This window comes from Bos indicus x Bos taurus, chromosome 7 (assembly GCF_003369695.1).
Source record: "Bos indicus x Bos taurus breed Angus x Brahman F1 hybrid chromosome 7, Bos_hybrid_MaternalHap_v2.0, whole genome shotgun sequence".
NCBI classification, from domain to species: domain Eukaryota; kingdom Metazoa; phylum Chordata; class Mammalia; order Artiodactyla; family Bovidae; genus Bos; species Bos indicus x Bos taurus.
The window spans coordinates 38,042,552-38,619,267 of record NC_040082.1 but is presented as its reverse complement, the minus strand read 5'-3'; the positions used below and the strand labels follow the sequence as shown (position 1 = coordinate 38,619,267).

The window sequence follows — 576,716 nt, the reverse complement described above, 5'->3', positions numbered from 1 at the left end:
TGCAAAAGCATTTTAATGAGTCCTTTATGTAATTCTCCTTATCTGTAAGATTAGTAAAGACAGTAGAATTGGCACATAGTGGGAGCTTATTAAATATTTGTTGAATGAATGAATTATATCCATTTTTCTCATTGAGACGCAGAGTGCAAACATCCTACCCAGGGCCCCACTGCCCAGGAATGACTCCAACTCAGATCCTCTGATTTTTTTCCAGTCCAGATCGGCTGTGATATAGAGTTTTGCGTGATATTTGTTGTTATTTCTCTTGGAAAATGTCTTTGATTCTTAAAAGATATGGAGAAAATGCAAACGGATGGTTATACTATCAAAGAGTGGCAGAAAGCTTCCCTATCTCTTTATACAGATTTTTCTTAGGTCCTTTACTCTGCCAGAAATTTGTATCTTATAAGATCATGATTATTTGGATATATTTCTTATTGGAGATATAGGTCATGCTGAAAAAATGACCATCTTGGATTTGTAGTATTTCTTGGACCTGTAGGCACAAAACTGCACAGATCGCTGCTGCTGCTAAATCGCTTCAGTCGCATCTAACTCTGTGCGACCCCATAGACGGCAGCCCACCAGGCTCCTCTATCCCTGGGATTCTCCGGGCAAGAACACTGGAGTGGGTTGCTGTTTCCTTCTCCAATTCAGGAAAGTGAAAAGTGAAAGTGAAGGCGCTCAGTCGTGTTAGGTTCTTCACGACCCCATGGACTGCAGCTCACCAGGCTCCTCTGTCGATGGGATTTCCCAGGCAGGAGTACTGGAGTGGGCTGCCATTGCCTTCTCCGCAGGGGAAACGAAAACCAGAGTTTGGGGTGTATAGCTGAAAAGTTATCCCAGCTTTGTCTCCTGAGGCACAGGGAGACGTAGGCAGTGCCACCCTTCTGGCCGGGGCCTCGTGTGCAGGGACCAGAGGTTGCCTGGCCTGTAATGGTTGTGACCACTGCTCGAGGAACTGTCACCCAGATCAACTTGGATATTAAAATAGCAAGGAAAGAGCCCCTTGTTCTCTCAAAGCTGAGACTTAGGCTCTAGCGTTGCACCTATGCTTCACTAACACTCCATCTGCTTGCCAGAGACTTCCTCCAGCCCCAAGACACCAGGAAAGAGAATTTCCCTTCTAAATCTAAAGCTCGTTAGAGAGAAATGCCAGCAGGAGTCCGCCCTGGCCCTTTCGCTTTGACTTCTGTAATCGGAGATTCAGAGCTTTGGCTGTGAAATTTCTCCCAGAGGAAAGCTGTTAAAAGCAATTCTGATTTCCTTCTCTACTGAACTGATACTCCTGTCTTCAGTGTGCAAGTGTTTGGCCACCTAGTGTTTGGCCACCTAGGTGGTCTCAAACCTGCCAGTCTTTCCCTTGCTGGTTTAGTTGCCTTAAAAATTTTTTTATTTATTTATGGCTGTGCTGGCTCTTCACTGCTGTGTGTGGGCTTTCTCTAGTTGGGGCGAGCCAGGGCTACTCTTCATTGCAGCGCGTGGGCTTCTCCTTGAGGTAGCTTCCCTTGAGGAGTGGGGGTTCTAGAGTGTAGGCTCAGTAGTTGTGGTACATGCATGGGTTTACTTGCCCCACAGCATGTAGTATCTTCCTGGACCAGGGATTGAACCCATGTCCCTGCACTGCAAGGTAGATTCTTGACCACTGGACCACCAAGGAAGTCCACGTGCCTTGTTTAGAAAGGCCTTTCTCAAGTGAAGGCTATAAAGATTTATTCTTATATTTACTTATGAAACTTTTATAGTTTAAATTGTTATCACATTGTTTATTTGCAGTTAACTTTTTCATCCAGTTGAAGTGTATTTTCATAAAGTGTTAGGTCTGATGTTAATATTTTCCTCTATAGATAACCAGTTTTCCCCTCTGCTGTTTTTTTTTTTTTTTTTTTCAATAAACTTTTAACTTTAGGGTAGTTTTGGCTGTGTAGACAAGTTGCATAGAGAGTATAGCACATTCTGGTAAACCTCTCTCAGCTGCTTTTTGATTTGAAAGGATATTTTCACGTGGCTCTAAATTCGCACATATACACAGATGTCTTTTTAAAATCTTACTTTCATTCTACTGATGCTTTGGCTATTTCTGCCCCAAACGGCATATGTTTAATTAGTATTATTTCTAGAGAGTTCATAGCTCTTGATAGGGAATCTGAAATCTCATAGGCTTTCAAGAGGTCACATCCAGACCTCAGGCAAGGATGGTAGCATTAGCCTTGTGTATGGGTGTTGCTGCTGCCGAGGTGACTGGCCAGGAAGGAGCACGTGTACCTCTCTAGTACGTAGGGAAGGGGTCACTGCTGGAGACCTGCCTCTTGTATAGGAAGCCCTGTTTCCTGAGCATAGCCCTCAGAGACGTGGATGAGGCTCTGGAGTAGGATTTCTCCTCCCCAGTACCATCGATATTTTGGGACTGATAAAATTCTTTGCTTTGGGGACTGTCCTGTGCATTGTAGGATGCTTAGCAGCATCCCTGGTCTCTGTCTACCAGATGCCTTTAGCAGCCCAGACTACTCATGACAATCAAAATTATGTGCAGACACTGCACGTACTCCTGGAGGCCAACGTCCATGCCCACTGTCATCCCAATTGAGAACCACCAGTCTGGTTCTACCTGCCTGAGTGTTAACCCTGGCTCCACCTTTCAGTAGCCGTGGGCCTCTATTTCATCCTGTGTAAAATGCAAGCAATAATGGTGTTTGTCTCCTAGGATGGTCCTGAGGCCCAATCAGGCAGGTACACATAAGCACTCAATACAGACACGGGTGGGACAGATCCTAGCTCAGTGTTAGCTATTATTGATGCTATTATTAAAAAAACCCTTCATCTTTTCTCACACTTCAAATAAACACACAGACTTCCCATTTTTCTACTACCTCAATAGCTTCCCCACCATGGAACAAATGTGTTTAAATCATAACAATGTTCACTCCAAAGTTACATATCTGTGTTAATGAAATGGAATTCGATTTTCAGGGCTCTGTAACTGCTAATTAATCAGCTCCCATGATAAACTTGTCCCAGCTGCCCGTGGTTTTTATTTGCAGCCACAGAAGAGCAATTCCAGTTAGTAAACAGGCTTTTAAGTGACAGTCTTGCTCTGTAGAGCAGAAGGGCCCAGAATGGATTTTCTAAGTAAGATGATAATGCCACTGGGAAAAGAGAAATCTGGGATGAGGAGAAGACTGAGGATTTGCTTGATTCATTCACTTGGTGTCTTTGGGAACCCTGTGTTATTTACTGTTGAAACACACCAATCGTCTTGCAGTTCAGAGAGGGCTGGATGGAAGACTTGTCGTTCACCCATTCATGTGACTTTGTCACCCAGAGGGCTTTTTTTCCCTTTTGTAAAACCATGTTTGCTATGAAGCTTATCCAAGAACCCCTTTCATGGGGATGATTATTTCTAGTGTCTTAAGAAAATCTGGCTGACGTGGTGGGTGTGAGCTGTTTCTACCCTTGTCTAAAAGGCTCACTTCCTCTAGTGAAACCAGGAATGGTTTGAAGAGGAGAGGACTGCTCTGGCTCGAGCTGGAGTGTGTAGGCCAGGTGGGGCTCTTTAGTTTGCTGGCTTTGGTGAAACTTGGTTAATTCACTTAGCCTGAGCAACTGGGCTGTAGGGGACCTGGGTTCAAGAATCAGAATGATTAGGTTGAAATCCCAATTCCTTAACTTGCTGACTGTGTGGCCTTTGGTAAGTCATTTGAACTTTTTCCCATCTTTAAAATGACATTGATGATAGAACCTACCTCACAGCTTTGCTGTGAATTTTACGTAAAATATTTCATTTAGCCCCGTGGCACATAATAAGCACTTAATATATCTTAGCTGTTATGGTAATTGTTATAGTTATCATTTATTTGAGTATCCTCTGTGAACCAGACATTGTGCCAGGGGCAGGGAGTACCCCTGGCAGGTCAAATTCTACATTTCGTGCATCCACAGAGTTTAATGCCCTGGAAATTTGTGTTTCTGCAGGTGAGCATGCTAGCCTGGGGAAGTGGGAGAGAGTCAGAGAAATCCCCAGAAACTGGAACCTTAGTAACCACAAAGGCATGGACCCTGGATATGGCAGAGGCTATGCACAGAGGGAGAGCCGGTCAAGGCCATTGGAAACAGGACAGGAAACTTGGAACCCCCCTCCCCCATCACCTCCCCCTCCTTAATAGGAAACAATTTCCTTTGAAGTGGATAAGCTGGACTACCAGAGAGAGCGGTATTGCTGGCTTCTGCTGAGTGAATCCAGCCATCAGTTTCTGCAGATTTAGGCCTATTATGCAGTAATCTCTGTCTAATTCCTGGCCCACTGGGCCCCAGAGCCTCGAGGTGCCTCCTTGACCCCCTTCCCATACATTGGCCACAATCAGTTGTTTTGTGAGTTGTGTTTTATTAAGTCTTCCGTTCACAAGAACTTGCCACCTGTTTATAAGAGGATTTTGTTTTATACAAAGGGCTGACGAAGTTTAACCCTGGAGAATAACCCTGCAGTTTCTTCCTGGCAAAGATTTGTTGACCCTATTTCTTTACTATGGCCATGTCTGCTCCAGCTTTCCTTCTAAGGCTGTGTGTGGAGACCTAAACAGGACAATTATGCAGACTGTTTTAAAAAAAATTAAGTGCTATGTAAGGGATATTTTTTTAGTGGAGAACATATAAAGCAATTTGGATGCCTCTCCTTTAAACCTTTTGGAAACGACTGGAAGACCAGGATTCATTTAAATTTGAAAGGATTTTAGGTTTGCAAAGTTATACTAGATTAGTTAGTAGCTCTCCTCAAAGTCTCACATGCTAGACACTCATTCCTATATTCTAACTGTATATAGCCAGAGCAGGGTGCCATGGTGGTAATTTTGGGGGGCAAGATCATATTTATGACAACATTTGGGTTAGTTTTAATTTTTCCCTCAAAGAGTAGGGGAAATGCATGATGGAGAAGGGCATGAATTCTTGGAAACAGAAATGAATAGTTCATCTAGCATAACACATCAAGACCAGGTCAGGTGTGGGTTTCCTTCCACAGGATAAATTGCATACATTTACCCAACAGAGTTATACAACAGAATTCTGTCTTGTGTACCTGGAGAATTCAGGTTTTTATTGATTTCATACAACTTCAGATTTTTCCCCTTGGTTCTGTCCTGGGGAAGTGCTAATAATGGGTAGAACAGGAGTGTTGATAAATGCAGTCAGTGGTTAAAAGGCCTTCATATTTTTCTTTTGTTTCAGTGTGTTCTGACTGCAGATCTCATGAAGTTGATAAACTATCTCACAGCGCAGAGTACGTCCTGGTAAATAGCAGGCAATTACTTTGCTGAGTTGCTCTGTCCTGTTCTCCATTTCGGCTGGGAAATGGTTCTAGCTGTGTAGTTGAAGTTCACTCTGGCCTTCTTCAGCAGCGCAGGTGTGAACTCCTGCCTCACTGGTGATACAGGCTCTGAAGAACCAGAGGTTGAAGGGTCTGGCTGACTCCGATGTCCCCTGTCCGGGCGATGCAGTGTATGTTCAGAGAGCTTGTGAGGAGGTTATCTGAAAGGTGTGGTGGTCTTCAGAACCAGAATGTAACAGTGGCAGAGGGTGCGGGACAGTTGGGGACAGGAGGGAATCTTTCAGAGGGCAGAGGCAAGGAGTTGTTCGTTATAAGAAAGACATAGAGTTTGTTATCACAGAATAATTACCCAAGAAATGTTTTCGAATTGTATATCATGTGCAATAGACACCTATTTTTGAGAATTTCGGTCTCACAAACATGCATTGATGGATACAAGAACCCACAGGATCATTGCATGATCAGATGATGGCTAAACAGGACTATTTCTTGCCCTTCCTCCACTTGTTCATCGCATCTGGCCAGAATGTTTTAAAAAATGCAGTCAGGATCACATCATTTCTATGCTGCTTCTGTTTTTCCCTAATTCCTAAGAAAGGGTGATACAAACTGGATCTTGGCTGCCTGGGCCTCCGTCACCTCTGGGATGACCTTATCATCCCTGGTCTCAGTACCCTCCCCAGGAGAGGGGTCCCTCTCAGTCCCCACTTGTGTGCCTACTCCTGTCCTGTCTTACAGTGTCAGAACATTCTGTTCCCTCTGCCTGGACTCCCGAACACAGCCTATTCATCCTTCAGGATTTCTCCTTAAATGTCACTTTTTCCTAACTACCAGGTACTTGATAGGATCGTCTACTTTTCCACTGATAGTGTTTCTCACACTTGAGCTCACTTGTTTTGTGAGATTATCAGTAAGACCTCAGTCTCTCCTGTTGTTTGGTCATCTCCAGGAAGACCAGAGCAGCAACCATGCTCGTCTTGTTCCCTGCTGAACCCCTAGCATCGTGCTCCAGATCATGACATAGCAGGTGCTCTGTGAATGAGTGATGGACGAATGGATAGCTGGATGTAGATGGAGAGATTCCACTGTCCTTTCAAAGCACTTTGTCCCTCCTCGTCTGGGAGCACTTGGTATGTTGTATTATACTAAACATCTTGCCTACCCTCACACGCATAAAGCTGCCAGAGGGCAGGATTTGGATCATAATTGTCTTTTCATCTCCAGAGTCTGGCTAACATAGAAACCAGTGAAGGTTTATGGATGAAGAATGTATTGTGCATGAATTGGGGGTAGGTGGCGCTTATCTGGGTTTTAAAGCATGCCTGGGGTTGAGGTGAAGGAATAGTGAATTTAAGCATCCAAAATAATGGTAAGAGTTGGGATGCAAAATAAGATTAGGGTTTTTTTTGTGTGTTTTTTTTTTTAAACAGCTGAAAACCTGAATTAGAAAAATACCACATGGTCACCAGACACCACTTGACAGGATGTACTCACTTTGCAGATTGGAGGGTTGGGTGGGGAGGTCGCTGGGAATTTCCTGACCTGAACTTGATACCTTGAATAATGTCTGTCTTTCAGCCTGCTGTCCACCTCAGGCGATTTATCTGTTCTACAAATATTTAGCAAGTACCTGTTCTCTGCATTCCCAACAGGGGAACTATCACCCACCAAAGGCACAAAAATTGGTCTGTGGGAGGTGAACAGCTTCATTCCTTTTGTATATAAAGCACAGATATACGTATAGTACATGAACAGATATATGACTTATCTATGGTATTAAAATTTCATAGTGGAGATGATTAGGAAAAATCTCTAAAAAGGCTCTTTTGAGAGATGATCATGAAAAAAAAGGTAGAGAACTGACCTGCTCCTTGTCAGGCATTATTCTGGTCGAGGTGCCTCTCCTCCTGGAACTTTCATTCTTGTGGGGCAGGCAATAGACAAATAAGTAGCTGTAACTTTCAAATAGTAAGAAATTCTGTAAAGAAAAAAAGAGCAGGCATAGACCTAGAGTCCTTGGGGGGTGAGTGTGGGTGTGTGTATGGTTTTGTTTTTAGGTGAGGGGAGGTGTTCTGGTGACTCAGACAAGGTGACACTTAAGAAGACTCTGGAAGAAGAGGGAAGAACATCCCAGGAAAAGGCAGCAGCATGAAGGAACTGGAAACAGCAAGGAGGCCAGGTGGGGAGGAATGGATGAGTGAGGGAAAGATGGCGGGAGATGAGGCTGGAGATGGGACAGGGACCAGATCACACAGGCCTTATACACTGTGCTAGGGGGACTGGGTGTTGCTTTGAGAGAATTTGGAAGCTTTATGCAGGGCAGTGGCTGAGCTGGTTTGCCTTTGGAGTGGCTCTTCCCAGCCACCGTTTGGAGGATGGGCAGCAGGGGCAGGAGTGGAATCGGGGGCCCAGCGAGGAGGCTGTTGCCAGGTCCTCAGTGGGAGGTGATGGTGTGGGTGAGAGAGAGAGAGGCAAGGCTCCTGTGTGCTCTGAAGGTGGAACTCACAGGTTTTGCAGAAAGTTGGAAGGGAGGGTGAGAAAGAAAGAGGAGGCAGGTAAGCCAAGGTCTAGCCCAGGTACTGGGTTCCATTTATGGACACAAGGTCGATTGTGAGGGGAGCCTTCCTGGGAACCGCTCCTATTGTGAGGGCTTCTTTCTACCAGCTCAAGGTCCTTCTTGTTGGTGCCAGGATTAGCATATACATTTCTTCTTCTTTTTTTTTTTCCTTTTGGCTGCTCCACACAGCATGCAGGATCTTAGTTCCCTGACTAGGAATGAACCTGTGCGCCCTGCAGTGGCCACGTGGAGTGCCAACAACAGAACTGTCAGGGACTTCCTATTTTTTAAAAAATTTTAATTAAAAATTTTTAAATTTTATACATTTTTAAAGACTGCTTTCCATTTACAGTTATTACAAAATATTAGCTGTATTACCCATGTTGTGCAATATATCCATGAGCCTATCTTAGCATATATTACATATTGCCTTCTACAGTTAGGGCTTCCCTGGTGGCTCAGACAGTAAAGCATCTGCCTGCAGTGCAGGAGACCCGGGTTCGATTCCTGGGTCGGGAAGATCCCCTGGAGAAGGAAATGGCAATCCACTCCAGCACTCTTGCCTGGAAAATCCCATGGACGGAGGAGCCTGATAGGCTACAGTCCATGGGGTCGCAACGAGTTGGACACGACTGAGTGACTTCACTTCACTTCTACAGTTACTTATTTTTTATCTATATACATCACCACCTTACCTAATCTTTACGTTGCTTTAGGGAAGGAACCTTTTCCAAGAGGCAGCCAGTGGGGCAGAATGGTTACAATTGTTGTTGTGTGTGTGTGTACTAGGGTGAGGGTTTTAGCAGCTTAGCCTTTATCCTCTTTCCCTTTCTCTTCCTCTCCCTCCTCAAGTTCTTCTTTTTTTTTTTTTTTTGTAAAGTGGAGAAGGCAACAGTATCTGCTTCCTACCCATTTGCATGTGAAGTGCCTTGTGTGGGTCTGGCAAGCAGTTGGTTGGTGCTCGGTGGTTTTCACGTTGTGTGCCTCCGCACCTCCCGTTAGATTCCAGTGTTGCTCTTATATCTCAGAGTCATTTAAGTTGGAGCTTTTTGCAGTAAGGGTATCCCCCTTTCCCCTTCCATGTTCTTGGTTTTCCTTCATAAAAAAGGGAGGAAGTGAGATTTACTGAAGCAGTGAATCAGTGGAGCTTCTCAAATCTGGGTATTTGCATTGTGCATGACATTGAATTTTAAGTGTGACAGGTTGAGTTGAGGATGGTAGAGAAGGCTTTCCACACCCCCCGGGGGAAGTGAGTGCCAAGTGGATTGTTTACAGTAAGCAGAACGGATGCTGCAGTGTGAGCAATGCATGGTGTTTATATAGTAATCACCAAATTGTGTGGATCCAACCAGAATGAAAAATGCCTGGAGCCTTGGCTTAGGGCCATGGATGAGCAGAGCATGAAGCCTGGCATGGAACAGGAGTGGAAGGCATGGGTGATAGATATAAACAGATGTACATTTAAGTAGAGATCAAAATATGTGGCTGCCTCTTTCCCTCTTTGCACTCGTGGCAGACTTGGTTCATCTGTCACATCATTCATTCCTGATTCTGATGGAAAGCTCATATTACTTGAGTATTTACTGCAAGTCAAGCCCTGTGTTCTACATCATGTTGCTTACTCCCACAACAACTCAGTGAGGTGGGTCTATTATCCTCCTAGTCAGATGAGGAAACAGTCCCAGAGTGGTCAGTAATGTGCCCCGGGTCTCCAAGCTGGCCAGTGGCAGAGCTGGGATTAGAACCTGGTCACCAAACACCAGAGCATGCTACCAATTATTGTGCTTTACAGCTCCTAGCTATGCCCAGATACTACCTCAGAATCCTTCTACCCCATAAAAATTCATCCCCATCTGCTTCATTAAGGTTGTGGGACAGAGGTTCATGCTACATGTGCTCATTCGTTCATTCAGCTGCTCATTCACTAAACAGTGCTTCTGTGCATCTGCCATGTGCCTGGCGCAGTATTTGGTACTGAGGATTCCTCAGTGAATGAGACACAATCCTTGCTCAGGGACTATACTTAGTAGAAGCATCACATCTTGTCTGGGACGCTCAGTGAGTAGAAAGACTCAGAATTTGAGTGATTCTGGATAGAGACTTCCCTATGTTGAACCAGAAGATACCCCAGTTAATGACGGGAATCAGCAACAATCTGAAGAATGCATTATAATGCCCCAGCATGCACCCTGGACCAGAAATCGGGCCATCTTCCACCTTTTTCTGACTTGACTGATTTAGCGATTTGATCTTGGGTCTCAAGAGTTATAACTCATGTTCAAGCAGTGCTTTCTTAGGCATTCGTTCACTTTGTTCCTTCCGGTACCTGCTTGGAAGGAGGAGTTCTCTGATGTGCAGAGAGATTATGTGACCTGCTTAGTTCTCACAAGCTGGGAATAGAACCCAGGTCTAACTTCTAGCTCCTTGTTTTTGTTATCTCATTGTGCAGCATCTTAATGTCTCAAGGCTTTCAGTTTCCCCATCTGTAAAACAGGGACATTAAACCACATGGTCTCTAAAAGTTCCTCCCTTCCTCCCTTTCTTTCCTTTCTCCCAAATCACTGCAGTGCGTACATGAACTATACATTATGCTTGAAGCTGGAAATAATGTTATGGAAAACAGACGCACATGCGTCAAAAAAGTTGAAAGAACCCATAGAGTGGAGAAAATATTTACAAATTATATGCATGGGACTTGTATCCAGAACATATAAAGCACTCTTACAACTCAGTAATAAAAAGAAAAACAGCCAAATTAAGAACTTGGTAAAGGATCTGAAAAGACTTTTCTCCAAAGAAGGCATGCAGATGGCCAGTAAACACATGAAAAGAGGCTCCACATCATTAGTCATCAGGCAAATGCAAATCAAAACCACAATGAGATATCACTTCACACCCAGTAGCATGGCTATAATCAAAAGAAAGATAATGACAAGTCTTGGTGGAGGATGTGGAGAAATTTAAGCCCTCACACGCTGTTGGTAGTGTTGTAAAATGGTGCAACGACACTGGAAAACAGTCTGGAATAGAGTTACCGAATGACCCGGCAATTCTATTCCTAGGGGTATACCCAAGAGAAATGGAAATATAGGTCTACACATATGCTTTTACACAGATGTTCACAGAAGTATTATTCATAATAGGTGAAGAGTAGAAACAATCCATTTGGATTGTTTGAAGAGAATATTTTAAAATTGATTATGTTGATAGTTACATAACTCAATATACTAAAAACCAAGTTGTACACTTTAAATAGGAAGATAGTATGATATGTGGATTGTATCTCAATAAAACTATTACATATACTTTAAAAAACCCTAGCATGAGGTCTGCCACTGTGGTGAACATAATCTTGTTGGGGAGATAAATATTGCTTAAATTTTAAATTAAATTGCCATACAAAAAGTTTTGTAGTTAGTCAGTTTTGGTAAATACTATGAAGGGAAAGAGCCAAATCTTACGACAGAGACTAGCAGGAGTTACTAGGGGTTAAGGAAGAGGTATTTGGAAAACTATAACATTCAAGTGTTCCAACAGAGATCCTCAAATAATAGTGGCTTAAGCCAGGTAGAAGGGGCTTCCCAGATGGTGCTAGTGGCAAAGAACTTGCCTGCCAGTGCAGGAATATGGTACATATACACAATGGAGTATTACTCAGCCATTAAAAAGAGTACATTTGAATCAGTTCTAATGAGGTGGATGAAACTGGAACCTATTATACAGAGTGAAGTAAGTCAGAAAGAAAAACACCAATACAGTATACTAACGCATATATATGGAATTTAGAAAGATGGTAACAATAACCCTGTGTACGAGACAGCAAAAGAGACACTGATGTATAGAACAGTCTTATGGACTCTGTTGGAGAGGGAGAGGGTGGGAAGATTTGGGAGAATGGCATTGAAACATGTATAATATCATATATGAAACAAGTTGCCAGTCCAGGTTCGATGCACGATACTGGATGCTTGGGGCTGGTGCACTGGGACGACCCAGAGGGATGGTATGGGGAGGGAGGGGGGAGGAGGGTTCAGGATGGGGAACACATGTATACCTGTGGTGGATTCATTTCGATATTTGGCAAAACTAATACAATATTGTAAAGTTTAAAAATAAAAAAAAAAAGAAAGAGACACAAGTTTGATCCTTGGGTTGGGAAGATCCCATGAGGGAGGAAATGGCAACCCACTCCCGAATTCGTGCCTGGAAAATCCCATGGGCAGAGGGGCCTGGTGGGCTACAGTCCATGTGGTTGCAAAGACTCAGACTCGACTGAAGCGACTTAGCAAGCAAGGTAGATGTTGAATTCTCATTCATACAGTAGCAGAGGTGTAAGCAGTCTGGGCCTTGTACGGAAGCCCACAGTTTCAGGGATCTCCTGGTGTGTTCCCTGCCTTTCCCCAGAGAGGGACGCTGTCCTCATCTGCATGGTCCATGGTGATTCTCCACCCTGTCTATAGTCCAACACTAAGAGACGGAGGGGGCCCTGGAACGCTCTTCATTTCTGCTCTTATCCAAGGCTTAATCACGTGAGGCTGGGAAAGGAAGTCATATGCCAGATGTCATGTGCCCTTAGGGGCTCTGTTATAACCTTGGAGATCCTATTATTCAGAAGGAGGGGAGAAGAGATGTAGGGTAAACAATTAGCAGTTTCTGCCAGAGATGGTCTCTCTGAGGCAGTGACATTGAAGGTGAGAACCTGAGGATGAATTGGTGGAGAAAGGGAAGAGTTTTCCAGGCAGGGGAAGAGCGTGTGGGAGGACCAGAAGGCAGGAAAGCCCAGCTACCATGTTTAATGATATGCATGTCTGAGAAGTGGGCTTCCCTGGTACTCAGATGGTAAAGAATCTGTCTGCAATACAGGAGGCCCGGGTTCAGTCCCTGAGTTGGGAAGATCCCCTGGAGAAGTGAATGGCTACCCACTCCAGTATTCTTGGCTGGAGAATTTCATGGACAGAGGAGCCTGGCAGGCTATAGTCCATGGGGTCACAGAATCAGGCACAACTGAATGACTAATACTGTCTGTGAAGCACATCCCCCAGGTGGTTAGGACTCACAAGTGCCAGAACTAGACGTGGTCTAGGGAAGCGGCAGCTCTGGGTTGACCTGACTTTTCTCTTTTGTGTCTTACAGGGTTGGGATGGACCCGGACCGTGATGAGGGGTCTTTGTGCCAGACTCTGGAAAGCCCATGTGTATCCTCAGCTTTGAGAACTGAATTCCATAGGTTGTGTCAGTGTCAGACCTGTGAAGTTTAGTTCTTTAGCTGGGATATCTCTATCATCCTAGATTCGAGAGATGTTGGAGAGAACAAATCCAAGGTCGGCTGGAGAACTTGGAAGACTGGAGACATAAGGGCCAAGTCTCAGGCTCTGAAGGAATAGTGAGGGAGGGTTCACGGGAGGAGCTCTCATTTAACTGTGAGAAGACTTGGATTCTAGCTGAGCAGTGTTCCAACTAGCTAAGTGGATGCTCTAGGCAAGTCATTCTTGCTGCTGCTGCTTTTACTAGTTTATATTTATTGATTACTTATGACATTCCAGGTACTGTACTAAGTGCTTTCCATGCTGTTATAGGAGACTCCTGGGAAAAATTGCTTTAATGAAGCTTGAGATGCCTGGCACATCCATGCAATGATTTTTTCCCCTCTGCATGGCATCAGATGGAATTAACAGAATGTGACAAGTAGTATTTAGCATGGACTGCTGAGCTAATTGATCCCTTTTTAGAATGAGACACATGGATACATCCCTCTTGTGGTCCCCCTCTCCCTTTATTTGAATCTTTATTTCCTTGCCTTCTATAAATACATTAGGGCTACATTGTGTTTTTGTATTACAAACTAGGAAAAAGGAGGATGTGATTAGACCTTACTATGGTGCCCAGTTTCTTCCGGGGCAAAGGAATATGAGGGTTTTGAAGGCTCCCTCCCTTTGGAAGGAATGATGCTAAAGCTGAAACTCCAGTACTTTGGCCACCTCATGCGAAGAGTTGACTCATTGGAAAAGACTCTGATGCTGGGAGGGATTGGGGGCAGGAGGAGAAGAGGACGACAGAAGATGAGATGGCTGGATGGCATCGCTGACTCAACGGACGTGAGTCTCAGTGAACTCCGGGAGTTGGTGATGGACAGGGAGGCCTGGCGTGCTGCGATTCATGGGGTCGCAAAGAGTTTGACACAACTGAGCGACTGATCTGATCTGATCTGATCCCTTTGCCAGTATGGCCAGCTTTATGCTATGGGTGAAGCTGTGTGTTGTCCTCCTATGTCCTAGGTCAGCTAGGTCTGCTCTGAAGGTCATGTTTGCTGTGATGGTGGTGATTTCGCTCTTTAGGCAGAGAGCCGCATTCTGTGTGAGTAACATCTGGGCTTTGTTAGGCTTTAGATTTGATGGGGAACTGGGCATTCCCATCCTTTGGAAACTCATCTTTAAGGGTCTTGGTGTCCTAAATTGTCCATCCCTTAATGTCTGCAGAATGCAGGTGTGGTCTGGCCCAGTGAGGGAAGGCAGGCCCAAAGTGGGAGACCCTTTTCAGTGACACTGATGCTTACTGAGTGCCTGCTACATGCTGGGCACTGGGCTCAGTGCATTTTGTGCATGATCTCAATGAATCTCACATCAAGGGTTATCTGGAAACTGAGGACAAATTAACCAAAAGATGTCAAATAAAAAAGTGTAGTGATGTTATGTGATGCAAAGGAATGCTTGGTTCTTGTGAAGGCCCCCCTGCATGGGTGTTGGGACATGGGTGTGCTCTCTGAGCTATATCGATGGTATCAAGGCCCCACCCCCAGTCTGCCCACTTCCGCCTTTTGCTTACTAGACCTTTAGCCAGTGACTCATTTTAGAACCAGAACACTGGTGAAACTCAAATGAGATCAGAGATCAGTGTCTTTAGTCCTAGATACTAGAGAAAATCCAGAATTTACTCCAGAAACTTTAGATGCTCAGAGTTTCTGACCATCGTGTTGTGAACAGGGACTTACACTATGGATTCTGACTTACTGCAAAAGGCTAATCCTTAATGCAGGTGAACTCTTCCTAAAGCAGACCTGGTAAATGAAATATGGAATTCACACACACACACACACATACACACTTTAAACAATGATGAAGTAGATTTATGAGGAGTAGGCAAAAATTTACTTTATGAAGAATGTTTCTTTTCATAAGAGGACTTTTTTAAAATTCAGAGGTGATTCCAGTGTGTAATATATTTCCCAAGGATTTTTGAGATTGTATTTGCTGTATCAAAACTTATTTTCTGTAAGTGGAAAAAGCAGGTTACAAAATAGCATGGATTATATGATTCAATTTATATAAAATAAATGCATAAAGGAATATGTGCATTGAAAATATACATCAATTTATCAACAAGGATTATCTCTGGAGTGGTGGGAATTAAGATGGGTTTTCCTTTCTTTGTATTTTCCTCTAGTGTTTGATTCTTACACTGAACATGTTTAATTAAAACAATAAAGTTACTGAAGATGATTTCACACACAATTGTGATCAATCTAGACAAATGCTCGTTCTATGCATTTAGTAGAAGTTATATGGAGGGAGGTTCCTGATGTGTTCAGTGAAGGAGGTGAGTGTAGAAAAATGTATAGTGTGATTTTTTTTTTCAAGAGGGAAGTGTACATGTGTGGGTGTGTGTGTCTCTATGGAATCCAGTGGGTCGTGGCTGGTGAGGTAGCAGGCGATTTTTCTCTCTTTACTTATACCTTCTTGTCCAAATAAGAAGAAAAAGAATTCTCAGTGTATATATGTTACTTTCTAAGAATCCATCCATTGTGTAAACCAGTAGTTTTCAAGTGAGTTTCCTGGACAAGTAACATCAGTATCACCTGAGAACTTGTTCAAAGTGTAAATTCAGGGTCCACCCTTAACACTTTAAGCAGTGTTTTTTGACCTTTTCAGACTCTTTATTTCCCCTGTACCCCTTCCTTGCATTTTTTTCCTCTCCTTCTCATCCTCTCCCTTCCTGCTGTGATCAATGGGATCTCAGAGGCAGATTCATCATCCTTCTGGCTCTGCTTGGGAGAGGACATGTCAGATACTCTTGGAGAGGTGCTTTGGGAGTAATAATACTAATGGAAGTATTGATTTGCCATCCTCAGATAAAAGGGAAAGGCCATGATTTATCAGCTTGCATTGATGGGACACAGTGGGCAGCTGGACACATACTGAGTAGTTGCTATCTATCCATATGACGAGGCTACTGAGACTTGGTGATTTAGGGACACAGTAGTTTCTTGAGTCCTCCAAGCTGTCAAACCTCTGTTAGTTAAGGTGAAGATTCCTATATTAGGGTGCTGCAGAGAAACAAGAACCAATAGGATTATATATACATGGAGATTTATTATAGGGAATTAGCTCACATGATTATGGAGTCCCACTTGGTGGGGTTAGGCAGCAAGCTGGAGACCCAGGAGAGCTAATGGTGAAGTTTCAGTCTGAGTTTCAAGACCTGAGAATCAGAGGGACCAGGTGGTATTCCAGTCTAAAGGCCAACAGGCTTAAGGCTCAGAAAGAACTGATGTTTCAGTTTGAGTTCAAAAGCAGGGGCAAAATAGTCCCAGCTCAGCAATCAGATAGGAGGTATTCCATCTTAATCCCAAGAGTTCAGGTTTTTGTCTATGTAGGCCATCAACTGATTGGATAAGACCCACCCACACCAGGGAAGGCAATCTACTTTACTCAGTCCACCAATTCCATTTTTTTTTTTTTTTATTTTAATGGCAAGCCATTCCAGTATTTTTGCCTGGGAGACCCCATGAACAGAGGAGCCGGGGGGCTAAAGTCCATGGAGTCACAGAGTTGGACATGACTGAGGAACTGAGCACATAGTTACCTTACAGTGTGATGCCAGTTTCTACACAGGTGCATGCTAAGTCGCTTTAGTTGCGTCTGACTCTTGGCAACCCTATGGACTGTAGCGCACCAGGCTCCTCTGTCCAAGGGATTCTCCAGGCAAGAATGCTGGAGTGGGTTGCCATGCTCTCCTCCAAGGGATCTTTCCCACGCAGGGATTGAACCCACATCTCATGTCTCCTGCATTGGCTACCACTAGCACCACCTGGGAAGCCCTGGTGTTAGTTTCTGCCATACAACAAAGTGTATCAGTTATACATATACACATATCTACTCTTCTTATTTCCTTCCCATTTAGGTACAGCAGAGCACTGAGTAGAGTTCCCTGTGCTAATCAGTAGATTCTCATTAGTTGTCTATTTTATACACTGTATCAATAGTGTGGGGCTTCCCCCGTGGCTCAGCAGTGAAGAATCCACCTGCAATGCAGGAGACTCTGGTTCAATCTCTGGTGAGGAAGATCCCTTGGAGGAGGGCATGGCAACACACTCCAGTATTCTTGCCAGGAGAATCACACGGACAGAGGAGTCTGATGGGCTGCAGTCCGTGGAGTCGCAGAGTTGGTCGACAGTTGAAGCAGCTAAGCACCACACTATCAAGTATATATATGTGAATCCCAATCTCCCAATTCATCCCATCACCTCCTTCACCAATTCCAATGTTAATCTCATCTAAAATCACCCTCACAGATACACCCAGAACAATGTTTGACCAAGTATCTGGGCACCTTGTGAGCCAGTCAAATTGACATATAACATTAACCTCCACAGTTCCTTTTTCATATTTCTGCACATCTAGATTATCTTGAACTCTTTCCTAATAATATTTCAGAGCTTGGATGTAAAGTGCTCTGGGGTGTGGGAGGGACCAAACACCTTGCCCTGTTCTTTGTTCTTCTTTGCCGTTAAGGTGCTTTGAGGAACTGTTTTTGAAGGCAGTCCTACTTCTACCTCCTGAGGCAGCCCTTCCAAGTAGAAGAGCTGTTTCAGTTATTCCTAGGAAATGGCTACAGTAAAATTACAACTTTCCTGTATTATGTGTTTGCAATGCTCCAGGTGTCACAGATGAAGAAGTATGTCTAGGTGAGAAAACTGAAGCTCAGGGAGGTTATATACCTTGCTGAAATATCACACACTAGTAAGTGTCCCTTACTGTTAATCAAGGCTGCCTAATCTGAGCCTATGTTCTTTTCACTAAAGTTTGTACTGGGCTTTACAGTTTATAAAGTACTTTAACACACATTATTTTATTTGCTGGCCATAGCTTTCCCCAGTGAAGTAGATATATCCGTAATTTTAGAGATGGGGAATGCAGTTTTCAAAGGCTTCACACCTTGTCTATCTCCTGTGTCATGTAGCTAGTAACTAGTGAAGCTGGGCCACAAATCCAAAATCTCAAATAAAAAGATAACTTTTATTCTAAAAAAATTCATAGGAAACATATAAGCTTCTTGGAAGATAAAGAAAGAGCACCCCTGCCTCAGTTTCTCTAGTGTAACTGAAAACAGACTAGTATACATTGAGGTTCACCCTAATTCACCTGCCTATGTCTTTGGTAAGCAGTAGTGAGCCCTTGTAAATGATTAATTCCACCCTCCACAACACAGTTATACTTTAAAATATATTAAAATTATGTTGTTGGTAGCTTTTAAGAAACCATAATGTATTTTTTGCCTTGGGTCTTGACATACTACAAACAGTAGTCGGATTCCATCTGCCTCTGGGCAACAAGTGTGTTTTCTTGTTTTAAAAAACTAACATATTTTATTGTATAAGTTTACTGCAAAGGAACTCTGCAAATGGAGAAAAGTATGAAAGAGAAAAAATTTAAATTATAAAAAATTTTTACTATGCAACAAAATATTCTTTAAATTGAAAATTTGGGAAATTCAGAAAATCGTAAAGCAGAAAACTATCCATAAGCTTATAGATGTCTATTTTGGGGGCTAACCTGATGGCTTAGCTGATAAAGAATCCACCTGCAATGCAGGAGACACAGGAGATGCTGGTTCAACCCCTGGGTTAGGAAGATCCCCTGGAGGAGGAAATGGCAACCCACTCCATTATTCTTGCCTAGAAAATCCCGTGGACAGAGGAGCCTGGTGGGGAGCCAGAGGAGTCCACGGGGTTGCAAGAGTCGGACATGACTGAGTAAGTGTGTGTCTGTGTCTATTTTGGCTTATGCCTTTTCATTTTCACTTAAAAAAAATACAGTTGGGATTGTTACTTAAATGTAATATGTCTGTGTGTCAGTTCTGTTTTCCTGTTATTTAACATCTTGTCATAAGCATTTCCTCATTTCCTTATAGATCTTTCCCATTCATTTTAAACTGATAAGAACAGATACTACACTTGATCTTAGCCAAAAGGCCAAGAAGCGATTTTCATGCATTTTAAATGGCTGCATATGTAGTTCATAGACTGGCTGTGCCTTTGTTTGTTTATCTTCCCCTCTTATTGGACATTTAGAACCTGGATCTTCTAAATCCAAATCTGTTCTCCCACCCACACATATCTGCTTTATTTCCTTTTAGCCTTTTGCTTACATTGATTCAGGCATTATTTGTGATGACCTTAATATTAAAAAAAAAAAAGCCTAGTCACTTCTTAATCAGTAGTGTGCAAAAATGCTAATGTTAAGGCTTTACTAAGTACTGAGTTCTTTCTTCTTTAAAGTAGTTTTTATTGGAGTATAGTTTCTTTACAATGTTGTGTTAGTTTCTACTGTACAGCAAAATGAGTAAGCCATTCATATGCATATATCCCCTCCCTTTGGGATTTCCTTCCCATTCAGGTCACTGCAGGGCATTAAGGAGTGTGTCCTCATCGCGTGCATGCTAAGTCATTCAGTGTGTCCCACTCTTCATGACCCCATGGATTATAGCCCGTCAGGCTCCTCTCTTCATAGGATTCTCCATGAACAGAATACTGGAATGGGTTACCGTGCTCTCCTTCAGGGGATCTTCGCATCCAGAGATTGAATGCTGTATCTCTTATGTCTCCTGCATTGGCAGGCAGGTTCTTTACCACTAGTGCCACCTGGGAAGCCCATGTTCTTATTAGTTATCTATTTTATACATGGTATCAATAGTGCATATGTGTAAATCCAAGTTCTGTTTTAAGACTTTGAACAGATTTCATTAAAGTTACCATTTCTGTTATTCTCGTCATGCAGATGATACCACAGAGGCACAGAGAGGTTAAGATAAGTATCAGAATGCACTCACTGGTACTGAACAACATAGTCAATTTACAGAACCTTATACAAATAGTTATTTATTCAGTCTGCAATGAATTGACACTTTTGAACTGTGGTGTTGGAGTAGAATCTTGAGAGTCCCTTTGACTGCAAGGAGATCACATCAGTCAGTCCTAAAGGAAATCAGTCCTGAATATTCATTGGAAGGTCTGATGTTGAAGCTGAAACTCCAATACTTTGGCCACTTGATGCAAAGAACTGACTTATTGGAAAAGACCCTGAAGCTGGGAAAGACTGAAGGCAGGAGAAGGGGACGACAGAAGATGAAATGGTTGGATGGCATCACTGACTCAATGGACATGTGTTTGAGTAAACTCCAGGAGTTGGTGATAGACAGGGAAGCCTCACGTGCTGCAGTCCATGAGGTTGCAAAGAGTCGGACACGACTGAGTGACTGAACTGAAAAAGCAGCTATTGGTACTGGTTCGGAAGCTCAGTGACATTGAGACTGCTGTCACTCCAGTCCTCTTTTCCTGTGCCTCTTGGTTTTAACATGGCTGTGTGATTGCTCTAGACATCACATTGCCCTGAATTGGGATGTGATTCAATTCAGGGCAGAAGTTCTGACTTAACAGTTCTGCCCCTTTTGTCAGGAAAGCACATCTTCTTCCCAGAACTCCCTTTTTCACTCAGCAGAGTTCCACTCATGAACTGTGTTTTACATGATCATTGCCAACCAGAGAAGAGTCTGGGGAAAAACTTACTAACCTCTGGAGAGGAAGTTGACCAGATGAGAATGATTGGGTAAGGACTGTTGTGTCAGTTAACCTACAGTGACCACCACAAGATACTTGCCAAGGTCAAGTGTTGGTCTTATGTGATCCAACCAGCCTGTTTCACACAGGGGCTAATGCCTATTAGCTGGGAATGTTTTCTTACACCTTAAAAAGTGGCTGGACTAGAAGTGGCCTGGAGCCTGCAAACCTCCTCTTTCACTGAGCATAACAGTATCTAATACATGCTAACATTTTCATCAATATTAGTGTCACTGCAAAGTGCTGTTAAAATAGAAGTGTTTTTCACACATTATGTGTCTATGGTGTGTCCACCGCATCATTCTTTTGCTGGAGCGCCACTTCCTTGGCATTTATAACTGGGTAACAAATCTGCAGCTCACTGGGTTCATATCCTCAGGCTGCAGCAGAAGGAGAGGAGGATCTGTGAGCTGTTTGGGCTAAAACAAGTTGCTGTATTACTTTTGTCTCAGCCCTGAGCATATTCATCAGGGGCCTGGCTACAGGTGAACTGAGCTAGAGGCTGCATAGTGGCAATGCTGAAAACTATGGCTGGACCCCACTTCTTGAAAATACGGCTTTATCTAATTAGGAGGGGGCTCAAAAAAGATCCATCATTTACTAGAACTATTAAATTGTGGCTATTTCTAGAGCAGAAGTCTAAAGTAGCAATTAACAGGAATGTTTTGTTTAGGGCTGGGATGAGGTGAGTGAGGTGCTTAGAATGTGAAATTTGAGGGGACGTTCACTCTCATGGTCACTTGCATGGCCCTGGTTTTATTATGTCTTTACTAGTTGTAGTTGTTCATTGTTCAGCCACCCAGTCGTGTCCAACTCTTTGCTACTCCATGGACTGTAGCATGCCAGACCTCCCTGTCTCTTACCATCTCCTGTAGTTTGCTCAAGTTCATATCCATTGCATCGGTGATGCCATCCAGCCATCTCATCCTCTGATGCCCTCTTCTCTTTCTGCCCCCAGTCTTTCTCAGCATCAGGGACTTTCCCAATGAGTCAGCTGTTTGTATTAGATGACCAAAATATGGGAGTTTCAGCTTCAACACTAGTCCTGTCCTTCCAATGAGTATTCATGGTTGATTTCCCTAAAGACTGACTGGTTTGATCTCCTTGCTGTCCAAGGGAATCTCAAGAGTCTTCTCCAGCCCCACAGTTCGAAGTAACTCACTAGTTACTAATGTCTAGAAAGTGGGATAATTATTTACCAAATATTTTTTGATCACTTCTGTGTGCCCAGCACTATTCCAGTCACTGGGGATACAGTAATGAATAAAATAGTTGTTATTGTTCCCATGGTATGGATATTCTAGTAAAAGTGAGATTTCATATAGAAATCTGGACTTTTGGCTCAAAGTATCAGAAGAACTGATAACTGTGAGCAGGCTTTCCCATAAGACAACTGTCACTCAGATTTGAGGAGCTGCTATCTCCTTTTAGTTGAGGTGTGGGTTTGTTACACTTTCTATCACTCCCTACTGTGATTTTTGATCCTAACGGGATCTCTATAAGTGGATACCACTATTATTATTATTGCCATTTTGCAGATGAAGAAACTGATGCTCAAAGAGATAAAGTGACTAGCTTGGAGTCTTCTGGCTACAGAAGGTAGAGTGGGTTCTTTGCAACTTTGGAGGCTGAGATTGTTTCCACCGAGCACAGCAGTGATTTGGGAGTCAGGAACACAAGATATATCAGCAAGCAAAAGCATCCAGCCTATACAAGATCAAATTAGAGAGAGGTATCAGCAGGAAACAGGTGGCACCTCGAATTAGGAGAACTCAAGAAGTGTTCATAAAGAAACTATTTACAAAAGTGTGGACAGAGTGTAGGGAAACCACAAGGCACAGTGCAGAACCCCAGATTATTAAGAGTGGGCCTCTATTGCCACTCTGAGACCTCTAAGGGCAGGTGACAGACTGGGTTAATGGAACTGGGGAGACAGGACTGTGGAGAAGGCTGCATAGTTGAGCTGAGACCTTAGAATGCAGCTGGCCCTTGGGGACCCCACTGGGAGGAAACTTGGAGAATAAATCTCCCAAGTTCTCTCTCCTCCTTCCCATTGATCACTTACCAGTGACAGACTCAACTGGAGGTCAGAGGATGAGGAGTCAGTTGATGCATCCTTCCAATCTGGGCGTCCTGGGGGTACAACAGAGCAGGGTGGAGAGCAGCAGGGAGTGGCTCAGGAGGGGCAAGCAGAGGCACCTGGCACAGGGGCTGGTCAAAGCCAAGGGCATTTTAGGGGACAGGGCGATGATGGGTAGGGGAAGAAATGAAGATAATTGTGAATTCAGGGTTCAACTTTGTTTTAGTTTTGCCAATATATTTTTTAATTGAAGTATATCTAGTTTGCAGTGTGTTAATTTCTGTTGTACAGCAAAATGATTCAGTTATATGTAACATATATCTATGTAGGTACACATTATATATATATATATACTGTTAAAAATATTCTTCTCCATTACAGCTTATCACAGGATATTGAATATAGTTCTCTGTGTCATACAGTGAAGCCTTGGTGTTTATCCATTCTATGTATAAAAGCTTCCATCTGCTAAGCCCAACCTCTCGCTTCATCCCTCCCCTAAACCCCTCCCCCTTGGCAACCACCAGTCTGTTCTTGATGTTTGTGATCCTGTTCCTGTTTTGTAGACAGGTTTGTTTGTGTCATATTTTACTTTTTTGTGGGGGGAGGTTGTGCCACGTGACACACAGGATCTTAGTTCCCCAACCAGGGATTGAACCCATGTTCCTATAGTGGAAACATGGACTTTTAACCACTGGACCACCAAGGAAGTCCCCATTTGTGTCATATTTTATATTCCACATATAAGTGATATCATATAGTATTTGTCTTTCTCTTTCTGACTTATTTCACTTAGTATGATAATCTGTTGTTGCATCCATGTTGCTACAAATGGCATTATTTTGTCCTTTTTATGGCTGAATAGTATTCCATTATATATGTACTATCTCTTCTTTATATTTTAAATGATTGTTTTGCATGTTCGTTTATTTATTTATATTTGGCTGTGCCAGGCCTTCATTGTTCGTGTGGGCTTTCTCTAGTTGTGGCAAGCAGGGGCTACTCTTTGTTGCAATGTGCGGGGTTCTCATTGTGGTGGCTTCTCTTGTGGAGCACAGGCTTTAGGCAAGCAGGCTTCCAGCACAAGGGCTTGGTAGCTGCGGCTGTCGGGCTATAGAGCATAGGCTTAGCAATTGTGGTGCATGGGCTTAGTTCCTGAACCAGGGATCAAACCCATGTCCCCTGTGTTGACAGGCAGATTCCTATCCACACCAGCACCAATTCCTATACCATAACTTCTGGTTCTATTCATCTGTCTATAGACATTCCATATCTTGGCTACTGTGAACAGTGCTTCTATGAATATGGGGGTGCATGCATCTTTTTGAATTAAAGTTTTGTCTGGATATATATCTAGGAGTAGGATTGCTGGATCATATGGTAATTCTCTTTTTAGTTTTCTGAGGGATCTCTATACTATTTTCCACAGTGAATGCACCAGCTTACATTCCCACCAACAATACAGGAGGGTTCCCTTTTTCCCATACCCTCTCCAGCATTTGTTATCTGTTGACTTTTTAATGACGGCCATTCTGACTAGTGTGAGGTGGTGTCTCATTGTAGGTTTTAAAAAATTAATTCTTATTGGAATATAGTTTGAATTATAATGTTATGCTAGTTTCCTGCTATTAGTTGAGTTCAGTCACTCAGTCATGTCCGACTCTTTGTGACCCCATGGACTGCAGCAGGCCAGGCCTCCCTGTCCATCGCCAACTCCCGGAGTTTACTCAAACTCATGTCCATTGAGTCAGTGATGCCATCCAATCATCTCATCCTCTGTTGTTCCCTTCTCCTCCTTCCTTCAGTCTTTCCCAGCATCAGGGTCTTTTCAAATGAGTCAGTTCTTAGCATCAGGTGGCCAAAGTATTGGAGTTTCAGCTTCTGCATCAGTCCTTCCAATGAATATTCAGGACTGATTTCCCTTAGGATTGACTGGTTGGATCTTGCAGTTCAAGGGACTCTCAAGAGTCTTCACCAACACCACAGTTCAAAAGCATCAATGCTTCAGTGTTCAGCTTTCTTTATAGTCCAACTCTCACATCCATATATGACTACTGGAAAAACCATAGCTTTGATTAGATGGACCTTAGTTGGCAAAGTAATGTCTCTGCTTTTTAATATGCTGTCTAGGTTGGTCACAACTTTTCTTCCCAGAAGCAAGCATCTTTTAATTTCATGGCTGCAATCACCATCTGCAGTGGTTTTGGAGCCCAAGAAAATAAAGTCTGCCACTGTTTCCACTGTTTCCCCACCTGTTTGCCATGAAGTGATCAGACCAGACGCCATGATCTTAGTTTTCTGAATGTTAAGTTTTAAGCCAACTTTTTCACTCTCCTCTTTTACTTTCATCAAGAGGCTCTTTAGTTCTTCTCGCTTTCTGCCAGAGTGGCGTCATCTGCATATCTGAGGTTATTGATATTTCTCCCAGCAATCTTGATTCTAGTTTGTGCTTCATCAGCCCCAGCATTTCTCATGATGTACTCTGCATATAAGTTAAATAAGCAGGGTGATAATATACAACCTTGACGTACTCCTTTCCCTATTTGGAACCAGTCTGTTGTTCCATGTCCAGTTCTAACTGGTGCTTCCTGACCTGCATACAGGTTTCTCAAGAGGCAGGTCAGGTGGTCTGGTATTCCCATCTCTTTCAGAATTTTCCAGAGTTTGTTGTGGTCCACACAATCAAAGGCTTTGGCATAGTCAATAAAGAAGAAGTAGATTTTTTTTTGGAACTCTCTTGCTTTTTCGATGATCCAGGGGATGTTGGCAATTTGATCTCTGGTTCCTCTGAATTTTCTAAAACCAGCTTGATCATTTGGAAGTTCATGGTTCACATGTTGTTGAAGCCTGGCTTGGAGAATTTTGAGCATTACTTTGCTAGCGTGTGAGATGAGTGCAATTGTGCGGTAGTTTGAGCATTCTTTGGCATTGCCTTTCTTTGGGATTGGAGTAAAAACTGACCTTTTCCAATCCTGTGGCCACTGCTGAATTTTCCAAATTTGCTGGCTTATTGAGTGCAGCACTTTCACAACATCATCTTTCAGGATTTGAAATAGCTTAACTGGAATTCCACCATCTCCACTAGCTTTGTTCGTAGTGATGCTTCCTAAGGCCCACTTGACTTTGCATTCCAGAATGTCTGGCTCTAGGTTGGTGATCACACCATCGTGATTATCTGGGTTGTGAAGATCTTTTTTGTATAGTTCTTCTGTGTATTCTTGCCACCTCTTTTTAATATCTTCTGCTTCTGTTAGGTCCCTATATGTATACATATATCCACTCTTTTTCAGACTCCTTTCCCATTTGGTTACCACAGAGAATTGCCTAGAGTTCCCTGTGCTACACAGTAGGTTCTCATTAGTTACCTATTTATACATAATAGTGTATATATGTCAGTCCCAGTCTCCCAGTTCATTTCACCCTACCTTCCCTCCATGGTAATCATTCATATTATAATTTTGATTTGTGTTTCTCTAATAGTTAGCAATGTTGAACATCTTTTCATGGGGCTATTGGCCATCTGTGGGCTTCCCAGAATCCTCCTGCTGAGCAGGGGATGCAAATTTGAGCGCTGGGTTGGGAAGATCCCCTGGAGGAGGAAATGCAACCCACTCTAGTATTTTTGCCTGGAGAATTCCATGGACAGAGGAGCCTGGCAGGCTACAGTACACGGGGTCACAAAAGAGTTTGACACAACTTAGTGACTAAACCACCACCACCACCATTGGCCAACTATGTTTCTTCTTTGGAGAGATGTTTGTTTAGGTCTTCTCCCATTGTTCAGTTGGCTGTTTATTTTGTTGTTGTTGTTGAGTTACATGAACTGTTTATATAGTTGGGAAATTAAGCCCTTGTTGGTTGGATTGTTGGCAAGGATTTTTTCCTTTTGGTAGGCTGTCTTTTCATTTTGTTTAAGGCTTCCTTTGCTGTGCAAAAGCTTGCAGATTTGATTCAGTTCAGTTCAGTTCAGTCACTCAGTTGTGTCTGACTGTTTGTGACCCCATGAATTGCAGCACACCAGGCCTCCCTGTCCATCACCAACTCCCGGAGTTCACTTAAATTCACGTCCATCGAGTTGGTGATGCCATCCAGCCATCTCATCCTCTGTCATCCCCTTCTTCTCCTGCCCCCAATCTCTCCCAGCATCAGAGTCTTTTCCAATGAGTCAACTCTTCACATGAGGTGGCCAAAGTATTGGAGTCTCAGCTTTAGCATCAGTCCTTCCAAAGAACACCCAGGACTGATCTCCTTTAGAATGGACTGGTTGGACCTCCTTGCAGTCCAAGGGACTCTCAAGAGTCTTCTCCAACACCACAGTTCAAAAGCATCAATTCCTCTGTGCTCAGCTTTCTTCACAGTCCAACTGTCACATCCATACATGACCACTGGAAAAACCATAGCCTTGACTAGATGGACCTTTGTTGGCAAAATAATGTCTCTACTTTTGAATATGATATCTAGGTTGGTCATAACTTTCCTTCCACGGAGTAAGCGTCTTTTAATTTCCTGGATGCAATCACCATCTGCAGTGATTTTGGAGCCCCCAAAAATAAATTCTGACACTGTTTCCACTATTTCCCCATCTATTTCTCATGAAGTGATGGGACCAGATGCCATGATCTTCGTTTTCTGAATGTTGAGCTTTAAGCCAACTTTTTCACTCTCCTCTTTCACTTTCATCAAGAGGCTTTTTAGTTCCTCTTCACTTTCTGCCATAAGGGTGGTGTTAGGTCCCATTTATTTATTTTTGTTTTTAATCTTGTTGTGTCAGGAGATGGAAGGTCCAGCTTTGATGGGGCTGGGATATCTCTTGCTCCTTCTCTCTCCCTGTTGGCCATGCTTAGCTACCTTGCCTTCTAGAAATGTCATTGATTCCATGTCAGAGATTCTGCACGTTTGTAACACAGGGCTTGAGACTTTTGTCTTGGTGACTTTTCCAAATGCACAAAAGGTTGAACAATGCAGGGAGGTACCTTCTTCTAAGTTTTCAGAAGGGTAGAAGAGCTCATTGAACCCTAGGGTTGTAGAAAGCTGTATCTTCAAACATTCAAGACTGATCTGTTTTTAAATTTTTCCTCTAAAAGCTATTCAGTTTAATACTTCTTGTCAAATACTGTATATCCTGCTAAATTGAGCCAGATATTACCACTACTAAAAATCATTTACTTGCTTGCTTTCAGAATTCTGTTTCTGAAATCAACCTAGACCAAGGTTTTGGATCTTCAGTGGATTTTAATCAGTGTGTTTCAACCATCTTTACAGTGACATTTCCCATAGGTTTATGAGTATCCCTCTCAGCATAAGTAACAGTAACAAAATCAGTAGCACTTTAGCTAGTACTATAACAATGCAAATAGTCCTTAAACCTAGTATTTGTGGCTCAGAAACACATGTACTTCTGCAAAGCCATAGCTTCAGGGAGGGACATAGAATGGCTGGGTGAGAATATTCATAAGAGGAGCATGGCATCATAATTAATTTAGGGAACAGCTGTGACACAATTGATTATGTTTTTATGAGCTTTTCTCACTCTTTTTCCTTGTTAATAGAACCCCAGTATTGTTCAGAGACTAGGCAAGTCATGGGCCTCTCCAGTCTTAGGGAAAATTTTTTTGCCCATTCCAGGCTGAATAACTTTGTCCCCTTTACCAGTGATTGGGTTAGCAGGGACATGGAATGCAGGCCTAATAGGATGTGAGAAGTCTGCTGTGGATAGTTCTTGAATAGGTTCTTATTGCTAAAAAAGAGTCACACAGAAAGAAATAGTTGCCTCTTTTTTACCGGATAGTATCACAATGGCAGCTGTGGCACCAGGTGATGTGAAAGGAGCTCATGTAGAGGGTGGAGAGTGCAAAGATGCTCTAGAATGTCATAATTCAGGTAACCACAGGATTCTCTGACCCAAGTCCTAGCCTAACTTAGGTCTTATATGAGACAATGCATTTCTGATGGTTGACATCACAGACACAGGCAGCTCAGATCTGCCTACCCATGAACAAGTTCTGTTCTGAGAACATAAGTCCAATTTGCTCATAAGTCCAACAAAGTTAGTCTAGGCACCCAACTAACATAATTGGCTAAATAGTCCTGTACTGTAATATATTTATAATATTGATGCTTTTCACACAAATAATACATAAAAACAAGCACAAAAAATAAGGAAAGCATTTTAAATCTTACAGTACAGTTGAAAAGTTCAGTAGTACAGTAAAACAGTTGGCATACAGGAGCTGGCCTCAAGTGAACAGGCAAGAAGAGTTACTTGACTGGAGGAGGCAGGGGGGTGGGAGATGGTAGAGCTGAAGCATGGTCAGCAATAGGAGACAGAGGGCAAGCTGCAATGTCACTCATGCCTGACGTTGATGGAACACATGTTCACACCTTTGAAAGTTTGCAACTTGAAGGTTGCAATATGTAGGTTCATATGTAGGGGGTTTACTGTACATAGATGTAAAACTTCAGTCAAAACAGAAATGTTAAAAATAGAAACTGGAGTTAATCCTGAGTTCTCATCACAAGGGAAAAGTATTTTTTGTTTTGTTTCTATATGAGATGGGTATTCACTAAACTCATTGTCATCATTTCATGATGTATGTAAGTTGAATATTTATGCTGTATACCTTAAACTTATATAGTGCTATATGCCAATAAAACTGGAAGGCAAAATTAAAGAAGCTGGAAGCCACCTATAATTCTCTACCTCCTACCTACTATATTAATTGTCATTGTTGTTCAGTTGCTCGGTCGTGTCTGACTCTTTGCAACCCCACGGACTGCAGCATGCCAGGCTTCACTGTCCTTCAGTATCTCCTGGAGTTCGCTCAAACTCATGTCCATTGAGTGATGTCATCCAACCATCTCATCCTCTGTCACCCCCTTTTCCTCCTGCCCTCAGTCTTTCCCAGCATCAGGGTCTTTTCCAATGAGTCAGTTCCTTGAATTAGGTGGCCAAAGTATTGGAGCTTCAGCTTCAGCATCAGTCCTTCCAATGAATATTCAGGGTTGATTTCCTTTAGGATGGACTGGTTTGATCTTTTTGCTGCCCAACAGACTCACGAGTCCATTGGGCAGTCTTCTGAGTCTTTTCCAGAACCACAGTTTGAAAGCATCAGTTCAGTGCTTCAGCACTCAGCCTTCTCTGTGGTCCAACTCTCACATCTGTACATGACTACTGGAAAAACCATAGCTTTGACTCTATGAACCTCTGCGGGCAAGGTGATGTTTCTGCTTGTTAATACTCTTTGTCATAGCTTTTCTTCTAAGGAGCAACCGTCTTTTAATTTCATGACTGTAGTCACCGACCGCAGTGATTTTAAGAGCCCCAAGAAAATAAAGTCTGTATATAAACTATGTTAATATGATGTATAAAAAATAGGATCTTGAATAGACATACTTAACAGGACATCTTAAATTCTTTTATATGAAAAATGTAGATCTACCTCATTCTTTTCAGCAATTGTGTAATATTCTGAAGCATGGCTAGATCATATTTTAAAGACCTGAAAAAGTGGTACTTTAAAAAAATGTGATCCATGGGTAGCTATTTTATGTTCATCTCTGCCTGATCTCTGCCTTCTGTCATTTCCAGCAAAGGTTGCTGTCTTTCAGAAAGGCACGCACAGGGAGAAGGCATGTGGCCCTGTGAAGGGACACAGGATTTGGGGTCAGGCAGATTGGGACTGGGATTCAGCCCTACCATGCCCTAGCTGTGTGATCTTGGAAAATAATTCAGTGCTTTATATCTCCATTGCCTCACCCTCCCACACAGGGATAGTAAAACCTACCTCTTAAAGTTATTGCAAGGGTTAGAAATAATGTATTAGATAACCCATGACCTAGACTGATACTCAGTGAGTAACAGCAATTATTCTATGAAAGAAGCCACTTCCATGAACTAATGTAATTGTCTTTATTTTCACTGAACACACAATGGACAAAGATGCAAAGGATTTGTTAGCCCAAAATAATTTCTTGAAATTATTGAGCAACTGTATCCCAAGTGGCACAAAGTAGGTCCATGAAAACAAATAATCTAAATTCATGTTTGTGTCACTCTTGTTAAAGGAGTTAATGTAAACAATTAACCTTCATTTCATGGACAGAGTCCTGCAGATACATACAATATGAGCGATTTATCAAATAGGCCAAAAAAACAAAAAAACACAGTAAGATGATTTTAGTAGGCTGGAGTGATAGGCTAAATTAAGCAAGATGAACTTTATTAGGGGAATGTGTAAAATTCAACTGTTTGGTTCCTTTTCTTTATTTGCATAATACAGAATGGGAGAAGTGAGATTTAATAGCAGATATGAAAAAGGCTTAGGTTTTATGTGGCTGAAGCTCATTGTGAAGCTGTGACTGAGCAACTTCACTTTCAATTTTCACTTTCATGCATTGGAGAAGGAAATGGCAACCCACTCCAGTGTTCTTGCCTGGAGAATCCCAAGGACCAGGGACCCTGGTGGGCTGCCATCTATGGGGTAGCATAGAGTTGGACACGACTGAAGCGACTTAGCAGCAGCAGCAGCAGCAGCAGCAGCAGCAGTGTGATCCAGCTGTCTAATTAGGTAAATGAAATCTTAGTCCTTCCAAAGTCCTTGTAAACTCAGGATGAGGAAAGTGATGCGTCCACTTAGTTTGCCTTCTCAGATCACATGAGCTTCCCTGGTGGCTCAGCCGGTAAAGAATCTTCCTGCAATGCAGGAAACCTGGGTTCGATTCCTGAGTCGGGAAGATCCTGTGGAAGAGGAAATGGTTACCCAGTCCAGTATTCTTGCCTGAGAAATCCCATGGATAGAGGAGCCTGGCAGGCTACATCCATGGGGTCACAAGGAGTTAGACATGACTGAATGACTAACAGTTTCATTTCTTTCATATCACATGCTATAATATGAGGATGATGAGTAACTGGCATACAGGCTGAGGCTTCGTGTTTGCATGCCTCAGCATATAACTCTAATTCATCATATTCCACTGCATTTAGAGGTAACCTCTGAATCCTTCTCAACAGGTCTTTAAGGTGGTCAATATTTTTATTATTATTATTTTTAATTTTTGGCTGCACCCCATGGCACGCGGGACCCTAGTTCCTGACTAGGGGTATAACCTGCTCCCCCTGCATTGAAAGGCAGAGACTTAACCACTGGACTGCCATCAAAGTCCAGCCAATATATATATGTTTTTAATATTTACTTTTATTTATTTGGCTACACTGGGTTTTAGTTGTAGCATGTAGGATCTAGCTCTTGGACCAGGGACAAAACCCAGGCCCTCAGTGTTGGGAGCATGGAGTCCCAGCCACTGCACCACCAGGGAAGTCCCCAGCCAGTATATTTTGAATGGAGTTGGCATGCAAGAAGAAACCTGTTGGTAGCCAATGGACTGCAGGCTTCCTCCCATTGTCTCCTTCCAAGGACAATCATTATGCTTAAATCATGTAATCCAGCCTTTTACTAGCCACAGTGGATTGGATATAGACTCAAGGTCTGCCAATCCATAGGCTGGTTAAAGAGCTTTATCCAAACCAGAACAAGTTCCCTCACTTTGATTCTTCTGGAAGTCTGAACTGGGGAAAAAAGGATCATGTCAGGAGGTTGGCAGCAGGCCAGGGAGCTATTGCAGAGGCCAAGGCGGGGACATAAGAAACATAAGAAAACAGAAGCAAGAACAAGGAAGCAGAAGCTATGAGGTAGAGAAAATCTACAAGAGGAGGGGGATAAGGAATTGGCTGGTGGCAGCAAAAGTGGTGGAGGCAGAGCTCTGAAGGTAAATGTCACCCTGCTGCTAAGGGATTAACAAGGTCTCCTGTCCCCTGTCTGGAGATCCAGCTGTGTTGCCATTTCTATTTTTCCCAAGAGGCCTCATCAGCCTGGTGTCCAGTCAGGCTGGCCAGAAACTTGAGGTTCTTGTTTTTCTGAAGTCTGCTATAAACACCTCCTCTTGCTTGAGGTGACCTGAGGGAATCTTTGTTCCTTGAAACCCAAAAACATCTACTTAAGATTCTGTGTCTAGCTCTGGGCACCATACTGGCAAACCAGAGCAGGTCCCAAAGAGAGACAGACTAGAATGGTAAAGAAGTCTGGGAATCTCACAGAGAAGGCGCTTTCAAAGGTACAAGGGTGTTCATTCAGAGCAGTGGTTCTTAAAGTGTAATTCCCAAGCAGCAGCAGTGTCAGCAGCATTGGCATCTTAGAGAGGTAGATTTCTCGGCCCACCCCAGACCTACTGAATCAGAAACCCTAAGGGTGGGGCCCAGCACTCTGTGGTTTAGCAAGATCTTTACATCTGATGCATGCTCGAGTTTGAGAACCACTGGCCTAGAGAAGACCACACAGAGTATGAGCACCATCTTTAATTATCTGAAGGACTGTCAGGGGAGGTGTGATATGAGACCCTCAAGGGCAGCGCTAAAGCTAGAGCTTAGACAAAATGTGGAGACAGATTTCAGGGCAATAGAAGGAGGACTTTGCAAGCAGTTAGTGTGGTTTGAGAATGGTTTGTGACTGCTGGGTAGTGAGCTGCTTGTCCCTGGTGGTGTTCAAGGAGGAAGCTACGTGACTATCCAGTTGATAGATATTGAAAAGGGCTGTGAAGTCCACAGGAGGGAGAAGAGGAGACTGAAGGAGGAAGTGTGAATTAGGAAGACTCTGTAAACCAGGAACAGCGATTGAGGACTGGCATCCTGGTGCCTTGTTGCCATGGTGACAGGGGGGCTGGGGCAGTAACAAGACAAGCATGTGTACAGGAGTTACAGGTGGGGCTTCTTGCTGTTAGAGGCAGATCCACAATCCTGGTCTCTGTCACGAAATAAATCCTAACATCTAGGACCAGGAGTCTGCGTTGGAATTTGCCTAATATCCCTATCTGTAAACTCTAGCTCTTCATTAAACAGTCTTAAGCAAAGGCAGAGACTCTGATATTGGGGCAAACATATGGAGGCAACCTAATCACTCACTCACCCAAACCTCTTGCTTGGGACAGGCAGCTGCATCTAGAATAATGAATGCCAATATCAAACTGCCACATTGCACTTAGTGGATGCAAAGGTTGGCTCTGGAATCAGAAGGCTGGACATGTAATTGCATGACTTGAGCAAGGCTACTTCTCTCTGTTTTATTTTTATTGTCTTTTATTTGTTTTAATTTTCTTTCAATATTTATTTATTTATTTGCTGTGCCAGGTTTTAGTTGCTGCACATAGGAACTTTAATTGCGATTTGTGGGATCTTAAGGGTTGGCATGTGGGATCTAGTTCTCTGACCAAGGATCGAACCGAGGCCCCCTGCATTGGGAGTGAGAAGTCTTAGCCACTGGACCACCAAGGAAGTCCCTTTCTTTTCTTTTAAACTGAGGCTTGTCTTAGTTGCCATCTCATAGGATTGTTTCAGGGTTGAGATAATCCATGATGAGCACTCAAGACATTTAATTATTATCACTGCTACTACTGTTGGACCTCATCAAACTCCTAAATTACCCATGAGGAAGGTCGGGTAGGTTTTATCACCCCCATTTTACAGCCCAAGGAACCACAGTGCAGGATGTGTAGGAACAGGCTGACATCACACTGCTTTAGTATTAGTGGCAGATAAGAACTAGAAATTAGTTTTCTGACTTCAGGTGGCCAGGACAAAGAACAGATCCTGTTTGTGTGTTCCAGAAAGGAGAGCAGAATTAGTTTTTTGAAAAGGCAGTATGTGCATGTGAGAAACATTCTACAAAAAGGCATGTAGTGAAAAGTCAGTCTTTCCACGCCACTAACCTCTGGTCTCCTTGTTCCTTTCTGTTGATGGACTCTGGGCGACCTCCAGGACCCGGTTCACAGGTGGACAAACCAGGGTTATATGGGTCCCTGGGCACTATTTCTAAGGCCTGATACTGTTTCTGTCTCCAGTTCCAGGCGTGTGTGTGTGTGTGTGTGTGTGTGTGTGTGTGTGTGTGTGTGTGTGAGGAGGGCTTATGAGGGCATGTAGGGGTTTGGAATCTAACCTTGCCCTTGGAAAGAGAGGCCAGTGGGTTTGTTGCCATTTAGTTGTTAAGTTGTGTTAAACTCTTTTGCAATTCCATGGACTGTAGCCCACCAGGCTCCTCTGTCCATGGGATTTTCCAGGCAAGAAAACTGGAGTGGGAGGCTATGTCCTCCTCCAGGGGATCTTCCCAACCTAGGGATCGAACATGAGTCTCCTCTGTCTCCTGCATTGCAGGTGGATTCTTTACCACTGAGCCACCAGAGAAGCTCTCAGTAGGTCTGGGAAGTGCCAAGGTGACCCAGGGCCAGTGCCGGGTGACCTCCTTTGGCCTCCCTCAGGGTTGGGGACCTGTGAGTTCTTCACCGTGTTCTTGAAGGCACAGGAAGGTGGCCTGGAGGCATAAACCTGAGACCACCTACCCTCGCTCTGAGTCTGGCTTTTATCTCTTTCTTAAGGTGCTCTCATTCCCTCTGCTCCTTCCAGTCTTCTTGGGGAAGAAATCTGAAGGGGACCCCTCGACCCCAAGCTGTTGGATCATCACTCCTGCAGCACAGGACAGGGGTGGGGACTCAGATCATGGATCTACAGGTTGCAGGCCCAGGGGTCCCAACTCCTTGGCTCACTCAGACTCACTCAGTTTTAGTAATCCTGACACTTTCCTAGCTTAGAGGAACAAACTTAGTATTTATTATTACTATTATTATTTAGCTTCTAGAAGCTGCTCTCTGACAAACACCTCATGCTTGGTAGCCTGCCAGTTTGGTCAGGAGACAAGGGATGGGGCCAGCCAAAAATACAGTCCTTTCCAGGGTCAGCTGGGCAGAGAGAAAGGCTCTCTGTGCTGAGACCATCAGAGCAGATTTCTGTGCTTCCTGGTTGCTCTTCCAGGCTTAGTTTCTGGCTTCCCCTTTCCTTGGCCTGGAGTTTAAAAGATTCTGTGAAGGCCTTGCTGTGTTGCTTCACTGAAGCTGTCCTCAGCTGGGTCTTGACTCTCTGATGCCTGGAACTATTTAAAAACATCGCTGTCAGTTAGCTCCTTGCTGGACTATGCAGGCTTGAGTGTGTCCAGGCAAGGGGAACTCACCACTTCTGGAATCTCTCCATCTCATTCTTAGATGGTTCTAGAGAGAGAAGAGCAGAACCAGAATTTGTGGCCATGGCTGTTTTGAATTGGCAGCTACTGGGCTCCTAACCTCAAATTCCTCTTTCACTTAAAAGTCCTATGGGTTCTTGATCCCAGGATGTCTCTGAACATTTTTCTTAGGGTCAGGTTTCCACTGGTCCATCTAAAGCTTGGATGGGCTGGGCTGGGCCTGTTGCTCATGGGAAGGAGTGTAAATGTAGGAGAAATCCCTTTGTCACAAGAGAGAATCAGGGAGGGGATGGACAGAGTGACTTCTGAGGTCCTGTCCTTAGGCATTTGGGCTCTACATTCTCTTATTCTCTGAAGAAGCCAGAGTCTGCCACTTGGGGGCCTTATCCTTAGTGCAAGGAGAACAAGTTGGAGAAGTTACCGTGTCCTGGGATGAGCCCAGGAGCTTTCATCTTTTTCTCACTTTGCTTCTCTTCTTTTCCCCACCGTTTCCTGCCTGGGTTGGGTACAGCCAGCAGCCAGAGCTCCGGAGCCCTGTTATTTAAAAATTCAGCTGTCACCATGGCAACCTGCATCCTGCTCCATTTCAACCAGAGATACAAAGAAGCAGTGAAAGGGAAAGTTTAATAAGATTTTTTTTTAATTTTATGAATCTTACTGACAGTGTCTATCTTTTTGGGAAATAGAAATGTTCCATTTCGTGTTGTTATCAAAATGCCATTCATTTTCTGCCCCTTGGCTTCTGGAGGGTCACTATTACTCCTTGGTTTCTAGGGGTTGCTAACATCACCCCTACTCTCCCTCCAGAATGGGTGAGGGGTCTTACTTGGCATTTCAGCTTTCTGAAAGACTTTGAGGCTGGGTTAACACTAGAGCATGTCCATGGCTTTATTCTTCCTTCCATTTCCCTGTCATCCAATCAGAGTCACATAAGGTTAGTCAAAGCGTTCAAGATCACTTACTCTGCAGTGCCATTTCTGATTTTGCATGTCTAGCGACTATTTGCTCACATTCTGAGAGTACTTCCTTCATCACCCCTGGGGGTGCCTGGTTTCTGGTTTTGTCAATCCACGTGATTCTGGTGGAGCCCAGAACTTCTCCTGACCACAGCAACTGGCTCATGTGTGGGCATGTGGCCCAAGGGCACCCACGAGGCAGTCCAGAGAAAGCCCCTCTGTTTTTCTGCTGTGGGGATGAAAGCCTGGAGCTGCTGGAGATCCCCATATATAAGGAACATTCCAGAAAGGGAACCAACAGGGAACCAACACAGGAGAGAAGCAATGCTGAAGGATGGAGGAGAGAGACCAGGCTGGGAGGAAGTTGCTTGATATCCTGGACTAGTCAATCCTGAATCCATGACTTTTAGATGTCATGAGTAATATGGATCCATCTTTTGCCTCCTTAGGACAGTTTAGGTTGGGTTTTCTGACACCTGAGAACCAGTGGCTTTGATGCTGCACACCCAAAAACTTTGGAACTGGGACAACAGAGAGCCTGTGAAGAAAGGCACCATCCAAGATCACACAGAGAGGCAGCTCTGAAGGTCAGGTCTTCTGATGTCCATGTAGCCACTTAATCTGCTGGTCTTCCGTTCTTGGGCTGGTTTCCCCTCCATGGCAGGATTGAAAGCTGAGCTGGTGGGGGTTGAACGTTAACAAGTGTAATTACGGTAAAGACACCTGCCCAGCTACCTGCCCCAAGGGTGATGGTGACCATTTGGGGTGATAGTCAAGGGTGGTCTCTATTCTCAGAAGATTTTTGTGCCTTTTATAGGTTAGGAGGGATCCCAAGACATGTCAAGAAAAGCACTGATCACATAGCCAGCACTACATAGCCCTGAAAACCCAAGAAGCTCACCTTTCTCCATTGAGGTTTACTTTTTAACTTTGTAAAAGCTATCATTCAGCCATTTAACCAGCACTTGTAATTTCGCTAATTTTGCTGAAAAGCATTAATTGAGGGCCTCCTCTGTGTTACTCACTAGTTTAGGGGCACGGATTCAGACAGATTCAGTAGTCAACAAGATAGCCCCAGTGACTGTCCTCATGGAACTTACGCTTTAGTGTGGGCATGAAAATAATCAGAGAAACACAGACTTAGGGACTGTGAAAGTTCTTATGAAGGATACATACCCAGAGCTATGACAGCATATAAAGAGAACCATGTCATCTGCTGAGGCAAGGGAAGTGCTGAACAGAGATGGGCAGAAGGAGCAGCCATTAACTAAGCAGAATGAGGACCAGTATTTTGAATATTGGACAGAGCTTGGGTAAAGTTAGGGGGCAAGACTTTGAATTCATTCATGCCAGTGTTATTTTGGGGGTACCATGTGCCAATATTCCTCTCTTTTGCTATTTTAGGTCCTTTTATTCCTGCCCCATCAGATGCTCAGAGCTTATGAGTCCTTGAGTTATATAATCTATCTTCAACCTAGGATCCTTGGTGCTCTGGCTTCACGTCTCCGCAGATTCAGATCCGCTGCAGGCTAATGTCTAGTTAGTCACGCTTTTGTGTATGAGGTTAAGAAATCCCACCATCGTAACCAAGCCTTCTCTTCTAGAGAAGGATACGGATTGCCTCTATTCCTCTTCAGAAAAGTCTCAACTCAATTTCCCTTTCGTTTGTCTGAAGAATATGGCTGCGGTGACGTTTGCTGCCACTAGGGGGCAGGAGCGCCAAAGCAAACGACTAAGTTCCGTGAAGAAAACAAACGAAGTCCGCAGGCAACACGCTTAACAGTCGGACAGGGTTTGCGCTGGTGTGGGACCCGTCAAGCTCCCAAGCCCAAGCTCTGCGTGTCTCGATTCGGACACACCGAGTGTGCTTACAGCATGGTGTTGATTGCTTACAGGTGCTAGTGCCATCAAAGAAAATTTAAAAGTGAGCTTCTGGTGGGGATGGTTCGTATTGCCTGTAAAACAAAGGAATGGAGTCTTGGATTAGAATTTAAGCTTTAAGAGTCCTTCAAAATGTGCAGCGGGTCTAGGGGGCCTCAGTCTTGGTTCTCAGTGTGCTGTGTGATCTTGCTTAAGAACATACTCTCTGGGTCTAAACTGCTCTTTTATAAAAGGATGATACAATGTGAAAAGTCGCTTCTGATTTGAAGAATCCAAGTGGTGAAGACAGTTAAGAGTGGAGAACTGCCCCCCTCAGATGCCTCCTGTGTAATTTCTAATTTAGGGGGTTTTCCCCTGAAGGAGTTCTGTTTTCCTGACTCATACCTCCTTTCATTTTACAGAAGAATATACTTTACCACAAAGTAATGAAGAGCTAGGGTGGAGTTGGCAAGTGATGAGCAAGATACTCTTTTCAGATCACACCAAGACAGTCAGAATCCTCTTTGCCTTTTGATAGAGATGAGGCATTTGGCCTGATACGGGAGACCGGGTAAATACATGCGAGAAGCAAGGTTCTCCCTGAAACTCAAACCCTCCATGATCCTGGAATCCAGGGCCTTTCTGAAATAGCTCAGGAGGCTAACAACTTGAAAAGAAAGCTATATTAACTGAGTAAAGCTATCACATCCTGTAGGAATTCAGCGGCCACTCGAGGCAGCCGCTTGCTGTCAATCAGGTAGCGGTGGGAGGAGCGACCATCACCCAAGGAAGAAATGAGACTCCAAGCCAGGCCTCCATGGCTCCAGAGGACCCCTCCCACCCTGTACTGCGAATCCCAGAAACTGGTGCTGCCAGAGAAAGGAGGTTTTTCTATAGGGTTTTTGTTGTTGCTGGTTTTGATTTGTTTGGGTTTTTCGTCTCTGGGATGGTCCACCCCAGCCCGAGGCATCAAGGGGTGAGTAAGGACACCACAGGTCCTCTGGGGCCAGTCCCAGGGGGTCCCCCCTCTTAGAACAAGCCCGCAGCTTTAGGCAGAAGCCCGACTTCTTAGCGGGGCCTCCCAGAGATAGTCTTGTCTGGCCATAAACTTCTAACTCTAGAATGCGGAGGCAGAAACGGGCCTTAAAGCATCCCTCAATCCCAGAGCAGTCCTCCCACTGTTTCAACTGGCAGCTCACCACCCGCCTCGGCACCCATCGCACATCCCCTGTGTTGCCTCTCTTCATCTTGAGGGGTTGGTCATGGCATCCTAGGGCTCATCCTCTCTAGCCCTTCTGCTCTGTAGAGCGGAAACTTGGCTTCCAGCTGATGGCCAACCAGGGCTAGAATTCGGGTTTTCTGAGTTGCTACCCCTGTCAGGCTTATTGAAGGTGGCCAGGAAGGGAAGAAGAGGGGACTTCACACTCCTACGTCTGGCTGTTTACAGATGCTTAAGAAAAATGTCCCTTCTTACACAATTTTACAGTCTATTCCATGTTACTGCAAGTGTCCCAAATCCTGTCCTTGGCTGCTTGCGTTTTGGACAAATTTGGTCTGCTCCTTCTTCCTGCAAGTGGCATTTTAAGCCCTTCCTTCCTCTCTCCCAGATCTGTCCCACCTCCACTCTCTCCAGGATTGAATTTCCCAAGGGCGACTGCCACACAGCGCTAGCAGTCCAGTCACAAGATGGCTAAATATACACCACACAGACTGAAAATAAACCTCCATGATCGTCTGCTCCTTTGTTTAGCTTATTATCCTCCCAAATCAGACTGGTGAGGAGGCATGCGCCTCGAACGTGCTGGGCAGGATCCGGTGGGTATTCATGTCCCCCAGGACCAACCAAACAAACACGACTCTGCTGTGTGAAGAGTTGTTGCCTTCTCTGTGGAGCAGGCCCTGCTCTCAAGATAAAGCTGACAGTCCTTGGGCTTTGACTTCCAAAGCAAATAACTGCAGATCACATCAGTATTGGGAACAGATGCAACAGTCTGGCTGAGGGCTGGGTGCAGTCAGGGACAGAGAGACGTGGCATGGCGTGTCGCATCTCCATCTCCTCAGAAGAGGATGGGGAGTGGGGGACAATGAGGTGGGCAGGGGGTCCAGGGTTCAGAGGTGTGCCTCCATCCTGGAACATGGCATGTAGACATAGTGACCCCCAGAGACACACATTTTTCAGTGGGGACTTCTAGTCAATTAGTAATGTCTGATGCAATGCCAAAGAATGTTCAAACTACCGCACAGTTGCACTCATCTCACATGCTAGCGAAGTAATGCTCAAAATTCTCCAAGCTAGGCTTCAGCGGTACATCAGTCAAGAACTTCCAGATGTTGAAGCTGGATTTAGGACAGCCAGAGGAACCAGAGATCATGTTGTGAACATCCGTTGGATCATCAAAAAAGCAAAAGAGTTACAGAAAAGCATCTACTTCTGCTTTATTGACTACACCAAAGCCTTTGACTGTATGGATCACAACAAACTGGAAAATTCTTAAAGAGATGGGAATACCAGACCATCTGCCCTGCCTCCTGAGAAATCTGTATGCAGGTCAAGAAGCAACAATTACAACTGGACGTGAAACAACAGACTGGTTCCACATTGGGAAAGGAGTGTGTCAAGGCTGTATATTGTCACCCTGCTTATTTAACTTCTATTCAGAGTACATCATATGAAGTGCTGGGCCTGATGAAGCACAAACTGGAATTAAGATTGCTGGGGGAAATATCAATAACTTCAGATATGCAGATGACATTACCCTTATGGCAGAAAGTGAAGAGGAACTAAAGAGCCGCTTGATGAAAGTGAAAGAGGAGAGTGAAAAAGCTGGCTTAAAACTCAACATTCAAAAAACTAAGATCATAGCATCCGGTCCTATCACTTCATGGCAAATAGATGGGGAAACAATGGAAACAGAGAGAGACTTTATTTTTGGGGGCTCCATCACTGCTGATGGTGACTGCAGCCATGCAATTAAAAGACGCTTGCTCCTTGGAAGAAAAGCTATGACCAACCTAGACAGCATAGTAAAAAGCAGAGACATTAACTTTGCTGACAAAAGTCCATCCAGTCAAAGCTATGGTTTTTCCAGTGGTCATGTATGGATGTGAGAGTTGGACATAAAGAAAGCTGAATGCTGAAGAATTGATGCTTTTGAACTGTAGTGCTGGAGAAGACTCTTGAGAGTCCCTTGGACTACAAGGAGATCCAACCAGTCCATTCTAAAGGAAACCAGTCCTGAATATTCATTGGAAGGACAGATTCTGAAGCTGAAGTTCCAATATTTTGGCCACTGGATGTGAAGAACTGACTCACTAGAAAAGACCCTGATGCTGGGAAAGATCAAAGGCAGGAGGAGAAGGGGACAACAGAAGATGAGATGGTTGGATGGTATCACTGATTCAGTGGACATGAGTTTGAGCAAGCTCTGGGTGTTGGTGATATATAGAGAAGCCTGGCATGACCATGGGGTCACAGAAGGTTGGACACGACTGAGTGAACTGAACTGATGTGGACCCAGGTTTGATGGGTGTGCCACATACTTGCCATCTGTGATCTAGAGGAAACCAATCTCAGGAGATAGGATTTCTTGGTATGTAGGGTGTAGTGGTGGCTCCAGAAAGTTACAGCCTTAGCTGAAGCCTCAAACTGTCATGTTGAAAATAGCCCTAGCGTTCAGGATCTCATAAATGGTTGGTTTTTCCCAGAGTTCAGGTCTGTTTTGTACCCTGGATGGTCATGGGGACAAGTCATAGGAAAGAACCTGTGTTTGGAAAGGACCCAAAATGGGATGCTATCATGAAAGGGCACCTCAATTTCTGATGGATATTTCTCCATCTTCATCTTAAATGAATCCTTGTCCGTACTTGATGCCACTGGCTATTTCTTCCTTCCTTCCTTTTTATTTATTTTTATTATTTATTTATTTGGTGTTGGTTGCTCTGGGTCTTTGCTGCTGCGTGCGGGCTTTCCCTAGTTGTGATTGGGGGCTGCTCTTTGCTGTGGTGCCTGGGCTTCTCATGGCGGTGGCGTTCCTTGTGGAGCGCAGGCTCTGGGTGCACGGGCCTCAGTAGTTGCAGCATGAAGGCTCAGTAGTTGTGGCGCATGGGCTTAGTTGCTCTGAATCATGTGGAATCTTCCTGGGCCAGGGACTGAACCTGTGTCCCCTGAGTTGGCAGGCAGATTCTTATCCACTGTTCCACCAGGGGAGTCCCTTTTCTTCCTTCTTAAGTTATGTTCTTTCATTGCTTAAAAACACTGTCCTGCTTTTCCTTCTGTCTCTGGTCTCTCCTTAATTTCTCTTAAGGTGCATCGTCTTCTGCTGTTAAATATTATGGTCCTTGTCCACAGACTTGTCCTAGGCCCCCTTCTTTTCCCACCCTGTGTTCTCTCCCTTGGTATTCTCTCATCCTAGCCAATTACTTCAGTTCCCACCTACATGGATATACTTTACCTTTTATATCTTGAGCTACACAGAGTCTCTCAGCTCCAGTGGCCTATTTAGCATATCTGCTTGGAGATCCCAAAGGTGAGTCAGACTCAACATGTGCAAAAGCAAGTCTGTGATCTCCCTTCTGTACCCAACTGGAACTCTTCTAATCTTTCTTATCTCCAGTTAAATAAGCCCCTCCCTCTCTCTTCCTGTATCCAATCCATCACCTAGCCCTGGTAATTTTTTTTTTTTTTTTTGCCATTTTATTGAGATATTGTGGACATACAAAATAATGACTTGCTGTGTAAGTTTAAAGGATACAGCATAATGACACACATATACTACAAAATGATTAGTTTCGTTAACATCCGTCTCATATAGTTACAAAACCATTTTTTTCCTTGTGATGAGAACTGATAGGATTTCAGCTCAGTAACTTTCATATATATCATATAGCAGTGTTAGCTGTAGTCACCATGTTGTACAGGACATCCCTGGAGTTTATTTACCTTATAATTGGAAGTTTGTGCCTTTTGAACACCTTCATCTATTTCCTCCACACCCCAACTGTGTTTCTAGTAAACACACATCTATTCTCTTTTTTTGAGTTTGGTTTCTTTATTTTTGATTCTACATATGTATATAAGATCTACACACACACACACATAGATATAATTTGTCTTTCTCTGCCTGGCTTATTTCACTTAGCATCATATCTTTAAGGAATACCCATGTTGTCACAAATGGCAGAATTCCTTCTTTTTTTATGGTTAATAACATTCCATGGTGTGTATATCTCTCTCACATTGTCTTTATCCATTCACTTGCTGTTGGGCACTTAGCCTGATAATTTTACATTGTAAATATTTTTGAATTTGTCCACATTTTTCTGTCATGACCACCATCCTAGATCAAATTACAACCAACTTTCCTTTCTTGCTTGGACTAAGATGGTCCAAAACACCCCAGTTCCTTTCCTTAAATTAATTCCAGGTCCCAAGTGGTCAAAAAAGATCTTTGGCAAAAGGCACCTTGGCTCACCCTCTCTTTCTCCTCCCTATGCTTCTACTCTGATGTTGGCCTTTAGTTTACTATAATGCTGAGAAGGACTGGTAAAATCCTAGCATTCATATGGTGCTTTCGTTTTAAGGCAACTTATTTTACATCATCTGATTTTATTCTCAACTAGGCCCATGAGTGGGTCACAATCACCTCATTTTAGGGATCTTATCTGTCTTTCTTGGAAACAGTTTTGGAAACGTGCTGTAACTCTTCTGAGGTCATCAGTGGTTAGCAAGGGGGCCACGTCTGCTGACTGCTCACACTGACCTCACTGTTTTCCCCCACTACTCACAAGAGGACTTTGGATGAACCAGAGGCCCTTTAAGGCGTATCTAGCACCAACAGTCTGTGATTCTGTGGTTTGCAGGGATCAGGAGGAAGTTGCAAAAAATTTTCAAAGAGAACTTTAAAGGCAAGGTTGAGAGAAAAGCTTCAAAGTGAAACTTGCCTTTCTCCAAGAGTGAGTTTCAGATCTAAAGCCGGGAGACAGCAGATCAATTCTCTCCACCTCGTGGCTGTTTTTTCTCTGTCCTCTCAGTGACCATGACTGGAGGTTGACTTACAGCCTTATATTGACCCAAGAAAGGTCCAGGAATTTTAATCTTGCTTGGGGAAAAGAATGAATGTGGGAGGAATGAAAACCTCACTGTTTTGTTAAAAAGTGTGCTGAGAAGTGAAAATAACTCACTGTGAATGAGCCCTTGTGACAGCTTGAAGTAGAAGCAGGTGAGCCATAGGGATGGAGAATTTGAGGGAGAAAAGGGTCAAAGCAGTAAAGGGCTAGTGATTTCAGGTTCCCAAATGCAATCCATATAGTTTACATCTGAGAACATACCAGAAGTTTCTATTCATGGTATCATTGCTATATCTTCTCTTAGTGTGTGTTAATTAAGGGCTTCTCAAGTTGCAAAGAGGTTGTTAATGGACTGAATGATCAGGAAGGACTCCTTTTGATTAGATGGTCATTCTTCATGAACTTTTCATTAAACTGGAAACAAAAATAGAGACATTTCCTTTTCCTGGGTGTGCAATATGACAAATGGCCAAGCCTGTGGATGATGGAGAGTAGGGGTGGTAAATAAATGTAATTTCCCATCGTACCCCAATTGTGTACATGGTTGTGGCTGACTTTGTTCATTTTTCAGACATATAAAATGTCCAGAATAGGAAAGATAGAAAGCAGAAAGTAAATTAGTGATTGCTTAGCCCTGGGATTGTAGAGGAAGGAAGAATAGGAAGATGACAGGTAAAGTTTACAGGGTTTCTTTCTTTTAAAAACTTTTAATTTTTACCTCCCATTTCTCCCCCCAATCCCTCACGTCTGGCAACCACCAATTTTTTTCTCTGTATCTGTAAGTTTTTTCTTTTTTAAAAAAGAGTCTACATATAAGAGATATCATAACTCTAATTTATCTTTCTCAATCTGACTTATTTCATTTAACATCACACCCTTGAGATCTACCTATATTGTTGCAAATGTCAAGGTTTCATTCTATTAATGGCTGAAAAATATTCCATTGTAGTTATATAATCCACAGTTTCATTCATCTGTCGATAGACACTTGGGTAGTTTCCAATATCTTACCTATTGTAAATAATGCTTCATTGAACATGGGGGTGCATGTATTTTTGGAGTTAGTATTTTCATTCTCTTCTGATAAATACCCAGAAGTGGAATTGATGGATCATATGATAGTTGTATTTTGAGTATTTAAGGAACCTCCATACTGTTTTCCATAGTGGCTGCGCCAATTCACATTCTCACAACAGTGCGTGAGGGTTCCCTTTACTTCGCATCCTCACCAACACTTGTTATTTCTTGTCTTTTTGATTATAGCCATTCTAACAGGTGTGAAGGGTAGTGGTTATCTTGAACATTGGGATGAGGAAGATTTTAAAACCAAACACGGGCTACGTGGGGAAATGTGTGATGATTGATTAGCAATGTCTGCTGTGGCTGAGGAATGAGGCGTTGGGAGTGCAAGTACTGACCTGGATCAGTGCTGCTCAAAGAGTGATTTGCAGATGGATGCAGGTCTTCAAATATTTGTAACCCATGAGGAACTGAGTACAGAAATGGTCAGTAATCATATGGAAACTTTTATAGAAATCTGACATTGCAGCCTCCTCTAAGTATTTAATTCCTACTATCTTTGTAAAGTATTGATCTGTGGTGGATTGAAAATGAAATTAAAACTTGGCCCTTTACCAGAGATAGTTTGAGAAGCACTGGCCTGGAGGACCGTATTTGACCCCATTAGTTCCCATAACGGACTTTGAAGTGCTCCGGATTTGGAAAGCTTATGAATACAGCCAAAGTCCTATACACATCAGCATTTACATGGACTTGGTGACTGAGCCTGGGTGTTTGCCAGCTTTCCTCTCTTGCTTGGCAGAAGGATTAAGATAATAGCTACTCAGAGATTGCCAGAAATGCCTTCTTTGCTTTCTCTATACATTTCTACTTTCCATTTATTCCATAAAGCCTTCACTAACATTGGCTTCTTCCAGTGGAGAGTCAGTGAGGCCAGCAAAGAGGTGATGTCATTGAAGGACCTGAATGGTGATCAGAGAGAGGTGTCCAACATCAGCTGTTGTATTGGCCTGGGTGACCACTGGGATCATACATGAAATCATCCATTCATGCATTCCCACTCCTTCATTCTGTCATTCAACATCTCTTTGTGGAATGCCAACTGTAAGTGTCAAAGTGCCAGGTCCTGGAGATATGATAGTGACCAAGGCATATGAGGTCTCTGCTTTCATAAAACTGACAGTTTAGGAGGGGAGACAGATATTAAATTGATAATATGTATGAGTGGTGATATGAATCCGGCTAGAGATTCTGGATAAATGGAATCCCACTAGGTGCTCTGCTGGAGAAGAGTTGGTTGCTCTGAGAGTGTTTAGCAGGGGCTTTATCCTAGCGAGGGCATCTTGGAAGGATGTGACAGGTCTTTCAGAGTGACTGGACCGTGATGAATGACTGAAGTGCAAAGGAAGTGACTCAGGACCATCCTGGGGCCGTGGGCAAAGGACAGATGGTACAAGGCCTTGCAGGCTGCAGAAGGAGTTTACTCTTGATCCCAAGAGCAGTAGGAAGCCTAATGGAATTACAGATATGAATAAGATATGGTAAGAGACCCAGAAGCACTGTGGGAGAGAAAGATACCCAAACAATTAACTAATATAATGTGATCTGGATTGTACAGAGGTGTACACATAGAAGGGAAATGGTGGGGTTAGGGGACTGAGATGCTTTAACAGATGAAGTTTGACCCAGCCACTGTTGTGCTTTAAGCACTTCTGTGGTTGCCTGTTGTTAGAATATAGTTAAGATCTTTCTATACTGCTTCACATGATCTGGTTGTTCCCTCCTTGCCCAGACTTTTCTGGGGGCAGTCACTTGCTTCCTCCAATTCTGACTGGCATCCTGACTGGTCTTTAAGTTCCTAGAAACCACATTCTGTCTCCCTACAGAGCAACATTTTGTTTGGAATGCTTTCCCTACACCCCACCCCCGCTCTGTCTGCCTCACTCATTCTTTAATTTTTTACATCTCAGCTTAAATATCCCTACCTCCCCAGAGGACTTCTCCCTCTAAGTGCTTAGGACAAAAAGAATTCTTCTTTTTTTCTTTTAGTATTTATTTATTTGTCTGCCCTGGATCTTAGTTGCAGCATGTGGAATCTAGTTCCCAGACCAGGCATCAAACCTAGCTCTTCTGTATTGGGAGCGCTGAGTCCTAGCCACTGGACTACTAGGAAAGTCACGAGTGGAATTCTTTGTTTGTGTGATTAGTTGTTTAATGTCTGTCTCCCCTGATGAAGTAGGCACTAGATACATAGTGAATGAATGAATGAATAAGAAGACAGCTGGCCTGGCCTGGGAAGATGGCAGTGCTGGTGTGAGAGAACGACATTGGGCATGGAGTCTGAGTCAAGGGTGGAGGAGTGGGGATGACTGGGCTCAGAGAACAGCCGTTTCTTTGTTGGCTTTTTCTCTGTCTCAGGCAAGTGTAAAATGGGCCACAACATGATGGGATTTTCTGAAAGCAAACTTTCAAGAGATCATCAATGCCAATCCTTAACTCTTCAGGGAAAGCAAACATTCCAGGTGGATAAACAGTACTTAGTCCTATCTCTGTGAATTATAAGTAAACCCTTCAGTCTTTAAGTTGCTCAGAACTACAGAGCTTCTGTTGAGGTGTGTCATTCAGCAGGGGATGAATACGTTGAAAGGCTGGGGGCTGGGGCTGTGGTCTGCAACACTGAGCTCTTCCTCTTCATTCCCCTCTGACCTGTGTGAGTCATGCCTTGCTGGCCTTAAGGTTTTGGTTCCAGAACTAACAGTCCCCGTGTCTATAAAATTTTCTGTATGTGTCATCTATTGCCATATAAGAGCTTAACTCCAAATTTTGTCGCTTAAAATAATGATTATCATTGAATTTCTCACATGGTTTCTGTGAGCTTCCCCGATGGCTCAGCAGTAAAGAATCAACCTGCCCTGCAGGAGGCTCAGGAGATGTGGGTTCTGTCCCTGGGTCAGGAAGATCCCCTGGAAGAGGGCATGGCAACCCACTCCAGTATTCTTGCCTGAGAATCCCATAGACAGAGAAGACTGGCAGGCTGTAGTCTGCAGGGTCGCAAATAGTCAAATACAACTGAAGCAACTGAGCACAGCACAGCTCAGCATGTGGTTTCTGTGGGTCAGGAATTTAAAGTACAAGGGGCATGCTTTGTGTCTGATGCACCAGCTCTGGGCCTCAGCTGTGGGACAAGCAGAAAGGGTCAAAGGCTGAGTGTTGAATCATCTAAGGCAGTGGTCTCTAACCTTTTTGTCACCAGAGACTGGTTTCCAGGAAGATAGGGGTGGGGGTGTGGTGCAAGCAGTTCTGTGAGTGATGGGTAGCGATGGGGAGTGGCAGATGAAGCTTCACTGCCTCAACTTGGTTGCTAGCAGGGCATAGACTGGGTACTGGTCCATGGCTTGGGGCTGGGGACCCCTGATCTAAGGTCTCCTTCAAGTATGAGTCTGGTGGTTGATGCCATTGCAGGCTGGGGGCCTAGCTGGGTCTGTTGGCCGAGACATCCATGTGTGGCTTTTCCTTGTGTTTGGGTTTCCTCACAACGTGGTGGCTGGATTCCAAGGGCAAGCATCTCAGGAGACAGCCAGGTGGAATCTGAATCTGTTTTAGAACCTAGTTTAAAGTCACACAACCTCACTTCTGCTACATTTTGTTAGAAGCACTAAATCCTCCTCATGTTCAAGGGGGAGGAAATTAGACTCCAGTTTTTATGGGCATATTTTAAAACTACCACATTTCCTTAAAAGCCCAGAAAGTATCCTGGAATACACTCAAATGTAAAAGAATAACATCGTAGCAAAAATTTCATTTCTGAGATTTTGTGGGACCCTACTCTAGGCAGTGCTTTAGCAGCTTCTCCCAGCTTCCATCTCCCTTTGGGAAAATGCCCTAGTTTCTGAGAAGCTTCTTTACCCCTGGTTAAATAAACATAGAACAATCTGATTGTACTGTGTGTGTGTGTTTGTGAGCGTGTGTGTCTGTGAGCGTGTGTGTCTGTGAGCGTGTGTGTCTGTGAGTGTGTTGTCTGTGACTGTGTGTGTGAGTGTGTGTGTTTGTGAGTGTGTGTTTGTGAGTGTGTGTGTCTGTGAGTGTGTGTGTGTGTGTGGGTGTGTGGTGGGGACCACCCACAGTTCACCCGAAACTCTGCAGACAGGCTAGTCACTGTCCTGGAACACTGGGCAGATTCTCAATGTTCAGTAGATATTTGTGATATTTTAGAGCTGCCAAAGAGATAATAAAGAAATAAATAAGCCACACTAATAGTGAAGAGTTATATTTAAGGGAAGGTTCTTTGACTGAACTAGTTTAAATGTTAATTTTATTACTCAAGAGAACACTTTGGAACTCCCTGTCATTATCAAACAATTAAACTGTAGTTCCTTATTAATTTTTACTGCTTTCCTAGGGTAATTAGTGGCACATAATGTGAATTACATTCCATCAATGAATAGATTTTTGAATGTGAGTGGGCAGAACCTTTTATTTGGCTATCCAACAAGACAAGGCCCATGAAAGGAAGAAAAGGTGGACCCTTGCCAGAATAGATGGCCTCTGCACACCTCCCTGAGTCTACAGTGAAGCCCAGCATTCCTCTTTATAAAACACATAATTATCCAGGTTTCAGGAAGAATGAAGGTTCCAGCACCTTCCTTGAACTCAAAGTTGGCAGTCAGAAAAAAGGATAGTTCTTTTGGAAGAAAGATTTGGAAACCAAAACCAAGATATGGAGATTCTTGAAGTCTTAAAGGAAGATTATCAATTGAGGATTCTTTGTTTGTTTTTTTTTTTTTTAAGCTTAAAAAAATTATTTTTGGCTATGCTGGGGCTTAGTTGCTGTGCACGAACTTTCTCTAGTTGTGGTGAGTGGGGACTATTCTTCATTGTGGCTTTTGGGCTTCTCATTGTGGTGGCTTCTCTAGGGTGGGCTCTAGGGTGAGTGGGCTTCAGTATCTACAGCTCGTGGGCTCAGTAGTTGTGGCTCATGGGCTTCGTTGCCTCTCGGCATGTGGAATCTTCCAAGACTAGGGATCAAACCTGGGTCTTCTGCATTGGCAGAGTGGATTTTTAACCACTTGACCACCAGGGATGTCTGGGTTTCCCTGGTGGCTCAGATGGTAAAGAATGCGCCTGCAATGCAGAAGACCCAGGTTCGATCCCTGGGTCGAGAAGATGCTTTGGAGCAGGGAATGGCAACCTACTCCAGTATTCTTGCCTTGAGAATCCCCATGGACAGAGGAGTCTGGTGGGCTACAGTCCGTGGGGTTGCAAAGAGTCAGACACCACTCCTAAGGAGTTATCTTTTTCGTTTGTTGAGAATGAAGTTTATGAAGCACCTAGTATGTGCCTGGTCCTTTACCTGACAACGTGAGTATACTATTTAATTCTCAGCGCTCTTTCATGAGATCGCTATTACTGTCTCCATTTTGTAGACAAGGAAAACTCATCTTGGGCTTAAAAACATGAGATCATATAGTAATGACAGGTCTTGGCACTGAGGCCAAGTCTAGCTGAGTCTCAAGCCCAGATTCTCAACTATTGCATCTTACTGTGATATGGTTGGGCCATATCTTTATTCATATCCTCTGTTGCATCACTGATTTAACATTTTTCTTGTTAGTAGATTCTATAACTAACAAAATTGAACACAAAGGTTAAAGGGCCTTAGAGATGCAATGTGATCTCTTCCTCTTTTTTTTTTATCCTTCATCTTATAAATGAGGAAATTGAGGCCCCCAAAAGAGAAGGGACTGTTGACTTAAAACAAATGTACAACATAAAAATTGAGAATTATCTTTTATTTGGCAGACTTTCTGAGGACTTAAGTCTTGGGACACAACCTCTCAGATAGCTCTGAAGGACTACTTGGAGGAGGTAAGGAAGGAGACAGGATATTAGAGGTTTTTGCAACCAAGACCAGCTTGTCAGAACATTAAAAGATTACCATTAATTAAAGACAACCAGACATCTCAAGGTAATGAATTTAGTACTTTTTTATGTATGGGAATATGCAAGAGTTTGGGCTCACTGAAACCATTCCTTTCACTTGCACCTCAGCTGTCTAGAACCAGCTTCCTGTTCTTTCCCATCCTGTGTTGCACAGTTGGAGTGACTCCAGTGGCTGAGGATTTGGCAGCGGGCAGCCCCTCTGTCTCCATCCTGAGTTCCTCAGGGCTCACCATCAGGGGTGGCTGTAGTAGCTTGATGACTGAAACATCCTTTGTTTACTGTTATGGCAGGCAACTTTTTTCATCCGCAGGACCATCTGACCCAGTGAGAGAGCAGTGAATCTGGTTCCATGTACATCCTAGAAGTGGTCCTGGCTGCCAGCATTCCCCTGATTCCTGTTCTGTTTGCAGGATCCTCAGATCCTAACAGAGAGACTGACCTCTGGTTTCCTGGGTGGGCTTTTCACCAGCAGTGTCACCTGCTCTGAGCATCTAGGTAAGCCACATTCCCCATGTGGGAAAACTGTAGCCAACTATGTCTTGCTCACTTGCAAACCAAGTGTCACCAGCCTGGAAATACAAATTGTGTGGGCATAAGTTCGCACTTTCTTGGCTGACACCATTCATCTTCTACCCGCTGCCCCTCAGTTGACCTGGGGGTGGGGGAGTAACTGAGACCACAGGAAGCAAAACTGCGGATAAGGGGGATTACTGCATAGGAGAGTCTGGATCCTAATGGTTTGGTTAAGCTGCCAAACCAACTCTAAGGCTGTCTTCCTCTGGGCTTCTCATTTAAAAACAGTCAGTGCAGAATGGTTCAAGACATTCTCATCCTCTTTATCAGTTATTTCCTGCTGAAGGCTATAGTAACAGATAGCAGTATGTTGAGTGACGGGAACACAGTCCTCGCCCCCAGGGAGCTTACATGCAATCCATAGATGGAGAGATGCTGAGAAGGGAAGAGAGCTGAGCTGTTGGCACAGGCAGTTCCTGGGTGCCAGCTCAGCTGTCTCTTCTGCTTTTCAGAGGAGAAGAACAGCATTCCTTGCACGTTGCAAATCTGCTCAATATAATTAAATTCCATCTCTATTTGCTTTTACTTTTAACTTCAAATTTCTCAGAGTAAATATGAGCCTGGAAGAGCTGACCAAGGAAGCAGCTGCTCCTAGGAACCTGGAGGGCCAGCAGGCAGCTGAGGTAGATTGTGAGCTCATTCAGAGAATACTTTTGGATCAATGATGATTTCAGTTCCACCAGAGGCCGAGGGTTTGGAGCCAGTGTCTCTGGGTGGAGTGATGCATATATTTGGAGTGCTGGGGCTGCGGGTAGGGGCTGTTTCCTTCTCACTTCCTCTGCATGAGGAGATGTAATTTCTTTTTTGACTGAAGGGTTGCTAAGTTAGTCCACCCTGGCAATGGTTGATTCACCGTTCAGATTTTCTCTCCCAGGTGGCAAGTGTTGCCAAGGGAGAGGCAGTGGAGGGTGATGGTGAAGAGTTCCACTCTAAGAATCCTCATTCTACCTTTTTACATGCTGTATGACCTTGGGCAAGTTACTCAGCCTAGCTGACCCTGGATTTCTTTATCTGTGCTCTGTGGACAATGACAGGAGACCAGGTTTCTGCTGGCTCTTGGCAGACCTTACATAGATCTTCTGAAGAGCAGGGTCACCAAGAGCTGGAATGGGACAGAGTGAATTTGTGGAGTGCACAGAAATGAAAACATCCCCAGAAGCTGGGGGTGTAGCATCAGTCAAGGCACAGAGGTCAAACAAAATAAAAACAGAAAACAAACCCCAAAACAGGTGTTACCAGAAGGTTTGGAGATGAACTCTGTCTCCCTGCCTGAATCTGGTACTTCCAAGGTCCTGCCCTGTGAGAAGTGCCCCTTTTTAGAACAAAAAAGAACTAGAACAAGCCCCCAAGCTTGATATCCATAAGCAAATATTTTAAAATGATATACAAAGTTTCTATGTTTTTAATGGAAGAAATAGGCACCTTTATAATGCTGGTAGATCTGTCTTATTATTAAGACATTTTAGTAGGACAATAGTCAGCATGAATCAAGAGTCCTAAAAGTGATCATATCCTTTCACCTGACAATTCCACTTTCAGGAAATGGTTAAAGGAAAAAGTATGATTGTGCAAAAATTTAGTTAACATGCTTCTGGAACAGTGTTGTAAAAATAGAGAGGAACTGTTCTTTAATTTCTTAAATTCTAGTGAATGTGTAAGTGGAATATCACATTACCATTAAAAAATGTAGGATATTGCTTTTTAAAAAATTTTATTGAAATATAGTTGATTTACAATGTTGTGTTAATTTCTGCTTGACAGCAAAGTGATTCGATTAAACACACATACATATATATACTATATTTATTATTTTCCACTTTGCTTTATCACAGGATATTGAATATAATTCCTCGTACTATGCAGTAGGACCTTGTTGTTTAGCCATCCTATATATAATAGTTTGCATCTGCTAATCCAAAACTCCTAATCTTCTCTCCCCTATCTAGCCCTTGGCAACCACAAGTCTGTTTGCTCTATCTGTGAGGCTATTTTTATTTCATAGATATGTTCGTGTTGTATTTTAACTCCATATGAAAGTGATAGCATATGATATTTGTGTTTCTCTTTCTGACTTACTTTGCCTAGTATGATAATCTCTAATTGCATCCATGTCCTGGCAAATGAGGGTATTTCATTCTTTTTAATGGCTGAGTAATAGTCCATTGTGGGCTTCCTGAGTGGTGCTAGTGGTAAAGAACCGCCTGTCAATGGAGGAGACATAAGAGACAAGGGTTCAATTACTAGGTTAGGAAGATCCCTTGGAGGAAGGCATGACAACCCACACCACTGTTCTTGCCTGGAGAGTCCCATGAACAGAGGAGCCTGGTGGGCTATAGTCCATAGGGTTGCAAAGAGCTGGACATGACTGAAGCAACTTGGCTTGCATGCACGCAATGGTCCATTGTATCCATCAGTGGACATTTAGGTTGCTTCCATGTCTTGGCTTTTGTAAATAGGGCTGCTATAAACAAACAGGTGCATGTATCTTTTTGAATTACAGTTTTTTTTTTTTTCTGGGCATATACCTAGGAGTGGGACTGCAGCCTTCCAGGCTCCTCCATCCATGGGATTTTCCAGGCAGGAGTACTGGAGTGGGGTGCCATTGCCTTATCTGTGCTGGATCATATGGCATCTCTAATTTTAGTTTTTTTTTAAGGAAACTCCATACTATTTTCCATAGTGGCTGAACCAGTTTACATTCCCACCAGCAGTGTAAAAGCGTCCCTTTTCCTCCATGCCTTCTCCAGCATGTATTATTTGTAGACTTTTAAATGATGACCTTTCTGACTGGTGTGAGGTGGTAGCTCATTCTTGTTTTGATTTTCATTTCTCTAATTATTAGCAGTGATGAGCATCTTCTCATGTCCCCCTTGGCTGTCTGTATGTCTTCTTTGGAGAAATGTCTCTTTAGGTCTTCTGCCCATTTTTTGATTGGATTGTTTGTTTTTTTGTTACTGAATTATAGTAACTTTTTATATATTTTGGAAATTAAGCTCTTGTCAGTCAGTCACATAAAAATGTAGAAAGCCTGAGAAAAGGCTCAATGGATCCAAATATGAAAGATGAAGGCTCCAGGCTTCTATAGTTCTGAGGTTTAAACCTGCTTCTATCACTTACTAGCTGTGTGGCATTGGACACATTACACAGTTTCTCTGTGTTTAGGATTTTTCATCTGAAATGGGGATTATAAATTATGATTGCTTAATGAGTTTAGTATAAGTGAGATAATGCTTGCAAAACTCAGGACAGTGACAAGTACATGGTAAATCCCTCATCTATCGTTAAGTGAAACTATGAGGACATGTTTCAAAAAAAGAAAGAAAAGCGTATGTGGTTTAAAAAAAAGAATTTATTTTTTATTCAGTGCATGTTTACTGAATACCTCCCATGTGGCAGGCTCAGGAAAAAAATAGTGAACAGAAGAAGCCCAAATGTCTGCACTGGCAGTGCTTACAGTTTCAAAGGAAGTCATCGTAAGAATTGCTGGGGTGCCTTTCAAAACTCAGGTGCTGGGGACTCATCCATGCTCAGAAATCCGGATTCTGCAGATGTGGGGGGCAGGCCTGGGAGTCTGATTTTGTGTGTGCACAGGGAGATTCTGCTGCAGGCTTTGGGAGACTGTGCTGGTTGATGTACTGCCAAGCGATGGTTAGAGAGGGATGTGTGTGCTAAGTTGCTTCAGTCATATCTGACTCTGCCACCCTATAGACTGTAGCCTGGCAGATTCCTCTCTCTGTGGGATTCTCCAGGCAAGTATACTGGAGTGGGTTGCCATGCCCTCCTCTAAGGGATCTTCCCGACCCAGGGATTGAACTCATGTCTCACATCTCTTGCATTGGCAGGTGAGTTCTTTACACTAGCACCACCTGGGAATCCCAGAGAGGGATGAGGAGTGACATTTTTTTCCTTGTATTTTTAAAGTTTCAACAGTAAGCATTAAACAGGAAGTAATGCTTCAACAAGAAGCATTTTTTATCATTATAAAGATAAACATTTTATGTGTTTAAATATTTAGCAGCTCCGCCCCTCCCGGCTGCCTTCCCCCAGGCCCAGCACAATCCTCACCTCTTCTCCAGTAGCAGAAGCACATCACTGAGACTCCAGATTAGGAACACCTCTGGGAATGGATGCTGGGGCTGTGATTCTCAGAGAGTTGCAACATCACAAAGGGAAGGTGGCAAATTTCTTGTTCAAATCATCTACTTGTGCTCAAATCTGCCTCGAAGCAGATGCTTCTATAAGGGACCTCTTTAAAGAGGCATTTAATTTGCTTTCTTTTTCCCTGAAAATTCTCCTGACCTTGAGATTTTTCCCACGGCTCTAGTAATTGGTGCAGAGTCCAGCATTATTTGTATGGACACCGTGTAACGTGGAGGTTGGGGGAAGAAATCGCTGCAGTCATCCTGTGCTTGTAGCAGGTGAATTTATATTTTATGGGTTTTGGTCAGATTGATTTTTGTGAAACACCCTGGGGTATTTGCAAATGTGAAAGCTCTTGTAGTGCTGGTCGCTTGTTTGCATGTACAGGAAGAATTAAAAAAGAAAAAAATTTGCTCTGTCTGTCGACAAACCCCATTGTCCCCAGGAGCGTGGTAGGGAAGCAGATGAAGGGCTTCCAACAGGACAGAAAATTAGAGACAGGGAGATCGGAGATCAGGATGAGAAGCTGCCAGTGAGGACTGATCTGCCCTGGCAGTCACTGGCAGGTGTGGCTGCATGGTTTTAAGTACTGGGTAGATTTCACTAAGGGGCTTCCCTGGTGACTCAGCGGTAAAGAATCCACCTGCCAGTGCAGGAGATGCAGGAGACACAGGTTCCATCCCTGAGTCAGAAAGATCTCTGGAAAAGGAAATGGCAACCCACTCTAGTATCCTTGCCTGGGAAATCCCATGGGCAGAGGGGCCTGGAGGGCTAGAGTCCATGGCATGGCAAAAGAGTCAGATACAATTTAGCCACTAAATAACAACAAGTTCTCACCAAAGAAGTAGGTTAAGATAAACATAGCAGTTAACACAACTGCTATGATTATGGGTTTTAACATCCCTCATCTCTTTTATGAGTGGGCTCTGTGGTCTTACCTCAACTTCATTCTGTACAATTTGGGCTGATCCATTTTGGGTCAGTATCCATTTTGGGCTGATCTTAGTAATTGTGAATACACAAGAATATCCAGAAAAACATCCCGACCTGAAACATCCTCCTTCTTGTCCATTTGATTCTTGTTATTTAAGGCTTAGCTCATGGTCCATATCTTTATGCCAAAGTCTTTTCTAAATACCAGCAATGATTTCTCTGTAAAGTCCCAGACCATTTACAATTTATTCTACTCACTTGGTACCAAACATCTTCTGCTGAAACATTTGTTCCCTTTTAATGTCCACGTACTGTTCATGGGGTTCTCAAGGCAAGAATACTGAAGTGGTTTGCCAAAAAGTAATGCTCAAAATTCCCCAAGCCAGGCTTCAGCAGTATGTGAACCGTGAACTTCCAGATGTTCAAGCTGGTTTTAGAAAAGGCAGAGGAACCAGAGATCAAATTGCCAACATCCCCTGGATCATCAAAAAAGCAAAAGAGTTCCAGAAAAACATCTGTTTCTGCTTTATTGACTGTGCCAAAGCCTTTGGTTGTGTGGATCACAATAAACTGTGGAAAATTCTGAAAGAGATGGGAATATCAGACCACCTGACCTGCCTCTTAAGAAAACTATATGCAGGTCAGGAAGCAACAGTTAGAACTGGACATGGAACACACTGGTTCCAGATAGGACAAGGAGTATGTCAAGGCTGTGTATTGTCACCCTGCTTATTTAACTTATTCTCAGAGTACATCATGAGAAACGCTGGGCTGGAAGAAGCACAAGCTGGAATCAAGATTGCTGGGAGAAATATCAATAACCTCACATATGCAGATGACACCACCCTTATGGCAGAAAGTGAAGAGGAACTCAAAAGCCTCTTGATGAAAGTGAAAGAGGAGAGTGAAAAAGTTGGCTTAAAGCTCAACATTCAGAAAATGAAGATCATGGCATCTGTTTCCATCACTTCATGGCAAATAGATGGGGAAACAGTGGAAACAATGTCAGACTTAATTTTGGGGGGCTCCAAAATCACTGCAAATGGTGATTGCAGCCATGAAATTAAAAGACGCTTACTCCTTGGAAGGAAAGTTATGACCAACCTAGATAGCATATTCAAAAGCAGAGACATTACTTTGCCAACAAAGGTTCATCTAGTCAAGGCTGTGGTTTTTCCAGTGGTCATGTATGGATGTGACAGTTGGACTGTGAAGAAAGCTGAGCACCTTATAATTGATGCTTTTGAACTGTGGTGTTGGAGAAGACTCTTGAGAGTCCCTTGGAATGCAAGGAGATCCAACCAGTCCCTCCTAAAGGAGATCAGTCCAGGGTATTCTTTGGAAGGACTGATGCTAAAGCTGAAACTCCAGTACTTTGGCCACCTCGTGCAAAGAGTTGACTCATTGGAAAAGATTCTGATGCTGGGAGGGATTGAGGGCATGAAGAGAAGGGATGACAGAGGATGAAATGGCTTGATGGCATCACTGACTCAATGGACATGAGTTTGATTGAACTCCGGGAGTTGGTGATGGACAGGGAGGCCTGGTGTGCTGCAGTCCATGGGGTCACAAAGAGTCGGACACGACTTAATGACTGAACTGACTGCCTGAGACAAAAAACCTTGTAGGCAGGGTCTGAGCCCTCATGTTCCTTTGTTTTGAGTGTATGTGTTAGGCAAAAATGACTTGTTGGGAGGGAGGCTCCAGAGGGAGGGGATATATGTATACATATGGCTGATTCACTTTGTAGTAGAACAGAAACTAACACAACATTGTAAAGCAATTATATGCCAATTAAAAAAAAAAGAATTATCTGTCTGTCCAGGGCTGGTGGGAGGAAGGGATGCTGGTGGAGGGTAAATGAACCTCATTTCATCTACTCTGTTCTCTGGTTGAAGCCCGTACCTGTTTCCAATTGAGGCCTTTGCAATAGGATTTAAAACATAGGCTGTCTGTGGGTTTTCACAAGGAAAGCTAATGCGGCAATGAGAGAGATTAAAAGGAGGATCTGGAGGGTGCTGAGCATTTTACCACCAACCCCAGGCAGTGGGACAGAGCACTGAAAGAAGTTTCACTTCCCTTTGGTTGTTCACACCCTAGTAGGAAATGGTACAATATCCAACACCCAAAATCTTTTAATCTTTAGTTTTGCCATTAGGGAGGAATTGCATTTTATCAAAGCATTTCTTTTCACTGTCACTCTGCCTTGCTCAAAATCAGGTGTCAGGGCAAGTAGATCTTATTTTGTATATTGGACATATTTCTTAGTAAGTGTTAAAAAATAAATATTCTCCCTAAAAGTCATATAAATTTCATAGTTTGAAGCACAGAGAAGATAAATAATAGAAATCAGACTTAATGTTCAGTTTCTGTTTTTATTTTGTGTATTTCCAGATTGCATAAGGGTGTTTTATTCAAAATGATTTTCCTTAATTACAACGTCAACATATTTGTATTTTACTTAGAGAATATATTTCTAATAAATCCATAAATTTATAAAAATATATTCAATGAAAAATTGGTACCAGTCACTGAGCATATAAATGACCATTCTTTTCATATTAATTAATACTAAGGTAGAAGTTATTCAGAACCAAAAGTCCAGTGGAGAACCTGAAACCCAAAGGTATGGGATCTGGCTAAGGTCCAGGCTTTGTCAATACAACTTGAAGAAAATGACCCCCAATTTTCTATCACATCCAGACATGCATATATCCAGTTTCCGTAGCTAGTTGGTAAATTCTTTGATATTGGAGATCCAGCTTCTAGCCCAGGCTGTCTGATTATCTGTGTGATCATTGACAAGCAACTAGACCAGTAATCCCCACAGTCCTCATCTGTACGATGAAGAGGTTGGATGAACTGTGATTTGCACACTGTACTCCTCAGTACCTTAGGGTTCCCTGGGGAGGAAAAGGGCAGCTCTCTACCAACTTCTCCCGCTACAGTGGCTCTGTTTTTAATTTTTTTATTTTTAAATGCCAAGAGACATTTAAACTCATGGTAGTCAGTGATTAGGTTACCCACAGTATAAAAACAAAAAATTGAGACTTGAATATGGGTATTTGGTTGAAATGGGGCTTCCCTGGTGGCTCAGTGGTAAAGAATCTGCCTGCCAATGCAGGAGATGCAGGAGACGTGGGTTCCATCCCTGGGTTAGAAAGATTCCCTGGAGAAGAATATGGCAATCCACTCCAGTATTCTTGCCTGAGAAATACCATGGACAGAGAAGTCTGGTCAGCTATTGTCCACGGGGTCACAAAGAATCAGACATGTTTAGTGCCTAAACAACAATAACAATATTTGGTTGAAATAACATAGTCAAGTAAAAAATAAGCAATGTTTTACATTATATCATACATACATCAGAATATTTTAAAGGTGAGCAAATATTGGCAAATCATAGAAACTCTGTTTTTAATTATTATTATTTTTTGGGGGGGTTTTACAATTAAGGTTCGATTTAGGAAAAATGAATGATATCTAATGCATTGTTCAGCTTTCAAAAATCATATGTCCAGTCTCTTCTCCCAAGGTCTAGTTCAGTGAACACAAAAGGGCTTAATACATTTTATTGGCTAAGAAAATAAAAGGAAATAATGAATTTGTGAATAATGGTTGACATTGTTGGGCTATCTAAAATGTGATAAATGCTTCATAATTATTATTTCACTTTTTCCTCACCACAGCCCTGTGAGGTAGTTCTACTCTAATCCTCATAGAGAAACTGAGATTGCTGAGACTGTTAAGCAACTCAGCACATTACTGGTGAGTTTTAACTATGCTGATATTTTAAAAGTATTTATGAAGTACTCATATTTGGGCTCCATTCTCAAACTTTTGTGTACCATTGTAGTTTTTCCTTGAGTTCTCTCATCTCCTCTATTCAAGAGTTCATACCTCTCCTGAATCAAAGTTTTTAAAGAGTATCAGGAAAAAAATCAGAAAATCATTTCTCTAGATCTGTGTTCTTGAGGCTGCTTTAATCATTCAGGGCACGGGAGGCAGAGGACTAGATGAAATGACCTAGTAAGATTAATTTCCAAGTTTCTCATTCTATTTTCTCATACAGTGGTGGCCAAGACACCTATTATATCCAAGACCATGTTTCTGAACAGATTTCTGTCTTCAGCATCCAGGGGACATGTGCCCTCTAATCAGCCCCACCTCAACTTCCTCAAATAGAAATTATATACCTTAAGTGGTTCAAGATGGGAATTTTGCGGGGTAGGTGGTGAGGCTAGGTTGAGGCTTTATGTTTGAATTCTCCTCTTGTGGTACAACTTTAATGAACTAATATTTCCAACATGTCCCCTGTAAGCAAGAGTCAAAAAGGGAGCAGCTGGGGTTTTTAGGAAACTTGGAGAATAACTTTCCCAACTTTGTCTTCTTAGGAATCGATGTGATAGTTTCTTGGTGGCCTATACCTGGGTGTTAGATTGGTGGGTGGTAGTGATACCAGACCACCTGACCTGCCTCCTGAGAAAGCTGTATGCAGGTCAAGAAGCCACAGTCAAAGCTGGCTTTGGAACAGCGGACTGGTTCCAAGTTGGGAAAGGAGTACATCAGGGCTGTATATTGTCATCCTGCTTATTTAACTTATATGCAGAGTACATCATGTGAAATGCCAGGCTGGATAAAGCACAAGCTGGAATCAAGATTGCCAGGAAAAATATCGAAAACCTCAGATATGCAGATGACACCACCCTAATGGCAGAAAGGGGAGAGGAACTAAAGAGCCTCTTGATGAAAGTGAAAGAGGAGAGTGAAAAAGCTGGCTTAAAACTCAACATTCAAAAAATGAAGATCATCTGGTCCCATCACTTCATGGCAAATAGATGGGGAAACAATGGAGACAGTGATAGACTTTATTTTCTTGGGCTCCAAAATCATTACAGATGGTGACTACAGCCATGAAATTAAAAGACACTTGCTTCTTGGAAGAAAAGCTATGACAAACCTAGATAGCATATTAAAAGCAGAGGTGTTGCTTTGCCAACAAAGGTCCATCTAGTCAAAGCTATGGTTTTTCTAGGAGTCATGTATGGATGTGAGAGTTGGGCCATAAAGAAAGTTGAGCACCCTTGAAGAACTGATGCTTTTGAACTGTGGTGCTGGAGAAGACTCTTGAGAGTCCCTTGGACTGCAAGGAGATCAAACCAGGTAATCCTAAAGGAAATCACTCCTGATTATTCATTGGAAGGACTTATTCTGAAGCTGAAGCTCCAATATTTTAACCACTCGATGCTAAGAATTAACTTTTTGAAAAAAAACCCTGATGCTGGGAAAGATTGAAGGCAGGAGGAGAAGGGGACGACAGAGGATGAGATGGTTGGATGGCATCACTGACTCAATGGACATGAGTTTGAGCAAGCTCTGGGAGTTGGTGATGGATAGGGAAGCCTGGCGTGCTGCAGTCCATGGAGTTGCAAAGGATCAGACATGACTGAGTGACTGAACTGAACTGAGCTGAGGGAAGGTGTACTGACCCTGGGGTAAGGTTGGATAGATTACACGGTGAGCTCAGGGCCTTCCAGAATGATCTTAGCTTTTTAGTCCCATGAAGATCCCGTTCTCCTATATCCTCACGGAACATCTGATGAGTCTCCTGAGGTTTCTCACTGTTACTGGAAGTTGAGCAGAAGAGTATCTTTCTCTTCCATGAAACTGTAAGCTCCCCAGAGGTTGAGGAATAATCATGTGTGTGTATTTGACCTCTGTTATCCAGTAGGATCTTCTTCCTTACATCAGCACCTGGCTTTTCTTTCAGCAGAGGCTTGAGGTGTTCCAAATACAAATTTTTCTGGAAATTTCTGTAAGTTGGAAGCATCTGTGTCTAGCTAGTGTTTGCCAGCACTGCAATCAGGATAATGGTAGGTGCATTTTTTTTCTGTGAAATCAGAAAATCGGTGAGCTTCAAGGACGCAAAGAGGAATGTTCATCTAATGACAGGTTCCAGTCAGTAAACTCCAATTTCCACACTCCTGTTTGTCCTCAGTGTGATATGTCATCTTGTTGGCTTGTATGCTGCTCACTTAAAAAAAAAATTATTTGTTTATTTGGCTGCATTGAGTCTTAGTTCAGCACAAGGATCTTCATTGTGGTGTGTGGGGATTTTGTTGCAGCGCATGGGTTTTTCTCCAGTCACTGTGGGCCTCGGGCTCCAGGGCACGTGGGCTTACCCTTTGTGACTCACAGGCTTAGTTGCTCTGTGGCATGTGGTATCTTATTTCCTCAACCAGGAATCGAACCTGTGTCCCTTGCACTGGAATGTAGATTCTTAATCACTGGATCCCCCGGCAAGTCCCTGGCCCACTTTTATTTGATCTGTTTGAAATACTTGCCAGCAGCCATCTGTGAGAAATCTTCTATTCCATCTTCATCCCATCTCTACACCAGTGGTTTTGAGCACATTGGGGTCATGCATTCCACTGATACTATGATAATGGATATAAACCCATTCTCTGGAAAATTCATGTATGCACAGAATTTTGCACATAATCTCAGTGGATGTGATGACCTAATGACTTATGAGGCAATCATTTATTTACACATTTATTCATTTACTTGCTCATCACTTATTCACTTGTTCATTCATTTACTGTTAGCTAATGCTGCAATTTAGGTGCTGTGTTAGGTCTTGGAGACTCAAGAACAATGATCCCTACCCTCAAGGATTTTATAGACCAAGCTTACAGATGGTAAGTAAACCATCTGTGATGATAAATTTTATGTGTCAACTTCATGGGGATAAGGGATGCCTGGACAGCTGGTAAAACATTATTTCTGGGTGTCTGTAGAGGAAATTAGCATTTGGTTTTGTAAACTGAATAAAGATCGCCCCCACACCCCAATACTACTGAGCATTGTCCATCTATTGAGGGCCTATCTAATATAAATAGCAGATGGAAGGGCAAGTTTGTTCTTTTTCCTGGGCTGGGCTATCAGTCTTCTGCCCTTAAACATCGGCATTCCTCGTTCTCAGGCCTTCAGACTAGGACTGCAACTTAATGCTGGGCTCCCCTGGTTCTCAGTCCTTTGGACTAAATTCTGTTACTGGCTTTCCTGGTTTTAGAGCTTGCAGTTTTTATGGTGGTAAAATATATACAACATAAAATTCACCATTTTGACCATTTTAAAGTGCACAATTCAGTGCCATTAAGTACATTTACAATGTTGTATACCCATGTGCTGTGCTCAGATCAGATGCTCAGTCATGTCCTCCTCTTTGCAACCCCATGGACTATTATAGCCCACCAGGCTCCTCTGCTCTCCTAGCAAGAATACTGGTTGGGTTGCCATTTCCTCCTCTGGGGGCTCTTCCTGACCCGGGATCACATCTGTGTCTCTTACATCTCCTGCAGGCAGACTTTCCACCACTGGTGCACCTCCGCCACGTCACTGTCCGTTTCCAGAACTTTTTCATCACCCCAAACAGGAACTCTGTACTCACTAAACAGGAGCTGCCTCTTCCCCACTCCCTTCTCCCCAGCTCCTGGTAATCTTTATTCTTCTTCTTGCCTATAGGAATTTGCCTATTCTAGATACCTTGTATAAGTGGAATCATACAAAATTTTCCTTTTGTTTTTGGCTTACTTCAGTTGGCATAGTGTTTTTGAGGTTCATCCAAGTTCTAGCATGTATCAGAATTCATTCCTTTTTAAGGATGAATAATATTTCATTGTATATGTGTGTGTGTGTATATATATATATATATATATATATATATATGGATAGCAGTTCATCTGTTGACGGACACTTGAGTTTTTTCTACCTTTTGGCTACTGTGCATAATGCTGTTGTGAACACTGTTAAAGAAATATGTGTTTGAGTCCCTGCTTTTGATTCTTTTGGGTGTATATCTAGATGTGGAATTGCTGGATCATGTGGTAATTTTATGTTTAAATTTTTGAGGCTATATATATTTTTCTCAAAAGAAATTTTTAAAATAATTTTCAAATTGTGCTTCGTGAATTGCTTGACTATTATTTATGATTGGTATTTATTATTTATGATTGGTTATTTTAGATTTTATTCTGTAAGATTATTATCCTTTTACTTTGGTAATCACCTAGCACAGTTATTCTCATACTTAAGCTTGTATCAGAGTCACTTGAAGGGCTTGTGCAAACAGAGAATTGGGCTCCATTTCCAGAGTTTCCGATTTGATAGGTTGGAGGTGAGGACTAGAAGTCTGTATTTCTAGCAAGTTTTCAGACAAGGCTGATGTCACTGTCCTGGGAACCACGTTTTGAGAACCATTGACCATGCCTACTTGGGAATTCTTGAGGTAAAATAGAGCTTACCGTCTGTTTTCAAATGTAATAATTTTATGAATACTAAACCTAATAATTGCTGAAGTTGGCATGATATTATAAACATTCATTGTAACATTGTAGTTTTACTTTTGTATTTTGTAATCAACAATCTTTTCAGGTCTCTAACATTTTTATAGCCCCCCCCCCAAACTTATAGGCCTTAATTATTGTGCCCAAATCATTGATGGAGAGAATGGTTTTGCCCAGTGCCTATGTGTGCTCAGTCACTCAAACGTGTCTGACCCTTTCGGACCCTGCCAGGCTCCTCTGTCCATGGGATTTTCCCGGCAAGAATACTGGATCACGTTGCCATTTCCTACTCCAGGGTATTTTCCTGACTCAGGGAACAAGCCCATGCATGTCTCCTGTGTCTCCTGCATTGGCAGGGGAATTCTTTACCACTGAGCCACCTGGGAAGCCCACCCAATGCCTATAGATTTGCCTTATATATATATATTTGAACGACTGGGTTATTAACCCATTGTGTGAATGGGTCATAATTAATCACACCCAATCAGTCAATCAATAAAATCTAGCTTGTTTGTATTGTTTTCCTTCTATAAGCAAAGCTTCAGTGACTACTCCTCTGTCTCAGGTGTTTACACTTCTGACTGCGTGTTAGAATCACCTTTCCTATTTTGTTCTCCCCGAATGTAAAGGGTTTATTCTCTTCTATCATCAGGAGTACGAAACACAAAGTCTCCCCACTCCCCTCCCCACCTTCGCACCCAGTTCCTCAGTGTTAACGGTGATGAGATTGTCCAGGCAGTGCTGCCGTCCACTCCCAGCCTCAGGCCTCGAACGTGGCATAGCTGGCACTCAGCATTTTTCTAATCAGCTCTTCTACTCCTGTGCTTGGATCTCATTACCCGAGGTTTTGATTTTATTGGCCTGAGTGCTGCCCAGGCATGAATATTTTTAAAAAGGTCTTCAGGTGATTTTAATGTGCAGACTGGGGCTAAGAGTCACGGTTGTACATGCATCTTTGACCACGTGTCCTGTGTCTTGTCTGGGCCAGGAGAGTCCCTAGAGATATGATGCTAACCCAGAAGAAGAATCATTATCTTTGTAAAAAATGATGTTGAAATGATTGTCCCACAAGTCAAGACATGCTGTGTTATCACAGCAGCGGCAGCGGCAAAAAGTGTCCTGCTGGTTCTCCTCTGCTCTAAAACATGCGCACCCCCAGCCTTTCCTGGTGTAAATGCTTGTCTTTTAATTACCAGGGAGGAGGGAATGAGCGTTAAAAAGACAAGCTTCATTGCAAGAATCAGGACGGTGGCTTATTCCTTATTCTTAATAGAGTTTCTGAATTCAGTTGTTTTCATAATTTAAATTCTATTATCAAAGAAATCTTCAGTGTAGAAACAGTAGGACAGATTAATAAGTGAACAGAAAAATACACAAGCGTCTATTTTCTATTTAATGAAAAATAATGAGAATCAAGTCTAATCATCTTGACAGCAGTGTTCAAGTGCAAATGTTACATTTTGGGTCAGAGAAGATGAATGACTAGCAGCAGATGCAGAAATTTTTGTCATTGTTGTATGTACTTAAAGACAGATGTGACTTTGCATCAAGCCAAAAAACCGAAGGTGATATTCAAAATGTGCAACAGCTGGTATAGCATGGGGCCCGGGGCTAGCCAGGACATTGTTCTGGTCTGTTTTGACCAAAAACCTGCCCTCCAAATACATTTGATACAGTGGTAGTAAGATTCTCCTGCTTTCACAAGCCTACCCCTCTTGTCTGTCACACTGCCTGAGTGAGATTCCACGCCTCACTTGAGTAAAAATTTTACTTTCTTGAAAGAGAAATACGGATATTTTTTTAAAAAGAGAATATGTGTTTGTATATGAGAACGTCCCCTCTTAATAGCTTTGTGCCTTGGCTACTGATTACTTTATAGTTTATAATATGAGTAGGTTCCCTGCTGGAAAGGTTTCCTGGTGGGCAGGACATAGATTAGTTTAGTGTTGGTGGGGAGAGAGAAAATTCATGACTCTGGGCTTCTGCCTGGGCAGAAAAGACCTCACGTATGAGGTTATGTTATTAGGAATGGGGGCGAAATGGGAAGAGGACTTGAAGATCAATGAGGCCTGTTTTTTTTTTTTTCTGTTTTTTATCATTTTGCCAAGTAATTAACTTTAGCAAAGATGGCTAGATCTAGAAGAAACTAGAGATCATCTCTTCCACATGACCTAATTTATATGTAAGGAAGCTGAGCCCAGAGACAAAAAGTGACTCGTTCAAGGTCACGCAGTTGTTTAGGTTGGCAGTGTGGGAAGAACTGTAGTGTCAGAACCGGCTGTAGGGTCTGGCTCTGATCCCGATGAGGTGTGGCTCTTCTGCTGTCCTACAATATGGGGAATAAATTTCAGAAAATTTAAAACATATGAAGGGATGAAGAAGTCCAGAGTATACCGTTGTTGCATAAAATTTATTTTGCGCTGAAGCATTTGAGATCCTGAAATTGCTTATCTGCCTAAAAGCTCTCAAAAGAACTCAGTTCTCATAAATCCCCTCCTTGGGAACAACTCTCTAATCTTCTTGGAGATGTAAAGCTGGCACCACACCAAAGCAGACATTGCTACAAAACTATTCTATCCCCCATATCTAAGTGTCCTTTCTTCCCTCTCTTTCTAAAAAGTCATTTGTCCCCAGAAGTGCCCTTCTCCTCCTCTTCCCTGATTAAGATGGTATATAAACCCCTTTGAGTTGCATCTTTTTTATGAACGTCCATGATTAAATCTATTTCTTTGCTTACTAATCTGTTCTTTTGAGCTTAATTTGCAGGCCCCCAAGAACTGAATATAAGAGGGTCAAGGAAAAGTTTTTCTCTATGACATGAATTATACAAAAGGCAAAAAACATTTAAAGATTTTATTCAAAGAGGATAAAGTTGATTCCAAAAGAAAATTTAAGAAACATGTATATAGTATGTTAGTCAAACTATATGGATGGATGCGGAAATGAATTTGTTAAAAGATACAAAATTGGTTAATGTTCTACAGGGCAATGAAATTGTAACTTTTGGGATAGAAATTTGCAAGTTGACATTATTTTCACAATGTTTGTTCTCTAAACAAGTAGAATGGCAAAATCAAAGAAAGTCCTAATTAATACTCCTCTGATGATGTTGAAGCTGAAACTCCAATATTTTGGCCACCTGATGCGAAGAGATGACTCATTTGAAAAGATCCTGATGCTGGGAAAGATTGAGAGCAGGAGGAGAAGGGGATGACAGAGGATGAGATGGTTGGATGGTGTAACCGACTCAACGGACATGGGTTTGGGTGGACTCCGGGAGTTGGTGATGGACAGGGAGGCCTGGAGGCTGTGGTTCATGGGGTTGCAAAGAGTCGAACACAACTGAGCGACTGAACTGAACTGAACTGATGAGTTAAAAACAATGATACTGAAAAGACATACCTTTATCATGGTAGTTTATTTCCAAGTTGGATAAATTTGGCTTAGTATGTGAATATGATGGGGAAAAAAAAAAAGTCTGAAGTACTCCTCAATTGTTACTATCTAGAAGGAATATGGGTTTCTGGAGTGTTCTGGGTCCTTGATTCTTTGAGGGTTCATCCATTTGTATATTTCCTATGTATACACTGCAAGAGGAAGTTATCCTAGGAAGGAGAAGTCTTGTTCCATACCATCAAACCTCCCACTATCAACCAGCCAAACTGCTGAGTATTTGAAATCCTGAACCCAGGAGGGACCTACTCTTTGCTAGATGCCAGAGTAAACAGATTTATTTGTCAGTTTAGCCAAGAATGAGTGGAATTAAGTGAAGATTTAAACTTCCTGAAGCAGACCTGTTGAATTGGGAGTGGGCATTGGGCAATGACATTTCTCCCCTTCTGTTTTGGGAGAAGGGAATGGTGCCTGAAATCATTTCACTTCTTCTCACCTTGGTAACAAAATCCAGCCACATATCTTGGTGATTCTCCAAGTCCAGGACTTGTCCATGAGGTCTGGTCAGAGCTGAATCTGCCCTGGTCAGCGTACTTTTGGGTGTCTACTTCTCAATTTGCCTCTGTTTGCATTTCAAACGCTTCAGTTATTTAGTTAAAAACTAGTCTGTTCCTTGTTCTTAGGCGGGCAGTGACCCCACTGAAACAGTTTGGAAATGCTGCATATATTTGTATCTCTCAGCTCCTGTCTCTGGGCTGAATTCTGTGTCCACTGTCTCTCACATACATGCAGAGGCATGGCTGTCTCTGGTCATGTTGTGGAATGTTTGGGGAATACATTTCTCCTTGTGCCTTTGGCCCTATTGAGGCATAAAGGGGGATGCCTTTGACACCTCCCACTCCAGTTCTCATATCTCCTACACACCGCAATAGAATGGTGATAAACACACTATTTATTCATACCAGAAGCACAAGGAATAAATGACTGACAGCTTTTAATTTGTTAACTATCCTTGAGGTCTCATTTTTTCAAAAAATTGAAGCATTCTTGATTTACAGAGATCCCATTTTTAAGACATGTACTTTTTTTTTAATAAGAAAAGTCTTGTTCATTTTGAAAGGCTTAGGAAATTAAAAAATGTATTGAAAAGAAAATTTAAATCACCTAGAATATCACTATCCAGGGATAACAAATGTGGTTAACATTTTGCTATATTTGCTTCCAGATATACACATACTTAAAAAAAAAAAAAACTGAGATTCAACTGTTTTATTAACTTTTTAATTGTGGTTGAAGCCAATTTCAAGGGTGTAATTTCATGAATCAGTTGCTGCTGCTGCTGCTGCTGCTGCTGCTAAGTCACTTCAGTCGTGTCCGACTCTGTGCGACCCCATAGACGGCAGCCCACCAGGCTCCCCCATCCCTGGGATTCTCCAGGCAAGAACACTGGAGTGGGTTGCCATTTCCTTCTCCAATGCATGAAAGTGAAAAGTGAAAGTGAAGTCACTCAGTCGTGTCCAACTCTTAGCGACCCCACGGACTGCAGCCTACCAGGCTCCTCTCTCCATGGGATTTTCCAGGCAAGAGTACTGGAGTGGGGTGCCATTGCCTTCTCCGGAGATAGTAGTCTAGAGTTCTATTTTTACATAGGGTTAGGCTGTTCTATGGGCTTCCCGGGTAGCTCAGCTGGTAAAGAATCCACCTGTAAAGCTGGAGACCCCGGTTTGATTCCTGGGTAGGGAAGATCCCCTGGAGGAGAGCATGGCAAAACACTTCAGTATTCTTGCCTGGAGAATCCCCATGGACAGAGGATCCTGGCAGGCTACAGTTCATGGGATCGCAAAGAGTCGATACAGCTGAGTGACTAAGCACAGCACAGGCTGTTGTATATTCAGTCTCTTATGCTGTATTTGCATTCAAAACTTAATGGTGCTTCTTTGATGAACACTTGGAGACAACTTGATTGGAAAGTAACTACTGTTGTTGTCATCTCCATTTACCTAGAAGAACCTGAGAGTCAGAGAGGTTAAGTAACTTACCCAAGATCACACAGTAAGAAGAGCCTGGCTTTAAACTTCGGCAGCTTTCACTCTAGAAACCACCACCTTAGACTACCTCCCTTAGCCACTTAGAGACTGGAGTCACTCTGTCTTTGCCAGTATGTTAGCCAGTAAGAATTTAAAATGCAACCTCTCCATCAGCAGAATTTACATTTTGACAGCTACTTGTATTCCCGAGTAAGGCAATCCATTCTATATAACCTAACTCAACTTTTATCTTCTCAGTGAAACTTAACTCCATTCATCCCATTAAAAAAAATTAATTTATTAAAAAAAATTTTGGCTGCACTGGGTCTTTGTTGCTGCATGCAGACTTTCTCTAGTTGTGCCTCACAGGCTTCTCATTGCTGTGGCTTCTCTCTGTTGTGGAGAAGCCACCTGTGCACCTGTGGGCTCTAGGTGCACAGGCTTCAGTAACTGCAGTACGTGGGCTCAGTAGTTGTGAATTACTGGCTCTCCAGCCCATGGGCTTCAGTAGTTGTGGTGCATGGGCTTACTTGCCCCAAGGCGTGTGGGATCTTCCTGGACTTCAGAGATCGAGCCCACATCCCCTCCGTTGACAGGCAGATTCTTAACCACCGGACAATCAGGGAAGTCCCCCATTTCCCTTTGAAATATCCAATGTGAAACCATTTGCCTCAGATTGGGACTTGAACCCATGTCCTGGGACTCGAACCCAGCCAAAACCCAGTTCAGGACTCAAACCCATGTGACCAGGACTTGAACCCAGCTAAATCCCATGGTACCTGGTTTCAGGACATGATGAAGTTCAGGTTCTTAATATCTGCTCACAGAAAGAATTCAGTGAGGGACAAAGTGATAGGTAAGAAGTGGATTTATTCAGATTCGGAGAGGAACACACTCCACAGACAGAATTTGGGCCATCGCAGAGGGTGAGTGTGGGGGCCCTGAAATGTGGAATGGTTAGTTTTTATGGGCTGGGTAATTTCATAGACAAATGAGTGGGAGGATTATTCCAACTATTTTGGGGAAGGAGTGGAGATTTTTAGGAGTTGGGTCCCTGCTCACTTTTTGGTCTTTTGATAGTGCCTTGGAACTGTCATGGCCCCTCTGGGTGTGTCATTTAGCTTGCTGACTGAGGATCAAGGTCTAGTCAAAGTGGACTTGTCTGCCATCTTGGATCCACTTGGTTCTAATTGGTTTATGTTGTATCCTTGGGTTAGACTTTCCTGGTGGCTCAGACGGTAAAGCGTCCGCCTACAATGCCGGAGACCCTTGGGTTATGCCATTCTTTTAAAAGTTGTGCCCTGCCCCCTTCCCTCCTGTTTCAAATTGACTGTAGAATATGAAGGATTAAATCTCTGAGAGGAAAATGGAAAGTGTTGTGACACCCACTGTACACACACCCAGAAGTCAGACTGCCTGGGTTTGGTTCTCAGCTCCCTCACTCAGTAGTTACAGACCTTGGGCTGACCTCTGAATTGATCTAAGCCTCCATTTCCAAATCTGTAAATGGGGATGATGGTACAATACTACCTGTCTTATGAAGCTTAAAGATTCAAATATCAGCCATAAAGCACTTGCAAATGCCAAGGCAGATGGTAAGTTCTCAAGGTCAATTAAAACAGAAATACTCTAAGAAGATTCTCTCCTATAGCTTTAACTAACGAACTGTGGAAGTGGGAATTTAATTGTCAATAGTCTGGGCTGGAAAGGGAGGGGAGAACAATCCTACAGAGTACTCTTTTTCAAAAAATTGTCTGGGGCAAGTGAAGACTTCTCAAAGAAGTTGACAGAAAGTGGCATTGCCACCCATCCGGCTCCCTCCCCACACATACTTCCCACTCACTTTTGAGATCCTCCGATGATTACAAGGGAAAAGACTGAATAAGATTTCATTTTTACTGATTGAGTTGAACAATTGGTCTTTGTAAATCCAAGTAAATACACAACACATTAAGGACTTCAAATCTTCAAATCCTATTTTATTTGTCTTCTGTGGGTCACTGTACTTGAAATAAGTAGAAGCCAGATAAATAGGCATCCACTGGAGGAACAATACAGGGATGCCCAGCCTTTTGTTTGCTGAAATAATTGCATATCAAGGGCTTTATCCTCTACTTTGGTACAAAGCACAAAAGAATAATTTAAATTTCCAATTTAACAAAATAAAAGAGATCCGCACCCCCAGCACAGTTTATTCTGTCTTGGTGGCATCTCCCCATCCAGGGAGGATGTGGCACAAGGAGAGAAAGAATTGGCTTGCTCTAGCAGTGCCGCAGCCTCTGGAATCCCTGGGTGGCCAGGGCAAGGTCTCTGGACCCCTGCCTCATGACTTCAGGAGGGTGGTGAGAGCGTGGGTGCAGGTGCACCTGCGTGAATCGGGGTGGAATTTGTGGAAGTTCTTATCTGATTGCCTCTGTTTTCTAATGAATTAGAGAAGCAAAGTCAAGTGCTGAAAAGGGGGATGGGGACTTGTGGTTTGCAGTGAGGGGCAGAAGCATGAAAGAATTCTCAGTGTGGGTGGAAGAGTGAGTGGACTAGCAATGGGAGCCACTGATGTTCACGGTCATGACTTGACAGTGATCAGTCGGTGTGGTTATATTTTTCTCTAGCCCCTTTCAGATCTCAGTGTATAGGGACAGAACAGGCAGAGACCTGATTTTAACTGAGAAATGTATGTTTTAGCCAAGTGAGTCTGACAAAGTGAGAAAAGGCCAGGGGATTGGGCAAGCGGGAGCAAGGATTACAGTGGGCAGGGAACCCAAGCCTCTGTTCACTGTCCCTCCTCCTCCCCCATGCCGCATCCTCACTTGGAGAATGGAATGCTTGAAAGCTGAGATTTTGAGGGGTTTTAGTGATTGGTAATGACAAGGTCTAGGGTCTGGGGTGAGACCATAGGAGAGGCTGGTGGAGTGGCATAGAGACCAAGCTCATCAGAGGCGAGAAAATCAAGGAAATGCATGAACAGGATATTGGAAGGGTCAACAATAGATACCAGAATCACCAGTAATTAGGACTGATCTGGTACTGCAGAGAAGAACAGTAAGCCAGGAACTAAGTATTCAAGGAATAAAAGGGGTGATGCTGGGAAAAGGACTGTGACAACAAAAGGTGGTGGTGGTCTAGTCTGAGAACACAAGATTCAGAGCTGCAGAGGTTTTACAGAGGAAGAGAGGAGAATGGTCTGGAAGAAAGGATAGATACTCCCTCTCCAGAGGATGGAGAGAGTGTAGTTTTTACTGGGGGGAATCTTTAGGACAAGTCTCATTCTCAGGGCAAAGCCAGGATTCTGTTAAAAAGGTCCCTTTAGAAATTCAGCCAACAGAGTAAAGGGGTAGAGAATGATACATAGTAACCCTAGAACAGAGTGGGATAAACATGCTGTTGTAACTACTCAGAGACCAGGCAGGTGGGAGGGTTCTGGGTAGAAGGTGACAGTTGATCTGAGTCTAAGGGATGGGTACGAGTTCTCCAGGCAGATGAGGAGGAAGGAAGGCGAAAAAAAGAGCCCAGACAAAGGCTTGGGGGCACGGTTGGATGTGGGGAACAGAAAATAGGCTGGTGAGAATAGAGGAGGAGGGATGTGGGGCTGGAGAGTCTGAGGCAGGGGTCCCATCATGAAGGGCCCTGAACGCCATATTTGGAGGCTGAACTTTTCTTGAAAGTGGTTATGTGCTGTTGAAGGAGTATAAGCAGGACAGTGGCTGGATTTTTAAATATTAGTAGTATTGAATTCAGTAAAGCAACCATTTGTTTTTTTTTTTAATGTGTGTATCTATGAATACAGATATCTATTTATCTATATAATCCCAGATATGAAGCTGATTCCAAATGTTCCATACCAGATTGTTGGCATCTTGGACTCAACCAAATACTAAAGATTTAAGGCAGAGGCCAGAGCATTAAGTGTCTTGGGGAAGGGCCTAAAGACTCCCAGGGATTAGGAGTCTTTGCACAAACATAGACCTGAATTGGATTCTTAGGTTTTCAATGACTAGTTTATTGCCTAGGACAAAGTACTTAACTTCTCTGACTCTGCTTCTTATCAGTAAAATGGGATTAATAGTCCCTATTTGAAGGTTTGTGTGTGGATTAAATGAAATCATGCAGTAACGTACTCAGCAGACTGACTGTCACATGATAATTGCTCAGTAAATATTAGCTGTTGTTTTAATGATGTGTGAACTTCAAGTCCACACATGTACCTACATTAGTTCGTCTTGGGTTTGACTGCATATTGCAATGGCCTAGTTCTACTTTTAAAAAACAGGCAGGGGCCTCCCTGGTGGTTCAGTGATTGAGAATCTTCCTGCCAGTGTATGGTTTGATCCTTGGTCCAGAAAGATCCCACTTGCCCCAGAGAAGCTAAGCCTGAGCTCCACAACTACAGAAGCTTGCGCACCGAGAGCCGGTGCTCTGTAACAAGAGAAGCCACCACAATGAGAAGCCCGAGCACCACAATGAAAAGTAGCCTCTGCTCGATGCAACTAGAAAACGCTGCAGGCAGCAATGAAGAAAGACTCAGGGCAGCCAAAAATAAGTACCTAATTAAAAAACAAACAACCAGTATAACCTGGTTCCACTCCAGGGATTATGATGAATTTTGTCAAGGGTACAGCCTAGGTATTTTTATAAACTCCCCAAGGTGATTTTAATGTGCAATAAAGTTGAGTGCTGTTGCTTCTCAGGGGCAAGACCTTGTACCAGCATCAGTAGCATCACCTGGGAATTAGTTTGAAAGGCAAAATTTCCCTGATCTGTTGAATCAGAAACTCTGGGGGTGAAACAGCAATCTGTGTTTAAAGAAGCTCCCCAGGTGATTCTCATCACACTCAAGTTCTCATAAGTCCTGATCCAGGGCTAGCGGTTCAGCGTGGTCATTTCAGCTGTTGACCTCACTTACATTGACCCAACAGGTCTTTCCAATTCTCCCCTTCCATTTCCTAGGCATTCCCTCACCTGCCTTCCTTTTTTTCCTTCCCCTCTTAAGAAGAGGTTAGATTTAGGGTTGAGGTTTCTTTTCTTTCGCTTATTTAATTTTATGTATTTTATTTTTATTCTATCAGGTACTCTTGCATTCTCCAAACAAAATGCTGATGTTGGGAAAATGGAGGAAATTTCCCCAACATTTCCTGGAGCTTAATAAGGAAAATACAGTTCCTAAGCCCACGGAATTCCCAGTTGTCATATTGATTTATAATAAATGTATGTTTGGTCTTTGTCCCCACTTCTGGCACAGACCTCCAAAATTGGAATTTCCCTTGGAATTTTCTGTGATGAGAGCATTAAAAGTGTCTTTTGTTGTGTTAATGGTGGCTTCTGGACAACACCTAAGGAAGGAGGCTGGTTGCTAGGAGACCCAACCGTGTGATTACAACTTAGAGTTCCACCCCCTGACCTCAGAGCAGGGCAGAGGGGATGGTCAATGAGTTCGGTCTCCAGTGGCCAATGATGTAGTCAGGTGGACCTACATAATGAAGTGGCCTTAAAAGCCCAGGAGGCCTGGGTTCAGAGAACTTCCCGGGGAAGATGGAGGCCCTGGAAGGGTGTTGAACCTGGAGAGGACATGGATGCTTTCCCCCGCCCACCCTCCACCCGTCTTTTCAGGGAGTCTGGTAAGTAAAATGTTCTTTTGAGTTTTATGAGCCCCTCTAGCGTATTAATTGAAACTAAGCAGGGGGTCTTTGAAACCTCCAATTATTGCTGGTCAGACTTAAACCTGGGCTTTCCATTGGTGTCTGAAGTGGGGAGCAGTCTTGTGGGACTGAGCCCTTAAGTTGTGGGATATGATGCTCTGGGTAAACAGTATCAGATTTGAGTTGAATTGTAGGACATCCAGGTGGTGCTGGAGAATTGCTTGGTGTGGGAAAGGACCCACAACACATTGGAAGTGGAGTCAGAAATTTACCTGCATTAAAAATAAAAGTGGCTACCTGGATGGAAGGGAGGTTTGGGGGAGAATGAATACAGGTACATGAGTTTGAGTAAACTCCGGGAGTTGGTGATGGACAGGGAGGCCTGGTGTGCTGCAGTTCATGGGGTCGCAGAGTCGGACACGACTGAGCGACTGAACTGAATACATGTGTATGTGTGGCTGAATCCCTTCGATGTTCACCTGAAACTATCACAACACTGTTTGTTAATTGGCCATGCAGCTGCTGCTGCTGCTAAGTTGCTTCAGTCGTGTCCGACTCTGTGCGACCCCATAGACATACCCCAATACAAAATAAAAATGTAAACAAAAAAAGTGGCTAAACTGTGCCTGCCTCGGGCAGACTTCTGCAGGGTGATTTAAGTCCTAGGCTTGCCTGTTTTATATCCTCCTCCTTCCTGTAATTTTGTACTCTCTGCTCTGCCCATGTGAAAATCTATTCTTACGTTTGGCCCTACCTCAGCCATCCATAAGTTAGTTTCAGCTACTCTGAGAATAAGCCATGTTTGCTTACCAGACTGCATGCACCCGAGGAAAGGGGCTGTGTCTTTATTTCTTCCCATGCACACACTTCTCCAGTTCAGACTCCTGTAATAACATGCCACTTATATTTTTCAATTGTTTAATTGAAGTATTGTTACTTTACAATGTTTTAGTTTCTGCTGTATAGCAAGGTGAATCAGCTATTGTAGTTGTTCTGTTGCTAAGTTGTGTCCGATTCTTTGAATCCTGTTGGCTATAGTGTGCCAGGCTTCCCTGTCCTTCACTATCTCCTGGAGTTTGCTCAAATTCATGTGCATTGAGTCAGTGATGCTTTCCAACCATCTTGTCCTCTACCATCCTCTCCTCCTTTTGCCTTCAATCTTTCCCAGCAGCAGGGTCTTTTCCAGTGATTCGGCTCTTCACCTCAGGGGCCAAAGTATTGGGGCTTATACATATATCCCCTTCCTCTTGAACCCACCCCCACCCCCATCCCACTCCTCTAGACCATCACAGAGCTCACAGCTGAGCTCCCTGTGCTATGCAGCAGCTTCCTACTAGTTGTCTGTTTTACACATTGTAGTATATATATGTCAGTGCTACTCTCTTATTTGTTTCAGCCACTCCTTCCCCCACTGTGTCTACAAGTCCATGCTCTATGTCTGTTTCTCTATTCCTGCCCTGCAGATAGGTTCATTAATAGCATTTTTCTAGGTTCCCTATATGCATTAATATACAATACTTGCTTTTCTCTTTCTGACTTACTTCAGTCTGTGCGGACAGACTCTAGGTCCATCCACATCACAGCAAATAACCCAATTTTGTTCCTTTTTATAGCTGAGTAATATTGTATTGCTTATATGTATCACTTCTTTATCTATTCCTCTATCAATGGACATTTAGGTTGCTGCCATGTCCTGGCTATTGTAAATAGTGCTACAATAAACACCCCCGGTGGCTCAGTGGTAAATAATCTGCCTACCAAAGCAGGAGATGAGGGTTTGATCCCTGGGTGGGGAAGATCCTCTGGAGAAGGAAATGGCACCAGTATTCTTGCCTGGAAAATTCCATGGACAGTGGAGCCTGGTAGGCTACAGTCCATGGATTGCAAAGAGTCAGACATGACTGAGCAGCTGAGCATGCATGAACATTGGGGTACATGTCTTTTTGAATTATGTTTTTCTCATCCACTTGCATTTTTAAGTGCTGAGCAGCAGTGGCTTTGGCACCACAGAAGAAGGTTTGTCTGCAGCCAGCTAGCCGTGTAACCTTGAACAAAATCATGGAACATTTTGGCACCTCAGTTTTGTCATCTATAAAATGGGCTTGATGATGGTTAACATCATACAGTTATGAAGACTATATAAGATGATGCATGAAAAGTGCATTGGTCAATACTGAGGGTATTCACTGAGAGCACTCAATGAATGGTATGTATTAATCGTTATTTATTAAATTTCACTTCTGCTATGGAAGGATAGGTTTCAGCCAGGGCAATATGATAAAATGAATGTCAGACGCTAGTGAGCTGTTGGGAAGCTTTTGGACAGAGTGTTTTCCCTGAGTTACAATTCCTACTCTGACAACCCCCTTTCTAGGCAGCCCAGAACTCTCCTCCACCAATGTCTCCAGAAACACCCGTTGCTGAGCCCATCTTATGCTTTCCTGTGGGCTCACCAGTGCTGGTGCGAAAACTGCCTGGTGTGTGTGTGCCTATGTGCTAAGTCACTTCAGTCATGTCCAACTCTTTTCGACCTTATGGACTATAGCCCGCCAGGCTCCGAAGCTGCCTGGAGCAAGTCTTAAATCTTTTCAGGGAGTTTAATACCTTGCAAAAGCCTCAAGCCTATTTTAATTGAATTATTTCATTCAATGTCAGGCTTAAAGAGCACCCTACAGAGACTCAACTCTGAATGAATGCATTAAGAAATCAAATAGTATAGATGATGGCATAATCCTCCAGGCAGATATAAATAGAATCTCCTCTGTTGCCCTTTCATTTCCTTGCATTAGTTAATAAACACACTTTTATAGCATCTTTTTTTTTTTTCTCCCCCTAATATTCTTTAGTTGCCTTAGTACAAAAGAGAACAGAATTCATAATAAAAAATATATTGGGGAGAATTTACTATCTGGATTTTCAGGGCTGGAAGGGATTTTCTACATTATATATATATATATGAAACTTATAATTAATACACATAATTTACCTGGTGTGGGGCAGAGATCTAGAGGAGGAGATGACTTGGCCAAGGTCACAGAGCTTCACCTCCAATGAACTCAGCTTGAAAAAGACATAATCTTTGTTCTGGATGAGTATTGGGAGCCATAGAAAAACTTGGTGTGGAAAAATGAGTAGATCAGGGCAGAGGTTAAGCGGGAGGGGTGCACAATCTGGTCTCAGATTACTGGGGGGTTGAATCCTAGTCCATCTCATGATTGGGCAAGTGATTTAAAATCACCATTGCTGAGGTGTAAGTTTCCTTTCCCCCAAGTAGGGGTAATAACACTACCTACCCCAGAGTGCTGCTGAGTCCAGCTACAGTTCACTAAAACAGAATACTGTACCTCAATACATATTAGCTGTTATTGTTGTTAACTTTTTTTTTTTTTAAAGCTCTTATTGGGATGGTAATGGGAAGGTTCTCCATCTTTAGTGCTTTATGGCTCCTTGTAATGAGTCAGTTTCTGGCCCCTAAAAAGAAAGTCCCAGTGGTCCTTAATTTAAGGGCTGATTTCTCTGCTAATGAGAGTAGGTAGAAGAAGGGCAGGTATGAAGGGTCAGCTCCATCAGAGAGGGCTGAAAACAATGCCATTTGATCCTCTGAGACTATCAAAGTGAATTTAAGAGCTTAAGAAACATGGGAGCTCCGTGAAAGGAGGTGTGAGTAACAAAAATAAAATGTTACCAAGTACGTTAACATCCATTGTCTCACTTGATTCTCAATTATATATGATTATATATTCTATAGATTCTATGTAGTAAGCCATTAACTCTCTTGAATAAACAAATGAATAGTTGGATAGGCATTATTGTCCTATTTGAATGAGGAAATGGAAACATACTCTTTGCTAGGTAACAGACTTCCCTGACATTTAGTAGCTGAAAGCAACAATGACTCCTTAAAAAAAATTTTTTTTTATTGATTTACAATGTTGTGTTAATTTCTGGTATGCAGCAAGGTGATTCAGTTATACATATATATATATATGTTTTCCATTACAGTTTATCACAGGATATTGAATATAGTTCCCAGTGCTATACAGTAGGATCTTATTTATCAATCCTGTATACACTAGTTGGCATCTACTAACCTCAAACTCCCATTCCATTCCTCCCTTCCACCCCCGCACTTGGCAACCACAAATCTATTCTCTACAACTGTGAATCTATTTCTATTTCACCAGGAAGTTTATTTGTAACGACTTCTTCATGATTCTGTAGTTTGGCAGGGTGGCTCCTCTGCTGGTTTTGCCCAGGTTCAAGATGCTGGAGGTTCCATTGGATTGGAGGGTCCAAGAGACCTTAGTGGTGTATGTGGCAGTTGGTGTTAGCTATGGGCTATGATGCCTTGCTTCTCCCCCACGTGGCTTCCCCTCCTCCACAGAGTAGATGAGCGTCCTCAATTGGAGGTCTCAGGAAAGGAGTCCAAGATGGTGAAGACAGAAGCTGCAAGGCTGTTGCTTCTACCACATTTTATTTGTCAAAGCAAGTCTCAAGGCCAGCAAAGATCCTAAGGTTGGAGAAACTCCCTCTGTTGATGAGAAAAGCTGTAAAAGCGTAGTTATATTTATTAGGAGATTAGCAAATTTAATCCTTTACTAGCACTTGGTCAAGGTCCCAGAGTTCATACGAGCCAGGGCCATAACTTGAATGAGGCTTCTGTAACTCCAGGGTTTGTGGCCTTTCTCCTGAAGCATGATCACATTTGTGGTATGAGTAAACATAACTCAGGGGTAAGGCAAAGGCTTTTTGCCCTTAGACATCTTAGGACATTGGGGACCTGATGTGTCTGAAAAATGTCATAATCCTGAAACACTGTGGTTTGGACATAACATAATTCTTTATTTGTAAACTGTACAAAAATAAAATATTTTTAGGTAGTATAATTCAGAGTAGGCTCTTTAAAATGAGAACAGAGTGGCTGGCCCTTCCAGGAGAACTAATGTACTTTTATGGCTTAAATTAAGAAACATTCACTCTCTGTTATTCATAGAAATACAGATCTAGGAAAATAAACTCTTTAAAAAATGAAGTATGAGGAAAGGCCATGTGGTTCCTAAGCATTCAGCTGAAGCTTGAGAAGATGAAACAAGGGAGATTGAAGACAAAAAGATCAAATTTCAAGCCAGCAGAGGCTCCTCTAAAACCTTAGAAGAGAGTAGTCTGTTGAATAGAAGCCTTGTAGGAGAATCTGCTTAAACAGAGTCCCAAACCATAGTGATCTGTTATGAGCAGTAGAAGAAAATGATTCACAAAATGATTTGTTATACTTTTTTTTTCCCTCCTGATGCTTGTGATGGTGCAAACTTTAGAACTTTACTGTGATTCCCCAAACATACTTAATGGCACTCAAAATGGTTTCTTGGAGGAGAAAAGAGTAACATATAAATGCCTGGTCTCCCATTCCTGGCTGCTAAGGAGAAGGAGATTGGTGCTCAGCTGCCTGCCTCTGCAGTGCTGACTGAGGCAGCGGACAGAGCCTCGGGACAGAACAAAGTGCCAGGAGGTGTGCCACTCTGCAGGAGAAGGGCCCTAGGCTACCAGCGAGAAAGGACCTGGATGGGACGCACCTGAGAGGCTGTGAGGGAGGAGAGGACACCTTTGGAGAGAAGGAGGTGTGGATCGTCTGGGAAGATTTTTAGGAAGTTCAATGTTGTTCTCTAATGGGGAGTGCAATTTCTCTTTTGTGCTTAAGGACACCTCTAAATTCTTTGATCCTTGAGACTCCTGGGGTGTGTTTATTTTGAACATAACCCCACAGAGAGGAGCAGGAATTGGAAGACCTAGTTCCATTTGGGTTATGCTCCATATGGGTTATGGCCTCCCCACCCCATCCCTCTGGGTTGTCCCAGGGCCCTGACTTTGGGTGCTCTGCTTCATGCATTGAACTGGCACTGGTCCATGCTCGTTTGCTCAGTCATGTCTGACTCTCTGTGACTCCATGGACTGTAGCCCACTGGGCTCCTCTGTCCGTGGGTTTTTCCAGACAAGAATGCTGAAATGGGTTGCCATTTCCTTCTTCGGGGATCTTCCCGACCCAGGGATCTAACCCTTGTCTCTTGTATCTCCTGTGTTGGCAAGTGGATTCTTTACCACTGTGCCACATGGAAAGCGCTTGGGTTACGCTAGCTTTCTTTTAATCACATTTTCCAGGCATTTTCACCTTTATAATCATGATTTTTTTTTCCCCAGATGGTGGGGGTTTACCAATCCTATAGTTTTTTGTTTTTTTTTTTCTTCCCTAATTTTGTTGTTGGGATGTTTTAGTAGTGTTGAGTTCTGGTCTCTGTATACAAGGCTCTTGATGAGAAGTGCTCCCTGGCCAATAGTGAGAGTTCAAGATATTGCTGATCCAGCAGCAGGCTTGTTCAGGGCCCAGCGCAGGCTGCTGTGAACTGCACATCTGAGCATTGGCCTGGTTTCTCTAGCCCAATATTGCAAGTAATCTAGCAACCATGTTACTGCCCCAGAGTCACCCTGGCATTGGAGCCAGCAGGCATTAAAGTCATGGTCATTTGTATTCCTAGGTGTTTCTAGACAAGCTTTGTTACTCATGAGAGTCAATTGTCATCTTGTTTCATTTTCCACTTCCTGCTCTTTCATGTTCTTTTTCTGGCTCTGGAAAGGGCATCTGAGTAGCCGGATATTTGGATTAAGATGAAAAAACAAGAGGCTTCCCTGGAGTGCTGTCAAAGCCATAATGATGATAATGAGAGCACATATATATATAGGTTCATTGACTCTCTTTTTTTTTTCCCCCTTTTAAATTAATTTATTTATTTTGTGTGCTTAGTCACTCAGTCATGTCTGACTCTTTGCGACTGCATGAACTGTAGCCCACCAGGCTCCTCTGTCCATGGGGATTCTCCAGGCAAGAATACTGGAGTGGGTTGCCATGCCCTCCTTCAGAGGATCTTCCTAACCCAGGGATCGAGCCCAGGTCTCCCACATTGTGGGCAGATTCTTTACTGTTTGAGCCACCAGGGAAGCCCCGAAATACAGTCCATGGAATTCTCCAGGCCAGAATACTGGAGTGGGTAGCCTTTCCCTTCTCCAGGAGATCTTCCCAACCCAGGGATCGAACCCAGGTTTCCCGCATTGCAGGCGGATTCTTTACCACCTGAGCTATCAGGGAAGCTCTTATTTATTTTAATTGGAGGCTAATTACTTTACAATATTGTGATGGTTTTTGCCATACATTGACATGAATCAGCCACGGGTGTACATGTGTCCCCCCATTCTGAACCTCCCTCCCAACTCCCTCCCCACCCCATCCCTCTGGGTTGTCCCAGAGCCCTGACTTTGGGTGCTCTGCTTCATGCATTGAACTGGCACTAGTCATCTGTTTTACATATGGTAAATATACATGTTTCAATGCTATTCTCTCAAATCATCCCATCCTTGCCTTCTCCTGCAGAGTCCAAAAGTCTGTTCTTTACATCTGTCTCTTTTGCTGTCTTGCATATAGGGTTGTTGTTACTGTCTTTCTAAAGTCCATCTATATACATAAATATCCTGTATTGGTGTTTCTCTTTCTGACTGACTTCACTCTGTATGACAGGCTCCAGTTTCATCCACCTCATTAGTACTGACTCAAATGCATTCTTTTTTATAGCCGAGTAATATTCCATTGTGTATATGTACCACAACTTCCTTATCCATTTGTCTGACGATGGACATCTAGGTTGCTTCCGTGTCCTAGCTATTGTAAACAGTCCTGCAATGAACATTGGGGTACATGTGTCTCTTTCAATTCTGGTTTCCTCAGTGTGTATGCCCAGCAGTGGGATTGCTGGGTCATATGGCAGTTCTATTTCCAGTTTTTTAAGGAATCTCCACACTGTTCTCCATAGTGGCTGTGCTAGTTTGCATTGCCACCAACAGTGTAAGAGGGTTCCCTTTTCTCCACACCCTCTCCAGCATTTATTGTTTGTAGACTTTTTGATGGCATCCATTCTGATCGGCATGAGATGATACCTCATTGTGGTTTTGATTTGGATTTCTCTAATAATGAGTGATGTTGAGCATCTTTTCATGTGTTTATTAGCCACCTGTATGTCTTCTTTGGAGAAGTGTCTGTTTAGTTCTTTGGCTCACTTTTTGGTTGGGTTGTTCATTTTTCTGGTATTGACCTGCATGAGCTGCTTGTATATTTTGGAGATTAATTCTTATATACTATATATATTTTAAGACCACTTGGCAAATAATATAAGTTTTAGTGCATATTATTGCCAAATCATTCTAATTTTCAAGACTTTTTTTAGATTTTTTCCAGTTTTATGGATATATACTTGACATATAAGTTTAAGATACACAACTGACATATATAACATTATATAAGTTTAAGATATACAATGTGTTGATTTGATACACTTCTAAGTTGTGAAATAACTACCATAGCATTAGTTAATACCTCCATCACATACTTAGTAACTTTTTTTGTGGTAAGAATATTTAAGATCTATTCTTTTAGCAATTTTCAAGTATATCATATAGTAGTGTTAATAATCACCATGGTGTACATTAGATTCCCAGAACCTTTTTATCTTATAAGTAGACATTTGTATCTTTGACCAATATCTCCTTTCCCACAGTTGTTGGTAACCACAGTTCTTATCTGTTTCTATGAATTTAGTTTTTTTGATTCCAAATATAAGTGATATTACAGTATTTGTCTTTCTCTGAATGACTTATTTTACTTAGTGTAATGACTTCAAGGTTCATACATGTTGTCACAATTGGCAGGATGTCCTTTCTCGTGGCTGAACATATCCCATTGTGTGTGTGTGTATATATATTAAATAAAATACATACTACATCTTTATCCATTCATCTGTTGACTACCACTTAGGTTGTTTTGATATTGTGGCTACTATGAATAATCCTGCAATGACTGTGGGAGTGCAGATATCTCTTCCAGATGCTATTTTCATTTTTTCAGATATATACCTAGAAGCAGGATTGCTGGATCATGTGGTCATTCTATTTTTAATTTTTTAAAAATGATTTATGGCTGTGCTGCATCTTTGCTTTCTCTAGTTGCTGCCCATGGGGCTGCTCTTTATCGCTGTGGGCAGGCTTCTCATGGCTGCGGCTTCTCTTGCTGCAGAGCGCAGGCTCTAAGGGTGTGGGCTTCCGTAGTTGTGGCACATGGGCCTAGTTGCCCTGTGGTATGTGGAATCTTCAGTGCCAGGGATTGAACCTGTGTCCCCTGCATTGGGAGGCATATTCTTAACCACCTGGAAAGTCCCAATAATTTTTTTTCCCTTTGAGAATAAAGACCATTTTTCTTTATTCAATCAGTGAAAATTTACTGAGCATGCATTTTAGAGAAGGAGTATATGAAGATGAGTAAGACAATGTCTCTGTTCCCAAGGAACTTACAGTTTATGGGAGGGACAGGGCAATCACAAAATAGGATAACAGAGATGCACCAAAAAAGAGAATAAGGGTATAAAACCCAAACTGGGAGGTAAGGAATCAAGTTGTGTTTGGAGGGAGAGAAAACAATTTATTTTAATTGAATATCATAAAAGAACTTCAGATCCAGAGTTCTCTAGGTACAACTGCTGGTCACAGAGCCATAGTCAGACATCAGAAACTGGAAGGTTCAGGCCAAGTGCATCATTTCTGAGTCTGGATATTTAGTGAAACCAAGACATTCTTTGTTTATTTTTAAAAATTTCTTAACATTTTTTTTTTGAGTATAGTTGATTTACAATGCTGTGTTAGTTTCAGGTGTACAGCCAAGTGAATAAGTTATCTGTATACATGGAGATTCTATTTCCATACAGATCATTACAGAGTACTGAGGAGAGTTCCCTGTGCTATACACTGGGTGCTATTTAGTTATCTACTTTATGTATAGTGGAGTGTATACTCAGTTCCAATCTCCCAATTTCTGCCCCCTTTCCCTTTCCACCTCCATAGCCATAAGTTTGTTTCTATATCTGTGACTCTATTTCTGTTTTATAGTAAGTTCATTTGTAGCATTTTTTTTTTTTTTTTGATTCCACATATAAATGATATTGGGCTTCCCAGGTGGTGCTAGTGGTAAAGAACCTGCCTGCCAATGCAGGAGACATAAGAGATGTGGGTTCGAACCCTCAGTTGGGAAGATCCCCTGAAGGAAGACGTGGCAACCCACTCCAGTATTCTTGCCTGGAGAATCCCTAGGATAGAGGAGCCTGGCAGGCTAGTCCGTAGGTCACAAAAAGTCGGACACGACTGAGTGACTAACACTTTCACTATTATAGGGACAGGTCGGACAGGAGCTGGATACCTGCTGGATTACTTAAGTCCTGTGCCTTTTAGGACTCTAGATACCAAGGCAGAGAGGGCATCCCATCTCAAATGTGTAAATTCATGGAGGTCCTTAATGAGTTTCTATTAGAGGCTACTAGGGTCAAGAAGAGTTTCATCGGAAGTATACCATCTGGATAAGTCTAGATGGAAAAACTTCCAGGCTGCCCATGCCTTTTCTTCCTGTATATAGGTAGGTAGAGGAAGTGACTGGGGCAGGGATGAGAGCTCCCTGTCCTGGGGCTTCTTTAGAGGTAGCCTGCTTAGCAACTTGGTCTGCAAATTGGTTTCCCTTTGTAATGTCAGATGAGCCTCACTGATGGCCTTTGAACTATGGCTACCTCTGGGGGCTTCACAGGTGGCGCTGGTGGTAAAGAACCCACCTGCCAATGCAGGAGACATAAGAGACATGAGTTTGATCTCTGGGTTGGGAAGATCCCCTGGAGAAGGGCAGGCAACCCACTCCAGTATTCCTGCCTGGAGAAGCCCATGGACAGAGGTGCCTGGTGGGCTACAGTTCATAGGGTCGCAAAGAGTCAGATATGACTAAAGTGACTTAGCATGCGCACACACACATGGCTACCTCTGTAGGCAGGTGGACAGCCTGGATTAGCTGATTAATGAGGGCTGTATTTAACAGGGCTGTTTTTGGAGATTAGGAATCCTTTCTTTGCAGATGGCTACACAGGCATGTAGGATCAAGAAAGCATATTTAGAATCAGTGTAAATTGTGACCCTTTTTTATTTGGCCAATTCTAATGCTCAGGTGAGTGCAGTGACTTTGGCAAGTTATGGGGATGAGCACTGAGGCAAGCCCAGGCCTCAGTGACCTCATGGAGGGATATGGTGACATATCCAGCCTTGTGTTTTCCCTCTGCTGTATTACTGTTTCCATCGGTGAACCAAACGTGGTCAGCATCAGCCAAATGTTGATCTGAGAGGTCCAGGTGGGCATTTAAGAAAATTGTCAAGACCTTGGAACAAAAATGGATAGGAGTTTTACCCCCTGGTATGAGCAAGATTGCTAGATTTAGAGTCCAACAAACACCCAAGATATCAGGGTTTTCAAAAAAAAAAAATGGGGAGGGGGGGCGGTGGATTTGATATCTGAGGATCTTATTGTCTGAAAGCCAGGCTGAAGCTGGTTATTAAGTAAATGTGGTACATGCTGGGCAGTGAGAACCCAAATGGGTGCTCCCAGGGTGAATTTAAGGGCCTCCTCTCTTAGGAGGGCCCTTAAGTACCCCCTGTGCCCTAAGACAGGGAGCCAAGCCCTTCACAGTAGGACCCTACTGTTTGGAGAGATAGGCTACTGGCTTTGGAGTTTCTCCTAGTCTTTGGGTGAGGACTTCTAAGGCAACACCCCCTTTTTTGTGGGTGGAAATTTGGAATAGCTTGGAAGGGTTGGGTAATCCTAAAGTTGGAACTCTGGTAGAGAGATTCCCCCCACCCCCCCCCCCCCCAAATCTCTTTTGGCAAAGAGATTTTAAAGCTGGAGCTCTGGCAAAGAGGAGGTTTCTATGGCCTCCTGTTGGGATGGCCTCCATGCAAGGGATATTTAATAATCTTTGCATTTTTGGGGTTAAATAACCTCAGATATGCAGATGACACCACCCTTATGGCAGAAAGTGAAGAGGAACTAAAAAGCCTCTTGATGAAAGTGAAAGAGGAGAGTGGAAAAGTTGGCTTAAAGCTCAACATTCAGAAAATGAAGATCATGGGAAATAGATGGGGAAACAGTGTCAGACTTTATTTTTTTGGGCTACAGAATCACTGCAGATGGTGACTGTAGCCATGAAATTAAAAGATGCTTACTCCTTGAAAGGAAAGTTATGACCAACCTAGATAGCATATTCAAAAGCAGACACATTACTTTGCCAACAAAGGTCCGTCTAGTCAAGGCTATGGTTTTTCCTGTGGTCATGTATGGATGTGAGAGTTGGACTGTGAAGAAGGCTGAGCGCCGAAGAATTGATGCTTTTGAAGTGTGGAGTTGGAGAAGACTCTTGAGAGTCCCTTGGACTGCAAGGAGATCCAACCAGTCCATTCTGAAGGAGATCAGCCCTGGGATTTCTTTGGAGGGAATGATGCTAAAGCTGAAACTCCAGTACTTTGGCCACCTCATGCGAAGAGTTGACTCACTGGAAAAGACTCTGATGCTGGGAGGGATTGGGGGCAGGAGGAGAAGGGGACGACAGAGGATGAGATGGCTGGATGGCATCACTGACTCAATGGACGTGAGTCTGAGTGAACTCTGGGAGTTGGTGATGGACAGGGAGGCCTGGCGTGCTGCTATTCATGGGGTCGCAAACAGTTGGACACGACTGAGCGACTGAACTGAACTGATATGGGCTGTGCAATGAAACTATAGTTGGGTATCTGAATACAATACCTGGTTAGGCCCAGGAATGCTTGCAGCTGCTTACAGGTGGTGGGAGTCTGTAGGTCAGATATAGATAGCTTTTATACAGTCTGCCAAAATGCTGTGCCTGTCAGTATTGTTCTGAGATAGGAAACTTACTGTTGTACTAGCTGAGCCTTAGATTCGGACATCTTATAATCCCACTTGGCCATGAAATTAAGGACCTGATTGGCATGAATGGCCTAGGGTTGAGAGAGGAAACAAATCAAGAGTTCATCTACATACTGTATGAAAGCTCCCCTCTCAAGTGTTAAATCTTGTAAATCTCGGACTTAAAGTCATTCAGTTGTGTCCAATTCTTTGCAACCCCATGAACTGTAGCCTGCCAGGTTCCTCCGTCCATGGAATTTTCCAGGCAAGAATACTGGAGTGGGTTGCCATTTCCTTCTCCAGGGGATCTTCCCAACCTAGGGATCAAACCTAGGTCTCCTTGCAAACTGAAAGAATTGCAAGCAGATTCTTTACCATCTGATCCATCAGGGAAGCCCTGATCTCAGGCTAGCGCCTGTCTAAAGAGGTGGGAGCTATCCCTAAAGCCCTGCAGCAAAACAGTCCAGGTCAGTTGTTGAGGTGCTTGTAATGGAGATTCTCATTTGCATGCAAACAAGTATGGTGATTCTGGGGCCAATAGGATGCAGGAGAAAGCATCTTGCAAATCTAGGGCTGAGAACCAGCTACTATCTGGGGGTAGCTTTCCCAAAAATATGTAAGGTTTGGAGACTGTTGGGTGTAGGGGAATTATTGCCTCGTTAATGATTCACAAATCATTAACGAGGCAATGATGGACCAGGTGGTAAGTGCCATCCTTTGTGTTGACTGCTAGTATTGGGGTACTTCAAAGTGAATTTGTGTAGATAAGGAGTCCATGAGACATCGTGGATTTGGATATGATGGGTTGAAGTTCCATGTGGGCTTTGGACCTAAGGGGATATTATGTCTTTTGGGGAAATGTATGTGGGTCCTTTAGAGCTGTCGTGACCAGTGTTGCATTTTTAGCTTTTCTTTGGACACCTGGATCCCAGGCCAGTGGGTTGACTTGTAGCTGGTCTGGCCCAGAGGAATTTTTGATATCTTCATTAATTAGGAGAGTTCCTAAAGTTTCCCAGAGTTTGCACCCTGGATGGGGTCCATGTGATGCCCCCTAGGAAGAGAGAAAGAATGGCATTCCATTTTGTAGTACATCCCTCCCCAGGAGTCATCTAGGACAGTCAGGCATTTGTAAAAAACTGTGGGAGAATCCAGATCCCTCCCAGACACAGAAGAGGGGTATAGTAGAAGGCCTGTTGAATGGCTTGCCTGTGGCTCCCATGATGGTGCGGGTCTATGAAGAGAAGGGTCCAGAGAAGGAAGTCAAGACAAATAGGTGGCCCCCCAACTGAGTAAGAAAATGATTGACTACCTGCCACATCCATTTGTGCTCTTGACTCCACTCCAGTGATGTGAATCTGTTGTACTGGGGCCAACTGGAGGGGCCCTCCTCAGTCTTGGGCAGTCATCTGGGTAGCAGCCTCTGGTCCTTGGTCTCTTTGGATCAAGGGGCAAAGGGCTGCCCAGTTTCCCAACTGTTGGCATTTATAGCAAGCAGTCTTAGGTTTATCCCAACTGGGGCACTTCTGTGCCCAATGGCCCATCTGGCAACAAATGTGACATTTGTCTTTTTTTGAGCTGTAAATTCAGGGTACTCTTGGGGGCAGCTTGACCCTTTAGGGCAGCCATCATTTGGGCATGTCTTGATTCCTTCCTTCTTTCCTTCTCCCAGGCCTTGGCCTCAGTCTCTTGGTCACGGTTATAGAAGACTGACGTTTTGTTCACTAGTCACTAAGGTGACATTTAGGTCTTCAATTAGTTTTTATAATTTGTCTCTAATATCAGGAGCTGATTTAACTTGTCCCTCATATGAGTCCAGCTCTAGATTGGTATATTTAATAACTGCTTCCCTCAGCCTGTTAAGGAAGGCTGTTGAATTTTCCCTGAGCTCCTAGCTGATTGCTATTACTTGGGAGTAGTTTATGATTAATGTTGGGCTGCCTTAAAGCCTGCTTTTATACAGATGATAAAATTGTTTCTTTCCCATTGATGTTCTTTCTGATTGTAGTTCTGTTCTTGATCAATGCTGGGGCCTGCTGTCTCGTCAATGGGGTATTTAGTATCAGAAAGGTGCAGTCCATCAGCAAAGTTTTCTTGCTTCTCTTTCAACTCATTCTATATCAGTATCAGAGAGGGTCTGGTTTGGACTATGGTGATATCTTTCCAGGTCATTTCATAAGCCATAGTAATATGTTGGAATCCTTGGATATATTTAGTGGGATTGTCTAACAAGCTACCCAATTTTGCCTTGATTTGATTTAGTTCTACCAATGAGAGAGGCTTATGGACTAGTTGTGGGCCAAATTCGCTTCCTGGTGCTTCCACCAAGAGGTAGACTTTAGCTGATGGAGATAACAGAGGTCCCTCGTAAAGTGGTGGGGCAGAACTAGATGTGATGTGGCTGGTAGAACTGAGGGATTTTCCTTAAGTAGCAGGGTTGCAAGGGTGGGAAGTTTACAAATTGTAAGGAAATCCTGGCTATTCCATTGGACAAAGGAAAGTTGTACATATGGGATCTCAGACTATTTGCCCTGCCTTTTGCAAAATAGGTCTAACTGGAGAATAGTGTTATAATTAATGGTTCCATTTAGGGGCCAGGATTCCCAGACCCAAAGGTGATATTGGGTCTAGACCATATTATAAAGAAAATGAGTCTCCTCTTTTGTAGCATGGCAGGGTCATGGATGTTTAGCTGAAGAAGTTGCCTCTTGTTCTCAGCTAACTTCCTGCCTAACAGAGAGATGAGTGAAATATGTTAAGGGGATTTGTTTGTTTGTTCAGTCTCTAACTTGTGTTCAACTCTTTGTGACCCCATGGATTGCAGTATGCCAGGCTTCCCTGTCCTTCACTATTTCCCAGAGTTTGCTCAAACTCATGTCCATTGATTTGGTGATGCTATCTAACCATTCCATCCTCTGTCGTTCCATTCTCCTCTTGCCTTCCATCTTTCCCAGCATCAGGGTCTTTTCTAAGGAGTCAGTTCTTTGCACCAGGTGGCCAAAGTATTGGAGCTTCAGCATCAGTCCTTCAGTGAATATTCAGACTTGATTTCCTTTAGGATTGACTGGTTTTATCTTCTTACAGTCCAAGGGACTCTCAAGAGTCTTCTCCAGCAGAAGTATAAATTTCCATTACAAAATAAATGAGTCACAGGGCTGAAATGTACACCAAGTAGAATATAGTCAATAGTAATGTAATATCTCTGTGTGGTGACAGATGGTAACTAGACTTATTGTGGTAATCGTTTTGTAATATATAGAAATCTCAGATCATTATGCTGTTCATCAGGCACTAATTAAATTTTTCTTTTTTAATTCCAAACAGCCAGAATGAAAACTTAAAGAATTTGACTGCAGCTATTTAACCTAAGGGGTAAAACATGTTTTAGTCGTAGAGAATATCTGCCAGCTGGTATTTTTTTTTCTTCGTCTCAGAAAGAAAGACGAAGAAAAAGACAAAAATTGCAGCTTGAGGGAATGAAGCTAGGAATAAAAAAAAGATCCCTGACAGTATGGTGATGTTCCTTGGACACTGGAATTGATTACCAAGTATTTGATCAGACTGAGGTTTTGCCTAAAGGTGATCTTATCGATAAACCACCTGAGAGCTCAGAGTTTTGACAAGATAATTTCCACAACTCCTTGAAATCTGTGTTTGGCAAAGATCAAAATGACTGGGGTGCTTCAACTGGGGTTTTGCATCTTTAACAAGCTTTCTTTATTAGTCATTATCTAGTCAGAGAAATAGCAATGTCTTCCATTTAATGAAAGGGATCAGTTATTATAAGATTATCTGTTGGGAGGTTACAGAACACCCTAAAACTAGTGGCTTAAAGGAACAACTGTTTGTTACTGCTCCTCAGTCTAGTGGACAGCTGGGCTGCTCATCTGATCCTGGCTGGTCTCGATCGTGTGTCTGTGGCAGATGTCAGGTCAGCGAGGTGCCTCTGGTCCTGACATCTGATGGATGTTGGCTGGGGCACTTTGTTTCTCCTCTGTGAGGTCTCATTCTTCAGCAGACCAGCTCAGGCCCATTCATGCGGAAGCTTAGTGGGATTCTAGAAGAAAGCATGCAAGGTTTTTAGGTCTAAAAGCAGAACTGGCAGTGGGTTTGTGGCATATGGTCTTTATTATGTTGAGATATGTTCCCAGTATGCCCACTTTCCAAAGTGTTTTTATTGTAAACGGGTGTTGGATTTTGTCAAAAGCTTTTTTTGTATCTATTGAGATGATCATATAGTTTTTATTCTTTGGTTTGTTAATGTGGTGTTGGACTTGATTGATGCACATATGTTGAAGAATCCTTTCATCCTTGGGATAAATCCCACTTGATCACAGGTTGTTGGATTGAAATGAATATATGCAATATAAAAAAAATCAGAACTGGAATATTGCTTTTGCTACTATTTATTGGCCAAAGCAAGTCATAGGTCCAACCTAGATCCAAGAGGTGGAGAAAGACATTACTTGTTGATGAGAGGAGCTTTATAGTTGTACTGCAAAGGGGAATAGGCAGTCAGAAGGGATTAATCTGGACCATTTTACATACTGTCTATCATTAAAAAAAAAGGAACTTCCCTGGTGGCTCAGATGATAAAGCGTCTGTCTACAATGAGGGAGACCTGGGTTCGATCCCTGGGGCGGGAAGATCCCCTGGAGAAGGAAATGGCAATCCACTCCAGTACTCTTGCCTGGAAAATCCCATGGACGGAGGAGCCTGGTAGGCTGCAGTCCATGGGGTCACAAAGAGTTGGACATGACTGAGTGACTTCACTTCACTATCATAAAAATAATGGTGTTGGGAGAACCAGAGGAATGAAAGGAACAAGGAATGTGCTAAGGAACAGCACTTCTTAAATATGATTTTAATGGGACTGCTCCTTTGTAGGAGGTGGAGTCTTCTCCATCTCTTGAGTCTGGGTGGGCCTTACAGCTTGCTTGGCTGACAAATGATAGCAAAAGCAACACTGTGTCAACAAGCAGCGCTGGGGTCTTGGAGGGAGGTGTGCCCTGCCGCTGCTTGAATTACTTATGAGATACTGCCTCTGCTAGGACCAGGGTGACTTCTCCTTTCCAGATGCCAATGACTCATATTGAATGAACCTAATCAAAAGCCACTGAAAAGAGAATCTGGAAAACCTAGCATGCTTCCAGGCCTGGCAGTATAGAGTAGGAGATTGAAAGGGGAGTGTGGGGCTGTGAGCAGATTGGAAAACAACCACACAGTTCCACAGTTCCCTTTGGAATTCTCATCGCATTACAGGTATGAGATCTATTGCTCTAGCATGCTATGATTCTAGGGGGGTGGTTTGTCATCCCAAAGACAAACACTGGCTGAGTCAACTGTGTCTTGGTGATCCTGGGAAATTACTCTTGCTGATTTTGACCTGTAACTAGGCTGGAGCTAGGGGTGTTCACAAGATAACTATGGTGAATGGTCAAGAAAGTCAGATTTTGGTCTCATTCATTATTATCTCAAAGGAGGTTATCTGTATGGAGAAGCAATGTGCATGCTCAGTTGCTAAGTCATGTCTGGCTTTCTGTGACTTTATGGACTTTAGCCCATAAAGGAGTATCCCACCATGCTTCTGTCTGCAGGATTCTCCAGGCAAGAATACTGGAGTGGGTTGCCATATCCTTCTCCAGGAGATCTTTCTGGCCCAGGGACTGAACCTGAGTCTCCTGCATCTCCTGTGTTGGCAGGCAGAATCTTTACCACTGAGACACCTGGAAAGCCATATGGAGAAGTAATAGATAACAAAAATTTTGATGTTTGTCTTCTGAGAAGTTGCTTGGCCAGTGGTCTCGGCCATCAGCACAGAGGATTTGCATGATGCTATGAGTGAATGGGGTATGGAGAGGCAGGCAATCAGCATGAAAAAGTACAAGAATAGTAATCTAGTCAGTCTTGTAAGAAGTTACAATTCTGGATTCTCTAATTAGAAAGAATTTACATAATATTGGAGAAATCTGGTAGCTTCCACTTGAGAGTCAGATAATGACTAATTACGGCAGCTGAGGGGACATCTGAAGGGTGGGGCAGGGGTCAGGAAGGCACAGGCAGGGTGACAAATAGTACAAGAATGACACTGTTACTGGGGAGTTTATAAAAATTCCACACTTAACACTGCAGAAGCTTAATTATGGATTCTGAAGATATCTAAATATGTAATGGACTGATCTGGCATGGATGTGTTTTACATATGTATTACTTTCCTGTTAAGAACTATTTAACAGTGATTATTTATACTGAGGCTTAATCAATTAGTGTTTGAAATTGGACTGCAAATGTGAAAAAAAATAACTACTTAACCTTAGCTCTTTAAGACATGTTAGAAATCATCTATTCCTCCTCTCATTGTGTCTGTAATGAAACGGGCCCAGAAAGGTGACAGAGCTGGTCTGAGGTCATGCAGCTGATTAAAGACAGAATCAGGACTAGAACTCAAGCTGGGTGATTCCCAGTCAGATGAGTTTTTATTCCCTTTACCATAATTTCTACCTTGTATTTTGACAGAGGTGAGGCCTGTATCTAAATGAAGCTTGAAGAAAGTGTTTTCTAGATTCATCAGAATCACCCATGGGTGCTTTTATAGATCTGCCTGGAACCTAGCCCAGAACTTCAGAGGCAGAATTCTGTGTATTTTAGCAACCACACCACCTGCTTAGAGGCATTTTTGATGTCCTGTCTCCCTTTTATCTTGCCTAGTTCTGTGTAAGGATATGGTTTTAGGCATTGATTAGCAGGAGAGAACTCTTTCCAGAGGTTTACACGCTTTCAGCTAGGTAAGGCTTTTGCCTAAAGCTCCTCCTCGACACCTTTTATACTTATTTATTGATATTTGGCTGCGCTGGGTCTCAGTTGCAGCACACAGGATCTTCAGTCTTCATTGTAGCACATGGCATCTTTTTAGCTGTGGCATGCGGGATCTAGTTCCCTGACAAGGAATCAAACGTGGGCCCCACTGGACCAACAGGGAAGTCCCTGAAGCCCGCCCCCCCCCACACACCTTTTTTTTTTAATTTGGAGGCTAATTACTTTACAATATTGTGGTGGTTTTTGCCATACATTGACATGAATCAGCCATGGGTGTACAGGTGTTCCCCATCCTGAACCCCCCCTCCCACCTCCCTCCTCATCCCATCCTTCAGGGTCAGCCCAGTGCACCAGCCCTGAGCACCCTGTCTCATGCATCGAACCTGGACTGGCGATCTGTTTCACATATGATAATATACATGTTTCAACGCTATTTTCTCAGATCATCCCATCCTCGCCCTCTCCCACAGAGTCCAAAAGACTGTTCTATACATCTGTGTCTCTTTTGCTGTCTCACATATAGTGTCATCGTTACCATCTTTCTAAATTCCATATATATGCGTTAGTATACTGTACTGGTGTTTTTCTTTCTGATTTACTTCACTCTGTATAATAGTCTCCTGTTTCATCCACCTCACTAGGAGTGATTCAAATGTATTATTTGTAATGGCTGAGTGATATTCCATTGTGTATATGTACCACAGCTTTCTTATCCATTCTTCTGCTGATGGACATCTAGGTTGTGAAGCCCCGTCTTTACTTGAGCAACCTCCTGAGGGGCTCATGAGCTGTGACCCCTCACTCATTAGAGATTTCCATGGGCCCCTCCTGGTACAGAGAGTAGGAACACTGAAGGTGCAGTGCTGGTTATTGGCAAATTGGTTCCTCCAAGTAAAATTGTGGGATGATATTCAGTTCAGGCCACCTCAAGTGTTGATCTCCAGGTGCCAGGTTGTTGGTGTGTTTGGCCAATGGTGAGTGTGAGTTATAAGGGAGAGAAGCCAACTCTAGGATAAGTGAGTCTTTCTTGCCCTTTGTGGTATCTGCAGCTCCTGAAACAGTACCTGACATATATTAGGTGCTCAGTAAATATTTGCTGACTGACTGAATGAAATGAAGCCCCTTATTGGATGCCAGCTGTGAAATAGCTGTACTTAATGTATCACGAGTCAGTAAGTGTCCTCTTTCCAGAAGTGTGGTTGGATTCTGAGTGTAGTTGGGATTCATCCTATAAAGCTCCACAGGGCCTAATGTATAATGATAAATCATAACCCTCCTAGGTGTTCAGAATCAATTTCACACCTCATCTGTTACCACAAGCAGAATATGTGAGAAAGTACCCTCGTCTTTGTAATACATCAGCTCAGAAAAATGAAAAAATGCCTGAAGATCAGAAAAGGGAACACTGTTATAGTGCATGGTGCTTAATCAGCTACCCAGACAGTGATGGATTTCAGGGGATATTTACATTTGAATCATGACATCTAAAATGTCTCAAGTACAACCCATAGTTTATGGGCAGCATGGAAGCAGTTTTAAAAAATCATTTCTCATTACCTGTAGTTAAAAACAAAGTCTCTCTTTGTAGACATATTCTTTCTACAAAAGTAATAATAAAAAACTGAGGATAAAGTCCTGTCTAGATTAATGATCGGCTTGGAGTCCTCACTGTGTCCCTGACAGACATCACTGATGGATCGCAGTAGATTTTCCTGCTTCACCTGGTACAGTCTCATTACTTCTCAATCCAAGGCTCTAAGAAGCCGTTGCTGATTGATCTGAGTTGACTGAAACTCATTGACCATTGCTGATCTAGAGTTTGTCTTTGTTCTCTGAAAAGCTAACAGTAGTAGATAATAAGAGGATGGAGGGAAAAGCAGAGGAAAAGCTATTGGTTTGGAAAGCATCATGGATTAATCAGCTGATCCACTTCCTTGCTTCTGGACAGGATCATATTCAAAGCCATGGACAGAATAATGATTTCCTTGCTGGTGGTGTTTCGCCAGTTGAGATTCTGGGGCCAAGTGCATCATGGGTGATAGATGCTGTAGGAACTTGTGCCTTGCTTAAGACACAATGGATCAGAACCTCTGGGCTTGAAGTCAAGGAGGCTGCATCGGAACTAGTACTCCGGTGCATCTTAGTCACTTAAAGTTGGCGATGATGCCCTGTGGATATCTGGGGGTCTAGTCTCACCTCTGTTGTTTACTCGCCATGAGAACCTGGACTTATCGCTTACCACAGCCTCAATTTTCTTATGGAGAAATAGTAACATTGTGCCATCAACTCCTAGGGCAGTCATGAAACTCACTTGGGACTTCTGAGAATGCTTTCAGGCAAAGTGAGTGCTGTAGACATGGAATATATAGTTGTTTATCTGTTAAACTTTGTGGGGGAATTGGAGTATGCTTTTGAAAGTTTATTTTAACTTTATCAAGAGCTAGTGATCTACTAAAACCAGAATGGCACTGAAAGGTAAAACAACTCTGTTGAAGAGACCAGAGCAGTAGTTCTCAACCATGCTTATAAATTAGAAACATAAGGGAAGTTTTTAAAAAAAATTTATTTTATAATGGAGTATAGCCAACTTAAAATATTGCGATAGTTTCAGGTGGGCAGCAAAGGGACTCAGCCATACGTGTACATGTATCCATTCTTTCCGAAACTGCTGTTTCATATCCAGGCTGCCACATAATATTGAGCAGAGTTCCTTGTGCTATACAGTAGGACCTTGTTGGTTATCCATTTTAAGTATAGCAGTGTGTACATGTCAATCTCCATCTCTAACTATTCCTCCCCCTGCTATCCTCCCCCGCCTGCAGCCATAAGTTCATTCTGTAAGTCTATTTCTGTTTTGTACATAAGTTCAGATGTATCATTTCTTTTTAGATTCCACATATAAGGGATATCATAGGATGCTGCTGCTTCTCTGACTGACTTCATTCAGTATAACAATCTCTAGGTCCATTATGTGGGGAAATTTTAAAAACTGCCTAAGCCAGAGCCCCATCCAGGACAGAGTTACAAGAATTCAGAGAGTGAACTTGAGCTTGGCATCTCTTGTGGTTTGTAGTCTGGCTTCCAGCCTTTCTGAAGAACGGCTGACCTCTTGGTCTTTCAATCCTATCAACATTTCAGTATTTTTCCAATACATTTCATTTTAAATTACTCAGGCTCACATTTGTTGCTTGTGACCAGAAAACCTGAACTGATATCTCATTAGTCAGTTAACCGTCAAAGCTGGGGACTGTGACTGTCTCCTTCACCTCTGGATTTGGAGTGATTCACACCGATCCTGACACACAGTGAGATGAAAAACTGGCTTAACAATTTGAGGTAGAATTTTTTAGATTATTGCAAACCTTATGGAGTATAAGAGTTATAACATTGTAGTACTAATGTCCAGGTGAATTCTTTGGGTAATTTTACTTGGGTAAAATTCACTTGGGTAATTCTATCTATATTTGGACAGAAAAACTTATATTAGAGTAAGCAGTTTTTTTCCTACAAGTCAGTGATAAAGTGGAAAAAAGCACTGATTTTTTTTATTTTTTAACTTTACAATATTGTATTGGTTTTGCCATATATCAAAATGAATCCGCCACAGGTATACATGTGTTCCCCATCCTGAACCCTCCTCCCTCCCCATACCATCCCTTTGGGTCGTCCCAGTGCACCAGCCCCAAGCATCCTGTATCGTGCATTGAACCTAGACTGGCGACTCGTTTCATATATGATATTATACATGTTTCAATGCCATTCTCCCAAATCATCCCACCCTCTCCCTCTCCCACAGAGTCCCAAAGACTGTTCTATACATCAGTGTCTCTTTTGCTGTCTTGTATACAGGGTTATTGTTACCATCTTTCTAAATTCCATATATATGCGTTAGTATACTGTATTGGTGTTTTTCTTTCTGGCTTACTTCACTCTGTATAATCGGCTCCAGTTTCATCCACCTCATTAGAACTGATTCAAATGTATTCTTGAGTAATACTGAGTAATACTCCATTGTGTATATGTACCACAGCCTTCTTATCCATCCATCTGCTGATGGACATCTAGGTTGCTTCCATGTCCTGGCTATTATAAACAGTGCTGCGATGAACATTGGGGTACATGTGTCTCTTTCCCTTCTGGTTTCTTCAGTGTGTATGCCCAACAGTGGGATTGCTGGGTCATAAGGCAGTTCTATTTCCAGTTTTTTAAGGAATCTCCACAGTGTTCTCCATAGTGGCTGTACTAGTTTGCATTCCCACCAACAGTGTAAGAGGGTTCCCTTTTCTCCACACCCTCTCCAGCATTTATTGCTTGTAGACTTTTGGATCGCAGCCATTCTGACTGGCGTGAAATGGTACCTCATAGTGGTTTTGATTTGCATTTCTCTGATAATGAGTGATGTTGAGCATCTTTTCATGCGTTTGTTAGCCATCTGTATGTCTTCTTTGGAGAAATGTCTATTTAGTTCTTTGGCCCATTTTTTGATTGGGTCATTTATTTTTCTGGAATTGAGCTGTAGGAGTTGCTTGTATATTTTTGAGATGAGTTGTTTGTCAGTTGCTTCATTTGCTATTATTTTCTCCCATTCTGAAGGCTGTCTTTTTACCTTGCTTATAATTTCCTTTGTTGAAAAGCACTGATTTTGAAGGAGTCAACTCTCTCTAGTAATATGCCTTAAGGAGAAGCCACAGAAAGTCTCATCTAAGTAGTGAACACATCTGATCCTGTGTGGCTTCTGAGATCAAAAGAGACAAGAAACAGAAATCTTTGGGCTGGTGAGGTTGGGGTAAGAGTACGCAGGGAATCTCTGTACTGTTTTGTAAGTTTTCTGTAAATTAAAATTATTTCAAAATTAAAAAAAAATTGACTTAAATTGAGAGCTACACAAGTGCTGATCCTCACTGTTGTTTAGTAGCTCAGTTATGTCCAACTCTTTGTGACCCCACGGACTACAGCACGCCAAGCTTCCCTGTCCTTCTCCATCTCCTGGAACTTGCTCAGACTCATGTCCACTGAGCTGGTGATGCCACCCAACCATTTCATTCTCTGTTGCCCCCTTCTCCTTCTGTCTTCAATCTTTCCCAGCATCAGGTTTTTTTCCCAATCAGTCAGCTTTTCACATCAGGTGTCCGAAGTATTGGAGCTTGAGCATCAGTTCTTACATAGAATATTCAGGGTTGATTTCCTTTAGGATTGACTGGTTTGATCTCCTTGCAGTCCGAGGGACTCTCAAGTCTTCTCCAACCCCACAGTTTGAAAGCATCATTTAAATCTAGGTTTCCTCAAAGTAAAGAGATAATGCATGTAAGATTCTTGGCATTTATGTGTGCTCTGATGGTAAAGCGTCTGCCTACAATGTGGGAGATGGGGTTCAATCCCTGGGTTGGGAAGATCTCCTGGAGGAGGAAATGGCAGCCCACTCCAGTATTCTTACCTGGAAAATCCCATGGATGGAGGAACCTGGTAGTCCATGGGGTTGCAAAGAGTTGGACACAACTGAGCAATTTCACTTTCTTTCTTTCACTTTCACTCAGTGAGTAATTGTAGTGGTTGTTTTTGAAGACTGTGGGGATATAAGGATGGGGGAGACTTAAATGAGTTTGTGGTAAATAAAGTTTTATACTGATAAAGAATGAAAGTCAAATGTCATTGGAACATGGGCATGCTCATTCATTTGTATTGTCTATGAGAGATTTTGTGCTAAGAATGTAGAGTTAAGTAGTAGCCACACAGACCATATGGCCTGCAAAGGCTATAATATTTATTTTCTGGCTCTTACAGAAAAGATTTGCTTACCTCTGGTCTGACAGTGTAGGTTGGATAAATGGGTGTGTGCTGCATATCCTCCCTTTGCCCCACAGGGTCAACTTTTCACCCTTTCCACCCTGTTCTGTACCCTAGGAGGCTGGGGTCTAGGCTAGGGTCTCTGGCAGTTGGTCTCAGTGTCTAGTCCTGGAATTGGCGTCATGCCAGCATCACTAGTGATCTCGTGGCAGATTCTTGAACCCCACCTATCCTAGACCAGTTGAATCGAGAAATCTGGGGAAGGGGCCCAGGAATCTTCAACAGTCCTTGGGTGAACCTGATGTATGATTTTTTTTTTTTTTGGATTATTGATTTTTTAAATTGGAGGATAATTGCTTTACAATGTTCTTTCTGCTGTACAACAAAGAGATTCAGCCATAATTATAAATATGTATGCTCCCTTCCTCTTGAGCCTCCCTCCCCACTTCCATCCCCCACTTATAGGTCATCATAGAGTGCTGGGTTGAGCTTCCTGTTTTATACAGCAGCTTCTGATGAGTGTTAATGTTGAAGAACCACTGGTCTATGAGTTTCTTTGTCCTTCAGCTTCCTGTCCATTTTGCCAGTGAGGAGCATCAGCAAAAGATGGGTGGAGAGAGAGAGGGAGGGAGGAAAAAGATCAAGGCAAGGGATTTGTTCACTGTCTCTTACCCAGTGGAGTGATTTGTGTGTGTGTTTGTGTATGTATGTACATATGTATATATGTATTTAAGCATATATGCATGTATTTATTTATGTGTTTTCCCATCTGGGATTTTTTTTAAATGAAGTATAGTTAATTTGAAATATTGTGTTAGTGTCAGGTGTACAGCGGAGAAAGCAATGGCACCCCACTCCAGTACTCTTGCCTGGAAAATCCCATGGATGGAAGGCCTGGTGGGCTGTAGTCCATGGGGTCGCTAAGAGTCGGACACGACTGAGCGACTTCACTTTCACTTTTCACTTTCATGCATTGGAGAAGGAAATGGCAACCCACTCCAGTGTTCTTGCCTGGAGAATCCCAGGGACGGGGGAGCCTCGTGGGCTGCCGTCTATGGGGTCGCACAGAGTCAGACACGACTGAAGCGACTTAGCAGCAGCAGCAGGTGTACAGCAAATTGATCAACATATACACACATGTATAAGTATATATATAAATTTTTTGGCCAGATTACTGCCATTATAGGTTATTATAACATATTAAAGTTCTCTGTGGTATACAGTAAGTCCTTGTTGCTTATCTATTTTATGTATAATAGTTTGTATTTGTTAATGCCATACTCCTAATTTATCCCTCTCTGACCTCCCTTTCCCCTTTGGTAACTAAAAGTTTGTTTTCTGTATCTGAGAGTCTTTTTATGTTTTACATGTAGACTCATTTGTAAAATTTTTTGGATTGTACATGTAAGTGACATATATAGTGTTTGTCTTTTTCTGACTGACTTCACTTAGTATGATAATCTCTAGGTCCATCCATGTTGCAGAAAAAGGCATTTTTTGTTCTTCATGGCTGAGTAATATTCATGTGTGTGTGTGTGTGTGTGCATCTCACATCTTCTTAAGCCAATCGCCTGCTGATGGGCATTTGCTTGTTTTCTTGTCTTGACTATTGTGAATAGTATTTCTTTTTGAATTAGAGTTTTCATTTTTTTCTATGGATTTACTTGATTCCTCAGCTGATAGTCACAGTTCCTGTAAGGCACTACTCTCCAGGCAACCTTTTTTGTATTGGGTCCCATTGGCCACAAGTGTTCCCTCTTCTCATCCTTTTTTTTGAACTGGGAGTGGTTATGGGGGCCTCTATTGCCAGACTTGTGGCTCACACTGGCTTCTGTAGTTTCCCTCTAACTTTTCCATACATTTGTAAATAGTCCCTTTATTAAACACTCTTCAAATTATTCTAAAGTGAATACACTTCTTGCTGGAACCATGGCCCATAGAACACATAAGCTGTTTTAAGGTGTTATAAAGATGGAATGAATGGTAGTAACCATTTGGGGAGCCCAGAGGACACAAAGTCTTTCCAGAAAGTTTTAGGGGCTAAAGTGCACAAAGCCTCAGAGAAGGTGTGACTTCTTGGTTGGTCTCTTAAAGATGGGTAATATTCAGCTAAATATAGGAAAATTTCCAAGAGTTGGATAGTATGTATGACTTTTTGGGCAACAGTAAGTTGTTGAGTTTGAACATATATGTTGGGTTGAGAGCCACTGTTGTAGGCAGTAACGTGTCATTGAAACTTTCTAAGCAGGTAAATGATGTGGAGATGGCTTAAGAGTAAACAATTCGGATTTGGTGGTTACGTAAACAGACTATGGGCTTGGAGGGACCAAAGTTAAAATTGAGGCCTGTGTCATACTAGTTGTGTGTCCATCAGTAAGTAATATCTCTGAGCCTTAGTTTCTTCTACAAAACAGAAATGGTGAAAACTTTTACAGATGTCATAAAGATTAAGTGAAGAGGTGTATGTAGAGCATTAGTACCGTGGCTGGAATATTGTAAATGCTCAAGAAAGCCTATCATTATTATGGTTACTCTTATTATCTTTCTCAACCTTAAGAACTTACAACATTCCCAAGAGTTGTGAATATTAGAAAGGAATCTCAGTGGCCTGGGTTCTGATAGCTAAAGTTGGCATCATCATTGTGACTTAGTATCATCCTCCAACACGCTTCTCCTTTCTCTGATGGCTTCTGGAGAAGTTGCTGTGTGTGCTGTAAGCAAGCTACTTTCCCTACAGCTGTCTTTAAGGACACAATGTCAAAAGGGTTCTCATTTAGGATATTGGTACCATGATTCCTGGGTCAGGAAGATCCACTGTAGAAGGGATAGGCGATGAAATTAAAAGACAATTAAAAGACGCTTACTCTTTGGTAGAAAAGTTATGACCAACCTAGATAGCATATTGAAAAGCAGAGACATTACTTTGCTAACAAAGGTCCGTCTAGTCAAGGCTATGGTTTTTCCAGTGGTCATGTATGGATGTGAGAGTTGGACTGTGAAGAAAGCTGAGTGCCGAAGAATTGATCTTTTGAACTGTGGTGTTGGAGAAGACTCTTGAGAGGCCCTTGGACTGCAAGGAGATCCAACCAGTCCATTCTGAAGGAGATCAGCCCTGGGATTTCTTTGGAAGGAATGATGCTAAAGCTGAAACTCCAATACTTTGGCCACTTCATGTGAAGAGTTGACTCACTGGAAAAGACCCTGATGCTGGGAGGGATTGGGGGCAGGAGGAGAAGGGGACGACAGAGGATGAGATGGCTGGATGGCATCACTGACTTGATGGACGTGAGTCTGAGTGAACTCTGGGAGTTGGTGATGGACAGGGAGGCCTGGCGTGCTGTGACTCATGGGGTCACAAAGAGTTGGACACGACTGAGTGACTGAACTGACTGACTGACCCACTCCAGTGTTCTTGGGCTTCCCTTGTGGCTCAGCTGGTAAAGAATCTGCCTGCAATGTGGGAGACCTGGGTTCAATCCCTGAGTTGGAAAGATTCCCCTGAAGAACGGAAAGGCTACCTACTCCAGTATTCTGGCCTGGAGAATATAGGACTATATAGTCCATGGGGGTCACAAAGAGTTGTACATGACTGAGCAACTTTCACAGAAATAACTAGTACATTCTTAAATTTTCAAATTTTATTTTAAGTATAGTTGATGTACAATATATGTTACAGGTGTGGAACACAATGATTCACAATTTTTAAAGATTATATTCCATTTATAGTTATTATGAAACATTGTCTGTATTCCCTATGCTGTACAATATATTCTTGTAGCTTATTTTATATCTAATAGTTTGTATCTCCTACTCTCCTAATCCTATATATTGTCCTACCCTCCTTCCCTCTCCCTACTGATAAACACTAGTTTGCTCCATCTGTGAGTCTGCTTATTTTTTGTTATATTCACTAGTTTATCATGGTGTTTTTTTTATATTCCATATACATGTGATATAAAGTATGTCTTTTTCTGTCAGACTTATTTCACTTCACATAATACCCTCCAAGTCTAGCCATGTTGCTGCAAATGACAAAATTTCATTCTTTTTTTGTGGCTGAGTAGTATTCTATTGTGCATGTATATATCTGCATTTATATCACATTTCTTAATTATTTTGACAAAGTATAGTTGATTTGCAATGTCAATTTCTGCTGTATAACAATGTGATTCAGCTAAACATATATATATATATATTTTAATGTTTTTAAATTATGGTTTAACATAGGATTTTTTTAAAATTAAAAAATGTATTGGAATATAGCTGATTAGCAATATTGTAGTAGTTTTAGGTGAACAGCAAAGGAACACAGCCATATATATACATGTATCCATTCTCCTCTAAACACCCCTCCCTTTCAGGCTGGCACATAACATTAAGCAGAGTTCCATGTGCTATGCAATAAGTCTTTGTTGGTTATACACTTTAAATACAGTTATATATAGGGATAGTTAGGGACTTTGGGAAGGTCATGTACACAATGCTATATTTATCATAGGATATCGGATCATCGAAAAAGCAAGAGAGTTCCAGAAAAACATCTATTTCTGCTTTATTGACTATGCCAAAGCCTTTGACTGTGTGGATCACAATAAACTGTGGAAAATTCTGAAGGAGATGGGAATATCAGACCACCTGACCTGCCTCTTGAGAAACCTATATGCAGGTCAGGAAGCAACAGTTAGAACTGGACATGTAACAACAGACTGGTTCCAAATAGGAAAAGGAGTATGTCAAGGCTGTATATTGTCACCCTGCTTATTTAACTTATATGCAGAGTACATCATGAGAAACACTGGGCTGGAAGAAGCACAAACTGGAATCAAGATTGCCGGGAGAAATATCAATAACCTCAGATATGCAGATGATACCACCCTTATGGCAGAAAGTGAAGAGGAACTAAAGAGCCTCTTGATGAAAGTGAAAGAGGAGAGTGAAAAAGTTGGCTTAAAGCTCAACATTCAGAAAACGAAGATCATGGCATCTGGTCCCATCACTTCATGGCAGATAGGCGGGAAAACAGTGGAAACAGTGTCAGACTTTATTTTTTGGGGCTCCAAAATCACTGCAGATGGTGACTGCAGCCATGAAATTAAAAGACGCTTACTCCTTGGAAGGAAAGGACCAACCTAGATAGCATATTCAAAAGCAGAGACATTACTTTGCCAACAAAGGTTCGTCTAGTCAAGGCTATGGTTTTTCCAGTGGTCATGTATGGATGTGAGAGTTGGACTGTGAAGAAAGCTGAGTGCCGAAGAATTGATCTTTTGAACTGTGGTGTTGGAGAAGACTCTTGAGAGGCCCTTGGACTGCAAGGAGATCCAACCAGTCCATCCTAAAGGAGATCAGTCCTGAGTGTTCATTGGAAGGACTGATGCTAAAGCTGCAACTCCAGTACTTTGGCTACCTCATGCAAAGAGTTGACTCATTGGAAAAGACCCTGATGCTGGGAGGGGTTGGGGGCAGGAGGAGAAGGGGACGACAGAGGATGAGATGGCTGGATGGCATCACTGATTCAATGGACGTGAGTCTGCGTGAACTCCGGGTGTTGGTGATGGACAGGGAGGCCTGGCGTGCTGCGATTCACGGGGTTGCAAAGAGTCGGACACGACTGAGCGACTGAACTGAACTGATTGAATATAGTTCCATGTGTTATACAATAAGATTTTGTTTATCCATCCTATATATAAGCTATTATGCATCCTATATATAAGCTATTATGTATAGATGGAACTATATTCAATATCCTATGATATATATATATAACAGTGTGTACATAATCTTCCCAAAGTCCCTAACTACCCCTATATATAAATATACATATGTTAACCCCAAACTCCCATTCCATCCCTTCCCCTTGGCAATCACAAGTCTAGTCTCTATACCTAGGAGTCTGTTTCATAGACATGTTCATTTGTGTCATGTTTTAGATTCTCTATATAAGTGATGTCATATGGTACTTGTCTTTCTCTTTATCATTTACTTTACTTAGTTGATTATCTCTGGTTTCATCCATGTTGCTGCAAATGGCATTTTTTGTGTGTGTGTTACTTTTGTTTTTTTAATCACTGAGTAGTTTTCTGTTGTGTATATGTACACATTACATCTATGTTCATTCATCTGTCAATGGATATTTAGTTTGCTGCTATGTCTTGCTATTGCGAATAGTGCTGTATGAATATGGGGGTGCATGTGTCTTTTTGAATTAGTTTTGTCTGGATATATGCCCAGGAATAGGATTTCTGGATCATATGGCTACTCCAGTTTAAGTTTTTTGAGGAACCTAACACAATGGCTGAACCAGCTTCCATTCCCACCAGTAGTTAGAAGGGTTCCCTTTATCCACACCCTTTCTAGCGTTTGTTATTTGTAGACTTTTTGACGATGGTCATTCTGACCATATGGCTCAGTGATAAAGAATCAGCCTGCCAATGCAGGAGATGTGGGTTTGACCCCTGGGTTGGGAAGATCCCCTGGAAAAGGGACTGGCAATCCACTCCAGTATTTTTCCCTGGAAAATCCCATTAATAGAGGGGCCTGGCAAGCTACAGTCCATATGGTCCCAAAGAGTTAGACACAACTGAACACAGGACATGTCTTTGGAGAAATATAGATTTAGACCTTCTGTCCTTCTTTTGGATTTTGTTGTTGTTATTATCGAGTTATATAAGTTGTATATTATGGAAATTAAGCCTTTGTTGGTTGTATCATTTGCAGATATTTTCTCCCATTCCATAGGTTGTCTTTTTGCTTTATGGTTTCCTTTGCTGTGCAAAAAAGCCTGTAAATTTGATTAGGTCCCCCCTTTTAAATTTATTTATTTAAAAATAATTTCTATTGGAGTATAATTACTTTACAATGTTGTGTTTCTGCTACACAGCAAAGTGAATCAGCTATGCATATACATATATCCCTTCTTTTTTAGATTTCCTTCCCATTTGAGCTATCATAGAGCACTGAGTAGAATTCCTTGTGCAATACAGTAGGTTCTCATTATTGTTCAGTCACTAAGTCTTGTCTGACTCTTTGTGACCCCATAGACTGCAGCACACCAGGCTTCCCTGTCTTTCACCATCTCCTGGAGTTTGCTCAAACTCATATCCATTGAGTTGGTGATTCCATCCAACCATCTCATCCTCTGTCATTGCCTTCTCCTGCCTTCAATCTCTCCCAGCATCAGGGTCTTTTCCAGTGAGTCAGTTCTTCACATCAGTGGCCAAAGTATTGGAGCTTCAGCTTCATAACCAGTCCTAATGAATCTTCAGGGTTGAGTTCCTTCAGAATTGACTGGTTTGATATTGCTGTCCAAGGAATTCTCAGGCATCCTCTCCAGCACCACAGTTCAAAAGCATAAATTCTTTGGTGCTCAAGCTTCTTTATGGTCCAACTTTCACATCTGTACACGACTATTGGTAACCATGGATAGCTTTGACTAGATGGACCTTTGTGGGCAAAATGATGTCTCTGCTTTTTAATGCTGTCTAGGTTGTCATGGCTTTTCTTCCAAGGAGCAAGCAACTTTTGATTTCATGGCTGCAGTCACTGTCCACAGTGATTTTGGAGCCCAAGAAAATGACTTCTGTCACTATTTCCATTTTCCCCCTCTATTTGCTAGGAAGTGATGGGACTGGATGCCATGATCTTCTGTTTTGAATGTTGAGTTTGAAGTCAGCTTTTTAACTCCTCTTTTACTTTTATCAAGAGGCTCTTTAGTTCTTCACTTTCTGCCATTGGGGTGATAACATCTGCATATCTGAGGTTATTGATATTTCTCCTGGCAATCTTGATTCCAGCTTGTGAGTCATCCAGCCCAGCATTTCACATAATGTACTCTGCATAGAAGTTAAATAGGCAGGGTGACAATATACAGCCTTAACTTGCTCCTTTCCCAATTTTGAACTGGTCTGTTGTTCTGTGTCTGGTTCTAACTGTTGCTTCTTGACATACATACAGATTTCTTGGGAGGTGAGTAAAGTGGTCTGGTATTCCCATCTCTTTCAGAATCTTCCACAGTTTGTTGTGATCCACACAAAGGCTTTAGTGTAGTCAATGAAACAGAAGTAGATGTTTTTTTCTGGAATTCTCTTGCTTTTTCTATGATCCAACGAATGTTGGCAATTAGATCTCTGGTTCCTCTGCCTTTCCTAAATCCAGCTTGTACATCTGGAAATCCTTGGTTCATGCATTGTTGAAGCCTAACTTGAAGGATTTTGACCTCTACCTTGCTAGACTGTGAGATGAGTGCAATTGTGCAGTAGTTTGGACATTCTTTGGCATTGCCCTTCTTTGGGATTGGAATGAAAACTGACCTTTTCCAGTCCTGTGGCCATTGCTAAGTTTTCCAAATTTGTTGGCATATTGAGTACAGTATTTTAACAGCATCATCTTTTAGGATTTGAAATAGCTTTGATGGAATTCCATCACCTCCACTAGCTTTGTTCATAGTAATGCTTCCTAAGGCCCACTTGACTTCACACACTAGGATGTCTGGCTGCAGGTAAGTGACCACACCATTGTGATTATCCAGGTCATTAGATATCCATTTTGTACATAGTAGCACATATATATTTTTGAGGGACCTCCATACTGTTTTCCATAGTGGCTGTACCAATTTACTTTCCCATCAACAGTGTAGGAGGGTTCTCTTCTTCTCCACATCCTCTCCAGAATTTATTATTTGTAAGTTTTTTTTTAACTCATTCTTTTTTTAAAGAATTAATTTATTTTAATTGGAGGATAATTAATTTATAATATTGTGGTGGCTTTTGCCATACATCGACATGAATAAACCATGGGTGCACATGTTTCCCCCCCATGCTAAACCTCCCCCACAACATCCCTTCCCCCCCCAACCCTCTGGGTTGTCCAAGAGCACTGGCTTTGAATGCCCTGCTTCATGCATCGAACTTGCACTGGTCATCTATTTTACATATTGTAATATACATGTTTCAATGCTATTCTCTCAAATCATCCCACCCTCACCTTCTCCTACAGAGTCCAAAATCTGTTCTTTATGTCTGTATCTCTTTTGCTGCCTTACATATAGGATCATTGTTACTGTCTTTCTAAATTCCATATATATGCATAAATAATATACTGTATTGGTGTTTCTCTTTCTGAATTACTTCGCTTTGTATAATAGGTTCCATTCACCTTATTAGAACTGACTCAAATGCATTCTTTTTTTTTAATAGCTGAGTATTCCATTGTGTATATGTACCACAGCTTTCTTATCCATTTGTCTGCCAATGGACATCTAGGTTGCTTCCATGTCCTAGCTAGTGTAAACAATGCTGCAATAAACAGTGGGGTACACGTGTCTCTTTATGTTCTGGTTTCCTCAGTGTGTATGCCCAGCAGTGGGATTGCTAGGTCATATGGCAGTTCTATTTCCAGTTTTTAAGAAATCTCCACACTGTTCTCCATAGTGGTTGTACCAGTTTGCATTCCCACCAACAGTGTAAGATGGTTCCCTTTTCTCCACACCCTCTCCAGCATTTATTGTTTGTAGACTTTTTGGTGGTGGCCATTCTGACTGGTGTGAGATGATACCTCATAGTGGTTTTGATTTGGATTTCTCTAATAATGAGTGATGTTGAGCATCTTTTCATGGGTTTATTAGCCATGTGTATATCTTCTTTGGAGAAATGTCTGTTTAGTTCTTTGGCTCACTTTTTGATTGGGTTGTTTATTTTTCTGGTATTGAGCTGCTTGTATATTTTGGAGATTAATTCTTTGTCAGTCGTTTCATTTGCTATTATTTTCTCCCATTCTGAAGGCTGCCTTTTCACCTTGCTTATAGTTTCCTTCATTGTGCAAAAGCTTTTAAGTTTAATTAGGTTCCATTTGTTTACTTTTTGTTTTTATTTCCATTACTCTGGGAAATGTGTCATAGAGGATCTTGATGTGGTTTATGTCAGAGAGTGTTCTGCCGATGTTTTCCTCTAAGAGTTTTATAGTTTCTGGTCTTACATTTAGATCTTTAACCCATTTTGAGTATATTTTTGTCTATGATGTTAGAAAGTGTTCTAGTTTCATTCTTTTGCAGGTGGCTGACCAGTTTTCCCAGCACCACTTGTTAAAGAGATTGTCTTTAATCCATTGTATTGCCTCCTTTGTCAAAGATAAGGTATCCATAGGTGCTTGGATTTATCTTTGGGCTTTCTATTTTGTTCCATTGATCTATATTTCTGTCTTTGTGCCAGTACCATACTGTCTTGACTGTAGCTTTGTATCAGGGAGGTCGATTCCTCCAGGTCCATTCTTCTTTCTCAAGATTGCTTTGGCTATTTGAGGTGGTTTTTTTTGTTTGTTTGTTTGTTTCCATACAGATTGTGAAATTATTCTAGTTCTGTGAAAAATACCGTTGGTAGCTTGATAGGGATTGCATTGAATCTATAGATTGCTTTGGGTAGTCCAGTCATTTTCACTATATGATTGTGCCAATCCACAAACATGGCGTATTTCTCCACCTATTTGTGTCATCTTTGATTTGTTTCATCAGTGTTTTAAAAATTGTCAACTTGCTTTAAAATTTTTTAAATTTTATTTATTTTTGGTCGCATTGGGTCTTTGTTGCTATGCATGGGCTTTGTCTAGTTGCAGCCAGTAGGGGCTACTTATTAAGGTGTGTGGGCTTCCCATTGGATGGTTTCTCTTGTTGGGGCGTATAGGCTCTAGACATGTAGGCTTTGATCGTTGTGGCACATAGGTTATGTAGTTGTGGCTCATGGGCTCTGAGTGCTGGCTCAGTAGTTGTGATACAAGGGGCTTAGTTGGTCTGTGGCATGTGGAATCTTCCTGGACTAGGGATGAAACTCATATCTTCCACAGTATCATACTGTATTGATGACTATAGCTTTGTAGAATAGTCTGAAGTTGGGGAGCCTGCTTCCTCCAACTCCATGTTTCTTTCTCAAGATTTCTTTGGCTATTCCAGGTCTTTGTTTCCATACAAATTGTAAGTTTTTGTTCTAATTCTGTGAAAAATGCCATTGATAATTTGATAAAGATTGCATTGAATCTGTAGATTGCTTTGGGGAGTATAGTTATTTTCACAATATTGATTCTTCCAGTCCAAGAACATGGTATATCTCTCTCCATCTCTTTGTGTTGTATTTGATTTCTTTCATCAATATCTTATAGTCTTCTGAGTACAGGTTTTTTGTCTAGGTAGGTTTATTCCTTGGTATTTTATTCTTTTTGTTGAGATGGTAAATGAGACTGTTTCCTGAATTTCTGTTTCTGATCTTTTGTTGTTAGTGTATAGGAATGCAAGAGATGTGCATTAATGTGTATTAATTTTGTGTCCTGAAACTTTACCAAATTCATTGATAAGCCTTTTTAGGATTTTCTATGTATAGTATCATGTCATCTGCAAACAGTGACAGGTTTACTACTACTTTTCCAGTTTGGATTCCTTTTATTTATTTTCTTCTCTGATTGCTGTAGCTAGGACTTCAAAAATTATGCTGAATAGTAGTAGTGAGAGTGGACATCCTTGTCTTATTCTTGATCTTAGAGGAAATGCTTTCAGTTTTTCATCATTGAGAAAGATGTTTGCTATTGCTTTGTCATATACTGTCTTTATTATGTGGAGATAGGTTCCCTGTAGACCCACTTTCTAGAGTTTTTTTTTTTTTTTTTTTTAAATCATCAATGGGTATTGAATTTTAGCTAAAGCTTTTTTTTTCATCTATTGAGATGATCATACGAGTTTAGTCTTCAGTGTGTTAATATGGTGTATCCCATTAACTGAATTGTGTATATTGAAGAATCCTTGCATCCCTGGGATAAATTCCACTTGATCATGGTGTATGATCCTTTTAAAGTGTTGCGGTTTGGTTTGCTAATATTTTGTTGAGGACTTTTGGTGTGTGTTCATTTGTGATATTGGCCTGTAATTTTTTTGGTATGATATCTGTGTCTGCTTTTGGTATCAGGGTGATGGTAGGCTCACAGAATGACCTTGGGAGTGTTCCTCCCTCTGCAATATTTTCAAGAGTCTGAGAAGAATAGGTGTTAGCTATTCTCTAAATGCTTGATAGAATTCACTTGTGAAGCCATCTGGTCCTGAACTTCTGTTTGTTGGAAGATTTTTAATCACAGTTTCAATATCAGTGGGAGAAGGACATGGCAACCCACTCCAGTATTCTTGCCTGGAGAGTCCTGTGGACAGAGGAGCCTGGAGGGCTCCTGTCCTTAGGGTCGTACAGAGTAGGACATGACTGAAGTGACTTAGCATGCATGCATGCATTGGAGAAGGAAATGGCAACCCACTCCAGTGTTCTTGCCTGGAGAATCCCAGGGACGGGGGAGCCTCGTGGGCTGCCGTCTATGGGGTCACACAGAGTCGGACATGACTGAAGCGATTTAGCAGCAGCAGCAGCAATATCAGTGCTTATGATCTGTTTTCTGTTTCTTCTTGTTCAGTCTTTGAAAATTGTACCTTTCTAAAAGTTTGTCCATTTCTACCAGGTTGTCCATTTTGTTCGCATATAGTTGCTTGTTTTTTGAGAAGTGAAGTCGCTCAGTGGTATCTGACTCTCTGCTTCCCCATGGACTGTAGCCCACCAGGCTCCTCTGTCCATGGGATTTTCCAGGCAAGAATACTGGAGTGGGTTGCTATTTCCTTCTCCGATAGTTGCTTGTGGTAGTCTCTTATGATCCTTTGTTTTTCTGTGGTGTCTGTTGCAACTTTTCCTTTTTCATTTCTAATTTTACTAGTTTGAGTCTATTTTTTCTTGATAAGTATGTCTAAAGGTTTATCAATTTTATGTTTTCAAAAAACCAGCTTTTAGTTTCATTGATCTTTTCTATTGCTTTCTTCATTCCTATTTCATTTATTTTTGCTTTGATCTTTATGATTTCTTTCCTTATACTCACTTGGGGCTTTGTTTGTTCTTTCTCTCATTGCTTCAGGTATAAGGTAAAACTGTTTATTTGATATTTTTCTTGTTTCTTGAGGTGGGATTGTATTGCTATAAGTGTCCCACTTAGAACTGCTTTTGCTACATTCTCTAGATTTTGAGTCATTGTGTGTTTTTTTTTTTTTTTGCCTGTTTTTTAAAAAATTTTATTATTTTTTAAAATTTTATTTTATTTTTTAACTTTACAATATTGTATTGGTTTTGCCATATATCGAAATGAATCCGCCACAGGTATACATGTGTTCCCCATCCTGAACCCACCTCCCTCTCCCTCCCCATACCATCCCTCTGGGTCGTCCCAGTGCACCAGCCCCAAGCATCCAGTATCGTGCATCGAACCAGGACTGGCAACTCGTTTCATATATGATATTATATATATTTCAATGCCATTTTCCCAAATCATCCCACCCTCTCCCTCTCCCACAGAGTCCAAAAGACTGTTCTATACATCAGTGTCTCTTTTGCTGTCTCGTATACAGGATTATTGTTACCATCTTTCTAAATTCCATATATATGCGTTAGTATACTGTATTGGTGTTTTTCTTTCTGGCTTACTTCACTCTGTATAATCGGCTCCAGTTTCATCCACCTCATTAGAACTGATTCAAATGTATTCTTTTTAATGGCTGAGTAATACTCCATTGTGTATATGTACCACAGCTTTCTTATCCATTCATCTGCTGATGGACATCTAGGTTGTTTCCATGTCCTGGCTATTATAAACAGTGCTGCGATGAACATTGGGGTACATGTGTCTCTTTCAATTCTGGTTTCCTCGGTGTGTATACCCAGCAGTGGGCAGTTCTATACACATAAGGCAGTTCTATTTCCAGTTTTTTAAGGAATCTCCACACTGTTCTCCATAGTGGCTGTACTAGTTTGCATTCCCACCAACAGTGTAAGAGGGTTCCCTTTTCTCCACACCCTCTCCAGCATTTATTGCTTGTAGACTTTTGGATTGCAGCCATTCTGACTGGCGTGAAATGGTACCTCATAGTGTTTTTGATTTGCATTTCTCTGATAATGAGTGATGTTGAGCATCTCTTCATGTGTTTGTTAGCCGTCTGTATGTCTTCTTTGGAGAAATGTCTATTTAGTTCTTTGGCCCATTTTTTGATTGGGTCATTTATTTTTCTGGAATTGAGCTGTAGGAGTTGCTTGTATATTTTTGAGATGAGTTGTTTGTCAGTTGCTTCATTTGCTATTATTTTCTCCCATTCTGAAGGCTGTCTTTTCACCTTGCTTATAGTTTCCTTTGTTGTGCAGAAGCTTTTAAGTTTAATTAGGTCCCATTTGTTTATTTTTGCTTTTATTTCCAATATTCTGGGAGGTGGGTCATAGAGCATCCTGCTGTGATGTATGTCGGAGAGTGTTTTGCCTATGTTCTCCTCTAGGAGTTTTATAGTTTCTGGTCTTACATTTAGATCTTTAATCCATTTTGAGTTTATTTTTGTGTGTGGTGTTAGAAAGTACTCTAGTTTCATTCTTTTACAAGCGGTTGACCAGTTTTCCCAGCACCACTTGTTAAAGAGATTGTCTTTAATCCATTGTATATTCTTGCCTCCTTTGTCAAAGATAAGGTGTCCATATGTGCGTGGATTTATCTCTGGGCTTTCTATTTTGTTCCATTGATCTGTATTTCTGTCTTTGTGCCAGTACCATACTGTCTTGATGACTGTGGCTTTGTAGTAGAGCCTGAAGTCAGGCAGGTTGATTCCTCCAGTTTCATTTTTCTTTCTCAAGATAGCTTTGGCTATTCGAGGTTTTTTGTATTTCCATACAAATTGTGAAATTATTTGTTCTAGCTCTGTGAAGAATACCATTGGTAGCTTGATAGGGATTGCATTGAATCTCTAAATTGCTTTGGGTAGTATACTTATTTTCACTATATTGATTCTTCCAATCCATGAACATGGTATATTTCTCCATCTATTAGTGTCTTCTTTGATTTCTTTCACCAGTGTTTTATAGTTTTCTATATATAGGTCTTTAGTTTCTTTAGGTAGATATATTCCTAAGTATTTTATTCTTTTGTTGTAATGGTAAATGGAATTGTTTCCTTAATTTCTCTTTCTATTTTCTCATTATTAGTGTATAGGAATGCAAGGGGTTTCTGTGTATTGATTTTATATCCTGCAACTTTACTATATTCATTGATTAGTTCTAGTAATTTTCTGGTGGAGTCTTTAGGGTTTTCTATGTAGAGGATCATGTCATCTGCAAACAGTGAGAGTTTTACTTCTTCTTTTCCAGTTTGGATTCCTTTTATTTCTTTTTCTACTATGATTGCTGTGGCCAAAACTTCTAAAACTACGTTGAATAGTAATGGTGAAAGTGGGCACCCTTGTCTTGTTCCTGACTTTAGAGGAAATGCTTTCAATTTTTCACCATTGAGGATAATGTTTGCTGTGGGTTTGTCATATATAGCTTTTATTATGTTGAGGTATGTTCCTTCTATTCCTGCTTTCTGGAGAGTTTTTATCATAAATGGATGTTGAATTTTGTCAAAGGCTTTCTCTGCATCTACTGAGATCATCATATGGCTTTTATTTTTCAATTTGTTAATGTGGTGTATTACATTGATTGATTTGCGGATATTGAAGAATCCTTGCATCCCTGGGATAAAGCCCACTTGGTCATCGTGTATGATCTTTTTAATGTGTTGTTGGATTCTGATTGCTAGAATTTTGTTAAGGATTTTTGCATCTATGTTCATCAGTCATATTGGCCTGTAGTTTTCTTTTTTTGTGGCGTCTTTGTCAGGTTTTGGTATTAGGGTGATGGTGGCCTCATAGAATGAGTTTGGAAGTTTACCTTCCTCTGCAATTTTCTGGAAGAGTTTGAGTAGGATAGGTGTTAGCTCTTCTCTAAATTTTTGGTAGAATTCAGCTGTGAAGCCGTCTGGACCTGGGCTTTTGTTTGCTGGAAGATTTTTGATTACAGTTTGAATTTCCGTGCTTGTGATGGGTCTGTTAAGATTTTCTATTTCTTCCTGGTCCAGTTTTGGAAAGTTGTACTTTTCTAAGAATTTGTCCATTTCTTCCACGTTGTCCATTTTATTGGCATATAATTGCTGATAGTAGTCTCTTATGATCCTTTGTATTTTCTGTGTTGTCTGTTGTGATCTCTCCATTTTCATTTCTAATTTTATTGATTTGATTTTTCTCCCTTTGTTTCTTGATGAGTCTGGCTAATGGTTTGTCAATTTTATTTATCCTTTCAAAGAACCAGCTTTTGGCTTTGCTGATTTCTGCTATGGTCTCTTTTGTTTCTTTTGCATTTATTTCTGCCCTAATTTTTAAGATTTCTTTCCTTCTACCAACCCTGGGGTTCTTCATTTCTTCCTTTTCTAGTTGTTTTAGGTGTAGAGTTAGGTTATTTATTTGACTTTTTTCTTGTTTCTTGAGGTATGCCTGTATTGCTATGAACTTTCCCCTTAGGACTGCTTTTACAGTGTCCCACAGGTTTTGGGTTGTTGTATTTTCATTTTCATTCATTTCTATGCAAATTTTTATTTCTTTTTTGATTTCTTCTGTGATTTGTTGGTTATTCAGCAGCGTGTTGTTCAGCCTCCATATGTTGGAATTTTTAATAGTTTTTCTCCTGTAATTGAGATGTAATCTTACTGCATTGTGGTCAGAAAAGATGCTTGGAATGATTTCAATTTTTTGAATTTACCAAGGCTAGATTTATGGCCCAGGATGTGATCTATCCTGGAGAAGGTTCCATGTGCACTTGAGAAAAAGGTGAAATTCATTGTTTTGGGATGAAATGTCCTATATATATCAATTAGGTCTAACTGGTCTATTGTATCGTTTAAAGTTTGTGTTTCTTTGTTGATTTTCTGTTTAGTTGATCTACCCATAGGTGTGAGTGGGGTATTAAAGTCTCCCACTATTATTGTGTTATTGTTAATTTCTCCTTTCATACTTGTTAGCATTTGTCTTACATATTGCGGTGCTCCCGTGTTGGGTGCACATATATTTATAATTGTTATATCTTCTTCTTGGATTGATCCTTTGATCATTATGTAGTGACCGTCTTTGTCTCTTTTCACAGCCTTTGTTTTAAAGTCTATTTTATCTGATATGAGTATTGCTACTCCTGCTTTCTTTTGGTCCCTATTTGCATGGAAAGTCTTTTTCGTCTTTGTCTTTTGGTTGGGGCATTCAACCCATGTACGTTTAAGGTAATTATTGATAAGTATGATCCCGTTGCCATTTACTTTATTGTTTTGGGTTCGAATTTATACACCCTTTTTGTGTTTCCTGTCTAGAGAATATCCTTTAGTATTTGTTGGAGAGCTGGTTTGGTGGTGCTGAATTCTCTCAGCTTTTGCTTGTCTGTAAAGCTTTTGATTTCTCCTTCGTATTTGGATGAGATCCTTGCTGGGTACAGTAATCTGGGCTGTAGGTTATTTTCTTTCATCACTTTAAGTATGTCTTGCCATTCCCTCCTGGCTTGAAGAGTTTCTATTGAAAGATCAGCTGTTATCCTTATGGGAATTCCCTTGTGTGTTATTTGTTTTTTCCCTTGCTGCTTTTAATATTTGTTCTTTGTGTTTGATCTTTGTTAATTTGATTAATGTGTGTCTTGGGGTGTTTCGCCTTGGGTTTATCCTGTTTGGGACTCTCTGGGTTTCTTGGACTTGGGTGATTATTTCCTCCCCCATTTTAGGGAAGTTTTCAACTATTATCTCCTCAAGTATTTTCTCATGGTCTTTCTTTTTGTCGTCTTCTTCTGGGACCCCTATGATTCGAATGTTGTAGCGTTTAATATTGTCCTGGAGGTCTCTGAGATTGTCCTCATTTCTTTTAATTCGTTTTTCTTTTTTCCTCTCTGATTCATTTATTTCTACCATTCTATCTTCTAATTCACTAATCCTATCTTCTGCCTCTGTTATTCTACTATATGTTGCCTCTATAGTGTTTTTGATCTCATTTATTGCATTATTCATTATATATTGACTCTTTTTTATTTCTTATAGGTCCTTGTTAAACCTTTCCTGCATCTTCTCAATCCTTGTCTCCAGGCTATTTATCTGTGATTCCATTTTGATTTCAAGATTTTGGATCAATTTCACTATCATTATTCGGAATTCTTTATCAGGTAGATTCCCTATCTCGTCCTCTTTTGTTTGGTTTGGTGGGCATTTATCCTGTTCCTTTACCTGCTGGGTATTCCTCTGTCTCTTCATCTTGTTTAAATTGCTGAGTTTGGGGTGTCCTTTCTGTATTCTGGCAGTTTGTGGATTTCTCTTTATTGTGGCGTTTCCTTGCTGTGTGTGGGTTTGTACAGGTGGCTTGTCAAGGTTTCTTGGTTAGGGAAGCTTGTGTCAGTGTTCTGGTGGGTGGAGCTGGATTTCTTCTTTCTTTCAGGAAAACTTTATTGATCCACAAATCTGACACTTGCAAATGCATGCTGCTGTTACGGCCCACAGACAACGGCAGGCTCTGTGCAACAGAATTCTCCAATAAAGTCTTGGTAGGCCAATAGGAAGTAAACAGTCGAGAAACAGAGATCAGCTGAGCTCTGCCTCAGCTGAGCTTCAGGATAAACAGTAAATACCTTCAATGCCACTGTTAGGTTTCATCTGTTTCTGGTCTCCACTAGCCCACTGCAGCAGAGACTGCCAGACAGCTCTACACAATCTGCACAGCTTGCATTATTTCTATAAAGTACAATAGTCCTATGGTCTTTTTGATAGCTTTCCAATCTTCACCAAGTCTCTGGAAATTTTCTGTGGTGCGGGAGGGCTCCCCGGCTCCTACACCCTGAGTCCTCCCCCCCCCCACCCCCCGCCAGCCTCTCATTTGACCACGCCTGACCCGATCAGAGAGGGAACAGGGTGGGGTGGGGGTGGGGTCTAGTCATTGTGTTTTCGCTGTCATTTGTCTCTAGGTATTTTTTTGATTTCTTCAGTGATTCATTGGTTATTTAGTAGCACATTGGTTAGCCTTCATGTGCTTGTGTTTTTTATAGTTCCCCCCTCCCCCCAGTAATTGATTTCTAGTCTTAGTGCTGTAGTCAGCAAACATGTTTGGTATGATTTCAGTTTTCTTAAATTTACTGAGGCTTGATTTATGAGCTTAAATGTGATCTAAATTGGAGAATGCTGTGTGTACACTAGAGAAGAAAGTGTATTTTGCTTCTATTGGATGAAATATCCTATTAAATATCAGTTATTGTGTCTAAGGAGAAGGCGATGGCACCCCACTCCAGTACTCTTGCCCGGAAAATCCCATGGACGGAGGAGCCTGGTGGGCTGCAGTCCATGGGGTCTCGAAGGGTTGGACACGACTGAGCGACTTCCCTTTCACTTTTCACTTTCATGCATTGGAGAAGGAAATGGCAACCCACTCCAGTGTTCTTGCCTGGAGAATCCCAGGGACAGGGGAGCCTGGTGGGCTGCTGTCTATGGGGTCACACAGAGTCGGATGCGACTGAAGTGACTTAGCAGTAGCAGCAGCAATTGTGTCTAATGTGTCATTTAAAGCTTGTGTTTCCTTATTTTCTGTCTGGATGATCTGTCCACTGGTATAATTGGGATGTTAAAGTCCACCCCTATTACTGTGTGACTGTAGATTTCCTCTTTTATGGCTATTAGCATTTGCCTTATGTGTTGAGGTGCTCCTATGTTGGGTATATAAATATTTACAATTGTTATATATTCTTCTTGGATTGATCCCTTGATCATTATGCAGTTTACATCCTTGTCTCTTGTAACAGTCTATTTTAAAGTCTATTTTGTCTGATATAAGTATTGCTACTCCAGCTCTTTTTTGATTTCTATTTGTATGGAATATCTTTTGCCATCCCCTCACTTTTAGTCTGTTTGTATCACTAGGTCTGAAGTGGGTCTCATACACAGCATATATATGAGTCTTATTTTTTATTCATGTAGCCAATCTGATGTCTTTTGGTTCGGGCATTCAGGTTTCCTTGGTGGCTCAGGCAGCAAAGAATCTGCTTCCAATGTGGGAGACCTGGGTTCAATCCCTGCGTTGGGAAGAGCCCCCAGAGGAGGGATGGCAACCCACTCCAGTATTCAAAGTTGGTCTTTTGTAGACAGCATATGAGTCTTGTTTTTATCCATTCAGCCAGTTTGTCTTATTGTTGGGGTATTTATCCCATTTATATTTAAGGTAGTTATTGATATGTACATTCCTATTGTTATTTTTGTGATTATTTTTGGTTTGCTTTTTTAAAAAATATTTTACTTATTTTTGCTGAAGCTGATTAGCTTTTTTTTTTTTAAATATAAATTTATTTATTTTAATTGGAGGCTAATTACTTTACAATATTGTATTGGTTTTGCCATACATTGACATGAATCAGCCATGGGTGTACATGTGTTCCCCATTCTCAATCCCCCTCCCACCTCCCTCCCCATCCCATCCCTCTGAGTCATCCCAGTGCACCAGCCTGGAGCATCCTGTATCATGCATCAAACCTGGACTGGCGATTCATTTCACATATGATAATATACAGGTTTCAATGCCATTCTCCCAAATCATCCCACCCTCTCCCTCTCCCACAGAGTCCCAAAGACTGTTCTATACATCAGTGTCTCTTTTGCTGTCTCGTATACAGGGTTATTGTTACCATCTTTCTAAATTCCATATATATGCGTTAGTATACTGTATTGGTGTTTTTCTTTCTGGCTTACTTCACTCTGTATAATCGGCTCCGGTTTCATCCACCTCATTAGAACTGATTCAAATGTATTCTTTTTAATGGCTGAGTAATACTCCATTGTGTATATGTACCACAGCTTTCTTATCCATCCATCTGCTGATGGACATCTAGGTTGCTTCTATGTCCTGGCTATTATAAACAGTGCCATGATGAAAATTGGGGTACACGTGTTTCTTTCAATTCTGGTTTCCTCAGTGTGTATGCCCAGCAGTGGGATTGCTGGTTCATAAGGCAGTTCTATTTCCAATTTTTTAAGGAATCTCCACACTCTTCTCCATAGTGGCTGCACTAGTTTGCATTCCCACCAACAGTGTAAGAGGGTTCCCTTTTCTCCACACCCTCTCCAGCACTTATTGCTTGTAGACTTTTGGATTGCAGCCATTCTGACTGGCGTGAAATGGTACCTCATTGTGGTTTTGATTTGCATTTCTCTGATAATGAGTGATGTTGAGCATCTTTTCATGTGTGTGTTAGCCATCTGTGTGTCTTCTTTGGAGCAATGTCCGTTTAGTTCTTTGGCCTATTTTTTGATTGGGTCATTTATTTTTCTGGAATTGAGCTGTAGGAGTTGCTTGTATGTTTTTGAGACTAATTCTTTGTCAGTTGCTTCATTTGCTATTTTCTCCCATTCTGAAGGCTTTCTTTTCACCTTGCTTATAGTTTCCTTTGTTGTGCAGAAGCTTTTAATTTTAATTAGGTCCCATTTACTTATTTTTGCTTTTATTTCCAATATTCTAGGAGGTGGGTCATAGAGGATCCTGCTGTGATGTATGTCGGAGAGTGTTTTGCCTATGTTCTCCTCTAGGAGTTTTATAGTTTCTGGTCTTACGTTAGATCTTTAATCCATTTTGAGTTTGTGTATGGTGTTAGAAAGTGTTCTAGTTTCATTCTTTTACAAGCGGTTGACCAGTTTTCCCAGCATCACTTGTTAAAGAGATTGTCTTTTTTCCATTGTATATTCTTGGCTCCTTTGTCAAAGATAAGTTGTCCATATGTGCGTGGATTTATATCTGGGCTTTCTATTTTGTTCCATTGATCTGTATTTCTGTCTTTGTGCCAGTACCATACTGTCTTGATGACTTTGGCTTTGTAGTAAAGCCTGAAGTCAGGCAGGTTGATTCCTCCAGGTCCATTCTTCTTTCTCAAGATAGCTTTGGCTATTCGAGGTTTTTTGTATTTCCATACAAATTGTGAAATTATTTTTCTAGCTCTGTGAAAAATACTGTTGGTAGCTTGATAGAGATTGCATTGAATCTATAGATTGCTTTGGGAAGTATACTCATTTTCACTGTATTGATTCTTCTGATCCATGAACATGGTATATTTCTCCATCTATTAGTGTCTTCTTTGATTTCTTTCACCAGTGTTTTATAGTTTTCTATATATAGGTCTTTAGTTTCTTTAGGTAGATATATTCCTAAGTATTTTATTCTTTTTGTTGCAATGGTGAATGGAATTGTTTCCTTAATTTCTCTTTCTGTTTTCTCATTATTAGTGTATAGGAATGCAAGGGATTTCTCTGTGTTAATTTTATATCCTGCAACTTTACTATATTCATTGATTAGTTCTAGTAATTTTCTGGTGGAGTCTTTAGGGTTTTCTATGTAGAGGATCATGTCATCTGCAAACAGTGAGAGTTTTACTTCTTTTCCAATTTGGATTCCTTTTATTTCTTTTTCTACTATGATTGCTATGGCCAAAACTTCCAAAACTATGTTGAATAGTAGTGGTGAGAGTGGGCACCCTTGTCTTGTTCCTGACTTTAGAGGAAATGCTTTCAATTTTTCACCATTGAGGATATTGTTTGCTGTGGGTTTGTCATATAAAGCTTTTATTATATTGAGGTATGTTCCCTCTACTCCTGCTTTCTGGAGGGTTTTTATCATAAATCAATGCTGAATTTTGTCAAAGGCTTTCTCTGCATCTATTGAGATGATCATATGGCTTTTATTTTTCAATTTGTTAACGTGGTGTATTACATTGATTTTTGTGGAAACTGAACCAGGAAGAAATAGAAAATCTTAACAGACCCATCACAAGCAAGAAAATTGAAACTGTAATTAGAAATCTTCCAGCAAACAAAAGCCCAGGTCCAGATGGCTTCACAGCTGAATTCTACCAAAAATTTAGAGAAGAGCTAACACCTATCCTATTCAAACTTTTCCAGAAAATTGCAGAGGAAGGTAAACTTCCAAACTCATTCTATGAGGCCACCATCACCCTAATACCAAAACCTGACAAAGACGCCACAAAAAAAGAAAACTACAGGCCAATATGACTGATGAACATAGATGCAAAAATCCTTAACAAAATTCTAGCAATCAGAATCCAACAACACATTAAAAAGATCATACACGATGACCAAGTGGGCTTTATCCCAGGGATGCAAGGATTCTTCAATATCTGCAAATCAATCAATGGTTTGCTTTTGTATGTCTTTTTATTTTTCCCCTTCCTCTTCTGTTCTTTTCTCTCATGATTTTTTTTTGCGTATAAGTTCCTTTAGTAGTTACTGTAAAGCTGGTTTGGTGCTGAACTCTCGGAGCTTCTGCTTGTCTGTAAAGTTTTTGATGTTGCCATCAAATCTGAATGAGAGCCTGGATGGGTAGAATATTCTTTGTTATGTTTTTCTGTTTTATCACTTTAAACACATCCTGCCACTTCCTTCTTGCCTACAGAGTTTCTGCTGAGGAGTTAGCTGATAACCTTGTGGGATTTCCCTTGCATGTTATTTGTTGCTTTTTCCTCATTGCTTTTAGTATTTTTCTTTGCATTTAATTTTTTTTAGTGTGATTAATAATTTTCTCAGTGTGTTCCTCCTTTGGTTTATGCTGTACAAAACTCGGTGCTTCCTGGACTTTGACTATTTCCTTTCCCATGTTAGGGAATTTTTTGACTATGATCTCTTCAAGTATTTTCTTAGGCCCTTTCCCCTTTTCTCCTTCTGAGACCCCTATAATTTGAATGTTGGAGCATTTAATGTTGTTTCAGAGGTATCTAAGACTGCTCTCATTTCTTTTCATTCTTTTTTCTTTATTCTGTTCTGCAGCAGAGATTTCCTCCATTGTCTTCCTGGTCACTGATCCATTATTCTGCCTCAGTTATTCTGCTATTGATTCCTTCTAATATGTTTTTCATTTCAGTTATTGTCTTATTCATCTCTGTTTGCTTGTTGTTTAGTTCTTCTAGGTCTTTGCTCAGCTTTTCTTTTATCCTGTGGATCCACGCTGCTTCTGTTTCTGAAATCTTGGATCATCTTTACTATCATGACTTGAATTCTTTTTCAGATATATTGCTTATTTTCTCTTCATTTGGTTGTCTTTATAGGTTATCTTGTGTGTAATTTTTCCTTAATATATGTTACGGAAGTACAGTTGACTTACAATGTTTCAGGTGCACAGCAAGGTGATTCAGTTATACACATACTCATATTATTTTTCAGATTATTTTACATTATAGGTTATTATTAGATACTGACTATAGGTCCCTGTGCTATACAGTAAACCATTGTTGCTTGTTGAATATCTACTTTTTCAAATTAGAAATCTAGTATTCTATTTATGCTAAGCCAAATAAGTGGAATCAAAATGTCATTTTTTTTTTGTTAGGCAAATATTCATCAATTTTATAAAATATTTGTTATACTTACTCTTTATATGTATACAAAAGCTTTTGTATTACACTTGATAAAAGCTTGAGAGAGAACATCAGAAGAAAAAGAAATGGAGAAACTGGAAAACATAAATGAAATGGGAGCACTGAATATGAAACAGATAAAGTGAAACAAACAGATAAAAGTAAAAGATTATCATATAGTCCAGTTGTTTTTAAACATGGCTGCTCATTAGAAGCATATCTGGAGCTTTGGAGAAAAAACAGCAATACCTGGGCATTTGAATTTTTAAAAAAATTCCAAGATAATTCTGATACGCTTCTGGATTTTAAAAAGTGATTACAAGTTTTTCTATAAAATGGTAGTTTTGGTGATATAGAACTCTATAATTTTTATGTTGACCAATCTTGATACAATGGTATTATGTTCAATGGTTACATAATCACGATAGTAAAAGATGTTTATCAGTTTTCACAATCAATAGCCAGACAAAAAATAAAAGATACTTACAATTGCAAGCCATAATAGGAACATGATTAACCTAACAATACAAAATGCATACAATCTAGGGGGTCAAGCAGAGTGATGTGGTAAGTGGACGTGCATACATGCACATGTTTTCATCTACCCAGCTAGTCTTTGTCTTTTGGTTGGAGCATTTAATCCATTTACACTTCAGGTAGTTATTGACATGTATGATCCTACCATACATATCACCATGGCTTCCCTGGTTGCTCAGTGGTAAAGAATCTGCCTGCAATGCAGGAGACCCAGGTTTGGGTGGGGAAGATTCCCCTGGAGAAGGGAATGGCAACCCACTCCAGTATTCTTGCCTGGAGAATCCCATGGACAGAGCAACCTGGTGGGCTACAGTCCATGGGGTCACAAAGAGTCAGACACCACTGAAGCGACTAACACATACACATGATTCTATTACCATTTTCTTAATTGTTTTGGGTTTATTTTCTGTAGGTCTTTTCCTACACTTGAGTTTCCTGCCTAGAGAAATTCCTTTAGCATTTGTTGTAAAGCTGGTTTGGTGGTGCTGAATTCTCTTAACTTTTACCTATCTGGAATGCTTTTGATTTTTTCCATCAAATCTGAATGAGAGTCTTGCTGGGTAGAGTATTCTTGGTAGCAGGTTCTTCCCTTTCACCATTTTAAATATATCATGCCATTCCTTTTTGGCTTGTAGAATTCCTGTTGAAAAATCAGCTGATAGTCTGATGGGAGTTCCCTGGTGTGTTATTTGTCATTTTCCCCTTGTTTTTAATCTTTGTCTTTGATTGTTGTCAGTTTGATTACTATGTGTCTTGGTGTGTTTTTCCTTGAGGTTTATCTTGCCTGCTACTTTCTGTGCTTTCTGGACTTAGTTGACTATTTCCTTTCCCACATTAGGGAAGTTTTCAGCTATTATCTCTTCAAATGTTTTCTTGGTCCTTTCTCTCTCTCTTCTTCTGGGACCCCTATAATGCGAATGTTGGTGCATTTACTCTTGTCCCAGAGGTTCCTTAGGCTGTCTTTTTTTTTTTTTTTCTTTCCATTCTTCTGCCTTAGTTAATTTGCTATTGATTCCTTCTAGTATATCATTCATCTCTACTTGTTTGTTTTTATTCTTCTAGTTCTTTTGTAAAGGTTTCTTGCATCTTCTCCATTGTTTTCCCAAGATCCTGGATCACCTTAAGTTATCATTATTCTGAATTCTTTTTCTGGGAGGTTGCCTATCTCCACTTCATTTAGTTGTTTTCCTGGGTTTTTATCTTGTCCCTTAATCTGGGACATAACTTTCTGCCTTTTCATCCTGATTTACTTTCTGTAATGTGGTTTTTGTTCTAGCCACTGTGGGATTGTGGTTCTTCTTCTTCTGTCTGCCATCTGATGGAGGAGGCTAAGAGGCTTGTGTAAGCTTCCTGATGGGAGGGACTGGTGGTGGGAAAAACTGAGTCTTGGTCTGGTGGTCAGGGCCTTGCTCAGTAAAGCTTTACTCTAATTACCTGCTGATGGGTTGGGATTGTGCTCCCTCCTTGGTAGTTGTTTGGCCTGAGGTGACCCAGATCTGGAGTCTTCAGACTCTGTGGCAGGGTTAATGGAGACTTGAAGAGGGCTTAAACCAAGGGGGACCTTCCAGGACTGCTGTTGCCAGTGTTCTCATCCCTGTGATGAGCCCCTGCTGACCTACATCTCCACAGGAGACCCTCCAACACGAGCAGGTAGTTTTGGTTCAGTCTTCTGTGGGGTCACTGCTCCTTTCCTCTGGGTCTTGGTTTGTGCAAGATTTTGTTTGTGCCCTCCAAGACTGTAGTCTCTGTTTCTCTCAGTCCCGTGGAAGTCCTATAATCAAATTCCACTGGTCTTCAAGGTCAGATTTCCCTGTCCTGTTGTTGGATCTGTGGGCTAGGAAGCCTGACATGGGGTTCAGAACCTTCACAACAGTGGGAGAACTTCTCTGGTATTATTTTTCACCAGTTTGTGGATCACCCACCCAGTGGGTATGGGATTTGACTGTATCATGATTGTGCCCCTCCTACCATCTTGCTGTGGGTTCTTCTTTGCCTCTGGACATGGGGTATCTTTTTTGGATGGGTTCCAACATTCTTCTGTGATGGTTCAATAGCTAGTTGTTGTTTTGGTGCTGTTGCTGGAGGAGATGAGCGTATGTCCTTTTACTCTACCATCTTGAACCAGAAATCCTCTTGTAGCTTTTTATATTGCTCCTTCATTTGCAACATATTTCTTAGTTGTCTAATTTTGTCAGACTTACTGTGTTTGTGGTCTCTTTTCCACATGCTATAGGATCATAGTTCCTCTTGCTTCTGGTGTCTGTCACCTGGTGGGTGAGATTGATTCAGATGCTTGTGCTATTATCCCATTGATAGGGGTTTGGTTGGTGTTACATGGATCAGAACTGCCCTGAATGTTGAGTAGAGACTTGTTTTGCTCTGAGGTTGTAGCTACCTTTTGCGGGGTGGGGTCTGTTCCCCAGTTGTTGGAGTAGAGGCCCCAGGTCTGTTTCTTGGCTGTGATTCTGATCTGTAGTGTGAGGTAGGTGAGATTGGAGCACTCCACTGGGAGGTTAGCCACTGAATTTTCCTCCACTGGAGCTGTTCACCTGTGATTGTGCTCAGTTTTGTCCCGTATCGCCTATTGTAAAAGCTCATAAAGTATACTATTGTTGGAAATGCCCTCGGTCCTGCTTAACTGTGGGTATGCTGGCAATGGGCCCTGGTGACTCTCAGTTGTTATCACCCAGCCACTGACGCAGGTTCACCAAGGTTAGGTCCCAGCAATGCAGTAGTTGTGCATCTGGACCCTCTGAGAGAGACTTGTAGGACTGCTCAAACTCTGGTCAGGCCCTATCCTTATGTTACATGCCAACAGAACCCACCGTTACTAAAGCCAGACTTGTAAAGGGGATTTGAGTGGTATTATGGTGACCAGAGCCTGCTCTGGATATTTAGTGGGACTTCCCCCTTTGCTCTGTAGTTGCCACTGCCCTTCAGGGGCAGAGTCTGCTCCCTAGTTGTTAGAGTAGAGGCCCCAGATCTGCTTCTTAGCTGTGATTCTGACCCACAGTGTGAGGTAGGTGGGATTGGAGCACTCCCACTGGGAGGGAAACTACTGAGTATTCCTCCTCTGGAGCTGTCCATCTGTGGGTGTGCTCTGTTGTGTCACCTTTTATCCAGTGTGAGCTCTCAGATCATGATGATGTTGACACTGCTTTTGGCCACACCTTAATTGTGGGTGTGCCTATAACTAACTTTGATATTGCTTTCACTAGGCCACCAAAGTATCACTGAAGTCAGGTCCCAAGATTGCAGTAACCATGGATATGGACCTGTTGCAGGTGTTATGAAGGCAGATCTGACTTTAGCCTGGCCCAGCCCCCATGTGTATGGGCCCACAAAGACTACAGTTGCTAAAGCTTGGTCCATCTTGGCTACAGGAGTTCATATATTTGATAGGTGCTGAGTTTTTATCAAGTCGGTCATGAAGGTATTAATTCATGGTTGTGCAGCTGCAAGGAGAGATTTCAGTTCTTCTTCCTTAGTTGCATGGCCCCTAGGGCTCAGGTGTGCTTTTACCCCCACCTCTGTGAGGGGCCACCCACTGGGGTCTGCTCTTGAGACTGCCCTGGAGAACTCGGGTCTGCCCCAGTGAGGACAGGTCACAGAGATAGCATGGCTGCTGGAGTCTCAGGTGCCCTAGTGGCCCCAGATGCGTGCAAGGAGTCAGTGTCCGTGAGAGAGCTGCTCCTGTTGGTGGCAAGACATGGGGAAGTGGCCATGGCCATGAGAGATTTGACCCTAGTGGGAGCCTTTCCTACCTCCTAATGACCGGCATGTCAGAGCCAGCCCTGGTGGGGGCCTTTTCTATTCTAGTGCCTGGAAGCAGGCATGTAAGTGTCAGCTCTTTCCTTGTTCCTGGCAGCATGTGTGTGTGGGGCCTTCTTCTAGTGTTTGGTTGCAGGTATGAGAGATCTGGCCCTGGTGGAGACCTTTCCTAGCTCCTGACCACCAGCATGAGATGGCCAGCCCTGGTGGGGGCCTTTTCTAATGCCAGAGAGAAGGTACCAGAGGGTCAGCCCCAGCAGAGACCTTTCCTAGCCCCTGGGTGGAGGGCAGGGGCTGGTGCTTGGGGAGAGAGGTTGCAAAGGCGGGTCCAGTCCCTGCACATCAGTCAGTAATGGTGCCTTTCTTCTACTGAAGTCCAGGTATCCTCCACAAACATTTCTGGTTGTGGATTTCCTCATTCCAGTCCCCTCAGGCTGCTTCCTCACATCCATCAGCGGTCCTCTCCCTGGGTTTGCTCTCCAGTCTCCATGTTCCTGCACCCAGTCCCTCCCAGTCCCTGTGTTTACCTGCAGACACATGTCCTGGGCTAGGGCGTAGAGGGATGTGGTCCCGACCATCTGTTCTGCCTGCCACGGACCAACTATTTCACTCTCCTATAACAGCTCCAGATGTTCTTCTTCTGCTCAACCTATCTCCCTGTTGGTAAGGGGGTTCCTTTGGATGTGGGAACCTCTCTGCTTTTCCAGGTCCCCTCAAACCCCAGGGGCATGGATCCCATCCCATTTCCTCTCTTCTTTTTTCCCCCTTTCTTCTGTCCTACCTGGTCATCAAGGATCTTTTTTGTACTCTCCAGTGTCCAAGGTCTTCGGCTAACATTCAGCTGGTTCTCTGTGAGAACGTTTTCATCTGTAGATGTATTCTTGATGCATTTATGGAGAGATGAAACTCGATGTGCTCCTACTCCTCTGCCATCTTTCCTCCTCCCACCTCCAACTTGTTGTTTTTTATTTTATTTGTATTGCCTTGGGAGGCTGAAAGTGAAAATGAAGTCGCTCAGTAGTGTCTGACTTTTTGTGGCCCCAGGGACTGTAGCCTACGTGGCTCCTCCATCCATGACCTAAGAAAATATTGGTAGGATTTATGTTAGAGAATGTATTGCCTATGATCTCTTTTAGGAAAATTTTTTTAAAAATATTTTTTAGCTGTACTATGCTGCATGTTTCCAGATTAGAAATCCAATCCTTGCCCCCTGCATTGGAAGCATGGAACCTTAACCACTGGGCCACCAGTGAAGTCCCTCTTCTATGGCGTCATATCTTATATTTAATTCTTTAAGCCAGTTTGAGTTTATTTTGGTGTCTGGCGAGAGGGGTGTGTTGTTGTTCTGTCCTGAATTCTTGTCTGGTTCTGCAATCCCATGTAGTATGCCAGGCCTCCCTGTCCTTCATGATTTCCCAGGGCTTGCTCAAATTTATGTCCATTGAGTCAGTGATGTTATCTAATGATCTCATCCTCTGCTGCCCACTTCTTCTGCCTTCAAGCTTTCCCAGCACCAGTTCTTTTCCAATGAGTCAGTTCTTCATGCCAGGTGGTCACAGTATTGGAGCATCAGCATCTTTCCTTCCAGTGAATGTTCAGGGTTGATTTCTTTCAGTATTGACTGGTTTGATCTCCTTGCCAGCCAAGGGACTCTCAAGAGTCTTCTCCAGCCCCACAATTTGAAAGCATCAATTCGTTGGCCTTCAGCCTTCTTTATGGACCACTTTTCACATCTGTATACGTCTACTGGAAAAACTATAGATTTACTATATGGACCTTAGTTGGCAAAGTGAAGTCTCTGCTTTTTAATTCATTGTCTAGGTTTATCATAGCTTTCCTTCAACAAACAAGTGTCTTAATTTCATGGCAGCAGTCACTGTGATTTTGGAACCCAAGAAAATAAAATCTGCCACTGTCTCTGCTTTGCCTCTTCTATTTGACATGAAGTTATGGGGCTGTATACCATGATATTCATTTTTTGAATTTGGAATTTCAAATTAGTTTTTGCACTGTCCTCTTTCACCCTCATCAAGAGCCTCTTTAGTTCCTCTTCACTTTTTGCCAATAGAGTGGTATAATATGCATTTCTGAGGTTGTTGATATTTCTCCCGTCAATCTTGATTCTAGTTAGTGATTCATCCAGCCCGGCATTTAGCATGATGTACTCTACATATAAGTTAAATAAGCAGGGTGACAATATACAGCTTTGATGTATTCCTTTCCCAATTTTGAACCAGTCCATTGTTCCCTGTCCGGTTCTAACTGTTTCTTCTTGACCTGCACATAGGCTTCTCAGGAGACAGGTAACGTGGTCTGGAACTTCCATGTCTTTAAGAACTTTTCACAATTGGTTGTGATCCACACAGTCAAAGGCTTTAGATTGGTTAATGGAGCAGAAGTAGATGTTTTTCTGGAATTCTCTTGCTTTTTCTATGATCCAGCTGATGTTAGCAATTTGATCTCTGGTTCCTCTACCTTTGCTAAATCCAGCTTGTATATCTAGAAGTTCTTGGTTCAAATACTGCTGAAGACTAGCTTGAAAGATTTTGAGCATAATCTTGTTAGCATGTGAAATAAGTGCAATTGTTTGGTAGTTTGAAATTCTTTGGCATTACCTTTCTTTGGGATTAGAATGAAAATTGACATTTTACAGTCCTGTGGCCACTGCTGAGTTTCCCAAATTTGCTGGCATTTTGAGTGCACTTCTTTAACAGAATCATGTTTTAGGATTTGAAATAGCTCAGCTGGAATTCTATCACCTCCACTAGCTAGGTTCGTAGTAATGCTTCCTAAGGCTCTCTTGACTTCTCAGTCCAGGAAGTTTTACTTTAGGAGAGTGAGCACACCATTGTGGTTATCTGAGTCAATAACTTTTTTTTTTTTTTTTTTAAACAGTTGTTCTGTGCATTCTTGCCACCTTTTCTTAATCTCTTCTGCTTCTCTTAGGGCCTTATCATTTCTGTCCTTTATTGTGCCCATTTTTGCAGGAAATGTTTCTTTGGTATCTTGAATTTTCTTAAAGAGAGTTTTATTCTTTCCCATTCTATCATTTTTCTCTTTCTTTGCATCTTCACTAAAGAAGGCTTTGTTATCTCTCCTTGCTATTCTCTGTAACTCTGCATTCAGTTGAGTATATTTTTCACTTTCTCCTTTGCCTTTTGCTTCTCTTCTTTCCTCAGCTATTTTTAAGGCCTTCCCAGACAACTACTTTGTCTTTTAGCTTTTCTTTTTCTTGGGAACGGTTTTGGCCATCACCTCCTGTACAGTGTTATGAACCTCCGGCCCAGTTTCAGGCATTCTGTTTGCCAGATCTAATCACTTGAATCTATTTGTCACTTCCACTGTATAATCATAAGGGTTTTGATTTAGGTCATAACTTAATGGCCAAGTGATTTCCCCTAGTTTCTTCAATTTAAACCCAAATTTTGCAATAAGGAGTTCATGATCTGAGCCACAGTCAGCTCCAGGTCTTATTTTTGCTGACTGTATAGATCTTCTCCATCTTTGACTGCACAGAATACAATCAATCTGATTTCAGTAGGACTTTCTCGTGATGGCCATGTGCAGAGTCATCTCTTGTGTCGTTGGAAGAGGATGTTTGCTATGATGAGTGCATTCTCTTTTGTTCTCTCTCTCTATTCTTTTTTTTTTTGGCCTAGAGAAGTTCCTTTAACAGTTGTTGTAAAGCTGGTTTGGTGGTGCTGAACTCTGCACTTTTTGCTTGTCTGTAAAGTGTTTGATTTTTCCATTGAATATGAATGAGAGCCTTGATGGGTAGAGTACTTTTGCTTTATGTTCTTCCCTTTCATCACTTTAAATATGTCCTGCCACTTCCTTTTTTCTGTAGAGTTTCTGCTGAGAAGCCAGCTGATAATTTCGTAGGGTTTCCCGTGTATGTTATTTGTTGCCCTTTCCTGGTTTCTTTCAATATTTTTTAAATTTAATTTTTGTTAGTGTAATTCATATTTGTCTTGGTATGTTCCTCCTTTGGTTTATCCTGTATGAAAATTTCTATGCTTCCTGGATTTGCTGACTTTTTCCTTTTCCATTTTAGAGATGTTTTTGACTGTGATCTCTTCAAATATATTCTCAGCCTGTTTCTCTTTTTCGTCTTCATCTGGGACCCCTATGATTTGAATGTTGGTGAATTTAATGTTGTCTTAGAGTTCTATGACAGTGCTATCATTTCTTTTTATTCTTTTTTCTTTGTTCGGTTCAGCAGCAGAGATTTCCACCATTCTGTCTTCCCAGTCACTTATCCTTTATTCTGCCTCAGTTATTCTGTTATTGGTTACCTCTAATATATTTTTCATTTCAGTTATTGTCTTGTTCATCTCTGTTTGCTTGTTCTTTAGTTTTTCTAGGTCTTTGCTCAACTTTTCTTATATCTTCTGGATCTGTGACTCTTCTGTTTCCAAGATCTTGAATCATCTCTACTAACGTTACTTGAATTCTTTTTCAGATATATTGCTTATCTCCTCTTCATTTAGTTGTTCTTGCAGGTTTTCTCTTGCTCCATCATTTGCAATGTATTTCTTAGTTTTCTCATTTTGTCAGACTTATTGTGTTGTGGTCTCTTTTCCACATGCTCTATGATCATAGTTTCTGTTGCTTCTGGTGTCTGTCCCCCTGGTGGGTGAGATTTGTCCAGACCCCTGTGGTATTATCCCCTTGAAAGGGGGTTTGATTGGTGTTGTGTTGATCAGAGCTGCCATTGATATTGAGTGGAGCCTTCCCTTTGCTCTGTGGTTGTGTTTGCCTTGTGAGGGGCACAGTCTGCTCCCTGGTTTTTGGAGTAGAGCCCCCCAGATCTGTTTCTTAGCTGTGATTTTGACCTGTAGTGTGATGTAGGGGGGATTGGAGCACTCCCACTGGGAGAGCAACCACTGAGTTTTCCTCCACTGGAGCTGTTCACCTGTGATTGTGCTCAGTAGTGTCCCCTTTCACCTGCTGTGAAGGCTCAAAAACTACACTGTTTTTGGAACTGCTTTTGGTCCTGCATTAACTGTGGGTTCCCAGTGACTCAGTGGTAATGAACCTGTCTGCAATGCAGTAGCCACAGGAGGCATGGATTTGATCCGTGAGTCAGAAAGATCCCCTGGTTAAGAAAATGACAACCCACTCCAGTATTCTTGCCTGGGAAATCCCATGGACAGAGCAGCCTGGTGCACTACATCCATAGGGTCACAAAAGAGTTAGACATGACTGAAGTGACTTAGCAAACACGTACTGGTAATGGGCCCTGGTGACTCTCATTTGTTGTTATTAATCAGCCACTGATGCAAGTCTGTTGCGGTTCAGTTCGGTCACTCAGTCGTGTCTGACTCTTTGTGACCCCATGAATTGCAGCAGGCCAGGCCTCCCTGTCCATCACCAACTCCCAAAGTTCACCCAAACTCATGTCCATTGAGTCGGTGATGCCATCCAGCCATCTCATCCTCTGTTGTCCCCTTCTCCTCCTGCCCCCAATCCCTCCCAGCATCAGAGTCTTTTCCAATGAGTCAACTCTTCACATGAGGTGGCCAAAGTACTGGAGTTTCAGCTTTAGCATCACTCCTTCCAAAGAACACCCAGGACTGATCTCCTTTAGAATGGACTAGTTGAATCTCCTGGCAGTCCAAGGGACTCTCAAGAGTCTTCTCCAACACCACAGTTCAAAAGCATCAATTCTTCGGCACTCAGCCTTCTTCACAGTCCAACTCTCACATCCATACATGACCACAGGAAAAACCATAGCCTTGACTAGATGGACCTTTGTTGGCAAAGTAATGTCTCTGCTTTTGAATATGCTATCTAGGTTGGTCTTAACTTTCCTTCCAAGGAGTAAGCGTCTTTTAATTTCCGGGCTGCAGTCATCATCTGCAGTGATTTTGGAGCTCCCAAAAATAAAGTCTGACACTGTTTCCACTGTTTCCCCATCTATCTGCCATGAAGTGATGGGACCAGATGCCATGATCTTTGTTTTCTGAATGTTGAGCTTTAAGCCAACTTTTTCACTCTCTTCTTTCACTTTGATCAAGAGGCTTTTTAGTTTCTCTTCACGTTCTGCCATAAGGGTGGTGTCATCTGCATATCTGAGGTTATTGATATTTCTCCTGGCAATCTTGATTCCAGCTTGTGCTTCTTCCAGTCCAGCATTTCTCATGATGTACTCTGCATAGAAGTTAAATAAGCAGGGTGACAATATACAGCCTTGACATACTCCTTTTCCTATTTGGAACCAGTCTGTTCCATGTCCAGTTCTAACTGTTGCTTCCTGACCTGCATATAGGTTTCTCAAGGGGCAGGTCAGGTGGTCTGGTGTTCCCATCTCTTTCAGAGTTTTCCACAGTTTATTGTGATCCACACAGTCAAAGGCTTTGGCATAGTCAATAAAGCAGAAATAGATGTTTTTCTGGAACTCTCTTGCTTTTTTCATAATCCAGCAGATGTTGGCAATTTGATCTCTGCTTCCTCTGCCTTTTCTAAAACCAGCTTGAACATCTGGAAGTTCATGGTTCATGTATTGCTGAAGCCTGGCTTGGAGAATTTTGGGCATTACTTTACTAGTGTGTGAGATGAGTAAAATTGTGTGGTAGTTTGAGCATTCTTTGGCATTGTCTTTCTTTGGGATTGGAATGAAAACTGACCTTTTCCTTTCCTCTGTTGAGTTTTCCAAATTTGCTGGCATATTGAGTGCAGCACTTTCACAGCATCATCTTCCAGGATTTGCAATAGCTCAACTGGAATTCCATCACCTCCACTAGCTTTGTTCGTGGTGATGCTTTCTAAGGCCCTCTTGACTTCACATTCCAGGATGTCTGGCTCTAGGTGAGTGATCACACATCATGATTATCTTGGTTATGAAGATCTTTTTTGTACAGTTCTTCTATGTATTCTTGCTACCTCTTCTTAATATCTTCTGCTTCTGTTAGGTCCATACCATTTCTGTCCTTTATCGAGCCCATCTTTGCATGAAATGTTCCCTTGATATCTCTAATTTTCTTGAGGTTAGGTCTCAGTAATGGAGTAATTGTGCATCTGGACCCTCTATGGGAGCTTTATAAGCAGCTCAAACTCTGGTCTGGCCCTACCCCAATGTTTTGTGAAAACATAATCCATAGTTATTAAAGCCAGATCTGTGATGGGGTTTTGAGTGGTATTGTGGTGACCAGAGCCTGCTCTGGATATTGAGCAGGACCTTCCCTTTACTCTGTGGCTTTCACTGCCCTGTTAGGGCAGGGTCTGCTCCCTAGCTGTTGGAGTAGAGACCTGTAGATCTGCTTCTTAGTTGTGGTTCTGACAACAGTGTGAGGTAGGCGGGATTCGAGCACTCCCGCTGGGAGGGAAGCTACTGAGTATTCTTCTGGAGCTGTTCACTTGTGGGAGTGCTCTCTTGTGTCACCTTTCACCCTCTGTGTGAGCTTTCAGATCATGCTGACCTTGGCACTGCTCTTTGCCACACCTTAGCTGTTGGTATGCCTGTTACTTGCCCTGGTATCTGCCAGAGTCTGCTTTCACTAGGCCACCAGAGTAGATCCACTGAAGTGGGTCCCAAGATTGCATTAACCATGGATCTGGACCTGTTGTGGGTCTTATGGAGACAGATGTGACTTTAGCCTGGCCAAACCCTCATGTATATGACCCCACAATGTACACAGTTGCTAAGAGTAGATCCATCTTGATGGCTGGAGTACTCATTCGTTCATATATTTTGTAGGTGCTGAGTTTTTATTAAGTTGATCATGAGGGTATCAATTCATGGTTTTTGAAGCTGCAAGGAGAGATTTCAGCTCTTCCTCCTTAGTTGCATGGCCTCTAGGGCTCAGGGGTACTTGTACCTCCATCTCTGTAGGGGGCCACCCACAGGGGTCTGCTCTTCAGGCTTCCATGGATTACCTGGGCTTGCCTGGTGAGGACAGGGCATAGAGATAGCAAAGCTGCTGGGGTCTTGAGAGCCCTAGTGGCCACTGGTGCATTGGGGAGTCAGCAGCTGCAAGAGAGGTATTCCTGTAGGTGGCAAGACATGTAGGGAAGTGGCTGTGGGTATGAGAGATTTGACCCTTGTGGAAGCCTTTCTTAGCTCCTGGCCACAAGCATTTAGAGACCTAGCCTCAGTAGTGGTCTTTCGTAGTCCCTGGGGAAAGGGCAGGGTTGGTGCTTGGGAGTGAGGTTAAAAGGGTGGCTTGCATATCGATCAATAATGATGCCTTGCTTCTACGGCCAGTCAGGTTTCCTCCACTAGCATTTCTGGTTGTGGATTTCCTCACTCCCATCCCTTCAGGCTGCTTCCTCACATCCAGCAGCAGTCCTTTCCCTGGGTTTGCTCTCTAGTCCTCATGTTCCAGTACCCAGCCCCTATGCATACTGGCAGACACATGTGGGCTGGGGCGCACAGATATTGGCATGGACTGTCTGTCCTGCCTGCCACAGACCAGCTGTTTCACTCTCTTCCAACAGTCCCAGATGTTCTCCTTAGGCCCCAACTGATCTCCCTGTTGGTGAGAGGGTTCATTTGGGTGTGGGAACCCCTCTGCTTCTTCAGGTCCCATCAACCCCCCAGCGGTGTGAGGCCCATCTCATGTCCTCTCTTCTTCTTTTCCCCTTTTTCTTCATTCTGTTCTACCTGGTCACTTGGGGATCTTTTTTGTCCTCTCTATTGTCCAAGGTCTTTGGCTAGTGTTCAGCTGGTTCCCTGTGAGAATTGTTCCATCTGTAGATGTATTCTTGATACATTTATGGAGAGAGATGAACTTGATGTTCTCCTACTCCTCTGCCATCTTGCCTCCTTTCACCCCGAATTTGTTGTTTTTGATTATATTTCCATTGCCTGGGGAGACTGACATAGGAAATATTGGTAGGATTTTTATTAGAGAATGTATTGCCTGTGAGCTCTTCTAGGAGTTTTATGGTGTCATATCTTACGTTTAACATTTAAAGCCATTTTGAGTTTATTTATTGTATGGTGAGTGGAGTGTGTTGTTGCTCTGGTTCACTCACTAAGTTTTGTCTGACTCTGCGATGCCAGGGACTGTAGCACAACATGTTCCCCTGTCCTTCACTATTTCCTGGAGTTTGCTCCATTGAGTCAGTGATGCTGTCTACCTATCTCATCCCCGCTGCCCTCTTCTCCTTTTGCTTTTAGTCCTTCCTACCATTAAGGTTTTTTTTCGAATGAGTCGACCCTTTGCATCAGGTGATCACAGTATTGGAGCTTCACCGTCAGCATCTGTCCTTCCAATGAACGTTCAGAGTTGATTTCCTTTAGGATGACTGGTGTGATGTTGCATCCCAAGGGACTCTCAAGAGTTGTCTCCAGCACCACAGTTTGAAAGCATTAATTCTTTGGCACTCAGCCTTCTTATAATCCAGTCCTTACGTCTGTATATGACTACTGGATAAACCACAGGTTTGGCTATATGGACCCTTGTTGACAAAGTGGTGTCTCTGCTTTTTAATACATTATTTAGGTTTATCATAGCTTTCCTTCAAGAAACAAGTGTCTCTTTAATTTCATGGCTGCAGGTGCTGTAATTTTGAAGCTAAGAAAAAAAATGTCATTTTTTTCACTTTTTTACCTTCCTTTTGCCATGAAGTTATGGTTCTAGATGCCTTGATCTTAGCTTTTTGAATGTAGAGTTTTAAGACAGCTTTTTCACTCTCCTCTTTCACCCTCATCAGGAAGTTCTTTAGTTCTTCTTCACTTTTTGCCATTAGAGTGGTATCATCTGCATTTCTGAGGTTGTTGATATTTCTCTGATCATTCCATGAAATGTTCTGTTGATATCTCCAATTTTCTTGATCTCTAGTCTTTCCCATTCTGTTGTTTTCCTGTATTTCTTTGCATTGTTCACTTAAGTAGGTGGTCTTATCTCTTTACGACTCTCTGGAACTCTGCGTTCAGTTGGGTACATCTTTCCCTTTCTCTCTTGCGTTTTGCTGCTTTTCTTTTGTCAGCTATTTTTTTTGTTTGTTTTATTTTATTTTTTTAACTTTACAATATTGTATTGGTTTTGCCATATATCAACATGAATCCGCCACAGGTATACACGTGTTCCCCATCCTGTCAGCTAATTTTAAATCCTCCTCAGACAACCCCTTTGCCTTCTTGCATTTCTTTTCCTTTGGGATGGTTTTTGTCACCGCATTCTGTACAATGTGATGAACCTCTGTCCATGGTTTTTCAGGGACTCTGTCTGCCAGATCTTGTTGTTGTTCATTCACCCCATCATGTCTGACTCTTTGCAACCCCATGGACTACAGCACATCAGCCTTCTCTTCCTTCTCTATCTCCTGGAGTTTGCTCAAACTCATGTCCATTGAGTCAATGATGCCATTCAACCATCTCCTGTGTTGTCACCTTCTTCACCTTCTGCCACTAAAGTGGTGTCATCTGCATATCTGTGGTTGTTAATGTTTCTCCTAGCATTCTTGATTCCAACTCAGGCTTCATTCAGCCTGTCATTTTGCATGATGCACTCTGCATATAAGTTAACTAAGCAGGGTGACAATATACAGCCTTGACATACTCTTTTCCCAATTTTAAACCAGTCCTTTGTTCCATGTCCAGTTATAACTGTTGCTTCTTGACCTGTATACAGGTTTCTCAGGAGACAGCTTAGGTGGTCTGGTATTCCCATCTCTGTAAGAATTTTCCGCAGTTTGTTGTGATCCACACAGTCAAAGGCTTTAGCATAGTTGATGAAGAAGTAGTAAATGTTTTTCTGGAACTCTCTTGCTTTTTCCATGATCCAAATGATGTTGGCAGTTTGATCTCTATTCCTCTGACTTTTCTAAATGCAGCTTGTACATCTGGAAGTCTTTGGTTCATGTATTGTTGAAGCCTAACTTGAAGGATTTTGACCGTTACCTTGCTGGCATGTGAAATGGGTGCAGTTGTGCAGTAGTTTGAACATTCTTTGGCATTGCTCTTTTGGAATGAAAACTAACCTTTTCCAGTCCTGTGGCCACTGCTGAGTTTCCCAAAGTTGCTGGAATATTGAATGCAGCACTTTAGCAGCTTCATCTTTTAGAATTTGAAATGGCTCAGCTGTAATTCTGTCACCTCCAGTAGCTCTGTTCATAGTAATTCTCCCTAAAGGCCACTTGACTTCACACTCCAGGATGTCTGGCTCTAGGTGAGTGATCATTTCATCATGGTTATCCAGGCCATTATGACCTTTTTTGTACAATTCTTGTGTGTATTCTTGTCACCTCTTCTTAATCTCTTCTGCTTCTGTTAGGTCCTTACTGTTACTTTCCTTTATTGTGCCCATCTTTGCAGGAAATATTCCCTTGGAATCACCAATTTTCTTGAAGATTTATTTAGTCTTTCCCATTTTATTGTTTTCCTCTATTTCTTTGCACTGATCACTGAGGAAGACTTTCTTATCTCTCCTTACTACTCTTTAGAACTCTGCATTGAGATGGGTGTATCTTTCCTTTTCTCTACTCTTCTTTTCTTAGCTCTTTGTAAGGCCTCCTAACACAACCATTTTGCCTTGCTGCTTTTATTTTTCTTGGGGATGGTTTTGGGTTACTGCCTCCTATCAGATCAGATCAGATCAGTCACTCGGTCGTGTCTGACTCTTTGCGACCCCATGAATCGCAGCATGCCAGGCCTCCCTGTCCATCACCAACTCCTAGAGTTCACTGAGACTCACGTCCATCAAGTCAGTGATGCCATCCAGCCATCTCATCCTCTGTCGTCCCCTTCTCCTCCTGCCCCCAATCCCTCCCAGTTGCAGAGACTTTTCCAATGAGTCAACTCTTCGCATGAGGTGGCCAAAGTACTGGAGTTTCAGCTTTAGCATCATTCCTTCCAAAGAAATCCCAGGGCTGATCTCCTTTAGGATGGACTAGTTGGATCTCCTTGCAGTCCAAGGGACTCTCAAGAGTCTTCTCCAACACCACAGTTCAAAGGCATCAATTCTTCAGTGCTCAGCCATCTTCACAGTCCAACTCTCACATCCATACATGACCACTGGAAAAACCATAGCCTTGACTAGACGGACCTTTGTTGGCAAAGTAATGTCTCTGCTTTTGAATATGCTATCTAGGTTGGTCATAACTTTCCTTCCAAGGAGTAAGTGTCTTTTAATTTCATGGCTGCAGTCACCATCTGTAGTGATTTTCGAGCCCAGAAAAATAAAGTCTGACACTGTTTCCACTGTTTCCCCATCTATTTCCCATGAAGTGGTGGGACCAGATGCCATGATCTTCATTTTCTGAATATAGTGTTACAAAGTTCCATCCATAGTTCTTCAGGCAATCTGTCTATGAGATCTATCCCTTGAATCTATTTGTCACTTCCACTGTATAATCATAAGAGATTTGACTTAGGTCATACCTGAATGGCCTAGTGTTTTTCCCTACTTTCTTTAATTTAAGTGTGAATTTGCAGTAAGGAGTTCATGATTTGAACACAGTCAGTCCTGGGTGTTCTTTGGAAGGAATGATGCTAATGCTGAAACTCCAGTACTTTGGCCACCTCATGCGAAGAGTTGACTCATTGGAAAAGACTCTGATGCTGGGAGGGATTGGGGGCAGGAGGAGAAGGGGATGACAGAGGATGAGATGGCTGGATGGCATCACCGACTCGATGGATGTGAGTCTGAGTGAACTCTAGGAGTTGGTGATGGACAGGGAGGCCTGGCATGCTGTGATGCATGGGGTGGCAAAGAGTCGGACATGACTGAGCAACTGAACTGAACTGATTCATTCTTTCTGGAGTTACTAGTAATTGCCCTCTGCTCTTCCCCAGTAGCATATTGGACACCTTTCAACCTGGGGGCTCATAATCTGGTGTTATATCTTTTTGCCTTTTCATACTGTTTATGGGGTTCTTGGATCATGTTTTTCAAAGCCCTTCACTATGACCCATCCATCTTGGGAGGCCCTGCACAGCATGTTTCACAGCTTCATTTAGTTGCCCAAGCCCCTTCACCACGACAAGGCTATCATCTATGAAGAGGTGGGCTCTAACTTCATTAATTTACATGCATCTGCCCAACTTTTCCAACACCACTTACTGAAGCAACTGTCTTAACCCCATTATATATTTTCATCTCCTTTGTTAAAGATTAATTGGCTCCAGGTGTGCAGGTTTATTTTTGCACTCTATATTCTGTTTCATAGATCCACATGTCTGTTTTTGTGGCCATACCACACTGTTTTCATTAGTATAGCTTTGTAGTATTGTGTGAAGTCTGGGAAAGTTATGCCTTCTGCTTTGGTCTTTTTCTTCAGGTTTACTATATCTTCTTTATTCATTCCTCTGTCAGTCGACATTTAGGTTGCTTCCTTATTTTGACTATTGTAAATAGTACTGCTATGAACATTGGAGTGCATATATCTTTTCAAATTAATGTTTATTTTTTTGGATATATATCCTGGAAAGAAATTGCTGTGTCATATGGTAGTGCTGTTCATGGGGATGGTTGGATGGCGTCACTGACTCATGAGTTTGAGCAAGCTTCAGGAGCTGGTGATGGACAGGAAATCCTGGCATGCTGCAGTCCATGGGGTCGCAAAGAGTTGGACATGACTGAATGACTTCACTTTCACTTTTCACTTCCATGCATTGGAGAAGGAAATGGCAACCCACTCCAGTGTTCTTGTCTGGAGAATCCCAGGGATGGTGGAGCCTGGTGGGCTGCCGTCTATGGGGTCGCACAGAGTCGGACACGACTGAAGCGACTTAGCAGCAGCAGCAGCAGCAGAGCGAATGAAATGAACTGATGGTAATGCTATTTTTAGTTTGTTGAGAAATCTCCCTACTGTTTTCCACTGTGGCTGTGCCAATTTCCCCCCCCCCATAATTTTATGTATTTATTTTCAGCTGTGCTGGGTCTTGGTTGCTCCATGGGCTTTCTCTAGTTGCAGAGAGTGGGGGCTACTCTCTAGTTTTGTCGGCTTGTCATTGCAGTGGCTTCTCTTGTTGCAAAGCATGGGCTCTGGGACTCACGGGCTTCCGTAGTTGCACAGGGGGCTCAGTATTTGAGGCTCCTGGGCTCTAGAGCACAGGCTCAGTTGTTGTGGTGCATGAATTTAGTTGCCCCATTGCTGGGAGCAGGAGCTCCGCCTGTGGCAAAAGTCATGAGGAAGGAGGCTCAGCATACATAAAGGCGGGATCGAGCCTCAGGAGTCCCCCTGGAAATTCTCGAGCATCTACCCCCAAAACCAGAGTCTGCCTACTTTCTGCTTTGTGCTCTTCACCTACACCTCTGACTTTACTGGGGGCTGTCCCCTACTACCTCTCTCTGAAAAAAAAAAAGAGTTAACTTACAGCTCCAGTTAATAAAGTTCCTGGGTGTGATAGTGTTTCAACCTACAAACTCCTTTGGAAGTCCTCTAGCCTGCCTGAATAGGTTTTTCCGGCCACATGTGATTGCTCAGAGCCTCCCAACTGTGAGAGGCAGGAGATGTTCTAAACTGTCTAAATACAGATTCCTTTGAGCAGTTAGAAGATTGATTAGAAATTGTATTGGTGAAGGGTTTTTCACTTGTTGGGCCAATGTTTGCTGCTAAGTCTCCATATCCCTTACCTGCTGTGTCCCTGGCAGTGTATTGATTAATATAATTGGTGTAAGTAGTAGCTTTAATGTTTGTAACCTTGGACCCTTGAGTTAATTCTTTTTCTTGTTATAGCCCACCACACCTTTGCTCTGTAGGAAGGCAGCTTTATCTAATGCTTTTGGAGGGTGGCGCCTGACTAATCACCTTTAGAGAAAAATAAGTTTTCTGAAGAAAGGGTCTTAAAATGTTAACAGGCCTCTGGGCCAGAAGATGATGCAAATCACCTAAACTTTTGCATATGATAAGTTTGCAGGAAGAAAGCCTGGCTTACTGCATGACTCTACCCCTTCCCCCATTATCCTTCATGCATAACTTAAGGTATAAAACTACTTTGGAAAATAAAGTTCAGGCCTTGTTCACCGAAACTTGGTCTCCCCTTGTCGTTCTTTCTCTCACCTTCTGGCTGAATTATTCAGCCTCTTTTCTCCACTAAATTTTCTCACTGAGCTATCCTTATTTAACCACTCTTTATGTCTTTAATTAACATTTAAATAAGCTGTTGTTTCCTGATCGCCTATGCCCTCTCCCCTTCGAATTCCCTGGATCCACCAGGGCTGGACCCCGGCACCCCATGGAGTGTGGGATCTTCCTGGACCAGGGATCAAACCCAAGCCTCCTGCATTGGAAAGTGGATTCTTTACCACTAAGCCACCAGGGAATTGCTGGCTCTGCCAATTTACATTTTCACCAGTGAGAGTTCCCTTTTCTCCACATCCTCACAAACATTTGTTGCCTAGTCCTAATTTAAAATGCAAGAAAAGGGGTAAAATTTTCTCCTCATAGAATACCACAAGGAGTTGTTACACTGCATGCAAAGGCACTTGTGTGTCCATGGTGTTTATTGGCAAGTGGTTTCATTTGTGGGAAGGTAGTCATTTTGACCATTTAAATCTATTTGTCTATTTGGCTGTGCCAGGTCTTAATTGTTGCATGCAGGATCTCCAGTCTTTGTTGTGACATGTAAGATTTTTAGTTGTGGCATGCAAACTCTCAGCTGCGGCATGTGAGTTCTAGTTCCCAAATACTGAAAGAGAAACTCCCCAGGTCAGTAGGTGCCCAATATGCTACTGGAGATCAGTGGAGAAATAACTCCAGAATGCTGGGAGGGATTGGGGGCAAGAGGAGAAGGGGACGACAGAGGATGAGATGGCTGGATGGCATCACCAACTCGATGGACGTGAGTCTCAGTGAACTCCGGGAGTTGGTGATGGACAGGGAGGCCTGGCGTGCTGCAATTCATGGGGTCGCAAAGAGTCGGGCACGACTGAATGACTGATCTGATCTGATCTGAAGGATCAAATTCATGTCCCCTGTTTGGAGAGCATGGACTATCAGCCACTGGATGACTGGGGAAGTCCCTGAGCATTTTAAAAATGAGCAATTCTCAACTAAGACATGCTGGTGGGAAACAGACAAATAACTGGGTATTTTGGATATGGCAGCCTCTCTTCTTTCCTGATGCCCCTTTGAGGAAGGACATGGAAGTTTGGTCCATCTCCCAAGTAGATACAGCTCCAGGGAGTGTCCAGGAGAAGTGACATTTAACTGAAGACTCTCCTTGGCAATTAGAAGAGAGACATACCTTTATACATCTTGTTCTTCTCTCTAGAGTAATTCTTCCTTGCAAACTACCTTTTGTACCTTTTTTTAAATCACAAATCTCCAATATTAAAACAAAACAAAACAAAACTCTTACTCTGCCATTTCACCCTCACCCTGTACTTGCACAGCTGCTGCTGCTGCTGCTAAGTCGCTTCAGTCGTGTCTGACTCTGTGCGACCCCATAAATGGCAGCCCACCAGGCTCCCCTGTCTCTTGGATTCTCCAGGCAAGAACACTGGAGTGGGTTGCCATTTCCTTCTCCAAGGCATGAAAGTGAAAAGTGAAAGTGAAGTGTCTCAGTCATGTCCGACTCTTCGAGACCCCATGGACTGCAGCCTACCAGGCCCCTCTGTCCATGGGATTTTCCAGGCAAACTTGTACAGCTACACTCAGCAAAACCTAGCATAATAAGGTGTGTTACTGGTTTCCCTCATCCTCCCCTGTCAATGAAATGGGGGTAGACTCAATTAAGGTCTCCATTTACCATATTCCTGGTGGAATCCAGCTGGTAGTGGTGGTGGAATTCCAAATAGAAAGGGGTTGGGTTATGACTCACTAGGGAAACAGTGGGTCTTAAACACAGTGGGCTTTTAACATTATGACCTGCATGTCTTTTTAAAAAAAATTAAGTTATTTTATAAAATTTTAAAAGTTACTTTCCATTTACAGTTATTATATTCTCTGTGCTGTACCTAGATCCTTGAGCCTGTCTTACACCCAACAGTTGGTACTTTCTAACCCCCTCTGTTCCTCCCCCCACCCCCCTGCCATTTCTCCCCGCTGGTATCCAGTAGTGTGTTCTCTATATCTGTGAGTCTTCTGCTTTTTTTGCTCGATTTACTAGTTTGTTGTGTCTTTTAGATTCCACATAGAAGTGATATCACATAGTGTTTGTCTTCCTCTGACTTACTTCACGTAGCATGCTGTTCAGTCGCTCAGTTGTATCCAGCTCTTTGTGACCCCATGGACTGCAGCATACCAGGTTTCCCTGTTCTTCTCTATTTCCTGGAGTTTTCTCAAACTCATGTCCATTGAGTTGGTGATGCCATACCACAATCTCATCCCTCTCTCAGCCCCTTCTCCTTCTGCCCTCAATCTTTCCCAGCATCATGATCTTTTCCAATGAGTCAACTCTTGGACCTTCAGCATCAGCGTTAGTCCTTCCAATGACAGGGTTGATTTCCTTCAGGATTGACTGGTTTGATCTCCTTGCAGTCCCAGGGACTCTCAAGAGTCTTATCCAGCACCACAGTTTGAAACCATCAATTCTTTGGTGGTCAGCCTTCATTATGGTCCAACTCTCATATCCATACCTGACTACTGGAAAAACCATAGCTTTGACTATACGGACCTTTGTCAGCGTGATGCCCTCCAAATCCATCCACACTGCTGCAAATGACAAATTTTTGTTCTTTTTTTATGGCTGAGTAGCATTACATTGTGGGTGTGTGTATGTGTATGGGGCTTCCCAGGTGGTGGATAAAGCAGATGAAGAATCCGCTTGCCAATGCAATAGACACTAGAGACACAGGTTTGATTCCTGGGTCAGGAAGATCCCTGGAGTAGGAAGTGGCAACCCATTCTAGTATTCTTGCCTGGAAAATTCTATGGACACAGGAACCTGGTAGGCTACAGTCCATGGGGCCACAAAGGATCAGATGTATATATATCCCCCACATCATCTTTACCAAGTCATCTGTTGATTTCTGGTTTCTGTCATCTGCCTGGTTTCTTTTCAGGTAGTAACTGAAGAATCTCTTCTCTTGGACTAATCAGCTTTCCAAAAAAAAAGAGTTCTCTGATCTCGCGCTTGGTTTTGGAGCCCATATTCTAAGAGCTAAGAGCCTTAACTTTTGATCAGGGAGGACTTTGTTCTCAGCCTGTTCTCTGCTCATGTTACCTCTTGCAGAATCTTAATTTCAACTCCTGCCTGGTTTGGGGAATGGAAGTTCCATGTCTGCACTGGTTGGGGGAGGGGACCTGGCTCAGACTTTGCAACACCTTTTTTCCAGCTCTACTCTGTGGACCCCCATTTTCAGAGTTACTTGGTGCTTCTGATTCCCAAGCCTCTGAGAGCTATTGGTAGGTACTGCCTGGATTCATGTTGGTTTCTCACCCTGCAGGTCCTTAGCAGAAAGAAGAAAGTGAAATGTAATCCAGTTACGCTTCCTTTATTTCTTTTCCATTTTCTTAAGTTTTGTTGACTTTTCTTTGGCTTTATTTCTCTCCCTTTTGATTTGTTCTTGAGGATTTATACCTTTCTACTCTCTTAACTCATATTCTAGTGGGAATTGAGGAGAAAGTGGAGATATATATATCAATCCATCTCATTTAATTGGAGGTTGACTTGATTCTCTTTTTATGTTTCAAAAGTTAAACAACTGTCTGTTGTCGTTGGTTATGTGGGTCTTTCAGGCTTTCATTAACCAGAATCATTTGTTTCCATCCTGGAGGACCCATAGAGATTTCTTTTAGGTTTCAGATTTTTGTCTTTAGAAGATTTTCAGTCAAGCAGCTGACACTTTCCCTATTTTCAAAGCTTGCATGTGTGAGCAATGCACCCGTTCAAGAGAGAAGGGGTAGAAAGTCTTATTAGTCTGGACTTGTCAGCCCAGATCAGGGGGCCTTCTATCTGCCCAGGAAATCTGCCATAGAATGATGCTGAGCTATCTTAGTTATTAAAGAACACCTGCACATCTCTCAAATCAGTTCTCAGCTCCCCTGCGCTCTGAGTTTCTGTATCTACAGTCATTAATATCATCTCTGGGTGTTTTCTCTGCTTCTCTGGGGTGCCATGTTGATCCCTTTCCTTGGCCCTCATGGCTCTTTCATCACTCAAAACATACAGCTGCTCTATTCTAGTGTGGCAGTTTCCTTACACCATTTCAGTTCTTCCTACTTCATAGGCTCCACAGCTACGGAGGATTTTAGGTATCACCTAGTAGCTTCAAATTTGTAGTCTACAGATCAAAAAGAAGAATTTTCTTTCAACAGAATCTTGGGGCAGAGCCTGCCACATGAATCAGGTAGAAGGATAGCTGCTGTGGGTAATGCAGGCGAGGGAATCTGCCGTCCCCATCCTGACCACATCTCCCTAGGGAGATGGACTGACCGTGCTTGATCCCATTTAACTCTCCTCTTGAATGTAAGAGGCTGAGTCCCTGAGAGGGGGAATAATTTGCAGAAGGTCGTGTAGAGGATTAGTTCAGGACTCGAATCAAGTCCTCCTTATACTTTACTGCTGCCTTTAGATCCACAAATGATGAAGCCTGGAGGGTGATTGTAGAGACTTTCAAGTGAGTGATCAAACAGTGGCTGCCTTCTATTAGTCTGACTGCCCCTTTTTTCAAAGCCTCAGAAGTCTCCACTGCATCCATAGTTTTGCATGAAAAAATCATAAATAATAATTCTCACAGAAATGGCCTCCTTCCTGCCCCAGAATTGGTGTCCTGCTGGCTTGTTAATTTTAGTTTGGGAGTCAGAGACCTAGTGACAACTGCTCTCATGCAGGGCTCCTTGGCTGTTCAATAAATGCTAATAAACCATAAGCGGGAATCCTATCACTGCCGCCCAAACTGAAATGCAAAAACAAAAATGACTTTGGTCTGAATTGGATTTGAAAAGGCTGAGAGAACAGGCTTTGAGTGTGCCGTGGAAATGCCAGTTGAATATTAATTATAGCAGCAGTGCCGGCCCAAGGAAGGTGCAATGCAGACGAGATGCTTCTGGCTATGGAATCCAAGTGTGGCTTCACACAGAGGCCAGGGAGCCTCTGGTGGTTTTCTGTAGCTCTCCTGGTGTTCAGAAAGGTCTTTCTGGTCTTCTCATTTGCTCATTTTCTTTATTCCTTAGACTCACCAGGATGACTCAGCCAGGAGCTATCTTAGGGGTAGGTTTTAATTAGTGACTTGGGGATTCTGGAAGTGGCAGCAATGTAGGTGGGGGCTCTATAACCTCTTTGCCCCACTGATTATTCCCCACATTCCAGGGATGGGATGTTTGGGTCCAGGATGAACCAGACATGGAATTATTGGGTTAGCCAAAAATTTATTCAAGTTCTTCCATAGGATGTTACAGAAAAACCCAAATGAACTTTTTGGCCAACCCAATATAACAGATCCCTTTAATGCACCAGGTGTCTTAGCCTCCTGTTTGCTTCCACCCCAACACACACAGCATTAATGGCATGGGGGATAGAGGTTTGCTGACTGAGCCATAGGCAATAGATAATGTCCATATATCTCATCCCACCTAGGTAAACTTTTAAATTATGTATCCTGAAGAATTTCCTACAGCTCTAACTGCCCCATAGATTGTGTAGCTAATTGTTTCTTTCCACTTCAATTGGGAGCCTCCTGGTAGGCTGTATGTTTTGGTGCAATTACGTTGCCTGGACCAGGGCTGAGGCTATTTTAGCCACCCAAGGGGTGTGCTAATTGTTCTGAAGTGTGTAGCCTGGGGTGCCCCTCATTGCTGTAGTGGTTTTAATGGAACTTCTAATTAAAAATAAGCAGTGAGACGGGGCTGGGTGCACTCCTCCCACATCAGGGGTTCAGGCAGGCCCCTTTGTGCTCAATAGTGTGAACGCGCCCATGGTGGGAGCCAGCTAGGGCAGAGATTGATGTGCCTCTGGTGCGGTTTGTCTACAGGCTTGGTGCAGGCTGTTTGAGCTATAATTAGAGCGGGGCCAGTGTCAGCGTGGCAGCCAGTTCTTCTCCTATGCTCTGTGTCAGTGTTTGGATGGGGTGCCTGTGGAGGAACTGGAAGGGGAGGAGGCTGGAAAGTTTAAGTAGCTGGAGGTACAACCTGAGACTCCGAGGGAGTTTGTGAGACAGGAGTATTCTGGAAAATCATATGCCTTGCATGTCACATTCCCAGAGACCAGGCTATCTTGGTTATTAATTACAGTGTACTGGGAATCTGATCTGGGTTTGGAATACTTAGTTCTGTCTCTTGTTAACAGTGCATCTTTGGGGAGATGGCTTAACTTTTCTGAGCCTCAGTTTGTTTATCTACAAAATGGGGATAAAAATACAAATTAAGTTGGGTATTTTGGCATAATGGACATAGAAATCAGGAATGCCTGCACCCCACGTGGGCAATCGCTTCTGCTCTTTGTGGGCCTCCACTTCCCAATTCCCTCACTCTCTTGTCCTAGTCTAGTGCCACAAGGAGCATTAGCAGGATGGGAACAAGGATAACTTATTTATAACTGAACCCCATGAGCCAAAGTAGGAGAAAGAAAATGGAACAAATGAGAGGTTGGCTTACTCCATGAGATGAGCCTCAATTTAGTGTGCTGGCTGACCTCATGGAAGGAGGAAATGCAAGAGAGAGACTGTATCTCCTTTAGGACATAGGCCCTCAAGAACCACTGATTTGTCTGGCACTTTGACCTTTGTGTCATCCTCTGGTCTTTGCCTATAGTGGGGGCAAGAGTGGGAAGACAAGACAGAGATGTCATGGCATGGGAGAGGCAGAAGAAATACTCCCTCTCTCTCTGCATCCTAGATTTACAGTCAGGATTAGAAGGTAGAACATTCTTATGAGCTAGTCTGCTACTGTCACTGACCCTAGAATGACCTAAAGTTGAATCCTTCATGACCTGTGATATCAGGCTCGGATAATCTGTCGGGAATGATTAGAAAAAGAAAAAAGAAAACCCATGAGAACCTAGAGGTGAGTCTGTATTGAGTTCTGTAAGTGGTCTGCAAAGAGATTTGAAAGTCCCATGACTAGGGAAATCTTTATGGAAGAAGTGGTTGAGAGATCTGAATTTGAACTATGCGTTTTGAGCAGGTGCTCTAGGTAGAGAATGTGGCCTGATCAAAGGCACAGAGGTTGTTTAGGATGGCAAGAAACCTGTTTGCCTCAGTCACAGGCTCTGAGCTTGGTGAGGAAGGTCATGGGCACGCAATGGAGGCACAGTGAACGCCTGATTCAGGAGTTGGGGCATAAATCGAGCACACGGCTCTTTCTTATCTCCTTTGTTGTTCAGTTGCTCAGTTGTGTCTGACTCTTTGTGACCCCATGGACTGCGGCATGACAGGCTTCCCTGTCCTTCACCATCTCCCAGAGCTTGCTCAAACTCATGTCCATGGAGTTGGTGGTGCCATCCAACCATCTCATCCTCTGTCATCCCCTTCTCTTCCTGCCTTCGATCTTTCCCACCATCAGGGTCTTTTCCAATGAGTCAGCTCTTTGCATCAGGTGGCCAAAGTATTGGAGCTTCAGCTTCAGCATCAGTCCTTCCAATGAATATTCAGGACTGATTTTTCTCAGGATTGACTGGTTTGATCTCCTTACAGTCCAAGGGACTTTCAAGAGCCTTCTTCAACACCACAGTTCAAAAGAATAAATTCTTCAACACTCAGCCTTCTTTATGGTCAAACTCTCACATTTGTACATGACTACTGGAAAAACCATAGCTTTGACTATATGAACCTTTGTTGGCAAAGTAATGCCTCTGTTTTTTAATTTGCTATCTAGATTCGTCATAGCTTTTCTTCCAAGGAGCAAATGTATTTTAATTTCATGGCTGCAGTCACCATCTGCAGTGATTTTGGAGCCCAAGAAAATAAAGTCATTCACTGTTTCCATTGTTTCCCTATCTATTTGCCATGAAATGATGACACTGGATGCCATGATCTTAGTTTTTTGAATGCTGAGTGGTTTTAAGCCAGCTTTTTCACTCTCCTCTTCATCAAGAGCCTTTTTAGTTCTTTCTGCCATAAGGGTGGTATCATCTGTATATCTGATGTTGTTGATATTTCTCCCAGCAATCTTGATTCCAGCTTGTGCTTCATCCAGCCTGGCATTTTGCATGATGTACTCTGCATATAAGTTGAATAAGCAGGGTGACAATATACAGCCTTGATGTACTCCTTTCCCAATTTTGAACCAGTCCATTGTTCCATGTCTGGTTCTAGCTGTTGCTTCTTGATGTGAATACAGGTTTCTCAGGAGGTAGGCCAGATTGTCTGGAATTCCCATCTTTTTCAGAATTTTCCCGTTTGTTGTGATCCACACAGTCAAAGGCTTTAGTATCTTATCCTTTAGATTCCTTCCCTGCCACCTGCTTACTTTCCCTGTCCCTACCTTCCAAATATGTTTGTGGTTTGCTAATACTTAGCTGGGAGAAGGCAATGGCACCCCACTCCAGTACTGTTGCCCGGAAAATCCCATGGATGGAGGAGCCTGGTGGGCTGCAGTCCATGGGGTCGCTAAGAATCAGACACAACTGAGTGACTTCATTTTCACTTTCCACTTTTATGCATTGGAGAAGGAAATGGCAACCCACTCCAGTGTTCTTGCCTAGAGAATCCCATGGATAGAGAAGCCTGGTAGGCTGCAGTCCATGGGGTCGCACAGAGTCAGACACGACTGAAGTGATGTGGCAGCAGCTAGTCAGCAGGTTTTCAATCCATTCTTTAAAAATAAGTTTGTTTATTTATTTAGTTTTGCCTGTGCTGGGTCTTCACTGCTGTGTGGACATTTTCTCTAGTTGAGGTGCTCAGTCTTCTCATTGCCGTGGCTTCTTTTGTTGTGGAACACCGTCTCTAGTCTTGTGGGCTTCAGTCATTACACTCCCAGGTTCCAGAACACAGGCTCAGTAGTTGTGGTGCATGGGCTTAGTTGCTCTGAGGCATGTGGGGTCTTCCTGGACTAGGGATCAAACCCAAGTCCCTACTTTGGCAAGTGGATTCCTTACCACTGAGCTCCAAGGGAAGCCCTTTAATTATCCTTTTGAAGAGCTGATTGGCCTGGTTTCAAACACATCAACTCAAAAAAAGATTTCTTATTGATAGCTTGAGTGAAAGCTTCAAGGGCATTTAGGAGTCAAATGAGTACATGTTCTTCCAGAAGAGAATCACCAATTTGGAAATACGTAAAGACCTGAGAAATCTCCTGGCCAACCTCTTTATTTCATACACAGAGAATAAGAGGGAAAAAAAGTTTCCCAGTAAGAAACTTGTAGTTTTGGGAACCAGATCTCTTGTCTCTAAATTTATTCAGGGCTTTTTCAGTGGGTTGTAGAAGGAATGTAGCCTAGAGGTTAACATTTTGGGCCCTGGAATTGGGCATCTTGGGTTTGAGTCTTGGCTCTTGGCCACATAATTGCCTGTTGACTTTGGGGAGAGCCTCAGTTTATCCATCTTTAAAATGGGACAAGAAAGCCAATTTGTTATCTGCAGAGAACAAAAAAAAGGGTATACATTCCATTTGTCCTATTGTACAAGAGCAGTCTGATGTGTAGGCAAGGGTTGATGTTAAGGGTCTTTTAAAGAAAGAGCCTCTTGGCCAAAGGTATTCATCTCCCCCTGTGCCTTACCACCCTGCATGAAGAACTCCTGTGTCTGTTGCTTCTTCTGTTTTAACCCCAAACTGTTGTTAAAATAGATGAATTAACAAGATGGGATCTCACATTAGGTCATGATGTTCATTAATACTGTGGTCTGAATGACATCCTCCAGTTTATCCTGAGCCAGTTGATGGATGGTGAGGCTAGGAGGGTGACCTGAGGGCCTGCTTGGAAGGGCACCATGGACCCATTTGGTAAATCACCCTTTGAGGGTACACGGGTACCCCAGAGGTTCCATTTTCAACATGGAACAGATCTTCTAATCACTGTCCTCTAGCCACCAGGGCCAATTGAGGGTGGCAGAGGTGACTCTCAACCTCTAGCAAGTTCACGTTTCTTCTTTCGGCCTTGTATCCCTCTCTGGTTCCGTGCTCTTTAAAAAGAGGACAACTTTGCTAGAAACCTAGCAAGCATTAAGTTCCCTGTACTCTCTTCTTGAAAGCTAAGTCTTCCTGATAGTCTTTGTAAATATTTATGTATGTATTTGCTGCATTGGGCCTTAGCTGTGGCGCGTGGGATCCTCATTGCGGCGTGTGGGCTCTTCCGTTGCGGCACATGGCATGCAGGCTCCAGGGCACAGTTGTGGCGTTGCAGGCTTCTCCGTGCAAGCTCAGTAGTTGTGGTATGTAGGCTTAGTTGCCCCGAGGCATGTGGTATCTTAGTTCCCCCAACCAGGGGTTGAACCCTCATCCCCTGCAGTAGAAGGCAGATTCTTAACCACTGGACCACAAGGGAAGTCCTGCTAATCTGTTATAAATGGGGAAAGCAAATGTGCCCTTCTCTTTACATTTTTGTCTTTTGCATCCAGTAAAAGGGACAAATGATGCTTTGTGTGTGTGTAGAGGGGGACGGGGAGGAGAATGTGAGTTCTCTTAAAGGCAAGATTTGAGGCTCAGAAGCTGCAGTTGGTGGGGCTTCAGAATCCTGTTTCTGCTTCTGAGGACCAGAGAACTCAGAGGTGACTTCTCACTGGAAGAGGCCCATCCTTCACCCCCAGGCAGCCCTTTCACAAATGGGGTGATATGAAGAGTTCTGGATTGATTCCATAGTCAGACAGATCTAGGCTGGCTCACCAGCTATATGGTCTGATATTTTTAAATTTTACCCTTTAGGGTTAATCTTCTCTTTTTTAAATGTCCAAGCAGTTCTGGAAAGGACTGCCAGTTAATCTCTTGCTATTGGTTGAAGAGTTCTCCTTGGGGAGTGTCAGGAAACCCCAATTCCAGTCTCTGTTCTAACTCCAGATTATGGGGTGACCCTGGGGAGAGCCACTTATCAATCATCTGAGTTTTGTCATCTGCATCTACAGGAATCTCTCCCACCTCATCGTGTGGGAACATAGGTGAGTTCGGATAGGAAGGGCTCATGACACGGAAGAAAAATCACTTTTCCTCAAAGTTGAGTCAAGTGTCTGTCAGGCAGTCTCCCTTTGTTGCACCGTGATCTGAAGAAGGCTCCGAGGTGCCTCCCTGGTGCCTCCCAGGTCAGCATCCCTCACATGCCTGAGACCACCTTTCCCCAAGCCTGACCTGCGAGGAGCTGGCTCCTCTTGTAGCCTGCGAGTCAGGGGAGAGCTGGGGGCTGTTGAAATGTGGGCAGAGGAGGGGCATAGGGGCAGTGGTGTGCATGGTACTGGAGCTTGTCTGGGTGTTTTATTTATATAGTAAGCAGTTGTGTTTATGGAGAAGCATGGAGGTACTGATGGAGGTTACTGGAGAGTGAAGCTCCTTTTTGTCCATCCGTTAGCACTTGGAGTGAGCTGACAGTGATGAGGAGAGGTGTCCTGCCTCGGGCTCCCTCCTGACAGCTGAAATGGTGGCTGCCCTGCCGCTTCCTTGGGTGTTTGCAATTCTTTAGTACCTACTTATCTGAGAAAGGCAACCTGGGGCCTCAGTGGGGCTTAGGGTGTCCATTATCTTCCCAAATGGTTGCTGCCTTCCTGCCTTCTACACTCACCCCGAGACCAGTCCCCATCTATGATTTTCCTCAACAGCAAGAGTTACCATATTACTGGGCTCTGCCATGTGCCAAGCCCTGGGATTGCATCAGAGAAGATCACAGACTGCCTCCTGGTGGTATCTTCGTGTGTGTGTGTGTGTGTGTGTGTGTGTGTGTGTGTGTGTGTGTGTGTGTGTTGCACATGCACAAGACTCAAACAACTTCACCAGTAGTAAATTGATTTACCAGGGGTCCTTCCCTTACTGTAACCAGCATCCCCCAAATAGTTTTTAGAATCACAGGATGTTGGAACCAGTCCAGTTCCTGTCCTGAGTGTTTGGGGAATCTGAGTGAACCTCACTTTGAGGTTGAAACTTGGGGAAGCTTTGTCCAGAGTCACAGCAGAAACTGTGGGCAGAGCTGGAGTGGTAGGCCTGTCCTCTGACTTCCGGCTTGGCTCCCCCAGGTCCTGTTATCCCTGCTGTGGCTGCAGGAGGAATGCAGCGGTGCCTCTGCCAATGCTAGATGCTAGGTGGCACCAGCACACCTTGGAACAGAAAGGCTCCCATCTAGCTTCTATCTGAAAATGTTTGAATCCTCCAGTGTGGGCAGCCTGGAGTCCTGGCTGAGCGCTCTCCTCTCCTAAGGCCCTCGTGAGGCCTGCCTGCCTGGAGGGCCACCCCAGATCCCAGTCCCGTCTCCTTCATCCAGGGAACCCATCCCAGATGCCTTGGGGATCGGTTTGCTGGCTACCTGGAAGAATTCACTCCTGTGTGACTGGTTTCTTCTGGGGGCTCTCTGTGCAGACTGGAAAGTTCTGCTGGGTGATCTTTCCAACTACTCTGCTGAGTTCTGAGCCAAGTTCTTTGCGGTTTCTGTTCTTTCAGGACATTGTTGCCATGCAACAAGGCTGGCTGATGCCACTGAGGATGAGAGGCAGTGTGGAAGGAGACGCCAGCCACCCAGGCCAAATTGCCCCCTTGCAGCATCGTGAGTATGTGCGTCAGTTTTGGGGTGGTTTGTTATGTTGCAGAAGCTGATTGAAATAGGAGAGAACAGCGCAGTAGTCTCTCCTTATCCATGATTTTCCTGTCCATAGTTTCAGTTACCTGTGGTCAATCTTGGTCCAAAATACTAGAAAATTCTAGAAATAACTTATAAGTTTTAAATTGCATGCTTTTGTGAGTGGTTTGATGAAATCTTATACCTTCCCACTGTGACATGAATCATCTCTTTGTCCAGTGTGCCCACATGGCATATGCAACCCCACTGCTGGTCCCAGTATCACAGTGCTTGTGACCAAAGTCACCCTTACTTTACTTAATAATGGCTCCAGCACACACCAGTAGTGATGCCAGCAATTTGGATATTCTCTTATTGAACCTAATTTATACATTTTATCATAGATAAGTGTGTATAGGTAAAAACATTGTGTATGTGTGTATGTATAAAGTGAAACTGAAAGTCACTCAGCCGTGTCCGACTCTTTGTGACCCCATGGACTATACAGTCCATGGAATTCTCCAGGCCAGAATACTGGAGTGGGTAGCCTTTCCCTTCTCCAGGGGATCTTCCCAACCCAGGATTGAACCCAGGTCTCCCGCATTGCAGGCGGATCCTTTACCAGCTGAGCCACCAGGGAAGTGTGTGTGTGTGTATTTATGTTTTATATATATATATTTTTTATAAATATATATTTATATTTCACTGTTATATGTGGTTTCAGGCATCTACTGCAGGTCTTAGAATATAACCCCCTTGAGTAAGGGGGGACTGCTGTATCTACGTTGAAGGGTTGCAGTGAGGTTTACATGATAATATGAACTTAGATCTGCGCCTAGGACACAATAAGTGAATACAGTTGTTACCATCAACAACATCATGGGGCACTTCCTCTTGCTTTTTGAGTTCTAGTCCCAGTGACCTCCTTTCTTTTCTTTCTCCTCCTCTTCTCCCTCTTCCTTCTTCTCCTTCCTCCTCCTTTATTATATATCAAACTGTGCCTTTTTCAGGGCTTTCATACTTAAGTATCTCCATTTAGAATGGTCCTTCCCTGTACCTTGTTTTCATGGTTAGGGTCTCCTCCTTGAAAAAGCCTTCTCTGGTTACCCCGAGAACCTCCTGCCTCCCATCATTTCCATTCTTGTTTCATTTAATTGTGTGTCATTATCACATTTATTGATTCCTTGAATATTGTCTGGGTCCCCTTCTAGACTAAATCCCTTGAAGGCAGGGGCTGGGCCTGTATGCTTGCTACCCACCACCCTGCTGTGTACAGGGGGAACTCACTTAGTGTTTGTTGAATGAGTGGGTGAAAAGAGGCGCCTAATCAGTATGAGTTTGAGGTTGGTGTCAGGCTTCCAGGAAGAGGAGACTATACAGGTTGGAGATTCAGAGAGAGAGGGGAGAGATTGTGTATGCTGCTTCTAATTCTTACAGCTGTTTAGGTTTGTGTCAGTCTCTGTTGGATCAATTATCTTCCTGATACCCTATGTCCAACAAGGATATGGGCTTCTTTAAGAAAGAGATGGGTTTCTTACAACCCCAAGCGCATTGTCAGGCATCTAGTAGGGGCTTAACAGAAGTTTATTGGATCAATAAATGGATGGATGAATGAGTGGATGTCAAGAAAGATGGAGGGGCAGTAGTACTCAGACTGTAGGCAATGATAAACATGGTTTCCCATTTTTTTTCTTTTAATAAAGCATAATATATTCCCAGTCAATCTGTAAAAGGTCATGAATGTATAAAAATGTATTAATTACAATCATTAGCATTATGTTACAGAGAAAGAGTTGTTATAACCTTTTTCCCTAAGATGGCACTTGGATGGACACAGTTGGTTTGCTTCACAAAAAAGGGTAAGAGTAGGTGACCAGTTGGCCTGGTTGGCCCAGGACTGAGGAATTTCCCAGGCTGTGGGGCTTTCAGTGCTAAAACTGGGAAAAGCCCAGGCAAACTGGGATGCTTGATCACACAGGAAAGAGAGCAGGATGAGAATGCAAGGTGTGCTTTGGCATTTATGTACAGGTGATATTTTCTCAAATTTTCTCCATGATTTTGCTTCCTCTTAGCTCTCAAATAAAAATCCCTGTGTTATTATCAAGGATGTGACAGCTTTCAAAGGGTTTGAACAACCCCATGTAATTTTTGCTTAATCCTTATGCTGAGTCTAGGAGGCAGGGCAGGGGAGGCATGCTAAGGCAATGCTCCTGGCTCCTAGAGAATACGGGCAGAGAAAAGGCTCCCATCTCCATTTCCTGAGGCCAGTGCTCTTCCCACTACTCTGTTCTTTTCTGAAATGTCCCACCTGTCTCATCTGGCTTTCAGGAGTAGACAGGAATCATAAAGGAAAAGGAAGGACCCTGAGATCCAAGCTTTGGCTCAGTCCCCTCATTTGGGACAATTTATATTATTACTGCTTTGCCTGATACATTCACCTGCTCCTCCTCAAGCCGTCTTCATGAAGGATTCCCCTGAAGTCCCACCAGCTGGCCAGTGCTGGCACCATTATGTGGCAAAGTCAGTGAGAGAGATCCGGTATATTGACTCAGGATGATTCCCCAAATGGCCCTTCCAGTTAAGGTTTGCCATCAAGATGGCCAGGAGACCAGCTCACTCTGCCATCTGTTGGCTTGATTGTTGAGCTCTTTTTGGGTGCTTTTCCTAAGAAGTTATTCAAGTGATGTCAATCTGTGGGGTGGCTGTGACTTGCCACAATTGTTTCCACCCTTGTATCAATACTTTTTGCTCAGTATCTACGTACCACCTTAAGGCGGGTATTCACCTTAAAAGGCTGGGCTATGCTTGCCCATTGTAGAGCTCCCTTCTCTTGACAATGCATTAGAATCCTATCATCCATTCTTTTATTCCAACACTGTTTTCCATACAAGTCATCTATGTAATTCTTCTTTTTCCTGTGAAGTGAGACTTCCTCTGGCTCTCCCTTATTCAGCTGAAGCCTGTGATGTTCTGGATGAATGGGGTTTAACATTGGTTCTACTCTTTCAGATGCTGTTGTTTGGGCTCAGAGTTGCTCTGTCATCTGGGTTGTCTATTCTGGGTGCAGCTGTGCAAAAGTTTGATCTTGGAGTTTGCCTTTTCTGAGAGCAGAATGCGGATGGGTACAGTTTTTCCCTGCAGCCTGAAAGCAGAGTGTTTCTATGAAAAATTTCATAAGCTGAAATGGTATAAACAATGAAGCAGTTACCTTAGGACACATCTTGCTAACAGATGTACAAAATACATTGAGATAAGGCACAGATGCTCAGATAGAGTTCAAAGCTATGGCGGTTTGATTCTGAGGTGCTGTGCAGTTCCCAGGGAAGGAGGTTGGCAGCGCCACTGAATGCTTGGGTAGAGGTAGCCTGTACCTCTAACCACTACCTCTAACCAATGGCTGCAAAACGAATGCTGAATGCTCTTTTCACCTTTTGGTAAAAGGAAAATTCTTTTTGGATTTCTTTTGGTTAGCAACAATAGGTACTAACATAGGTTTTTCCTTAAAGGGAAATGGTGTAAGGCAGACTTTGGAGAACTTGGGGATATTTATACTTTTATTTAAAAATAAATAAAATAAATATCTTAAAGAAGAGTGTTGCCTATGTCCTCTTGGTAGATTCCCCAGACTGTGGGACATGTGGCCTATTAGCTGAAGCATGGGGTTACCGGTGTACCTCTTCACTTTCACATGTTGGTTTTCTTTCTGCTCTTACGCTAGCTGTGGCCTTAACACCTTTGGAAGTGTCTGTGGCTCTGAGTTCAAATCTGGTTTTAATCTTCAGATGTCCTTTTCTTTGGCCTAGAGCAGACCCAACTCTGAGAATGGAAGAGGTGTTAACCCTGACATGACCATTCCTGCAATACTCTTGAGATGAGGCTCTTGTGTGTATGAGATTCTTCTGAAACTTGAATTCTTGGCACTAAGGGATGAGGTGATGGTTTGAGAAGGCCAGAAACCTCCAGATCTTGAGAGGTCAGTTAGTCAAGACACTTCTTGGCATCTTGAAATCTGATGCAACCCAGTTGCATTGGGTTGTAGGCTGTCATTATCCAGAGGGTCAGAGAATCTCTCCGGGCTAAAGAATGAAAAAGCTCAATGCAATAGAAATATTACCTCCTTATAAAAAACCATTTACAAGATGTGCTGCCTGGCAGCAGGAGAAAACTAGAGGTTGACTGATTTCCAGTTCTTTTTTGTTAACCCCCTTGGGGCCAGTATGTCCTCTAAGGGTGGGGAGAAGAGAGTAAGACTGGCACATTCTTTCCTCCTTGAGGAGGAAGAGTCACGGTTAATTAAGCCACTGATCAGGTGGCCTCCTCTGAGTGTGTACAGATGTCTGTAGGCCCCTCATATGGTCAGTGAGCTCTGGGATCGGCGGTGGCCACCCCGGCTGAAGGGCCGGTTCGAGTTAGTCTGTCCACTTGAGTAGGCGCCGGATGCCACCATCCTACTAGGCTCCAAGAGCAGGTGCTCCCCAGATGAGAATTTAGCCCAGGAGTCCGCTGAGTATGAGTCATCCCTTGTGTGGTCTCTGCTGCATCTCTCTCCAGGCAGTACCCAGTCCTCCTCATACCTCCGCTTGGCAGGGCTCAAGTTCTTTGGGGTGCTGCTTCTGAAGCTCTGATCTGAGGCAGGTGACCCCAGACGGTTGGTGGGCTGGGCCTCTCCAGGGATGGTGGCAGGCCTCTGGTGGCTTCTCCAGCTCTGGATTTCCAGCTCTCTTTTGTCCACAGGGAGTTTGTCAATTTTCTGAGCTCTTAGGATTGGAGACTTCCCGTATGTCCCTTGTAGAGTCAGGAAAATGTACCTGGTGGGAAATAACAGAATGAAGATATTTTGTGACTTCTGACTTCTCGAATTTCAGCATTGAAAGGACCCTTAGAATCCAAGTCCCCACCCAGTGGAGGATCCCCTTTGCCACTCTGTTAACTGATGGACCAAATCTATGTCCAGGCACTTCTGGTACTGGGGGAGTTCAGCAACAAAATGTAACAGCTAACATTTGTTATGTACTGTACACATAACTCATGTTATTCTCCCCCAAATCCCAAACAGTTGTTACTTTTGTTGCCTACTATGTACAGACATGGAACCTGAGGCACTAAGAGACAATGATTTGTCCAGAGCCATAGAGTGGTTGAGGTGTGGTCAGGACCCAGTGCCCTGGATTCTGATGCTTTCCTCTCACCTACTGTGCATGTGGCCATTCTATTTCTGGGCTGTTCTAATTTAGGCAAATTTACTTGCTTTGGAGTGTCAAATCTTTGTGGAACTTAATAATTTTTAAGTAGTTTCCCAATACATATTCTTTTGTTGAATCCATGGGCTATGCCAACTTCAGAGCATCAGTATATTATCACTATTTGCTAGATGACGATACCATCGAGGCTCCAAATGATGAGCTGGGTTTCCTAAGGTCTCCTGAGAAGTTGACAGATCTCCCTGATGGTTAACTCATGGTTCCTCTCTCCTACCAAGCTGCCTGTAGTGGACTCTGGAATAGAAGTCTCTATATGTGGCTCAGATCATGAACTCCTTACTGCCAAATTCAGACTTAAATTGAAGAAAGTAGGGAAAACCACTAGACCATTCAGGTATGACCTAAATCAAATCCCTATGATTATACAGTAGAAGTGACAAATAGATTCAAGGGATTAGATCTGTTAGGCAGAGTGCCTGATGAACTATGGATGGAGCTTCGTGACATTGTACAGGAGACAGGGATCAAGACCATTCCCAAGAAAAACAAATGCAAAAAAGCAAAATGGCTGTCTGAGGAGGCCTTACAAATAGCTGTGAAAAGAGAAGCAAAAAGCAAAGGAGAAAAGGACAGATATACTCATGTGAATGCAGAGTTGCATAGAATAGCAAGGAGAGATAAGAAAGCCTTCTTCAGTGATCAGTGCAAAGAAATAGAGGAAAACAATATAATGGGAAAACTGGAGATCTCTTCAAGAAAATTAGAGATACCAAGGGAATATTTCATGCAAAAATGATGGGCTCAATAAAGGACAGAAATTGTATGGACCTAACAGAAGCAGAAGATATTAAGAAGAGATGGCAAGAATACACAGAAGAACTGTACAAAAAAGATCTTCATGACCCAGATAATCACGATGGTGTGATCACTCACCTAGAGCCAGACATCCTGGAATGTGAAGTCAAGTGGGCCTTAGAAAGCATCACTACGAACAAAGCTAGTGGAGGTGATGGAATTCCAGTTGAGCTATTTCAAATCATAAAAGATGATGTTGTGAAAGTGCTGCACTCAATATGCCAGCAAATTTGGAAAACTCAGCAGTGGCCACAGGACTGGAAAAGGTCAGTTTTCATTCCAATCCCAAAGAAAGGCAAAGAATGCTCAAACTACCGCACAGTTGCACTCATCTCACATGCTAGTAAAGTAATGCTCAAAATTCTCCAAGTCAGGCTTCAGCAGTATGTGAACCATGAACTTCCAGATGTTCAAGCTAGTTTTAGAAAAGGCAGAGGAAGCAGAGATCAAATTGCCAACATCTGCTGGATTATGAAAAAAGCAAGAGAGTTCCAGAAAAACATCTATTTCTGCTTTATTGACTATGCCAAAGCCTTTGACTGTGCGGATCACAATAAACTGTGGTAAATTCTGAAAGTGATGGGAATACCAGACCACCTGACCTGCCTCTTGAGAAATCTGTATGCAGGTCAGGAAGCAACAGTTAGAACTGGACATGGAACAACAGACTGGTTCCAAATAGGAAAAGGAGTACGTCAAGGCTGTATATTGTTGCCCTGCTTATTAACTTATATGCAGAGTACATCATGAGAAACGCTGGACTGGAAGGAGCACAAACTGGAATCAAGGTTGCTGGGAGAAATATCAATAACCTCAGATATGCAGATGATACCACCCTTATGGCAGAAAGTGAAGAAGAACTACAGAACCTCTTGATGAAAGTGAAAGAGGAGAGTGAAAAAGTTGGCTTAAAGCTCAACATTCAGAAAATGAAGATCATGGCATCTGGTCCCATCACTTCATGGCTGAGAGACTGAACTGAACTGAATGCAATTAAAGTTCAATTAAAAATAAAAAGTACATGATATTTTACATGTTTCAATGCCAGTCTAGGTTCGATGCACGATACTGGATGCTTGGGGCTGGTGCACTGGGACGACCCAGAGGGATGGTATGGGGATGGAGGAGGGAGGAGGGTTCAGGATGGGGAACACATGTATACCTGTGGCAGATTCATTTTGATATTTGGCAAAACTAATACAATTATGTAAAGTTTAAAAATAATATTTAATTAAAAAAAAAAAAAAGTAATCCAACTGGTCCAGAGGATATCTAAGGTCTTTTCCAAAAATAATCCTTAATTTTTTTTAACCTTCTAAGAGCCTTATAAGCAGAGATGCTCTTATCCTTCTGTTATGTCTAAAAGATTCCAGATGACCTCAATGCGAGCAGGGGTTTCTGAAGACCACAGTAGATCCTACGGAATCAGAAACTATCCCCCACTCTTTCTCATCTCACTCAGGGAGGCAGTACAGGTGGCCATGCCTATGTTTTTCAGGAAAGACTCAACTTTTGCCTGGAAACTAGAATTTCCACAGTTTAAACATTTCCCCCAAGCTATGAATTTCCTTCTCTGTGCATTTAGAACAAATAACTGTCAAGTTCCTACAATGGGCCAAGCCCCAAGGGATTAAGCTGTGAACCAGGCTGACAGGATTCTAGCTGTCAGAAAGCACAGGAACCAGAGTTAGAAGCCACGGAAACAGTGAGTGTGTCACACACATGATCTGATGTTAGAGACCTTCCTCGAGGAGGAAACAATAAGGCTGGGGGCTGAGGGATGCACAGGAGGGAGCCAGGCAGAGAAGAGGTGAGAGCCAGATTCTGGGCAGGCTGCCATGTGGAGACTGAGGGCAGGAGTTGGGTAAGAGGTCACAGGTGTCGGTAAGGCCAGAGCAGGCAAGGACCTCGGGGAATGTCTTGGGTTTTGTAATTATTGTAAAGGCCTTGGCAAGCCCTTGGAAAGTTACAAACGTGACATGATCACACTTTGACACAATGATAATGGATTAGAGTAAACCCAATAGGAGACTATTGAAATAATTGGGAATGAAAGAATTATAACCGATCTATGGTGGGGGCTGTAGAAATGGAAATAGCAGATGGATTCTGTTTAACAAGATAAAACTACCAGGTCTTGGCAATGGATAAGAGAGGGCCATGTGGTGGTGGGTGGTGTCTCATGGGCCTGCCTTGATCCTCAGTGGGTAACAGTGGATACAAGGAACTTGGGAAGAGAGCCATGCTTCCGGGAGGGTGGTGGTGATAGAAGGTAGATCATGAGTTAAGTTATAGATGTCTGCCACTTTCCTCAGACGTGCCATGTCCAGTGCTGGTGAGGCTCAGGTAGCTAGAAGGATGTATCTGGGATTCTGGAGAAAGATCTGGGCTGGGAGTTTATATTAGAGATTCATCTGTGAAAAATGACATTTAACTTCACAATAATGGTTGCTATGTTTATGGAAAGGACTAAAGTTAGAAGACAAAAGAACCCAGGACAAAGGCTTGACGTATACCATGTCATCTTTGAACCAGTAGAGGAAACAAGAGGTAGGAGAAAAACCAAGAGTGTTGTGTTACTGAAGCCAAATGAAGTGTACAAGGACTGTTGGGGCCTAGTGTAGCTAATTATGCTGCATTATGTTTTAAAGTTGTGTGTGAGTAATTTTACAGATAAAAGTTTGCTCTCAGTTTAAAAGAATCATACAGTTCCTTTATACTGGTTGAATTAATTAGACTAAGATTAGTGAGGTCATGGTTAGTGGCTAATTATCACAGGCTTTGTGAGTGAAATCAATCATTATAAATACAGCTTACATCTTTAAGTGAACAAATACAGTTTTCTACAGCAAACATTCTGCCATGTAGATTTCTGTAACAGAAATTAATCATTCCAAGGTTATAAGTTAACAGTCCTTGGAGCTATTAAAATAATCCTTTCTCTGTCAAAGGAAATCTCTTTGCCTTTTTTAGTAAACAGAATTAAGTAGGAATTCAAGTTTATGATGATCTTAGAATAAGCAGAGATTTAACTTGCATGCTATGGTAACTGGCAAGAAAATATTTGCTAACTTTCCCTAGCTTGTCCCTCATCTGTTTAACAAGATATAATGGTGAGTATTTGTCTTTTCCAAGAATGTCTGTGCTTTTCAACCACCCTTATCAAGCTGGTAGCCTCTGGCTCCAAGTGTGTCTTCTAACCAAGAATAAGACAAAGAACCAGAACTCTTTGTAGATGATGAACTCTTCCTCTACCCCAATTAAGACACCTCACAGAGGAGGTCAGTCCTTGGTCAGAGGTGATCACAGCCATATTTAACCCCAAAAGTGTGGATGAAAGCATTTAACACAGATACCTGATATCCTTTTCCAATGAGGACAGGACCTTCAAGGTCTTTCCCAGGATCTGTCTCCCAAGCGGGGGTGGGAAATATGTCCCCCGAGGCTTGTGCTTACTTGCCTCCCAGTCTTCAGTCTCAGGGCCCTTGATTAGTGCTAATCACTCTTACCTGTATTATATGTCTGAATTGTCTACTGGATGGTAGACTTCTTGAGAGAAAGAGCCCTATTTTATTCATCTTTCTGTTTCTTTAACATCTTTTTTTCTCATTTATCTCCGAGGGCAGCCTTTGTGATAAGAACTATGCTAAGTGTGGGTTATATAATGATAACAAGCAGGATACTTCTTTCTAGGAGTTCATGACAAACAGATAAAACAGACAGTACGTGGGATAAAGGTAGTGACAGATACAACCAGGTAACGGGAACACATGATCTGTTTCAGCTTGAGGGTGGTAGGTGAAGTCACAAACGGGTTCAGGAATTGGTCACACCTGGAATGATGTCAAAGGATGAGGAGGTCTGGTAACAGGAAGGACATTTTAAGTAGAAGGGTCAGCATGAACACAGGCAGGAAGACAAGAGGGCACGCAGACTTTAGGAAAGGTCCAGGAAGAACGGTGATGTGGAGCCCAAAGTTTGAGGCAGGGACTAGGGAGATAAGGCTGTGGAGACCAGGAAGGGCCAAGCAGGGAGACCATGTATATTTAGAACAAAACCATCTGTTGAGTTTACAGGAGTGTTTGTCATCTTGATATGTTCAGCCTCTAAACCCTGCATCAGATGTCAAGGTTCTGAGGTGTCTTAGGAAGAAGAAAGGGAGCCCAAACTAGGTTAAGCATGTTGCCAAACTCATTAAAGGAACCAAAGTGTGCTAATGACTTTCTGCCTAATTTTGGATTAGAAAAAGTTGTCCACAGTATTGTGATGGCCTCTTGACTATGGCTTATAATGGTAAAGTAGCTGAATTTCAAAGATTCAGAGTGACAAGATCCTGAGGATGGAGAGGGGCTAGGTCTTGCCTTTGAGTACAGCATCATTAAGTTCACCAAATACTCTGACATAGAGTGTGGGCTGGAGAATAGAACACTGGCCTCTGAGTTGGGAGAACAGACTTCCCCTGAGATTGGTGGTGAGCTGGTGGACACATTCTGGTTCCTCTTGGGACCTCAGCTGTCCCATGAGCAAGTGGGACTACAACCACAGCTCTGTCTAATTTCTTAGGTGATTTTGAAAAAGTAAAATAATGAACTAGATAGAAAAGCATCTGTCAAGAGTAAACCCCAAGGACATGTGAGGCATTGTTGTTGCTATTTTGTTTTGAAAAGCTGACTGTAGAGGCTATAGACTGGAAATGTTAGAAATGGTCACTCTGCGGAAGTGATTTATTTGGCTAATATAGGGTGTGTGTATGTGTATGCGTCTGTGTGTGTTCTAACAAATTTGAGTAGTATTTAAAACCTGGATATTGCCTGCAAAATTTGTGGGAAAAATCTAAAGCTCTGAAATGCTCATCTTGGTTTTTCCTTGTGGCAGTGATAGGCTGAAGCTTAGAAGTTCCTTCCCCAATGCCTGTACTCCACCTGGCTTGCTGCCATTGCTTACCTGTCCCTGAAGGCATTTGAAAGTGAGACTCCTGGGCTGATGAATAAAGGACTACAAGAGCTTTTCAAAATGATTCTTTATACACAACAAGATTTGTATGGCAGGAGGGGAGAAATTAGTACTCTCATTCTACAGGTGTCATAACAGAGGCCATGCCAGATTCGGTGACTTTGCCGCTCTGTGGCTGACCTGGGACCAGAGTCCGTGCAGTTTATGGTTCTTTCTGTGCTAGCTCCCTCCCTTTGGAACAAGAGCCTCAAGCATCCCAGCTGGGGTCAAACTCCTGATTCTTAGGCTATGAGAACGGCTGATGGAGGAGAGTGGTAGTTCTAGGAAGGAAACAGCACCCGCTGCTCAAACCTTGGGAGAAGAGCCACGGCCGGTGTGAGGAAGCAGACAAGGTAGAACGTGGGGTCTGAGAGCTGGCCTTCCATCACCCAGTAGGGATTGGTGGGGCTGTTGCAGGTGACGCAGATGGCATTGTACGCAAGGGACACCACAAAGTACATCAGGAAGCTGCCTGCGAGAACAAGCCCGTGGATGGTGGTCTGCAGAAGGAAGGAAGTAAACACTGCTGAGGGGACAGTTTAGATCTGCGGGGAATGCGCTCATGCTACTTTAACTTTGTTTTACACTTTTCTTTTTGGGAAATGCAACATACCGTTTTTAAAAGTGTGCCATTTAATGGCTTATTATAAAGTAAATACCTATGTTGCTACCACCCAGAATTTGAACACAGATACCCCAGACACCCCTAAATCACCTTGACTTTTGTGATAATTTTCATGATATTCTTTAGTCTTAAAAAAGTTATATTTTGTGTGACTTTTGTCTTTTTTCCTTAATGTGATGATGAATCAGTCTCTTCCACATGTGGCTGTCAGGTATTCATTTCTGAAGCAGCGCAGTCTTCTGTAGTCTGATCTCATTTTGTCCTGCCTCTTTTATGCTTCTTCCAATTCCTGTCCTCTTGTAAACTTACTGATGATTTCATATAATTTCATTTCCACCTCTACTAGTTTGAAAGTTATGTATTTCATTTCTATTCTTTCAGTGATTACTCAATAAATGACAGTAAGCAATCTTAACTTACTGTAGTATAAAGTTTATATTTCCCTCCTCCTAAATTATGCAAGGGCTTTAGAATAAATTAACTGTTTACCTTCTTCCTGATTTATGTCTTATTGCTACTGTATATTTAAATTCTATCATCTTTGTAAATCACACAAGTCGTTATTACAGTTTAATATGGTCAATAGTCTTTAAGATTTACTTACATGCTTGACACTTTCTATGCCTTCATTATCTCTTGCATTTTAGGTTTTCCATCTTAACTGTATTTTCTTATACTTTTAAAAAAAGTTTATATTGAAGTGTAATTGATTAACGATGTTGCATTAGTTTTAGGTGTATAGCAGAGTGATTCAGTTATATATATACACAAGTATCTATTCTTTTTCAAATTCTTTTCCCATTTAGGGTACTACAGAATATTGAGCAGAGTTCCCTGTGCTATATAATAGGTCCTTGTTGGTTATCTATTTTAAATATAATTCTGTGTACACATCAATCCAAAACTTCTAGTCTATCACCTACCCTTTTTCCCCCTGGTAACCACAGATTTGTTAAGTCTGTGTTTCTGTTTTGTAAATAAGTTCATTTGTATCATTTTTAAAAGATTCTGCATGTCAGTGATATCACATGATATTTGTCTTTCTCTGCCTGACTTCACTTAGTGTGATAATCTCCAGGTCCATCCATGTTGTTGCAAATGGCATTATTTTACTCTTTTTAATGGCTGAGTAACATTCCATTGTATATATGTACCACATCTTCTTTATCCATTCTTCTATTCAGACATTCATTGGACATGTCTATTCAATTAAGACAATAGCCATGTCTTGGCTATTGTAAAGAGCGCTGCAGTGAACATTGGGGTATCTTTCCTTGTACTTTTCGTTGATCGTTGAACAACAGGGGTTTGAACTATGTGGGTCCACTTACATGTGGATTTTTCTCAATAATACTGCAGTATTGCCTGATCCATCATTGGTTGAATCCACAGATACAGAGGACTGATTATGGGACTTGAGCACCACAGAATCTGGTGTTTGCATTGGGTCCTGGAACCAGTTCCCAGTGGATACTGAGGGTGGCTATACATCCTTTAGAATTTTTCTTTAGTGGAAGTCTGCTGATGATATATTTTCTCATTCATTATTTCATCCTCATTCTTAAAAGATATTTTTGATCTTTTTTGGAAGTTATTTTCTTTTAGTATATTTAATATAGCATTTCACTATTTTCTGGGCTTTCCAGGTGGCTCAGACAGTAAAGAACCTGCCTGCAATGCAAGAGACCTAGGTTCAATCCCTGGGTTGGGAAGATCCCCTGGAGAAGAGAACGGCTCCCACTTCAGTATTCTTGAGGCTTCCCTGGTGGCGTAGATGATAAAGAATATGCCTGCAATGTGAGAGACTTGGGTTTGATCCCTGGATCGGGAAGGTCCCCTAAAGAAGGGAATGGCTACCCACTCCAGTTTTCTTACCTGGAGAATTCCATGGACAGAGGGGCCTGGTGGGCTACAGTCCACGGGGTCACAAAGAGTTGGACATTATTGAGGGACCAACTTTCACTATTTTCTGGCTTCTATTGTTGCTTCTGAGATGTTAGCAAAACTTTTTCTGTTGTTCCTTAGAAGGAAATCTTTACCTCAAAATCTGGCTGCTTTATGATCCTTATTTTTGTCTTTAGTGTTCTATAGTTTTCTTATAAGTGTGGCGTTTTTAAAAAAGATATCTTGCTTGAGTTTTGCTAAACTTCTTGACGTAGCTTGATGTCTTTTGTTACTTTTGCAAAATTCTCAAGTCACTATCTTTTCAAATATTACCTCAGTGTCTTTCTCCTCCAAGACTCTAATCAAATGTATGTTAGATCTTTTAAGATACCCATCTTATCTTTTATATATATCTTCCATAATTTTCAGTATTCTACTTTTGTTTTATATTCTGGATAATTTGACCAATTCACCAATTTTCTCCTCAGCTCTGCCTAATCTGCAGTTAAGCCAGCCATTGAAATTTAAATTAGTTATTGGATATTTTAATTTCCAAAACTTTTACTTGGTCTTTAAAGACAATCTTCTAGGTTTCTTTGTATGGCTTACCATACATTCTTGCAGATATTTTAAAGCTTATTCGTCTTTAAACATAACAAACAAATCTTTTCTATGAGTTATTTCTGATAATTTTAATACCTTAAATATTTGTTACTGATGTTTGTGCTTGTGATCTTTATTGATGAGTCCTTGTTTCATTTGAACTTTATTATTTGTGTGTGTGTGTTTAAAATTTTTTCTTAACTCATTTGAGTTATTTAAATTTCTTAATACAATCAGTTGTTATATAGTACAAATATCTTAATGTCTACTGTTGGTTATTATAATTGAGGTAGAGTTGATTTCCAGTATTGTGTTAGTTTCAGGTGTACAGCACAGTGATTTAGTTACATATATATGGTCCATTTTCCAGGATGAGTCCTTTATATTGACTCTCCCTGATCTGTTCAGCACAGTGGGGACAATCCCTACAGTCTCTGCTGGGGAAAGGAATGCAGGTAAGTGTACCCTTACTCTGAAGGTAGAGCATTTGGGGCCCTAAAGTAATGTGATCTCTTATTAGATTGTCACTACAGGAGCCTGGGTTTTAATTTCTGAATATTATGTTCAATGAAGTCTGCCAAAAAGTTCATTTTAGGCAGGGTTGCAAACACTCTCAAGAAAACATAGACTTTGGCATAGCTTGCTTCACTACAATCCCACTTTTCAGAGGTGTTGGTCTTTAATTATCCTATCAGCCTTTTCATACTTTTAGAGATGTATACATATATATACATACTCTTTGTATATGTTTATATATATATATAATATATTAAAATGTATATACACACAAATTTATTTTTTTTCAGTGGAAGAGATGTTTTGAAATATCCTAGCCCCTGTTCCTAGAGAAGAAAACAGTTAGCTAACATTTTTCAGTCACTTAGGTGAGGACTGTGAAAACTGACACAGCTATTAAAATTCATGTTAGATTTTGAGACTTCCCTAGCTATCCAGTGGTTAAGACTCTCTGCTCCCAATGCAGGGGGCACAGGTTTGTGGAACTATGATCCTGCACGGTACAGCCAAAAAAAACCTCATGTTTGATTTCTACCCAAGGAAGACAGACACTCTCCCTCTGCTTCAAGCACTTGAAAAAGGGAAATACTTTCTTCATAATGATGGTAGTAGCTGACTCCTTTCCCCGGAGCAACAAAAATCACCAGTGACTACCAGGATACCTGGTCTAGAGATGCATTAGGTGGATTAATAGTGCTGAATGGTGAGTGAAAGGAACAAGTTCTCTGTTTTAAAACATGCAGTGCTCTGAGAAAGAAGGCTGAATGACCAATCATTACTCACTTAATATACATTGCGGTCTGATTATTTACAGGGCATTTTTGAAAGGTTAAAAAAATATCTAATGGTTAAGAAGGTCATGGAGAGAAGAGTTCCTCTTGTGAAATATCTTGTGCTACTTTTAAAAAAGAATGTAATTACTGTGAAATATTTCAAGCAGACAAACAAATCTCACGCACGCGATGTCCAGCTTTACCAGTTTTAACCTTATGCCATATATATGGGAGCAGAATCTGTCACTCCAAAATGTGTCTCTGGCATCAGGATTGCCTTGAGCTGATTGTTTTTAAGAAACAGCAGACAGAGGAGAAGCTCTGAAAACTGAATAGATGTTTTCTTTTTGTAAGAGATATTTATACTTATAAGAGAAATCTCCATTTGTAAGGGTGTCTCCCTCTCTGTACCAGGAAAAAGAAACATTCTAAATTTCTAGAAAATCTATCAACTTCCACATCTGGCCTCCCCTAACCCCCAAACTTCTTTTGTCTTTAGTTGTAGTATTTAAGGTGGTGGCTAGGGCCATAGTTTCCTGGTCTTTTCCTGGTCTCTCTCATGTGTATAGGAAATACTGATTAAACTTTTGTTTGTTTTTCTCCCATTAATCTGTCATTTATTACAGGAATGTCTAAGCTGAGACCTAGAAGGGTAGAGAGAAAATTAGTTTTTCTTCCTCTACACACATTTGCCTCAGATTTTATTAAAAGGAGCCTTACAGATACAATTCTACCACCATGTATCCCTTGCAAATGCCTTTTCTTTCATCTTGAAAATAAATTGTGTTCATCATTTTTATGTGTATTTTATATGTACATGTTTATGTATCCGTGTTAATGGATACTTTAAAAATTTTATCATGTAGATATCCTTCTGAATTCTTTTCACTAGCCAGTATGCTGTGGAGGTTTATTTTTGTTGCTAAATGCTGTTCTATTCATTTTAACTGTTCTAGTATATGACTATGCTACTATTTGCTTTCCTGTTGGTGAACATTTAGGCCGTTTCCAGTTTTTAAATTTTGCTTTAAAGAATAATGATGTAATATCTTATATATGTCTATGTATGTCTATGTATATACATGTGTAAAAGGATCGTCCAGGTTGCATATTTAGAAGTGGAATTGTGTCACAGCCTGTGAATACTTCTAGCTAACTCTTCTAACATATTCTTCTAGCTGTTTTCAAATTGCTTCTCCAAAGTGGTGCTATCAGTTTATAGTTTACCAACAGAATATGAAAGTTCCTAGGTTAGGCTTTATTATCTTTAATGAAGTAGTATTAACTCATACTGCTGCTGCTGCTAAGTCGCTTCAGTCGTGTCCGACTCTGTGCGACCCCATAGACAGAAGCCCATCAGGCTCCGCAGTCCCTGGGATTCTCCAGGCAAGAACACTGCAGTGGGTTGCCATTTCCTTCTCCAATTAACTCATATTATACTACATACCATACTATAGCATATATACTATATACTACAGTAGTATTAACCCACACTACTGAGTTAATTTGCCAATATATTATTTAGAATTTTTACATTTATGTTCATTGAGGAAACTGCTTTGTAATTTTGTTTCCTAGGACTGTCCATGCTCATTCTGATATCAGAATTATTCTAGCCATGAAAATTGGATTTGAATCCATGAAAAAGTTGGTATGACATAGGAATTATTTGTCCCTTATAAACTTGGTCAAACTCACCTTTACAATCCTTTGGCTTTGTAACCTTAGGGATAAGATTGCTGATTTGGTTTCTAGAATGGTGATTGGTTTATTCAGCTTTGATGAATGATTTTGCCTATAGCTTGGTAAATTTTATATTTAAAGGATTTAACTTGGCTTAACTTTTCAGAAAAATATTAAAAATATTGATTCCATTGACCATTGTATACATGAGATCTGCATCCATGAAAACAGAGGGCTCAACACCATTTTATATAAAAGACTTGAGGATCTGTGGATTTTGGTATTCACATGAGTCCTAGAACCCGTCCCTGCAGGTACTGAGACACCTGTGTATCCATAATTGCAGTCTTTTTCATTTCTAGTACTGTTTTCGTGGCCTTCTCTTTCTGTCATCTTTTGGATAAGTTTTGTCAGAGGTGAGTTTTTTTCCCATTTTTGGCTACACTGTGCAGCATGTGGGAATCTTAGTTATGTGACCAGGTATTGAACTCATGCCCTTGGCATTCGGAGCATGGAGTCTTGACCACTGGACCCCCAAGGAAGTCCCAAGAGGTGAGTTTTCAGTAGTGTTCGAAGAGCTCAGTTTTGGTCTTATTGACCTTTCTTTGATTTTTCTCTCATCTTTTTTTCTTTTCCATTTTCTTTAGGTTTACATGGTATTTTTTAAAGTTTCTTAAGTTGAAATTTTAGCCTCTTTTTAATCTTTTTGTTTTTAATAGTAAAAGCTTTAGCTGCATCCCACAAGTTTGCATATATATTTTTATAGTCATTCAGCAGCAATAAGTATAATTTCCATCATGATTTACTTTTGACCTCCTAAATGATCTGTTTAGATGTGCATTTTGAAATTTCCACGCATGTTAGGCTGTACTTTCATTGTTTGTATTTATTAATCTAAATGCATTACTATCAGATAATAGGTTCTTTATGATACTGATTCTTTCAAATTCCTTTGTGATTTAGAATTTGGTCTTTAAATTTTTGGTGTATGGTCAGGTGTGTTTGAAAGATGCATATTTAGTATCTGTTTAGAGCAGGATTTTACATATTGGGGCTAACTGCAATAGGTCAAGTGTGGTAATTTATTCAAAGCTTGATCTGTGTCTGTTTTGATAGAGTTCTATAAAAACATCATTCTAGAATTGTAATTTTTTCCATTTCTCTTCATATTCATGGGATGAGAAAGTCCTATCTGATACTTCTGGCCATCATTTTCTTTGTTCTTACCTTTTCCTCTTCCCTACAGCCTGGGGAATTGATAGTTTCCTATATTCCTCTAATTTCTTCCCTCTCCTTTATGTTAATCTTAAGTTTTTAGTAATTGTAAGTATTAAGATACTTTAAGATTTATGAGGTACTAAATAAATTAAGACTTTAAGTTGTGTATTTCTTGTCCTATTCATACAATGAAGACTTCAGCATAAATTACCTACAGAATAGCCTTTCCTTACCATTACGTTTTTTCTTGCAGTTTTAGCTTTTATTTTCTTTCAGGTTCTTGCGTATTTCTCTCTTCCTTTAGTGAGGGTCGGAGAAGGCAATGGCACCCCACTCCAGTACTCTTGCCTGGAAAATCCCATGGACTGAGGAGCCTGGTAGGCTGCAGTCCTTGGGGTCGCTAAGAGTCGGACACGACTGAGCGACTTCTTTCTCTTTTCACTTTCATGCACTGGAGAAGGAAATGGCAACCCACTCCAGTGTTCTTGCCTGGAGAATCCCAGGGACGGGGAAGCCTGGTGGGCTGCTGTCTATGGGGTCACACAGAGTCGGACACGAATGAAGTGACTTAGCATAACATAGCATAGGTGGTAGACCTTATAGAGTTTATCTAAAAATGTCATTTTTTTTTTTTTTTAACCACAGGCTACTAAGAAGGGACAGAAACATGTTATATACAGGTAAGAAGGGGAAAAAAGCAAACATACAGCTGTATTATTTGCCTTTGATTCTGCTGTTTGATAAAAATAAATCATTTTCTCTGACTGAATGAATATAGCAATGACCTAGGAGATTTTTGTGGCCTTCTTAGAGAATTAAAATCAGTGTTTCTCCACTGGTCGGGTGGGTGTACTTCCCTTGGGAATCTTGATTTATCAGTCCTAAGTGAACTAGCACCTAAGTGTAGTGCTTGTGTACAAATAGTGGAACTGTTTGCTATTTGGCCTTAAGTCTTTGAACATAATTGCTCCACTATTTTTTGGTTTCTATTGTTTCATTGCTGTTAATTTTCAGGTAATCTGTCCATAGTCTCTGGCAGACTTTAAGACTGTTTCTTTTATACTGTACAGTTTTACTACCAGGCACTATATCCAGATTTATTTTGATTGTCATTCTCAGTGATGACCTCTTCAGTACTTCTCTAATCATTCTTTCCTTGTTCTTCTATTCTATGAGTTCTATTATGTGGCTGTTAGAGTCACGTATTCCAAATATCATTCCTCTTGATTACATTTTCATATTTCTGTGGCATTCTGCATGAGTACACAATACTTTCCAATTTTGGTAGTTTACTCTTAGCCAGTGTCCAGTCTAGAGTGGATTCCACAAATTGCATTTTTAGTTTCAGTGACAAACTTTTTGCATTTTCAAGAGTTCTAAATATTTCCTTAGCTTGGTTCAGTTCCTAGTATTAAAATTATGACTGCCTTCTTCACAGTTTCTGATAAAATGAAGTGGTTTCTCTGGTGGTTCTGAAAGAGATTTATTTAAGCTTGACTAGGCCTTTTTGTTTTTATCACTTTGTTCTATCTGTCATGGCATGAATTGGAACTACGGGGTTTTCAAGATGGGAACTCTGTGATCTGGAAGCCCCCTTGGGCGGCTGTTATCAGCCACTGCTTGGTCCAGCTTGTGACAGCAGGGGGAGGGAAGAAGTTCCACTGTAGAAGGTTGGGAATACCCTGAGCCTACTTAGGGAAGTTTCTAAACATTTAATACAAATGCTCTCAGGAAGATTTGTTTTTTGCCAAGCTGAAATGGTTCTTTCCATAAAGTGGTCTCCCTGCAGCCATCAATCTTACCTCATCACACTATTGGCACAAAGGTTAAAAGGTCAAGAGTCAGCCAGCTAGGCTTTAGGCTTGCTTCTGTCTTGTACTGCTTGGGGAAAGTTTAACCTCTTTATATTCATTTCTGTATCCGTAAGATGGGAATTAAAAAAAATACCTAACACGTGCATATGTTGCAAAATGATTTCCACAATAAGTTTAGTAAACATCCATCACTTTGCAATACAGTTGACTCTTGAACAACACAGGTTTGAACAGCATAAGTTCACTTATACACAGATTTTTTTTCCCACTAATTACATACTATAGTACTGCATGATATACTGTTGCTTGAATCTGTGGATATGGAACTTCAGATATGGTGGGACAACTGTAAAGTTACATGTGGATTTTCCCCTGTGTGGAGGATTGGTGCTCCTAAACCCTAAATTGTTCAAGGATCAACTGTGTATGTCAAGTCATTATGTTGTACAGCTTAAACTTATCCAGTGCTCTGTGTCAATCATATCTAACTAAAAAAAAATCTTATCTAAAGGGCTTTGGGAAGTTAAGAAAGTACATTAAAATCATACAGGTGTGTACCTGGCATGTAATTTTAAGCTCTATGTTTTTTATAATTATTATTGACTAGTCAAATTTAATAAGAAAGCTAGCATTACCGTTTTGAATTACTAAAAAGTGATATTTGGACATACTCGATATGTTATGTGGAGACAGTCTTCTAATCTTTTACCCCCAATTAAATGGACAGCACAGCTCTGTAACATCGTCTCAAGTATGGTCAGTCAAATGTTTCCCTTGTCTCTCAAACACCCATGACTTTTGAAATCGAAAGTACCTGTTTTGGCAATACACCGCCTCATTGTATTATATGTCTTAGTTATTTCATCCTGACTAGATGGTGAGCAAGTTGAGGCCTGCAATTCTACCTTCTCTACTTCTTTATCCCTGTTGAAGTGGACCACAGGTACGAGCTCAGCATTCGTGTTTCAGTGGATCAATGATACGGAGAAAAGCAGCTCAAATCTGAATGCAGGGGATGGAGAGGAACACAGTTTTTAGGCCCAAAGGGCTTGGGGGCACTTACCCAGGTCTTCATTTCCATTGCCTGGTGCAAGAGGATTGTGGCAAGGGAGATGGTGTTGATGGGTGTTCCAAAGGTAAAAACGTCGATATCAGAGTCCTTGTAGGTCTGCAGAGCAGGAACAAACAGGCACTGTCAGCTGTGCCCAGGGACTGAAGGCCTTAGTTTGGACAAGTAAAGCATCAGTGGAGGCAGGTGTCAAGGGAGGGGAAGGAATGGGGAGAAGCTGTCCAGCTACTGTCGTGTGGAACTGACTGCAGGGACAGACAGGAGGAGGAGTGAGTTGATAGGACTAAACTCTTCAAAATGCATTTGCAAAGGAAGCCATGAAGAGTATCCCAGAGCTTTGCAGAATGAGTAAACAAAAAATTGAGTACCTACCAGGCACAATGCCAACTGCTAAAGATACTCCTGTGTCCACTTTCAAGGAGTTTAGAGTCTACCAGGCAGGGCAAATGTGGTACAGTTTAAGGGTGTAAATGCTAAAATGGAAGCAAGTACAAGGCACTTTGGGAGTACAGATAAGAAGTCAGCTGAGACTGTAGTAAGGGGAATTGTTCTCTTGAAAGGAGAGAGAAAAGGCAGATCAGGCAGAGGCCAGAACTGAGGGTGAAAAGTCCAGATCATCCTAGATGGAATAGTCCTAAGTGGTAAGTCTGTTGGTCACACAGTAAGGGCAAAAGAGGCCTGACTAGGGAGGGTGTTGTAAACCAGGAAATTCTGAGAAAGCACAAAATGCTTGCCTCCTCAACACCCATCATGTTGCTGTTTGCAAAAGAACATGATCCAGAGACTAGGCAGATACCACTGTTTTCCTGGCACAAATTACTCCACATCTGAGCTCCTTGTCTGAGAAGAATACAGCTATCCTATGCTACATACATTCTCACTCTGTAAACTGGGGAACTGAATTGAGATGGGGCTGGTATCCTGTGCTCCCTGTACTCTTATTTTATTTCAGATAAGGTAGTAACTCTTATTATCAGAACTTGGAAGCACAAATGTAAATACAAATCAAGAGGTGTAAACTCAAATACCTTCAATGTTCAAGTAAGAAGCAGTAAATGAGTGAGTGAAGATGGCTAGGCGTGACACAAAAGGGCACGGTGGGGACTATGACAAACTAGAGAACAGGTCCCCTATCTAAGCAGGGTGGTGAGCCAACTCTGGATTTTGCCATGACCCAGTGTAATAACTGCTTTTAATTTTTCCGAAGCTGGCAGAAATTAAGATGTTTTGGTAAAGTATTCTGACTTTCTGAATATGCTGGGTGGAGTCTGCAGGCCTCCTATTTGGAGCCCCTGCTCTGAAGAGTCCAGAAAGATACTATTTGTCTGGGATTTCATATTAACGGGACTAGCTCTACCCTGCTGTTTGTATGGTTAGAAGGGGACCATACACCTTACCAGGTAGGGGATAAAGAAACAGACGAGGCTCTGGTAGAACGCATCCGCCATGGAGATCCAGAAAGTCAGCAGGTTATAGCACTGTCAGGAAAGAACACATCAACAGTTACCACCATCTGAGCAAGCCTCTGTTCCTTGTAAGCAACTTTCTTGTGCGTGGCTGGGCCAGACAACATGGCACTTACAATGTTTCTTACCCTAGAGGCAATACAGTGGAATGATCAAGAGCACAGACCTGGGAGTGACAGGACCTCAAGTCGAGTTCCAGGCCTGTGTGACCTTAGTAAAAGTCACTAGACTGCTTTGGGAATTGTTTCTTCTTCCATAGGAAGTAGATAAAGACGATACCGGCTAGATTTCCTTGAGTTTCAAGAGGTCTAAATACAACTGTGCTTTGGTACCTAGAAAAGGCTCGGCTGTTAATGATCATTAATACTAGTGCTAATACAAACTTGGTAAGTTTAGAGATTCTAAATAGCATCTGAAAAGGAGCTCTCAATCACCGCCCAGGATCACGAGTTCCCAAGAGACAGCTCAGTGGCTTCGGAGATGAGCTTTCTTATTTTGTGCTTCCTTCCTTGGGAACACTGAAACCATTTACAGTGTATGTTTCTGCTACATTAACTTCTTTTGATGTTAGATACTAAAGGGATACATTATGCAGCCAACTCACCTATGGGAAGGGGACAATGAGAAGGGCCCAGGATGTCGTGCGTCATCTCCACATCTCCCTCGCCTGAAGTGCTGGGGTTGCTAAGTTGTTCTCCACCTGTCTTTGGCTGAATATGGGGCTTGGTTCTTCACTGGTCGTCCACAAACTTTCACCAGCTCTCAAGCACCACATCTAGCTTTGCCCTCCTTATCTGAGATGTAGAGCTACCCTAGTGCATAGCAACATCCCTTTTCCCAGAGCTCCTCCTTTGAGGCCATCAGGTTCCCTCTCTGCCTCCAGGTTCCCAGCCTGTCTGTGCTGGTCAGTCTGCCTGCTGTAGGACCTTCCCGAATCTTTAAGGGCATCAGTGTGGCCTCTGTGCCTTCTAAGAAACTATTTTGATGGCTTTTAGCCCCAGGGATTCCCAAACCAAGCCTTGGGGGTTCTGCTGAAGGCCTGCAAAGATCAGAGAAAAGTGATGCAGTCTTTCTGTAAGCCCTCTTCCCCTTTAACTAGCACAGGCCCATATTACTGTGTGATATAATTAAGAAATAACTAAAAAGAAAAATATCCACCTGGTCCATCACCTTCAACAGCAAATGAGAAACAGGCCAGGAACAGGGAGCAGACATCCTGGGTCACATGGGAGGTAAGTGGCAGAGTGGTGACCAGAACACAGGATCTCTGGCCCAGCACTCCTTCTCTGACACCTCTAGGGAGGAGCTGAAGGTCACCTTCCAGTGCCCCTGCCTCTGCCCGGTCCCCTTACCTCGGAGTTCTGGCCGCTCTTGTACAGTTCGGGCAATGCCAAGAGTGTTTCCATAGAGATGTCCTTATCGAGGACTCCGAAGACAAGAGGAGGCAAGGAAGTGAAGAAGAGGTTGAAGAAGATCAGCTGCCAGTAGTCAATCATGGTGGAGCCAGAGAAACCGCAGAAGAACTGGTACCAGAAGAGCAAGTTGACGTAGCACTGTGGGCAGAGAGCATGGCCTTGGAAGTAAGGACCCGAGGGCAGCCATCACCAGACACTGCTTAGGAGCTCTGACAAATAGCTGCTCGGACCTGGAGCTTCAATTCCCTCACTTGTTACATGCAGGGTTGTCTAAAGATTAGAGGTAATTCTCATCCTTAGATTCTGCTCTTACTATTACTACTGCTGCTAAGTCGCTTCAGTCGTGTCTGACTCTGTGCGACCCCATAGACGGCAGCCCACTAGGCTCTCCCGTGCCTGGGATTCTCCAGGCAAGAACACTGGAGTGGGTTGCCATTTCCTTCTTTAGGACCTGAAGAGAATTCTATCAACTTGTAAAGTATACTATGGTGGTTTTTGGAGGCAGGGAGGACTGGCTTTGAATCCTCAGTTCTGTCATGCACTAGCTGTGTGACCTAGGACAAATTCTTTAACCTTTCTGAACATCATCTTGCCACCTTTCATATGGGAATAGTAGTATATAGACCATGGCCCGTGAAACCAAAAGGCAGTAAGTAGTTATGATTAGCAGTGCAGTAAGAGGAAAGACTTGACCGTGGGCAGGATGGCTGGTGGGAGGAGGACTTCATGAGGAGGTTGACTTCAAAACCCTTTCCTAATGGTCACACAACTCAGAGGGTGAAGAATAAAATCTTATACTGAAGTGTTGCTTTATGCTTTCTAAAGATCTTTCCACTAAAGACCTCCTCACTGGAGAAGGGCTGGGTCACAATTATTGTCTAACATATTGTGATGTGGTTTGTTGACTTGACCAAGATCACGATAACAGCTGGTCCTGGTGTTAGAACTAGAACTCAGCTCCATGTGGCTGAGGCACAGAGGGGTAAAGGGTTTTTAATGTAAGGAATCATTCAGCAGGTCTGTGTTCAAGCTAGTATTCTCATCCCCTAACCATTGGGCCAGCATTACTTTTAAGAGGCTCTCTGATTATTATTATTATACTACTAGTAGTAATATTAACATTCATATTATTAATACTACAATTATTATTTGAGCTTCTATTTGTGATGGATGTGTGGTAATAGTATATTAGTATACAGCACATTAGGTGGCACAGTGGTAAAGGATCCACCTGCCAATGCAGGAGACGAAAGAGACAGGAGTTCAATCCCTGGGTTGGGAAGATTCCCTGGAGAAGGAAATGGCAACTCATTCCAGTATTCTTGCCTAGAACATTCGATGGACAGAGGAGCCTGGCAAGGTACTGTCGATGGGGTTGTAAAGAGTTGGATATGACTGAGCACACACACAGCACATTAGTAGATATGCAATATACATAATTTGTCCCAACAACCTAGCAAGATAATGTTATTGCTAATAATATAATAGTACTATATTATGTATTATTAAATAATATTTAACATTACCTATAGACGAGGAATTTGAGGCTCTGAGATACTCACTTGTCCCTTGCCTATGTTTGGAGCTAGGAAGTGGCACAATTAGCCTTCAAGTTTTCAAAGCTTCCTCCTCAACCACTCCAAGCCCTCTTAGTCCCATCTTTGGATAATGCCATAACAATGCTGACCCAGATTCTTCCATCCAAGAAGCTCCATCCTTTGGCTCTCCTGCCCAGATGACTAGTGGGGAGTCTGAAGGAGACCCTGGTGCTCTTAGATACCCTGGGCCTTGCATTTCTCTGAGGGCTGGGGTCCCCTCCGTTTCTGCTCCAGGGCTTCAGGTCACCTCTTCCCACTCTAGTCCCGTGATGCTGAAAGGGCTTTTGTGCTATGAGTTTTTGATGAGGTTATTTCTCAGAGAAGGAAGGAGAGGGCTCAATCTGTTTCCTGGGCAGACTCTGAGTCCCCAAAACAACATCACCAACCATTTATGCCCTTGACAGGGTGGCTTTAAGAAGAACCAAAGTGGTAAAGTCTCCTTGATACTAGTGTTTAGCAATCGTATTAGGCTTTGGTTTTTGTCTTTTGGCCCTTTGAGCACCTTGCCTTGCTTCTCCCTCTCCAGCTGACTGAAAAAGATACTCACTCTTAGTTCCATGTACACACAGGTGGCTTGAACGGCTCAGATGGGGTGACTGACTACACTAAGGCTGGAAGTGACCCATCTACAGACAAGGCCAAGAATAGCAATGGCAGCAGTAATAACAAAGACTCCTAAAGCACTTCCTAGGGGCCAGGCTCTGTACTGACCCATTCAGTCCACTTACAAGCTGGATGAGGCAGTCACTGCTATCCTCATTTTACAATTGAGGAAACTGAGCTTTGGAGAGGTCAAGTCATGGGACTAGGGTTACAGACTAGTAAGTAACAAAGCTGGAGTCCAGACCTAGATGTTCAGGCTAAACAATATGCTGCTAAACAACCAATGGATCACTGAAGAAATCAAAGAGGAAATCAATAGAGACAAATGACAATGAAAACATGATGATGGAGCAAAAGCAGTTCTAAGAGGGAAGTTTATAGCAATACAATCTTATCTTGGGCTTCCAATCTGGTGCAGTGGTAAAGAATCTGCCTACCAATGTAGGAGACATGGGCTCAGTCCCTAGATTGGTAAGATTCCTGGGAGTAGGAAATGTATTCATTTCCACTCTAGTATTCTTGCTTGGGAAATCCCACGGACAGAGGAGCCTGGTGGGCCACAGTCAATGGGGTCCCAAAAAGTTGGACACGACTGAGCACAAACATACACACACAATTTTACCTCAGGAAACAAGAAAAATGAAGAAACAACCTAACTTTATGTCCAAAGCAGGTAGAGAAAGAAGAACAAACAAAACCCAAGGATAGTAGAAGGAAAGAAATCTTAAAGATTAGAGTAGAAATAATGAAACAGATGAAAACAATAAAAAAGATCAATGAAATGAAAAGCTTGTTCTTTGAAAAGATAAAAAAATTGATAAACCTTTAGCCAGACTCTCAAGAAAAAAAGGGAGGGCTCAAATCAATAAAATTAGAAATGAAAAAGGATACATGTTACAACAGACACCACAGAAACACAAAAGATCATGGAAGACTACCACAAGCAACTATGTGCCAATGAAATGGACAGATTCTTAGAAAGGCACAGTCTCCCAAGATGGCTTCACGGGCGAATCCTATCAAACACTTAGAGAAGAGCTAACACCTATCTTTCTGAACCTGTTCCAAACAATTGGAACACTCCCAAACTCATTCTATGAGACTATCATCACTCTGATACCAAAATCAGACAAAGATACCACCCACACAAATTACAGGCCAATATCACTGATGAACATAGATGCAAAAGTTAAGTCGCTCAGTCGTGTCTGACTCTTTGTGACCCCGTGGACTGTAGCCCACCAGGCTCCTCCACCCATGGGATTCTCCAGGCAAGAATACTAGAGTGGGTTGCCATTTCCTTCTCCAGGGGATCTTCCCGACCCAGGGATCAAATCCAGGTCTCCCACATTGCAGGCAGAAGCTTTAACCTCTGAGCCACCAGGGAAGCCTTGCTGCTATTGCTGCGAAGTCACTTCAGTCATGTCTGACTCTGTGCGACCCCATAGACGGCAGCCCACCAGGCTCCCCCGTTCCTGGGATTTTCCAGGCAAGAACACTAAAGACGCAAAAATCCTCAACAAAAGACTAGCAAACCAAATCCAACAACACATTAAAAGGATCATGCACCATGATCAATTGGGATTTATTCCAGGGATGCAAGGATTTTTCAAGATCTGCAAATCAGTGCGTTATAGCACATTAACAAATTGAAGACTAAAACCATATGATCATCTCAATAGATACAGAGCTAGAACAAATAATTTCACAATTTGTATGGAAATACAAAAAACCTCGAATAGCCAAAGCGATCTTGAGAAAGAAAAATGGAACTGGAGGAATCAACCTACCTGACTTCAGGCTCTACTACAAAGCCACAGTTATCAAGACAGTATGGTACTGGCACAAAGACAGAAATAGAGATCAATGGAACAAAATAGAAAGCCCAGAGATAAATCCACGCACATATGGACACCTTATCTTTGACAAAGGAGGCAAGAATATACAATGGATTAAAGACAATCTCTTTAACAAGTGGTGCTGGGAAATCTGGTCAACCACTTGTAAAAGAATGAAACTAGAACACTTTCTAACACCATATACAAAAATAAACTCAAAATGGATTAAAGATCTCAACGTAAGACCAGAAACTATAAAACTCCTAGAGGAGAACATAGGCAAAACACTCTCTGACATACATCACAGCAGGATCCTCTATGATCCACCTCCCAGAATATTGGAAATAAAAGTAAAAATAAACAAATGGGACCTAATTAAACTTAAAAGCTTCTGCACATCAAAGGAAACTATTAGCAAGGTGAAAAGACAGCCTTCAGAATGGGAGAAAATAATAGCAAATGAAGCAACCGATAAACAACTAATCTCAAAAATATACAAGCAACTCCTACAGCTCAACTCCAGAAAAATAAATGACCCAATCAAAAAATGGGCCAAAGAACTAAATAGACATTTCTCCAAAGAAGACATACAGATGGCTAACAAACACATGAAAAGATGCTCAACATCACTCATTATCAGAGAAATGCAAATCAAAACCACTATGAGGTACCATTTCACGCCAGTCAGAATGGCTGCGATCCAAAAGTCTACAAATAATAAATGCTGGAGAGGGTGTGGAGAAAAGGGAACCCTCTTACACTGTTGGTGGGAATGCAAACTAGTACAGCCACTATGGAGAACAGTGTGGAGATTCCTTAAAAAACTGGAAATAGAACTGCCTTATGATCCAGCAATCCCACTGCTGGGCATACACACTGAGGAAACCAGAAGGGAAAAAGACACGTGTACCCCAGTGTTCATCGCAGCACTGTTTATAATAGCCAGGACATGGAAGCAACCTAGATGTCCATCAGCAGATGAATGGATAAGAAAGCTGTGGTACATATACACAATGGAGTATTACTCAGCCATTAAAAAGAATACATTTGAATCAGTTCTAATGAGGTGGATGAAACTGGAGCCTATCATACAGAGTGAAGTAAGCCAGAAGGAAAAACACCAATATAGTATACTAACGCATATATATGGAATTTAGAAAGATGGTAACGATAACCCTGTATACGAGACAGCAAAAGAGACACTGATGTATAGAACAGTCTTATGGACTCTGTGGGAGAGGGAGAGGGTGGGAAGATTTGGAAGAATGGCATTGAAACATGTGAAACGTCATGTATGAAACGAGATGCCAGTCCAGGTTCAATGCACGATGCTGGATGCTTGGGGCTGGTGCACTGGGACGACCCAGAGGGATGGTGTGGGGAGGGAGGAGGTAGGAGGGTTCAGGATGGGGAACACATGTATACTAATTAAATAATTTTCCATTATTAAAAAAAAAAATCATTTGCAGTTATCCAATCAGGATACTCAGATACCACAGAAATACATAGTATTAATATTAGAGACTACTATGAACATTCATATGAGAACAAGTTGAATAAGTTAGAAGATATGGGTAAATTCCTAGAAATACACTCTACCAAGACTGAATCATGAAGAAATAGAAAATCTAAATAGATCTATAACTGGTAAAGAGATTGAATCAGTAACCGAAAACTTCCCAAGAAAGAAAAGCCTAGATGTACACGGTTTGGCTGGTGAATTCTACCAAACATTTAAAAAAGAATAAATAATAATCTTCAAACTATTCCATAAAACTGAAGAGGAGGGAACACTTCCAAATGCATTTTACAGAGCTAGCATTACCCTGAAACCCCCCTCAAAAAAAAAAAAAAAACCAAATTGAAGAATAAAAACCATATGATCATCTCAATAGATACAGAAAAGCTTTTGACAAAATTCAACACCCATTTATGATAAAAATTCTCCAGAAAGTGGGCATAAAAGGAACATACCTCAACATAATCCCACACACCTATGGTCAACCTATGACAAAAAAATGCAAGAGTATACAATGCAGAGAAGACAGTCTCTCTAATAAGTGGTGCTGGGAAAACTGGACAACTACATGTAAAAGGATGAGACTAGAACATTCTTTAATACCATATACAAAAATAAACTCAAAATGGTTTAAAGACTTAAATATAAAACATGACACCATAAAACTCCTAGAACAAAACATAGGAAAAGCATTTTCTGACATAAATCATACCAATGTTTTCTTAGGTCAAGGCACTAGAAATAAAAGGAAAACTAAACACCTGGGACCTAATCAAACTTACAGGCTTTTGCACGGTAAAAGAAGCCATAAAACGAAAAGACAACCTATGAACTGAAAGAAAATATTGCAAATGAAGCAACCAACAGGGGATTAATCTCCAAAATATACAAATACATGAAACTCAATATATATAAAAAAAAACAAACCACCCAGTCAAAAAATTGGCAGATATAGACATTTCTCCAAAGAAGACATACAGATGGTCAAAAAGCACAGGAAAAAATGTTCAACATCACTAGTTAGTAGAGAAATGCAAGTCAAAACTATAATAAGGTTTCACCTTATAACAGTGACTGAGAGACTTCACTTTCACTTTCATAGCAGTCAGAATTGCCATCATCAAAAAGTCTACAAACAATGAACGCTGGAAAGGGTGTGGAGAAAAGGGAACCTCCAATACTGTTGGTGAGAATGTAAATCAGTACAATTGTTATGGGGCAGAGTATGGAGGTTCCTTAAAAAACTAAAAATAGAGCTTACTGTATGATCCAGCAATCCAACTCTTGGGTATACATCCAGAGAAAATAACTTGAAAAGATACATGCATTCAATATTCATTGCAGCACAATTTACAATAGCCAAGACATGGAAGCAGCCTAAATGTCCATCAACAGATGAATGGATATAGAAGATGAGGTATATATATATACACACAATGCAGTGTTTCCTCAGCCATAAAAACAATGATATAATGCCATTTGCAGCAACATGGTACTAGAGATGATCATACTAAGTAAAGTCAGAAAGATAAATATCATATAGTATCACTTATATGTGGAACCTAAAAAAATGATACAAATGAACTTATTTACAAAAGAGAAATAGACCTATGGATTTTGAAAACAAATGAAAGGTTATCAAAGGGGAAAGGTAGGGGGAGTTTGGGATTAACATGTACACTCCATATAAAATCCATAATCAACAAGGACCTGTTGTATAGCACAGGGAACTCTGCTCAATAGTCAGCAATATATATGAGAAAATTTGGGAAGGAGTGCATAGGATATATGTATATGTCTGAATCACTGTGTACAACAGAAACTAATGACACAAATTTACATTTATAAACATAATTTAAAATTATAAACATTATAAAACAACTATACTCTAAAATAAAAATTAAAAAGAAATAATCGACTGTATTATTAGATTATCTCGGTGCAGGAGGGCTGAGAGGAGCTACTCCATGTTCAAGGTCAGGAGGGGTGACCTTGTCCAAGGTAAGGAGCAGCAGCTGTGCTTTGCTGGAGCAGCCCTGAAGAGATAGCCCACGTCCAAGGTAAGAGAAACTCAAGTGAGATGGTAGGTGTTGTAAGAGGGCATCAGAGGGCAGACACACTGAAACCATAATCACAGAAAACTAGCCAATTGGATCACATGAACCACAGCCTTGTCTAACTCAGTTAAACTAAGCCATGCCGTGTGGGGCCACCCAAGACAGGTGAGTCATGGTGGAGAGGTCTTACAGAATGTGGTCCACTGGAGAAGGGAATGGCGAAGCATTCTTGCCTTGAGAACCCCATAAACAGTATGAAAAGGCAAAATGATAGGATACTGAAAGAGGAACTCCCCAGGTCAGTAGGTGCCCAATATGCTACTGGAGATCAGTGGAGAAATAACTTCAGAAAGAATAAAGGGAAGGAGCCAAAGCAAAAACAATAACCAGTTGTGGATGTGACTGGTGATAGAAGCAAGGTCCGATGCTGTAAAGAGCAATATTGCATAGGAACCTGGAATGCTAGGTCCACGAATCAAGGCATATTGGAAGTGGTCAAACAGGAGATTGCAAGAGTGAACGTTGACATTCTAGGAATCAGCAAACTAAAATGGACTGGAATGGGTGAATTTAACTCAGATGACCATTATATCTACTACTGTGGGCAGAAATCCCTCAGAAGAAATGGAGTAGCCATCATGGTCAACAAAAGAGTCCAAAATGCAGTACTTGAATGCAATCTCCAAAATGACAGAATGATCTCTGTTCATTTCCAAGGCAAACCATTCAATATCATGGTAATCCAAGCCTATGCCCCAACCAGTAACGCTGAAGAAGCTGAAGTTGAATGGTTCTATGAAGACCTACAAGACCTTTTAGAACTAACACCCCAAAAAGATGTCCTTTTCATTATAGGGGCCTGGAATGCAAAAGTAGGAAGTCAAGAAACACCTGGAGAAACAGGCAAATTTGGCCTTGGAATATGGAATGAAGCAGGGCAAAGGCTCAGAGTTTTGCCAAGAGAACATACTGGTCATAGCAAACACCCTCTTCCAACAACAAAAGAGAAGACTCTATACATGGACATCACCAGATGGTCAACACCAAAGTCAGATTGATTATATTCTTTGCAGCCAAAAATGGAGAAGCTCTATATAGTCAGCAAAAACAAGACCAGGAGCTGACTGTGGCTCAGACCATGAACTCCTTATTGCCAAATTCAGACTAAATTTGAAGAAAGCAGGGAAAACCACTAGACCATTCAGGTATGACCTAAAGAAAATCCCTTATGATTATACAGTGGAAGTGAGAAATAGATTTAAGGGCCTAGATCTGATAAACAGAGTGCCTGATGAACTATGGAATGAGGTTCATGACATTATACAGGAAACAGGGATCAAGACCATCCCCATGGAAAAGAAATGCAAAAAAGCAAAATGGCTGTCTGAGGAGGCCTTACAAATAGCTGTGAAAAGAAGAGAAGTGAAAAGCAAAGGAGAAAAGGAAAGATATAAACATCTGAATGCAGAGTTCCAAAGAATAGCAAGAAGAGATAAGAAAGCCTTCCTCAGCAATCAATGCAAAGAAATAGAGGAAAACAACAGAATGGGAAAGACTAGAGATCTCTTCAAGAAAATTAGAGATACAAAGGGAACATTTCATGCAAAGATTGGCTTGATAAAGGACAGAAATGGTATGGACCTAACAGAAGCAGAAGATATTAAGAAGAGATGGCAAGAATACACAGAAGAACTGTACAAAAAAGATCTTCACAACCCAGATAATCACGATGGTGTGATCACTCACCTAGAGTCAGACATCCTGGAATGTGAAGTCAAGTGGGCCTTAGAAAGCATCACTACGAACAAAGCTAGTGGAGGTGATGGAATTCCAGTGGAGCTATTTCAAATCCTGAAAGATGATGCTGTGAAAGTGCTGCACTCAATATGCCAGCAAATTTGGGAAGCTCAGCAGTGGCCACGGACTGGAAAAGGTCAGTTTTCATTCCAATCCCAAAGAAAGGCAATGCCAAAGAATGCTCAAACTACCGCACAATTGCACTCATCTCACACGCTAGTAAAGTAATGCTCAAAATTCTCCAAGCCAGGCTTCAGCAATACGTGAACCGTGAACTTCCAGATGTTCAAGCTGGTTTTAGAAAGGCAGAGGAACCAGAGATCAAATTGCCAACATCCGCTGGATCATGGAAAAAGCAAGAGAGTTCCAGAAAAGCATCTATTTCTGCTTTATTGACTATGTCAAAGCCTTTGACTGTGTGGATCACAATAAACTGTGGTAAATTCTGAAAGAGATGGGAAAACCAGACCACCTGATCTGCCTCTTGAGAAATTTGTATGCAGGTCAGGAAGCAACAGTTAGAACTGGACATGGAACAACAGACTGGTTCCAAATAGGAAAAGGAGTATGTCAAGGCTGTATATTGTCACCCTGCTTATTTAAATTATATGCAGAGTACATCATGAGAAACACTGGACTGGAAGAAACACAAGCTGGAATCAAGATTGCTGGGATAAATATCAACAACCTCAGATATGCAGATGACACCACCCTTATGGCAGAAAGTGAAGAGGAACTAAAAAGCCTCTTGATCACAGTGAAAGAGGAGAGTGAAAAAGTTGGCTTAAAACTCAACATTCAGAAAATGAAGATCATGGCATCTGGTCCCATCACTTCATGGGAAATAGATGGGGAAACAGTGGAAACAGTGTCAGACTTTATTTCTTTGGGCTCCAAAATCACCACAGATGGTGATTGCAGCCATGAAATTAAAAGACGCTTACTCCTTGGAAGGAAACCAACCTAGATAGCATATTCAAAAGCAGAGACATTACTTTGCCAACAAAGGTTCGTCTAGTCAAGGCTATGGTTTTTCCAGTGGTCATGTATGGATGTGAGAGTTGGACTGTGAAGAAAGCTGAGCACTGAAGAATTGATGCTTTTGAACTGTGGTGTTGGAGAAGACTCTTGAGAGTCCCTTGGACTGCAAGGAGATCCAACCAGTCCATCCTAAAGGAGATCAGTCCTGTGTGTTCATTGGAAGGAGTGATACTGAAGCTGAAACTCCAATACTTTGGCTACCTCATGCGAAGAGTTGACTCATTGGAAAAGACCCTGATGCTGGGAGGGATTGGGGGCAGGAGGAGAAAGGGACGACAGAGGATGAGATGGCTGGATGGCATCACCGACTGTATGCACATGAGTTTGGGTGAACTCTGGGAGTTGGTGATGGACAGAGAGGCCTGGTGGGCTGCGATTCATGGGGTCACAAAGAGTCAGACATGACTGAGCAACTGAACTGAACTGAATTTAATATAAAAAACTGAAGCTGTATTAAGTCTAAAAATAAAAGAAAAAATACAAGATTTCTGACCTTTTGTCTTGGACTTTTACTACCGTATCATTTTACTTCCCCACCAGGGATTTTCAGTTAGAGACATATGCACAGTACACCCATGGGGCTCAGTGGTAAAGCATCCACTTGCCAATGCAGGAGACATGGGTTTGATCCCTGAGTTGGGAGGACCCCTTGGAGTAGGAAATGCAACCCACTCCAGTATTCTTGCTGGGAAATCCCATGGACAGAGCAGCCTGGCAGGCTACAGTCCATGGGGTCACAGAGAGTCCAACACGACTACGCACACGGGCACATCTGCTCAGTGCAGCAGTGCTACTTCCGTAGTGTTCAGGGACCTGTGTTGACCCAGGAATGTCCGTTCCTGGTCCATGACAAAAAACTGAAAGTCAGCTTTTAGAAACTTATATAAGCCATGTGACCGAGTCATTCATGTCTGTTGAATGTAATAAACAATTTGAACCTGTGTTTAAAAAAATACTCAGCATCTTATTCCAGGTTACAGGTGTGACCAAACTCCTCCCTTTATGTTCCTGATCTACACTCTTATACTTCCTTTATAACTTCCTTACTGCCTTGTGTTTTTTACTGAAAGTCACTTACACTTGGTTTTGGAATTAGATATAACATATGTTATAAAATGATGAGTAAACTTTCTGAAATATTTCCTGTAAGGACTGAGGTTGTCAAATGTCTCCTCCTTGGTTGGGGAATGGAGTAACTCATAGTTGAATCTTGTCTTTCAGGAAATAGCTTAAATGCTATTTTCTTCTGGATTGATTAGGTTAAAGTCTTCTGGCAATATATTCATGGCACCCTGATCTTCCTCTAGGGGAGATACACCAAGAAAATGTTTTAAAAGTTTTCATTTCTTTTCCCCTGTCCCAGTGCTTGTCAAGCTTTAAGGTTCATATGGATCACCCAGGGATCTTTCTGACAATGCAGATTCCAAGGTACGTGGCCTGGAGTCCAGCCCAAGGATCCCATTTCTAACAAGCATCAATATGATATGAATGCTGCTGATCCAAAAACCACATTTTGAGAAGATTTATTGAAACCAGGAGGTGACAAACTACATTCTGCATGTCAAGTCCAGCCATAAATAAAGTTTTACTGGGACACAGTCACAGTGATTCATTTGCATATTGTCTATAGCAGCTAGAGTGGAGCTGAGTTGGTGTAACAGAGTGACAGAGGCTGTACTTCCACAAAGCAGAAAATATTGATGATTAGACCCTTTGTAGAAAAAGTTTGCTAAGCCCTGATTTAGACCATACACCTCATGAGAGCAGGGAACATGTCTGTCTAGATGTCTCCTCCATATCCAATGCCTGATCGTGTTCCGACACAGCAGCTGTTCAATAATTTTCTGAATAAACGAATTACATCTTGGTAGTTCTATGGTCCTAACACCCAACCTGCAGTTTGAACATGAAAGTGTGTTTCCTTCCCCCACAGGTCATGTTAGGACCTTGCTTGATTCTACTTGCTCTGCCTGGCTGAAATCTCTGCACCCCGAGGGGAGAGTGCTGAACTCCGTGATGGCAGATGGCATGGCTGAGATTGGGTGTCTGCTTTTCCTCCCAAGAAGCTACAGTGCATAATTAATTCATTGTTCACATTTCAGAGCAGGCAGGGTTTTAATCCCCTCTGAAATTGGTTTCGGATGTGGAAGTCATAGTTCTCCACCCTCTAATTGCAAAGGGGAGATAATACGGCATCGGTATTGAAATTTTGAGCACGGCATCGGGCTGGAAATAAATATCATTTAAGCTTTGAAAGCATGGCTGGCTGGAAACGTTTCCTTTTCTATTTCACAAATTTAATGCAGAGAAGTTGTGCTTATTCAAAAGAATGATTCTTTTGGAGACAAGGAGAAAAAAACATTAAATGGGGGCATTTTAAATTCTAAATAAGCAGTCTTTCAAGTCAGATAGAGACTTGTTTGCATAGACTTGTTGAAATCATGGTGCCATCCAGTTTCTCCCATTTACATTATTAGTTGTCATGCTGCTTGTTTACATATACATTGAGCTCTGCACAGAAACGCTTGTTCCCGAGTCAGGGTAACTATGACGGTGCCTGAAAGCAGGCCTGGGAGAACAGATATATGCCATTTTGTAATTTCTATTGGCCTGATAAGTTTCCCTTCCATCACTCTGGTCTTAATCCTGCCCTTTTCCTTATGCAAACAGGATTCTATTTGGAGTCTCCTGGGAATTATTTAAAGGTCCCTGAACTGGATAATGGGAAACGCAGGCCCTGTTTCCTCACTTAGTAAGGCAGTGCTCTGGCTTCTTCCTATGCCCATTGTTAATCAAGTGCTTTGCAAACAACAACCTCTGACAGTTTTAATACCTCAGCTGGTGTGTGCCTGCTTTGGGCCCTTATCAACAAGACAGAAATACACATTTTTTTAGAGAAACAATAATAGCCCATAATGACTATATAGTGCTACATGCTACCCAGAGGTCTGATGATAAAGCCTCTCGATAATGGTCTCTGAGGACAGAGAGAGTCCTAGGCTCCCCATGTTATTGATGAGGGAGTCAAGGCTCAGAGAAGTTAATTAACTCTTTCAAGTTCACACAGCATATTAGAGTCTGCTGCTGCTAAGTTGCTTCAGTCGTGTCCGACTCTGTGCGACCCCATAGATGGCAGCCCACCAGGCTCCCCCATCCCTGGGATTCTCCAGGCAAGAATTCTGGAGTGGGGTGTCATTTCCTCCTCCAAGGCATGAAAGTGAAAAGTGAAAGTGAAGTCACTCAGTCGTGTCCGACTTGTAGTGACCCCATGGACTGCAGCCCACCAGGCTCCTCCGTCCATGGGATTTTCTAGGCAACAGTACTAGAGTGGGATGCCATTGCCAGACTAAAACCCAGATGATCACTGTACTCAAGTATTTTTGCAAACAGATACTTAAAAAAAATTATTTTTGGCTGTACCACTCAGCACGTGGGATCTCAGTTCTTTGGTCAGGGATTGAACCCATGGAAGTGCAGAGTTTTAATCACTGGGCCACTAAAGAAATGACAAGTCCTGGCTGGGAAGGCTGGCAATGCTGAAGTGATATGTAGGGTCTTGGGTGGAAGCCCAGGATTCCAGCCCTAAACCTTTCTCTTCACTCTCCCAAGAGGCAGAATGGGGCTCTTGCATTGGTCTGTCTCTATCTGGGGAGGAAACCTAAGCTACAAGACACACTAGCTGATCTTCCAATCCTTCCTCCTTGCAGCCAGAAAACAAAGCTCAATTATGGAGTCCCTCTGAGAGTTACAACAGCAGTACCAAAGATAAAAAAGAATGGCTAATTTTAGAGGGTGATCACTACATGCCAATCACTTTCTACACAAGCTGTCATTTCATCTTCATAGCGAGCATGTGAGAAAGCTACTATCACCATCCCCATTTTTCAGACGGGGAAATGAAGGTATGAAGCCATTACTGAATACAGGAACCTGTATTTGAATCAAATCTGACCTGACTCCAGAGTGCATGCTTGGAACTACTCACAGTACTGCCTATGTGCCATGTGCTTTCCAGACAGCACTGCTAGTCTTTGCAATAACCTCACCGAATAGTACTAGCCCCATTTTATCAAAGAAGAAATTGAGGCCCAGAGAACTGAATTGTCTTGCCCAAGGTTCCCTGGTGGCTCAGACGGTAAAGTGTCTGCCTGCAATGCGGGAGACTTGGGTTCGATCCCTGGGTCGGGAAGATCTCTGGGAGAAGGAAATGGCAACCCACTCCAGTACTCTTGCCTGGAAAATCCCATGGATGGAGGAGCCTGGTAGGCCTCAGTCCATGGGGTTGCAAAGGGTCGAACATGACTGAGGGACTTCATAAGTACAAGGTCACTGAGCTGCTAAGGGGCCGTTGCAGGATTCAAAATCCAGGTCAGCCTGACTCATTCCCTTATGCTGAGATGCTTTGTCTGCCTGGGGGCGGGGTGGGAGGCTGCAGCCGGGCTACTTACCACGTTCTTGTAGAAGTAGTATACCACCATCCTGGCCAGGCGTGAGTAACACCAGTGGCCATGCACAAGCAGCAGCTTCTTGAGGTGTCTGAAGCGGGAGATGGCAAAGTCGCTGGACATGACAGCCTGAGAGGCAGAGCAGACATATCAGCTTCCATCCACCGCTGCTAATGGATCAAAGAGGCTCCCCTGTGGGTGGTGCTCTGTTCTAAGGTTTGCAATAGGTAAGGCCTTCCCTTTGTCACATACAACACCCTTGGATGACTTTTTGGACTCTGACACCCCCCTGCCCCTCCTCTGGGAAATCTGGATTTCACTAGAATCCAAGAAGGGTGGTCAGAAGGGACCAGTGGTCTGGTCTGGCTCTTTCCCTCCTTCCACTTATCCAACAAGCATTTACTATGAACCAGTGTGTGTTGAGCATCATGCTAGGCATGTGATGGTTGACCAGAGACTATGGGCTTCCGTGCAAATTATCCTCAAACCTCTCAATACCCTTGGCCACCTCCTGAGGCAGGCCTTCCACTCCAGTCTCAGGTGGAGCTGCTGGTTGGATAGCTGTTTCTTTCTGCAGAGCCAAAATGTGTCTTCTGCCCTTGGGATGACTTAGAACTAGAAACAGTTCATATTACTTTTCCGAGTAGGAGGTTTGGACATGCCTGGTTATAAATCCTAGTCAGAGTCTTGGTCGAAGTGTTTAACCTCACTCAGCCTCAGTTTCCTCATCAGAAAAAAAGTGGAATAACAATCCCTAACACACAGGGTGGTAGTGACTGCTGAAACTGGGATAAAAAATGTGAAGTGCAAATAGAGTGCTAGCCTATGATAGACACTCAAAAAGTGACAGTGTTCGTTCCTCCTCACCAACAAATTTAGGTAACACCTAATGTCTGCGCTGGTGGTGGGAACACAGTTGTTAATGGTTCAGAACTACAAACTGGGGTCTGTCTGAATGGGGAACACAGCAGCTCAAGTTAGCATGCTTGTTCCAGGCTGAATTTTGAGTAATTTTGGTACAAGCAATGTGTAGGTCCATCTAGCCATCACAACTAAAATGGCAATTGAAAATTGTTTTCCAGTTGCTCACAAAGGGTGTTGCAACCTTGATGTGGGTGGCGGTCGCAGGGAGGAAACATGGAATCAGGGGGAAACTTAGTTTTTCCTGAATGGCTGGGTACTATTTGGCTTTAGAATACAGGTATAGTCAGCTGTCTGTAAAACGCCAAGCATCCTTTGATCTCTGTTCTGAAGGACTGGCCAGTAGGGATGTGGTGATCGAGGTTATGTATAGGCAGGGAAGCCCCCTGCCTCTCAGATGAAAATTCTGCAAAGATATTTAGGAGTTCCTCCAACACTGAGGGGGAATTCCTTAATTCACCAATAAGGATAAAGGAGAGTAAGAAAGTAACAAGAAGAGTTGAAGGCACTGATACCTGCATGCCTTCCTGTCCAGATATTCCAATCCCAATATCAGCAGCTTGAATCATGCTTACATCATTTGCTCCATCACCTGAAAGGAGAGTAGTCATGAGATCCTGGTCCAGCTGCTGTGAGACAATGAGAAGTTTTATACAAGTGGCTCTAGATAGTCTCCATTTGCACATAATTGAATCCTTTTAATGTTGCTTTGAATAGTCCTCTGGAAAAGCCATCGTTACAGTCACTTAGCCTGAGAGATGTCTTTTCTTCTTTGGACAAAAAATCCTACTTTTCTTTTATTCTTCAACAAATACATGCACACACATGCCACCTTTCATACCAGCGTTGTAAAATGGATTTTTGTGTGATAGAAATGTCCTGTTCTTTATTGTCCAATTTGAAAACCATAGGCCTCCTATGAACACTGAAATGTGGCTGGTGAACTTCTGTTTAATTTGAAGTGTAACGTTGAATAGCCACATATAGCAGGTGGGAACCATTTTGGACAGCACAGCTCTGTCAATCGTGAGATCTTTTTCACAAGCCTGGCTTTCTCCAATGCCTTATCCTTCAGACTTAAGTTAAGCAAACTTGTTCTGTAAAGGGCCAAATAATAAATATTTTAGGCTTTATGGGCCAAGATGCAATATTGAACAACTGTTCTTTCTGAATGACAAATAGATTTTTATGCATCTTACCAGTAAAAACACAAAATCCATTCTTAGCATCTCTACAGAAATATGCAGTGGGCTGAACTCAGCCTGAGGGCTGCAATTTGTAGACTGAAATGACTTCCTTTCTCTCCTGGCTCCACCTGTTTTTCTAGTAGGGTCTCATAATAGTGTGGAGATATATGATATTATAAAGAATACGCAATTGGGGGAGAGAATTTTCTCCTAATTGTCTGGCAACAAAATTTATTAATCCTAAAAATGTTGCCATTGTAACTAGCTGTTACCCTTTTAAGGATGTTTTCCTTGCTAGCATAGCAATGCATAGTTTTCCTCTTCCCTGTGGCAGAACAAACCTACCCTTTAACCTCTTCTGTTGGCAAGCCAGGGGAAGTAGAGGTGTGGAATCCTATTTTTCGCCCTGCTGGTTTTGTTTCTGCTGTGGTGGCACTGAAGCCAGCCCTTTACTCCAGGGAGTTGATCCTGGGCTATTGCCTTAAATGTGTCTGAAGCTTTTAAGAGGACAATTTAGGGATTAAAATTAGGATGCAGTTGGTAAAACTCTGCTCTCTGTATTCTTTCTGCCTATCCTCTCCTTTTTTTTTTTTTCTCCTGGTTTTGAACTGCTTTTACCTGAAGACCAAGAGGGGAAAAAACCAAAAACCAACCCCATACCCCAGTGAAAAAACAAAAAACCAACAACAATGTAAAGTAGGTCTCTTATTTGAAATGCCAGGAAAGAAAATTTCTTTCCATATCTGTGTAGGAGGAAGAAAACCTGAACCATCTGTAAGAATGTCCCTAAATTAAAGCAATGTTTACCACGTGCTTGGTATGTGCTGAGTGCAGGATGGAATTAAGTAAGACTGACATTGTCCCTCCATTCAAGGAACTCCTGGTCTCCTGGGCAGCCCATCACCAAGTCATAACAGTGCTGTGGAGCCAGCAGAGTGTACAGTAAAGGAACATTGGTGTGATTAGAGGAGGTTTTACAGAGGAAATGACTTGAGCAAAGGCCAGGAGGTGAGAGAGAGTGAGGATGCTGGAGAATGGTAAGCAGCTTCCTACGGCTGGAACACAAGAGTGCTGAATGTTGGGGGAGGGAGGTAGCTGGAGAGGTAATGGAATCCAGATCATAAAGATTCTTATAATCCAGGTTTGGATGTTTCTGGAAGGTTTGAAGTAAAGACAGTTTTAATTTCTCTGCTTCAACCACGACTAAAATTTAATCTCCTGTAAGGAATTTTTCCTCAACCTACAAGCCACCATTTATTGAGGGTATGCTTTATGTGAAGTCTTGTATTTAGAAATGAATGTATATACATTCATTTAAATGTGGGGCAGGCTCCACTTTTAAAATCTCCCCACTAGCCATCAACACTCAGGAGAATATCAAGTCCACAGGCACCGGAGGTGCATGGTATTAGAATTGAAGGGGACATCGTCTGCATCCCAGAATGGAGGGAGCCTGAGTGTATACTGATCTACCTGGATGTTCTGAACTTGGCTTTGGCCTCCTTCCAAGTCCTGACATTTCCTTAGCAGAGAACTTGGGTTCACTCTCCCATTCTGCTTAGCCTCTGTTTCCTCTGCTGTCATGTCTTGATTGTCACTTTGACAGTGCCCTCAGCCTGAGCATCCTGACTGTGACACCGGACCTCCTGGCTCTGGTCCAGGTGTCGGGTCAGAGTGGCCTTGCCCAGTCCCTCACCCCCTCTCCCATCTCTACATGCCAGGTACCTATGGAAAGGGTCATGGCTCTCAGCCTCTCCCGCACCAGCTTGACCAACATGCTCTTCTGCAGCGGGGTGGAGCGGCAGCACAGGACAGAGCGGCAATACTGGGTCAACTCCAGAAATTTCTCCTCCAGTTTTCCCTGGAAAATGGCGTTTAGTGTCTTCCCATCGATGACCAATCCAACATCTGGAGCTGCAGCTCCTGAGGTGGGGGGTGCAGAAGGTAGGCAGAACCCAGAGAGCTTGCCGTCTGGCTTCAGAGGTCCATGAAATTGCTTTACCTCTTCCAGTGCCAAGTTGAGGATGGAGTCACAGGTTTCCTATAGAGTATAAAGAGCAGAATAATCAATTTGGTGTTAGTAAGCAACACTGGAAACATAGGTTAAAAGCCTCACTTTATCCTCTGGTAAAAAAGTTATAAAACTCTACTACCATAGAGATGACCTGGGAATCACTCTCTGATTTTGACATTTCTCTGCAGTATTTCAAACAGCATCAGAGCAAGAATAACTTGGAACCACATTTATGGCCCAAAGAGAGAGTGAGCTTGGGAACGAGAGTGAAGATAGCTCAGTAAGATGGGGACTGATACAGTGATGGTATCATTTATAAATGAGACTGATGAGATGGTAAATGATGACAATGTGTCAGGCTGGTATTGGGCTTTTCATTTCTTACAAGTCATTTCCCTTCTTTGTTCCTCAGAACATACCTGTGTGGTAGGTAGGGTGGGTATTAATGACTTTAGCTTAGAGATGAGGAAATTGAAATCCTTAGTAAGTTGTCTAAAGTCATCCAATTTAGTAGTGGAGGCAGATCATTATGATTTAACTTGTGGCTTTGTAATTGAAAAAATACATTGTGTATTTATCATTGGTACTCGTTGAAATTGACCATGTATACCATCCTAAAGGAGATCAGTCCTGGGTGTTCTTTGGAAGGACTGATGCTAAAGCTGAAACTCCAATACTCTGGCCACCTCATGCGAAGAGTTGACTCATTGGAAAAGACCCTGATGCTGGGAGGGATTGGGGGCAGGAGGAGAAGGGGATGACAGAGGATGAAATGGCTGGATGGCATCACCGACTCGATGTATATGAGTTTGTGTGAATTCCGGGAGTTGGTGATGAACAGGGAGGCCTGGCGTGCTGCGATTCATGGGGTCGCAAAGAGCTGGACATGACTGAGCTACTGAACTGAACTGAACTGAACTGAACTGATGAGTCTTATTGGTTTAAAGAAACTTATTTTTTTTAATGTTTATCTTGAAATATGGGGAAGAAGCTATTTTCTCTTATCAATTCTTCTCCATTACTTTTGATTGTATCAAAGATAAAGACAGATTTGGACCTAAACATATCCTTAATACCTCTTTCACTTATGTAAACATCACTTTTAAATAAAGATAGAGAAAAGTTGTGGCAGTCAGCTGGAATACCAATTTTAATGGCATTGTTTTGTTCACAGGGTCTTTATTTAGCAGTGTTCTTTTATCCATGGCAAGAGATGATATTTCATTTATTGTGCTGCTAAAAAATTCTTCTAAAAAGAAATTTTAAAAATTTCAGTCTATTTAAATGAACTTATTAAATAAATAACAGTATAGGTAGTATATGGATTTAGGCAAAAATTGTGAAGTTTGTTCTGAAATGGCAAGTTTGAAGACCATTGATCTAGGAGCTTCTAAGACTATTTGGAATAATTTCTTCTGAAGTGAGTAGAACTTCAGTTCATTATTCTGGAGCCTTCCTTTAGGGGATGCTAAACTGAGCATTGCAAGCAGTAGGGCATGCATAGGACCCAGAGGAGCCACAGGAAGTAGTTCAGGAGTAGGTGATTACAGCTGAAGCATTTCTCTGGGAAAGAGAGCAAAGCAGTCCTTGCTGGAAGCTGGGGCTAGCACAATTTACATACAGGCATACCTAGGAGGTATTGTGGGTTTGGTTCTAGACTACTGCAATAAAGTGAGTCACGTGAATTTTTTGGTTTCCCAGGCCACATAAAAGTTATGTTTATATTGCAGTCTATTAAGCATACAGTAACATTACATCTAAAAAAGTGTACAGGTATGTACAGAATGAATGTTGTGTCAGCAGGCATGAAAACAAAATTAATCTCATTGTACATCTCCATCAGAGCTCTTGGGTGACCAGGTGCATTGTCAGTGAGTGGTAATATTTTGAAAGGAATCTTTTTTTTTTTTTTTCTGAGCAGTAGATCTCAATAGCGGGCTTAAAATATTCAGTGAACCATGTTGTCCACAGATGTGCTGTCATCTAGTCTTTTGTTATCCCCTTTATGGAGCACAGGTAGAGTAGATCTAACGTAATTTTTAAGGGTTCTATAATTTTTGGAATGGTAAGTGAGCACTGGGTTCAACTTAAAGTCAGGAGACACATTAGTCCAAGAGAGTCAGCCTGTCCTTTGAAGCCAGGCATTGAGTTCTTTCTAACTAGAGTCCTAGACAGCATATTTTCCCCAATATATGGCTGTTTTGTCTACATTGGAAATCTGTTCTTTAGTGTAGCCACCTTCGTTAATGATCTTAGCTAGATCGTCTGGATAACTTGCTGCAGCTTCTACATCAGCGCTCAGCGCTTCACCTTGTACTGTTACATGATGAAGATGACTTCTTTCCTTAAACCTCATGAACCAACCACTGCTAGCTTCAGATTTTTCTTCTGCAGCTTTTTTACCTTTCCTAGCCTTCATAGAATTGAAGAAAGTTAAAGCCTTGCTCTAGCTTAGGCTTTGGCTTAAGGCAATATTGTGGCTGGCTTGATCTCTCCAGATCACTAAAACTCTCTTTATCAGCAATAAGGCTGTTTCTCTTTCTTATCATTTGTGTGTTCACTGGAGTAGCACTTTTAATTTCCTTCAAGAACTTTTCCTTTGCATTCAGAACTTAGCTAACTGTTTGGCACAAGAGGCCTAGCTTTCGGTCTCTCTTGGCTTTCCTCATGCCTTCTTCACTAAGCTTAATCATTTTTAGTGTTTGGTTTAAAGCTAGAGATGTACTTTTCCTCTCACTTAAACACTTGGAGGCCACTGGAAGGTTGTTAACTGGCCTAGTTTCAATACTGTTGTGTCTTAGAGAATAAGGAGGCTTGAAGAGAGGGAGAGAGATGGGGAACAGTTGGATGGTGGAGCACTCGGAACACACACAGTATTTATTAAGTTCACCATCTTATACAGGCATAGTTTGTGGCACCCTAAAACAGCAAGATCACTGATCACAGATCACTATGAAAAATACAGTAATAATGAAAGAGCTTGAAGTACTGTGAGAATTACTAAAATGTGACACAGAGACCCAAAGGGACCAAATGCTTTTGGAAAGAAGGCATTAACAGACTTGCTGAATTCCATGAAACTTCAATTTGTAAAAAACACAGTATCTGTGAAGTGCAATAAAATGAGGTATGCCTGTAAAGTCCTCCAACATATGACTGCAGCAAGTCATTGGAAATAGAAGCTTCAAAATAAAATCTCTGAATGTACTTCCTTCCAATTGTCTATATAATAATCACAATTGTTACCATTCATTTACCATTTAGTATCTGTCAGGTATGGTGACAGGCAGCCTTTAAGACGGTGCTCAATGATCCTGATACCTCCTGATAGTCATGTCCTCCTCTGTGTAATCTCCAACCCTTGATTGTCATTATGACTAATATTTCCTTTCTAATGAAGCAAATTTTGTAAAAGTGATGGGATGTCACTTCCCAGGTCAGTCTATCAGACTGTGGCTACAATTTGGTACTCTTTCCCATTCTCTCTCTTGAATGGCTTACCCTGAGGGAAACCAGCTGCGATGTTGTGAAGCATCTCTATGGAGAGGCTCCTATGGAGAGGAACTGAAGCCTACTTACAATCATGTCCACCAACTTGGGAGGAGGAGGACTCCCCATCCCCAAATGACCCATCCAATTGAACCTTTAGAGGAGCTCACATCCCTGACTGCAACCTCAAGAGAGACCCTGAACCAGAGGCACCCAGCTAAGCGCTCCTGGACTCCTAACCCATAAACACTGTGGGATAAGAAGTGTCCACTGTTTTCAGCTATTAAGTTTTAGGGTAATTTGTTAACTCATACAAATCCTGTGTTAATAACTATTTTTCTTCTATGATCTTATTTAATCCTCCCAATAGCTTCTGAAATAAAACTTTTTACTTTCCCATCTTACAGATGAGAAGACTGAAGTTTGGTGAAGTATGGTATCTGGACCATAATAAGTCTTCAATATATGTTGTTAGTGATAATAATAATAGTTGCGATTACTAGTTCCTATCTAACACTATAGGTTCCTCTGGTGGCTCAGTGGTAAAGAATCTGCCTGCCAATGCAGGAGACACAAGTTTGATCCCTGGGTCAAGAAGATCCCCTGGAGAAGGGAATGGCAACCACTCGATTATTTTTGCCTGGAGAATTCCATGGACAGAGGAGCCTGGTGGGCTACAGTCCATGGGGTCACAACAGAGTTGGACGGGGCTGAGCGACTAAGCAACAACATCTAATACTATATAGTCCCTTCTAAAATTCCTTGACAGATCAACACTTCCAGTGATGGGTTGATAATTCTCTCATTTTATGGATGAGAACCCTGAAGTTTTGAAAAGTCTCGTAACTTGCTTATAGCTTTAAGATAGAAACAGTAGTCCTAAATCAATGTATATAGAATCAACCATTAAAACCATTGGAAAAAATACCTACAGAATATGTAATTACATTAAACTGGGATTTAAATAAGTCAGATTTAGAATTAATTTCCCCCATTTCTGTCTTAACATATCTCTGTTGTTGTTGGTCAGTCATAAGTTGTGTCCAACTCCTTGTGACCCCATGGACTGTAGGACACCAGGCTTTCCTGTCTTTCGCTATCTCCTGGAGTTTGCTCAAACTCATGTCCTTTGAGTCATGATGCCGACTCTGTGCTCTCTCTGTACCCACGACTTTTTCAACAGGATGAGAAAGCCTAATCTTTCAGCTTTCGTGGGCCCAGAGGTGTGGGCAGTGCTCAACATTCAGTTACCATCTTGGAGAGTCATGAACATCTTTAAAACGGCTGACAGTGACTGAGCTCAGCTTGGGTGTGACCTGCTGTTTCTTGGGAACTTCGGCTAATTAATCAACAAACATCCTCAGCTTCTTACAGGAAGGCATTGCATTTAACAGAATCCACAGAAAACCACTCCACCCTTCTCAGGAGGACTCACAGGCATGTTGATGTCTTCCTCCTGGAAGTGAAATGATCACTGCAAATGGAATTGCCATTGCAAGCTGGACAGGCAGACATCCACTCTGTTACAGGGATCAAGCACTCAAGCGAGATGCAAATTACTTTCTTTCTTGAGCATAATATTAATGCCAAGATTTCCCTGAGATTATTTTCATCTTGAGAATTCACTGGGGTTTCATCTAATCATAGCATATCTGTGTACCTGACAAGAAAGTAAATGATTTTCCTAATTCATCTTTGGGCCACTTTAGGGTCTCTGGCATTTTTTATTAGGATACACCACTTCTTTTAAAAAAAATACATGGATTCTTCATTGAATGAAAACGAAACTGAAACCTGTAAGCATCTGTTTTAGGTCCACATCAGCCTCAGGCAAAAGAGAAGGAGTGAGATTCCATCATCCTTCCTGCCTCTCTCTCTCTGTGCTGTTCTCATCTCTCATCTTCCTCCCTCTCTTCATCCTTCTCCCCATGGAATGTTCTAGGTCTCCAGTGCCCTCCACCCACCACCTCCACAACCCAGTGTCTTTCTTGTTCCAACTCCACATCTAATCCAATACTGCTCCCTTTGATAGGGGCAACTGACTCAACACCTACTTCCCATATTCATCAGCCAAGGAGCTAGTGAAATTTTACTTTATTCAGCTTACTTCCTGAAAACAGATTTTTTCTTCCTAAATAGAACAACCACTGCAACTTTAAATACACTTCTTTAGACTTTATACACCCCTCTTTCTCCAAACATTGTTCCCTGCCACTCACAACCTATTAAGGCTGAAAATTGCAATTTTTGAACTTGGCTTATCTTTCTCTCTCTCCCATCCCATCAAAACATACTGGTTTTGTGTACTATTCTCTTCAGATTTCATTCTGTGGCAACCAGTTTGATATTACAAATTGGAGCTGAAAATTTAAACTCAGAACCATGTCAATTTAGTTAGAGTTTTTCAATGGATGAGTTAATCCAAAGTATAAGAAATTAACAACTGAGACTCTGTGAGCAGACAGCCTGGTATGAGGCAAACAGCACTGGCCTGACCAGAGAAGGGCACTCGAGACTTAGTCTATCAGAGACCACACGGTGGCCCTGGGGAGGTGACTCAGCCCCTCTGTAGGCCTCAGTTTCTCACATACAGAATGGGGAGACTGGCGAAGGGTGGGATTCGGTTGCTACTTTGTTTTGCTAGACGAACATAAATAAACCAGTCAACCATGTGTGGGGATGAAGCAGAGGACCAGGACTGCGTGAGGGCCAAGATTTGGGGGTGGGGTGGTGGTGGTGCTGCCCCTGTGTACCTGTAATCCTGTCTCCTGTTGGCTTAGGTGCCGCTCTGCACTTGGACATCTGGGCTCTACTTTGGCCTCACCTGACTTTCTGTGTTAATGGAGTAAACGGTGTCCGTCTGGTCTAAGAGTCTACAGGCATAGGCGATGTTGACTGCAGTCTCCTGCTTATCTCCAGTCAAGACCCAGAGCTGGATCCCAGCCTCCCGCAGAGCAGCAATGGTGTCTGGAACACCTTCCTGCAGCCGGTCTTCAATCCCAGTGGCTCCTGGAGTGAGGAAAGACAGCATAGCTCACATTTATGTTGGGAAAAGGAGCTGCTTAGGCCCTATCAAACCAGGCAGTGATTATTGATTATCTCCATGTTCTAGGCTGTGCTAAGCACCCAGGATCCAGCAGTAACAGAGACAGAGCTGGTCCCCACCCTCTCTGCACTCAAAGGCCTGTTGAATAAGGATTTATTACTGAGTGATGTGAGGAGAGAAGCCCAGAGTGCCAGGCAACCATATACCCGGAGACTTGAACTTCATCTAGAAGGTTAGGGGAGGCCTTGCTGAGGAAGAAAAACAAGTGAAAGTGTTAGTCACTCAGTCATGTCCAACTCTTTGCAACCCCACGGGCTGTAGTCCACCAGTCTCCTCTGGCCATGGGATTCTCCAGGCAAGAATACTGGAGTGGGTAACTGTTCCCTTCTCTAGAGGATCTTCCTGACCCAGATTCTTCTGCATTGCAGGCAGATTCTTTACCATCTGAGCCACCGGGGAAGTTGGAAGTGCCATTCAATCTCAGATGTGGAAGATAAACCCTAAAGGTGGGGAAGGAGGAGAATTCCAGGCAGAGAGAGCAGCATGAGTGAAGGTTCAGAGGTCAGAGTTGAAGATGACACAGAAAGGGAGGCAGAGCTGGGTGAGAGATGAGGCAGGGAGGGGAGGTGCTGGGTCATGGAGAGCCCGTCAGGGCATGAAGAGATTTGGCATTTACTTGGTAGCAAATTAAAGGGGGTTAAGTTGGAGAGTGATGGACAGTTTTGAATTTTAAAAAGATCATTCTAGAGACTGGATTGGAGGGTGGAGGAAGCAGGATGAAGATCACGGCTAAGAGTCAGAGGAAAGCTGGTGTGGCTGGACCGGCATAGCAGCAATAGGAGTGGAAAGACATGGGGACACTAAAGTCTTTCCTCTGCAAGTGCTCACCACAGAATTAATAGAGCTGGGTTTTTAAAATAATATTCTTAGAGGGAATTAAAGATGTGAATTACATCATTTTTTGAATGGTCTCAAGCTTTGAGCCAACCTTGATGAATATATATACCCAAACATGCAATGGTTGCCAAGTCATTAAGCAAAAATAAATCTGCATTTTAATTGAGATTCGTTTCAGACCACAGACTAATGGCTGTCCATTTCACTCTGGGCAGGAGTGAAGCATGCCGTTTCTTTTAATAATCCCAAGTGACAAAAGGTTGGCAAAGCAGTCATGCTGGATGCATATTGAAAAGATCATTTTGTACTGGGAGAGCCGGTGTGAATGCAATGCAGCTTCTGAATGGCAAGGCAGTTTCTTGATGGCAGGATGAAGTCTCTTCCCGGTCCCTGTCTGCTCTATCCTAAGCCACTGTGAGGGAAGAAAAATAAACCTCTCCATCCTGAAATGGGCCCATTTTGTATTTCAGGCCCAAGTGCACTGGAGAACAATCCCATGAAAAATGATGCCTGACCCTCATCTTTTCCTCCAAGCATTAACCTGGAAGGTCAGAGACTGAAGCTGATGTGTATTACAGGGAAGAAGAGTGAAGGAAAGAGGAGGAAAAACACATTTAGTGGTGTGAGAGAGAAAAAGAAACAGGTGGTGAGAGGCTTTCTCAGCCAGGGAAGCCGACAGGTCCTAACACATGTGTTCTCTTTTATGCCGAACTGGCTTAGGGGTGCTTCTCACGAGCGGGGGCCAGAAGGCTCCCCTGGAACAAGGGGAAAGGTGTGCAGGAGTCAGGGGCCCTAACGGGATGACATTCTGGTGGTGGCCTGGTGTGCTGGATGGAGCTGTCTGCACTAGCTACCCCCTGGTTCCTGTTAGAGTGAGTTCTCCAGGCCAGCTTTCCAGGGAGCCTCGTGAGACAGCAGACAAAGGCCTCTGCAGTCCAAACAGGAAACAAAAGGCTGAAGGAGGTATAGTGCAAAACTGCCTCCCCTAGCTCACTACTCATCCCACTAAATCTTGCTGCTATGTTTTAAGTATAAAGAGATTTTACCATCTTCTTACAGGAACACCCAAGGTCTCCCCCTCCACCCTGGCCTGGCTGAGTTAGGTGGAGTGTGATTTATCCAGAGGAGGCAGAGAGGCTCAGAGGGGTGCGGGGAAGTGTCCTTGGGCACACAGAGCCAAGATGTGGCCTTCATCCCCAGGGCAGCACTGCCTCCCACAGGAGGCTGTTGCCCTGTGGCCACACGGCCAGGATGTGCATGCTGCGCAGGCATCACCTTTCCTAGATCTTGTTCCCAAGCTGTGAGGAGACGAATCTGAAAAAGAAAGCCTCCTCCTTCTCCCTTGGCAACACTTTTCCTTCAACAGAAATCCATCGCTGTCTCTTAGCTGGTGCTTTCCATATTTCCCCCAGGGTAGCCATCTAATTTCTATACAGCAGCAGTCAGAGTGATTTTTGTAAAACATAAATCTGTCCCTGCTTTAACTCCCCCTCTCCAAACCTTTAGCATACGATTTACATGGCCCTTCATAATCTACATCCTCCTGACCTCTCTTACCTCAAATGTCTCCCTTACACTCCATGGTCCAGCTAAGGCAGACCTCTAAGTCTCCGGCTAGCCCAGGCTTTCTCACCTCCAGACCTTCATTCAGGCCCTTCCCTCTTGTGGAACACCCTCCCCCTTTGATGAGCTCCCTTTCTCCAATCAGCTCAAGCCCTCCTGTGCCCTCCTTGGCTCTGCACTAGGTTGCTACCTTTTCCTTTGTGCTTCCACCCCACCAGCTACATCTCCCAGCCCCACTCTTGTCACACTCTGATGAAATTACTTATTTAATCATCAAGGGCAGGGTCCGTGGCTCTTGTTCCCTGTTGAAGCCACAATACCTAGCGTGCTACTTGGCATACAGTAGGTGCTCAATAAACATTTGATTGACTGGAGGAGAAGCAACCAGGCTTCCTCCAGCAGGGAGTGCAGGAATGCTCCCGGGCATCCTCGGGAAGCAGGATGTAGAGTCTGGTAGGATGTTGGCACAGCTCACTGGCACCAAATGCCTGGAAGGGTGCCCCAGGGAGGCTCCTAATTGAGACACATTTGTAATAGTGTCAGAATCAAGGCCATGCACGCCATTTCCAGCTTGCAGCATTCCTTTTAAAAAATGTAACAATAAACTTATTTTTAGCTACCAAGTAAGGTGAGTTGATTCTCCAGATGCTGTGCTGTCTCCAAGAGAAGCTCATCTCTGTTGTTGAGGGATGCCTCAGCCTGACGCCGGAAACTGGCCCATCGCCTGAAGTCCTCTTCACTCAAGACCTGTGAGATGGGAAGAGGCTCGTTCACAACTCTGGGTGTCTCCTTTCCCTGCCCACGTGCTGGACCTCCTTCAGGCCAACTTGAGCTTCACTATACAATTAGATGGGGCTTTCCCCTCCATGATTTTTTTTTTTTAGATTCTTGAATTGATGAAGGATCTTCATGTTCCATTATCATCAAATGTCTGTTGACCCCTGTGATGCTCTGGGTACTGTAGATACAATAGTGATCAAGAAAGATAAGAGCCCTACAGACCTGGGCTGATATGCTAGTAGAGGGTAAGAGACATTATCTAAGTGAATAATTTAAAAGAATGGACCATCCCAAGGACTATACAGAAGACAAACAGCATGTGACTGGGTAGGGGGATAGCTGTGGGAAGAGGGGTTATTTTTGTTTGGATCGCCAGGACCCTTAGACAAGGTGACGTACAGGCTGAAATCCAATGATGAGAAGTGTTCAGTCATGGGGAGAGGCAAGTTCAAAGGCCATGAAACAGCAGTGAACTTGCCTTTCTTTCTGTTCTTTGAACACAGCAGTTGGCTTAAGGATGGAGAGCCAGATGGAGAGGACCAGCGATGAGGCTGGAAAAGTAAGTAGCAGACAGGTCTTGTGTAGCCTGGTAGACTATTCCACTAGCTCCTGGAGGTGTCCAGTGGCTGAAAGAATCCAACTAGAGGACACAGGGGGCTTCCCTGGGAGCTCAGTTGGTAAAGAATCTGCCTACAGTGCAGGAGACCTGGGTTTGATCCCTGGGTTGGGAAGATTCCCTGGAGAAGGAAATGGCACCCACTCTAGTATTTCTGCTAGGAAAATCCTATAGACAGAGGAGCCTGGTGGGCTACAGTCCATGGGGTCGCAAGAGTCAGACACGACTTAGAGACTAAACCACCATCAGAGGATAGAGTTCCTCTTCTGGAGTCCATAGCATTTTAGACCCCTCTGTTGGCATTATATGCACACTGTCTGTTACAGTAATAAATGATTCTTTTGTCTAAGCATCAGATATTCTTTAATTTCCCACCCATGCATGGCACTGTGGGGAAAACAAAGGGGACACAGGTAGGTCTTTTGTTTTTGAGGAAGAACAGTCTTATCAGAGAAGGCGAAATAGAAATAGATAATTTCAATAAAATACAGGAAGTGGTAAGGTTTTAATTACAATCTATAGAGTAGAAAGTGCTAGTCACTGTCCCAGCATTACTTGTGTCATCTTAGTGAATCTCCATGACAACTGTATGAAGTAGGGAACACTAGCACCATTTTACACATGAGAACATCCCAAAGCTCAGAGAGGTGAAGAACTTGCCCAAGGCCACATCACTGATAAGTGACTGGGACTTGTCCCAGGCCTGGCTTTAAAGTGGATGGTCTTAAACCTTATGGTGTACTAAGCACCACAAAGGTAAGGAGCCACTGCTCCTTCCCCTCATCCAAGGTAAGGAGCAGTGGCTATGCTTTGCTGGAGCAGCCGTGAAGAGATACCCCACGCCCAAGGTAAGAGAAACCCAAGTAAGATGGTAGGTGCTGCAAGAGGGCATCAGAGGGCAGATACACTGAAACCATAATTACAGAAAACTAGTCAATCTAATCACACTAGGACCACAGCCTTGTCTAACTCAATGAAACTAAGCCATGCCCGTGGGAGAACCCAAGACAGGCGGGTCATGGTGGAGAGATGTGACAGAATGTGGTCCACTGGAGAAGGGAATGGCAAACCACTTCAGTATTCTTGCCTTGAGAACCCCATGAACAGTATGAAAAGGCAAAATGATAGGATACTGAAAGAGGAACTCCCCAGGTCAGTAGGGGCCCAATATGCTACCAGAGATCAGTGGAGAAATAACTCCAGAAAGAATGAAGGGAAGGAGCCAAAGCAAAAAGAATACCCAGCTGTGGATGTGACTGGTGATAGAAGCAAGGTCTGATGCTGTAAAGAGCAATATTGCATAGGAACCTGGAATGTCAGGTCCATGAATTAAGGCAAATTGGAAGTGGTCAAACAAGAGATGGCAAGAGTGAATGTCGAAATTCTAGGAATCAGCAAACTAAAATGGACTGGAATGGGTGAATTTAACTCAGATGACCATTATATCTACTACTGCAGGCAGGAATCCCTCAGAAGAAATGGAGTAGCCATCATGGTCAACAAGAGAGTCCGAAATGCAGTACTTGGATGAAATCTCAAAAATGACAGAATGATCTCTGTTCGTTTCCAAGGCAAACCATTCAATATCACAGTAATCCAAGTCTATGCCCCAACCAGTAATGCTGAAGAAGCTGAAGTTGAACGGTTCTATGAAGACCTATAAGACCTTTTAGAACTAACACCCAAAAAAGATGTCCTTTTCATTATAGGGGACTGGAATGCAAAAGTAGGAAGTCAAGAAACACCTGGAGTAACAGGCAAATTTGGCCTTGGAATACAGAATGAAGCAGGGCAAAGACTAATGGAGTTTTGCCAAGAAAATGCACTGGTCATAGCAAACACCCTCTTCCAACAACAAAAGAGAAGACTCTATACATGGACATCACCAGATGGTCAACACTGAAATCAGATTGATTATATTCTTTGCAGCCAAAGATGGAGAAGCTCTATACAGTCAGCAAAAACAAGACCAGGAGCTGACTGTGGCTCAGATCATGAACTCTTTATTGCCAAATTCATACCTAAATTGAAGACAGTAGGGAAAACTACTAGACCGTTCAGGTATGACCTAAATCAAATCCCTTATGATTATACAGTGGAAGTGAGAAATAGATTTAAGGGCCTAGATCTGATAGATAGAGTATGATAAACTATGGAATGAGGTTTGTGACATTGTATAGGAGACAGGGATCAAGACCATCCCCATGGAAAAGAAATGCAAAAAAGCAAAATGGCTGTCTGGGGAGGCCTTACAAATAGCTGTGAAAAGAAGAGAAGCGAAAAGCAAAGGAGAAATGGAAAGATATAAGCATCTGAATGCAGAGTTCCAAAGAATAGCAAGAAGAGATAAGAAAGCCTTCCTCAGCGATCAATGCAAAGAAATAGAGGAAAACAACAGAATGGGAAAGACTAGAGACCTCTTCAAGAAAATTAGAGATACCAAGGGAACATTTCATGCAAAGATGGGCTCGATAAAGGTCGGAAATGGTATGGACCTAACAGAAGCAGAAGATATTAAGAAGAGGTGGCAAGAATACACAGAAGAACTGTACAAAAAAGATCTTCATGACCCAGATAATCACAATGGTGTGATCACTGACCTAGAGCCAGACATCCTGGAGTGTGCAGTCAAGTGGGCCTTAGAAAGCATCACTATGAACAAAGCTAGTGGAGGTGATGGAATTCCAGTGGAGCTCTTTCAAATCCTGAAAGATGATGCTGTGAAAGTGTTGCACTCAATATGCCAGCAAATTTGGAAAACTCAGCAGTAGCCATAGGACTGGAAAAGGTCAGTTTTCATTCCAATCCCAAAGAAAGGCAATACCAAAGAATGCTCAAACTTCCGCACAATTGCACTCATCTCACACGCTAGTAAAGTAATGCTCAAAATTCTCCAAGCCAGGCTTCAGCAATATGTGAACCATGAACTTCCAGATGTTCAAGCTGGTTTTAGAAAAGGCAGAGGAACCAGAGATCAAATTGCCAACATCTGCTGGATCATGGAAAAAGCAAGAGAGTTCCAGAAAAACATCTATTTCTGCTTTATTGACTGTGCCAAAACCTTTGACTGTGTGGATCACAATAAACTGTGGAAAATTCTGAAAGAGATGGGAATACCAGACCACCTGATCTGCCTCTTGAGAAATGTGTATGCAGGTCAGGAAGCAACAGTTAAAACTGGACATGGAACAACAGACTGGTTTCAAATAGGAAAAGGAGTACATCAAGGCTGTATATTGTCACCCTGCTTATTTAAATTATATGCAGAGTACATCATGAGAAACACTGGACTGGAAGAAACACAAGCTGGAATCAAGATTGCCAGGAGAAATATCAATAACCTCAGATATGCAGATGACACCACCCTTATGGCAGAAAGTGAAGAGGAACTCAAAAGCCTCTTGATGAAAGTGAAAATGGAGAGTGAAAAAGTTGGCTTAAAGCTCAACATTCAGAAAACGAAGATCATGGCATCCAGTCCCATCACTTCATGGGAAATAGATGGGGAAACAGTGGAAACAGTGTCAGACTTTATTTTTCTGGGCTGCAAAATCACTACAGACGGTGACTGCAGCCATGAAATTAAAAGACACTTACTCCTTGGAAGGAAAGTTATGACCAACCTAGATAGCATGTTCAAAAGCAGAGACATTACTTTGCCAACAAAGGTCCGTCTAGTCAAGGCTATGGTTTTTCCTGTGGTCATGTATGGATGTGAGAGTTGGACTGTGAAGGAGGCTGAGTGCTGAAGAATTGATGCTTTTGAACTGTGGTGTTGGAGAAGACTCTTGAGAGTCCCTTGGATTGCAAGGAGATCCAACCAGTCCATTCTGAAGGAGATCAGCCCTGGGATTTCTTTGGAAGGAATGATGCTAAAGCTGAAACTCCAGTACTTTGGCCACCTCATGCAAAGAGTTGACTCATTGGGAAAGACTCTGATGCTGGCAGGGATTGGGGGCAGAAGGAGAAGGGGTCGACAGGGGATGAGATGGCTGGATGGCATCACTGACTCGATAGACGTGAGTCTGGGTGAATTCCGGGAGTTGGTGATGGACAGGGAGGCCTGGCGTGCTGCGATTCATGGGGTCGCAAAGAGTCGGACACGACTGAGTGACTGAACTGAACTGAAGTGAAGCACCACAAAAGAGATGAAGAGCTCTGGGATTTATGGAGAAGAAACCACTTCTATTCTTTTTTAGACTCTTTTCCCATATAGGCCATTAGAGAATACTGAGTAGAGTTCCCTGTGCTATACAGTAGGTCCTTCTTACTTATCTATTTTATATATAGTAGTGTGTATATCAATCCCAATCTCCTAGTACATCCTTCCCCCTATTACCCCCTAATAACCATTAAGTATGAAAAGAATCTAAAAAAAAAAAGGATATATGTATATGTATAACTGATTCATTGTCCACCTGAAGCTAACAACATTATAAATGAATTATACCCTAATTAAAAAAAAATCACTTCTAACCATCTTGAAATGCATGCCCATTGTAGCTCCCCTATCTGATTTTAGGTGCTCTGGCTCTGGGATTCACAGCTCTTTGCTTGCCTTTCCTGTAGGGGCTTCAAACTGAAAGACCTGCAGGTTCCAGGGAAGGTAACCTACTTGAATCTAGCTGGGCCAAGGCCATGCGATAGAGAGTGGTAGGAACTGTGACCAATCCTGGAGCACAGAAGAATATATTCCTCAGCAGGAATCTGCTGCTACCTGGCTATAGTATTTGAAGCTATTCAAGAATGGTAATCCAGTTTTCCAGATCCTCTACATTTTCAAGAGAAACCGCAAATCTAGATTTGTATGTGATCACATAAAATCTCCCAACTTCTAGATCTCAGCAAATGATGCAAATGGTAAGAGGATATTTAAAGGCAAAATTACAGCATTAAAAAAATCATGAGTTATAGGTTACCAATTACATAGACAATGAAAAGCAGGGAACCACAAGGCCACACTGATAAGGAACCTTACCACTCAGATTTCGGTCCCAGCAAGATTGTCAAAAGTTGTGGGTCTGTGTGGTCAGGATAGCCAATTTTGAAAATATTAGAAGAACCAATATTGAGGATCTTCTAACAAGAAACAGAAAAGACACAAGCAGGGTTGGAGCCTTTCAGCCACTAAACGCAGAATTTATTCTTACCTTCTTGGCGATACACAGTGTTCGAAGGCCATCTCTTGCATACAAGTCTAGATGCCTCTGGGTCCGGGCTCGGATTTTCCTCATCTTCTTTTCCACATCAGTGTCACTCACTGTCAAATAGTCATTGTTCCCCATGAGGTCATGGACAAAATGCTTAGGGATCCTGTTTCTAACACCCTGGAGTCTTTAGAGGAGGAATTCCCTTATACCACCCCCACCCCCCCACACATACCCCTGTCACAAACACCAAGCTGCTCTTCCAGGCTGCCTTGCAAAGTGGTAACTCCATGGGTCCTTAAACTGTCCGCTTTCTATATCTGATCATCAAAAGTCTGGCTGAGAGAAGTACTATTTAGGGAAGTTAGGTGGCTTCAAGTATTGTTCCCAAATGCTTGTTTGTGGAAATTCCCTGACTGTCCAGTGGTTAGGACTCTGTGCTTCCAATGCAGGGCCTATGTTCCATCCCTGGTTGGGAAACTAAGATCCTGTATACTGTGCAGGAAAAAAAAAAGCATGGAAAACTCAAATACCTGTTTGCATCAGAATCACCTAGGAACTTAAATAGAGACTTGAGGGTCCATTTGAAGGCCTGCTGAATCAAAGAACAACAAGTCTTCCCTGTGACTAGTTTAGCCCTGAATAACCAGCTGTTTACATGTGTGCTAAGTTGCTTCAGTCATGTACAACTTTTTGGGACCCTGTGAACTATAGCCCATCAGGTTCCTCTGTCCATGGAATTCTCTAGGCAAGGATACTGGAGTGAGTTGCCATTTTCTACTCCAGGGGACCTTCCTAAATCCAGGGATCAAACTCTAGTCTCCTGCATTGGGAAGAGGGTTCTTTACTACTAGCATCACCTGGGAAGCTCCAACCAGCTGTTTGCTAAGTCTTAAAAATGCTATCCATCACCTGCTCTGTAATCTACTTTAGTCCTTATGGCAAGTTGCTTCCGAGATGAAGAGAGACCTAAATCTCATTGCTAAGTTCTTTACCATACTGGGTTTGCTGAGTCAGGCTTCAAAAAAATATTTTTTGGATTCCTATAAATCTAGCATGAAAAATATTTCATTGTGTAGCACAAAGTCCCCCTTTTGAAGTCCTATATAATACATTTCTCTTAGAAGAAATTTGTCTTTTTCGTTTGAAATTCCAGTACTTTTATCTATCAGATAAAAAAGAATTTTTCAGCCTGGGCTGGCGGTTATGGGACAGGATCGATGCCATCACCACTTCCTTCATCTGAGATATCACAGACATCCCTCATCAGTGGCAGCAGTTTGTAAGTCTAAGCTTGAAAAAAGCATCAGACTCCTTACCAGGGCTGGCTTGAGATCTTTAGTAACCTTAAGCAGTAAACAAATTTTATGCCCCGTGTCCATCCCTCCATATAATGCAAAATTAAAAGTACAATTCTTTACAGTAAGACAAGTATGAGGAAGTTCAATAAAGCTCTGATTTTTTTCCCTGATACTACTCTAAGCCTGCTTTTACGCAGTATAAAATCCCTTCAAGATGATTTTCTTGTTTTTCAGATGTTACTGGTTTCCAGATGCCTTAAGCACAATCTTTGTGCTTTGTCTTTTGGAGCACTATCTATGATGTTTTATTTTCAAAGACATCTGCTCCTGAGATTAAAAACACCTTTTGCCTTCTACCTGTGTACTTCTGAGTTTACTTTATTGCTCAGGCTACCAGGAACCTCAGGGTCAAATTGACTGTTCCAAAATTGTGCATATACTAAACCTGAGGTTATTTTCCCCCCTGCTTTTGAAATCTTTGCTTCTCAAATCTCATAGTAACATCGTATATGTATCTTTTATTGGAGGCATCTCTCATCCGTTTTGGAATCAGGTGAGGAACAAAGAAATATCTCCAGGGCAGTGTGGAAAGCTGTTGTGCAGGAATGGAATGCTGTGGCTCCCCTGACTCCGAAACACCGAATCCACTTGCCTGCCAGAGTCTGGGGATGAAGACACTTAACTAGCTCCCTTCCCATTCTAAACGCTCATCAATCCCCATGAACCTCTTGGCTCTGATCCATAGCTGACAGTGAAGGAGGCACAGGGCTGCCTGGGCGATTCTGAAACTTGGCTGGAATCTCCTGTCCTGGGAGAATCATAGCCCCATAACTGTCTTCTCCTTGTTAGCAATCAGGAAGTGGCTACACACTAATTCATGCTGCTCCAAAATTGGACACTGAGAATGTAGGGACTTTGGAACATTTTTCTGGCTTGGAGCAAGTTAATGAAAATCCATGTTGGGGAGGCTGGGGAAAGGGATGATAAAGAGCATCCCCTGAGGTTTCCCAGAGCAACTCGAGCCCAGTGCAGAATTCTGGTGGTGTGACAAAAGCTCTGAGCCAGGATTTAGGACACCTCCTCTAGGATTCACCACTAGTGAGCTGAGCTTCTTCTTTTACGTCACTTCCCTCTTCAGGTTCAGTTGGCTTCTCCCCAAAACTAAGAGTTAGGACCACAGTATTTTCTAGGGTATATTGACGGATGTCCTGGGGTGGGGGGTAATTTGTGTATGGAACATCCATGTTTAAATGAGCTTGGAAAATTAGGAACTGTGATAAATAAAGAGGTTCCTCTTGTTTAAATGCCTTTAACAAGCTCTGTAATTCTGCAGGTCATGGACATGTGGAGAGCAGTGTGTTAAGGAAGATGCTATGAGGAAAACATCTCGAGGGCTTGTGTTCCAGCTGGGACCTGCTGGACTGAGTGACACCATAACTCAAGACCCCAGTTACCATTCCATGCCACCAGATAAACACCAGAACCCTCTCTGCTTGGACCCTGATGAGACAGACTCACTGCAGGCTGGGTCTTCCAGCAGGTCCATGATAACGCAGTCGGCACCCTTGGTGTAGACGACGATCTCACCGGTCAGCGGGTGCCTCACGACCACAGACATCCTCTTCCTGACAGAGTCGAACTCCAGGGTGCAGAGGACGGCAAAGGTGAGGCAGGTGCCCTGGGGCAAGCGCACGGTCACTTGCTCGGGTGTCCGGGACACCAGTGTGAAGCTGTAGGCACGGGCAGCGTGCACTAGGGCGGCCTCGTCAGGGCTCTCAGCCTCATAACAGAGCTCGGGACCAGCTAGGCTGAGGGCTGGGGCCTGCAGCACCTCCTCCAGGGAGGCCCTCGGCCCTGCCCCCAGGATGTCGCCCTGCTCCCACGTGCTGCTCTTGTAGCCACCATCAGTGGAATAGCCGCCGCTGCACACTGACCCGTCGTCTCTCTCTTCTGAGTCCGTGGTGGGGATGTTGGCCCCCAAGCTCTCCCCCAAGTCCGTGTCGGAGGGTGCAGTGGATGAGAAGGACTGACTGAGGCTTGAAAGCTTCAACCTGTGGAACAGCTGCTGGATCTTCTCCAGGGATGTCCCCAGAGCCTTGGTCGAGGGTGGCATGGTGACCTTGAGGCAAAAGAGGAAAGGAGAACATGACTCTCCAGGTTGGGAAAACTATCGAGCTGCCTTATGGCAGAATATGAAGCTCATTTTGCAGAATATGAAGCTCATTTTGCAGTCATCCACTTCAATGATGGTGGACAAGCCTCTCCCTTCTGTGAGCCTTGGTTTACCCAACTATAACATGAGAGGGTTAGGCCACTGGTTTCCTTCCAGCCCTGACTTCCTAGGGATTGGTGGTGACATCCCACTTTGATCATGGGCCAAGCAAAGCAAAGGAGACAGAAGCCAGACTCAGGTTGCAGTTCACACGCCCTGAACCCTTATCATCACCTTGCCTGTTTTATTTTTGCACGCAGCATCTCACTTCATCCTCCCAGCAACAGTGCTAGGGGATCCTATCATTATCCCGACTTCTGGATGAGGAAACCAAGGCACAGCGAGACTAAGTGGGCTGTGATCACTCAGCTTGTAGGTGGCAGAGCTGGCTCTCACATCGGGGTCTGTCTGACTCCAGGGGCTTCTGAGCTACCTGCCAGCTGCAGCCTTCCATTAGCTTGAAAATTGAGAATTGGAGGGTATACTTCTTTCTTTCTTGAACATAGAACTTCTCAGATAATGCTTCCTGCCTCCCAAAGTTCCCTGCAGACCTCTGATTACTTGCTGACTTTTCAGGGTAGTTTAGAACCTGGGTGTAATAATAGGGGCTCTGGTTTGGTACCTGGATGAACCCTCTTTTTCTTGATTTTTGTGGCCAAGTGTTGTAACACCATTATTCTTATTCATCACTTACAAGAGAGCTTGGGTGAGAGTATGTGGATAAAATAAATCTATCTTCAGTACTGAAAAATAACTCCAAGTTTGCTGCTGCTGCTGCTGCTGCTAAGTCGCTTCAGTCGTGTCTGACTCCTAGGGACCCCATGGGCTGCAGCCCACCAGGCTCCTCCGTCCATGGGATTTTCCAGGCAAGAGTACTGGAGTGGGTTGCCATTGCCTTCTCCAAACTCCAAGTATAATCTTTTATAAATGGCCATCCAGCTGTGTTATCTCTAACTTTGCAAAACCTCACACAAGGTGTTCATTTTTTTTAACCCACCCTTTAAAAATCAGATACCAGTAAACCGTGATATTATGATAGAATCATACAGATGGTTCTGCCATGTATTCACCGTATGTCCTTCATTAAGTTACTCAAGTTCTCTGAGCCACTGTTTCTTCACTTGCTAAATCCAAAGACATACCTCACAGGATTGCTGGGCCATAAAGATTAAATGATAGTGCAGGCGACGTTTGGCATAGAACCCTGCACATAGCAAGTGCTCAGTAAATATTAACTTTTAACGTCTACCCTGCAGACAGACACAAAATGTGAAACCTACACAGAAAACTCATATGGAACTTCTTATATTGTATTTAAAACATAAGGGGATTGAGGCCCAGAGAGGACAAGAGCTTTGTTCAAGGTCTCACAGTGATGACGTGGTGACAGTGTGACTAGGACCCAAGTGTTTTGCGCTATTGTGCAGGGTACCCCCTTCATGCCTGTGCTCCTCCCATCCATCCCACCCCCACCATCACCGGTCCTTACCCTCTGCCGGGGCTCGGTAGTCGTGGAGACCATGACGGAGTTGCAGATGGTTAAGGCAAGGAAGAAGTCAGCAACGGAGGAGGCAGTGGCAAGGGAAGGCTTGGGGGGTCTGCCGTCTGACAGGGTCTCCAGCCACAGAGCTGCGTCTCGCACCTTGGACAGGAGGTTTTTATCTGGAGTCACGTCTTTTTCCTGGGAGAGAAAGGCTAGAGTCAGAGTTTTTCCTGAAGGGACTGGGGAGGAAGGCCCCCTGCAGCAGATTCGCTCATGCCCGGGAAAGGCTGATACAGTCCTCCGCGCATCCTGCACCCAGCATGTCTCCCCTACTCTGGGCCTGCTCACCTTAGAGTCTGATTTGGCTCCTTCTCTTCCCTCAAGCCCACGTGTCCATCAGTTATATAGACTCTGGTGGTTCTGCCCCCACAGCATCTTCCCACCATTTACCCCTCATTCCTGATGCTTCCAGCCAGGCTCAGACCCTCTAGCCCTCCAGCCTGGGTTTCCACATGCATGCATGTGTGCATGCTTGCTCAGCTGCTTCAGTCATGTCTGATTCTTACAACCCCATGGACTGTAGCCCACCAGGCTCCTCTGTCCATGGGATTTTCCAGGGAAGAATACTGGAGTGGGTTGCCATGCCCTCCTCCAGGGGATCTTTCCAACCCAGGGATCGAATCCACATCTCCTACATTGTAGGCAGATTCTTTACCACTGAGTCCCCCAGGAAGCCCTCTGGATTTCCAATTAAGCCTTTAAAGTGAGGTGACTGCCTTTCACCTCATTTAGTTTGAACCCTTCATATGTATATCACCCATACATCCTTCTAAGACACCATTTCCCTCAAGGTATTCTTGAGACTAAAAAATCTTCAGATCTTCACTGTGAACATGATCATTTCAGTCTGGCATCTAAATTGTTTCCCAGTTTGCATTTCTCCTGTTGATTTCCACCACTCTGCATGTGGTCCTTCAGCTCAGCCAGGTGGTCTGGTGGCTGCCTCCTGGGGGTATACTCCCCTCCTAGGCCTCTGATCCCACTCTTTTGGAAGTCCTCTCCTGCCTACCCAAATCCTACCTGGACTTCATAACCATAAAAACTCCACGGGTTCATGAGATCTGACTCAGCCACAGTGAGTAATCTGTCTTCTGAGCCAGAAGCTTCAGCAGCAGCTTCTTGAACTGAGAATATCCACAGGAGTCAGGCAGGTAAGGTGAATGAGGGAACATGGCCGAGTTACAGATGAGGATGCTATGGGCTGGGGGAGTGGGGCTGTGAGACTCCGCAAGTCCCACCCCATCTAAAAGGGGGTGACTCTTCTGCTAGTAAAATGCTCCAAGGCTGGTGCATTTTGCTAAATTTCTGCATTTTTCAAAATAAAGTAGAGAATGATGTAAGGACTGTTTTTTTTTTTTTTTTTTTTTCTTTTTAAAAAACTCTGCGGACTGGATCTGACTCCTGGATTTCCAATTTTTTCACATCTTGGTTGAAACTGCCACTTCTTCCATCCCTCTAGAATTCACTACATATTGCCTATATTTTAAATTAAATTTTCTTATGTCCATGTTTAATTTCCCTAGAGATAAACCAAGAGCCTGAAAGATGGATTGCCTTTTCTATGAAGTTGTATCTTCTGGAACTCCAAAGATTGCATGATGTGAAGCAGAAGTTCAATAAACAGCAGCTCTTCATAGATATGACAAAAGCCATTCTGTAAAGACGTTTTTACATACAGCCATTTCTATCAATGCTCAGAGTTCACAGGCTCATTCAAGTTTAGAAGAGTCAATGATTGAAAAAGATGCACTGAGGGAATTTTGACTGATACATGCAGAGAGAAGACTGAGGGCCAATAAGCTGGCAAGTTTTACAAACTAGAACCCAAGCTGAAATTAAAAACATCCTGTGGGGCAGACTTAGAAAATGAACTTACGGTTGCCAGAGGGAAGGGATAGTTAGGGAGTTTGGGAAGGTCATGTACACACTACTATATTCAAAGTGGATAACCAACAAGGTCTACTGTAGCACATGGAACTCTACTCAATGTTACGTGCCAGGCTGGATGGGAAGGAAGACTGGGGGAGAATGGATACATGTATGTACGGCTGAGTCCCAGCGCTGTTCACCTGAACCTACCACAACATTGTTAATAGGCTATACTTCAATACAAAATGAAAAATTAAAAAAAAATCCTGTGGGGAAGAGTCCTCAGATTGTGTCTTCTCTGACTACCAACTGCAATTACCCCAGCGGTCAGATTCTAAGCTCCCTGGTCTGCTGGCATAGGTGAGCGTCACAGGGAGGAAGCACAGTGGGGTGTGGAGGTGCTGGAGGGATGAGATTCTGGTCTCCACCTGCACAGTTGATCAGGGGAAGTGGATAGGATGTGGAGTGCACACTCCAAAGAGCTCTAACCTTCATCTGGGGGACTCTCACAGAGCCAGCACCTGCACTTCCATCTTGTTCATCCCATATTAAGAGGAGAGTTTCCTGCAAAGAACATGTTTATGAAAAGGAAGAGCACTAGTAACACTGCATCATCTGCATCTCCTCTCACTGCCCTGTAATGAGTATATGGTGGGCCATCCGTACCATATGGCATCTGCGCTTTCAGAAAGCGTAGGAAGGAGCGAGGACCACCTGTCCTCTCTGCCTTTGAGTGCAGTTGTCACAGCAGGAGCTCACAGTGATGAAGCTCATCCTACCTCTCCAGCAGGGTCATTTATGCATCTCACTGGGTTTTCACAGCCCCAACCAGAGATGAAACTAATCTCAACTGAAACCCAGAAGGATGGGCTGACTTGACCAATGCCACTCAGTGAGTCAATATAAAGCCAGAATCGCACATCAGACCCCTTGATTGCTAGTCTAGGGTCTTCCTTTCTGTGGTCATATAGTAAAGTAGTATTCTCCCTTCATAATACTCCCATGCTGACTCCTCTAACCTTACTTCAGGGTCCCTCCAGTACCTGTCATCAGTTTACCAACACTGTTCAAAGAACTCTGAGCCAATTTATCCTAACAGTAATGAAAGTTCTTATCTGTGGAGTGTTTCTGATGGTCTGTACATCTGTCATCTCACTGCATCCCTGCAGCATGTTATCTATACTCTCAGACGTTCAAGCTGGACTTAGAAAAAGCAGAGGAACCAGAGATCAAATTGCCAACATCTGTTGGGTCATAGAAAAAGCAAGAGAATTCCAGAAAAAACATCTACTTCTGCTTCATTGACTAGGCTAAAGCCTTTGACTGCATGGAGCACAACAAACTGTGGAAAATTCTTGGAGATGGCAACACCAGACCACTTACTTGCCTCCTGAGAAACCTGTATGCAGGTCAAGAAGCAACAGTTAGAAACGGACATGGAACAATGGACTGGTTCTAAATTGGGAAAGGAGCATGTCAAGGCCTGTATATTGTCACCCTGCTTATTTAACTTATATGCAGAGTACATCATCTTAAAATGCTGGGCTGGATGAGGCACAAGCTGGAATCAAGATTGCTGGAGAAATATCAATAACCTTAGACATGCAGATGATACCACTCTTAAGGCAGAAAGTGAAGAGGAACTAAAGAGCCTCTTTATGAAAGTTAAAGAGGAGAGTGAAAAAGCTGGCTTAAAGCTCAACATTCAGAAAACTAAGATCATGGTATCCAGTCCCATCAGTTCAGTTCAGTTGCTTAGTCATGTCTGACTCTTTGTGACCCAATGGACTGCAGCACGCCAGGCCTCCGTGTCCATCACCAACTCCTGGAGTTTACCCAAACTCATGTCCATTGAGTCAGTGATGCCATCCAACCATCTCATCCTCTGTCGTCCCCTTCTTCCCCTACCCTCAATCTTTCCCAGCATCAGGGTCTTTTCAAATGAGTCAACTCTTTACATCAGGTGGCAATGGTATTGGAGTTTCAGCTTCAACATCAGTCCTTCCAATGAACACCCAGGACTGATCTCCTTTAGGATGGACTGGTTGGATCCCTTTGCAGTCCAAGGGACTCTCAAGAGTCTTCTCCAACACCACAGTTCAAAAGCATCAATTCTTTGGCACTCAGTTCAGTCCAACTCTCACATCCATACATGACTACTGGAAAAACCACAGCCTTGACTAGATGGACCTTTTTTGGCAAGGTAATGTTTCTGCTTCTTAATATGCTATCTAGGTCCCATCATTTTATGGCAAATAGATGGGAAAACAATGGAAACAGTGACAGACTTTATTTACTTGAGCTCCAAAAATCACTGCAGATGGTGACTGCATCCATGAAATCAAAAGATTCTTGCTCCTTGGAAGAAAATCTATGACCAAACTAGACAGCATATTAAAAAGCAAAAACATTATTTGTGCAAAGTTCTGTCTAGTCAAAGCTCTGATTTTGCAGTAGTCATGTATGGATGTGAGAGTTGGACCATGAAGAAGACTGAGCATTGAAGAGTTGATGCTTTTGAACTGTGGTGTTGAAGAAGACTCTTGAGAGTCCCTTGGACTGCAAGGAGATCAAACCAGTCAATCCTAAAGGAAATCAGTCCTGAATATTCATTGGAAGGACTGATGCTGAAGCTGAAGTTCCAATAGTTTGGCCACTTGATGAGAACTGATTCATTAGAAAAGACCCTGATGCTGGGAAAGATTGAAAGCAGGAAGAGAAGGGGACAAAAGAGGGTGAGATGGTTGGATGGCATCATGGACTCAACGGACATGAGTTTGAGCAAACTCTGGGTGATGATAAAGGACAGTAAAGTGCTACAGTTCATGGGGTCGAAAAGAGTTGGACGTGACTGAGTGACTGAACAACAACAACCACTATTCTCCCAGTTACCTCTGCATTTTAAATGAAGAAACTGCTGCTCAGGGAGATTAGGCATCTTGCCCAGGTCATATAGTCAGTTGATTCAAGAAAGTTCAACTCTAGAATTCATGCTCTTTAACCCCCATGCCAGGCAAGATCCCCCATGAGAAAGAAGTAGCCTTTGATTCTTGCTGACTGCTGGCATCTTTAGTGTCTGGCATCTCAGTGAGCTTGCATATCTAATCCTTAGGGCTCAGTAGACAGTCCACAAGATTATAAAGGGGATTATGGGGGTCTTTTCCAGAAAATATTTTATCTTTTTTTTTTTTTTGGTGATGGTACATAAATGGGGTGCTTTTAACCCTTACTACAGATACCCAGAGTTGGGAACAAGCTTGGATGTCATCACAGCCAAATCCCCTATTTTCCTGATGATAAAACTGAGTGCCAGAGAGGAGGGAAGTGAACTTTTCAAGACTGCACATTGAATCAGGGTCAGAACTAGGACAGATTTCACACCACCTGACTCCAGCCCAACAGCACACTGCTTTGCTCCAAGCTATGCATTATGTATTTCCAAACGGTGACACAGATAAAATGATTTAATTGGTATTTATTGCATGTCCATTTACTCTCTAGTCTCTTAAGTGCCATGAGGGCAGAGACTGCGATGTGTCCTGGTGCCTGGCAGCCTGCAGGCACTCGCTCAAACCTTTGTTGCCTAACTCCTATCTAGGGCAAGACACTACCTCACCACTGATGAACTAACAGGGGCTCTTTGTTAAAACTCTTCCTTAGTATTTACTTTCAATCATACAGCAATGCATTAAAAAGAAGTTCGGCGAAGGGCCTACTTGTGTCTGGCACTGGCAGCAGGCCCAGTCTGCAGGTGTCAACGGCAGATGTCATGGCAGCTTTATCCAGACACACAGACTTGTTTCTGCAGGGCAAGCTTCTTCGTGGTTCCCTTTGCCCACAGCCCATTGGTTTCCTATCCGGTTCATTAACACTAGGAACTTGGCATGTAGGACACTTAGCGAGAAAGCATCACCCCTTATCCACCTTGGGGCCCTTTGGCTAGTCTATTTCTCTGAAGGAAAAGAAATACACGTCTATGGGGCTACTGGTTGTTCAGATTAGAGCTTTGTGGCAACCTGGCACCCAACCGGTTGGATTTCTTTCTATAGCAGAACCCCCAAGGCTTCCTCTTTGAAGAAGGTGCTCTCTGACCTCACACCACACCCTCAAGGATCCTGTTATTATCACTGGATTGTGTCTATTGACAACTTACAGGAAAGTGATTGCTATGCTAAGTGCTTCCATGTGTGTGTTAAGTCACGTTAGTTGTGTCTGACTTTTTGTGATCCCACGTAGCTTGCCAGGCTCCTCTGTCCATGGGATTCTCCAGGCAAGAATACTGGAGTGGGTTGCCTCCTCCAGGGGATCTTCCCAACCTAGGGATTGAACCTGTGTCTCTTCTGTCTCCTGTATTGTCTGGCAAGTTCTTTACCACAAATGTCACCTGGGAAGCCTGGCTTCTGTGTATATTATGTCATTATAACAGCATTAAATAGCTATTATCATTCTCCCTCTTTATTAGTGAAGTGAATGAGGCTCACTGCAAATAAATAACTTGTCTAAGGTCTCAAAATCAATAAAATAGCTCAGTCCTGAACCCAGTTCTGCTGATGCTAGACCCAAACCCTTAAACATGTTTTGCCAGTACTTCCCAAACTCTAACATGTACATGAATCAGCTAGGCATCTTGTTTAAACACAGATGCTGATTCAGCAAGTCTGGAGTGAGGCCTAAGCATCTGCATTTCTATAAGCTCCCAAGTGGTGCTCCTGCCTGCTATGGGTCTGAGGACCACAGTTTGAGTACAAGATTCTAGGTTATATGGCTGCCCTATTTCTCCCATTTCCTCTCTGGCTGGGAGCATTTGACATTGAAAGCTGTGAGGAGGTGGCCAAGCTCCAATCCACTACTCTCCTCTCACTTTAAATGACAGTTCATTCACAGTCACATTGTTGACAATCATTGATTGAGTGCAGCAGGCTGCCGCTGTGGGAACCCACAGAGCCAGTGGTGGAAATGAACAGGAGCCCTCGTGTGCAGGCCTGGAACAAACTGTGGCCTAGTCCCTCCCATGCCTCCATCTCCTCTTCCCCTCTCTATGACCTGTGCCTCTTATTCCAGCTACTGTTTAGAACTGCAAGTCTCCATTTGCTTGTATGGAATGTCTCCCCTACAACAACCTGCAACCCCCCCAACTACATGGTTTCTTCTCTTTGCTCTGGTTAACCTTTAATTTTGTCTCAAATTCAGCTCCGATGCTAACCCTTTCAGGAAGCTCCCCCTGACTCCTAGTTTGATGTAAGTGCATTTCCTTTGGGCTTCTATGTACCTCAGCTCCTTTACATCCCAGCCTGAGAGCAGTGTCACATAGTCACTGGGGTTCTTCTTGTCCCTTCCTTGGACTGCAAATGCCTGAAATCAGGGATGATGCCCCATTAGACTTTATATCCCCAGTGGCTAGAATGGTACTTGCCACAGTGTAGATGCTTGTTTCGTATTTGTTGGCTGACTGACAATAAATGAAAGGCTAGTCCAAGAAAAGTAGATACTGAGAATATATAGAATTGACAGATGAAGAGGAAGCAGACCCTTCCATTTGCTATTGGTGAGTGTCTGGACTGGTACAACCACTGGGGTAGTATCAATCCAAATTTTAAACATGCACAAAATCTCAATTTAGCAGTTATGCTCTAAGAATCTATAAAAAAAACTTACATACATGTAGAAACAGATGATGGCTCAACCAGTCAACAGATTTTAACAGCCATTTAAAAAGTGACAAGGCAGCTTTCCACTGAATATCTGTCCATTTGTCTACATACATGCAATATTCCTCAAGATTCATTAGGTTAAAGAGAAGTTCAGAGTCCAAGACAGTGCATGGTGCACTTTTATTTGTAGGAAAGGATGTGCTTATGTGACTATTCCACTTGCATGCTTTTATTGGGTTTTCCAAAAAGTTCCTTTAGGTTTTTCCATAAAAGCATATGAAAACCCAAACAAACTTTTTGGCCAACCTAAGATATAGCTTGGAGAAGGCAATGGCAACCCACTACAGTACTCTTGCCTGGAAAATCCCATGGATGGAGGAGCCTGGTAGGCTGCAGTCCATGGGATTGTGAAGAGTTGGACACAACTGAGCGACTTCACTTTCACTTTTCACTTTCATGCATCGGAGAAGGAAATGTCAATCCACTCCAGTGTTCTTGCCTGGAGAATCCCAGGGACAGGGGAGCCTGCTGGGCTGCCGTCTGTGGGGTCGCACAGAGTCGGACACGACTGAAGCGACTTAGCAGCAGCAGCAGCAGCAGCAAGATATAGCTACAAGCACCTCTGGGAAGTACACAGGAAAGCTCAAATAATGGTTGTCTTTGAGTGGTGGGGAACAGAGGAGGCAAGGAGGCTTACTCTCCCATCTGCCCTTTGGTTCCTTATGAATACTTAGCCATGTGGTTGTATCCTATTGTGGACATAAACTTTCTCGGTTGCTGGGGAGTTGAAGGCTGAAGTACTATTTAGGGTAGTGATGTTTTTGCCCTTGCTGAGGTTGTGGCCTTGATGTTGAGTTTGGGTGAAGAATAGGGAGATCCCAGTGTTAGTAATTGCATCCATGAAATTAAAGAGATACTTGATCCTTGGAAGAAAAGCTATGACCAACCTAGAGAGCACATTAAAAAGCAGAGACATTACTTTGCTGACAAAGGTCTGTCTAGTCAAAGCTATGGTTTTTCCAGTAGTCATGTATGGATGTGAGAGTTGGACCATACAGAAAGCTGAGCACTGAAGAATTGATGTTTTTGAACTGTGGTGTTGGGGAAGACTCTTGAGAGTCCCTTGGACTGCAAGGAGATCAAACCAGTCAATCCTAAAGGAACTTAGTCCTGAATATTCATTGGAAGGACTGATACCTGGCCACCTGATGTGAAGAACTGACTCATTGGAAAAGACCCTGATTCTGGGAAAGATTGAAGACAGGAGGAGAAGAGGACAACAGAGGATGAGATTGTTGGATGGCATCCCTGACTCAATGGACATGAGTTTGAGCAAGCTCTGGGAGTTTGTGATGGACAGGGAAGCCTGGAGTGCTATATAGTCCATGGGGTTGCAAAGAGTTGGACATGACTGAGTGACTTAACTGAACTGAATGTTAGTAAATATTTGCTTAAATAAAAGCACATGGATTGTTAAGGTGAACTTTTCCCAAATGAGACAGAAACTCCAAGGGAAAAACTCAGTCGACTAGCAAAAAGAGAGTTCCCTACAATATTGATTCATTATAAAAACCCTTACCAAAGTGCGTATAGAGGGTACATGTCTGAACATAATAAAAACCATCTATGACAAACCCACAGTCAACATAATACTCAATGGTGAAAAACTGAAAGCCTTCCCAACTAAAATCTAGAACAAGACAAGGATGCCATTTCTCACCATTTCTACTCAACTTAGTATTGGAAGTCCTAGCCACAAACATCAGACAAGAAAAAGGAAAGGCATCCAAATTGGAAGGAAACAGATAAAATTGTCATTATGTGCTGATAGCATGGTAATACATGTATAAAACCCTAAAGATTCCACACGAAAACTACTAGAACTACAAGGTGGCAGGGTACAAGATAAACATTCAGAAATTGGTTGTGTTTCTTTAAAACAAACAATGAAATATCAGAAAGGGAAAATTTAAAAAAATCCCTTTTAAAATCACGTCAAAAAGTATTTAGGAATAAACCAGACCAAGGAGGTGAAAGATTTATATTCTGAGAACTAGAATGTATTGATATAGGAAATTGAAGATGATACAAAGAAACAGAAAAAGAGTCCATGCTCTTGGATTGGAAGAATTAATACTGTTAAAATGGCCATATTACCCAAAGCCATCTACAGATTTAAAACAATCTCAATCAAATTACCAGTGATACTTTTCATAGAACTAAAACAAATAATACTAACATATATAAATATAAAAGACCAAGAATTGCCAAACAATCCTGAGGAAAAAGAACAAAGCTGAAGGCATAACTCTCCCAAACTTCAGAAAATACTATAAAGTTATAATAATAAAAACAACATAGTATTGTCACAGAAACAGACATGTGGATCAATAGAACAGGATAGAGGTCTCAGAAATAAACCCACACTGCTGCTGCTAAGTCACTTCAGTCGTGTCCGACTCTGTGTGATCCCGTAGACGGCAGCCCACCAGGCTCCGCCATCCCTGGGATTCTCCAGGCAAGAACACTGGAGTGGGTTGCCATTTCCTTCTCCAATGCATGAAAGTGAAAAGTGAAAGTGAAGTTGCTCAGTCGTGTCTGACTCTTAGCGACCCCATGGACTGCAGCCTACCAGGCTCCTCTGTCCATGGGATTTTCCAGGCAAAAGCACTGGAGTGGGGTGCCATTTCCTTATGTATTTTAATTGGAGGCTAATTACTTTACAATATTGTGGTTTTGCCATACATTGACATGAATCAGCCATGGGTGTAAATGTGTCCCCCCAGTCCTGAACCCCTCTCCCACCTCCCATCCCAACCCATCCCTCTGGGTTATCCCAGTGCACCAGCTTTGAGTGCTCTGTTTCATGCTTTGAACTTGGACTGGTTATCTATTTCACATATGGTAATATACATGTTTTGATACTATTCTCTCAAATCATCCCACCCTTGCCTTCTCCCACAGAGTCCAAAAGCCTGTTCTTTATATCTGTGTCTCTTTTGCTGGCAAGACCTAGTTCTTACGAATAGGGTTATGGGCCCCCATTTGGGACCCTGAGGGAAGCCAAGCTGAGACAGGCCTCATCCATTTATTGCCCTGTGTAGTCATGTCACTTCCTAAAGGATTTTGCATGCTAGGTTAGTTAAATCCAGATTCTTATCTAACCTTGTTGTGGGAGTGTGTGTATGTGGGCTGTCCCAGAGCAGACAACAAGTGTGGCACAAGTATCTTCCCAAGAAGGAAAGGAAGACCAAGTTTCAAAAAAGAGGCAGAGGGCCAAAGACAGCCTTCTTTACTTTCCTCCATTGCATTCTTTCCAGACAGATGGGTGAGGCTGTGCCCACAGAAGGGAGAGGTGGTGAAGTATGGAGCCTAACCCACCCTGATGCAAACTTTATGATTAGGAAGATAGTGTTTGGTCTGATGACTGGAAAACATTTTTCAAGCAACATGTCTAAACAAAGACTTTGTACTCCAATCTTGGCTGCTTACAGACTGGGGGTGGGGGTGGGGTGGGCAGGGAGGGAATTTCATTTCCCATCTACCAGGATTCATAAATACTGGCTAAGGACTCCTTACTTTCCTAAGTAGTGATATATTACCCCACCCTAAAGTCACAGATATGACGGCAGCCAATTAAACAACAATTACCAATGCTACCTTGTTCTTTGTAGTAAAAGAAAAAAGTCAGCTTTTGTTGTGGTGGTTGTTATTGTTGATGCACATTTTATTTTTGGTTTAGAGCAAAGGGCCGTGGAGGCCAACAATGGGCTTCTTTGAAGGGGGTTGGGTGCTCCGCCATGACCTGGCATCTCTGGGGCTTCAGAGGCAAGTTCTGGCTGGGTTTACAAAGGTAAGGTAAAGCACTGTTGGTGCCAAGAGATTATCCAACCAAACTGGATGCCAGATGGGCAGGTGGAAGATGAGACAGCATAGAGTTTGGCAAGAGTCGGTGGGGGTGGGAGTCAGGAGCTAGGAGCCAGCGCATCTTCCTGGGGCTGCCACAGATGTTCTCCACAGACAAATTCAAGGATCTGATATTCCAGCCACAGAGAGTATACAGGTTAGTATCAGACCCCTTTAAGGCAGCTTAAATCACCCCCTTCAGCCAATGCCTCCCAAGTTGTAGAAGGCATCTATTTGAACCAAATGAAGACTATTTCTGAGTGGGGTGATAGCGTGCTTAGAGAGGTTCTTAGTGGCTGCTCAGCAGAATCACTAGAAATCAAAATATAAATACTCAGGCCCCACCCTAGACCAAATAGTCCAGAATATCAGGGGGGAGGATTCCACGTATTTTATGAAAACTCCTGTTTCTTCTCCCTGTCATCACTTATGTGAACATTTGTCCAAGGCAGACAGCTTTCCTTTAAAAGGTCATTTAAAACTTCTATTATTTATCCCTCTGTCTAGAACACAGTATTTTAAGGATTAAATCCTTGAAACCAACAGTAATCCTTTCTTGAGATAAGAATATTGAGGTTTCCACCCAGTGAACTGGCCAAAGCCACAGAGCTGATACACAGTGGAGCTGAGATGAACACCTGGGGGCATGTGACCCCAAACATGCCTAATTACAAGCGTCATATTCTTTGACTTTTATTTATTTATTTATTTTTTTGGTGAAATAATTAAAAAATTTTCTTTTTAATTTTATTTTTTAACTTTACAATATTGTATTGGTTTTGCCATTTATCAACATGAATCCACCATAGGTATACACGTGTTCCCCATCCTGAACCCTCCTCCCTCCTCCCTCCCCATATCATCCTTCTGGGTCGTCCCAGTGCACCAGCCCCAAGCATCCAGTATCGTGTATTGAACCTGGACTGGCGTTTCATTTCATATATGATATTACACATGTTTCAATGCCATTCTCCCAAATCATCCCACCCTCTCCCTCTCCCACAGAGTCCAGCCAGTGAGAGATGAAACAGGGACACAAAGAGGTTTAGCATGTTGCTTAAGACCACCCAGCAAACCTCAGCAGAGTTGAAACCAGAGCCCACATTTCCTGACTCTAGGCCTAGTGCCCACACCCCCAGACAAGTAGCTGGGGTGCTATTGTCTGACTAACCCCAGATTTTCAGTCTGAAAATTTAACAGTTCATAGAAGGAACACATCACCATCTTGCCCTGCCCAGGCAACAAGAATTGGATATTACTGTGTCAATTTCCTTATCGTTCATGAGTGAATTTAGCTAGAACTGGACTTCAAATGTGCCAGCCAGGGCAAATCGATGACATTCAAGATCTGGAAATAGCTCATAGTGCACGTGCCCCTTTCAGTGACCATCAGCTAAGGGCCCTGAATAAAAGTTATACTGACTGAGTCAGGGCCGCAGTTTTTCCTGGGCTCTGAAATTTGTGAGACTGAACAGGGACCAATGAATCTGCATATCCCAACTGATATCTACACAGGAAAGTTTCCTTTTTCTCCTGGAGGAGACATTCTCAGATACACAGGATGCCTGTGGTATCCAGAACTGGAAGAAACCAAAAGACTCCAGCAGCGCAAGATTTAGTTCCCGTGCCCAAAGAGAACTCACTGAATCCATTGTCCAAACATTTAGGTAAAGAGCTGGGGGAAGAGGATTCCATTCAGAGGGGACGGAATTATATCAGAGAAAGACTTGACAATATGCATATCCTATTGTTACTTCTTTTGGGAAAATCAAAAAGAAAAATAAAAACCAAAATATTCCCAGAGTCATCAATGGATCATTCTTTTTGTAGGTTTGTAAATATCACATGTCTTAACACATTGCTATTTTTTATCCTTGCTATTACTGTGTTTATGTGCATGATAATAACATACATGCACAGAATGTACATTATTACATGCAGTATATAATTACGTAAGTATGTTAACTTTGTACTTAAATTAGATAAACAAGAACCCAGAAGATACAGACTCACAGAATTTCCTGTCACAGTCAGAAAACACAGTCCTGGGTAATGAATACTAGCTAGCAATGTAGAAAAGGCTTTTGATATCATGTCAGAATCCAAAAAAGCAGCAGCTACAATTTATGTATATGATGACTGCAAAAATGTTAACACATGTAGTTTGTGTGTGTGAGTGTGTATGTGTATAATGAGTGGAATGAAAGACGAGTGAAATTTACCAAAATGATCATTCTGAAAATCTAATGCTCTAACAGGATGATAGCACTTTCGGTCCCTCTGTGAGTATATGTGTCTTGTTCAAGCTACCAGGGGTCCCTGAGGCCTTCTCTGTAAGTATTGATGACTCTGAATGATGTGTTCCCTAGAGGAAGAGCTTGATGCAGAGGACAGTGGAATGGGACAGGAGGCAGAGGCCCTGGCTCTGGCCTTGGCTTCTAGGGCATGCTGCCTCATCTTGGGAACAAACTCAGTGTCTTCATGCTACCTAGATGTTTAATGGTAACTGTCCCAGTGGATCGAATGTGAGGGGACCATATGCAGAAAACCCCAAATTTGCAAAGTTCAACATCCTAGGGGCCAAGCAGTTAGCCTAAGAGAAGGAGGTGGGCTGGGTAAATTTGACAGAGATGTCCTCTGCTTCATAACAACTTAAGACTCTCTGATTATCACAATAAATACATTCTCCCATTTTTCTTGAATCCTGTAAGCCTTATAGGTTCACCTTTCATTTTTCCACTTTATAGAAACATGGATATGTCAGATATCTCTCTTTCCTATCAACTGTATTTTGGAAAAATGTACATAGTGAACTTGCTGCTGAGCCTCAGTGCAGGGATGCGTATAGAGAGAGGGAGTGGGGGACACGATGAGCTGAGGATGGCACACCCAACCTGGGGAGTGCAGACTTCTTAATTCAAATCAGTTATCACCACAGGGAAACACTGGCTTAGTGAGGAGACTTTTTCTAATTCCATTTCGAAATCTCTCAATGTCAAGACATTGAACATTTGAAATTAACAGACTCGTACATGCAAAACCTATACAGATTACAAACAAGACCAAGGGCTGCCATTTTGAGAGCAATTCAGGGTTTATACACCCTTCTCTTTCATGCCCTGGAACCATCCCCTATCTCTCCTCAAGAAAGGTCACTTGCAATTCAAAGAGGGAAAGGCAGGCACTTACTATGGAGCTGCTGAAGGCCACAGAGGGCTGTGAGATTTCACAGCGCCCCATAGACCTTTGTCGTGAGTGGCTCTGGATGGGTACACGGGCACTCTGGCTCCTCCTCAGAGGCTGGGACCCTCCTTGGCCCCTCATTGTTGCTGGGCCCTGGTCCCTTCGGGCTGGGAAGGACAAGCACCGGTATTGGGTCCACTCTTCACTGTCTGAGTCCAGCTCCTTTGGGGTCTCCAGTCGCTTAGCTGCAAGAAAGGAATCTTGTTATTGCCTCAGTCATACCTCAGCCAGATCATGGCTGGGGAGATGGTAGACTTTGGGGGTGAAGCTAAAAGAGCATGGTGTAAGAACATTATGCTGCTCTAGATTACAGATAGCTGGTTACCCTGACTGGTGAAAGTGGGGTACAACTTGGTCACACAAGTTCAAATCCTGGCCCTCCTACCTCCTATCTATGTGACTTTGAGCTTCGCATAACCCACGCCTCTACTTCCTCAATTAGGGGTTATAAAAACTATCCAACTCATTGTTTTGAAGACTTAATGATATAATGGTATGTATAAAAGACTTAATATACAACGATATAAAAGTGATAAGCATACTCTAAGTATTGGTAATGGTAGCTGTAATTATTAAGATTAGAAGCTCCCATGTACCTGGTTATCACTTTGGCAAAGGGGATTAGACTGCCTATGGTACCTTCTCTTTTCTCTTTCTTAATCCCTCCCACTCAAAACAATGAAGAATGAAAGAAGTGGTGTGAGTGTGTGAGTGTGTGTGTGCGGACACGTGTGCTGTGGGGGGAAGGAACCAAGGGGATCAGTCAGCTGTATCAGCCACCTTCAGTCTATGCAAGATGATAATCCAGGCATTTTCTAGCCACATCCCCTAAGGCAAAGCTTTGTGTCAGTGAACCCCAAGAGGTCAGTTAGCACGGAGGGCATTTCCTGATTGTATCCCATGCGCTTCCACCTGGGCCTGTCCTGTCAGGTAAGGTAACCTGAAAAATTCCTAAACTTTGGTTGCAGGACTGGAACATAATTTGGACATCTTCTCAGTGCATTCCTGACAGGTAAAAATCCTCTGTGTCAATTACACCAGGCAAAGATCCACTGAGGACAAAGATCAACCACCTGGAGGGCTACCACACAGGAGATTACCCATAGCCTTCAGGAGCAAATGAAAGTTTACAAGTGATAAGAACAGCATTGATCTGTGACAAGGAGGCCGCAGGGATACAGGAAGCTACTTCCAACAGAGCCACTAAGCCTTTGCCGAGAGCCAGGAGAATGGGTTTTAATCACCACTCTCTTAGGAGAGCAGGGGTGATTTCTTTATAAGAAGGATGGGGCCCCCAGGAGCCCCCTCGTACCATTTTCTTGGTGAGAATACTCGTGGCCCATGATGGTACAACGTCGGAACACCATCTTGTTCTCGGTCAGTGTTCCCGTCTTGTCGGAGAAGATGTACTGGATCTGACCCAAGTCCTCAGTGATGTTGAGGGCTCGACACTGAATGGACAAGTCAGTCTCTTCATCATACAGGTCAAGGTCGTTGTGCAGGAAGAAGACTTGCCCGAGCTTCACCAGCTCAATGGACACGTACAGGGAGATTGGGATCAGTATCTGTGGGGAGATTGAGTCCCACTGTGTCAGATAAAGAGGCTGGTCTGCCATCTCAGGACCTTCCTGAGTGATGGAGTAGCAAAAGCATTTCATGAAAAGCTCAGGTCAGCTCACGCAGTGGGTTTTCTCTGAGAAATTAAAGCTCAGTGACCTCATGCCTGCCTTGGGATCCTTAGAGAATCTGAAAAACACATAGGCCTTCCTGAGCCAGGAATATTTGGTATGGGGTAGACACTCACCACTGCTTGTTAAATGACTGAGCTGGAAGGAGTAAGGAGCTCTAGTTACAGAGTCGTGTTGGGTTCAGGTGTGCAGCAAAGTGATTTCATTCTCTCTACATAACATTGTATATACTTTTTCCTGTTCTTTTCCATTACAGTTTATTACAAGATATTGATAATACTTTATACAGTAGATTCTTGTTATCTGCTTTATATATGGTAGTTGCTGCTGCTGCTAAGTCACTTCAGTCATGCCTGACTCTGTGCGACCCCACAGACGGCAGCCCACCAGGCTCCCCCGTCCCTGGGATTCTCCAGGTAAGAACAGTGGAGTGGGTTGCCATTTCCTTCTCCAATGCATGAAAGTGAAAAGTGAAACTGAAATCGCTCAGTCGTGTCTGACTCTTCGCGACCCCATGGACTGCAGCCCACCAGGCTCCTCCATCCATGGGAGTTTCCAGGCAAGAGTACTGGAGTGGGGTGCCATTGCCTTCTCCAATATATGATAGTGTGTATCTGCTAATCCCAGACTCCTAATTTATGTCTCTCCCTCTCTTTTCCCTTTGGTAATCCTAAGTCTGTTTTCTATTCAGATTTATTGTTGATCACTGTCCACTGATGTAGCTCAGATGGTAAACAATCTGCCTGCAATGTAGGAGACCTGGGTTCAATCCATGTGTCAGGAAGATCCCCTGGAGAAGGAAATGGCAACCCACTCCAATATTCTTGCCTGGAGAATTCCATGGACAGAGGAGTCCGGTGGGATATAGTCATGGGGTCGCAAAGAGTCGGACACGACTGAGCGACTAACACACACAAATACTGAATGCTGTTTTAGGTCCTTCAAATGGCAATGCCTGGAAAATCCCATGGACGGAGGAGCCTGGTAGGCTGCAGTCCGTGGGGTCGCTAAGAGTCGGCCAAGACTGAGCGACTTCACTTTCACTTTTCACTTTCATGCACTGGAGAAGGAAATGGCAACCCACTCCGGTGTTCTTGCCTGGAGAATCCCAGGGACGGTGGAGCCTAATGGGCTGCCGTCTATGGGGTCACATAGAATCGGACACGACTGAAGCGACTTAGCAGCAGCAGCAGCAGAAAAAAAGCCCTGGACTTGAAGACCTCCCAGTCCAGTAAACAAACAAAGAAATTCTATATTGAGTGGTGGGAAGTCTCATGAAAAAAAATAATAAAGTAAAGAGTGAAGGCTGGGAGGGCATATTTCAGAAACCACAACCTTTGTGCTGAAACCTGAAGAAACAAGGGCGTGAGCCTGAGGTTATCTGTGGGAGGAGGCATGTTCCAGGCAGGGCACGGGCCGGCAGCTGGGTGTCTGCAGGGCTGGGGTGAGAGTCAGCAGGCATGTGTGCGAGACAGCTCAGAGATGTGGTCCCCGAGGGAGTGGGGCCCAGATCACTTAGGCCTTGTTGGTCGCCTCAGAACTTTGTATTTCCCTTTGTATTTATTTCACTTTTGGTTATGAGGCCTTGTTGGTCGCCTCAGAACTTTGTATTTCCCTTTGTATTTATTTCACTTTTGGTTATGAAACCATCAGAGGGTTCAGGGCAGAGGAAGAGCATGACTTCCTCCTTATATTTAAAAAGGGTTACTTTGCTCCATGAATGAATGAACTAATGAATGAAAAACGTTGCCAGTTGGAGGGCCAAGAAACATGCTCAAGTACTGTAAGAACTCAAAAAGATGGGGTTTTGTCAAAACAAAACTACAACTTCCCCTATCTTTTCATGGACTGTAATTCTTATTGGGCCTGAGGGTTTTTTTTTAAATCTCTTTATACCTCACTGCAGGTGTTTACCTATAAGTAGGGGCCTTTCTTACCTCTCTCTTACAGGTAGTCTACATCCTTTGCCTTCTTTTCTCCTATGTATAGTGCTGGTTCTTCTTCAACCTAACAAATATGACAATGCTAACCTGCGGTTTCTTTCTCTGAATGCTTGGGGCTCGGAAGTTTTCATTCTTTGTGCTGTGTTACCGTTGTGGTTCTCAGGTCAGAAGGTTCACCAGTTCTAGATCTGGTGGCAGGACAGGCACCCGTGGATCTCTGTTGCAATCTTACTTTTAAATTACAAGAGTCTGATAAATATTCCCTCTGTTATTATCTGAGGCCAAGGTCCCCTCCACAAGGCAGGGCTGGTCCTGACATTATACCAGATACGAATACCTTCAAAGACCCATAAGAAGCAATCAATGTTTTCTCATCTCAGTCCAGTTAGTTCTTTCTCAGGGTCAGTACTGAGTTTTCTTTTTCTTTTTTTTTTTTGCAAAGTTGTACAGGTGTTGGCCGTTAGTCTTTTGAGCCCCGAGATGGGGAGGACCTCCTACCTGGAGCAGGATGATCATGGTGAGGAACATGTAGAAGCCCCCAAGGGCAAGGGGAAGGTGGTTGCCCTTGGCATCTGGAACGTCAAAGGGAGGGTGCTCTGTGAAGGTTCCATTCCAGAGGCCGTGACCTGAGAGGAGGCAAAGCCAAGCATGAGGCAAAAGCTCCACTTAATCTTCAATTGGTCAACCACATCAGCCCGTCCCTGACCTACTGCCAGAAATCAGTGTGCTTTGGAGGAGCACATCCTTGTTCTATATAACACTGTGTGTGTGTGTATTCATTTAGCTCTAAGTGGTCCTTCACATACCCTACATTTCAATCTCTCCCCCTAGCAGAGGAGACTAGCATGGTGACTACTTAGATTTTGTTTAAATCCTATTATAGAGGAGTTGGAAATAGAGAAAGGGACAAGAGTTTGTTTGTTTTCTCCTTCATGCACCCACCCATCCAATCATCCATCCCTCAATCCATCCATCTACCCACCCACCCATCCATCAACTCTATTTACTCACTCCTCCCTGCCTCTCTCCTTCCCTATATCCAAAATTGATTAATTCAAAAAGGAGTTGGTCCTACTTTTTGTCTTTGAGGAGTTCCCTACCAAGTCATGGAGTCTGATGTAAAGATACAAATCTCACCTGGCATGAGCTAGATCCTGGAATGCTATAAGAGCCCATAGCAACAGCCTCAGATACAGACTGAACTCTCTGTTTCTCTAATTATAAATGGGGATAGCAACACCCATCAAGTGCAGATTGATAAGTGCAACTGGCACTGAGCTCTCTGAATCTCAGCATCCTTATCTATCAATTAGTAGCAGTACCTTCCCTATGGGGTTACTATGAGAACAGGATCGCCCTATGTGTATAATGCTCTTGGCTCCAGGACAGAAACTATAGAGAATAAAAGGCAAAAAGGATGCCACCCTGACCCTAAGATACTTCTTTGCCCAAGAGGTTGGACCAAATACCATCATACACAGCAGAATAAAGGAGACTTATAGATGTGAAGTTAAGGGCCAAATATATGGTACAGAGTAAGGATCACTGGCTTTCAGAGGAGCTAGAGATCATAAAAGAAATCAGAGCAGGCTGCCTGGAGGAGGCCTGGAGGGATTCTGAAGCCCAGGTGGGTACTGGGTGATCAGAAAGGTCTGGGGAAGACAATCCAGACAAATAAAAAAGAAATTCCATCTTCATACATTAAAGTAGTGAAGTGAAAGTCGCTCAGTCGTGTCTGACTCTTTGTGACCCCATGGACTATAAAGTCTTTGGAATTCTCCAGGCCAGAATACTGGAGTGGGTAGCCGTTCACTTGCCAGGCTCCTCTGTCCGTGGGATTCTCCAGGCAAGAATACTGGAGTGGTTGCCATTTCCTCCTCCAGGGGATTTTCCCAACCCAGGGATCAAACCCAGGTCTTCCACATTACAGGTGAATTCTTTATCAGCTGAGCCACCAGGGAAGGCTGGTAAAGTAAATGTGTGATAAATAGCCCTGGAATGGTGCTCATTTGTGAGTCATCACCTCCTACAGGAGCTATACTTTAGTTAGGTGCCAACAGAGGCCTGTCACTCTATGAGTTGTTATTCTCAGACAAGAGAATCCTGCCCCTCCCCATTACTTTCTCAAAGTATTTCTTATTTTGGACAATCTTCCAAGCTGCTTCTGGTTTGCCTGAATCTTGTCTAACTCTGTGACCCTTTAATCATTAACCTCCTTTCTCTAGAGACATAGTGACATGATCTTCAATGTCCTTTCCCGGTTTGACAGTCCCTAAAAAACCTTCCCCAAACAGAGCCAAGAGTTTTGCAGCATCTCTGCTGACACGGATGGACCACAAAACCAATCGGTGGCTTTCTTGTTTGCTGGCTTCTGCTCCCTGCAGGTACTGCCCTTCCAGCTTTGAGCCCCCCTTGGAGTGCCGTGGGAACTGCATTCATTCAAAACTCCAGGCCATGCACAAGACTAACCCTGTGGTCACACATAAGAACTTTGTGGGCTGGGCAACATTTTAGGTCTTGGACACTGTCTTAAAAACAGTGATGAGGACTTCCCTGGTGGTCCAGTGTCTAAGATTCTGTGCTCCCAATTGCAGGGGGCCTGAGTTCGATCCCTGGTCAGGGAACTAGATTCCACATGCTGCAACTAAGACCTGGCACAGTCAAATAAATAAATATAAATAAATATTAAAAAGAAATAGTTTCTAAAAAATAAAGTATAACAACAGTGATGGGTGCGATTTCTGATAGAAACAAGTGAAGAGCAAACGAGACAGCTGCTCCCTGGTGCAGAGTCAGCAGGGGGCTCTGGACTCAGCATATGAGTTCTTCAATTTGATCCTCCCTGCTTCTTTTAAGGCCTCCTTTAGGGTGTCAAGAACCGTCCTTAGTGTTGAGCCATAGAGCGGGAGAGTAAGAACGAGGATCGTACTCGCTGCCCTGCCTACCCTCCAAGGATCGACTGAAATAACTCCGGATCACTCCTCCCACAGCGGTCTGCATTGGCTGTAGTAGATCTGGCCTCAGCCTGCTCTGTTCGGGGTTCCATTCTTGGCTTTGCTCTTGCCAAATAGCCAAACTCTCCTCTGCAAAAGAATGATTTTCCCTCCTGCCACTGTGCTTTGTCTGTGCTGTCCTTAGGGTAAAGTGTCGTCTCTTTTCTTTCACAGCTGCTGGCCCCATCCTGTCCCTGCCACCTCCCTCTTCTGGTGAGAATCAGCTTCAGCAAGACTTCCTTCCTTGATGCTCCCATAACACCAGCAGCAGGCTGAATGCTGTCCCCTAAGGTGTCTGTGTACTCAACCTGGGGCCCTGTGAGTATGCAGAAGGGACCTTGCAGACAGGATTGAGTGAAGGACCCTGAGATGGCGAAGAGGAGCCTGGGTTATCTGGGTGGGCCTGATGATGGTGTTACAAGTGTCCTTATAACAAGGAGGCACAGGGGGATATGCCCACAGACAAGAAGGAGATGTGAAGTAAGGCACTTTGAAAACGAAGGTGTGTGTGTGTGTGTGTGCTCATTCGCTTAGTTGTGTCTGACTCTTCATGACCCCTCTGGACTGTAGCCCTTCAGGCTCCTCTGTCCGTGGGATTCTCCAGGCAAGAATACTGGAGCCATTTCCTTCTCCAGGGGATCTTCCTGACCCAGGGACGGAGCTGGAGTCTCCTACGACTGCTGCATTGGCAGGCGGATTCTTTACCACCTGGAAGTCCTGAAAATCTCCCAGTGCCGCAAATGCGGAAACCCAGGTGGCCAGCAGAAACCAAAAAGACAAGGGGCTGCTCCCCGCAGCTCAGGGTCTCCGGAAGGAGCTGGTCCTGCAGGCACCCTGGTTTTAATCCAGTGAAATTGATTTTGGACTTCTGAACCCTGGATATGTAACAGAATCAGCTAGTGTTGTTTTAAACCACTCAATTTGCATTAACCTTTTACAGCAGCACTAGGAAAGGAACACAGTACCTGGTGCCGCCCTCACTGAATGTGACAGATGGTGTTATTGATTCTGCTCTCTGGCTGGACTTGTTCCTGCTGGACTCTGAGGACCTTCCTGCTCTCTGAGGACAGTCCTGTGATTGATTCATCTGTTACCCTCTCTGGGTAAGGGGGTGCCTGGGTTCAGGAAGTATTTCCTGAATAGACACATGCCAGATGCTCTTCCTAAGATTTAGGGCACATACAACTTTCAGAACAATGTCACCTGCATTTTGGCTGAATGGGCACCCTGTTAAATACAGAGTAGGCTTGTTTTTATTTATTAACTTCTTTTTGTAGATAAGGAAACTGAGGCTCTGTGTTGAGGCAACTGGCACAAAAGAAACAGAAGATGCCTGTGGCGTTGTTCTTTCCAGAACATTCCATACCTACAGCTCCAATGAGGCACATGAGGAAGAGGATGCCGATGCAGGAGAAGATGTCTCTGTTCATGCGCCGCTCGATCTTGCTGCGTTTGTACCGCGGGCCGCTGTTGTTCAGCATGGCTTTCGTCTCATGGCCTTTGTGGGAGAAGTCAGATCGTCAGTCTTTGGCCCCCCTTTTGCCTCTGGCTCTTCCCGCAGGAGATTTACCTCTGTGCGGGGCAGGGACAGAGTGCAGACGGAGAGAATGGATGTGTGGACACAGGAAGGGTCTTGGGGTGGTGGGGGGATGAAATGGGAGAATGAGATTGATATGTGTACACTATTGTGTATAAACAAGATAGCTAGTGGGAATCTGTTGTGCGGCACAGGGCGCTCAGCTCAGTGCTCTGTGATGACCTGGAGGCATGGGGTGTGGGGGGATGGGGGGGAGGCTCAAGAGGGAGGGGATATATGATACAACATATGTGTATACAAATGGCTGGTTCATGTTATTGTATAGCAGAAATTAACACAACACTGTAAAAGCACATCTACTCCAATTGAAAAAAAAAAAAACCTAAAAAAATTAACAAAACAAGAGAGGCTTCATTCTCTAACCTGGATGTGTCCTGGCATAGGGAGGTTCTGGGAGCAGCTGGAGAGACCTCACACAATTGGTCAGCGGGTTTTTACGGAACACCCCCTACCTGTTGGACATGGGGGTGGGGAGGGGGCGTGGACCAGGCTCCTGTGCACAGGCTGTGTCCTACACAACTCAAGAGGCAGCCCTCACTTTGTAGCTGTCATCGATTTGTAAGCCTCTTAGGACACATTTCTAGCAAACAACAGAAGGCTGTCTTGAGGAAGGGCCATCTTCTAATTTGCACAAAGGGGCTGTTATGGGTTAGTGGTGGGATACAGTAGTTAAGACAGACGATTCACATGCTGGTGAAGATACGCAAGCAAACAAGTAAATAAGGTCATTACAGTTGGTTGTAAGTCCCATGAAGTAAACAATAAATAAGGGCTAGAAAAATAAGAGATGCCGTTAGAGAGCATGGTCAGGGAAGGCTTCTCAGAGGAGGTGACATTTAAAGGAGACATGAATGGAGAGAAAAAGTTGGTAGAAAAGGGCTTTGGGCTGGGGAACAGTACATGCCAAGGCCCTGTGGCAGCACTGTACTTGAGGCCAGTCATTTTCATGCTTGCTTCTTTGCTAAGGTGTTTGTTGCTTGTACAAGAGCATAGTGGCCAAAGGCCTCCACCCCAGCATTAACTCTGGGCAGCTCCTCTCCTGTCTTGGAGTTCTGCATAAAATTTTGTTCAAAGAAAAAATAATAAAATTTAAAAACTACTGATCTTATCCAGTCGCCCCTTTTCTCCAGTTGGAGAAACCTATGATGGAAGCATAGAAGGGACTTGTTCCAAGTGAAAGGATACATGAACATCAGAGCCGCATGGAGAACCCAGGATGCTAATTCCCACTCTATTTCTCCTTCCACTGACCCCTGGTACCCAAGTCACTCAGCTAAGAGCTGACAGTCTAACTAAGCCTTGTCTTTAAACAGAGCCTTTCCCTTGGGGCTGCTAAATTTTAATTACTGTGCCATACCCCTCAGAAGACAAATTAAAAGACACCATCATACGTTTCCTGTGCAAAATGAAAGAGAACCAATACATCAGCTCTAGCAGCGAGTGGTTTAATGCTGTTTAGCTGGTGGCCTTGTGGATTTAAAGTGGCAGTGAAACCGCAGGAGTGAGCATGCTCTGGGCTTATCATGTCAGGCTGCAGTTGTTCAAGGGCTGCCATAGCTGGGGTCCCTGCCTGCCCTGGGCTCACCCCATACAAGGTATCCTGGGACCACCCCCTTCACCCACTCCTCACTTCCTAAGACTCTTCTGTCCCTTTGGCAAAATGTGGTCTCATGGGGGAGGCATCATGGTGTGGTGGATAGAACGTGGGCTCCAATGTCTGACAGAGTTTGGCTCTCAGGCACTTGACCTTGGGTTGGAGGGAATTAATCTCAGGAGACATATGACCTTGGTGGAATTAATCCTTTGGTATCTCAATTCCTCATCTGCAAAATGAGATATTATGGTTGTGTGCTCTGGCATAAGGGAATGAACGGATACATATAAAGTACCTAAACTAGTTGGTACACAGTAGGGCCTCAATAAATGTCTGCAGTGAGAAGCATACACCTCCACGTGGAATTTCTTCCTCTTGGAAAACTCGACTTGGTTTTTTTTTGATCCTGAGGCGCTCCTGTTGTGTCCATCTATACCTCCAAGGCAGAGAGTACAGCTCCAGACCAGTCATTCTCCGCAGGGGACTTGGTTCCCCAGGGCACATTTGAAAAAGTCTTCAGAAATTTTTGGTCATCATCTTTGAGGAGGTGGCACCAATGGCATCTAGTTGGCAGAAGCCAGGGCTGCTGCTAAACATCCTATAGGGTGCCCCCCCGCCCCCCACAAAGAACAATCTGGGACAAAGGTCACCAGTGTTGATGCTGAGAACCCCTGCTCTAGATGACAACACTTAACACCATTAGTACCATGTTGGCTCACATTTTTTGAGACCCTGATGTGTGCCAGGCTAGTGTTAAGCCCTTTTCACAGATCATCTCATTTGAACCTCACAGTCCTATGAGAACAGGTTAGCAGTGCCTTTTGTGTGGAAAGCTTGACCAGCTTTTCAGGAACTTGCAGCCAAGGGCTCGATTAGTGTGTGTGAAAGTCGCTCAGTCATGTCCGACTCTTTGCGACTGCATGGACTACACAGTCCATGGAATTCTCCAGGCCAGAATACTGAAGTGGGTAGCTGTTCCCTTCTCCAGGGAATTTTCCCAACCCAGGGATTGAACCCATGTCTCCTGCATTGCAGGCAGATTCTTTACCAGCTGAGCTTCTAGGGAAGCCCAGGGCTGGTTTAGCCCCAGGCAGTCTGACTCCCAGTAACCATGATTAACTCCCTCTCTGTCTGACCTCTCATAGGCCACTCCTGTCATCCACTCAGAGATTTGTTTCTGCTCAGGTAGAGAAGAAAACTCAATGTTTATGAGGGTTTTTTGGTGGGGCAGGGATTATTGAAGGGGTCATGTTTAGAAAGTCTGCCAGACAGCACTGAACTCCACTGTCAAAGACCCTCGAAAGCAGTGACCTGTGTTGACAAATATAGCCAGCTAGATTGTGACACTATTTCAAAAAAACCCTACTTTTCTCTCACAGTCTGCCAAAGGGAGTCATGGGGTAGACTGATGTGTTAGTGCTCTTCCATGTCTAACAAAGTTTGGATTCTATGCAGACAAAAACATACCAACTAAAAGTAAACAAAATATTATAAGGTGTCCCAGTGAGTGCAAGATCCAGGGAAACTTATTCTGGAGGGTTCCAGGGAAGGTAGACACTCCAGGGAGACTGCGTTACCTCCATAGAGGTTTGCGGTTGTTCAAGTGAAAACAGACATGGGCTGAGCACCTGTGGAGCGCCAGGTGCCAGGTCCTGGGGGTTCAGCTGTCCCAAGACCCCCTCCAAATCTCATTATGAGAAGTGCTGCTGTTGTCTTTTCTCAAGGGGAAGCAAAATCAAAGTGCAAAGAAGAGACAGACCACCGTATACAGAACCACAAAATGAATAAAGCTTATAATAAAAACAACTGCAAAAACAACAACCAAGACTCATCATGGCCTCATGTGCTACACACGGCACTGGGTGCTTTCCATGTCTGGGCCACTGTGCTCTCAGGAGTGCTTTATGAGACAGATACAGATGTTATTCCCATTGTACAGATGAGGACACGGAGGCAGACACGGAGATGTTGCTAAGTTTGGTGAGGTTACTCCTCAAGCTCAAGAAGATGCTCTTCAATCCCACCTATGGTTACTGTCACAAAACCATTAGGGATGCATGAGTCCCCCTCCCCGTGTTATCCAGATGAGTGACAGTGACTCAGAATCGAATTAAGTCTCCTGTGGACCAAGTGAGCTGCTGTGATTCCAGCCTTAGTTTGCTTAGCTGAGAAACAGGAAATCACATGCCTCTACCCGTTAGAAGTGATGTGAGCTCCCACCAACTAAAGATGAATTTGGAGGAGGTTTTGGAGGAAGGAGGAGAAAGGGCAGGGACATAGGAAAGTGTTCAGGGACAATAACCTGCGTAGATGACAATGCCAACAGCCACTTCAGTGTTTCTGATGGTGCAGCCTCGAAGCAGAAGACTCTCACTGCCAAAGCCTGTCCTGGTCTGATCGGGATGTTCCCTGGAGATGATGAAAGACAGGAACGGTAGTGTCTCAGAATTAGAAGTGGTGAGTGAACATGATCCCTCTTCTTCAGAAAGCAATAGTAACTTGGAAACTAATTCCCATGTTTAAATGCAAGACTTCATTGGTCCTAGGACACCTAATGGGGACTGGACCATTAGAGGAGAATTACCTATCCCTAAGGATGTGATTTTGCCTAAGAGGCAGAACTCCGATGAGGAAGATTCAAAATGGTTTTAGGGGCAAAACGTGGGGGAACTGGCTTCTGACCCTGCAAGGATAGGTGCTGTGCTCCCTGAGGCAGTGTTCACACGCCCATCACAGCTGCTGGGTCTGCACCCACACAAGCTGAACTCTACACACACAAGTCTGTAGAGGACAAGGGACAGTCCCACCTCTCTTATCATGAGACTTTGAGGAAGGGCAGCCCAGAGGCTCCCCTCTTGGCCTCTCTTGCTCCATCCTCATAAAATAAACAGACCTCACAGCAGGAGGACCAGTGGCCTTTGCGCAACATCCTGGGAGGCAGCTTCTCAAAGGGGAGATCCGTAGAGCTCTTCCCTTCTAGACTCAGGAAGCATCACAATTTCCCACTTCACTCTAGAAACTTCTGAGTCAACCCACACCAGGGTGGACTCTGTGTCTGGTCCTCATTCAGTCCTGATGTCCTTCCCCTCTGGGATTTTTAGGAAGTTTAAATATAACTTCCTCACAACACTGGGGAGAACAGAACAGTAATCATCTGAACCCTAACGGATTTTCTCTCCTTCTAACTCTTTAATACTTCATTTCTCTAGGTCCAGTCATGTTTCCTACGTATTACATAATGGTCATGACAACCTTAGAAGGTAGGTCATGTTTCATACCCATTTTAAAAATACGAAAACTGAGGCAATCATAGTACATGGCAGAAAGGGGATTCAAATCCAGGAAGTCTGGCTCCAGAATGCTACAATACCACTCAGTACACTCAGAATAATTCTTTACTGTGTTTATAAACTATATTACTTACATGATTTTATTTGACTCTTCACAGCTCTGGGAAGTTAGCAGGGTGATTATCCTTGCTTATGAGAAAGTTGAAACTCAGAAAGGGTGAGAGATCTTTCCAAGGACATACTTCCGGGACATAGAACATCCCAGGACTTGGGAACCCAGACCCCAAACACCAAGCCTCATGTGATTTTCACTACATTGGAATTCTTAAAGTAGCAGCCCATTAATTTATACTGAATCAGTCATTTCCATTTGCAATTCTTTTGAATTTAACAAGGAAATATCTTAGTTTATCTCTGTTAATCCTTTCTAACACTTATTTATCTAATTTTTTAACATGAAGGAGGTTTTGGCAATAGTCTGTAGTTAGAGTACAATAACTGTTTTGATTTCATTTTACTAATTTTGCTGTTATAAAATTTATATATGGAAAGTAATACTGCCATAAATCTATGGCAAGCTATATATAGCAGTGATTCGGGTTGCCCATAGTGCCAGTAACATAACTTTTTCTTCTGAAATAAATTAAGAGAAAAATAAGCCAATTAAAAATCTGTAATATATAGTGTTTATGAGTGTGATACAAATCATAAAGGTGGCTGAAGTTGGAGACGCACCTGTCCTTATGGAGGGAGCTGCTACAGATGGAATATTGAATGATTCACTGTTTAGTAGCTAGTGGTTTAAAGGGCATTTTTATGATGCTCTAAGGTGATAACCTATGACAGCATCTTCCTCGTCTCCTGGTCATAATGTTCCTTCATAGCCCTTCTATTTAGTGCACTGTTTACAGGGATGCTTTATCTAACTGACTCACGGCAGTATTTCTCCACCTTGATACTACTGACTGTTTGGGTGGGATTAGTCTTTGTTGCGGGTCTGCTCTGTGCCTTATAGGATGCCGAGCAGCATCTCTGACCCCTACCCACCAGATGCCAGCAGCACCTCGTCCCAGCTGTGATAATCAACAACGTGTCAGACACCGTAAAGGTCCTTTGATAGAGAGGAGGGAAGGGGTTTGAGAACCACTGCCCTGGACTGATCTTATTGCTTAAAAATTGCATCGTCAAATCTGACATTCCTCATCTTCAAAGCATTAAAAACTACTCAGTTTCTAGCCAGCCTGGGTAGCCCCAAGAGAGTTCCTACATTAAGGAGGCCCAAAGAAGCTTCTGGACACCTGGAGGCATCAGACCTGTGGTTTGCTCAGCAAGAGAGTGTAGGTCATCTGTGGGTGGTGGGCCTCGGCAGAGATGTGGGAGCATGATGGAGAACTTGCCAGCATCCCATGGGCTGGCTGGTAGACTGACCAACTGCACTTTCCGGGCTCACCCAGTCCTGGGCAGGTGGGGAAAGTTGCCTTTAGAGGCAGTGACCAGGAAGAGGAGGTTCTGGGGGTTGAATGGAGCTGGGAAAGTTCTGTCTGAGATGAGCCCAGGCTGAAGCTTAGAAAGGCTGGATGCTGGCATGAGCTGTTTGGGGGAGAAAGGATTATAAATAGAAACCCAGCAATGAGGCTGCTCTCCAAGAGGTTGGAGAATGACTCAAGGCATGGGAGCCTTGGGATGAACCAAATCCACAAAACTTGTGCATGAGGGGAGGACTTCTTGCCCAGGCGGGTGACAAGCTCCAGTTCGCCAGATGCCTGCTATGAATCCTCTTCTCCTCCAGGAACTTGCGCCCTTCTCTGTCTGTCTCCATCTGTGCTCTTTAATTTTTTAAAAAGTAATTTGCACTGAAAATCTGCCATTTCTTTTGCATTGTTCTTGCTTTTCCCCCTTTTATCTTGCTCCTCAAGACATCTCATATGGCCTGGGGAACAGTGGTTGGCGGGAAAGCCCTGGCACCTGCCTCCTGAGAAATCTTCTGAAGTCTCATTGCAAGCCTATTGGTAGAGAAGCTGCCATAACATGTCTGCGCTCATCGTCTGCATGTAGACAATGCAAAACACAGGGGTTAGAGTGAAAAGACAGGATGCAAGTCCTGGCCCTGCCTTGTAGCTGCTGTATGCCCTTGAGGGAATCCTGAAAACTTTTATCATCAGATTTCCCGTCTGACAACTGGGAATCAGAATTCTCACTTCCCTGGGTTGTTTTGCAGATTAAATGAGATGATGTTCTGAGAAAGTCCTCTGAAAGGCTTAAAGCCCTGAATAGGGCCTTTATTCACATCTTTCACCACTGCTCTTTTTTTTTTTTTTGGTCTTTTGCATTAAGACCAGTTGTCAAATGTGGGAGCAAAATTACAGCAAAACTCTCAGGCTGAATCAAAACTGAAATAATAACAACAGTAATTGCAATAGCAGTAACATCATGAACTATCTACTCTGCCTGTTTTCATGCTTTGTGTATGATCAACTCTCAGACAAGAAAATTCCTGTGATATAATCTTTATTTTACAGGAGTGGCAATGAAGGCCCAGAGAGGTTAATTAATTTACTCAAGGTCACACAGCTTATAAGTGATAGAGCCTGGTTTCAAACCTAGGTCTGTCAAACTCCAAAGTCCCCTTTCTTACCCACAGTGCAATAAAGGCTCCTTCAGAAATCTGGTCTAAATTTAATCATATTTGCCTCCCCTGAATCAGAGTGTGGTCTTGATTTTGATGCTGTTTCACAGAGTTCTAAAAAAACTATTAGTGAATTTAAACCTGCGAGATAATTAAATGTCACTCCATCAGCAACAAAGACTGGAAAAGGTTTCTCAATTTAGTTAGGTTTCTCTAACCCTTTCTTAAGATAAAAAGAAATAAACTTTCTTAGGATCCAGATGCTTATTTGTTTGGCCATTTTGAGACAAAACTTCTAGCTGCAGAGGCAATATTTATAAGCAACACACAGGTGGCAAATACTTACATATAACCTTTAAATTTGTTGAGGTGGTTGTTGGGCTTCTCACACACGATGGTGTTGTGGAAATGTTCTGGTTGGAACTGGACCTCCTGTGAGAGAGGGAATGCTGTGAGGTTATTACGTCAGAGGGATCTCGTTTTAATAGGATCACTGGGAGAGCTAATCATAGTTAGAACCATTGCAAATAGGGTAATCCCCACTTGTTGCACCGTGATAATTGTAATGTGTTAGAAAAAACAGCTAACATCCTCATTAAGGAGGAAGAAGTAGATGCAGATGAAAACTTGAGTGCTTGGTAAAGGGAGGGTCCTGTCCTGACTAATTTTTTCTGGCCTGGATTTCATTCTCTAGACTCAAGTTGCCCTGTAGAACTTACTGCCATGATGGACATGTTCTATGTCTGCACTGTCTAAAGTGGAAACCACACATCGTGTGTGGCTGTGGAAATATGGTAGTATGACTGAGGAACTGATTTAACTTTTATTTAATTTTAATTAATTTAAATAGCTACCTGGGGTTAGTGGCTACCAAACTGGACAGTATAGAAATAGATGATCAAAAAGAAGAAATTATAAATCACACCACCTACAGCTAGCCAATATTCTTGCGTATTTAGAATTTCCAGAGTTTAAAAAAGTATGTACATACACCTACACACATTTATGTATGGGCACACACCCACATTTATGCATTTCAAAAAGTCAGACTTAGTGGTCATATACAGTGAACATTTTTACACATTATTACATTTTTCTATATCTCTTAAACACCTGGATAGAAACCTATTGTATAAATGCCACCATATTTCACTACTGAACACTGACCTGGTTTCAACTGTTGGCTGTTGCAAAAATGCTGTGAAAATAATAGCTAATAAAACAAAATAAGTAGCATTTACTGGACTCTTACTTCTGTCAGATGCTGTGATGAGAACTTTAGAAATGCTATTTTTTCTTCAAGCTTACAATTCTTCTATGAAGTAAGAACTTGGCTGCCGTCTATGGGGTTGCACAGTCAGACACGACTGAAGCAACTTAGCAGCAGCAGCAGCAGAGATGGGAAAACTATGACTCAGAAGGGTTAAGAGGCTGCCTGTGGTCATATCAGGACCAGAATTTGAATCCGAGTCTGACTGCCGACCCTCTGTTCTTTACTTGTACACCACACTGCCCCCCACCCCCTACTCCCACAAACATTCTTGCAGCCAAGCATTTAAAACACATTCTTGCCTCTTCATTTTTTCTCTTTCGTTAGGTATTTTAGTTTACAATCTCTTAAAGTCCAACCTGAGGAAAATACAACTAGGGGTGAGGAGATCTTTCCTTTTAATTCTACCCTACATTGGCTAAAAGTACATTCAATCATTGAGCCTCCATTTTCTCATCTATAGAATGGGGCTAACACCACTGTGCCTCAGAAGACAGAATTTGTGTGGGAAAGTTTTGAAAGATGTAACAGGCCATGCCATAGAAGGAAGTAGTGCTAAAGGTGGCATTGGAACTGGTTCCCTGGGTAGAGATTTAGCCTGAGTAGTGAATTTATCACTCCAAGCTGCAAGGTACAACTGTTCAAAGGGGTAAATTGATTAGAAGAAACGACAGCGTCTTCTGGCTTGGTGTAAATATACTGTCCATTGGTTCTGTGGGGGTGCCAACATAAATAAACTCTCTGCTCACTTGAAATAAATTACCCATCCAGGAGTTTCTAAAAATACAGCCCTTTCCGCCTCCAAGTATTGATTTTTTCAGGGACAAACACTTGCCGACTTCTGAGATGATGACAAATAACACTGTGATTTGTCAGCTGCCTTCGCAGTCCTGATTAAGCCATGTGCTTCCCTCTGGATCCATACCACTCGGCTCACTCCGGCTTTTGGAATCTGAACTCATTTCAGATGTCTGCAGCAGCGGGTCTGAGAGCTAATGATCACCCTGCAGTGAGACTGTCGCCCGTTTAATCATCTCCAGGGATCCCTGGCTGTCTTGTCCTCCAGCGGGGCTTCCCAGTGACCTTCCTTCTGAAGTGTCCTGTGTTCTTTTATTCTTCTGGGCACTTGTCTTGGGTGCTCTGTCTGTCTCCTTCTCCACATGGAGAGGTGATTTTGCCCTTCCTAGCTCCCTGGACCCTGGGCTCCTTCCATTCTTCCCTAGATGGACTGTGGAGAAGGACACACGGGCCCTACAGTCGCCAGACAGCCCCTCAGGATTGCTGCCTTCCCTGGCTTTGCTGTAACTCACTCCAGGCAGCTGCTCGGAGAACCCAAGGACAGCGGTGGTGGGGGACTGTCAAGCCCTACAAATCTGCCAGGGGCCTTTATTTACTTTTTTGAGCTTGTAAAATTTATTTATTGGAGTATAATTGCTTTATGATGTTATGTTAGTTTCTGCTGTACAACAAAGTGAATCAGCTATATGTATACATATATCCCCTCCCTCTTGGACCTCCCTCCCTCTCCCCTCATCCCATCCCACCCTTCTAAGTCATCACAGAGCACTGAGTTGAGTTCCCTGAGCTACACAGCAGCTCCCTACTAGAGTTTCTGATCCACTTCTGGCTCACTTAGCTTTTCTTACCTTGGGGATAAAGCCCACTACCCACCTTTTCTTGCTGACCCAGCCTATTACCAAAGGCACCACCCTTGAGGAAAGTAATAGCCATCAGGGTACAAGAAAAGATAAGCCCCTTCCGTAGAGGACAGCATCGTGTGTGGTTCTTCAGGTCAGACACAATGATGTGGGGCATTTACTGTGTTCCAGGCACCTGTCATTAAGTTTTCACAGTAACCTTAAGAGGTGTGGACAGAAGTGCAAATGCAGATCAATAAAGCAATTGTCTTATGGTTGGTAAGTAACAGAGCCAGCATTGAAAGCCACAACATCGGAATTTAAAGCCAGTCATCATTATCACCACAGTCATTGTTATCATTGTCATCATCATCATCAATACATTTATTCCACTTTCTCTTTCTATGATTATTATTACAGCACTTATTGGATGCTTATTAAGTGTCAAGAACAGCTAAATATTTCACACATGCTCCTCTCTTGAAGTCACACAATAAACTGATCAGATCGGCACTATTATTACCCTATTTTATAATACAGAAGAAGGGACTGAGGCATAGGGAGAGTCAGTGAATTTCCCCAATGGCACACAGTTAGCAGAGCAGAAGACAGAATTTCTGATGCCATACAGCCCACCCTCTTAAACCACAGTGCTATTCTGATGCACAAAGGAAAGACGATCATTTAAGAACTCCTTTCGGTCCTGTTTCCTTTTCTATGTTCCTTTTCCACTTCCTATGATCAAAGTACCTGATATGATAAATGAGGTCAACATGTAGTTGACCCTTGAACAACATGGGTTTGAACTGTGTGGATCCACTTACACAGGTTTTTTTTAATAAACACTATGGTATTACCTGATCTGTGGTCAGTTGAATTGGTAGATGTGGAACTGTGACTACAAAGGACTGACTATAAATTATAAATAGATTTTCCACTGTGTGGATGGTTAGCATCCCTGACCTCTGTGTTATTCAGGGGCCAACTATATGTGGAATCTAAATTTTAATAAAAGCTATTGCCAGAGTCAGGGAGTGGTGGGTGGGTAAAGGAAGTCAAAAGTTAGAAGCTTCCAGTTAAAAGGTAAATAAGTCAAGAAATATAATGTAAACATGGAAACTATATTAATACTTACTACCGTGCATATTTGAAAGTTGTTAAGAGAGTAGATCTTAAGAGTTCTGATCAAAAGAAGAAAAAGTAACCATGTATGGTGATCAGTATTTATTTAGATTTGTGATCATTCCACAATATATACAGATAAAAAGTCATTATGCTATACATCTAGAACTAACATAAGGTTATATGTCAGTTATTTCTTAATAAAAAATATAAGCAAACTCCAATGTCTAGGAATCATCATTACCACCATCACTACCACCCTTCTTAACTTGGGCCAAATAAGGAAGAATCAAAAACTAAAATACATAATATTGTCATGCTGACCTTTGATTTACTGCTATTAACATTTTTGTATTACTCTGTTTCTAAAAGATTTATTTTTATGTTTCATGAAAGGTTTTGCACTCTCATTGTCTTTTCTAGTATCTACACAGATACCTGGTTGGTTGGCAGGTCAAGGTGTTTCTAAGACCAGGGTGGCTCAACCTTGTCACTCTTGACATTTCGGGCCGGATGATTCTTTGATGTTTAGCAGCATCCCTGGCCTTTACCAACTTGATGCCAGTAGCACCCTCCCTTTCTCCCCCTCAGTTGTGACAGCCAAAAATGTTTACAGACATCTCCAGATGTCCCTTGGGGCGCAGGGAAAGAACTAAACATTGTTCTCAAAGAAGTTCCAAGTTAACATGAGATGAAGTTGCAAGGATTCTCTATCTTAACCGTCCATTAAGAAAGGACATGATCTGAATTTTTCTATTTTCTTTCTCATCTATTGGAAAAAATATTAGGCTTTATGCCTGGAGGTCATAATGACTTATAATAATAGAAATCCATATACATCACACTATACTACAGAAACTATTATATAAGCATGTTGAGGGTCTAGGTCATAATGACTTGTAATAAGAGAAATCTGTATATATCATTCTATACTATAAAAGCTCCTGTATAAGCATGGCTGGGTCACTTGCAATATGTGTACTATCCTATGGTTAAAAATAAAAGGAGATTAATTTGGAAAAAAATTATTTTTTATATATTGTAGAAAATTTATGGGATTTCCCTAGTAGCTCAGCTAGTAAAGAATCCGCCTGCAATTCAAGAGACCCTGGTTCATTCCTGGGTGGGGAAGATACCCTAGAAAAGGGATAGGCTACCCATTCCAGTTTTCATGGGCTTCCCTGGTGGCTCAGATGGTAAAGAATCTGTCTGCAATATGGGAGACCTGGGTTTGATCCCTCAGTTTGGAAGAACCCCTAGAGGAAGGCATGGCAATCCACTCCAGTATTCTTGCCTAGAGAATCCCCATGGACAAAGGAGCCCGGTGGGCTACAGTCCATGGGGTTCCAAAGAGTAGATGGAGTAAATAAGCACACACACACACACAGAGAAAATATATGTAAATTACTACAACTAATAAACAAGGCAGTGTGTTACCTCTTTCAAGTATATTTGCAATTTAAAGTAGGGTACTTTCAAAGAATAGAGGCTAAGACACAAAATTGCCTTGATATAGAACATTCTTTGAGAATTATTAATTTTATACATATATTTTTAACATTTGAGATTTTTTTAATTTGCCACCTCCTCTATGCTGCTACTGCTGCTGCTAAGTCGCTTCAGTCGTGTCCGACTCTGTGCGACCCCAGAGACGGCAGCCCATCAGACTCCCCCATCCCTGGGATTCTCCAGGCAAGAACACTGGAGTGGGTTGCCATTTCCTTCTCCAATGCATGAAAGTGAAAAGTGAAAGTGAAGTCACTCAGTCGTGTCCGACCCTCAGCGACCCCATGGACTACAGCCTTCCAGGCTCCTCCGTCCATGGGATTTTCCAGGCGAGAGTACTGGAGTGGGGTGCCATTGCCTTCTCCTCTATGAAACCTATCCAAATCCCCGCAGTTTTACCTCAGTCAATAAGAACTGTTCTTTTAACATGTTTCCACATGAACTCTCATGCCTCCATTTAACACTGGTGTATCTAGGTCTCTGCTTTATTGAGCAAACTGTCAGCTTCCTCTAGAGCACCTCCCATGACACCTTGTGTTAACAGGCATACTATAAAGATTTGGAGCTTCAGCTTCAGCAATGAATATTCAGGGTTGAAGAAAATCTGAATATTCATTGGAAGGACTGATGCTGAAGCTCCAATACTTTGGCCATCTGATGTGAAGAGCTGACTCACTGGAAAAGACCCTGATGATGGGAAAGATTGAAAGCAAAAAGATAAGGGGATGGCAGAGGATGAGATGATTAGATAGCATCACTGACTCAATGAACATGAATCTAAGCAAACTCCAGGAGACAGTGAAGGACAGGGAAGCCTGGTGTGCTGTAGTCCATTGGGTCACAAAGAGTTGGAAATGACTTAGCAACTGAATAACAACAACATAAAGATTTGTAAAGGCAAGGTTAGCTGGAGAGATGAATATTAGGACATTAAATACTGAAAGGTGATGGATGAGGAGATAACAATGAAAACCTCTGTAAAGACCTGTAAAAGCACCAGGTACAAATGTTAACTTTGATTTAGGGGAATAAGATTGCTCTTGCAAGGAAATGTGGCTCAACTAAGAAAAGAAAATCTAATTCTTTGGCTCAACTAATAAAAAAGAAAAAGGAGTCAAGGTCCTAGATCCCAACATGGGCGAGACTAGTCTCCCATCCTCCACATATTCAACCATTTATTGAATATTCATAATGTATGAGCCATGGATGAAGTGAGAGAGAATCAGAGAAGGAAGAGGTTATTGACACAACTCAATTATTGCAGCCATAAAACAGCTCAAAGTTCCCAGGTTAGTCTGGTGTGTCAATTGTGGTATCTATGAAAGCTAAGAAAGTGAGCCAAGAGTTAAAGTGTAATGACTCTGGGATTAAGGTACTCTCATTGACCTATGCCCTAGATACAATAAGCCTCCTGGGGCCACCGGGAAAGTCAAGGTGAAGTAAAGAGGTTGAGATATATTCCTATATCTAGAAGAGGCTATTCCCCTTAAATTAGCCTCAACTTTTACTTTCTTAGTTTTTTTTCAGTATTATTCATGTTGATCAACAAATGTGATTACATAAATGTATCAATGATCTTTTGAAATTTGTTTTCTGTTCACTCACTCTCTATCCTGTTCTCCTTTCTTTAACAATCCTTTAACTTCCTTTTGGGAAATTACCTTTTCTCCCTGGTTCATAATCTTCATGGGACTATAAATCAAGATGCCCTGCCCACTAGCCTATCTCACTGTGGGACTTTGACTTGAGTAGAATAACTCAAAGAAGGAAAAACAAAGGAGACTATTAAGTAATTGCTGCTACTAATATTCTCCTGCTGCATTAGTTCTTGTTTTTGTGCCTGGGTCTTCATATGAAGCTGAAACTCCAAAACTTTGGCCACCTGATGCGAAGAGCTGACACATTTGAAAAGACCCTGATGCTGGGAAAGATTGAGGGCAGGAAGAGAAGGGGACGACAGAGGATGAGATGGTTGGATGGCATCACCGACTCAATGGACATGAGTTTGGGTGAACTCCAGGAGTTGGTGATGGACAGGGAGGCCTAGCATGCTGTGGTTCATGGGGTTGCAAAGAGTCAGACACGACTGAGCAACTGAACTGAACTTCATATTTCCTTGGCTTCTATGAATCGCACCGTGTACTTCACTCCTTCTATTTTACCTCCCAGCACATTTTTGTAATAATCCTGTTTTGCTTAAGTGAGCCAGAGTCATTTCTGTTCCTTGAAAACAAAAATTCCAGTCAACACAGCGGTGTGCTCAAACTATTGGGTATCTCTGGGCCTTTAAAAAATAACGATGTTTATTTACTTGGTAAAATCACACTTCACAAAATGCTGTCCCTCATTTGCTTAATCTTATTTGATCTTTCCAACTCTCCTGTAAAGTGTTCTGGACAGGTTAGTGTCATTTTATAGGAGATAAAACTGAGTGTTGCTAATGCTAAGTAGCTTGCTCAAGGTCACATAGCTCATGAACATCCAGTTTTGTCTCATTCTAAAGTGTGTGCTTGTTCTTTGCTGGATGTAAGCATTTAATGCTGTCTTCTTACACAACAAACCCTCTGGACCTTTCTCATGCTTTCTTTGCAAGTTTTCCATATTTACAATTCTCTTAAACCTTCATTGCCAAGCTCAAGGGTTTTACCTCTTAAGGACCCATCTATCTACCACAGATTACAGCAATTTCTCCTTTCTTTGATTCTAGACAATTTGCAATATCCATACCCCAACTTAGACCTTTATGTATTTTATACTTTTAATTGTCAAATACCAAGTTATTTCTATAAGCCAATTGGTAGATGAAACATTGCAACTTGTCTATAAATCCCCATGTGTACCAAAATGCTGTCTGTGGACAGATTGAAAATAACTCTCACACATACATGGTTTTCAATTTTCTGTAGGAATTCCTGAGGTCAATAAATACAAATCTATTTTTAAAGATCACCAAATTCATAGTAGCTTTTCATTTTAATTTATTTTCTAAACTAATAGATGCTTAAAGGACAACTATTTTCAGAGAAAAGGGATTGGGGTGTAAGGATTATCAAAAAAATTTTTTTATCATTTTTTTTAATAAAAAATTTTTGATTGTCACTGAGTGACTTCACTTTCACTTTTCACTTTCATGCGTTGAAGAAGGAAATGGCAACCCACTCCAGTGTTCCTGCCTGGAGAATCCCAGGGACAGAGGAGCCTGGTGGGCTGCCATCTATGGGGTCACACAGAGTCAGACACGACTGAAGTGACTTAGCAGCAGCAGCAGCAGCAGCGGGTCTTTATGTTATAGAAAAATAGGGACCCATAGTCCTAAGCTCTTTTTTTTTTTCTAATTTTATTTTATTTTTAAACTTTACATAATTGTATTAGTTTTGCCAAATATCAAAATGAATCCGCCACAGGTATACATGTGTTCCCCATCCTGAACCCTCCTCCCTCCTCCCTCCCCATACCATCCCTCTGGGTCGTCCCAGTGCACTAGCCCCAAGCATCCAGTATCGTGCATCGAACCTGGACTGGCAACTCGTTTCATACATGATATTTTACATGTTTCAATGCCATTCTCCCAAATCTTCCCACCCTCTCCCTCTCCCACAGAGTCCATAAGACTGTTCTATACATCAGTGTCTCTTTTGCTGTCTCGTAATAGGAAGTTTGTCTTAGATCACTTTGAAACCCCTCAAGGGCCATTAGGAAATATTCAAGAAAGATTCTTCTTGCAAGATGGCAGAGTAGGAAGACCTTGAGCTCACCTTCTCCCATGGGCATATCAAATTATAACTATTTACAAACCAACTATGAATGAAAATGATCTGAAGACTAGAAGAAGAGATTTTTCAAAATGAAGGATATAATGAAGGAACCACAAGTTGTTGAGTAGGAGGTACAGAGATGTAGAGATGTAGTAATAGTCAATATCCACACCTCCAGGTAAGAAACTCACAAATGGGAGAGTCACAATTGCAGAGGTTCTCCCCAGGGATTAAGGGTCTGAGACCCACATCAGGCTCCCCAGCCCAGGAGTTCTGTACCAGGAAGACAAGCCCCAAGAACATCTGGTTTTGAAGGCTAGTGGGGCTTGTGTATGGGAGAGCAGAAGGAAACAAAGACTTCATTCTTTAAAGGCACATGCAAAATCTCACACACTCCGAGACCCAGAACAAAGGTTGTCATTTGAAAGGAACCTGGATCAGACCAACTTACTAACCTTGGAGACCCTTCCAGAGTGGCAGGAGGCAACTGGGACTCCCTCTGTGAGAGGCTGGTGGCAGTCATTTTCAGAAGCTCATTCTACCATGAAGAGGCTGGTGTTGGCAACTGCCAGTTTGGAGTCCTCTTTCTAGCCTCTTAGAGCTGGGACCTGGGCCCTGGCCCCTCATGGCAGAGGACACTGCTCTTAAAACTGCTTTTGTTGTAGTCTATAGATTTTGAATCATTGTGTTCAAAAGCAATTTTAAGAGTAAAGCTATAGAGATACAAGCTTACTTCAGGAAACAAGAAAATTCTCAAAAAAACAACATAACCTTATACTTAAAGTAACAAGAAAAAGAAGAACAAACAAAGCTAAAAGTGAGTAGAAGAAAAGAAATAAATATCAGAGAGAAAATAAATAAAAGAGACTTAAAAAAATAAAGAAAGAAATATTGATGAAATTAAGAGCTGATTCTTTGAAAAGATAAAACTGATAAACCTTTAGCCAGACTCATCAAGAAAAAGAGAGAAAACTCAAATAAAATAAATCAGAAATGAAAGAAGCTATAGCTGACACCAGAAAATACAAAGGATCAGAAGAGATTACTATGAACAATTATATGTCAATAAAATGGACAATACATAAGAAATGGATAAACTCCTAGAAACATACAATCTCTCAAGACTGAGTCAGAAAGAAATACAAAATATAAACAGACCAATAACACTAATGAAATTGAGTCAGTAGCCAAAAAACTACTTATAAGCCAAAGTCCAGGGCCAGATGACTTCACAGGTAAATTCTACTTTAGACACTTAAAGAAGAATTAACTTCTACACTTCTCAACTATTCCTAAAAATTGAAAAGAAATGCTTTCAAATTCATTTTATGAAGCCAGCATCACCCTGATTCCAAAACCAAAGACACCACGAAAACATAACAGGCCAATAACAATGATAAATATAAATGATCCTGAACAAAATATTAGCAAACCAAGTCTAACAATATATTAAAAAGATCATATACCATGATCAAGTGGGGTTTATTCCAGGGATGCAGGAATCATTCAATATCTTCAAATCAATGTGACATACCACACTAACAAACTGAAGAAGAAAAAATCATGTGACCATCTCATAGATGCATAAAAATCTTTTGACAAAATTCAACATACTTTTATGGTAAAAACTCTCAACAAAGTGGGCATAGAGGGAATACATCTAAACATAATAAAGGCCATGTAAGACAAACCTGTAGCCAACACCATACTCAACAGTGAAAAGCTGAAATCATTTCCTCTAAGATCAGGAACTAGACAAGAATGCCCACCATTACCACTTTTATTGGAAGTCCTAGCTATAGCAACAAGATATGAGAAAGGAGTAACAGGCATTGAAATAGGGAAGGAAGAAGTAAAAGGTCACTATTTTTCAGATGACATAATACTGTCCATAGAAAATCCTAAAGATGTCACCAGAATAACTACTAGAACCCATCACTGAATTTCATGAAGTTGCAGGATACAAATTAATACATAGAAACCTGTTGTATTTCTAAATACTAACAATGAACTATCAGAAAGAGAAATTAAGAAAACAATTTCATTTAACAACTGCATCAAAAAGAATCATACCTAGGAATAAATCTAAGGAGATTAAAGACTTATATTTGGGAAACTATAAGACACTGATAAAAGAAATCAAAGACAACACAAACAAATGGAAAATAAACAATTCTCATGGATTGGAAGAAATAATATTGTTAAAATGACCAGGCTACCCAGTGCAATTTATAGATTCAATGTAATCTCTATTAAAACACCAGTGTTAAATTTCATAGGACATCTGTCTAGTCAAGGCTATGGTTTTTCCTGTGGTCATGTATGGATGTGAGAGTTGGACTGTGAAGAAGGCTGAGCGCTGAAGAATTGATGCTTTTGAACTGTGGTGTTGGAGAAGACTCTTGAGAGTCCCTTGGACTGCAAGGAGATCCAACCAGTCCATTCTGAAGATCAGCCCTGGGATTTCTCTGGAAGGAATGTTGCTAAAGCTGAAACTCCAGTACTTTGGCCACCTCATGCAAAGAGTTGACTCATTGGAAAAGACTCTGATGCTGGGAGGGATTGGGGGCAGGAGGAGAAGGGGATGACAGAGGATGAGATGGCTGGATGGCATCACTGACTCGATGGACGTGAGTCTGAGTGAACTCCGGGAGTTGGTGATGGACAGGGAGGCCTGGCGTGCTGCGATTCATGGGGTCACAAAGAGTTGGACATGACTAAGCGACTGAACTGAACTGAACTGAGGACAAGTAATTCTAAGATTTGATTGGAAGCACAAATGACACAGAATAGCCAAAATAATGTTGAGAAGGAAGAAGAAAACTAGAAGTATCATACTCTCTGATTTAAAACTATACTACAGAGATACAGTCATCAAAACAGTATGCCACTGGCATAAAAACAGACACATAAATCCATGGAACAGAATAGAGAGACCAGAAATAAACTCATGCTTATATGGTCAATTAATCTATGACAGAGGAAGCAAGAATATATAATGGGGAAAGACAGTGTCTTTAATAAATGGTGCTGGGAAAACTAGACAGCTGCAAGTGAAATAAACTATACTATTTTATCACACTACATACAAAAATAAATTCAAAATGAATTAAAGACTTAAACGTAAGACCAGAAGAGATTACTATGAAGAATTATATGCCAATAAAACAGACACGACAGAAGAAATGGATAAACTCCTAGAAACATACAGTCTCTTAAGATTGAGTCATAAAGCTCCTAGAAGAAAACATAGCCAGTATATTCTTTAACATTAGTCTTAGCAGTACTATTTTGGATCTGGTTCCTTAGGAAAAAGAAAGAAAAGCAAACTTCTAGTTACAAAATATATGAGCTATTGGGATGAAACATACAGTGTAGGGAGTAGAGTCGTTAATAGTGTAATATCTTTGTATGATGTCAGATGGTGTGGTGATCATTTTGTAGTGCACAGAAATATCGAATCACTATGTTTTACACCAGAACTAACATAGTGTTATTGGTCAATTCTATTTTAATATCAGCTTACCAATCAAACTCATAGAAAAAGAAATCAGACTTATAGTTACCAGAGGTAGGAGGTGGGACAATTGAATGAAGGCAATAAACGGTACAAATATCCAGCTATAAGAGAAAGAAGTACTAAGCATGGAATGTACAATATGATTAACATTGCTGACATGAATTACCATTGCTGTATGTTATATATGAAAGTTGTTAAGACAGTAAGGTGTAAGAGTCCTCATCATAAGGAAAAACATATATTTTTAAAAATTTTGTATCTATATGAGATGATGGATGATCATTAAACTCATCGTGGTAATCATTCCATTTTGTGTGTCAGTCAAATCATTACACTCTACACATTAAACTGAAAAAAGTGCTGTATGTCAACTATATCTCAATAAAACTCAAAGAAAAAGAAAATTAAAAGCAAAAAATAAAGAGCTAAGTGCATTAAAAAAATAAAGATTCTGTTAACTGAAGAAAGAGAAACAGCTAATTTCTTTCCTCCAACACAGAATGCATTCATATATTGAGCTTTTATCATAAGCCAGAGATGTATGTGAAAAAGAAGAGTTGAACTAGGGATCACCAAGTTTCTGTGACACTCTCAGAGTGTGTTTTTATACAACCCTCAGGTTAGATGACTAGAAGAGCCACTCCCACTCCACACTGGGAGGGAGAATGACAAAGCAGCATCAGTAATTCATTTGTGTTCTCTGCGAGGACTCATGGGCTCACAGGGACTCTGCAAGGGCTGGGGGTTATGGGCTACACAAACCACATCAACCTGGGCAGCTACACAAGAGATACACTGCAACCTTAGAAGGGTACTACTTAAAGTGGTTAAATTTTTTTTTTTTAAGCAAACTAGCTTGGATAAATGGTAGAATTAAATGTCCTTTATGCCCTAGCTACTGGGTCAGGTGATAAAGATTTACCCCCTGGCATGCAAATTAGCCCTGTGATTGCTGAGAATTCTATCTGAAAACTAATGACATTTACCAGTGCTTGATAACCTTCCTGCTTCCTGGTCAGAGTTCTTTTCAAGATAACCTGCAACAGAGTGACTGGCAGATACTTTAGTCTCTAACTCTGGATGAAGATATGCTCTGCACGTACGAGCACCCGGGGCTCCCTGCTCGCTCCAGTGATTCCCACACAGAACAGGCTGGAGGGCTGTGGGAAAAGGACTCTTAAGAGTTCTTTACAGTCTATGTTCCCTTTTTTAAAGTGAATAAATTCTCTGGTTTTTATTCAGGGTTAAGATTAAATTTATTCTTGAAACATTCCCATGACATTTTCCAACCAAAAAGGCATGGGTTTGGCGTGTGAAGCAAGTCCTGAAAAATTGATGATTTCTTCTGTTACTCCTAAAAGGAATCAACTGTTTGTGGAATTGTTAACAACTGTCTGTCTGATTCCCCCTTAGGCCCGTATCTCTCTTATTTACACCTGGACCCCCAGAGTATACGACAGCACTTGGCACAGAGAAGGCATCCAGTCAATATTTGGTGAACGAAAGCATGAATGCATGATGCTGGAAACACGGGCAGCTGCCATCAGATGGGCAGTGGTGCCTTAAGGGAGTGTTGCAAAGAAACTCTTTTCTGTACACATTTTTCTCGCTGTGGATAACTGAGATGCGAGAAAATGACATGAGATCCAAAATTCTGTACCTCATGTTTTGGGCAAAAGAGGTCACGAAGAAGAGAGTCTGAATTCCAGTTTGAGAAAGTCCATATTCAGTTATTCCTGGAAGATATGACCATAATGTATCATGTGTTGATTGAGTAAATGAATTTATTAAATGAAGAACAAAGAGGTATGTGCAGTGGTTGAGAGTGAGAAGACTGAAGTCTGCAGGAGCACAAAGAAAGGAGGGATTTGTCCCGGATACTTTGTAGAGAAGGCTGCCTGGCAGAAAAAGGGCAGACAGGAAAGGGCTTTCGGGGAAGAGAGAATGCCACTGGGAGCTTCAGGAGAGAGGACACCGGGCCCCTCTCCTTCAGCATAGATGAGCTTGGTTGTACCTAAGTTAGGCTTATCTAGCCCTGATGCAGAATAGATGCAATGACTATTTATTGCTGTGTGCTCAGTACTCTCCTGCCTCACAGGGTAGTTTCACCCACGAAGGTGAATTAGAGGATGCCAAGGACAGAATCCTTTGCCACTGGCCAGAGTGAATTGGTTGAGGGTTGTGCACACATGATTCCAGCCAGACTGATCACTCCTTCTCCCTGGCATGCTTTCCAAACTGGACAGCAGGGAAGGTCCCTAGTCCCTTCTGGGGGATGGGGCATAAAGGTAGGTTTACTGGTACCAGTTTTTCTTCCACATGAAGGAAACTGGTTTGAGAGATTGAAACCAAATGCAGAGAGAAATGCAAAAAAAAGAGATGCGGACAGTAGAGATGAATCGAAATTTCCAGTTCCACCTTAGTGTAAGGTGCATCTCATCCCATATCCTTCCAATAAGATCCCTTTTTGTCCAAGCTACTTCAAATTGGAGTTCTCTCACATGTAATCAGGAGTCTTGACTAATCCATATACTAGATTAGAATGTCTTTCCTTTGAGAAACTAAATACTTCTCACGTTGGCCTAAAATACCCACAATTATCCATACTGGTTAAGGCAGAGAAGGCCACTATTATCATATAAATATGTTATCATGGGGTATGGAGGGAGTGGGAAGGAGAAAACCTTTAAGCTTTCATCTATTAACACCTTGAAAGAGAGTTTCAGTCGTGTCCAACTCTTTGTGACCCCATGGACTGTAGCCTGCCAGGCTCCTTCTGTCCGTGGGATTCTCCAGGCAAGAATACTGGAGTGGGTTGCCATTCCCTTCTCCAGGGGATTTTCCTGACCCAGGGATTGAACCCAGGTCTCCCATATTGCAGGTGGATTCTTTACCATCTGAGCCACCTGGAAACACCTAAACGTGGTTATATCTTTCACACATAAGCCAGCAGAGCTTCCTCATGAGGCCCCACAGAGATAAAAATGGAAAAAGAATGGTTAATAGAAATGTGCAAATAGTGCTTTTAACATTGGAAGTGGGGATCCTATGTCTGTGGTGTGTGTGTGTGTGTGTGTGTGTGTGTGAGTGTACTCATGCCCTAGCAGGACTATGGAGGAGAGGGTCACCAAAAGGAAGTCTGAGAGCTGTAAAAATGAAACTAACAGTTCTTTTGTAGAGTTGTGTCTGTCATAGTCAAATTAAGTATTATTATAAATAATTATAACTAAAACTTATAATGCTTCAATATTTTCATATATATATAAATTATAATCACTTGAGAAATGGAAAATACACATTAAGGAATTTAAAATTTACTTTAGCCATGGGAAAAATAATCAGGTACATCAGAATTGAGCTCCATTTCTGTCTCCACACTGTATTTATTAGCTGGGTTATCTTTGATAAGATTCAATCTCTCTGAAATTGTTTTCTCATCTTGAAAATGTTGCCAATTCCACTTCTAATCCAATATTGACTGTCAACTATCAAAAGGGAGCTGTGTAGTACAGTGGTTAAGGACTTTGCTTGATGTGATAGAAGGACTTATATGTTTAATATTGATGAGGTTGAACAAAACTCTCTAGCTCTGAATTTGAAGTATCAGCATAATTTCTGATGTATTTAATCTTTGAGTATAATTGCTTTATAATGTTGCATTAGTTTCTGCTGTGCAATGAAGTGAATTAGATATATGCATACATATATCCCCTGCTTTTGGATCTTCTTCACCCTCCAACCGTTCCCTCTAGGTCATCACAGAGCACTGAGCTGAGCTCCTTGTGATATACAGCAACTTCCCACTAGCTATTTATTTTACACATGGTAGTGCACATATCGGAGAAGGCAATGGCACCCCACTCCAGTACCCTTGCCTGGAAAATCCCATGGACGGAGGAGCCTGGTAGGCTGCAGTCCATGGGATCTCGAAGAGTCGTACACGACTTCACTTTCACTTTTCACTTTCATGCATTGTAGAAGGAAATGGCAACCCACTCCAGTGTTCTTGCCTGGAGAATCCCAGGGATGGGGGAGCCTGGTGGGCTGCTGTCTATGGGGTTGCACAGAGTCAGACACAACTGAAGCAACTTAGCAGCAGCAGCAGTGCACATACATCAATCCTAATATCCCAATTTGTCCCACCCTCTCCTTCCCTCCATGTCCATATGTTTCTATGTCTGCATCTCTATTCCTGCCCTGAAAAAAGGTTCATCTCTACCATTTTTCTAGATTTCATATATATAAATATTCATTAATATACTATATTTGTTTTTCTTTGACTTGCTTCACTCTGTATGACAGACTCTAAAAAAAAAGTCCTAGTTCTGTTTATTTAAATGGCATAGAAACAGTGATCAATCTGATAGCAAAAAGTACCTCTAGTATGTACTTATCATGATTTCTAAATGCCATTTTCTATCAAAAAGGACCAGATCAATCTAAGACTACTGAGGTCATGGCCAAAGAACTCGGAAGCTAATTTGAAGAAGTTCCCACGGCTAAAGGTGGGATAATCAATAAAGATAATATAACAACTGCACTGATTTGATATACATCAAATATGCTTAGATCCAAGAGTTCATATTGATATTAGAAAAGAAAATCTCATTGGTCAACTTTGCAGAATGTTTAGGAATCACCTCATTATTTTAAAACTAGTAAATACAAGGAAACAATCAAACACTTATCTTGCATTTAAAAAGTGGAAACAATGGCATATTTTATTTTCTTGGACTCCAAAATCACTGCAGATGGTGACTGCAGCCATGAAATTAAAAGACACTCCTTAGAATAAAAGCTAGACAGTGTATTAAAAAGCAGAGACATCACTTTGCCGGCAAAGATCTATATAGTCAAAGCTATGGTTTTTTCAGTAGTCAGGTACGGATGGGAGAGTTGGATCATAAAGAAGACTGAGAAATGAAGAGTTGATGCTTTCGAACTGTGGTGCTGGGAGAAACTCTTGAGGACAGCAGGGAGTTCAAACCAGTCAATCCTAAAGGAAATCAACCCTGAATATGCATTGGAAGGACTGATGTTGAAGCTGAAGCTCCAATACTTTGGCCACCTGATGTGAAGGGCCAACTCGTTAGAAAAGACCCTGATGCTGGGAAACATTGAAAGCAGGAAAAGTGAAAGTGAAGTTGTTCAGTTGTGTCCAACTCTTTGAGACCCCATGGACTATAGCCTACCACGCTCCTCCATCCATGGGATTTTCCAGGCAAGAGTACTGGAGCGGGTTGCCATTTCCTTTTCCAGAGAATCTTCCTGACCCAGGGATTGAACCTGGGTCTCCCGCATTGTAGGCAAATGCTTTACCATCTGAGCCACCAGGGAAGTTAAAAAAGCAGGAAAAGGGGATGACAGAAGATGAGATGGTTGCATGGCATGACTGACTCAATGGACATGAATTTGAGCAGGCTCCGGGAGATGGTGAAGGACAGGGAAGCCTGGCGTGCTGCAGTCCATGGGATTGCAAAGAGATGGACAGGACTGAGCAACTGAACAACAACCTGAGGCGAAGCACTGACTCACTGGAAAAGACCCTGATGCTGGGAAAGATTGAGGACAGGAAGAGAAAGGGGCGACAGAAGATGAGATGGTTGGATAGCATCACTGACTCAATGGACATGAATTTGAGCAAACTCTGAGAGACAGTGGAGGACAGAGGAGCCTGGCATGCTCCAGTCCATGGAGTTGGAAAGAGCTGGACATGACTGAACAACAGCAACAACCGCACAGTAACCAAATATTTTTTAAATTAATTAATTAATTTTAACTGGAGGCTAACTACTTTACAATATTGTAGTGGTTTTGCCATACACTGACATGAATCAGCCATGGGAGTAATACTTCATGAGGGGAAATTCCTTTTTATACATGACTTAGGGTAATAGCATTTTGCAAATTCCATTGAGTTCATGGATATAGACAATAATCATCAATGACTATTTACATTGAAAAAAGACAATTAGACATTTTGTGCCTTAAGATGGTAGCACATTTTTTCCCCTGTAATGTAATGTTGACATAAACACGCACACAAACACAAGTCTAAACTGAGTCTGATTTAGGCACTAAATTCAACCACCAGTTTATAGAAATATAGTGGACAGAAAAATATTAAGTGGAATCACAAGGAGATCAGCAAAATCCAGACTATGGGAAATTTTACAGGGCAAACATCTTGGTTTATTCAACAGTAAAAACTAAATATGCAAGGGGGAAAAGAGAAAGCTGAGTAGAGAAACTATAAAGTAAAAGAGATTTAAGAAAGTAATCTTAGTATTTGACCTTATTTTGATCCTTGTTCAAGCAAACTGAAAATACTGAACACTGACTTAAAGTTGAGATTAAGGAATTAGTGCCACTATTTTGGGCTTCCCAGGTGGCCCAGTGGTAAAGAATCTTTCGAAGTGCAGAAGACACAAGAGATGTGGGTTTGATCCCTGGGTCAGAAAGATTCCCCAGAGAAGGAAATGGCAACCCACACCAGTATTCTTGCCTGGGAAATCCCATGGATAGAGGAACCTGGTGGGTTACAGTTCATGGGGTTGCATAGAGTCAGACACGACTAGAGCATGGACACAGCAGCCACTATTTTAGGCATAACAAAGATGAAAGTGAAGTGAAAGTTGGTCAGTCATGAATCTTTAACATGGGCAATGAAAAAGATAAGCACAATTATTAATTACATTTATCAGGGATGCCCTAGGCCACTGCTTTCAAACTTTAATGTGCACATGAATCATCTGGAAATTCTTAAACTTCAGATTCTGGTTCAGTTTGGGGTGGGGCCTAAAATTTTGCATCTGACAAGCTTTTAGGCGAAGCTGAAGAGGCTGGCTCCCGTCTACTTGGTTTCGTAAGTTCTGTGTCACTGGGAAATGATCTCACAGACACTTCAGAAGGACTTTGGTCTTCAGTGGTTTGGATAAAAGATAACTAGGAAATTGCTCTGAAATACTAATTGGAAGAATTCATTTCTGATTCCTTGGCTTTGGTAAATGTTCTATCTACCCTGACTTGGTTGGGCCAAGTTGCATTCTGAGAAAAGGATTTTGAAACTAACTCTCTGGCAGCCTTGAGGATGACGTGTTGTGTCACAGAAGGAAGACCTTTAGAGAAGCTCTTTCATGTTTATAATTTCTCTGAACCTAGACAGGAAAGGCAAGGATGAGCTGCCTAAGCTGTGGTGATGGTTGGCCTCTGTGTCGCTCTTCAGCTGACATGATCATGTGGTTCCCCACAATGTAGATTACTATTTTCCTCAAGCTTCCATAGGAAGGAGAAAAATTATTGTGCCCCAATAATTCTGAGGTTAAATTAGTTTGGAAAGCTCAGAGTTAAAGAAAGATTAATTGACCTCCTCCCTCCAGGTCTTCTCTGAGATCTTAACATATTCTGGACAATGGACCCTCTAAGAGGGGTTGACAGGACACGGGCCGCCCAGTCAGATTTGACCATGGACCTTGTTTTTTAACAGCTATCTCTTGAGATAGGGTTTGGCAGACTTCACCTTGAGAAATGCTGATCTGGGGAGCTGGGACAAAGTTTGTCTTACTGACTTTGAATTAACCGAACTCAGCGGTGAAAATGGCTGTATGTATATGATATAGAGTTGGGAGTTTCTAGAAATCTTTGCAATTAGTAAACACTCCCTTTCGAAAAGATAAAAGTCTCATCAAATCAGATCAGATCAGTCGCTCAGTCGTGTCTGACTCTTTGCGATCCCATGAACCGCAGCATGCCAGGCCTCCCTGTCCATCACCAACTCCCAGAGTTCACTCAGACTCACGTCCATCGAGTCAGTGATGCCATCCAGCCATCTCATCCTCTGTCATCCCCTTCTCCTCTTGCCCCCAATCCCTCCCAGCATCAGAGTCTTTTCCAATGAGTCAACTCTTCGCATAACGTGGCCAAAGTACTGGAGTTTCACCTTCAGCATCATTCCTTCCAAAGAAATCCCAGGGCTGATCTCCTTCAGAATGGACTGGTTGGATCTCCTGGCAGTCCAAGGGACTCTCAAGAGTCTTCTCCAACACCAGTTCAAAAGCATCAAGTCTTTGGCTCTCAGCCTTCTTCACAGTCCAACTCTCACATCCATACATGACCACAGGAAAAACCATAGCCTTGACTAGACAAACCTTTGTTGGCAAAGTAATGTCTCTGCTTTTGAATATGCTATCTAGGTTGGTCATAACTTTCCTTCCAAGGAGTAAGCGTCTTTTAATTTCATGGCTGCAATCACCATCTGCAGTGATTTTGGAGCCCAGAAAAATAAAGTCTGACACTGTTTCTACTGTTTCCCCATCTATTTCCCATGAAGTGATGGGACCGGATGCCATGATCTTCGTTTTCTGAATGTTGAGCTTTAAGCCAACTTTTTCACTCTCCATTTTCACTTTGATCAAGAGGCTTTTGAGTTCCTCTTCACTTTCTGCCATAAGGGTGGTGTCATCTGCATATCTGAGGTTATTGAGATTTCTCCCGGCAATCTTGATTCTAGCTTGTGTTTCTTCCAGTCCAGTGTTTCTCATGATGTACTCTGCATATAATTTAAATAAGCAGGGTGACAATATACAGCCTTGACGTACTCCTTTTCCTATTTGGAACCAGTCTGTTGTTCCATGTCCAGTTCTAACTGTTGCTTCCTGACCTGCATACACATTTCTCAAGAGGCAGATCAGGTGGTTTGGTATTCCCATCTCTTTCAGAATTTTCCAGTTTATTGTGATCCACACAGTCAAAGGCTTTGGCATAGTCAATAAAGCAGAAATAGATGCTTTTCTGGAACTCTCTTGCTTTTTCCATGATCCAGCGGATGTTGGCAATTTGATCTCTGGTTCCTCTGCCTTTTCTAAAACCAGCTTGAACATCAGGAAGTTCACGGTTCACATATTGCTGAAGTCTGGCTTGGAGAATTTTGAGCATTACTTTACTAGCATGTGAGATGAGTGCAATTGTGTGGTAGTTTGAGCATTCTTTGGTATTGCCTTTCTTTGGGATTGGAATGAAAACTGACCTTTTCCAGTCCTGTGGCCACTGCTGAGTTTTCCAAATTTGCTGGCATATTGAGTGCAGCACTTTCACAGCATCATCTTTCAAGATTTGGAATAGCTCAACTGGAATTCTATCACCTCCACCAGCTTTGTTCATAGTGATGTTTTCTAAGGCCCACTTGACTTCACATTCCAGGATGTCTGGCTCTAGGTCAGTGATCACACCATCATGATTATCTGGGTCATGAAGATCTTTTTTGTACAGTTCTTCTGTGTACTCTTGCTACCTCTTCTTAATATCTTCTGCTTCTGTTAGGTCCATACCATTTCTGTCCTTTATAGAGCCCATCTTTGCATGAAATGTTCCTTTGGTATCTTTGATTTTCTTGAAGAAATCTCTAGTCTTTCCCATTCTATTGTTTTCCTCTATTTCTTTGCATTGATCGCTGAAGAAGGCTTTCTTATCTCTTCTTGCTATTCTTTGGAACTCTGCATTCAGATGTTTATATCTTTCCTTTTCTCCTTTGCTTTTCACTTCTCTTCTTTTCACAGCTATTTGTGAGGCCTCCCCAGACAGCCATTTTGCTTTTTTGCATTTTTTTTCCATGGGGATGGTCTTGATCCCTGTCTCCTGTACAATGTCACGAAGCTCTTTCCATAGTTCATCAGGCACTCTATCTATCAGATCTAGGCCCTTAAATCTATTTCTCACTTCCACTGTATAATCATAAGGGATTTGATTTAGGTCATACCTGAATGGTCTAGTGGTTTTCCCTACTTTCTTCAATTTCAGTCTGAATTTGGCAATAAGGAGTTCATGATCTGAGCCACAGTCAGCTCCTGGTCTTGTTTTTGCTGACTGTATAGAGCTTCTCCATCTTTGGCTGCAAAGAATATAATCAATCTGGTTTCGGTGTTGACCATCTGGTGATGTCCATGTATAGAGTCTTCTCTTGTGTTGTTGGAAGAGGGTGTTTGTTATGACCAGTGCATTTTCTTGGCAAAACTCCATTAGTCTTTGCCCTGCTTCATTCCGTGTTCCAAGGCCAAATTTGCCTGTTACTCCATGTGTTTGTTGACTTCCTACTTTTGCATTCTAGTCCCCTATAATGAAAAGGACATCTTTTTGGGTGTTAGTTCTAAAAGGTCTTGTAGGTCTTCATAGAACCGTTCAACTTCAGCTTCTTCAGCATTACTGGTTGGGGCATAGACTTGGATTACTGTGATATTAAATGGTTTGCCTTGGAAACAAAGAGAGATCATTCTGTCGTTTTTGAGGTTGCATCCAAATACTGCATTTCGGACTCTTTTGTTGACCATGATGGCTACTCCATTTCTTCTGAGGGATTCCTGCCCGCAGTAGTAGATATAATGGTCATCTGAGTTAAATTCACCCATTCCAGTCCATTTCAGTTCGCTGATTCCAGCCAATAGGAATAATAAGCTAACAGAAGACTTTAATTACTTAAATTTCCAAATAAATCACATTTGCAGGTTCAAAGTCTTCTCTGAGACAAGTGGTGCAATTTGCCTTTTCCCTACCCCCAGATTTTCATCATCAGATGGAGAAACGGCTACCTCACAGGGTAGTCATGAGGACAAATGAAAATGGGCACAAAAATGCCAGCACACATAAGATGTCTATAAGTGATGGCCTTATTTTCATTATTACAATGAAATTTTTCTGGAAGTAGCACCTTCCTTTTCTTATATAGATTTTTAAGGAAGTGGTTGTAGGTTCATATTATCATTTGGGAGAACATTTAAAAAACATGCATGCCCAGACCCTGTGAATTATAATTTGGTGATGATAAAGGGGAAGGATACATGTATATGTGAAAATGTTTCTCCCTGTGATGGCTATGATACATCTGAAACACCTTCAGTGCATTTAAGGCAAATCTCTAAGTTGTGATCCCACCTCTCCTGCAGTAGTCCTGGTATATGGTCCTTGCAATAAAAGGTTTCTGTGGTTAAATAATTAGAAATGTTACATACTAGAACCTTCCCTGACCCCTCCTCCTTGGGGGTTATTAAAATATCTGACAAGGCCTGCAATACACACTATTTGAAAACTTGGAACCTATTGTTGTCTGATCTTACTTGACAGGGCAATACATATTTTTTCTTGCAACTCTCATGGACATCTTTGTTCAACATATTTGAGACATATTATACATAGGGTTAGAAGAGAATTCTATCCATATTCAGAAATCTTTTTGCATTAAAGACATAAGGGAGAAGCAAGACAGCAAAGAGCAGCTAAAATTCCCAGTCCCCTGAGATCTGGCTAGGTCTGCTTTTATCCTTCCTGCCACTTGTTACTTAAAAGTGGAAAGGAATATTGAAAATGATACATGTGTGCTTTCAAGTAAGCAACTCTGGGTAAAAGGTGAGTGAGAGTCAAAGGACCAGGGAAACGAGCTACTACACATTTTAAGAGCTGAGACTGGACAAACTTGGCTTTGGATTGTGGTTCCAATACTTCCCAGCTTGATGACCTCAGACAAGTTACTTCACTTCTCTGTGTCTCATTTGCCTTATGTGTAAAAGGACTTTAAAAAGATACATTAAAGCAGAAATATAGACACAGGCATAGAGAACAAATGCATAAATACCAAGGGGGAAGGGGGCGTGGGATTCACTATGTATAAAATAGATGACTGATGAGAACCGACTGTATAGCACAGGGAACTCTACTCAATGCACTGGGCTGACCTGAGTGGGAAGGAAATCCAAAAGGGAGGGCATATATGTATACATATAGCTGACTCACTTTACTGTAGAGGAGATATTAACACAACATTGTAAAGCAATTATACTCCAATAAAGATTAATTTAAGAATGCATTATTAGTAGTACTATTATCACTGTTCTTAAAGAAATGGAAAAGCACACTTCAGCAAAGTGAGAGGGAGAGTCAGTTATTGAAATAGAATAGAGAATTCTGAAAACTTTCAAGATCAAACAAATCTTATACCCTTTACAAATGAATTTTATTTTTTTGTAAATCATTACATCAAGTATCCTAAGAGAAGTCAGGGTTAGAGTTTGAGAGATGTGATTAAATTGAGTTGGTTGGTTTATAGCAGTGGAGCGTGAGTGACCCTTTCATCCAGCTCTTCATTCTGGTCAAATCCCAAACCATCAGACTAATTAATACATAAGAAACAGCTTGGGGCTGCTGCCAACAACAAACAAAAGAAGTAAGTGGGTGAAGCAGCGACACCAGGTAACTACCCAAGAGTAAAAGGACTCAGATTTGTGGGGAGGCTGTTGGGGTGGGCAGCCTGAAGGGAGATTTGTAAATGTACACAAGTTTTACTGCTCTGCTCCCAGGATTTAATCGAAAATTTGAATTTTTCACACTCAGTTTCAGTCAACACATATTGCCTATGAACGCCACTTCTATTTACTGCCAACTATTTATTGGTCTCTTATTACGCGCCTAGCTTCATGCTAAGTAATTCATGTACCTATCATTTTATAACTGAGCAGGACTTTATGGGGCCGTACTGGGGCCAACCCTTACCCCATACCCTCTGCTTTAGTTCCTTTCTCAAGTACCTAGATAATAGTTTCTGATGTACATTTCCTGAGTTGTTGACATGAAAGCCCTCACCAAATGGAAGATGTGAATTGCTTAATGACCATGAGGACATAGCCCCGAGGTCTACAGCACATAGCCCAGGCAACTGTGGATTGATAACTCTTGTGACACTGCCCTATTATCTTACCACCAACCAATCAGAGAATTGTGCATGAGCTGATCACATACCCCGTCCCTCTTTCCTTACTTAGGCTTTAAAAATGCCATTTTGTTCTTTAAAAAACTAAAAATAGAACTATCACATGACCCAGCAATCCTATTACTGGGGACATACCCAGAGAAATGGAATATTTACAATGGAATATATACAATGGAATATTACTCAGCCATAAAGAGGAACAAAACGGGGTCATTTGCAGAGATGTGGATGCACCCAGAGGCTGTCATACAGAGTGAAGTAAGAGAAAAACAAATACCGTGTATTAATACATCTATGTGGAATCTAGAAAAAATGGTATAGATGATCTTATTTGCAAAGCAGGCACAGAGAGCAAATGTATGGAAACCAAGCAGGGAAGGGGTGGGTGGGATGAATTGGGGGATTGGGATTGACAAACACACATTGATACTATGTATAAAATAGATAACTAACCAGAACCTATTGTATAGCACAGGGAACTTAGTGGTCTGCTGCTGCTGCTGCTGCTAAGTCGCGTCAGTCGTGTCTGACTCTGTGCGACCCCATAGACTACAGCCCACCAGGCTCCCCTGTCCCTGGGATTCTCCAGGCAAGAACACTGGAGTGGGTTGCCATTTCCTTCTCCAATGCATGAAAGTGAAAAGTGAAAGTGAAGTCGCTCAGTCGTGTCCAACTCTTAGTGACCCCATGGACTGCAGCCTACCAGGCTCCTCTGTCCATGGGATTTGCCAGGCAAGAGTACTGGAGTGGGGTGCCATTTCCTTCTCCGACTCAGTGGTCTATTGTGACCTAAATGAAAAGGAAATCCAAAAAAGAGGAGATATATGTATATGTATAACTGATTCACTTTGTGGTACAGTAGAGACTAACACAACATTGTAAAGCAACTATACATCAATAAAAATTAACTAAAAAAAAAATGTTATCTGGAAACCCATCAGGGAATTTGGGCCTTCTGAGCACTAGCTGCCGTGGACTACTTGTACGAAGCCTTAGAATAAATGCTGTGTTTTCCTTCACTATGACCCAGCGTCAGTAGATTGACTCTACAGCACATGGGCAAGCAGAATCAAGTTTGGTTCAGTGACAATTCAGTCCTCAGAAGCATGCTATAGAGAGGATACTATTTTTGTGTCCATTTTCCAGATGAGGGAATAAAGGGTGAGACAGTTAATAAACGGTAGGTTTGGGCTTTGAGTTCAGCTCTGCCAGACTCTAGACCCTGGGTTCTTAACCACAAAATGATCATGATTTCTCCATGATGTCCATGGTATCATACACATAAACATTAAATTAAATTAAATGAAAATGTTGATGATCATTCCCTGTTCTTAAGGAGATTTCAGTACTGTCATGAAGGTAAGACATACAAAATGAAAAAATGATTCATGATACCTTGCTGCTTTTATGCTGGTATCAAAGGAACACTAGAAAAAATTCATAGAGGGAGAAATGGCTGGAGCTGATCTGGACAGAATGAGTGGGGATTGGATAAGCACAGAAAAGTGAGCTGGTCTCAAAAGTAACTGAGCAGATACTAGACTCCTTGGTTTAGAGCAAAGAGCAGTTTCTTCAACTAAACACACGGGTCCCCTTTTAAGGGCTCTGAGGGTTTCAGCAAGTTATTTACTTTCCCAAGCCTCAGTTTCCCCATCTGTGAGAAGGGGATGATATTTATCTTAGAGAGTTGCTGGAAAGACTGTGTGACTGCAGCGTTGAAATTAAAAGACACTTGCTCCTTGGAAGAAAAGCTATGACAAACCTAGACAGAGTACTAAAATACAGAGACATCACTTTGCCAACCAAAGTCCATATAGTCAAAGCTATGGTTTTTCCAGTAGTCATGTATGGATGTCAGAGTTGGACCATAAAGAAGGCTGAGCGCCAAAGGGTTGATACTGTCAACCATGGTGCTGAAGAAGACTCTTGAGAGTCCCGTGGATAGCAAGGAGATGAAACCAGTCAATCCTAAAGGAAATCAACCCTGAATATTCATTGTAAGGACTGATGCCGAAGCTCCAATACTTTGGCCACCTGATGCGAAGCACTGACTCATTGGAAAAGACTTTGATGCTGGGAAAGATTGAGGGCAGGAGGAGAAGGGGCTGAGAGAGGATGAGATAGTGGGATGGCATCACCAACTCAATGGACATGAATTTGAGCAAACTCTGAAGGATACGAATCCTGGTGTGGACCCTGGCGTGCTGTAGACCATGGGGTCAGAAAGAATCGGGCATGAATCAGTGACTGAAAACAACAACAACAAAATGCTTGGGAAAGGAGCATCTACTACCTTCTCCTCTACCCACCAGATTGAATCCAATTTCCAAGTAGAGTTGGCTGACATCTTCCCCTGGCCCTCCAGTTAAAGACCTTATCTTAGAAAGAGCCCTACCTGCTGTGAGAAGCCCTTCACAACCCGCCTCTGTTTGAGGTTGGTCTCTCCATCCAAGTTGGCAGTTTCCAGATGGCAGACCCCACTGGGGTCCGAGGAGAAGAGGAAGAGTATATCGGCTGGGATGATCTCGTTGCACTGCATCTGGATGAAGTCCCCCACATGTACATCCTTCCAGCACTTCTGCACGTAGCTCTGCTCTTTCCTGGGGTGGGAGAAAGACAGGGGTCAGAGCGTATGTTAAGGTTCTCAGAACATAAATGAATGAATGGAAAAAGTCCCCCTCCCTGTACCTAATATCCCCCAATCAACTTGTCACAAGACTGCTCCATATTATATGTGCCCCAAATGACCACTAGCATCATCTCTAGAAAAGCTAAGCATAATCTATAGTATCCCACTAGTAAAGATCTCTCCTGATGACCGTGTGGAGTTTTGACTGACTGCTGGCTCTTGACTGGTTGCTGTGCTCAGCCCTTGCATCCTGGCAGGAGAAAAAATTTAAAGGAGAAGGTGACCATATATTCATATTAACATCATATTCTTTATAAACTTCACTTCCCAGAATACCCAGTTATCACTGAGGAAAGCAGGGCCATAAAAGACTGGAGAATAGGACATATGGCTTCTGGTTTTAGGTGGAGAGTGGCATCGGAAAGGTGAGAATATAGCCCACTGTCTAGGAAGATCTGAAGGGTGCTGAAACAGGAAACAGGGAATTAGGGAGACGGCACCAGGAACATTGACAGGATGGGCCCCACACTGATCACAGAGTCAGAGGGCTAAAGAAGTCTGAGAAATGATGCACTTGCTCTCCCCATCCAGTTTATCAGAGCTTACACAATGATCGGGGCAGCAACAACTGTGAATCTAGCATTTCTACCATGCCAAGCACTGGTATAAATTAATACTTCATTTGCTTACATAATAATCTACTGAAGAAGATATTATTATACCCATTTCACAAAGAGGGAATGGAGGGTTTAGAAGAAATTTCCCAAAGTTTTACAAAAACAGAGCTGGACCCTGAGTCTGGGTCCACCTTGACCCCAAACCCAGTTTTCACTGCTGCACAGGTATCCTACCTCCTCGAAGACATTCCCCTCTTTCTTCTCCAGTGAAATGGCAGCATCAGCTATTATACCCCCAGCAAAAAGACTCATTATTCCCCAAGGCAATACATTTCATTTCCAAGAGCCCTCATTTTTACAAATTCTTCCTTCTGATTAACCAAATATTGAACTCATTCTGTTCTCCCAGGCAATCTGATTTATTCCATCTCCTACCATTTAAGAAATATTTTGAAGTATTCATCAGGCATGCTCTGAAGCCTTTTGGATTTGCCAAGTCAAATTGAACTTTATAAGTGCTTTCAATTATTATGGGTGGCATAGTTTCCAGATCTGTCTAGAAGTGAGGGCTCTTTTAAGACTGTTTGGAAATCTCTTTACATGTAAGATTTGGGACCAAACCTATATTCCAGATGTGGTTCTTTTGAATTAGGCCCAGCTGGCTTTCAGGTGAACACCTCTGAGCCCAGCCAGGCCTGGAAAGGCAGCTCTCCTTTGCTATTTTTCTCCATGGATGCTGAGCCCCTCTGGGCATGCTGTTGGTTCTGTTTCTGTAGAAATCGGAGCTGCCCTGAGCAAGACAGGACCACTCTTCTGCAGACAGAGAGATGTGACTGGAATGTAACTTTTCTCCTCAGACTGAAGATAAAGGTTTGAGCTTTCTCCTTTCTTTGGGGCACTCTAGAAAACCCTGAGCAAGCCCTCCTAAGACTGGATTTTCCTTGTCATAAAAGACCCATGTGAAGGACTCCCCCCACTTTCCTAAAATAGATGTATATCCTTTGGAAGCCTTTTGGAAGGCCATCCAAGAGAAGATCTGATTGGAGTCTATAAAATAATCAGGAATTGCAATTAGGGAGCAGTCTTAAAACTCTCAAGACCCATAGAATTCTTCAGAAGTGCCCAGAGCTCAGCAGCCACTGGTTAAACTAATCGGTGGGCAATATCATCCCAATGGAGACCACTTCTGAGCATTTTGAGGGCAGTGCATCTGTAGCATTTCAGTAATTCTTTTAATGGAAAAAGTAGGGTTCTAAGCCCTTTTCGTTCCCTCAGCTTGTTTTATGCTCTCCTGCTTCTCTATGTTATTTTTAAATTTTTTTACCATGAAGAATAGAGATAGTTTTCCCAGATTTGTTTCTCACTGCCATTTCAGAGAAACACTTATATCCTGATTCAGGAAAACTTTCTTTAGAGCAGCCTTGGGAACACCTGTTAAATGTCCAAATATAAGGCTACTTAAAGAAATTGGAATCGCAGATACTTTCCATGGGAAAAGGATCTTATGTGGTGAAGGAGGGAGGCTTTCTCTATTGTTTTTTCCCCCTTTGTGAGAGGGCACTTAAAAAAAAAAAGATTCTTGAATAGTACAGCAAAATTGTTCCAAAGGATTGTCATTCAACTTGTCTATATTCTTCTCCACTTCCCGCCTTTGACTTCTGTCCTTTGGGAATGGCCCAGTCCCAAAGGTGACCTCAGCACTCTGCTTGGTACTTGAGATGGGGTTTCATGAGAACAGCACTGACTCTGAGCAATATTCTAACTGCCAATACTTTCAGAGAATGATGGTTCAAGAAGTTTGCAAAAGCTAGTTGGGAGTGCCGTATACATAGACATACCAAAGGCAGACCAACACACCTCCACCCATCAATATTGAATCTCATTCTTCTTCCTTCTCATAAAGGACTCCACTGTTTATTACTGGAGGAGGAAATGGAAACCCACTCCAGTGTTCTTGCCTGGAAAACCCCATGTACAGAGAAGCCTGTACAGAGAGCTACAGTCCATAGGGTCGCAGAGAGTTGGACACAACTGAGCACGCACGCATTACTTATTATGAGTTGTGAGTAATTAAGAGAATGGAAGATAGAAGTCATGCAGATGAATTATGAAACATAAATATCTATATCTATATAGATAATTATGAGGAGTCACTTCTGTGAGTTAGGCTGGAGTGTTGTCTTGTCAATTCCCATGGTGATGATAGGTATCGCAAGATCAATGGAACCACACAAGAAGCTACACATCAGGCTGGTCTCTAACTTCATTCCATCATTCCTTGGATCCCAGGGAGGTCCTGTCCAGTACTGCTGTCCTGGTAACAATCACCTGTCTTTCCTTTAGATGCAATCTTCTCTTCCTTAAGATGACATGCAGTGCTCTGAAGAACACTCTGAGTCCCTGTTGTAGGCTTACCCTCCCCCAAACAGAGATTGCCCACCTCCAGGTCATGCTGCTCAAACAGAGGCTCATACACCTGCAAGCATATATCCTGTCATGTGTCCAGGAGCACAGAAGCTATGGAAGCAACAGATTCAGGAGAGGGTGTTTAAAAATTTTTTGGGGGGGACATAATTTAGTAATTTAGCTGGTATAGAATTTGAATTACATTTGTATTGATTGACCCAAACAAAGTAATGTTACAGAAATGGAGTTAGATTTTATAGGAATTTGGGATGAGAAAAAGTGACTTTGGAGACATTTTCTTCTTGCACAGGGTTATCCTGTGCTGATTTTCTCATCCCCTGGGGACCCACTCTGTCTCCTCAACTGTTAGAAATATAACTGTGGAAAAGGCAAGGGTGCACAGCCCTGGGATCCAGCCCCAGGAGGTGCTGAGTGGCTGAATCCCACTGAGGCAGAAAAGTGGTGTGCTTCTGCACTGAGGGATGCCCAGATGTGGCCAGCAGCTGGCTGGGAGCCACCTGCGGGAGTCATTCCCTGGTTAATCCAGCCCATTTGGAACAGATGCCCCGGGTGGACACGTCCACACGCTCCTGATGGTTTCCCACATGCTCAGTGAGTCCACACCTGGGAACTGATTGCTATTTTAGTTTCGTGGCATGTTCACTGCTGCTTAAAAATAAGACAAATCAACATGGCTGGGGACAAAGACTCCATCTGGCAGATTCTGCCTCGGGGAGAAATTAAGTGATGCAGTGCTAAATGGCTTTCTGAGAGGAGCTAGGGCTTATTAAGAGGTAAATAAACAGCATGAGAGGTTTGTAAACAACTAGATCCTGTGGGGAAGCAGGTGAAAAGTGGGGAATGGAGGAGGAAAGGGTGTTTAAGGTCCCATTTCTCAAGTACTATGTGGGTTTGGGGTTCCCCAGGTGGCACTAGTGGTAAAGAACCCACCTGCCAATGCAGGAGATATAAGAGACGTGGGTTCGATCCCTGAGTCAGGAAGATCCCCTGGAGGAGGGCATGACAACCCACTCCAGTATTCATGCCTGGAGAATCTCATGGACAGAAGAGCCTGTTGGGGTCGCAAAGAGTTGGACATGACCGACGCAACTTAGCATGCACACAATGAAGGTCTTATGTTTTAAGGAACTAGAGTAGAGGGGATTTATCAGGAAGCTTAGTTGTCTGTAGGATTTCCAGCCGGTATAGGATGAGCTGACCTGGACTGTCCTTCAAGAAGCTGGCATGTCACGCCCCAAAGGGTCCGTGTCATTACCCCAGGGTAAAAGGGGAAGCCAGTGAGAGTGAGTGCAGTATAGGGACTAAGAGTGGGCTTGAATTTCAACTTTACCACTACTACCTGAGTGACCTTGGGGAAGTAACTTAATCTTTCAGAGACTATCTTCAGTTGAAGGTAATACTTGTATTTGCTTCAGAGGGTTTTTAAAAGGATTAGTGACATGACCCATGTAAGGGACTGAGAGCTCGGTTCTGCACTGAATAAGGACTCACTAAATACAAGCTGCTTTTATGCTGCTGATGACAAGGATTGTCAATGTTAGGGGGAGGGCTAACCACCACTGCTGCCCCAGCATTTTCTTCTTCATGTTACTGGGATGCCCACTTTATGTCTGTAATTACATTTCATGAGTTGGGTTCAGACACATAATGTCCAAACACACTTAAAGAAACTTTAAAAATCCAAACATTTTCCCCAAGCCCCAAAACAAGGGCCAAATTCAGCCTATGGAAGACTAAGGACTCTGAATGCTGGTTACTGGGCAAATTCTCAGAAATATATATCCTTAAAATCAGGGCTTCCCACCAAGTTTTTGAGGATGTTGAAAAACTATGAATAGTTCTAAAGTTTATATAAAGAGCCAAAAAAGGCCAACTAGCTTTAAGACTTACTATAAAGCTACAGTAATCAAGACAGTGCAGTGTTGATTAAGAACAGAATAATAGATCAATAGAACAGAATAGATAGCCCAGAAATAGATTCATATAATTATAGTCAACTGACCTTTGACAAAGGAGCAAAGGCATACAACTGAGCAAAGATAATCTTTTCAACAAATGGTGCTGGAACAAGTGGACATTCAAATGACAAAAAAGAAAAAAATAGAATCCAGACACAGATCTTATACTCTTCACAAAAATCAACTCAAAATGGATCACAGGCCTCAACATAAAGTGCAGAACTATAAAACTCCAAGACAACATAGCAGAAAACCTAGATGACCTTTGGTATGACAATGACTTTTCGGGTAAACACCATAGGCACTATTCATGAAAGAAGTAATTGATAAGTGGGATTTTATTAAAATCAAAAGTTTCTATGAAAAATGATGGTAAGAGAATGAGAACACAAGCCACTATCTGGGACAAAATATGTGTTTTGCAAAAGACACATCTGATAAAGGGTTGTTATCTGAAACATACAAGAACTCTTAAGCGTTAGTCACTCAGTTGTGTCTGACTCTTTGCGACCCCCATGGACTGTAGCCCACCAGGCTCCTCTGTCCATGGGATTCTCTAGGCAAGAATACTGGAGTGGGTAACCATTCCCTTCTCCAGGGATCAAACCCGGGTCTCCTGCATTGCAGGTGGATTCTTTACCATCTGAGCCACCAGGAAAGCTCTTAAAACTCAACAATAAGAACAAAAAACCCAATTAAAAAATGGACAAGAGACCTAAACAGACACCTCAACAAAGAAGATATACAGATGTCAAATAAGCAGGCAAAGAGCTCCCCATCATGTGTCATCAGAAAAATGCAAGTTAAAATGAGATATCATACATCCCTATTTAAATACACAAATCCCGAACGCTAACAACACAGCATTTTCTTCTTCATGCTACTGGGATGCCCACTTTATGTCTGTGATTACATTTCATGAATTCGGTTCAGACACATAATGTGCAAACACATTTAAAGAAACTTTAAAAAGCCAAACATTTTCCCCAAGCCCCAAAAGAAGAGTTTTTTTGTTTTTGTTTTTAAATAAAAACAGGAGAGGAAGCTGAGCAACAGGCACTCTCATACATTGTTTGTAGGAATGGTACAGGCATTTTGAATGGTACAATGGAACAGCCACTCTGAAAGACAATTTGTTGGTTTCCTAAAAAACTAAGGCCTATGGCACTTAACCTATATTACCATTTAACTGCCTACTTTTATTGTATTATTACTGCTATCTCTGTTTCATAGATGAGGAAACTTAGGCCCAGAAAGGTTATCCAACTTGTGTAAGGTCACACAGGTACATCTACCAGGACACAGGAATGACAGCTGTGGGGGCTTTCCAGCTCCACGTGGTCTCCTGGTTCTGCTGGAGAGTGAATACAGAGCAGATGAAGCCTCAGCATCTGGTGACATAAATGAAACTAAGAACAGGGGTTGAGAACAGGAGCCTCAGCTTTTGGAATTGTGAGCTCCATCATGGCGAGCCAGAGGCTATAAATCGTCATCCGCTCAGAAAAAAATCATGCCTGTTGACAGGAGTCCAGAGGTCTGGGGACACCGGGATTCTTGTTTTATGATTCTTCTACCGACTGAGTTTGGGGGAGAACCTAATGCATTCAAACCTGACATGATAAGCTGAATTGGCCCAAATAGTGTATGGCCTGCTGTGAGTGCAGGGTGAGGCTGTGGGAGTGGGGTGAGCCCTTGCAAAAGCAATGCTTCAGAGAGGAGAGAGGGCGTCTATTTGACTGGTGCCAAATGCAGAGCAAAGAGCCTCAGGGTGGATGCAGCGGTCGGCTGGTCTGTCAACTCCAGCCAGTGGCACGTTTAATAGTCATGCCTCCAGTGACACCATGTTTCTCTGTTATGTGCATTTTTCAGATTCTTCCCCAGACCTATTTTGCTTTGTTATTAGAGCTTGGATTCAAGCTTTATGATAAAGAGTTTGTCTTCCCTGCAGTTCAAATCCCCAGCCAATGGTCTATCTTTCTTACTCCCCTGGGCTTCTCTGGTGGCTCAGCTGGTAGAGAATCTGCCTGAAATGTGAGAGACCTGGGTTTTATCCCTGGGTTGGGAACATCCCCTGGAGAAGGGAACAGCTACCTACTCCAGTATTCTGGCCTGGATAATTCTATACAGTCCATGGGGTAGCAATGAGTTGGACACGACTGACTGACTGTCACTTCACTTGGATCAAGCTTATGGTGACTCCTGGCTATCAAGCTTATAGAACTATCCTTACTAATATCTTAGCCAACATTTGCTGATGGCTACTGAATGCCAGCCACTATACTAAGCATTTTACACGCATTACTTCATACAACACTTACAGCAAACCCAGGAAAGTAGCTTTCGGGTGAAGAATTTATGAGTGTATTTTGATGTTCGGATGGCCCTGGTAAAGGCTCAGTTCTACCCTGTCCATCATTCCATCACCTTTGGGTTTACCAGAGGGATGGTATATGGAGGAAAATAATAATAGCATGGGGATCAAAGAGCTATTAATATTAAGAGCCACACAAATATGATATTCTAATGTAGAATACCATGTGTTAGAAGTTGGGTTGGGATAATTGGCCTGGGCTCTAGGACAGACGAAGCCACCTAAATCCCTTGTATTATCTAAATCTCAGCCTGCGTGTACTCAGGAGTGCTATGGAAAGGGTTTGGGAAATGGAAACCCAATGGAAAATGTGATTCAGTGAATGCCTGTGACCTATGCCAATAAAACAGACAATTCCTCAGTTGTATGGGTGGAGAATGTAGCAAGGAAAATGAAGGTTCAGGTTGGACCTGGCTTTGAAAAAATTAGAGTTGAAGTGACTGGGAAAAAAAATAATAATGTAGTGCTAATTATAGTGCAGGCATTGAGTTAACAGTTTATAAGGATTATTTCATTCAATCCACATGACCCTGGGAGACAGGTGCTAATACTGGTCCCATGTTACAGAAAATGAAATGGAGGCTGCAAGGATCAAGTAACTACAAATGTTCACGCATTTAGGAAGTGGCAGTTCTGAAACAAGCCCAGGTGTGACACCGAAGTCCTTGACTCCAAGTGTCCAGTAAGACGTCACATTTTAAACATCTTGTGGAGGCCACTTCATGCGCCCTTCTCTGGAACTGCACCATCTGGTTGTTTTTATAGCTCTGCTACTTTCAAGCTCTCTCACATGTCATCTTTTCACAAAATGTACCGTAGAGGGACTATGATCACTGGAGATGAGACAAATGGGGCCACGACTGACTAAGTGGCTTCGTTTAGGTCATGGAGTTAATAGTGACAGACCCAGGATCAGGATCTCTGGTTTCCTCAACTCTCTGGGTTTCCAGGGGCCTCCAGCATGGAAGGAAACTGACATACAAATAAAGCCAGGTTGCAGGCCAGGCACCTGCCTTCTCCAGCAGAGCTCGCCATGGCTGGGAGCCTTCATGACCATGCTGTCAGAAGACTGGCCACAATCCTGTAGCACTGGGAATTCTTTTTATGTTACAGCAGCCAACTGACAGAAAAGACATAAAAGACATAAAACTGACAGAAAAGAGCATCTCCAAGTTTTGGTAAAAAGTCAGAATTTAAAAGTTTTCAGGGAATTCTTTGGCAGTCCAGTGGTTAGGACTCAGAGCTTTCACTATTCTGGGCCCGGGTTGGATCTCTGATCAGGGAATTAAGATTCCGAAAGCTGCGCAGCATGGCCAGTTCAGCTCAGTTGCTCAGTAGTGTCTGACTCTTTGCGACCCCATGAACTGCAGCACGCCAGGCTTCCCTGTCCATGACCAACTCATGGAGCTTGCTCGAATGTGGCCAATAAAATGAAATGAAACTTTCTAATTGGAACCATTTCTCACCTAAGCTCCTGACATCTCTTGATCCTGGTCTTTTGGTACCAGGATAAGTCACATGTACAACCTTTGGGTGACATGTCAGGCTGTGAGTTGACGTGTTTTCTCTGCCTGTTTGAAAGTTGCTCATCCTTCAGTGACCTCCTGAAATGTCACCTCTTCAGGGAAGGCTTCCCTTGGCTGGTTCTGATATTTTTGGCAGGCAGATGTGTCACTGCAGCCCATGCATGACTGTGACCCGCCATCCACAGGCAGGGGACACTGTAGTTGTTTACCAGTTCCTCATGATCTATGGACCGAGAGCCCTTCGAGGCTCAAAGGGTCTTCATGTTCACGCACATGCGCTTGGTCCCTACTTGAGACCTGCTGAACAGATGTATAAGTGTGTGCTTGGCTGCGGAAACACTGAAAGGCTTTTACTGCATTACAATATGGTGACAGAAACCTTCACGGATTTTTTTGCTTCTCACTTCTGCTTCCTTATTGCCTGTTTTCTGAATACCAATAAAAATGTATTAAGCTCGATGGAAAATTACAAATCTCTTGCTGGGTATGGTTTCTAGATTCATTAAATTGAGCCCTGGGAGAAACTAAGCTAATACAATTCTGAAGCTAATCTCTCCTTGAAGTCATTCCGTAAATCTGATTAATGGGTCACCTTAAGACCACAAGCACAGTGGCTATATTAAAAGAAAATGCTCTAACAGGATTGTAATTCTGTTAACAAGGATTCTGCTGTTTGCAAAAAGATTTTCTCACAGTATAAATAAGTCTAGGCTGGATGATGCATGGGATTAGGGGGAGCAACATTCTAAAGGTCCTAGTATTCAACTACACAAAAATGAAGACATTTGACATCGGTTTCTCAAATGTGTGGAGACAAAATGGATAGAACTAGTGCTTGAGATATAAACTTTTATAGGGCTTCTCAGAAAAAAAAACATGTCCTCTCAGATCTTGTATTCTTTGCCTGAAATTCTGTCATATACCATCGATGGTAGAAGTGAATGCTCCTCACCATCAGTTGTTTATCTAACATTTTCCGGCTCGCTATTCTGGGGTCTTTCATAGAATTCATCCACTTCAGGGTTGGAAGAACTTTAGAGATTTATATTACAGAATGTTCCAAAGTGTGTCTGTTCCTGTTAATATGTGGGAAATAATTCACAAGGACTTGAAGTTCAGAAATATTTTAAGGTGACGGTATTGAGGACATGGAGGCGGCCTCTCCAACATCTGCTCCTCCTTCTCCTGGAAATAACTCATGTTTTCGTTAGGATTTGTCGCCTTCCCTGGGAAGCCCATATGCTTTCAGGGAGGTGAACCTTCTTCCTGGGCTCTGTGACTCAGGTGTAACCTAATTAGAATAATCTCAGCTCCTGCTCACAAGGATTGGTTAAGGGATGGGCATGTGACCCACTGGGGTTCTAGGAGGTACTAAGAGGTAAAGAAGATCTGGGAAGTAAACTTCCTGAACCTTCTGAGAATGCCTCCAAAAGTCCTTTTGTTTCTCCCTTTGTGGGTTATTTTATGTAGATGTGAGGGCTGGAGCTGCTGCAGTCATTTCAGTATCATGAGGGAAATCTGCTGCTGTTGCTGCTAAGTCGCTTTAGTTGTGTCCGACTCTGTGCGACCCCATACACGGCAGCCCACCTGGCTCCCCCGTCCCTGGGATTCTCCAGGCAAGAACCCTGGAGTGGGCTGCCATTTCCTTTTCCTATGCATGAAAGTGAAAAGTGAAAGTGAAGTCGCTCAGTCGTGTCTGACCCTCAGCGACCCCAGGGACTGCAGCCCACCAGGCTCCTCTGTCCATGGGATTTTCCAGGCAAGAGTACTGGAGTGGGGTGCCATTGCCTTCTCCATGAGAGAAATCTGCTTGAGGGTAAAGATGGCACAGAGGGGGACCCAGTGAAAAGGACAGCTAAGTGCTGCAGCTAGTACACCACCGACTGACTGACTGAACTATGCCTGATCACCTGCCCACCTCAGGACATCTGTAGTGACTTAAACAAAATCTCTTCATTGTTTAAAATTGTTTGAGTTGAGGTTTCCACTTCTTGCGGTAAAGAGTATCTCAACTGACACAACAGTTCAATAAAGTCGGATAGTTCCTTACTGAAGGTTCTCCCAGAATCCTTATTATGAACGTTCATTTGTTTGACTCAAGAGATTTATAAAGTAATTACTATTTTCCAGATTTAATTGGCTGTGGGTTCTGTTCTTTCGAAGTTCATCCCACAGGACAAGATCTAGTCTGACTTCCGGGTTTTACAAAAGTAGAAGCTGAGACCCAAAGATTTCAAGGACTTTTCTAAGCTACCACTAGTAGTTAGAGACAGCTCTGGGCCTAGAGTACAGGCCTTCTGACACCAAGGCTTGCGTTCTTGCTTCAAGTTCATACCACCTCTCTACAGAGATGTTCCCTCCCTGAAGATAAATCTCAAAAGGAGAATCTAATTATTCTTTTGCAGTGATTCAAACTTCCTTTGATATTATAAAGTGGAAGTTACAAATTAGGGGGCTCGAAGGCAAAGTAAGAATTTTAGGTCAAATAAAATAGGTCTGAAGTGTTTAAAAATGTATCAGTTGTCAACACTTACAAATCAGGTCATTTCAGGACTTGCCTGGAGGCATAGTGGATAAGAATCTACCTGCCAGTGCAGGGGACACAGGTTCAGTCCCTGGTCAGGGAAGATCCCACATGCCAAGAAGCAGCTAAGTCTGTCAGCCACAGCTACTGAAGCTTGTGTGCTCTAGGGCTCACAAGCCACAAATACTGAGCCTGTGCGCCACAACTACTGAAGCCCACATGCTCTAGGGCCCAGAGCCAGTACTACTGAGCCTGTGGGCTGCAACTCCTGAAGGCTGTGCCCCTAGAACCTGTGCGTTGCAACAGGAGAAGCCACGACAATGAGAAGCCCATACATCAAAATGAAGAGTAGTCCCTGCTTCGCACAACTAGAGAAAGCCTATGTAAAGCAACAAAGACTTAGCACAAAGCGACAAAGTCACAGGACAGCCCCCATTCCAAAAAAAAAAAATCAGGCTATTTCAAATAAAACTATTAATTTCTGCTGCCAAGTCGCTTCAGTCGTGTCTGACTCTGTGCGACCCCAGAGACGGCAGCCCACCAGGCTCCCCCATCCCTGGGATTCTCCAGGCAAGAACACTGGAGTGGGTTGCCATTTCCTTCTCCAACGCATGAAAGTGAAAAGTGACAGTGAAGTCGCTCAGTCGTGTTTGACTCTTATCGACCCCAGGGACTGCAGCCTACCACCAAGCTCCTCCGTCCATGGGATTTTCCAGGCAAGAGTACTGGAGTGGGGTGCCATTAATTTCTAGCTCCCCTAATAAAATTCAGACACTCTGGCAACATTAGGCCTGTTTTCCCACGTGGTAACCAGCCGGAGCTCAGTGGCCAGTTCTGTCCCCTAAGATGAATGCATGCCCCTGTCTCTCAGTTTGCCACAGTTCCCGCCACTCCCTATTGCATCCCGGCATTGATGTCAAGTGTCAGTTGCCATCAATCAGTACGTCAATAATACTGCTTTCCTTTTTATATCCAGTCTATTTAATTCAATCACTTGCCTGGTTCTTACAGTCAATTACTTCATAATACTGGAAAAATTAAAATTTCCCAAATTGAGATACTATAAAATCTTTCCAAGATTTTACAAGTTTGGGACAACACCGAGTTAATCAAAGATGAACAGGTTTGTTGTAATCTTTTCTTAATCTTTCATGAACCATGGGTCTAGGAGGGCCAGTGTACATGTCTCTGTTCATGAATTTTTTTTTTTTTCCCCAGAGACCATCTCTTGTCACTATCATTCCACTGAACACACTTTGGGAAACACTACCACAAAACCCCCTTATGTAAACAATAAGAACCTACTATATAACAGAGGTAACTATACTCAACATCTTGTAATAACCTATAAATGGAAAAGAATCTGAAAAAGAATATATAGATATGTATAATTGAATCATTTTGCTGTATACTTGAAACTAACACACTGTAAATTAACTACAGTTCAGTTGAAAAAAATCGGATAAGGCAATGGCACCCCACTCCAGTACTCTTGCCTGGCAAATCCCATGGATGGAGGAGCCTGGTAGGCTGCAGTCCATGGGGTCGCTAAGAGTCGGACATGACTGAGCGACTTCACTTTCACTTTTCACTTTCATGCATCGGAGAAGGAAATGGCAACCCGCTCCAGTGTTCTTGCCTGGAGAATCCCAGGGACGGGGGAGCCTGGTGGGCTGCCGTCTATGGGGTCGCACAGAGTTGGACACGACTGAAGCGACTTAGCAGCAGTAGCAGCAGTTGAAAAAAGAATTTGTAAGTCCTCCCCAGTACATATAGCATGATATAAGCATTCCCAAAGTAATTTTTAAGTCCTGACAACTATGATAATCAAGTATTGAAATAAATTGAACTTAGATTCTGGTTTTCAAATACTCTCTGGGTTAAATGATGATTCACCAAAATAACTAAGAATGATCAAACCCATTATTATTACTAAACATTGATGTATAACAATTTTGAGAAGATATCTCTGAAATTATATTATTAAGAAAAAAATAAAATGATATTATAGGTTTAAAAAAACAAAAGAAAAACCTTTATGTCCCTCTCTACCAGTGGCCTGGGAATAAATGTCTTTTTCTCTGGATTGTTATCACCAATTTATCATTTATTGCTGTTCTTCTGGAAGTTATTTTGAGAGCAGAATGACAACATCCTGGCCTGTGTCAGGCCAGCACCCAGCACAGGTCAGTCTGACTAACCCTGAAATTACCCCAGAACAGGCCCATTTTTATGGGATGCTCTGAACAGAGCAGGGAGAGCAGGACCAAGCTGACTGAGGTCCACACGTGTCCCTGCTTCACAGGAACCAGCTTCACAGGGCATCTTCTATGGGAAAAACAATAAAGGAAACAAAGGAGAAAGACAGAAAAAAAAAAAAAAAAGCACAAAACCAAAGATAATGGGGCGGGGGTGGGGGGTGAATGGTGACAAGACAAGGCTTTCTTTAAAAAACAGTCTCTTTGGGAAAAGTGACACACTCCAACAACTATTTTTTCTCTCTTAATAATGTCCTTATCCAAAGCTGAGGAATGATTCAGTCTCAACTCTAGGTATGCAGTGTGCTAACCACATTCAACAGTTAGATCTAGCCGGGGAGGAGGGGTGAGAACATCAAGGCTTCAGGTTAATATTTTTAGGTATGCAATTGTGGCCCTGCGGGCACAGGGACCAGAAGCTCATCTTTCACTGAGGGGAGGGTATGGAGGTTCTCTTAGGGGTGCCCGAGGGCCCCCTGAGTCCCTTGCATTACATGATCTCCTGAGAAGCTTCCCCAGGCTACAACTTTCTGAGTGGAGTCTGGCTGTTAAACGGTCTCATCAGCCAGCTCTAAGTCGATAAGTTACATGTTTTTCCCCAGGGAAGAGGGCTTCTTAGAAAGCAGCAGCCCCTGAACAGTGGCAAGGCACACCCTGGAGCAGGCTCCTTTCACCCCAAGAAGGACCAGAGTGACAGTACCAACTTCTGCTAAACTGGGATGCATGGAATGAGAGGGAACAAGTCAGTGACGATGCTTCTCAAGAGAGATGGACTTTTTTCTTACTTGGCAGGAAGTCAAGCCTTCCCCTGCTGCAATTGACTGACTCATCTAAGGCGTCTCACTGCCAGACCAGAAAGCACCCTTTGTCACTGAAATCTCACTGCAAGCCCAGACTCCATTCCCTTGCTTCTTTCTAGGCTATAGGAATTGTCATAAAGTTGAGATACGTGATAACTCGACTATCTTCCCTTACTGACTGGGAGCATGTTCTTTTCCCAACAACCCACTCTGGTTATTGACTCAGTGGAGTATTTCTAAAACAACAGCATATATAAAATTATGTTTTATAGCATGGCAAGACAAGTGGTGAGCCATTTTTGTCTGGGTTGGGACATTGGAGAGAGAGTCTTGAGGAAGCTAATATGAGTTTTACATTCTAAAAATAAGGCCACGATGGCTTGTATACTGACTATCATACAACAGGAGCAGTGCTAAGTACTTTCCAAGGATTATTACACTCAACTCTCACGACCACCTCAGGAAGTGTTCCAATTTTACAGATGACAAAATGAGTCTCAGAGAGGTTAGGTCCCTTGCCTAAGGTCACACAGAATTAATGACTGATGGAGACAGAGTTCAGTGTGGGCAGTGTGTCCGGGGCTGATTCTCTAATACAGTGCCCACCACTCCCCTGAAAAACAGTGATGCCGCTTTTCTCTGAGGGTCTCTAAACATGCTCCAACATGCTTATGGCCACACTCAACCAAAATGAATGTGAATTTATGCAAAATTCTTAAACATCTAACACATTTATACAGCAAAGGAAATGTCACATAAATAAAGATCTCCTAGTTTTAATAAATGATGGACTCAAATCTCAATTTCTTTTGTTTTCTGCTTTATATATATATGTATATTTATATATATATTTATATATAATATATACGGTATATATATAATAGTATCCCTAAGCAAAACATAGCTTTCATTATTTTTAAAAATTTGTGTCCATTTAAAATTTGCCTATAAAACGCTACTACTGGTGTGTGTGTATATATATATATATATTTATATATTCCCCATTGTGGAGAATCAAACATCTTCACTACAATAAAATAATGCTATCTCCCTACCCCATCCTTTCATAAACAGCTGCTGCAGTGGCAGCAGCCACAGAAAGATCAGAGCTGGGGTCAAGACTTCCCCGGGTGTTCGGCTTTACCTGCTATAGACGAGGCACTCTCGGCTATTGATCACTTTATCAGATTTGTACCTCCGGAGGTCTTCCCAAGCATCCTTGATGGCAGTGACTGCCAGGATGATACAGATTGGTATCACGCTCACCTCTGGCTGGAATGCATTGATCACGGGGATAAAATTCAGAACCACGATGCCCACAAAATAGAAGTTGGCAAACCGGTGCAGCTGCTCAAAGATGTTCTTGGGTATAAAGGACAACACAGTGTACTTGCTGGTCTTGATTTGATTCCCACGATAATGTCTGTTGGGGTTCTCTTTGTGGGCCCATCTTTCAAAGGGCAGGTTGGAAACCACCACTCGTTTCTTGTCTTCTTTCCTTTTCCGCCTTTTCTTGCCTTCCTTTCTCATCTCTGCTCAATCCTGTCTCTAATTCTTATAGCAGGACACTCGAGTTTCCCATAAAATAAGTTCTTTTCTGATCATTTCCATTGTTCAGCTGCCAGCAAGTGATGACATCTTTGATTTGCCTTCTTGGCTGAAAATTTCTCTCTGTTTTCAAAAGGAAAACTAAAAATAAAAAGCCGGTATATAAACACTAAGGGACAAGGATGTCAAGGAAAGAGCTTGCAGAGAACAGGTGTGTATCCACTGGTCACTTCCTTCTACTTGTTGAGACTCCACCTGTTGGAATGCAGACGTCATTTACAGGTAGCTTCCTTTTCCACCCCAGGCAACCCAGAACAGGTGTGCCAACTCTGGGTCCTAAAACCTACCCGGTTAAGTTCTAAAGGCAAGGATTTACAGCCAAGAGCCACAGATGTTCTAAAAATGGTCTATATTTTCTGGTTTGGGAGACATTGCCCATGAGTCTTCAAAGAGCTGTTCCTGAAGTTGGTCTCCTGAGATGAGTCAGTCAATTTCAGAGTTTAATTCTTAAAGGAAAAAAAAAAAAAACTATCTATCTCTCTGTCTACTATTTGGCTGTGCCAGGTCTTAGTTGGGGCACTTGAGATCTTCATATAACATGTGGGACTTTCAAATGTGGCATGCAAGATCTTCAGTTGCAGAATGTGGGATTTACTTCCCTGACCAGGGATTGAACCTGGGTCCTTTGCATTGGGAGCGTGGCGTCTTAGCCTCTGGCCCACAGTGGAAATTCCTAGAGTTTAAGTCTTGAGCTTTCTATCCTCCTCTTAATAATGTAACATCCTAGGTTTAATAATATGGCGTTTAGAAAGAAAGTGAAATTGCTCAGTCGTGTCTGACTCTTTGCGACCCCATGGACTGTGGCCTACCAGGCTCCTCAGTCTGTTGGATTTTCCAGGCAAGAATACTGGAGTGGGTTGCCATTTCCTTCTCCAGGGGATCTTCCTGACTCGGGGATCGAACCCAGGTCTCCCTCATTGTAGGCAGACGCTTTACCATCTGAACTACCAGGGAAGCCCTAATATGGTGTTCACATGAGTTAAATTAAGGTTTCTAAACCTCAGCACTAGTGACATTTTGGACAGGATCATAATCTTTGTTGTGGGAGGTTTTCCTGTATATTGTAAAATGTTTAGCATCATCCTTGGTTTTACCCAGATTCTAGTAGGACCTTCCTTCCCAATATGGCAACCAAAAATGTCTCTAAAACAGTTCAGAAGTTCCTTTCATGGGAAAATTGCCCTGGTTGAGTATCATTGAATTAAGTGAATTGAAAAAAAAAGTGAGAAGAGAGACGAACTTTTTGAGGATGCTAATAAGTTTACACAATCCACAGAGAAAACAGAGGAATACTTGCTCTTACCATTCGTATATCTGGATGTTGGAGCAGTTAATCTGTCTATCAAAGCGGTATCTCCTAAAGTCCTCCATGCCATCTTTGACCATGATGATGAACAGGACAATGGCCAATGGTAACATGGTGATTTCCCTGTGGAAGACTTCCAAGGTGGGAATCCAGTTCAGAATCACCAGGAACAGGAAATAGAGGTTAGCCCATCTGGAGGGGGCAAGAAAGGTGTGAGTGAAAACTACGGAGAAGAAAAATATAGTTGACACACTATTTCTTCCCCACTATTGCTGCTAAGTCACTTCAGTCATGTCCAAATCTGTGCAACCCCATAGACGGCAGCCCACCAGGCTCCCCCATCCCTGGGATTCTCCAGCTAAGAATCCTGGAGTGGGTTGCCATTTCCTTCTCCAATGCATGAAAGTGAAAAGTGAAAGTGAAGTCGCTCAGTCGTATCTGACTCTTAGCGACCCCATGGACTGCAGCCCACCAGGCTCCTCTGTCCATGGGATTTTCCAGGCAAGAGTACTGGAGTGGGGTTGCCATTGCCTTCTCCTCCCTACTACTAGCTCTTACTAACTAATATGACATTCTCTTTCAGTGTCACCTTGAACGTCACGGTAAGGGCTTTGAAGTCAAATCCATATAAAATGAAGATAGTACTACGTACTTTAAAGGTTTTCTATACTTATTACATGGGATGGTATTTACTATGTATGCAATAGAGGGTTCCAGAGTATAGTAGTTGCTCGATAAATGGTAGGTGCTAATAATTACAAAATTTAGGATAATGTCTGGATGCATACTTTGCTTTATAATTAAAATATAATTTTGCCTATATTATCTCAAAACAATGACTTGCAAGTTTTAAGCTTTCCAAGGTACATCTTGCTCCTTCTTGCCACATTGCCTTCACACATAAGGGTCTGCCTGAAAGAACATTCTTCTGGCTCCCTTTTCTGACTTCTCTCTGCCTCTTTCCACCTGGTTAATGCATTCTTTTCTTTCAGGTTAGACTTCCACTGTCCCTTCCTCCTGGAAGTCTTTCTTGACTTTCCTAACTAGGCCTGATTTCTCTTGTGTTCATTCTAACAACAACACATACCTCTCCTTGGAAGTACCTATGTGAATTACAGCTTACACCAATTTATATAACTTCTGGGCTTCCCAGGCGGCACTAGTGGTAAAGAACCTGACTGCCAATACAGGAGACACAAGAGACATAGGTTCAATCCCTGGGTTGGGAAGATCCACCAGGGTAGGAAATGGCAACTCACTCCAGTACTCTTGCCTGGAGAATCCCATGGACAGAGGAGCCTGGCGGGCTACAGTCCACAGGGTCACAAAGAGACATGACTGAAGTGACTTAGCAAGCATATAATTCCTAAAATTAACATCTGGTTTCCTTCATTAGCCAATATAGTCAGGACAATGCGTCTTTCTTTTTTTTCTCCCTCATCTATCTCTAATACACAACACAAGACCTAACACCGAGTAGAACCTGATAAATATTGAATGAGCAAATGAACGAATGACAAAGCTTCCCAAGGTACATGCATTTGGATACTAAAGGAAAGGTAGCCCAGAAAGCAGCATTTCTGAATTCATCCAAGTGGCAAACGCATGGTTAAAGCACACAGCGTTCAGCCAGGCGGTCGTGTACCTGTGAAACTGCTCTAGGAGATTCCGGGGCAGGAAGGTGAAGAGGGTGTACTTGGTTGTACAGATTCTGTTGCTGGAGTATCGCCTGGAGAACTTTGCCCAGTCCTGGTGGAATGCGTGATTGTTGGGGAACACGACCCGCTGCTGCGCCGGATTGTAGTTCCGCGTCTCCTTCTCTGCGAGCAGCAGCGGCGTGGCTTCCGACGGAGACTGGGGGCAGCCGTCTCTGACTCGCCTCTGCCACCGGTGCCAAGACGAGTCCACTGAGAGGGCCATGTCTCATAGCAAGCTCCGATCTGAAAAAGGACACAGGAGGTTACCGTGGTCAGGAGAAATATGTATTGTGTCAGCTTAAGACATGGCTATGGTTAAGAGAAACAGGTGGGATATTGGCCCATCCATGTGTCCATCCAAAACCATCCATGGTAGGCTGTGGAACAGAAGGTGAGAAAAATAGGTTTAATCCCTATAATCCTTATATGATAGAGTGAGAGACATTAAGCTAACAATCACATAAATAGTGACTTCCCTGGTAGTCCAGTGGTTAAGAATCCACCTGTCAATGCAGGGGACACAGGTTCGATCCCTTGTCCAGGAAGATTCCACATGCTGGGGAACAACTAAGCCTATGCCCCACAACTACTCAGCCTGCACTCCGCAGCAAGGAAAGCCACTGCAGTGATAAGCCTGCACACCACAACTAGAGGAGGAACCCCTGCTTGCTACAACTAGAGAAAGCCTGCGAGCAGTAACAAAGACCCATCACAGCCAAATAGAAAAATATAATTTTTAAAAATCACATAAATAAAAGTACTATGAAAGCACTGAAGCTGGTGGGTGGTATGGGGAGTAAGTATACTCACTGGGGCAAAAGCATAGCCATGAGGGCTATGGCCCCAGGGATCAGAATTCTAGCTGTGATTCATCCCTGACTCCAAACTGTCCCTTCATCTCTCTGGTGTTCAGTTTTCTCACCAGAATATGAGGAGATCTAGTCTTGCCTGGAAAATCCCATGGGTGGAGGAGGCTGGTAGGCTGCAGTCCATGGGGTCGCTAAAAGTCAGACACGGCTGAGCGACTTCACTTTCACTTTTCACTTTCATGCATTGGAGAAGGAAATGGCAACCCACTCCAGTGTTCTTGCCTGGAGAATCCCATGGACAGAGGAGCCTGGTGGGCTGTAATCCATGGGGTCGTTAAGAGTCGGACACGACTGGTGACTTCACTTTCACTTTTCATTTCATGCTTTGGAGAAGGCAATGACACACCACTCCAGTACTCTTGCCTGGAAAATCCCATGGACAGAGGAGCCTGGTGGGCTGAAGTCCATGGGGTCGCGAAGAGTCGGACATGACTGAGCGACTTCACTTTCACTTTTCAGTTTCATGCATTGGAGAAGGAAATGGCAACCCACTCCAGTGTTCTTGCCTGGAGAATCTCAGGAATGGGGGAGCCTGGTGGGCTGCTGTCTCTGGGGTCGCACAGAGTTGGACACGACTGAAGCAACTTAGCAGCAGCAGCAGTCTTACTCAACTTTTTTCACAAGCTTTTTGTGAGGAACAAATTGGACAGTATGTGAAGTAAGTGGAGATGTATCTTAAGGGGAAAGATATTTATTCTTCAGGTTTTCTCTCTCTCTAAAGTTTCTGATACTGATGATATTTCAGAGAACCTCATCTGTGGTCAGAACCTCACATGAGAGTAATTGGTGAAACAAAGGAGAAAGTTTATTTCTAGGAAATTTGGGCCTGAGGTGAGCGGACTTCACTAAATGTGCTTCTATGAACACACAGGGTTTTTCTGATTTGGTTGTCAGGGGCGGGGGTTTCTTTCTCTCCTTTCCATTTGGTGGTTTCTAAAATTGAGTGCTTAGTCTGAGATGGAGGAAGCAGGCTGATTTTTCTAGGGTATTCCAGGTTCTGAGCTCTTCTAACAACTTATTGACTAGAGACATATTAATACATCTTTTTTACCTAAACATTATTGACCAGAGACTTTTCAATATTCACTTACATAACAAATCACTAGCCATAGGTGTTAATTTCTGCAAAAATCCCCCAGTCAATAACATGTTAATAGAACCTATAATCAAGCTTCCAAGGTTCCTTTTGGTCATATTTTGCTTAGAGATCCAGAAGAATCTATTCAAATACATAATTTATAAGGTTAGAAGTTGTACAGAATTTTCTTCTCACCTAGTAGGCTTGCAGAATGATTTTCTTTTGAATAAATGGATGAGTGAATGTCAGGTATTATTAATCTTACAGTGACCAACTCCATCTGTCATTGAAAATGGGATTCACTAAAGGAGAAAAAGTTCCATTTCTCGTTTAAATGGTAATATTTTATCTTCCTGATGCTCCTATGATCTGACCCTTATCCTAATTCTCCTCATGACTTTAATCAATCCAAATGATTTCCAATTCATAGACCCCAAGGCTGCATGAAGCTCTTCGGAGACTTAAGTGAGCCCTTGTATCAAGCATGAAAAAGTAAATGCAATTACTGATGCCCATCATGATGTGACCAAAAGCAATATTTTGACAGCTGGTAAGACTGAAAGAATAATATATATCTTTTTCCTCATTATTAAAATAAATGTCCTTTTCATAGATTCTTTTTTATAAAATATTATGATTGTAAAAGAAAAGGAAATGAAAAGATCATTCATGAATAGAATAGAAAATGCAAATGAGAAATCTTGCCTTGACTAATGCCATACATATGAGACATCTCTCAGTTTTATGTGATAAGATCTTCATAAAGGAAGATTGGATTGATATGGGAGATGCAGGTATTTTAGGTAAGGTAATTTAGAAAGTCCATTTATCATATCACGTTCCTTTTTTTCTTTATTAACAATGTTAACTAAGCTTCCATAAAAATAAAACAGATATAAAATGGATGTCAAATTAGTAGATGAAAGCTTGATGAGGAGCTGAATATCCACATAGCTTCAAAGTCTCTTTCCTTCAAATTATTAATTACAATGGTTTTAAAAAAGAGAAGCACTTTGTAGTGGAGAAATGTGGCAGACACCAGCTTCTCCAAGAGATCAAAGCAAACATTACCTATTTGGGGATAATTTGATATCTTAAGCCCCTTGACACAATATACTGAGAAGGACATCGCTTCTGTGGAAAACACAGGGAAACAATGAAAAATCTCAAACTGAGGGCTAGTCTACAAAATAACTGGCTTAGGTTTTTCAAATGTCAAAGGTCAAAGAAAAGCAGAGGAACAGTTTCTGATTAAAGAAGGTTAAAATGTAATGTGAGATCCTGGATTGGCTCCTGGACAGGGGGAGATCAAAGAGGTATAAAAGACATTACTGGACAATGGGGAAAATTTAAACATGAAGTGCGGATTAGAAACAGGATTTTAATAATGTTAACTCTCCTGATGATGATAAATATATGGCACTTATATAAGAAATTGTTCTTGTTTGTAGGAAATCCATCCTAAAGTAGTTATGGGTAAAGGGGCAAGACATTGCAATGATTCAGAAAACAATACGCTTAACTACTATATTTAAAATGGATAACCAGCAAGGACCTACTGTACAGCACAGGAAACTCTTCTCAGTGTTATGTGGCAGCCTGGATGGGAGTAGGGTTTGGGAGAGAATGGATACATGCACACGTATAGCTGAGTCCCTTTGCCGTTCACTTGAAACTGTCACAACATTGTTAGTCAGCTATACCCTAACACAAAATAAAAAGTTTAAGTTGGTGGGGGGTGGGGGGGAACATCCTTTGGGGAAGAGTCCTCAGACTGTCTTCTCTGACTACCAACTGCAGTGACCCCAGAGGTCACCTTCTAAGCTCTCCAGGCTGCTGGCACAGGCGAGAGTCACAGGGAGGAAATGTAAACAGGCCCAGAGGTGCTGGATGGCTGGAGGGATGAGAGTCCTGTCTCCACCCGCCCAGGTCAATCAGAGGAAGCGGGTGGGAGGTTAACTGTTAATCAGCTATACTCCATACAAAATAAAGTTTTGTGTTTTTTTTAAAGAAATAAAATATGTTTGTGTGTGTGTGTATCTATGTGTATATGTATATAGACACCATTAGCTAGGTAGAAGGTTGTAAGAGGGTGTTCCAGGTAGAACTGGTTCTAGAAACAAGATTCACAGGACTCTCCCATAGAGGTAGCAAAAGGAGAGCGTGTAGAGATGACAAGGGCCAGGTGGCCTATTAAGGCTATTTATGATGCTGAGGGGAAGAAGCCCTGGAGACTGTCAGGCAGGGACCCAAGGACCAGAGCTGTGGGCCCCAGGCCGTGCTCTGCTGGAAGCCGCAAAGCAATGGGCTGGAGGGGCAAGATGGACAAACTCCTTGACCCACTGCTTCCCCCTTGCTCCTGATAAGTTACTTCCTTGCAAAAGTAGAACAGGAAACAAAGGGGGATTGTGTAATCCTTTTATCTGAGGTGTGGTTTTAATTGCTTTCAGAAAGGGAGGGGCATATCTGAAGCAACTCTCCAAGGTCCTTCTAATTGTAAAGTCTTCCTCTCATTCTAATTTTTCAACATGGCACCTCCCACTAACAATAAACTTGGGGATTATTTGATTTTGCTAATTAACACTCAGGTCACCTCTGCTTGTAGCAGTAATCCTCTTGGGTATTAATATCACTTTTCCACTGGGCAGGATTTCCTCTAGATGGGGGTGTGTGGAGGGACCATTCTTCTATGGTGGATCATGGGTCTAAAATACTGGGTTAATTACAGTTTGTTAACAAATTTTGTTCTTATTCCCAAATTTACTCCGTCCTGCCTGGCTCACATTTTCAATTAATTCTAGTTCTTTTCTTTTACATTTTAATGAACTCAACTAAACCCCATCTTTAGCAAATTCCATTTTTATTATAGGGGTCAATTAAATAAAAGCCATGGGTTGCAAAGAGCCGGGCACGACTGAGCTTAAGATTAACATTTTTACTTTTCAAACAGTTATTCATTGAAACAAGCAAACAAAAAAACCACTTATTGAACTTTTTGTTTTGTACCAGGTGAGTAAAACCTAGACATCTATCCCTTTCCTCTTGGAGCTTGCATTCTAGTGAGGCTGAGAGACTTTATTTTACTATTATTTTTAAAATTTATTTATTTTTAATAACCCATTAATTAGTTTTTATTTCATGGTTTCTGCTTTTTGCATTCTATTTAAGAAATTGTTCCTATCTCTAATATCATGAACATATTCTTAATTGACTTAGGGGAATTCCTAAACTTTAGCTGAGAGATTTTAAGCACACACTGATAGAAATAGGTACATATTCACCAATCAGGATAAGGGCCACAAAAGAGAAGAGGGTACTGTGTGACTGCAAGACAGAGGGATAGGACCTTGTCCCTGAGCAGGTAGAATTCATTGAGCTGAGATTAGGGGATTACAGGTAACTGGATGAAATAGTGAGTGTGTGTTATATGTGTGTAAATACATGTGTAAGTGTCTGGAAGTAAGTGAGCAGCTTAGCAAGAAGTCACACATGCAAGCTTCCTGCACCTAGAGAAAACATGTTGAATTTAAAAATGGAAAGAAGACCCAAGTGGGACTATAAACGGGAAAATTGGTTACTAGAGAATTATTTTCCCTTCATGTACTGTTCTCTACAAAGTGTATCAGTTGGTCAGGGCCAGGGGAGGTGGGGAATCCTATAAAACTAAATTTAATCTACACTTAGATTCTTGATAAATAGTACACTATCCTGACATTAGAATTAATTAGAATGTAAGAAAGTTTGGTGGGTTTTTAAAGCACTCCACCTGAGGACAAATAGTATAAACTCACAAAAACAATTTCCTGTCAGACACCGAGTTAAACAATAACCACCATAGAAGAAATAGTCTAGGGTTAATGTGTCTTTAAATCATTTAATTACCTCAGTTTTCCCCAAATTGCAAGCATTTCCAATTTTTGCTGTACCCTAATATTATTTGTTTTATTAAATGCAGTATATTTTAAGTCAGCTCACTTTTAAAAAGCTTAATCACCTTTGGCTTTGTGCTAAAACATTGATATTAGAAATTAGGGCTTGAGACATTATTTTTTTAATAGATACTAATAAGACCTACTTTTATCAAAATGAAAACTGTTGGTCTGTTACTACAACATTTGCTCCAGACCATCTATTCCTCTGTTTGCTGTCTGGGAATCAGGTTCAGAAATATCACCAGTCACTCAGTATCAGTCATTTTCATTATCTGAAGCTTACCAACTACTGCAGGAAAGGCTACTAATATGTTTTGTAAGGTATTTGTTCCCCATAGATGTTTTGGGGAACAAAACTCAAAACAGCAAAGGCAACAACAAAAGGTTTTTCATCAGCCCCAAAGTGAAGAAAAAATCCACTGACCACGTTCCTATCCATTCCCCAAACGTTTTACTAGATCAAGGAAAGATTTTCAATAAAACTCATCAATTTCTTATTCATTTTGCCTTTTCCATTTATTTTGATTGGATTTGCTTGAGGAAATGGCCTTCACCCTATGTAGTTGTCTACCTACGTTACTCATACCCATTTTACAGATGAAGAAACAAAAATAAAGGAAATAGAATACTGTCTCCATAGAAACTGTCATTTCTTTCTACTCCCTTTCAGGAAAACCTGCAATTACTAGAATCCAAGATGTAATCCCTTCACCCCCTCACACACACACTTCAGTATTTTGAACCCAGGATATGTCATATATTTAAGTTTCTTTTATGATGTAGACCATTTTTAAAGTCTTTATTGAATTTGTCACAACACAGTTACTTCTGTTTCATGTTTTGGTTTTTGGCCACAAGGCATGTGGGATTTTAGTTTCCCAACTAGGGATTGAACCTGCACCCCCTGTATTAGAAGATGAAGTTTTAACCACTGGACCACCAGGGACTTCTTTATGTTACATTATTGATATGGTTATATACAGTTATGTTTCTTTTTTTTTTTCTTTTTACCCTCACAACATTATTCAATTGATAGCATTTTTGATTCAAGAAAATACATTTAGTTACAGGCCAGAAAACAGAAATCATGGTTTGAAAGCCATTCACTAAGGTTTCTAGCTCTGGGACCTGCCCAGGAAAGTTCAGTAAAGCTTGCTATGAAAGGAATGGTCAAAGGGGAGAATGGTCAAAAGGGAGACCTTATCCTGCAGCAGAGTTCAGCTAGGCTAGAAGCCTCGAGGACAGCTCAACTTTAGAGCCTTCACTGGCCGTGAACTCAGCTACAGGAGTTTACATACAGCTGCTGTGTGCTCACAGTTCCTGCAAGCACCGGATGTGCTCTGTCCTCCCCAAAGGGAAGGGCAAGAGCTGTGATTGTGCCTCATTCACAGACTACAAAACGTGTCCTATAATTAGGATGCCAGATGCTGCCTTCCTCCAGAGAGGAAGCAATACTGAATAAGAACTGAGTCTGAAGGACCTTGCATAGAGTGGGGTGGAGATGGCTGCCTTTAGAGATTGGTGAAAGTGGGGACTAGCGTGAAAGGAGTTGGGGAATGAGAAAGAAACAGCAATCACCTTAAATATTAACCAAAGGATGCAGTTCTGTAGAACAGGGTTCCCCAATCCCCAGGATCTAAAGCCTGATGATCTGTGATGGAAGCTGATGTAATAATAATGGAAATGAAGTGCACAATAAATGTAATGCCCTTGAATCATCTCGAAACCATCCCCCATCTCCCTGGTCCACGGAAAAACTGCCTTCCATGAAACCAGTCCCTGGTGCTGAAAAGGTTGCGGACCACTGCTGTTGAAGATAATGAAAATACTTGACAAATGAAATCCTTATAGATGAACCTGTGCGGGAAAGGAATAATCAAAGACAGATTTTTATAAGACTTAGGTATCATAACATGCCCCACTCAGAATTCATCCTAAGTCTAGGTGGTGCTTTTGTCCCTGATTGATTTTCTGTTAGCTTCTAAGTCCGTGAAAGCCTTACTCCAACAGATTTTCAAAGACAACTATTTTTTTAAACAGATGAGATTATTTTTGTAGTCTGCCATGTTAAACGTCATTATCCCCCAAGTTCATTAGTGTTTAGGGCATCACCAGTTATATAGCAAGTTGATTTCCCATTCAGTGTATTTGGAGCTCAAACCTCATTCATGGGCACTGGATGGGGGTAATCCCTTTGCCTACTTGCCATCTCCATTGCTTTGCTGGATATCACAATTTAACATATCTAGAAGTCTTGGATTCTCCCCAAAATTCATTTTGGTTCCAACAGTCTTTATTTTCATGAATAGCATCTTCAATTACCCAAAGGATCATTGCTACTCAGTCATGTCTAAGTCTTTGCTACCCTATGGACTGCAGCACACCAGGCCTCCCTGTTCTTCACCATCTCCTGGAGCTTGATCAAACTCATGTCTTTGGAGTTGGTGATGCCATTCAACCATCTCATCCTCTGTCATCCCCTTCTCCCACCTTCAATCTTTCCCAGCATCAGGGTCTTTTCCAATGAGTCAGCTCTTTGCATCCAGTGGCCAAAGTACAGGAGTTTCAGCTTCAGCATCAGTCCTTCCAGTGAATATTCAGGACTGATTTCCTTTAAAATTGACTGGTTGGATCTCCTTGCAGTCCAACGGACTCTCAAGAGTCTTCTCCAACACCATAGTTCAAAAGCATCAATTCTTTGGCGCTCAGCCTTCTTTATGGTCCAACTCTCACATCTGTACATGACTACTGGAAAAACCATAGCTTTGACTAGTGGAACCTTTGTCAGGAAAGTAATGTCTCTGCTTTTTAATAAGCTGTCTAGGTTGGCCATAGCTTTTATTCCAAGGAGCAAGCATCTTTTAATTTCTTGGTTGCAGTCACCATATGCAGTGATTTTAGTCTGCATTTTAGTCCAAGACAATAGTCTGTCACTATATGTGTTTCCCCATCTATTTTTCCATGAAGTGGTGGGACCGGATGCCATGATCTTAGTTTTTTTGACTGTTGAGTTTTTTTTTTTTAATTTATTTATTTTAATTGGAGGCTAATTACTTTACAATATTGTATTGGTTCTGCCACACATCAACATGAATCCACCACGGGCGTACACGTGTTCCCCATCCTGAACCCCCCTTCCACCTCCCTCCCCGTACCATCCCTCTGGGTCAGCTTTTTCACTCTCTTCTTTCACTTTCATCAAGAGGCTCTTTAGTTCTTCGCTTTCTGCCATGAGGGTGATGTCATCTGCATATCTGAGGTTATTGATATTTCCCCCAGCAATCTTGATTCCAGTTTGTACTTCATCCAGCCCAGCATTTCGTATGATGTACTCTGCTTGTAAGTTAAATAAGCAGGGTGACAATATACAGCCTTGTTGTAATCCTTTCCCAATTTGAAACCAGTCTGTTGTACCATGTCCAGTTCTAATTGTTGCTTCCTGACCTGCATACAGATTTCTCAGGAGGCAGGTCAGGTGGTCTGGTATTCTCATTTTTTTAAGAATTTTTCACAGTTTGTTGTGATCCACACAGTCGAAGGCTTTGGCGTAGTCAATGAAGCAGAAGTCAATGTTTTTCTAGAGTTCTCTTGCTTTTTGTATGATCCAATGGATGTTGGCAATTTGATCTCTGGTTCCTCTGCCTTTTCTAAATCCACCTTGAATATTTGGAAGTTCTTGCTTCATGTACTGTTGAAGCCTGGCTTGGAGAATTCTGAGCATTATTTTGCTAGCATGTGAAATTAGTGCAATTGTGCAGTAGTTTGGACATTACTTGGCACCGCCCTTCTTTGGGATTGGAATGAAAACTGACCTTTTCCAGTCCTGTGGCCACTGCTGAGTTTTCCAAATTTGCTGGCATATTGAGTGCAGCATTTTAACATCATCATCTTTTAAGATTTGAAATAATTCAGCTAGAATTTCATCATCTCCACCAGCTTTGTTTGTAGTGATGCCTCCTAAGGCCCACTTGAGTTCGCATTCCAGGATGCCTGGCTCTAGGTAAGTGATCACACTACTGTGGTTATCTGGGTCATGAAGATCTTTTTTGTAGAGTTCTTCTGTGTATTCTTGCCACCTCTTCTTAATACCTTCTGCTTCTGTTAGGTCCATACCATTTCTGTCCTTTATTGTTTCCATCTTTGCCTGAAATGTCCCCTTGGTATCTCTAATTTTCTTGAAGAGATCTCTAGTCTTTTCCATTCTATTGTTTTCCTCTATTTCTTTGCATTGATCACTAGGGAAGGCTTTCTTATCTCTCCTTGCTTTTCTTTGGAACTCTGCATTCAGATGGGTATATCTTTCCTTTTCTCCTTTGCCTTTAGCTTCTCTTCTTTCCTCAGCCATTTGTATGGCCTCTGCAGACAACAATTTTGCCTTTTTTTCCCTTAGGGATGGTTTTGATCACCACCTCTCGTACAATGTTACAAACCTCCGTCAATAGTTCTTCAGGCATTCTATCAGTTCTAATGCTTTGAATCCATTTGCCATTTCCACTGTTAATTGTATGAGATTTGATTTAGGTCTTACCTGAATGGCCTATGATTTTCCTACTAGGACCTAGTCAAAGAATCTAGTCATTATCTCTGATTCCTGCTTCATTTGCTACAGCCAATCTCTTTTTGGTCTATCCATTTTTGTCTTCTAAATATTCTTCAAATCCATCTGCTTCTCAACATTTCTACTGTTTTCTAATAAAAGGCATTAGCATCTCTTGTCTTGGATGAATTGCAACAAACTTTTAACTGGCTCCTACAGCCTTGCTTGTTGCCTTTCCAATCTAGCCTTCACACAGCAGCCAGAGCTATTTTTCTAAAGTGCAAATTAGATCACGTCAGTTCTCTTCTTATGCTCTTTATGGTTGCCTTTGCACAAAACCTAGACTTCTCATTGTGGCCTACATTTCTTCATATGATGCAGCTCCTGCCTACCTCTTTCCTTCCTGCTCAGTATTCTCAAATACCCAAGCTCTCCTTCTCTCTCTCTCTCTTAAATCTAGGTGCATGGATCTAGGTATTTAGCAGTTCCTTAAAAGCTCTATTTTCACTTTCATATATTAGTCAGGCCAACCTATGCGAGGGGCTTCCCTTGTGGCTCAGCAGTAAAGAATCCCCCTGCAAAAGTAGGAGACCTGGGTTCAATTCCTGGGTCATGAAGATCCCCTGGAGAAGGAAATGCAACCCACTCCAGTATTCTTGCCTGGAAAATCCCATGGTCAGAGGAGCCTGGTGAGCTTCAGTCCATGGGGTCGAAAAGAGTCAGACATGACTTAGTGACTAAACAATAGCAACAGAAGCTATGCTAGCTTGTGAAACAAATAAGGCTCCAAATCTCAGTGGTTTAGCACAACCTACAAAGAATCTAGAGGTCCACGTAACTTGCTCCCATCCAGAGTCTTATGGATCCAGACTCCCTCTCCACATCACGATCTCAACATGTGGCTTTAAATGTAGCCATAACAAGGAACCATAAGTGAATAACATTACTTTGGTCAAAGTCAAATGGCCGGAATCAGTCACATGGCCTCACCCTGACTGCAAAGGAAGCTGGGCTACTCGGGAAGCACAAAGAATCTTTGGTGGGTATTAGCCATTCTCTGCCAGGTCCCAGATTAAAAGACATTTAGTCAGAGAGTTAAACAACAGATGAATCCAGTGAGGGCTATTGGAGTAACGTGGACGATAACAACATGACATGGTCAGACTTGTCATTATTGCTGTTAGCTGGAGAAAGAGTTTATATTTTCCAAACACCCTGACACCTCAACTTGGGTGTCATACTACAAATTTGAGGCCAAGAGAGTAGCCCCTAAACTCTCATCCTTATACTTTTCCCTGAGCTAGGCCACTGACAGCAAGAGGTCAGAGTATTCAATGCCCTCCTGGCATAGTCTGTAGATGGAACACATTCTATGCTGCATGCTGCTGCTGCTAAGTCACTTCAGTCGTGTCCGACTCTGTGCGACCCCATAGACGGCAGCCCACCAGGCTCCCCCGTCACTGGGATTCTCCAGGCAAGAACACTGGGGTGGATTGCCATTTCCTTATCCAATGCATGAAAGTGAAAGTGAAAGTGAAGTCGTGTCTGACTCTTTTCGACCCCATGGACTGCAGCCTACTAGGCTCCTCCGTCCATGGGATTTTCCAGGCAAGAGTACTGGAGTGGGTTGCCATTGCCTTCTCCATAGGAGTTTCTATTTTAAAGTTTGGCAGTTACTTTAAGATTCTTTTGATGTGGATAAATTTTAAAGTCTTTATTGAATGTGTTACAATATTGCTTCTGTTTTATGTTTTGGCTTTTCTGGCCATGAGACATGGGGGATCTGAGCTCCCTGACCAGGGATCAAACGAAAATGCCCCATATTGGAAAGCAAAGTTGTAACTTCTGGACCACCAGGGAAGTCGTGGTGGTTACTTTTAAGATAGATATATTATAAATTTGTCTGAAGACATTACTGATTTCACAATAGGATTTCACTACTATGCATTTTCTCAACCCATGATTACTAAGTGTTTGTCGCTCAGTTGTGCCTGACTTTGTGCAATCCCAGGAACTGTAGCCTGCCAGGCTCCTCTGTCCATGGGATTCTCTAGGCAAGAATACTGGAGTGGGTTGCCTTTCCCTTCTCCAGGGGATCTTCTTGACCCAGGGATCGAAACCAGGTCTCCTGCATTGCAGGCAGATTCTTTACTGTCTGTGCTATCAGGGAAGTCACACAAAAATTAAAATCACAGCAAATTTCAGGTAGAGGTTGTAAAGTTCTTTGATGACAAAAGGGATCTTTGGGCTCTGAAAGGTTGGAAATACTGGTGTGGTAGTGGGAGCCCAAGAATGCCGACAGGGGACTTGGCTCAGTACTGAGTGACTGATCTGTAAGGAGAGTTCCTGACCTAACAAACTAATTATAGACATGGGATGTGCACACAGGACAGGGGATGCATAGGCTATCGATAGCGGACTGAGTAAGTGCAGACAGCAAGCCGTGGCAGTTGTCACAGACAGAAGAAAAGCTGTTTGAATAGGAAGGACAAGGCAAGCTTCCTGGAGAAGCAGAAGTGTCCAGTTAGTGACGATGAGGGCTTGGGTGTCCAGAAGTAGGCATGAGTTCAGAATGTGAGAAAATAGGCAAGTAAGAAGCCCCATCTCTCATCCCCACCTCTCAGATCTAATGAATCAGAAGCTCCAGGGCTGGGGTGGGAAACCTGCTCTCTTAAACAGTTCCCAGAACATTCCAGGACAGGGGTTGCCCAAGAGCATATCTGGAGAAGCCCTGCCCTATTCACTCCCATGTATGGGAGCTTCTCTGGTGGCTTAAATGGTAAAGAATCTGCTTGCAATGCAAGAGACCCAGGTTCGATCCCTAGGTTGGGAAGATTCCTTGGAGAAGGGAATGGCAACCCACTCCAGTATTCTTGCCTGGAGTATTCTACGGACAGAGGAACTTGGCAGGCTTCAGTCCATGGAATCGCAAAGAATCATACATGACTGAGCAACTAACACTTAACTTATATACTTCCGTACCTGCTCTCCACTGAAAATAACTTTTTCCATTTTCTCCTCTCTATTCCAAGCCTGATTTCTCATGTCTCTTCCTTAATGAAAGACAAAAGGTTTTGGAAAATAAAAAGACAATGTGGGCAATCTTGTCTTTGCAAGAGGCAGGTAAAATGAGATGCATAATTTCATTTTTTATATCCCCCCAGGCAGGAATGTGATTTCACTTAAAAGTTGTTTTATAGATTCTTTTGGTTTGTTTTACTGACAAAATAATTAAGTTGGATCTAATTAAAAGTGAATAAATTGCTCACAGAAGCTGAATAAATCAGTGCTGAGCTGAAGGGTGAAGAAAGTTGTTCCAAGTCTGCAGGTCTAAAAGCAATTAAAAGACAATAGTACACATTGATGGGCTCAGTTCACTTAACTCAAGACATATGCATGCTTATGTGAGTTGCATGCTGACTAGCAAGCACAGGAAAGCCTGAAGTGGGGGCAGACAGGGAGCAGGACCTGGGAAATTTGGGAGGAGCTTTCTACAAGGTCAAATGGACTAGTCATCTGGTATATGCAAAGAGTGTAGGATCAGATTTGTTAAGTGGGGTGAGAAAAATGAGTATTTTAGCAGGTGGTTCTAGAGTTTCCTTAGGCAGGGAACATCTCCTGATTAGCACCTGGGATTAATGGCAAGGGGACAAGAATTAAGTGGAAAAGAGAAAAGGAAGTGGGGAGACTCATTTGGCAAAAGCATGAGAAATGAGATTAAGATGTCAGCAGGTTGGTTCTTGGTTGTCAAAAAAAGGCAGAGGGGCTATTTTTCAAAATTGAGGCATAATAGACATATAAAAATAACATTATATTAGTTTAGATGTATAGCATAATGATTCTATAATTTTATACTCTGCAAAATGATCAGCACAAGAAGTCTAGTTAATATCTGTTACCATATATAGTAACAAATTTTTCCCCCCTTGTGATGAGAACTTTTAAGATCTAGTAGTCTCAGCTCAGTTCAGTTCAGTTGCTCAGTCATGTCAAACTCTTTGCAACCCCATGAATCGCAGCATGCCAGGCCTCCTTGTCCATCACCAACTCCTGGAATTCACTCAAACTCACGTTCATCGAGTCGGTGATGCCATCCAGCCGTCTTATCCTCTGCCGTCCCCTTCTCCTCCTGCCCCCAATCCCTCCCAGCATCAGAGTCTTTTCCAATGAGTCAACTCTTTGCATGAGGTGGCCAAAGTACTGGAGTTTCAGCTTTAGCATCATTCCTTCCGAAGAAATCCCAGGGCTGATCTCCTTCAGAATGGACTGGTTGGATCGCCTTGCAGTCCAAGGGACTCTCAAGAGTCTAGTAACTTTCAAATATTCAATACAGTACTATTAACTATAGTCACCATGCTGTATCTTACTTTCCCATGACCTAATTTAAGTTTGTACCTTTTGACCCTCTTCAGAGGGCGACAGAGGATGAGATCGTTGAATGGCATCACTGACTCAATGGACATGAGTTTGAGAAAACTCTGGGACATAATGAAAGACAGGGAAGCCTGGCGTGCTGCAGTCCATGGGGTCGCAGAGTCAGACATGACTTAGTGACTAAGCAACACATTTCACCCCCTCACACCCACCTCTAGCAACTACTAATCTGTCTACATTCCACATGCAAGTGAGATCATACAGCATTTGTCTTTTTCTGGCTTATTTCACTTAGCATAATCCATACTTACGGTACACCCATGTTGTTTCAAATGATAAGATTTCCATATTTCTTTATGGCCGAATAATATTTCATTGTATAAATGGTACTTTAAACAATATTCACTTACAAATATGTATGATATTATAATATGATACACTATCCATCCATGTTACTTTAAAATTGTTAGTAAAACTTAACAACACAGAGTGGCCTTGACTGCTTGGTATCATTTGATTGGGGGTAGGGGTCTAGAAGTCAAGGAGGAGTTGTCCCCATATTTGGCTCAATGAAAAGGGGAGAAGCTAAAAGAGCCATAAGAAAGAAGAGAGTGAGGAACTTAGCAAACATTGGAAAGGAGAACCAGAGGTGACTGGGAGAAACATCAGTCCCACAGGAATTCACAGAAGTTGGGGAGGGGGGAAGTGATGGTGCAGGGTTTTCCACAGAATATGGGATGGGGTTCAACTTGATCTCATGTAGATTTCAAAGGGCAGATTAAGACTCCAATTGACATGTGGCTTACAGATCCTGCTAACCAGCTGTGTGACCATGGGCAGGTCAGTTACTCTGAATCTTAATTCTTTTCTCTATAAAATGGAGGAATTGGACCAGTAATGGCTATGGCCCATGTATATCTCCCACACTTTCACTGTATCTTTAATTCACTGTGTCTTTTCTGAAGTCAAGGGCATGAGTGACCCTGATGAGGGATCTTGACAGATGGCAGATTATTTCCTCCCCAGATGCCAGCCTATCCATAAAAGGACGTGATCTCACAGCACATCATTGTTAAGCGGCTGATGTTTTCTCCTTTCAGAAATGGAGCTTTCTTATCTGTTTTGGCTGAGTTACTCTCTTGTACATGTCTTGGACTGAACATTCTCTTATTTCCAAAGATATTCTCTTATTATAACTAATGCTCTCCTTTTATTATTTCTCCTGTTATTAGATTAATATATTAATGGACAAGGTTCTCAAAAGGCCTCCATATGTTTCAAACTTCTCTTCTCAAAGTAGGGAGAACTTCAGGAAAGATCCATCCATCTACTGGACATCACCATTTGGACATCTCTTGAGAATATCAAGCTCAGCTTGCCTCCAGATAAACTCATCATCTTTACTCCTACATCTGCTATTACCTCCTATTTCCTATCTCCATGGAATGGCAATTCTACAGTATCATTTCTCAAGTTTTTGATTTTTCTCTCACTCAATGTACCTAATTACCAAGTTCTGTTGGTTGTAACTTCTATACATCTGTCAGTTCTGTCCTGTCTTTTCTGGGCTGATTACCACCATACCAGTCTAGTCCACTCTCATCTCTTGTCTTGATTACTTATCATAGTTTGTCCTTATGCTTCCAATTTTTCTTCCCTCCAATCTGTTTTTCCACAGTGAGGTCAGAAAGACGTCATCAAACTGTCAATTCATTTATGTCATAACCTTGCTCAAAACCCATTCTGGCTTCAGTTTCCCTCAGACAGGGTAAGGAACAAAACTGTAACATAACTTACAACTCCTTACCTCCATCAACTAGAGATGGCCTCTCTTTGTAGCCTCATCTTTTGCTAATCTCTCATTGGTTCATGCTCCATTCTAGCCAAAGGAAATTATTTTATTTCCTCTTGTGCCTGTCTTTCTCTGTCACACCAGTGCTGTTACCATCAGCACTCCCCAGCTCCCATCCCCCTAAAGCCTAGCTAATTTCCATTCATTTTTTAGGACTTAGATGTCACCTCCCCCAGAAAGCCATCCTTTGTCTTGTTGTATAATTGAGATACAACATTTCAAAAATAATTTCATTTGATGAGCTACTCATTCACCTCATAGTACTCTGACCTTATCCCATCTTAGCTCCTAGTTTTGTGTATTAAACTTTTATACTTGTAGGCATTGAGTATCTCTATAGAGTCATCCATCACCACTTTACCCACCAGTGTGTCCTGGAAGCAATCAGCACTGTATACCTCCTTTCCCAGTGCAGTGATAAGCACCGAGACATGCTTGATTTTTCGAATAAAAAATCTGTATATCAATATTATTAATATTTAAAAAAAATTCAGAGAACTTCAACTCTATTACAAGTGTACCTTGGAGATATTGTAGGTTCAGTTCCAGACCACCACAATGAAGTGAATGTTGTTGCAAAATAAAGTGAGTCACAAGAATCTTTTGGTTTCCCAAGGCATTTAAAGTTATGTTTATAGTAAACTGTAGTCTATGAAGTGTGCCATTGCAGTGTGTCTACAGCTGCTGACTGATCATGGTGGTGCTTGCTAAAGATCAGGGTGGTTGTGGCAATTTGAGAAAACAACAATGAGGTAGGTTTGCTACAAACGATTTTTCTGTAGCATGAAATGCCGCTTAATAGCATTTTATCCACAGTAGAATGCCTTTCAAAGTTGCAGTCAATCCTATCAAACTCTGCCACTGCTTTATCAGCTAAGCTTATGTAATGTTCTAAATCCTTTGTGTCATTTCAATAATCCAGTTCAAAGTCTTATATGGGTGTGGTTTGTGGCACCTCAGAACAAATATGATGGTATCAAGATCACTGATCACAGATCGCCATAAGAAATATCACAATAATGAAAAAGTTTGAAAGCCTGGGAGAATTGCCAAAATATGACACAGAGACATGAAGTGAGCAAATGTTATTTGAAAAGTGGCATCTATAGACTTGCTCAAAGCAAGGTTGCTACAAACTTTGAACTTATAAAAAACGCAGTATTTAAGAAGTGCAATAAGATGAGGCATGACTGTATTCCGTTTTACCTTCAAACAGTCCTTTGAGGTAGGCTAGGTCTGTACCACAGTGGTTCCCCCCAGTTGTAGGTGTTAAGCTCCTCAACACACACATTCAGGTAAATCTGTGGTTAAGGAACTTCAGAACTCATAGAAGTTCCCTTTCCTTGTGAACCAGTTTGAGAGTGTAATACAAAATATTTTGAACAAAGCAATCAAGGTACTCTACTACATAATGTCAATATCAATGCCATTTACCTTTTAAAATAACCATCGGTATGGTACACTTCCATTCAGAATCTGCTCCCTACAGCCTTTTAATGCTTGCCTCCCCTGACACGAGAAACTTGAAATTAATTTTGTTTGTCACTAACATCTGTTATGAAGCATGAAAACAAAATTGTTCTGATTTATGACTCAGAGCTTTTGATTTCTGGCTCCTCAGATCTCAGAGACTCTAAATGACTGGATTTTTGAGATGTGCAAATTACTGGGGGAAGTGTTGCTGAAACTTCCTTCTCATGACACATTGTTACACGTCCTTAACCTTGCTCAGGAGGAATTCTGATCAAAGTACTTTAACTAAAGGCTCTCACACCTCTCAGCAAAAGCTTTCCCTACAAACCCAGGGTGCAGTTCTAAGATCATAAGTCACATGCTTTCAATATTCCTTATCCTTCCATATTATGTCACATCGATCTTTACTTCCAATATACCATCTTCATTCCTAACTCTTTAGTTACTTGTTCTCTTAGAAATGACATGATAATTGCATATACTGAAATTGAAACTGCCTGGGTTAACCAGAAGATATGCAGAAGTAAATCTGCTTCTACCGAATTTTTGTATTTGGTGAAATCATGGCTTGGAGAGTATAACTATGGATAATTCTGAACTTTTCCATATTTTGCAGATCAATGTGATTGCCCCTTTTCTCTGGAATAATAAATAAAATGAGGAGGGGATAAGTGACTTGCTCAAGGTCACAGAAATTATCAGGGGTAAAGTTCACATCAGTTTCCTAATGCATAGGTGGAGAACTTGGCTTTTGGTTTTTCTAAGTCAGTGTGAGCCATTTATGTTTATTCCTGTAATTTTAGAAACCTGTGATTGTCCTGGTTTATTTGTTTAAAAATACACATCTGATTTTGGAATATTCTAGGTTTACAGAAGAGTTGCAAAGGTAGTACAGAGATTTCCTTCATCTGAGATTCTCCTACCCTTAGAAAACTAGAAAATATTTGTCATAATGAGAAATTAGTGGACAATGCACTTAACTAAACTATAAACTTTATTTTGGTTTTACCTTGGCTTTTGTAAACTTCTCAAATCACAAAGCATCTCACATTAGAGAAAAGTACAGACTCTAACCCCAGGACCACAATACTTGATCATTGGCAGCAAGAGACTCAATCAGTTAAACACTGGTTTGTGGATTGTTTTCATATTCCTTTATTCCTATCTGAAGTGATACTAAGTGACTTTCTCATGTGACCCACACTCCTATCTCACTCACTCAGGAAGAGCCTTGAGCTGGTGTGGATGGGCAGGGGGCTAGCTCCTCAGGGCAGTAACTTTCATGCCAATCACAGATCACTAGGTTCTTGCCTCATTTCGGACTCTGAAGTGTTCTTTGGTTGTTTTATGGCCAACTGAACTGAAGGCAGGCAAATTTCTAGACAGAGACTTCACAATGGCACATGACAACATCGCATACTCTTTTTCCTTTTTTGTAATATACACAGTTTATCTTCAGGATAGGGGCACACAGATCTACATATGGCTTTCTGGAGAATAACAGACACAGTTGTTAACGTTCGTTTCCCATGGTAAAGAAAAGTTGGCTTATATCAGATGACTGAATGGAGGTCTACAAGACAGTAAAGCAGAGGGACTTCTCTAGCAGCCCAGTGGTTAAGACTCTGTGCTTCCACTGCAGGGCCACGGGTTCAATCCCTGGTCAGGGAACTAAGATTCCACATGATGTGTGATAAGGCCAAAAAAAAAAAAAAAAAGATTGTAAAGCTGACTATGACTGTGGTTTCCTATGGTGAGACCACAATCCCAGAGATGGGAGAGGAGAGAAAAGAGACAAAAAAGAAATGGGAAGAAAGGAGGAAAACAGGCTTCACAGACATTTAAATATTGTCTGGCTTAAATGACAAAGGCTCGTGGAGACAGGGGAGCAGCATGTGTGATTAGCCACATCCAGCTCTTTGTGACCCTGTGGATTTTAGCCAGCTTCTCTATCCATGGGATTCCCTGGTGGCTCAGATGGTAAAGAGTCTGCCTGCAATGCAGGAGACCTGGGTTCGATCCCTGGCTTGGGAAGATCCCCTGGAGAAGGAAATGGCAACCCACTCCACTATTCTTGCCTGGAAAATTCCATGGATGGATGAACCTGGCAGGCTACAGTCCATGGGGTCACAAAGAGTCGGACACCACTGAGCGACTTCACTTTCTCTATCCATGGGATTTTTCCAGGCAAGAATACTGGAGTGGGTTGCCATTCCCTCCTCCAGGGGATCCTTTCCACCCAGGGATCAAACCTGTGTCTTCTGCACTGCAGACAGATTCTTTACTGCTGAGCCATTTGGGAAGCAGGGGAGCTGCAGCACAGTGATAAATCAATCAGTCACAGTCAGCCTGAAGGAGAATGGCAGAGTGATGCTCCCTGGCTGGACTGCTTGATGGAGCTTGGGGGCTGCACATGCCTCCATGAAATTTACCCCTTCTGAAGACTTGGTCCCTGAGGCCCAATTCTCCCCTCTTCATTAAACTTCAGTCCTTGGTGAGAGATCCTGGATGTTTAGAGAAAACCACTGGGCCTTGCTTTTTATGCTCTTGTCTGATTGAATTCTGATTGCATTCTGTGGAGGGAGACCCACTGACATTTCCTGGTGCCCAAGGGGGTTGGCAACCATTTCAATATTACTTAGGGTGTTGCAGGGGCTTTGTTATCTGATTAATAAAGCAAAATCAGCATTCTCTCTGGGGCCCTTTGTTTGGCATATTATTCTGATATAGAAAATTGAGATAAAAGCAAATTAACACATGTAGATAGCTATACTCAGCTGCCTTCCCACCTCCTAATCACTTCATTCTGTCCTTTCATGAACAAGCCAAGGAGATAACACCCCATCTGGTGAGTGGATAATCTATTTCTAATTTTCTCAATCTTTTTAGAGTTGTGCATGTGGGGATTTGGTGACTTCTTACATCTCCAATATAATGGTTTCTCTCACAAGTGCTTCCATAACTATCCAGGCTATAAATATTGCATTTAGGCAACTTTCCCTTCCTTTGGGCCATTAGAAAGACAAAATGGCTTTGTTGTCCAGCAGTGTTGAGGACAGGATCACATAGAGCCAACTCTGATGGTGGCAGGATGCATGCATGGGTTTTGCAGTCTGAAACACCACAGGGCATATAGTGAGAAGAGGAAGAGGCAAGTTGAATTAAATGTATCCCTCCCTTCTGCTGTGTCCCTGTGGCACTGAGACTTGTCCTACATAATGCCGGAAGAGCTGTCTGGTCAGGGGAAAACCCATCCTATGATTTGATTTATCTGCATGATGCCAACAAACCAAGCTTCCCACGGACTAAAGACCCTTTAGAGACTGAGACTCAGGCAGTGTGTTGGCACCAGGATAGCAAGCAGACAAATGATACACACTAGAGAGCTGGGCAACAGACTCGTGTACATATGGGGACTTAATACGTGACAGATGTAGCCTTACAAATCAGGGTGGACAGACGGACTGCTCAATCCATAGTGTTGAGATCCCTGTTAGCTCAGATAGAAACAACAAATTTCTATGTCATGCTGCACATAAAAAATACATCTCAGCTGCAGTCAAGACTTCCTTCCTGGGGAGAGAAATTTAAAATGAAATAGAGGAGAAAGTCCCTATGACCTTGAGGTTGAGGGGGAACTCTTTTAAGGCACAGACATCAATAACTAAAATTTGATAAATTTGACTACATTAAAATCTCTATGCCCTCAAAGATGGGAAAAGACAAGTCACAGATTTGGAAGAAATGTTCATAACATTATTATAGATACAAATTCAAAAAGGGGAAGATAAACAACCCTGAAGAAAAATGAGAAAAGATAGAAACAGGTTGTTCACAGAAGACAAAATCCAAATGGCTCCAAACCATATAATAATTTCCAGCTTCCCTACTCATCAGGGAAATGCAAATTTAAACAAGAACAAAGTGATACCTTGCTACAACATCAGAATGGCAGAAAACAAGAAGTTGAATTACCTTGGGATTTGGGAAAGATGAGATTCAATGGGGATTTTCTTACACAGGTTCCTGTGTTTCACTTTGCAGAGCAAATTAGCTTTATTGAGTCAGGTGGAAAGCACACATGCCCCTAGCCTCAGCATTTCTACTTCTAGGTAGAAGCCCTGGAGAAACTCATATGGGGATAAACAAGGAGACATGTTCAGAATGTTCAATGCATCACCGTTCAGTAAAAGCTAAAATCAAGAAACAAAAATCCATTGAGCATAGAGTAAAAAAATATTAGAGCATGTTTATAAAATGGAATATTATATGGCAATTAAAATGGAACTATATCATCATAGATAAGCAGCAAAATAATAGTATGTCTCTACAGGTTTACTTATGATATTGCTGTAGGTGCAACTGTAAGCACTTTACATGTGAATATTAACCCAATTCATTCTCTTGCCAATCCTGTGATGGGGGTACTATGATCATCCCCATTTTATAGACAAGCAATGAAGATAGAGAAGTTTAAGCTGTTATCCAAGGTCTCACATAACTGTCAACACCAGAGTTGGGCTGTGACCCAGCCAGTCTAAGTCTAGAACTGGTGATTTAAGGCCTAACCTGCCTCATAAGATAAACAGAATGCTGAGCAATGAAAATATAATGCTGAAAAGAGATTCATTTTGGAAGATGATACATACAGTATGATTCTTTACTATTTAGGCTTAGCTTCAACTGCTTTTAATCACAGGAAGAAAACCTGCCTTAACTACAATATTTAGTTGTGACACAAGACACATCTTGAGGCAGGTAGTGCAAGACTGCTGATGCAGAGGCTCTAAGGTCATGAGGGACTCAGCCCTTTCTGCTCCATCTTGCTTACAACTGGCGTCCAACCTCCAGGGTTGTCATGAACTGAAAACCTCTGGAGCTTCATCCACCTCATGAATATTCCAGGTAGGAGAGAGGAAAAGGGGAATAAGAGCAATGGTACACTTGGCAAGTGAGTCCCTAAAAAGGATCATCCCAGAAGCCCTGGCCAATGACCTTCACCTTTGTTTTACTGGCTACCTCTCTAGCAGAAGTGAAGGTGGGAAATGAAGGCCTTGAGTTGGATGCATTATTGCCCAGAGCACACTACACGTTCTGCAAAGAAGAGAATATTGAAGTAGGCCAGCTAATAAACAAATACTGAGTAGGCAACAAAGTATCATCTATCATAAATGCCATTTAGATAAGGTTTAAAAGAATATGATATACTATTTATGGATTTACAGAAAACTAGCCAATCTGATCACATGGACCACAGCCTTATCTAACTCAATGAAACTAAGCCATGCCGTGTGGGGCCATCCAAGACGGGCGGGTCATGGTGGAGAGGTCTGACAGAATGTGGTCCACTGGAGAAGGGAATGGCAAACCACTTCAGTATTCTTGCCTTGAGAACCCCATGAATAGTATGAAAAGGCAAAATGATAGGATACTTAAATGGGAACTCCCCAGGTCGGTAGGTGCTCAATATGTTACAGGAGATCAGTGGAGAAATAACTCCAGAAAGAATGAAGGGAAGGAGCCAAAGCAAAAATAATACCCAGTTGTGGATGTGACTGGTGATAGAAGCAAGGTCTGATGCTGTAAAGAGCAATATTGCATAGGAACCTGGAATGCCAGGGCCATGAATCAAGGCAAATTGGAAGTGGTCAAACAGGAGATGGCAAGAGTGAACGTCGACATTCTAGGAATCAGTGAACTAAAATGGACTGGAATGGGTGAATTTAACTCAGATGACCATTATATCTACTACTGCAGGCAGGAATCCCTTAGAAGAAATGGAGTAGCCATAACGGTAAACAAAAGAGTCCAAAATGCAGTATTTGGATGCAATCTCAAAAACAACAGAATGATCTCTGTTCGTTTCCAAGGGAAACCATTCAATATCATGCTAATCCAAGCCTATGCCCCAACCAATAACGCTGAAGCAGCTGAAGTTGAACGGTTCTATAAAGACCTACACGATCTTTTAGAACTAACACACCAAAAAGATGTCCTTTTAATTATAGGGGACTGGAATGAAAATGTAGGAAGTCAAGAAACACCTGGAGTAACAGGCAAATTTGGCCTTGGAGTACAGAATGAAGCAGGGCAAATGCTAATAGAGTTTTGCCAATAGAACACACTGCTCATAGCAAACACCTTCTTCCAACAACACAAGAGAAGACTCTACACATGGACATCACCAGATGGTCAACACCAAAATCAGATTCATTGTATTCCTTGCAGCCAAAGATGGAGAATCTCTATACAGTCAGTAAAAACAAGACCGGGAGCTGACTGTGGCTCAGATCATGAACTCCTTATTGCCAAATTCAGACTTAAATTGAAGAAAGTGGGGAAAACCACTAGACCGTTCAGGTATGACCTAAATCAAATCCCTTATGATTATACAGTGGAAGTGAGAAATAGATTTAAGGGACTCGATCTGATAGACAGAGTGCCTGATGAACTATGGATGGAGGTTCGTGACATTATATAAGAAACAGGGATCAAGATCATCACCATGGAAAAGAAATGAAAAAAGCAAAATGGCTGTCTGAGGAGGCCTTACATATAGCTTTGAAAGGAAGAGAAATGAAAAGCAAAGGAGAAAAGGAAAGATATTCTCATTTGAATGCAGAGTTCCAAAGAAGAGCAAGAAGAGATAAGAAAGCCTTCCTCAGCAATCAATGCAAAGAAATAGAGGAAAACAATAGAATGGGAAAGACTAGAGATCTCTTCAAGAAAATTAGAGATACAAAGGGAACATTTCAAGCAAAGATGGTCTCGATAAAGGACAGAAATGGTATGGACCTAACAGAAGCAGAAGATATTAAGAAAAGATGGCAAGAATACACAGAAGAACTGTACAAAGAAGATCTTCATGACCCAGATAATCATGATGGTGTGATCACTGACCTAGAGCCAGACATCCTGGAATGTGAAGTCAAGTGGGCCTTAGGAAGCATCACTACGAACAAAGCTAGTGGAGGTGATGGAATTCCAGTGGAGCTCTTTCAAATCCTGAAAGATGATGCTGTGAAAGTGCTGCACTCAATATGCCAGCAAATTTGGAAAACTCAGCAGTGGCCACAGGACTGGAAAAGGTCAGTTTTCATTCCAATCCCAAAGAAAGGCAATGCCAAAGAAGTTCAAAGTATCACACAATTGCAGTCATCTCACATGCTAGTAAAGTAATGCTCAAAGTTCTCCAAGCCAGGCTTTAGCAATACGTGAACCATAATCTTCCAGATGTTCAAGCTGGTTTTAGAAAAGGCAAAGGAACCAGAGATCAAATTGCCAACATCTGCTGGATCATTGAAAAAGCAAGAGAGTTTCAGAAAAACACTTATTTCTGCTTTATTGACTATGCCTAAGCCTTTGACTGTTTGGATCACAATAAACTGTGGAAAATTCTTCAAGAGATGTGAATACTAGACCACCTGACCTGCCTCTTGAGAAACCTACATGCAGGTCAGGAAGCAACAGTTAGAACTGGACATGGAACAACAGACTGGTTCCAAATAGGAAAGGATTACCTCAAGGTGTATATTGTCACCCTGCTTATTTAACTTGTATGCAGAGTACATCATGAGAAACGCTGGGCTGGAAGGAGCACAAGCTGGAATCAAGATTGCTGGGGGAAATATCAATAACCTCAGGTATGCAGATGACACCACCCTTATGGCAGAAAGTGAAGAGGAACTAAAAAGCCTCTTGATGAAAGTGCAAGAGGAGAGTGAAAAAGTTGGCTTAAAGCTCAACATTCAGAAAACGAAGATCATGGCATCTGGCCCCATCACTTCATGGGATATAGATGGGGAAACAGTGGAAACAGTGTCAGACTTTATTTTTTTGAGCTCCAAAATCACTGCAGATGGTGATTGCAGCCATTAATTTAAAAGACGATTACTCCTTGGAAGGAAAGTAATGACCAACCTAGATAGCATATTGAAAAGCAGAAATATTACTTTGCCAACAAAAGTCTGTCTAGTCAAGGCTATGGTTTTTCCAGTGGTCATGTATGGATGTGAGAGTTGGACTGTGAAGAAAGCTGAGCACTGAAGAATTGATGCATTTGAACTGTGGTGTTGGAGAAGACTCTTGAGAGTCCCTTGGACTGCCAGGAGATCCAACCAGTCCATTCTGAAGGAGATTAGTCCTGGGTGTTCATTGGAAGGACTGATGCTGAAGCTGAAGCTCCAATACTTTGGCTACCTCATGTGAAGAGTTGACTCATTGGAAAAGACTCTGAAGCTGGGAGGGATTGGGGGAAGGAGGAGAAGGGGATGACAGAGGATGAGATGGCTGGATGGCATCACCGACTCGATGGACGTGAGTTTGAGTGAACTCCAGGAGTTGGCGATGGACAGGGAGGCCTGGCGTGCTGTGATTTATGGGGTTGCAGAGAGTTGGACAGGACTGAGTGACTGAAGTGATCTTATTATGATATAAAAACATGCATGGGAATAATATCAAATTCAGAGCAGTTATTAGGTTTGGAGAAGGAGAGGGCTACACAATAAACTTCGACTGTATCTCAATTTTAAAAAACAACCTGAAGCGAAAATGACTTAATTGTGATCATCTGGGTGGGGGCAAGGCCTTGTGTGTCTTTGGGGTGTGTTATGTATGTCTTCAATGCTCTCCTTCTTTGCTGTGATTTATTCGCTCCTCGTCATTTTCCTCTTGTTTCATAGGGAAGGGTCCCCCAGAGCCACTTCCCCTGTTGAAAGCTCAAGCCCTCACTGAACTTAAGGCAGTTGGCTTCAAATTGTAACATTTTTGGAGTGTGCCCGCTTCAGTGGAAATAAATTGGTTGAGAGCTTATCAAATGTCAAGCGCTAAGCTATGGCCTAGGCAAGCATTAACTTATTTAATCCTCACAAGAGCCCTGGGAGCTAAGAATAATTATTATTTCCATGTGACAGAAGAGGAAAATAGGGCTCTGAGAGATTGAATATCTTTCTGAAGATCCCACCGTCCAGACAGGAAGCCACACGAGTCTGGCCTCTGGACCTGGGCTCATAACCAGCTCTTCTCTTGTTCACTTGCTTCTGACATCCTTACCCCATCTCCTGCTAGAACTTCTAAGAAGGGCTACTTGGGATGTATCCCAACAAGATGCCAAGGATAAGGTGGAATGCTGGGACAGGCATGAGAAAATAGGCTGTGTTATCCTGTGCTTGGTTGGGTCTCAGTTTGGAAGGGCCACAGAGGGCCAGACTGAGGCAAAGGAGAAAGCAGTTTTCTCAGAGCAGGGCCTTGGTCTGGAAGCTAAAGACATAAGAAGGGTTTCTTAAGGAGCTTTTATTAGTCGCAGTGTTATCCCTGCGGGGTAGGATGTGCCAGGCACTCAGGGTGGAACTCTGAGTTCCCTACTGTCATTCCTCCCTGAGCTTTAAATGGGCCCAGTATCAGTCGCCTGCTCCCTCTGCTGCCCCTCTGAGAGCTCCCTGAGGACAGAGACCGTCTGGGGCAAGATCTGACACGGTGCTGACACACGGTAGGAACAAAAATGTTTGCTAAAAAAACAAATGAACACACAAACAAGTAAACTCAAGAGGACTGAGTTTCACCGGTGCCCTCTGAATTGGGACTGAGCGCTCAGCACAATAAACACACATTTAGCTTAAGTTCTTTGAGGGCAATGCATTATTCGTGTTTGCACACCTTGCCCCAGCACTGTGCCCAAAACACTTCTTGCTGAAGAGCTGAGCAGAACTGAGATGAACGAGCAAATAAATACAGGGATTTATAACGATGGGCTGGAATTGTATGGGGGTATTCCAGAGAGCCACAGATTAAAGAGCCAGGAGGTTGTGAAACTGCGTATGAACTCGTGTGCTTGTCCACAGAAGTAAAATGCAGACTCAAGGGTTAATAGTTGGGAAACATGAAGATGTAAAGACAAAGAACAGCTGCTGGACTGGGCAACTGGTAACAATTTAGACTATAAATCTGCCATATAGCAGAATCGCCAAACTCACTATTCCCTGAAAGATACAGTTAAAGGTCTGACACAAGCACTCCTAAGTTGTTTTTATGGGAAGCAGATCCCCCTCCAGATAAAAACTGCTGACCACAAGCACACAGACTCTAGATTGGTTGAAACAAGAAGGTTGGTGATACTTGGAACTTCAACTTGATGCCAACCAGTCTGAGAATTGCCCATGAGCTAATCACGCCCTGCTCCCTGAACACTGTAAAACTCCTCACTACCCCCTCCAGGGTGGGTCACACCCTGAGGTGTATCAGCCCACTGTGGCCACCTTTGCCTGGCAAAGCAATAAAAGCTACTCTTTTCTATTTCACCCTAAACCCCGTCTCCATGTTTCTATTTGGCACCAGTGAACAGAGAATGAGTACAGGAAACAATTGCTTAAAAATGATCCCATATCTCAAATAACAACTTCATTAATCTCATCATCAAAACCAAAATAACTATGGACACTATTTGCTTGGTCTCACTTATGTGCCAGGTGTTGTTAAGTAGATTATCTCTAAAACTTACCATCATGCTGCAAGGGAAGTATTATTCCTGCCATTTCACAATGAAGAGACCCAGTTCCAGAAGGTTAAACGACTTACTGAAGATCAAATATATCACAAGGAGCCCAATTAGGATTTAAAGGCGGGTCTCTTGGGCTTCAAAATCTGTGCTTCTGCTAATGTGGTGGCCAGCCTGCCCCCTTTCACAGACTGAGTTGTGGCTTCAAAGAATGGCAGAAAAGAAGTTACATTCTTCCCTGAGGAAAGATCCTGTAACTACTCCTGAGGCACTGTGATCATATGGCTTCTCTGAATATACTTAAGGTGCAGCTCCTAACTAACTGTTTTCTGCTGGCAACTCTAGTTGACTTAATATAAGCCCTTATTTCCCATGGGAGGGATGCTGTGAACTGGCATTACCCTATGGAAACTTGGCATACCCTAAAATACCAACAACACTAGTCATAAAAATAAATGAGGGACAAAGCAACCTTCAGTTCAGTTCAGTTGCTCAGTCCTGTCCGACTCTTTGTGACTCCATGGACTGCAACACACCAGGCTTCCCTGTCCATCAACAACTCCTGGAGATTACTCAAACTCATGTCCCTCATGTCGGTGATACCATCCAACAATCTCATCCTCTGTTGTCCCCTTCTCCTCCCACCTTCAATTTCTCAGCATCAGGGTCTTTTCCAATGAGTCAGTTCTTTGCAACCCTCAAATATGTGTTTTGCAAACATTTATTAAGAAGCAAAAATCAAATAGGGAATGTAAAGACTACATTGTACTTTCTTTCTGTTATTGAACAGAATCTACAAAAATATGAGAGCAATGAAGTCTGAAATGAAAGTGCTGGCTTCTTTTTCTGGCAAATACCCCTCTAACAAGCTTATTAAGCACTCTTTTTTTGCTCTAGGGTCCTCTGAACTGAATTCAGATTAAAGTCAACTCTTAAACTTTTCCTATGAGCCAATAATCCTGAAAACCTCTGCAATCAGGCTTTGACCAGGCAATCTTGATCCTTGTTTTATGACATAAAATCCTCTGCAATGACTGTCTTCTTCAAGAGTTTTAGCTCTTTTATGCATTTTTATTTTCCCCTGAGTTTCAGTTGGTAAAGAATCTGCCTGCAATGTAGCAGTCCTGGGTTTGATTCCTGGGTCAGGAAGATCCCCTGGAGAAGGAAATGGCAACCCACTCCAGCATTCTTGCCTGGAAAATCCCATGGACAGAGTAGCCTGGCAGGCTACAGTCTATGGGGTCAACAAGAGTTGGACACGAGTTGGCGACTAAACATGGCCTTCTTGAACATCTCAAACTATCCTTAAACTCAAGTTGGAAACTTTGGTATTTCATCACATCTGCTGCCAGCTTTTCAGAGAGATGTTGTCTTGGTAAAAAAGTGTAGCTTTGGAGGAGAAGTGTATGATTTGCATATATTCACATAAAGCCATGTGATCAAAAATTATTCCACCTCATGCTGCTGCTGCTGCTAAGTCGCTTCAGTCGTGTCCGACTCTGTGCGACCCCATAGACGGCAGCCCACTAGGCTCTGTCCCTGGGATTCTCCAGGCAAGAATACTGGAGTGGGTTGCCATTTCCTTCTTCAATGCATGAAAGTGAAGTCGTTCAGTCGTGTCCGGCTCTTAGCGACCCCATGGACTGCAGCCCACCAGGCTCCTCCGTCCATTGGATTTTCCAGGCAAGAGTACTGGAGTGGGGTGCCATTGCCTTCTCCAATTCCACCTCATGACTTAGCCCATTATGTCTTTTTTAATATTCTTTTCCATTATGATTTATTACAGGATATTGAATATAGTTCCTTATGCTACACAGTAGGACCTCGTTGTTTTCCTGTTTTATTTATATAGTTCATATCTGCTAATCCCAAGCTCCTCATGTACCTCTCCCCCCATCTCCTTTCTTCTTTGATAGTTGTAAGTTTGTTTTCTATGTCTGTGAGTCCGTTTCTCTTTCATAAATAAGTTCATTCATGTTCTACGTCTAGATTCCACATGTAAGTGATATCATACAGCATATGTACTTCTCTTTCTGTCTTTACTTAGTATGATAATCTCCAGGTCCATCCATGTTGCTGCAAATGATACTATTTCATTCTTTTTATGGATGAGTAGTATTTCATCATATATATACTATAAAGAAGATATATATTTTCTTTATTCATCTGTCAATGGACACTTAGGGTGCTTCCATGAGTTGTTATTGTAAATAGTGCTGCTGTGAACACTGGGGCGCATGTATATTTTTGAATTACAATTTTCTCTGGGACTGCTGGATCACATGGTAAGACTATTTTTAGTTTTTTAAGGAACCTCCATAGTGTTTTCTATAGTGATGCACCAACTTACATTTTGACCAACAGTGTAAGAAGGTTCCCTTCTCTCAGGGGGAGAGGAGGGAAAAAAAAACCTTTCTTAAGAATTTATTAGTAGACTTTAATTATGGCCATTCTTAGCAATGTGAGGCGATACTTCATTGTAGTTTTGATTTGCATTTATCTAATAGTGATGTGAGCATTTTTTCAGGTACCTACTGATTATGTCTTCTTTGGATAAATGTCTATTTAGGTTTTCTGCTCATTTTTTTTTTGATTGGGTTGTTTGTTTTTCTTGTTATTGAGTTGTATGAGCTATTTTGTATATTTTGGAAATTAAGCCCTTGTCAGTTGCATCACTTGCAAGTATTTTCTCCTAGTCTGTAGGTTGTCTTTTCTCCTGCTCATGGTTTTCTTTGCTGTGCAAAAGCTGATAATTTTGATTAGGTCCCATCTATTTACTTTGTTTTTATTTCTATTGACTTGGGAGGCTGACCTAAGAAAACATAGGTATGATTTATGTCAGAGGGTTTTGGCTATGTTCTCTTCTAGGAATATTATGGTGTCATGTATTATATTTAAGTTTTTGAGTCCTTTTGAGTTTAGTTTTTTGTGTGGTGTTAAGAGTCTGTTTTAACTTCTTTGAGTTACACGTGGCTGTCCAGCTTTCCCAACACCATTTGCTGAAGAGACTATCTTTTTCTAAATGTATATTCTTGCCTCCTTTGTCAAAGATTGACTTGTAGGTGTGTGAGTTCTTTGCCTTTTCTAATTATTGTTGATGTCAATTCACTTAGCAGGTAACTGGCCTGAATGACTACATTTGTTGTAGTAAGCAGGCCAACTTTAACACACAAGTCGTGGGTGCTGAGGAGTGTTTGTGTGTGTGACGTGGTAAGAACGGTATAAATGTGAAAAGCTTTCATGTGGACCTTGTAAGGTGAGGCGGAGCACACACAGTGCTCTCGCTGAATCACAGGATAGGACTGCATCAGAGCACCTAGGGATTCACAAACAATGGTGCTCATTCTTTATGGAATGTATAGGGGTGGAAAACGTTCCCCTTCTTCCTTTCTAGGTTGTTTGGCTGGTCTAATAATTGCACTGACACCTGACAGATTAACAGGAGAAAAACAAATTTTGGCCACCTCATGAGAAGAGTTGACTCATTGGAAAAGACTGATGCTGGGAGGGATTGGGGGCAGGAGGAGAAGGGGACGACAGAGGATGAGATGGCTGGATGGCATCGCTGACTCGATGGACGTGAGTCTGAGTGAACTCCGGGAGTTGGTGATGGACAGGGAGGCCTGGCGTGCTACGATTGATGGGGTCGCAAAGAGTCGGACATGACTAAGCGACTGAACTGAACTGAACTGATGACAGATTAACAGGAGATTATATAACATAAGTATAAAAACAAATTTTATACTTATGAAAGGCCCGTAAAAATGAGACTCACTGCAGTCAGGTAATTTAGGCTTATATACCACCCTGAGCTAAGGAGAAGAGGGCAGGGATTTGGGTTTTCAGAAGGGAGGAAGACATTTTACAGGAAGATGAGAACAGCAAATGTTTGGTAAACAAATATTTTCCCCCTCCATACAAATGAGTCTTTCTGATATAAAAACTTATCTCTGGTAATATTAATAGTTCTCTTCTGGGTTGTTGCTGTTTAGTTGCTAAGTCATGATGGGCTCTTTGTGACCCCATGGACTGTAGCCCACCAGGCTCCTCTGTCCACGGGATTTCGCAGGCAAGCATACTGGAGTGGATTGCCATGCCCTCCTCCAGGCGATCTTCCTGACCCAGGGAATGAACCCACGCCTCCTGCTTGGCAGGCAGATTCTTTACCACTGAGCCACCAGGTAAGCCCTCTCTGCTGGGTACAGGCCTCCTATTGAAATTCTTTCAGGCAGTTAAGGGGGAGGTAAAACGCTCTTCCTAAATTTGTGGGTTCCAGTTGTCTGCAACTCAAAATAATCCTCACGCACATTCAGGAGGTAGTGTATTCTGCTCCCCACCAAATGTTAACACTTATGAGTAAGGAGCCTTCATAGGTAATATGTTGATATTGACCTGATTTGTAATATTGATTGAATATTGAAATGAGGTTTCAAGATATAAAACAGATTCTGCTGGACCTTCAACACTGTCATCCCTGGGCTAAACCTCATACTTTTGCCCCATCTTGGCCCAAGTCTATTGCCATAAGTATCATGGCATGAAGGAAGGAGCATGGAATGGAGAGTTCTGAACAGGCTGTTGGAGGGCAACTCAAAATTTCCAATGAAGCTGCTGGAGATTAAACTTTCAAACTCCGTCCAATTAGACTATTCATTAGTATGTTCAGAGTCACAGATGAGAGGTAAATATGACATCCAGACAGAAGAGGCTAAGAAGCTCAAGTTGTGTGTTGGTCTGTTATAATGGGCCATGTTCATGATGATGGATGGGTTCACAGGCCAGTGTTGCAGATAAAACACACAGAAAATCTAAGAGACCAGACAGATGGCTGTAGACGTTTCTGATGACTTGACCTCTGGTTCTAACTCCTGTGAAGGTAGCTGCTTTCTTGCCCTCGGAGTCTATGAGATGCTCTGATTTCTGTCAATATAACTTCCTTAATAAATCAAAACCAAAAAACAACTCCACATCCACGCTTTCTCCTTGCCTTACCATGACTCTGTGTATATAGTTAAAGCCAGACTACCAAAATTAAAACCCCAGCTCTGCCACTCTCTAGCTGTGAGTCCTATTTATCCTTTCAGTATCTCAGTAACATTATTTCTGTGGGGATAGTATTAATAACATCTCCTTCCTAGGGTTGTGGGGATTACATGAGAAACAATTTCTAAAACATTAGAGCAATCGATGTTATGTGGCAGCGTGGATGGGAGGGGCATTTGGGGGAGAATGGATTCATGTATATGCATGGCTGAGTCTCTTTGCTGTCCACTTGAAACTATCATAACATTGTTAATTGGCTCTACTCCAATATAAAATAAAAAGTTAAAAAAATATTAGAGCAATGACTGCCCCATACCAAGTGTTTCCTTTTAAAGTGGTTAACTTATATATATATATATAAATATAAATGTATACATATTTCATACAGTTCATGGATACTTATAAGTCCATTGACCCGATTTAAAAAAATTCCCTGATTTGCATTAAAATTTGTATTTATATTCTGAATGGATTATTACTTACTTGAAGATAATATTCCATGGAATGTCATCTATACAAAGACAAAATTTCTTGGACCAACAAAGTAAAGACTGCATAATAGAATCTAGCTTACTTCTCCTGCCAGCTAAAATCAGAGGAAATAATTTTGAGGCTTCACTCATTTACTCCTTCATTCATTCATCCATTCATTCACCAGTTGTTCTATCTTATCCTTCCCATTGGATTGTCTTAGCACCATGTCAGCTCATCACTGGTACCCTTCCTGAAATTGATTGCTACTTCAGCTGCTCCCAAGGACATGAAATATTCATTCCAGACCAAATAGCCTTTCTGCGGGCAGTGAGCATGTCAAAACACAGAGAAAAAGACTCAGGGATTAAAAAAAATAAGACTCGAAGAACACGACTTGCCATACCAAATGGAGCAAATCTTATTTACAAATGACCTCTAACCTCTGAGAGCAGCTCAAATAAAGAAACATCTGTCATCTTTGGAAACATCCAAAACTCTTCACCCTGACAGGGGGCCTCCAAAGACCAGATTCCATTTCAATATAATTGGCTCCTTGCCCTTTTCCTGCCTTCCTCCAGCCATGCACAGAGAGCTGAACTGTCTTGGGATGGGCAGCCAACCCAGAGACGTGCGACATCTTGACAGCAGAACCAGGGGGTGGAGGCAGGGCAGCGGCTCTGCTAATTAAGAACGGGATGCACTGATTTCAGCTTCAGAAGGAGGAGCATAGATTGTGGTGTCTGGAATCTCAGAGCTCCTGTTGATGGCCATACTTAGAATTTTTTCCTTCATCAAGGCATAGTACAGAGAGGATTTTCTGAGTGAACTATTTAACCTTTGCATGATCCACCTTTAATTTTTCTTTTATATTTTAAAATTTCTTTTTTGATGTGAACCATTTTAAAAGTCTTTATTGAATTCATTACAATACTGCTTCTGTCTTACTTTTTGGTGTTTTGGCTATGAGATATATTCGATCTTAGCTCCTTAACCAGGGGTCAAACCTGCACCCCTTGTATTAACCACTGGAGCCCCAGGAAAGTCCCTGATCCACCTTTTAGAAAGGCCTTCCTTAATACCATTTTCTAAAGTCATAAATGGACCAGTATGAACACAAGAAACAGATGCCAAGATATATCATGGGAAATGCAGGTTGTCTGAGTGTTTAATCCTTTCATGCTTTTACTCATAAGTATTTATCAAGCATATATTAAAGTTGAAACACTTGTAGAAGCTGATGATATGGCATGAACTTGGCAGATGAGATCTTTGCCTTCATGAAGCTTCCATTCTGGTGAGGGATGGATGACAAAGAAAAACAAACAAGATCCTAGCAGACTGTGCTTCATTCTCTGAAGGAAGCAAGCAGGGAAAGGAGGATAATCCTAAGACTGGAAGCTAACACTTGAGTTTTACATACCAGGAATGATTCTAAGGCATGCGCTTATAACAACCTTTCACATTTTAGTTAACTTACCCATTTGGCAGATAAGAAAACAAACCATAATTTGTTCCCAAATTACAACTCTATCCCTCCAGTTGTTGGCCAAATGCTTCTGTCATTCTTATTTCTCTTGTTTTTTTTCTGTCTCTATTATACCCTATTATCTAATCACACACTATCAGTTGGGCTTCCTAGGCGGCAATAGTGGTAAAGAATATGCCTGCCAATGCAAGAGGTACGAGATAAGGTTCAATCCCTGGGTCGGGAAGATCCTCTAGAGAAGGAGATGACAACCCACTCCAGTATTCTTTCCTGGGAAATGCCATGGACAGAGGAGCCTAGCAGGCTACAGGCCATGGTGTTGCAAAGCGTTGGACACAACGGAGCACGCATGCACATGCAATCAATCAGGAAACCTCTACCTCAGTATACAATTGACCTTTGAACAAAGCAGGGGTTAGAGGTACTGTCCCTTCCTGCAGTCAGATAACTGGCCTCTGGGGTATGTGATTCCTATGTATTTGTGGTTCTATATTGGTAGATTCAACCAACTGTGGATGGCGTAGTACTGTAGTATTTATTATTGAAAAATTCCATGTATAAGCGGATCTGCACAGTTCAAACCTGTGTCACTCAAGGGTCAACTGTATTTACAGAATCTGACCACTTCTCTCCATCTCCTCTGATATACCCTGGCCTGAGCCACCATCACCTCTCAACTGGCTTATTGCAATAAGCTCCTAAGTTGTTACACTTCTACTCTGGCTCCTTGGAGTCTGTTCTAAAAATAGTAGTTATAGACATTCTGAAAAATAGAAATCAAATTATTTCACAACTCCACTCAAAACTCTTCAGTGGCTTTCCATACGGTCAGAGTAAAAAACTGAGGGCAGTAGGAGAAGGGGGCAACAGAGGATGAGATAGTTGGATGGCATCACCTACCCAATGGACATGAGCTTGAGCAAACTCGAGGAGATTGTAAAGGACAGGGAAGCCTGGCATGCTGCAGTCCATGGAGTTACAAATAGTCAGACACTCTGAGCAAAAAGTAACTAAACTCCTCTATGCTTGTATTCCTTAGTCATCTGCCATCACTACTGAACACACCCTGTGTATTCTGGCCTCTCCTCTCCCCTCTGATCACCTTCATCAGCCTGCTCCCCTTCATGGCTCACTCTAGCCATGCTGACCTCCTAATTGTTCTTAGGCACTCCTGCCATAGAACATCTCAAAGACCATGACTCTGTCTTGATAGCCCCAATGGGCTCCCTTGATCACCTCCCCTGGTTTTTACTCAAATGTCATCTTTCCACTGGGACTTCACTGGCCAATCTAATGTTTAAAACCACAAGCCCTCTATGCCCCAAATCTATCATTTTTCCTTACATTTTTCCTCCAAACCATTTATCATCAATTGATACATGTTTTTACTAATTTTTATTCACTTATTGCTTGTTCCCCACTACCAAAATATAAACTACATGAAGGCAGGAATTTTTGTCTGTTCTGTCCATTTCATTTTTTAGATTGCCTAGAAGAGTTCTTTGTATGTAAGAGGAACTTGGTAAATATTGAGTTAATGAATGAAGGAAGAGGACCTATTCCTCTGACTTGATCATTCAAAAGAAATCAAGATTGAAAAGGACAGTGATGCTTGATCTAGAAGAGGAAGAATAAGAGGAATGGTTGCAGACAAGATGAGGAAGGAAGAAATATTTACAGGGGAAGCTGACTTTGACACTAAACAAGAGTCAGGCATAAACATAGCCTGCAGGTACAGAAAGCAAAATGTTTGCTTTCATGCTCTGCAGTTCAGTCTTCATGGATTACCCTCATCAGTCTCTCTCTATGCTCACTAAAAATGCCTGAGAACTCAATGAAGTGACTTTCTCTCTCTAAACATGGCAGGAAAAATAAGGTCAATGCAGCATTTATCGTATGCAGCTCTAATCTCTGGGGCTGTCACAGGTTGATCACGGGAGTCTCAGGGAGCAAATGTGCAGGCAGCTTATCACTGGCCATTCCCAATGCCACGTTCATGGGAGAGGTGCAGGGAGAGAAACTGGCAAGATCTGTGACACAGATCTTCAGCAGTCTGAAAATGGAGGCCCTAAACCAGCTCTGTAGGAGAAAGTGTCTGGGGGGAGAGTGTACATGGAAGTGCGATCTCAGTCACAGAACAGAGGTTTGGCTTTTCTGAAACCACAGAACAATTCCAGGCAGCATCCGGAGAGCTATTGAGGTCACACATGCCTAACTCAGATGATGCAAGTTCTGGTCTTGCTAAGACCTTGCTTCATAACTCACTTAGTGTCCGTCTTGGGTGCTTGAACCTCTCTGTCTCTGTGGGGGGTGGACAGTGCTAACACTAGTGAGGAGGCAGGGCTGTTCTTAGGGTAGTTTCCTGGCAAGTGAACTCCGTAGAGATGTCCAGGCAGGACTGTTGTGTAACCAGAGGTGAAACAGGCCCAGACATCTGTAGCAGCCTCGGTATTTTTAGAAAACACATTTTCATCTTTAGTTTACACCAGATCTGGAATGGAGCTAAGTCATTACAATGTGTTAAGTCCTGTTTATTCCAACCCAGGACAGCTAGCTTTGATCAGCAGATTTCAGCAGGGTATACCAAAGCTGCTGCAGGAACGTGGGTCCCTTGAGGTGGCATTTCCTTAGTCACAGCAAGTTGAAGTGACATTCTGCTATCCTGAGAGAAGATGGAAGGGTGGAAGAGGAGAGAGCGTAAGGGAGTAGAGGGAGAAGGAGAGGGATGGAGGGAAGGAAGGAGGGAGAGAGAGGAAGAGAAAAAAGAGAAAGAGGAGGGGGAGGATTAAAAAAGAATTGAAGAACAGGAAAAGGCTATTACATTTGTTGGGTACTTACTACACATCAGAATTATATTAAGTTCCCTAAAAGCATCAGTTCTAATCCTTTAAAATACTGTGAGGCACAGTCATTTTTACCTCCATTTTCTAAAAGAGAAAACTGAGGCTTAGAGATGTGAGTGACTGGTGAGGTCATGCAAGGATAAATGGTCAGCCAGCACAGGCCTGTCTGGTTCCAAGTTCATGCATTTCCCAGCATGCTGAAGTGGGGGGTAATGACAGTCAGGAAGGGTGTCTATGCTGGGCTCTGCAGAGTGCAGAATATACCCTTGCCCCAAAGAGGTCAGCTATTTGTCCTCAGCTTCTGGGAAATAATCTCGAAGGTCTCGGAATGTCATGTGTGAGTGTTTCTGTTTGCCTGGGGATGTTGGGTCATGTCAGAGAGACTAACAACATGATCTAGGGTGGACGCTTTGGGTCATGTAGTGTCAGCTCAGTGTCCAGAGGGGCCTAGGTCAGCCATGTGGGCAGACAGCTGTATCTACAGGATGGAGCCCCAGTAAAAACTCTGGACACAAGGCTTAAGGGAGCTTCTCTGGTTGGCAATACTCTGTGCATGTTGTCATACGTGGATACTGGGAAAGTAACACTGTCCACAGTTCCATGGGAAGAGGACAATGGGAACTCTGCATTTGGAACTTCCATGGAATCTGCCCCATGATTCCTTGGCTGATTGATTTTCCTCAGCATCCTTTCCCTGCTGTAAACTACAACCTTGAATATAACAGCTTTCAGTGAACTCTGAGTCCTGCCAGTGAATGATCAACACTGAAGGTGGTCTTGGGAACCTCCAAACTTGAAGTTGGTATAAGAGGAGCAGGTGGGCTGATGGACTGTGCTCGCTTTAACTTTGTGGGTTCCCTCACTCCTTGCATTGGCAATATTCTTTTGGTCTATGTTCCTCTCTTTTCTCAGCAACAAATCCTGGAATGAGCCACTATCACCCTGGGTTGGGCTATCAAGGTACTGGGGACATGAAGTCAGTGGTCAAGTCCAAGAAAGTGAAAGCCAAGGAAAACCTGGAAATGGCAGGTAGGAGTTGATGAAAGGCTAGTCTGGACATGGTGGTCACAGACACTATAATATGGAGATACTGTTATTCTTAGGTCCCTTAAGGCTTATGATTTTCTGAGATTCTATAGTCTGACAGCATGGAAAAAGTAACAACTCTATGCAGGCTTAGAAGAGGACTTTATTTATCCATTTCTGTATATTCTTGCAAAGCTAGGCAGTTCAGTTGCTTAGAATACAGGGCTAATACTTATCATGATCACAGATCGAGGTCCACAGAGAGCAGATTGGAGTGCCATTTTTTCGGCCTCCCTGCCCTCTCTCCCTTCTAACAACTCTAATGTCCCAATTTTATGTAAGTCACTGTGCTAGCCAACAGGGACCACAAAGATGATCATGACACAGTCCTGCCCTAAAGGGAACCTTAATAAGGTGCGGTGTTGGGTCACGTGGACAACTTCACAGAAAATCTAAATAAAATAAGGGCTAAATAGTAGACAGACAAGAAAAATTTGAAAGAGTGAACAAATATCTCAAAAAGTAACAGGACTAGTAGCTGTAATAAGGGCCTACTAGGAAGTTTTATTGAAACTAGAAATAAGAACTTCAGTGGAGGGTTTCCCTGGTGGGCCAGTGGCTGAGACTCTATGCTCTCAGTGCAGGAGGCCTGGGTTCGATCCCTAGTCAGGGAGCTAGATCCCACATGCCACAACTAAGAACTGGTGCAGCCAAATAAATGAGAAGAATTCCAAAGGACAGCGACTGGTTAAATGACCTTTCCAAGAGAAGAAAGCACCAAGAATGAAGACACAGAGTTTTTAAGTACAGAACATGTCTAGGGACAGCTCATAGCCCATGAGCCTGGGTGATGAAGTATAGCAGGGCAAGCGGCAGGAACAAGCAAGAGAGAGAGAAAGCGCAAGAGATGAGGTTGGAAGGACACAGACTGGAGAATGAATGGCCTTGTCTGTCAAGTCAAAGCATTTTTACCTTACTTGGTAGCAAGGAAGAGCCTTCTAAAGAAGTAGGGATAAGCCCATCCTTTGAAACTATATTTATCTTTATTTCTACTGTGCTTTCTTGAATCAGTGGTGATACTGATGATAGTAGTGGTAACAGTGATAATATAAAAAAAATCACAGTGTACACCTGTAGATATATTAAATTTTTCAAAGCACTATTACTTAAAAACAGTTTTTAAGAAATACAATGTTAAGCCCTCACACGGTTAGTCTCGATGCAGAGCTTTGCATAACTCATTTCTTGCTGCCAAAGCCCAGGATGGGCACACCTGTCTTTGTTTTAGAGATACAGAGCGTGCTGGTCTGAGAAAGTGAGCTTGCACAGGGCCTCACAGCTGATGGACAGCAGGGCTAGCCTTGACCTCATCTCTCAGGCTCAAGTCTGTCCCGACTCCTGCCCTGCCCCACTATCTCACTTCATTCTTACCTTGTGTGGGGAAATACTACTCTTCCCATGATACAGATGAGGATCCTGAAATGAATAAAGATAAAGTTATAAGCCCAAGGGGCTTCCCAGGTGGCACAGTTGGTAAATAACCTGCCTGCCAATGCAGGAGATGCAAGAGACATGGGTTCAATCCCTGGATCAGGAAGAGAAGCCTAGCAACGGACTAGGGATATAGAGTCAGTGGACAGAGAAGCCTAGCACTTCATAGCCCATGGGTTTGCAGAGAGTCAGATGCAACTGACCACACACATACACATAAACCCAGGACCACACAACAAGAATGGAAGTTATCTATTTGGCTTCATAATGCACTTTCTTCTCACCTGACCGTAGTTGGAACAACACATGCTACATAGAGTGTGCATAGCTGTTGCATGTTTAAGTCTGAATGAGCTGCTGGGAGAAATCAATTTTTTTTTCATTGTTGAATTGGGTGAGTGAGTCCTCAAGGCATTTTTCTCCTTCATGTTGTGTGGTGCCCATAAAGTGACTCCTCTGAATTTGCCCTGTACTCTCCCTTAGGTCTTCTAGACACTTACCAGGGTGTTTTTCCAATTATCCTTCCTCTTATGAAAACTATACCCCTCTAACCCCCACCTCACATTTCTACTATATGAACCACTGTCTAGTCAATTTGTTGGAACAACTGGTTGGATCTGAGTGCATTCTCAAAATCAGCCAGGCCAATCAAATTCTTTCATGACTTGGCAATGACAGGGAGTCCCTCAAATGGCAGCACACCGGTGGAGGGGGTTCTGGATCTCCATTGCTGAGGCTGCTGGGCTGCCCCAGGCCCTGCCCTCCCTGAAGTCTGCGAGCAGCTATGCTTTGGATTATGAACCTTCTCATAAAAGCCTTTTAGACATCTTCTCTAGTTCAAAGGAAGCCAACCAAAGAAATGTAGCCCCCCCACACCCCCCCCCAAAAAAAAACCCAAAAGATTTTGACTACAGAATCTGCAGAGAAGATGCAGAAGCTACTTTTTCATGCGACATTAGTCTCTTTCATTATTATTTTCAGTTCATTTTAAATATAGGTCATAAACCCAGGTCACCTACTGAGATGATCCAACCTTGTTTGCAGTTTGTAGGTCTTGGAAAAACATGGGGAGTAAAAATGCTTCTAATGTAAGTTCAGAGCAGCCATGTGGTCCTGCCCCAGCCTTCTGTTATAATGACCGTATCTGGAATGATCCTCTGTGGGTGAATTTGGCTTTGCTCAGGGGTTTCTGTCTGTCAAGTGAGCAGGTAGCTGTTGTTGACACCTTTAAGTGTTTTTTAGGGTAATCTTACCCCAAGTCAGAATCCTTCATGAGCATGATGCAATGGCTTTCTGAACCCTGGGCACATAACATCTGGATGTAGAACCTGGTGAAGTGATCAGGAGGTAAGACACAAGATCAAGATCTTGATCTTAGATCAATATAGATAAAATTCTTTTTGCTACTTTTGAACAAACTCATTCATTCAATCAACACATATTTATCCAGTGCCTGATAATAAAACTTGTGATTTATTAAGTGCTAACTATACTCCAGCTACTGTGATAAGATTTCAGTTTGTATTATTCACCCATTCACCCAATAACAATTATTGAATTCTTGTTATATGTCAGGCTTTGCTTTAGGTGCTAGGGCTATAGCTGTAAAAACAAAGCAAAACAAAATCCTGTCCCCAGTGTGTGTGTGTGTGTGTGTGAATAGTTCAGACAGTAATAAGTGCTATGAAGCAAAATAAAGTGGGGTAACAGAACTAGGTAATGGGTATATGGTTGCTATTTTATGCATTAAGATCAGGAAAGCCTCTAGGACAAGGTGACATTTACAGTAATGTAAATGGGTAAAGCCATGGGGATACCTAACAGAAGAGAATTCCATGAAGGGAAAATGCCAGTGTAATGCCCCCAAACAGAAGCATGCTTGCATTTTTGAGAAAAATGAGGCCAGTGTAGCTGGAGTGAAGAATAGAACTAGGAAGTACAGTCTGGAGGTTACTGAAATAATACTGCCACTTGAGAGATTATTGTGGTTTAGATCAGTAAGCAATGGAAATAGCAAATGGTCAGTTCAGTTCAGTTCAGACAGGCAGTTGTGTCCGGCTCTTTGCAACCCCATGGTCTGTAGCACGCCAGAATTCCCTGTCCATCACTAACTCCTGGAGCTTGCTGAAACCCAAGCTGACAAATGGTCAGATTACAGATATACTCAGAAGAGCCCAAAGGATTTCCTGATATACTACATGTGGGGTAAGACAGAAAGTAAAGTCAAGGACCAGAGGGCAGTATTTGTCACAAGCAATTAGATACAGAGTTCTTAAACACTGAGAGGAGAAGACTACCAAAAGAACTGGCTTAGAAGATGAAGACAGAAATTCAGTTTTGGATATGTAGGTTTGAGGTATAATTATGTTGGTTTAATTACATATGTAAAAATTACGTAGGTTTAATTATCAAAGTGGAGGTGACCTTTTGAGAACTGAGTGCCTAACTAATAACTATTTGATTCAAATAGAATCTGGAATCTGGTGGCAAGATCTAGGTTGGAGATATATATTTTCAAGTCATCAATGTGTAGGTAATATTTAAAGCCATGGGATAATATGAGATCATCTAGATAGTGGGTGCTGAGAAGTGTCCTAAGAAATGAATCCTGGGACACTGAAAAAGAGTGTCCAATGAAGTAGGAGGAGAACCAAGGGAGAATAGGGTTCTGAAGACCAGTGAAGGAAGTTAAGAATGAAGACTCATGACTAGCATGGGATTTGCCATTATCGAGCTCTTAACAAGAAATATTCTCACTGAATGATAGCTATAAGAGCCTGATTACATTGATTGAGTAGAAAATGGGTGGTAAGGAAATGAAACAGTGAGTCAGACAAGTCTTGAAAACTGTTAATAGGGGGTACAACAATAGAAGGTATATAAGGTTAGGAGAAATCTGATTTGTTTTAAGCAAGGGAGTTGTCATAGCATGGTGGTATGTTGATGGGGATGTTTGAGTAGAGGTGGAAAACTGATGATCTAGGAGAGAGTAAGATATTGCAGAAACAATGTCCTTGAGTAGAAAAGTACACAAGTATAAGACATTAAATACTAAAGTAAAGGAACCGCCTTAGGTAGGAGCATTGACATTTAACAAGAAGAAAAATAGAGAAAATGGGCACAGATGTAGGTAGGGAGGTAGACTAGTTGGGAAATGTGTGAAAGTTTCCTTCTGATTGCTACAAAGTTCACAGTTTTCTTATTGAAATAAGAAGCAAAAATTCATTGGCTGAAAATGAAGAAGGGGAAGAAGGAGTTAGGAGTTTGAGGAAAAAGAAGTTATAAAACACTTATAAAGAAGAATAGGAGAGTGTTTGTGCTAGGGAAATAATTTTATCTTAAAATAGCCTCATAAATCAGGTATTATTAAGTATATTTAAAATATTAGGATGCTGAAGTTACAGAGGTAACTTGTCAGAAATATATAGTAAATCCATAGCATAATCTAGATCTAATCTTGCTCTATCTGCCCTTAATTATCATGGAGGGTAAAAACTAATTGCCTAAGACATATTTCTTGTGGCCATGGAGTTTAAGCCAATTGTGAGGAAAAAACATCTTTAATTCAAAAAGTAAACAATGATCTAATGATCTATATGTGATGTAACCACTGGAATTCTAAGAAAACTTTACTTGAAGATGACAACATTAACTGGGAATAGAATGGATGATGGTTTCATGGTGGAGTCAAGTTAGGACTTAGATGGTAGGATCTGGATAACAAAGACGCACTAAAGAAGGCACTCAGAGTGAAAGGTAGCTCAGAAACAAAGGGAAAGGTATTAGTGATAAAGGAATGGAGTGTTGGTGAATCTAACCTTAGGATAGCTCAAGACAAATAAAAAGTTTTATGTGTCAACAAGTTTCTCTATTAATGGAGGCATTTTAACACTGAAGTGATAAGGTACAGAAGTGGAGGAGGTTTTGTTGGAAGAGACGTGTTCAGCTGGTGGGGGTGCTAGTGAGAAAAACTGTTTTTGTGGCATGGGTAAGGACTAAGTCTGGGGAAATCACGCTCACCACAGAAAGAAAGAGGAGTAATTCCAGAAGGGAAAGAGCCGGAGAGGGGATCCTTAAGTTCTGTCTTCCCACATCTCTGGTTCACCCTTGAGCTATACACACATGGAACAGACCCAAGAAGATCAACTAAAAACAAACAAAAAGAGGTAAACTGATATGGAAGCTGCTTCCCAAGAAGGAAACTTTGTAGTCTAATTCCAACCAAGTTAAATGTCTTGTAAAAGAAAAGAAGCTACATGTTGTAGAAAAATAATAGGATCCAGAGTCTCCATGCTTAACATTCAAACTGTACAGGATAGTCAATAAATATGAACCAGGAAAATGTGGCCAGTTCTCAAAGGAAGAGGCCATCAACTAAGATGAGTCTCAAGATGATCCAGATTTTAGAATTAGCAGACATGAAATTTAACAGTTATGATAACCCTCTTCAATGATATAAAATAATATGTGCCTACAATGAGTAAAAATCTTAGCATAAATATGGGAACAATAAAATGTGTAAAAATTAATATTCTATAACCAAAATTAAAATATCTGCAATAAAATATTCACTAGACAGATATAACTATAAAATTAAAATGACAGAGGTAAAAGTTAGTGAATATTAGGATAGAGCAATAGAAATTATCCAAAGTGAAGAACAAAGACAAGACGAGCAGAGTCTCAGAAGCTTGCTAATAATATAAAAAATGTCTAAAGTACATGTTATTGAAACCCTAGAAGGACAAGAATGAACAAAGAGGGTATATAAAAATATGTAAATAAATAGTGGCCCCAAATTTCCTGAATTTGAAAAAAGAAACAACTTTGAATATTCAAGATGTTCAATAAGCCAGAATAAATTTAATCTCAATAAACCAGAATAAATATGAAAAAGACTATCAGCTCATAATATGTCCATGACTATCAGAAACCAAGGAAGAGAGTAAATCTTGAGAAATCAGAAAAAAATGACACAATACATATATAAGAATTTTGATTTGATTAAGGCCAGAAAATATTAAAACATCTTTAAAGAGCTTTAAAAATAGAGCTGAATTATACAAGCAGCAAAAATAATTCCTCAAGAATAAAGGAAAAATTGATATTTTCAGATAAGAGAAAACTATGAGAACTTGTTAGTATCAGATAAGCACTACAAGAAAACACTAAAGTAACTTCTGCAGGCTAAAGCAAAATGATGCCAGATGGAAACTCAAATCCCCAGAAAGGAATAAAAAGTATCAGAAGTGGTGAATGTCTATGTAAATGTGAAAAACATGATTTTTTCCCCTTTTCTTCTTAATTTGTTTGTAATACAAGTACCTGTATAAAGGAAAAATAGCAGTAGTACCTTCTGAGATTTTTAGGTAAGTGGATGTCATAAATATAACAGTAGCATAAAATTGGAAGTAGGAGAATGGAATTACATGATTTCAAAGCTTTTACATTTTACATGAAGTGGTACACATTAACTCTAGGTTACACATTAAAACACAATAAAAGTTAAGGATTTTAAGACTTAGAAAAGCCATGAAAAAAAAGTAAGAAGTGTGAGGGGAAAAAACCCAAGAGAAATAAATAAAATGGAATTTTCAATATTATTAAAATAATCCCTAGAAACAGAGGAACAACAAAGCCAAGCCAAAGCGTTCATGTTGAAAATAGCAAAATGCTAGGCTAAAATACAATCATATAAAAATTATATTATATATTAAGGAAATTAACATTCTAAATGCAGAATTTGTCAGAATGGATAAAAATCAATAAATTAAAAATTAAAAAAATCACCAACATAGTAAAAGGCTCATACACCATGACCAAGTGGGATTTATCCCAGGGATGCAAGGATTCTTCAATATCAATCAATATGATACATGACATTAACAAACTGAAGAACAAAAATCATATGATCATCTCAATAAATACAGAAAAAGCTTTTAACAAAATTCAGTACTCATCTATGATATAAACTCTCTAGAAAGTGGGCTTAGAGGGAACCTACCTCAAAAAAATAAAGGCCATATATGACAAACCCACAGCAAACATCATTCTCAACGGTAAAAAACTGAAACATTTCCTATAAGATCAGAAAAAAGACAAGGATGTCCACTCTAGCAACTTTTATTCAACACAGCTTTAACAATCAGAGACATGAAATGTCTATGACAATCAGAGAATGAAAAGAAATAAATCCAAATTGGAAAAGAAGAAGTAAAACCATCACTGTTTGCAGATGACATACTATAAACAGACAGTTCTAAAGAAGCTACCAGAAAACTAGTAGAACTCACCCAGGAATTGATAAGGTTGCAGGAAACAAAATTAATGCACAGAAATCCCTTGGATTTCTCTACGCTAACAATGAAAGATCAGAAAGAGAAATTCAACAATCCCATTTACCAACACATCAAAAAGAATAAAATATCTAGGAATAAACCTACCTATGTGGCACCCCACTCCAGTACTCTTGCCTGGAAAATCCCATGGACGGAGGAGCCTGGTAGGCTACAGTCCATGGGGTTGCTGAGGGTCGGACACGACTGAGTGACTTCACTTTGACTTTTCACTTTCATGCATTGGAGAAGGAAATGGCAACCCACTCCAGTGTTCTTGCCTGGGGAATCCCAGGGACGGGGGAGCCTGGTGGGCTGCCGTCTATGGGGTCACACAGAGTCCGATACGACTGAAGCGACTTAGCAGCAGCATGGAGGCAAAAGATTGTTCTTGGAAAACTGTAAGATGCTGATGAAAGAAATCAGAGATGACACAAACAGATGGCGAGACATACCATGTGCTTGGATTGGAGGAATCATTATTGTCAAAATGATGATACTATCCAAAGTAATCTAAAGATTCAATGTGATACGTATCAAACTACCAATGGCACTTTTCGCAGAACTAGAACAAAAACTTTCTAAATTTGTATGGAAATGCAAAAGACCTTGAACAGCCATTCAGAGAAAGAAAAATGGAACAGGAGGAATCAGACTCCCTGACTTCAGATTATAGTACAGTCATCAAAACAGTGAGGTATTGGCACAAAAACAAAAATAGAGATCAAAGGAACAGGATAGAAAGCCAAGAGAAAAACCCACACACCTAAGGTCACCTAGCCTCTGACAAGGGAGGCAAGACTATAAAATGGAGAAAAGATAGTCTCTTCAGTAAGTGGTGCTGGGAAAACTGGACAGCTACATGTAAAAGAACGACATTAGAACACTTTCTAACACCATACACAAAAATAAACTCAAAGTGGATTAAAGACAAAGTATAAGACCAGATACTATAAAGGTCTCAGAGGAAAACATAGGTAAAACACTCTCTGACATAAATCATAGCAGTGCCTTTTTGGATTCACCTTCTAGAGTAATAAAAATAAAAACAAATGTAAACAAATGGGACCTAGTTAAACTTGGAAACTTTTGCACAGCAAAAGAAACCATAAACAAAACAAAAAGAAAACTCACAGAATCAGAGAAAATATTTTCAAAGGAAGTGACTAACAAGGGATTAACCTCAAAAATATACAAACAACTTATGCAGCTCAATATAAAAAAGCAAACAACCCAATCAAAAAATGGGCAGAAGATCTAAATAGACATTTCTCTCGGGAAGATACACAGATGGTCAAAAAGTACCTGAGAAGATGTTCAACATCACTAAGTATCAGAGAAAAATGAAAGTGAAAGTTGCTCAGTCATGTCTGACTCTTTGCGACCCCATGGATTACACAGTCCATGGAATTCTCCAGGCCAGAATATTGGAGTGGGAAGCCTTTCCCTTCTTCAGGGGATCTTCCCAACCCAGGGATCAAACCCAGATCTCCTACATTGCAGGCAGATTTTTTACCAGCTGAGTCACCAGGGAAGCCCAAGTATCAGAGGAAATGCAAGTCAAAACTAATAACCCCACATTGGTCAGAATGACCATCATCAAAAAATCTACGGACAATAAATGCTGGAGAGGGTGTGGAGAAAGGGAACCTTCCTACACTGTTGGTAGGAATGTAAAGAAACAGTATGGAGTTTCCTTAAAAACCTTAAGAAAAGATAGGACTACCAGCCCCATTCCTGCGCATATTATATCTGGAAAAAACCATAATTTGAAAAGGTACGTGCACCCCAGTGTTCAGTGCAGCATGGTTTACAATAGCCAGGACACAGAAGCAACCTAAATGTCCATCGACAGAGGAATGGATGAGGAAGACACAGTCCATTTACACCATGGATGCTACTCAGACATAAAAAAGAATGAAATAACGCCATCTGTCGCCACAAGGATGGACCCAGAGACTATTATACTCAGTAGGAAAAATATCATATGATATTGTTTATATGTGGAATCTGAAAAAAATGGTACAAATGAACTTACTTACAAAACAGAAAAAGAGTCACAGATGTAGAAAACAAACTATGGTTATCAAGGAGGAATGTGGGGGGAGGGATAATCTGTGAGATCGGGACTGACGTATACACACTACCGTACATTGACTAGATAACTAATAAGAACCTGTTGCATAGCACAGGGAACTCTACTCAACACTACTCTGTGATGACCCATATGGGAATAGGATCTAAAAAAGAGTAGATCTATCCAGATGTATAACTGATTCACTTTGCTGTACAGCAGAAACGAACACAACATTGTAAATCAACTATGCGCCAATAAAAATTAATTAAAAAAGAACGTATGTTCATTCAAATACTTGAATGCTTATATTTATAGTGAGAGTCACTCAGTTGTGTCTGACTCTTTGCAACCCTATGGACTATACATTCCATGGAATTCTCCAGGCCAGAATACTGAAGTGGGTGGCCTTTCCCTTCTCCAGTGGATCTTCCCAGCCCGGGGATCTAACCCAGGTCTCCCGCATTGCAGATGGATTCTTTACCAGCTGAGCCACCAGGGAAGCCCAAAAATACTGGAGTGGGTAGCCTATCCCTTCTCCATCGGCTCTTCCCGACCCAGGAATTGAATGGGAGTCTCCTGCATTGCAGGCAGAATCTTCACCAACTGAGCTATCAGGGAAGCCCATATTTATAGTAACATTACTTATAATAGTAAAAAAAACTGGGAACCACTGAAATTTCCATCAACAGATGAATAAAGTTGTCAGGGTGGGGAGGGATAAATTAGGATGCTGGGGTTAACATATATACACTAATATGTATAAAATAGATAACCAACACAGGCCTACTGTATAGCACAGGAAATTATACTCAATAATTTGCAATAACCCATAAGGGAAGAGAAGCTGAAGAATACATACATATGTATGTGTATGTATATATATATACACATATATACATATATGTATATGTGTGTGTATAATTGAATAGTTGTGCTATACATATGAAACTAACATACTGTAAGTCAACTATACTTTAATAAAAAAATCATCCCCAAATTGCCATATATTGATACTATGGATTGTCAGCCATAAAAAAGAACTACTGATCAACTCAACAATGTGATTGCATCTCAAAACATACTGAGAAGAAGTTAAACACAAAAGACTGTTAGGTAACATATGATTCCATTTATGTGCAATTTATAAAGAAGGAAAATTATATAGACAGAAATCAGATCTGTGGTTTCTAAGAGTAGGAGGAAAGGCTTGAGTGCAAAGGGGCCTGGGCACAAGGAAGCTTTTGGTGGTGATAGAAATGTTCTATGTCTTGTTGGTGGTGATGGTTACAGAACTGTGAGTCGTCCAGTTGTGTCCAATTCTTCGCAACCCTATGGACTGTAGCCCACCGGGTTCCTCTGTCCATGGAATCTCCAGGAAAGGATACTGGAGTGGGTAGCCATTCCCTTCTCCAGGGATGGAACCCAGGTCTCCTGCATTGCAGGCAAATTCTTTACCATCTCAGCCACCAAGACAGGTGGGTCCAGATTTCACCTCTGCTTTCATCCTATGAGATTAATAAGCAGCATATTTAACTTTAAATTGGCACAATCAACTATATGTGCCATATCTCATGTACACATAAATATACATTAATTTAAATAATGTTACTGGTTCCCCCTGCCTTTCCACTCACTCACTGAGCACAGATAAAAGAGGTGAACAGCCACGATTCCTAATCTTCAAGCACTTAACCCCACTAAAAGTGATTCCAGTGTGTAAAGACCCCTTTCCAACAATATGGTTCCTAGAGGCAACTCAGGCTTAACTGTCCAGGGTGAAAATTAAAATCATATTTATATACAGTTTTTATGGACAATTTAAAGGATTTTCAAAAGTAATTTTGACCAACTATGATTTTGATTCAGGGCCTATTTCAATGCTGATTTATACGTATGCTGTGGCTTCCCTGATAGCTCATTTGGTAAAGAATCCGCCTGCAATGCAGGAGACCCTGGGTTGATCCCTAATTTGGGAAGATCCCCTGGAGAAGGGATAGGCTACCCAACACAGTTTTCTTGGTTTTCCCTGGTGGCTCAGCTGGTAAAGAATCTGCCTGCAATGCAGGAGACCCTGGTTTGATCCCTGGTTTGGGAAGATCCCCTGGAGAAGGGAAAGGCTACCCACTCCAGTATTCTGGAGAATTTGTATGTATAGTCCATACAGTCCATATAGTCTATACAGTCCATGGGGTCGCAAAGAGTCAAACACAAATGAGCAACTTTCACTTTCAAGGATTCTCAAAAGTAATTCTGACCAACTATGATTTTGGTTCAAGGCCAATTTCAAGGCTGATTTCTATGTATGCTGTGACTTTACTGAACTTCAAGAGAACCCTAAGGATACACAGAATAGTACCAGTCTATGCCTGGACACCTCAAGTGAGGAACTTGTCATGTCACAAAGCATTCCACTCCATTCTGGACCACTGAACTGTCAATTTTCCAAATGTGGGCCATCTTGCCATGACATCCACTTACTGGCTCTGGCTCTATTTTATGGAGCCAGGTTAAAAAATGTCATCTTTTCCTTTATTTCAAATACCTGAAGGGTATTGGGTTCATCTCTTGTCTTTTTATTTTTTTTCTAATACTAAAACTACTCCATTTTGGACCACTGAACTGTCAATTTTCTAAATGTGGGTCATCTTGCCATGACCTCCACTTACTGGCCCTGGCTCTATTTTATGGAGCCAGTTTAAAAAATTGTCATCTTTTCCTTTCTTTCAAATACCTGAAGGGTATCAGGTTCATCTCTTATCTTTTATTTATCTTTTTATAATATTAAAAGCATCTACTTCTGCTTCATTGACTATGCTAAAGCCTTTGACTGTGTGGGTCACAACAAACTGTGGAAAATTCTAAAAGAGATGGGAATACCAGACCACCTTACCTACCTCCTGAGAAACCTGTATGCAGGTCAAGAAGCAATAGTTATAACCAGACATGGAACAATGGGCTGGTTCAAAATTTGGAAGGGAGTCTGTCAAGGCTATGTATTGTCACCCTACTTATTTAACTTCTAGGCAGAGAACATCATGTGAAATGCCAGGCTGAATGAAGCACAAGCTGGAATCAAGATTGCCGGGAGAAATATCACTAACCTCAGATATGCAGATGACACCACCCTTATGCCAAAAAGCAAAAAGGAACTAAAGAGTCTCCTGATGAAGGTGAAGGAGGAAAGTGAAAACACTGGCTTAAAGTTTAACAGTCAAAAAACTAAGATCATAGCATCCAGTCCCATCATTTCATGGCAAATAGATGGGGAAACAGTGGAAACAGTGACAGATTTTATTTTTGGGGGCTCCAAAATCACTGTAGGTGGTGACTGAAGCCGCAAAATTAAAAGATGCTTGCTCCTTGGAAGAAAAGCTATGACAAACCTAGACAGTGTACTAAAAAACAGAGACATCACTTTGCTGACAAAAGTCTGTGTAGTCAAAGCTATACTTTTCCAGTAGTCATGTATGGATGTGAGAGTTGGACCATAGAGAAGGCTGAGCAAAAAAAAAAAAAAAAAAACAAAAACTGATGCTTTTCAAGTATGGTGCTTGAGAAGACTCTTGAAAAGTCCCTTGGGCAGCAAGGGGATCAAAGCAGTCAATCCTAAAGGAAATCAACAGTGAATATTCATTGGAAGGCTGATGTTGAAGCTGAAACTCCAATAATTTGGCCACCTGATGCAAAGAGCTGACTCACTGGAAAAGACCTTGACAATGTGAAAGACTGAGGAAAAGGGGACGACAGAGGATGAGATGGTTGGATGGCATCATTGACTCAATGGACATCAGTTCAGTTCAGTTCAGTTCAGTTGCTCAGTCGTGTCCAACTCTTTGCAACCCCATGGACTGCAGCACGCCAGGCCTCCCTGTACATCAGCAACTCCTGGAGTTTACCAAACTCATGTCCATTGAGTCGGTGATGCCACTCAACCATCTCATCCTTTTTCATGCCCTTCTCCTCCTGCCCTCAATCTTTCCCAGTATCAGGGATCAGGGTCTTTTCCAATGAGTCAGCTCTTTGCATCAGGTGGCCAAAGTACTGGAGCTTCAGCTTCAACATCACTCCTTCCAATAAATACCTAGGACTGATCCCCTTTAGGATGGACTGGTTGAATCTCCTTGCAGTCCAAGGGACTCTCAAGAGTCTTCTCCAACACAACAGTTCAAAAGCATCAATTCTTTGGCACTCAGCTTTCTTTACAGTCCAACTCTCACATCCATACACGACTACTGGAAAAACCATAGCCTTGACTAGACAGACCTTTGTTGAGAAAGTAATGTCTCTGCTTTTGAATATGCTGTCTAGGTTGGTCATAACTTTCCTTCCAAGGAGTAAGTGTCTTATAATTTCATGGCTGCAGTCACCATCTGCAGTGATTTGGAGCCCAGAAAAATAAAGTCAGCCACTGTTTCCCCATCTATTTCCCATGAAGTGATGGGACTGGATGCCCTGATCTTAGTTTTCTGAATGTTGAGCTTTAAGCCAACTTTTTCACTCTCCTCTTTCTAACTTTCAGCAAGAGGCTCTTCAGTTCTTCTTCACTTTCTGCCACAAGGGTGGTGTCATCTGCATATCTGAGGTTATTGGTATTTCTCCCGGCAATCTTGATTCCAGCCTGTACTTCATCCAGTCCAGTGTTTCTCATGATGTACTCTACATAGTACATCAATGGACATGAGTTTGAGCAAATTCCAGGAGACAGTGAAGGATAGGAAGTCTGGTGTGCTGCAGTCCATGGGGTCACAAAGAGTCAGACATGCCTGAGAGACCGAACAACAGCAACAACAGCAAGAAAACAATTCTAGCACTGGATTTTTTGTTCCCTTCTGTAACCAGTACAACAATGGCCTGTGGCCTCAACCCCAAACATGGCTGAATTAGACAATGACCCCTTGGCACTGCCTGTCCTCAAGTGACTTAACAACTTTAGCCATTGCCAGGTACAAGAAGCCTGAGAATATCAAGAGTTCTTGCACTTGTTACATTTTCCCAGTAGAGCACTACAGGAAGAAGTAGCAGGAGTGTAAGTCTCTGGACCTTTGCCTGATCTCCATCCCTGGCAAGTCACTGATCTGCTTTGGGAGGTCACCATCTGTGGCCAGCTCTCTAACCAACTTGGCTCCCACCTCAATGGGTCTTAATAAAGTCATGGCATGACTTGGCATGGCATGACCTCCCCAATCCTCACTTCCCTTGCCCAGCCTCCATCAGGGAGCTATTCAATGTCTAGTAATGATCTTTAAGAAGCTACATGTTTATTTTGCTGGCAATCTTGAGTGCCTTGTTAGTGGACTGAGCCCTCTCCCAGGCTCTCCTGGAAGCAGTCGGGCTTTATGAACTGTTCCCAGGGTAAGCACATCACCAGCTGTCAACAGTTGAATACTCTTTTACCCTGAAGAGCTAGAAAAGGAAGGAAAGAGAATTAGCTCTGAAGAAATGCTTCTGTAAGTTTAGAAAACAGAAGAGCTACACAGAATCATCTAATGCCTCTCATTCTGTTAATGCCATTTGTCAATAATTCCAGCCTCCATACAAGGTCCAGTCTCTGTAGGACCCTCCCATTCTGTGAAGGAGAAAGACACCAGACCAAAGGCACAGACTTGGGTCCTGATCCTGATTCAGCCTTGAGTTAGCTTGAGCAATGGTTTCTGGCAGTCCCTCCTTGTCTAGGAATGTGCTAGAAGTGCCTATGAGTAGTGAGCCTGTCAAATGCCACCACCAGGATGAAAAGCAACCACAGCAACAACAGCGTGCAAAGAATGAAAAAATTATTAGCAGTTAAATCTGTTTTGCATTTTACATTTTTCATGGTTCTTTCTTCCCTAAAGCTCAGTTGAGTCTGTCACCATCTTTCTAAGCAATTATAGGCAAATAATATTAACTCCATTTTAACCTGATTGGAAATTGTGCTTCAGCAGTTGAGATAGCCGTACAAGATAATATTTAGGAACAAATCTGGGGACTTAGGTCTCCTAATTGCTAATGCTGGGCTATACTGCTCTGCATAGACCTCCATTATCTTTATTTAAATAACCATTATTTTCAGAACTATTAATTGAGTACCTATTAGATGCCAGGCTTTGAGGTCAGTCTGTCACATTATTTATAAATTGAATCATTAGAATAACTCTATGAAGAAGAAATACAGAAATGAAAACTGAAGCTCAAACAGGTCAGATAACAGAGTTATTCTCCAAGCCAAGACATATTAATATAAACTGATATGTAATATCAGGCAACTGGAAACCTGACTCAGTTTAACAATATCTCTTCCTGGTCTCCCAAGGCTTAGCTAGCACAAGGACCATCTGTGCTTGTGGGGAAGAGAATGCCTTAATGTGTGTGAGGTGACACTGTTTTTCTCACAGTTAGTAAACAGCCAAGTTGGGATGAAAATCCAGGCATGTGCATTTCCAGACTGAGGGTGTAAACATGATGCTATATATCATACTAAGTACCTAGAAAAAACCATTACCCAGACCTCTCGCTGCTGGTCATCTACTCAGAACAAAGAGGACTTGATGGTAAACACTTCAATCTTTGTTGATTAAGAAAAAAGACCAGTAAGTCTATTGAATCCTTAAATCCCAAAGGGATGTTTCCCTCATGCGGGACACTCAGACAATAAGGAGTTAATGCTTGGTGGTGAGAAAGGGGTTATAGCTACTTCAGCTGCATCACAGATTCACTTCTTTCTTACAAGTCTTTGCTTTCCACCTGCTGAGCAAATAAATATCACCAAGGAACAAGATATGTTCTTTCCTGTCATTCTGAATTCAAGTGTAGCCACTTCAAATGATGGCAGGAGTGATTTTCAGAAAAGGAAAGGTGAGGGAGTGGGGGGAGGTTCTATGAAAGTGCCTAAGAAAAGAAAATGGGGAGGGTGATTTGGGGGACGTTTGGGTGGGTCTTTAGGCATTTCCTGGTTTCAGGTTCTGGCTGAGTTCATTGCAGATATCCTATGGTCACTTTGGCTGTGGTCCCAGAGCTATAGAAAGGTATGACGGGTAAATTTTAATTGCTTTTTAAAAAATGTTTCTCTTCAAAAGTTTCTGAAGCAATCTTCTGTCTGCCTGAAGTCATTACCTCTAGATACCGGAGATAGGAGGACAGGGAATGAAGTGATCATTAAAAATAATTATAATGGTGATGATTATAGTGGGAAGAACGTGTATAGAATGCTTGCTAATGCACAGCATTTTGCTGAAGACGTCACATGTGTATTTTATTAAATTCTCACAGCCACCGTGTGGGGCTGGCGCTATTACTGTCCCCATATTGTAGATATTAAAACTGTGGTTAAGAGCTTCAGAAACTTACCCACCATCCTGAAACTAGTGGATGGATGGATGAGCCAGGACTCAAACCTGGGCTATGCTCTAATTATGGGGTTTGAACTTTTAATACCCACACCTATATACAGAGTGTGACTTAAGCCCTTAAGTAACTGAGTAGTAATTACTGGAGAAAACTGTTTAGAAAAAGACAGTGGAATCTCATCTTTCTAGATTCCTCTTTGCAGGGCAGCAATGGAGACACAGGCACAGAAAACAGACTTGTGGACACAGTGGAGGAAGGATGGACAAAGAGCATGGAAACATGTATCACCATATGTAAAGTAGGTAGCAAGTGGGAATTTGCTGTGTGATGCTGGGAACTCCACCCAGTGCTCTGTGACAACCTAGCAGGGTGGGATACAGAGGAAGATGGGAGGGAGGATCAGGAGGGAGGGGACATACATATCCCTGGGGCTGTTTTATCCTCTATTAGGAAATTTTAAAAAGACAACAGAAAAAGTAAAAAATAAATAATGCCCTTTGATATAAGACAGGCTGTCTGGGGTGAGGTAGGCTGCTTCAGCCAAGACAATTGACATTTATTTTTGTTTGTCTTCCAGTTTCACATTTGTGGGAAGAGGAGATAGGATAAAAGAAGGGAGTTGAAAGCAACAGGAGGTGGTGAGGCTGATCTGTGCAGGATTGTTAAGCAGTACCTTTTTAGTAACTGACTTGTTAACTTTTAGTAAGAGCAGCTGGTGTGATGGCAAACCACTATGCTGCTGTCCTCAACCTATGAACCAGGACCTCCAGACAAAGGACACACTTAGCAGTAAGAAAAAATACAAACTTTTCATTTAAAACTGACCTCAAATATCAAAGGGATCATAGGACTAAGTAACTAGATAACGAAATGGTATCTCTGAAATTCCCTAATTCAGTGTTCTCACTGGAATTTATTTTGCCCTCTAGGGGATATTTGGGCTTCCCTGGTGGCTTAGACTGTAAAGAATCTGCCTGCAATGCGGGAGACTCAGATTTGATCCCTGGGTTGGAAAGATCCCCTGGAGAAGGAAATGGCAACCCACTCCAATATTCTTGTCTGGAGAACCCCATGGACAGAGGAGACTGTGGGCTACAGTCCATGGGGTAGCAAAGAGTCGGATACAACTAATGTGAGCAACTAACACTGTCACTTTCACTAGGGGTATTTAGCAACGTGAGGAGGTGTTTTTGATTTGTTAGGTAGGTAGAATAGGGAAAAGGAGTCCAAACTGGTGGTGGCTAAAAGACAAGGAAGGTCCAAGGACCAGAGTGAAGACTTCAGGCAGAACAAATAGAACAAACAGCACTCCTGGCTAAGCCCAATTTGCATAGGGCAGGCCCAGGTGGAGGAAAAAACATAAAAGGAGGAGCCAAAGCACTTTCTCTCGGACTCTCTCTCCCGCGTGCGTACGCTCTTTTCTCTCTCTCTCTCTCTCTCCTGCTATCTTCTAAATAAAATAGAGCTGTAACACTGATTTGCCTAAGAACTGTAGCATGGTTTGTCCAAGACCCGAGAGCTGTGACACGCCGAGGGCTTTAATGTCCGTTGCTCCAAATCTTTGTTGTGACGAGACAAAGAACCGGGAACATACACTCGCGTGACAGATGGTCACCAATGGGTCATGCTAGTGGCCCAGAGAGGGTGGAGGCCAGAATCACTTCTAAAGATATTCCAGTGCCCAGGGAAGCTCCCACTGCAAAGAATCATCCAGCCTTAGATATCAATAATACTAGGACTCAGGAATCTGTTCTGGTTCAACTGTCTAGAAATTTAATGTTTAAGATCCATATTTTATTTAAAAGTTACATTTTATTAGTAAAGTGTAAAGAAAATAAAGCTCCAGGGAGGTCTAACCCATCACTAATCACACCATCAGCTCCAGCCTAATCTTGTAAATTAAATACCTTCTGGGAGGTCCCAGAGAAACCAGAGTTCAGACAAGTCTGTTTCTTCCTGTCTAAAGGCTTTCAGTTCTGTGTTCCCAGAACCCAAGCTTCCCTGAAGAAGCCTCTTGGGCTTCTCGACCACCCTCTTCCTGCAATCACTGCATATCCTCTTTTATTTATATAAATCCAGTGGATTGGGATCTGTTTGTTTCTAACCACTCCAGACATATTTTCACCAAGTTTGGAGAGTAAAGGTGTAGGTGTGTGTGTGTGTGTGTGTGTGTGTGTGTGTGTGTGTGTTTCTGACTTCTAATTTACTTTTTGAGGCATTCATGACTATCTCTTTGAGTCAGACACGACTGAGCGACTTCACTTTCACTTCTCACTTTCACGCATTGGAGGAGGAAATGGCAACCCACTCCAGTGTTCTTGCCTGGAGAATCCCTGGGACGGTGGGGCCTGGTGGGCTGCCGTCTATGGGGTCGCACAGAGTCGGACACGACTGAAGCGACTTAGCAGCAGCAGCAGCAGAGGTACAAGGACAGGCCTAGTAACTGTCAATGGAGAGAGATGTTTCCCACAGATGAAGACCCTGTGGATAGTAAAATCAAGCTGGGGTTTCAATGACTCAGGATCACAAGAGCAAAGGCATGGCTCTGCGTCACTGTGGCTCTCCTCTGAAATAAACATCTTCTTACTTGGGTGCATCTGGAGTTAACTAGGGTGAAGAGCAGAGCAGTAGGGTGGGAAAGGCTGTGAGCCTCGGAGGCAGTCTGCCTAACTCCCAGGCTGAGCTCTGTGACCTTGAGCAAATTACTGAGTATCTGTGGGTCTCAGTTCCTCACAGAGATGTTGTAGGGCTTTGATGAGTTACTGTGGTCAGGTCTTTTTTCTTTTTTAAAAAACATTTATTTATTTGGCTGCACCAGGTCTTAGTTGTGGCATGTGGGATCCTTGATTGACCTCCTAGTTGCGCATGTAGGATCCAGTTCCCTGACCAGGGATTGAACCCAGAGCCCCTGCATTGGGAGCTTGGAGTCTTAGCCACTGGACCACCAAGGAAGCCCCAGGGTCAGCTCTTATAATAAATTGTGCCTGGCACACAACAAATTCTTAGCAAGGATTAGCTGCTGCTATTATTACCTTCATCATCATTATTATGCTGGAGCAGTACATAATGGACACCAGCTGATTCTATTTTATGTACTGGCATTCTATATAAGGTTTCATTTTTTTTTAAAGGTTTTCTGCTAAAAATAAAACTGAAAAACCAGTGGACAGCTTCATTTTCACATCAAGAGCTTTTAAGACTAAATGACACCCAATATTAACACCAGACTCTTCTTATTCTGAAGCATGAATCAGGAGTGTCATGTGGATGAGGAAAAAGAAAGCTCAAGGATACAATCTCAGGCCAAATGATATGGTGCTGAGGGGAGTGTTCCTACCTCTCCTTTGCCCTTCACGTTGAAAGAAGTCTATGCAACCCTTCACTTATTCACTTTCATTCTCACTGTCCATCAGTGGAATATGTTAAAGTTATTAGCCAATGCAACTAGGTCATCATCCTTAGAACTGGATCATCACTTAGAACTGGTAGCTCGGTTGGTAGAGGGTCTTAGAAGAGTAACAGGAACACATATGGAAGATTGTTCACATTTACAGTGATTACATTCTGTGATCTTGAACTGCCTGGGTTCAGATCCTGAGCTTTACCCCTTATAAGTTCTGTGACCTCTGCAAGTTACGGAGCATCAATAACTTGCAGCCATCATCCAGAGAGGTTATGTGATTTACCCAAGGTCACACAGAGAATGGCAAAACTAGACTTGGGATCCAAGGCCCTTGACCAAAGATTGCAAAGGCTGCCATGGGGCTAGGTTCAATCTGCAGATGGGCTTAGTTTTGACTGTACAAGGTTTTGAAAAATATTTGACTGGGCTGCCACAATTTAAAGGAACTGGGAGATTTCACCCGAAACTCTGGACTTACTGCTTCTGTTTCCTCATCAATGAAATAGAAGTCATTATAACATCTACCTCTGAAGGTTGGCATGAGAACAGCAAATAATCCCCAGCAGCTCTGAGCACTGGGCCTCGCATGTAGAATCTGCACAGCAAGCTATTATCATCAGCATGAAAGCAGGGATTGAAAGAGTTCTCTGTCTCCACTCTAGGACTCTCTCTCCTAGCAACTCAGTTATATCTCCCTCACATCTCTGCATTTGGAATCCATGTATTTAAAACTACTAAGCAGCCACTAAGTCTGACTCAGAGAGGAGCCCTGAGAGGGGTTATAGCATGAGAAGAGGAATTACTCAGTGTGAGGCTGGGGCAGGCACTTTCCAGTGGACTTAAACTGATCCACTTACATAATCCTCAGAGCAACTCAGGAGGTCACTCAAGTTCCCAGTGTCTAAGTCTTGTTCCTCAAACTACTCTGTATGTTTCTGGCATGCACCTGGTACCCCATGCCTTGAAATATTCACCATCACCTATCACCATACCATGTGGGGTGTTGGAGACTGCCTCATGCCCCACTAGGAAGGTGGTACAGAGATGCAAGAGGAATCACTGAAGGTCACATGTAAGTAACAAGCCTGGGATTTGAACCTAAGGCTCTTTGCCAGTGTGGGCAGGCTGGCTGCTCACGACTGTCCTTAGTTTGCAGGTTGGCTTAGTTTGGCCTGCATCACATTTTGGAAAAAAATTATTTGCCAAAATTAAAAAAAAAAGTTGCTAAAATTTAAAAAAAATTGTGTATATTTCATATAGAAATCTGGATTCTTGGCTCCTTGGAGGGTCTGGCCTCCCTGGGCCTCAGTCCCACAGAGCAACAGTGGCTGGAGCCGAGGGGCCTTTACCCTTATCTGGGGCAAGGACTTTAGTTCATCCTCATCCCCAGGCTAAGGGACAACCATCAGTGTTCCTATTCTGCAGCCTGTTGCGTAACTAATTTTATTATGGTATTTAAGTATTATGTTACACTGGAATGTGTGACTCTACAATCACAACCAGGGTCTTTCCAGCCTTCCCAGCCTTCCCCAGGGCCTTCTAGAGTATTGGACTAAATGAATCAGACAGAACAGCCTCTAATGGGTAGAACTGTGTCCTCCCCACCCCAACCCCCAAAGATATGTTAAAGTCCTAATTCCCAGGGCCTTTGCATGTGACTTTATTTAGAAAGAGGATCTCCCTCGAAGATATTATCAAGATAAGATCTTTAATTAGGATGGCCTCTACTCCAGTGTCCTTATTTAAAGTGGATAACCAACAAGATCCTACTGTACAGCACATGGAACTCTGCTCAATGTTATGTGGCAGCCTGGATGGGAGGAAGTTTGGGGGAGAATGGATTCATGTATATGTATGGCTGAGTCCCTTTGCTGTTCATCTGAAACTATCACAACATTGTCAATTGGCTACACTCCAATATAAAATAAAAAGTTTAAAAGGAAAAAAAAAAATAGAGGATCAGAGACATAGGTACAGGCCCAGAGGACAGATGGCCATGTAAAGTTGGACACAAAAAGCTGGAAGAAGGAAGGAAGGACTCTGCCCTAGAAGCTCTGGAGGGAGAAGAGCTCCACAAATACCTGGACTTTAGACCTCTAGCTCCAGGAGTGTGAGAGAGTAAAGTGTCCGTGGCTTTAAGTCCCCCACGTTGCGGAACTGCAGCCCTAAGAAACTAATACACAACCTTGTCACTTATCCTGTTCACTTCCAGTTCTCAGTGCCTGCTTTCATTTTTGTCCTCCTTTGTTTCTGCTTCCCTGTCTCTCTCATCCATCCTCCAGGAGGACACCTCTATCCTCCTTCTCCCTGTCTATCTCAGGTCCACTATGGACTCTGAACCTGACTCATGTCTCCCAGGATGAAAAGACCCTGCATGCAGTTCTGAATTTGGCAGGTGGGGAGGTGACATAGGAGAGTGACTATCTGTGGGTGTTGATAAGGTTACTGCTGGGCGGCACAGTTTCCAGGCTGCCAGAAACAGCTGCGGGAGCCTGAAATCCCAGCACCGATCACTGCAGTACCACCTTTGGAAGCTGTGAGAACAACAGGCCTGCCCAGGACTTTGTGTGAATTGGCCCCGACACCTCTCCCTCTACAGCATCTCAAAATCGACTCTAGTAGCTTCTTAGCATTCAGCACAGCCCTCGCCGGTGAAGCTTAGACAGGCTGTTTGGTCCCTGCTAAGTAGGGTGCTGACAGCTTTCTCCCTTTTCTCCTCCTCATTACTTAATCCGTCCACTTCCTGATACTAATGGATTTTTAAATGAGCCTAGGACAATTGATAGCATTTCCCAATTAAAACCAAATATTCTTCATCCACCCTTTACACAGCCACTGGGTACACAGGGGTCCTGGGGTCCAGCTAGATGTGAGTTTCCAGCTGTCCTGGCTCTGACCATCTCTGTCTGACCATCCCATGCCGCCCCTTCTCATGGGACATGGCTCCTGTAGAGGTGCTGGGAGAGGTAGGAGTGACTTCTAGAAGCCAGAGGAACAGTGCTGGCTGAGATTTCTGAACAGGGATAGAGTCAGAGACAGGATTTTTTCCTAAGCCTCTCTGATGTAAACTGGTTTCATGAAGCACTGAATCTGGATGCTGCCCTCTGACTAAGGAGAAATCCTTATACAATCATAGTAATTGATAGAAAGTTTGAGAGACAGTGGGCTGAGGGTCTGCAGAAGTATATCCTCTTATTTTTTATTATTATAAATGAGTATAAATACAAGAATATAGCTACTGAGTGTCTGCTGTGTGCTCCACCCTGTGCTTGGAACCTTACAGAAATTACCTCTAATCCTTGTAAGAACATTTGAGAAGGATAATCACTCTTTGTTACAGATGAGGAAATAGACATGCACAGAAGTTAAACAACTTAACCAAGACTGCACATTTAGTAAATGTCAGGACTGAATCTATGTAATGTGAATCTGAAGCCATGTTCTTTCTGTTCCTCTAGGAGTGACATATTGCATTGCCTGGAGGGAGTGCAAAGTACCTAACCACAACCTTGGGGACTGTGCTCAAGGCTACGTTAGAGGACTGACAAATGGTGAAGGTGCAGAGGAGCATTTATTTACTCATTGTCTTATCCACGAGGGAGAGGAAGTGCCTAGGAGTAGTAGCCCCACTATCTACGTAGAATTCTATCTTCTCAGACCTCAGTGCCCTTCTACATAAGATTCAAGGTTACCCTGAGAGAATGCTTTCCTCATTGCATGACAGCAGGAAGGAGGTGGCAGGAGGTTCAGTCTTTCTGTCAACAATCCAGCAGCCCTCTCCATGTTACAAGAGTCAAACCCCAACTCCTGTTTCAGTTCCACACCTCTTTCCTGTGCCATGTCTTATTTATTCCTCATTGCCACTGGGTGGGGTGGGGCCCTCTCTTGTCACTATTATCCCTGCCACATAGAGAAGGATACTCTCTGAGAATGAAGAAACTTGCTCAAGATAAACATCTCAGCTATTTGTGGCACTGGGTCCCAAATCCACACCCTTTGACTGCATGTACTTTCCTGGCAGAAGCCAAGATCCTGCAGAGCTGGATGAAGGAATGAGTTCTGCTTTGGAATAGGGCTATTGACCACTGGAAGAAGAAGATGAGTTCAGCATTGGGTTTGCTGCAAGAGAGAATGGAGCATAAGTGAGCACATGTGAGGGTCACAGATGGCATCCTCTAGCCAGCCAACTGGCAGACTACTACCAGAGACAACCCAACTTGGCCACATTCTATCTCATTCCACCATGTTCTGCCTTTGGCAGTCTTTAAAGCTTACTGAGGTTGTTGAACTCCACAAAGGCTAAGTTCCTGAGTATCAGTGCAAATAGCAACATGGGAATTAACTTCCTTCTTCCTCCAAGGCTCAAGATGAGCTCCAATCTTTTATGTGCCAGGAGCCTGAATGGAGGGTGGAGAAGGAATGTAGACTGTTATTAAAGAAAGAGTAAGAAGATGCTCTGAATTGCTCTGCTGTGGTTGCTCTTATGCACTTGATGGTGGGGTCTACATAAAATCCCATTCTAGACTCCCTCATCATGTTTTAAGCTAAAAGTATCATCGTCTCAGTCAGACACTACTGAGCAACTGATCTGATCTGATCTGATCATCGTCTCATAGTTTTCCAGGCCTGTTTCCAACTCTGGGCACACTTACACACCGGTCTCACACAAAAGCTTAAGTGCCATTCTAAAAGCTTCAGATGAGTTAATCACCTTGGCTTCTTTCTAATCAACCAACATGGTGCCAAACCTATGCCTCCATCACTTTGTGAATGGTTCTGCCATTCACTCAGTTGCCCAGCAACTTGGGCTTCATTTTCCAACTCTCCCCTTTTCATGTTCAGTAACTTCTCTTGGTTCTACTTTACAGAATTCCTAGAACACATCCATACCTCTCCACGGGCACTCGTCTTGTCTTATCCATCACCCACACTCTTGTCTTTATAAGATGCTTCCCTCATTCCCTCCACTACTGTTGGACTCCAGAACCTTCTTGCACTCTGCTGCCAGCTTGATTTTGATCATATTACAAACTTCCTTAAAGCACAGGGAATGGTATCCAGTCACTTGGGATAAATAATAATGGAAAAGGATATTTTAAAAAATTGCATATATGTGTATAACTGGGTCACTTGGCTGTATAGCAGAAATCAAAAAAACATTATAAATCATCTATACTTCAATAAAACAAAACAAATAAAAAAGATTCCCCAAACCCTCTATCATGGATTCTCATCAATCTTCCAGATAAATGAATATGAGGAAATAGACACTCTCAGAAGTTTAATGACTGAACCAAGATTGCACACCTAGAAAATATCAGTGCCGACTCCAGGTAATCTGAATCCACATCCAGGTTCCTTCTGTTCCTCAAGAGTAATTTATGGCACTGGCTGGAGGGAGCATAAATTAAGTAAACATTTTCAGGTTCTGTGCTCAAGGCTGCCTTAGAGGACTGACAAATGGTGAAAGTACAGGGGAGAGTTTATTTATTCACTGTCTTATCCATGTGGGAGAAGAAGTATCTGGGAGTGGTAGCACACAAAGAACCCTGTTACTGTCCCTTCTCCCCTCAAAAATACCTGTGTCAGCACCATCAGCCACCTACTCCCATCGCCCTGTACTTATGCCCTGGAAGAATCTGCCCCTTATATTTTTAATTGCTTGTTTAGTTGTCTTTTTTTCCCAGACAGAGAGCTCTAGGAAGCTGCAGACTGTTCATTATTAAGCACTGCACCAGGCATGTAGTGGGCACTTAATAAATATTTAGTGCTTTCTTTTCCTTCCCTCTCAGTTTCATTGGTACTGACCATTTCAGGCAATAGCCAGCTCCTCTCAGCATGTCCCCAGTGGCCTCCAGACTCTGCATCCCGCTTTTATCTCCTTCTCACGTTCTCCTGTCCTTTCCTCTCGGAAAAAGTTGTTTCAGGCTCATGCCACTTCAAAACATTTGACAAAAAACAGAGAGAAGCTTAGTGTTGTTTTCTTTTTTCCTTGAGTCTTCCACAGTGACAGGATGAACTGAGCACGTAATGGATTTGAGTTGCCATGGTAACTGATAACGGTCTAGTCCTTTCACTTTCTTTGCAGGGGAAAAATATATTTCTTTTTCCATAACTAGCAAAAGATGAGGATTTATCTTACCATCTACTAGATACCTAATAGCCCAGAGGACTTATCCTCAGTCACCTGGTGCTTTAATTCCATTCCATTCCAGAAACTCTTGGCTGCTGATCAGAATGATTCATCAGAACTGATCCTGTCGCTGGTGCTATCCCCTTGGTTGTCACTCTGAAGCCCCACAAAGGCTTGGCTGGAGGAATTCTGAACTTTTTGGCAGAAGGGGTCTGGAGCAAGGAGTACATGTGTGTGCACACATGCCTCTGTGTGTGTGTGTTGGGGGAACTGGTAGAAGGGAAGATGTGTTTTGCATTTTTGTCCTGGCTGAACTAGGTCATTTCACCTAATAATTCAGGGGCTCTCTAAACATGAAGGCTTAACTGTAAAGATCAGAAGAAGATTCTTGGAGGCCCAGGATCAGTGCATATCCTCTAATTGGCTACATGTGTAGGAGTTAAAGACGGCTGCTCAGAGCCAGCTTAGACTCTAAGTAGGGCAGCCACATTTCCAATCTTACAGTAAAAAAAACAAAAACAAAAAAACAACTTTACATAAAAAGTCATTTGTGCATACAAGAAAATAAAGATACACTTGAGCCAGTTCAAACTCCAGGGGGCAGGTCCCCCTCATTTTTTTGTTCTAGGAAAAAGAGAAAATCTGATTACTTCTACATGGCCTTTAGAGTTCCCTGGGTCATTTCACATTTGGGTTGCTGATGCAATGAGGTGGGCACGGTGGATTACCCTGATGTCCTGAGAGGCTAAATGACCTACTGAAGGTCAAAGAGCAAGCTTGTGACAGTCTCCATGAAAATTCAGGGCTTTAAATTTGAAATTCAATGACTCTTACCCATCATAAAAGGACAACCTTTCAGGAGAGAGCTGGACCTTCTGACAGGAGTCACCTCCTTCGCTGGCCATAATATAAATATTCATGGGAAAAGTCTCTGAGGCAAGATATTTAAGTGCAGGAAAGCTAGTGAGTCTTCTAGAAGATTCTCTATACTCATATTGTGAGTCCATACTCATATTGTGAATTGAGTTTGCTGCTGATGCTCTAACCCCATTTACTCTCCACAGCAAGACAGTTCGGTCAGTACTAAAGCAATCCTGTTTTAACAATATATATATAGAGAGACTCAAAAAGGTTAAGGACCTTGCCCAAGGTCAAGGAGTTAATAATGTGTAGAACCAAATATGAAGAGAAGAGAAAATGGAAGGAGTAAGGGGAGAAAGGAAAATTCTTATGGATAAATATTTACCTACCAAGTTCTGGGCCCAGTGCTAGGCACTTTCACATTCAGAATCTGGTTTAATCACAGAGCATCCCTGTGAGATGGACATTTATCCTCTGCAGATATTTATCCTCTGCAGGATGAAACTGAGGTTCAATAGGTTAGACTGCATTCTGGAGATCATGCAGCACATAAAATAGCAAAGCAGAACTATCAGCCTTATTTGAGTTGGTCAGGCAAAGCCTCTACTCTTGGTTTTTATTAAATTTTGTCTCTCACATATGATATAAGTGACATCAATTTTGAAAGGCTACAGTGGAACAAACACTGTGAGACAACTGTAGGACTGAAAAAAATAAAAAATAAAAAAACTAGGAGAGCTCCCTGTGTATGGACTCAAGGGGGTAAGAACACAGGAATTCTCAGAGCTCAACAACTGTTCTAAGACGTTCAGCGTAATGGACCCTGAGTTGTGCTGGTGAAAGCATAGCTATCCATCACTAATTAGCTGTGTGATATTGGGCAAATTGTCTACCCTCTGGGCTTCTGTTTTTATATGTGAAATCTGGTGGTTGGACTAGATCAGTATTGGCAGAGAGACTTCAAACCACATGCTGATGCTGATTAATTAACATGTAGTGGTTGCCTGGAACACTGTGTTATGAAGGATCCTGAGGCTGCACCTACGCCATGATCATCAGGGAGCCTTACCTTGGGCATTAGAGGTGAGAGTGGGGCACACAGGCCATAGACTTGCCATCGCCAGGCTGATGAGTAATGAACATTTATAACCTTATCTTAGTTTATTCACTCAGTTTCTTGCAAAGCGATTTCTATTTTTGAGCTATAGTTTCCTCAGCAATAAATTCTCCTACTCTCTGTGGATCTGTATTGTTAAGGTACAAGGAAAACCCCTCCCTGCCTCCCCCAACCTAACCAAGTGAGGAATTGGCTGAAAAAAAATCCTTTTCAGCTCCATGATGATTTCATAAACTTCAGTCATTCCAAAGTTTTGCTTGCTGTATCTTTCCATACAGAAGAATTGTGAATCCTTCAGTCTCTTTCCTTTTTCTTAATCATTACAATGGTAAGAAGAATGATGGTAGGATAGAAAAAAGGTTTTCTTTTTTTTTAATTTATTGAAAAAATGTAAAGTTTATCATTTTGGAAAGGAGGCAGCTTCTATCCATTTTAAACCTGACTGAAATGGACAGAAGCATGATCAAGGAAATCAAAGGAATGATGGTCTTGTCATGAAATACACAAATACAGAGATAAAGTTTTTTTGAAAACTTAATGAAGAAATGTAGTTTAGGATGAAAGGTTCCAAAGTGTGATATGAAGAATATGGGTTTTCTTGGAAATACTGCAGGGGCAGCTGTAGGGGACAGGAGTGTGTGGGGGGTTTGGCTGGGTGGCCACTGGTTTCATTTTTCAATCTACACTCCTTAGCTCCTCAATTTTTCTGCTTTATGAATTATGTTTCCATACAAAATTTAGTTGTGCGTAAACATTGTAGGTTTGAAAATCATGCATTTAGGTAAATAAAAGAGAGTACCATTGCACATAACAGCCAAATAAATAACCAGATCCATTTATATGAAGGAGTGCTTTAAAGAATTGTGAAGACAAAATAATTGATTCAAAAACTTTGGACCAATTTCTGAAGGAAAAGGTGAAAGAGAGCTGCCGGGGGAGGCTGTTCCCTTATCTAACATTACAGTGAGGAAACAGCTTGTCCTTTTCTGGGAAACATACATTAGGTAGAACTGATGACAAGTCTACATTCCCAGTCTTGAAATTGCTCTCATGTAGATGGCACCCGACTTGTTCTGAATACTCTTTCTAGAAGCACCCTCGTTATTGACATAGAAAATAGCACGCTTGCTCCTGAGCTGGTAGGAGGATTGAAGAAGTAGCAAGTACTCAGAATTAATTAACTCTGATTTACAAAGCAGCACTACTGACACACACAATAATTAAAATCTCACATTAGTTATTATTCTATTTGCTTTGCTAAGCAACACACACACACACAGAAAAAGTGCTATTCGTACTGTGATCTGGTGAATGTTAAGGCTTTCTTGGGAGCACTTCAGGAATAGCTGTAGGATAGAGAAGTTGTTTTGGAGAAGGAAACGGCAACCCACTCCAGTATTTCTTGCCTTGAAAATCCCATGGACAGGGGAGCTTGGTTCAGGCTACTATTCCTGGGGCCGCAAAGAGTCGGGCACGACTGAGCGACTTCACTTCAGAGAAGTTGTTTTGAAAACTGAAAGAGACAGAGGATTTTAAATGGACGATGCCTACTATTTATCTATCACCTATTATATGGAACAGATCATCACAAATAACTGAATAATGCTGATGGCAACTAATAGTTATTGAGTCCTCTTCTTGTGCCAGTACTAGTGTAAACTTTATATATGTGTTAATTAATTTAACCCACATACCAGCCTTATACGTGCTCTTATGATCCTCATTTTTACCGATGAAGAAATCAAGGCATAAAGTATTACAAAGTAAGTGGCAAGATCAGGATTGAAATGTACACTGACTTCAGATCCTGTGATTTGAATGACTGAACTGTGGTTTCTTTGTTTTTTAAGAAGTTGAATATTTTGTTATTAAACTGTTTCTTATTTTCCTGAAGGCTACTTGCTTCATTGTATAAAAATAGCACCAGGAAACTCAGTATATTGCAAAATTAAGGCAGTAATGTTTTTCACTGGAAACTATACAACTAACAAACTTTTCTCCACTTTCAGTTATTTCCAGTGGGAATATTATTGAGTATTTTGACCCAAATCTAGGGATGGCTGTAAGCAAGTTACAATATATATAAGACTGAAGATACCAATATTATCCTTGAATTATAAAATTTTTATAACTAGTTTTACCATAGATAATTTCAGGAAATCTGAATATTATAACTAGAGACTAGCCTAAAAATCACAGGGGGCTGTGAAAAAGATGGTGTTTATCTGAAGTCATTAGGAAGTTAAGGGGTATTTTTCAGGAAACATTGTTACAAGTAGTTCTTTTTGCTACAAGTTGCTTTTTAAACATATATCACTGCTAATTTAAGATAACTATGCTAGATTAAGTTGTTTCAAATACTATGGCTTAATTTATAAAGTTCTTTAAAGAAAATATATTAAACCCTTACAACAATCCTCTCACTTTATAGAAGAGAAAAAAAAGAAAATTGAAGTTCACAAAAAGATAAAACACTTGCCATTAAGTCATGTAACTAGAAAATTATACAAATGGGCTTTGAGTTCATATTTGAATCCAAAGTTTGTGGTAATTTCTATTGTAGTCTCTCATGTATAGTATACTTTATAGCCATTTTCTGTTACATACATACAGACATAGAGGAAACTGATGGTGTGATGACAAAAATCTATCAGAGAGCATCAGCATCATCTTTCTGAATGCCATCAATGTCAATTCTTAATTACTGAATGCATGTTTAACAAAGAAGAAAGTTGCTAGGAAATAAATGTTTTGATGATCTGTGGTTTTAATCTGGCTCAGGATTTTATTGTTTCCAGCTTAGGAAAGAGACAATGAAAAGTTAAAACAGATAAGCTTTTAAAGACATGTAATCAGGGGTACAAATAAAGATGTGAAATGAAACTCCAGGATGATGTGTTGCAAGTGTCTGTGGAAGTGAAAGATGTGTTCAGACACTGTGTTTCAGCAGATTGGGTCTTGTGTGACCTCCAAGCTATGCCTTGACTTTAAAATGATTGGTGTAACTCAATCTGTACTTAGTGACAAAGATTAGGTCACTGATGTGCAAATTCTAAGGAAGTGTGAATTTTCAGTTTTTTTGTGGATGGGCTGACCACTGAATGAAGGCACCAGCAGAAATGCCCTAGAGATGACAGAGGCCAGAAGGTCACCCTTGGCTGTCACTAAGGGAAGCAGGCAGTCTTGCTAGCCTATTAGCACTACAGGGACAGAAACAGATGTGACTCATTGGGTGGCAGCCTCTCAAATGCTAAAAGAGAGCCAAAGTACATAGAACTGATACTCATTTTAATTTATTTAATTTTTCCACAGTTTTATTGGGATTTAATATGCAATAAACTATGTGTTTCTAAGGTATATAATGTAATGAGTTTGACATAGTCTATACACATGAAAGAATCACTGCAGCCAAGATGATGATTATGTCCATCATCCCCAAAGCTTCCTTTTGCCCCTTTATAGGTCTCCATGTCTTACCATCCGTTTCCTTTAGGAAACCACTGATTTGTTTTCTGTCTTACAGATGATTGACAATCTTCACAATTTTATATAAATGGAACCATACAGTACAGATTTTTATTTGTATTTTGATAGTGGTGGGTGTATGTGTCTAGATTTTACTCAGCATAATTATTTTGATAATTATATATCTTGTGTGTATCAATCATTGGTCCCTTTCTACTGCATGGATATGCCAAAATTTACATATTTATTTACTTGTTCATGAACATTTGGGTTGTTTTCAATTTGGGGCTATTATAAATAAAAGCTGCTCTAAACACCTGTCTACACGGGTGGATATATTTCTCTTTTCTCTTGAGTAAATTCTTAGGAGGGAATAGCTCTGCTGAATAGTGGATGTATGTTTAATTTCTTTCTTTATTTCTTTTTTTTTTTTTTTTTTTGAGAAGCTGCTGGAGTGTTTTACAAAGGGATTTTTCCAACTTGGATTACCATCAGCAGTGTGTGAGAGTTCTAGTTGCTCCACATTCTGGACAATACTTGCTATGATTAGTCTTTTAAATTTTTAACCATTCTAGGGGGTTATAGCGGAGAAGGCAATGGAACCCCACTCCAGTACTCTTGCCTGGAAAATCCCATGGACGGAGGAGCCTGGTGGGCTGCAGTCCATGGGGTCTCGAAGAGTCAGACACGACTGAGTGACTTCACTTTCACTTTTCACTTTCACACATTGGAGAAGGAAATGGCAACCCACTCCAGTGTTCTTGCCTGGAGAATCCCAGGGACGGGGGAGCCTGGTGGGCTGCCGTCTATGGGGTCGCACAGAGTTGGACACGACTGAAGCGACTTAGCAGAAGTGGGTTATAGTGGTATACCATTGCAGTTTAATTAGCAATTCCTTAATGATGAAAGATTACACAGCTTTTCATGTGCTTTTTACCATCTGTAAAATTTTAAGGGGTAAGATATCAGTTAAAATCTTTTCCCTTTTAAAAACTGGATTTTTTGTCTCATTGTTAGGTTACAGGTGCATGCTTAGTTGATCGGTTATGTCCAACTCTTTGTGACCCCATGGTCTGCAGCCTGCCAGGCTCCTCTTTCTATGGGGATTCTCCAGGCACAAATACTAAAGTGGGTTGCTATGCCCTCCTCCAGGGGATCTTCCCAACCCAGGGACCGAACCCAGGTCTCCCACATTGCAAGCGGATTCTTTACTGTCTAAGTCACCAGGGAAGTCCAAGAATACTGGAGTGGGTAGCCTATCCCTTCTCCAGAGGATCTTTCTGACCCAGGAATTGAACTGGAGTCTCCTGCATTGCAGGCAGATTCTTTACTAGCTGAGCTAGCAGGGAAGATAGGCTATAGTTCTGTACATATTTTAGATAGAAGGCCTCTGTTGGATATATCTCATGCAAATATCTTCACCCAGTCTACAGACTGCTTTTTAATTTTGTAACAATGTCTTTTAAAGTGTAAAGCTTTAGATTTTATGAAATCCGTATTCTTGATTTTCTTTTACAGTTCAGGCTTTTGTGTCATATTTAAGAACTATTTGCCAAGCCCAAGGTCACTAAGATCTTCCTGTTATTTTTTTTTCTAGAAGTTTTGTAATTTTAGATCTCATATTTAGGTTTATAATCAACTATGATTTTTTGTTTAGGGTGTAAGTAAGGTTGAAAGATTATTTATTTTGCATATGACAATACAATTTTTTTTCTAGCTTCTATACTATAAAACTACAGTCATCAAGATAGTATGGTACTGGCACAAAAACAGAAATAGAGATCAAAGGAACAGGATAGAAAGCCAAGAGATAAACCCATGCACCTATGGTCAACTAATCTATGACAATGGAGGCACGGCTATACAGTGGAGAAAAAACAGTTTCTTCAATAAGTGGTGCTGGAAAAACTGGACAGCTACATTTAAAAGAATGAAAATAGAATACTCTCTAACACCATACACAAAAATAAAATCAAAATGGTTAAAGACCTAAATGTAAGACAAGATAATATAAAGTCTTAGAGGAAAACATAGGCAGAACACTCTCTGATATAAATTACAGCAATATCTTTTTGGAGCCATCTCCCAGAGTAACGAAAATAAAAACAAAAACAAGCAATTGGAACCTAAATAAACTTAAAAGCTTTTGCACAGCAAAGGAAACCATAAACAAAATGAAAAGACAACCCACAGAATGGGAGAAAATATTTGCAAATGAAGTAACTGATAAGGGATTAATCTCCAAAATATGCAAATAGTTCATGTAGCTCAATATAAAAAAAGCAAACAACTCAATCAAACAATGGGCAGAAAGCCTAAATAGACATTTCTCTGAAGAAGACATACAGATGGCCAAGACACATATGAAAAGATGCTCAACATCACTAATTTTCAGAGAAATGAAAATCAAAACTATGATGAGGTATTACCTCACATCAGTCAGAATGGCCATCATCAAAAAATCTATAAACAAATGCTGGAGAGGGTATGGAGAAAAGGGAACCCTCTTACACTGTTGGTAGGAATGTAAATTGATACAGCCACTATGGAGAACACTAACAGTTCAGTTCATTTCATTCGGAAAACAGTATGGAGGCCACTTTAAAAAACTAAAAATAGAGCTATTATATGACCTAGTAATTACACTACTGGGTATATATCAAGAGAAAACCATAATTCCAAAAGACACATGTTCACTGCAGCACTATTTACAATAGCCAGAACATGGAATCAACCTAAATATCCATTAGCGGAGGAATGGATAAATAAGATGTAATATGTATATATATTACACACACATATATAATGGAATATTACTCAGCCATAAAAAGGAAAGAAATTGAGTCACTTTCATACACAGTAAAGTAATTCAGAAAGAGAAAAAAAATATTGTATATTAATACATATATGTGGAATCTAGAAAAATAGTATAGATAATCTTATTTGTAAAGCAGAAATAGACACACAGATGTAGAGAACAAATTTATGGATACCAAGGGTAGTTCAAATTACCACACAATTGCACTCATTTCACATGCTGGCAAAGTAATGCTCAAAATCCTCCAACCAAGGCTTCAACAGTATGTGAACTGAGAACTTCCAGATGTTCAAGCTGGTTTTAGAAAAGGCAGAGGAACCAGAGATCAAATTGCCAACATCTGTTGGATCATAGAGAAAGCAAGAGAATTCCAGAAATACATCTACTTCTGCTTCACTGACTATGCTAAAGCCTTTGACTGTGTGGATCACAACAAATTGTGGAAAATTCTCAAAGAGACGGGAATACCAGACCACCTTATCTACCTCCTGAGAAACCTGTATGTAGGTGAAGAAGTAACAGTTAGAACTCGACATGGAACAACCAGACATGGCTCCAAATTTGGAAAGGAGTACATTGAGGCTGTATATTGTCATCCTGCTTATTTAACTTATATTCAGAGTACATCATGTGAAATGCTGGGCTGGTTGAAGCACAAGCTGGAATCAAGATTGCCAGGAGACATATCAATAACCTCAGATATGCAGATGATACCACCCTTAGAGCAGAAAGAGAACAGGAACTAAAGAACCTCTTGATGAAGGTGAAAGAGGAGCATGAAAAAGCTGGCTAACAACTCAACATCCAAAAAACTAAGATCGTGGCATCCAGTCCTATCACTTCATGGCAAACAAATAGGGAAACAAGGGAAACAGTGTGAGACTTCTTTTTCTCTTGGGCTCCAAAATCACTGCAGATGGTGACTGTGGCCATGAAATTACAATATACTTGCTCCTGGAAGAAAAGCTATGACCAACCTAGACAGTGTATTAAAAAGCAGAGACATTACTTTACTGACAAAGGTTCATCTAGTCAAAGCTATCGTTTTTCTAGCAGTTATGTACAGATGTGAGAGTTGGACCAGAAAGAAAGCTGAGCACTGAAGAACTGATGCTTTTGAACTGTGATGTTGGAGAAGACTCTTGGGAGTCCCTTGGACTACAGGGAGATCAAATCAGTCAGTTCTAAAGGAAATCAATCATGAATATTCATTAGAAGGACTGATGCTGAAATTCAAGCTCCAATAATTTGGCCACCTAATGAGAAAAGCCAACTCATTAGAAAAAAACCCTGATGCTGGGAAAGACTGAAGGCAGGAGGAGAAGGGGAAAGCAGAGGATGAGATAGTTGAATGGCATCACTGACTCAATAGACATGAGTTTGAGCAAGCTCTGGGAGATGGTGAAGGACAGGGAAGATCAGCGTGCTGCAGTCCATGGGGTTGCAAAGAGTTGGACATGACTGAGCGACTGAAGAACAACAACAAAGGGGAGAAAGTGAGTGGTGGGAAGAATTGAGAGATTGGGATGAACATATATGCATTACTGATACTCTATAATAGATAACTAATGAGAACATACTGTACAGAACTGGGAATTCTATTTAGTGCTCTGTGGTAACCTAAATGGGAAGGAAATCAAAACAAGAGGGAGTTCATTGGAGTATAAGCATTGTGAGAATGGAGACAATGTATTATTTACTCTACTGAAAGTGAAGTGAAGGTTGCTTAGTCATGTCCAACTCTTTGTGACCCCATGGACTATACAGTCCATGGAATTCTCCAGGCCAGAATGCAGGAGCAGGTAGCCTTTCCCTTCTCCAGGGGATCTTCCCAACTCAGGGATTGAACCCAGGTCTCCACATTGCAGGCAGATTCTTTACCACAAGGGAAGCCCAAGAATACTGGAGTGGGTAGTATTCACTCTATTCCCGATGAACTAATTGAAAGATTAGTACATGATGTCATTGGAAGATGGTTGAAAGAGGAATCAGGTCACCTGGGTCTAGTTCTGGCTTTGTCATTCACTAGTACTTGATCCTGGGTAGCTCATTTAGTCTTCTAAACCTCCATTTCTGGACAAAGGGGATTGTTAAAAATAGGTAGGTAACAGAAGACTTGAGAGTCAGTGCAGTAAGGATGCTAGTGTGTGAGGGGTGGCTAGACCTGATGTTACTGCTCTCTTTACAGTCTAATGGCTAACACAGAAAGTAGTTCAGCTTGCTTTATGTGGCAACAGAATCAGATTTCTCAGTCTTAGCACTACTGACCGTTAGGCCTGACAATTCCTTGCTGTGGGGGACTATCCTATATACAGTATTTAGCAAGAACCCTGGCACTCTACATGGAGTGCCTGTAGCACTCTCTTCTCAAGTGTAGCAGCCAGAAATGTGTGCAACGTGGTCAACTGTCTGTGAGGGAAAAATCAATGTGGTTGAGCACCATTGCTATAAAAGGTGCAAACAGTATTCAGTATAGCAGGCTGCAGGGAGACAGCATTTTCAATAGCAAAGGGACTTCATTATAGTCAGAATTAACCTTGGGAGACTCAAGCTGTCTGTGGGGGAGGTGGTGGTGAATGTGAATTTTCTAAAATATGCCAACACTAGGTGGCTAATCACAGTGGGCATTTAGATAATAAGCAGATACTCAAAGGAGGTAAAGCCTGACCTTTCTCAACCCCGGTTTTCTCCTCTGTAACATGGGTAAAATTGTGCCAACACCACAGGGCTCTGTAATGATTAGGTGAGATGACGTCCATAGGGCCCTCAGAATAGCACCCAGCACAGAGTACGTGTTTAATACGTGGTGAGTATTGTTGTTGTTATTATAGAGGCAGGAACACCTGCACTCCAGAAATACTTCCCTACATGGGAAAGCTTGGGCCTCTCTGTCCTTTCTCTTCCCAGGACCTCTGGGAGGGAAGCGAAGATGCTTATCTGACTGATCAAAGAACTGACAAGGAGAACACTAGTGGGCAAGGTCACTGTATCTTGATAAGCTTTAGCCTCTTTCTTGCGCTTTTGCCTTCTGGTCTCTGCATGGTAAGCAGATGTAGGCAGTCCTATCCCCTGGTCTCCAACCTCTCTTCTTTTTCTGATTCAATGTCCCCAGATAAGTGAATGAACTTGGACCTCTCCTGGGTCTGGTCACCTCTCTTTCCTTCCAGCATATTTTGGAATACCAGGTCAAGATTTAAATGGGAAGGAGAGAAAGAAAGACAGAGACAGAGAAAGTGAGAGATAGGCACGTAAGAAAAATAAGAGAGTCTTCAGTAAGCCCTGTGACTTAGCCTATTCCTTTTACTCCCAATGCTATCAATGATGTAGTACTTTGCAACGCTTTTATTGTTAGCCATTGTACACAATTTTCTTGAGGAATCTATAAAGTGGCAGGATGATTAGTAGAGCTGGATTTGGGTCTCTTAGATTTCTGGACTGAAAAATAACCATCAAATCATTAATTCAATCCATAATAATTTAGAGTATCTTTTACCAATAAATTTTATTATTCAAGAATCTGGGAAAGAATGTTGGACTTGCCTTCCACGGTCCTTTTAAGCTCTTTTTCTCTGACATGCATGGAGTTCTAGGCATGTGAGTGTGTGCTAAGTCACTTCAGTGGTGTCCGACTCTTTGCGACCCTATGGACTGCAGCCTGCCAGGCTCCCCTGTACACTGCATTCTCCAGGCAAGAATACTGGAGTGGGCTGCCATGCCCTCCTCCAGGGGATCTTCCTGACCCGGGGATTGAACCTGCGGTTCTTATGCTTCCTGCATTGGCAGACAGGTTCGTTAGCACTAGCACCACATGGGAAGCCTAGGCACCTGGGAACCTTCAGATATTTTGCATCCTTCCTGATAAGAAGAACCCTGCCTGGTATCTGTCTGGTAGATCAACCTACAATTTTTTTTTCCAAAACCCTTTATGGGATGATAATTCATTTTTGAATACCACCTTAGTTTTAAATTATTTCATGAAAGAAACACAGGTGAGCATTCTAATAGCTTACATAGCATCATATAGCTTATTCAAACACTCTAAACATGATAATAAGAGAATAGTTTTGTCACCTATGAATGATGTGTCTAATTATCTTTCACTGAATGTACAACAAAAAAATAAAGCAGAGTTAGAATCTTTTTTTTTTTTTCCCCAAGATCGTGACTTCTTGTGTTTTACTGAACTCAGTAAAGCATGGGTGAACATTCAAGTTCTTTCTAAATTTAGACTTCCCAAACGTCAGAGTGCATGTTCTATAGACACCTCTGGCAATAGGCAACGTAAGAACAGTCAATATGTCTGCACCCAAAGGAATATCCAACTGTCTGCTCTTGCCTGAGCCCTCCCCCCATCTCTATCTCTACTCACTGTCTGCATGCAAACATTTCCTTCTGTATCCTCCACCCTCTCCAAAGGCAGGCTGTTTTATCTTTTAGAAGCGATTTCTCTGAAGTGGAAATGCACATGTTGCGCCAATTTCTTCAACTTTGTTTCCGGGGTGAATACAGTCACTCATCCCCAGGCTTGCTCTAACTCTGTCCTAGACTTTCCTTGTCCATTAGAATTCTGGCATCTTTGCACATCTACTGACGTCACTACCACAGCCACAACTGCAGAGGCAGCATCTGGGCCACTCCCAGAGGCATTCAGACCTAGTCTGCAGCTCTTTCACGAACATTCTCAGAGTTGCATCCTTGGATAACAGAAGACAGCACCAGCAGATTTAGGATATGTTTCCAAAAATTTAAATGTAAAGGGAGAGGTGAACTTCCATCCTTATTCTAGGCAAATCGGGCTATCATAGCGCCTGCTACCTTCAGCACACAAGTCAATACCTCTACTTACTTACTGCTAACAGGCACTTTGCAAACACTTAGAACAGCAGTGTTGGTGAAAGGAGGTGTGACTGGGTTTTAAATCATGTGCTTGTGGCTTCAAATAATCAATAACCGAGCAGGTTAAAATCCTTCTTTCCCAAGGAAGCCTTGCTGCCTATCAAAACCCAAAGACACAGTATCCCCAGACAAAAGGTACTGTGATCACCTCATCTGCCCCGGTCAGCCAAATGAGGATTTTCTACTTCCCAGGCTAGTGTGCCCATCCTTTTGGAGTATATGATACAACAACGTTTCTAAAGAAATTCTGGGAGCTGATCTATGATGGTCTTCCCACGTAGCTCAGTTGGTAAAACATCTGCCTGCAATGCAGGAGACCTGGGTTCAATTCCTGGGTCACGAAGTTCCCCCGGAGAAAGAAATGGCAATCCACTCCAGTATTCTTGCCTGGAAAATCCCATGGACATAAGAACCTGGCAGGCTACAGTTCATGGGATCGCAAGAGTCGGACATGATTTAGCGCTATCTTTCTTCTTTCTATGATGGTCAGGTGTTTACTTTCTCAATGAAATAAAAACCAAAACCCAAGCTACTTTCACTCTTACCATGCTTTTATTCTGTTAAGAAGATTAGGAAGGACATGCTGTTAGAATAAATGATAATCCCTTAGTTAAATAAATTTAACCTTACATAAAATGTATTATATATTCTTAATTTTTTTCATTTTGCCGAAGACTGATTTGAGGACAACACTGGTGCTGTTTCATACATGCAAACACATTCACACAGATGAAAAGACAGATGGAATTGGACACCTGACACTCCACCCCACCCCACACCCCTGCTGTCTCTGGGCAGTTGTCCAAGGTAACCCATGAAGTGCGGGGTCCCCACCTAGGATCCTCTGGGTCAATGTTCTCACCACTGAATAATTTTTCCTAAGGTACAGGGATAAGCTGAGGAAGCACCGCTTTCAGCAAGGTGAGAAGACTAGTTTTCTCTGATTCCTAAGTCAGGCACTGTGCTGAGCACTTACTTATATTTTAATCTCTAAATAAGAAATAAGAGAGGTATTTTTTTATCCCCTCTTTTTTTTTAAACAAATGAAGGAACTGAGAGATTAAGTAATTTGTATGAATTCACAACAGTAATTCTGAGATTTGGACCCATGTCTGACACCAAAATCCTTAACTTGGAATTAAACATCTGTAGCTATGAAATGGATGGGCTTCCCTTGTGTCTCAGTTGGTAAAGAACCCACTTGCAATGCGGGAGACCTGGGTTCGATCCCTGGGTTGGGAAGATCTCCTGGGGAAGGGAAAGGCTACCCACTCCAGTATACTGGCCTAGAGAATTCCATGGACTGTATAGTCCATGGGGTCACAAAGAGTCAGACACAACTGAGCGACTAAGCACACAGCACATGAAATAGATTATAGCTCTTAGTTCACTGAGCTTCCCTGGTGGCTCAGCTGGTAAAGAATCCACCTGCAATGCGGGAGACCTGGGTTTGATCCCTTGGGTTGGGAAGATCCTCTGGAGAAGGGAATGGCTATCCACTTCAGTATTCTGGCCTAAAGAACTCCATGGACTGCACAGTCCATGGGGTCACAAAGAGTTGGACAAGACTGAGTGACTTTCACTTCACTTCTTACTTCAGTAGAAACAAAACTGGACACTCTTCTTTTTAATATGAGAGAAGGGGGGACCTCATTCTCAGAAAACCTCCAAAATAACAGGTTACCCTGCCTTCTTCTGAACCCCAATATATCAGAACATTGATTATTTCACATAAGCCTTGAAACCCTCACAAAGCAATTTAATCCCAGATATTGCTAAGCTGATGTCTCTGGAGATGTCCTGACCTCTTTACACATGGTAACTCCATGAGTGCATCACTGTTTTTCCACCCTGAACAGATAAATGTGAACTTGTTAACTTGGTGATTTTCTATATATCTTCCTATAAACACTTGTGTTTTGCATTTAGTGCACATGAACTTCATCGGCTTGACAGCGGCTTCCTTGCATTCCTTGCAAGTAAACTTGTTCTTTCCTGTCCTGAATGTCTGTTTCTGAGTACTCTGTCCCTTCCCAGTTTCCCAGGTTTCCTTGTATTGGTTCCCCCAAGCCCTCTTTGATATTGGTCATTCAAATTCCTTCCCCAGGTACTTGTCTCCTTCCTTGTTTCCAGTCAGACAAATCTTCTATTTTGAGATCTTAGTTATTGCTGACATCATCATTATGGTCTTCTTTCCCCACCTCTCAATATCCTTGTTATTTATTGGGTTGGCCAAAAAATTTATTTGGACTTCTGAATATTATGGAAAAACTGGAATGAACTTTTTGGTCAACTCAATATTGAGCATTTTCTATATATCTTGTTTCTCTAAATCCTGTATTCATATTGCCTCCTTTAATCCTACTTTTTTTTTTTTTTCTGGTATGTATGTGACATAGCCACAATTATTCCCATTTTTAAAAAGAGAAGAGTAAAATTTAGACAGATTGTGCTATTTACCCAAATTTAGTTCACTGGCAAATGGTCAAGCTGAGAATGTAAGCAACACTTGTCCATAATCCACCCTGTTAACTGCTTTATGTGTCCTTGCGTCTTTATCTAGAAAACTTGCCACAGTTGCTCTGAATACTCACACCCAAGTTCTATAGCAAAGTCTGTCTCATTTTTTTGGGCCACAAGAATTCTTTCTCCTCTCAAAGAGTGAAAGGAATAAAACCACCATATGACCTGCAATCCCACTATTGGGCATATACTCTGAGGAAACCAAAATTGAAAAAGACACACGTACCCCAATATTCATTGCAGCTCTATTTACAATAGCGAAGACCTGGAAGCAACCTAGATGTCCACCAACAGATGAATGGATAAAGAAATTGTGGTACATATATACAATGAAATATTGCTCATCCACAAAAAGGAATGCATTTGAATCAGTCCTAATGGGTGGGTGAACCTAGAGCCTATTATACAGAGTGAAGTTAGAAAGAGAAAAATAAATGTGTATATGTGGAATCTGGAAAAGACGGTACTGATGAACCTATCTGCAGAGCAGCAATGGAGACACAGACAGAAAACAGACTTATGGACACAGCTGGTGGGGGAGGAAGGAGAGGGTGGGAAGGAGAGAGTAACATGGAAACGTACATTACCATATGTAAAATAAAGAGCCAATGGGAATTTGCTGTACTACTAAGGGAACTAAAACCAGGGCTTGGTAACAACCTAGAGGGATGGAACGGGGAAGGAGGTAGGAGAGATGTTCAAGTAGAAGGGGACATGGCTAATTAAACCTATGGCTAATTCATGTTGATGCTTGGCAGAAACCAAGACAATACTATAAAGCAATTATCCTTCAATTAAAAACAAATAAGTTAAAAAAAAAGAATTCTCTCAATGTCTCCAATACTGAATTAGTACCAATACATTAGGCATTACTCTGTTTTGTATCATTTGTCACTAAGTTACAAGTGCCCTGCCTCCTCTGTTAAACTGTACACCACCTGAGATTCCACAGGGACATAAGATAATTAGGAAACAGTGTAAGCCAAGCAAGAACATCCCTGTTTTTATAGCCAGTGAACATGCTGACAGGTGGAATATTCCAGCAAGTTACCCAGGGTGGGCGCAGAGCTTTGAGAACACTGAGAAGGAGACATTCAGAAAGTTAGTGGGTCTCAGTGGTCTAGCAATACGATCTCAGCTGACTCGTTATTCATTCTTTCCATAACTGCTTAATGAGCACATACACTGTGTTGGACTCTGAGACAGGTCTTGGGGATACAGTGGGAAAAAAACACATGTTACAGATGAGGTTGCCTAAAACCGAAGCCTTGGGCTTGAGTTGGCACTCCATCATGGGGAAGTAAGGGATCATCCCCAAAGGCACAGAGACACAGTGCTCACGAGGCCACCCTGAACATCTGTCACACTTGCCTCTGTCTCAGCACCAGCTGTGCTCCTCCTGCAGCCTCTTGGTAGACTGAGGCTTGTTAGATGAGGCTGGAGTGGTACACAACACATTTGTTTAACAGAGGAGGCATGATGATCATTTAAGTCCTTGGCAAGTTTCCTTGTCTTTATGAATCAAATCCCTTCCCTTAAGCCCCACCATCTCTCCTCCCCGAAAAGGTTTCCAAGATGGCTTGGTTGCTAAGCTCCTCTTCTAACTGACTGTATCGGTTTTGGAGATTGATGGAAGAGGTGACATGTGCTTTACAGAAGGAACCGCTCAGAGTACCTGAAATTGAGACCCGGGCCCCATTTTACAAGGGTGGCACGTTCTACAAGGCCCACACAATCGCTCTATTAAATTAAATGACTGCAGTTTCCATCTGCACTAGTAATCTCCAGATAGGCTGGGCTCCTTCCTAGCCAGTAGCCGGCAGGTGTGCAAATAAGCACTCACAGTCCACACCAGATGTCAGGGCCTAATTAAAAGATAGAACGAAAGTGCTCTTCCCTAGGTACTGGGCCGTCAGCACTGTGGGCTTCTCAGGACAGGCAGTGGCAAAGGCAGAACGCTTAATTCCAGTTGTTGAAGCAAACAGCAGCAAGAAATTCACCTCCAGAGAGCCACTTAGCAAGGAGTGGAATGTTAAAAAGAAGCACTGAAACCATCTCATTCTCATGTTCAACATTTTCAGTTGGTTACCATACTATAATTATCACGGTGATTTTTTTAGATCAAGGAGAGAGATTCAGAGTTTAGGATCCCAGCCTGACTTTCAGATTCCATAGTCACAGTGCCCTGATTATGAACATGTTTGTACAGGTCACAGTTTTGCCTTAGTGGGCAGCCATACTGTGTGGATTCTGAAAGGGTTTCTAAAGCCTTTAAGAGAGAAGAAAGCTGAAGAGCTATCAATCGCCTAAACAACATACAAAGACAAATAGTAACTGCATTTTAAAAGCCAGAGGGGTGCAAACATGGAGTTACAAGAAAGGTTTATAATCACTTAATAATTTACCAAATCCTTTCCCCCACTTCCCTAAAGTTCCCTGTCTCTTTTTCTGTTTCTGAATACTAACTCGCAAGTCACTCTTTTTTTGCATTTTTATCTTTCTTCTTTTGTGCCCCCTCCTCAACACCTGCCCCCAGCACCCCCCCCACCCCCCCCCCCACCCCCCCGCCTTCAGCTCCTTCCCAATGGCTTCATTTCTGGTTGTGATGCAAAAAAAAAAAAAAAAAAAAAAGTGGACCTTAGAACTAGATGTGAGTATAAATTCTGGCCCTGGCCTATTTCCATTTTAAGTAAATATACATTTTTTTTTTCTATTCCCCAGGTATATTGTAAACATTAGATGAATTCAATTTCAAGGGACTCTCTCAAAAAACAAAATCAAGTTGTTTAAAATCTGGGTAGCTCTCAATTTACTTTCTCAGGGGCTTCAGTGGGCACTGTTTTTCCCTGAGAAGGGCCTTTCACATCTTTGCTGCATCACTGCTCGACCTGCAATATTTTTATCTCTTGTGATGTACATGGAAGTTTTGCTCAGTGCAGTTTTAACAGTTATGCATCCATTTTAACACAAGCTTGGGGAAAAATTGAAACAAGCTCATCAAAACCACGATCTCACAGATGAGGAAAAAAAGTTGATTTACAAGAATGTATAGGATGCAGGTAGTACAAATAGATGCTATGCATTTAGGGCAAAAAATATGAAGGTGGTGCTTGAATTAGTGCAGTTTTGGAAGCAAATGATTATTACCATAGGGTCCATATTTACACGCTTGCCATATATGGAATGGATGCCAAGACTAGGTCCACATTTGTGTGGTGGACCATTATCTATCATTTATTATTATCCATGTTCCATCCTTTTTATGACTACTTAAGACCTAAAGTGACTGAGGTACTGAGTGGCTAAAAATTTACCCAAGCAGATAGGGAGGTGATTGAATCATGGGTCTGGCCCCAGCCCTGAGGCCACACACCTTCAATTACACCTTAATGCCCTGGGAGCATGTGCAGCACTTGCACCTGGTCAACTTGCAAGAAATGACAACTGTTCATCGGCATAACCGTTACTGTAAAACAGATGCTTAAACGCTCATATCAGCCATGAGAGGTAAATGTTCATCTCTTTCTTTGACAGGTGATCAAACAGGCATAAAAAGGTTAAGTGACAGCCAGTGATGAGATTATTGAGATTATTCCTAGAGGGTCTAATAAAACATTAACATTAGCATCTTTAACCCTCATATCTGCTAAATGTCGGCCAAGGGGCTTGGATGTCCCACATATGAGGTATAATTTTAAAACAATGAGAATAATCTTTAATGAATTATTTTACAAGCTGCACGTTAAAAGGAAGTCACTCTCATTATTTTATAGTTCCATCTTATTTTAAGTCACAGTTGATGAGAAATGTATCTGTGGTATGAAGACTTATAAGATGGTACCCAAGATTCCTGGCCCCAGGTCTACATTTGTCTTCTCCCATCTAATCAAATATTATCCTAGGGACTGTGGAGAGAAGGCTCAGCAGTTATAATTCAGGTCCTAAAGCAGCTGACAGGTTAAGACAGATTATCCTGGGTATGTGACAAACAAAGTGAGTCCCTCAAGGGGACTGGGCTCTTCCTGGCAAGAGAAATTCAAAGTGTGAGAAGGATTTGGTGGGAAAGAGATTTTCCATTGCTGGCTTTGAAAATGGATAGAAGGGTAAGAAATGTTGGAGATCTCTAAGAGTTCTGATGATTAATAAGGCAAGCAACTGGATTTGGCCAATAATATGAAGAAGCTTGGAAGGAAAGTCTTTCCCAGAGCCTCTGGAAAGGGACACAGCCAAACGAAGCCTTGATTCAACCTTGAAAGATGCTGAGGAGAGAACCCAGCCATGACTTGTTGGACTTCTGACATAGAGAAATTGTGACATGCTAAACACATGTACTTTAGGCCAAATTTCTGGGAATGTGTTACACAGAAATTTTTTTAAAAAGTGGATACTGTATGTAAAGGCCTATATGGTATCCATATTATATAAATGTAATGTTATTATTATGTATGGGCTTTTCTAGTGACTCAGATGGTAAAGAATCTGCATGCAATGTGGGAGACCCAGGTTCTATCCTAGGGTTGGGAAGATCCCCCAGAGAAGGGAATGGTAACTCACTGCAGTATTCTTGTCTGGACATTACTCTCTATATAAATGCATTCAACACAGTTACCTACTGTGCGTTCTACTGTTAGATTTCAGTAAATTTTACTGCTTATAAAGACCAAATCCGTAGTATAACAGTAATTACAACAATACGTAACGTTCATTGAACAACCATGACGTATTCGTTGTACTAAGTTAAGTGCTTTTTATGTATTAAGTCATTTAATCTTTACAATCTTAAGAAGTAGGTGAATTTATGAATCCATATTTTACAACTGAGGAGATTGGAGCTTAGAGAAATATCAAGGGTAACAAATATTCTATTATTTAAAGGCAAAGTCATTATTAACAGTTATGGCATTAAAAAAACATTTTTGCTTGCATTAGTAAAGGTAGGAATCTCCCATCTTTCTATTTTATATGCCTTTACACTCATCTCAGACCTGTGATCCTCAACCTCCAAGCTTACATATCCTCATCCTTACAATGATAATAAATAAATCTTCACTAAAATATTAGCAAATCTTATCTAGCAATGTATAAGAGTAATAATACATCACTATGAAGAAAGGTTTATCAGAAGAAGGCAAGTCTGGTTCAGTATCATTACATTACAATTCATTACATTAACACACTGAAGAATAAAAATGTTTGATCATCTCAAAAGACACCAAAAGAGAAGCGTAACATCTGTTCAAAATAAACACTCTCAATAACTAGGAATATAAGGAAAATCTCTTAACCGTTAAAGGATATCTAAAAACACATATCTCCTATCACAGTTGATAAAAAAAAAAAAAAAAACTGAATGCTTTTGCTTTAAAGCAGGAATAAAGCAAGGGGATGTCTTCTCTCATCACTGCTCTTCAACATTACACTGAAAGTCTCAGGCACTGCATTAAGGCAAGGAAAAGAAAGAAAAGACATATAGATGGGGAGGTGGGAATTACAAGATAAAACTACACACCTATTAGGAAGGCTAAAGTTTAAAGATGATATCCAATTTGGGTGAAAATATGGAAGAACTGGAATGTTCCAGGGAATGTGAGAATGTTAAAATGATATTAACCCTTTGGAAAACAGTTTGTCAGTTTCTTTAAAAAGTTAAACTTATACATCTATAATATAATCCAGAAATTTCATTGCTAACTATTTTTCTTTAAAAAGAGGAAAGAAAGAAAATATATACTCTTACAAATATTTATATAAAATGGGCAGGTCTATTTTTAATAACCAAAAGCTAGGCACAATACAATGGGCTTCCCATGTAGCTCAGCTGGTAAAGAATCCACCTGCAATGCAGGAAACCCCCATTAGATTCCTTGGTCAGGAAGATGCACTGGAGAAGGGATAGGCCACACATTCCAGTATTCTTGGGCTTTCCTGGTGGCTCAGCTGGTAAATAATCTGCCTGCAGTGCGGGAGACCTGGGTTCAATCCCTGGGTTGGGAAGATACCCTGGAGAAGGGAAAGGCTACCCACTTCAGTATTCTTGCCTGGAGAATTCTATGGACTGTATAAGTCCATGGGGTCGCAAAGAGTCAGACATGACTGAGTGACTTTCACTTTCATTTTCTTTCAGGCACAATACAAATGTCTACCAATGATAAATAAACTATAAATGTGTGTACACTCATACAATGGAAAACTACTCAGCAATAAAAAGAGAAACATTGATACATGTAACAAAATGGATAAAATTAAAATGATCATACTGAATGAAAAAAGTCAGACCAAGAAATAACAGAAGTATAATGGGATGGGAAGGAGTGAGAGAAACTTCTGAAAGCTATAAATATATTTGTTATTTTGATTGTGGTAGAGTTTCACTGGTATGTTAAAATTGATCACATGCTACATTTTAAATAAATTCAGTTTATGGTATATCAATTATACCTTAATAAAACTATATATAAAAAATATTTAAATTTAGAACAAACCATAGAAAGAGGAAAAGATAAATAAGAATAAAGGGCAATCAGGAGTATCACTTCCTAAGACTGCTCATTAAGTTATATCAGATACTTGGCACATGGTCAGCTCAGGGAAAAGTAGGTTTTCTCAATATTATCCTCAGGCTATATGGGTAATACATGCCACCCCCTACAGGTTTGCATGCCAAATTTGCTTCTGATTAGCTCATTTCCTGCTGGACACATGGTCTATCACCCAGGAAGCCACCTGGCAATAGTATCTGTAGATGGAGCTCGGATATCTGGGCTGTGACCTTGTGTCCTAAACAGCCAGCCCTTCTTGGTGCAAGTCAGTGATGCTTGAGCACTGAGATCCTCAAATATGCCTGGGTCTGTGGCTCTGACAGAAATCCCCAGTGAGGAATTGGCTGATAGCTCTCAACAGTTGCTGACACAGTGGATACCAGGACCTCGTGGATCACACCTGAGATAATCAGCCACAAAAACCATCTTGTTCTTAATTATATTGTACTGAGTTGATGAGAAGTTTATTAGGCTGGAAATCAGAAAAACTGAGGGTGTTTGTTGTTTTTGTTGTTGTTATTATCTAGCTAATAGTTCTGTGACCTGCAGGTTTCATAGCCTCTCTAGGGCTTAAGTCAGTGGTGCCCCACGATCATTTTAAGGTCTCATGCTCACCTGATTGCTGTAGAAGCTTTGAAAAACACAGAAGCCTGATCCCTATTCTCAGATTTTGAAAAGTAGTCTTTGCTCATGGAAACACTGTCAGTTCAGTTCAGTTCAGTCGCCCAGTCGTGTCCGACTCTTTTCGACCCCATGAATTGCAGCACGCCAGGCCTCCCTGTCCATGACCAACTCCTGGAGTTCACTCAGACTCACGTCCATCGAGTCAGTGATGCCATCCAGCCATCTCATCCTCTGTCGTTCCCTTCTCCTCCTGCCCCCAGTCCCTCCCAGCATCAGAGTCTTTTCTAATGAGTCAACTCTTCACATGAGGTAGCCAAAGTATTGGAGCTTCAGCTTCAGCATCATTCCTTCCAAAGAAATCCCAAGGCTGATCTCCTTCAGAATGGACTGCTTGGATCTCCTTGCAGTCCAAGGGACTCTCAAGAGTCTTCTCCAACACCACAGTTCAAATGCATCAATTCTTCAGTGCTCAGCCTTCTTCACAGTCCAGCTCTCACATCCATACATGACCACAGGGAAAACCATAGCCTTGACTAGATGGACCTTTGTTGGCAAAGTAATGTCTCTGCTTTTGAATATGCTATCTAAGTTGGACATAACTTTCCTTCCAAGGAGTAAGCGTCTTTTAATTTCATGGCTGCAATCACCATCTGCAGTGATTTTGGAGCCCCAAAAAATAAAGTCTGACACTGTTTCCACTGTTTCCCCATCTATTTCCCATGAGATGATGGGACCGGATACCATGATCTTAGTTTTCTGAATGTTGAGCTTTAAACCAACTTTTTCACTCTCCACTTTCACTTTCATCAAGAGGCTTTTTAGTTCCTCTTCACTTTCTGCCATAAGCGTGGTGTCATCTGCATATCTGAGGTTATTGATATTTCTCCCAGCAATCTTGATTCTAGCTTGTGCTTCTTCCAGTCCAGCGTTTCTCATGATGTACTCTGCATATAAGTTATATAAGCAGGTGACAATATACAGCCGTGACGTACTCCTTTTCTTATTTGGAATCAGTCTGTTGTTCCATGTCCAGTTCTAACTGTTGCTTCCTGACCTGCATACAGATTTCTCAAGAGGCAGGTCAGGTGGTCTGGTATTCCCGTCTCTTTAAGAATTTCCCACAGTTTATTGTGATCCACACAGTCAAAGGCTTTGGCCTAGTCAATAAAGCATAAATAGGTGTTTTTCTGGAACTCTCTTGCTTTTTCCATGATCCATCACATGTTGGCAATTTGATGTCTGGTTCCTCTACCTTTTCTAAAACCAGCTTGAACATCTGGAAGTTCACGGTTCATGTATTGCTGAAACCTGGCTTGGAGAATTTTGAGCATTACTTTACTAGCGTGTGAGATGAGTGCAATTGTGCAGTAGTTTGAGCATTCTTTGGCATTGCCTTTCTTTAGGATTGGAATGAAAACTGACCTTTTCCAGTCCTGAGGCCACTGCTGAGTTTTCCAAATTTGCTGGCATATTGAGTGCAGCACTTTCACAGCATCATCTTTCAGGATTTGAAATAGCTCAACTGGAATGCCATCACCTCCACTAGCTTTGTTCGTAGTGATGCTTTCTAAGGCCCACTTGACTTCACATTCCAGGATGTCTGGCTCTAGGTCAGTGATCACACCATCGTGATTATCTGGGACATGAAGATCTTTTTTGTACAGCTCTTCTGGGTATTCTTGCCACCTCTTCTTGATATCTTCTGCTTCTGTTCTGCGACCGGCGGCGCACTAAGGTGCGGGCGGCTGCGACCGGTGCACTAAGGCGCGGCCGAGAGGAGCTACCCCATGTCCAAGGGCAGGGAAACACTGTACTTTTGTCCTAAACAGACTCTGTCATCACATATCAAATGAGCAGGGAGGTCTACAAAGTGAGTAAAGTGAAAGTCACTCAGTCCTGTCTGACTGCAGCTTCATGGACTGTAGCCTGCCAGGCTCCTCTGTCCATGGAATTCTCCAAAGAGAATGTAAAAGCAGGCTGCATGGGATAGAAATGTCTGGGGTCCAGCCTATTTTTACATTTTTCAAAAGCACCACACTTGATACTGATGCTCAGGTAGATTTAGGAACCTCTGTGGGAGGTTATTTCTGGAGTCATTTCCAGAAAGGTATTGATGGTGTCTAATACCACTCTATTACAATGGTAGCTCTATAGCTTCTGAGATGGCCCATTTATTCAGCTAAATACTGTATGTGCCATTTGTTAGGTAACATTTAAGTTCCACTCTATAGTTGAGAAATTTCAGACTCAGAAGAGTTAATATTTTCCCAGTGTCACACAGCTAGAAAGTGGCACATAGCCTCCAATCCCAATCTATCTGACTCTCTGCAACAGTTTATGGTTCATCAGTGCAGTCGCCAGCTCTGGGTGGGAGGGTTTCAGGGTACCAAAAACATCTGCCTCTATTTGAGTGAGCAGTCATGTGATTGGCAGTCAGAGAGTCTATCCCATGCGGCCTGACCTCACAGCTTGTTTGATGGTTAATTGCAGAATCCATCTAGGTCACAACATGGTGTTTCCATTAGCAACAATGAAAACTACTTTACAAAAACCCAATATGGTGGGCCTGAAGTCTCCTGGGCCATTTGCCATTGTAAAGCCTCCTGTTAGCTTTGTGAATCATCAGAGATACAACTTTTTCTCTTGTTTATTCATATACAGACTTGTAATTCAGTGTTTTCCTCTGCAGGTAGGATGATGTAGCAGGCTTTCTTAAAGGCTTTAATTGAGAAGGATGTGTTCTTCTACTGTGATTCATTAGAAGCTTCGCCAGCCTAACCCCAGGAGGTGGACAGACACACTAAACGACATCGGTCTTCATTTTGGCCCCACGGGAAGAGCAACTCAAGGTTCTGGTCACTTAATGACAGCTAATCCGGACTGAGGACTTTCCAGGCTGCACTGGCTGTGCCAAGCACCCGGCCTGTACCCTCACATCTCCCTGGAGGTGAAGCTGAGGTCTAAGTGGCATCAGGAGCAGAGAGATCGGAGTTCTGGCTCTGTTTCTTCTATCAAATCACAGTATGACCGCATGCAGATCTCATAACCTGTCTGGATAGTCAGAGTCTGCATGGGCATAAAACAAGTGAAAACATTGTGTCCCCACCTGGAGCCACAAGGCTCAAAGGAGACCCCTGAATAGCAAGGCCTCTGGAAGGGATAATACCCTTGGCCAATACCTGGCTTGGTCACCTCCGCTGGGCTTTCTCGGCGCCCCTGGGCCATTCTTCATATCCCTGAGCTGACTGTCCACCCTGGGAGGCGGGTTGGGGGTTGGTCCATGAAGGACTCACTGCTTTCAGTTCAGTCCCTCAGTCGTGTCTTGACTCTTTGCGACCCCATGGTGTTTTAGGATTCTTAATTCCATATTGGGAACAAGATTACAAGTCTAGTCTGTTTTGGCTGGGTGTTCTCTTTTTTAAGTAACTCAGCTCTGAGCTCAGGCTGTATCATTGTTTGGTTGTGACTGTTTGTGGCAGGCAAGGCCTCTTTGTTTTCTGCAGAGAGCCTTGTTTTCATTCCTGTCAACAATCTTAACAGTGCCTCCCTCACTGGCTGTTAACTGTGAGCCATAAATAAAGGGAGCCAATGGGGGAAATTACACTGGCAGCATTTTACATATTGTTGGTATCACTGGCTCCTGGACCCATGAGGCATCTGTGGAAATTCGGATGGATCTTCCAAATCAGAGAGGCAGAACTGAAGTTGCTTAGTCTTGAACACAGCCCTCTGTGGGATCTGCAGCAGCTTTGCAGAAATCGGCAGGCTGTGGTTATTAGCCAAACTGCGGGCTCTGCCTCTGCACCATCTCCTCAGGGTGTCTCCATGCGTGTCTGCATTCCCCCAAGTCAAAATCTATTTGCATGTGCCGAAGGTGGCCAGTATCTACCACTGGCTGAACTAAAGGAGCTTTTCTCTTGATGTTGAATCCTTGAAAATGCAACTAGGTAGCTTAAGACAGCAAAGTGAGTTTAAGTCCCACTGCCTGATTTTAATTATATTGCACTTGATATGTTTCATGGCTAATCATAAGAAATATAGAATTTGTTTTTAACTGCAGGAGCTCAGAGCACAAAAAAAGCGGATATATTTTACATGTGATTAGATGTGGGCTGCATCAGTAACATCTAATAACATCAGTAACATTTCAGCCCTAGCTCCTACCTGTGTCAAGTCACCTTGTTGTCATTCAGTTGCTCAGTCATGTCTGACTCTTTGCAACCTCATGGACTGCAGCACACCAGGCTTCCCTGTCCTTCACTGTCTTCTGGAGTTTGCCCAAACTTATGTCCATTGAGTTGGTAATGCCTCCTTGGAAATAACATGATGAACTGTTCTAGGATGCTGCCTGGGTTCCAGTCCCAGCTCCATCATTTTTAAGCTACATGACCTTGACAAGGTATTCTGCTTTTTGCAAGCCACAGATTGCTAATCTGTACAATGATGATAATAATAGTAGTTACCTCCCAGGGCTACTGAGAAGATTAAATGAGCAAAATAGCACCCAATAAACATGAGCTATTGCAGTTACCATCAAGAGTATCCTGGGGCAGCTTTGCAAAGGCAGTGGTGGGAGGCAGTGAAGGATCCATTGCATCCTTTTAGATTTTCAGCTCCATGAGGACCAGGACCGTGCCTTGCTTGCTTTATCACCAGTGGTTGGAACATAGCAAACATCCTATAAATATCTGAATAATTAGGCAGGTGGACCGAAGTTTAAATTCTAGTTCTGCCACTTTTATCTTGGGCATATTTTTTACCTTCTCGGCTTCTGTGTTTGCATATTTATGAAATGGGGAGAAACAGTCTTAAAGGCAGAAAGTGAAGAGGAACTAAAGAGCTTCTTGATGAGGGTGAAAGAGTAGAGTGAAAAGGCTGGCTTAAAACTCAACATTCAAAAAAAACTGAGATGATGGCATCTGGTCCCATGGCAAAGAGATGGGGAAAATGTGAAAACAGTGGCAGATTTTATTTTCTTGGGCTCCAAAATCACTGTGGATGGTGACTGCAGCCATGAAATTAAAAGACACTTGCTCCTTGGAAGAAAAGCTATGACAAACCTAGACAGCGTATTAAAACGCAGAGACATCACTTTGCTGATGAAGGTCTGTATAATCAAAGATGTGGTTTTTCCAGTACTCATGTAGGGATGTGAGAATTGGGCCATGAAGAAGGCTTAAGTGCTGAAGAATTGATGCCTTCAAACTCTGGTGCTGGAGAAGACTCTTGAGAGTCCCTTGGACAGCAAGGAGATCAAACCAGTCAATCCTGAAGGAAATCAAACCTGAATATTCACTGAACTGATGCTGAAGCTGAAGCTCCAATATTTTGGCCACCTGATGCCAAGAGCCCACTCACTGGAAAAGATCCTGATACTGGGAAAGATGGAGGGCAGGAGAAGGGGGCGACAGAAGATGAGATGGTTGGATGGCATCACTGACTCAATGGACATGCGTTTGAGCAAACTCAGGGAGATGGTGAAGGCCAGGGAGGCCTGGCATGCTGCAGTCCTTGGCGTCATAGAGTCAGACACAACCGAGTGACTAAACAACAACAACAAATCTTGTAGGGGCAGCTAGAGAAAGATAGCCAACTGGTACTGTGTGTTTATTATGCACCAAGAAACTGGGCTGAGTACTTGCCATAGGCTGCCTCATTTGATCCTTACACTATCCCTTTCGAGGTAAGTATGGTTACTGGTGTTTTTCATGTGTGTGTTTGTTTTTACAGATGATGTACTGAGTGATCAAGAAATGTCCTGAATGACATAAGCTACTGAGTGATGGAGATGGGAGTCCAGATCAGTTAAGCTGACACCAGGTCCTGAATTGTCCATCCTGATGCTCCGTGTCTCATATAGACTCATAAAATAGGAACTCAAATGTAGCTGCTACTGTTGCTATTATTAAGGATTTTCCCTCCATAACACTCAGTGGCAGGAAATGATAGGCAGCCTAGTCATCTGTATGCTTATAGCAATGTGTCCACATGTGAAAAATCTTGCTCAGTCAGAACTCAGAGGCTGGGATTTCAGTTGTGTGTGTCTGTCACCCTGGCCAGAATACTGATTTGAAAATCAATGCAAACATGTGTCTTCAAAAGGCATTTCAGTTGGGCAACTGTGAGTCATTCCCATATACAGCTGGTCAGGAAGGCAAGAGACAGGGCCAGATTTCCATAGCTGGTGAATTCTGAGTGATCTGACAAGATGGGGATGAAACCAAATAAAGGCAGATGCCTGAGCCTGACTTCTCCTGCCACGTGTGACAGCAGATCCCAAATCTGGGGAAAGCCAGAGATGGATGACCTCAGAGGTAATCTAGTCTTGCTCAGAAAAGAGGACCAGAGAGGCAGAGAGGATCAGAGCTACAGGAAGGATGCTGATACAGGGTCACTGATGAAGGGTCTGCTTAAACAACCCCTAGGGTTGGCATCTATGGTTTGTGCCTGGCTAGTATCCAATCCTCCATTTGCTGGTGACTGTATCTGCTGGGGGAGCTTATCAACAAGACGTGACCACCAGTTTGACCTGTGAGTTGGACACAGGCAGTCAGATGCTCGTCACCCCCACCTCTGTCCCTGGAATGTGTGGTCTTCTTGCCTTCCTGCTGACAGAAGCTGTCCAAGGACACAGGCTTGAGATAGTAATGTGCTGTTGAGGCCATTTGGACTGCGTACATGACTGAACCCAGTTAAGGCCTCTCTATAAACTTTTAAGATTTGGCAGATGGGTACGGAAATCCATTTGTTTTGCAGCCACTCAAGACAAACGTCATAAGTAAGTTTCTTTGCTTATTTAAACAGCCAGTTAGTGACCTGGAGTGGTTTCCTTCTCTATTATCTCTCCCTGCCCGGGGAGTGGGGTGGGAAGAGGAGGTTTTGGATTACACCTAGGAAGCTCCCCCAAAGGAGGCTGTGCCCAGCACTAAACATCTTGGTTTGGGCAAACCACCTGTGCAGTCCAAGCACACTGACCTGAACACGGGTGCTCTCCTACCACGCCGTCCTGCCACTGCTCAAGGCCACCCACACCTCCCTGGATAAACCCTATTAGCTAGTCTGGAGCAGAGTTTTTACCCTTGTTTCCTAGGATTGTACTGCAAAATCCAGAGATGGAGAGAGGCACCTTAGTTTCTCAAGTCTTTCAGGAAAGTCACATAGGACTTTTCTCTCTTATCAGCATTGTGGGCTTATTTAGGTAAGGTACCAAGGATCAGAGCAAGGGGAGCACTGTAATTCAGAGAATTACATTGGAAAAGTCCAGAAGGTGGTTATACGTCACTCTTATTCAGTGTTGTTCCCTCAACCTGGTTCAGACAGTGAGGATATGGTTCTTAAGTGGTCAGCAAAAGCTGTTAGACACCAACATTAAAAGCCAAATGCTTTCCAAAACAGTTCTCTAAATGATGTTATCTATCGTGGCTTTGTTTATAAGAGCAAAAGATCAAAGTAAATCTAAGTATCCACCCATAGGAGACTGATACACAAATTCTGACTCATTCATACTACAGACTGTTATGTGCCCATTAAGAAAAATAAGCAGGTGTTGTGTATAGCAATATGACACCATCAGCAAGAAACAATAAGTGAAAACACACCAAGGTGTAGATCAGTGTGTATTCCATTTGGGTTACAAAAATAAAAAACAAGGGGTATTCATATGTATATTTGAATAGAGATTCTCACTGGAAGGATACACACACACACACACAAAGTGATTATTTAAGGGGAGGAGAGCAGAAAAGTTGAAGGCAAGCTCTATACAAAGCTTGTGAAAAATCGCTCAGTTGTGTCTGACTCTTTGCGACCCCATGGACTGTAGCCCATAACCCACCAGGTTTCTCTCTCCATAGGATTTCTCTAGGCAAGAATACTGGAATGGGCTGCTGTTTGGTTCTCCAGGGGTTCTTCCTGATCCAGAGATTGAACCCAGGTCTCCCGCATTGCAGGCAAATTCTTTACCATCTGAGCCACAGGGAAGTCCAAAGCTTACTTGTCACTAAATATCCAAAATGCTTTAAACATGTTTTACCATGTGCATGTATTACCTATCTCAAATAAACACATACATGATTTTTAAACAATAATAAATAGGTCTTTATAAAATACAGAGCCTCACTTGGAAACTGCATCTCAACTTTTCTCTATCCTTCAAGCTTGATTAGGAGGCTGATTTACAGGCATCTTTTTTTCCCTCCCACAATGAAGCCTTAGGGCTCCAAGGCTGGGAGAAAGTTGTTCAGATCCTGCAGTATCCTTTCTTAAGTGATTTGATGACACTGAGTGAGAAGAAGGAATTGTCTAAACTCCTCCTCATTCAATATTCCTCCTAACATTCATCAGAGGGGAGGAGAAGGCTGACAGCCAATTTCTCCATTTTCAGTGGTTGAGTAGCAGAGGCTTTCAGCCGTATCACGTCATCCCACTTGCTGTTCACTAGAGAGTCATGGATCACGGGGTGTCGCAGCTGGAAGAGGGTTATCTTGGTAGTCTCCAACGTGGGAGAGGCCTCAGGGAGTGCAAAACAGTGCTCTGTAGTGTGGATAAAAGTATTTCTAATCCCTTTTTGCAGTAAACTTAACTCATATTTAATTATACATTAAGTGGCATGTTATAAATACATATGCATATGGTAAAGGTGTGTTCTGAAAGCTTTTGCTAGTAGGAGTTCATGGTCAAAACATTTTGAAGTCCATTCTATAGATAATTCTAGAGATGGCAAAAGGCATAGTGACAATAACAGCAGCTTTAAAACCAGATCAAAACCCAGCCCTGGCCCTATGTCATGCTGAATAAATATGACTGCCTCTCGATGCCTGCTTCCTGACTTTTAAAAATGGGATAATAATAGTACCTATCTTAAGGAGTCAAGGTGAAGATTAAACAGAGTAAAGCGCGTATGGTAGGCTGCTTATAAGAGCGCTCGGAATTAGTCCGCCTCCCAGTATTCATTCCCTGTGTATTCTCTCCTCCCCTGGAGTGGACAAACTGACGATATTTAATGAATACAATAGGCAAAGGTGATGGGATAACACTTCTACAACTAGGTGACAAAAGACTGACTTCTTTCTTGCCGGGATCCCCTCTCTCTCTTCTTGCACCTTGTCCTGTGGAGTGGGCAGTCGGGCAGGGAACAGAGGACAGGCTCTGGACAATGGCTGGTGAGGAACTGAGACCCTAGCGCAACAGTGCTGGAAGAACTCAAGGCTACCATGCGAACTTGGCAGTGGGTCCTTTCCCCTCCAAGACTTTGAGAAGACTGTAGCCCTGGCCAAAACCTTTATTGTGTCCTGGTGGGACACCCTGAGACAGAGAAACTAGGAAAGCTGCTCAAAGATTCACCAGGCACAGAAAATACAAGATAACAAACAAATATTATTCTTTTAAACCATTAAATTTGGGGACAATTAGTTATTTAACAATAGATAACTAAGACAGCACGCAAGTAGCTTGATAGTACATGACATGCGAAGATTTAGTAAATGTTGGTATGGAACATTATGTGGCTGGTGTATGGCTTTATCCCACACCCATAGCAGACATCTATGTTTGGAGTGACGGAAGTGTTCTATACATTTTAATAGTGATTGTGGCTCAGGTGATAAAGAATCCACTTGCAATGCAGGAGACCTGGGTTTAGTCCCTGGGTTGGGAAAATTCCCTGGAGAAGGGAAAGGCTACCCACTCCAGTATTCTGGCTTGGAGAATTTCATGGACAGTATAGTCCATGGGGTCACAAAGAGTCAGATACGACTGAGCCACTTTCACTCACTTCACTATAGCAGACATCTGATTGATTACAAAATATTTTTTTCTGATGAACCCAAATGTAGCCTCAGAATCCTTCTTAACAGATCTCCAGGAAGCTATTAATTGCTCAGATGAAATTTTTGGGAAACTCTGATCTGATTAATATTTCTTATCTCTTCATTCTTCCTCTTGTGTTATAGTCCTTTAATAGAAAACCAAGTCTTTCATCATGAGAGACTATAAATTATCAGAATGGATCTCTGAATGTATATAAAATAAAAACAGCTGCCATCATATATATATGTAAGGAGCTTCCCTGATAGCTCAGTTGGTAAAGAATCCGCCTGCAATGCAAGAGACCTTGGTTCAATTCCTGAGTTGGGAAGATCCCCTGGAGAAGGGATAGGCTACTCCCTCCAATAGTCTAGGGCTTCCCTTGTGGCTCAGCTGGTAAAGAATCTGCCTGCAATGCAGGTTTGATCCCTGGGTTGGGAAGATCCCCTGCAGAAGGGAAAGGCTGCCCCAAGAATAGATTTTGCTTGAAGGAACGGTTGAAGAGAACCTAATAGTATTTGGAATCTTAAAAGAACAGGGGAGACAGTTCAGAAGAAGAGTCTACAAGCACTGAAGTTCACTTTATCCTGTCTTTCACTTTTGCCATGATTTGGCCTTACTATAGAGCTGCCATTTTGAAACAATAAGAGAATGGAGGGGGAATTGCTTTGAAAAATAATGAAGTGGTCTACGGAGTAAATATTTGCTTTTAAATAGAGAAAGTATCCTTTAAATTATGAAAATTTTAATTTAATGTATTTATAATTATTATTTTTGCCTATCATGATAAAGGTATGAACTATGGAAATAATGAGCTATGGAAATCAAGCACTTTTAGTGATTCTCTACTTCATATGTACTTTATTTTGTGGGTTAAAGCAGGGAGAGATTTTGGAAACAGGAAGATAGCAGGAGGATGTCTCCTAGGAATTGTCCTTTAGATCTTTATGTGCATACGAAAATACCTATGAGTCTTGAGAAAATATTCTCACTAGTTGGAGCCTGGAATTCAGAATTTTTTTAGAAGTGACCAGGTGATGTTAATTCTGTTGGTTTCCACACTTCACTTTGAAAAGCCAATAGTAAACTTTCTTCCTACTTGGAGACAGTTGAAGGATTTCTAGACTTGGTTTTCCATGGAAGGAATATTATACATGAGGAGGAGTAAAGATAAAAGAAGTATTGATCAGAGTTGCTCAGTAAGTTTCATCTGAGTAATTGACAGTTTCCTGAAGATCTAATTCTGATACCCTAAGCCCAGGAGCCAATGGAGCTGTCAGTTGAAAATGGGTTTGTAGGTCCTTGTTGGTTTCCTATTTTAAATATAACAGTGTGATATCCAAGTTTCTTGGAATTCTTGTTATCCTTCTTAGAGAGGAGAGAGTGGTTTTCCTGTTCCCTAACTCACTTAATATCTCTGTGTCCAGCGAAAGAGCCAGCTAAACAGAGGAGCCCTATACCCATTGCCAACTGACAACCCCATTGGCTCTTGGGCTTAGAGTACCAGATTTATAAAAACCTAAGTAGGAAAAGGGGGCTTCCCTGATAGCTCAGTTGGTAAAGAATCTGCTGCAATGCAGGAGACCCAGTTTGATTCCTGGGTTGGGAAGATCTGCTGGAGAAGGGATAGGTTACCATTCCAGTATTTTTGGCCTTCCCTTGTAGCTCAGCTGGTAAAGAATCTGCCTGCAATGTGGGAGATCTGGGTTCAATCCCTGGGTTGGGAAGATCCTCTGGAGAAGGGAAAGGCTACCCACTGCAGTATTCTGGCCCGGAGAATTCCATGAACTGTATAGTCCATGGGGTCTCAAAGAGTCAGACGGCTGAGCAACTTTCACTTTCAAGTAGGAAAGGAATTTGAAAAAGAATACATACATGTATATGCATAACTGAATCACTTTGCTGTGCACCTGAAACTAATACAACATTGTAAAAGATTAAGAGATTATCTCCAATGTAAAAGATTAAAAAAAAAAGAAACTCAGATAAAGCCTTGAATTATATGGCAGGAGACATTTATGAAAATAGAAAAGGCAAATAAATATCATTTATGGAAAGAGACAAAAAATCTTATCTTTCTGATGTGTCTTGGAGCAAATCAAACTGGTACAACATTATAGAACCCTTCATTTTACAGTGGATAGAATTTTGTGTAAAGTTACATCTCTAAGTCCATCCCTTTGATTTTTCATAACCTCACCAAACCACATCTTGTTTAGAATGAGAAAGGTAAAAATAAATCAAATGCTGGTCATAAAAATAGATTGACCCCTAAGGTCATTTACTACAATCTGCTCCTTTTACAATACTTCCTGAGGCAAAATCGTCTTTTGCTCTAAAATACTAGAGGAATACCTGGAGTTGCATAGCTATTTCCATTGTTTTGGGATGTAGATTATAATAAACAAGTGATGGTGAGGGCCGGGTGAGATTAAGAAGAGCATAGATTCTCCAGCCACTTCACTCTTTAGGAACTTCCTTCTTTCCATTATGAAATATTTCTATGTAATTAATTCACTCTTACACCCCAAAAATACATTTACCCAGCAATGTACTGCAAATATGTTGGGCTTTCAATATGTATTCATGGACAACAAAAAGAAAACCAGACTTCATTTCTACCCACAGGGAGTTTACAGTCTAGACGGACGACAGACAGACTATTACTCAAACACAAAAATGAATATAATTGCCTGTAGTAACAATAATCCCCTAACTGTTCCATAGTAGGACAAGATAAAAATATGCATTAGGAAAGTTCACAGTTGGTGCACTTTGCCCTCATTTTCTTCCTCTTGTCATTTAACTTCTCCCTTCTGTAGGAACCCAAACCTCACAGGCATATCCAATGACCCCATGAGGGCCCATGCTCTGGTGACTCTAGGCAGTATTGAGATTCTAGTCCTTTATGACTCCTAACACAGCTGTCTGCTCTCTCACTGACCCAGTGATCACCCTTTTAGAAACTTGGCTAAACAGAGAACCATATGTGTGGAGAAAGGTCTCCGTGCACATGAATGTTTGGTATAGTGTAAAATAGTAAACATATTAGCAAGCAGGGACTTATATCTTTTCATAGGGGACTGAGTAAAAAATTTAGCTTTCACTCCTGAGATGTAATATACATCAATGGTAAACAAAAATGTGGACACAGATATCTATAAGGTATTGTTGACTTTAAAAAGTAGGTTATAGAATGACTTGTAGAAAGAAACTCACTTATGTAACATTATATATATGTGGGTTGTGTGTTTAAACATAATATGCATCTCCATTGTATGTAAGTAGCCACATATGTGTGTGTGTGTGTGTGTATTTAATTTTTACTATAGATCCAGGAGGACTTTTCTCTATGTTTAAACACATTGGTATCCTGTGTCTCAGTCATCACTGGGGCTAAGGGATATGCTTAAATTGAGGTGTATAAGAATAGCTTAATATTCCATCATGACCAGGAAGCATATCTATACTGTAGCTGAGAACTTTGAGGTCTAAGTCAGGGATTTTAGGCAGATCAATAAGAGAAGGAGTTTGGGCCAGGAAAGTCTTTCTGCACCTCTTCACTCACTTCTCATAAATATTTAAATTTAAGACTGCACACAGCCTCACAAGTGACTCAAACGCAGATGAAGACATCTGAGGAATGTTATTTTCCTCTGGCTGCACAGAGCAATTTCCTAAACTTGAGTGATTGTAGTCAATGTCCAGAACAATTAATTTGAGAATCAATTTAATAGAATTAACTCCTATTTGTAATTTTCAGGCATCAACTCAAATTCTTCAGCTAAAAAATTTTGAGTTTTAGATTTTCTATTGCTGTTGAGTTCTTTTAGGCAGGTGGAAGGTTTTATTAAGCTCTCAGTATCTAGAGTTGTGCATGTCTCTGTGAGATTCCAGACAAATTAAAAAGTCAAATTAGCAATGCATATTTAATACTGCTTTGTAGTTTTTTTTTTTTTAAGTTGGCAGCAATGTTTACTCTTTGAGGGGGAGTTTATAATTATGCAAATTGGAGAAACAGTCTGCATATGGTACAATGATAATGCCTTGGCTTTTATATCCAGAGTCAACAGTAAGTCTAAATATTTCTTCAATTTTATCCATGATGGGCGGGGGAGGTGAACCAAGGCTGCGGGCCTGCTCTTTCTTTAGTGATGGAGTGTATGACTCCTTGGAGACTGGGTACCTGTAAAAGCTTTCATCGTGGAGGAAGCACCACTGAGGTGTGCACAGTATCGCCTTGTAGCCTTAACAATAACCGTTCATCTTCCTTTCTCCTTTTTAACAGGATTTGAATTTTGTTCAGATATTCACTTTCCTCTGCGTGACCATACACTTCAGAGCATGTGGGTCCCCTCCCTAGCTTCCAGAAGAGATGAATGACTGGTCTAAGCTAATCACTGCAGTCCCATCTGCTTTGCCAGGGACTGATTTAAGCAAGGTTATGTGACACAGTTCTGGCTCATGAATGTGAGTAAAAGCCTGCAGGGGACTTCTGGAAAGGTTTGTTAAAATATAAATGAAAGAGACATCCCACTGAAGCTGTTAGAACCCCGATCATGATGACCATTTTGAGTTACTCAATTAACCAATTATGGACCTATCCTACTTTAGGATATCTTGCTATGAGAACTAATGATCTTTTCCTTATTATTTAAAGCAACTTGAGTCAGTGTTTTCTGTTACTTGTGGCTAAGAATACATCTTAAGTGATTTTTACCTTGACAGTTCCTATATTGCTCTGGGGAATACATATATATCCATATATACATATTTTCATATATATATACACATATGTATATGTATATATGAAAAGTTAAGCCATATGCTTGCCATTTGATTTACCAGTGAGTTAATGGATATTTGTTTAAATTAGTTGGAGGAAGGAATGGTAATTTAATAAGGCTCATCTTGACACCATGAAGGAATCCATACCCTGTAAGCAATAAAAAGGAAAAACTATTCACTATTCACACTTTTGCTTTCACTGAAACAAGTGTCACCAGTCCTAGTCCTATCAAAGCAAGTCTGCAAGATGCAGAAGAGAAAAAAAAAAAAAAACCCCACAAAATATACAATCATTTTGGCATCAGGTAGTTATCAAGTATTTTGCCTTTTTCTCTCCACCTGAATGGCTCCAACTTTAAACTCCAGGGAACAGACTGGACATTTCCCCAGGAAGTTCTTTTAACAGGAGTGGTTTATTCCTACTAAAGAATTGGGTCTACTCCTTTATCTGCAGCTCTCTGGGTGCACATCCTGTTCCCACACACTCTAGCTAAATGCCTAATTGCTCTATGAAACATGTATTGGTTCAGCTACCCAGTGCATTTTATCTTCTTTGACACATTGACTGGTTCAGGGATGGGCATAGGATCTGATTCAGGCCAACGTATGTCAGTCCTGAAACTTGTGTTGAAAACGTAGGGTAAGAGAAGCTGTCTTTCGATTGCACTTAGGAGGGAGGGGATGCCACCCTGGAGCTGTTGGCAGCCAGCATGAGAAATCAGGACTGCAGTTTTGAGCGAAAGGTACCAAGCCCTGATGGTACGTGGGTGCTGGCCTCTAGCTATGATTGAAATGCCTGGACTCTACAATTGCATGAACCAATATGTAATTATTTTTTGCTTAAGACAGTTGGGTTGTCTGTCACTTCCAATAAACAATCCTCACTTAAAAGAGAGAAGGGAGGGCAAGTATCATAATCCTCACCTTACCAAGTATGAAACAGAGGCTCAGAGAAAGCTCAGGGTGGAAGATTCAAGACCTTTGCTCAAGGGCTCCAGCCATTCTATCTGCTACCTACTCATTCAGTGATTCATTGCAGTAAAGTGGAAGGAATCAACACACCCACATCTATCTTTACGGACTTCAAATATTTCTTCTTTAGAGAAAATGAAGGGGTCTTCCACTGGGTTCCTAAGGGAGATTATTTATGTGACCTTAGCAGAGTAAAGATTGTTACACGTGTGACACACACTCACCCCTATATTACAAAAGGCCATAGTAGGTGCCTTAGATTCGCACAGAAGATCATCGCCCTGGGATCTGCCCAGGCTGCAGACTGTAACTCGTTGAAACCCTCTCTCCCCAGGGGACTGATGCCCTAAGTCTACAGATTGTCTCTACTGCCTGTCTCATCATCCTGATCCTGTCATCTCCGCACCCTTGTGTCTGCTGGTCTGTGACTGAACTGATAACAAACCTTCCACCCAGTTGCTTGACCTGCCCAGCGACCCATCCACTCGCAGAGAGTCGCTAAGCAGAGGTCACAGAGAGGAAGCCCACAACCCAATCCTACTCCTTTCTGTGTTTTGACTCACTAAAAAAGAAAAATGGAGCTACTTTTAAAGATTGAAAGTTTCTACATAAAAACTTAAGACTTCATGCTTAACTGGAAAAAAATCAAAAGGCCTGTCAACACTGTATGTACTCCCACACGGTGACATGGGCTGAATCCAGGTGGTTCCTGAGTCCTCTTTAGACATATTTCCTTTCTTCACCATATCATGGATTTGGCTTTTATTTATTTATTTATTATTTTTTTAAATATAAATTTACTTATTTTAATTGGAGGTTAATTACTTTATATTTATTTATTTATTTTGAGTTATTTTTTTTTAATTTTATTTTTAAACTTTACAATATTGTATTGGTTTTGCCAAATATTGAAATGAATCCGCCACAGGTATACATGTGTTCCCCATCCTGAACCCTCCTCCCTCCTCCCTCCCCATACCATCCCTCTGGGTCGTTCCAGTGCACCAGCCCCAAGCATCCAGTATCGTTTTAACTCACTTCTGCCACCTGCCTGGTCGCTATGAGCACATGCACTTTCAACCGTCTAAACTTTCCTGCACCTGTTGGTGCTAACCCAGCTGAGATGCCACCTTGCCCTCCAGTGGTTGTGTTTTGAAACGGCCTGTTTGTAGCCAGATGCCCCACCCAAGGCTCCAGTCTCTCCAGAAATAGAATCACAAGGGCATCACAGTGTGATTTTATGTTTCCTTATCTTTGGATCTGGATCTTCCAAATTCTCTGCTAAAAAATAAGAATCATTTATTTCAGAATTTATTTCAAGAATCATTTATTTCATTTAAATCAGAATTTTTTTTTTAATAAATATTCTTGTAAAATGAAGCTGGCCTGTGTCTTGCACGGCATAGGGGTTGGAGGGAGGTAGCGTGGTGTAATCAACCATGTGATGAGAAGTCAGAATATTTTGTTACTCTGTGAATGATTTTCTTCTCTCTACTTCAGTTTCCTCATCTGTCAATAAAGGGAGTTGAACTAGATGGGAAGTTTTAAGCTGGTGGCCCACAACTCAAATCCAGCCGATAGATGGCATTGTCTTCTTTTATTAATTATATGCTAGCAGCTAAAAAGAAGCATATTTAAAGTAGGAACCCAGATTATTCAGATGACAGACTTCTCAGAACTATCTAGAAATGATCAACAATGGGGCGGTATCCTTGCATGACATGATGGTAAGATGAAGGCTGAGTTCACCTCAGTCCTCACCCACTTCCTAGTTGCCATACACACACCCTCACCACCTGAGCAGTTCATTTACAGCCCTGTCTCTCCTCAGGCATTTGCTCTTGCTACCCTTGAATGAAATGACCTCCAGGGACCCATCAGCCTCCATTCTGCGAGTAGAGACTAGTGATCTAAGGGTTAGAGATTATTTGGAGAAAAGAAAAATGTTTTGAGCAGAGACCATGCTTCAGAATTCCAGCAAATCTTAATGGGTCACAACTTCCCACTTGGCCCAGAGTTGAAACAGCAAGACGCCCAAGTCTTTGTGAAGATCCCACTACACAGTTAATCCTGAAAAGGCAACAGCCGGGCTTTGAAAGTAGAAGAAATATTCTTCCGTTGGGGTTGCTAGCTGATTCTCTAAGTAATTTGCAATTCAAGTGCCTCTTTGTTTTGTATGAAAATTTGCTGCTATTTGGAAAGTGGGGAAGAGCTAAATTGCATCCTGCTGGTTTTACTTTGACTGTATCAAAAAAGAAACTGTTAATCTGGTTCTGTAATTAACTTTCCTGTTCTAAAAAGGCCCTGGGAGAGAGTCCAGAGAGTGCCTGTCAACTCCCTGCTTCCCTTCTCAATAATGCCTTCAACAGGATGCCCTGAAAGACGAATGAATCCAGGTGGGCACTGGTCTTGATTTTCACTTTTCCCAATTTTTCTTCCCTTTTATCCCCATCCAACCAACATTTAGTGAGCCCTTACTGGAGGTAAGGCACTGGGCTGACTCAGGTGAGCATAAAGATACATAAATTCCTGCAGGGCTGTCAGAGACTATAAGTTAATTTCCATCCATCCATCCATCCTAGGTGTATTAGGTTTCTATATTATATGCCAGACATTGTGCTAGACAATTGTATGTCATAAACGTGAAAGTGACTTAGTCAGCATCCATGAATTCTAAAGTGAAGAGGTGATTTCTTGACTAGTACCATGATGGTTGGCTTCATGGGGAAGATAACATTTCAACTGGTTTTGTCCCCTGTGATATTCGTGTATGTGCATCTATATGAACACACGCCCATACATGTGCACAACATGCTAACGGGACAGGATAACTGATCCAGGCAAAGGCATGTAGACTGGAAATCAAGCTTGATGATCAAGGGGAGACACTGGTTACAGCAGAGGGCCTAGACTAAAATTAAGAACTAACACTCATTGACTACTGAGAACAGTGCTAAGTAATTTTTAACTATGACCACAATGAGATCTCACAAAGTAGTACTTCTTTGGTTACTTGCTAACAGACAGGAACCAGACTCAGGTAAGTTCTCAGAGAACACACTGGTGGGGTAAATGGCAGAGGTGGGACCAGGATCCACATGTGGCTTCAAAGCATAAGCTTTTAGGTACGAGACTGCACTGCGTAGAGGGAAAATGACTAAAAAAGGACTTGGAGTTCCACCAATTACTCAATAATGCATTAATTTGGGACTTCCCTGGTAGTCCAGTGGGTAAGATTTCACCTTCCAATGCAAGGGGTGTGAGTTTGATTCCTGGTCGGGGAGCTAACATCCCACATGCCTCATGGCCAAAACACCAAAACATAAAATAGAAGCAGTATTATGACAAATTCAATAAGGACTTTAAAAACAGTCCACATCAAAAAAATCTTAAAAAATAATGCGTTAATTCACCAAGTCATAGAAATACATATTTGTTAGTACTCTGCAGAAGAATACTCTGAAAGCTGGGACTAAAGAAAGCAGGACAGACAAGGTCCTTGTCCTCCTGGAGCATACATTCTAGTGACCTCACACTTGAGTGTCTCCATTCTCCAAAGGCATGAGGGAGGAAGTACAAAGATCAAGGCATAATGGTTCTCGGAAGAGAACGCTGTCAATCAAATGACCTTGCCCTAGCTCCACTTAGATAACTTGGATGGTACCCCATCTCCACATTTTCTTTGCGGGGCATTTGTTCCTTCTTTTCTTTTTTTCTTCTCGCTATTTTCTTCTCACCTTTGGTTTGTTACATCTATTTTCAATTTTTTCCTCAAATTTAACCCGAAAGATTCTATAAAGAACTTCCTCTTTGCAGCCCACTGAACAGACCTAAGTCCTTTTGCAGAACTGCTCAGGGTCTTTCAGGTTCTGGCTTCGAGGAAAGTCAGAGACTAATCTAGTCTTATTCGTGGTCCTCATCCCACCCCTATCTGAAGAAACTAGCAGTCACCAGACTTGGACTGTAACCTGGCCCCACCAACATCTAATAGACATTTGCATCAAGTTCGCATATCACCCCAAGCTTTTCCAGAGACCAGGCAAAGATACTGCATTATTTCTGAGAATTAGAGGAGGTCAGGACTCCTGACTGGGTCGAGGCTATAAAGGACCCCAAGCCTCCAGGGAAAATTGCCCCTTGGGTCATTATAGCTGTAAATGAGGGTGACAGCTGAAACAAGATCTCAAATGGACAGGAGACTGAGGGCATTGAGGGAGCTTCACATTCTCCAGCTGTCGTAGACAGACTAAGTCTCTTTTAAAGATGTCCATGTCTAATCCCTGCAACCTATGAATATGTAACATTACACAGCAAAAGGAACTTTGAATTAAGGTTACAGACCCTAGCCCTTATCTAAGGATAAGACAGAGAGGTAATCCTGGATCATTTGGGTGGGCCCAGATAATCACATGGATCTGTAAAAGTGGTAAAGGAAGACAGAAGGGTTGACCAGATATATGCAATTATGGAGGGAGAGGTAGATGAGCTATGAAATGTAGAGACTTGATCCACCATTGGGGCTTCCCAGGTGAGACTAGTGGTAAAGAACCTGCCTGTCAATGCAGGAGACATGAGATGCAGGTTCAATCCATGGGATAGGAAGATCCACTGCAGGAGGGCATAGCAACTTACTCCAATATTCTTGGCTGGAGAATCCCATGAACAAAGGAGCCTGGCAGGAGTCCATAAGGTCTCAAAGAATTGGATACAACTGAAGAGACTTAGCAAGCATGCACAATCCACTGTTGCTGATTTGAAGGTGGACTGTGGGGCCATAACCCAAGGAATGTAGGCAGCCTCTAAAAGCTGGGAATGGTCCTTATCTAAAAGCTAGCAAAGAAAGGGGAGTCCTCAGTCCTACAACTGCAAGAACTAAATTTAGCCAACAAGCCAAATGAGAAAGGACATGGATTTTCTCTTAAGAGTCTCCAGAGTGAAAACAGCTGTGCTGTCACACTAGTGAGACCCAGGTTGGACTTACAGAACTGCGAGATAAGTAAATGAAGTTCTGCTGCTTTACATCTCTGAGCTTGTGATAATGTGTTATGGTAGTAACAGAAAACTAATAAGCTGATTTTTGGTTGCCATTCATTGTTACATTTAATATAGCACCAGGTGAGGTTTGAAAGCTAGTTAGGACTTGGTGTGACTATGGCATACAATAGCAGCAATGGCTTAAAAACCTAAAGTCTTCTTTGTTTTTACTTTTAAAATATTTAATAGGTATGTGTACCTTTTTGTGCTTTCCCCCCAGGCTTTTAAGATGTCTATATTGAGACTGTTATATTAGTGAAGTCTTTGTAAAAGTTTTGGATAAGGCAGCCTATCTTGTTAATAAGGCAACAATTAGATGGCACTTCAAACTTCTTCCAGCTTTTTGAAGTGAGGTTGAAAAATGACTACGCATAGCTTAGGGTTCTTTTTTTTTTAATTTCTTTTTCTTTTTTTTTTTTTAGTGCTATTCTTTCAAATCATCCCACCCTCACCTTCTCCCACAGAGTCCAAAAGACTGTTCTATACATCTGTGTCTCTTTTGCTGTCTTGCATACAGGGTTATCGTTACCATCTTTTTAAATTCCATATATATGTGTTAGTATACTGTATTGGTGTTTTTCCTTCTGGCTTACTTCACTCCGTATAATAGGCTCCAGTTTCATCCACCTCATTAGAACTGACTCAAATGTATTCTTTTTAATGGCTGAGTAATACTCCATTGTGTATATGTACCACAGCTTTCTTATCCATTCATCTGCTGATGGACACCTAGGTTGCTTCCATGTCCTGGCTATTATAAACAGTGCTGTGATGAACACTGGGGTACACGTGTCTCTTTCAGTCTGGTTTCCTTGGTGTGTATGCGCAGCAGTGGGATTGCTGGGTCATATTTCCAGTTCTATTTCCAGTTTTTTAAGGAATCTCCACACTGTTCTCCATAGTGGCTGTACTAGTTTGCATTCCCACCAACAGTGTAAGAGGGTTCCTTTTTCTCCACACCCTAGGGTTCTTTGCATGTATATCAACAACTTCTTCCAACATTTATTATGGTTTACTGAGATCTCCTGAATCTACCTCCCATATCTTTTGTGTTTAATTTTTTTTTCTAATTTTATTTTATTTTTAAACTTTACATAATTGTATTAGTTTTGCCAAATATCAAAATGAATCTGCCACAGGTATACATGTGTTTAATTTTTAACTTGATTTTTGGGCTTTAAAGAAGTTTGAAGGTAGGCAGTCCAGGGCCTCCCACTAAGGTGCTTCTATAGAGACAATCAGGAAAGTCAGCAGATTCCAACTTTCTGTTCTGCTCCCACCAGGGTTGGCTGCCCTTCCTCTGACCCAACATGACCTCCAGAGCTCTAGCTGTCACATCTGAATTCCGGGCAGTGGGCTGGAGGGAGTGTGAAGGAAAGCTACTTCCTTGACAACACTTTTCTATACTTGCATACAATGCTCCACTCATATATCTTTGGTCAAAACTTGGTCATATGATCACATATAACTCTAAATAAGGGTGAAAGTGAAGTCGCTCAGTTGTGTCCGACTCTTTGCGACCCCATGGACTGTAGCCTACCAGGCTCCTCCGTCCATAGGATTCTCCAAGGTAAGAATACTGGAGTGGGTGAGGCAGACAATATACTCAACTAAAAGTTAGAATTGTTATTAAGGAGACAGGAGAGAATGGATTTGGAGAGAGAACCAAGAATATCTTTCTTCATTCTTTTTTTTTTTTGGTGATTAGCAGATGGCTCTAAAAAGCCCCCAGCTATGCAAATGACTCTGGCTGGCATGCCAGTTCTTCCCTCCACACTGACTACAGTCCTTTCTCTCTTTTTTCTCAATCCTTCTTTCTAACTTTCATTTGCATGCTGCACTAATTCTATCCAATCTTAAAGGCCCATTTCAAATCTTACCTTCTCTTAAGAATTTTTCCTAAGATTCACTCAAAGGAAAATTAATTCTCCACCTTCTTTAAACTTTCCTAACACTGGATTTCTATTTACTCCTTGTCACACTCCATGCAATGTGAGAGCTACTGCTGTATTTGAGAGTCTCTTGCCTTCTGGAATGCAGGCCATCGTCTTATTCACAGCTGACAGTCTCAAACACAGCACAAACTCAATACATACATGATACAGCAGAGACTGCTAGCTTGTCCCCCAGGATCATAGTCTTCTTTTCTTGTTAGAAACAGCCACCCTTCCTGGCCCTAAGTGTTAGCTGTGTACATTGCCATACGACTAGACAGTTCAGTATTTTGTCTCCCTTGGGATTATGTGTGACCATATGATTAAGGACCAATGGAATATGAGCTGGAGTGATATTTGCAAATTCTGGGTCATGTATATAAAGATAAATCTACTTGCCTGGACTCTTCCTCCTACCCCTTCTTGTTGGCTGGAAAACAGTACAGCAGCTTCCTTGGAATGAGAGATGGAAGCCACATGTGGAGGAGTGCAGAGCCGAGTGGCCAGCCTGTGGCTCAGGACATGGAGCTGCCTACCTGCCCTAGCCTGCTGCCCTACTTTTAAACTGGGAGGGATACACAACCTTGCTCTTCTAAGCCACTATATTTGGTCTTCATGAGAGCAGTGTATCTGTGCCGTAGCTCATTCCCATGAGTAATGGAACTAGGCTCTTTCCCTATGGATATAGTCTGGCTTCCTTTCCAATTGCCTTTCACCAGGAGTGTGACACGCAGTATAAAATAATGAGGCCTAAAGTACTGAATGTACATACACCATGCCTTAAAAGTAGCCAAGGGCCCTTGATAAGATGCGAGCCCAGCTCTCTTATTCTGGTCAGCTAGGAGAACTAACTGAATAGGTTTCAGTCTAGCATTTTATTGTTTCTGCTGGCGTTACTCTGGAAAATATCTTTAATCAGAAGTATGTCCAGACTCGCTAAATAATGTTTTGCACTGACATTCATTGCTGATTCATTCTTCTCAAACCCATCATTTTGGAAAATTGTCTTTTGCTGCATAAGTATCGCTTTCCATTTGAAACTTTACAAAGTCCCATTTTTTCCCCATACCCTTTTAAGAGCCTATTCAGACAATTCCACTGAGCGTTCATTTTCTAGCTGGCTATTAGCAACAAAATGCCTTGTATTCATATGTTGTTTTAATACTTTTCAAAGTCCTTTCACAATGTAATAGCTTTAATCATCAAGGAAACCTACTAAGTTATATAGCCTAAGTGGTAGTATTCCTACTCCCTAGATCAATAGTCCTCAACAATGATGTAGTAGAAAAATAATATTTAGTAATCCATTGTGAAGTATGTTATAATGGAAATCATGTTTTATCAAATAATAAAGTGTCATTCTTTTATGCTATCATATTAATGCAACAGACAGTTTTGGAGGAGTCAATGTATCCTAGGAACAGTCTTCAGCATGGGGAATCCAGTGGTGAGCAAAACAGACCATATCCCTGTTCCCAAGGATCTGATGGACAGTTGATGAGTCAAGATGGCTCCTGATCTATTTTTTTCTCTTGATGCCAAATATCTAGTACATCAACGAAGTCTCATAGAGTTTACCTCCAAATGATACCTTAGATCCATCCTTCTCTTTCTATATGCAGTCACTACCCAAGTTCAGATCTTCAGTACTGAGCTTCCCTGGTGGCTAAGTGGTAAAGAATCCACCTGTCAATGCACGAAACACAGGTTTGATCCCTGGTAAAGGAAGATCTCACATGCTGTGGAGCAATTGACATGGAGCAAATGTGCACCACAACTATTGAGCCTGTGCTCTAGTGCCTGGGAGCTGCAAATACTGAGCCCATGTGTTCTTGAGCCCATGTTCCTCAGCAAGAAAAGCCACCACAAAAAGAAGCCTGTGCACTGCAGTGAAGAGTAGTCCCCAGTTTCTGCAACTGGAGAAAAGCCCACAGAGTGACAAAGATCTGGTACAGCCAAAAATAAATAAAATAAAATATTAATAAATTTAATAAATTACACTAAAAAAATCTTCACTATCTTTGGCCTAGAATGGTGCTCAGATCAGTTCAGTTCAGTCGCTGAGTTGTGTCCGACTCTTTGCGACCCCATGAATCACAGCACGCCAGGCCTCCCTGTCCATCACCATTTCCCGGAGTTCACTCAAACTCACGTCCATCAAGTCGGTGATGCCATCCAGCCATCTCATCCTCTGTCATCCCCTTCTCCTCCTGCCCCCAATCCCTCCCAGCATCAGGGTCTTTTGCAATGAGCCAACTCCTCGCATGAGGTGGCCAAAGTACTGGAGTTTCAGATTTAACATCAGTCCTTCCAATGAACACCCAGGACTGATCCCCTTTAGGATGGACTGGTTGGACCTCCTTGCAGTCCAAGGGACTCTCAAGAGTCTTCTCCAACACCACAGTTCAAAAGCATCAATTCTTCAGTGCTCAGCCTTCTTCACAGTCCAACTCTCACATCCATACATGACCACAGGAAAAACCATAGTCTTGACTAGACGAACCTTTGTTGGCAAAGTAACATCTCTGCTTTTGAATATGCTATCTAGGTTGGTCATGACTTTCCTTCCAAGGAGTAAGCGTCTTTTAATTTCATGGCTGCAGTCACCATCTGCAGTGATTTTGGAGCCCAAAAAAGTAAAGTCTGACACTGTTTCCCCATCTATTTCCCATGAGGTGGTGGGACCAGATGCCATGATCTTTGTTTTCTGAATGTTGAGCTTTAAACCAACTTTTTCACTCTCCACTTTCACTTTCATCAAGAGGCTTTTGAGTTCCTCTTCACTTTCTGCCATAAGGGTGGTGTCATCTGCATATCTGAGGTTATTGATATTTCTCCCAGCAATCTTGATCCCAGCTTGTGCTTCTTCCAGCCCAGCATTTCTCATGATGTACTCTGCATATAAGTTAAATAAGCAGGGTGACAATATACAGCCTTGACATACTCCTTTTCCTATTTGGAACCAGTCTGTTGTTCCATGTCCAGTTCTAACTGTTGCTTCCAGACCTGCATACTGCTTTCTCAAGAGGCAGGTCAGTTGGTCTGGTATTCCCATCTCTTTCAGAATTTTCCACAGTTTATTGTGATCCACACAGTCAAAGGCTTAGGCATAGTCAATAAAGCAGAAATAGATGTTTTTCTGGAACTCTCTTGCTTTTTCTATGATCCAGCGGATGTTGGAAATTTGATCTCTGGTTCCTCTGCCTTTTCTAAAACCAGCTTGAACATCAGGAAGTTCACGGTTCACATATTGCTGAAGCCTGGCTTGAAGAATTTTGAGCATTACTTTACTAGCGTGTGAGATGAATGCAATTGTGCGGTAGTTTGAGCATTCTTTGGCATTGCCTTTCTTTGGGATTGGAATGAAAACTGACCTTTTACAGTCCTGTGGCCACTGCTGAGTTTTCCAAATTTGCTGGCATATTGAGTGCAACACTTTCACAGCATCATCTTTCAGGATTTGGAATAGCTCAACTGGAATTCCATCACCTCCACTAGCTTTGTTCGTAGTGATGCTTCCTAAGGCCCACTTGACTTCACATTCCAGGATGTCTGGCTCTAGGTCAGTGATCACACCATCGTGATTATCTGGGTCGTGAAGATCTTTTTTGTACAGTTCTTCTGTGTATTCTTGCCATCTCTTCTTAATATCTTCTGCTTCTGTTAGGTCCATACCATTTCCGTCCTTATCGAACCCATCTTTGCATGAACATTCTATTTCCCACAGCAGCTGCTTCTCTCTCTTTTCCCTGGGACCTCTCTCCTCCAGCCACCTTCAGTCATATAGCATCTCCTCTCTTCTTCATCCTCACTCCCTCTCCAACTCCCTTCAGATGACACAGCAGCAAGTGTTTGAGGAGGGGTCAGTCTTCCCTTCGGAGCTATGAAGGTTTCCACTTCCACAAGAGATGTGAAAACATGAATAGTACCAGTAATAAAAGGGGTAATAGTAGCGAACACTAACTGGTTGTTTACCATGTGCAACCAAGGTGCAAAGTACTTTTCATGTATTGTCTCTTTCAGCCTCCAAAATCAGGACCTCCTAAATGAATTCCCTAGTAAACATATTCTGAAATTCTGGAATTCCAGAAAAACATATACTTCTGCTTCATTGACTATGCTAAAGCCTTTGACTGTGTGGATCACAAGAAATTGGAAAATTCTTAAAGAGATGGGAATACCAGACCACCTTACCTGCCTCCCGAGAAACCTGTATACAGATCAAGAAACAATATTTTTAACCAGTCTGTTGTTCCCTGTCTGGTTCAAACTAGGAGTTTGAATTGGAATACATCAAGGTTGTATATTGTCACCCTGCTTATTTAACTTAGATGTAGGGTACATCATATGAAATACCAGGCAGGATGAAGCACAAGATGGAATCAAGATTGCTGGGAGAACTATCAGTGGCCTCAGATATGTAGCTGATACCACCCTAATAACAGAAAGCTAAGAGGAACTAACAAGCCTCTTGATGAAGGTGAAAGAGGATAGTGAAAAAGCTAGCTTAAAACTTAACATGGCATCGAGTCCCATCACTTCATGGTAAAGAGAGAGGGAAAAAAATAGAAACAAAAAAGAAAGTTGGTTTTTCTGGGCTCCAAAATCATTGTGGATGATTTTGTGGATGTAGCCATTAAATTAAAAGATGCTTGCTCCTTGGAAGAAACGCTATGACAAACCTAGATAGTGCATTAAAATGTGGAGACGTCACTTTGCCAACAAAGGTTTGTATAGTCAAATCTATAGTTTTTCCAGTAGTCATGTATGGATGTGAGAGTTGGACCATAAAGAAGGTTGAGCAACAAAGAATTGGTGCTTTCAGCTGTTTACATATATACAGTAGAATATTACTCATCTATTAAAAAGAATGCATTTGAATCAGTTCTAATGAGGTGGATGAAACTGGAGCCCATTATAGTGAAGTAAGTCAGAAAGACAAAAACCCATACAGTATGTTAATGCATATATATGGAATTTAGAAAGATGGTAACAATGACCCCATATGCGAGACAGCAAAAGAGACACAGATGTAAAGAACAGACTTTTGGACTCTGTGGGAAAAGGCAAGGATGGGATGATTTGAGAGAATAGCATTGAAACATGTATATTATCATATGTTAAATAGCTTGCCAGTCCAGGTTTGATGCATGAGACAGGGTACTCAGGGCTGGTGCACTGGGATGATCCTGAGGGATGGGATGGGGAGGGAGGTGGGAGAGGGTTTCAGGATGGGGAACACATGTACACCCATGGCTGATTCATGTCAATGTACAGCAAAAGCCACTACAATACTGTAAAGTAATTAGCCTCCAATTAAAATAAATTAATTAATTAAAAAAAAGAATTGATGCTTTAACTATGGTGCTGGAAAAGACTCTTGAGAGTCCCTTGGACAGCAAGGAGATCAAACCAGTCAATCCTAAAGGCAATCAACCCTGAATATTAATTGGAAGGACTGATGCTGAAGCTCCAATACTTTAGCCACATGATGTGAAGAGCCAACTCACTGGAAAAGACCCTGATGCTGGGAAAGATTGAGGGCAGGAGGAGAGGGGGGTGACAGAGGATCAGATAGTTGGATGGCATCACTGACTCAATGGATATGAGTTTGAGCAAACTCTGGGAGATAGTAAAGGACAGGGAAACCTGCCGTGCTGCCATTCATGGGTCGCAGTCAGACATGACTTAAGACATGACTTACAACAGCGAGTAAACATACCTGGACTTCCCTGGTGGCTCAGTCAGTAAAGGACCTGTCTACAACTCAGGAGACCGTATTCAAGGCCCACTACGGTATCCCTGGGTTACCTAAGTTGTCTTGCTTCATGTTTACACATGCCCTTCCGAATGATATAATTCCTCCAGAAGGACCTTTGATTATGAATGGCAGACTGCAGAGGAAACTACATTTTTATATTCACTGGACATTAAGGACCACCCTGTTCTCTGACAGGTTGTCTGTTGCAGACTCTCACAGGAAGTGAAGACTGTGAGCATGAACACTTCAGCCGGGCAGCACCACCTGCAGCTGGGGGACCAGAAGGGCGTCCAGAAGGAGTAGGAGAAAAGGGAGGAAAGGAGCTCCTTCTAAGCCCGCTGTCTAGTGTACTAAAAGTTGAGTGCCATTTACTCTGGGAGCATCAGGATTTCATTTCACCTGGGACTTAAACAAACCATTCTAGGTTGGCAACTGGTGGGGAGGGAGGGGGCAGAAAGAAATCTAAAGAAAACTATCAGGGGAGACCTGCCCCAGCTGCGAGGGGCACCCAAGGGTGGGAAGCAAAACTCACCCTGACTCTCCAGTGTGTGTCAGAACTCATTAAACACGTATGGCTTCTGGGCCCCTGGAGGCCCAGGAACCAGGACCCTGGAGGCCAGGGCTGAGAAGGCGTCATCTGCTGTGCCTTCTTCTTGACTGCCTGGTCTGCCGCAGCAGCTGGGTTCACACATTACTCCACATGGATCCCTGGGCCAGGCCTGCAAATGCACCTGATGCCCTGGGAGTTTCCCTTAGTACATGCATCCTGAATTACGCTCACTTTTTGCATCAATACCAGCTCCCTTTTGCTCTGATAGCAATTTTCTCCCCACCTGTGTCCCTCTGTTCCCCTGAGACTGCCAGCTTTGCTAAAATGAGTTTTTCCTATGGTACTTTTTCAGTCCCTCTCTGCTTGAACTTAATATATCCTATCTTAGAATTTTTGGTATCTATCTCTGATTGCACCCCTCATCTAAGTTCAAGCACAAATTATATTTCACATATTCCATGTCCCCCAAGTCCTCAACACCTGGCCTTGCACAGAATAGATACTCAAGTTGTTTCTTTAATGATCAGCTCTCCATTTGGTACATGATCTGGTGACAGGGACGTGATTGGTTCTAGGAGAACAAGCTCAGAGGGAACAAGTTCGTTGTGGACAAGCTGACTTTCAAGTGAGAAGGCTAAGAAAATACACACACAGAGCCCTGGCGTGATGCTAAATAACAATACAAGAAAAGAAACATATATAGTGACTGAGAATAGTCGATGGGATCAGGGAGCTTAGACAGGTGGGTTAGGGCAGGTTTCTCAGAGGAGGTGACATTTAAATTGAGATGTGAGGGTGTGAAGGAGCCAGTCAGGTGAAGAGATGGCAGGCAGGGAGCATTCTGGGCTGAGAGTACTCAGAAGTTCAAAGGGTGGGAAAGAGTTTGACATATTCAGAGAATTGAGAGGTGGCTACTATGGCTGAGTCTCAGCTGGTAAAGGTGGAGAGTGGGATGAAGTGTGAACTGGGTTGAAGGGTTTCTCTAAAATTCAGGTCCGCCCAGCACCCCAGATGTGGCCTTACTTGGAAACAGGGTCTTTGCAGAAGTAATTGGTTATGATGAAGTTGCATGAGTATGAGAGAAGACTCTTGAGAGTTCCTTGGAAACAAGGAGAACACATCAATCAATCCTAAAGGAAATAAACCCTGAACATGCATTGGAAGGGTTGATGCTGAAACTCTAATACTTTGGCCACCTGATGCGAAGAGCTGACTCACTGGAAAAGACCCTGATGCTAGGAAAGACTGAGGGAAGGAGGAGAAGGGGGCAACAGAGGATGAGATGGTTGGATGGCATCACTGACTCAACGGACATGAATCTGAGTAAATTCCAGGAGATGGTAAAGGACAGGGAAGCCTGGTGTGCTGTAGTTTATGAGGTTGCAGAGTCAGACATGACTTTAGCGACTGAACAGCAACATCACAAGTAGGATGGGCCCTATTCCAGTGGGTGTTATCCTTGAAGAAAAGAAAACAGACAGACTGAGAGACACACAGAGAAGAGGGTCACATGAAGACAAAGGCAGAGAGTACAGTCCTGCATCTAGAAGGCAAGGAATGTTTGGGATCACTGGCCATCACTAGAAGCTCGAGAAGAAGCAAGGAAGATTTTACCAACACCTTGACACCTTGATTTTGGGCAACTAGGTTCTAGAACCATGAAATAAAGTTTCTATAGGTGAAGGCCACCAAAAATGGGAATTTTCCATGGTAACCCTAGGAAATTAATACAGAGGGTAAGGAAAAGTCTACATTTTATTATCAGTGAAATGGAGATTCTTTGATGAACCAGAAATCTTGGTTAAGCAGTAATAAGAACTGATTTTTTTTTTCAGATTTGTGTTTTATAAAAGTACATCAAGTGAATGACTAAATTCCTCATGCTCAGAACAATTTCCTTAAAGTTGAGATGCCCACGGCACTGATAATGTAGCTGCCCACTGACCATGCATGATGGGGTACTTGGGAGATGAGTCATCTGTTTAACCACCTCCACCATTAGCCACTTGAGGTTTCTAAACATTTCCCTTCTATTTTTAAGCAAATTGGGGTCTACTTCTACGTTCTGGATTATCTCCTTTTCTCTCTGGACACGTGGTGACGACATGTGCTGTCCTTTCCCCTCCTCCTTCCAACCCCCTTCAGATCTAATGGAAAACATCACACATTTCAAAGTCACTGTTAATTAAAGCTGATGTTTGCTTTGCTGACATTGCTGTAAAAAGTGCTTATTTCAGGGATGAAGGGTTCTTCTAATTCTGAACACGACTTTCAGTATGTGCCTAAAAATCAATGCATGGCTGGATTCAGGTGCCCAATTACACTTTGAATTAAGCAATTCATGAGTGCTGGCTGTCTGACGCTTGTGGAAAAACACATACATTGGGGATGAGAATGGTCAAATGGGAAAGTAGGGCATAAACCAGAAAGTTCTGGAGTTCACAGCTTTATGCAACCTGATAGGATTTGGAGTTCTCAGTTTCTTAGCACCTGGGAGAAAACAATTTTCTTTTCCCCTTACGACTAATGGTGAAAAGTGAACATGTTAGTTGCTCAGTCGTGTCTTACTCTTTGCGATCCCATGGACTATAGCCCATCAGGCTCCTCTGTCCATGGAATTTTCCAGGCAAGAATACTAGAGTGGGTAGCCATTCCCTTCTCCAGGGGATCTTCCTGACTCAGGAATTAGACCCATATCTCCTGCATTGCCAGCTGATTCTTTTCAGGGTTCGCCCATAATTCTCCTCCATTCAAGATGCAAAGCTTACTGATTAGGAATTTGAACCTCACTCCTTGCCAGCTGGAATAAGGCCTTTTGAGTTGGAATACTAAATGTGTGCCAGTTATTGAACCAAAGGCTGTATATCCACTATCTCATTTAAGAAGGAAATCATACACCAGTGATAAGGATAAAAATGACAATAACTGTCATTTATTGAGTGTCAGAAATCCTGGTTGGTACTTCATGTACATTATTTCTTATAGACCTGTCATTGTAGGGTAGTGGTTGGGAGTATGAACTTGGAGTCCAACACCCTGGATTGAAATACTGACTTGCAACTCAGTAGCTAAGTGAGTTAACTGCTTCATCTTTCTAGGCCTCAGTTTTCTCATTTTGTAAACAAATGGAAACAATAAAACTGTGTATTTTATGAGGACTAAAAGGATTCCTGTAATATAGTCTGGCCTATTACAATAATGGTGATGATTAAAAATTAAAAAGATAATAGTAACAACTGTATAGTATTTGCTATATGCCAAGCATGCTTCTACACATGGATATTATTATTCCTATTTCAAATATGAGAAAATTAAAAAGTAGAGAGGTTAATAAACTTGCCCTTTATCACATGGCTAAAACACGGTAGAGCTGGGATTTGATCCATGGTTAGTACTGTGATCTAGAGTTCTCACTACTCTTGGTTTGCACAAGTACATGCCAGATAAATATTTGTAGGTTGATAAATTATAGGCAGTATATTCCTTCCAGAGGAGACTCTTGGATCTCACTTAGTAACCTCCATTTAGGTTTCCCTGGTGGCTCAGAGGGTAAAGAATTTGCCTGAAATACAGGAGATCCATGAGTTGGGAAGATGCCCTGGAGAAGGGAATGGCTACCCACTCCTGTATTCTTGTCTGGAGAATCCCATGAACAGAGGAACCTGGTGGGTTACAGCCCATGGGTTCACAAGAGTTGGACACGACTGAAATGACTTAACACACATATTTAATTTGGTTCCTAATACAACTGGCTTCTTTTTTCCCTCCACTGTGTTCTGTAGAGAGAGGCCATTCCCCTTTGAATCTCAGTAGTTCTTCACTCTGAGCAGAAAATACTTCCTGGATAATATTTGGGAATGATGACATCAGTTTAAGAAATAATTTTAAAACATTCATATTTCCAGGCTCAGGTAAAGCCTTTCCTCTTTCAGGAATCTTCAAAACTTCCCTTTCATCTGGAGGGCCCTCTGCTACAAGGCCCTCAGAGCCCAGGCCTTTCCTTTGCCTCTTATTAAATAACTTTGTGATGTAGTTTGCAGACTTTTGGTTCCACTTTCACACTGTAAAGCCATGGTCAGCCCTAGGTCAGAATGTCCTAGACTTACTTCCGGGAATCCTTGGGGGAGTTTCACAGGAACTTGTGCAATTCTGCCCCCTCCTCTTTGATTTCTGGGGTCCAGGAATCCACTGGGATGTATTTAACCACTACCCCAACCCCCAGGGTCCTCTTTGTGAACACACTCCCTGCCCAGGAAACTTCCTAACCACAAACTCCACCAGGAACTAACATGGTGCTGTTTCCTTTACAGAAATGCAACTCACCACTTCCCTGTCTCACTGGTCCTGCAGTCATCCTGCTTATACCTCATCTCACAAAGCCCTTCATGTTAACAGCCACTGCTTAACACCACTGCTTGTAACACCTTCCCCATCAGTCTCAGACTGTAACCAGGCTCAGACACAGGGGTATACCTGATCTTTTCTATTGTAGCTATTATTAATGGTGAATACACATTATTTTGTGACATTTCTGCCTAATGTCTGTCTTCCACATTAGATGGTAAACTATGGGAGAATGAACTGAACAAGCTTTGCTCACCACCTCACATTCAGGGTAGCACAGTCTTAAACAAAATTGTGCTCAATAAATATGTATTGAGTGAATAAATGACTGTTCTGTTCTCTTGAACCCTTGTTTTTCCAAACCAAGGATCCATACAAAGAAGACAGAAGATCTAATGCAAATCAATGTCTAGAAAGAGCCCACACATTCACTCTGGCCCCTGGAATAATGCATACCCCAAGTTCACCAGGTGATCAGATAGAATCCAAATCTGGATTCAAACTGCAGGTCTTGAATTTAGAAGATATGTAGCCTGTGTGGTCCTTCCAAATAGATTAGAAGCTTTGGATCAGGGGGCAATGCTTCTTTCATCTCAGCACCTTTCTCTTTATCTGGCACAATGCCTAATATAAGAAATCAGGCCAAGAAATACTTGTGGGATAGAGCTAAGTATGATTTTCAAGATGAACATCTGCTGGCTTGTTACTGATCTGCTGCTGTTCCCCAGCCCTGTGTGTGGAGGTGGAGGCATGGTATGGATTTCTGCAACAACTTTTTCCTTCAGTTCACCTCTCTGGACATGATTCATACCACTGCACATCAGGTGCTGAGAAACTATTTCCTAAAAATATAGGTGGGCCTTAGAAAGCTGAAAATAAGCTGAGGAAGCTAAGTGCCTCATGACTGCTTCCTTCCACACGAGACAAGGGGATGAGCCAAATGCTTCCTGATTTGCCTCAATTTGCAAAGACAGAACAAAAATATCTCTCCCAGTGATGCAGGACTTTTTCTTTAGGTGCAGTCAGGCCATGAACTCTTGACTGTGCCCTTAAATGAAGTCAGGAGTGTGCCAAACCCACAGCCACGGTACGTTTGCAAGTCAGATGTCAAGTACTAGTTCTCAATTGGGGGCAGTTTTGTCCTAGAAGACATCTGCCAACGTCCAGAGACTTCTTTGGTTGTCACGGCTGAAGGTTTTAACTGGTATCGAAATGAACGATATTAATAAAATATCTTTTTAGCACTATCCCTGAGATAGTGCTAAACATTTACAATGGTTGCAAAGAAACATCCCTCATAAGAAAGAATTATTCGGCTCACAAAATCACTAGTGCTGAGGTTGAGAATCCTTGGCATAGATAAGACAAAACACAGGGCTAGTGACACACTGAATTCACACAGAGCCCGCTGCTTAAGGTACCGGAGTCCTTCCCCTCTCTTCCTGCTTTTTGTCAGCTGCTCAGGCAACATCATCTCTACTCTCGCAGCTGCAGCTTTCTGGATGTGGTGTTCGCACATTAGGGGGCAGCGTGAGTTTAGACTTTCAGCCTCTGTTGTGGCAGGAGCCAGAGTCCCTCCCATTAGATGGTAAACTGTGGGGGAATGAATTGAACATGCGTTGCTCACCACCTCACACTCAGGTAGCACAGTCTTGTGAGAGGGGGACGCCTTTGTCTGGTGTCTCGCCTTTTCCCTGCTGAGCTCATGGGAGTGAAATCTGTCTCTTTCCAGTTCCACAATTCTGCATCCTTCACCCCACTCCAGAAAAGGAAAGGAGGGGAAACAAGTAGGGCTCAACATTTTAAAGTGTGCTCTGCGCTTGCTTAGGTGGAAGGAACTAGTTTCAGCTGATGTCACGCTTCTGCGCCTGCAGGGTTTTTATTTGATGATTTCCCAGTGGCACCGTCCTGCTCTAAAGGCTTCTGCTGGTTCACCTGGGTTGCTGGGTTTGGATCCTGATGACCTGGGTTTGACTAGCTGTGTAACTTTAGACCTCTGAACCTCAGGTATTCCTTTTATGTAAAAGGAGAATGCTGTGACCAATCATTTTAGTTGTGCTACATGGATTAAAAAAAAAATACATCATCTGCCATGGACCAATATCTCCATTAACACAGTGATGAAGATTACCATATGCTAACACTGTGCTAAGTGTTTTACACACTATCTTATTTAATTATCACCATAATCTATTTTTGATCTCTTTGCAGTCCAAGGGACTCTCAGGAGTCTTCTCCAACACCACAGTTCAAAAACATCAACTCTTCCTTGCTCAGCTTTCTTTATAGTCCAATTCTCACATTCATACATGACTACTGGAAAAACCATAGCTTTGACTAGACAGACCTTTGTTGGCAAAGTGAAGTCTGCTTTTTAATATGCTGTCTAGTTTGGTCATAGCTTTTCTTCCAAGAAGATCAAACCAGTGAATCCTAAAGGAAATCAGTCCTGAATATTCATTGGAAAGGTTGAAGCTGAAACTCCAATACTTTGGCCACCTGATTCAAAGACCTGATTCATTGGAAAACACCCTGATTCTGGGAAAGATTGAAGGCAGGAGAAGGGGATGACAGAGGATCTCGTTGGACATGAGTTTGAGCGAGCTCTGGGAGTGGGTGATAGACAGGGAAGCCTGGTGTGCTGGAGTCCATAGGGCCACAATGAGTCAGACATGGACACGACTAAGTGACTGAACTGATAATCTATTTTTAAGAGGAGTAAGTGAGGCACATAAACAGAGAATTTGCTTAAGATCAGGCAGCCTATAGTGGAATCATTTAAACCTGGTAGTTTACACTGAGCTCTGCCTTAGTGATACAGAGAAAGAACTCTGAATCAAGTGAGGTACTCTGTAAATCCCAGAATTTCCCCTCTGCACATTGTATTTGTTCTTTATACTTTCCACTAACATGTACTGAGCAGCTCTTGTGCTACAGACTGTCCAAGAGAAGGTCACAATGAGGTTTCTCCAGCACTGTCCCTGCAGGATTCACGGGGAGGTAGAGATCAAACTTCCAACGTAGTCCCTGAACCAGCCTAGTCTTCTCTGATGGCCTCCTGAGTGCCAGTGCTCAGATTCACAGCAAAAAGAACACCCAATGGCCTATACCCATGACCATGCATAGAGACAGTCAAATCTGTTGGGCTAAATAGCTACTTCTATGAATGATTAAGTTACAAGTGTTCTTAATCTCTTCAGGGAAACCTTTTTTTTGTCTGGTCAAAGTCCCCCTTGGGAGGGAAGTTTGGGGGAGAATGGATATATGTGTATGCATGACTGAGTCCTTTGCCTGTCTCCCTGAAACTATCACAACACTGCTAATCGGCTATACTCCAATATAAAATAAAAGTTAGAAGAAAAAGTCCCCTTTATATGGTCTCACAGCAGCATGGACCTCCTGACTCGGTAATGTCCAGTCTGTATTATGTGTGTGGTAAGAATGTGCACCATGTTGAACAGCCTTTGCTGATAATTTTTGACTGGTGTTTACCACAGTGTTGTATATACCATTCCAGAAATAAGTCAAGTGAGTAAACTGGAGTTTATGGAACAGGCTAGGCCTGGAAGCACCATCTTACCATGCATTCTGCCTGTATTATCTTATCGTGTAGGATGCATTGGTGCTAATGTTTTGCAGATAAAGAAACAGGCTTAGGAGTTCATCTTCACACAGCTAGTAAGTGTGGAGTCAGGATACTAACCCAGACTCATCTGGATCCAAAGCCCCATGTTCCCTTAGTATTAGATTAGAATTTGAAAACTAGATATTTACAAATTTGCAGTCATATAGGAGACGATGTTACAATCAGCAAAGCATGTGGGGTCCAGAGTCAGTCAGCTTCATCACCCTTCACATAAAAGGAGTTTGATCTTTAATCCTTTATCCCTTCTGTACCTAAGTTTATTTATATGTAAAATAGAGATTAAAAAAATAGTATCTCATGGTTATTGTGAGGGTTAATTGTATTATTTGTAAAGTATTTAGAGCTTGGCATATCATATGTGGCCACATATTCACTTTTATTCTCCATCTATGAAGAAAGATGGCTTTATCTTCATCTATGAAGATAAATGGCTTTACAGAACATTTACCACTGCTTCTATATTTATATATATATGTGGATCACAATCAACTGTGGAAAATTCTGAAAGAGATGGGAATACCAGACCACCTGATCTGCCTCTTGAGAAGTTTGTATGCAGGTCAGGAAGCAACAGTTAAACTGGACATGGAACAACAGACTGGTTCCAAATAGGAAAAGGAGTATGTCAAGGCTGTATATTGTCACCCTGTTTATTTAACTTATATGCAGAGTACATCATGAGAAACGCTGGACTGGAAGAAACACAAACTGGAATCAAGATTGCCAGGAGAAATATCAATAACCTCAGATATGCAGATGACACCACCCTTATGGCAGAAAGTGAAGAGGAACTCAAAAGCCTCTTGATGAAAGTGAAAGTGGAGAGTGAAAAAGTTGGCTTAAAGCTCAACATTCAGAAAATGAAGATCATGGCATCCAGTCCCACCACTTCATGGGAAATAGATGGGGAAACAGTGGAAACAGTGTCAGACTTTATTTTTCTGGGCTCCAAAATCACTACAGATGGTGACTGCAGCCATGAAATTAAAAGACACTTACTCCTTGGAACGAAAGTTATGACCAACCTAGATGGCATATTCAAAAGCAGAGACGTTACTTTGCCAACAAAGGTTCATCTAGTCAAGGCGATGGTCTTTCCTGTGGTCATGTATGGATGTGAGAGTTGGACTGTGAAGAAGGCTGAGTGCTGAAGAATTGATGCTTTTGAACTGTGGTGTTGGAGAAGACTCTTGAGAGTCCCTTGGACTGCAAGGAGATCCAACCAGTCCATTCTGAAGGAGACCAGCCCTGGGATTTCTTTGGAAGGAATGATGCTAAAGCTGAAACTCCAGTATTTTGGCCACCTCATGCGAAGAGTTGACTCATTGGAAAAGACTCTGATGCTGGGAGGGCTTGGGGGCAAGAGGAGAAGGGGACGACAGAGGATGAGATGGCTGGATGGCATCACTGACTTGATGGACATGAGTCTGGGTGAACTCCGGGAGTTGGTGATGGACAGGGAGGCCTGGCGTGCTGCAATTCATGGGGTCTCAAAGAGTCAGACACGACTGAACGACTGATCTGATCTGATCTATATTATATTTAGGACTCTGCACCTAAGTATTCCAATTTGACAAGAAATGTTGAAATTTAAATGCTACTGGTGAAAATCTCTTAACAGTAATTAATATGAATGTGCATTTTCTACATGGCAGCATCTCCACAAATTCATTCAAATAATCACTGGTATTTAGCAGGATCTTATTGATTTGAGCTGCCTTGCTAAGTGTATCTCTAAGAAACCATTAGATCATCACTGAGGTTTTCAGTTGCCTGCTCACTTTAGAAGTCAAACCAAAGCTGCCTGCAATGCTGCTGAGTTGAGGACTGGCAAGCACACAAGGGTATTTCTGGGTGACTACACTAACTGGGTAGAGTTAGTGTAGTCACCCAGAAATACTAACTAACTCACCTCAAGGCCACCTGGGACTAACCCACATTTTCAGAGCCAGAAATCTGTCTTGCTGCCTGCAAAGACTCTGGCAAAGCCAAGTATAGGGTGCATTTGTGTAGAGCTTGCCATAGTCCCAAGGGCCTCAAATTATTTCTCTGGGTCCCTGGAGCTTGTAGCTGTGTGTGTGAGCAGATGCCCCTAGTTTGAGATGGTGGCGGGGCGGGTTCTGTGGGAAGAGAGTTGCAAGTCCAATGACACCCTCCTGACACAGACCAAAGTCAACTGCCTTTGGTGTCAGTAAGGACTGGATTTGAAAACAAGCTACCAGAGTTTTGAAGGGCAACCTGGCACTGCCATCTTTCCTTAATAGCAATGTGCATATACCCATCCACAATTATCCCCTAGAGCGGAGATAACATTCAAGAGACAGAGATGCTAGCTGAGAGCAGAGGTTTCCTCTCATTGTGTGTCTTTTTCTCTGAGCATCATCGAAGAGGTCTTGGGAAGTTGATCTTTATCCTCTAAGGAAGATGGAGATAACAGCAGCAATTATCATTGATTGATTTCTTACCATGTGATAGACATTTGACAAACATCATTTAATCTACTCAACAACTCTGTGTTCTTGAGTGCTATTTTTATTTCCATTTTCCAGTTGAAGAAATTGAGGAGACACAGAGTTAGAGTAACTGGTGCAAGATCACTTAGCTGCAAGTGGTAGAGTCCAGATTTGAAAACAGCCTGTCTTAACCAATATCTATAGTGTCTTCCAGAATTCATCATCATTTTCATAGCTATTTACGGCAGCAGAGTACTCTATCAGCCTCCACATAGTACAGTAAATCCCTTACATATGAAGGAGTTTACTCCAATAGTGCGCCTGTAAGTGCAATTTGTTTATAAGTCCACCAAAGTTAGCCTAGGTATGCAACTAACACAATCAGCCATATAGTACTGTACTGTAATAGGTATTTTTCACACAAATAATACAAACAAACACAAAAAATAAAGAAAACATTTTTAGTCTTACAATGCACTACCTTGAAAAGTATAAGTATAGTACGACAGCTGGCACACAGGGGCTGGTATTGAATGACCAGGTAAGAAGAGTTACTGACCGGAGGAGGGACAGGAGGCGGGAGACAGTGGAACTAAAGGACTGTCAGCAATAGGAGATGGATAGCAACCGGCAATTTCACTCGTGCCTGATACACGTTGGCATCTTTTAAAGTTCAAAACTTCAAGGTTTGTGTGTAGGGGACTTACTGTACGGGGAGACTTTCCTTACTTCAAGTGGGAAGTAGAGCACAGTGAGATTAGCTCCATTTTCAAGGACTTCAGAGAACTGGCAAACAAGGAAAAATATAAAAAGATGAGAGTTCGATTCAGCCAAAGAGAAAATGTAACAGCAAATTAGAACCACAGAAGAAAACTATACATACAGCTGTTAAGAAAGAATAGTTCTCTAGTTACCGATATGGAAGCTATGAGAGGAAAAATACCAGGCAGGAGGGTGTATAATTGCTCTAATTATGTTACAAAAATAAAATATTCATGTATGTTTATAAACGCATGGACTTTGCTGGTAGTAGTGATTGCTTCTGTAAGGGAAACTCTTCTGAAGGGAGCAGGGGAGGAGGGAGATGTAATTTTCACTGTAAACATCTTTTTATCTTTTTAACCTTTGTGCCATGTGTTTGTATTACCTAGTTGAAATGAACTTTCAAGCTAGAGCTAAGAAACAGAATGGACTGTACTTTGAGGTGGTGAGTGGACAAGGAATATTCAAACAGACACTAAAGATACCAGAGCTGGTGTAAAGACACTTTGGAGGGTAGATTGGGGCTTGGAGGTATTCTAATGACTTTCAATTATATTATACTCCTGTCCCTGGAAGTGGTACTTACACCACACTCTCTACGGGGAAAATACCTTGAGGATGGCATGTTATCTCTGTCTGAGGGTGGTCTGGGGATCCTATAGGGTGTCCATGACCTTGGAGACCCCCAAATAGATGAGGACAAACTTGACTTTGAGTGTTCTACTTGGGTCATCATTTATCCTTCAAAAGGCTAAGGCCCAAGAACCTATATTCTATCATCAATTCCTGCCACTGCCTCCACAATCCAATTTCCTTTTAATATGTTGTAAATAAGCTTTTCTCTACCTTAGCTGGTTGGGCTACATTGTTCTCTCTCACTGGAATGTCCTGCCCCAAACTCTCAGCAAGCTTGCATCCTTCTTTTCCTTCCGATGTCAGTTTAACTAAGACATTCTCTGAAAGATTTTCCTTGACCATTTATCCAGGCAAGATTCTCCACTGTTTTCCAATACATTTCCTCATTTATTATCTTTAAATAAATGTGTATTAGTTTGTCACAGCTGCTGTGACAAAGTACCTGAGTGGCTTAAACAGAAGAAATGCACTGTTTCACAGTTCTAGAGGCTAGAAGTCCAAGATCAAGGTGTTGGCAGGGTAAGTTCTTGCTGAGGGCTGTGTTCCATGCCTCTGTCCTCATTTCTGGTGGTGTGCTGACAGTCTTTGGAGTTCTATGGCTTGTAGAAGCATCACACTGTCAGTTCCGTTTTCATCTTAACATATATTATAATTCTACCTGTATGCCTCTGAATCCAAGTCTCCCCTTTTTAACAGGACATTAGTCACACTGGATTAGGGCCCACCCTAATAACTTTATCTTAGTTAATTACATATGCAATAATGCTACTTCTGAATGAGGTCATATTGTGAGCTACTGGTAGTTAGGACTTAAACTCATGAATTTGGTTGACACGATTCAATCCATAATAAAATGTATTCAACTTGATTTGTTTGTTTACCTGTTTATTGTTTCTTATTCCTCCACTGGACTGTGAACATCATGGGGGCAGAGATGACATTTCCTTCCCTTCTGTAAGCTGGGTATTCACTGAAGTGCTTTGCATACAGTACAAATTGGACTTCGTTTCTGTTAGCTTGTCTCTTATTGTTGCTAATTTGTACATTTTTGTAATAGACTCTAGATAATAATGCTTGCTTGGTTAGATGAAATTCAAATACATTTCCAAATCTGTGACTTGCTTTTTAATTTTTGAGATATCTTTTCAAAACTCACTGACAGTTTTAATTTGTTTTAATTCAGATTTCCAATCTATGTTCATTTGTGAGATGGCCAGTGATTTTTTCTTTCTTCCAGTATTTGTCTGATTTTGACTTCTAGGTTATATTAGCTTTGAATGTAAATTGGAAGTGTTCAGTGATATTATCTGTTGCTTGAACATCCAGTCAAAACTTACCTGAAAAACTCACTTGGTATGAACAGAAGGGTTTGGGGATGGGGAAAAGAGATAGTTTTTAACTATTAATTCCATTTTCATTAGTGGTTAAGATCTTTCATTGTATATTAGGATTTTTAATGATCATTTAGCTTTTCTGTTTTTCTCTTGAATCAGGTTTGATAAATTATATTTTTAAAGAAATTGATCTTGTAATGGAAAACCTTGACAACTATTGACCTAAAGCTGTAAGTAATATTTTGTATTTCTTTTTAATCTCTACACATTTTCTATTTCTTTTCTGGATTAGCTTTCCTAGGAGTATGTATGGCTTATTATAAGTCTTTTCAAAGACCAACTATTGACTTTTTCTCCCATTTATTAGTTTATCAGCTATTTAAAAATTTTTTCTTATTTTCCTATTACACTAGCTCTTCTGTTAGCTTATTCTTTATGTCCATTTTTCATAATATGAAAATTTCAGGCATTAGTTTTTCTTAAAGTTTTACAATTCAATACATAGCATTTTTACTACTTCATATTTCTAATTATCTAAACACTTCTATTATTCTTTCTTCTTTGACCTATTTTTAGTTTCTGTTCAAATATTAAAATTTTAATGCTATTTTAAATAACTGCTTAATAATTTTTTCTAATTAAATTGCTGAGTATGATATCAATTGTTTAGTATTTATTATGATTTATTTTATGTTTAGGGGATGGAAAATTTTTTAAGTAACTGTATATTCTTAAAGAAGATATCTATTATGTAATTGAGGTGATGGATTCTCTGTGTGCTCATTTCTTTTTTTTTTTTTTTGATCCTACCTGACTGTTCTAAACCCTTTTGATATCTATCTCTGTGTGCTCATTTCATCAAGCTTGCTAAATGTATCCTTCAAATATTTATGTGCATGTGTGCTAAGTCACTTCAGTTGTGTCTGACTCTTTGTGACTCCATGGACTGTAGCCCACCAGGCTCCTCTGTCCATGGGATTCTCCAGGCAAGAATACTGGAGTGTGTTGCCATGCCCTTCTTCAGGGGATTTTCCTGACCCAGGGATCAAACCTGTGTCTCCTGTAGCTCCTGCATTGCAGGAAGATTCTTTACCACTGAACCACAGAGGAAGCCCTAATCTTTATATGTTCCTATTAAATTTTTATGTGCTTCAGTTGGAAATTAATCAGAAAACAACAATAATCTCCCATCAAGATTGTGGTTTTATCTTCTACACTGTTAGTTGGAGTGTAATCTGGTTTAGCTACTATGGAAAACAGTAGGGAGGTTCCTCAAAAGCTAAAAATAGAGCTACCATATGAGGTTAAGAACTAACAGAACCAGACAGGGAACAACAGACTGGTTCAAAATTGGGAAAGGAGTACATCAAGGCTTTATATCGTCACCCTGCTTATTTAACTTCTATGCAGAGTATATCATGCAAAATGCCAGGCTGGATGAAGAACAAGCTGGAATCAAGATTGCTGGGAGAAATATCAACAACCTCAGATATGCAGATGATACCACTCTAATGGCAGAAACTAAAAAGCCTGTTGATTAGGGTGAAAAAGGAGAGTGAAAAAGCTAGCTTGAAATTCAACATTAAAAAAAACTTAGATCATCATTTCAGCCCCATCATTTCATGGCAAAGAGATGGGGAAAAAATTGGAAACAGGGACAGATTTTATTTTCTAGGGCTCCAAAATCCTTGTGGACAGTCACTGTAGCCATGAAATTAAAAGATGCTTGTTCCTTGGAAGGAAAGTTATGAGTAGTACTAGACAGAGTATTAAAAAGCAGAACCATCACTTTGTCGACAAAGGTCCACAGAGTCAAAGCTATGGTTTGTCCTGTAGTCATGTACGGATGTAAGAATTGGATCATAAAGAAGTCTGAATGCTGAAGAAGGGATGCTTTTAAACTGTGGTGCTGGGGAAGACTCTTGAGTCCCTTGGACAGCAAGGAGATCAAACCAGTCAAATCTAAAGAAAATCAACCCTGAATATTGATTGGAAGGACTGATGCTGAAGCTCCAATACTTTGGCCACCTCATGTGAAGAGTTGACTCATTGGAAAAGACCCTGATGCTGGGAAAGATTGAAGACAGGAGAACAAGGGGACGACAGAGGATGAGATGGTTGGGTGGCATCACCGACTCAATGGATATGAGGTTGAGCAAACTTGGGGAGATACTGAAGGACAGGGAAGCCTGATGTGCTGCAGTCCATGAGGTTGCAAAGAGTCGGACATGACTTAGTGACTGAACGACAACAACAACAACAACAAAAACTATGATCCAGCAATCCGATTCCTGAGCACATATCTGGAGAAAACTCTAATTCAAAAAGATACACTTACTCTAATGGTCACAGCAGCATGATTCACAACAGTCAAGAAATGGAAACAACCGAAACATCCATCAACAGATAAATGGATAAATATGATGTTGTACATAGACACAGTAGAATGTTACTTGACCATAAAAAAGAATGGAATAATGCCATTTGCAGCAATATGGATGGAACTAGAGATTATCATACTAAGTAAAGTAAGTCAGAAATAGAAAGACAAATACTGTATGACATCACTTACACATGAAATCTAAAATATGACACAAATGAAACAGACTTAAAGAGAACAGACTTGCAGTTGTCAAGGGGTTGCATGGTTGGGAGGGGTGCATATGGGAAGGATGGACTGGGGGGTTGGGATTAGTAGATGCAAACTATTATATACAGAATGGACAAACAAGGTTCTACTGTATAGCACAGGGAACTATATTCAATGTCTTGTGATAAACTATAATGTAAAGAAATATGAAAAACTATATATATATAAAACTATATATATATATACACACATATATATATGTATGTATAATTGAGTTACTTTACTGTACAGCAGAAATTAACAACACTGCAAATCAACTATACTTGATAAACCAATGAAAATTTGTGGTTTAAAATTCTGTAAGTTTGTTTATACCTATTATGAGGCTATGCCCTTAGTTGTATGAAAATTTGAGTTTTCCTGGTGAACTGTAACTTTTCCAGTGTTGTGAGCCTTTTTATTTCTAAGAATTTTGCTTTAATGTCTATTTCATGTGATCTTGCTGTGCCAACTTTCTTTTGGTTAGAATTTCTTTATATTCTTCTACTTTTAGTCACTTTATGTCCTTAATTTAAAAATTAAGAGCTTTAGATTGATTTGTGCAATTTTAATCCAGTATGTTAAGTCTATCTTTATAGGAAAGTTTAACTTATGTTTTTGTGATTTGACATACTTTTTTATTTTTCCATTATATTCTATACTTTCTAGTTAAACATTTGCTTTTATGTCTCTAGTTTCTGTATTCTACTGGCTTGGATGTTATTCAATGTATTTTTATCTTTTTCAATGATTATTCTTAAAAATCTAACATGGGTACATAAAAAGTTGAAATTAATTATGTATTTATGTCCCCTGTGGAATTTAGGTTTCTTTGACTCTGCTCTGCCCCCATCCCATCTGTCTTACCAGTTGTTACCCAGAATTTAGGACTTCCCTGGTAGCTCAATTGGTAAAGAATCTGCCGCAATGCAGGAGACTTGGGTTTGATCCCTGGGTAGGGAAAATTCCCTGGAGAAGGAAATTGCAACCTCCTTTGTACTCTTGGCTGGGATTCCATGGACAGAGGAGTCTGGCAGGCTACAGTCCATAGGGTCACAAGAGTCAGACACGACTTTGTGGCTAAACCACCACCACCAACAACCAGAATTTAATTCTACCTTTGTTTTCACTACTTCTAAATAAATGTTATTGCTTTCTCATATGGTCAGTATTTATTTAAATTTCTTGAAATGTTTAAACTTTTTTTTGCTCAGCAGTTTTCTTTTATTCCATTTTTTTTCCTACTGGGTTAATGTCTCTACTAATTGCTTCAATGGAGTCTCTTACTAGTTCTTCTAGTCTTTGCCTGAAAACATCTTTATTTTGTTTATTTGTTCTCACTTTTAAATTCTATACTAGCTGTATATATATTGAGGTTAAAAGTTATTTTTCTGTAGCACCATTTTCTTTATAGTCTATTTATAATGAGAAGTCTTTCTTTGCAAATAATATACATATTTAAATGTTTTTTCTGAGATTTTTGTCTATTTTCTATCTAAATATGGCACTTTAATTTCTGAGTCTCATTCTAGTTAATCTGAAATATTAAAACAGTTTTAGTGATCTCACTCTCGCTTTCTCTGTCTCTCCTTCATGTCTAATTTTTTTTTTTTTTACCCTGTAGTTGCTATCTCATTAACTCACTGTACTAGTTTTGGGGTAATGTCTTTCTAACTATATTCTGATTCACTTCTCCATTCCAGTTCATCAATTAGTTTTAAAAATCACGTGGGTTTTTTTGTTTGTTTGTTTTAACTTCAGAAGTTCTAGTTGGTTCTTTTTACATATCTGCCTGGTCATATGTGTGTGTATGAGTGTATAAATATATTTTTTTTTCAGTCCCTTCTATTATATTTTTTAATCATATTATAACCTTCGCCTTCTATCATCTGAAGTTCTTGTTGTCTAATTCTGATTATCTGTTGTGTTATAAACTGTATTCTTGACAAATTGTTTTCACACTTTTTAAGCTTTAACATTTCAAACGCAGAAGAATGTTTCCTTTGAAAATTTTTCAGATTTATATCTGATATAAGTTCATCTTATTCAAGTTCATTTTTCAAGGTTCATTATTTTCCTGTATAGTCATATTTTTCTAGAAATATTTGTTGAAAAGACAGTGTTTTTGTTGCTGTTGAATTACCTTGGCTGTCAAAAAACAATTGAACATCTGTTCTGTTTTATTAGTCTGTATGTTCACATGTATGTCAATACTACACTATCTTGATCACAACAATTTTACAGTAATTCTTGAAATCAGGTTGTACATGTTCTCCAACTTTATTATTCATTTTAAAAGTTTCTTTGCCTATGTTAGATCTTTGCATTTCGATACAAATTTTGAGATCACGTTTTATATTTCTATAATAAATCCTGATTGGATTTTCATTGAGATTGTTTGGAATACACTCACAAATTTCAATAGAATCGATATCTTAACAACACTGAGTCTTCAAATTAGTGACTTTAGCATGTCTTTCTATTTATTTAGAGTTTTAAAAATTTCTCTCAGCAGAGATTTTAGGTAACATTTTGTTTAGTGGGTTTTTCTGATCTTTGTAAACAGTATTTTAAATTTTATTTCTAATAATTTTACCAGTTTTTAAAAATACAAATGAGTTCTCTATATTTATCTGTGACATTCCTAAATTTACTTATAGTAGTTCTTTTGAGGAATTTCCAGTACATGATCCTCTCTTCTTTGCTTAATAATTTATCTTTATTCCTTTCTAGATAATATATCTTTTTTCTTCTTTATGCTTTTTAAGATTTTCCTTTATACCACAGGTTCTTAGAGATTTAATTTTGATGTGCTGTGGTGTGGTTTTCCTTATATATTCTCCACAGAGTTCATTGAGTTAACTGGATTTTTAGCTTTATAGTTTTCATCAATTAAAAAAAAAATCCAAAACGTTCTTTTGCAGGTTTTCCCCTTCTAGAACTCTAAGTATACATAGTTAGTTGACTCATTACTGTCTCACAGGTCACAGAATCTTTCTTTTTGTCTTCCATTATTTTCTCTTTACTTTATAGTTTGAATACTTTTACTCTTTTGACTTTAGTTTCATAATCATTTCTTCAGTATAAAATTGGCTGTTACTCCCACCTAGTGCATATTTTATTTAAATATAATGTACTTTCAGTTATAAAATTATGTTTCTTCTCTATATTTTTTATTTCTCTCTTCACTATGTTCAAATTTCCTCTAGATCACTGAGGATATTTATGGCAGCTATTTCAAGGACCTTGCCTACTAATTCCATGATCTCTTGTCATTTCTGGATCTGTTTCTATAGAATGATTTTTCTCCTGGAAATGGTCCCTTTACCGTGCTTAATTCTAACTCTATTAGAGTTGACTGAATGTTCAACATTGTGATTATACATTGTTGGATATCTGGATTACTTGCCTCCTTTTAAAGAGTGTTGGATTTTGTTCTAACAGTCAGCTAATTAGTTGCAGGTCACATTACTTTTCTGAACTGTATTTTAAAACTTCTTTATAGGCTAAAGCAACTTTTACTCTAGTGATAGGTTATCCCACCCACTAAAGGGTATAGGGTGTGGTCTCATGGGGTTGCTACAGAGTACACTCAGGGTCTAATGCTTACTCTCCTCTAAGTTTTCAGAACACTATTATTTTCCAGCCTGTATGAGCTCTGAATGGGCCAGCTTATGATGCCCAAGTTTTCCTTTGGTTGGTCTCATGTAGTTTCATCCTGCACGTGTACACTTTGATATTTAGCAGCACCCTGGGGGGCTCTAGTCCATGGGTTGCCAAAAGAGTCGGACATTGCTGAGCACACATGCACACACACACATGCAACACAATCAAAGGGACCCCTGTGAAACCTTCTGGAACTCTTTCTCTGTAGTTTCCTCTTCTCTGGCGCCCTAGCCCACAAATTCCTTTTGCCTTAGCCTTCCTGAACCCAGTCACTGAGTCTGTTGAGTTCTGCTTGGGTTTTTTCTCCCTTCTCTGTGGTCTAGGAAATGCCTACAAGCAGAAATTAGAGGAATCAAAAGTTTATCTCATTTTCTTCCCTTCTATTAGGGACGATAGGCCTATACTACTTTGTGCTCATTGTTTGAAAAGAACTGTTTTGTGTATTTTGCCCAATTTTCTGAGCTTTCATGGAGAGAGGCAAGTCTAGTTTGGCTCCTCCAGCATGACCAGAAGCAGAAGATTCCAAGACCATTTGTGTATGTGCATGCTACAGCTTCCTATTTTCTGGACCAAGCAGATGGTATAAAAATCAAATTCCAGGGACTTCCCTGGTGGTCTGATGGTTAAGAATTTGCCTTGTAATGCAAGGAACACAGGTTGGATCCCTGGTCAGAGAACTAAGGTCCCACATGCTGCAGGGCAACTCAGTCCATGCCAACTACTGAGCTTGCATGCCAGAACTAAAGAGAAGCCCAGGGTGCCACAACAGCAATAAAAAAATCCCACATGCCACAGCTAGGATCCTGATTGCCACAACTAAGACCCAGTGCATCCAAATAAAGTTCTAAAAAGGACTGAACTCCAAACACAAGTGAAGACAGACTCATTATGAATTTTCAGAGTTTGTTTTTTTTTTTATATATACTTTTCTTTGAGCTTAGGACATTGTATAATACATAAACTTCCAGTGTCCCTTTTTTGATGCGCAGACTTTTTCCCTTCAATTCTAGCCTTTCACTGAAGTTAGAGTCTTTTGAAATTATTGGTTTTATATCAGTCAGTCAGTACAGTCAGTTCAGTCGCTCAGTCGTGTCTGACTCTTTGCGACCCCATGGTTTTATATAGAAAGCTTAATTCAAAATTCCTCAAATAGTTGAGACTCAAGATGTTGGTTTCTGCACACTAAAAATCAAGTCCTTACATTATAGAGACTACCAGCTGCATCCCATTCCTCAAACTCACTTCAGGGACTCAGACTAATACCCGTGCTTTCTCTTCTTTGGTCACATTTTTGGTTTTGACCCTTTAGGATTTCCCTTACTTTCCTGGGTGCTTAGCTAGAACTAAAAGTGTGTTTATAATATTTCCACTTCTAGGTGACTTTCAGAGTATGTAGTTACATTGTTTACAAAATTTTTAGCTTATTGGCCATCACGTCAGAAAACAAACCTTATATTAAACAATTTCCCATGAAATTATATAGGTATTCATTAGTATTTTTAATGGCTTTTAAATGTTCTAAAAGTTGATCTAACTTACCAATATTTGATATTTAAGATGTTTGCATGATTTTTACTATTATTATAACTAGTTCTCTTACAAGTTTGTTTAATACAATGAATGTTTTCTTTTTTTGAGTAACCTCTCCAGATAAACTTTAAGAAGTAGAGTTTTGGGGTTGAAATCCACAAACCTGTTTAATAAGATTCCCATCTAGTTTCTACAACTTTCTTGTCTCTGTATCTTGTAATTTAATGACTAAAACCGAAAGGGGATTCAGACTGAATAGCAGCTGGATTGGTTTTCCAGGTTTCATTATTTCATGAATAATAAAAAGGGTTAAACTAATTCCTGGAAAAGATAGTATCTCTTAGTGGCCTAGAGATATGTCCACCACAAACAAGAGGTACCTGAACAAACCTCTGAGCAGTGACATGGCAGAAATAGAGCAGCTGCTTTTTTCATTCCAGTTATGCCAAGAAGGGGGGAGGTTTTCAGTCAATGCCAGCAGTTGCCACTCTGCAAGTTGTTCTAATGTAAAACAGTTTTCAAGAAAGTACCTCTGTTATATTTTGTAATTGTTTATTTCAAACTGTTTGCATTTTCCTTTGATTTCAGGTAAGTACTTGGTCCTGCACACAAATGATCACCCCAACCTAAGAAGATGTGCGGTAGAAAATCAGATACAGCAGCTTCCTGGGTGAGAAGTCTACCAGAGGACAAGTGCCTTCTTTGACTATCTCTAACAAAGGGTGATTAAGGTGCTAGCCTGGGGGTCAAGGACTTTCCTCAGCAACCTACCTTCTCCCTCTGTCCCTGATTTCCTCTTTGGTAAAAGAGGACACTTGGAGAAGGAAATGGCAGCCCACCAATGGCACCCCACTCCAGTACTCTTGCCTGGAAAATCCCATGGACAGAGGAGCCTTGTGGGCTGCAGTCCATGGGGTCGCTAAGAGTCGGACATGACTGAGTGACTTCACTTTCACTTTTCACTTTCATGCATTGGAGAAGGAAATGGCAACCCACTCCAGTGATCTTGCCTGGAGAATCCCAGGGACAGAGGAGCCTTGTGGACTGCCGTCTATGGGATAGCACAGAGTCGGACACGACTGAAGTGACTTAGCAGCAGTAGCAGCCAGTATTCTTGCCTAGAGAATCCCGTAGACAGAGGAGCCTGGTGGGCTGCTGTCCATAGAGTCACACAGAGTCTGACACGACTGAAGTGACTTAGCATGCATGCATGCATTGAAGAAGGAAATGGCAACCCAGTCCAGTATTCTTGCCTGGAGAATCCCAGGGACAGAGGAACCTGGTGGGCTGCCGTCTATGTGGTTGCACAGAGTGGGGCATGACTGAAGTGACGCAGCAGCAGCAGCAAGAGAGGACACTTACCTGTGATCTCTCCAATTTTTATTAACATTTCCAAAGACTAAATATAAGATGTCAACTAGCTTTTATGCATTTTTAGAAAGGTTAATTCTTTAGGACTTATCTTCACTTTTTTTGGTTTGTTTATACCACTATTATACCTCTTATGCGGTTATCTTTTTTTTTTTTTTTTTCTTTTTGTCTTTCTTCCCCACTGAGTGGTAAGCTATTTGGGGTTGAAAATTGTTCTACACATCCCCCATATTCCCCAAACCCAACACATATCTAGCATGTAGGAGTTGCTCAGCAAATATCTGTTGGATCAATATGAGATTTCTAATGTAAAATTTTATTTCACTGATGCCATTTAAATTATTTACTGCTAATGTTTATTTGTATGTCAAAATTTAGTAGTATACTAACTTTCTATATTATATATATTTTTACATATTTTTATATTGTCTTTAATCTTCCAGTTTTAAAAAATAATCTTCCCAGAAGCGCTCAAGCAGTTAGTTCCTTCAGTTCAGTTCAGTTCAGTTTAGTCGCTCAGTCGTGTCCGACTCTTTGCGACCCCATGAATCGCAGCACGCCAGGCCTCCCTGTCCAACACCAACTCCCGGAGTTCACTCAGACTCACGTCCATCGAGTCAGTGATGCCATCCAGCCATCTCATCCTCTGTCATCCCCTTCTCCTCCTGCCCCCAATCCCTCCCAGCATCAGAGTCTTTTCCAATGAGTCAACTCTTCACATGAGGTGGCCAAAGTACTGGAGTTTCAGCTTTAGCATCATTTCTTCCAAAGAAATCCCATGACTGAGTGTGTGTGTAGGCACTGTGACAACTGACATGATGCTTGAAAGTGAAGTGCCCAATACATGTTTGCTGAATACATATGCTTTTTGCATGTGACAAATGGTAATCATGACACTAGACCAAGTAGGCCTAATATTTTTTGAGCCTTGAAAACCTGTGCTTTGCTTTGTGAAGTGTGATTCCAGCTGAAGATTAACCTAAGCCTTCTTTTATACTTGCATTGATTGGTTATCCACAGAGAAAACAGTGTTGAATTCACATAATCCAAATTCATTAGGAAGCGAGCCACATTTCTATGTGTGAAACCCTCTGGACCTTTTTTCCCCTTAGCTCGGAAACGCTCTGTATTGCCTTTATCTGCAGTGCAGATTTCTACCGTTGAGTCTATAATGTCAATGGAAGCTCCAGAGGAGAAATGGGACAATGTATGGAATGGGATCCAGATGGATGGCTCACAGTGGAAATCTTACCCCTGCTGGTCTGGCCTCCAGTCTCTGATTCTCATTCTAGTGAATCTGACACATTAGGAAAGACACTTTGGCTAGTTTTGTTTTCCTTCTCCATCTCTGTCTTTCTCTCACACTCACACACTCTCAGCAGACAGAATATTATAGTGGTTGAAGACAGTCTTTGAAATTAGGCAAATTTAGATCTCAGTCCTGCCACTTTTTTTGTTGTTGTTGTTTTTCTTTGTAACTTTAAATGAATTGGGGTTTTTTGTTTGTTTTTAGTTTTACTTGGTGCTCAGTTCTTTATCTTTTAGGACAAAAAATAGTATTTTCTTGGCCTATTGTTGAGTAAAGTCAGTAAGATGATTCAGGGGGACTTCTTAGCATCACGGTTGGGATTAAGCAGTTAATGCTGACTACCTAGCACATAGTCTCACTTGTTTAATTCCACAACTTTCTTCCGATACCTTATTACAAATAAGATTACTGACTTTTCCTTCTGTTGGATACACGCCTTCTATTTAAGCCTTTAATAAGCAAGAGAACTGCCTAGATCAGGAATTCAGGGGATAAGCAAGTACATCATGCTTCACTTATGGGAAAATACAGATGACTGACATGAAAGAAGAAAAGAAGAGCTGTGGGAAGGCTGAATAAGTTTGGTAGAGTTCAGGTATTAGAGTTCTCCTTATTGACTCATGGGAGAGCTCATCAGGTCCTCTGATTTTAAAGTTCACTTATTTTTAGTTTATAAACAATTCTAACAAGTAGGACATGTTCTCATCTCTGAGGGGGAGTAGTCTTTCTGGACTCGGTGACTCAGATTTTAGGAAAAACAGGTAACTCGTTATGAAAAGTGCTCAAAGTCTAATCACAAGGAAAGAGAAGAAATAGAACATTCAGATTTATTTTTAAAGGAAACAATTACTTAGAGGAATATGTCTGATACTGCATTCTTTCTATAGGATGTCAATATTTAATAGGCACTGAGAAGTTACTTGATCAATAGGTGTGGAAAACACTAGGTTAAATAATGTTAAAAAGATTGTCATTCCTCTTCATGGCTTCACAGTCTTTAGTATATTGAAATATACTCTGAATCTCTAAGAAAGAAGGGTGTGTAGCTAGTGTATACTGGGTTTCCCAATCTAACTTGATCACAGAACCCCCTTTAATGGAATATTCATATCACTAGTATTCCGTAGAGCCTATTTTGGGTTATTGTGATCTCTGGCTTTCATGTGAGTATGGACTATTGGTCAAACAGTCCAACACTTGTCAACAAGTGATAAGGGAATCACAGTAGAGGGATATCCCTCACAGTAGAGGGATAGAGTCATAGTGACATCACAGAGCCATTTGGAAAAATTAGATTGTGTTTAATTAATGTCATGTTTTAGAAGTAGGAAACACCATCAAAGTAGTTATTTTAGTTTGAGAAATTCAACTTTAGAAATGCTCATAAAACCCTGCATACCTTTTTAAAGATTGCTCATGAATACGGTATTTATAATATTAAAATACTTAATGACTAAATGTCCATCAGTAAGAAATTGCTTGGATAAATTATGATCCAGCTTATATGATGGAAAACAGATGTTCAAAAGAATGTAGTAATTTCACCTGTACTGGTAGGGAAATATACACATAACATACTATTGGGAAAAAAAGAGACTGTTGTCGAGCATATGCATGGCAGGCTAAACATTTATTTTAAAAGTTAAATACATATGACAGAGAGAAAGAAATGAATGAATAAATGAATAAAGTGTGTGTGTTTATAGACACACACTTATGAATGCACCTGGGAAACAAGAAAGACAACTTTCCATTTTTTATGTATGACTTCTGCTTCCAGTTAGAGTAGAGAATGTTTTAAGAGACTGCTGCTCCCACCCTGACAGTCAGATGAAACTAGATAGGTCACAAAATCCTATTTCTAAAAAAGTCATTGGAGAGTTGAGGATGCAAAGCAATCTAAATAAAACAAACAGAAAGGGATAAGCAATTCCTAGGAGAAAGAATACCACCACTCCTTTCACTTCTAAAGACATGGTAGAAAAAGAATGAAACCTGTCACAGATGGGGGCAAGGAGAAACAAGCTCAATATGTAACAATCTTTTCATGGCTAGCTATGGAATGGCATGATAGATTATAATCCTGAGCAAATCCAAACCCAAACAAGAACACTCTCACCTGTCAACTCTTTACTATAGCACTGCAACCAAGTGTACAGGGTTAGAGTGCCCAAACCTGTGGTGGGTGGGCCAAGAGGTCTGATAGAGACTTACTTTAAGGAGCATGGGCCTTCATCAAGTATAATGCTTCTTTTCATTTTTTTAAAGGCATTAGTCTTCCAAATGGCAGGTGGCAGCCTTGTGGCAGGGTCATATGATGGGGAGATTTCACAAGGCACAAACACCTAAAAGATTGATGGCTGTGTCATAAAACAGGAGGATCTCCAACAATTTCAAGAGCTGACAGGTTGATGGTAGAATGTAGAGGAAACTCAAGATTCTCACTAATAATGAAATCCTGAGCCCTGATGAAGGCAAAGCTCCAATCCTGTCCTCAAATATTTGAAGCAAGTGGTGAACTGAATTTAACAAAAGTTCCAACAAATCCCAGATCCAGTTCAATTATAGATTAGTTGGTCCAACTGACTCAACTTTTCACACTAGCGGTCTGAAGATGAAGGTTATCCTCTTTTCAAGGAGTTAATATTTGTTTCGTTCTATTTTTTTTTTTTTTACATACAATGTCCAGCATGAAACCAAGAATTATGTGATAAGCAAAGAAACAGGAGAAGGTGATTTACAATAAAGAGAAAAAATAGTCAGTAGAAGTAGTTCAGATGTTGGAATCAGAAGACAAGGATTTTGACTGTGATAAATATGTTATAAAATTTAGTTTGGAGGAAAGTGAAAAATTCAGACAGAATTTTAAGCAAAAAATGAAGACTAAGAAAGAACCATATTTTTAGATTGCATGCATTTTATCATTTACATTTGGGCAGTGTTAAGACATTTAAAACTCTTTTTAAGCGACTTTAAAAACAGTTTTATGAATCTTTCCATGTGAAATGGCTCAAGAATAATTGAAACAGTTTAGAGGGAAACCTCAATTCTATGGGGAAAAAAAAAAAACTTCAATGAAGATCTATGCACTGGGGTTTATTGGCAATAATGGTTCTACCATACTTGGAGGCAAAGAATCAAGGTCTCTAGATGGGCATCTAGACATTACAATAGTGACCACATCAACAGTATTTCTAAAAGCCTATGTATCAGAGGTAGACTTTCCAATCCAGCAGTACAATTTCAGGATAAACAATATCCTGAGGGGAGAGGGAGAATCACTGGTTTCTCTGGGAAGAACTTTTTCATCTTTTTAAGAAGTAACAGTAGATTCGTTTGCTGTCATAGGCATAATGCTATTACAGAGTAATGGGCATGCTGTCCAGGATGGTCAAGTTCAGTCTAAGCTGGATGTGGCAGAAGCCAATATATGTTCATTTCTAGATTTGATTAATCTGTACAGAAGGATATTGTATTTTCAGGGCAACATTCTTTATATAATGCTACTGGTGGAGATAAACACAGATGGAACAGAAAAACAGGCAGAGTGATCAGCAATAGGGCGAACCATGTTTAAAATTGAATTACATGAAACCTTAATCTGGGGGCTTTAGTGATGGTGCATCTTCTCAATTTACAGCATGTATCCAGATTCTCACACAAATTCTCATCAAGCAGAGAAGCTCTTTGGTCATGATCCTTGTGGTATACATTTCAGAGGTTTTTATATATGCTTCCTAGTCCAAACATAGATTAGTTATTATGATAAATCTTTCCTTGAGGATTAAGGATCTGTAAAACCTCAGCATTCTCAGTTCTTCTCAGTAAAGGTAATGAACACAACAAGCTTAGTATGTTTCAGTGCATCCTTGACTAGAATTTGTGATTGCTTCCTTTTCTCACTTCCTTCAAGACTGTGTGTGTTCTCTAAAAAAATGGAAAAAATCAAGGTTTTTTCCTTAAAATGAAGTGACAGCTGAGATACAGATTACTGATGAGGTGAGAAGTTCCTCTGAACACATGTTCAGTGGGAGAATATGCAAAAAAGAGATAGAATTCCTTAACAAGACTTTTTCTATTTTTCATTCTATGAGAGTCCTGTTTCTAACACCTTGGATTAAGATATGACAAAAAAAAAAAATTGTGATTGAGGGAGAGGGAAATAACATCATTGGTTTGACTTGTCACTTCTAACACCAAACATTGGCTCAGAAACAGACTGTACTTGCTGGAAAACAGGTTGAGCTGTATTGCTTTGTGGTGGCTTTTTGTTGGAAGGAATTTTAAACTTCTGCTTGTCAGTCACCTGCAGGGGGAAGGGGAGTTGAAAATGACAAGTAGTTGTGGCAAGAAGAGCATATGGTCATCTCTCTCTGCTGCCCAAGGTTTCATGGAATATGCTGTTCTCTGGGACCTCCTACCTGCATCAGGTATAAGCATATGTGCTACACTGGATCTTAACCCACTGGCTTGAATCCAGTTCTCTCTCTCCTCAGGGGTTAGGATGAAGGCAAGCCATGGGCATGCTCAGCATTATGAAAATAAAGATTACCATTATATTTTCAACCAGAAAGTCTCTTCCTCTTCCTGATTCCAAAGGCCTATGTGTTAAGCAGCTATTGTCTATATTATACATATTTGGATAATGTCTATGAAGCAAGTTGGACATTGGCTTAGGGAGTTTGGCTAAGACATGGATTTTTTTTTTTTTTTCCCTCCATGCATTGGGAATATACAACCCTGCCTCAAGAAACACACACATCTTTCATAGCGTTCCTGATTGTCCCCTGTAGTCAGACCCAATATTTTCCATTTCTGGTTTCCTAGATATCCTGTCAATCTCAATTAAAAAAAAAAAAAAAAAAAGGAAGAAAAAAGCAAGAGCAATATAGAAATAAAAAGAGCCAATTTTGCTTGTTTCACGCAGTTTATAATCTTTTGTTTAACTAATTCTTGAGGTTTGGTCCTGACTACTGATATCCTGGAGAGTGTTTTGATATCCATTTCAAAACACCTGGGCAACTGAACCTTGGAAAACCCTCAAAACCTTTGAATTCATAACCAATCAATAAAGATTTTAAGTTTCTAGGAAACAATGGTATGTTTCCATTTCTCTATCCTCCAGAAATGCTTATATGTGGTAGCCATTCTGTAACTAATAGATTAATTGTAATTAACAGCCATGGCAAATAGATGGGAAAACAATGGAAACAGTGAGAGACTTTATTTTCTTGGGCTCCAAAATCACTGCTGATGGTGACTGCAGCCATGAAAATAAAAGATGCTTGCTCCTGGAAGAAAAGCTATGACCAACCTAGACAGCATATTAAAAAGCAGAGACATTACTTTGACAACAAAGGTCCATCTAGTCAAAGCTAGTTTTTCCAGTAGTCATGTATGGATGTGAGAGTTGGACTCTAAAGAAAGCTGTGTGCTGAAGAATTGATGCTTTAGAACTGTGGTGTTGGAGAAGACTCTTGAGAGTCCCTTGGACTGCAAGGAAATCCAATCAGTTCATCCTAAAGAAAATCAGTCCTGAATAGTCATTGGAAGGACTGATGCTGAAGCTGAAATGCCAATACTTTGGCCACCTGATGCAAAGAACTGACTCCTTGGAAAAGACCTTGATGTTGGAAAAGATTGAAGGCAGGAGGAGAAGGCAATGGCAGAGGATGAGATGGTTGGATGGCATCACCGACTCGATGGACATGAGTTTGAGAAAGCTCTGGGAGCTGGTGATGGACAGGGAAGCCCAGCGTGCTGCAGTCCATGGGGTCGCAAAGAGTCAAATACAACTGAGCAAATGAACTGAACTGAGGCTGTAATTAAAGAAGGCTGAGCGCCCAAGAATTGATGCTTTCAAATTGTGGTGCTGCAGAAGACTCTTGAGAGTCCCTTGGACAGCAAGATCAAACCAGTCAATCCTAAAGGCAATCAATATGCATTGGAAGAACTGATGCTGAAGCTGAAGCTCCAATACTTTGGTCACCTCAAGTGAAGAGCCAGTTTATTGGAAAAGACCCTGATGCTGGGAAAGATTGAGAGCAGGAAGAGAAGGGGGCAACAGAGGATGAGTTGGTTGGATGGCATCACTGACTCAATGGGCATGAGTTCGAGCAAACTCTGGGAGATAGTAAAGGACAGGGAAGCATGGTGTGCTTCAGTTCATGGGGTCGCAGAATCAGACACAACTTAGCGACTGAACAACAACATTCTGTAATTCAGTATTGAGTGAATAAAGTATTTCTGGAAGGTGTACCAGGTACTCAGCAACATGCTAGTTACATGTGGAAAACAAACAGATGGAGTCCTTGTGTTCTCCCTTCTGGTCTAGTTGACTGTTGCATGGGGTCTATTTGTCCTTCACATTACTCTATCCGAGTTATATTTCTACAACCCTAATTTTATCACATTTACATCCTACATTTCCCTCATTGTTTATTCAATTAAGTTCAAATGAACACACTCAATGAACTAGTTGCAAACTATTTGCTTCCTTAGCTCTTACCAACCCAACAGACAAATTATGTCTCCGCACAAGATTTCTAGCAAATTCAGAGATTCATGTTTGTTCCCCCTGGTCCCCCTGACTCAATCATTCTTTCCCAAGGACTTGACCCAATACTCTTCAAGCTGCAATTAAATGCCACCTCCTCCAAAGATCTTTACTTATACTCCATCCCTGGCCATCTCTTCTTCTTCTTCCTTACATTACATAATGCCATAGCGCGGCCAAGAGGAGTTACCCCCATGTCCGAGGTCAGGGGCAGCGGCCGAGAGTACCAGTCTGCAACGGCACAGGAACCGCCTAGAGGAGCTACCCTGCCTCCGCAGTCGGGCGGGGGGGTGGCAGAGAGGAGTTACCCCACGACCCTAAGACCAAGGCCAGGGGCGACGGCCAGGAGGAGCTACCCCACGCCCCCACGCACGAGGCCAGGGGCGGCGGCCGGAAGGAGCAACCCACGCCCGAGGCCAGGGGCAGCAAGGAGAGGAGTTACCCTGAGCCATGGCTGCGCGGGCACAGGAGGGCATAGAGGAGCTATCCCACATTGAAGGTCAGGAAGGGCGGTAGTGAGGAGATACCCCTCATCCAAGGTAAGGAGCAATGGCTGTGCTTCGCTGGAGCAGCTGTGAAGAGATACTCCACGCTCAAGGTAAGAGAAACCCAAGTAAGACGGTAGGTGTTGCAAGAGGGCATCAGAGGGCAAACACACTGAAACCATACTCACAGAAAACTAGTCAATCTAATCACACTAGGACCACAGCCTTGTCTAACTCAATGGAACTAAGCCATGCTGGTGGGGCAACCCAAGACGGGCGGGTCATGGTGGAGAGGTCTGACAGAATGTGGTCCACTGGAGAAGGGAATAGCAAACCACTTTAGTATTCTTGCCTTGAGAACCCCATGAACAGTATGAAAAGGCAAAATGATAGGATACTGAAAGGGGAACTCCCTGGGGCAGTAGGTGCCCAATATGCTACAGGAAATCAGTGGAGAAATAACTCCAGAAAGAATGAAGGGATGGAGCCAAAGCAAAAACAATACCCAGTTGTGGATGTGACTGGTGATAGAAGCAAGGTCTGATACTGTAAAGGGCAATATTGCATAGGAACCTGGAATGCCAGGTCCATGAATCAAGGCAAATTGGAAGTGGTCAAACATCACCAGATGGTCAACACCGAAATCAGACTGATTATATTCTTTGCAGCCAAAGATGGAAAAGCTCTATATAGTCAGCAAAAACAAGACCAGGAGCTGACTGTGGCTCAGACCATGAACTCCTTATTGCCAAATTCAGACTTAAATTGAAGAAAGTAGGGAAAACCACTAGACCATTCAGGTATGACCCAAATCAAATCCCTTATGATTATACAGTGGAAGTGAGAAATAGATTTAAGGGCCTAGATCTGATAGAGTGCCTGATGAACTATGGAATGAGGTTCGTGACATTGTACAGGAGACAGGGATCAAGACCATCCCCATGGAAAAGAAATGCAAAAAAGCAAAATGGCTGTCTGAGGAGGCCTTACAAATAGCTGTGAAAAGAAGAGAAGTGAAAAGCAAAGGAGAAAAGGAAAGATATAAACATCTGAGTGCAGAGTTCCAAAGAATAGCAAGAAGAGATAAGAAAGCCTTCTTCAGCGATCAATGCAAAGAAATAGAGGAAAACAACAGAATGGGAAAGACTAGAGATCTCTTCAAGAAAATCAGAGATACCAAAGGAACATTTCATGCAAAGATGAGCTCGATAAAGGACAGAAATGGTATGGACCTAACAGAAGCAGAAGATATTAAGAAGAGATGACAAGAATACACAGAAGAACTGTACAAAAAAGATCTTCATGACCCAGATAATCACGATGGTGTGATCACTGACCTAGAGCCAGACATCCTGGAATGTGAAGTCAAGTGGGCCTTAGAAAGCATCACTAGAGGGCTGGGCTGAAACTGAGGCGGGGGCTGGCGGAGTAGACGACGCCGCGCCTGACCCCGTGGCTGACCGGAGCCGACTCTTTCCGGTCCGGGTGGCTGCGCGCGGCCCTGAGCCCCGCCCGGGGCCGGCAGGTGGAGGAGGAGGGGGGCCGGTGCGGGGTTAAGGGGGTGCGGTGGGGGCGGGGTGCGGTGGGGGGCAAAAAATAAAAAAAGAAAAAAGAAAAAAAAAAAAAAGAAAGAAAGCATCACTACGAACAAAGCTAGTGGAGGTGATGGAATTCTAGTTGAGCTATTCCAAATCCTGAAAGATGATGCTGTGAAAGTGCAGCACTCAATATGCCAGCAAATTTGGAAAACTCAGCAGTGGCCACAGGACTGTAAAAGGTCAGTTTTCATTCCAATCCCAAAGAAAGGCAATGCCAAAGAATGCTCAAACTACTGCACAATTGCACTCATCTCACACGCTAGTAAAGTAATGCTCAAAATTCTTCAAGCCAGGCTTCAGCAATATGTGAACCGTGAACTTCCTGATGTTCAAGCTGGTTTTAGAAAAGGCAGAGGAACCAGAGATCAAATTTCCAACATCTGCTGGATCATAGAAAAAGCAAGAGAGTTCCAGAAAAACATCTATTTCTGCTTTATTGACTATGCCAAAGCCTTTGACTATGTGGATCACTATAAACTGTGGAAAATTCTGAAAGAGATGGGAATACCAGACCACCTGATCTGCCTCTTGAGAAATTTGTATGCAGGTCAGGAAGCAACAGTTAGAACTGGACATGGAACAACAGACTGGTTCCAAATAGGAAAAGGAGTACGTCAAGGCTGTATATTGTCACCCTGTTTATTTAACTTATATGCAGAGTACATCATGAGAAACGCTGGACTGGAAGAAACACAAGCTGGAATCAAGATTGTCGGGAGAAATATCAATAACCTCAGATATGCAGATGACACCACCCTTATGGCAGAAAGTGAAGAGGAACTCGAAAGCCTCTTGATGAAAGTGAAAGTGGAGAGTGAAAAAGTTGGCTTAAAGCTCAACATTCAGAAAACAAAGATCATGGCATCTGGTCCCACCACTTCATGGGAAATAGATGGGAAAACAGTAGAAACAGTGTCAGACTTTATTTTTCTGGGCTCCAAAATCACTGCAGATGGTGACTGCAGCCATGAAATTAAAAGACGCTTACTCCTTGGAAGGAAAGTTATGACCACCCTAGATAGCATATTCAAAAGCAGAGATGTTACTTTGCCAACAAAGGTTCGTCTAGTCAAGGCTATGGTTTTTCCTGTGGTCATGTATGGATGTGAGAGTTGGACTGTGAAGAAGGCTGAGTGCCGAAGAATTGATGCTTTTGAACTGTGGTGTTGGAGAAGACTCTTGAGAGTCCCTTGGACTGCAAGGAGATCCAACCAATCCATTCTGATGGAGATCAGCCCTGAGATTTCTTTGGAAGGAATGATGCTAAAGCTGAAACTCCAGTACTTTGGCCACCTCATGTGAAGAGTTGACTCATTGGAAAAGACTCTGATGCTGGGAGGGATTGGGGGCAGGAGGAGAAGGGGATGACAGAGGATGAGATGGCTGGATGGCATCACTGACTCGATGGACGTGAGTCTGAGTGAAGTCCGGGAGTTGGTGATGGACAGGGAGACCTGGCGTGCTGCGATTCATGGGGTTGCAAAGAGTCGGACACGACTGAGCGACTGATCTGATCTGATCTGATTATTTCTTGTAACTTTCCCCAGATCTATGAGGTCCTGTCAATAGACTCAACTCCTCGAGTTCTCAAATACTCCCTTGCTCAAACTGAAAATGTCTTTAATGTTTCAATTTTCTTAGGAGTTTTGAAGCATAACAACCCTTTGGAGAAATCACTATTTGGCTTCTAGGCATACAGATTCACTGTCTTATCACACATCCAGCAATCAAACATCTTTCTACCTCATCAGTCAGTCCATCATGTTTTCTCATCACTGCTGATTATATTTGTCTAATACTAAGTTGTTTGGCAGTTCTAAGAGATCATTTTGTGGGGTTTTCTTTTTTCAACTAGAAAGGTCCTTTTGAAGCAGGGATAAAAAATCAGCTACTCTAAATGTGGGTGAGGCAGGTCATTTATATATGGTTACTATCTCTTACTGTATACTGCAGAAAATTTAGCTGTTGGAGTATTCTTTGCAAAATTACAAATGCTTTGAGATAAAGGGGTATATTTATTTCTCTTTATATCCCCTTGGTACCTAGTAGAGTGTCATGAACCTAGCAAGTGCTTATTAAACATTTGTTGAATTGAATAGTTTCTAAAAGGGAAAGCCATGTTAGTGTTTCTCTTCCTAAAATGTCATCACTGTTTTATATCATGAGAAAGGCCTAACAGAGTTTCTAAAATATGACTAAATTTTCTTTACCGAGATACATTTACTTTTTCCATGAAATCACAGCAAAGTAACACAGTTTTGATGCTGGCCATTAAACTATCATTTGGTGGTAAATCTTCCCTCAAGTTAATAGTCCTTAGCAAGAAGCCCTTCTACAGAAAACACAAGCTTTGCCTTCAGAGCAGAAGTGTAAATAGCTATAATTTGTTCTCCTGCATTTTTCAAATACAGTGCCATCTGGTTTAATCTCTTAGTCCTGGAGAACCATTTTAAAAATTATTTCCCCATGACCCATTCTCCAGCCTATCCTTGCCCTGGAGATATTCCTGTACTTATTATTAGCTCACCGGTATATAATAACCACTACTGTTTAGAAAGGTATTCATTACCTACGGAAGTTTGAGCAAAGTTATCAGAACCAGATTCTGCCATGACAGGATTCTACACTGTAGCCACAGACCACAGACAAACCATTTGGGACTGGGCTATCTTTCACTCACCAACTTTTGCTAGAATTATAAGATTATGCTGGTACTTAGAAGCCCACTCCAATTGCCTTCTCATCTGGCACACATTTTGAAGCCTTGGGTTACTATGCTATACCTCATCAACTCCTCATGCCTCTCTTCTCTGCTTTATGTAGCATGAAGTTGGAAAATTGCATGGGGCAGCTGGTGCTAGGCTTCCATTCTGGAAGGTTTCACACTGTTAGTTTTAGGGTTCAGAATTACTCTTATTCTAGATTCCTGTTGGAATGGTTGAGGGAATGAAAGGAAACAGGCTCACAGTTTCAATCAAAACAAGATGTGGGTGAAACTTCCAATTTGTGATATGGAAACAGCCTAGAGAAAAACTTCGACAGGCCTCTTATCTGGTGGTTAGGCAGCATTAAGCCATTGCCAAGTGTGTTTCTAGTATTGTTGTCTATTTGAGACCCTCAATATACTTGACCCAGGTTTTTGAGTTTTAGAACTTTAGCTGGGCAGCATTTTAATAATGCCAAGATGCCAATGAGAAATATGTTCTTTAGTTGAAGGCAATATTCAAATATTTTCTTTAGCCGTTAGTATCTATCTGTGACTTTTATTAACAATGGCAAGTTATGGCATGTGCTTTGAAGAGAAATCATGTTGGACAAGGGTCTAGAGATCAATACAGTAGTGATTTTTAAATATAGGGTCAGGAATTCTTTTGATGATGAGATAAAAATATGATTCTAGACTTGAATGAAGTGAGAGAGTAAATAGTATAAAAATTTCAAGGGAGGGCATTCAGAAAGAAGTAACCCAACTGCAAAGGCCTTGAGATGAGAACATGTTTGAAACAGATCAAGAAACTCATGATATTGGAGTTCAGTGAGTGAGTGGAGTGTCATAGGAAAAAACCTCAGAGGAATAGTTTAAAAGAAGGTTATGGAAGGCTTTGTGGGTCATAGCAAGGATACTGGATTCTATTCTGAGACTGGGGAATCATTAAACATTTTGAGATAATAAAGGGTTAAATAAGAAAAAAAGGAATCAAAGATATAAATACCAGGCTAAACAGTACAAGAGAAACATAAAACTTCATAAATAGCCAAAGGCAAAAAAATAAAAAATAAAAGCAAAGACCACACTGTGAATGAAGAAAGAAAATATGATGCTCACAGAAATTGCAACATAAATCACAGTTGGCACCAAACATCACTCTCTCTCTCTAGTTACTAAGTCATGTCTGACTCTTGCAACCCCATGGACTGTGCTCCTCTGTCTATGGGATTCTCCAGGCAACAATACTGGAGTGGGTTGCCATTTCCTTTTCCAAACATAAGTCATATCAATAAACATGAAAGAGCTTAACTCATCTACTAAAATAATATGACTCTCAAGTTTATCCAGTACTGAAAATCTAAATTCAATGTTGAATGTAAGAGATGCAGCTAAACTGCAGTGATTCAAGGCTAAAAATATATGCACATATTTACCACAGGCAAATGAAAACAATAAGAAGTCAGAAATTGAAAATTTCATACCAAAGTAGAATTTAAGCCCAAAACATAAAATGAGGCCAATGACATTTTATAATGTGAAAAGCCATATTTCTCAATGAGAAATATAACAAAACTCCTTAGCATTCATATACATAAATAATAGTCAGTTGGAAGACAGAATGAATAAGAAAATCTTATTTATAATAATAGCAATAAAAAAGATAAACCATTTAGGAGCCAATATAATGAGAAATAAAACTTTATATGAAGAAAAGTATAAATGCTCCTGAAGGACATAAAAGTAGATATGAACAAGTGGGAAAATAATCCTGTTGCTTAGGATGCCTCAACATAATTGCGATCTCATTTCCACTATATTAATTTGTAAATTTAATGTAACCAAACAGAAATATTGACACAATTTATTATTAAGCCAGACATATTGAAACTAAAGTTCACATGATGTCAAATTATCACATTGTATACTTTAAACATCTTATAATTTTATTTGTCAATTATGCCTCAATAAAGATATAAAAGAAAAATAAATATACACGGATATGTAGATAAAGAGTGAATAGAAAGAGCTATAGATGGGGGTGGGGTCTAGTCCTCTGGCTGTTAATACTACTAAGCCTCTATAATTAGAACAGTGCAGTACTGGGCTCATGAGGAGACAGAATGTAATGAAACAGAAACCTAGTGTATTATAAAGGTGGTATCTACACTTATTGGGGAAACAGTGATCTTTTAAATAAATAATCTTGGAATAACTGAATGAAAATTTTTTAAATTAAAAAAAAAAAAACGACTCAATCCTCATGTCATATACAAGAAAAAACTCTAAATTGAGAAAAGTAAATGAAGGAAATAAAAGTTTACCAGTAATAAGAAGAAAGTATGGGTGAATTACTCTATAATCTAGATTTAGGAAAATGTTTCAAATTGTAACTAAAAAGTCCAGGTTATAAACAAACAATTGATAAATTGAAATATATGGCAACAAAACAAAACACCATAAGCAAAGTTAAAGTACAAACTCACACTAAGAGAAAGTGTTTGCAGTGGGTATCACAGAAAAGCGCCAGTGTTGTTAATAAACAAAAACCTTTAACACTTGAGGAAAAGCAAATACTAATAACTCAATAGAAAATGGATAAAAGACCTGAAGGGGCAATTTACAAAAAAAAATATAAATATGAGCTTTGAACATATGAAAATATATTCAACTTCATTCATATTAAGATAAATCCAAGTTAATACTCACTGAAATACTGTATCTCTCTTATTAGACTGGCAAAAATTCAGAAGCTTGGTACGCTTTGTTCCTTGGCTGTGGAAAACAGACCCTCTCATACATTGTTGGAAGGAATGCAAAAGGATATGAATGTAAAACCCTTACTGAGAGGAATTTGGCACCAGCTATTAAATTACTTATTCATCTAACCTTCAATATAGCAATCCCACTTCCAAGAATTTATCCTGAAGATAGAGCCCACAATAGTTGAAAAAAAAAAGGCTTCCATGGTGGCTTGGACTATAAAGAATCTGCCTTCAAGGCAGGAGGCCTGGGTTTGATCCCTGGGTGGGGAATGGCTACCCAGTCCAATATTCTTGCCTGGAGAATCCCATGGACAGAGCAGCCTGGTGGGCTACAGTCTATGGGGTTGCAGAGTCGGACGCAACTGAGCAACTAACACAAAAATACATACGCACAAAGCAAGTAATTACAGTATTATTTTTAGGAAACTACCTAAATGTCTAAACACCGGAAACTGATTGAATATATGGACCATATGTTCAGTGGAATACTTCCATCTGTAAACAAAAAAAGAGAAAGATCTCTATAAACTGATGTGGAGTCATCTCTGGGAGATACTATTAAATGAAAAAGGTAAACTGTGAAAGAACTACCTGCTACCTTGCATAAAAGAAAGAAGAGGTAATAAAGTAGCAATGTACAACTACTTATCATTTAAAAAAACAGAGGAAGAATAAGTTACAAAATGATAGTGTTGGTTACCTAGAGGGAGACAGGTAGGAATACAGGAGGAAATGGTACTTTTCTGAGTATCCTTGTTTGCATAGGCTTGATTTTTAGAATTATATTAATGTTCTTCATATTAAAATAGTAAATTGATAAGGATGTGAAGGAAGAAAATTTGTAAGCGAAAGCAAATTGAAAGCAAATGAACCCAATTGCATTTCCAATAAATAATACAACCATGCTAAATGGAAGGGGAGAAAGAACAAATCCAATTAATTTATGAACAAGAGTATTTGATCCTATACTTTCAATCTTGCACAGGATTTCAAGTGCATGTGGAACATTTTACCAAAATAGACCCCTTGCAGGCCATAAAGCAAGTCTCAACATATTTCAAAGGATTTAAATCATAGAGAGTATAGTCTCGGACCACAGTGAATAAAATTAGAACTAAATAAAAGAAGATATCTAGGAAAGATTTCCCCAAATCTGAAAGCTAAGCAATACACTACTAAATAACCCATGGGCCAAGAAGAAGAAATTATTATGAAAGTTTAGAAAATATTTTGAACTGAGTAAAGAATATAGCGTCTCAAAATTTGTGGGATACAGCTAAAGCTGTGCTTAGAGGGAAATTATGGCCTTGAGTGCAAATACTAGAAGAGAGGAAATGCTAAAAATCTTATCAAAGTAGCTTTCTCAAGGAAGTAGTGAAAAGAGCAAATGAAACCCAAAGACTGTAAATTGAAGACAGTTAATACAATTTTGAACTGTATAGTATATAGAATTTTAAAATTTCAAAAGGTGGCTTAGGAAAAACTAACAAACCTTATATACCGCTGGAAAGGCTAATCAAAAGGAAAAAAAGAGAGAAAACACAAAAAACCAATAATGTAAAGGAAATTTTTGCATGCTAAATTGCTTCAGTCGTGTCTGACTCTTTGCAACCCCATGGACTGTGGCCCACCAGGCTCCTCTGTCTATGGGGATTCTCCAGACAAGATTACTGGAGTGGGTTGCCATGCCCTCCTACAGAGGATCTTCCTGACCCAGGGATCAAACCCACCTCTCTTATGTCTCCTGCATTGACAGGCAGGTTCTTTACCACTAGCACCGCCTGGGAAGCCCCAAAGGAAATTAAAGAACATCATTCAAGATTTCAATGACAAAAAATCATTGGAAGATATTATGAGCAATTTTATACCAATAAAATTAAGGTGATATGAACATTCTGAAAATAATAAACTTACCAACTGACATATGAAGAAACAGGAAATCTGAATAATCCTATCACTATTAAAAAAAATTGAACTCATCATTTAAAACATTCCCATAAGAAAATTTAGGGACTGTGTTTTTTTCTGGTGGTTTTTTTTTCTTAATTTAAGGAATAAATAACACTGATTTTATAAAAACTGTTTCAAAAATTAGAAAATAGCAAACACTTTTCAATTTATTTTATGAGGTTGCAGAGCCTTGATACCAGGGCCAGAAAGACACAAATAGAAGACTATCTTGGAGTTCTGATCCAAGATGGCAACATGGGAACCTTGTGAATGCACCTCCTTCCACAGACACACCAAATCCACAAGCTTATAATGAAGCAATTTCCTCTAGAAGAAATCCAGAAACTAGCTGAGTGACTCCTATATATTAAACATAAAAGGAAATATCCGTGTGACCCATATCAAAATGGGCAGGAAAGACTGAGACACACTTTTGCCATAATCCTGACCCCAGTCATAGTCCCATATGATTGGGAGAGAACTCCTACCTCCCAGTTTCTCCCTGAGAAGTGACGGGTTTGGACCCCACATTTAGTGTCCCAGCTTGTAAGACTCCCAACCGAGGGAGGCACCCCAAAACATCTACTTCTCAAAGCCAATGGGACTTGTACCCACAAGACCAAAGCAAACAAAGAAACTGCTCAACACAGAAAGTGAAGGTGGACGTGTTAGTCGCTCACTCGTTTCTGACTTCACAAATCCATGGACTGTAGGCTGCCAGGCTCCTCTGTCCATGGGATTCTCCATGCAAGAATACTGGAAGGAGTAGCCATTTCCTTCTCCAGGGCATCTGCCCAACCAGGGATTGAACCCAGGTCTCCTGCATTACAGGTGGACTCTTTACTGTCTGAGCCACCAGGGAAGCCCCACAAAACTCCCATCTCCCACAGAAATTCTCTGTGAAAGAGATCTATTTGCATACTTCAAAGCTGCTGCCTGAAAGTCAGGTTTCTAGGGGCTGACTGCAATCTCTCCCCTCCTGGACCAGGGAAACCAGCAAACACCACCTTCAGCTTCTCCCCTGAGTCCACTGCAAACTGCGAGCATCTCCGTGGAAGCTTACACACATGTCTGGTTGTCCTGCTGTTGTACCTGATGCCCCCGGGACAGAACCCCAGGATTGCCTGGCTACAACAGCCCCTGGGGCTTGTATTTGAGTCCATCTGGACTGTAGTAAACAAAGAAACAGCAGTTACCTGGCTCAGCCCTTCCAGGGCTCAGCAGAGAGGGAACAAACAGAAACATTTATTTCCCAGTCTTTCCCTGAAAGAGGCCTATTTGCATACTTTAAAAGCTGCTGCCTAAGGGCTTAGTTTTTATTTAGCACATATCTGGGGCCTGACTTTGACCCATTCTGGGCAACAGGGAAGAACGTGGACACCTTTAAGCTTGCTCCAGTTTGACACCTTTAAGCTTGCTCCTTTAAGCCAATACCCTGGAGGTATTGGCACACATGTCTGGCACCCCGGCTTTTGTGAAGGCACCCAAAGGACGGGTCCCCAAGGGACATGGCTTAGAGAGCCAAAGGTGCTTGCATTCAGAAGTCCTATAGGATTGTACTAAACAAAGAAGGAGTCATTGACAGGCTCAGGAGTAGACTGCACAGATACACATCCAGACCCAGCACGTGCCATAAAAAAAGCAGGCGAAGAAGACCATCTCCCAGTTTCTCCCTAGCAGGGCCCTAACTACAGACTCTCCCACCTGCTGCCCGAGGATCAGCCTGCATCTAGCTGTGGCCTGTTGGGGACAAAGAATGTGACTTGTTACTTCAGTAAATGACAAATGTTGCCCCTCAAGCCATCTGCCACTGCAGCTGTACCTAACAGTACTCCTTAGGGGGGGACTTCAGGATGGTTAAAAATACTAGCCCTAGATCAGAGAAGGCAATGGCAACCCATTCCAGTGTTCTTGCCTGGAGAATCCCAGGGACGGGGGAGCCTGGTGGGCTGCCGTCTATGGGGTCGCACAGAGTCAGACACGACTGAAGCGACTTATTAGCATCAGCAGCCCTAGATGGTTAAGATGTCTATCTAAGGAAAATTTTTAAATGACCCCAGATTCTTGCATGTTCCCATACATAGAAAAGCATTAAAATAACCAACTTGAGATATCTCTTCGTTGTTATTAGCAGGAATCTTTCTACACTTGACTAGAAGTTTTCCCAGCAAAATAGTTTACATATATTCTGGCTCCTCCCTCACCTCCTCAAAGCACCTTCTCAAAGCTATCTGAGAGGCTGTCTCCCAGGCTTAGACCTCAATAATGCCTCAAACAAAACTTAATTCTCAACTTTTGGGTTGGGCTTTTTTTTTTCTTTCTTCAGTCGACATTGTGACCCTCCCTTTTGCAATAGGCACAGGTTTTGGCAAACCACTGGGAGCCACTAAGAACAAGAAATGAGGCTTGGACGATGACAAAGGTTTGAATAATAACCAAAAGCTTGGGTTTCGCTGATTAACAATTTATTTCCTAAATAAGACAGCTCCATCAAGACTAGGAGAGGTAGTAGCTATTTTATCTAATGTGCAGAAAACAAAATAGAGACCAAAAAACAGAAGAATATAGAGAAATATGTTCCAAAATAAAGGAACAAGATAAAACTCCAAAAACAGATCTTAATGAATGAAATGGAAATGTGTGATTTACCTGATAAAGAGTTCAAGATAACAGTCATAAAGATGCTCACTGAGGTCAAGAAGCAAGAACAAAGTGAGAATATCAGCAAAGAAACAGAATAAATAAGAAAGTACAAAGCAGAAATCACAGAGCTGAAGAATACAAAGACTGTTAGAAATATAATACATTGCATGTAAGCATCACAATAGTTGCAAAGCAAAAATCTGTAGTAGATACACAAAATATAAACACAAAGAAATCTATGCATAACATTTGAGAAAATTATCAAAGCAAAAAAATGAGTAAGAAAAGAAGATGGGGAAAAGGGAATTACAAAGATGTCAGAAAACGAAGAAAATGGCAATAGTAACTCCATCTTTTTTTCGTTAGTTAGTGTTTCACTTTTTGCAACCCCATGGACTATAGCCCAACAGGATCCTCTGTCCATTGAATTCTCCAGGCAAGAATACTGGAGTGGTAATCATTCCCTTCTCCATAGGATCTTCCTGACCGAGGAATTAAAACTGGGTCTCCTGCATTGCAGGTAGATTCCTTAGCATCTGAGCCACGAGGGAAGTCCAGTAAGTCCATATCTATCAATAATTCCTTTAAGTGTAAGTAGACTGAAATCTCCAATCAAAAGACAAACATACTGTGTTCCCAAGCTGGTAGAGTAGAAAGAACCTAAGCTCACCTTCTCTCACAGGAACACAAAAACTGCAACTACTTACAGAACTATGGATGAAAAAGATGAGAACCTAACAGAAAAGATATTCTACAGATAAAGATATAGAGAAGGAACCTACATATGAAGGTTTCTATGTAGGTTCCTATGTAGGAACCTCTCCTACATAGAGATATACAGGAGGAATGGAGTTGTGGTATAGTCAAAACCCATACCCCCAGTGGATGATTTACAAAGAAGAGAATAGGAATGAGGGTTCTCAGCCCCACATCTGGCTCCCCAGCAGGAGGGTCCTTTACTGGAAAGATGAGCACTCACACCATTTGAATCTGAAGGCCAGTGGGCTTACTTTCAGAAGTTCCATGTAGTTGGGGGAGAGACAGACTTCACTTTCAGAGGGTATACACAAAGTGCTCTGGGACCCAGGGCAGAAACAGTAGGTTGATAGGAGCCTGGGTCATACATACCTGCTGACCATGGACAGTATCCTGAAGAGGTAGGAGCCAGTTCGCCCTGGGGACATAGACACTGGCAGCAGCTCTTGTGGGAGCTCCTTCTATCACATGGACATTTCAGCTGGCAAGCACCATTTGGAATCTTTCCTCTAGCTTATTATCCCCAAGGTCCAGCTCCAACCAGGCCTAGTAGTCTGTAGGCACTAATGCTGGGACATTTCAGGCCAACCAACTAACTAGGCAAGGACACAGACCCACCCATTACCAAAAAGGCTGCTTAAGAACCCTTGACCCAGAGCTGCCCCTGGACATGGTGCTGCCTGCCAGAAGGATCAAGACCCACCCCCGTATACCAGTGCACAGACCCTAGACGTGGAATCCCCAAGGCCCTCCAGCTAGAGACCCTGGGACTCTCTACCTGCCAGTGGGCAGGCACCAGGCCTAGAATCCCCTGGGATGAATGCACAGAGATGTTAAGATTTTTAAACAAGGAGTTAGAAAATAAAAAGAAAAACCAAATGGAGATGAAGAATACAATAGCTAAAAATGAAAAATACACTAGAAGTAATCAACAGTAGACTAAATGATACAAAGAGGTAGATCAGCAAACCAGAAGACAATACCAAAAGTCACTGACGCTGAGCAAGAAAAAGAAAGAATGAAATGAAGTGAGACCAGTTTAAGACAATTGGTCTTAAAGTTGTCTGGGTCAACTTCAATCGCATTAATATTTGCATATTTATAGGGATCCAAGAAGAAGAATACAGAAAGGGACTGAGAACATAATTTTCTAAGACATAATAAATGAAAATTTTCATAACCTAGGAAAGGACATCCAAGTTCAAGAAGCGAAGACAGTCTCATACAGGATTAAGCCAAAGAGGAACATGCCAATTCACATTGTAATTAAAATGGCAACACTTAAAGATAAAAAGATAATATTAAAAGAAGTAAGGAAAATACAAGATGTTACATACAAGGGAACTCCCATAAGGCTATCAGCTGACTTCTCAGCAGAAATGCTGCAATCCAGAAGGGAGTGGAAGGATACATTTAAAGTGATTAAAGGGCAAAACCCACAACCAAGAATACTTTACACAGCAAGGCTCTTGTTCAGATTTGATGGGGAGATCAAGTTTTACAGACTAGCAAAATTTAAGGGTAGTAGCACCACCAAACCAGCTTTACAACAATGTTAAAGAAATTTCTCTAAGTGAAAAAGAAAAGCCTACAATTAGAAACACAAAAATTACAAAGGAAAATCTCATAGATAAAGGAAAACATACAGTAAAGGTATGTTTAAAGGATAAAGGAAACCATTATGCATGCACAAAGCCATTAAGAAGGTTAAAAGATGTAATAAAATCATCTATATCCACAATAAGGATATTAAAGAGATACACAAAACAAGTAAATATAAAACATGATGTCCAAAGAGTAATTGTGAGGGGAGGAGAGTACAAATACAGGATTGTTAAAATGTACTTCAAATGAAGAGATAAGCAATTCAAAAGAATCACACACACATATTTCTATATATAAACCTCACGGTAACCACAAAACAGTTGCAAAAGGGTGTTTGCTATGACCAGTGCATTCTCTTGGCAAAACTCTGTTAGCCTCTGCCCTGCTTCATTTTGTATTTCAAGGCCTAATTTGCCTGTTACTCCAGGTATTTCTTGATTTCCTACTTTTGCATTCCAGTCCCCTATAATGAAAAGGACAACCTCAGATACACAGATGACACCATCCTTATGGCAGAAAGTGAAGAAGGACTAAAGAGCCTCTTGATGAAAGAGAAAGAGGAGAGTGGAAAAGTTGGTTTAAAACTCACCATTCAGCAAACTAAGATCATGGCATCTGATCCCATCACATCATGGCAAATAGATGGGGAAACAATGAAAATAGTGCTAGACTTTATTTTGGGGGGCTCCAAAATCACTGCAGGTAGTGACTGCAGCCATGAAATGAAAAGACGCTTGCTCCTTGGACGAAAAGCTATGACCAACCTAGACAGCATATTCAAAAGCAGAGACATTACTTTGACAACAAAGGTCCATCTTGTCAAAGCTATGGTTTTTCCAGTAGCCATGTATGGATGTGAGAGTTAGATTATAAAGAAAGCTGAGTGCAGAAGAATTGATGCTTTTGGACTGTGGTGTTGGAGAAGACTCTTGAGAGTCCCTTGGACAGCAAGAAGATCCAGTGAGTCAATCCTAAAGGAAATCAGTCCTGAGTAGTAACTGGAAGGACTGATGCTGAAGCTGAAATGCCAATACTTTGGCCACCTGATGCAAAGAACTGACCCATTTGAAAAGACCCTGATGATGGGAAAGATTGAAGGCAGGAAGAGAAAGGGACGACAGAGGATGAGATGGTTGGATGGCATCACCGACTTGATGGACATGAGTTTAAATAAGCTCTGGTAGTTGGTGATGGACAGGAAAACCTGGTGTGCTGCAGTCCATAGGGTTGCAAAGAGTCAGACATGACTGAGCAGCTGAGCTTAACAAGGATATATTGCACAGCATGGGGAATATAGTCAATTTTTATAATAACTATAACTGGAATATAATCTTTAAAAAACTGTGAATCACTATGTGTACAGCTAAAACACAGTATTTTACATCAGCTATACAATAAAAATAAAGATATTTCATGTTTATGGATTGGAAGAAAATTATTGAAATGTCCATATTAATCAAAGTGATCTATTGATTGGATGCAATTCCTATCAAAATTCCAGTGGTATTTTTCACAGACATTTAAAAGAATTCTAAAGTGTGTATGGAATTGTGAAGATGTGAACAGCCAAAGCAACTTTGAGAAAGAAGACAGAGCTGGGGCATCATACTTACTGTTTCATATTATATTATAAAGCTATAGTAATCAAAACTATGATTTTGGCATAAAAATAGACACACAAATCAGTGCAACAGAAGAGAGAACTCAGAAATATATCCATGTATATATGATCAACTAATTTATGACAAAGAAGTCAAGAATATAAAATGGGGAAAGGATAATCTTGTCAATAAATGGTGTTGGGAAAACTGGACAGCCACATGCCAAAAGAATGAAACTAGACCCCTATCTTCCACCAAACACAAAAATAAACTCAAAATAGATTAAAGACTTGAACATAAAGCCTGCAACTGTAAAGCTCCTGGAAGAAAACAGGAAAAAAAATCTCCCTGTTAATAGTCTTGGCAATGATTTTTCAATTAGATACCGAAAGCAAAGGTAACAAAAACAAAAACAAAGACGACAACACCAAATGAAAAACAACCTGCAGAGGAAACCATCAGCAAAACAAAAGGCATTCTACTGAATGGGAGGAAATATATGCAAATTATTTCTCTAATTAGGCAGTTAATATTCAAAATGGGTAAAGAAACTCATACACAACTGAATAGCAAAAAGAAAAACAATTGTATTTAAAAATGGACAAAGGAACTGAATAGACATTTATCAAAAAAGACACACACACAAATGGCCAACAGGTATATGAAAATGTTCTTAACATCACTAATTATCAAGGAAATGCAAATCAAAGTCACAGTGAGGTACTGCCTCACATCTGTTAGAACAGCGTAATGAAGAAGACAAGAGATAAGTCTTGAGGAGGATGTGGAGAAAAGGGAACCCTTGTGCACTGTTGGAGGGAATACAAATTGGTACAACCACTATAAAAAAAGAGTATGGCAGTTTCTAAAATAGAATTTGTATGTATTCCAGAATTCCCACTTCTGGGTCTTATCCAAAGGAAATGAAAACAGAACCTCTAAGACGTATCTGTATTCCCATAGTTACTGCAGTATTATTCACAAAAGCTAAGATATGGAAACTAACTATGTGTCCATTAAGAGACAAATGGATAAAGAAAACGTATTGCATATGTATTCAATAGGATATTGTTCAGCATGAGAAAGAAGGACATCCTGCAGTTTGTGACAACATGGATGGACCTTGAGGCCATTATGCTAAATGACTTAAGCCATACAGAGAAACACAAATACTGCATGTCATCATTCATATGAAAAGTCTTGAAAAAAGCCCCTCAAACTCGGACAATTTAAAAATGGCTGCTAGAGCCTAGGGAGTGAGAGAAATAGGAAGGGTTGGTGAAATAGTACAAACTTTCAGCTATTAGATGAGTAAGTTCTGAGGATCTAATATATAAAAGGTGATTATAGTTGATAACACTGCACTGTATAGTTGCAGTTTGCTAAGAGAGTAGAACGTGAATGCTCTCATTGAGAAATGGAACATTTCCTGCCATATCAGAAGATAAGAATGTCACCGTCATCAGCGATCGCAGCCCTCCACTGTGAGCCAGTGAGCCTGAAGGCACTCAGGAAGGAGAAGAACGCACGCCATCTAGCAGCCATCAGACTACAGTCAGACTACAGGATGAGAAAATAGGACACTGGCCTTGATAGCTGAGGTATGTATCAAAGGAAATGATTTCAGTGAGCAGAGTCTCTCGCATCTTCCCATACATAGAAAAGCGCTAAAATTCCTTAACTTGAGATACCTGGTTTTCTTTAATTTACAATCATTTTTTGACATTCAAACTACCTGCCCTTTGTTGAAAACCTTCTGTATATCCTGGCTCCCTGCCTCACCTCCTCTGAGTAGCAACTTGAGATGCTCCCTCCTCGGCTTAAGTCCTGAAAATTTCTGACAAACAAAACATAACACTCAACTTTCAGGTTCAGTTCAGTTCAGATCAGTCGCTCAGTCGTGTCCAACTCTTTGCAACCCCATGAATCGCAGCACGCCAGGCCTCCCTGTCCATCACCAACTCCCGGAGTTCACTCAGACTCACGTCCATTGTCAGTGATGCCATCCAGCCATCTCATCCTCTGTCGTCCCCTTTCCCTCCTGCCCCCAATCCCTCCCAGCAATCAGAGTCTTTTCCAATGAGTCAACTCTTTGCATGAGGTGGCCAAAGTACTGGAGTTTCAGCTTTAGCATCATTCCTTCCAAAGGTTACATCTATTTTTTCAGTAGACATCATCTAAATAAAATAAGTAAAGTGATGGAGATGTTAACCAACTAGACAGGAGGAATTCTTTCACAATGTATTTATTTTTGAATATATCAAATCATCACAATGTACATTTTAAGTATCTTATATTTTTATTTGTTAATCATACCTCAAGAAAGTTGGAAAAAGGTAAATACTACTGACTGATCTTTTATGATCACAGAATAATAATCCTAAACCAAATATTCCCAACAAAACCTAGAGATTTATAAAAAGGAAAATACATCATAATCAGGTTGCACAGGAATGCAAAGGTGGTTTTAAGTTAGAAAAGTAACTGGACTGTTTCAACATGTAGTTGGGGGGCTGGGGGGCAGCAAGAAAGTCATATGATCACTTCAACAGAAGCAGATATAGGTGTATGTGAGATTTGGACAAGTTGAGGGTACCTGTAGTTTGGATTTAGTGATATATTTTTATAGAATTATAATTATATAATATAACTAATAGCTAGCAATGATGGGGTCACACAGAGTTGGACACGACTGAGCAACTGAACTGAAACTGAAACTGAATGATTAATTGCTAGCTGTTTTAGAGTATGAATGACTTCCAGGTATACACTATGCCTGCTATGCTGGATTTCAACAGCAATTCAAAACAAATGGGACGATCTACTACATAATAAGTCACCACAACCAGGAAACTGATGACAAAGAAACTAGTAAGTTTCACCAATTTAAAGACTATTTAAGACTACCTACTGTACAACCTGTGACATCCTAAAAAACCGCAGTTCATTTTTGAAGAAAAACCTGAGAAAGTCCTCAAATTTGACAAAGTTTTGAACTTAAATACACTTTTCTAAACTACCTGTATTAAAAGTTTTTATTAAAGTATAAGAAAATATTTCTCTTTATTTTCTTTAAAGAAAATGAAAATGCAAAATTATTACCCTATGAAGGGGTAATTCTGGAAAAAGCAGCTAAAAGCACAGAAATGAAAAATTGTAGGGGAGGTGATAGGCAGTGAATTCAAATAATTTTTCTCAATTTTTCTTGATTTAATGGTATTTGGGGTTATTTCTTGAATTTTAAATCTTAAAATCTGCTGGGATTTATTTTCTTCTAGTCAATAATTATTCATTATTAATTTGTATTTACAAATTATTTTTTTCCTTAGATCAGACTCCCAAATTGAACTAACCATCAGACAGCACAGTCTGGATTTGTGCCTACTAGAATTGGCTTGCGTTAAAATTACTAAAAATATTAAACGTTAGTAGGATATGGAACAATTTACACTCTCATACAATCCTGGTGGAAGTGTAAACTGGAATGACCACTTTAGGATACTTTTTAGCAGTATCTACTAAAGTTGAAATACCCATACCCTATGACTCAGTAATTCTAGTCTGAAATATATACCTACCAGAAACACACATATGCGTACTGAAAGCTATGTTCAAAACAGTGCATAGGAGCATTGTTGACAATAGCTCCAAATTGGAAACAGTACAAATTTCCATTGATAGAATACATAAATAAATTATGTACTCACAGTAGAAAACCAAACAGATGAAAAATAAATGACTGCTGCACACAATATAAATGAATTTCATAGACCAGACTTTTACAAACCTCTTCAGGTTATTTATTATCTCAGCAAAAAGTTTAAACTGTCACTACACCAAAAGAAAAATATAACAGTTTTGATTATTAAGTAGTTAGGTCCCCAAAACTTACTATTTATGTACTAATAAAAGTGAAAGTCGCTCATTCATGCCCAACTCTTTGTGACCCTATGGATTGTAGCCCTCCAGGTTTCTCTGTCCATGGAATTTTTCAGGCAAGAATACTGGAGTGGGTTGCCATGCCCTCCTCCATGACATCTTCCTGATCCAGGGATCGAACCCAGGTCTCCCACATTGCTGGCGGATTCTTCACAATCTGAGCAACGTTCCTCACCTTCTTCCCTGGTGGCTCAGCAGGGATCTGCCTGCGATGCAGGAGATCTGGGTTCAATCCCTGGGTCAGGAAGATTCCCTGGAGAAGGAGATGGCAACTCACTCCAGTATTCTTGCCGAAGAAATCCCTTGGACACAGGAACCTGGTGTGCTACAGTCCAATGGGTTGCAAAAGAGCGGGACACGACTTAGTGACTGAACAATAACATTTCCTAATAAATGAGCGGCCATGTTAAAAAATACACATAAATTGAAAGAAAGAAAATTAGTACTTTCATTTCATCCTTAAATAACCATAGTATCTTACTAAAGGGATGTGTATACCTGCTAGATATTGCACAGCTTCTCAAATCTTGAATTCAGATTGGAAACTGCCACCCTCATTTTTTGTTCCACAGTGATTTTTACACATATTTGCTTTTAGTTACAGCTTGAATGAACTTTTGAATGTCTGCAAATGTATGAAATCATGCAAAGAAATGTACCACAACTTATTGTTAAAACTGTCATGAACTATAACTTTGTTCACTGTCCCCTAGCTGTTGAGTATTGTCATTTTTCTGTAAAATGTAAAAATGCCCTGCAGTACTCTGCAATGCTTTGGTACATAGTTTGGGGAACCCATGGGTATAGACATCACACTAAACACAAAAGCCAAAGACAAAGGCATATGTGTGTGATTCCATTTGTATAAGATTTCAAAGACAGGCAAATATAATCCCTGATATTAGAAATTAGGATTATGTTTATATTGGTGAAGAGGGGAGAGGCCATAATTGGGAAGGGGCACATCAGAATCTCTGGAAAGCTCCTAAAAACATTCTATTTCTTGACCTAATGGTAGCTTCTTAAGTGACTGTGTGGAAGTGTTCATTTTGTTATAATTCATTAACCTGTATACACAAGATTAATCCACTCTGTGTATGTATAAATTATACATGAATAAAATGGTATTTTAATACAGAAGCCCTTAATACAGAAAGAAACAATCTAAGCAGCAAAATAAAAGAAATTACCCCTTAAGGGTGAAACCTCTTCTGATTCACAAGTCAAATCCTTTGTTTTCCTTTAGAGCTTTACATACTAGTCTATAATTATGCAATTACTGATTACATCTCTGGCTAAACTGTGAGCTCCTGGAGGATGGGGCCATGTCTCATTTATCTTTAATTTCCTAGTGCTTCAAGCATGACAACATGGAAGATGGTTAAGCATTGTGAAACGAAGGACAATTGTTCAAAATAAACATGTAAACTCGGGTCTTTTTCTTTACTTGCTGCCTTTTCTCTGTCTTACTCAAATGCCCTGAATGATGTTGTATGCATCACAACACATTTGTGGCTCTCCTTTTTAAAATTTCCTGTTTTTATAATAATCATTTATCATCTTCAAAGAATACATTTTAAAGGGATGGGTATATACACCCAGGGCTTTCCTGGTGGCTCAGTGGTAGAAAACCTGTCTGCCAATGCAGGAGATGCAGGTTCACTCCCTGGGTCAGGAAGATCCCCTGGAAAAGGAAGTGGTGATTCACTCTAGTATTCTTGCCTTGGAATCCCATAGACAGAGAGCCTGGCAGGCTACAGTCTATGGGGTCACAAAAAGAGTTGGACATGACTTAGCGATTAAACACCACCATTGCATGCCGACACACCCCCATTCTCTTTTAAAGAATTTATATTATTATAAAGTTCTAATGCTACTCAGTACAGTCCATGGACCAGTGCTAGTCCATGAACTGTTGATTACTGGTTTACAGCAAATTAAGTACAGAAATTGAGAATGTATGTTCAGAAACAAGTACATAATATAATCTGGGTTATATCAATATAATCTGAAAAATGGAGTAATTCCTGCCATATCAGTAAACAAAGGATGTCACAGTTATCAGCAATTGCAGCTGCCGGGGACAGTGAACCAGCGAGCCTTTAGGGAACGCAGGAAGGAGAAGAACATCTGCCATCCAGTGGCCATCAGATTGTAGCCATTCCCCAAACTGAGTCCTGAGGAAAGCAGGGTGTGATAGCCAGATACTGGCCCCAAGAGTTGACATGATATCACAGGAATGATTTCACTGAGCCTAGACTCTTGTATCTTCCCATACAGAGAGCAGCCCTAAATTCCTTAACTTGAGGTATCTGGTTTTCTTTAATTTACAATCATTTTTTGGCATTCAGACTGACTGTCTTTTGTTGCAAAATTTCTATATAACTTGGCTCCCCCAATCCCTACGTCCTTGGGGCAGGTCTCTCAGGGTTACTTGAGTTGCTTTCTCCCCAACTTAGGTCCTAAAAGTTTCCACTGAATAAAACATAACTTGCAACTTTTAGGTTGCGCCTGTTTTTTTCAGTCGAGAAACCCTACTAAGATATTGCAATGTGATTAGGAAATTTGCCTTGCATATGACATAAATTAAGTTCTAGTCATTCATAGTTAAACTAGTTATTGGTTGAAGATGGATTGAACAACAAAAAACTGGTCCTTTTCCATGAATAGTTTTTAAAGCTCTGCCACTGACTATTTAAGCTGGAAAAGACCAACCTCATTATTTTACAAGTGGGGAAACTAAGATGTAGATTTTACCCAGTTCCTGATTGCCAAGTTAATGGTCTTTATACTACAATGCCACCAACATTCCCAATATTAACAAAAAGATTTAAAAATAAAATCAACATATTATTCCTACTATTATTGGCAGTAGCAACTGTAGCTACTGTTTATCCATATCCAATGCTTAATAGCCACAACCACATGAAATGGCTATCTATATATTAAAAAACTGTCATGTCCATAATTTCACATGGTTTAACTCATATGTGTTTTCATGCTTTAAAGAAGAGGCATCTACAGCCAGAGTATATGATGTTTGGCAAGTTCTCTCTGGGGCCTGTCTCCACATCCCTAACCTGAAGTTAATAATAATAACCTCAGATATTAATATTTATTGAGGCTTAAACAATCCTAGCCCTTGGAAGAGCACCTGGCAGGAAGTCAGTGCTTAGTGTGTATTACTTGTTCTGATTAATCAAGGAGACGATGTTGGAAATAATCTCAGAACAATCTTGTGAAACAGGAACATTTTATCCTCAGTTTATAGATGAGGATACCAGAGCTTTAAGAGAAGGTACCAATTTGAACTTTTGTCCACCTGAGTTCAAGCACATGCCCTTACATATGTCTTACAGAGCAATTTTCAATTAAGTGACAGTTCAATCAAATAACCTCGTTGGGGTGTTTCAGCAGAATTGTCAATATTTGAGCAGATCAAGCATCTGGGACTTTTTAATAGTCAGTTATGTGAAAAACAGTGCAAGCTTTTTTCATGTTCTATTAAGAGAAACTAATGTCGCCATTTTTGTTGTTGTTATTGTTTTTAGGTCTCCTGATGGACAAGAATACTGTAAGCAACAGACAAGGTAATGGTTACCACCTCCGATTTCCTAATAGTGCAACCTTGTAGTAACCCCTTAAGTATTTCTTTCACCTCCCAAAGGGCCCCCAAACCCCAGCGGCACCATCCTCCAGATGCTGAGGAGGGAAAACTCCATGTGGCACTTGCTGCCTGGAACCCAAGCTGTTCAACTTGGTCAGGATTTTGTACAAGACCTAAGAAACACTGTCATTTCTTCTCAAATAGAATAAGTAGTCAAGAAATTCCCTTGAGAAGCAACAAGATCTGATTGAATTTTTCAGAAATTTCTATTATTCTATCAAGTTCACCTGACAGCAAAGGACAAGCTGCCTTTCACATGCTATAAGCAACTGCATCAGCAATTCAGAAGGAAAAACGCGGCTTATTAAGTAGGAACAAGTCTCTCTGAACATATTTACACCAACTCATGGAAACCATTTTCCTTAGAAATCTCTGTGACAATCTATTTTCTAGTCTCAGGATTGCTTTAAGTTTGACAGATGATAGTAAAATACAATGAAATTACGTCTGAGCTCTGAAATGTACATCAGCTTACAGATTCCTCATGACTTGAGTTTTTATTTTACCAATGTGGCTCATCCACTCTCAATATTATTCTCAAGCATTCAAGGTTTATGTCTGGGCAATGTGCCATGCTTATATAAAGGTAAGGAATACAGAAGTTATTATATATGTATATATATATGCATATATGCACATATACAATGTACATATTATCTATCTGTTAACTAAGAGCTGAAAGGGGCCTTTGAGATCATCAAGACTCATTTTGTTGTCTTATAAATGAGGACTCTGAAGCCCAGAAAGAAATGCTATTCTGAAGGCTATGAAGCAAATTGGCTTCTAAACAAAGCTTGGGGGAATAACTGTAGAAAGCACCTATCATATTCTGAGGACTGCAGCAAGCATTCTCTGTACATAAATTCTCATACCATTTCTATGATGTTGGTATCATCATTTTCATTTGGTAGATGAAAAAGTTGAGATTAAGAAAGTAGTATAACTAATAATGACCATAAATGGAATTAAAGGTTTGATATCTCTGGGTTCCTTTCAGTACACCCAGTGTTTCTCTGAATGCACTCACCCCCATATCCATGTTTGTTTGTTTTTTTTTCCCATATCCACATACCAAATGGATTACCATTTTCTTAACCTTTTCCTTAAATAGACTAAACATTTACAAAGGAAGCTTTTTATCACACTTAAATGCAAAACAAATATCATGTGCTGTAAGCAGAAGATATTTATAAAAGTAAACACAAACCAACAAAAATAAGACTGAGCGACTTCCCTTTCACTTTTCACTTTCATGCATTGGAGAAGGAAATGGCAATCCACTCCAGTGTTCTTGCCTGGAGAATCCTAGGGACGGGGGAGCCTGGTGGGCTGCTGTCTGTGGGGTCGCACAGAGTCGGACACGACTGAAGTGACTTAGCAGTAGCAGCAGACTCTTCTGCTCCTTAGATTGGATTTGCATTCTAGTCTTTGTTGTAAATATTAGCAATTTACAGAGATATTAAAGGCCCAGCTACACCAAACTGAGATTTAAGGATTGAAAGACAAGCAAGACAGAAAACTTTCATTATGTGATTCAGCTGTTTGATACCACATCAGTGTCACCTAAAGTCATCTTCACTCTATCTCAGATCATTTTGAGTACGATCCTGGTACCTTCTCACTTTGAGAAAAACTGATATACCTACAGCATCTGGGCAGGTTCTGCAGACCATGATACTCTAACTCCAGTCAGCAAGCTTGTCCAGTCAGAAGGCTTGTTAAAAACACAGATTTGAGTCTTATCAAGTTTTTGATTTAGCATGTCTGGGGTAGAACCTGAGAATTTGCATTTTTAACACATTCCTGAGTATTTCTGAAATAGTCCAAACAGGAACAACATCTTAAGAACCACTGCTCTGGGCTGTACTTGGCAGGGAGCAGGTAGAGAATACACAATGGCACGTGCGTGAAAATTTCACCAGAAGTTTGATAGTAATTGGAGGCATCTGGTATTTTTATTGAACTAGGCAGATGCAGCCAAGAAACAACGCATTCTTGTGTTCTGTGTGGTTTCTTCAATCCAATGAGCTCACACTGATACTATGCCACATATGAGCAGTCCGAGGTAGTATTAGTTGAGGGATGGAAGTGCTTCCCTCAGACCCGACAATTCAGGTCAATTCCAGGCAACTTACTATCTGCAAGGCTCTTTGCATTAATAGCAACCAGTGATTATTAATCTCAAAAGCAAAAAATGAGACTCTCCTTCTTTCTTCCACAGTTAAGACATTACATAATATTAATAAATGCTATGACAGCTAATATTCCCTCTCTTTTGGTTGCAGTTAATAGTAATGATGAATAATTGTAAAATGCCACTTTTGAATCAGTCATTGCATTGTACTAGGTAATTACACACACACACCCTCAATCACTCACTCATTCATACTCAAAGTGAGAGTTTGAGAGGCTAAGTAAGTTATCTAAGGTCATACAATTGCTAAGAAGTATCACAGTGATTTAATGTTAAGTTCAATTTAAATGTCTATTTATTTATTTCTGTTTTTTTAAATACTAAATCACCCCATGCTATTGTTACTATTCAATTTCTTTTTCCTTAATTTATTTTTAATTAAAGCATATTTACAATATTGTGTTGGTTTCTGTCATACATGACAGAAACATCAGTTATAGATATACGTATGTCCCCTCTTAATCAATCTTTTAATAAAACTGTATTTTATAGAGAACTAAAAAATAAGGAGAAAGGGCTCCACATGCTTGAAACTTTTAAAAGAAAATTTTAAAACAATGTCACTGGAAGACAGAAATCAGTAATATTTAATCAGCAATGGAAGTAGAGTTCCCTAGGTTCAAGGATGGAAGAATGTCGAAGTTTTCTTCTTAGGAGAGTGAATAAGTGGGTAGAACCAGTCTCAGAAATCCAACCTGACTTAGTGTACTCAAGTCAAGAGGAGGGTTTTATTCCCTTCTGATATGTTAAGGGCCATTTTGGAGGACAACTGTGGTAGAACAATCAAAACTGGATTGAGACCCATGAGCCTTGAATTCTGATTGTTGTTTTGTCTCAGTAACTCTGACTTTATTTCTCTGAGTCCACGTTCACCATCTGTAAACCAGGCAGCTGGCCCAAGTTCCCTTAATTCTCCCTTTCAGAATGGCAGACTCCTTCAACTGGATTTATTAGCACCATACGCTTCAAAATGATTATGCTCCTCTTTCAGCATAATGGGAATATGGTTTGATTGCAAACTCAGCAGTGGGTTTCAACCTACCGTCTTTCAAGAGCCTATTAATCTGTCCATATGTGAGGTTACCCTGCTACATTCTTTGGGATATAGCACAACTTGGAGGAGAGAATCTGAACCCTCCAAGGTAGAAACAAAATTTAAATCCATATAAATAGAATTTAAGAAGAAGAAATTTAATTATCTGATTAATTTTTAAAGTCATCAATGACAACGAAACGACAAATTCAGTAGGTGTTATTAGGAGTAATTATGGCAATATCTGAAAAGAAAACAACATCTGTGATTTGCCTGATTAATGGCTTAATGTATCAGGGCATCTGTTAATGGAGTAACACTCCTGGCGATCTCGACTGTATGTTTGCAAGATCTGGAAATAAAGAAAGGACTAGTGGAGAAGAAAGGAGCAGGGTTCCAGATTGGTTATTGGTGGTTAAATTCCTCATGAGAATTTTGAACTCCCCTCTGGCTACCTCGACCAGAACTGTATAGCTAATTCAGAGGATAAATGAGCTCCACCACGTATATGAACTCCTGCAGGCTAAACAATTAGCTTCTCAGAGAGATTGCAAAAATTTTACTTTGCACCTTGTGGTTGGAGATGTGTTACCCCAGCTCTGAAGGCATGCCACAGTAGGATTTTTACTAAAGGTATGCATCATTCAACTACTTGTATGCAAGAGGATTTTTGAGGGGGGCAGGTAGTAGTTAATAATTTAGGGAGTAAATGTGTTTTTCTTTAAGCATCAATTTTCTCTTTTGAACTCAAAGGAAAACAAGGTGTTGCCACCTATAGTTGAAAACCACTGCAATGTGGCAGCTTCTGGGCGTATCGAGATGAAACTGGGAAATCATATACTGGTCTCACTCTTCCTCAAAGCTGTATTTTCTCACTGCTTTGAGAAACAGACACAAACTACATCTGTTTCCTCAGGCTGCAATGGCTGAGAGAGGGATAGATTATTGTAAAACATATTCAGGTCCATTCAAACTGCAAGCTTTATTGCATGAGGAAGTAGCTTATCCTAATGAAATCAATTGCAGAAAAATACAACATTCTGTTACAAAAGAAACGTGGATCTCACACTCAGCAAACCAAATGCAATTTCCAATGTGGTAAAAAGAAAAGCAGTTATGAGCTGGGCATGACTCACAAGTTAGAATTAGTGACCAGAGGAGGCAACGATTCCCCTATTATACGGAAGGGCCAAGTTGCTTTTACTCACCCCAGCAAAGATGATGTCTCTCCTGAGCGGGCTCCATTAGAAACTATGGAAAACTGGGCTTGAAAGTGGCATACTTCTCTTGTGCTGCTTGGCTAAAATATCACCTCTCTTTCCTATTGCATTTTTCATTTCTCTGATTATATCTGATGGTGTCAACGTGAGGCCTTAAGCTAACACTCCCTTGGAAATTCAGAAGAGGAGGAGGCCTGGAAAGAAACAACTCTGACCAATAAAAGAAGGAGACAAATAAGCTACCTCACTAGAGCCCTGTGAGAAAGAGAAGAATGGCCTGACTGTGAGTGGGGGCCCAGTCACAGAACAGTGGAGGCAGTGTCCTCAACTCGGCTGCACATTCACACAGCACCATCACTGTTAGATATGACTTCTGCATAAATTTCTGCTTTCTGTGAATCACTGAGCCAGCAATATAAAAATTCATAAGTGATTCTATTCTCTATATGGAACAAAAATGACTTTGTCCATTTACCTTTTGCAACGCACATAATTAAGTGTGAGACAATTATAACCTATACCTCTCCTTGGGGGTTTAAAATATAATTTAGTCGCTGTGTTTCAAGGGCACTTAAGGAAGAAAAGACTCTCTGCAGTGACTATTATATCCATGCTGGTGATGAATTTACCCTCAAAGCTTCTGAAGTCCCATTTTGCAGTAGTCGTAGTTCTTATTGATTACTGTTTGATTATACAAAATAAGGAAAGTGGGACCAGAATATTGTACTTATGGATTATGTGAATTCTTCAGACATACAGAAAATCAGAATTGTTTATGAGCTTATTGAGAGATTTGAGTCACTCCCTTAAAAGGAGATTTTCATGCATAACATTTTTTAAAAGTGAGTTTTCTGTTTACTGAGCTAATTGGGGTAAATGCTATGAACCAGGTGCCACACTGATGGACAGTTATTGGTGAGCCCATAAAGAAGGTAAAGCAAGCAACAAGCCTTTTTTGATGGTAGCAATAATGAAATACTAAGAAGCTTGGGGATAAAAGGAGGTGAAAAGAAATCAACATACCAATTTCATGAAAATGTTTCTACATGCTCTTGGCTGGTTGCTATGCTAATTGTGAACTTACATGTACAGTTGGATCCTATTAGAAACTGTTAATAAGAAACATGGACACAAGAAACGTTTTAGAAGGACCGAAACATCCAAAACACCTAAACTTTAAATAGCTGTAAGGTACAAGCTAGCAACTTTTGAGAGCACAAAATCTGCCTAACAATTGAGACAGTCTAGAAATTTTTCAGTATGCACTTGACATTTCACAGCTGTCCATCTGCTAAAGAGAAGAATGCTTTGCAAGTCCCAGTTTCTTTCTCTCCCTTTTCTCAGAGCCCTGTGGCTTCTTGGCATGAGCATGACCTGGACTCACAGATTTGGTACATCACGGAGTGTTAGCATCAGAACTGGAGGTTGTTTGGCACTACTTCCTGGTGCTGTGGCAGAGGACACTGAAGCTTAGAGAAGTTAATAAACCTGCTCAAGGCACACAGGAAACAGAGACGGGCCACAAACCACATCTCCTCACTTCTAAAGTCAGTGCTTTTCCCCTCACCACTTCCCCAATAAACAGAGGTGCACACAAAGCTGGGATGAGAAGATCTAGCATATTAATCTCTTGATAATCATGGGGACTAATGGCTACAGAGTACTCAAAGCATAAGTTCATTTTCCAAGCTACTTAGAAACTGTAAATATTGATAAAACAGGCATGTGCCAAGTTATTTGCATCATGAAGTTGAAATTAAATATCTATGTCCAGCTAATTAGAACCCTAATGACAAGTAATAGATAGCAGAGACTATGTTCAGTTTGTGCTAGAGAGGCTATATTTCATCTGGCTGCTGGAATTTCTCAATAAATCATGCTAAAAGATCACACATGACAGAGTTTTATGTAGTTCCTTTTTCCTACCATCAACTTAATTCACTTAAGTGAATTAACCATTTTTGTATTTGGATTTCTCATTGGCTGCCTCATGCTCTTCATGTATAATTTTTAGAGTTTGTCATGGTTTAGCCTGTATATTCTTACAGCCTCAAATCACCAACTAAGAGGCAATAGTTGGGGCTTCCTAGGTGGCTCAGTGGTAAAGTATCCATCTGTCAAAGGAAGAAGCAGTGGTTGACAGAAACTTTTGCCTCTTCATCTCTCACCCACCCATACCACACAACCTTCATATGCTTAAGGCCCATGCTGTGCACATTTTCCTGGTGGTAACTGTAACTATTAATGAGTCGTTACTCTGTGCCAAGCACTGCAGTAAGTACTCTACATAATTAGACTCATTTAATTCCTGAATATCCTTAACAGTTTGACTTAATTATTCCTATAAAAAAACATAAAATTCTTCATACGTTAACAAAAGTAGTTGCAGGGAAAAATCTTGTAGTGACTTTGATAAGTCAGTGCTTATTTGTCTTGATTTTAGTCAAGAGAAAGTCAAAGGTCTAGAAAAATCTTCACTGAACAAGCAGAGTAATGTGTTAAGTGCTTGGAATGGAAAATAACTTGAGGCTTTTTAGCTGGTTAACACGATGCAACACTGGTTGAGGACTAATGAGCAAGGGTTGGAAGAAGTACTGTGTAATAACAAGATCATGAGGAGGAGTTAGTTACAGGAGAGACTAGCCATGAAACTAGTGCCTTCAGGACTGAGGTATGGGGATGGACCGCAGGGCAGTAGCCCAGGACAGTTACATCTCTGGAGATGTAACATGATGGAATACAGTGCATTTACCAGCTCTCCCCTTGGGAAGAATACAGTATAAGCAGCCTGAGAAAGAGGTAAGACACCCTCAAGGGCCAGGCATGGACACTTCTCCTAAATCAGTATTCTCAAAAAGGGGTGACTTTGCCCAATCCCCTCCCCCCCCACCCCCCCTCCCCCCACCCACAGAGGACTTTTGGTGCTATCTGGAGACATCTTTGACCATCATACTGTGTGATAGGGAAGTCACTGGCATCTGGTGAATAGAGCCCAGAGATGCTGATAAACATCTGACACTGCACAGAACATCCTCTTATGATGAAGAATTACTGGGCCCAAAATGTCAATAGTGCTGAGGTTGAGAAATTCTGCCTTAAATGTTCTCTGAGCAGGGAGCTTAAATCAGGTGCTCTGTGACAATCTAGAGGGGTGGGAGTGAGGTTCATGAGAGAGGAGACATATGTTTACCTATGTCTGATTCATGTCTATGTGTGGCAGAAAACAGCACAATGTCGTAAAGCAATTATCCTCCAAATAAAATGAAGTAAATTTAAATTAGAAAAAAAAAAAAACCCAAAAACTGTTCCCTAAATTCCCGAGGTGCTGGGTCAAGCTAACCACAGAATTGAATCACGGACTAAATGAGCTTGGTGAGTCTTGTTTACCTTTCCCCAACCTAGGCTTTGCTCTTTCTCTGGATAGTTATTGAACAAGCTTCTAAAGATGAGCAGTTTGAAGGAGTAGGAAGTCTTAGGCTGGGTCGCTAGCAATTAGTTTGATTTCTGAAATAATTTTAAAAAGCAAAGACAAAATAATGATGAAAAGCCTTTATAGTAAGAAGTATTGAGGGGGCAAGGGCAGGCTCAGCTGAAAAACACCAGTAACTACAGAAAACCTCAGTGGATGATGACTTCTTGGTCATTTGTCATCAAGTAATTTATGTGATATGTAGTGTTCCTAAATCAGATGCGACAGAGTGGTAATTACCTGCACAAATATTTCATTTGGCCTGCACAGACTTAAATTTTAGATTCATTGGCAGTGTTAAACATTGGGATGCTTCTCATAATAGTACAGATTTTTTTGTGTGTGGAACTCAACTAGCCAAAGAACTGACAACTGTGGGTTGTTTCTCATCAGTCAAAAGCTATCCATTGCTGAATGGTGCTGCCTGGACAGGGCATGAGCAGCCCCATTCCTCAGCTGAATTGCTTCCGGAGGTTACATTACCTGCCTGGTCCTTGTCACAATCTTAGCTTGCAACTTCTGTCTTAAAAAATCATACTCTTCTTTTACTTTCCTCTTTAGGGTGACCCTATATAATGATAGTGTCTTTTGCAATGTATGCAGTGTTGCCTAGACTGGTTTTCATTCAGTCAGTTTTGCACCATCTTTTGGCTATGTTTGTGTTAATCACAATTATGACTTTTGGATGACTTTGTTTTTCTTCTTCTTTCAATTTTTCTGGTTACTCAAAAGGTGACTAAATAGTAAAAAATAACTCATTGTTAACCCACTGGGATGGAAAGCCACCACAATTCCTGTCCTACCCATTTTGATAACTTAATAATTTTTCATATACAAAACATGAATAAAATAGTTCCCAAATAAATATTTTGACCATGACTTAAAGAAACTTGGTAGGCATAATGAAACTTGGTAGGCATAATGTACTGAGATCTATACAAAATTAGTTTTAGAATAAAATACTACATACTGATGTTGAAAGTGAGGAACAAAGTTGAAATAGGTATTTTATACTGTCAGATCAAGTCATTAGAAGGTCACAAAAGAAGCTTGTGAACCAGTATTCCTTTATATTCTTAAAAATTATTTAGGGTTTTTTTTTTTGTTGTTTATGCTTGCTATAACCATCTACACTTACTGTATTAGAAATTTAAAATTAGAAAAATCCAAATTATTTATTCATTTCTTTAAAATAGCTAGTGAGAACTTTTCTAAATCTCATTAGTTGTTTGGATTCATAGAGGACATCTGCATTCTCATATGCATTTATCCATTCGTTCTGTTGCATCATGTTGTTTTGCTTGAAATACACGAAGAAAATCCAGCCTTATACTTAGTTATAAAGGGGAACACTCGAGGGTCCCCTAAAAGAGCTTTGAGAACTGTGGTTAGCTTTATGTGTTGACTTGGCTATGCTACAGTGTCTGGTTATTCAACCAGGCACTAGTCTAGGTGGTGTGGAGGTATTTTTGTAGGCGTGACTAAAGTCCATAATGAGTCCATCCAAAATAGGGCCTGATTCAGTCAGTTGAAAGGACTTGGAAACACAGCTGTGTCTTCTCAGAAGAAGAAGAAAAAACGCCATCTATAAACAGCAGTTTCAGCTCATACTTGAGAATTCCAGCATGCCAGCTAATGGCCTTCCCTATGAATGTCATACTTGCATAGCTAGCCACCAATCATGTAAGCCAATTCCTTGCAATAAATCAATAAATTCTCTCTCTATATATGTATGTATGTGTGCGTATGTGCATATGTGTGTGTGTCTGTGTGTGTGTTTAAAACCTAGTGGTTCTGTTCCTCTGGCTGAACTCTGACACAGGAACCCCCTAGGGGGTCCTCAGACCACACCGTAAGAATCACTGATATATACTTCATAAAGTCTTTGATGTCAGTTAACTAATTGGCTTAACATAATAATTCTATGAAGTAATTCAATGAAACTAAGCCATGCTGTGTAGGGCTACCCAAGATGGATAGGTCATGGTGGAGAGGTCTGACAGAATGTGGTCCACTGGAGAAGGGAATGGCAAGCCACTTCATTATTCTTGCCTTGAGAACCCCATGAAAAGGCAAAATGATAGGATACTGAAAGAGGAACTCCCTGGGGCAGTAGCTGCCCAATATGCTACTGGAGATCAGTGGAGAAATAACTCCAGAAAGAATGAAAGGATGGAGCCAAAGCAAAAACACCACCCAGTTGTGGATGTGACTGGTGATAGAAGCAAGGTCTGATGCTGTAACGAGCAATATTGCATAGGAACCTGTAATGTCAGGTCCATGAATCAAGGCAAATTGGAAGTGGTCAAACAGGAGATGGCAAGAGTGAATGTCGACATTCTAGGAATCAGCGAACTGAAATGGACTGGAATGGGTGAATTTAACTCAGATGACCATTATATCTACTACTGTGGGCAAGAATCCCTTAAAAGAAATGGAGTAGCCATCATGGTCAACAAAAGAGTCTGAAATGCAGTACTTGGATGCAATCTCAAAAACAACAGAATGATCTCCCTTCATTTCCAAGGAAAACCATTCAATATCACAGTAATCCAAGCCTATGCCCCAACCAGTAATGCTGAAGAAGCTGAAGTTGAATGGTTCTATGAAGACCTACAAGATCTTTTAGAACTAACACCCAAAAAAGATGTCCTTTTCATTATAGGGGAATGGAATACAAAAGTAGGAAGTCGAGAAACACCTGGAGTAACAGGCAAATTTGGCCTTGGAGTACAGAATGAAGCAGGGCAAAGGCTAATAGAGTTTTGCCAAGAGAACACACTGGTCATAGCAAACACCCTCTTTCAACAACACAAGAGAAGACTCTACACATGGTCATCACCAGATGGTCAACACCAAAATCAGATTGATTATTTTCTTTGCAGCCAAAGATGGAGAAGCTCTATACAGTCAACAAAAACAAGACCAGGAGCTGACTGTGGCTCAGATCATGAACTCCTTATTGCCAAATTCAGACTTAAATTGAAGAAAGTAGGGAAAACCACTAGACCATTCAGGTATGACCTAAATTGAATCCCTTATGACTATACAGTGAAATTGAGAAATTGATTTAAGGGACTAGATCTGATAGACAGAGTGCCTGATGAACTATTGACGGAGGTTCGTGACACTATACAGGAGACAGGGATCAAGACCATCCCCATGGAAAAGAAATGAAAAAAGCAAAATGGCTGTCTGAAGAGGACTTACAAACAGCCGTGAAAGCAGAGAAATGAAAAGCAAAGGAGAAAAGGAAAGATATTCCCATTTGAATGCAGAGTTCCAAAGAATAGCAAGGAGAGATAAGAAAGCCTTCCTCAGCGATCAATGCAAAGAAATAAAGGAAAACAACAGAATGGGAAAGACTAGAGATCTCCTCAAGAAAATTAGAGATACCAAGGGAACATTTCATGCAAAGATGGGCTCGATAAAGGACAGAGATGGTATGGACCTAACAGAAGCAGAAGATACTAAGAAGAGGTGGCAGGAATACACAGAAGAATGGGACAAAGAAGATCTTCACGACCCAGATAATCATGATGGCATGATCACTCACCTAGAGCCAGACATCCTGGAATGTGAAGTCAAGTGGGCCTTAGGAAGCATCACTATGAACAAAGCTAGTGGAGGTGATGGAATTCCAGTGGAGCTATTTCAAGTCCTGAAAGATGATGCTGTGAAAGTGTTGCACTCAATATGCCAGCAAATTTGGAAAACTCAACAGTGGCCACAGGACTGGAAAAGGTCAATTTTCATTCCAATCCCAAAGAAAGGCAATGCCAAAGAATGCTCAAACTACCACACAATTGCACTCATCTCACACACAAGTAATGCTCAAAATTCTCCAAGCTACGCTTCAGCAATATATGAAACGTGAACTTCCAGATGTTCAAGCTGGTTTTAGAAAAAGCAGAGGAACCAGAGTTCAAATTGCCAACATCCTCTGGGTCATCGAAAAAGCAAGAGAGTTCCAGAAATACATCTTCTTCTGCTTTATTGACTGTGCCAAAGCCTTTGACTGTGTGGATCACAATAAACTGTTGGAAATTCTGAAAGAGATAGGAATACCAGACCACCTGACCTTCCTCTTGAGAAACCTGTATGCAGGTCAGGAAGCAACAGTTAGAACTGGATATGGAACACAGACTGGTTCCAAATAGAAAAAGGAGTACGTCAAGGCTGTATATTGTCACCCTGTTTATTTAACTTCTATTCAGAGTACATCATGAGAAATGCTGGGCTAGAAGAAACACAAGCTGGAATCAGACTGCTGGGAGAAATATTAATAACCTCAGGTATGCAGATGACACCAGCCTCATGGCAGAAAGTGAAGAGGAACTAAAAAAGCCTCTTGATGAAAGTGAAAGAGGAGAGTGAAAAAGTTGGCTTAGAGCTCAACATTCAGAAAACTAAGATCAAGGCATCTCTTCCCATCACTTTATGGGAAACAGATGGGGAAAGAGTAGAAACAGTGTCTGACTTTATTTTTTTGAGCTCCAGAATCACTGCAGATGGTGATTGCAGCCATGAAATTAAAAGATGCTTACTCCTTGGAAGGAAAGTTATGACCAGCCTCGACAGCATATTAAAAAGCAGAGACATTATTTTGCCAACAAAGGTGTGTCTAGTCAAGGCTATGGTTTTTCCAGTGGTCATATAAGGATGTGAGAGTTGGACTGTGAAGAAAGCTGAGCACTGAAGAATTGATGCTTTTGAACTGTGGTGTTGGAGAAGACTCTTGAGAGTCCCTTGGACTGCAAGGAGGTCCAACCAGTCCATCCTAAAGGAGATCAGTCCTGGGTGTTCATTGGAAGAACTGATGTTGAAGCTGAAACTCCAGTACTTTGGCCACCTCATGTGAAGAGTTGACTCATTGGAAAAGACCCTGATGCTGGGAGGGGTTGCGTGCAGGAGGAGAAGGGGATGACAGAGGATGAGATGGCTGGATGGCATCACTGACTCGATGGATATGAGTTTGGGTAAACTCCAGGAGTTGGTGATGGACAGGGAGGCCTGGCGTGCTGTGGTTCATGGGGTTGCAAAGAGTTGGACACGACTGAGCAAGTGAACTGAACTGAATAATTCTATGAAGTAAAAAAGGCAGAAATCATTATTTCTATCCCCAAAGACGATATTTATCAAATGTCACACACCCATCAGAGACTGTTAGTCTGGATCCTTAACAACAGCAACAATTACAGAGCTCCTATCCTTCAGCACAATAACTGTCAATATATTTGCAAGTATACACACAGATCTGTACGTAGGTCAATAAACAGCAGTTAGAACCAGATACAGAACAATGGACTTGGTCAAAATTGGGAAAGTAATACGTCAAGGCTTTATATTGACATCCTGCTTATTTAATTTCCATGCAGATACATCATGCAAAATATTGGGCTGGATAAATAACAAGCTGGAGTCAAGACTTCCAGGAGAAATATCAACAATTTCAGATATGGAGATGATACCACTAATAGCAGAAAGTGAAGAGGAACTAAAGAGCCTCTTGATGAGGGTGAAAAAAGAGTGTAAAAAAGCTGGTTTGAAACTCAACATTCAAAAACCTAATATCATGGCATCCAGTTCCATCACTTCATGGCAAATAGGTGGGGAAACAATGGAAACAGTGACAGACTTATTTTCCTTGGCTTCAAAATCACCGTGGATGGTGACTGCAGCCATAAAATTAAAAGATGCTTGCTCCTTGCAAGAAAAGCTATGACAAACCTAGATGGCATATTAAAAAACAGACATCATTTGCTGACAAAGGTCCCTCTAGTCAAAGCTATGGTTTTTCCAGTAGTCATGTACATATGTGAGAGTTAGACCACAAAGAAGGGTGAGTGCAGAACTGATTCCTTCAAATCGTGGTGCTGGAGAAGACTCTTGAGTCCCTTGGACAGCAGGGAGATCATACCAGTCAATCCTAAAGGAAATCAATGCTGAATATTCACTGGAAAGACTGATGCTGAAGCTGAAGCTCCAGAACTTTGGCTACCTGATGCGAAGAGCCAATTCATTGGAAAAGACCCCGATGCTGGGAAAGACTGATGGCATGAAGAGAAGGGAGTGACAAGAGGATGAGATGGTTGGATGCATCACTGACTCAATGGACATGAGTCTGAGCAAGCTCTGGGAGACAGCAAAGGACAGGGAAGCCTCGTGTGTCACAGTCCATGGGGTTGCAAAGAGTTGGACACGACTTCGTGACTGAACAACAGCACAAATCTAGACAGTCATATTAGTTAATGCACACACACCACACAGAAATTCTTTAGAAAAACTAGATGGGACTTAAAACCCTTAAGTTGGTTTCCTACCAAAAAGTGATACTAAAGAAAAATAGGGCTTTGTTTAATGCTCAAGCAGCGTATAATGTGCCTGGTAGAATAAGATTGCTCATTTCTAAAGCTATGAGATTCAATGAGATCATTAGGAATTCGATTCTTTACCAATAATTTTTAAGTACTAGGCTCTGGAATAGGGCTGCTTTTATCTTTTTCAGCTACTGCCATTATGGAATGGATCCCCCGTGCCTATTTGATACTCCCACTACTCAGGGAATTTATGGAAGACAGGAATAGTCACTGACCAGCGGGTGCTTAGTAATAATGACCTGTTCATTGAATGACTGAGGATGCCAAGGATGGGTGCAATACACAGAAGTGAAAAGAAAGAGCAAAAGTGGAAAAGTTTGGAGAAATGAAAAAACCAAAGTTTTTCATTTAACAGTTAGAACCAGACACAGAACAATGGACTTGGTCAAAACTGGGAAAGAAGGAATATGACTTTTAAAAAAGAATAAAGAGGAAACTGAGCTGGAGAAAAGAGTATGTATCAAAGAGTAATAAAGAGTTATATGAACAAATGAAAGGCTTCCATTCTAGGAAAGACTGGCCAAGGAGTCTGTCTTTCATTAAGAAGAAGAGGCAGAATAATATCATGACTGAGAGAATGAACTTTTGTCAGACAGATGTGAGTTTGGGTCTTAGTTACATCACACATTAGCTATGTGATCTTGGGTAAATTACCTAACTTTTTTGGCCCCAGTTTCTACACCCATGAACTTCAGTTACTGTGAAGATTAAGGAAGTACATATAAAGTACATCACACAGTATCTAGCATAGAGTAAATCCAGTGAGTGTTGGCTCCCATGATTATTAATGTTACTACTGCAATTATTATTAATTCTAGAGGCAGTAAGCAGCCCATGGGAGGGTTTTAATTGGGATGGTGATTGGGAGACACCTGTCAATTTTGAAAATATATTTGATGCTAGTTAGAATGAATCATTAAAGGGAAATATTGGAGCAAGAACAATCAGGAAATTACTTTAATTGTACAACCACAAAAAAAGTGACAGAGGTAATTAATATTCTAGCCCAGTGCTCCTTCCACTGGATCAGCCAATATACAACAGATTGGACTTTTGCATTTCGTTATTCTAAATAGGAGCAAAAGTTCTCTTTTAAAGCATAATTGGGAAAAGAGAAACTGTATAAAATTTTTCAAGCATATTTAATTTCAATACATCATTGGTCAGATTTAGGGGAGAATGTTAGAAGCTGAAAGTTGCAAATTTTAGATTGTCAAACTTTCTGACATAGCTATTACATTTTTAAGTTCTCTCTGCTTACATGGCAAATTAACTAGAGGTTCCCAGGAAATGAACTGCTAAGGAGGCACCAGTGTAGGCTAATAATAAAAAGCAAAACTGCTTACAAGTCACACAAACATCTTTGTGTATGTCTAGGATCTTCTAAGAGAGACACATAGCTGGATATGTGATATCTACAGAGCTTACAAATGATGGCTATTCACTTTCAGTGAAACCCACATGTTAATATCTGGGTATGCTGGCAGTAAAATCAGCTGATGACAGGTAAGTAGACTAGTAGGTAAGTAGGAAGATTCACTTGTCAATATATGGCACTGGTCACAATATATGAACAAGCACTGCTGCTGCTAAGTTGCTTCAGTTGTGTCCGACTCTGTGCGACCCCACAGATGGCAGCCCACCAGGCTCCCCCGTCCCTGGGATTCTCCAGGCAAGAACACTGGAGTAGGTTGCCATTTCCTTCTCCAATGCATGAAAGTGAAAAGAGAAAGTGAAGTCGTTCAGTCATGTCCGACTCTTAGTGACCCCATGGACTGCAGCCCACCAGGCTCCTCTGTCCATGGGATTTTCCAGGCAAGAGTACTGGAGTGGGGGTGTCATTGCCTTCTCCATTTAAAACTGAGTAAACCATAATAGGTTTGTTCCTTGAATAGTTTGCCAAGTATTTGTCCAGGTCTATTATAGCTACTGGGCAAATGGGTTGGCATGAATAGTTATATCCTTAATGTGTACATCATTAAGAGGTTGATATGTCTTCTCATTTACAGGTAACTTCTCCAGTTCATCTGGAGTCTCCAGACCATCTATCACCTTGCCAAATACTGTGTATTTCATGTCCAGATGTGGCTGCTTCCCATAGGTGATGAAAACTGAGATCCATTGGTATTTGGGCCATTATTAGCCATAGATACAACACCTCTAACACTGTGCTTAAGATATTCACTATATTCTTCTTCAAACTTCTTGCCCCAGATACTGTTAACTCCCCTTCCAGTACCTGTCAGATCTCCCGTTTGAACCATGAAACCCTTGATATTTCTATGAAATATACAGCCATTGTAGTAATCACTGGCACAAAAAGCCAAGAAATTTTCATATGTTTTGGGTGTCCTTTCACAGAATACTTCTATTTTAATATCACCTACATCTGTATGCAATGTCACCGACATTTTCTTTCTTGATGGTTTCAGGAAGCACTGTTACTTTCTCAGAGTTTATTGAGAGAAGTTCAAAAAGGAGCCTCTCTTCCTCCCGGCTCTGTGTCCCACCTACTTTCACAACACCAGGAAGTTCCAAGCAGGAGCGGAAGTAGCACTCGCGGAGTCCTGGGACTGGTGAGTCTTGGGAGAATTAGATTCCCGCGTGGGTAGCTGAGCCTTCGGTGGAGGTCTGTGGCAGCCCCCTAATAGCCACAGGGCAGAGATAGTGCAGAAAACCGTGTTGCCTCGAGATAGGATAGGGCTCTAGAGGGGCTGCTTGTTAATACAGCACTACTTTTTTTTTACTTTACAATATTGTATTGGTTTTGCCATACATCAACATGCATCTGCCACGGGTGTACACATGTTCCCCATCCTGAACCCCCCTCCCACATCCCTCCCCATACCATCCCTCTGGGTCATCCCAGTGCACCAGCCCCAAGTTTCCTGTATCCTGCATCAAACCTGGACTGGTGATTCATTTCTTATATGACATTATACATGTTTTAATGCCATTCTCCCAAATCATCCCCCCACCCCACATAGTCCAAAAGACTGTTCTATACATCTGTGTCTCTTTTGCTGTCTCGTATACAGGGTTGTCGTTACCATCTTTCTAAATTCCATATATATGAGTTAATATACTGTATTGGTGTTTTTCTTTCTGGCTTACTTCACTCTTACTTCATCGGAGAAGGCGATGGCACCCCACTCCAGTACTCTTGCCTGGAAAATCCCATGGATGGAGGAGCCTGGTAGGCTGCAGTCCATGGGGTCGCGAAGAGTTGAACATGACTGAGCGACTTCCCTTCCCTTCCCTCACTCTGTATAATAGGCTCCAGTTTCATCCACCTCATTAGAACTGATTCAAATGTATTCATTATAATGGCTGAGTAATACTCCATTGTGTATATGTACCACAGCTTTCTTATCCATTCACCTGCTGATGGACATCTAGGTTGCTTCCATGTCCTGGCTATTATAAACAGTGCTGCGATGAACATTGGGGTACACGTGTCTCTTTCAATTCTGGTTTTCTTGGTGTGTATGCCCAGCAGTGGGATTGCTGGGTCATATGGCAGTTCTATTTCCAGTTTTTTAAGGAATCTCCACACTGTTCTCCATAGTGGCTGTACTAGTTTGCATTCCTACCAACAGTGTAAGAGGGTTCCCTTTTCTCCACATCCTCTCCAGCATTTATTGCTTGTAGACTTTTGGATCACAGCCATTCTGACTGGTGTGAAATGGTACCTCACTCTGGTTTTGATTTGCATTTCTCTGATAATGAGTGATGTTGAGCATCTTTTCATGTGTTTGTTAGCCATCTGTATGTCTTCTTTGGAGAAATGTCTATTTAGTTCTTTGGCCCATTTTTTGATTGGGTCATTTATTTTTCTGGAATTGAGCTGCAGGAGTTGCTTGTATATTTTTGAGATTAATTGTTTGTTAGTTGTTTCATTTGCTATTATTTTCTCCCATTCTGAAGGCTGTCTTTTCACCTTGCTAGTAGTTTCCTTCGATGTGCAAAAGCTTTTAAGGTTAATTAGGTCCCATTTGTTTATTTTTGCTTTTATTTCCAATATTCTGGGAGGTGGGTCATAGAGGATCCTGCTGTGATGCATGTCAGAGAGTGTTTTGCCTATGTTCTCCTCTAAGAGTTTTATAGTTTCTGGCCTTATGTTTAGATCTTTAATCCATTTTGAGTTTATTTTTGTGTATAGTGTTAGAAAGTATTCTAGTTTCATTCTTTTACAAGTGGTTGACCAGTTTTCCCAGCACCACTTATTAAAGAGATTGTCTTTTCTCCACTGTATATTCTTGCCTTCATTGTTAAAGATAAGGTGTCCATAGGTGCATGGATTTATCTCTGGGCTTTCTATTTTGTTCCACTGATCTATATTTCTGTCTTTGTGCCAGTACCATACTGTCTTGATGACTGTGCCTTTGTAGTAGAGCTTGAAGTCAGGCAGGTTGATTCCTCCAGTTCCATTCTTCTTTCTCAAGATTGCTTTGGCTATTCGAGGTTTTTTTGTATTTCCATACAAATTGTGAAATTATTTGTTCTAGCTCTGTGAAAAATACCATTGGCAGCTTGATAGGGTTTGCACTGAATCTATAAATTGCTTTGGGTAGTATACTCATTTTCACTATATTGATTCTTCTGATCCATGAACATGGTATATTTCTCCATCTATTAGTGTCCTCTTTGATTTCTTTCATCAGTGTTTTATAGTTTTCTATATATAGGTCTTTAGTTTCTTTAGGTAGATATATTCCTAAGTATTTTATTCTTTTCGTTGCAATGGTTACTGGAAGTGTTTCCTTAATTTCTCTTTCTATTTTCTCATTATTAGTGTATAGGAATGCAAGGGATTTCTGTGCGTTGATTTTATATCCTGCAACTTTACTATATTCATTGATTAGTTCTAGTAATTTCCTGGTGGAGTCTTTAGGGTTTTCTATGTAGAGGATCATGTCATCTGCAAACAGTGAGAGTTTTACTTCTTCTTTTCCAATCTGGATTCCTTTTATTTCTTTTTCTGCTCTGATTGCTGTGGCAAAAACTTCCAAAACTATGCTGAATAGTAGTGGTGAAAGTGGGCACCCTTGTCTTGCTCCTGACTTTAGGGGAAATGCTTTCAATTTTTCACCATTGAGGATAATGTTTGCTGTGGGTTTGTCATATATAGCTTTTATTATGTTGAGGTATGTTCCTTCTATTCCTGCTTTCTGGACAGTTTTTATCATAAATGGATGTTGAATTTTATCAAAGGCTTTCTCTGCATCTATTGAGATAATCATATGGCTTTTATTTTTCAATTTGTTAATGTGGTATATTACATTGATTGATTTGTGGATATTGAAGAATCCTTGCATCCCTGGGATAAAGCCCACTTGGTCATGGTGTATGATCTTTTTAATGTGTTGTTGGATATATAAAATTGACAAACGATTAGCCAGACTCATCAAGAAACAAAGGGAGAAAATAAAATCAATAAAATTAGAAATGAAAATGGAGAGATCACAACAGACAACACAGAAATACAAAGGATCATAAAAGACTACTATCAGCAATTATATGCCAATAAAATGGACAACGTGGAAGAAATGGACAAATTCTTAGAAAAGTACAACTTTCCAAAACTGAACCAGGAAGAAATAGAAAATCTTAACAGACCCATCACAAGCACGGAAATTGAAACTGTAATCAGAAATTTTCCAGCAAATAAAAGCCCAGGTCCAGATGGCTTCACAGCTGAATTCTACCAAAAATTTAGAGAAGAGCTGACACCTATCCTACTCAAACTCTTCCAGAAAATTGCAGAGGAAGGTAAACTTCCAAACTCATTCTATGAGGCCACCATCACCCTAATACCAAAACCTGACAAAGATGCCACAAAAAAAGAAAACTACAGGCCAATATCACTGATGAACATAGATGCAAAAATCCTTAATAAAATTCTAGCAATCAGAATCCAGCACTAGTTTTTTTATGCCTGTATCCAATAAGTAATAATCACATCTTTCAATTTTCAGTCTTAGTGTGAGGTTTCATCTTTATTTTTGATGCAGATCAAAACTATAATAAGTCACCACCCCATACCAGTCAGAATGGCCATCATTAAAAAGTCTACAAATGAAAAATGCTGGAAATGGTATGGAGAAAAACGAACCTTCCTACACTGTTGGTAGGAATGCAAATTGGTGCAGCCACTATGGAAAAAAATATGGAGGTTTCTTAAGAAAACTAAAAATAGAGTTGCCATATGATTCAGCAAGCCCTTTCCTGGGCATATAGCCAGGAATTGTAATTTGAAAAGATATATGCATCCTTATGTTCGTAGCAGCACTATTTAAAATAGCCAACACAGAGAAGCAACCTAAATATCTATCAGTAGATAATTGTATAAAGAATATGCAGTACATATACACAATGGAATACTACTGAGCCATTAAAGAGTGAATTAGTAGAAATGCCATTAGTAGAAATATGATGGACCCAGAATTATTATACTAAGCCACATCAGACACAGAAAGACAAATACCATGATATCACTTTTATGTAGAACTTAAAATAAGATGCAGATGGATTTATCTACAAAACAGAAACAGACTCAACAGACATAGAGAACAGATGTGGTTGCCAAGCAGGTAGGTAGGAGAGGCATGGATTGGAAGTCTGGGATTAGCAGATGTAAACTACTGAACAGTACATAGAATGGATAAACAAAATAGAGTTAAAGCAATGAACTTGGAATAACAACTTCAGATGAAACAGGCCTTAGGTTTTAAGTAATCCAATATTAGCATATCACAGATAAAGGAGACAAAGACTCAGGGAAGTTAAGTAGGGTCATGAGTCAAGGTTACCACCAGGACTCTCTTGTAACTTCTAATCAAATGTACTTTTACCACTTCACACTGTCTCAGTGTGGTCACCACAACCACTGTCTTCCTACCCAACTGTTTTCTACCTATCTACTTTAGCAAAAAAGAAAAATGTACTGGCTCACAGAACTGGAATGTCCAGAGACTCAAGGGCTCCAATTGCATGTTTTAAGCTGGCTTTCTCCATGTGGTGGCCAGGTGGCCTTTGGAAACTCCAGACTCATACTAACTCAACCCAAAAGCCTCATTAGAAAGTCTTTCCTGACACATTTTATCTTGCCAAAGTCTCAGGAAAACCTCTGATTGGTTCATTCTGGATTGGGTACCCAACTCCACCAGCTCACATATCAATACATTCTCTGTGCCAAAGTCTTTTAAACCACTGAATATATTATTCACAGAAAAGAGGATTATCTAAAAAGAAGTCAGGGATTTTAAAAACACGCACAAGCAACAAATATATGTTATAAACATATATTAACAAATATATATTATAAACATACTTCTAAAATAAAACAATATGGAAGGAAATATCTAAAAACAGAAGCTTACCAAACACAGGAAGTCAACTATGGTAATGGTGTTGCTTTTCTTCTTTTAAATAATTTGTGTCAATTTCTGTAATGACAAAGATAAAGAAAAATCTCATTTCAGGAGATGAAAGATTGATTCCCTATGGCTTACATCATAATAATTACTTTTATACACACTCAACATACAATATTTTATATTCTCTGCACAGTGTCTGGCATTCAATGAATGCTCATTCTCATTCTTTGCACACATACAATAGTTAGCTTGGTTTGTGCTAAGGCTACTGTCATCACCTTTCTATCACCACACACAAACAGTGTCATTCACATTATGAAGTCTCAGTTGAAAGACAACATGGACTATAAGCTGTTCCACATTTTTGATTTTCAAAGTTTGAGCTTTTGAATGCCACAAATTCCAGAATGGCTTGTCATTTGCTCTGGGATTTCATAGCACATATTCCCCATTCTCCTTATACTTCAGTGGAATTTCTATCATTCAGATTTTCTTTCTTAATTTCAATTGACGTGAACTTTGGTTATTATGTCTGAGAATTTCATGAATATAGCTCAAATTTTGTCATCTGGTAAAATTAAGTTTCTCCAATGTCACTCTGGAATAACCACAGATTTAAATGAAGCACAAATTGTTAAGAAATTGTCACCTGTCTAATTTCATTGGAGATCAATGAGGTGGAGTATGATCATAGTTAGGAGACAGGGCTATTTGGTTAAACAGTTCTGGGTTCTTACTGGCTGCTGCTGCTGCTAAGTCACTTCAATCAGTTGTGTCCGACTCTGTGTGACCCCACAGACGGCAGCCCACCAGGCTCCCCCATCCCTGGGATTCTCCAGGCAAGAATACAGGAGTGGGTTGGCTGGTCTTAGTCAAATTAGTATACACAGTAAGACTTAATGACCTCATCTATAATGTGGAACAGCACCATTACCTAATTCATAGGTAATGCATGTAGAGGGTGTGGTACTCTTTGAACTCTAAATACAGATTAACCATTGTTATGACAGCCATAAAAAAGTAGCTTATTTGTGGGCAATAAAATAAAGGGCAGAAATAGCATCTGCTGCAGTTTGCAAGCACAAAATGAAAATGCACATATTTGTGAATGCTGATTTTACTGATAGACAGTTTTTATGTTTTTCCCAAGAAGCCTTCCCATATTTCTTTGCTTTCATTTGTCCATCTCCTTTTGGATTCTTTATAATATTTTTTTATAGTTTTGAGGTACAACTGACCTTGTACCTCAAATAAAAATTGTATATATTTAAGGTACACAAAATGATTTGATATACATATACAAATGATAATCATAACCAAGCCAATTAACACACCCATCACTTCACATAGTTACCTTTTTATGTGTGTGTGGTGAAAACACTTAAGATCTACTCTCCTGGTGACTTTCAAGTAATTAATAATATATTATTAACAATAGTCACCATGCTGTAAGTTCAATCTTCAGAATTTCTTCATCTTATAAGTAGAAGTTTGTACCATTTGACCAACATCTCTCCATTTTGCCTGATTATTTTGATTGTTTGTTTAGCTGTTTTTTTTTTTTTTTTTTTTAAGAATAAGACATTAAGACAGATTGCCAGCAGATACAGAATTCTCTGTGACTGCTGCTTTTCTCTAAAATCTATTCGTTTCTTCCATCTCTCCTGTTTGAGTCCAGGCTACATCTTTTCTTGCCTGCTCCCTGTTGTTCTCTCTGCTTCTGTGATCACATCCTATGGTGCTCATTGCTGCTGGTCACCAACAGTCATCTCTCCTGTGCATGCGTGCTAAGTTGCTTCAGTCACTTCTGACTCTTTGCAACCCTATGGACTGTAGGGCTATGCTGCCTGCCAGGCTATGCTGTTAATGGGGATTCTCCAGGCAAGAATACTGGAGTGGGTTGTCATGCCCCCCTCCAGGGAATCTTCCTGGCCCAGGGATCAAACCCGTTATCTCTTGTGTCTCCTGCATTGGCAAGTGGGTTCTTTACCACTAGTGCCACCTGGGAAGCCCACCAGTCCTCCTGTACTTTTGGGCATTTATGAAGATCGCCCTTTCCCATGCCTTAAAGAAATGCATGGCCATGACAGTGATGCAAGAGTGGAAGTGACCCATGGTGGAAGCACTTAAGCTCATGTGTGTGGTTTCTCATGTTCAGTCCTTGTTAACATGACCACCAACCTTCTGAAATGCAGAGCTGTTGTCAGTCAAGAGTTGTAGAGTGAGGATGATGTAGAACAGAATGACAAATAATACATGAACAAGGAATAAAGCTTGTTTCACAAACACAGTTTAAGTACTAGTTACAGATTGCTTGGAACATAAACTGTTGCATAGTATTCTTTTCAACTGAAATTTAAGCAGCTTCTCTGGGGAAATTACATGTTGCTTCTTGCACAGTCTCTGTATCATCACCCTGAGCTTAGTATATGAAATCAATAAATATTTGTCAATAGACTGACCAGGGAAAGGAACTTCATTTTCTCCTCTTTGAAGTGAAATTTGACTATTTTACATTAAGTTAGCAGTGGACTTACATACAGTTACTACAGATATATGGACAAAAACTCCTCTTAAAATCTTCTAAGACTCCTCAAACTCTCCTTTTGTATAGATGTGTCTAAGGCCCATAAATCTCATATTATTATTCACTTGCTCACAGGGGCCCAAATAAATCTATGTCTTATTTCTGTTATCTTTTAATATTCTTCTATTATTAAAGATATGGAAGGAGAAAGGTAATGGAGAATGGACTTTCTGATAATTTAGCTGTCATCTTTAGCATCATGGTTTGGCTAAAGGTTGGAATGTTCAAACCACGATTATAAAGAGTGGAATATAAAGTGTCTCCTGGGACTTTGATCCAGGAGCAGTTTACATTTTTAGTAGTTTCAAGCATTCAATTTGATATTTCCTTGTTGCATCTCCTTAATAGGATGGTGGAGGCAGAAGTATCAGATGTGAGGGTATCTCAGATTGTGCCTTAACAGGAAGAAAAGCCCAGGCACCAAATGTTTGCTAAGGACACTTTTTATACAAAGAGCCTTGGGAAAGACTTTCAAAACCTTGTTCAACAACTCCAGAATTTTCCTCCATTTTATTACTCCTCAATAGTCAGCAGTCCCCATATCTTGCTGTCCCTTCACTGCCTCTTCTGTTTGTTGTCTCTTTCACTTTGTTATCCTGTGAGTCTTGTTTCTGATTTCCAGGATGTGCCTTGACCTCTAGTGCCTGTGCAGGGTACAAATCCCATCTCTGCAATCACATCAGTAACATCATATAGAAACTCCCCAACTGTATGTCCATAAATGGCTCTCCCCACAATTCTCCATTGCAACTAAGTATAGGATGAGAGTATAGATGAGAGGTCCATGTCTGATTTACCATCAACTTCAGCAGTGACTAATATTCCACTACCCTTGGTATCTTACTTTCTCCAAGAAAGTCTGTGAGAATGATCCATTCAGATTAGTTTCATAAGATCAAAGCTCTATTACTCATTTTTTCATATTCTAATGTTTGTGAAATTGTGGTACCTCTTACACTTGATATGCACCTTTAATGAGATATTTAATTTCCAAATGCTATCATTAAATTTATAAAGAAATATATAATTGATTGCATCTTAAACTTCAAGGTTAAAATTACTCCTCATATTTTGTTGTTCAGTTGCTAAGTCATCTCCTACTCTTTATGACCCCATGGACTGTGGCACACCAGGCTTCCCTGTCCTTCATTAGCTTCTGGAGTTGCTCAAACTCATATGCATTGAGTCAGTGATGCCATCCAACCATCTCATCCTCTGTCACCCCCTTCTCCACCTGCTCTCAATCTTTCCCAGCATTGGGGTCTTTTCCAATGAGTTGACTCTTTGCATCAGGGGCCAATGTATTGGAGCTCACAAATCAGATATAATCCTGTGACAAAAAGATTCAAGGGATTAGATCTGATTTGTGAACTTCTCATATTAGAGGTTCTCAAGTACACTTTATGGCTTTGGTTTTTATTTCACTGAATGCATGTCATTTAACAGAGCTCAAGGGTGATAAATTTAAGAACTATGAAATGCAACCAAATCCCGAGCATCACAGGCTAGAAGAGTGTTGAGCCTGGTTTGCACAGATGTGTCTGGCCTGCTCTCTAAGCTTCCGTACAAAACCAACAACAACCGTTCCACATCAGGAGAAGCAGGCAGAACATCATCACATCTGGGGTGGAATAGCAGCTAATTTTACACAGAAAGAGTGCCTATTTGACTTTTTGCTCAAGTTCTTTTGGCATTCCAATCAATGTAAACATGTTGACTAGATGGTTATTTTCTCAGGGAAAATTGTTTCATCTGATCCCATTTACTCTTTTTCTCATACTTAAATTTACAAGTAAACACAGTGAGGCTTTACTTCATTCCCTATCTGCATTCAACATTTTACTTGTTGAAACCACTGCTATGAAGTTTATAATTTTCTTTAGACAAAAACATGTACACCAAAACCCCACCAAAACACTGCATCTTTTCCAATAACCCCATTTTAAGGCATATAAGCATATGATAACAAATTCATATCCTAATGAAAACACACCATCTAAAATCTGTTTTACTCATGTGTGTCTCTTTAATCTGAATGCTAGAGATTGAATTATCATGCTTATAAAGAAATCTTTTTCTCCTCAACAAATCAACTACATGATACTGCCCTAAACTTTGGGAAAGTAAATGACTTTTTCTAAGACCCACAGGTTAGTAAGGACTAGCTAGCTTTTATTGGGATTCAATCTTTATGCATGGATTTAAATTTCCAGGAATGCTTGGTGAGGAGAATCCTAGAGTTCACACCACAATACCTATACAGATTGAGAGAATCAAGATTTGGGGGCCCTGATTAGTTAATAAAGCCAGGGATATATTATTACCCACCCAATCTACAATTATTCAATTGCATTAATTAAGCAGGGAAGCCAAGTGATTCCTGTAAGAGTTAAATATGTATTAACCACTAGGAGTCAGTGAAATTATGAATGTTCACTGAAAATGATTCACACAGACTGACCTGGTTCTAATTTCACTTCTGCCACTTTCCCTGGTTGTTTGACCTTGTAAAACTACTTAATCTCTTAGCCTTAAGTTTCTTTTGAAAAATAAGCAAAATAATAGCTACTTTACATGATTATAAATCCCCCCCCCCTCTGGATATATATATATATAATGTGTGTGTATATACATATTTGGCATAATGAGTGCTCAATGGCAATTTCTTTATCACTGTACTGTACCCAACCCAACTGTAAGCTCAAATACTCTAATAGCCCTCGTTTCTCCTATCAATATGAGAAACAGACAATGAAATTCATCTCCTAGGATACCATCATTTATCAGTTCACCCTCACTTTCTATTTGTTTAAGAGAAGTTAAGAGAGCTTTTATAGTTAAGGATTAACTATAAAAATCATACAAATGTCTAATTTCAAGGAAACAGTGCCTGTGGGACAGAAAATAGTTGTATACTTGCCTCTTTTTTCAATTAAAAAAAAGAAAAGTTTGAACAAGCCTACTCACAAAACCTTCCATTTAAAATTTTTCCTAGCACCTCCTTCATTAAAAACCTCCTGCAAATAACTGGTATAGAACTGGGAAGCAACATCAAGGCAAAACAAAAACTGCTACAAATGCAGTAAACCATAGAATACTAGAATGGGAAAAGCAACTTAAAAAGGATTAGTGAGAGGAAGATATTAAAGAGCCAAACCTTTTACTTGTCCCTGAAATCATATAAAATTGTCATTAACTCATCAGTAAAAATAACTATACCCAAATCAATGGCAATTTCTTTAATAGAAAGACCATATTTTCTTCAAATTGCCAGAAGACTCTTCCGAGTGTACATTTGTGCATGTGGTATATCAAATAATAGGGGGTGAGGTTTGTTATTTCAGCAAGGAACAGTAGTTTTTAGAAAGTAAAGTGATGCTGTTTCCAAGCCTTCACTCCTGCAATGAGATTGGAAAAAGAGAGAGTTTTGAATCTGCTAGGGCTGCTATAACAAAGTACTGCAAGTGGGTGGCTTAAACAATAGAACTTTATAGTCTCACAGTTCTGGAGGCTAAAAGCCCAGATCAGGCTGTTAGCGGGGTTGGTCCTTTCTGAGGGCTGTGAGGAAAGAATCTGGTTCATGCCCCTTTCATAGCTTCAGTGTTTTGCTGCAAACCTGGATGTGCCTTGGTCTATAGACCCATCACCTAGATCCCTGCTCGCATGTCTCTACACACATCTCAACTTTGTATAACAGCATGTTTTATCGGCTTGGGAGCTCACCTACTTCAGAACGACCTCATCAAAGCTTCATTACATCTGCATGACTATTCCCAAATGAGGTCACATCCCGAGGTACTGGGCGTTAGGACCTCACACATGAATTTGGGGGAGACACAATTAAACCTGTAGCAAGACAGAAGAGAAAGTACTGCTTCTGAAATGGTAGAGCAAACCATCCAACCTGTCAAGGTAGACAAAACCTAACCAGATACTCATTAAAATAGGTGTCATTGTGGGTATACATGTTGAATGTCACTGGCACTTCTTGTAGTTTTCTTATCTACCACGTAGATGATTCTGCTTACTGATATTCATATTTGTAACCCATGGACTGTAGCCCATCAGGCTCCTCTGTTCATGAAATTCTCCAGGTAAGAATACTGGAGTGCGTAGCCATTCCCTTCACCAGAAGATCTTCCTGAACCAGGGACTGAATCCAGATCTCTTGCATTAAAGCATATTCTTCACCTACTGAGCCACCAGGGAAGCCCAGTCATATGAAAGAAGGCACATGAGTACTTCAGAGTATGAGAGAAAGAAATTAAGATCCAAGTCCAAGCACATTGATTCTAGGACATCTCATCAGGGAATGGAAACAAAGCTGATTTCATAAGACTTTCAAATTTATTAATAGTTCCTTTTTCTTTGTAGAATATTGTTTATAAGCAGCCTTATATTACTAAGTAAGTGTAATTCACTGTTGCTGAACCTAAGCAAGTCTTCCAAAATCCTAACTTCATCAGAATTATTAATTCCTCCCAGAGATACACATGCTTTATTCTGGGGCCAACTATATTGCAACAATTCTTTGTTGATAACAAAGGGTGTAGGTGTGGGTAGCTTGAGGTTCTACTTTTATGGGACTTGATGTTTTACTTTTTTAAAAAAAGTCAACCTAATATGAACACGAACCAAGAGCTTTCACGTCTTCCAGGTACCAAAAAATCTCTCCCACACAAATTTCAGCTTCAATTAATTGACCAATGTTTTCCATGGTTGGGGGATGATGCTTAAAAGGGTTTTGAGCAAAGTAAGGATGCTATTTGAAAGTGGTAATGTGACATTGATGTTCACATTGAGATTATCCTTTTTTAGTTTCATTTTGTATTGAATAATCAAAAGAATTGGCTATCAATCTGGTGCTAGTGTGATTTTAATCATTAATACATCCTAATCTCTCTCGTAATGCAGAGGAAGATACCATAGTTCTGAGTTTAAGTTTTGTTTATTTAGAATGTGATGCTATTTTTAATTACATTTAACATTATTATCTAACTATGGTATTTGACATAAATATTCCCTTTTAAAAATTTTAAGTGTTTTAAAAATAAATTTAAGTCAATTAAAAAAAAGAAACAATGAAATAAGTAATAGTCATGAAGCTAGACAAATATTTGAAAGATAGTATGCAAATAACTAAAATTTGGGAACTAATGATTCTTTCTTTTACCTGAATGCATTTGCATAGAGGAACAAAACATTCCCCTGGAAGCTCAATAAATGCATTCAGTTGCAGGAAAAAGGTGTCCTCCACACCTAGTTGGCATGTTTTGGTTGGGCAGAAAGCAAAAACATGGAAATCCAACAGATCTCTTTTTTGTTGGAATAGAGCAAGGACTAAATTCCAACCACCTTAGGAGCTGGTGCCAAGCCCTCCTACTTCCTTTCTTTTTTTTTTTTTTTAATTTAATTTAATTTTTTAACTTTACAATACTGTATTAGTTTTGCCAAACATTGAAATGAATCCGCCACAGGTATACCCTCTCCTACTTCCTTTCTATTTTCATCCTGGCTTACCTGGTTTGCATTATGTTTGGTCCTAAAAGCCACCTCTGATCCTTTTGGGAATAGGCAGAGTATATAAAAAGGGAGGTGATTAATCAGTATTTGTTGAATAAATGAATACATAAGTGAATGAATAAGTTAACAGAGAAAACAGAGGGACTAAGAGGGAGAATTTGCAAAGCTCTAATTTTTCTTAGCTCTCCTGTTTTAATAAGGAGAGTTGATTCAAGGGGTACACTGTGATTCTAACAAGGAAGATAGCACTATGGATGGCCCAGATGGGAAACACGGAGTCTGAATAGGCAGGAAATTAGAGAAAACACTCCTTAGCGATTGTCTTCTCTCTAGATTCATTGGAGGACTGCCTGATAATCCCAGATGGACCCAGAAATGACTTTTCAGGCAATCAGAGGAGACTGAAGCTGATGGTCACCTTAGCTGTATCTCGGATTAAGCGTATTGATCCTAATTTACAGGAATCATGAAAATAAAATCCCGGTTGTTGGTGGAAAGGAAAGTGATAAAAATCCATCTGAGAGGGAATCCAGCCTGAATTAATAAGAGACAGAAAACACGCCATGTCTTCGTTCTCTGCTCAGGAAGTCCATCAGTGTGACACTGAAAGCTCTTCTGGGGGAACGAGAGAAACTCCCTGGTGTCTGTGTGGAAGTTGTTTTCATCCTAGTTGATGGAAAGATTCATAGGCTGCTGGAGAAAAACATCTGTTGCAGAGCAAAGAGAAATATGAGTGAATTAAACCTACTGTTCTTGACTCTCTATAGTTTTCAACATATCTTCTTTCGTAATATGGGGCTTCCCTGGTAGCTCATACAGTAAAGAATATGCCTGCAATGTGGGAGACCAGGGTTTGATCCTTGGGTTGGGAAGTTCCCCTGGAGAAGGGCATGGCAACCCACTGCAGTATTTTTGCCTGGCGAATGCCATAGACCGAGGAGCCTGGTGGACTACAGTCAATGAGGTTGAAAGAATCAGACACAACTGAGTGACTGACACTTTCTCTTCACTTTCCTTTGTAATATAGAACTTTACATATATGTTCCCTCTCTCCTAAACTGGACTCTGCCTAAAGGTAGGATCTATTTCCTGATTCACTTTTGTTGTCCCATGGTACCCATTATTTGAGACACAATAGATGCTCAGTAACCTAGACAGCATATTAAAAAGCAGATACATTTCTTTGCTAACAAAGGTCTGTCTAGTCAAAGCTATGGTTTTTCCAGTGGTCATGTATGGATGTGAGAGTTGGACTATAAAGCAAGCTGAGCACCAAAGAATTGATGCTTTTGAACTGTGGTGTTGGAGAAGACTCTTGACAGTCCCTTGGTCTGAAAGGAGATCCAATCAGTCTATCCTAAAGGAAATCAGTCCTGAATATTCATTGGAAGGACTGACGCTGAAGCTGAAGCTCCAATTCTTTGTCTACCTGATGAGAAGAACTGACTCACTGGAAAAGACCCTGATGCTGGGAAAAACTGAAGGCAGGAGGAGAAGGGGATGACAGAGGATGAGATGTTTGGATGGCATCACTGACTCTACGGACTTGAATTTGAGCAAGCTCAGGGAGTTGGTGATGAACAGGGAAACCTGGCGTGCTGCCGTCCATGGGGTCACAAAGAGTCAGACATGACTGAGCAACTGAAATGATGAATGAAAATAGACATTTGAAAATTGCTATGGCTGCTGTTTAAATTCTTCTCCGTGAATATTTGAGTGCTTACCATGAACCAGACGACTTTTTCACTGGGAGAAGTTTTAAAACAACCTCATTTGTAAAGACATTTGTAGACCTGAGGCTGATTTGCCATGAACATTAGTAACATTTATACAACTGAGATCCTGAGAAACAAAGAGGGAGGGGCATATGGTAAAGGGGTGTGGGGTGCACAGAGAAGGAGGAATCAGTTTGGGGATTGCTTAGGGTGGAGATCAGGGAAGGAGCATTTGTTGAAAGCTTTGAAGGATGAAATTCAACAGGTGTAGGTAACTCTGGAGAAGGATGTCTCAAGGGAAAATTACACCCCAGACAAAATCTTGAGATGGGATAGAACAGTTTTTTGGGGGAGGGGTGATGGGTAGTTTAGAGGGGCTATAATAATGTTTACAATGTAGGGATGTGTATGTTTGTGTGTATGTGTGCACATGTTTGAGAAAGAGAGGAGAGAGAAAGAAGTGGGGAGAAAGGACAAAGAGAGAACAAGAATCAAGGAGTTAAGGCCATCTGGGCACAGATTTCACAGAGCCTTAAAAACTCGGTGAAGCCATTTGGAGTTAACTAAATAATGCAGGTCATGGAGCAGGGACATGAAAAATCTCAGCTGCTCTTTAGGATCTGGACACAACAATTAGCTCATCTGACCAACAAATTTAGGTGAGTTAGTAACACCCCCTCCTCCAGGGTCATTCTTTTCCTCCCTGATAAAATAGGTGTACATCCAAAAGGAGACTCCAAAAGATGACAGCAAACTCAAGGAATGGCTCCCTGCTGGAATTTCATCCCAGTAAGTAAGGACAACATAAGAAGGAAACAGTGTGGGCGTCCTTCTGTTGCACAAGCCACATTTGTCTCAATTTGAGAGGCTAATTGTTTTTTCTAAAGCTTCCCTTGAACATATGCCCTTAAAGGGAATGATTTAAGTGTTTATTTTTACTTTTCAGCAGGAAATTTATTCCTGTGCAATCAAATACCTAGAATTGATGAGAAAGCTATATTTCACAAAGGAATGTCAGCTGATAAGCATAGAATGAGTGACAAAATTAGAAAACGTGTCTGCAAGCTCTCATGTAATTGATTCAGGCAAGAATTTTCAACTGGTGTTAAAACTATTTGGTGAATGGAAATACATTGTAGAAATGTAATGAACAAAACAAAAGTGAGATTTCATAGCTCCTCTGATCTAAGCTCAGCATTGGCCCCTTTCACTCTAAAACCCAGCTCCTTACAGAGGCCACCAAGGACTCACATCACCTGCCTCCAATCCTTTTCTGAATTCAACCTCACTGTGATCCCCTTGTTCCTATAACTTCAGCCACATTGCCTCCTTACTATTTTTTGAATGGATGTACCAGTCATGCATCCTTTTAAGGATCTTTGCTCACTATCCTATGTCTGGATTTCTCTTCTCCCAAATATGTGCATGGCTAAGTCTTTCCTGATACAAGTCCCTATTAAGAATCAACTTCTTGGGTTTCCCCAGTGGCTCAGTGGTAAGAATCTGCCTGCTGATGCAGGAGACATGGGTTTGATCCCGGATCTGGGAAGACCCCACATGCTGAAGAGCCTGTGTGCCACAACTACTGAGCCTGTCTTGAGCCACAACTACTGAAGCCTCAAGCCCTAGAGCCTGTTCTCTGAGCATCAACAAAAGCCACTGCAATGAGAAGCCTGCTCACTCCAACCAGAGAGTAGCCCATGCTGCAATGAAGTCCCAGCCCAGCCATAAATAAATAAATGAAATTATACAAGAAAGAAATTCAACTTCTCAACACCCTGTTTACAAATACACCCCACTCCACTGCCATGCTCGAACTCTCCCAGCCTCTGTCACTCCACTCTCTGCTTCTCCCTCCTAGGCATCTACTGACTGCTAACCTATGATACAATTTACTTGGGTTAGAAGACAGAGATTTTTGTCCTGTGTTTTCTGCAAAACTCCTAGGCATCTAGAATAGTACCTGGAATGCAGCAGTTGCTCAAATATTTGTTTAGTGTATTGAATAAAAGCCTGTGGGCAAAGGAACCTTTGGTGAGTCACCCTTGATGAGTGGTACCGCACTGCTCAAGCATACAGTGGGAGCACAGATCACAAGTGGGGACTGGCCTCTGTGTACAGAAAGGGGCAACCCTTGCTCATGGGCATTTCACTACCATAAATATGTGAGAGGTGGCACCTAATTAGAGGATAAGGTAAACATATTAATGCTGAGAAATTAATGAGCTTGGAGAACAGAAAATCAGTGCTTTTGACAAAGGAATCTGTTAGAGAAACAAACACAGCATAGGCAAGGGAGAGGGCAATACCAGTTTCTACAACTGGGTTTCTCCGCTTCAAAGATCCAGAAGTTTTGTCTCAGATAACCTTCATTAAGAAGCCAACAGAAATCTCCCAACACCCAGGCAGCTTCTCTGAATTTTCCTCATTTTGTGAGCCATTCTAGAAACCAGCCTGGGATCTGCATGCTGGGGAAATAATCTTTCATCTGACAAGGGGAATAAGGCAATCTGCTTCTTCAATCTGGGGGACTGTTCTCGTAGGAGGCCAGGGTATTAAGTATAATCACCTGTCTGGGATCAGGAAGCACAGGTGAGGGGTCAGAAGTACGCAGTTCAATCAACCAGGCTGTGAAGTCATTTCATTTCCTCTTCTATAATCAGCTTTGTTTTCCCTTGTTCCTAAGATTATGATCTTTTATGTTTTTTTTTTCATTCTAGCAGCTCCTAACTCATGAAGTCATGGAATTAGTGCCAGGGGTTTGAAAATTGATGAGAACTAAACATTATCATTAGAATGAATAAATATCAGATTTATATATATGTGTGTATGTACATATACATGTATATATGTGTACACACACACATATATATATACACACATAAGTACACATTATTTTGAGACATGGATGTTCCTGGGAACAATGCGATATGGATCCTATTAAAAGTGTTGCTGAATTCATTGAGTGGTTTGTTTTAATACTCCTAACACAGTAACCGTTTGTCACAACGGCTCAAATAAATCCATTGCTATTAGCACATTAGACAAAATCTTCTGTAGGAAGACTAGGGAAGGTATAAATCATCTAGGTCAAGTTCATTATTTACTTCCCTAACAGGATGGAGAACCAGAGAGATGGAGAGACTTTTAGGTCTTGTGGTGAGATAAGAGCGCTGCAGCAGAATCCTGGTCCCTGGACACCAGCATAATGCTCTCAGCAAGTGCGCTAACCTGTCAGCTGACTCCAGATTTTCAACATTGCTCATTAAAGGAACCTTCCCCTACCCTTTGACCTCTTACCATTTAATCTCTTGCTAGGGTGGTCAGAAGGGCTTCCATAGTGGCTCAGTGGTAAAGAACCTCCCTGCCAATACAGGAGATGTGGGTTTAATCTCTGGGTCAGGAAAATCCCCTGGAGAAGGAAATGGCAAGTCAATCCCATATTCTTGCCTGGAAAATCCCACAGACAGACAGAGAAGTCTGGCAGGCTATAGTCCCATGCGTCGCAAAAGAGTTGGACACAACTTAGTGACTCAACAACAACAGGGTCATCAGAATCAAGGGGCCAAAGTGTTCAGCTGATAAGAGAATCTTACTCCTGAAGCTAAGATCTCCTTTCAGTACATGACCTATTTGTCTTTCTAAAAGCCATCAGCCTCTGTGCAGCCTAGGAAACAGGTTGAAATGTGCCCTTGCAGCAAAAAGTTACAGATGAGTTTCAACAGAAAATGACATTTCTCTTTGCCCTATTCATTTACCTTGGTAAGCTAGTCTTCAAGTTTTAAAAACTTGGGAAAATTATTAAACCTCTGAGTCAATTTTCTCATTTGTAAAATAGGAATGATACTTGTTTTATTGAGGCAAATGAGAACTATAGGTCAAAAGCTTGGAGTTGTGCCTAGCAGACAACATGCATCATTATAAAATACTCATTTGTTATTTTTATCCAAGCTAAGGTGCCATAGTAGAGAAAGAAATTCATTATTATAATTATTTAAAATATCATTTTTATAATGATTCCTAATTATTTGTTTTAATCAGAAGGTTGATATTTTCTTCATTTATGAGTTCTTTAGTGAGAAGCCATAATCTTGAAACAGTTAAATGTGCTCCTGGGCTTCCCTGGTGACTCAGACAGTAAAGAATCTGCCTGTATCATAGGAAACCTGGGTTCGACCCCTGGATTGGGAAGATCCCCTGGGTAAGGAAATGGCTATCCACACTGGTATTCTTGCCTGGGAAATCCCATGGACAGAGGAACCTGGCAGGCTACAGTCCATAGAGTTGCAAAAGAGTCAGATACGACTGAGCAACTAACACTTTCACTTTCCTCTGAGAATTTCCTATGACTTCTCATTGTGTTTAGAATAAAACCCAAACTTCTTTCAAGGTCTTCTGATCTGGTCCTTACCTTTCCTTCTAGCTGTATTCTCTGACATCTTTTCATTTTTCTCAAGCTCAAACCTAGCGGGCCTCAAGCCTTGCTCTAGCCTTGTAGGGTAGCTGTTCCTCTGAGGCTCCAGCTTCTTTCCTGCTTTGGGTCCTTAGCATCTGCTGACAACACAGCCTTCAACTTTATCTCCCAGGTTTCCCCAAGCTTTTGGGTAAGAAACTGCTATTAACTCCCTTAACTCCCTTTCATTCCTTATACATGATGTTAAAAATAGAAACAAAATCACAAAATTTTTTGTCACTGCATGCTTTCCATTTTCCTTCAATATTTGTTTACTTAGAGGTGGTCAGTGCCCCCTGCTAAGCTGTGAGCTTCATGAGTCAAGGAGCCTGGTCAGATTGCCCTTCATTTCACAAAGCACCGAGACAGAGAAGCCTCTCTTTTGTTGAATGAATGAAACCATAATTTCTCCTCCACCCTGGTGCCAAAATCATTTCTAGTGAGCCTTATTTCCAATTCCATAAAGAGATCAAAAGTGATAGTAAGGGTCAATTTTAAAAATCATTCCCAATTGCAGTGACATATACAGAGAGATGCATCTGCCTTCATGGAAGCAGCATTGACATGAGGGCAGGGTGAGGGGGAGATGACATCAGAGTGTTTAGAGGGATACTGAGAAAAATATTGTGAGCTCCCACTCCCAAGCAAACAGAACCACAAGGATCTGATAATATCAAATTGTCTATAATTACTGGAAATAAGAATATGGAAAAACACTATAGTCATGTAGAAGGCTTTTAGGAGCAAGGGTGGTGGGAAGAACTACAACGGGGCACAAAAAAACTGTGGTGATACATGTGTTCATTGAGGTGACTGTGGTGGTGGTTTCACAGGTGAATCCATGTGCCATAACCTGCATCTAATGTTTCAAATATGTGCAGTTTATTGTATGGCAATTATACCTCAGTAAGGCTACTCATGGGAAATAGATGGGGAAACAGTGGAAACAGTGTCAGACTTTATTTTTTCGGACTCCAAAATCACTGCAGATGGTGATTGCAGCCATGAAATTTAAAGATGCTTATTCCTTGAAGGGAAAGTTATGACCAACCTAGATAGCATATTAAAAAGCAGAGACATTACTTTGTCAACAAAGGTCCATCTAGTCAAGGCTATGGTTTTTCCAGTGGTCATGTATGGATGTGAGAGTTGGACTGTGAAGAAAGCTGAGCACCGAAGAATTGATGCTTTTGAACTGTAGTTGTGGAGAAGACTCTTGAGAGTCCCTTGGACTATAAGGAGATCCAACCAGTCCATCCTAAAGGAGATCAGTCCTGGGTATTCATTGAAAGGACTGATCCTGAAGCTGAAACTCCAATACTTTGGCCACCTCATGCGAAGAGTTGACTCATTGGAAAAGACCCTGATGCTGGGAGGGATTGGGGGCAGGATGAGAAGGGGACGACAGAGGATGAGATAGCTGGATGGCATCACCAACTCGATGGACATGAGTTTGGGTGAACTCCAGGAGTTGGTGATGGAAAGGGAGGCCTGGAGTGCTGCGATTCATGGAGTAGCAAAGAGTCGGACATGACTGAGCGACTGAACTGAACTGAAGGTTACTCAAAACATTAACAAGATTAGAGAGAAAATTATAATCTCCACAACAAAACAGCATCATGAATTTTCTCAGGCTGATTAGTTTCAGAATCTACATTTCTGAAGATATAGCTAATGCATCCCATTTGTTCTGTGAATGTGGGGATGGGATACTGGTGGGGGTCCCTTTTGCAGATGCAAGAGAGATAGAACAGCCCTTGTGGCACAGTGGTTGCTATCCAGGCCTCACCTCTATCTTCAAAAAGGCACCTTGGGGGAGTAAAATCAGGACCATCACGTGCACCAGCATTCAGAGGGAAACCTTCCAGCCCAGACAAGAAGCAAGCTGTGCCATTACTGTGCTTTGTTTTGCCTAAAGCAGTGAGGAGTTCAGACAACAGACCAGCAGCTCCTGTAGAAAACCCATCATTTCCCATACAGACATCGACCTCTCCTCTCTCAGGGCTGCCCTCCATCTCCCAGCTCACCTTCAACTGCTGAACCCTTCCTGTTTACGGACAAGGCATCTCTCCCCACCACACCTTTTTTCTTTCCTCCATTTTACTCTGCTCATGTTTCCTTTCTCTTCTTGTTCTATTCATTCCCTCTTTAAATGTAAAAATAAATTAACATTTGTTGAACACTATGCAGCCAACTTCTCCACTTACATTATTCTATTTTATCCTTTAAACCACCCCAGGGAATAACTGCCATCACCAGTCCTCTTTCATAGAAGAGGAAAATGATACTATGACAGGTTCAGGGACTCATGGATGCTCTGCCTGCTATAAATGTGGAGCCCCAAATTTCCCTCTTTCTTTCCCCTTTATACAAATATTAAGATGTGTGAGCCTCCACTGGAAAAGTATTCTATGTTTCTTAAAAAACTGTGGTAGACTATATTAAATGGCATGGAAATAATTATCACATACAGTGAAGCATAAGAAACGTGTAATAATTAGGTATTCTATGGCCTAATTTCAAACTATGGTGTTGGAGAAGACTCTTGAGAATCCCTTAGACAGCAAGGAGATCAAACCAGTCACTCCTAAAGGAAATCAGCCCTGAATATTCATTGGAAAGATTGATGCTGAAGCAGAAGCTCCAATACTTTGGCCACCTGATATGAAGTGTGACTCATTGGAAAAGACTGATGCTGGGAAAGATTAAAGGCAGGAGGAGAAGAGGACAACAGGGTTGTATAGCATCACTGATACACTGGACATAAATTTGAGTAAACTCTGGGAGATGGTGAAGGGCAGGCAAGTCTGGCATGCCGCAGTCCACAGGGTCACAAAGAGTCGGACATAACTTAGCAACTGAACAACAATAACTCAATGGCCAGTGCACATGTATATAGTAAATTAGAAGCAGATACACCAAATTCAGCAAGGAGGCAAGATATAAGATCAACATACAGAAATCAATTGCATTTCTTAACACAATGAAATATCAGAAAGGGAATGTAAAATAAAAAAAAGTTTTAAAACTGCAATCCCAAAATAAAACACTTAGGAATTAACCTCACCAAGGAGATGAAAGACTTATCTGCTGAGAAATATAAAACAAATAAAGGAAACTGAAGATGACTAAAAGAGATGGAAAGATTTACAATGCTCTTGGATTGGAAGAATATTGTTAAAATGGCCAAAATACCCAAAGCAATCTACAGATTTAATGCATTTTCTACAAATATCCCATGACCTTTTGCATAGAGCCAGAACAAGTAATCCTAAAATTCATATGGAACCATAAATGACCCAGAATTGCCAAAGCAATCCTGAAGAAAAAGAACAAAGTGGGAGGCAAAATAACACCAGACTTCAGAAAATACTACAAAGCTACAGTAATCAAAACAGTGTGATATTGGTACAAAAGCATACATATGTATCAATGGACCAGAATAGAGAGCTCAGAAATAAACCCACACACTATAGTCAATTAATCTTTGACAAAGGAAGCATGATTATACAATAGGAAAAAGTCAGTCTCTTCAGCAAGTGATGTTGGGTAAGTTGGACAGCTGCATGTAAATCAATGCAGTTAGAACATGCCCTCTCATCATACACAAAAGTAAACTCAGAATGGTTTAAAGACTTCACTATAAAACTCCAATAAAAGAACATAGGCAGAACATTCTCTAATATAAATCATGCCAATGTTTTCTTAGGTCAGTCTTCTCCCAAGACAATAGAAATAAAAACAAAAATAAACAAATTGGACCTAATCAAACTTATAAGAGTTTGAAAAGCAAAGGAAACCATAAACAAATGAAAAGACTACCTACAGAATGGGAGAAAGTATTTGTAAACAATATGACTCACAAGAGCTTAACTTTCAATATATACAAATAGCTCAACAACTTGTCAACAACAAAAACATAATCAAAAAATGGGCAGAAGACCCAAAGAGACATTTCCCTAAAGAAGAAATTCAGATAGCCAATAGGCTAAAGGAAAGATGCTCAACATCATTAATTATTCAGTTCAATTCAGTTCAGTCGCTCAGTCATGTCCAACTTTTTGCGACCCCATGGACTGCAGCACTCTAGGCCTCCCTGTCCATCACCAACTCCCTGAGTTTACTCAAACTCATGTTCATTGAGTCAGTGGTACCATCCAACCACCTCATCCTCTGTCAGCAGCTTCTCCTCCCACTGTCAATCTTTCCCAGCATCAAGGTCTTTTCCAATGAGTCAACTCTTTGCATGAGGTGGCCACAGTATTGGAGTTTCAGCTTCAACATCAGTCCTTCCAATGAACACCCAGGACTGATCTCCTTTAGGATGGACCGGTTGGATCTCCTTGCAGTCCCAGGGACTCTCAAGTCTTCTCCAACACTACAGTTCAAAGGTATCAATTCTTCACCACTCAGCTTTCTTTATAGTCCAACTCTCACATCCATGCATGACCACTGGAAAAACCATAGCTTTGACTAGATGGACCTTTGTTGACAGAGTATTGTCTCTGCTTTCTAATTTGCTGTCTAGCTCATAACTTTCCCTCCAGGGAGTAAGCGTCTTTTAATTTCATGGCTGCAGTCACCATCTGCAGTGATTTCAGAGCCCCCCAAAATAAAGTCTGCCACTGTTTCTACTGTTTCCCCATCTATTTGCCATGAAGTGATGAGAGTGGATGCCATGATCTTAGTTTTCTGAATGCTGAGCTTTAAGCCAACTTTTTCACTCTACTCTTTCACTTTCATCACGAGGCTCTTTAGTTCTTCTTCACTTTCTGCCATAAGGGTGGTGTCATCTGCATATCTGAGGTTATTGAGATTTCTCCCAGCAATCTTGATTCCAGCTTGTGCTTCCTCCAGCCCAGCGTTTCTCATGATGTACTCTGCATATAAGTTAAATAAGCACGGTGACAATATACAGCCGTGGTGTACTCCTTTTCCTATTTGGAACCAGTCTGCTGTTCCATGTCCATTTCCACTATTGCTTCCTGACCTGCATACAGATTTCTCAAAAGGCATGTAAGGTGGTCTGGCATTCCCATCTCTTTCAGAATTTTCCACAGTTTATTGTACTCCACATAGTCAAAGGTCAGTTTTCATTCCAATCCCAAAGAAAGGCAATGCCAAAGAATGTTCAAACTATGGCACAATTGCACTCATCTCACACGCTAGTAAAGTAATGCTCAAAATACTCCAAGCCAGGCTTCAGCAATACGTGAACTGTGAACTTCCAGATGTTCAAGCTAGTTTTAGAAAAGGCAGAGGAACCAGAGATCAAATTGCCAAATCGGCTGGATCATCGAAAAAGCAAGAGAGTTCCAGAAATCATCTATTTCTGCTTTATTGACTATGCCAAAGCCTTTGACTGTGTGATTCACAATAAACTGTGGAAAATTCTGAAAGAGATGGGAATACCAGACCACCTGACCTGCCTCTTGAGAAACCTATATGCAGGTCAGGAAGCAACAGTTAGAACTGGACATGGAACAACAGACTGCTTCCAAATAGGAAAAGGAATATGTCAAGGCTGTATATTGTCACCCTGCTTACTTAACTTCTATGCAGAGTACATCATGAGAAATGCTGGGCTGGAAGAAGCACAAGCTGGAATCAAGATTGCTGGGAGAAATCTCAATAACCTCAGATATGCAGATGATACCACCCTTATGGCAGAAAGTGAAGAACTAAAGAGCCTCTTGATGAAAGTGAAAGAGTAGAGTGAAAAAGTTGGCTTAAAGCTCAGCATTCAGAAAACTAAGATCATGGCAACCGGTCCCATCACTTCATGGCAAACAGATAGGGAAACAGTGGAAACAGTGGCTGACTTTATTTTTCTGGGCTCCAAAATCACAGCAGATGGTGACTGCAGCCATGAAATGAAAAGATGCTTACTCCTTGGAAAGAAAGTTCTGACCAACTGAGACAGCATACTAAAAAGCAGAGACATTACTTTGCCAACAAAGGTCCGTCTAGTCAAGGCTATGGTTTTTCCAGTGGTTATGTATGGATGTGAGAGTTGGACTATAAAGAAAGCTGAGTGGTGAAGAATTGATGCTTTTGAACTGTGGTCTTGGTGAAGATTCTTGAGAGTCCCCTGGACTGCAAGGAGATCCAACCAGTCCATCCTAAAGGAGATCAGTCCTGGGTGTTCATTGGAAGGACTGATGTTGAAGCTGGAACTCTAATACTTTGGCCACCTGGTGTGAAGTGCTGACTCTTTTGAGAAGACCCCGATGCTGGGAAAGATTGAGGGCAGGAGGAGAAGGGAACGACAGAGGATGAGATGGTTGGATAGCATCACTGACTCGATGGACATGGGTTTGGGTGGACTCCAGGAGTTGGACAGGGAGGCCTGGCGTGCTGTGGTTCACGGGGTCACAGAGTCAGACACGACTGAGTGACTGAACTGAACTGAACACAGTCAAAGGCTTTGACAAAGTCAATAAAGCAGAAATAGATTTTTTTTTCTGGAACTCTTTTGCCTTTTTTCTGATCCAGGAGATGTTGGCAATGTGATCTGTGATTCCCCTGCCTTTTCTAAAACCAACTTGAACATCTGGAAGTTCACAGATCATGTATTATTGAAGCCTGACTTGGAGAAATTTGAGCATTACTTTACTAGCGTGTGAGATGAGTGCAATTGCGCGGTAGTTTGAGCATTCTTTGGCATTGTCTTTCTTTGGGATTGGAATGAAAACTGACCCCTTCCAGTCCTGTGGCTACTCCTGAGTTTCCCCATTTGCTGGCATACTGAGTGCAGCACTTTCACAGCATCATCTTTCAGGATTTGAAATAGCTCAACTGGAATTCCATCACCTCCACTAGCTTTGTTCATAGTGATGCCTCCTAAGGCCCACTTGACTTCACATTCCAGGATGTCTGGCTCTAGGTGAGTGATCACACCATCATGATTATCTGGGTCATGAAGATCTTTTTTGTATAGTTCTGTTTATTCTTGCCACCTCTTCTTAATATTTTCTTTTTCTGTTAGGTCTATACAATTTCTGTCCTTTATTGTGCCCATAATTGCATGAAATATTCCCTTGATATCTCTAATTTTCTTGAAGAGATCTCTAGTCTTTCCCATCCTGTTGTTTTCCTCTATTTTTTTTTTTTGCACTGATCACTGAGGAAGGCTTTCTTATCTCTCCTTGCTATTCTCTGGAACTCTGCATTCAAATGGGTATATCTTTCCTTTTCTCCTTTGCTTTTCACTTCTCTTCTTTTCACAGCTATTTGTAAGGCCTTCTCAGATAGCCATTTTGCTTTTTTGCATTTCTTTTTCTTGGAGATGGTCTTGATCCCTGTCTCCTGTACAATGTCATTAACCTCCATCCATAGTTCATCAGGTACTCTGTCTATCAGATCTAGTCCCCTAAATCTATTTCTCTCTTCCACTGTATAATTGTAAGAGATTTGATTTAGGTCATACCTGAATGGTCTAGTGGTTTTCCCTACTTTCTTCAGTTTAAGTCTGAATTTGGCAATGAGGAGTTATTAGAGAAATGCAAATAAAAAGCACAATGGTGTACCACCTCACACCAATCAGAATGGCTGTCATTAAAAAGAGTATAAGTAACAAATGCTGGAGAAGGTGTGAGGAAAAAGGAGTCCCCCTCTACACTGTTGGTGGGAATGTAAGTTGTTGAAGCCACTGTGGAAGAAAGTATGGAGGTTTTGCAGAAAACTAAAAATAGAATTACCATATGATTCAGCAATCCCACTCTTGGGCATATATCCAGACAAAGCTGTAATTCAAAAAGATACATGACCCTCTATGTTCATTGTAGCACTATTCACAATAGTCAAGACATAGAAACAACCTATATGTCCATTGACAGGTGAATTGATAAAGAAGATGTGGCTCATAATATGCAATGGAATACTACTCAGCCATCAAAATGAATGAAATAATTACATTTGTGGCAACATGGATAGACCTAGAGATCATCATACTAAGTGAAATAAGTTAGAAAGAGAAAGACAAATACCATATGATATCACATATCTGGAATCTAAAATACAACACAAATGAACTTATTTATGAAACAGAAACAGGGACATGGAAAATAGGCATAGACAACATAGGTTGTCAAAGGAAAGGGAAGGAGTGGGAGGTTAGGGTTAGCAGACAGAAGCTTTTATGTATAGAATAAAAAAGCAACAAAGTCCTACAAATATAACATAGGGAATTATATCAGTATCCTGTGATAAATCATAATGGAAAAGAACATGAAAAATACTGTATATATGTATGATTGAGTCACTATACTGTACAGCAGTAATTAACTGCTGAATTACAACATTGTAATTCAATTATAATTCAATAAAAATAAATTTTAAAAAAGAAAAAAAAATGAAGCACATATATGAAAATGTACCAGTATTCATCTACATCATGAGATGATGAATTAGATATGCTTTCTCTTACAGCTTATCAGCATTTTCTTAAATATTCATGATGAACAGGTATTACTTGTATCACAGGCAAAAGTATGGGAACACCCTAAAAAGTAGCAATATTTTAGAAGGAAGGGATATATTTTCCTTTTACTCTTGGTTCTGACTAGCGAGTGGCATGTCTTCCCTCCGAGGAGAGCAACATTATGTGGTTGTTCCAAGATTTTAGGAAAGTCAGAGGTGTGAATAAAAACATGTCTAAAGCAAAACTCAGAATGGGTTCAATGGGTCTAAAGCAAAGCTCAGAATGGGAGTTTTCCTCCTAAGAGTCACCACAGCTAAACAGAAGGACTCTGTCTCAGGAATGCTTTGCAAATAATATGGACTTTCACGTGCCACCTTCTACCCAAGATTTACCACAGCTCTCTCACCCCAACTAACTCTTCCCTTTCTCTTCTGGGTTTGGCACTTCCACTTCTATCTACCTTATAAAACCCACCAAATTTTCTCTGAGGTAGAAAATTCATAGTCTTAAGAGAAATAAAGAGGTTTTAATGGTGTAACAAAAAGATCCTTATGCTTCTTCACTTGGTTGTGAATCAGATCAAGGCAAGACCTATGTTTCTTTTGTTTTTCAATGTATCCCTGGCAGCTAGAATTTATTCTTTCATTCGATTAAAAATGGAGTGTCTACTTGGTTCCAAACACTGGGCTGCATGCTGAGGATTTAGTAGTAAAAGGACAGACAGCAATCCCCAGCTTATGGGGAAGGAACAGACATTAGACACTCAAACCAACAGAACATTGTTATACTGTGAAGGAAATACACAAGGCGATATGATGAAGAGTAACTAGGAGTCGACTGTAGATATGGTGAAAGAGAGGGCCTTTCAATAGAGATGATATTTCAGCTGAGCCTTGCAAGTCCAGGGATAGGAAGCACATGATAGATACATATCAGACCTTTGCTTTGGGAGCGAATGAGTCAGCTTTTTCTGCATCCCCCAACAGGAGACCAATACATTGTTGAACTTGATTCAGACAGGTTATTGAACTCCAGTTATTAGTTAAGCATTCTGTTTTATAGACTCCACCTCACTAAATCTTCCCAACAGACGAGGTAACCCTTTAAATAAAGGACCCACGTTCTACTGATGAAGAAAACAATGACTTGCCCAATGCTGATGAGTAACAGAACCCAAATCAAAGCTCATATTTATTGGCCAGCTCCAAAATCCACCTCCTTAAAGGAGTAAAGCTATGAAATCATATACAAACGGGTTTAATGAGAGAACTAAAATTGAACAGATTATTGTTTACATAGTGGAAATAAAAATCAAATGTTAGTTTTACAAAAGTCCTTTGCCTCTTTCAAATATGAAATCAAACCTTAGGGGAAAAAGCCATTTTTTTTAAATAGGAAAAAAAAGTTTCATTGTCTCAATAGCACCTCAGATGGATGTTCATTTCAGTCGTTCAGTCTTGTCTGACTCTTTGAGACATCATGGACTGCAGCATGCCAGGCTTCCCTGTCCATCACCAACTCCGGGAGCTTGCTCAAACTCCTGTCTATTGAGTTGGTGATGCAATCCAACCATCTCATCCTCTGTTGTCCCCTACACCTCCTGTCTTCAATCTTTCCCAGCATCAGGGTCTTTTCTAATGGGTCAGTTCTTCACATCAGGTAGCCAAGGTATTGGAGTTTCAGCTTCAGCACCAGTCCTTCCAATGAATATTCAGGACTGATTTCCTTTAGTATTGAGGGTTTGATCTCCTTGCAGTCCAAAGGACTCTCAAGAGTCTTCTTCAACACCACCAAAGCATCAATTCTTCAGCCCTCAGCTTTCTTTATGGTTAAAGACATTCAAAAACATTCTTGTGGGCAAGAGAACTGAGGAGCACAGACTGAATGAGCCTGTGTCCTGGATTGGCTTTTTGAGGAATTTGCTACATAATCTTAAAGAAATAAATCCACTACTCTCTGTTTCAGAGTCTTTGATGACACCCTCTCTAGCAAACACACTAATGTGAGGGACTGTGGCAAATGTATGGGTGAGAATAAGTGGGTCAAAGTGGGATAAAGAATAGAAAAGAACCTAGTTTTGAAGTCTGCTCTGGGAGAAAGAAATAGAGCTCATGATGGAGGAGAAAGAAATAACAGGACAAGAACAGAAAGTGACGGACAGAAAAATGAGAACATTTTTTTTTTCCCAAATAGCCATAGACTTCCTGATGGTAGTGCCTATTTCTTCCTTTTTTTTTTTTCCCTGCTATAATAGTCGGCCATAAAAAGGCTGAGCACTGAACAACTGATAGTTTAAAACTGTGGTTCTGGAGAAGACTCTTGATAGCCCCTTGGATTGCAAGGAGATCAAACCAGTCAATCCTAAAGAAAATCAACCCTGAATATTCATTGGAAAGACTGATGCTGAAGCTGAAGCTCCAATACTTGGGTCACCTGATGTGAAGAGATGACTCATTTGAAAAGACCCTGATGCTGGGAAAGATTGAGGGCAAGAGGAGAAGTGGCGACAGAAGATGTGATGGTTGGATGGCATCACCGACTCAGTGGATGTGAATTTGGGCAGACTCTGGGAGATAGTGAAGGACAGGGAGACCTGCAGTGCTGCAGTTTATGGGGTTGTAGAGAGTCAGATGTGACTTAGTGGCTGAACAACAACAATCAGGACCTGTTCAGCACGTAGTATGTGATTCACTGACTGGTCAATAATTTGGAACATTCAGAGATGGAAGGATGCTTACTACAAAGACATGTTGACTAATAAATGATTAAAAAGTAAGAAGTAGACAAAATCAGATAACTATAGAGATCCACTATGCAGGCCTCAGGAATTTGTCACTAGCAATTGGCATGGACACAGTTCACATGCTGAAGTACACACAGGAGGGCGAGTCTACTTCTCTCTGATGAGTTGGTGTGAGTACGCACCATGAGTGTCCATGGCAGGCAGTTCGATATAAACTGGTCCTATCCTACCACCATCCATCTGACATCTATTAATTTATTTATACTTATTCTGTGTCAGGCATTGTTGAGCAGTGGAGACAGAATCTTGGACAAAACACATCTGCCTCTTGGAGCCAAGAACCTAGTAGATCAATTACCTCCCCTCAGAAGTTAATAATACGAGTAACTATTAACAAAAACAGCGAATGGCTGAGAGGTCGTGTGACCTTTTAAAAGTGAAGGTGTCTTAGACCATATAGTCTAAAACTCCTTTTTTAAAATTTAAACTTTTTATTTTGCATTGGGAATATAGCTGATTAACAATGTTGTGATAGTTTCAGCTGGACAGCAAAGGGACTCAAGCCATACATATACATGGATCAATTCCTCCTCAAAGTCCCCTCCCATCAGGCTGCTGCATGACATTGAGCAGGGCTCCCTGTGCTATACAGAGGGACTTAGCTGGTTATCCATTTTAAATATAGCAGTTAGTACACGTCAATCCCAACCCCCCTAACTATCCCTTCCCTCTGGCAACTGTAAGTTCAATCTCTGATTTTATGAATCTTTTTTCTGTTTTGTAAATAAGTTCACTCATATAATTTCATTTTAGATGCCATGTTATGGAATCTAAGTACCATGGAATCATTTTAGATTCCATGATATTCCATATCATGCAATAGTTCTCTGTCTGTCTGCTTATTTCACCCTGTATGATATTCTCTAGGTCCATCCATGTTGCTGCAAATGGCATTACTGAGGCTCCAGAAGGCCAACTTGCTCAGGGCTACGTAGCTTGTTGATGTGAGTCCCAAGACCAGAACTTGGTCTGATGACTTGAAGTTTCTACATTGCTAGGCTGGGTCTCAGAGAAGTTTGTCTCTGTTCCCAATGCAGTGATGCTGAGGCCCTGGCAGGCATCAGGGCTTGAAGGTGCTTATATGTGGTCCACAGCTCTCCATGCCTTGAACACAGGCAGAGAGGTTTCTAGCAGGCTTTGGCAGACAGGCTTCAAAGGCCCACTGCATTGTCTGCATGACAAATGGGCTTCACAGAGCCATTAAGGGACCAGGGCCTTCCAGCATCTCCTCGGTAAATGGAAAACAAGTAACAACATGAATCTGTTCTTTCCCATTACACAAAACACTAAGTACCCAAGTGTTTGATGGTCTACTGCAAATGAAATATCACAGAAGCTCTGATATCATTTTAATATCCTTTTTGTCATCCCATTTAGCTGACAACAGGATGATCCCAGTTGTCATTTGAGGCGCCTCTGCCACATGCTTGACAAGGCTTATCCTGGTTTTTCCCTGCAGGTTTCCCACATCCGACAACAGTGGAACAGGAACAGAGTGTGGCCCTACCTGCTGCCTGCCAGCCTCCTATTTCCCTTGTTCAGAAAGGTGTGCAGGTGTGCTGAGTGGTTAGAAGCTGCAACTCTACACTCTGCCTAGGTCATGGAGGGTGGGACCAGACTTTCTGGACCAGAAGGTCATCCTTGACTAGTGGCCCTGAGGTAAGCGTCTACCTGGTAACCTCTGGGAGGTCAGGATCTCCATGGGGGAATCTCACCCGAGATTCCCACCAAAGGTTTTAGGTCTGAGGCTCTCAGTTCCCTGCTGAGGACACCACCCCTGGACTCTTCTCCCCAGCACCAGGAGAGATCTCAGGACTTTAGTATTCAGGAAGCTGGAAATAGTTGCCTGTTTTTTGTTTGTTTCTTTTTTAAACGGGCTTAAGTAATAGCAAATCTGCTTTTCTGCATCTGCTTTGCATAGCTATTGTAAGGCTTTGAACTAATGTATGTATTTATTGCTTGAACTTCTGTGCATACCTTATAAAGCATAATTTTACAATTAAAAAAAAAAAAGAAACTAAAGTTCTGAGTGTGGTGGTTGATAGTACCAAGGCTTTGTAGTTACACTGCAGGTTAGGTTTCCCACTTCCTAACGGGTAAGCTGCTTCATCTCTTTGAGCCTCATGTGTGTATCTGTAAATAAAGATATCCCCAGTACTTTTCCAGCAGGGTTATTATGAGGAGCAGATGAGGCAGCCCATGTGAAGTGCTTCTAGCAATGTCTGAAGCTTAGTTGTTACCCAATACATGTTAGCTCTTCTTGTTCTGGGTCTTCACCATCTAGAGAGAGCAGGATGGGCAGACAGTCCTCACCAGGGAGTCACATTAGCCTCTCCCACTCAATACTGATGTGTGTAGGCACTCATACTGGCATATGTGTATGTGTGTACATACACACACACACACACACACATTTAGTTAATGTGATAACTTGGTCAAGTCTGCTTGCCCAACTTGCAATAGATAATTTAAGGCAAAATATATATTTTGCCAACATGAGCAAGAGAGGAGGAAAAGGATGAACAGACTCTTAAATGGCATACGATAATGTATCTAGAATGTTTTGAAGAGCAGTTGGCATGAGGCAAGTACCCTGTGAATAAGAGCTATTACTATCCTGAGACTCTGGGGGCTGCTGGAACTCCTGTGCCAACACTAAGCCACGTGCTTTTTCTTAGGAGAACTCGTGCTTTTCTTCTTTTCCTTATGAGACAGTTTAGCTGCCCTTGGCACCTGAATGAACTGTGAAAAGCATGGAATGACAGACAGAAGGAGGCATGGAGAATATTGAGATAATTTCCTCCTATTTCACAAATGAGACCTGGAGAGAGGAGGAAATTCCTCATAGCTAAACAATGAGTTAGATAATGAATGAAATTCCATCAAGGTAAGAAAGAAAAAATAACAGCTATTAAACAGTAACCTTGGGTTATTATATCAAGTCCTGCCAACAAACCTATGAATTAGTTACTGTTATTAATCCCATTTTACAGATGAGTAAGCTGAGGCTTAGAGAATTAGGGAAATTTAACGAAAGAGAGCTCGTTGGGTTCTAGAGTCCATGTTCTTGACTAATTCACCACCCTGTGTGAGTAAATCTTGATGGTGGAGTTACAGGTAGGGAGTTAGGGCATCCGTTATGTTTGGTAGTGGTGGTTTTGTCACAAAGTCGTGTCTGACTCTTGCAACCTCATGGACTATAGCCAACCAGGCTCCTCTGTCCATGGGATATCCCAGGCAAGAATACTGGATTGGGTTGCCATTTCCTTCTCCAGGGGATCTTTTGACCTAGGAATTGAACCTGCATCTCCTGCATTGGCAGGTGGACTTTTTACCACTGAGTCAGCAAGGAAGCCACCAGATACGTTTAGCCAATAATAAAAAACCTTGGGAGATAGCCCAGCTTTGTATTTAAGACAGATGGGCCCAGGTTCAATCCCACCCTGCCATTTTATAGCTTTGAAGTTGACTGTGGGTAAGTCACCAACCTCCTTGAGCCCTGGGCTCCTTGGGTGTAAGGTGAGACAACCTGCGTCCCATGGGCTGCTGAGAAAATTCTACAGCAGCACAGTCTAGTGATTAAGAGAACCAGTCTGACCCACAGCTTGACCGCTTGTAACTGTGATATTTGACAAATGTCTCAACTTGCTTGGATCTTCAATTTTTGTATCTGTAAAACAAGTTAAGAAACAGCACCTTTAACCTGGTGGGGTTCTCATGATGAATCAAGAGGATCATTTACGTAAAACACTGGCAGGAAGCCTGGAGCTCAGTGAGCACTTCCTAAAGGTCAGCTAATATTATGGTTACAATGTATATGAGACCCTGTTACAGCAGGAGACACACTGCCCACATTCAATAAAATCTGGCTGTTAAATGATGATAAAGTGAGCTGTTTCATTAAAGTATTAAAAAGCTGAAGCATTTCTGCCTAAGCTTTTTTCTCAAGCCTACCTCACTTCACTGGAATTAAAAAAAAAAAAAAAAAAAGCATTTGTGGGTTAGAGTAGGGGTGGGGAAAGGGTTAAGAAAGAGGTGGGACAATTTAAGCAAGACTTAACTCTCCAAGACCTACCTTCCCTCCCTGCTTCCACTCCCTCCCTCCCTTTTATTGCCCTTACACTGGAATCCTGTCCCAGTTGCTACCTAGGGATGTTTCAGCACCTGATATTTAGATTTAGATTTTCAGCTTTAGAACATCGAAAGCTTGGTGAGGTAAGTGCTGAAGGAACTTGGGAAACAGCCTCTATTTTTTGAGAAGTTAGAATGGGTCAGGCACTGTGCTGAAGTTTTAGAACGTTTTTCCTCCTATTAACATGTGACCACAGAAAAGGACTGTCCTGGGATCTTTGAGACATTTCATTACAGAAGGAGCTCTTGCTTTTTTTCTTTCCAGTTTCATTGAGAAATAATTGACCTACTATAAAAAGAGGCTTTAACCAGAGAGATCTATCCAGAAATAGCCTCTGGAAAAGCATCTATCAACCAGTCCACTCTCCATACCCAATACTACTCAAGTTCTCCTGGGCCAGGAAGGGTCTCGGCAGACCCCGTGGAACAATGTTCACATCTTTCTACTTTTTATAAGCATCATGGAGAGCAGAGTCAGTGAAAGGAATTCTCCAGGTTCAGGTCAGTTGTTATCTCCTCCCCACTCCCTCTTGTAACACTGATGTTCAACTGAGGACATCTGTTTTTCCAGGCTCAACAACTTCTTTCCCTAAATCTACCAAAGGTACTTAAAAACCAGAATTTCGCAGGTTCCCTTACAGCTAGGGTTAGCTCCGTGTCACAGTTTGTCCAGGGAGATGGAGTGGAGGTGTGCTGGTAACACTCTCCTTCCTCCTATTGTGATTGTAGGCATGGGGATGAGAGTGATGTGCTAAGGAAACAAGGAGGAAGGGTAGAGAGCATGGGGCTCAGAGGACATCACTGAGTCCCTACATCAGCACTGGACTGCTTCCCTCTACACTGATATCGCATCTTATTTGTATATGACTTATCCCTAACCCATATAGTGACTGGATATTACTCATCTGTGGCTACTCAGGCTTCACTTCCTCTCTTCTGCAGCAGGAGCCAGATTTTCTTTTAAAGAACTACTTCTTCCCCAGAGGGGAGCTGTCAAAATGTCTAGCCCTGCGTCTGCCAAGGGGATGGCACCAAATCAAAGAGTTTCAGGAGTTTCTAATCACGAAGTCTCAGTTGCCTGTCTTTTACAAGCTGGTTCTTCAGTCTTCATTCCAACTCTAAAAGTTACCCCAAATCCTTCCACTTAATTATGTATTTTCTGAAGTGAGTTAGAACCTGTTTCTGTCACTTGCAGCCCAAGAGTCCTTCTTGATGCTTACTAATCTCCACAACAACATTGGTATTGAATCGTTTCTACCCTGGTGGCTCAGATGGTAAAGAATCTGCATGCAATACAGGAAATGAGGGTTCAATCCCTGGGTTGGGAAGATCCCCTGGAGAAGGGAATGACAACCCACTCCAGCAATTCTTGCGTGGAGAATTCCATGGACAGAGGAGGCTGGCTGGCTACAGTCTATGGGGTCACAAAGAGTTGGACATGACTGAGTGACTAACACACACACCTCTGGGACGGACACAAAAAAGTTTGAATAATGGTTCGATCCCTGGGTTGGGAAGATCCCCTGGAGAAGGGAATGGCCACCCACTCCAGTATTCTTGCCTGGAGAATTCCATGGACAAAGAAGCCTGACAGGCTACTGTCCATGGGGTTGCAAAGAATTGGACATGACTGAGCAATTAACACTTTGTATCTACTTTTTTGAGGTAATGTGCTCAAGTCTTTCCCTGCAGTATCCCATATAATTCTTACAAAGTTCCACAGAGTAGGAACTGTGAGGCCATTTCAGAGTTGGAGAAAATGAGACTCAAAGAGGCTAAGGGATTTCTCCAATGTCATACAGCAAGGATGTTGCTGTGGCAGAGACAGCTAGTACTCACCAAATATCCACATGGCTACTCTGTATTACTGAGCCTTATGGAATTTAGGTGGGGCCCTGGTAAATAACCAGGACTGACCAAATGGAACCTGAATGGCCATGACATATATGCTACCAGGCTGAAGCAGGTGAGAGCTGGTGCATCATCCCTATTCTCACTCCCTGCCTCCGTGGCCTTTGAGGATGGCTTGATTGCAGGTGCAATGATGGGCTCACAACCCACACAGGGCTGTGACATTAGAGAGAACAGAACTATTGCCCATTAAGCCACTGAGAGTTCAAGATGTGTTTTTGTGCACTTCAAGTTAATTGTCCTGCCCAATGCAGAGTGAGTTGAAATTACTTCTGGTTTACTTCTCTCTGTTTTATCTTTTAACGAAAACAATATAGAACTGAAAGAGGAGATAGAAAAGACGCCTACTTAAAAAATAATCCTATTGGAGCTCTCTGGTTTTAGCTGGGTCTCTGGGAATATTCCCTTTCTCTTTTCCTGCCTTGAATGCATGCCAGTGGGGTTCCTTCTAGTGCGCTGATGACCATAACTAGCTCTACTCTTTGAGTCTTCACTTGCCATTGGCCATTGAATTTGTAGGTGGCAGATAGGAATTCAAACCCTGGAAGTTCAGATTTCAAAGCCCACATTTAGACTCCACATCTCAGTGTCCTCTAAGTTTGACTGCTCATCTTCTTCTGAAGGACTGAAATCAGCTGACAACACTTACTTTTTCACACCCTCCCTCTCTCTCCCCTGCAGAGACCTCATCTCTGAGAGAACCCTTAGGCCAGCTGTGTTGGAGCATCCCTTCCTCTGTCCTCAGCAGGAAGGGAGCAGGGATCTGAAAGGCATGGAGGCTGCGAGCAGAGAACACCTCTGCTTACCTCCCAGCTCCCAGCATGAGGGGATTCTGGTTATCATCAAGCTAATGATTTTGCTAATTTGATTCCATTTATCCCCATTGCTCTGCTGGGAGGGGAGCAGGCAGTACAGTTTGATGCTTATTATTCTTTTATTCTTTTGGTGAACACTCCTGCTCTCTCATCAAACCCAACTCTCCCTCAGGCTTACTGCTCTGCAAGTTCTGAGCCCAGCTCCCTTATTTCCCACCCACCACCCTTTCCTCTAGGAAAGCTGATCTTAATTTAACACAATATAATATTAATCGAGTATCTACTATATGCCTGATGCTGTGCCAGGGTCTGGGAATTGAATGATGGACATGAAAGAAATATGGTACTTGTTCACATCAAATGGTCTATGGTCTCCTGGGCGGGGGTGGTGGGAAGACCCAAATAATCCATCACAACACAGTGTGATGAGGGCTCTGATGAGAGAAACCAAAGAGGCTCTAAATACCTTAGCAGAGGCACTGCACCCAGACTACCAGGAAGGCTTCCTCAGCTTTATAATGAGTCAATTGATTTGGCCAAGAATTTAAAACATGAACAGAACAAGTGTTAGGGTGAGAGGCACCAAATGCTGGCTATTCTTCCTAAATTCAGTTCCCCAACAGGGCATGTAATGCTGGGAGCTTCTCTACACAGTGTGGAGAGAGAGGTTTCTGCCACTCAAACTGCCCTTTCAAGTTTGGTTGGGACTATGCCCACATTCTGGGAGAAGTAAGAACTAGGAGACTTATAGGTGCAGTATCAGTCTTTTCAGGTTCCTCAGCTCTGTAGCGATAAGACCACATTATCATCAAAGGCACAAAGCAGAACTGGTAGCCAAGTGTCCCCCCAAAACTTCTCTGTCTCCAACTCTCTAAAAAGGCCATTTCCTCCAAGGCATCTAATCCAGGTAGGGGCAGGGACTATCATCTCACCATCCTCTCCCCAGGCCATGCTCACCCTGCCTCCCCTGGCCAGGAAGACCACCACTTCACTTCATTTATCCTCATTCTGCCCAGCTCAAGCTTCCTTCTCCATTTATTCTTTTCCATGAAGCCTTTCTGGTTGTTGTAATTTGCATCCCTCTCCCCTCTCTTTCTCCCAAGAACACATTTTCTGGCATTTGGAAAATTTAAGTATAAAATCCCATGGGATTTCCCTGGTGGTCCAGTTGGAAAGACTCTGTGCTCTCAATGCAGGGGGCCCAGGTTCTATCCCTGATCAGGGAACTAGATTCCACATGCTGCAGCTAAGACCAAGGGCAGCCAAATATATAAATATTTTTTGAAAATCCTAAATAACATTCTATCTGGAAATTTTCCTTATAAGTGTTCAACTCTTTGAGACAGAAACTATGTCTCATTGTATCTCCTAAAGACTTCATAATGTTTTGTCCACTTATGGGCACTTAGTAGACACTTCCTAAATATTGATTGAATGGATGTATATGGTACAGTTCAAAGCATCCCATAGATACTTATTAAATAGTTTTGGGACCAATATTATTATGCATGAGCCAGTAGTCATTAATGGATGTGGGAGTTGGACCATAAAGAAGACTGAGTACTGAAGAACTGATGCTTTTGAATAGTGGTTCTGGAGAAGAATCTTGAGAGTCCTTTGGACTACACGGAAATCAAACCAATCAATCCTAAAGGAAATCAACCCTGAATATTCATTAGAAGGACTGATGCTGAAGCTGAAGCTCCAACACTTTGGCCACCTGATGCGAAGAGCTGACTCATTGGAAAAGACCCTGATTCTGGGAAAGACTGAGGGCAGGAGAAGGGAACAACAGAGGACGAGATGGTTGGATGGCATCACTGACTCAACGGACATGAGTTTGAGCAAACTCTGGGAGACAGTGAAGGATAGGGAAGCCTGGCAAGCTGTGTTTCATGGGGTCATAAACACTTGGACATGACTGAGCAACTGAACAGCAACAGAAAAAGGTTGATTGATCTGGGACACTAAGAGCCTTTAACTCTAAGAGATTCTGTGGGAAGAGAAAGGACAGATATCTGTCCAGATATCTGGACAGTATCTGTGGCAGATACTTTGTTAGGAACTTTTTTCTCTTTGCATACTTAATGTATGCAAAATATTGTTTTATATTCATTGTCCAGGTTCATTACAATAACCACCCTCTGGGTCTCCTCTGTCCATGTAATTCTCCAGGCAAAAACACTGGAATGGGTTGCCATTCCCTTCTCCAGGGGTTCTTCCCAACCCAGTGGTCAAACCTGGGTCTCGTGCATTTCAGGCAGATTCTTTACCATCTGAGACACCAGGGAAGCACTGGGTAATATTAACTTGATTTAATAGATGAAGAAAAATAACACGGCACTGGAGAATGATTCAAATTCAAATGTGACATCAGAGCCTTGGTCTTGTGACACAGCACACTGGTTTCCCTGCTGGGTGTACCTAACATGGGCTGGTCTCTGATGATACATAATCTTAGTTCCAGGTCAGTGTTCTATAAGAAGAGAGCAGAGGAACTTGGCAGAGGACTACAAATAGCATTAGCAGACTCATCTCGAGACAGTCAGTGTCCTGGACCAAGAGGAGGCTCTCGGGCTTCCTTGGTGGTTCACTGGTAAAGAATCCAGCTGTCAGTGCTGGAGGCCTGGGTTCAATACCTGATCTGAAAAGACCCCACACACTGAGAAACAATAGCCCATGCACCACAAATCTTAAGAGCCCGGGGGAGCCACAACTACTGAGCCCACAGGCCTAGAGGCAGTGTTCCACAAGGGAAGCCATTGCAATGAGAAGCACGCACGTTGCCAACTAGAGAGAGCTCTCACTCTCTGCAATTAGACAAAAGCATGCACAGCACAGCCAAAATTAAATAAATAAAAACTAAAAAAAAAAAGACCTTATTAAAAAATAACAGGATCTCGTTAGGCGTGTCAGTGTACTATTCCTGGTGGAACGGCCAGAGAGACCCACAAAGATGAGATGGTTTGCAGAGTCACCCACCAGGTTCTTGTCTCCATCTTGACTAGTTCAGTATTTGAAAAACTAAAAGTTAACCTAAACGGATTAGGAAATGGCAAAGCACTCCAGTAAGCTGGCCTGGAAAATTCCCTGGACAGAGGAGACTTTCAGGCTACGGTCCATGGGATTGCAAGAGTCAGACAGGATTGAGTACACACACACACACCCTAAAGGTTTGGAATCACTTCTATTTTTGTTATTGCTTATAAAACAGCTAAATGATAAGAATATATTCATCTCTAATTAGGAGGCAAGTCATAAATTAGAAAAAATTGGGAAAAATCACAGCAGTGTGGAGGAGTGTCAGGCTCCACCTTGAAGGCCTTAGCTGATCGACAAAGGCCACTTTCTGCAAGCAGCTTGATAAAACAGAACAGCTGTAGGGAAGTGAGACCATCTCATTTCCAAAACCATCCAGTATTTCAATGGCACTGAACAAGTCACTGTGCTTTAGTTCCTGAGTTAGTGAGAAGCAGGGGCAGGACAAATCAAAGTCCAAACTCATTCTCATAACCCAAGACAGTGGGTGTGATCCAGCCTTGGCTCGTTTCTCCGCTTTCTGTTTCCCCTCATGGGACTTGCACCAAGGCCTTTGTGTTTACTCTTCTGTCTGCAATGTTCTCCCATCCTCTTCCTTTCAAGAGGAGACAGATATCTTTTTTGACATTCAGGTTTCAACTCTGACAGGCTTCCCCTGACTCTCTTAGCTAAAATGATCCTCCTCCACACCGTACTGTTTTATTACCTTGTCTTATTCATAGGATCTACCACTTTCTATAATCTCCCTCGCTTGTGTGTGTATTCTCATTACCTTCCTAAGAGTAGGAAAGCTTCATAAGAGCAGGGACTTTCAGGTTTTCTCTTCCACTGCTCTAACCTCTCGGGGCTCCCCAGGTGGCACTAGTGATAAAGAACCCATGTGCCAATGCAGGAGACATAAGAGACCTGGGTTCGATCCCTGGGTCAGGAAGACCCCCTGGAGGAGGGCATGGCAACCCACTTCAGCATTTTTGCCTGGAGAGTCCCATGGACAGAGGAGCCTGGCAGGCTACAGTCTATAGGGTCGCAAAGAGTCAGACATGACTGAATCGACTTAGTATAAACACACACAACCTCTAGACTAAGAACAAATTTTGGTACATGTGCTAAATGCTAAGTCGCCTCAGTCATGTCCAACTCTTGGCAACCCCTCAGAGTGCAGCCGGCCAGGATCCTCCATCTGTGGGATTCTCCAAGTAAGAATATTGGAATCGGTGGCCATTTCTTTCTCCAGGAGATCTTCCCAACCGAGGGATCAAACAAATCTCTTTTGTCTTCTGCACTGGCAGGCGGGGTCTTTACCACTAGCGCCACCTGGGAAGCCCACCCATTGGTTCATAGTAGATGGTCAGTAAATATCTAGTAGCCAGCTGAATAATCAGGTTTCTATAGTTTTCAAGTTTAGTCTCATTGAGACATTACTATTAATTAAGAATTATTGTATTTCAATACCAAGATGATTTGTGTTTGTGTGTGTGATAACTAAGTTTATGATTTGGAAGATTTTAAGGGGAAAGGAAAAACCATCTCACTGAATGTGTTTTATAATTTATAATTATATATTTTATATTTACATTATATTTACTTATATTATATATAATTATATATAATATATACTTATATATAATTTTATATTTATAATTTATAAGGCTGAATCTGCTTAAGAAACATTGATGACAAAAAAGTATGTAACTTAGAATTAAGACAACATCATTATAACTATTTAAAAATGAGGAAGAAAATTTCCCCAAACCCTGAAGGAAGCTAGTGGTAGAAACTGATGTTTAAACTTCTGGTGTCTTTTGTATTTCAGGTTAAACACCCAGGACCAGCATTATCTGGTCGTGGTACCCTTTCAAGGCTCAGAGGACAAAGGAGATACAACTCAAAACTAACTCTTGTGCTATATCTTGAAAATTCAAAAGAAAAAAAATTGAGCTTCTGTTGACCTAGAAGTTGAGAAAAAAGGATGAAATGAATCACACGGGAAGAAAGCTTCCCTTCTGCAAATGTAGTCAGGGTGCCTAAGTACAGAGTTGGCTTGAAGTGAGAGGCTGGACTAGATGTCTTTCAAGGTCACTTCTAATCTGTTTTTTTTTTAATTGAAGTACAGTTGATTTTAAAGGCTTCCCTGGTGGCTCAGTGGAAAAGAATTTACCTGCCCATGCAGGAGACACAGTTTTGTTCCCTAGGTCAGGAAGACCCCCTGGAGTAGGAAATGGCAGGCAGCCCATTCCAGTACACTTGCCTGGGAAATGCCATGGACAGAGGAACCTGGCTGGCTACAGTGCATGGGTCGCAGAAGGGACAGACATGACTGAGGAACAACAACACAGCTGATTTACAATATCATGTTAGTTTCAGGTGTATAGTGTAGCGATATATAGACATATATATATATATATCTTTTTCAGATTCTTTTCCCTTAGTTCCTATGCTATAAAGTAGGTCCTTGTTAATTATCTATTTTATACATAGTAGTAGTGTGTATATGTTATTCCCAAACTCATCTATCTACACCCACTTTCCACTTGGGTAACCACAAGTTTGTTTTCTATGCCCCTTTCTGTTCTGTAACACGTGATTTTGGGTGCCAAAAGTACACATGCTCAGATACATCAAAACTTAGTAGACTGATTCTGGGGGTGATAATCTCCCAATATATACAAGTATCATGTTGTACACCTGAAACTAATATATTCTACATCAATTATATTTCAAGTTAATAATGAACCATATACATACACCCCCCCAAAAATTCCTTTTACTAAGTCTCCAGGTAGATAAACAGGTAAGTGATCTCTTCCTTATCTTTCATGAAACTAGAACCAGAATGGGAATTAAGAGATATATGCTTCCAGTTCCAGTTCCCGATGGCTCAGCAGTAAAGAATCTGCCTGTAATGCAGGAGCCATAGGAGATGTGGGTTCAGACCCTGGGTCAGTAAGATGCCCTGGAGGAGGGCATGTCAACCCCTTCCAGTATTCTTGCCTGGAGAATCCCATGGACAGTGGGATTACAGTGGGATTAAGCCTGGTGGGTTACAGTCCATAGCATTGCAAAGAGTAGGACATGACTGAAGTGACTTAGCATATGCATTTTCCAATCCTAGCTCCATGCTTTTTGCAACTTTGGTGCAAGTCTGAACTACGTTAATAAAACTCAGTGGGACTTACTACTCTCTGGTGACCTCCTCCCTCTGAAATCCAAGGAGTCAAGCTTGATGGAGGAAATGGATGCTACGGGACTCCCTTCTGTCTCCTTTTATTTCCTCTCCACTGTCAGAACTTTGCCAGATTCATGGAGGCTGCGTTGGCACCAGAAGTGTTGGTCCTGCAGCCTCATAAAACCAGCTTTAGCAAAGTGAAAGCTGCATGTATATACCTAGTCTTTGTATTCACAATTTGGCCTCTTTGAGCTCATTTTCTCTGTCCATCCATTACCTGGTTCACCTCAATCCTCTTGGCCCAAATCTCCCATCCTAATTTGTTTATGCAACTCATGTCTTTCATTTCCCCCAACTAAAGGCTTCTAAGACAAAAGTGCTGGCAAAAAAAAAAAGGGGGGGGGTGGGGGAGAGAGACTGGAAAAATGTAAAGAGCCTGCCTGTTCTATCTCTTCTATGTATCATTTATGCTGTTGCACTTTTTACAGGGTTGGAAGTCTCATATTGATAGCAATGAGTTATTCAGGGCATGCAGTGTTACTGGAGCTGAGTATAATGTAAATGGAATTATTTGCTGTGGAAATACCCAGTTCAATCTCTTAGTAAATTGCAATCCCTGAAACTAAGTCCCTCTGGAAAGCGCTTAAGTAAATGTATACCTTGTTTGAGAGATTTGCAGCAATTTGAAAGACATATTGGATTCTTTCAAATATCAAAATGAATGGCCTCTGTTTCACGTATCATAAAATTTAATTAGCTATCATCTATCAGAATCTGTTAATTACCTGATTGTTTTTCGTTTGACAGGTTGAATCACCAAAATACTTCAAAAAATGCAAGCTATGTGTCACTTCAATATACATGTATGCACATAGGTCAGGAATGTTATACCATGTGTATTTATTTACAAAAAAAATTAAGGAAGCTTTTGTGTTTTGCTTGGTTAGACTAAAAAATTTTTTTGAAGATTTAAAAGCAACTTTGTTAGATTAAGTTTTCTTCTATGTTCAAAACTGTCCTGGATCCAAAGGCAAAGGGGTTATATGATACTGCCTCTCAGGGACACCTTACAAATTAAACTGGGGACTTAAGACATATAAATGTGAACTAGATGAAAAATGCAAGGCTACAAGCAGCCATGACTATATGTGCATGCGTGCTAAGTCAGCTCAGCATGTCCGACTCTCTGTGTCCCTATAGACTGTAGCCTGCCAGGCTCTTCTGTTCATGGGATTCTTCAGGCAAAAATGCTGGAGTGGGTTGCATTCCTTCCTCCAGAGGATCTTCTCAACCCATGGATCAAACCCGAGTCTTCCACATCTCCTACGTTGGCGGGCGGGTTCTTTACCACTAGCACCACCCGGGAAGCCCTGGAGCCATAGCTTTAATAGACTTATGGAGGGATCCAGCATCCTCCAATATGTTAAGAACCACTAGTTTAGTAATGCTAAGCTATAAAATCGTAAACTGCCGATATTTATGAATGCATTGCAATGTTCAGTATTATTCTACACATTTTATATATTTAGCTCATTTACTCCTCATAACGACTCTGATAAGTACTTGTTTATAGTCCTTTTAAAGATGAGTAAATCTCAGCTGAGAGAAGTTAAGTAACTTTCCTAAGGACACACAGTAAGCAGCAGAAGCCAGATTCTGAAGCCAGGCAGCCTGGCTCCAGAGTCCACACCCTTAAACTGCTACACATCCGTTACTTCCCAACAGACATGTGGAACAGGACTGTGCCTCCCAGTGTGGGAGCCTAAAGTTCAAAGGACTGAAAGAGCTCAGAGCTCATCTGGTTCAGTGGCTTCCTAACTTTTCCATACGCGACGGGACCCTATTCTTATTACCTGCAGTGCCACGCGCACGGTACGCTGATGCGTGAAACAGATGAGAGCTCCGGAGAAGAAAGAGCGGGAGTGCATGCAGTGGGTGCGAGTGTGTGTATGAGTGTGTGTGCCTGTGTGAGAGATGTAGGGGGCCTGTGAAGGGGAAGTGTAAGTGTCTCAAAGTCCTCCTCTTTTGCTCTCCACGGTGGCTCCAAGTTATCTCTTCAGGACCCTACGGCTTCAGAGACAGAATGTGAAGATCACTTGGATTGCCTGCCCTTCTGTGTTTCAGTGGGTAATATGGAGCCCAAGGAGCAGGCAGCCGGGTGTGCCCCCGAATTCTTGATCCCAGCACCCAAATTTTTCATCCCAGTGCACTGTCTTCTGTCTGCTGATCTTGCTGTAACCAGGTTACTGCCCAACTCATGGCCAAAGGGCTATTACTAGTCAACGACAAACACACTCCATTATCCCTTCAAGCCTCTCCCTGGGTTGCCTGGATGTTTGAATGCTTCTAACTTAAAAGCCAAGCAGACTATCCTAAAGGAGGTCAATCCTGGGTGTTCATTGGAAGGACTGATGTTGAGGCTGAAACTCCACTACTTTGGCCACCTGATGCGAAGAGCTGACTCATTGGAAAAGACCCTGATGCTGGGAAAGATTGAGGGCAGGAGGAGAAGGGGACGACAGAGAATGAGATGGTTGGATGGCATCACCGACTCAATGAACATGGGTTTGGGTCGACTCCGGGAGTTGGTGATGGACAGGGAGGCCTGGCATGCTGCGGTTCATGGGGTCACAAAGAGTCAGACATGACCTAGTGACTGAATTGAACTGAACTTAAAAGCTAGCTGGGAACAATCACCAAAATGCTTTCAAGGATAGGACAAATGGAAGAAAAGCTTTGGAGTGGCTTGGTAATATCAGGAATGTCAATGATAGGAAAATGGTCAGCTCCAAGTGGTGGGGTAGGGGCTCACGTAAAAAGCTCCTTATATTCAAATCACATCACACTATTTGTCCACTTTGTGTGAGGCAGTCAGTAGAGGGGAAGAAAACACCTCTCCTCCACCAGTCCACAGACTCTGGTGAGACATTCTTCCAGACAGAACATGTCTGGGATGTCAGACCTACTTACAAGACAACTTTGCTGCCCTCCCTGCCACCTGCCTCCCCTTCTGGATTTGCCATCACAACCCTCTGTTGCCTCAGCAGTTGGCATCTGGACCCGGCTCAGTGTTGCAAGGAACAAGCTTGTAGGAGAGCTGTGGCCTGATTTAAATAGGGAGGGGAGCACCGTGGGGCAGGCTGGGACCCAGCAGCCACAGTGCTTCCCAGCAAGTCCCTGCGATACTGAATGACTGGGCGCAGTTTCCATGTGTAGGCAGTGGAGGCTCACCCTTAAGGAACACCGAGAGAAGAGAGGCCAGGCATCCCCTTCTGCTTACTCTCTCTTTGCACACTCGGGGTTCTAATAAGGGCTGCAGATCATCCGCTATTCATTCCAGAGAGCATCTACAGGATGCTGGGCATGTTGCTAGATGCTGGGGGGAAATGAAGACAGACAGTCCTCATGAGGCCTCAGGTATAAAGGAGGAGGCAAACTTACATTTGATAATAGAGTCTACAATTATAATTGGTAGCAACCCTCATAAAGGAAACATAAGGAGCTAGAACACAAAACTGTGGGTTTTATCAGGACAGGAGAAAACTTGCCTGTGGCAGTAATACATCTGAATTGAGGTCTGCAGGGCAGGTAAAATGACTAGGAAAAAAGGTAAGAAGAATATCCAAATGGAGGGAACACCAAGTACAAAAGCACTGAGGCTATCAGACATACTTCCTTATTCAGCATGAAATATCAGTGACTCATCACATACACATGTATTTACATGTACACATACTACTCATCATCATTTGCTACACTACACACTTATACTTTCCCATTTTTTCTTTCTCAAGGTGTTAGAGAGGCAGACACAAATATGAAAGAGTTAGGTGAAATCAGATTATCTATGTGGCATGTGTGTGTTTCTGCATGCTGAGTCATGTCTGACTCTTTGTGACCCCATGGACTGTAGCCACTAGGCTCCTTTGTCCATGGGATTTTCCAAGCAAGAACACTGAAGTGAGTTGCCATCCCCTCCTCCAGTGGATCTTCCCAACCCAGGAATTGAACCCACATCTCTGGCATTGTGGGCGGATTCTTTACCCACTGTGCCAGCTGGGAAGTCCCTCTATGTGGCATTACGGGGACATAAAGGAGGGCCATAATAGCCTAGAAATTTGATGAGACAATAGAAGTTAATGGGAGGAAAATACTCTTGTCTAAGAGTACAATTTCCTACACAAAATGAGTGAGGAACACAATGATATCTTAAGCAGGGGGTAATATTAACCAAAAGATGAATGGTAGAACACAGCCTAGTACCTATACAGGCAACTTGGAGCATTTCAGTGTTACTGAGAAACACACTGCAAAGCAGAGGGGGGAAGATTAGGCAGGAAGCTTTTGTATGACATCCTTGCATGCATTTATTTTTTCAATGAATATTTATTGAGCAACTGCTACAAACTAGACCCTAGGGCTGACACTGCACAAAATCAGACTTAGTCTATAGCCTGGGAATCTGGACTCACACAGAGCAAGGACTCAATCAGATGAGAAAGACAACCCAGTAAACAGACCACTGAAAGCTGGGGAGGTGACTGGGAAAAGAATCTAGAAGCCAGACTCTCTAGACCCTGTTAAGAGTATTGGTCTTTATCTGCAAAGTTCTTATAGGGCTTTATTTATTTTTGGACAAGATATATCTTTCCTTTCCCTAATCACTAACTGAAATGTAGCATTTCTTTGAGTTTTAAATGCAGTCAACAAACCACAGTAGTATTAGTGGTACCTGTGCCTTTGTTACAAAAATCACAGATATTTTCATATTACACTTTGAAATTACATCTCAAAGGGTTTTAAACAGCAGTTCTAAACATGTTCAGATTAACATTTGGAGAAGATGATTCTAGGTACTGTTGGGGTGGATGCTGTCAGAGGGGGTCAGCTATTCTGATTTGGACACCTCCCCCGCCCATCTCACACCTGTCTGGCAATAGAAAGGAAGCTTGGAAACCACTCTAGAGCATCACCTGGCCACGCGGAAATCCTAGCAGCTTCCACTAGCTCTTCGCATTTGCAGTCATCTCGGGTTACTAACCATGACGCCTTGCTGAGTGCCTCTAGGCCAACTGCAATGTCTTGGCAACAATTATATTAATATCAGAGCTAGGAATGAGCTGATGGAAAGCTGTTCATCCATGTAATGAGGTTTCAGTTGCATTTTAGAAAAGTGTCAGATAATTTGCTACGAGACAGCAGAGTTTGTACTGTTTGTCAAGGGATGGGGGAGGTGGAACTTGAACTTTCTCACATTCAGCTGCAATGTGAGAAATATCATCTGTATGTGAGATGCTCAAGGCAGAAGAAACAGATGTGAAGGGAGGCGCGACAGTGAGAGGAGCCCAGGACAAGTGGGGAAGGGAAGGGAAGTGGACATAACCATCATTATCGCCTAAAAATGATCATGCACCTAAATCATCTTATTTAAATATGGCAGCTCCTAGGCAGGTGTTAAGCCCACTTGGCTAGTACTCAGAGAAGTAAATTCAACTCCCTATTTTTCTAACTCTAAAGTCTGATTTTAAAAGACCTGACAGGAACTTCCCTGATGGTCCAGTGGCCAAGACTTTGTGTTCCTAAGGCAGGGGGCCCAGGTTCCAACCCTGGTCGGGGAACTAAAGCCCACATGCTGCAACTGAGAGTTCACACGCGACACTGAAGGTCTCAAACACCACGATGGAGACGGAAGACCCCATGTGCCAAACGGAGACCTGGTGCAGCCAAAGAAATGAATAAAACAACTATTAAATAAACTAAAAGATGTGACTTTGTGCTCCACACATGGATTAAAGAAGGCTTGTCATTTTTATATGTCTTGATGAAAAATTATAGTCTATTTTATATGAGGAAGAAACATCTTGCCTCTCAAGTTCAGGGGAATCTAACATTATATGTTCCTGTGTGATGTTCACATGACCTAGATAGTCATCCTGGCTGGTGCTCTGAAGTGTGGGACACATAAGGATTTCTAAGGGGCACATGGAACCCACAATGAATAAGACTGAACCATATAGTAAGACTATTGGGAAAAATGAAGCGGTTAATATAGAAACAATTACATTAAATCTGAAGTTGGCAGTATTAACTGTCTCCATGGAGAAGGCAATGGCACCCCACTCCAGTACTCTTGCCTGGAAAATCCCATGGATGGAGGAGCCTGGTAGGCTGCAGTCCATGGGGTCGCTCAGAGTCGGACAGGACTGAGCGACTTCACTTTCACTTTTCACCTTCATGCGTTGGAGAAGGAAATGGCAACCCACTCCAGCGTTCTTGCCTGGAGAATCCCAGGGACGGGGGAGCCTGGTGGGCTGCCATCTATGGGGTCGCACAGAGTCGGACACGACTGAAGCTACTTAGCAGCAGCAGCAGCATGGGGTGACCTGGGAGCCTTAATGAACTCCAAGGTTCAAACCTCACCTCAGAGATTCTGATTTAGTTAGTCCTGTGCCTACTTCTCACATTTTAATGTCCTGTGAGCCACTGGTGAAAAGTGAAAGTGCAAGTCTTAGTCGTTTAGCCATGTCTGACTCTTTGTGATCCTATGGACTGTAGCCAGCCAGGGTCCCCTGTCCATGGAATTCCCCAGGCAAGAATACTGGAGTGGGTTGCCATTTCCTTCTCCAGGGGGTCTTCTTGACCCAGGGATCAAACCTGGGCCTTCTGCATTGCAGGCAGATTCTTTACCATCTGAGCGACGAGGGAAGGCACTGGGGACCTTGCTAAATGTAGATTTGGATTCCTTGCATCTGGGTGGGTTTGAGATCCTCTATTTCTAACAAGTTACAAGCTCACAGGGGATAATGATGCTAGGGCAGGGTATCTGACTTTGAGCAGCTGGAGTCTAGGTGGAGGCAAGGCTGAGAAGCATTGCTTTAAGGAGATAGTTTCATTTTGGTGCCTAGCTTTTTAAGTGTTTAAACAAACTAGAATGAGTTATACATGCACATGGAGCACAAATCAAATAGCAATGACCCTCCCTCTCTTTCTACTTCTCATCCCTCTACAGAATCCAGTATTGATATCCTTCCAGGGGGATCATCACATATACAAGCCTAGATACATGTGTATATACATATTCCTTTAAAAATGACTCAGAGAAGGCAGTATTCAGGTCACACTGTTCAGCACTTTGCATTTTTCACTTAATGCATGTTGAACACTGTTTCTTAACTGTAACATAAAGAGCTGCCGAATTTTTTAACACATAAAAAAAAAAAAAATATATATATATATATATATATATATATATAATAAAATTTACCATCCAGTGCATCGACATTGTTGTGTAACCATCATCACCACCCATCTCCAGAGTATCTCAAACTGAAACTCAACACCCATGAAGTGGTGCCAGGTAATATTTAACTCTCCTTTGAAACAAAGCAAGAAGTGGTCTCAGGGCCAGAGCTTATAGATGACAGTGATGTTTACTCACGGTGCTCTGTGTTCGATGTGTTTAACTATCATTACCTTCTGTGATAAATAGTACTGATTTTTCCAGGTGGCTCAGTGGTACAGAATCTGTCTGCCAAACAGGAGACCTGAGTTCAGTCTGTGGGTTGGGAAGAAGATGCCCTGGAGAAGGAAATGGCAACTTGCTCTAGTATTCTTGCCTGGGAAAGCCCACTGACAGAGGAGTCTGGTGGGCTATAGTCCATGGGATCACAAAGACTCAGATATGACTTAGCAACTACGCAACAAAAACAACCTTCTGTGATGAACAATATTGATTTTTCACTTAAAGTAGTTCCCCTCTAAATAAACCAAAGTTCCATTGGAATAATGAGGTCTACTGAGTTTTAGCCAAGGCTGCTCCTGGTTGTGCCCCAGATCAGAAAGTTGCAGTTCAAGAAGAACTGAAGTGCAAGACACCCCTTTCTGAGCTGCCACTTATGACCTTTCTCTCCAGACACTAACTGGGAAATTGGTCTTCTCTTACGGCCTCATGTACCCAAAGGCAGTTTTTTATAGGCAATTTTATAGCAGACCCTCCTTCTGCAAGAAAGAGGGAAACTATTCTTTTTCAGTTAAGTTGCTCAGTCATGTCTGACTCTTTGCAACCCCATGGACCACAGCATGCCAGGCCTCCCTGTCCATCACCATCTCCCAGAGTTCACCCAAACTCATGTCCACTGAGTCAGTGATGCCATCCAGCCATCTCATCCTCTGTTACCCCTTCTCCTCCTGCCTTCAATCTTTCTCAGCATCAGGGTCTTTTCAAATGAGTCAGCACTTTGCATCAGGTGGCCAAAGTATTGGAGTTTCAGCTTCAACATCAGTCCTTCCAATGAACATTCAGGACTGATTTCCTTTAGGATGGATTGGTTGGATCTCCTTTCAGTCCAAGGGACTCTCAAGAGTCTTCTCCAATACCACAGTTCAAAAGCATCGATTCTTCTTTGCTCAGCTTTCTTTACAGTCCAACTCCCACATCCAAACATGACTACTGGAAAAACCATAGCCTTGACTAGACAGACCTTTGTTGACAAAATAACGTCTCTGTTTTTTAATATGCTGTCTAGCTTGGTCATAAGTCTTTTAATTTCATGGCTGCAATCACTATCTGCAGTGATTTTGGAGCCCCCCAAAATAAAGTCAGCCACTGTTTCCCCATCTATTTGCCATGAAGTGATGGGACCAGATGCCATTATCTTAGTTTTCTGAATGTTGAGCTTTAAGCCAACTTTTTCACTCTCCTCTTTCAGTTTCATCAAGAGGCTCGTTAGTTTTTCTTCACTTTCTGCCATAAGGGTGGTGTCATCTGCATATCTGAGGTTATTGATATTTTTCCTGGTAATTTTGATTCTAGCTTGTGCTTCATCCAGGCCAGTTTTCTTCTTAATGGCTGAGTGATATTCCATGGTATATATATGTACCACAATTTCTCACAGACTTTGAGAACTAACTTTTGGTTACTGGGGGGAAGGGTTGGGATGAGAAATAGTAGGAATTTGGAATGTACAGGTACACACAGCTATATTTAAAATAGGTAACTAATAAGGACCTACTACATAGCACAGAGAACTCTGCTTAATATTCTGTAACAACCTAAATGGGAAAAGAATTTGAAAAAGAATAATACATATATGTGTATAACTGAATCACTTTGCTGTATACCTGAAACACAACATTGTTAATCAATTATACCTCAATATAACACACACAGTTTAAAAAAAGAAACAAACAGGGAACACAACGGCACTAAAGCAATAGGAGATTGCCCTACCAGAATTCAGTGCCATTTTCTCTTCCCAGGTGGCACTATTGGTAAAGAATCCACCTGCCAATGCCAGAGACACAGGAGACTCGGGTTCAATCCCTGGGTTGGGAAGATACCCTGGAGTAGGAAATTGCAACCCACTCCAGTATTCTTGCCTGGGTAATTCCATGGACAGAGGAGCCTGGTGGGCTACAGTCCATGGGGTCGCAAAGAGTCAGACACAACTGAGTGACTGAGCACACATGCAGTGACAATTTCCGGCTGGAGAGAAGTCAGAGAAGGACCAGCATCTGTTTCACATGGTAGGGTGCCTAAGAGACGGGACTGAAGGCGGGGGTGGATTCACCGTACAGCCCACGATGGAAAGAGCTCAGATTGGGTACTCATAGTCCTGGCACGGAGGCCAGGGCTCACCACCCACCAGCACTGTGACTTCCAGCAGGTCAATTCACCTTGTCAGTGGCAGGGTTTTGTTCAGTGCAATGTGGTGAGGTGGAGACAGTAGGGAGGTGTTTTGGCTTAGCTGGTAAAGAATCCGCCTGCGATGCGGGAGATTTGGGTTCGACCCTTGGGTTGGGAAGATGCCCTGGAGAAGGGAAAGGCTACTCACTCCAGTATTCTGGCCTGGAGAATTCCATGGAGCACAGTCCGTGGGGTTGCAAAGAGTTGGACATTACTGAGCGACTTTAACTTTTACTTTTCAGGGAGGAGTTTAGCACTCAGCCTGGCACATTGTTAGCACTCAATACCTGGAAAGCTTATCATCCTGGACTCTTCCTGAAGAGGAACTAAAAGAGATGTGGGGAAGACTGGGGCTAGGGCCACTCACGTGGTCACCACTCAGCCAGGCTTCCACCTGTGATGGAAAGAGGTGGAGTGTGACGGGCCTCCCAGTTTAGCCGTGAGGGATAAATGGCATTATTAGGTGGGATGGAAATGATGAGCTCCACTCCCAAATAGAGTCCAGGCTAATTCAAAAAGTAGCTGAGCAGAGAAACACTCCGAGAAGCTGAGAGACGAAAATGTGTTCCCAAATGTAGTCATTCCATTGACCCAACGCTTAACCCTCTCCCTTCTTTGTTTCTTCTTAAGCAAAGGAACTGGCAACCCACTCCATATTCTTGCCTAAAAAACTCCCTGGGCAGAAGAGCCTGGCAGGCTAGAGTCCAAAGAGTCACAAAGAGTAGGACATGACTGAGTGACTAAGCACCCATACAAGCAAAACAAAAAAGTGTCTGAAATAAACATGTACTTTTTTCCCTGGAGCTAACACAGTGATTGAGGGAATAAACACTTGAGCCCCTCTATGTGCCTGGAACTGCACTGGGTCCTGGGGAACAGCAATGCCCAGGATGGAGCCCCCTGCACCGATAGGCATACATCCTGCTGGGTTCACTCCCAGCCCCGACTGCAGGGACCATTCAATTTGCCCACACACAACCCCTGCTTCTCTCTGAGTGTCTTGGAAAGGCAGTGGGATCTGCGGGTCCTTCTGCCGTGCAGAGAAAGGAAAAATGGATGGCTTCTCAGAGGTAACCCCAAGTAGTTGTTTGGAAGCTCTCTCAATTGTTAAGAAACTGAAAAGATTTATGCTGATCGATGAACTATCTTTCTGTGGCGGGGAGAGCAGACAGAGCAGCAGGGGTAATGAGTGATGGCCGGGCTTGGGCTGGAGCCACATGGGTCACTGATCGGGAAGTTGGCAGATGAGAAGCAGTGTCATGAGACAGGGCCTGGAAAAAGTCCTTAGCATGAGCTGCAAAAGCAGACTGCACTCAAGAGAAAGACTTAGGCATGCTCTCATGGCAGATAAGGAAGGATTTAACATCTCACCATCAACCATTATCCTGGGCTGGGGGATGAAAGTGAAAGTGTTAATCACTCAGTCATGTCTGACTCTTTGCAACCCTATGGACTGTAGCCTGCCAGGCTCCTCTGTCCATGGGATTTCCCTGGCAAGGATACAGGAATGAGTAGCCAAGTCTGGGGGGCAGATTCTGACATTAATGGAAACAGTTACACTACCATATGTAAAATAGATAGCCACTAGGAATTTGCTGTATTATTGTGGGAACTTAAACCAGGGATCTGTGACAACCTAGAGAGGTGGGATGGGGTGGGAGGGAGGTACAAGAGGGATGGGACATATGTGTACCTATGGCTGATTCATGTTGATGTATGGCAGAAACCAAATCAACATTGTAAAGCAATTATCCTTCAATCAAAAATAAATAAATCTAAAAAAGACAAAGAACTGTTTCAATCCCCCCCCTCCACCACTTTGTTAATAGGTACTTAACCTTACAAACCTGAGTTTCCTAATCTGTAAAGTGATGTTCACACTATTTAACTCATTAGGTTGATGGAGTGAATTAAGGGAAATGGTACACATAAAGGGGTCAGTATAAGGCCTGGGACACTGTAGAAATCTTATTACTGGATGTAGGCAGAGCTGAGCAAAATGAAAGCAGTGCTATGCTACTGCAGAAAATAACTAATTTGTGCAAGATCACATGGATAGTAAAAGGTCATGATGTCTAAGATTTAACTACATTTCTCAACTCCATCCTGCATTTACTCCTTTTAACAGCCCAGCTGTACAAGCACCACTTTCGAGGGATGACACTTTCTTGACAGGCAGCCACTGTGCAGCCTACTGTTTTGTCTGCTTTTGTAAATAACACAATTCACAGGCCGGTCCTCAGGCTAAGATGCCAATTACTGAGTTACCTTGCAGCACTGAAAATATGCTTTATAATTGATCCACTTCGGCTTGCTCTTAAACCAGGTTGAAAAGTGAACAAAGAAGGACAGAAATGTTAGAATAGCTCAGAAGATTTACTGTTCAAAAGGATAGGTACTGAGGGGGACTGGCAGAGACAGAAACTCCGCTCTCATTCTTTCCTACTGTGATATTCCAGTGACTACAGAGTTATGAACCCCAGGTGGCACAGTGGAAAAGAAGCCGCCTGCCAATGCAGGATATGCAAGAGATATGGGTTTGATCCCTGGGTTGGGAAGATCCTTTGGAGTAGGAAATGGTACCCTGCTCCAATATTCTTGCCTGGAAGATTTTGTGGATGGAAGACCCCAGTGGGCTACAGTCCATGGGATTGCAAAGTCAGACGTGACTGAGGGCATATAAACACACACACACACACACACACAGTTATGGGGAGAAAGCCAACTGGAGTAGTTGAGGTGCTCAATTGTGTCCAGAGAAGATGCAGCAAAGAGAGAGCAGGCTCATGGCCCAGGGAAACCTGGTGAGGCGGGTTTGTCTACATACCCCATGGGGTTGGCCCAGCAGGACTGGTTTTTCCATAGCTAATGGGGAATGTGTTATCACAGCATCTCAGAGAGGGTGACTCAGGCAGGAGGAGTCTGGGGTTGATGAACACAGAGGTGAAGAGCATGTGTTCAGTCACACAGGTTTGGGGGCACATCCTGGTGGCACCGTTCAGTTGGGTGCCCTTGACCAAGGATTCCCTTGATGTCATCTTCTGCTTCCCTAAAATAGGATAATACTAGAACCTGCTTGAGAGTATTGTTAAGATTCTGTGAACTCTCACATGGCAAGTACTCAGTGAAAGGAAGCTGTTCATTATTAATGACAGTCATGATTTGGGAGGCAGCTGGGAGCCAGGCATACTTAGCACTGGCAGCGGAAGGAGGAGGACTTAATAGGATCTCATGCTCTGTCACTGTATATACTGGGATCCTGCTGAAGCAAGTCCTTACCCAGGGAGAACAAACCCATACATAACTCCAATATCCAACTGGGTACCATGGTCAAAAGGGCACAAGGGCTGGCATCTATCTTTGACCAGCCCAGGACAGAACCCTGGACTGTTTCTTCTGGTCACTTATGCCAACACAGATGCTAACTCAAGAGACTGTGTAGCGACAGATTTCAGCCAGCCAGCACAAAACAATGTTATCACAGAGCTAGAAGAAGGCCCCTCACTGGCCAGGTCAGCACTCTGTCTTAGGGAAGAGGAATGTCATTGATTGCTTTTAATAAGCAAACTTATCACCTCAAGGCCAGTGTGGCTGCCTGCCCAGAGACCAAATCTTGAATAGAGGAGAGAATTCTGGCTGGTTTGATGATGGCCTAGAGGCAGAGCTTAAGACATCTGCAACAAGACACTTCACTCACCATCCTAAAGATGACATAAGTAGCTACAAATATGGAGAGAATATAGGTTGCGTTTTGGAGTATGAATTCCTGTCAAACTGAGTTCCCAGAGGAATGCGTGTTTCTTTTAGAGTTTACTGAGGAAATAGGACGTAGAAAAGGGAAGGCTTGGGATGAACACAGTTGGGGGTTCAAATCCTGATTTTAGCTGTGTAACCTGACTCTTTATCAGTTTCTACACACCCAGGATGGGAGTGAGAGGATGTCCCTCGCAGAAGGGCTGAGGCGAAAGCAGCTGCAATAGCAACTTTGAGACGACATTCCATACCAAGCACCGTTTCAGCCCGTTACATGTATTCACTTAGACAATGCCCACAATGTCTAGGGGGAAAGTTTAGTAATATCTCTGTTTATAGATGGAGAATGTGAAACAGAGGGTTTGAGAAACTTACCTAAGGTCACACAGCTAGCAACTGACTGAGCCAGGCTCCTGAAACCACAAGCCCACACCTTCCCCACTGAGGAATGCACACACTTTAACAGGAGGAAAATGCTTCCATCAGGGTGGAGTATGAAGTAGTAGTTAATGGCTAGTGACTATTCTGATTTTATCATTAACTCATAGCATAGTACATAGTATCTACAAATTCTCCTCAAGTAGGAATATCCATAGAACATTTTCCTAAATTTTGGTAAACAAGATGTATGAGGAATGGTGAAATAATCCTGCATCATTAACCCTTCATTGGCATCACCTCTTTGAATGGTACCCTGTGTGGACGGCAGGCCTGGGAAGGTTACCCTGTCTATAAAGATCCCCAAGTAGTGTGGGTGAGTAGACAGCAAGTTACCTGGTACGTGCCTGTGCCCTTAAGTCAACCAGCATGTGTTCAAATTTGGGTTCCATCACTCCCTGAGTCTCACATTTCCCATTTTCAAAAGCAGGGATAGTCAGCGTCACCATGAAACGAGAACATCTAAGAAATCCTTTAAACATCCCCTAAGTTCTCAGGAAAAGTCCACTGCAGTATTGCTATCATCCCCTGCCCTCACGGTCCGAGAAGTCAGGAGAGAGTTCAATCCCAGTCTCTAGATACTTAACGTCATTCTCCTTCCATTACACAACTTTGCATATGGGCATCTTTCTCCTCAGAAGGTCCTCAGGACTCTGGCTTCACTCCTAATTCAAGCATCTATTTTCTTTCGAACAAGTCATATTTTAAAGTCTGGAAATGAAGAATTGCACAAGTGAATAGAACAAGATAAGGAGTGCTTTAAAAAATAGAATCACAGAACAACCTGAGGATCAGAAATAAAATCAGCAGTTCCTTAAATCAAGTGGGGCCAGGGCTGATGCCAGAAAGGCTTACCACACATTACAATGAAGAACACAGAAGAGCAAGATGGGACCCATAAAACCACCAGCGTGTAAAATACTGCCAAGGGCTGCGTGCCTGCCAAGGAGGAAGTGTCACCAGGCTGGAGTCTAATGCAACGCGCTGCAAAGCAAATCGTCTGGGTGTTAATTAAAGTGTGTAAGTCGATTCTTGAGGTAGCTGCCTGGGAGAAGGAATCCTGTAGAGAAGTCTCTTCCTCTCACAGATTTCTTTTGGAACTGTGGATTTTATGCAAGCAAAAATCTCCAAAACAAACACACCTCCCTGTGTATTCTCTACTCCTCCTTGCTGGCAGGCCCAGGTACTTGTAAAGCAAGAGATTTATGGCACATCACTGTCCTCCAGAATCCACTACAACCCCACGGGCAGCTATTCCCATGCCATTTTATAGAGGAAAAGCATGAGATGTGGAGGCACTAAGGGACATGCCCACAGTGGCAGAGAACGATAGAGCCCATAGAAACTTGAGACCCCTTGTTCCTATGGATGGACCTGTTCCCATCCAGCAAATGAATGACACTCCAAAATAGCAAAGGGCATGTGAGCAAAGGCTGGTGGCTCATTTGAATGAAAGGCTTGATGAAGCAGGGCGGGAAGCATACACTCTCAGCTTTCTGAAATGTCATTGTCCCTACAAGTATCCCAGGCAGAGCCAAGGTCAATACCCTATGTCCAGAAGACGGCTGGGCTGAGTCATAGGCAGTGAGTGCTGCTTATCAAGACTGGCCAGCAGAGCCGGCCTTGTCATACCTTGCTATTTCTCAGGGAATTAAATTCACCTATGCCATTTATCCTTTTTCCCTTCTTTATTCCAAGAATGCCCCTTGAACACTTGAAAGCTCAGATGCTATTATACTTCACCTTCTAGACCAAGACGTTTGCATCCATATGGGAGATTGAGTCGAGGTGTTGGATAAGAAGGAGGCAATGATATCTCCTGACCCCTTGTATTATTTATTCACTCAACAAACATTAACTCAGGCCCTGTTACTGGGAGACCTAATCCCTGGGGACCCAGTAGTGTCCAGCAGGCAGAAGACGTGCAAGGTCCCTACCCTCATGGAGTTCTACTGGGGAGACAGACAAACAAGAGAACCAAATTTCAGATTGACATCAGTGTAATGACTGTAATCAGCACAATAAAGAAGTGTACTCGGGGATGGCAGTGGCCAGTCTACTTGCCATCCCGGCATCTAGGAAGCCCTCTTAAACAGGCCAGTCTGAGCTGCAGCCTTACTGAAGGGAGAGATCCAATTACAGGAAGAGCCCAAGGGGATGTGTTCCAAGGAGAGGGAAAAACCGCAGGTCCTAAGCAGGGAAAGTACAGAGGTAGCCAGTGTTGCTGGCTTACCTCCAACTGAGGGGCCATGTAATAGGTGAAGTTTGGAAATAGGGAATGCTTGGCAACATGAGAGATGTGGTAAACTGTTTGGGGGCGGGGATGTTAGGTTTAATTCTAAGTGGCCACAAGGCATTGGCTCTCAAATGCATTTCTGTCCTCTGGTGTTTTAAGGCCCATCTCCATTGTTCAGTTGTAGCCTCTGAATCCTTAATGACACTGACCTTCGAGATTACATATTGCTGACAGTAGGCTCTTAACAGTCTCCAAATCCACAAGACGGGGCTATTGAGGCCTGAGAAGTAGAGACTCTGTTCTAAATTAATTTCTGAACATGGCAACAGGAGATGGAGGCTATCAGATGGAGAAAGCCTCTTTGCAAAGCCTCTGCACAGTCGGTTGCGCCTCACCTCTGCTCACTTTGAATCTAAAAGACCTTCGGCTAAATATGCCCTCATGGATAGACGTCAAGAGCATGTACTCGTTTCAGCAAACCCTGGTTCGGCTCAGGTAACCTTCCTGACCCTCAGCCTCCTCACCACCAATTGTAGATAATAACCAACACCTGCTTCACGGACTGCACCAAGATGAAGTCTTCGTCGTCATGCTTTGTAAATCATAAGCTCTCAGTAAGCTCTTGTCCTATTATTTTCATCACCATCAAAAACTCAATTCTCTCACTCTCACTCTGCCCCACACAATGTACATCTTTCAAAACGCTGCACAATGGTTTGGTAAGCTTTCGGAAAAAGGTCCTGAAATATTACAGGTAATGACCAATGCCAGTATATTATGGACTCTCTGTACAGGTAATTCATTCCAAGCTCTAGACAGCAAAGGCAGAGGTTGTCTGCTCATCAGAGCATGAAAAAAGCCGAGGCTACATCAAGCAACCATCATCACCATCTGCAGGTGCCCTCATGACCCAGTCAACTGCATGCACAGGACCTTCCAGTGTGAGCAAAGAGCTCCCCAAACAAAGCAATGAGTTTCCACGGGACCCCCAGCTGCAGGTGGTTGGTGGTAGGCATGGCTGTAACACCCAGAATACAAAGGCTGAAGCCTCTGGAGCAGCCTCAGAGGGTACCTTGGAAGCAGCATCCTAGCTCTAGGCCAGCAAGCAGGAGGGAGCGCTAAGACAAGCCCCCCTGCCCCCACAGCCTTTGCATCAGCAGGGTCCTTACCTCCTCTCTGGGAGCTGGCATGCCTTGGGCCCTTCTTGGTTTCCTCTTCTGGGGAGGGAGACTGGGCTGAGACACCTCCAAGTATCCCCTCAAACAGGCATCACAGCCACCGAGAGAGCTTCCTTCTCCTCCCTGGCTGGGCAGGCAGCCTCAACCCCTTCTGAAGCCTGGCCTTCGGTGGCGGCACACACCTGAACACAATTCCTCCACCCCATTTCCTCCTCTCCCGCCTGCTGCAGAGACCTGCTCAGCCCCACCCTCCCCGGGCCTCGCTGCTCCTCTCCCAAGCCCTGCATCTCCACCCTGCTCTCCAAGGAGCCCTGGCAGGGCTGGTCTAACCGGCTAGGAGCCCAGAGCAAACCCTGGAGAGGCTGCTAGCTGGGGGCTGATTGGCCTGGTCCCTACCAGCCCGACTCCCACTAGGAGCCCAGAGCAAACCCTGGAGAGGCTGCTAGCTGGGGGCTGATTGGCCTGGTCCCTACCAGCCCGACTCCCACCCCTGCAATTTATTTTGACAGAGAACCCCTGGCTTAGTTAGAGCCAGCACTTAGGACTTTGGTCTAGCTGAGGGAAAATGGGAAGTATTCATCTTCTGGTGATTAATTTTTAAACTGTAGGAATCTGAAGGTCAAATGTCAAGAGATGGGGCTTCTGTCCTAGCCAAAGAGCTGCTTCTCTCTGTCTGAGACTTGGCTAGATCACATCCCTACTTCCAGGGCCCAGCTTTTCCCAAATCAGGGCAGCACCTACCTTTATTCTCAGTTGAAAAGTGAGGGAGAGGACCTGAGAGCCAAGCTGAAATCTGCCCATCAGGCCAAAATGAGATTTTATTTCTTCCTTTGTGAAGCACTGGGGAGATCAGCAAGGAAAGTTTAACAATGCACCCCATGTCTGTTATTAAAAAGCACTTTGTCATTCTAGTTAATTGCTATTCTACTGAATCCACAGGTGGTTTTAACATAAGGCACTAAATGATCCTTGAAGAAAAGGCATCATTATTCAGGTCCTAAATCTAAGCATTTGGGATTTTATTTCCCTACCTTGGCAAGTATTTTGTCTCTCCAGATGAGAGGTTTGCAGAATTTAGGATTCATAGGAATTATCCAAGTGTTAAAAATGCAATTTCTGCATGAAATGTTCAGATTCCAGGAAGACTCAGGAATACTTACTTAAAAATTTTATCCTGGGTGATTCTGATGTGCGTGGTCTGGCACCTGAACTTGAAGGAATGCAAGTCTAGAAGACGCCTAAGTTCTCCTATCCCAGTCTGGAATTTCTTTTAAATTTTTACATTGGAGTATAGTTGTCCCATGGACGGAGGAGCCTGGTGCGCTGCAGTCCATGGGGTTGCTAGGAGTCAGATACGACTGAGCGACTTCACTTTCACTTTTCACTTTCATGCATTGGAGAAGGAAATGGCAACCCACTCCAGTGTTCTTGCCTGGAGAATCCCAGGGACGGGGGAGCCTGTGGCCTGCCATCTATGAGGTCGCACAGAGTTGGACACGACTGAAGTGACTTAGCAGCATAGTTGTTTATTAATTTTGTAATAGATTCAGGTGGATTGCAAAGGGACTCAGCCATATATATACATGGATCTATTTTCACCCAAATTCCCCTCCCATCCACCAGCCTGGAATTTCTTGGAGGTTTTAAACTCAACGTTCTCCATTGTTTCCAAATCACTCTTTCATCCCTGCAGTGTGGGAGACCTGGGTTCGATCCCTAGGTTGGGAAGATCCCCTGGAGAAGGGAAAGGCTACCCACTCCAGTATTCTGACCTGGGGAATTCCATGGACTATACAGTCCATGGGGTTGCAAAGAGTCGGACACGACTGAGCGACTTTCACTTTCACTCCTGTCCTCAGAAATTTTCCAGCTGACTCTAGGCCAAGGAGCTCCTGGCTAGCAGCACAGGCAGCCTCTCTGGGGTTAGTATCTTCCTCCTTTCTTTGACTCATACGTGAGCTTTGTTAGCCCCAAAGATTTTGCACCTGTGCATGTGTGCATGTTAAGTAGCTTCAGTCGTGTCTGACTCTGAGATGCCATGGGCTGTAGCCTGCCAGGCTCCTCTTTCTGTGGGATTTTTCAGACAAGAATACAGGGGTGGGTGGATATTCCCTTCTCCAGGGGATCTTCCCAACCCAGGGATCCAACACGTGTCTTTTATGTCTCCTGCATTGGCAGGCAGGTTCTTTACTAACGCCACTTGGCAGGAGCTTTGTACCTATAAGAGGGATTAGAGATGATATTATTGGAGCCTTTATCACACCAGCAAAGGCCAAAGACATTAAGCCCTAGTTTGGCCCTTTCACCCCACCAGAGGCCCAGACCTCACAGTACAACCACCTGTCCCAAAGCAAATTCCTCCATGCCAGCCCCACCCCAGGCACACTGTCCCCAGAGCACCCCCTCATAGCACTTCTGCAGAAGCCAGGCTCATGGGCCCCACAATCAGTTCCTCTCCCTGCCCAATAGCCGACACAATCTGTCTGTGCTGCGTGCTAAGTTGCTTCAGTCATGTCTGACTCTGTATGATCCTATGGACTATAGTCTGCCAGGTTCCTCTGTCCGTGGGATTCTCCAGGCAAGAAAACTGGAGAGGGTTGCCATGCCCTCCTCCAGGGGATCTTCCCAGCCCAGGGATCGCACCCTTGTCTTCTCGTGTCTCCTGCATTGGCAGATGAGTTCTTTACCACTAGTACCACCTGAGAAGCCCCTTATTTCTTGAGTCAAGTTTAGTTTTATAATGAGATTCTCACATCCCACCTGCTCTCCAAAATGGAGTTTTCATACAGGCAGGTAAATCTCCCAGATGACTGCTTTGTTCATGCCAATCATTTCAACCCTAAAGCAAGAACTATAAGGCTGTTTAATTCAAAACACATTGACTAAGCACCTAATGTGGGCAGTGGCCTGCGCTCAGCTCAGCAAGGAGTGCAAAGAAGACAAAAATGTGTGGATGGGGACTTCCATACTGACCCAGTGGTTAAGAATCTGTCTTCCAGTGTAGAGGATGAGGGTTTGATCCCTGATCAGAGAACTAAGGTCCCACAGCGTGGGGCAGGCAACAAAGCCTGCATGTTGCAACTACTGGGGCTCATGCTCCACAACCAGAGAAGTTTATGCACTGTAACGAGAAGGCCTCATGCTGCAACAAGAGAAGAAGCCCTGTGCTTCAGCTAGAGAAGGCCCTGCAGACCACAACTAGAGAAAGCCCGGACGCTGCAACCAAGACCCAAAACAGCCAAAGTAAAAAAAAAGGAAAACACTCAAAATGTGTTGATGATGGTGTTACAGTTATTGGCATCCATTGTCCTACCAGTGAATTGGGCAGAGAGCACTGAATAGGAATCCATTCCCGAGAGCGATGTGGGAAGGTGTGTGTGCTTTATTTGTTCAAGGGGAAATGCATTCTTAGGGCTGGCCAATCCCACCCTATCATTAGCTCAAGTGATCCCATGTGATACAATATGAAAACTAAATAGAAATGTTTTTTTGCCTTGTCAATGAAGTTTTGTAAGACTTTCTCAGGACTCAGCATATTAAATAGCAGAGACAATACTTTGCCAACAAATGTCCATATAGTCAAAGCTATGCGTTTTCTAGCAGTCATTTAAGAATGTGAGAGTTGGACCAAAAAGAAGGCTGAACACCAAAGAACTGATGCTTTCAAACTGTGGTGCTGGAGAAGACTCTTGAGGGTCCCTTGGACTGCAAGGAGATCAAACCAATCAATCCTAAAGGAAATCAGTTCTGAATATTCATTGGAAGTACTGATGCTGAAGCTCCAATACTTTGGCCACCTGATGCAAAGAACCAATTCATTGGAAAAGACCCTGATGCTGGAAAAGATTGAGGACGGGAGGAGACGAAGGCAACAGAGAATGAGATGGATGGATGGCATCACTGACTCAATGGATGTGATTTTGAGCAAGCTCTGGGAGATAGCGAAGGACAGAGGAGCCTGGCATGCTGACGTCCATGGGGTTACAAAGAGTCAGACAAGACTTGGTGACTGAACAACAACAACAACATAATCTTCAGACCAAAGGGATGGTATTAGGGTCCAGTGGTTACAAACACAGACTTTGGGTTGGATTCAACTCATTCTTTACCAGCTTCCAGTTACATGTTTGGGCAAAATGCTAAGCTTCCTTCTGGGATAACAGTAGTACTTATATCATAGGGCTGTTACCAAGATGATGCAAACTAATATCTATGAAGTGCTTTTAACAGAAAAAGTGCTTAAATATCAATATTATTATTCAGGAGATCCTGAACACTGTTAGCACATATTTATTTGCACTATTAGAAGACTCATAATGTTTTCTCACCTAAAGACGAATAATCTTGTCTAAATATTTGCTTCTTTGATTTATGCTTCTCAACTCTATGTTCAAGGTTCTTTATTATTTTACCCATGCTTTCCTTCATGTATTCATCTAAATTTTCTTTTCTTTTTATTTTAATTGAGGATATACTACGTGCCAAGAACTGATAGGTCCTGAGGAAACAATGGATGAACAGATAGTCATGATTACTGCTCTGAGGAGTTCACAGCCCATTGGCATACAGGGTATTGATTGAACAATCACACAAAAATTGTGACATTAATATTGTGAGAATTGTTAAGAGGGGACAGTGCATGTGTGCATGTGTGAGAAGGGATTTGCCCTGGCCTAAGGGTTAGATTAGAACTGTGATGTGAAGGAAGGATGCAGTTAGTCTCATGGAGTAGAGGTGGCCAGACAGAATGTTACAAATAGAGAGATGCCATGTGCCAGTTTTTGTTGCAGTAACAAATGACCTCCATGTCTCTGTGGCTTACTTGCTTATTTTACAGGTAGGCCGTGGTTGACTGCATTTCTGCCTAGGCTAGGACTCTGCTTCTCATTTAGACACTCAAACTGCAGGAACAGCCCCTGTGTGAGACATGGTATTCATGTAGCATAAAGAAAGGTCAAGAGCACGGGTGGAAATGTGCCATGACTCTAAGGGCTTCTGATTGGGTGTGGCCTTGTCCTGTGTACATTCCTTTGGCCAAAGTACAAAGCCAATGGGACAGGAATGATGGTCTTCAACACTGGGGACAAAAGCAGTTGACAGGAATGTGATCCTCCTACAGGAAAGGGTTGGCAATGAAAAACTGCAAAAATGATGTAATTTACTATGTTAAGGCTCTGTAATAGGAAAAAGTCTGGAGGCCTACGTGGCTAGTAGTTGGAGAGTTGGCTGGAACAGGAGAGATGAGGGTGGAGTGGCAGGTGGGGCCAAGCCATGCCAAGGAATCTGAACTTTATCCTGTGAGCAATAAAAACACTGATCTTTACTCATTCAATCTCTTTCCTTAGTTGTGAAAAAAATATTTTTCCTGTTTTTCTGATCTCTGAAGTTATACTGTTTATTAGAGAAAGTGTGGACATGGCAGATAAGTTTTTAAAAATCACCCTTAATATTACAACTCAGAACCGTCATTCACTGATATTTTGTTGAACATATTTCTAGACTTTTAGATGTTATTTTAATGTACATAATGTATACAACAAAAACTGGATCATATTCTTCATCAGTTGTTACAAATATTCTCCAAGTTATTAAATAGTCTCCTTATTGTCTGATCATATGGATGTGCCATAATTTAACCAGTTCTAAACTACTGGACATATAGGCTTTTTTTTCCCCCAATTTTTCCATTTTATAAAAGTCTCTAAATAACTCTGCAATGGACTTCTTTAGATTTAGCAACATCCATATTATTTCATAGATGTGACATTTTTTATCTTAAAGGATTTAACAAAATTTAAGACCACTGACAAAAGTTGTCAACTGTCCTTCCAGAAAAGTCATAGCAAATCACACACAACAGCAGAGCAGGATTTTCCAGCTCTGTTGATAATTATCTTATATTGCCAGTTTAATCAGTGGAATTATTTTAGTTTTACATTTATTTGATTATTCAGGATGAACCTTATTTTCTATAATTCCCACTGTTTTCATCAGGGAAGGACTTGCCTGATTGAAATGCTGGGCCTTTTGGATCTTCGGCTTAGAATGCACTCTGTTTCTCTTCAGCAAATTATGACTGCTTCTCACCTTATGACTCTGCAAGATTTTCTTCTGCTTCCTACAAGAAGTCTTCTCTGATGGCCTCAGTCTCTTTACTGTGGAAGCTGCCAGGAAGAATGCAGACTGTTGGTTTTATGTACATGAAAGGATGATATGTTTCTCATACACCTCATCTCCCCAGATGAAGAGCGTGTTTCTCTAGTCAAATGTTGTGCCCTCCTACAGTGACTCACTCTATCCTCTGCATGCCTTATAGTCCATAAACATTTCTGAATGAATGCCAAGAAAAGTCATAATGGCATAATGGGTGGGTAAATCCTGACCTGATGAATGACTCACTTGTGGAGACTGGCACGTGGCTATGTCAATAAAAGATTATGGACCAAAAGTCATTGTGAATGTTACTCAGAATTTCTTTTTAGATTGTAATTAACACCAATTTTTCAATTTTCATAACAGAGGTTAGCAACAGCACATTCTGATTTGATAGAAGCTTGATGACTTAAATCTCTCTCTCTCTCTTATTCATACACTTTTCCTCCTAGCCAGAGACAAATAATTTTTATCCATTTGATACATGGCATGATTTCCAGTTAATTTTTAATAGAGATTGGACTTCTCTTTCCCTCCTGTTACAGATTGTGCTAATGTCTTGTCAAGCTAGTCTGACAATGTAAATTGTACCTTCACGCTCTCCTTCTCATGTTACAGAGGGGCCAAGCCTTACAACATGAAAAGGCCATTAGCAGAGCATTGGATTGTGTCCGTGGGAAATGTGGAGAAAAGGGCAACCCTTGTTGACAAGGTCCTGCTTGCTGGGGTGGTAGATTGAGTGCCTGCAGCTCTCTTAGAGTCCTCAGGTGAATTGGACTTATGATGATTTATTGCTACACTGGCATCGTTTGCACCCCTGTCTTGAAAGAGCAGGGACTAAAGCCTGTCAGTTCTGTGTTCCATCATGTCACTCCTTCTACACTCATTCTGTGCCACTGAATCCAGAAGTAAATGTAGGAGTATTCTTTCACATAGCTCCAACGGCCCCCCTCAGGGACAAGAATGGTTACATGACTGACATCAAATCTATTTGCCTTACCTACCTGCTTCAATATTACCAGATGGTGCTTATAGTATGTGTTATATACTATATAGAATACTATACACATATGATATAGAACATAGTATGTGCGTTAGCTGCTCAGTGAGCCCGACTCTTTGCAACTCCACGGACTGTAGCCTGCCAGGATCCTCTGTCCATGGGATTCTCCAGGCACGAATAGTGGAGTGGATTGCCATACCCTCCTCCAGGGGATCCACCCCACTCAAGGATTGAACTCAGGTCTCTTGCATTGCAGACAGTTTCTTTACCACTAGCGCCAGTTGGGAAGTCCTGAATATCATATACAGTGTACCATATATTCTCCCTGTTGTCTCCCATCTTGCAAATATCACCTATGCCTTCAAAAATATAGATGCCCATCTCCTTCCAGAAATAGTGAGATTTTGGTTTTTAATCATTGTTTTCCAAATAAAGCCAAGGCACTCCCTGAACAGGTGTTCTCTCCATGAGTTACTTAATTAAAAGAGCTCCCCGAAGGCCGTTGAAATACCAGAAGAGACTGAAGAACAGAGATTTAATTTTGAATAAATCCTTTATTAAAATGGAAGGAAAGACAATCTGGTCTATTTCAACTTGGGAGGCTACATTAAAACTCCATCAGCAAAGAATGATGCCTTTTTCCAAAGCAGTGTTTTCAGAGTGTGGCATGAAGACCGCCTACATTAGGATGATTTGGGGAACTTGTGAAACATTTAGATTCTTGGCTTCACCCTAGACCTACTGAACTCACTGAGGGTGGAGACTGCATCTGCATTTTAACATCCACCACGCTGGATAAGATGGTAAAAATCCATCTGCAAAGATGGGAGACCCAGGTTTAATCCGTGGGTTGGTAAGAACCCCTGGAGAAGGGAATGGTTACCCACTCCAGTATTTTTGCCTGGAGAATTCCATGACCAGAGGAGCCTGGGGGGCTATAGTCTGTGAGGTTGCAAAGAATCTGACACAACTGAGCGACTAACACTTTCATTCTGGGCTTCCCAAGTGTGAAGAACCTGGGAACCTAGAGGTAAATAATCCACCTGCCAATGCAGGAGACACAAGAGATGTGGGTTCGATCCCTGGGATGAAAAGATCACCTGGAGGAGGACATGAAAACCCACTCCAGTATTCTTGCCTGGGAAATCCCGTGGACAGAGGAGCCTGGTGGGCTACGGTCCATGAGGTCACAAAGAATTGAACATGACTGAAGTGACTTAGTAGTCACGCATGCTGGATGATTTCTTTGTACACCAAAGTTTGAGAACCAACACAGTTGGTTCAACAATTAATGATATTGTAGAGGAGAAGTCTGAATATGATATTGTCTTCTTAAAACTCTACATGTCAAAGCATTGTTTAATGTCTGCCTCCTCCATTAAGTTGTTAGATCTGTACTGGTAGGGACCAGTGACTTCACCCCCATATCTCCAGGGCCCAGTCCAATGCCTGGCCCATTTCATACCTACTGGATGAGAAACTTAAAGACTCAGGCCCATCTTTATTTTGACAAGTCCTGTAGTTGAGCCTGATTCCTGCTATAGTTTGAGAAGCCCAAGTATAAAAGAATCTTCTCAGAACAACTATTTGCTTCATAAGATTAGCAATCTACTGCCCTTTCCCTGCACCCTCCCCTGGCCATCTCAAATGGGATACTCTTTGGTCTGTATGCTACCATATATCTCTTAAGATCAGGATATATTAGATTATAGGCATAGTTTCAAGAAAAGAAAATATTATTTCCACTTGACAACAGAGGAGAGTGAGGTACATTGAATGGAGGTGACTTGCGTGAGGCTGATAATGGACAGATTTGGGGTTTAATTCAAAGTCTCTTAGAAACTTATGCCACATTCTTCCTTATTTTTTTTTTTACTAATTGCCTGTGTGTGTGCTCAGTCACTTTAGTTATATCCAACTCTTTGTGACCTCATGGATTGTAGCCTGCCAGGCTCCTCTGTCCATGGGATTTATCAGACAAGAATACTGAAGTAGGTTGCTACTCCAGGGGACCTTCCTGACCCAGGGATTGAATCTGTGTCTCCTGCATTGGTGGGCAATTCTTCACCACTGAGCCACTTGGGAAGCCCTGCTGATTGCCTAGGTTCTGGCTTGTGTTTCACTGGTCTGCATGAGGACTCTTCGGTGAGTTTTTTAAGGGAGAAATAACAGTCTCTTCTCTCATCACTAATAGCATCACCCTGAGGATATCTGCCCTGTAGGACCAAGATCTGAGTAATTTCCTGAATAGATCATCCAGAAGTGGTCTGTAGGGATCACTGGACTTCCAAGCTGGAACAGCAGCCTGATTACTGTTAAACTGTCCCCTCTCACATTGACCAAATGGTCCTTAAAAGTTATGCATTTTAAAAATTCTGTTCCAGTAACCAAAATAAGTCATGTTTCTACAGACTGGAGGAGATCAGAGTAGACCTAATGGAAGAATATTCGTTGTGAATAAATAAACCTCTTAAAGACAGATCTGTGTTTGTTTGTTTGTTTTAATTCAGAGTAGCGAGTGAGGTAATGCTTGACTGGTCTAGAGAAAAGTAGATCACTAGTCCATATATACTCATTTTGAACTCATGGTTGCATGAATACAAAAAACAATGCCATATCAAATATAGCAAGATGAGTGCCGTAACAAGCAAAGGCAAGATACTGTGGAAAAACCTAAGAGGGCAAACTGTGGGAGTTAAGGAAGGCTTCCTGGAGGTAGTGAGGTTAGGACCTGAAGATTTTATAGGTGCTGCCAGCTGGGACTGTGCAGGAAGAGAAGTATAGGGAGGAGGTAGGGGTTTCTCTATATACAAAGAGTACATTTCAGAGTCAACCTATCTAGGTCTTGTAATTATACCCTAACTTATCTCTATTCTTTGGGGAATCAAACCAAAACAGAGATGTAAGACAGACTTGCCCAGTCATTCAAAGTCTTGGCATCCTCTTAATCTTATTTATCACCACCATCATTATTATAATACTATTATTAGAGAAAATAGAATGGCAGACTATATTAATATAACTATGGGCTCAAAACAGGGAAGATGGAACATCCTCTTTCTTTCTTCTCAGATAAGAAACATCTGGGTTTCAGATCTGATGCCCCACTTAAAGGCACCCTGATAAACTGTAGTGTGTTCAGGAGTAGCAAAGGGGAAATATCTCATATGCTACTGCTGCTGCTAAGTCACTTCAGTCGTGTCCAACTCTGTGTGACCCCAAAGACGGCAGCCCACCAGGCTCCCCGCCCCTGGGATTCTCCAGGCAAGAACACTGGAGTGGGTTGCCATTTCCTTCTCCAATGCATGAAAGTGAAAAGTGAAAGGGAAGTTACTCAGTCGTGTCCGATTCTTAGCAACCCCATGGACTGCAGCCTACCAGGCTCCTCCGTCCATGGGATTTTCCAGGCAAGAGTACTGGAGTGGGGTGCCATTGCCTTGTCTCATATGAGGAACATCTAAAGAACTAGAAGGCTGTGGAAAGGCAGGAGAGCTATATTTCAACTCCAAAGTGCTATTCGGATTAGATCAGATCAGTCGCTCAGTCATGTCCAACTCTTTGTGACCCCATGAGTTGCAGCACGCCAGGCCTCCCTGTCCATCACCAACTCCCGGAGTTCACTCAGACTCACGTCCATCGAGTCAGTGATGCCATCCAGCCATCTCATCCTCTGTCGTCCCCTTCTCCTCCTGCCCCCAATCCCTCCCAGCATCAGACTCTTTTCCAATGAGTCAACTCTTCGCATGAGGTGGCCAAAGTACTGGAGTTTCAGCTTTAGCATCATTCCTTCCAAAGAAATCCCAGAAATTCTGATCTCCTTCAGAATGGACTGGTTGGATCTCCTTGCAGTCCAAGGGACTCTCAAGAGTCTTCTCCAACACCACAGTTCAAAAGCATCAATTCTTCAGCGCTCAGCCTTCTTCACAGTCCAACTCTCACATCCAAGCATGACCACAGGAAAAACCATAGCCTTGACTAGACAGACCTTTGTTGGCAAAGTAATGTCTCTGCTTTTGAAAATGCTATCTAGGTTCGTCACAACTTTTCTTCCAAGGAGTAAGCATCTTTTAATTTTATGGCTGCAGTCACCATCTGTAGTGATTTTGGAGCCCAGAAAAATAAAGTCTGACACTGTTTCCACTGTTTCCCCATCTATTTCCCATGAAGTGGTGGGACCGTATGCCATGATCTTCGTTTTCTGAATGTTGAGCTTTAAGCCAACTTTTTCACTCTCCCCTTTCACTTTCATCAAGAGGCTTTTTAGTTCCTCTTCACTTTCTGCCATAAGGGTGGTATCATCTGCATATCTGAGGTTATTGATATTTCTCCCTGCAATCTTGATTCCAGCTTGTGTTTCTTCCAGTCCAGCGTTTCTCATGATGTACTCTGCATAGAAGTTAAATAAACAGGGTGACAATATACAGCCTTGACGAACTCCTTTTCCTATTTGGAACCAGTCTGTTGTTCCATGTCTAGTTCTAACTGTTGCTTCCTGACCTGCATAGAGGTTTCTCAAGAGGTAGGTCAGGTGGTCTGGTATTCCCATCTCTTTCAGAATTTTCCACAGTTTATTGTGATCCACACAGTCAAAGGCTTTGGCATAGTCAATAAAGCAGAAATAGATGCTTTTCTGGAACTCTCTTGCTTTTTCCATGATCCATCACATGTTGGCAATTTGATCTCTGTTTCCTCTGCCTTTTCTAAAACCAGCTTGAACATCAGGAAGTTCATGGTTCACATATTGCTGAAGCCTGGCTTGGAGAATTTTGAGCATTACTTTACTAGCGTGTGAGATGAGTGCAATTGTGCGGTAGTTTGAGCATTCTTTGGCATTGTCTTTCTTTGGGATTGGAATGAAAACTGACCTTTTCCAGTTCTGTGGCCACTGCTGAGTTTTCCAAACTTGCTGGCATATTGAAAGAGCTATTATTGAGGGAGAACTTCCCTTAGAGGTAACTCTAGGCTATCTCCCATTAAATTGCCATGGCACCCTTTAAATTGTACATCTCATTGGAGTAAGGACCAAGATGGTCTTACCACTGCTTCCTCAATGCCTAGCACAGTGCATGGTACATAATAGATACTCAGTAGATAGTTGTTGAATGAATGAATGATTGGGACAGAAGCAGCCCCAGGCCAACTGCAACTTCTAGGCTCTGTATTATTCCCACCATTTCCAAAGATGAGAACTTGGTTGTACTCCTTTTCAACTAGAAAAACAGCCCACTTAAAATATACAAAGCTCATCACATCATTGTGTCTGGTTTCCATGGTGTATCTGCAGACATATCCTTTAAAACAGTTAACCAGCGGGTGAGATGCTGTGTCTAATAGTTCTGCAGTACAACTTGGAGAGTTTATTTTTCACAATCTGTTCTACGCGTCAAAAACCAAAATATACAATTGAAATGGATGCTGAGAAAGTGACACGACTTTTTTTCAGGTCTGGGAATTGACCTCCTCTGCCTAATCTACTGATAAGTGCCCTGAAATTATGCAAGAGGAAAGAGGGGATAAGTGAAGATTTTAATCACAGAGCTGATAGGTTCGAAACACCCCAAGCAGTTTTCTGAGCTCCTTAAGCATCAGAGTATCCCTCCAAGGGTCTTTGGAGACCACTTAGCACAACATCTTCATTTTTTTATATGGGTCAACTTGTCCAAAAAAATAGTCTTTTCCCATTAAAGCATCCCGAGTGGCACAGCAGGTGTCTTTACGCGAAGACCTGCTTTCTCCACCGTGTACCGCCACTTTCCTGCCATTCTTTCTTTCCACCTGTGGCAGGCTCAGCGTTCATCTTTCTCTAAAAATGAAAGATGGGCAAAAACATTAAGCGGATTTTCTTCACTTTCCTCCACCAGGAATCATGTCCTTCTCAGCTACCTCTTTTCATACGCATCCTATAGCAGATTTTCCCCCCCTTATCTTCCCTTTGGGTTTTCTTTTTTGCTAAAACAGTCTATTTAACTAGTAATGATCATGTTCATCTTGGCATTCTGACAGCCTATAGCAAAATAACAGATGCAGGAAAAACAAATGGAGGGGAGCACTCTAAAGATCTGGACTTTCAAAGAATAAGGAAACACTCAACTTTACTGACTTTTTGTTCAGTTTCCTAAGATGAAGACATTTAAATATGTAAAATACAATACTCACCTTAGGCAGCTGCTCATTTGTGAGACTTTTGGCACCAGCCATCCAGATTAGAGTTTTCAAAAGTGAATGATTGATGCTGTCTTTAATCTCAGTATTTCATATTCATTGTATGAATGCTTATTCCTAACTAGATCTAGATGGCAGGTTGAATGATTTGAAGACTAGAAAGCTTCTCCATTGAAGATTATATTTTCATTGGCCTATTAAACAATCTAGACTTAGACAGATATTCCTTTTCGTGAAGGCATTTGTCTTCAGGGATCTCCTATAAAATACAGCTAGGACTGGCATAACCAAGGTACCAGGAGTCATCAAATATTGAATTCTAGGTGAGGGAAACCTGAGTTTGATCCCTGGCTTGGGAAGATCCTCTGGAGAAGGAAATGGCAACCCACTCCGGTATTCTCATCTGGAGAATACCATGGACACAGGAGCCTGGCAGGTTACAGCCCATGGGGTTGCAAAGAGTTGAATGTGACTGAACAACTAACACTTTACCGGTTTGTACCTTGAAAATCTGAAAATATAATTCCCCTCATTAATGGGAAGCAAGACAGGTAAATTTTATACATGCAAGCTTGGAACATACGTCATATTGACAGTGAAGGAAGCAGGGAATACGGGGATCACAGCACGGGAAACATGACTAAGGCAAGAAGAGTAATAAATAAAAAATAAATAATTAAAAAAGAGCAATAAATAAGTAATGTAATAAAACTTACATTTCTCCCTTATTTTGCACAGGGACAGACTCGATAGGAAAACTCTGCATTTTTGAAAATTTTACTTCACTCATCTGTTTGCTTTTTATGATTTTTAGAATCACTGTCTTTTTTAATTGGAGTATGATTGCTTTACTATGTCATGTTAACTCCTTCTGTACAATGAAGTGAATCAGCTAGACATTTATTCCCTCCCTCTTGGACCACCCCTGCCCAGCACCCTACCTGCCTAGGCCATCACAGAGTACTGAGCTGAGCTCCCTCTGCTAAACACCAGCTTCCTGTTAGCTGTGTATTTTATACATGGTAGTGCATATCTGTTAATCCTAATCTCCCAATTTGTCCCACCCTCCCTTACCCCCGTGATGTCCATATGTCCGTCTTCAACATCTGTGTCTCTTTTCCTACCCTGGAACTAGGATCATCTGTACTCACACCAGTCAGAATAGCCATCGTCAAAAAATCTACAAACAATAAATGCTGGAGAGAAGGAAATTCTCTTGCACTGTTGGTGGGAATGTAAACTGGTACAGTCACTAGGGAGAACAGTATAGAAGTTCCTTAAAAAATTAAAAATAGAACTACCACATGACCCAGCAATCCCACTACTGGGTATATACCTGAGAAAACTGTAAGTTAAAAGGACATATGTACCTCATCTATTTGCTTTTTTTAACCAAACACTTCATGAACATCTAAAGTTAAGGTGTGCTTACTTAGTAGCTCAGTCATGTCTGACTCTTTGAACTGTAGCCCACCAGGCTTCTCTGTCCATGGGATTTCCCAGGCAAGAATACTAGAGTGGGTTGCCATTTCCTCCTCCAGGGGATCTTCTCAATCCAGGGATCAAACCCGTGTTTCCTGCATTGCAGGCAGATTCTTTACCCACTGAGCCACCCAGGAAGCCCATAAAGTTAAGATTCTGGATTCCAGAATTCAAGGTTTTAACTGTTTCACTCTGTTCTCTTCTGAAGGAGCCCCGGATGGAAACATCTGGTCCCAAAAGTCTTCTGCTGGGTTTTAAAGAATAAAAACCTCTTCTGAAAACAAAACAAAACAAAAACCCTCCACGAACTCTAACCTCAAGCCACTGTTTTAGTTTTATTTGAGCAATTTAATTTTTTAGTCCAATCAAGCAAGTGATGAGGTTGTATTGAGTTGAGAAGTAGCCTTATCTTAGCTTCCTGAGGTCTAATATTAGGATAAAAACTTCTCTTCTAGATCAAAGCTTTCCAGAGAAGTCTGTCTCTAAGAGAGAATAGCTGCTTATCTTGAGTGAAGACTATGTGGGGTGGGGTGTAAGCACTGTTTCCACAGGTTAGCACTGATGGAGTGGCTCCTCTTACCTTTTCTCTCAGGTTATCTTTGGTTTTCTCAACTCACTCTTCATCTGGGGTGTTTTCTTTTGTCCAAATATTTACAAGAAATTGACACTGGTTTTCTGGACATTTGGCCCAGGTTTTCTAGAGTTTGGTTTCCTACCTCAGAGGTGATTCCAGATATCACTCTTAGAGATGAACACATTGGTGCCTGTTGTATTCATTAATGCAAAATGTACTTCAGTTGAGGAGAAGAGATCTTTAACTTAGGTGCCTCCAAAGATGGTAGGGAAAGGGCTGCCCTAAAAACTGAGAGTGCTGAAAGAGGAGACATACTAATAAATCTTTGGCATTGTCATAAAAAACCTTGTTCCTCATATTTGCTTTGCAATAAGAGCTTGGTTTTAGTTTGAAAGCTATTCAGCCTTGATGTTTGAAATAATAACATTTTATTCTCAAATCTGTTTACAAGTCACAAATCATACTGGTAAATATTCATGGACCCTTTTCTTTTGTTTCCAAGAAAAGTATGGAGAGAAGAAAAACACCTTATGGGGTCAGAGCTTGGAGTGTGGTGGGAGATAAGATGGAATATCAGCAGAGTTAAGTTGGAAATAAATTTGGGTTTCCATTTGTGGACCCTGGTTGAAAAAATAACCTCAAGTACTTTTCAAGATGAATGATGCTAGGGAAAGGCAAAGCCCGACGTTATGGCCCTAGTCCAGACACACACAGGCTAGGATGCTAGAAAACTGGCAGCAGTGGTGCCTCATACAATATCTTCTCTTGCACTGTGTAGAAGGATTTAGAATTTAACAATCATGTGCACATATATTTTGCTACATGACACTACGACATGTATTATTATCCCCATCTCGCAGATGAAGAAACTGATGTTAATTTTAAATGACCTGCACATGTTTTTAAGACCAATAACTAAAAAAAAAAAAAAAAACTGGACCTGGATCCCAGATCCATTGGCTTCTGGTCTAGGATTATTTCAGGTATGTCTTATTCAAGATTTGGATTAAGATACCTCTTCCTCTGGTAGATTTTCTGTCTACAATCCAAAACCTGGATTGTAAACATCTCTGGGTTCCAAAAAAATACCCTATAACAGCCTAGCTCTCATCACAGTGACTTGTAATGAATTATTACCTTGATTTTATTTTTCACTGGACAATAAACTCCATGAGAAAAGTGACTAGTTTACCATAGTAATTACAACACACTGGGCCTGGTAGGAAAATGTTTCCTAAGTCTCTGTGAATTGAACTGAAGTTCAACAGTTATTTTGCCAAAACTGGAAGGATAGTAAAGATCTGCCTTTTAGACTGACAAGTTCCAAGTCTGTTTCGAATGGGTGTTTTCAAGGAAAGGTGCTGCCCTCTTGAAAATCTCATTACAGATGCCCAAGAGAGGACGGGAAAATTCTCCCTAACAGAGACCACGGCCTTAGGAATTACCCCCATTTCAGTCTCATTTGAAGGGCATTTCTACCCAGTTGTAAATGCCAGATGGCAAAGGAATGAGAAATCCTAAAATTCTCTGGGTACACAGAACCTTTCCTGTTGTTTTCTCTCCAGTGCCCACACACCTGCAGATGAAGATCTGCAAGTCTGACTCTAGAGAAGCTGGATCTGTTTTCCAAAGCAGCCATCCTCTGCCAGGCAGATAACTGTGATGATAAGGTTGACAGAGCTACCAAATGATGGCCCATCATTCCAGATGAGAAGGAGCAAACACTAAGGGAAAATAAACAGTGAAAAGGTCCATTTAAAACCCATAACCTGTGTAATTCAAAATTGGAAGTGGGACTTAGGATCTCACTCTCCTTTGAAAATTTGTAAACTCTGCCCTACTTCTGTGAGATTCTCCAGCATGCTGGCATAGCCAGAGTTGGCTAGACTTCCAGGTGCAACGCAGAGTCCATCTGTTTGGTCACCCTGTCTGATGTGGATTTAGAGAGTGAATTGTGTGTATGGGACATGTTCCAGATAAATCTGAATTTCCTAAATAAATTGAAAATGTGGTTGTGAGTTCTAAGAGAGATTCCCACTGTACTTGGTCCCCACCACTCAATTTTTTCAGATCATATACAACAGAGGTTTAAAGGAACATGGAATGTACTCTGCTGTAAGGCTGATGAATCTAGTTTAGCAAAATGCCTGGCTTAGAGAAGGTATTTAATAACCATTTCTTTAATAATAATACTAATAGTATGGTTTTACTATTTCTATGTATCAGGTGATATGTTAAGTACTATCTTTTCCCTCTCTCCTCTCTCTCTCACTCTCCCCAATCCTTCCTTCCATTCTTGGTATTTCCACTAATATTCATGGAGTTCCCTGTACATATCAGGTATTCTTCTAAGAGCTAGGGCTATACTAGTGAACAAGTGACATCATGTACCTTGAATTCTATTTGGAGGGATACTAATAATAATCAAGTGAACAAACAATACAACTTCAGGTAGTGATACAGAAGACAGTAATATGAGATAGAGACCTGGGGATGAAAGATTACTTTCCTTTGCATGTACATGAAAAACTTTTCTATGGGAGAGACATTTTAACTGACGTTCTTTCAATGGGTAAGAAAGAATTTCCCATGTAACAATCTGTGGCGGAAGTTTTCTAGGCAGACATTTCTAGAACATTTCAAGACAAATGTCCCAATGATTCAGTCCTGTTTGTGGGGTAGAAAAAAGCCAGCATCTCTGGAGCAAGATGCACAATGGTCATTTGGACACAAGGTTGGAGAGGAAAGCAGACGGCAGGTCACTGTAGAGATGTGGTGTGCATATGTGTGTGTGTGTGTGTGTGTGTGTGCTCAGTGCTCAGTCGTGTCTCACTCTTGGTGACCCCATGTTCCATAGGCTTTCAGGCTCCTCTGTCCGTGGAATTTTCCAGGCAAGAATATCGAAGTGGGTTGCCATGCCTTCCTCCAGGGGATCAAACCCATGTCTTCTGTGTCTCTTGCATTGGCAGACAGATTCTTAGCAGAGCCAAACAAACCCAGCTTAAGTGCTATTTGTATCCCCACTGCACCTCCTGGGAAGCCGTGAAGAGATGGTGTAGGCCATGGCAAATAACACTTCAATCCATTACGTTCTTCAACCACCACAATAACCCTGTATACAATGCTGTTTGTATCCCCATTTACAGAAGAGAATGATGAGACATAGACAGCTGATGTAGCATGGTCAGGGTCACATCACTGGCAAGTGGCAGAGTCCATATTTGAAATCAGACAACCTGGCTCCAAAACTCAAAGCACAAGTCCCAACATAAATCCAGACATATTCATCATCATCTTAGAATTGTCCCCTTCCCCACATCCGACTACTCATCAATCCAAGTTCCGATCAGCATCACAGAATACTCAGTACTGGCATGGATACACGAATCAGACCCAAACAAACCCATCTTAAGATCTCAGCTCTGCTTTGATGGGCTATGTGATCTGGGAAAGTCATCTAATTCGTTACGGCTTTTGTTTTCTCATCTGTGAAATGAGACTGATAATAGTAGTTTCCTCCAAGATCCCCTGGAGGAGGGCATGGCAACCCACTCCAGTATTCTTGCCTGGAGAATCCCCTGGACAGGGGAGCCTGGCAGGTGACAGTCCATAGGGTCACAAAGACTCGGACACGATTGATGCAACTTAGCCTGTACACACGCATCCACTTCTTAGGGTATTGTGAGAAAAAAGTGATATCATAACTGCATAGTCTAAGTCTTCAGTAAATTCTTAACCTCAAACCAAACCAAATCCCTACCACATGTATCATTTACCACAATTCATCTGTCCTTTCTCTCTCCTTCCCCGCTGTTACCCTGGTTGCAGATGACTGCTATTATCATCTAGCCCTTCTGACTCAGACTCCTCAGAGAGAGTCAGAAAGTTGCATTTTAACACACTCTTCAATTGTTTCTATGCAAACCAGCATTTAAGACCATTGAAATAGACAATCAACTAAGATACAAGTGGATCTTAGTAGATCTCAGTGTCAGACTCAGACACTGCAACTGTATTTGTAAATATTCAGTGTTAGGGTTAAATGGGATTTGAGGTCTTTTTTGATGCATTTTGATGATATGACAGTTAGAGTTTTGGTAGTACATGAATACTGCCCTGCTCGCACCCATTTCCCACGTTCTCCTGCTCTTTTAATATTCCCATGTGAATTATATGCAAGGATAAGAGCCAAATGGTATTTAAAGTACAATATGTAACTTCTCTCAGCACACAATTATGGTAAAGGTTAATCTGATTTGTCTGTTTAGGTTCAACTGCTAACATTTAATTCAAATGTTGACATATTATATCAAATGTAATATTTAATTTCAAATTTAATGTATAACCAAACTCATTATCTTTCCTCTAAATTTGCTCCTTCAATAACCTTTCCCACTTTGGAAAAATCATATCTGTCCTTCCAATTTCTCAGACGGAAAACTTGTAGAAGTCAGTTCCTCTTCTATCTTTTTCATGACCCACATCAACAAACCATGTTGACTTTATCTTCCAAACATACCCAGGATATGACTTCTCAGTCACTCTGCTGCCATCACCTGAAACTGAACCATCACCATCTTTGGTCTGGGGTACTGCAAGAGCCACCTTAACAGGTTTCATTGTTCCCACCTTTGCAATTCCAGAATGTTCTTTTTAAGACAGCAGCCAAAGAACCCTTTAGAAACATAAACCAGACCAAGGTATCCATGGTAGAGTGAACGTTGAAGAGAAAAAAAAAGTGAAAGTGTTAGTTGCTCAAGTGTGTCTGATTCTTGCAACCCCATGGACTCTAGCCCACCAGGCTCCTCTGTCCATGGAATTCTTCAGGCAAGAATACTGGAGTGGGTTGCCATTCCCCTCTCCAAGAGATCTTCCCAACCCAGGGATCGAACTCAAGTCTCCTGCATTACAGGCAGATTCTTTACCATCTGAGCCACCAGGAAAGCCCAGAGAGAACAATGGCTTCCTACGTATGGCCAGATCCTAACCCCCAGAACCTATGCATGTTACCTTATATGGCAAAAGAGATGCCACAGGTACAAGTAAGTTAAAGATTTTGAGGTGAGATTATCTCAGAGGAGGAGGTCTGATGTAACTACACGGGTCCTTATAAGTGGATGCTTGAACAGAGTTAACAGAGAAACAATGTGATGATGAAAGCAGAGATTGCAACAACATGCTCTGAAGATGGAATTAGGGGCCAGAAGTAAAGGAATGCAGGTGACTCCTAGACCCTGAGAAAGGCCAGGAAACAAAGTCTCTTCTCCCAGCCTCCAGAAGGAATCTTCCCACTGACACCTTGACCTCAGTCCAGTGAAACTAATTGCAGACTTCTGACTTTCAGAATTACAAGAGAATAAGTTTGGGTTGTTTCAAGCTGTTAAACTCATGGTCATTTGTAACAGGAGCAACAGGCACTGAAGACAGCACCCTCTTCATTTCCTCTCATCCTGAGTCAAATCCAAAGTCATCCCAAGGACCCACAGGGTCCTACACCATCTGTTCCCCACCATCCACCTTGTAACTCAGACCTCACCTCCTATGACCCTCTCTTTTGCTCGCTCTTTCCAGCCACTTGACGTCCTTGCTTCAAACACTCGGACATGCCCTCTACTCTTTGACTTCATCTTTTACATACCCGGCCTGCTCTTTTCCCAAAATAGTCGCATGATCTGATCCTCTCTTCCTTGGGTATCATTCACCTGTCTCCTTCTCAGTGGGGCTTTCCTGACCACACTACTTGAAATCAGAAGGCATCTCCTTTGAACCCTTCTATTCTTTGTATCACTTGCCTCCTTTATTTTTTCCAAAGAACTTAGAGCCATCTGGTGAACTCTAGTTTTACTCACTTATTTACTGGAATGAAAGGTCTATTTTTCATTGTTCTGTGCAGCACTACAAGCCCATGACTTCCATGATGCTTGCACACAGTAGGTACTATTGAGTTAATTGGAAGAAATTTAGTGAATGAGATGCGAACCCAGTGCAATGTCTGGCATGACTTGCATGCATGCACATGTGCCGGCATGCAGGCAAAGGATGGTGGGGCTCTGAGGAGAATTCTGAGTCAGCTGAGGGAGTGTATTCATAAAGTTTGAGAAAAGGAGAGGCAGGTGACATGTCCTGCCAAACACAAGTCCTAGTTGACTTACAACCAACCTGTGTGTAGTGGATGGCAATGGAGAGAGGAGCAGGATATGGCTTAAGGTCTTTTAATGCCATGGCCCTATCCATGAATATCCATTAATAAGTCTTGATTGCTGACCAATTATGTTAGAAATTCCACCCCCACCACCCTTCCCTTGAAAGGAAACCTGGAAAGACAGTGGATAGAGATAAGAGCTAAAATTTCTTTCCCCTATACTGAGTTATTTTTAAGACACATGTACACCCATGGCTGATTCATGTCAATGTATGGCAAAACCACCACAATATTGTAAAATAATTAGCCTATAATTAAATATATTAATTTAAAAAAGAAAGTCTAAAGAAGTGATTTAATGAGGAAATCATCAATTTCCAAACTTTCCCTCAATGACAGACAATGATCCATGAGAAAAGTTTAGCTTCCTTTCAACATAAGGATGTGTTCTGTGCAAGTTAAAAGGTCTTCAGCAGTCATCTGTTAGCAATGGCATGATACACTAGACTACGTACACATCACACTGCATAAATGCAAGGGAAATTGACACCACTGGGACCCAAACCATGGACAAAGCTCAAAGCAGAAGCCTGGCTGGAGTGGCTGCAGGGGTGGCAGATAATCTAGCTTACAGGCCAGTTCTAAAGTAGTTACCTGAAGCTCTAAGTTCTATTCCAGAGCAATAGGAGAGAGTGCTGTAATGCTGACTTAGTGATACTGGTCATGAACATAGGAAAGCAACACGTGTCACAGTCTTGCTTGCTTTAGATGAGAGCATGTATTTTAGAGTTTAGGATTTGCAAGACAAATTCAAATTCAAATGGCAACCACTGGGTACTTTCCCTTTCACATCCTTGGACTGCCACCTCTGCCTATGTCAGGAAGGGAGAAAGCAAGTTAGAAAGAGGTTAAAGGTCTGGTTAAACGTGCACAGTTCATGTATGAAACAGCCTGAAGTCCCAAGGTTTCCAGCAACTCTGGTTATCATTAAGCAATGGCATGTGACACACCGAGGAACAGGTACTCACAGGACAGAACTGTGAGTGTGTGGAAGCTTCCATGGATGAGCAAAAGCCTGTTTTCCTCATCTTGGTTGATCATTTCTCACCACATGTGCTGTTTATCAGAAAATGCCTCACTAGCCACCAAATAGGTGATCGTTATTGATAAGACAAGAAAACAAAACTGGAAGAAAAACAACCAGGCGTGCAGAACAGCAGGCTGCCACTAATCTTCTCATCACCATAGTGGATTGCCCAAGCCGTTCTGCTCTCAAAGTTGGCTTTGAGTCAGCCTCCTTTGGAGACCTGCTGATTGTGTTACAAATACGAGTTTGACATGGAGCAGGTGAGGATTTTTCAAAACACATGTTCAGTGAAGAGGGAGGTCACAGCTTAAGTGAAATCAATGTGGGCTCTTGGCATGGCTCAGATCAAAAGACCTGGGGAGTAAAATCCCCTGGAAGGCCATGTAAATACACCTGCTGATAACCTTATTTCCCTCATCACCCTCCAGGTCTTCAGAGGTTTCTGGTTATGTGGGCCCTTCCTCAGGTACTGCCATCATCTTTTGGGGTTTTGGCTTCCTGCAGCATCTTCAAATATTTTCTATCATCCTCCCTATCATCTCTCTGCCCTGACACTGTCTTGTGGATAATCCTGGCAGCTGGCCCCACACAATGCTGCTCTTGGTAGCTGCAGAGTATTTGGAGGTAGAATCTTTTCCCGCAGCTTTTATCCCTGATGGTGGGGAGACTGTGTGCCAGGTGACACCAGGTAGAACAGATGGCCTCATTTTTTGCCTGGTTCCAATTGAAAGTCAAGTTCTTTCCATCTGATGTCATGTATATCAAAAGCCACTCCTCCTAAGCAATGATATTTACTTAGATTAATTATTGCTGAACTCAGATTTGCATTGAAAGACAATTTAGATGTCACTACATTTTTTAAATGGAGTTTTTAAAAAGGCACATGGTAAAATAAATTCTAAAACTGTCAGAAAGGCACAAAATAAAAGATAAAGTCTCTCTTCTCTCACCTCTCCTAAAGGACACCGATAAACTTTCTTGCATATCCAGTCAGAAATATATTTATACCAATATTTATATACAGCTATCCTGGTAGGGATTGGGGGCAGGAGGAGAAGGGGACGACAGAGGATGAGATGGCTGGATGGCATCGCTGACTTGATGGATTTGAGTCTCAGTGAACTCCGGGAGTTGGTGATGGACAGGGAGGCCTGGCGTGCTGTGATTCATGGGGTTGCAAAGAGTTGGACACGACTGAGCGACTGATCTGATCTGATACTTCTACTAATTCCCAGAATTGAGGTAACACACTATATACTGTTCCTCACTCAGCTTTCTATTTTTATCAATAATTTATCTTGGAGATAGTGTCATATAAGCAATATAATCTTATACTCTAATATTTTTACTGAAAATATACTATTTAATTACATAATGTACCAAGATTTATTTTATTAGGATCCCATAGATGGACGTCTGGGTTATTTCTGGTAACAATCATTACAAAGCTATGATGAAAACTGAGGGGTGCTTATTCCTGTACTTGGCCCTCTTCTGCTTTGACTCCATTCTCTTCCACGTGTGTGTGTGCTTAGTCACTCAGTGTGTTCGACTCTTTGCAATCCCAGGCTCCTCTGTCCATGGGGATTCTCCAGGCAAGAATACTGGAGTGGGTTGCTATGCCCTCCCCCAGGGGATCTTCCTAACCCAGGGGTCAAACCCAGGTATCCCGCATTGCAGGTGTGAATTCTTTACCATCTGAGCCACCAAAGAAGCCCTCTCCTCTTCCATAGTTCCTAGCAATTGTCCAGTACCTTACACCACTTTATTTTCCTTCTAGAATTTGGTATGTCTAAGATAACCCATCTATTTCTTACATCTTACTTCCTGTCCCAAACTAGACTATTAAGTGTAATAAAAGTAGACACTGATGTCTTCTTTACTTTTTATTACCAGCACATAGAACAGTGTGTGGCATATAGTGGGTGCTCAATAAAAACTTAAACAAAATGAACCTCAACAAATTTGGTAGAATGAATTTTCCTGAATGGAACAAAAACCTACAATGCAAACTGAAAGAAAGTAAAAAGAAAATTTATCTCATGAACCTGGAAGCCTAGCCATGTGGCAGGTTCTTTTGATCAGTGTCTCAATAATGTCACCAAGGACCCAAATTCTTCTCTTCTTTTTATTCTGTCATCCTCAGCCTGGGCTTCATTTTATGGATGGTTATGTGCTCAAAAATGGCCACAGGATTTACAGGCATTACTGGCAGATATGATAACAGCCAGAAGAAGAAGGTAAACTATTCCTCTCTGTGTTTCATTTATTGGCTGGTTAGGACCCCACTCCAGTACTCTTGCCTGGAAAATCCCATGGATGGAGGAGCCTGGTGGGCTGCAGTCCATGGGGTCGCTAAGAGTCAGACATGACTGAGCGACTTCACTTTCACTTTTCACTTTCATGCATTGGAGAAGGAAATGGCAACCCACTCCAGTGTTCGTGCCTGGAGAATCCCAGGGATGGGGGAGGCTGGTGGGCTGCTGTCTCTGGGGTCACACAGAGTTGGACACGACTGAAGTGACTTAGTAGTAGTAGTAGTAGTAGGTCACATGCACATTTCAGAGTCACTCATCACCAAGAGATGTAGAATCTGGCCTGGCTTAGACTAATATTACACCTTGAGCAAAACCAAAGTGAAGTCATTCATAAATGTGCACTGCACTTGAGTTCTGGAGTCAGACTAAGACAAGCTGGGACCTGGGGCCCTTGGCTGCAGTGCTGCAACGCTTGTACTGGACATACATCTTCTCAAGCTACAAAATATGAAAAGGCTACATGGAACTAAAAATAACTGCGTGTAAGCACAGTTGTGGTAAATTCTGGACCAAAAGATACAAAAAGACAAAAAACCCAACTATCATTTCAGAAGAGTTGGGATTAACAAAACAATGAGTGTCAGGAGCAAAAGCAGGGTACTGCACATGCCCCCGGCACTTAACACCATGAATGAGTGGAAATCTACCTATGCCACCCCTCTGGCTAAGCCCTGGACACACCCCTACCATCACCCCATAAAAGGAACGAGCAATGAAACCTCTTACTTGTTTTCCCTCTATCCTGCACCTGGTGCAAGAGCCCCAATGAAGCCTTGCCTGAATTTCTTGTCTGGCCTCTCATCAATTTCTACTGATAGGGAAGGCCCTGATCAGTATCAGAACCAACAGCCTTGGTGTTCCTGGATTATAAACCTAGCCACTGGCAAGGTAGCAGCTAGTTATACCTGAATGCAGCCATGAAATTTAAAGATGCTTGCTCCTTGGAGGAAAAGCTATGATAAACTTAGATAGTGCATTAAAAAGCAGAGACATCACTCTGCCGACAAATGTCCATATAGTCAAAGCTATGATTTTTCCAGTAGTTATGTATGGAGTGAGAGTTGGACCATAAAGAAGGTTGACAGCTGAAGAATTGATGCTTTCAAACTGTGGTGCTAGAGAAGACTCTTGAGAGTCCCTTGTACTGCAAGGATATCGAAGCTGTCAATCCTAAAGGAAATCAACCCTGAATATACAGTGGAAGGACTGATGCTGAAGCTGAAGCTCCAATACTTTGGCCACCTGATGTGAAGGGATGAGTCACTGGAAAAGACCCTGAAGCTGGGAAAGATTGAGGGGAGGAGGAAAAGAGGGCAACAGAGGAGAGATGGCTGGATAGTATCATTGACTCAATGGACATGAGTTTGCACAAACAGGGGGATAGTGGAGGACAGGGAAGCCTGGTGTGCTGCAGTCTATGAGATCATGACGAGTTGGACACAACTTAATGACTGAACAACAAACAAGTGGGACCAAAAGAGGGGCTAGAAGGATAGAACTGGGGGATTGAAGGAGCTAAATTGATCTGTAATAATAGAAAACATTTTCTGTTTCGTAGCAAAGATATGTATTTTCAGACTATATTCCTTTGGGGGACAACTTTCGTTTCAAAGTCTGGGTTTAGAAATACATGTGACTAAAATCAGTGGCTTGTTTAGGGTGAAGTGTGCATTTTTATTTGCTCAGTAGCCATTCAGGAAGGCTGTGTGCACATTGGTTTCACCGCAGGCCAAGGCAGCTCAGAGGGAAAACCAAGATCCTGCTGGTTCTAAATATGTCACATAACTGCACCAGGCTCATCACTTCCACTCATGCACATTCAGCTGGCGCTCCCTTCTCCTGCCTGGACCACCACGCTACCTGTGTGGACTGTTCCTCCTAGGGTCTTGGCCTTCTCTTGTCTCCCATCAGTTGGTTCTCTCCAAAGCAGCTGAGTGAGCTTTTGAAAATGAATCATCATTTCCCTGGCTCAAATGCTCACATAGCTTTTCACCTCACTCAGAATAAAACACATTACCCTTTTGGTGAGGGATAAATTAGGCGTTTGGGATTAATATATACACATTATACACACTACTATCTAAAATAGATAACCACTAATGACGTGTTGTGCAGCATAGGGAACTCCACTCACTGTTTTGTGATAACCTATAAGGGAAAAGAATCTGAAAAAGAATATACATATATTTATTCTATGACTGAAAATATATATATATATACACACACATATATATATATATATGTATATGACTGAATAACTTTGGTATACACCTAAAACACATTGCAATCAACTATACTTCAATAAAAAAATAAAATTGCAAAAACTGTATCTATAAAAATTTTATCTAAAATATATCTCCAAAATTTACCAAAAAAGCTCATGTGGCTCAATGTCAAAAACAACAACTACAACACAACCCAATCAAAAAATGTGCAGAAGACCTAAATAGACATAAATGTAATTCAAAACTACAATGAGATATCATCTCATACCACTCAGAATGGCTATCATCAAAAAATCTACAAACAATAAGTGATGGAGAGGGTGTGGAGAAAACCAAACCCTTCTGTTATTGGGAATGTAAATTGGTTTAGTTACTATGGAGAAAAGTATGGAGGTACCTTAAGAAACTAAAAATATAGCTATCATATGCTATAGCAATCTTGCTCCTGAGCATATATCCACAGAAAAACATGGATCAAAAGGATACATGCACCACAATGTTCGTAGCAGCACTG

The 576,716-nt window shown here is 41.8% G+C and overlaps 1 protein-coding gene and 2 pseudogenes across 1 annotated transcript; all 3 read right to left on the bottom strand.

Annotated features, from left to right (window-relative positions):
• Positions 1-18,969: 18,969 nt before the first annotated feature.
• On the bottom strand, positions 18,970-19,136 carry LOC113896762 (annotated as a pseudogene).
• A 140,772-nt stretch (positions 19,137-159,908) lies between these two features.
• Positions 159,909-476,289, bottom strand: ATP10B (ATPase phospholipid transporting 10B (putative)). Its single transcript, XM_027545764.1, has 23 exons — positions 475,962-476,289; positions 299,596-299,890; positions 297,948-298,142; positions 280,322-280,526; positions 252,712-252,797; positions 248,752-248,858; positions 244,625-244,756; positions 240,764-240,891; positions 237,947-238,199; positions 236,581-236,819; positions 221,912-222,103; positions 219,729-220,329; positions 216,913-217,022; positions 210,987-211,113; positions 207,685-207,869; positions 201,083-201,398; positions 198,686-198,762; positions 197,253-197,378; positions 182,289-182,489; positions 180,868-180,948; positions 179,465-179,569; positions 169,598-169,785; positions 159,909-163,045 (listed from the first exon to the last, which is right to left on the bottom strand). Exons 2-23 carry the CDS (start codon positions 299,868-299,870, stop codon positions 162,586-162,588), a joined length of 4,389 nt encoding a protein of 1,462 aa, XP_027401565.1. The 5' UTR covers positions 299,871-299,890; positions 475,962-476,289; the 3' UTR covers positions 159,909-162,585.
• An 11,379-nt stretch (positions 476,290-487,668) lies between these two features.
• Positions 487,669-488,320, bottom strand: LOC113896555 (annotated as a pseudogene).
• Between the last annotated feature and the right edge of the window lie 88,396 nt (positions 488,321-576,716).

Excerpts from the sequence above, each read along its gene's own strand:
- ATP10B (XM_027545764.1), bottom strand. The coding sequence starts at position 299,870 with ATGGCCCTCTCAGTGGACTCGTCTTGGCACCGGTGGCAGAGGCGAGTC. Across the intron at positions 298,143-299,595 it reads CTCCTAGAGCAGTTTCACAG|ATGGGCTAACCTCTATTTCC; the intron begins GTACACGACCGC and ends TGCCCCCTCCAG. Across the intron at positions 180,949-182,288 it reads AGAGCGGCCAGAACTCCGAG|TGCTATAACCTGCTGACTTT; the intron begins GTAAGGGGACCG and ends CTTTCCTGACAG.